The 576,716-nt window shown below is 43.9% G+C and overlaps 6 protein-coding genes, 2 non-coding genes and 1 pseudogene across 8 annotated transcripts; 4 read left to right on the top strand and 5 right to left on the bottom strand.

Moving 5' to 3' along the window:
- Positions 1 to 72,843: 72,843 nt before the first annotated feature.
- GCC1 (GRIP and coiled-coil domain containing 1) lies at positions 72,844 to 78,161 on the bottom strand. Its single transcript, XM_037167755.2, has 2 exons — positions 76,736 to 78,161; positions 72,844 to 75,653 (listed from the first exon to the last, which is right to left on the bottom strand). The coding sequence occupies exons 1-2, from the start codon at positions 77,765 to 77,767 to the stop codon at positions 74,358 to 74,360; spliced, it is 2,328 nt and encodes a 775-aa protein (XP_037023650.2). The 5' UTR covers positions 77,768 to 78,161; the 3' UTR covers positions 72,844 to 74,357.
- A 2,708-nt stretch (positions 78,162 to 80,869) lies between these two features.
- ARF5 (ADP ribosylation factor 5) lies at positions 80,870 to 83,881 on the top strand. The gene is made up of 6 exons (XM_037167763.2): positions 80,870 to 81,068; positions 81,582 to 81,662; positions 81,993 to 82,102; positions 82,577 to 82,648; positions 83,162 to 83,287; positions 83,392 to 83,881. Exons 1-6 carry the CDS (start codon positions 81,002 to 81,004, stop codon positions 83,476 to 83,478), a joined length of 543 nt encoding a protein of 180 aa, XP_037023658.1. The 5' UTR covers positions 80,870 to 81,001; the 3' UTR covers positions 83,479 to 83,881.
- Positions 83,882 to 85,408: 1,527 nt separating this feature from the next.
- On the top strand, positions 85,409 to 90,582 carry FSCN3 (fascin actin-bundling protein 3). The gene is made up of 6 exons (XM_037167725.2): positions 85,409 to 85,552; positions 86,580 to 87,276; positions 87,593 to 87,711; positions 89,259 to 89,418; positions 89,874 to 90,044; positions 90,377 to 90,582. Exons 1-6 carry the CDS (start codon positions 85,409 to 85,411, stop codon positions 90,580 to 90,582), a joined length of 1,497 nt encoding a protein of 498 aa, XP_037023620.2.
- Positions 90,583 to 95,582: 5,000 nt separating this feature from the next.
- PAX4 (paired box 4) lies at positions 95,583 to 99,463 on the bottom strand. The gene is made up of 9 exons (XM_037167717.2): positions 99,284 to 99,463; positions 98,883 to 99,098; positions 98,510 to 98,585; positions 97,854 to 97,979; positions 97,547 to 97,629; positions 97,120 to 97,189; positions 96,494 to 96,549; positions 96,079 to 96,220; positions 95,583 to 95,773 (listed from the first exon to the last, which is right to left on the bottom strand). The coding sequence occupies exons 1-9, from the start codon at positions 99,461 to 99,463 to the stop codon at positions 95,583 to 95,585; spliced, it is 1,140 nt and encodes a 379-aa protein (XP_037023612.2).
- A 26,196-nt stretch (positions 99,464 to 125,659) lies between these two features.
- On the top strand, positions 125,660 to 557,454 carry SND1 (staphylococcal nuclease and tudor domain containing 1). Its single transcript, XM_037167720.2, has 24 exons — positions 125,660 to 125,970; positions 152,851 to 153,000; positions 163,248 to 163,368; positions 167,128 to 167,206; positions 169,628 to 169,788; positions 170,531 to 170,622; positions 171,481 to 171,639; positions 172,908 to 173,014; positions 175,266 to 175,356; positions 188,730 to 188,843; positions 282,332 to 282,421; positions 322,754 to 322,854; positions 361,448 to 361,558; positions 378,077 to 378,149; positions 402,676 to 402,817; positions 458,119 to 458,228; positions 540,608 to 540,796; positions 547,098 to 547,239; positions 550,532 to 550,655; positions 551,507 to 551,576; positions 552,677 to 552,790; positions 554,174 to 554,377; positions 556,653 to 556,697; positions 556,805 to 557,454. The coding sequence occupies exons 1-24, from the start codon at positions 125,893 to 125,895 to the stop codon at positions 556,868 to 556,870; spliced, it is 2,733 nt and encodes a 910-aa protein (XP_037023615.2). The 5' UTR covers positions 125,660 to 125,892; the 3' UTR covers positions 556,871 to 557,454.
- LOC128626151 (U6 spliceosomal RNA) lies at positions 189,895 to 190,001 on the bottom strand. Its single transcript, XR_008390077.1, has one exon. It is a non-coding gene; the product is annotated as a U6 spliceosomal RNA (small nuclear RNA).
- LOC119065657 (uncharacterized) lies at positions 488,590 to 488,746 on the bottom strand (annotated as a pseudogene).
- LRRC4 (leucine rich repeat containing 4) lies at positions 494,576 to 498,381 on the bottom strand. Its single transcript, XM_037167721.2, has 2 exons — positions 498,267 to 498,381; positions 494,576 to 498,087 (listed from the first exon to the last, which is right to left on the bottom strand). Exon 2 carries the CDS (start codon positions 497,985 to 497,987, stop codon positions 496,029 to 496,031), a length of 1,959 nt encoding a protein of 652 aa, XP_037023616.1. The 5' UTR covers positions 497,988 to 498,087; positions 498,267 to 498,381; the 3' UTR covers positions 494,576 to 496,028.
- Positions 520,357 to 520,561, top strand: LOC119065656 (small nucleolar RNA U3). Its single transcript, XR_005085633.2, has one exon. It is a non-coding gene; the product is annotated as a small nucleolar RNA U3 (small nucleolar RNA).
- Positions 557,455 to 576,716: the final 19,262 nt, after the last annotated feature.

Raw genomic sequence — 576,716 nt, 5'->3', positions numbered from 1 at the left:
GATCATCATCCTATCTATTTAATCCCCTATTTCAAAGGTGAAGTCACCAAGACCCAGAGAGCTAGGGGGTAGGTGTGTAGCATGTCTGGTACCTTACACCATCTTGCTCCCTCTTCTGAATCTCAGCAGTCCCAAGATTGGCTGAATATTCAACTTTACATGTGGTCTCATCTTTCTGACAACTAAAGTTTCCTTACTTCATGAACAAATGAACAGATCCATTTTTAATTTTTTGAGGAAATTCCATACTGTTTTCCACAGTGGCTGCACCAGTCTGCATTCCCACCAACAATGCACTAGAGTTGCCTTTTCTCCACATCCTTGCCAGCACTTGTTTGTTGATTTATCAATGATGGCCATTCTGACAAACATGAGGTGATCTTCCATTGTGATTTTAATTTGCATCTCTCTGATGGCTAGTGATGTTGGCATTTTTCTCATATGTCCATTGGCCATCTGTATGTCCTCCTTGGAGAAGTGTCTCTTCAGGTCCTTTGCCCATTTTTGAATTGGATTGTTGGTCTTCCTGGTGTTGAGTCATATGAGTTCTTTATATATTTTGGAGATTAAACCTTTGTTCAGTGTATCATTGGCACATATGTTCTCCCATACAGTAGGTTCCCTTTTCATTTTCATGCTGTTTTTTTAGCCATGCAGAAGCTTTTTAATTTGATATAGTCCCATTTGTTTATTTTTTCGTCTATTTCCCTTCCCTTAGGAGATATATCAGCAAAAACATTATTACATGGGATATCTGAAATTTTACTGCCTATGTTTTCTGCTAGGACTTTTATGGTAGCACAACTTATATTTAAATCTTTTATCCATTTTGAGTTTATTCTGGTATATGATGTAAGTGGCTGGTCTCGTTTCTTTCTTTTCTTTTTTTTTTTTTTTTTTTTGCATATACCAGTCTAATTCTCCTAACACCATTTATTGAAGATACTGTTTTTATTCCACTGTATGCTCATGCCCCCTTTGTCAAATATCAATTGACCATAGAGACAGGTGCTCTCCATTCTGTTTCATTGATCTATGTGTCTGTTCATGCCAGAAATAAAACTGCCTTTTGACCCAGCAATTTCATTGCTGGGAAAATAACCTAAGAATCCCAAAACACCAATTCAAAAGAACTTATGCACCACTGTTCATAGGAGCACTATTTATAATAGCCAAATGTTGGAAATAGCCTAAGTGCCCATCAGTAGGTGAATGGATTAAAAAACTGGTACATTTACACAATGGCATACTACACAGTAGAAAGAAAGAGGGAATCCCTACATTTTGCAATAGCATGTTTGGAACTAGACACTATTATGCTAAGTGAAATAAGCCAGGAGGTGAAGGACAAATACCTTATGATCTCGCTTATAAGAAGAATCTAGGCTTCTGGTCAAGATGGTGGCATAGGTTAACATGGCTCACCTCCTCACATAACCACATCAAAATTACAGCTAAATTATAGAGCAACCATCACTCAGAATCATCAGAAATCAAGTTGAATGAAAGTCTGACAAGTACAGAATTAGAGAAACCACATCCATCCAGACTGGTAACAGGGGTAAAGACATGTAACAGGTTGGTCACACATGCACATGTGGTGGACAAAAATTTGGGAGGGATATCTTCAGAGCAAGGAGTCCCAGACCCACACCAAGTGCCCCAGACCAGGGTTCCAATGCCAGAAGTATAACACCCCATAACTTCTAGCTACAAATCCAGCATAGATTGAGTTAGTGGAAGAAACTACTAGAGTCCCAAGCAGTTCCTCTTAAAGAACCCACACATGGACTTACTCAGACTCACTTTCTCTGAGGTCCAGCACCAGGGTAGCAGCCTGGAAGGCAACAGTGGCATACAGAGAGGAACTGAAGTATCTTCCACCAAGGGAGAAGCTTGGGAAAGCTTTCTCCCAGACAGAAAGTCAGGCAGAGGCCATCGTCCCTTTTTTAAACCCTCACCCAACAGAGCCACAGAGCCAGCAGGTGGGTGTCATATCTGAGATGTCAGCAACCTGGCTAACACTGTTCATCCCACCCTGGAGATCCCCTGAAGTTCCATCCCATCCAACTTATGGGTCTACCCAAGCTATTAACAGGTACTTTTCCATATGAATGGCTGGTCTTCGCTCATATTTCACAACTTCCTAAATTCTATCAAATAAGCAACAGCCTGCCTCAGTGAGCCCCTGGCCCCCATACCTTTTGCTAAGTGGCCCCAGGCCTGGCACTAGCAGCAGCCATCCTAGATTCACATCGTGGCTTCATCTGGAATCTCCAATACCAGCACAAGTGGCAGCTATCTCAGATTGCTTTATAGGTCATGCAGGGCGGCACTGGGCAGTACACAGATGGGGGCTGACCTTGGCCTACACAATCTGGGAAACCCCAGAGCTACACATTGGGGAACCACCACCCTGTCCCTGCACAGCCGATTCTCCACAAAGGACAGAATTTGGTGGTCAGTTGTCAGAGCCAGTCCTTGCAGCCACCTGGCCTGGGTAAATAACCTCCCATTGACATGCCAACAGCAACCAAGACTCAACTACAAGAGAAGGGTGTACTCAGCACACACAGAGAGTGCAGCTCAAGTGCCCCACTTGGGTGATAGGGTAGGCTGTACCACTAAACCCTACAGGACATCTGCTACATTAGGCCATGCTACTGAGACAGGGAGTCATAGCAGCTCTGTCTAATACTTAGAAACAAACACAGGCAAGCTGCTAAAAATGAGGAGCCAAAGAAACATGGCCCAAGTGAAAGAACAAATAACCCCCCCCAAAAAAAACTAAACAAAATGGAGATAAGCAATCTATCAGGTCCAGAGTTCAAAACACTGGTTATTAGGATGCTCAAGTAACTTAGTGAGAACCTCAACAGCATAAAAAAGATCCAGCCAGATAAAAAGGATACACTAATTGAAGTAAAGGACAATTTACAGAGAAACAACAGTAGAGTAGATGCAGCTAACAAATCAATGATTTGGAACATAAGGAGATGAAACACACCCAATCAGAACAAGAAGCAAAAAGAAAAAAAAAAAAAAACAAAGAAAATAAGGATAGTGTAGGCAGCCTCTAAGACAACTTCAAGCATTTCAACATTCTCAGCACAGGGGTGCCAGAAGAAGAGAAAGAGCAAGAAACTGGAAATCTATTTTAAAAAATAATGAAAGAAAAATTCCATAATTTGGTGAAGGAAATAGATATGCAAGTCCAGGAAGCAAAGAGAGTCCCAAGCAAGATGGATACAGAAAGGCCCACTCCAAGACACATCATAATTAAAATGCCAAAGTTTCAAGATAAAAAGAGAATCTTAAAAGCAGAAAGAGAAAAGCAGGCATTTACCCATAGGGTAGTTCCCATAACTGTCAGCTGATTTCTCAAAAGAAACTTTGCAGTCTAGAAGGGATTGACAAGAAATAGTCAAAGTCATGAAAAGGAGGGACCTACAGCCAAGACTGCTCTACCTAGCCAATATATCATTTAAAATCAAAGGGGAGATAAAGAGTTTCCCAACAAGAAAAAACAAAAGGAGCTCATCATTACCAAACTGTTATGTGATATGTTAAAGGGACTTATTTAAGAAAAAGAAGGATTAAAACTATGAACAATAAAATGGCAATAAATACATATCTAGCAACAATTGAATCTAAAAAACAAACTAAGCAAAGAAGAAGAACAGAGACAGAATCGTGGACATGGAGAGCATTTTGATGCTTACCAGATGGGCGGTAGTTTTGGGGGAATGGGTGAAGAGATGAGGGGATAAAGAAGTACAAATAGGTAGTTACAGAGTATCCATGGAGATGTAAAGCACTGTATAGGAAATGGAGCAACCAAAGAACTTGGGCATGGTGTGGGGTTTGTCTGAGGGATTGGATGGTGCTGTGTGGAGGTGGGTAAAGTGGAAAAAATTGGGACAACTGTAATAGCATAATCAATAAAATATTTTAAGAGGAATCTAATGAATCAAATAAACAAATGAGCAAAACAGAACCAGAAACATGGAATCATGGAATAGACTGACAGCTGCCAGAGGTGAGGGGGTAGGGCAATAGTGGAAAGAAGGGGAAGGGACTAGTCAAAGAACATGTATGAATGACCCATCAACATGAACAATGGTGTGGAAAATGACTGTGGAACAGGGGTGGGCTGGGTGGAGGAGGGTGAAGGGGAAAAATAGGGACAACTGTAATAGAATAAATAAGAATGAATGAATGAATGAATGAATGAATATTTTTTAAAAGAATCCAAAAAAAAGAACAGGCAAGCATACTCAATGATGACAGAGTCTGGTTGATAGCAACATCCTCTTAGTATATTCTAAAATATTTTGCCACATAAAGCCAAAGAAATTTCCACTAAATTCCACCCACAGGAGTTTGTCCTGAATTCTCTTTAGATTCTCAAGGAAATGTTGTTTTGTGTTACACTATTTTTCTCTCCTCTTTGTGGGCCAGATTCAACTCATCACTACTTTACTATTGAACACTCTTTGCAAATTAAAGAGAAAGTCACCTCAGGCAACTCTCAAATGTTGGCTTATTGGAGACTTGATGATACTGCAAATCATTAAAGAGCTTAGGTTCTGTGCCACTGTCCTCACTGATCAAATAGAGGGCATTGCTTTTGAAGTCAGCTAGGATCCCTGGGACTGACAAAAGGCTTTTTGCCTTCAGCTTCTGAAGTTTATCACATTACTAATGTTTGAGCTTCTGGATTCTGCTGACTATTTTAATCACCCTGAAGTACAATAATATTATAAATGCTGTTAGAAATGATTTATCCTTCTTTATATAACTGCTTCCCTCTGCTTGATTCATTCATTTTATTTATAATTTTGCAATTATAAGTTTTCTTCTCATAATCCTTCTCTTTCTAGTTGCTCAAGGTAAAGGCCACGCTATCCTCTTTCTTTTATGATAACTTATTGCTATGAAAATAGAGTTTTCAAAAAGAAATTAAATGACCCAGAAGTAGGAAAAAAGAAAAAAGTCTTTTTTAAGAGAAAATGTGTATTCAAATATAATTTCTTTAAACTAAGTTGTCATAAAAAACACCATGCAATTATTAATTGAATATTATGTATCTAGCAAGGTGTTAAGTCCTAAGTGATATAGAGAAACATAAAGTCCATACAATTGTGCTCTAGACTTCTGGCCAACATAGAGGCATAATTAGATACACTTTGCTCCTTCCACAACCAAAAGAAGGACAACAACAAATTTAAAAAACAAAAAACAACCAGAACTGCCATAAAATTGAACTGAATGGAAGTATAACAATCAAGGAATTCAAGAGAAAACATTCATTCAGACTAGTAGGAGGTGCAGAGACAGGCAGCCAGAGTGGAGAGGATGCATGGCAAGGTGATAGCTGGAGCAAGGTGATGGCTGGAGGACCTGGTTGGGTGAGGCAGTGGCTGGGGGAGCAGGTCCCACAACTGCATGCAGACAAGCCAGGAGAAACAACCAGAGATCAAGACAGACCACACAACCCAGGGTTCCAGTATGGGGGGGAAATGGCTCAAAACCTCTGGCTGTAAAAAATCTGTGGGGGTTGTGGTGGTGGGAGAAACTCCCAGTCTCACAGGAAAGTTTGTTGGACAGACCTACAGGATCCTAAAATGTACACAAACCCACCCACCCAGGAATGAGCACCAGAAAGGCCCAATTTCCTTGTGGGTAGTAGAAGAAGTGACTGAAAGCCTGTGGAGAGCCCAGCAAGTGGCACATATAGTGCCACAACAGAGCGACTTGGGTTGCCCTGCCCTGGTGAATACATAAGGCTCCGCCCCTTCCTATTTAACAGCTGTGCCCAGACCAACAAACCATATGGCCCAAATGAAAGAACAGATCAAAACTCCAGAAAAAGAACTAAGTGAGGAGGAGATAGCCAACCTATCAGATCCAAAATTCAAAACCCTGATAATCAGGATGCTCACAAAAATAATGGAGTATGGTCACAAAATAGAGGAAAAAGTGAAGGCTATGCAAAGTGAAATAAAGAAAAACATACAGGGAACCAAGTGAAGGGAAGGAAACTGGGACTCAAATCAAAGATTTGAAACAGAAGGAAGAAATAAGCATTGGATCAGAACACAATGAAGAAACAAGGGTTCAAAAAAATGAGGAGAGGCTTTGGAACCTCCAGGACAACTTTAAATGTTCCAACATCTGAATCATAGGGATGCCAGAAAGAAAAGAGGAAAAGCAAGAAACTGAGAGCTTATATAAAAAAAAATATGAAGGAGAACTTCCGCAATCTGGCAAAGGAAACAGACTTCCAGGAAGTCGAGTAAGCTAAGAGAGTCCAAAAGAAGTTGGACCCAAAGAGGCACACACCAAGGCACATCATAATTAAATTACCCAAGATTAAAGATAAGAACAGAATCTTAAAAGTAGCAAGAGGAAAGAAGACAGTTACCTACAAAGGAGTTCCCATAAGACTCTCAGCTGATTTCTCAAAAGAAACCTGGCAAACAAGAAGGGACTGAAAAGAAGTACTCAAAGTCATAAAAGGCAAGTACCTCCACCCAAGATTGCTCTATCCAGCAAAACTATCATTTAGAATGGAAGGGCAGATAAAGTGCTTCCCAGATAAGGTCTGGTTAAAGGAGTTCATCATCATGAAGCCCTTTTTATATGCAATGTTAAAGGAATTTATCTAAGAAAAGAAGATCAAAACTATGAACAGTAAAATGACAACAAACTCACAACTATCAACAACTGAGCCTAAAAAAGAAAAAAAACTAAGCAAGCAACTAGAAGAGGAACAGAAACACAGAAATGGAGATCTCATGGAGGGTTATTAGTGGGGAGGGGGAGAAGGGAGAATGGGGGAAAATAGAGAGTAAGAAGCATAAAGTGTAGGTTCAAAATAGACAGGTGGAGATTAAGAATAGTATAGGAAATGGAGAAGCCAAAGAACTTATATGTACGACCCATGGACATGAACTAAGGGGGGTAGAGGGACACTGGCAATGGGGGAATACAGGATAGAGGGGAATACAGTGGAGAAAAAGATGGGACAGCTATAATAGCATAAGCAATAAAAATTACTTTAAAAAATTGTGTTCCAGCTGAGGAAATAAAATACATGATACAATGTGCAAGTAATGTAGGGCTGTACATGATTCAGATATTAAAAATTATGTATGGGGTTATAAAAGCAGTAAAAAAAAATCAAAGTACACTAATAAATAAAGTTGGGCTTCGTGTGAATAAGCCACCAGACTGGGCTTTAAAACCCAAATCAGACATTTGACTTTCATAATTAGAAATTAGGTTTGGGAAGAAAGTGTAATGTGATCTGCATGCTACCCAAGGAAGGTAACTACTCATTCACTGGGTGAACATTTTCTGAAGGTCTAACTGGCATTGGGTCCATGAGCATGAAGGCAAGGGGCAAATAAAAGTACTGAAACAATGTGCTTTGGATCAGGTTCCCTAGAAGCAGAAACAGGGATTTGGGCGCACATGATTGATTAAGAGAGGACTCTAGGTGGAGAGAGAAGAGAAGCAGAATAAGGCTGGGGAAGCAACTAAGCTAAAATATGGTGTTAGCAGGAATCTGGCAGCAGCTTGATTCCTTAGTGAGCCCCAAAAGCATGAACATTGCCCACAGAACTGGTCCTGCTGTCAGGCAATGGGAAATACCTTTGGTCCTCCTGGTCAGGCAACAATTGGCTGCCCTCTGGGGAAATGGGTGAGTAATTTTCCAAAGGAATTGGCCTCATTGAGTAAAGGGCCATTCTTCAGATAAGCAAGCAGGAGTGAGCTATTTGTAGCTAATGCTCACAACAGTGGAGGAATAGGTGCTCTAGCCTGTTAAAAGGGATCTCAGTGAGATACCAGCAGTATAAACAATGTCTTCAAATGATTAAGAAAGTAATTTTAAACTTAGAATCCTCTACCTAGATTTCAAGCCCCTCTCTGAAAGAATTGCTTGAGAACAAAATTGTGGCAACAAGATAAAGAAGTTCAAGAAAGAGGATATAAGAAAAAAATGATAAAGAAATATGTGAAATTGGGGGTTAATTCTAATAATTGCTAATGCAGAAGGCAAGTGAAAATTGGAAGTAGAATTCCAGATAATTACCACATGGCAGAAGGTGCAGAAAAATCAAAGTATTCTACAGAGATTAGCAGCATATGTTAGAGGAAGAAATAAATACAGAGTAATTCTGCACTCTCCAGAACATTGTTATAGACTGACTTGTGCTCCTGCAAAATTCATATGTTGAAGGCCTAACCTTCAGTACCTCAAAATGGAATGGTCTTTGGAGATAAAGAGATTGCTTAAGTTAAAATGAGAATGTTGGGGTGACACCTCATTCAGTGTGACTGGTGTACTTGTAGAGAGGGCATGTGGACACCAAGGTAATAACAAGAATGCGTGCACAGAGAGAAAAGACTATGTGAGGACACAGCAAAAGGACAGCCACCTACAAGCCAAGGAGAGAAATCAAAAGCCTCAGGAGAAAACAAATTTAGCAACACCTTGATCTTGGACTTCCAACCTCCAGAACTATGAGAAAATATATTTCTGTTGTTTAAGCCACCCAGTCTGTGGCATTCTGTTATGGTAGTCCTAGGAAACTAACCCAATGGTACTCACTGATTACATGTCGCTATTTAAATTTACATTGATTAAAATGAAATAAAACTAGAACTTCGGTTCCTCAGTCACATTAGTCACATTTCAAGCACTTCACAGCCACGTATAGCTTGGGGCTCCTCCACTGCACAGTGTTAAGAGATACAGGGCATTTTCATCATCACAGAATTTCTACTGGCAAGTGCTGCTCTAGAGGCTGAAGTCAAATTTTGAGTTTAGATATATGGAATAAAAGCTTAAAAGGTAATGATTAGGAAAAGAGAAATAAAAATGAAATAAAGAAAATGTAATATATCAACAAAAGACCTCCCAAAAAACACCAAGATAAAATAATAAATATAAAATAAAGTAGTAGAAATATAGCAGGCCATATTTATAATCACAATAAATACAAATACATTAAATTCTCCCTTTAAAAGAAACAGATTTACATACTGGGTAGAGGAAGGGAAAGAGGAAAGGAGTGAAAAAGGGAAGGAAAATATGAAGTAAAATTTAAAGTAGAGGTACAAAAATATACAAATGCTAACAAAATGAAAATGTAGGAATATTAATGTTAAACAAAATAGGGTTCGAGGTTAAAAATGGTAAACTGAACAAAAAATATTTTATACTGAAAATGGTGCAATGAATCATGAAGCCTGATAGCTCCTTTAAATACAAGGTAAAACCGACAAATCTACAAAGGGCTGCATTCAGAATGGAAATGTCATAGTCACAAATGGAAAAAAGACTCTTGGATAAGATGTGACATATATTAGATCTCAGGTAAAATTTTAATACATTCCTGCCCTGCCTGGTGTGGCTCAGTGGATTGAGCGCCAGCCTGCAAACCAAGTGGTCGCCAGTTTGATTCCCAGTCAAGGCACATGCCTGGGTTGAGGGCCAGGTCCCTGGTTGGGGGCACATGGAAGGCAACCACACATTGATGTTTCTCTCTCTCTTTCTCTATCCTTTCCCCTCTCTCTAGAAATAAATAAATAAAATATTTTAAAATATTTTTCATAAATTCCAAAAATCACAAATCTTACAAACCACATTAACTGACCACCTTACAACAACAACAAAAAACAAATTAACGACAGAAGGAACCAACATGTTTATCAACTGGGAGATATTTTAAACATCCTTCTTAATAATTCCTGAGGTAGAAAGGAAATCAAAATATTATTTAGAAACACAATTTTTTTAGAAACTCTATTTAGAATGGAACAGTGAAAGAATGTACCTTGGTATTCAATCAAGATTCTCAGTTGGAAGCAATAGAAACCAGGTCTGGCTGACTTAGGCAAGAAAATGAACTTATTAACAGGACATCGGTTCACTCACAGAATCGTCGGCTTGGCAGTAGAATTAGGCTCAGAACTGTACAGTTAGAACAATGTCCACCATAGTGTCACTGACCCACTCTGGAGAGGACAATGCTACTGCCACCACCAGGTGCCAGCAGCTGCATCTTGCACCACTGACTCAGACAGCCATGGATGCTAAGGCAGCCCCTGGTGTTCCTGTCACTACTGTCCCAAAAACTTGATCTTGCTGCAAATGCCACTCCTGTTGCTTCTGGGCATTACTAATGCTCAATTCAAAACCAGGGCGGCATACCTATGTTTGCAGCTCAATCATTCATCTGTCTGTGTTCCAGCTGCAACAGAAGGCAGGCTTTGTCTCCCACTAACCGTTATGAACACAAGAACAAATAAGCCCAAAGAGAGCAAATAAAGAAAAATAAAAATTAACAAAATGAAAAACAAAAATCAAATAGACTTCATTTTTGAAAAGTCCAAGACTGCAGAAAATTTTTTATCATGTCTGAATAAGGGGAGGGAGGGAGGGAGGGAGGGAGGAAAAGAGAGAGAGAATACAAACACTTTTTAGGATAAGAAGGGCACATAACTCTAGAGTTCTTATTTTTAAAAATAATTATTACATATAGGTTATTATGAGTACATTTGAAAACCTAGGTTAAATGAATGTTTTAAAAGATAATATTAAAAATTTGACAAGAGAAGATTAAAAAACATGAAGATTGATAACCATTTGTGAAAATAAAAATGTAATTTTAAAAATGTATTTTTGAAAATGCATCAAGAAGATTCTGATGATTTTACAAGTGACTTCCAGAAAGCATTTAAAGAAAAAGAGTGATTTCTATTTTAGACAAACAATTCCAAGTTAAGAATAGAAAAGGTAAAAAAAAATTTCCACTTCATTTTACAAATTAAATATAACCATATTTTCAATATTGGGCAAAAAGTAAATGCTAAACAAGACAGTTGACAATATTATTTAAAAATTGTAGATGCAAAAATCCTAAACCAAACATTAGTAAATCAAATACAGCAGTATATTAAAAGAAAAATGTATCATGAACAAATAAGGCTTACTGCAGGAATGCAAGAATGATTCAGTATTAGGAAATTTTATTAACAAAGGAGAAAATATTGGCATTTTCTCTATTTTGTGTGTCCATAAAATATCCAGCCATATACTATGAAAAATAGAGACATTTATTGAACAAGCTACAAGAAACACTGTACATAGGACAATGACCCCTCAGCCCCCTTCAAAGTAGGCACCTTGGGACCTCACACAGTTCTCCCAGTCTCTTCCATTGTTCAAAACACTTTGTAAAATCCTTTGGCCGTCAGCCGCTTTGTCATATTTTCCTGAATCTCATCAATGGTCTGAAATCTCTTCCCTTTCAAAGGTTATTTTAGTTTTGGGAAAATCTAGAAGTCCCAGGGTGTCAAATCTGGGCTATAGTAGAACTGAGTCACCTGGATGATTTGATGATTCACCAAAACACTCTGCATGAGACATGATGCATGGGTGGGTGTGTTGTCGTGATCAAGCTGCCAATCACCAGTTGCCCAAAGCTGCAGCTATGATGAAGAATATTGAGGTAGCACTCATTAATTGTTTCACTTGGGGGGTGTACTGATGATGGACAACACCTTCCCAATCCAATCAAAAAGCACGGTTAACACAGTCTTGATCTTGCTGCAACTTTGTCGTGCCTTCATAGGGCGTGGAGAACCAGGTGAATTCCATTTGGAGAACTGGGCCTTTATTTCTGGATCATAGCTGTAAACCCACCATTCATCTCCAGTTACGACCTTCTCAACAAAATCTAGTTCATTGATAGTGGTTTGAATCAAGTCATTAGCAACTACAGCACAATGTTCCTTCTGCTCTGGTAACAGAAGCCACAGAACGAATTTTTCCACATCACGTTTTATGCCAAAATCCTATGTCAAAATCTCAGACACAGTAGTTTTTGGAACCCCCTGATCAGCTCTTAGTTCTCACCCTGTCGGTTGCCAATCTTTGTTGATTGCAGCCCATACACAGTCAACATTCTCAGGTGTTCTGCTTGTTGCAGGCCTTCCAGAACACAGATCACTTTCAACAGATTCTCAGCAATCTTTGAAGCATTTGTGCCGCACTTTTATTTGCACTACATCCATTGTATTGTCCCCAAAAGCCTTCTGAATCATCTGAATACTTTCCACAGAAGAATGTTCAAGCTTAACACAAAATCTGATGCAGATTTGTTGCTCTATTCACTCAGTTGTTTTGAATGTGATGGCTACACAGTACACATGTCACTCAATGGTATCTACCACCCCCACTGACTAGTACAGTGAAGTTGTCACTGTTCATACAGTGCATTCCACTCCACCCTCCTTAGCTGCCAGGTTACATTGATGTTGCTCAAACTCTTCTTGTTCTATTAATAAAATTTCTGGAGTATTTCCAGACAGACTCTCTCTATATATATATGTAACAAAATATTTATGAAAACATAATTGCACTTAATTTCTGAGATTGTTTTCTATTTCATCTTGTTTAACATAAAAAAAAAAACAAACACACTACACTGAGCTCCTTCACAACCCATCATTAGGCTGTGAGCCAAGGTTTGAAAAACATTAGCATAGAACACCTAATTTCAGTTGTATTTTGTCAGTTTTCCTGCTCCACTTACCCGATATGAGAGTAATGGCATTAAGGAGGATGGATTAGAAGGATAAGTGTCAATCAATTCTAGGATGATGGCAAGAGAATGTGTAAAGATGGGCAGCAGGCTGGATAAGAAAGACAGAGGAGTCAACTGAGAACAAACACAGGTCCAGGAACTGGAGGTCTCAGTGTAACTGAGGAATAGGTGTGATGGGTATTAGAGAACAAAACAGCTGAAAACTAGTGCTTAGATTTGAGTGTCAGAGGCAGAGTGATCCTGGGTGATGATAGGCCCAGGTGTGACCCTGAGATTCTGGATGATTCGTGGAAGTAGACGACAAGGATTGAGAATTGGGAGACAAGACCATAGAATATTGTTGTAAAGATCAAAGCATACTGTTCATGTTGCCTAGGTTAATTGGTACAGAAAGTTAAAAGCTCAAGACAAATATGAAAAATGTGTTAGACCAATGAAGACTAAAGAATTGCCTTCAATAACAGAAACGCTCTATACCTTCCCTGTGGCTATGGATATGCGAAATATGGCTAGTGAGGTTGGAAACTAAAATTTTAATTGTATTCATTTTAATTTATATAAATTTAACCATGTATGGCTAGGAGCTACAGCATGATTCCAGAAGGGGAACTACTATCAGGGGACATGTACCACATGTCAATGAAAAGTGCCACAACGGGATGAGTCTGAAGCATTGGGAGTGTGCTGATACCAATTACTTTGATGGAAAAAGGTAATGCAACCTGTTTACTTTACTTAACAGAATGTTAAGCCCACAGAAATGTCCTTCAGAGATGCAGAATCCTTGCTCTGCAGAGAATATAAGATATTAGGGAGAAAAATACAGAAACACAATTTATCCCTGTAAGCCGGTGCATAAAACAATGAGTGGATAAATCCTCAATGCAGCAAAGGCACAGTAAAGCCCACAGTGCTTCCTGTGCCCACTGCCATGCACGTCACATTGCTTAGAAATTAACATGGGAAGGAGGTCGAGGAGCAGGGATACAGCACAAAGTTATTAAATACTTCAATGACTTTCATAAAGGTTTGTTTGTATATTTATACCTCTTTCTCTTAAAATTTTCCACTTATTCTCATATGGTGTCTGTTTCTCCCTTTAACTGTAGGAAATTCCATTGTCACTAAAAGTTATCGCAAGTTTTTAATCAAACGTGATCTCATCTTGAACTGAAGCACATAACGCACTGAGCAACTGCTTTCTAAGTGTAGAAATCTGAAGTGCAAGGAAATGTCACACAAGTTGTATTCTCCAGGCTGGAACTCTTGAGCTTTAGAGAGACTGGCAGTACTTTGGGGAAACTCAGATGAAGCTCTGAACACCTGAAGCTTCACCATTCTGTCCTCAACATCAAACTGGTAAAATTTCATGGGGCCTATGGCATCCTCCATTCCCAGTCCAAGGGAAAGATTCCAGATTTCACAGGATTAGACTGCTGCGGCAGAGATTTCCTCCTTTATGTTCTCACACATTTGGCTTTAAGCACTATGCCTCCTGCGGACATGCACGCCAGCCTCTCCTTTCCCCAGCTTTTTCTTGCCCAAAGCCCATTTCTTACACTTCTGGTGTCATAGAACATTGTCTGTAAACGCGGCCTCTTCTAGAAATGAAACGTATTCAAACCTTAGAATTCTAACTTTAATCATAAGGCTCTTTCAATAGCATTGTTATCTGTCATCCCTGTAATGCTCTGCTTCCATCTCAGAGTTCCACTCTGTCGAATGTGTGGGCAGATGAGAAAATCACACCACCCAAAGTAAAATACACAAAAGGTTGCTTATAAAATCAGTACCAATTTTCAGCCTGCCGTGCCTTGACATTTACTAGGGCACACAGTTTAAGAAAGAAACTTCACACTAAATCTCAGGTACACTTACAAAATGACTGTTTTCTAAACATTTACATAGTGCACATCGATAATGTCACAACACTGAATTCTCCTTTACTTCATAACCCAGGGCCAGCCTATTACCTAGAATCCTGCTTCTCCACCTCCTCCACACTAGTACCCAATTTTTGGTCTCTTGGCTATTAATTACTTTAAAAGTAGGTAGAAGAAAAGACAGGTAGGGCTTTAAAATAGTGTGTTGTGTGAACAACTTTTATAAAATCTTGATGGCACTTTAGGAGATGAAAGTGGACTCTGATTATTGAAACACATTTGGAAAATTCTCTGGGTCTCTATGTTTATACCTCTACAGCATGTGCATCTGCCATCTCCTTCCCCAGCAACACGATAACCAAGACCAAGCACAAATGCGCAAGACACCGCGGATATGGAGAGCCAATTGTGCATAGGCTTCAGGGCTATGCAAGATTTCAGGCATCCACTGGGGGTCTTGAAACATAGACCCTGAAGATAAGGGGAGACTACTGCATGCATAAATGCCACCCCTCAATCCTCACAATATAGTTCTTTGAATTTCAGATAGCAGCTGCTGTTTTGCACACATTCAGCACCTACACTTCAGTATATGAAGTTTAACTGGACTCCCACCTGTGTGTGGCACTACCCAGCCTGGAGGTCATATGAATTATCCTATCCGCAGGAAATCTTCAGGGTGGGAAGGAAAGCTGGGAGGCTAGCTGCGTTGTAGGAAGCCTTTCAACCACTCACTCCTCCTGTGTACTATCGCCTTAGCTCCATTTCCAAGAAAAGTGCCTAATGACACCAGCTCCCGAACCTTTTGAGGATTACTCAGTGTAAATAAGTTGCTCCTCAGTTTTCACCATCTGGATACCCAAGGTGCCATTTATTTCTTCTGGGTACCAGTGCTTTTGTGATAGCTTCTCGCTATTTTCCTTTTTAAAAAGTGAGTACATGTGTTATTCCTTTAAGCATTTTCACATATAATTAATAAATATTCTTTATCTGGTAATCCTAAAACATAAAACCCTTAGGAATTGAAACCATTTTTTATTGTTCCTGCTGACTCCTCCTGAGTCTCAGAACTTGGCTTTCCCAGCTTGTCTAAGACGGATACCTCACAACCACCTGCTTTCCCCCTTTCTGAGTCCGGCTGCTATTGTCTCCTCATGTACTCCTACAGGCTTAGACCTTTCAAAAACACCCAATTATTGTCTTGCTTGTGTTTGGGAAATAGAATAAAAAATAAATGCATACATTCAGTCTGTAATGTTTAATTAAACATTCTCCTGCCTTAAAAAACTTCCTTCATATTTAAGTTAAATTCTAAAGTTATTCAATATCATGAACCTTCTCTCTGAACACCTTCACCAATTTGCATGCTATTTCCACCCCTTACGATTTATATGATTCTGTTGCCTATTAATTTAATTCTAATATTTTAATGCCCACAAATAAAACATTACTATTTTATGCTGATAAGATGTATTAGGCTACCAGTTTCTTTGCTCACCAGACCTTTTTCTATTTTAGCATTTATTTCTGGAGACATTTTTCTCATTCCCTAAGAATAGCTGTCTCAATGTGTGATTTATGGACCTACAGGGTCCCCGAGACCCTGTTAGGGGTCCACAAGATCAGAATTGCTTTCATGATAATGTTAAGGTGTTATTATCAGTCTTTCTCACTGTGCTGACACATCTGCTAATGGTGCGGGAGCAACGGTGGGTAGACATGCGGTTGCCTTAGCACGAATCCAGACAGTGGCACCAAACTGCGCTAGAAATCACTGTTTTCTGCACTGTCACCCATGCACAGTAAGTTTCCTAAAATGCCAATTTCACTTAAAAGTGTGCTTGGTGAGGCAAAAAAATAATAATTTTATTAAATCTTGACCCTTGAGCAATGTCTTTTTAATATTCACTGTGACCAAATGGGAAGCACAAAAAGCACTTCTGCTGAATACCAAAGCGTGTAGGTTGTCTCAAGGAAAAACACTTGTGTGATTGAGTTTCAAGCTGACGTAACCAGTTTTTTCACGGAACACTATCTTCACTTAAAAGAATGACTGACAGACGAACTATGGCTATTCAGACTTGGATAAGTGGCAGACATTCTCAAAATTGAACGAAGTGAGCCTGTTACTTCAAGAGAACAACCGATAGAATTTCTTGCCAATAATAAAATTCAAATTTCAAGCAAAAACTAGAATTTTAGAAAACCTGCATTTTCTGCCATGAGCTTGACAGCTTCTCAGTACATGGACTTTTCTAAAGAGATTAGTAGTGATGTTAATGAGTGTGATTTTTTGCATCAACGTATGGAAGACCTGTGTTACCCAGTGAACCTACACTTTCCAAATCACCGGTTCAGGGTGTTACAAAATCATCCATAGGTAAAAAGTCCATTTTAGGCTTAAGATAGACAAATTAATTTTTTTTATTGTTCAGTTATAGTTGTCCCCCTCCCTCCCATTACTTCCCCCACCCTACCCATCTCCACCTCCCACATTCAATCCTCCCCCACCATTGTCTTTGTCCATGGGTCCTTTATTGCATGTTCTTTGACGACCCTTCCCCTTCTTTCTCCCATTATTTCCCCCACACTCTGGTTACTGTCACTTTGTTCTTTATTTCCATGTCTGCAGTTGCATTGCACTCACTTGTTTGTTTTGTTGATTAGGTTCCACTTATAGGTGAGATCATATGGTGTTTGTCTTTTACCACCTGGCTTATGTCATTTAGCATAATGCTCTCCAGTTCCATCCATGCTGTCACTAAGAGTAGGATTTCCTTCACTCTTTCTACTGCATAGTATTCCACTGTGTAAATGTACCAGTTTTCTGATCCACTCATTTACTGATGGGCACTTAGGCTGTTTCCTGCACTTGGCTCTTGTAAATTGTGTTGCTATGAACATTGGGGTGCATCGGTTTTTTTGAATTGGTGTTTCAGGATTCTTAGGTTATAATCCCAGCATCGGCACTTGAATTTTAATGTAATATGAAAAGTTTGTTGATAATGTTTTCAAATTCCACATTGCAACTAACCGTTAGAAACTACCAGTGGTTCAGTTGGGGTGTAGAATAAAGAATAATATCCACCATTATCTGAAAAGGCTGGTGAGATACTTCTCCCTTTTTCCCCTTCTCCCTTCTCCCTACGTATGTGTATGAGGCCAGATTTTCTTCATACATTTTCACCAAAACAACATATGGCCGTAGAATGAAGCAGATATGAGAATCTAGCTGTCTTCTACCTACCCAGACAATAAAGAGATTTTCAAAGATGCAAAACAATTTCACGATAATATGTTTGTCTTAAAAATAAGCTTTTTTCTTACTTGATGTTTTCTAAAAAAAACATCAAATGGGTTTATTATTTTTAATGAATTAATAAAATGTTTAAAATTTTTGCTTTAATTTCTAATATAGTATGTATCAATAGATACAACCCACATATAGAAAAGCTCTTTTGGGCCCTCAATAATTTTTAAGAATGTAAAGGGATTTTGAGACTAAAACATTTGGAGTTCTTTTAGTGAGGACCTGTTAGTGACAAACTCTCCTTCATATTTTTCATTTTCTTAATTTTTCTGCAAAGCATTTTGGGTAATTTCTTTCAATCTATTTAGCAACAATTCTCTCTTCAATTACTTAATTTGATATTTTACCAGCTCATTGATTTTTAAAATTTCAACAATATTTTTCCATTTTGAAATTTCTACTTCTTTTCTTTTCAAATCTTCCTGCTTATTTTGGTTGGTTCCTTATTGCTTTCTCATTCATGTGAGGTACCAGGTTATTTCTGTAAACATTTCATACACGAGCATTTTATTCTATACCTGATAATTCCAAAATCTTAATTCATTAGGGTCCTAAATCCTTTATTGTTTCTGCTGACTCTCCTCATGGCGAGATGGAGGGTTTTTCTTCTGTTATCTTGGTGATCTTTAATTGTGAGTTTATATTTGGTAGATATTAATCTATAGGAATCCTGGCGGCCAACCGAGGTGGCCTTCCTCTGGAGTACGTTTTCTCTTGCTTCTGCCAGCGAGAGTGGCACCCAGAGCTGCTGTGTTCCTCTTTCAGGGTCTGAACTGTTGTAGGAGTCTCAGGTTCCAATCACTCATCTTGCCTCGGGCATGAAGCTACTCTCCTAATCTCATTTGCTTGCTGCTCAAATTTCAACAGACTATTCTTTTTACTTTTTTACACCATTGGACATTTCCCTCATTGGGAACCCAGCACTGCATTTGAAATTGTGATGTTATTTATACACACACACACATATATATAAAATAACATAATCAAGATATGACTTTTTGCTTCCCACTATTCCATTAAGGTTTATTTAGCAGGGATAATGTTTCCCCATACCTGGATGAAAAACAGTATTGATTCAGAAACTACAATGTCCAATTCTGTATAATAATTATAACTCTGGGCTTGACTTAGCAATAAACCTCCTCCTCTCCCAGTTTGCTTCTGCTTCAGGCTGGAAGCCACAATGAGAAAAAGGGGCTACTGGCTCCTTACCTAGTTCACACTCACTGCCTTGTGCTTCTTTTCTCTCCTTCCTCTTCCTTCTTCAGAGTTAATGCTTTGGTGTCCTCAGGGTTAAAGCAAGAAGATGAGGAAGAAGAGTGGGACAAAGTGTCTCACTAGGACTGGTATCCTCATGATCTGAAGGTTAATGAGCTCTCCAGAGCTCATTACCAGTAAACATCTTTGTCTTGCAACTTCTGGCCAGCCCCAGGCTGGCGCATTCCTAACCTGAGCAGTGTTTCGTAACTCCTGTCTTTGTACAGCAGTAGTGCATAACCAGCCTCTGTCTTCTGAGATCTTCTCCCCACTTGCAGATTTCAGGCTCTAAGAGAAACCATACTGGTTCTTTCTCCCAAGTACCCACCTCTAGTCTATTTGAAACAATGAGACAGCCTTTGATAAAACAATGAAACAAACCTCAGTGCCAGTTCCCCCCAATGTCAGCCAAAAGAGTAGTTAGTGCGCTCTTCTGTTGCCCTCGGAACTTCTGACGTCAGAATGGGATTCCAGCCCACACCTGGCCATGCTGTGCATGTGTGCCTCACTGGCCTGCAGTGAAGAAGGAAGTATCTCCCCCTGTGTGGGGGGCATCACTGGCATTTATCATGCATTTTTCTCTAAAAATATCCTCCTCTTTGGCCCTTTCCTCTCCTGTATGCACAATGACTCCCTTACAGATCATACCTTTGATCAACAAGTTCAAGGAGGTGGCTCCCAGAATTTTCACTCTCTATTTCATATCTATCAGATTGGTGTCTCAGTCAAAACTCAGGGATAAACTTCAGTCCAACATTCTGTTACTCAATAATAAGTATGCTTTATCCAAGAACTACCTTGAGTATTTAGTCCTCCATACTGGAGGAAACAAAAGCATGTTCTAATCAACTTAACTAACTCATTTAAATTTTGTAAATGTGTGCTAAAGTGCCTTCAAAATAAGTCTGCAATATTTACTAGTCATATACGAATGCCCCTGAGCCATGAAGAGTAGTGTAGTCGCTCCCACAAATCAATGTCATTTCTGGAGAGTAATGATCAAGTACACTACAGTGAAGGACCTGCCTTCTTCATTATGTGTTGTGCTCCATGTACCCTGTTACATGAATATGTCTCAGCCCACTTTTACCTCATTTGGATGCACATGAAGCTATTTATTCCTCCAGATACACATTGCATAATTATTTTCCGCTCTAGTAAATGAATAGCTTAATTAGCTCTTTAATTTGATTTTAAGAGCTGAAAAACATAAGTAATAGTGCATTCATTTTTTTAAAAATTATCCTAAATAATCACACATTGTGACTAATTCTTAAAGATACAAACTGTACTAAAAGAGCAGCAAAAATTTTTTTTAAAAAGCAACCTTTACTAAAAAGCTATTTGTGACAATTAAGAGAATTTCTCTTGTTTACATTAAAGGAGAAACAGCACAAAACTAACTGAACCCATGCCAGAATAATTAGCAGCTCTTGGCTCATTTAAATTATGTGCACATTGCCATTTTAATGCATTTTTTAAATACCCACTTGCAATCCTATTTTATTCTTGGAAGAAAATTAATAGCTTTCTACTAGGTATGATTAGTAAAACTGAATTTGTTTCCTGTTTTCTAGGAAAACATGGCTTTATAGACCCTCTTTTAATAATAGTTAAAAACATTAAATAATATTTGTACTTTGGATTTATGTAATACTTCTGCATGAAAACTAAAGGCATTCTCAAAGAACTTATATGTATGATCCATGGACATGAACTAAAGGGGGGGAATACTGGTGGGAGGGGGTATGCAGGGTAGAGGGGAATAAAGGGGAGAAAATGGGATAATTATAAAGCATAATCAATAAAATATATTTTTAATTAATTAATTAATTAAATTTTAAAAACTAAAGGCATTCTTTAATGTAAGATAACTCTTCTGTAAGAATATCATGTTTCTTCATGTTCACTATATAATGTGTTAATTCTAAGAATCATCTAATATTAATAAGATGATTAAAACTGTGATTTTCTTTTTTCAGGAAAATACCCAAGTGGCTCCCTCAAAACACAAATTTATGGCCTTAACTTTACATTTTTCTTCTAAATTTAAGGTCCCTAATGATGAGTCATAGTGTAGTGATTAGCTAGAAGGGCAGGAATAAGCATGTTTCCCATCCTAAGAGATAAAATCAAGGAACAAAGAGAAGAGATCACTTCTCATTGTTAGGACAGAAATGCAGAAAATTTGGTCAAAGAACAGCAGACCCACTGACCTAAAAGCTATAAGCCAGACCAACAAAAGTTTGTCATTAAATGTTATGACATACAAAACTCAGCTCAGTATCGTGGCGTGGCTCGCTCAGACTTTAGAAAAACAATAACACGGCCTGCCCACTGTCATCTTGGGCCCATTCTGCCCTGGGCCCCAACGGATGCCATAGGAAACCAGAGAAGTCCTTGTGACTTGACCTGAGCCTTCCAGAGGCTGCTGGGTCCACCATGAGATGTGACTGGCCCACAGGTAATTCCAATATCAAGGTAAAGTTAGAGAGTCTCTTAGAATCAGACCAAGTGCTGAGGAAATTCACAGAAGGGAGTTATGGTTCTGCATGGAGGAACAAGGGAGGCAAACACACCTTCAACCTAACGGCCAAGGAAAGCCAGGAGAGTGGCTCTAGAGCAACCCTTTCGGGCTCAAGTTATATTTGTCACACTCAGTCATTGGGCAGGAAGTCAGTCCCATTTCATTCATGCCAATGTTTTGGTAAGCTATACAGAAATACAATAAGGGCATACCTAACACAGAATTGTCTGTAAGCAGAAGAGAATGAGGGAAGGGCAGAAACCATGATCAGGTGATCCAAAAAGACAAAAGTAGGAACTCATGACACTTTAGCATGGGCCTCTTTAGCTCTAGCTACAGGTCTTAAAAAGGATATTTGAGAAGGTCGAAGGTGTGATCTGGTCAGATAAAGTTAGGAAACTGTCACATGAGGAAGGAATCCGCATGTCATATGACATTTCCACACTCTCTCTGATGCTGAGGATGAGAAACAAGAAGCATATGAGTTGAGCCCAAGTAGGTTATATAAGTCTGCAAGTGGAGACTGTACTATTAGTCCAACAAGACCAAGGCAGTCCGCTTATATTCACTTCCCTATTTGCTTTGAAAGGAAGGAAACTAATTATAATAGTGCCATCTTAATTTTTGGAGGCTTATTCCCTTTATATGATGATATACAATCAAGCTGCAATTGTGGAGACCCGATACATCACCAAGGTCCTTGGAATTATGCATTCATCATTTTAAGATATGCATGTCACAATAATATTCATATGATTTTTATCACATTTTTGACAAGAAAATAACATGTATAAAATATTTTCTTTAAAGCTAATAATTCTTGCAATAGTATAAAGATCTGATTCCATATTTTAAAATAACTCTTCCTGCACATGTAGCAACTAGTTTGTGAGCTGATTTAATTTGACATGTGAAAATTAATCAACATTCTATCTTTGATCCATGCATGTAATTTTATCGATTTCAGTGGAATCTATCTTCAAGGGCCAAGGATAAAATTACTCCATAATTATCTTTACCAATTCAGTTCTTATATTTATTACAAAAGCCACCTCACTTTCCACATCGACTTTTGCAACTCAAAGTACATACATTATATTCTATTGAATTTGCTCCTTCCATAGGCAAAGTATGAAATCCATCATGAAATTTGTAATACAAAATTGCTAGAACAAGGATTTATCTGAAATGATGACAGTGAACACTCAATATTTCAGAGGGGGATGCAAGTTTACGTTTCCTTCTTTAGTATATAACCTGGGGTGCAGTTAAAGACCCTCTACAGTTTTCTAATTACCATTTAGCATTAATACTTATTTGATAACCCTTATGTTTTGTCCCAACCTTCAAGATTCTGGTTTTAAACTTTTACAAATTAATCCCTAACCCTCCAAAATTCACTCTACCACTTACCTCAGTTGTACCCTCTAGCCACAGTCTAACAATATAACACGAAACCTCCCACTTCCAAAACTAGAAGAATAGGTAATGAAACAACCAGTGCTGAGAAAATCAAACCAGTTCACAGAGCTCTTTTCTCATTAGGCATCAGTTAAAATTACTCAAGCCCTTGGCAAAATAAATTAAGAAAAATGTCATATAAAAATTTGTCATTGTTTTTCTTCAGGAAAGAACTACAAAGTCTGGTATTCCTTTTTTAATGTACACATGAAAAAGGGGTGGCCACAGCCCTACCCTGAGGAATCAGAAACATTACACTTTATCTGCAAAAGAGACATCTATTTTTGGCATCAATTAAAAGACTTAATAAACTAGCAACATCATGAACACAAACTTCAGGAGTCAAAAGACTCTGAAATCAGCCCTGGCTGGTGTGGCTCTGTGCATTAAATGCCAGCCTGTGAACTAGAGAGTCACGGGTTCAATTCCCAGTGGAGGGCACATGCCTGGGTTATGAACTAGGTTCCCTGTGGGGGGCTCATGAGAGGCAACCACACATTAATGTTTCTCTCCCTCTCTTTCTCCCACCCTTCCCTTCTGTCTAAGAATAAATAAATAAAATCTTTTTTTAAAAAAAGACTGAAATCAGGTCATAGCACCCATTTTTTTCCTATTAAAAGCATGTATTCCTTCTACACAAATTAACTCAAAATGGATTGTGGATTTATGTAAAACATAAAAGTATAAACCTTTTACAAAAAATTAAGAGAAACACTTTGGGTCTATGGATAACAGAACAGTTTTAAATTTGATTCAGTAAAAGACAGCTTGATCAATTGGCTGTCTTCAAACTGAGAATTTTTGCTTTGTCTTAATTTGAGAACATCAAATTAACATTGTGAAGAGGATGAAAAGCAAGCTATAGACCAGTAAAAAATAAAACCACATATCTGACAAAAGGCTAGTATCTTTAAAAAAACTAAAATTCTCTTAATTTAACTGTAGAAAAATTAAGAATCCATTAGAAAATGACAAAAGATATGAAGAGAAATTTCAATTAAAAAGGTACACAGGTGGCAAATAAGCACATGAAAATAATGTTCAACATTATTAGCCACCAGGAAAATACTAATTAAAACCAACCACAATAAGATGTCACTACTCACCAATCGGAATGGCTAAAATAAAAACTACTGGCAACATCAAATGCTGGTGAGGATGCAGAAAGTAATCATTATAGAATGGGAATGTAAAATGGAACAGTCATTCTGGAGAACATTCTGGCAGTGTGGCAGGCTGAATGATGGTTCCCAAAAGGTGACCACCTCCTAATTTTCAGGACCTTTGCAAATGTTACCTTATACAACAAAAGAGACTTTGCAGATGTGATTAAATTAAAATCTTGAGATGGGGCGATCATCCTAGATTACCCAGTGGGTGCAGTATAATGACAAGGTTCTTAGAAGGGGAGGGCAGGATGTCAGAGGAAAGATGCTACAGAGCTGTGTTTACATATGGAGAAAGGGGCCCCCATCAGCCTCTTGATCTGGGGAGGCAAGGAATAGATCCTTCTCTGGAGCATCTAGAAGGAATTGCCCTTGCTGACCCTGTAATACTCGCTCAAACCTTACTTCCAGTAGTATAAGAGAAGAAATTTGTGTTGTTTTAAGACACTAAATTTGCATCTGCAGTAGAAAACTAATACAAGTGGTTGATTATAAAATTAAACAAACAACTACCACACAGCATCATAATTGCCTCTTGGGGGTTTATTCCAAAAAAATGACAAACTTATGTTCACACAAAAACCTGTACACAAATGGTCATAACATCCTGATTTGTAATAATAGTCAAAACCTGAAAACTGTCCAGATGTGCTTCAACTAGTGGGTCAAACAAATGGTGAGTGGTACGTCCATAGCCCAGAACACCACTCAGCAATACAAAACAATGAACCATGGATGCACAAAACAACTTGGATGAATCTCAAGAGAATTATGTTGAGGGAAGAAAAGGCCAAGCCCAAAAGGTTGCAAACTGTATGATTCCATCCATCATTCTGGAAATGACAAAAATATAGAAATGGAGAACAGAAACAGATTAGGGTCAGAACGTGTGATGGGAGGAAATGAAGATGTACTTTTAAATAAGGCAACATGAAGGGCCCTTGAGATAGGATTGTTCAGGATCTTGACTGTAGTGGTAGATACACGAAACTACACATGTGATAAAACTGCACGTAACCAAACACACACACAAACACAAGCACAAATAAAACTGGGGGAAATCTGAATAAAAAAGGTAGATAGTGTCAATGCCAGTATCTTGGTTGTCACATTGTACAAAAGTTTTGCAAGACGCTAGACCACTGGGGAAAAGTGAGTAAATGGTACATGGATTTCTCTGTGTTGTTTCTTGAAACTGATTAAGAATCTACAGTTATTTTAATAAAAGTTTAATTTTAAAAGGCACTTATTACTATCAATATGCTAAAATAATATCTTCTTCATTAATAGGCATTTTGTGTCCCTCATACAACCAAATACTATTACATTTTAATAAAACTACCCTTGTATGTATTAGAAATATGTAGTTATCTATTGGTATGGAATTTTTTTAGTCATAGAGGAAAAACAACTCTTAAGTCAGATATGATTCAGTACTTTAAATATTTGCTTTTATTTCTCCCATGTACATGTTTCTGAATGTTCTGCTCTACTAAACCCTTGATATCTACTACCTCTAGTAGAATGGTGGTTAGTACCACAGGCTCTAACATAAAATAAACTGGTCAAATCCAACTTTCATTATTTATGTTTTATGTTTGCCATGATCCAGAGAAATGGATTGGTAACTAACACCTAAAAGAGCCATAGTGACAATTAAAGGAGTCGATGTGTGCGTGTAAAGATGACACAGTCTTACAAAGAGTACACACTCAGTAAGTACGACTTCGCATTCTGTTACACACCATTATTTGTGCTATTTTATCACCATCAGGGTATAACCATGATTGCACACAGACAGAATCCACAAACCTAAGTAGAGAAACCACAGAGCTGTAGAACGTCCCACGACCAGGAAGCATCCTTTCTTGAATGAGACCCTTCATTGCCAGCCAAATGACTAATTCCTGGAACTCTAACCATTCACTCATTGGTGGACATTTGGAATGCCCTGTATTCCAAATGACCTTTTGGCCCCTGTAAATACTGCTATGCACATGGGTCTGCAAATAGCTCTTAGAGTCCCTGCTTTAATTCTTTTGAATATATACCCAAAAGTAAGATTGCTGAGTCCCATGGCAGTTCTATTTTTAATATTCTGAGAAAATGCCATACTGTTTTCCACAGTGGCTGTGTTACGAAAGGGGCCAGAACTGGGATCAGGGCAGGTCTGCTTCCAGCATATCGCTGGTCATGTGGGTTTAGAGCCCCTGACCTTTCTTCCCTAGAGATAGCATCTGGACAGCAGTTGTATTCAGCTCCAGAACCAGAAAAGCAGCAAAGCCAAGCAGGTGACTCCAGGTCCAGCTGCCATGACTCATGGCCCTCTGCCCTGGTGCTGACCAATTAGTGGAGACCACGACCCTGAAAGGACACACCTGGAAAAGCTGATGACTATTCCATGGAGATCCTCCCCTAAAGTCCTGGCCTTTAAAAACCCTTAATAAAGAACAAACCGATAGTGGCCTGAGGGCAGGGGGAGGGAGATAACAGGAAGGAAGGGGAAGGATCAAGTCGAGGAACACGTATGAAGGACCCGTGGACGAGGACGATATGGTGGGGATTGTCTTCGGGAGTGGGGGTTTGATGGGGCAAGGGAGAGCAATGGGGTGGGGAATGGGGACAACGGTAACTAAACAACAATAGAAATTAAAATATTAAAAATTAAAATTATTAAATTTAAAAATTAAGACAAAAGATTGTTTTCCTGACAGTTTGGGCCAAAAACATGGGTGTGCCTTATACATGGCAAAATACAGTACAACATACAAAGAGGGGTCCATGTATTTTTCATATTATTCTCTATACATTTCAGATTAGCAAATGTTTATTTGACTAATTTCAAAATATCTATGTGTTAAAGTAAACTCATACTTGAAACCCTCAAAACCACGGAGGCAGCGTGCTGCTCTCCCTCCCGGGAGCACGCCTGTGCCTCTCTCTTTCCCCTCTTTCCCCCCACAGGTGTGCATCTTTACTCTTCTCTCCTAAACTCTAAGGGTCCCCACGAGACTTGCAACCAGGAGAGCAATAGGCAGTGGCAATTTGTACCAGGCTAACCCCCTGAGCCTGCCCCCCAGACCCCTTTTCTCTGACTTCTCAGTGAGCCAAAGCAGCCCGCCTGGGGCTTTCCACTCTGGTGACCGTCTGTATCTGGCTGCAAATTGCTCTGGCAGTTTGTTCAGCTTTCTGTCTCAGTTACCCCATTTTACCTGCACCAGAATTTTCCTAGTTTACTTACTATCCTGCCTCAGTTGCACTATTTTACAATCACACAACAGTGCATTAAAGGTTCTAATTTCTCACACTGACACTTGCTATTATCTGGGTTTTTTTTTTTATAGTAGCCATCCTAATGGATGTGAGGTGATATTTCACTGTGATCTCAATTCGTGTTCCTCTTATGATTAGTGATGCAGATTAGTGATTAGTGATATGTTTGTCGATTTTTAAATGGCTTATCTGTTTTTTGTTGAGTCATAAAAGGTCTTTATGTATTCTGGATATTAAAAGAAGATAAGTCTGAAGGTAGAAATAAAAAGAGATTCATGAGTCAATAAATATTCTAATAGGCTAGGTTAGCAACCTGGACATCGATCATGTTCACCAAGGCTTGGGGCACCAAGGTTCATGCTTCGTTGCACCCTACAGCACCTTGTCAGTGCCTTACACCTGGGAACTGCCCTGTGTCTTTGTCACTGGCTTCTCTTTCCCCCCTATTGACCAAGACAGAAACTCCACTTTCTTCCTTATTTCCTATTTCAAACCAGTTTTCAAGTACTATGCATTTCATCCATGGCTACATAACCCTAAATGGCTATTCAGCAACTTCTTAACACACCAGTGAATCAAGGGTTTCAAAGGCATATAACAAAATTTGACAGAAGTAGAAGTTTGATGTTTCTATAAAATTTATTTTTTGTTAATGTTTATTTTATAATTCAGCACTGTTTTTATTTTCAACAGCATACGACGGCTGGGGAGATGCCATTAACTTGTCAGTACCTAAGGTCTCTAAAACTCTTAATCAAATGCTAATTTTACCCTGAAGTACCTTCCATGCCTCACGGTTCTCCTACAGCTAATGACCACTGCCCCAGTTCGGGCCCCAGATTACTGCCTGCATGACCTTCTTTTAGCTGGAGCCCCTGCCTCAAGCCTCTCTTTAAAATCAGAACTCTGCTGCCCGGATTATCTTTCTGAAGAACAGATATGTTCACATCCTTTCCCTGCCAGAGAGACTCCTGACTTCCCACCGCCTCTGGTCAAACCTAGACTTCTTAGTGTCAGTTTCCAGGCTCCCTGTGATCTGCGCCCAAAGCACCCTTTGAGGCTTGTCTTCTACTTTGTCCTTCCACACACCTTGCCAGGCCAGACAACCTGCCTTCTCCCACTCAGGCCATGCACCTCAAGAGCCCCATTCAGTCCCTATTCTCTTGGGCTGTAATTGCCTGCCCCCCAACATTTTCTACCCAAATAATGATCCTGGTCATTGTTTAAGTCCACAGAAAGTTTGTGGGTTGAATTCAATGACCGTGATGCTCAGCAGCCATAACCGCCATTAACTGTGACCCTAACCAGGCCAGGATACTCAAAAACACAAGAGCAAAGGGTTGTCAGTTTTTTCCCAAAATCTGCATCTTAGCTTCATGATATGCAGACCTTGATTACTCCACATCTGCTTCCCAGAACAACCCCAGCCCGGTTGCTGCTAATGCTCAAAAGGGAACGGAGTTACACCAATAGCTTTGCCACTCACAGCTGGCCCTTTCCTTTGTGACTCCTGGTTTGGCTTTCTGAGTCATAATCAGAATTTGGGCACTCCTTCCACAACTTCTGACAAGTCTCTGGACTTTCTAATGTCATCCCAGAAAAATTCCTGATGTCATATATGGACAATTGCAAGTTTAAGATCTATCCTCAGCATTCAGCTGCCAGGTTTCTGGTTTCTATCTTAGCTTCAGCCATTAACAGTGAGAATGACACAGTGTGAACGTGCCACAGCCAGTAAAATGTCTCAGAATGCACTAAGGTGGCATTAGCACCCACCTTGTGTGCTCATAGAATTAGCTCCCTTACACTCTAAGGTTGGATCCTCCTAGTACATGAAGCAGATTTATGGTCATCATGGTTAAGTCACTACCACGTGCAAATCCTTCTCTGTCAGGTTCCTGGACCCAGTTGTAATGTGTGTGTGTGTTGGTCTGGGGAGTCTTCCCCACACCAACAAAAATTAGCAGGCCACCAGGTGAGTGTCTTATAACACTCTACCAATTCTGACACCACCTACCTGGAGACAGCATCAGGTTCCACAGGTTGAGTGTTCCCTTTCACAGGGTGCTTCCCCCTCTCTCCCATTTCAGACGCCAGCTGCCATCAGGTTGTTATCTTTGCATCTGACCAACAGGCTGCAGACTGCAGGTTCCCACGACACGGTCCTTGTGCTTTAGACTCCAGATGAAATTCCGGGTTCTTACTATACTTCTGGCCATTTGGCCATAAATCAGAGGTTCCCATGATTCCCTCCTTTGGTTCAACAATTTTGCTAGAGCATCTCACAGAACTCAGGAAACCCGTTTACTCACTAAGTTATCAATCTGTTAAAAAAGGATCCAACTCAGGAACAGCTCACACTGTCAGCAGCTCTGTGACATCCACAGAGAAAAAAAGACTAGGCCAAAAAAATTAAGTCGGCAAGCTTATCCCCATTTAATTAAAAGTTTAATTTCCAACCCACATTTTGGATAATGGTCTAAACAGCAGCCCAGTAAGATAGAGTTCTGTTCAGCCTCTAACAATATGTGCTTTTGGTCACAGTATCGGGCTCTCCAAAGAACAAGAAGGAATCAACTGCTTATCCCACTCTTGGACCCCATAAAAAAACTGGACTCCAGCCTCTGTAACATGTAGACACGCAGTGAGAGGGAATGGGCATACTGTATAGCTATGGCCTAATTTTTCAAAGAATCCAATGAAGCCTGGTGACAAAGTAAATATGACGGTCTCCAGAGCCAGTGACTATGTCAAAAAAAAAAAAGACCTGTGCTAACATTTAGCCATTACATTTCCCACCATTGACTATTTCTCCTGTCCATGCCAAGTCATTCGTTATCAGCTACAGCTTCACTCAAGTACTCTCATTTCACAGTTTGCTGCAGAGATGCTTTTGAAATGACATGGAGTTTTATGTATTCTCACAATCAGATGAAACTGCCAGGTGGGAGAAGCAGTTCTCTGTGTAAAGAAAAGCCTTCCTTATAATGTACTTTTGCTGACATGCTTTAAGGGGGAGAGATAGCTGACAATACTTGTACATTAAATCAGCGCCTTCAGAGGGATGTGAGAGGAGCCGCCACAACTCTGCTGTGTATCGCATTGCAAGAGTGACACCTGTTGGCTGCAAATGTACGGAATCTTCCTCTCGTCCCCCCCTTTCTCGTTAGCTGCAGAGCGGCCCCTTCTAAACAAAATCTCTTACCTGGCCCTGAACCATTTAAGGTATGTTATGTCCTTCATTCCTAAAAGATTGCAAACTCAAGTTCATGGTGGTTTCTCATGTAAGCCTCCAACTCTCTTATGAAACAAGACTTTTGCCATTTTCTTTCTTTTCTAAAACAAAATCAGACATCTATGTATATACCACAGCCCCATGAATCCAAGCATAAGCCATATGAATAAGAACTGTTATTTGACTAGTACAATTTTGAAATTTTAATTGTGAGAACATTTACACAAATATTTATTGACATATCTCATGTCCTCCATACAAATGAATGCTCCCCGTCACTCACCCTGCGAACTAGTCTCTCCTCCTTGACTCTCGTTTTCAGCCCTCCTTTCTTGACCTCCACTGTGTTCTCTTCTCCATGACTCTACACTTTTTTCTCTTCCTCTGCCCTGTAAGGAGCCTCCCTATGCACTTCTCAGAGGTCTTCTTCTAACCCTCTTATCCAAGTGACTATCTCTGAGCACATGGTTTAATGTGCCACGGAACGAGAACACCCTGACTTTTCCTAGCCTGTATCTCCTGAGGTTTCAATGATTTAAAATAAGAGGGATTACTCTCAAAGTCCCTTCCTTAATACTATAATTTTACACCCTAGCATTAGCTATAGTTCTAGTGTTATAAAAACTGGGCTATTGTCCTCCCTTCTGAATCTCACCCCTTCCCAACTCCCTCATTTCTATCAAATGCGGCACTATCCTCCCAGCCCCTTAATAACAACTGGATGTGATGCCATGGCTGGCTCCTCTGTCATCTCCCCCACAACGTTCCCTGTCCATTTCCTCAACATGAGTTCTGATCCCCAATCCCAGGGCCTCTCCTCTGGACAAAGACAACAGAAGGGTCATCCTCTTCCATGACACCAGTTATCATCTATGTACTGATGAACTCCACTTCCCCTTCTCCAGCCTAGACCTCTCCCCTAAATGTTAAACTCACATAATCCACATGACCCATAATTAGTCATCTTCACTTGGATATCCCCACTTACCTGCAACTCTACATAGCAACATTCAAATTTCTATTTTTCCCTTCTCCTTTATAAGCTACCTCTCTCTCCTCTGTTCCCTATCTCTATAAATAGACCGTTGACTTTATTATCCAAGCCAAAATCCTAGGAGTCGTCCACAAGTCCTGTCTGACCTTCAGATATCATACTCAATCAACCTCAGAAGCTTAATTAACCTGCCTGTTGATTCCAGTTCCCAGTTACTGTTTATTTCACTCATGTCTCACTAACTCCATTGTAGCAGAAACCACTGTCTGACCACCTCTTACAGAGTGTGGGGCCATCATAGAAAAACAGCTGTCCCGTATGTTTTCTTTTTTTTAATAGCATATTTAAAAAATATTTTATAATTTTTCTAGCAATTTAATCTTTAATTGCTTAACAAACAAAACAAAAATGTAGAGGGAAAAATTGGGACAACTGTAACAGCATAAACAATAAAATATAATTTTTAAGTAAATAAATAAATAAAAATATATGAAAGATTCAACATCAAAGCTATGCAAATAAGTCATCATCTTGGGGAGCTTGCCAATGAGAAAACTGTCAATAATTCAAGCAATGACTTTATCCTGTTGAAGGCATTGTGGCTTCCAAGTTGAGCAAGTGCCAAAACAAGTTCATACAATGGCATGAACCTGAGTTTCAACAACAAAATGTTGTATATTTCAAAATGATCTTAGCAACATCTAGCCATATGATCTTAACAATATAGTAAGCACTATGATTTTTTTCTTTTCTTTCTTTCCTTTTTTTTTGGGGGGGGGGGGTAGAAACTATGTTTTCTAAGCCCCTAGCATCTGAGGTAGGGGAAAGGCTATGCAATTAGTTCTTGCCCATGGAATATAAATTGGCAGTTACTTAGGCAGTTTTGTACTTATGAAGAAGATGTTCATTCCCAAGCCTCTTTCCTTACCCACCAGCTGAATGGAATGGACCCTTAGGTCTGAGAGGTTGATTGCCCCATGAGATAGAAGCAGCCAGGTTTCTGAACGAGCATTTGGAAGGCTGTCTTATAGGAATATTTGCATTGGGCTGGGACACAGTATGAAACAAACTTTTATTATCTTCCAGCCCCTGGAACTCTGGACTGATCCGTTACAGTACCAAAAGCAGTCTCTGAGACCACCTAATTCAGGCCAGTGTCATTTCTCCTCACAGCTGCTCTCTGCACCTTTAGTCTTGTCTAAATCCCTTCTAGATTGTAAACTCCATGAGGCAGAGGCTGGCTCTGGGTGTTCGTAGAATATCTCCACCCCATAGCAGAGTGCCTAGTATGCAATACAAATGTCTAGGATCCCTTCTTCCCAATTACTCCCTGGCTCATACTCTCTGCTCTTGTTTTTCATTATCTAACGCCCCCTCCCTGTCTCTTACCCCACTGTGCATGTGCACACACTGACACACACATTCACCAACAGCTGACTTGGGCCCTCCTTCCAGTCCCCATGCTGAGGAGACCCCTCCTGTTCCTTCCTATCAAGGCACTCCTGTCTTCAAGTTGCTTTATATATAGCTCAGCTTCTGTGATTTTTTTCTCTGACTTAATCTAAAACTGGTAATCCTAACATTTAATTATGCAACTGTTCCCTTTTTATCCTCACCTGAGGACATGCTTATTGATTTGGAGAGAGGGGAAGGGAGGGAGAGAGAGAGGGAGAGAGAAACAGTGATGTGAGAGGGAAGCATCAATTGGTTGCCTCTCACATGTGCCCTGACTGGGGACTGACCTTGCAACCCAGGCATGTGTCCTGATCAGAATCGAACTGGCAACTTTTCAGTTTACCGGACGATGCTCCAACCAACTGAGCCACACCTGCCAGTTATCCCGCTGTTTTATGCACCTTGTCCAATACCTCTGCTTGCATTGGTGATAAATCATTGGTGCCAGGCATGTATTCTTTCTTGTCTCTTGTGCTGTATTACACTCCCGGGGGGAAGAAATGAGGTTTGCTCTTCTTATATAGAGCTCCTCAGTGAATGCTCAATAAGCACCACCCACTGAACCCAATAACTTGCTTTATATAATACTATACCTAGTCTCTTCAGAGATATCTCTTGGTCCAACCTTTTTTTTCTCATATACTTCAATTTTAAGATTTCAATGGAAATTAGAAATAAATCCAAAGTGAAACACAGCATTTACCAAGAAAAGACTCTCTCTATTACCTCCTCTGGGACTATGTCGTTTTTCATGAAGGGGAACTAGATTGTTAAGGTATGAAATAAGCAATTAGGTTCAGTGTATAATTATCATTAATAACAATTAATAGCAATAATAATAATTTTGTATCTAGTAAACCAGTGTCTGGCACACAGTAAATGCTCTGTAAACACCTCATTTAATTCTAACAACCCAATAAAGAGGTCTTCTTGCGGTGTTTGAATTTCATCAGCTTCTTTCTGAGCTTCCTTTCTTGAATGAGTTCATAACTGAGGGAGGGGCTATACTTGAAACATCTGAAAGGCTCACTGCTGAGGGCTTCCGAAAGACAAGGGGTTCAGTGAGGATGCCGGAATATAACTGAGGTGGAAGTGCCGGGGGTGATCAGCCTCAGAGAAGACTCTCCTAATTTCATAGGGTGGCTGCTGGGAAGTCACAGGAAATCCTGGAAGTGCAACGCCTACCCCTGATACAGACGCCTTGATCACCACTGTAGTCCAGCCAGTCTGCATGCTCACCCGTCACACAGTCTGCGCATCCTTTCAACACTGGGTCCGCCAACTGTCCAGGGTCATCTTAAGCACATGGAAGCGGTGTCTCCATTATTCCTGGGATGCTGACACACAGACCAGCCCAGGACCAAACTATCTTCAAACCATTCACTCGAGCACTCCTCAAAGAGACATAACCCAGCTCTCAAGTCAATTTGTAAAAGCTTTCAGGCATGCATCACCATGCTTTGGAAAAATTATTTTTCATTTAAGTGCTGTACATTATCACTTTAGGTACAGGAATCATATATATTGTGCTGCACAAAAATAATTGATTATTCATGAGTGACAGTAATTGGTACTACCCTGGTTATTCAGCTATTTTTATGCATTATAATTACCAGCTTCAGTACACTAGGCAGAATTTCATGTTCTCAAAAATTAATATTATTGAAGGACTTGATATAAAGGAATGTAATGTGCTTAAATTAAAACCTTGTTGCACACCGTTCGAGTCCCATACTGTTGGCTATGTATCCATGTTTTGTTTTAATCATTTCAATCCCCTGGATCAAGTTTCAGAGCTCATGTCAGTTCAGTACAACTGAATTCTAGTAAGTTTACAATCTGAACTGGAATTGTCAATAGTAATAGTATATGCTTCATGCTGTGTTGAAGACCTGGACTCTTTTGCCTATTGACCTGCATTACAGCTGTGATTTGCTTGAGAACAAAAAAGGAAGGCAGGGTGGGGCTGGGCGTGATAGTCATTTACATTTGATCCTGATAACTTCCTGGTGAGTTAAGGCTGCATGAAATATTTTAAATAAGCAGAATAATATCCATAAGTGATGCTCACGAACTCACTAGAAGAAATTCTGTCTTCTGCCCTGGCTGGCGTAGCTCAGTAGATTGAGCGCAGGCCTGCAAGCCAAAGGATCAAGGTTGGATTCCCAGTTGGGGCACATGCCTGGGTTGCAGGCCAGTTCCCAGCAGGGGATGCACGAGAGGCAACCAGACATTGATATTTCTCTCCCTCTCTCCTTCCCTTCCCCTCTAAAGATAAATAAATAAAAACTTTTAAAAAATCCATTCCTTTATAAAAAAAAAGAAATTCCTTCTGCCTTCTGCCTTCTGCCTTCTGCCCTGTGATCGAACTGTGATGAAGGAAAGAGACTCCCAGGATAAAAGACATGGTTTTGAAGCCGAATCTGGCTCTTAATAGCATCCTACCCAGGGCGATTATAGCAAGATAGGAGGTCTTTTGTCAAGATTTTGATTGTACAAAAGGCCCCTCCCCTCTTTAAGAATGACTTAATCCCAGTCTCTCAAAATGCTTGTTAATTCATGAAACCTGGTTATTCTCTTCATCACTGTGAATGATTCCTGTATTTGGTCTCTTTCCTCTCTTATTCTGTCTACCTTTGTATGTTTAACAGCACAGGAAGTTTTATATGTCTGTGACCTAGTGCCATCGTCTGGGTGGGTCTTCTCTGCTTTGTCCCAATTCCCCAGTCCCTGTCACTCACACTCCCATGTGAACTGCCAGGCCGTACTAGCCCTCTGGGTGCGACATTTCTGACTATTTCTCTCTCTTCATTTCCCTCATCCCTCCCAACCCGACTTATCTTTTCTCTCTTCTTCAGCAGTTGGCCATTGGATAGAACTACAGTGTACTTAAATACTCAAGTGCTTAAATAATACTTTCAGTCACCTATTCCTAAAGCAAGAACCAAATTTGTGGACCCCTTTTAATCTTAATATTTTCTTTAAAATAATAATTAATCTTACATTTTACTTCCATGGCTCATGAATTGCTTTTTTTTCTGGAACTTAGCAAAAGTTCCTTAATAGAAAATTACTTCCCCTCCCCAGTGTAATAGCTTAACAGATAAGAATTAAAGAATCATATAACATTTTACTATTATTAGCATTAAGAAATTAAAGATAGAAAATGTGGGTCTTGAACCAATCATAAATTTGGAGCCACAATTCTAATATTTCTTCATAATCAAATGAATAAATTAACATAATTTCAACTGACTATGCTGCTCTAATATATATCTGTTTTACCTCATACTTTATATCGAATATCAAACTGGAACATAGACCTAAAATTATAGTTCTTGCTATAACAAATAAGAGCTAAAACGCAAAACTCTTAGAAGAAAACATAGGAGTAAATCATTGTAAACTCGAAATAGGCAATGTTTTCTTAGATGTAACACAGAAAATACAAATGACAAAAGAAAAATAGAAAAATTGGACATCATCAATATTAAAAACTTCATGCTTTAAATGACACCACCAAGAAAGTGAAAAGAGCCCTGGCCAGGTGGCTCAGTTGATTGGAGCATCATCCCATTCACTAAAAGGTTACAGGTTCAATTCCCAGTCAGGGCAGGAAATTGATCTGCAGGTTTGATCCCCCAGTCAGGGAGGCAACTAGTCAATGTTTCTCTCTCATATCCATACCCACTGATCTCTCTCTCTCTCTCTCTCTCCCTCCCTCCATATCTCTCTAAAAGCAATAAACAAGTCCTTGGGTGAGGTTAAAAAAAAGAATTTTTTAAAATAAAGAAAGTGAAAAGACACCCCACAGAATTAGAGAAATATTTGCAAATTATACATCTGTTAAGGGCCAGGGTAAAGATCTCTTATAAAAACCCAATTAAAAATAGGCAAAGTTCCCCTAGAGCAAAGGACATAAAGAAAAGAATAAACAAGGACTTCCGCCAAGATGGAGGTATAGGTGGATGTGCCGTGCCTTCTCACACAACCAAGTTTAGGGACAACTAAATATTAGCGACACAAAACACAGCCAGAACACGGAAAATTGAACTTTTCGGAAGTCCGTTAACAACAAATTCTGCAGCCTGACCGGTAAGGGGCGAAACCAGTGGCTGGTGGAGCGGGATTGCACCGGAGGACTCGGTCAGACGGGCTCAGGTGCGGAATCCAGACGCGGAATCCAGGCGCAGGGTTGGACCTAGTGAGCGACCCAGCGAGTGACCAGGCGAGCGACCGCGGAGGAGACAGCGGGGAAGCGGTGCTGCGTGTTGACTGGGGTCGCCTATTTGTGCGAGAGTGGACTGGCGAGGGAGTGGGCGGTTCGACCGGGCCCGGGGTCCCCGCGGCAAGCGGCAGTAGAGGGCGCCGCCATTTTCCCCGCTCTGACCACGCCCCCACATACAGCGTCACAACCCAGCGACCTGGGAGTCCAAGGCGCCGCTTCTCACATTTAAAGGGCCAGAACAGACCAAAAATGTTGCAAATTCTCAAAATCCCTGAGCCCATAGACCTAAGCGATGAAGAAATAGCAAAACTCTCAGACGCACAGTTTAAAACACTGGTCATCAGGATCCTCACAGAACTGGTTGATTATAGCCACAAATTAGAGAAACATATGAAGGCGAAACTAATTGAAATGAACGGAATTGCACAGGAAACCAATAGCGATGAAAAGGAAACTGGGAGTCAAATCAATGGAGTGGACCAGAAGAAAGCAAATAATGGCCAAACAGAAAAGAGTCAAGAAGCAAGAATTCAAGGAAATGAGGAGACTCTTAGGAACCTCCAGGACATCTTTAAACGCTCCAATATCCGAATTATAGGGGTACCAGAAAGGGGAAAGGCACAGCCACCAGTGGAAAACTTATTTGCACAAATAATAAAGGAAAATTTCCCCAATTTGGCAAAGGAAATAGACTTCCAGGAAATCCAGGAAGCTCAGAGAGTACCAAAAAAGTTGGACCCAAGAAGGAACACACCAAGGCACATCATAATTACATTAGCCAAAATTAAAATGAAGGAGAGAATCCTAGAAGCAGCAAGAGCTAAGGGGACAGTCACCTACAAAGGAGTCCCCATCAGACTGTCAGCAGATTTCTCAAAAGAGACCTTACAGGCAAGAAGGGGCTGGAAAGAGGTATTCCAAGTCATGAAATCCAAAGACCTACAACCAAGATTGCTCTATCCAGCAAAGCTTTCATTTAGAATGGAAGGACAGATAAGGTGCTTCTCAGATAAGATCAAATTCAAGGAGTTCATCATCACCAAACCCTTATTATATGAAATGTTAAAGGGACTTATCTAAGAAAAAGAAGTTAAAGAAACATGAACAGTGAAAGGACAACAAACTCACAGTTATTAACAACCACACCTAAAACGAAAGCAAACTAAAAGGACAGCTAGATCAGGAGTGGAGACATAGAAATGAAGATCTCAAGGAGGGTTAGCAACAGGGGAGTGGGAGGAGGAGATGGGGGGAGAAGGTACAGAAAATAAGTAGCATAGACAGTAGAAAGAAAATAGATGGGGGGGCAAGAATAACATGGGAAATATAGAATCTAAAGGACTGGAGACACATGGTCATAAACTAAAGGGGGGTAATGGTGGGGATGGGGGGGTAGGGTGGAGGGGAATGAAGGGGGGAATAGAACAACTGTAACAGCATAATCAATTAAAAAAATAAAAATTTTAAAAAAGAAAAGAATAAACAAATGGGATCTCATCAAAATAAGAAGCTTCTGCACAGCTAAAGAAAACAGCATTAAAATGAAAAGAGAACCAACCATATGGGAAAACATATTTGCAAATGATACCTTGGACAAGGGTTTAATCTCCAAAATATATAAAGAACTCACACGATCCCACTCCAGGAAGATAAACAACCCAATTAAAAAATCAGCAAAGGGCCCTGACTGGTATAGCTCAGTGGATTGAGCACCAGCCTGTGAACCAAAGGGTTGACGGTTCAATTCCCAGTGAGAGCACATGCCTGGGTTGCAGGCCAGGTCCCCAACAAGGGGCACATGAGAGGCAACTGCACATTGATGTTTCTCTCCCTCTCTTTCTTTCTCCCTCCCCTTCCCTAAAATAAAAAATTAAATCTTTAAAGAAAAAAATCAGTATACAGAGGACCCAAAGAAATATGAAAAAAGGCTCAGCATCACTAGCCATCAGAGAGATGCAAATTAAAACAACAATGAGATACCACTTCACACTAGTCAGAATGGCCATCATAAACAAAGCAACAAACAAGTATTGGAGATGAAGTAGAGAAAAGAGAACCCTAATGCACTGTTGGCGGGAATGCAGGCCAGTGCAGCCACTGTATGGAATTTCTCCGGGAAAACTAAAAATGTATCTGCCTTTTGACCCAGCAATTCCACTGCTAGGATTACACCCTAAGAACCCTGAAACACCAGTTCCAAAGAACTTATGCACCCCAACGTTCATAGCAGCACAATTTACAATAGCCAAGTGCTGGAAGCAACCTAGGTGCCCATCAGTAAATGAGTGGGGAAAAAAAAAACTGTGGTACATTTACACAATGGAATACTACACAGCATTAAGAAAGAACTCCTACCCTTCGAGACAGCATGGATGGAACAAGAGAACATTATGCTAAGTGAAATAAGCCAGGCAGTGAAAGACAAATACCATATTATCTCACCTATAAGTGGAACCTAATCAGCAAAACAAACAAGCAAGCAAAATAGAACCAGAGATAATGAAATAAAGAACAAACTGACAGTAACTAGAGGTAAGGAGGAAGATGGATAATTGGGGAAAATAGGGGAAGGGCCATCTAGGAACATGTATAAAGGACACATGGACAAAGCCAAAGGGGGTAGGTTCGAGAATGGGAGGTGGGGATGCAGGCAGGGGGGCAGGTGTGGTAGGGTGAAAATGGAGACAACTGTCCTTGAACAGCAATAAAAATAGGCAAAGGAATTGAATAGCTATTTTTCCAGTGATGATATACAAATGACCAATTAGCACATGAAAAGATGCTCAACATTATTAGTCAAGAAAATATAAATCAAAACCATTATGAGCCCTGACTGGTATGGCTCAGTGGGTTGGGCTTCATCCGGCAAACTGAAAGGTCACTGGTTTGATTGTCATTCAGGGCACATACCTGAGTTGCCCTCCCCTTCTCCCACCCTCCTCCTCTCTCTAAAAATAAATAAATCTTTAAAAAGCATCATGACATATCACTTTAAACCTACTAGGATTGCTACAATAAAAAAGATGGATAATAACAAGTGCTGGCAAGATATGGAAAATTGGAACCCTCGACATTGCAGGTAAGAATGACAAACAGTACGGCCACTTTGGAAAATAGTTTGACAGTTCCTTGAAGTTGACCATAGAGTTAACATATGACCTAGTGATTCCACTCCTTTTGGGGGTATGTAACCAAAAAATTTGAAAACATACATCCACACAAAAACTTTACCCAAATAAATGTTCACAGACATGTTATTTACAATAACCAAAAAGTAGAAACAACTCACATGTCCATTGACTGATGAAAGAATAAACAAAATGTGGTATATTCCTACAATAGAATATGATTTAGCCATAAAAAGCAACCAATTTATACTACAGCTTGGATGAACCTTGAAAACACTACGCTGAGTGAGAGGCCATATAGTGTTTGATTCCATTCATATGAAATGTAGAGAATGGGCAAGTACATAAAGACAGTAGATAAATGATTGCGAGGGTCCTGGGTGGCTGAGAATAGAGAGCAACTGCTAATGAGTGTGGATTTCTGTCTGGAGTGATTTGAATACTCTGAAATTAAATAGTGGTGATCGTTGTCCAACTCCGTGAATGAATATACTAAAAACCACTGAATTGTATGCTTTAAAAGGGTGAACATTATAATATGTAAATTATACCTCAATATGCTGTATTTCTTTAAAAGTGCTTATTAATAGAAACTGCCTGTGCTCTGATCAGAGGAGTTTCCAGAGACCCAGGCTGCAGGTGTCTGAGACCTGGAGGGGACAGCATTCCATTCTAGAGCTCCAGGTGCTTCGCCTCAGCCTTCCCCTTTCTTTCTTTACGTAATCAGTTCAGAAAATCAGCCACGTGTTGATGTTACTTTAGGTAAACTACCTTCTCCTGACCTCATTTTTCCTTTGTAAGGTATTGACTCAAGGGAGCTAGAGCCTAGCTAGGAAGAGTGCCAATTGGAGTTGGTGCTGTTACTTTTCTAATTCCAGCTCTACCAGATGGGAGACTTCGGTCATGTTAGTTAATCTTGCCAGGTTTCATTTATCTGCACTGTAAAGTGGGGGCCATTACGCCCAATTCACGGATTGTAAAGAACGAAACAATGCACAGAGCATTTATTCTGGTCCTTGAAAGGGAATAAGCGTTGTGTCACTGCAGCTCTTATTAGCTCAAAGGCCTCTTCTGGTTCTAAATTCTTTGAGATATCTATTAGAATTACAATTTAAGTAGTGCACATAAGAAAAATAGTAATAAACACCAAGTTACAGCTTAAGTTGACTTGACATAGCAGTTAAAACAAGAAGTTGAAGTCCTTTGTCTTTCTGCACAAGCCCTTCCATGACAACAGTGTGCATTCAGATGCTATTTTCCAAATTCTGCCAGTTGTCTGAGTTCTCAAATAAAATCGATGTCCAGCAAGGTTTAGTGTGAGAGTTAGGTTGTTCCTGAATGCACAAATACTGGCTTCCCATAATCTGACTGGGTTCCAGGCTTTCTTACCATATTTAAGGTCGCTCTGGCAGGTGGTGAGATAGATGGACATACAAGTGTGAGGCTACAGTAAGCCACAGTGACACGCACTGTTCTCTCTGATCCCTTATGTTCTGAGTCAGAGAGAAGACACTTGGATGATAGCTTGGGGAGTTTTCCTACTACTTTTTGATGGCTATGTGCTTAAGAAGCTATTTCTTAGATCGCCAAACAAACACTCCTAGCATCATTTGCAAAATGATAAAATTACAGGGATGTCTCCCCCAACTGTTCTGATAGACTGACTTCTGCTTTTCAAGGTGTCTTCCCTTTGATTCAAGCAGCAATTTACCCAAAAGTTAATTACCTACCATTAGTACCCCCAATGACCTAGCCCAGCACTCCAAATTGAGAGGGAAGAAAAGGGGGAAAATCATATAACACACCTCCAGTGCAGCCACTGCTTTTTCCCAGGAAATTGAGAAACAGAAATAACACTAAAGGAGTGTGTCAGTAATAATAACAACAAGTGCCTGCAGAAAAAAATACCTTAGACCTAGTTGCAAGATAATGTGGTCTCATTTCATTTTTAAATGCATACATGCTACATGAAGAAAGAGAAGCCTGTGATCAAATCTGGAGCCAGTCAAATCCCTGTAAGACTGTGAACGTACCACAAGATAAAAAAATAGTCTGGTATTCATAGGTCAACCCATCTATAGTAAATTTGCCAACCTGGGGAGAGAGAGAGCAGGCATAAACTTCAGATAATTCCTCTAACACTTATGAGGGCTTCTACAACAAGCTTGTCCTTCATCTTCAAAGGCACCCATGAAAAATAACAAGCCATGCAGACAAACAGGGGACACATTGCTTTAAGAGAATGAAAATACTACTATTTACCAAATTATAAAACCAGTAGCACCAGTAACTAGTATATTATGCAGGCGTCACCAAAACAGTTGACATGCACAATGACATGGAGAAGAGAACATCACTGTCTAGGTCTTGTTTCACCATCTGCACGACTTCACAATCAACACACCCTACCATGACTTAACCATTTTGTCAAACTGGAGTATTGCATGTGGGTCCACATGCTTTGTGACATAGACACTTAATAGATAAATTGATCAGAAAAAGAAAACCAAAACAAATTCTGAAAACTTGGGGCATATTGAAATTAAAATATTCAAATAGATGACCTCATTATCAAGCCTATATGTTTGCATACTTTCTTGAAAAGAAATGAACTCTAGAGCCCGATGAGCTGGGTTTGACCTCTTCTTCTGCTAAGCTGTATGACCCTGGGCAGTTTAATTTCTCTGTGCCTCACTTTTCACATCAGTAAAATGGGTAGAGGAATGGTATATATCTCATGGGTTGTCTGGAGAATTGAGTTAACATGTACAGAACACTTGGAGCAGAATCTGGAGCATGAGAAATACTATATAGGAATTACTTGTCATTATTTCTATGATGCTAGAGATGGAGGCTCCAGTAGGTGCCAATTAGCATGATGAACATAAAATGAGCCCCTTGGCTTGGCACTTGTGGGTGCTTGGACCCAAAAATCCAACCTGACTATGACCTGGACCAACAGATGAGCCCTTCTATTAACAAGTAAGGAGGAGCTCATGAGTTCTCTTTTGTCTGAGAACTTTCAACTCCTGTACATCAGATGATGGGAAGAGCATGCTCTGGATCAGCAAACATTATAACTAATTAAGGAATGCCATGAGGAGACCATCCATGTATTACCACTTTGCAGAAAATTGTGATACAGTAGAATCTCCCTAAATAACATTGTAGAACATATTTTATGATTCAGAAAGCACTTCAAGAACCAGTAACATTTCAGAATCACTATTATGCACATTAGTTATCACTATACTGTGAAGTGCACACATAGAAGAATAATGAATTGAACTTGCATCAACTATAGCCTGGAAGTAGTCATTTTTTTTCTTTTTTACTAAATACCCTTGACATCAGTATGCTTACTTACTACCTATGTGCTTTTCTACTTGTTTGATGTCCCGGTTGCATGGACCCTGGGCCATGAGGACTTTATCACATCCTCTCTAGTGAGAATGTGTTATTTACCCAGACCCGCTCCCACCATACAACACAGGCTAATCACTCTCTGAATGCAGCACCCCAAAATCAAATATCCAGTCCTAGTAAGCAGTGGAATAGTAGCTTCCAACATTTTCACCTCTAAATTTTTTTTAATTTTCTCCCCGCCTAAAACAATGTTTTGAGAAATCTTGTCTACTGAAACACAGTCCTTTGCTTTTCATTTAACTTGTCAAAGACTATCTAGTTGGTTTCCAATTTTTAGCTATGACAAATGCTGTTATGAACATTTGTGTACAGGTTGTTGTTTGAATATAAGTTTTGATTTTTGTGAAATAAATGTCCAAGAGCACAATTTCTCAGGTATGTGGTAGCTACATGTTTAGTTTCATAAAAATCTTCCAAGCTGTTTCTCAGGGTGGCTGTACCATTTTACTTTCCCACCAGCAGTGTATGAACAATCCACTTTATCCACAACCTCACCAGCATTTGATGGTGCCATTGTTTTTCACTGTGGCCATTCTGATAGCCACGTAGCAATATCTCACTGTGGCTTTAATTCATGGACTTCTAACAGCTACTGATGCTGTGCGTATTTTCAAGTGCTTATTTGCAATCTGTATCTCCTCTTCTGTGAACTGTCTGTTCATGTCTTTTACCCATTTTCTAACTGCTTTGTTTGGTTTTTACTACTGAGTTTTAAAAGTCTTTTTTGTTCTTTTTATTAAATTTATTGGGGCAACATTGGGTAATAAGATTATGTACATATGTTCAAGTCTACAGTCTATGATACACGATCTTCATATTGCATTGTGTGCCCATCATTAAAAGTCAAGTCTTTTTCTGTCACGGTATATTTGACTACCTTTACCCTTTACTGTTCCCCTGCCCCCTCCCCTCTGATAACCACCTTGCTGTTGTCTGTGTCTAAGTCTTTGCTTTTCTTGTTTGTTCATTTGTTCCTTTCAGTTTTCTATCCCCCATCTGAGTGAAATTATATGGTTCTAAACTTTTTCTGACTTACTGCACTTAGCATGACATTCTCAAATTCTTTATATATTCTAGATACTAGTACTTTATCAGGTACATGGTTCGCAAATATTTTCTCGCTGTAGCTTATCTTCTCACTCTCTTCACATAATCTATCATGAAGCAAAGTGCAATTTGCTTTTTAATTTGGTAAGGCCCAATTTCTCAAATTTCCCTTTTATGAATCCTTTTCTTTGTGTCAGCGTTGAGCACCAGGATGAGATCAATCAACTCATCCAGGTTTCTCTGGGACTTTCTTGGCTTTAGCTTCTGAAAGTCCTGCATCCTGGGAAACCCCTGAGTTGAAACTCACTGGGCAAACCAGGACAGTTGGTCACCTAATGGGGTGATATCTTTTTTTTCTTTTTGCTCTTTTTGCTCCTCTACTTTTTGTACTGTGGAGGGTCTAGTGCCAGGGAGACACCACATCTTTTTTTTTTCATTTTTTAAACAATTTTTTAGAGAGAGGGGAAGGGAAGGAGAAAGAGTGGAAGAGAAACATCAGTGTGTGGTTGCCTCTCACATGGCCCCCACTGGGGACCAGGCTCACAACCCAGGCATATGCCCTGACTGGGAATCAAACCGTGACCCTTTGGTTCATAGCCTGCACTGAATCCACTGAGGCACACCAGCCAGGGCAGAGACACCACATCCTGAGACCCAGAATCAGGAGGTGATGTCACAGAGACATGAGTAGTAGTGATCCTGCAAAGTTCTGATTGGGCACACATGCCAACTGCCATCCTCTAACTGTGGTGGACATGATGCTCTGAAAAGGCAGGCTGTCAGGGAAAGACAGTTCCACTCACATGGTCATCCCACTGTCCTCTTCAGGCTTTGGACCCTGCATCCCACTGTCCTCAAATCCTTGCCAATCTCAAAAAAAAAGCTACCAGACTTGAAAAATCAAGAAATCCCTGATCACGCCAATGAGCATTTTTATTCCCGTCACTCAGCAGATAAATATTTTGGCTCTGGAACAGTGAGAGCTGTACCTCATCTCCAGGTTAGTTAGAATCTAGGGCCCCTGGCAGCATCACCAGGGAGCTTATTAAAAAGGCAAATTTTTCAGGCTCCATCCCAGAACAACAGAATCAGAATGTGCATTTTAACAAGATCCCCTGTCATTTACAAGCAAGTCAGAGTTTGAGAAGCCCCTATCTGACCAAAAGCTGAGAAGCTGTGGGAGAGAATCAGCCGACTCCACTGGGAGAGACCTCTGCCTGGGAGAGTGGAGCAAGGGAAGAGACCCTCAGGTGAGTTTGGGGGAGAGGGTGGAGCCATATCTAGAGGCCAAATCACAGAGCTTCCTTACCTACACAAACCCCCCCAGCAGCTAAAGACTTGAATCTTTAACATCTCAAATGTAAGCCTTGAGCTTGAAAGATAAATTAGCAGGCAAACCAACACAGCCCAAAGAATAACCTATAGATACCTCAGAGTATTTATTTTTATTTCCTAAATAATCTGGGTGAAGACAGGGCCATCAACAAGTACTGTCATCCTAAGATGGATCAAAGAATGTGGCCCCATCTCTGCATTACGGGGTGGCAGAGGCAAGCTCTTTGGGATCTGCTCAGGAAAACAGAGTGGGTGGGCCTCCCTGCTCCCTCTCCCACGTGGTCAGATTTTGTTATTCCCACATGACGTCCACTGTGCTGGGCAATCCCCTGTTCACAACACCGGAAGACAACACCAAGATCCTTTAGAAACCCTCACTTGCCTCCCCTCAACCCCCAGGAGTTTGGTTAGCATGTCATCATCCTTATCAGCATTTGCTTTGGTGACTATTATTTTCATCATAGACTTCAGCCTTCTATGGGTGTGCAGGTGGAAAGGGGTGTCAGAGCCTCTTGTATAGCAGGGGAAATTATACCCATGAAGAAATTATTTATTTTTTGCAAATTCTAGATACCCGATGCACCCCTTTATGCAGTTTTCTCCAGCTTCTAGCCTCACCCACGCATCCTTTCCTGCTGACTCCCACCAGAAGTTCACAGAGAGCAGCTCCCAAACCAGGGTGACCATGGAGGGAAGGAAGAGCTAAGACCTCAACTCACTTCATCCTAAGCATCTCTGCACTCAGCATAACACAGCTACATAGGCACAGAAACATCAAAATGGGAGATCTCAGCTAGAAACCATTGAAACAATTATGCTTCACCCTCGACGAAATTGCTTAATCTATTTTCTTCTTTACAACCTCATACACAGAAAACATTTTTCATGCCCGGGCCAGGGCTTGAGGCAGTTTTTGCATTCTGCATCAGGAGGAAATTGATTAATGTGAATGTTTTAGCTGTGGTTGTTGTTTGTGTATAAACTTTTGTTAAAACAAGTACGGCCGAATAAATGACCTTTATGTAGACACCTATTAAGGCACTAAAAGGCTTGGCTACATTCATCTGAGACGCGTACACATAAGGAGTGGAACAATGAGGGGATCGGCAGCTGCAAGGGGCTGAATTGAATTCTTCAACAATAGAAAAGTTTTTCAGACCCAAATACCAGCAATCAAAGAGAATTTTTGCAGATAATCCGAGAGAAAGAAAATAATAAAATTAAAAAAAAATGCTAGCCAACTGCACACCGATCAGCATAAGGTTGCCATCTGAAACTTGTCAGCTGAAGAGCAGACCCGACCACCATTCTTCTGCCCAACTGCAGTTTTCAGGACTGTTTCCCCAAATAATCCCAGATGGCATGCCACAAAATTTCAATTCATTTTAAAAGCTTTCTTTGCTGTTATTATGTGATTGAAAGTGCAAAAGCAAGTTGCCATTCTCATGGCACTATTTGCATTGGCTATTATCCCCTAAAATCCCCTTTAAACAGCTACATTGTCAGCCCATAGGCCTCATTTAGAACTACAAAAAAAAAAAAAAAAAAGCCCAGATTAATTCGATCAAAGAAAGAGCCAAGTACAAAATGCACTTTTCAAACTGTATCAGAGTGGGTTCGCTTTACAGATCGCTTCGGGGCAAGAACCGCAGGGGGAAAAAAGCCCTGAAATAAAGCTTGGTTATGAAGCGAAATAACTAGGTTTGGCGCCTTCTCTGATTTGTTTGAGCACCTCAAGGCGAAATCTCCAATTAAAAATTCTTCGAGGGAAATATATTTAAATATAAACGCTGAAACAGACCCGCACAAACGGCAGCGTCCCGTCGGTAGCCTTGGCTCCCCGCCACCATTCTTAGGCGGCAGTTTGAAGCCTGGCGCGCGGGCCGGTCAGCGGCGGGCATTTCTGAAGTGGCAAACCCTGCATTAAGCCAACGGCGCTTGCATTGGCAAACATTTATACCCGACCTTCTTCACCACATCCCCACAGGAAATGTTTTTTAAGTTACCACAAGAACATAAATTGCTGGAAAACAAAAGAAAACCGTGGTGACAGCATTTCTTGGCACCAAATGAAACACACTAAGATCCAGGTCGAACTGCGGGTGATAAAACAGGCTGCCCACCTTCTAGGCGCAGGCTGGCTGGGCTGTTTCGGGTCGCGGGGTTTGCTGGTTTGTTTTAGTCTCACCTGGGGGTCTGGAGGTGGGGGAGAAAGCTGGGGTGAGCCAAGCTGGAGTTTGGGTTTCTTAGGGACGCTCCATTAGTTTCCTACGCAGAGTGAGCAGCATCTGTTTCCACTGGAGACGGTGCAGCCGGCGCGGCGGCCGCCAGCTCCCTCCCTCTGCTCGAAGCTGTTCCCTTCAACAGCGGCTTTTGTGCGCTGAGAACATTTTATTCCTCAGTAAACGGCTGCACAAAGGTAGGGCTACAGGACGAGTGCGGCAAGTCGTGCGATTGCCGCCTCTTCGGGGACGGAGCAGGACCTGGAGGGCGCTGGGAGCACAGGCAGCTGCAGCAAACGGAGAAGTCATTTGCAGGAGGGAGCGCCAGGGACGATCTCAGCCGGTTGTTTCAGTCTTTGGCTCTGGGGAGAGGATGAACTCAAAGTCCCGGGCTGTCTGCTGTTCCCTAAACCCACCCCGGAAACAAAAGAACACCGTGCTGCTCTAATCGCATCGCACATTATGTCTAGACAGAGCACGCTTACCATGAAACACTGGCCCTGAACTTCTTGGTCACATGCTCAGTTGGAAATGCACAGGGCTAGTAAGTTACTCAAATTGCTCAAATGGCACCCTCAACAACCAAAGCCTCATGGTCATCCCAAGCATTACCTAGAGAGTTACCTAGAGAAAAATATGGATAGGAAAGTCCAAATTGGAAATGCTACTCCACCCCCACTCCTGAAATCAGGAAGACAAAGAAAGAAGTAAATATCCAGGAGGGGGACCACGAAATCAAATTGTTTTTAGTGAAGGAAAACATTCAATTTTACCCCAAGTCTTCTAAACAAAGTGTCTGGAGGCTTTCCCTGATGGCCCTACCTTTTAACTACAGCAGCACAGTATAAAGAAAAATAGAGTTTTGTTTTGTTTTTGTTGTGTGATCTGTATAAACTTCCTGTAATTCTGCAAATCAAAACCCATAAAGGAAAGAGGAAGGACAACTATATCAATTGATTCATTATGAGACAAACTATGTCACTGTGAGAAAACATATCCAATCCTTTATTTCTAGTGGAATTTCAGTAGACTCTTCACCGAAATGGGAATGTCTCCTATGATGTTACGCAGGTTGCGCTGGAACCCTAAATGAAAAGACAACTATTTCCCTTTGATGGTAAATATTTGTTCAATGGTGAGTCAAGAATATTACAAGCAAAATAAGAGAGGAAGATGAGCTCCTTCATTGTTACCACCACTGTCAGGACCCAGAGACCTGTGGTGATCCCACCGAGACTCACTGAGGACGTTGTCTAAGGCAAATCCTTTCATGTGGGTTTGTTTGTTTGTTTGTTTGTTTGTTTGTTTGTTTAGGGGGCAGGGGAACAAGGGAAGCGGTGCCATGGTGCATTGTAAGAGTCTCCGCTCTGTCGGGGGATCTGCACCCTGGTTCTGGCTCCGACTCCGACCAACAGAATGACCGTGGGCCAGTCACTTTCCCTCTCCAGACCCTACTTCTCTCATCTATAAGGCCTCCCCAGAAGTAGCATCAAAGAGTGATGAGAGTGTTTTTCCAAAGAATGCAGACAGTAGTCATGTAACAGTTCCAAAATGAGTTTCTTATATTACGTGCCTCCTGTGTGACAGAATGGCTCCCCTGGCACAGGGTGGGGCTTAGAAGGTGATCTCTGCCTCCTCGAGGCTCTGGTCAACTCTCCACTACACACATGAATTAACTTCAACGTGGGCAATTTGAAAATAGCTGTGAAGTTTCTGGCAGTCAGGGGCACTAATTGATCCCCATCTGAATCCTCCATAGAAAAGCCTGCTTTACCTATCTGGCATTGGCCTCAAACTGTTAGTCCTCTAGACACAGCTTCTCTGTTTTTTCTTTAGTCTGATGGGAAAACAGGATGCCATTTCGAAAATTATTTGACAAACATACTTTTAGGCATTTTGTATTTGCAAAGAGGAAGTCTGCTTTAGTTATAAATGCTTCCATTACAAGTATCAGTCTCCATGCCCTGAATCAGGAAATGTGTACCGAGTGCCTACTTTGCGCCAAGCATTGTTCTAGGTGCAGTAAATACAAGAATGAAAAAAGAAGGACAAGTGCTTTCTTCTGATAGAGCTCACATTCTAGTGGGGGCCAGGGAGAGAGAATAAACAAGCAAAAATAAAATACAGTGGATGGAGAACTGGCCATGCTTACGGATCAGGGAGAAGAGCACTCTGGGCAGAGGGCACATCTGGGGCAAAGTCCTCAAAACTTGGGACAGAAAGAAAGCTAGTGTAGCTAGAAAGCAGTGGTGGAGGAAGTGAGTGGAGTAAGATAAAGTCAGAGAGGTGAGCAGTAGCCAGTCCATGTACAGCATTGGATTTTATGCAAGTTATAGGAGGGAGCATAACAAGAGTTCTTTTTTAAAGATTTTGTTTATTTAGAAAGAGAGAAGGGCGAAGAGAGGGAGAAAGAGAAGAAAAGAAACATCAATGTGAGAGAGAAACAAGGATGGGCTGCTTCTCCCAGAGGCTGCTACCAGGAGCCCGCAACCCAGGCATGTGCCCTGACCAAGAATTGTACCGACGACCTTTTGCTCCCCAGAAGAGCGCTCAACCAACAGTCAGGTCTCATATCAGAGATTCTTAAGCGTGGTAGTAATATGATCTACTGTTCGCTTTTCAAATATTACTCCTCCTGCTGTGTGAAGAATGGGTTCTAGGTGGAGCAAGTATAGAAGGGAGACCTATTAGGAGGTTATTACAATAGTACAGGCGAAGGTAAAGGTGGCTTCAACTGGGGAATTGTAGTGAAGATGGAGAGAAGAGAGCAGAGTCACAATGTGCCTTGGAAGGTTTGTCACAGGAGCAAATGAGGACAAGTCAAGGAGAGGATATTAAACTAAGAGAAAGAGAGGAGCAAATGTAACTCATATCAATAGATATTGGAACTGAGCAACTTTCTGGGGGAGAAACAAGTCTAGTGGGGTGGGAGGAATTAAGTGTTCTATTACAGCAACATTAAGTTTGAAGAGCCCTATTAAGTGTTCATGTGACAACATCAAGTTGCAGTTGGTCACATGAGTTGGGAGCTTCAGGGAAAGGTCACGGCTGTAGATGAGATTTGTGAGTGATTGGGACAGGGTAAATGACAGTCATAGTTAGTAATTCTGATTGAGGCACTTCATCCCAGAGATAAATGGAGCAGAAGCCCTTTAGTCCAATTCATCAGGGACCTATAGTTAGCTTCATAAATCAAACACATCTTATGTTCTCCTTTAGAGCTGTTGGGCTCTATTGAATCTAGGGCTTTTGGTCACTTGTTTTAAACCCAGCTGCCACAGCCCAACAGCACCTACCTTTGTGCCCACACTCCAAACACTCACATCTGCCCCCCAGGTTTTTCCTGAGAACCTCCCTACTAAGGCAGACCTGCTCAGCTCCCTCATCTGTGGGCGGAGCCTTTGAATGGAACAAATGGATGCTGACAGGTAAATTCTTCTCCCTTCCATCTCTTAATGGACTGCTCTGAAAAAACTATATCAAAACCTGTCAGAAAATGATCTCACAAAACTTAGAAAGTAGTCGTTCTTAAATCCAAGTTGTGTCCAGTGGCATCCTCGTACTTCTTCACTCTGGTCTTCTGCCTCTCCCCCCGCCCTTGCCCTCACTCTTCTCCCTGGGATTGCATTCAGAAGAGAGAAGACCAAGCGGAGGGGCCAGCTGCCCTGCCACTCGCCACTCAGCAGATCTGAAGTATCTGATGGATAAGAACATTGCGTGGAGTGTCTGAAAAGCCTCAGCAGGAGAATTAGTACACATCACTAGAGTTATGGAGCAAGGCCACACCATCTGTGGCCAAGATTTTCTTTCCATTTGAAAAACAGCTCCTGGTTTACCACTGAGATGTATTGAAATCAACTGACCTTGGGATAGCAACTAATGATGCAAATGATTATGAGAATGGCCCATCAAATTGGATATGATCAGATTCATTGACTCGTGAGTTCAGACAAGAGCAGCAATCCACAATATGACGACAATAGTTTATACAAGATCGGGCCTAAGTAAGACCAGAAGGTACGAATAAATTACGATAACAGGTAGTCCGGATTCCTATCCACCTATCTCTACTGCATTAATACCTCTTCCTCATCTCACTCCCAGAGCCTCATGGAAGGTTCCTTAACACCAACTAACAGGAAGAAAGAACTCAGACCTGATTCATAGATGGGTTCATAACAATATAGTGATGCAAAAACAAAACAAAATTTAAAAAATGAAAGACTGCAGCTGTATTACTCAGGAATAAGCATACAGGACAGTGATGAAGAAACATTCTCCCTGGAGGCAGAGCTCTGAACAGTAGACTTGGTCATCTACACCACATGCAGTGGTCTGAAGTACAGATACACAGATTTCTTGGAAGTAGCAAAAAATGGCTTAACTATTTGGTCAAGTTCTCGAAGGAACAAAGTTAGACTATTGGGAATAAGGAGGTCTGAGGAAGAGATATATGGATGGATCTGTGGGAGTAGACACCAGTGTTTACATGTTTGTGTCTCATGTTAATGCCCCTCCAGTTAACACTCTCACCTACCAGACAGAGAGGGTGACTTGTCTTATGGACATAGCCAGCCTTATTTTCTTGGCCACCACTGTGCTTTTGCAATAGATGCATGCTATATCTGTAGCCTCCATCTATGCTACTATGCTATGAATGGGGTAAATGGCATAAATTACCCCTTACTGAGATTAATGTAGCTACTACCATAGCTGAATGCCCAACCTGTCAACAGCAGGAACAGATACTGAGATATTAACATGGTACTATTCCTCAAGGAATTACTTACATGTCCTTCCACCCTAAATGGAATAGTAGTTGTTCTTCTCAGATTTGACATCTGCTTTAGGTAAGGTTTTCCCTTCCTCTACACAAGGCCCCCAACAGTGCCACCAGCTAAGGTTTACAATGTCCATCCTTTTGACATTATATTACATGAATATTGCCTTGCTCAAAGGGACCCATTTTACAGCAGAGGAAGTGTGACAATGGACACATGACTAGGCTCTACTACTCCTTATGTACCTCATCACCCTGGAACATCCAGGCTAACAGACAGTGTAATGGCCTTTTCGAGTCATTTAAGGTGCTGGAATTATTATACTTTATTCCAATATATGATATAGATATTGAACCAATAGGAAGTACATGGTTCTGTATCCCCAATTGCTAGAATATCCAAGACCAAGAACCAGTGAGTGGAAGTAGGATTAACCCTTCTCACCATCACTTCCAGTGACTCACTTGCAAAATTTGTGCTTTCCGCCCTGGCTGGTGTGGCTCAGTGGATTGAGCACGGGCCTGCAAACCAAAGTGTCACTGGTTCGATTCCCAGTCAGGGCACATGCCTGGGTTGCGGGCCAGGTCCCCAGTACGGGACATATGAGAGGCAACCACACATTGATGTTTCTCTCCCTCTCTTTCTCCCTCTCTTCCCTTATCTCTAATAAATAAATAAATAAATAAAATCTTTAAAAAAAGAAAACAAAATGTGTGCTTCCCATTCCCTCAGCCTTAGGCTCTGCTGTGTTAGTAGTCCTGGTCCTGGTTGAGGATACTTCTACCAAGGAACACAATAAGAGTTCTAATATCCTGGTAGTTTCTACTCTTACTCGGTCACTTTCACCTCCTCATTCCAGCAGATGAACAGGCAAATACACAAGTTTATTTCTAATTACCATGAAAAGCTAGGATGCATGCTACACAATCCTGTCAGGAAGGAGTAGGTCTGAAGCCCAGGGTGCTCACTGGGTTATCTCTTGGTGCTTCCATGCCCAGCAATAACAATGGATAAAGAAAGAATGTAGTAACCAGTACCTGACCAAGTCAAGGCTACTAAGGATTCAAATCTCTCAAGGCTGAAGGTATAGGTCACTCTACCAGGAAAGAAGCCCAGAATAGGCAAAGTGTTGCCCAAGGGGGAGAGATAAATCTAGAATGAGTAATGAAGGATAGAGATAATAAATATCTATTATAGTCAAGGAAACAGTTGTAGTATCCAGGACTGCAATCCATTTTGCTAATTCTCTTATCATGAATCTTATGAGATATTATGACTGGCTGTGTGGGTTATTGAACTTGCACCTCCTTTCTCAGGAAAGACATCTTCACATGAGAATAATGAAGGCCACAAATTATGACATGGGAGCCAGATAAAGGGGGAAGGCAGAACTGACAAGAGAGATGCAAGGGAAGAACTCTATCAGCACTTGGTACATGCCAGTCCAGATCTTCTCGGTCTCACCTGTCCCAGGGCCTTTGGCCAGTTGTGCCCAATGTAGCTACAACTGTGGTGATCTCCTCCAGGTAGCCCACTGACCCAACACAGGCAGAGAAAGCCTGATGGAACCTGCCCCATGCCCATGCTACACACTCCTACTCTCCGCCCGGAGTGTCCCTGTTGGCACCAACACGTGATCCGCACAGACCCACTTTGTGCCCCTCAGGGCAAGCTGCATAATTTTGCGGGGCCCAGTATAAGTGAAAATGTGAGGTTGTTTGTTCAAAAAGCAGGGGAATAATCTTCCCTTATTCTTATTCTTTATTCCACACTCTTTTTCTTGACATTCATGGTATATCTTACCTGCTATTTAATGGCGTGTTCCCTGGGGCACAGAGATACTCACTGGGTGAGTGCAGACCCTCCTGAGTGTCCAGGGCCCCATGCCCCAGTACACACAGCACTCGTTGCTGATCCACTTCTCCCCTTGGCCAAATCAAGGTCCCCATAGGGGCAAACGGCAGCAGTAGGGAGTAAACTTAAACCAGCGAGATATCGAAGACAATAAGTACCGTATTTCACCAGGTATAATGCACATCCATGTTGTTGGCCCAAACTTTCAGGAAAAAAATCTTTCATTTTAATTTTTAATTTATATTTATATTTAGATACTTTTTATTATAAAGGAATTTTAGCATTTATTTTTAATATATTTTATTGATTATGCTATTATAGTTGTCCCATTTTCCCCCTTCACTCCCCTCCACCCTGCACACCCCCTCCCACCCATATTTTGCCCCTTTAGTTCACGTCCATGTGCCATACTTATAAGTTCTTTAGCTTCTACATTTTCCATACTATTCTTACCCTCCCCCTGTCTATTTTCTACCTACCATCTCTACTACTTATTCTCTGTACCTTTTCTCCCTCTCTCCCTCCCACTCCCCTGTTGCTAACCCTCCATGTGATCACTATTTCTGTAGTTCTGTTCCTGTTCTAGTTGTTTGCTTAGTTTGTTTTTGTTTTTGTTTTAGATATGGTTGTTAATAATTGTGAGTTTGCTGTCATTTTACTGTACCTGTCTTTTATCTTCTTTTTCTTAGATAAGTTCCTTTAACATTTCATATAATAAGGGCTTGGTGATGATGAACTCCTTTCACTTGACCTTATCTGAGATGCACTTTATCTGCCCTTCCATTCTAAATGAAAGCTTTGCTGGATAGAGCAATCTTGGATGTAGGTCCTTGCCTTTCATGACTTGGAATACTTCTTTCCAGCCCCTTCTTGCCTGTAAGGTCTCTTTTGAGAAATCAGCTGAATGTCTGATGGGAACTCCTTTGTACGTGACTGTCCCCTTATCTCTTGCTGCTTCTAGAATTCTCTCCGTCATTTTAATCTTGGGTAATGTAATTATGATGTGCCTTGGTGTATTCCTCTTTGGGTCCAACTTCTTTGGGACTCTCTGAGCTTCCTGGACTTCCTGGAAGTCTGTTTTCTTTGCCAGATTGGGGAAGTTCTCCTTTATTATTTGTTCAAATAAGTTTTCCACTTGTTGTTCTTCCTCTTCTTTTTCTGGTAGCCCTATAATTCACATGTTGGAACGTTTAAAGGTGTCCTGGAGGTTCCTAAGCCCTTCCTCATTTTTTTGAATTCTTGTTTATTCATTCTTTTCTGTTTGGTTGTTTCTTCTTTCCTTCTGGTCCACTCCATTGATTTGAGTCCCAGTTTTGTTTCTATCACTATTCATTCCCTATGCATTTTCCTTCATTTCACTTAGTGTAGCCTTCATTTTTTCATCTAATTTGTGACCAAAATCAACCAGTTCTGTGAGAATCCTGATCACCAGTGTTTTGAACTGCACATCTGACAGGTAGGCTATCTCTTGGTCGCTTAAAAGTACTGGCTCTGGGGCTTTGATTCATTCTTCCATTTGAGCCATAATTTTTGTTCTGGTCATGCCTGCTATGTAGTGAGGGGCGGAGCCTTAGGTGTTCACCAAGGTGGGGCAACCCAGTCTCTGGGTTGTGACCTGTAGGTGGGGGCAGGGTCAGAGAGGGAACAATGGTGCTTGCTTTGCTCTCTCTCTGATATTGGTCCCTTCTGCTGCTTCCCACAAGCAAATTGGGCCCTTCTGGTACTGGTTCCTGGGTAGGTGGACTTGTGTATATTCTAGAACCCTTTAGGTCTCTCCAACAAACTCTCCTGTGAGGCTGGGAGTCTCTCCCCATACCTCAACCCCCAACAGTATTTTCAATCGGTGCTTTTAGGCTTTATTTCCCGTCACTGGGGCCCTGGGTTGCGTGGTCTGTCTCACTGCCCATTTTCACCTGGTTTATCTGCACTCAAATGTGTGTCCCCAGTCAGCCAGCCACCTTGCACACCTCACTGGGTCTGTCCTTTCCTCCCCATGCCTGGGGTCTGCCAACCACCACTTTTTCTTGCCGTGACCCCTCTCTACCAGCCGCATACTCCGACCTCTTACCAGTCTGGATGAATGGTTCATTGTCGAACTTCCGTACAGTTCAATTTTCTGTCTTTTCTGGTTGTGTTTTGTTTTTAAATCTTTATTGTCCTTAAATTTGGTTGTTCGAGGAGGCACAGTGTGTCTATCTATGCCTCCATCTTGGCTGGAAGTCCTAGCATTTATTTTTGAACATAGTATGGTACAAGAAATTTTATGTAACAAATAATTACAAACACAAGAACAGATACAAGGCATTTTCAGATACTACCCATGAATAACACACATCCTTATTTTTCCCTCAAAAGATTTGGGGGGAAAAAGTATGTGTTATACATGGCAAAATATGTAAAATCTTCTCTCTACTTACCCCAATCATACTGTACTGAAAAGCAGTCATTCATGTAGCCTCTTTGAAAATAGTTCTCTAAGATCAAAAAATCAGTTCCACTAGATTCCAAGTGTAGGCAGTTCCCCTGGGCATTTTCATATTAGTTCTTCCTCCCCCTGGCCTCATTCCCCTTTCATTCATCCCCTTGGGTTGCATTTCTGATTAAAGTGACTGCATGTAAGCCACTTTGACAGGGTAACTGGGGATAAGACCATCAGTTAACTGAAAAGACAAGGAAGCAGAGAACATACTTTAAACATTTTTATATTGATCGAAATGTCTTATTTTAATTTTGAATTTAAGCTTTCATTTAAAATGTTAAGCAAGCATTCATTTGCCAATTTTCCAAAGGTTTTCAGGGGTTTTTTTGTTTATGTAAAGACTAGATTCATTGAATGAATTCCATTTTGTCCCTATTGACTAAATCACAGGCATAACACATCATTTACAACTTATATCATATACATGATTAGTTTAAAGTAAAACAATAATTTCAAAACCCTTTTAAAGCAACTTGAGTGCATGCTTCTTCTAAATTTTTATAGATTTTTTCTGATCTTTAACAGTTGCCCCACCAAACCTAACTTAGTGACATTATTCCAGTGAGTACCTATATTAAGGAATCCCAAAGCACTCAGCTTAATTTTGTAGAAACAATTCTTTTTTCGACTACTGTTTCATAGCTTTATGCAACATTAAATTAAATAATAATCACAATTACATTACTTATAAACAGGTTTACATACTTATAATTATAAAGAACATTACAAGTATAACACATGTAAATAGGTTTGAGGACAAACACAGTTGATTCCTGGTAGCATCAGCTCACTGGTAGGAACAGAAAACAGTGGTGTCTAACAGTGGTTAGATCAGTGGTTGCCAAAGTGAGCACCCCAGGCCAGAAGCATCAGTAGCCCCTGGAAAGTGGTTAGAAACACACATTCTCAAGCTCTACTACAGACCTACCGAATCAGAAACTCTGGGAGTGGAGTCCAGAAATCTCCAGGTGATTCTGATGCACGTGCAAGTTTGAGAACCACTGTCACAGAGAATAGTTTAGTAGCCAGAGCATTCGTACGATGGGCAACAAGACAAGAAATGGAGAGTGCTGTTAATTTAACGAGTGAATTAATCGGAGGTCAGTTAAAAGAGCTTCTGTGTTTTAGTTAGGATTAGGTTTGAATTCATATAAACAAAAAACCTGAAACCAACAATAGTTTGTGTGAATATAGGTAACACTACTAAACTATACACTTAAAACACTTATACAGCCAGCGTTCTGCCCTGGATGCTGTGGCTCAGTGGATTGAGTGCCAGCCTGCAATCCAAGAGTTCACCAGTTCAATTCCCAGTCAGGGCACATGTTTGGGTTGTCAGCCAGGTCCCCAGTTGGGGGCGTGCAAGTGGCAACTAATTGATGTTTCACTTCCACATGGATAGTTTTCCCCTCTCTCTAAAAACAAAAGCATGTCCTCGGGTGAGGATTAAAAAGAAAACTGGTCAAAATAGAAAATATATGTTATTTTTTACCACAATTAAAATAAATTAAATTCATTAGTTAAAAGTAAAAAGCTAGTGGCTTAAAGAAATTAGAAATGTATTTTCTTTCATCTAGAAGAAATCCAGAAATAGATAGTCCATGACTTATCTGGCACTCCAGTAAGTGACCAAGGACCTATGCCTTCCTGCTCACTTTCCACCACCCTGAGAGTGAGGGGTACTCATCCTCATGATCCAAGAAGGGCTGTTAGAGCTTCAGCCATTGCATCTACATCCCAGGTAACAAAATAGAGCAAAGGAAAGAATAAAATACTTCATTTTTTGCAAGAGCCTTTACAGAAATCCTACCCACTTCTTTTTAATACCTTACTGCCCAGTGGTCACGTGATTTTGCATAGCTGCAAGGGAACTTGGCAAATGTCTTTTAGTTTGAAGCACAACATTGCCCACCTAAACACTGAGATGCTATTACTAAGGGAGAAGAGGAGAATAAATATTGGGAGACAATTAGCAGACTCCCACATCACATATGTAACTATAAAATCATTCCTGCCATTACCCAGCTCTCAAATGAAGAAATTCCTAATGTAAAAAAATTTCTAGACATTGCTATAGTAAAAACACATGTGGCTTCAGCTTTCTTTCAGTAAGAAGTCACATTTTTATGAGATTTTACATGGAAAAGGGAGAAGAAAATGGACATTTTAAACCCCCCCAAAACTCTCATGTGAATCTCAGTCATGTTTCTAGGACCACTCCTCTCCCAAAAGAATCAGCTCCTGCAGCATGCATTCCCAGAATTCATTCAGGTAATAAAAAAAAAAAAGAAAAAGAAGAGCTCACAGAAAATCAGGTCTGCCCACCTCCATCCACAGTGCCTGCTGCCAGAGGAAGGGCAGTGTGGGCACCGGCCCTCTGGTGGTGAAAATGCCTATTTTGGCTTTTAAGCTGCAGAACAAGTTGATGTGTCCAAATTCTGTCTTTAATCTGTCCTTTTACAAGGCAATAATAACAAATGTTGTTGTGGGAATTACATTTTCATGATGATTAGGTTATACAGCACTAATTACTTTCACTCTTATGAAGAATAAAATGCACCACACTACTGGTGCTGTTATTAGGAATTGTCGACTAAATCATTTAAGCTGTGCTGTTGATGCAAATGCTTAATTACTGCTGGGACTTGTACGGTAAGGTAGAGTTAATGATCTTTTCTGTCATCTCTCCTCTGTAATGTGATGACTGTTTTGAGCCTCTTCGTCCTAATTGCATAAAACACATAAAGCACTCTGTTAAAGAGAAATGGGTAACTAAATGATGATGAGTCAAAACCCGCCCAATTAAGACATCAGTGCCAGAGCTGAGCCTAGAGCTGCCTAGGCGGACACTTCTCATCACTGCTGGATGTCTCCAAAACCAACTGGGCATTAGCGTATCACAGAAACAAGCCAGTGTTACCCGTTCAAGCATCTTCCTCAGTGCATTCCTGAGCCTCTCGTGCCAGGACTTTAATATCATTGACAATATGACACTGAAACTAGAAAACTTTATACCACATTTGAAAATCAATATTATTGTGTGAGTTCTCAGCCCCAGCCCTCTTCTGGATCCATAAACATTTTACGTTAAAATAAAAAATGGCCCCTGGACCATTGTTGACTTTGATCTTTCTTATGATTTCATGGCAGCATTGACTGGCCTGCACTCTGACCCAAGGCAGTTAATGTGAACAGGGAGGGGGTGAGGATGGAAGTGCAAGGGCCTCGAGGTGCACGACTCAGGATGTGGGTCAGACAGGAGGTTTCAGTCTCATCAGCCTGCTGCGGCAAACCAAGAGCTGGGCCAGGAGGATGTCGTTACCAACAGGAAGGGCTGACCCCAGCTGCAGGGCGGAGTGGAAAGACAGGAAAAGACAACTTTTCCACCCACACTTCGAAGGGGTCAGTCTGGCCTGAGGGCAGTAATGCAAGACAGAGGTGGCTTGTCTGGCCAGGCTGTCTGTCCGCCTTGAGCAGTCTGTCGTGAGAAGTGTCCAGGCCCATTGTGCACACAGTCAGGGGCCCGGGAACCCAGGGCCTGACTGACCCAGTTGTGTGGTGTACACGCCCTCTCTGTCCCTGCTCATTCTCAGACTAAACTCTCAAGTTTGGCACAAAGGCTGGCTACACTCTCAGATCCTGACCTTGGCTCCCTCCATGGATTGATCCTTCCATGACAGCCTTTTGGACATGGCCCAGGGTTGCGCAGCCTCACTCATTGTCACTCATTGTCCTTGAAGGCATCACTCACCCTGGGGCCAGAGAGTGCTTCTGCCCCAGTGCCCTCATCTTCCTATCCACTCACTCAGGACTTTAAAACTCTCTCTTTTATAAACAAGTACGTGGCCCTTGTCCAGGCTGTCCTGAGGATACAGGTGGTATCCGATAACCACCCTGCAAAGGAGGCATATTAGACGACACTTTGCTTTTAAATGGTCCGGCCAGGCCACAGACGAATGCTCTGGTGGGGGTGAGGATACTGCGTTTGGGGGGATTTAATAAGACTTTTTGTTTGTTTGTTTGTTTGTTTGTTTAAATATATTATTTATTTATTTTTAGATAGTAGGGAAGGGAGGGAGAAAGAGAGGGAGAGAAACACCAATATTTGGTTGCCTCTCACACACCCCAACCGGGGAACCCGGCCTGCAACCGAGGCACGTGCCCAGACTGGGAATCAAACCTGTGACCCCTTGGTTCATACGTCAGTACTCAATCCACTGAACCACACCAGCCAGGGTGGATTTAACAAAGTTTTCAATTTAAAATAACTTTAGATTCATAGAAAAATCTCAAAAACAATAGATTTCTGTATACTCCAAACCCAGTTTTCACTGTGATGAGCATCTTAGTATGGCAGATTTGTCATAATTAATGAATCAATACTGATACATCATTATTAACCAAAGCCTATATTTTATTGACGTTTTTTGAGTTTTTACCTAATGTCCTTTTTCCGTTCCCGAATGCCATGCTGGGTACCGTACTCCATTTCATCAGCATTGTCTCTTTCCACTTCTGAATGTGACAGTTGGGACACTGTCTTTTACAACAGTTCTGTCCTCTCAGGCTCAACCTCCTACTTCAGAGGAGACCATGGACATGCAGAGGAAGGTTGGCCGCAGGGGACAACGGGAGTCCGATCCCGTCTGTGCTGTTGATAAACTTCTATCAGAAAGAGTGAAATAACTCTGACAGTGGTGTGAGGGGTGGTATCTTGTCCTGTAAGAAGAAAAGGTACCTTGGTGTGCACAGCACTAGGAGAGGAGCAGGAGACAGATGAAGAACAAGCCCACACGGCTGTGAAGGAGACATCAGCATGCGTGGTAATGAGCAGTTATCAGTGGAACAGGAGGGGGAGTGAATAAATGTTCAGAGCATGGCTACCCACGGGAGCAGGATACAAGTCCCCAGAGGAGAGCAGGGATGCGGGTACCTTCCAGTACTGCACCCCAAGATTCCTCAACCTCCAAAGAGATGGGTAAACTGAGTGATAGGCCAGAGAGATGTATCAGGCTCACGTCCCTGTGCTATCAGGGTCAGGACTCCCAAGGATATTTGTTTCCCAGAATTAGAGGTGCCTCTCAGGTTGGGACACCCTCAGGAGTCCGGGGACATGAATTCTATTCCATTCTCTATTTCCATCAGTACATCCTCCATTTTCTCTCTGTAGGGGTCATACGCACCATCTCGGTCCTCATCTGGGGCCAGGCCAGCCACACATGCTGAAAACTCTGCTGATCGTAGTAAAGGAGGAGCAGAGGAAGGAGAACTAATACCTGGGAAAGGAAGGGGTGTTCACTCTGAGGCCTTGAGATGGGACTGGCTGGGCCAGGGATGGGAGGTGGAGGGGTAAGAGACAAAAAACGATAGGAGGTACTTTTCTAATCTCTTCCTCGTGTCTTCTAATTACTCATCACCCATTTTTGCTTCCTTGATCCTCACGATATTTTTAGTAAGTTTATTGAGATATTATTCACATACAAAATAACTCACCCCTTTAAAGTGGACAAGGCCATGGTTTTCAGGGGTTTTGGTATATTCACAAAGCTGTTCGACCATCAGCACTGATTTCAGAACATTTTCATCACCCCAAGATAAACCCTGTACTCATTAGCAGTCACTCCCCTTCTTACGTTCCTACTCCCCAGCCCCCAGCAACTACTCATCTTCTTTCTGTCTGTGTGGATTTATCTGTTCTAAACATTTCATGTAAATGGAATCACACCGTGTGTTGCCTTTTGAGTCTGGTTTTTACACTTAACACAGTGTTTTCTGGATTTTTTCTGTGTTGTAGCATGTATCAATACTTTAAAAAATGTATTTGTTTTAATTGTTGTTCAAGTACAGTTTTCTGTCTTTTACTCCCATCCCAGCTCACCCCCCCAGTGCTCCCCACCTCCCTCCCATTTCCACCCCCTTAGTTTTTGTCCATGTGTCCTTTAATACTTGTTCTTGTAAACCCTTCTTCCCCTGAAATTCCCTCCCCTCTCCCCTCTGACCCCTGTCAGCCTGTTCACTATTTCAGTATCTTCAGTTATATTTTGCTTCCTGGTTTGTTTTGTTGTTTAGGTTCCTGTTAAAGGTGAGATCATATGGTATTTGTCTTTTGCTGCCTGGCTTATTTCACTCAACATAATGCTTTCCAGTTCCATCCATGCTGTTGCAAAGGGTAGGAGCTCCTTCTTTCTTTCTGCGGCATAGAATTCCATTGTGTAAATGTACCGTAGTTTTTGGATCCATTCATTTACTGATGGGCACCTAGGTTGCTTCCAGCACTCGGCTATTATAAATTGTGCTGCTATGAACATTGGGGTGCATAATTTCTTTTGGACTGGTTGTTTCAGGGTTTTTAGAATATAATCCTAGCAGAGGAATTGCTGGGTCAAAAGGCAGATCCATGTTTATTTTTCTGAGAAAATTCCATACTGTTTTCCATAGTGGTTGTACCAGTCTGCAATCCCACCAAAAGTGCACTAGGGTCCCCCTTTCCCCACGACCTCTCCAACATTTGTTGTTTGTATCAGTACTTTTATGATTGAATAATGTTCCACTGCACAGTTATACCAAATTTCGTTTATCCATTTATTGGTTGATGGACTTTCAGGTTGTTCCCGCATTTGGCTATTATGAAACATGGTATTATGAACATTTGTGTACAAGTTTTTGTATAAAGTCATCTTTCAGTTCATATATATATATATATATATACACACACATATGTATATATATACATATATATATATATATATATATATATATATATATATATCTAGGAGCAGAATTGCTGGGTCATATGGTAACTCTGTGCTTAGCTTTCTGAGGACCTGCCAAACTATGGCTGCACTAATTCTTTCACATGAGCAAGAAATAAACTCTGATGTTTCAACCAGTGTTCATTTGGGGGTTTTTCCCCAAAGATTTTATTTATTTCCAGAGAGAAGGGAAATCAGGGAGAGAGGGAGAAACATCAATGTGTGCTTGCCTCCCATGTGTCCCCTACTGGGGACCTGGCCTGCAACCCAGGCATGTGCCCTGATTGGGAATCGAACCAGCAACCCTTTGCTTCACAGGCCCATGCTCAATCCACTGAGCTACACCAGCCAGGGCCATTTTGGTTTTGATATATGCACAACTAAGCATAATTATAACTGATACACTTGGCCATTAAGTCTTTAGTGTTTTGTAAAGGTGTACATATGCTTCAGTTACAAGGTGTTTCTCATTTGCCCAGTAAGACTGGAAGTAGTTTGAAAGTGGGGATCATGTTCTTATCTTTCTGCATCTATCAAAAAGCCATACCCCAAACAGAATTACTTGAAATACTTCTGCATGTGTGTGTGAATGTGGGGGCTCACACTGTCTGAGGAACATACAGAGAATCACCACCCTTTTCCCTCTGTGAGTAGTGAGAATGTCATTTCTACACCATCAGTCACTGAGCTCTACCTTTTTAATTACAGGACATTTTGTTTCCTGTTGAAATTTATATGGAGAGACACTAGGTGTTGCTGCTTTCCCATGAAAAAGAATACTGCTAGGAATTATCCAGTTGTACCATAAACCTTTATTACCAAGAAGGGAGAAAGAACTTTGATTTTCTGTGCCTAAGTTCTTTCCAGATAGAATACTCACAAAATATATTCTATAATGGGCAGAATTATACCTGCTACGAGTGCTTGTGTCCTGCTCTCCAGAACTTGTTAGGTTGTGTGGCAAAAGGGAATTACAGTTGCCAGTCAGCTGACTTGAAAACAGAGAGACTGTCCTGGATTATGTGGGTGGGCCTAATGTAATCACAGGGTCCCCAAGAGAGGAGGAGAGACTGAGAGAGTTAGAAGAAGATGTGACTATGGGAGAAAGGCACACAGAGATGCGACACTGCTGGCTTTGAAGATGGAGGAACATGGTATTATGTTCCATGAGAATAGGCCCATGAGAATAGGCGCAGGCAGCTTCTGGAAGCTGGAGAAGCCAAGGATTCAGAACGGAACACAGCCCTGCTGGGACCTGGATGTCAGCCTAGTGAGCCACCTTTCAGACTTCTGACCTCCAGAACTATAAGATGAATTTATGTTGTCTTAAAGTCACTGAGTTTGTAGTCATTTGTTATGGTGGCAATAGAAAAATCAATACATACACTCATCACACTTTCCCCACTTCATCTCTTTGAAAGTATACACCTACTTCTTAGGAAGAAGTGAGGTGGGGGAGCCGGGGGAGGGTTAGGGGACAGCCCACCCACACACAATTTATCACTGCACTGTGCTCCGAGAGCTAGAATATATGGTGTCAGACATTAACAGTAACTACTTTTTATAGGATGTTACATTTTCCCAAGAACTTTCATACATTGTTTGATGTGATCATCACAGTAACTTTGAGCAGCTAATTGTAAGCGCGTCACTTCCTTTTCTGACGGATAAAAATCAATGATGAGTCAGAGAACGTCCCAGACGCAGGTAATGCCGGAATCAGCATCTTGCTTTTCTCTCTTTCAGGACTTGTCCTCAGCCTTTTCGTGTTACTCTTTAAGAGCTTGGGTCCCAGGATGCTAGAAACAAATAGCCCACTTTCCTAGGTTTCCTGTATGTTTGCAGGTGTTCTGCCACCATATGTAGTACTTATAGAAAGAGTTCAACGCCATTAAGTTAATTGAAAGCTTCCACCATTGGGCTTGTAGATGATGACCTGAAGTTTGGGGGACAGACAGACCTGCCATTGTAGCACTCGAGGGTCCCAGGGCAAATGGAACCCTCGGACCCTGAAGCGTCTTCCTTCAAGTGGTTACTCCTCACCAGCTCTCCCCTCCACCCGAGTCTCTATCCTCCTGTGAATCCTGAAGGTAAGAGCTTCATCATTTGAATGATACTGAGAATCTCAGGCATGAAATCATCCCCCGGCCTGTCCTACTCGGCACAGTGAAGAAATCAGACGCCTTGTCCAAGTAGCAAAATTAGTATCACCAACGTGGGGCAGATGATGACTCCAGATAGGCTGTCCTGAGATCACATCACTAACATAATATTCTGGCAGGCAATGTATAACCCCAATCTAATCATGAAGAAACATCAGACAAACTAAAAATGAGGCCCTTTCTATTTTTTAAAAAAGGAGGCAGGGCTGTTTCCCTTTAAAATGCCACTGTTGTCCTGACTGATGTGGCTCAGTGGGTTGGGTGTCATCTTGCAAACTGAAGGGTCACTGGTTCAATTCCCAATAAGGGCCCATACCTGGGTTGCAGGCCAGGTCCCCACTTGGGGGCGTGGGAGAGGCAGCCAATTGATGTTTCTCTTGCACATCAATGTTTTTTTCTCTCCCTCTCTCCCTCCCTTCCCCTCTCTAAAAATAAACAAAATCTTTAAAAAATTCCACAGTCATAAGAGACAATGAAAAAGCACAGAACTCTTTCAGATTAAAGGAGACTAAAGACAGAATAACTAAATGCAATGTGTGATACTAGACAAGACCTTTTACTAGAGGGGGTAAAAAAATCCTGTAAAGGATACTGGGTTGATTGACAAGTTGGAATGCAGATGGTGGATTATATTATAGAATTGTACAAAATTGGTATTTTCAGTCTCTTGTTCATTCATTCAGCTACTTAGGTGCTGGGGTATTAGAAGTCTTGATAGCACAAAGATGAATGGAGCCATAGGCACGACTTTGACAGATTTATAAGGTAGTCAAGGAGACAGAACATTTAAAAATGAAAGTACAAGAAAGCACTGTGCTGGAGGTCAGTTCGAAGAAAGTGCCAAAGGACCTGAGAGAAAGAAATACCCGAGTATATGTGGGTATCAGAAAAATCAGTATAGAGGAAGAGCTATTTCAGCTGAGTCTGAAAGGACAGGACCATGCTGCAGAGGGTGGGATGGGACAGAGGTAGGACTTTGAAGGTAGAAGGAACAGTGTACCTAAGCATCCTGAGTTTGGCAAGTGTAAACTGACCAGGTGATACAATGTAGGCATTCAAAACCAGCACACATATGCTTGGCCTCCAGACTCATCTCATGTCAGCTAAGGCTTCAAGTTGGGCAGATATCCCAGTGGAGTATACAGAGCAAGGTGTCCCCCATGGGCCTGTGAAATTCCCTAGACTGAGGCTTCATTTTCAGCAACCTGACAGCTATTGAACTAAGAGAATGGCAATAGACCCTACCCTAAATAAACTAACCTCAAAACATTTTGACTGTGTAGACAGCAAAGCCTCAGTTTATAGAAAGTTATGTGGACTTCTGGTCAAGATGGAGGAGTAGGTAAACACGCTTTGCCTTCTTGAACAACTACAGCAAAAATTACAAATAGATTACAAAATAAATATCACCTAGATTGGTCAGAAAACCAAGCTGTATGAAAATCCAACCAAGGATTTAAAGAAGCCACATTCATCTAGATGGGGAAGAGGAATAGAGATGGGAGACACATGGAGAAGCACAGAGATGCAGAAGGGTGGTCCCACACCCGTGTGTGGTAGATAAAAATCAAGAGGGATACCTCAGGAGCAAGGGATCCTAGCCCCAGAACAAACCACCTAGCACAGGGTTTCAGCACCAACAAGATAAGTCCCCATAACTTTGGGCTGTAAAAACCAATGGGGGTTGGGGTGGTGGAAGAAACTGCAGGATTCTCAGCAGACTCCTCTTGAAGGGCCCACAGTGGGCTTAGAACTTAAACTGACACACCTCCTCTGGGCAACAGCTGGAAGGGTACCAGTAGCATAGGGGAGAAACTGAAGTGACTGGCCACAGAGCAAGAACTGGGAAACAGCTTCCTTCTGGGCCAAACTCCAGAGGTCAGGCAGCAGCATCGGCCCCTCTCCAAGTCCTCCCCCACACAGAGCCACAGAAGCACAGAACCATGACACAAGTTGCCCCACTCCGGTGATTACCTAAGGCTCTACCCCCATACAACTTACAAGTGTGCTTTTCTACAACAGGCCACACTACTAAGACAGGGAGTCAAAGCAGCTCTACCTAACACAAAGAAATAAACAGAGGGAGGCTGCCAAATTGAAAAGACAATGAAATATGGTCCAAATAAAAGAACAGAACAAAATTCCAGAAAAAGAACTAAACAAAATGGAGTAAGCAACCTGTCAGATGCAGAGTTCAAAACAGCCTGGATGCTTAAGGAATTCATTGGGTACTTCAACAACATGAAAAAGACCCAGGCAGAAATGAAGTTTACATTAAGTGAAATACAGAAAAAATCTACAGGGAACCAAGAGTGGAGGGGATGAAGCCAAAAAATCAAATCAACATTTCAGAATATAAGGAAGAAAAAAACAACCAATCAGGAACAGCAAGAAGAAAAAAGGATTTTTAAAAAGTGAGGACAGGGTAAGGAGCCTCTGAGACATCTCCCAAAGTACCAATATCTGAATCACAGGAGTGCCTGAAGGAGAAGAGGAAGAGGAAGAAATTGCAAATCTATTTGAAAAAATAACTAAAGAAAAACTTCCCTAATTTGGAAGGAAATAGACATGCAAGTCCAGGAGGCCCAGAAAGTCCCAAACAAGTTGGACTCAAAGAGGACCACACCAAGACACATCATGATTAAAATGCCTAAGATTAAAAATAGAGAATCTTAAAAGCAGCAAAAGAAAAGCAGAGAGTTGCCTACAAAGGAGTTCCTATAAGACTGTCAGCTGAAAAGAAACTTTGCAAGCTAGAAGGCAAGAAGTATGCAAAGTGATGAGAGGCAAGGACCTCCAACTTAGATTACTCTATCCAGCAAAATTATCATTTAGAATGGGAGAGCAAATAAAGTGCGTCCCAGACGAGGTAAAGCTAAAGGAGTTCATCATCACTGAGTCATTACTATATGAAATATTAAAGGGAATCATATAAGAAAAAAAGATCAAAACTATGAACAATTAAAATGGCAAGAAATTCACAACTATCAACAACTGAATCTAAAAATCAAAGCAAACAAGCAAAACAGAATCAGAATCATAGTTATGAAGATCATTTGTAGGGTTGTCTGCTAGGAGGGGTAAGGAGGTGAATAGGGGGAAAGGTTCGGGGAATAAGCACAAATTGGTAGGCACAAAATAGACAGGGGTATATTAAGAACAGTATAGGAAGTGGAGCAGCCACAGAACTTACATGCATGACCCAGGGACATGAACTGAGGTGGGAGATTGCTGGAGGGAGTGGGGGTATCAGGCAGAGGTGGGCAAAGGGGGAAAACTTGGGACAACTGTAATAGCATAATCGATGAAATATATTTCTAAAAAAATTATGTGTAATCTACATGTAAAAACTCATATTCACATAAAATTGTATCAATCTTCAGATTCATCCTTTCGGGTATGAAAGAAAATATTTAGTCCCTCAGGGGTAGCTCATAGGGATGGATGAATCTACACGAAACCAGAGATGGTCCTGTTGCTAAGGTTAAGCTCGGCACAGGGTTTGACTCTTTACGAAAGTCATTGGCCTCCAAATGTCCTTTGCTTTTCTGGCTTGCCTGGACTGTGGGCTTGTCAGAAGAGTTGATGTGTATGTTATCCAGCAAATCTGGGTACCAGGAAAAACAGGCCATCACTACTCCAATTCACATAAAACTGACTTGCAACAGAGTTCATTTCCTAATTTTCAGAGTGAAAGAGCTCTGCTGCTAGGAAAGGAGACGTCTAAGAAACTATAAGGCAGGCAGTTGCCACAGAAGAGAGAACTACCTGGACAGGGACCCTTCCTTCCCCAGGCCCAGTGGGAAAGGCAGCACCCTAAATTTCTCAGAGCCACACATTTTCAGTATTCCACGTTGTCCTCTGCTGGGGGACAATACAGACAGCAGAAAGAGTGTGGGCCATGGTTCAGATGAACAAATGAATCGTAAATCTGCCATTGGGCAACTCATGCCTCCCATTTCCTCATCTGTAAGGCAGACATGCTTCACAAACCTGTTGTAAGAGTTAGTAAAATAAGGTGGGGAATGCAAGCTATCTGTTGCATAGCAGGCACTTGATCAAAGAATTGTTATTTTTCCTTTTGTTTACAACATTTATGGTTAAAAAACACAGGACTTGAACCCAGAAGAGCTCAATCTAACTTCCAATTCTGCCAGTTAACATTCTTGGAAGAAAAGAAACAATTTACCACCTATTTTGCTTCTGGTACTGTGCTGGTTCTTTTTCCTTAATCTGAGGATATAACTTAGATAGTATTTTCCCCCATTACAAAAAAAAAAAACTGAATTAATAGAGATAATGTAATTATCAAGGCCATACAGCTGGCAGGAGACTGGACTGAGATTTCAACCCAAAATGTCTGAGTCTGGTTTCTTACTCCAAAAGTTATCAACCAGACTGCTGGGGAGAAGCAGGGGAGGAGAGTGAAAGGGGAGTCAGGGCAGTTGAAGATTGAGTAAAGGAACCCACTCATTAGTGTGTCCTGTTTCCAATTCCCAGAGCTGCTGTAGGTTACAGTTGGAACACACTGTAGCAATAGCTGTCAGCCAGCCCTCCTCTAGTTCAATGATCGGAGTTTTAAAATGAACAGTCCTCTAGAACCTGGGGGACAGAACAGCTCAAGGGCTCTTAACAGGGTTGCCTGTTTAAGTCCATAGTGAAGCAGCATTGCTTCACTGCAATTCATAGCTAGAGACTGACTCTCCATTTGAACCAGCTTGGTTAAACCCGAACATCAGTCTCTCTATCCCCAGGAGTCATCCATGGAGACAGACCCTGACCCTCATGTCCTGAGACGACAGGAGCACACCCACATTAAGCAGGCTTTGGGGGTTAATCAGACCTGGTTCAGACATTTGGGCAAATTTAACTTCTCTGTCTCTGCTTCCTCATCTATGAAATAGGGCATAATGGCGCAGTGAGGAGTAATCAATAACAATGTGTCTCAATTACAGCCCAACGTGGTACTGCTGTCCCACTCCACAAGAGTTAGCAGAACACCCTGGAGTAGCAGCTTCTTAGGACAAGAGCCTCAGGGTTCTGGGTAACAGATGGGAATTTACGGCATTAAGGGCATGACATACAGACATTTACTCCCCAGATCGGAGATACTCAACCAGAGGGGTGGAGTGTGGGGATGGGGCAGCAGAAAGCCCTTACAGTTGTCAGCTTGCCTTCCTGCCACATTCTCCCCCTCTCCCCTTTGATTTTCCTCTGATTTATGTGGTAATAGCTAAACAAGTAAGGTTCAGTCTCACATTACCTTACTGACACACCATGCACTGATATTCCAGGACCAGAGCCCAAGGAGATTTTATTTTTCTCTGAGTCTGATCTCAATTTTTTCTCTCCCTTTTCCAAGGGTATCTAGCACAGGCAAACCAGTAAATTAACTGAAACACTTATTTGGAGGGGAGGGCCAGGGAGACAAGGAACCTGCATGTCCTTAAGCGTAGGAAGGAACCGAGTCTTTTCATCTAAGTTGGGAGCGTTCACAGCCTTATGCACATGGATACTTAAAGTTATTAATCAGAAAGCGACTTGCTTCATTGCCATTTAGTATCTTTTCAAAAGTCAAAAGCACAGGAATTCTTAGTCCCAGGAAAGCAACTGTGATTATAGATCTTTCTATTCTGTTCAAAACCACCTATAAATAACGATGGTTCATCCTACACTGAAGGGCATCAGTAAGAAAACTAAATGACGATTAAGTTTAGTTGGATATCCTGAGAAACTTTTCCGGAACATCATGAATCTTGATTTGAAGTATAAGACAGCATCCCTAAAGAGATTACTTCTGAAGTTTAAAGCGGTAACTATGGAAGTTTCAAGCCCACTCACTAAACATGAGACAGCTTTTTCCGAGGTAGCCGCCTGCACGCAAACACATACACATGGAATTCAGACTGAAAAAACAGTGTTGTAATTGAGGCAGTTAAAGCATTGACGTATTCAGCCCTAGATTCAGGCTCATGGATTTACCATTTCCATTCACACTCTATTTGTGTTCAGATAAATATGTACCATTAAGAAGCATACAGGTCACTCTGGTTAGTTTGACTCAGTGGATTGAGTGCCAGTGTGTGAACCAAAGGGTCACCGGTTAGATTCCCCATCAGAGCACATGCCTGGGTTGCAGGCCAGGTCCCCAGTTGATGTTTCTCTCCCTTTCTTCCTCCCTTCCCCTCTCTTTAAAAAATAAGCAAAATCTAAAAAACAAAAATTATTAAAAGGAAGCACACAGGTCAAGTCGTTTGGGTTTAATAAATCCATGGTTGATGTTACTAACATTTGAATACATCGTCACTTCTGTTCCATTAAGTCTGTGCACTGTTTGTTGTTTGTAGATAGTCCAGGCCACCCTGCCTCCCAATCAGAACATTTAGTCAGTCTTCTGCACCCCAAACCCTCACAAGGCAGCCCTCTATGATGAAATAACAGAAAGATACAGACTAGTCCAGTGAGTGGCAAAGCATTGGCCTTTAGGATCCAAAGATTTCTAAAACCAGCAAGAGCAGATGGGGGAGAGGAACAAACAGAGAAACTGATACTGTCTGAACTCGACTTTCTGAGTCCCTCTGTTAAGGGCAGAATGAATCTACTTACGCAACACCAAATGTAAGACACCCCACGGGAGGAGGAAAACTTGTAGTAACACCTGTGGGCAGATGAGGACTGTGGACTGAAACCCTGTTACCTCCCTAAGGAGTGGGTAACACACCCTGGTGACAGTAACCCACGAACACTTTGCTTGTAGAGATGTGAGGATGTAGTCAGAACACTGTCCATGGAGCAGCAAGTACCCCAGCTCAGCCTGGACTTCTGCCACTTTCCTCTGAGGGTCCCAGCAATCTCCGGGAATCTTCTATGGCAAATCTTCCTTCTTTTCCCTATAAATATCTTGAGCTAATTCCTCACATCCAGGCAGGATCAGAGCTTGCCAACAGAACCCCTCTCTGTAAGAAGCTAGGATTTTTTTTTCTTAACGCAAGTTCAACACTGAAGAACAGATAGCCGTCACTCACTCACAATCTCAGGCCAACCTTAGGCAGGCTGGTTACGGTAGGGACAAGTGTGTAAGGTCTATTATAACCCTGCCCAGGCTTAAAGCAGGTCATCAGGAAATCCCTAAAATCAAACTGGTCAAAAGTGGTGTGTTTTGTCCAGATTGAGTAGGTCGTATCCAGCCCTAACTAGACCGAGCTTCCCAGTTCTAGGATAAACCATTTCTTGGCCCTTTGGACTGGTGGACAATCTGTCACTATTTCTTCCTGGTCCCTCGCCAGCCTGGATTTACATCCCCAGATAATTGGGGCAGCAGTGGACCAGACTCAAATTGTGACAATGAAGAAAACTGCTGAGCCTTGCGTGTGATTAGAAATGAACCGAGCTCCCTTTGGAGTCACACTTACTCCTAGTTCTCCACTAGAAGCATAATATTAAACCAAAAAAAGTCTTATTTCCAAATATTCTCACCACTTCCCCAGCGTTTGCACTTCTCAATCCTTACCTGTCCCCCTATTCCTCCTCACACACACATACCCTACCATAAAATGTCCTCCCAACACTTCTGGCATCTCTAGGGCACAAAGATTAAGTGGAATTAATGATATTTGGCAGAAAATTCCACCCCACTTTGAAGATGCCTCCCAGTTCAAGAAAATAAGGAAAAAACGATAAGAGAAGAGGCAGCAGAAACCACAGCCTGTCCCTTTGCACACAAAAGGCACGGATATTTCAGGAGTCAGTGAAAATGGCATCATCTCTTGCCAGAAAGCCACCAGCTACCACCGGGTGGGAGCTGCATTATTACTTGTTTCTCCTCCGGACTGAAATGCAAGATAGTCAGGATGGCTGTGAGTGTCTGCTGGCGGCCCAGGCTGTCAGGCAAGGTCAGGAAGCGGTAGATGATATTTTTAAGGTACTCCAGGTTGGCTCCCTCCCTACTCTGGTCCCTGATGTTCTTCTCAATGTGGCTCTGCAGGACTCCGACCTCCTCTCGATGCCGCTCCTCCTCCTCCAGCAGCCGCTCCTGCAGCTGATGCACCTCTACCTCCAGCCTGTGTTTCTGCTTCCTCAGCAATGTGATCTCCACCTCCTTGCGGGCCAACTGCTCAGCATACAGGAAGAAAGTGGGTTCATTGGCTGCAGCAAGTTCAAGTGCTTGGGTCAGATTATCTGGGGAAGCTGTGTCAACTGGGTCCCCAGGACCCCCACCACCGACAGGGCTCCTGCGTCCAGGCAGCATAGAAGACAAGGCCAAAGACCGCAGTTGCTCCAACTCCAAGTCCTTCTCAGCCAGCACAGCCAGGGCACGGTCCCGCTGCTTGTGCATCTCCTCCTCCAGTTTCAGAGTGCGGTCCCTGAAGTCCAGCTGGCTCCGCTCCAGCTCCTGCCGGTGGTGATGCTGCAGGCGAGCCAGCTCCTGCTTCCAGTCCTCAGCCTCCTGTCGGTGCTGGCGCTCAAGCTCATCACAGGACAGCCGCAGGGAGATATACTTCTCCTTCAACTCTGCAAGCTGTTCCTGGGCTTCCTCCAGTTCCTTGGCCAGGTTCCCGTCTTTGGTGTTTTTACTCTTGAGGACAACCTGGGCCCTCATCTTGTACCTCTCAAACTCTTCCTTCAGCTGTTTCAACTCCTGCTGGTAGTAAAGCGCAGTCGCCTTCTCCCCATCGGCAGCCTCGGAGTTGGGCATTATCTCCAGGTCGCAGAGCTTCTCTACGTCCAAGGTCACCTGGCTTTTCCTAGCTGCCACCTGCAGCAGCCTCTTCAGCTTTTCCATCTTATCCTTCAGGACATTGACATCCAGATTGGACTCTTCTGCGTGGCTATCTAGAGGGGACCGGCTGGAGACTGCAAGAGCTAGTGTCTTGTTCTCCAGGTCCAGCTGCAAAATGCGCTCCTTCAGCTTCTGGATGGCCAGCTGATCCTTCTGCTTGGCTTTCTCGTAGGTGCCCAGCAGTTCCGACACCTCGGAGATTTGGTTCTCCAGGGCTGCCACCCTCTGCTCTTCCAGCTGAGACTGCTGGCGTAGTTGATCCTCTATTAGGGCTGTCTATAAAACAAGGGAACAGTGAGAAATGCATCCAGAAAAGCCACAAAGCCCTACCGGAAACTTTGAGAAAGCAAGAGAGGGAAGCAAAAGGATGGGGATTGACCTGGCAGAAATGGGAACTGAGGATTTTTCTGTTGATTTGGGAGCTAATAAAAGTCCCTATATCCTACTTGGGTTCTGTTCCCAGTCACAAGTTATACAATCAATATTAAGAACACTTGTATATCTGTTTTTATTCTGCTTTAGTGCTTCCACTTTCTCCTATCATACACTGAACTCACATATTAAATGTTATCCTTGTTTATCATGTACTTCCCCAATCATTTTAAGAAATCGGATGATATTCTTTTCCTCTTCCAATATTCTTGGAAAGTTCAGAACTGAATTGGAACTCTCTCCCCATTGAACAGAAGCACTGTACAATAAGCATGTCTTTATAGAAAAGGCAAATCTTGACTGAAAGCAATTACAAAAGGTTGCTTCTTCGGAGAAAATTCCCATTGCCCTCTACATACAGGCGTAGACCCACAAGCAAACACACTACCTCTCTGCACAACTGCTCAGTACTGCTTCACAGAGCATAGCTGGCAAGACGCCAATGCCCAGAGGCTCAGAGCTGTCTGGCTCCAGCCTGGTCTTCACTCAGAAACTCCCCATCCTTTTGGAAGCACGCTCTGTGGCTACTGTCAACACCACACAGAACAGGAATTCCCAGCACTCACTAATAAAACTTTTTAAAAAGCATTGAAAACTGGTGGGGCAGCCCTGGCTGGGTGGCTCAGTTGGCTGGAGTGTTCGCCAAAAGGTTGCAGGTTTGAGCCTAGGTCAGGGCACATACTTAGGTTTTGGATTAGATCCCCAGTAGGGGTGTGTATGGGAGGCACCTGATCGATGTTTCTCTCTTTTCTCCCCTCTGCCTTCACCCAAATCAATAAACATATCCTCAGGTAAGTATTTTTTTTTAAAAAACTGACAGAGCAGCCACTTAGATCTAATTATCAAAGGAGATTAAAAAAAAAAAACCACCTTAATATTTTCCACTTCAGGCTAAATGACTATTTGAAGGAGATGAAGATAATTACCTTCCTCATTTCTTGCTGCAACTGAGCCTGGAAGTGGCTCTTAAGGCAGGCAGCCTCTTCCTGAAGCTCCTGCAGCCGGGGGTCTGGCCGATCCTTCTCACCTCGAAGAGTCTGCAGCTCACCTTTGAGCTCCTCCACCTCCTGGGTCAGCTGTTTAGTCTGCAGTTCAAACCCTTCCATCTGACCAGCGGCATATGCCTGCCCTGCCAGGGCCTCTTGAGTCTCTTCTAACTGAAGCTCCAAGTTTTGGCGCTGGGTTCTCTCCTCCTGCAGCAGTTTCTGGAGCTCACGCAGCATCACAGCATGGTCACTCTGCTCTTGGGCCCGATCGTGCTGTTGGGTGATAAGTCGGGCTTTGGTTTCTGCTACCTGCTCCTGCAGCTCCTTCAATTCTCCCTCTAGACGGTCCCTCTCATCCTCTGCCTTTTTACTGGCATCTTCCAAGTCCTGTTTCATCTTCTTCTTGTCAGCCAGGTAAGAAGCTTCCATGCGGGACTTCTCCTGGGTAACTGTGGCCAAAGAGCTAGTCAAAGTAGCCAATTGGGTCTTCAGCTGGTGCAGTCTTTTGTCCACCTCCCCACCAGCAGATGGTCCATCCCCACTGCTACTGCTAACACCACTCTCTGAACCACTGGCCTCTTCGGACTTGAGAGGTGGTGGTCCACGGGCCAGTCGGTCATCTTCTGCCCCCACCTCACTCTTGGTGCTAGTGAGACTGGCTGTGGTATCCAAGCTGGTGGCGGTCCCAGTGCTATCCTCGCTGTGAGTGGAGTATCGATCATCCACAGCGTCAGGACAGGTGAGGCCTGGAGGGTGGACACCTGCAAGACCCACATCTGCTTCGTGGGATACAGACAGCACCTTGATGCTGGCCTCTAGAGCCTCTTTCTCTTTCAGTAGGCTTTTATAGGCGCGGACCACATCCTTGAGACGTGCCTGGTACTGGTTGAGCTGCTTCTTCTGGGTCTCAATGGTCTCCAGCAGGTCCTTCTTGCTCGGTCCGCCCCCGAAATTCATCCCAAACTTCTCCATGAGGATTCACAACTGGTTGTTCCACGTCAGCGTTCGGGCAGCCTGGTAGAGGGTCGCGAAGACGCTGGTGGACGTTGTCGTCTCCGAGGCCGCAAACCTGCTCCTCCGGCTGTGCGATACCGACGTGGGACTGCGGGGCAGCCGGCTGAGCGCCCTCGAGTTCCAGGCACCGGGGGAGGGGGCGGGTCCTAACCGGAGGCGGGGCGACGCCGCGGACTTCCGGGCCTGCCCCGCGCCGTCCCGGAGGCCGCTCCGCCTTCTCCGCTCGCCCGGGCCACGGCAGCCCCGGTCGGCCCTGCACCCACGGTCCCCGGGGTTTAAACTAATCTCAGCCCCACCAGGACTTCCTAACGACCGCGGCCGGTCAAAAACGCTTCCGGGTCCGCTGGAAGTGACGGCAGCACGACGCCACAGGCTCCGCCCCCGGTGGGCGCGGCGTGGACCCGACTGTCACTGCCTGCCCGCGGGAGGTCACCTGTTGAGGTTCGAGCGCGGCTGCAAGTCGACCGCTCTCCGGAACAGCGGAGCAAGAACAAGTTGAGGACACACGAGTGATGGTTTCGTGTTGCCTTAGCTTGCCCTCAGGCAAGGGACAGGGTGACGTGGCACTGAGTCCTTACTGAATTCGAGATCGACACATGCCCATTATCAACACCTTTGACCCTAAGGAACAACAATTAAGAGTCTCTTTTAGACCACGAAAACGACACCCCTTTATAGGACAGTGTTTGGCACCTAGTAGGCGTATTATATATAGTATAATTATTAGCACCCTTTCTGAGCCTGCTGAGTTGATTCAACAAATGTTTGCAGAGAGCACCCTATAGCCAATACGTCTGTTCCGAGTGCAAACCATATTCCAGGAGCTTCACAAGAGTTTTACTATGTAGTCTTCACAATAATTCTGCTCAGTGAGTATGGAAACAAGGTGCAGAGAGGTTAAGTAACATGCCCGAGGTCACTTTGTATGTTTAGGAACTCTATGCAGATCAATACCACTCTCAACATAGCGAATGCTGTGTGAGATGATCACCATTGAAGAAACAAGGTCCTGTCCTCAAGAAGCTCACATCCAGTGAGGAACTGGGCATACAAATGCAAGTCCTGCCATCATACCAGTATACATAAGTATATTCAAAGTGAAATGGAAGTTAGGAGAGAGGCCTATCTAGGGGAGGCAGAGAAAGCTCTCAGGAAAAAGACTTTGGGATTTGAAGGGTGAGGAGTAATTGCCCATCTGACTAGAGAGGAGAGAAACAAGCATTCCAGGCAGAGGAAAAAGATTGCAAAGACTCCTAGGGCATCAGAGAGGCTGGCTTACCTGGAAAGCATGGAGTCATCTCAAGGCAGCAGTTTAGGCTATGTGGGAAGGAGGTGGCAACAGACGGGGCTGGCATGGTAGGTGGGACTCAAAGCCTTTAGATTTTGTCCTGGGTGATAAAACACTAAATTTTAATCACAAAAGTGGCATTACCAAGACTTGTGTGACTAGGTGGTGTTACCAAGGGGCCAAGGACCTGTGAGAAGGCTCCTGGTAATTCAGTCATGGGAGGAGATGGTAGTGAGATAGGGCAATGACGACAGGGATGAAAAGAAAGAGGTTAATAAAAGAGCTAAAGATGTAGAACTAACCTGACTTGTTCACCACTAGTTGTGTTATTATACTGGAACTCTTTTAAATGTACTCTTTGGCCTTGTAAAAGCCTTGTTAAGAATACAAGTCTATCACTGAAGGGTAAAGTCATGCCCTTCTACCTAGTGCCCAAAGTCTGTTCTCTTTACAGGCCTTGCAGATCAGGGTAGGGAGGTCTCTTCAGCCCCAGCTTCTTAGAGGGCCAAGTACCACCCAGCTGCATTATACAAAACATCCAGGTATGCTATCTCATCACTTTAATCTTCATCATAACCTCATGAGATGGGGCAGATATTAGTCTCCATCTGTTGTTAAAAATAATAGGTTGTGAGGACTGTTGAAAGTAAGCCCTCACCAAAAAAAAAAAAAAAAAAAAAGAGGCGAACTGAGATATGAACTGGGACCTGGAACAGTGGCACATATGGGGATTCAATATTTGTTGAATAAGTGAACAAGGTTCTCTGATCCCCAGCTCACCTCACCACATCTAGTCCATAAACAGGGGCTCTTAGGTTACTGGGATCCAGAATAAGCAAACCACCTGCCCTTGCTCCAGTGGACAGCCTATCAGTCCAATTCAACCCAACAAGCATCTGCTAAGCAAACGTCCGACACTGGCCGGTTTCTACTCTTTTTACTTCTGTTGAGTGATGAAATTATACTGGTAAAGCTCTTTGGGTCTAAGGAGGCAAGATCCTCACAACACCCTGGGTACGTGTGCATAATCTAGGCTTTTAGATCCGTGGGAAAGTGAGGAAGGAGCTTCAGATAGGCCGCCTGGGTCCAGACGGAAAGGCATTTTGCTTCTAGGCTCATTGAGGTGAAGGCCGAGTGCTTTAGTATTTGGTAGGGTCTATGACCGCGCTGCCCAGAGCTGGGAATCTTCCACTGGTTCTGCTGTTTCGGGATCTATGAAGCAAGCCTTTTTTTAGGGAACCAGGAAAGCCAGCTAGCACTCGGGCATCTTCTTCTCCCACCTCCCGTGCACTCCTCTTGAGATTCTACTATCCCTGAACCAGCTACTATGCTCAAAGCCCCTCAGTGGGAGCTGAGAGGGCAAAAGAGAGGACAAAGACACCTGTATGGAGCTTATGCATCACTGAGAGGGTGGTGCACACAGTCGATGCTGCTAGTTACCTATAGTTTAGATCAGAGCCCAGAGTAGGCTGAACGCCACAAACAAAAGCCCTGCGGCCGACCACTGATGATGATGCGGGTGGGGACCTCTGTGGAACGTGAAAAGCTTTCCTCGGCCCCCGCTCGAGCTGCCGGTTCAGCAGTCACAAATGAGACAGGAGCCCTAGAAACGTGGGGAAATCCTGATCCCTTCCTCTTTAAAAATCCGGCGTGCGAGCCTGCCAAGTGGCAGAGCCTCGCTCACCTTCAGTTTTTGGAGGAGTGGAAGCCGCGGAGCTGGGGGAGGCGGAGCTGGAGGCGGGGCCCTAAGGGGGCGGGTCCGCAGTGACGTAGGGCGGGCCGGGACGCGCGGAGGCGGTGGCAGCACCTCCTCCTCCCGCTGGCGAGCCCCATCCCCCCGCGGCCGGCCGGTTCCAGCCTGCACCCCTTGTCCGTGCCAGTGCCCCCTCCCCCGGGCCCCCGCCATGGGCCTCACTGTGTCCGCGCTCTTTTCGCGGATCTTCGGGAAGAAGCAGATGCGGATCCTCATGGGTGAGGCAGATCGAGCGCGCGGCCCGGACGGGAGCTCCGGCCCCCGCACAGCCCTCCCGCCCCTGCGTCCCTCCAGCCCGGCTCACCCGGTCTCCGACCCCGAGTCACCCGCCTCCTAAACCCCAGGGCTGTAGCTCTCGGGAAGGTCGCTGTCTGCAGCGCAGCCCCCGGGGCCTGAGACTGGGAGCTGCGGGCCTGGGTGGGGTGACGTTCCCTCCGCCCTCGTCCGGCTGGTAAGGGAGGATTCCGCCCTTGGAAACGACTTTTAAAAGGAGCGCGGCCCTCCTCCAGTGACCTGAACCCCTCAGCCCTCTCCCGCCCCTTCAGCTTTGGGGTCTGGAGTTGGCACTCACTACCCAGACAACCCTCAAGGCCCGGAAGGTAGACAACGGCGCGCACCTGGAGGCGCTCGGGCACTCCGCCCCCGTCACCGTCAGCTGTCCTAGGCTCTCCCCTTCCCTGGTCTCTAGGGGGCTCCCTCACTCCCATCTCTATGCCCCTCTCCTTTTACAGTTGGCTTGGATGCAGCTGGCAAGACCACAATCCTATACAAGCTGAAGTTGGGGGAGATCGTCACCACCATTCCCACCATAGGTGAGTCTGGAGACGAGATCGGGAGGAGCGGGAGTGCGGCGGCTCCGGGTCTACTCCCCATTCTCCATCCAGTAGTGGGAGCTGACACCAGATACAGCTACCTGAGAAGTGGGTCAGAGTATCTGGACGCTCTGGGTGGTGTCCAGGAGGGCTGAGGAGGGCTGGATGTGACCTAGCCCCGCCCGGTCTGTGCACTGCCGGTCCTCTGGGCTTCTGTTCCCTTGGGCTTTGATCACTGCCTTCTGGTCGTGTCCCTGCTGAATCCACGTCATTTTAGTGAGGTTCTTCATTTCAGGACTTTTTCCTCATATTTTTCCCAATTCTCTGCAGGCTTCAATGTGGAAACGGTGGAATACAAGAACATCTGTTTCACAGTCTGGGATGTGGGAGGCCAGGACAAGATTCGCCCTCTGTGGAGGCACTACTTCCAGAACACTCAGGTGGGGGGCGGGGGCGTTTCCCCAACCCCAGGAGGAGGTGGTTTTAGGGTTAGGAAGACTGAGATGTTGACCTAGGCTGTGCCCTCAGGCTAGGAGAAAGCCTTATCCCCCTTCATCTTCCCTTTTGTGAGTTTGCCTCTACTACTCCTTCAGAACTGGCCTTCTTAGTGTTCTGAGACTCAACCACCTTAGGTGTGTTCTGAGAAGCAAGGTTCTGGAAGAGTCCAGGCTGCCTGATATGTCCCTCATCACATATCTTCCCCTGTTCTCAGGCTTGTCTTTTAACTAGATTACTTGCCTGAAGGCAAAAGCTGTATCCTTTGCAGAGTGTCTCCAGTTTGTGCCAGGACGTCTGCAGAGCCTTAGTGGAAGTTTCCTAGACGAGAAGGGTTTAGACCCAAAGAGGAGGAGCCACAGTAGGGTGTGTCCTAGGCCGGAGTGATGGCTCCTCCCTCCCTTTGCCTTCCCACCCAGGGCCTCATCTTTGTGGTGGACAGCAATGACCGAGAGCGGGTCCAGGAATCTGCTGATGAACTCCAGAAGATGGTGAGCACCCAGGGCCCTGGGAACTGATCCCTTGGGTTGGAGACAGAGATCTCCTTCCTGGTCTGAAGGTCAGAAAATGCTTCAGAGGCCTCGATTGTGTGTTTCTCTTTGTGAACACAAAGAGACTCTCACCCTGTTTTGAACTTGGATCAGATAACAAGAATAGAACTTGAATTTTCATGTCCTTACATCTGAGTCTGAGAATTGGTAGGGAGGGGGAATATGTGGTGGAAAGAAACATCATCTTGCAGTTTTGTTTTTCCATTTGGAAATTTTGTCATTTTGACTGGGGCAATTACTCAAATTAGAAAAAGGCTCTTTCTGGACTTATGGCCAAGATGGCCTCCACCTGACTTATAACTCTTACATCTTGTGTTCAGCAGTAGACTAGACAATACTATGTTTTTCCCACTGATACTAGAAGGTAGAAAGGGGAGCTCCCCTACACAACAGGTAAGAGGGAGCCTGGGGACCCCATGGGATCCCAGATTCCATCCCCTTGGCCTCTCTCAGCTGCAGGAGGACGAGCTGCGGGATGCAGTACTGCTGGTCTTTGCCAACAAGCAGGACATGCCCAATGCCATGCCCGTGAGTGAGCTGACCGACAAGCTGGGCCTGCAGCACTTGCGCAGTCGCACGGTGAGGTCCCTGCCTCTCCCAAGGGAGCCAGAGACTGGGCATGAAGTGAATGCATCCCCCTTTTATTCCCTGCCAGTAACCTCTTTCTTTTTTTCTCCCCACAGTGGTACGTCCAGGCCACCTGTGCCACCCAAGGTACAGGCCTGTACGATGGGCTGGACTGGCTGTCCCATGAGCTATCGAAGCGCTAACCAACCAGGGGCCGGCCCCTGCTGCCCAGAAGCTCCCGCGTGCATCCCCGGGATGACCAGACTCCCGGACTCCTCAGGCAGTGCCCTGCCCTCCCGCCCCACCTCCTGCAGACATAGGCCTCTGCTCCTGCCCCTCCTGCCTGCATGTTCTCTCTGTTGTTGGAGTCTGGAGCCTTGCTCTCCAGGCACAGAGGGGTCCACTCTCCTGCCTGTTGGCACCTGTGGAAGGGACCTCCAGGGCTGGGGCTCCTTCTTTTAGAGGAGGAACAGGGACCTGGGTTTACTTTTGTTTTTTCCCATTTGGAGCATACCCTTGGGGCCAGGTGGGGAGGGAAGGTGAGGGCTCCGGGTGGTGCTATGAAATGGCACTGGATATTGAGTAATAAATTTGCTGTGGTTTGTACATGGTGTCTATAGCCTAGAAGTGGGGGCTGGGTTATTGGGTGCAAAGAGACAGTATGGAGGATGCTCCAAGCAGCTAAGGCTGCAAGGCCAGCTCCCACCTCCCCAAGCACACACACATATTGCTGCCTTAATCTAGCTTAACTTCTCCCTTCTTATTCTTGAGGCTGGAAGTACCCTAGGGGTTCCAGTGGAGGAAATCCTACTTCTCCAATTCCAAGGGCCTTTGCTGAGGGTAACAGATCATATAACTCATACCTTATCCATCTCCCAACTAGCTGTGGTTTTCAATGACTACCATGTACATTAAAATTTGAAGAGGGGGGAACATTCATTAAAAATAAGGGTCTTGAGGTACACTTGAGAAAAAGTGATTCATTAGGACTGGACCGAGGGCCAAGAAAATGTATCTTTAAAGACACGCAGCTGATTCTGTGGCATATTAGCCTTATTTCATAAAACTCCCAGTTGGTAGGGACTTGGAGATGACAGTTCCTCACTGCGTACCACTGAGACTCTCCACCTGGGACCCCCCACCTCACCCCACCCATGGGGAATAAGAACCAGGGTTATGGGCTGTTCTCCATGCATGGTTTACTCTGCCCACTTCCCTTTGCATCTAAACAAAGCTTAAACAAAACCCACCATCACCACCATTATTTCTTTTTGCCATTCTCTCTCCTTTCATGTCAGTCTCCAGGCTGTGGGCTGGGTTTCTCCATGGGCTGTGTATGAAGTGAGTTCTGGAGGCTCGTGGTGGACAGAGACTCTTGGGGTTGGTTTACTCAAAGGCAGCACTGGCTGGCCGCGCAGCCGCAGTGCCCCTGGGGATCACGGTACTTGGGACTTTCCCCTCTTAGGACATTCTCCTCACCCTGCTCTGGAGCCAGCCTTTCTAATCACTCTGGCTGGTTAGATTAAATCTCATCATTTGATCCTTGCTGGTTATCTATCTAGGGTGTCCTCCCCCCTTCCTGAAAAGTACTTGCTGAGACATCATCTGATGTCTCAGACATCCTACTGGCCTCATCCTCCCAAGGGCCATAAAAGTTCATCAATTTTGCTTTCATATTACAGACTCCCAAATCACTTGAACCCCAAGGGAGCCAGGTAGAACCCACTTCGAGGGAGGAAAGAGGATGACTTCTATCCTGTGATTAAAAAGAGAAAGAGAAGGGGAGGGACTTGCCTCAAGTCACAGGTGGTCACTGGTACAAGTTGAACTTCTGGTTGACAGTCGTAGCCTACCTCCTGGGATGGAGAGCTAATGCCAGCCTGCACCCAGCTCTTCTGATGCTGGGCCAGTGTCCTTTCCCTGCTATGGTGGGATGGGAGGCAGCTGTCACAGTCATAATGCTCCCGGGTCACAGAGGCGCTGGGCCCTAGTCAGCCTGTGCCTGGAAAGTTCCCTCTGGGAACGTCTTCTGGTGGGTACTTCGGGCCTGATTCCAGGCCCTATGGCCTTTGGAACCTCACCACTGGGGGGAAGGCTGGGCCGGACGAAGTCATCGCCTGTGGTGCCGGCCCCATGGATGAGATGGAGTGGACACAAAGGCGACCCAAGCTGGAGGACCTAAGGGTTGGGCTCATCAGCTGGGCAGGATCCTACCTCACTTATGAGCCGTATAAGAATATGGTCACCGCTACTGCAAAGGGTTTGGGCCGGAGACAGGTATCAGAGTAAACCTGTACAGGAGCCAGTTTCCCCAGTGACTTAGCCCTCCTGTGGGGTGGGGAGGGGTAAAGTGGGGAGAGTGCACTCTCAACCTTATCACTTTCCTGGCCTCTGCCATTGCTAGGCCAAGACCCTCCTACCCCAGGCTCTTGCCCACAGGTCTCCATGGCTCCATCTCTCCCTCTCTAAACCTGTTCCAGGAGGTGGAGCCTCAGCCCTGGCCTTGCTACCTTGTCTTTCTCTGGCTGTCCCCTCCCCTCCATTCCAGCACAGAGTGGTTGTTTCATCACAAAGAGGAGAGGTGGACAGCCCAGGCTGGAAAGCTGAGCATGTGAAAGTTTAACCAGTGGACTTGCTGCAAAGCCTGTCTTTCTGTTCTGGCTGTAGTTTGGAAATGGGGTACTCCAGCACCCCGAAGAGAGTGGGTTCTCATTTTAGAGCAGGATGGAGGCCCCTCTGGGGTGGTACTACAGAGTGAGGCACCAGCGAGGTCCTCTCACTTATAACAGAGTTCATCACAGCTAAAGCAATCAATTGCATCTCAACTGTGCTAACCTCATCTCTGAGCCCGAGCCTGCCTGTAAGAGGTCTTACTTTTCTCCTGCCCAGTTGCAGAGGTGGACAGGGGAATGAAAATGTTGGCTGAGTGTGCTATCCAGGGGCAACAGTGAGGAAGAGAGAAGTAAGACTGAAACCAAAACATTTCTTTGAAACTTAAGTGTTGAAGGACGTGGTCAAGGAAGATAGGGCGGTTTACCTTTCATTAGCTGGAGGAGGTGGGCATGGATAACTCCTCTTGGATACTGAGAAGCCCTATGGCTCCAGTGCATGAGGTGTCCAGGGATCTTTTGATTACTATTGAATGAGAAAGTGGAGAAGCACAAGGGAGGCCTGTGCGGAGGGAGAGTTGGTTGGTCTCAGTGAAGGTGCTGCTGGGGTGATGCCAGAGGTGATGGCTTTAGGACTCCTTAGTCCAGACACTTAGCAGGACTGATTTCCTTCTTCTCCCTCCTGATGCCTCCAGACCTGGGAAATTCTGGTCAGCAATGAGCATGACACACAGGCTGTGGTACGACTAAGGAGCGTGCAGGGCCTCTACGTCCTGTGTGAGGCAGATGGCAGTCTGTGCTATGACCGACCAAGGACCAGCCACCACGGGTGCTTCCTACTCCGTTTCCACCGCAATGGCAAGTGGACCCTCCAGTGCATTATCAGCGGTCGTTATCTGGAGTCTGATGGCCAGGACGTGTTCTGCAACTCACGGGTCCTCTCAGCTTATCACATGTGGACCCCCAGGCCAGCCCTGCATGTCCACGTGATCCTCTATAGCCCACTCCACCGCTGCTATGCCAGGGCTGACCCCACTCTGGGTCGTGTCTGGGTGGACGCACCAGTGCCCTGCCTGGGGGAATGTGGATTCCTGTTGCATTTCCAAGATGGGTGCTACCACCTGGAGACCTCTACACACTGCTTCTTGTCCCACTTAGACCGGCTGGTCTCCCAACCCTCCACACAGACTGCTTTTCACATGCAAGTGCGGCCTGGGGGGCTCATGGCACTGAGCGATGGAGAAGGGGGCATGTTGTATGCACAGGGCCCACGCCTGCTCCTGGCCCTGGGCTCCAGTCCCCATAGGGGTGAGGAGTGGTTCATCCTACAGCGTTGCCCCACCTGGGTCAGCCTCAGGTCAAGGAGCCGGAAGTTCCTCTCTGTCATCTACGGCAAGTGCTGGGTCCAGTGCAGCCATGGAGGGAGGAAGGGCCAGCTACTGAACAGAGAAAAATGTGCTTGGGATGAGTGAGGATGTTTAAACCTAATTATAAGGAAGATCTAGGGGTCCCGAGAGCACCTCTATGCCATGGGGAAGGACAACAAAGCAGGGGTATGGGCTTTAAAGGAAAGTGGCCCGGGAAGCAGAAGGTGATGTAGGTCAAGGAGGAAAAGCAGAGGGAACCCCGGCCAAAAAGCTTGGAAGAGGGCCTGAGACCAAGCATGAGACCAGACTCAGACTTATTATGACATGTTCTTCCTCTGCAGATGTGGAGGTGTGTGCTGCCTCTGAGCACTTAACTCCAATGTCATTGTTCCAGTTCGAAAGTGACAATGATAACCTCGCTTTGCAGCTTCGTTCTGCCAATGGTTGCTACCTAGCCCAGGTAAGACCTTGGCTTTCTGAGCAAGACAACCCTTAAGCCCTGAGTTCTCTCTCTCTAGACACACTTCTCTTTCTTCAAGGCAGGTGACCATACCGTGAGGTGCGCAGTGGTGGCCCTGGTCAGTAAACATCCAATGAGGCCTCTATTTTTTAAATCAACTTTATTGATGCACAACTTATATACAATAAAAGACACTCATTTTAAGTGTGTAATTGAACACGTGTTGACAAATGTATACACCTACCACCATTTACCAAGTCAGAGACTGTTTCCACCACCACAGAAGTTCCCTCCTGCCCCTTTCCAGTCCGTTCCCTCCATCCGTGCCCTTCCCACCACTGTTGACATGGATTCTGCCTGTGGGTCACATTTAGATTTCTCTGCTCCAGAATTTCATACAAGTGGAATCCCACAGTATTGTGGTATGTACACTTTCACTCAGCATAATGTATTGGAATTCATCTACAGTGTTGCACGTATCAGTAATTTATTCCTTCTTATTGTTGATTAGTATTTTATAATACTATTCATAAATACAAACATAACTTGTTTTTCCATTCACTTGTTAATTACTTGAATTGTTCCCAGTTTGGGCACTTATGAACAAAGTTGCTGTAAACATTTATGCATGAGTCTTTTTTGTGGGCTTTTTCAGTTATCCTGGGTGAATACCTAGGATTGCAACTGCTGATAAATGTGTGTTTAACTTCTTAAGAAGACGTCAGATAGGTTTCTGCTGTGTGTACCATTTTACATTCTCACCAGTCATGGATGAGAATTCAACACTTGATATTGTCTTGTTAATTTTAGCCACACCTAATGGATGTGTAATGACATTTCTTATAGCTTTAATTCGCATCTCCCTTATAATTGATCATGTATGAGTATCTTCACGTGTGTTTATCGAGTGTTTGTTTATTTACCCTGTGAGATGTGTGTTGAAATTTTTTTGCCCATTTGTTATTGTGTTGTTTGTCTTGTTAAATTATGCATTTCTATATCTTCTAAAGTCAAGTCCTTTGCCAAATATACATATTGTAAAATTTTTCTCCCAATCTGTGGCTTGCCTTTTCATTTGCTTAATAGTATCTTTTGAGTAGCAAATTTTATATGCAATTAAGTCCAGTTTCTCCATTTAATCAATGATTAGTGGGGGTTCTTTTGATCCCAAGATCATTGCCTACCCCAAATTTACAAAGAATTTCTCTTTTGTTCTCTTTTAGATGTTTTATAGTTTAGGTTTTACTTTTATGTCTGTGATCCATTTTGAAATGAGTTTGGAGTCTGGGCCAAAGTTTATTTCTTTCCACATCAATATCCAGTTCCCCTTTCAATACTGGGCTCTGAGACACAGCACAGACTGGGCAAGTAGAGGGCAGAAGTCACAACGTTTTTTTCAAAAAGATCTGAGAGCATAAAGCATACTCTGAGAGAATGAAAAAGGCTAGTGGGTGGGATGTAGGAAAGGGGGTCTAGGAATAAAAATGAGGGAAAGAAAACTGTTTTCATTCCTTGCTTTCCTTTTCTGTTCCCAATATTACCTCCAGAGGCGCCACAGGACCGTGTTGGCTAATGGGCACCCTCTGGAGTGCGACACCTTCTTCCGTATGCACTGGAATTGTGGCAGGATCATCCTGCAGTCCCCCAACAGACGCTTCCTGGGCATTGCACCCAACGGCCTACTGATGGCCAATGCCACCATTCCAGGTGAGTTAAGTGGCCTTCCTTCTAGCTTATTCCAACTTAAAGATGCTTTCTAGGGAGCTGGGTATGTTAGAACAAGCCCTGGAATTGGAGTCAGAAGATTCAGGTCTGTATACTTGTGGAGTCACTGAAATTTTGCCATCATCTGGCAAACTGCCTCTTTGAGGCTCAGCCTCCTTGTATTCATTATAATGGAGTCTGCCATCCTCACAAGATTATCATGAGGGTTAAATAGATTCACACATCTCAAAGGAAGGAAGAATAATTAAAATTCCTAAGTGCTTTCACAAACATTTCACAGTACCTAGCATGTGACCTGGCACACAGTAGGTGTTCACTAAATGTTAAAATATTGATTGTACTCTCCTGCAATCAGTGTCCCGCCTTCCTGCTTTCATCTGAGAAAGCATCTCATCTAGAGGCAGCCCACTCAGATAATGCCGTTCTATTTCTTTCAGGCCCAAATGAGGAATTTGGGGTTCGGTTAGCCAACCGCCCCTTCCTCGTATTGCGAGGTCGGTATGGGTATGTGGGCATCTCGCCAGGACATGACCTCATGCAGTGCAACATGGACCAGCCCAACTGCATTCACCTGCTGCCCTGCCACCAGGGCATCTACCACTTCCAGGGTGAGTAGCCCCTCACCCTCACCCTCACCCTCAGTTCACAGTCCTGCCCTCCCCAAGCCCCAACCCAGACATCACAGCCTGCCACTCAGGGCCTGTTCATCATAAAGGAAAAATAGAGTTTCTGTTCATTTTTACACTTCAAGGTCCCCAGAGTGGGCTGGCAGAACAGAGACCAGTCCTCCTGCTTTTCCACATAGGGGCCTGCCAATGCGGGCAGGGTAGAGCTGCCAGGGGTGGGGGGTGGCACATCTCCTGAGAGCCCCCTCAGGGGCTGCACTGCTGGACGACTCCCCTCTGGAATGGCCCACCAACCCAAGCTCTTCCCTCCCCAGCACAGGGTGGATCCTTCTGGTCAATAACATCCTTTGGCACCTTCCGCCCTTGGGGAAAGTTTGCCCTCAACTTTTGTATCGAGCTTCAAGGGAGCAACTTGCTCACAGTGCTGGCACCCAACGGCTTCTACATGAGATCCGACCGAAGTGGCACCCTGTTTGCAGACAGCGAGGACATTACCAAAGAGTGTATTTGGGAATTTTAGGTAAGGTACAGTGGGTAAGGACCTGGCGTGAGGGAGCAGGAGCTGAAGGGCAGGAGAAAGGAGAGAGGGGTGTGGCACATGAGAATAAGACGAGAAAGCACCATGGGCCGACTTCTATCCCACAACCTGATCAACTCCAGACATATACAGGGGCACCTGGGTACTCATTGTCAATTTGTTCCGGAACTTGTAGTGAGCGCTGAAACCTATGAGTACCAAACAATGACGCATTTTCTCTTGTGGGGCAGTGTGGTGACTTGTACAAGTTCTAGCCAAGTGCAAGGAATCCCTAACAAACACTCAGTGCTGAAACATTTTTTATATCTTCAAAATGTGAGGGGTACAGTGTTTGACAAGTTCTAAAGCCGACGAGTACGGAGGTATGACTGTATTCCTAATCTGTGCCTTTCCTCTCAGGGCTCCCAACCCAATGTGTGCTAGAGAGAGGAGGAGAAATCAGATCTAGGTTCTCATGCTTATGCCACATATGATAATACTACAGACTTGCAAGCAAGCCTGGGGGGCAGGATGGGGTGTACCTGGGTATCTGTGTCTCTTTGTTAAGACGATGAGTTTTGCACTTGCTGTCCTCACCCCTGCATCTCTGGGGTGCTGATGGCTCCTAGATATTTATCTGCAGCCTCGACCCTTCTTCTGAACTCTAATTTCATCTCTTTCTAACTTTCTGATTGACAACTACCATCCCTTCAAAATCAGCCTCCTCATTATCCCCTCCGAAGATAATTATTCTGCCCTCCCCAAGGTCATCTAGGGCATGGCCATCCTCCCAGGCACCAACAACCTCCCACGTGTTCCCTGCATCAACCCCCCTGAAAATTCTGGGCTACCCTCTTAATAACCCCTCTCTAGTGCTTGCTCCGTCTTAATTGCAGTTACTGCCAGTGGTTCCAGGATTTCACCAAAAGCCTGAACTGCAACAAGGGCTTTCCGGCAGCACTCACGCCAGACCCATCCCCACCTAATCTGTTCTCTGGATCAGGTTCTCTTTCCTAAAATGCCACCTCCATGTCATCATTCCCTGTTCGCAGCTCTTCAAGGCAGGCACCTGACGGTTTCAGCCCTTTCCCTTCATAATCCACCTCTCTCGCTTGGCTTGGAAAGTGATGAAGGTGTTGTACTGTAGAAAGAGCTTTGGTTTTGATATCATGCAGACCTGGAACCAAGAGCTAGTAAGACTTGGTCTTTGGGGATTACTACCTACTTCATAGGGTGGCGTGAAGGTTAAATGACAATGTGAACCTAGTTATAGATGCCTCATCTATACGTGTTCACTCCTTCCCTTCCATTTTCTGCCAGTTTCTTACACAAACCTTTAACTATGACCAAACAGGGAAAAATAAAATGAAATCCCACTGAACTTGTTTTCTAATCTATGCCATGAAGGGCTTGGATTGAACTAAATTTCTCAGGCTCCTTCCAGACCTGACATTCTAGTAGATAGTGTATCGTAGTGATGAACAGCTCACTCCTGGACTCAGAACTGGGTCATAATTAGATTTTTATCAGTTAAATCTCTTTGACCTTGGGCAAATGAACTTAAAGTCTGTTTCTCCTGGGTGAAATAGGAATATACATTTATCTCCTAGGGTGTTGTGTTATGTGAGATAATGGTTGTAAAATGCTTAGTAAACAGCCTGGCACCTAGTACACTCTCATACTAAATTTTACCTGTTGACTATGGTCTCCCTAAGAACTCCAATGGTATTTCTGCACCATTGATTTGATTAAAAAAAATAATCTCTACTGCCATTTTTCACAAATTAACTTCACCTGTCCATGTGATTCCCTCATCAAGAAAGGGACAAATCACTTTATTCTCTCTATTCCCCTGGGATCTTACAGGTTTTCCCCTAAAAGCCAGAGGTCAGCAAATGACTGACTGAAGGTTTCTGTTTCCTGTTTCCTCCCCAGGTCAATGGAGTGCCACCGACAGAAATCCAACTCCTCCAGGAGACACTACTGCACTGAACAGAACAGGAACCCCAGAGTCAAGATCCATGAGAAGAAAATCTGTTACACAACTTTTCCTACCCAGTTTAGCAAAACATCTGTTTCAAGCAACAATACATCCAAAAAGGCCACCCCCAAGACCTTGGTGTGCGTCTTACTTAGTACGGAGTAAGGATGTCAAGGGTGGGGGGGGGTGTAAGGTTGAGACTGAGGCTCTAGCCAGAGGAGAAGAGACCAGATGGTAACTAGAAGATCAATGGATCTTCCACTGATCCTTCTCACCCCCACCAAAACCACCAGACTTTTCCCAGTGATGCCTTGGGGAATTAGCCTTACCCTGAAGGATTCAGAATCCAAATATGACTAATTGTCTTCGGTCTAGAAAGAATGAAGGATTATCAATCCTCTGGGCACAGGATAATGGTAATAATACCTTATGCCTGTGTAGCCTACCTCCTCCCCACCACTCCATCACCTCCAGAGTTTACCGGTCATCCCACCTTATTGCCCGAGGTCCAGTCAGTTGGGCACAACAGGTACTTTCCCCATCACTGCCCACCTTTTACAGGGAGCTGGAATAGTCTGCCCAAGGTCCCATGACTGAGACCTGTGGCTCAGTTCTTTGATTAGAGTGGACTCTAATGTCCACTCATCTTTCCATCAAAATGTAGCTCCCAAAGTGACTGTTATTCTTGCACTGTCTTTATAACATTCATCTGCTTGGCATCAGCCCTATTAATGTTTTTATTGATGTAGACTGTTAAGTACATTTATTCAGAAAGGAATATTTTAATCACTATAATAAAATGGAAGACCAGAATCGCTTGCCACGAACAGAAAGTGACTATAACAACAAATACAATGAAAACAAAGTGATGTTATCAATCCTGATTAGAGTTTTCCCTTCCTTGCCCGAGGATCAGAACCTGAGGCTCCCTTTCCCTCTGTTTTTTTTTTTTTTTTAAAGGCTAACAACTCTTACAGAGGTATTAAAAACCAGGACCAAAATGAAGACTTTTTGTTTGATGCAATCAGAAACAAAAGGGAGTCAAAAGGGAATTATTTTCTCATTTCCGACTCAATATTATTCAAAGCAGCATCCAGAGGCCTCCTAAGATGTTCTCAGACACCCACAGTGCTGCCCGGCCTCTGCTCTGGGAAAACTGCATTGTGCCATAGTGAGAGTCTGGCTTTCGGTCCATCCCGAGAGCAGCTGAAACTGGAACGTGAGAGAGATTGTGTTTGGATAGAGAAAAATGACTTCAGGGTTTTTTGCAAGTATGTTTCTCCTCGTGAGATATAAAAGAATTTTGTAAAGAAATTATCCAGTACTTGAAAGGGTGAGAACACTAGAGGCCCGGCACCTTCTTTCCTAGAGAACGTTAAGAACAGGCCACAGATAAACAGTGGAACACAGTCTTCAGAGGGATAGGAACTTAGAGGTCATTCAGTACAGAATCCCTCAGCACTCCGTAAATCCATATCCACACTCAGGCGGGCGGGCGTGCACGTGCATGGGGACACCTACACACATACTTCCTCTCTTATGCCCTGTTCCCCACAAGTAGTCATCCATTCTCCACTTGAATGTGCTCAGCCGTAGGGTCTCAGCTGACAGCTTCTTCCACTGTTCATGTCAGTTCTGTCACTGAAGTGAACGGCTTCTTCTCAGATGGCACTGTGCAGGTCATCACCCTACAAAGCCTCACCCATTTCCTGGGTCAGCCTGTCCTGCAGGCCTCCAGCTTGAGGGCACTGAAGGCAGGGCAGGGGCAGGGTATGATCGCTTACCCTTGGGACTCCATTCCAGACCTGCGCTGCCCCTTAGAGCTTCCTGTGCTGCTCAAAACGTTTACCGTCCAGTACGGCAGCTCCGGGCCACATGTGGCTCTTGGGCATTTGATATGTGGCTACTGTGAGTGAGGAGCTGAGTTATTCATTGTATTTAATTTTAATTAAGTTTTAATGGCCACATGTGGTTCATGGCTACTTAGTGAACAAGGAGCAAGGCTCTAAGACTGATGATAAAGAGACCTGTTGAAGGACCACTTCCAGACCAGTACCTGGAGTAGACAATGATGTCCCCACTCTGCCACCCCTTTGCATCCTCATTCTACTTCTGCCCCTCAAAAGGGGAAGAATTAGGAGGGATGAACCCATCCTCCACCCCAAATAGCCCCTTCTTCATCCCCCTTTCCTCATATTTCCCCCCCATCCCAAGTCTTCCCAAAAGGAGCCTAGAGATTTCTCTGCAGGGGACAAAATCGAGGAGATTGGGGACTTACTGCCAAGAAGTAGTGAGCAAATGTGCCCCCGGGAGGGGGACAAGGGACATGGGCAAAGGGACAAACAGACTATGAAAATGGCATTCCCTTTGTTCACTGCTGTGCAAAATAAAAACACACACTCAATTAAAGAATGTCTATTTTTTTGGATTAAGGAATTACTGAAAATTTTCTCAGATAAGGTCCTCCTCTTATGGTTATATAAGAAAAGTTTATGTGTTGGAGATACATGCTGGAAGATTTAGGGGTGATGTGCTATGATGTATTATCAGTGTGTGTGTGCATATGTGTGGGTACATGAGCCCTCAAATACCGAGATAGATACATACACACATACGTACATGTGTAGATGGGGAGATGGCTAGATACACATATATGCATACATAGTTACATTACATAAATACATTGATACATTAGCTATGATACATACATAGATATTTCAGAGAGTTAGGTGATAGATAGGGCAGACAGTATAATTGTTAAATACAAGGGCAGGAGTATGAGTGCTCATGGGAAAAACATAAAGGACAACAGGAACTACTGTAGATTAAAAAATGTTTTTATTATTGCCAAACGAAGGCCTTTTAAGGCCACTGTGAGCAGTGGGTGGGCATGGCTTCTCCAGCCCCTCAAAACAGGTAACACGATGGGGGGGGGGAGCCGGGCAGGACCTGGCAAGGCCCACAGGTGAGGAAGAGATGCAGGAAGGAGGAAGGAGCGAGGACGAGCTCGGACAGGCCAGCATTAGACAGCCCCCACCCCCTCTTCTTTCTGTCCTGGCCCTCCTCCTTCATCACAGGCCTTGCAGCAGTGGGGAGCCAAGCCAGAGAAAGGCGTGAGGGGCAGCAAGACTGTCGGTGGGGGCAAAGGAAAGGAGGGCGAGGATGGCAGAGCAGTACAGAATCCAGGGGGCTCAGCTGTGCGGGGCACATAGCCTGCAGGGACAAAGAGAGGGTAAGCATGGGCTTGTTGCTGCCACTGATGGGGAAAGGCAGACGTTGGTTCTCTACCATGGACAGAAGCACTCAAATCCCAACCCCACCAGCCTTTCCTGCTATGGCTGCCAGGGTACTACAGACTCAGGGAATACTAGTCTCCCCAGCTTTGTGGGCCACGAAAGGAAGAAGGACAGCTGTATTGAGTTTCCTCTGATGATCTTGATCAGAGATCCTTGTCCTCCTGTGGAGTCAGCCAGCCCTCCCCACACCCTGCAGCAGTGAGGCCTGGCCTGGATTCTTACCCCAGCAAGGCTTGAGACAGGCATGGGGTGGGGTGTCACTCAGACATCTGTCTGCTGCTGTCCCCCAGCACAGCTGATAACAGGGGGAACCCAAGGATTCCAGGACAGGTAGGGCCACTGTGGCCACACTGCCAGGGGACTGCTAGAAAAAAGCAAGAGAACACCCTCAGCTGCCTGCGATGCCTTCTGTTCAGTAGGATGGGGACTCAGGGCTGCCCTTGGCCCAGACTGTATACTACACAACTCCAGAGGGTGCCATTCACTTAGTAGACTGTGAGGATGGCACTTTCTGGAAGTGTGCACCATGGGGAACTGGAAGAGTCATAAAATTTAGCTCAGGCCTTCACCGGGAATGGGAGAGGTGGTGAGCCCTTCAGTCTTCCAGCTTCATAAACTCCCCTCCTTTCCTGAATACCTGTGCAAAGGTGATCCCTGGGGCAGCGCTCGGTACAGTCAAACCCTGAGAAGTACCTACAAGGTGAGGGTGGATCTATTCAGAGGGAGGAACCAGGGTCCAAGGAGGGGAGAGTGGCAGTGAGGAGCAGGAAGTTTCTGGAAAAGGCAGCAGATTCTGGCAGGGGTGAGAGAAGATGGAGGCTACCGCCTCAAACTGGCAGAGCCTTGGGAGACTAGGGAAGAAGGATTAACTCCCAAGGGTGGTAAACTGGAGACAGCGCAGCCCTGAAGAGCAGAGACTGTATGTGCCCAGCATCTAACACAGGGGCTGGCATGTGGGAAGTGCCAAGTAAGTGTTAGGTGGGTGGGTGGGTGGATGGAAGAAAGGAAGGGCCCTGGCCAGGTAGCTCAGTTGGTTGGAGCATTGTCCCAGTACACCAAGGTTGTGGGTTCTATCTCCAGTCAGGACACATACAGGAAGCAACCAATGACAAATACATGTCTGCCTCTCTCTGTCTCTCTACATCAGCTAAAAAACTTTTTGAAAAGAAGAAAGAAGGAAGGAATAGGTGGATGGATGGATGGATGGATGGATGGATGGATGGATGGATGGATGGACGGACAGTGGATGGACACAGAAATTACCTAGAAGCTGCATTTCCCACTTGAGCTTCTCTTGTCGGCGCCACTTGGCTCTTCGGTTGGAAAACCAGACCTGGGGAAGGGCAGAAACAAAGTAACTGGCAGTTTTCTCCAGTACTTGGCACCTACTGCTCTCAGCACATGTTCTTGGCCTGGACTCAGGTCACAGACCCTTCCCGAGACCCGACATCTTCCCTCCCTGCTCTGACCTGTGCTCGATGTCCTCTTTCTCAACTCAAAGGCTTGGAACAGGGAGGAGAGGAAAGCATCAGCAGGAGGGGAATGAGGAGGATCTTATCTCTAATTTCTGCTCCAGAAATATTTGTTTCCATCTTCTTGCCCCCTTCTCCACCTTACCAGGACCCAAAGACTTTCTGGCACAGACTCTGTCCTTGTGGCTTGTGCACGTTATGTGGCAGAGCTCACTCACCCTCACCGTGTCTTCTGGCAAAGAAGTAGAAGCAGCCAGCTTTCCACGGGCCACTGAATCAGGATACTGCCCGCGCTGGAACTCTGCAGAGATGGAGGCTCATAGCCGGGGTATGGGGAGAGGAGCAAGGCATGGGTCTCCCCCTCAGGCCCCATTCCCTACTTGCTACAACCCTAAACTACTCTAGTCCCCAAGGCAGGACCACCACAGCCTCCACCTCTCATCCTCCGCCCACAGGCCTCAGGGCCACTGCCTCCATATGTCACACTGAGCAGCCTCTGACCCCCGGTCTGCCCTGCACTGGCACCTTTCTCCAGCGCCTCAGCTTGACCTGGGGAGAAGATAGTCCGATTCCGGTGGCCAGTCCCTGGGTGGGGGCCGCGAGGAGCTTCAGAGCCACTATGGGGAGTGCGAGGAACTGGAGCCACAACAGCTAAAAAGGGAGACAACAGTTTGTGTGGTTTGCAATGGTGATTCCTCTGGTCAGATGTGCTCCCTGAGGCCCTGGGGCTGTGGACAGGGGACAGCATGGGTATGAGCAGAGCTGCACTGGGGGTGGCGTGTGTTCACAGTGATTTGGAGGTCACTGCAGAGGCACCTGGTAGGAGGCATGCTGCGTGTCATGGCAGGGTGCGTGCTTAGTGTTCGGGGGGGACAGCAGCAAAGTGGCCCAGGTCTGCATGACCCCACAGGTCACAAAAAGTGCGCTGAGGAGCTGTGCACAAGGCAGAGGAGGGTTAGAAGGCCCAGCCCTGCCTCTTCCTCAGCAGATCCTGCGAACCTAGGGGCAAGGGACCTGGGATCTGCCCTAGGACCTGCCAACAACTAGCTAGTGGCCTTGGGGGAGTCATTTGCTTTCTCCAAGCCTCACTTTTCTTCTGCCAGGAGAGAATAAGACTATAAAGAAATGTAAAATTCTTGGGTTTGGCTCTGATGATCTGTGGGGGCAACTCAAAAACCCACCTGGCGATCTGAGCTGTGCCCAGGGCAGTCTCTGGTTCTCCTGTAGCGTCCGCAGGACTCGGTTGATGGAGGAGACCTGGGGGTGTCAGGGCGTTGAGCGGGGAGATGGGGCACAGTCCCAGGGTTGTATCCTGAGGATATCTCCCCAGCATCCTTTCTCTCCTTCTGTCCCCGTCTGCACACTTCCTAAAGGCAGCCTTTTCTCTTTCCCCATGCTTGCTTCTTCTCACCTGTCTCACCACCACCGCTTTTCAGAAGAGAGCCCAGGAGCCCCGCCCCCCAGCCTGGGATGGTCCTGTTGCCTAACGAGAGGGGGCCTTCTCCCCAGACAACCTGTTTGCCAGCCCCGGTGTGGGGAGAGGAGGGCACTTACACTGGGAGTCTTGTCCTGGGTGCAAAACCCTTCAGCACGGAGCTGGCGTTGGATCTCCCAGGCGAAGAGGCCTGGGCACTCACCCTTCAGCTGGGCAATTCGAGCCACTACACGGGGTGTGGCCAGACGTGGTTTGCTTCCCCCAACCCCCTTGGGTTCCAAGACACCTGTGCGGTAGTAACGTGCTAGGATCTTGCTCACACAGCCATTAGATACCTGGGTCAGGTGAGAAGCAGGGAAAGGTAAGGCGTAATGGGCAGAGGGTGAGTGTACCTGGAACAGAAGGAGCTACAAGGCACAGTGAGACATACTCAGAGTCTGTAAGCCCCAGACTTGCCTTAAGAGAGGCCCCTTTCTCTCCTTCTTGTCCCCATCCCTGGGTGAAAGTCCCAGTGCACTACCTTAAGGCTCCGTGAGATGTCACAGGGCCGCATCCCACTGACTGCCAGCTGCACGATCTGCTGGCGGGTGTCCAGGGGCAGAGGCCGACCGTTCACAAAAAGCCCCCCAAGCTGATTCACACTGCTGACTCCTGGGCATGAGAAGGAAGCATCCACATGCCACGTCACCCCTCTCCCCATTCCACCTGTGGCATGAGGGACCCTCCAGCCTGGCCTCCCACCACAGAGAAAGTCTTCTTCCCGGGAGGCTGCTCCCCTTCTGCTCATGGGGTCCCCCAAACATGCCGCTTTCTTTGGGAGCTAGCTCCCAGGTGAGCACTTCCTCTGTGACCAAATGCACTGACTTCATGATTTCAGGGAAGTGAATGGAACAGGGAGAGAGTGACTAGATGAATCTTTGCGGGAACAATGGCCGAGGGCAGGTGAAACCACGTGGGTGGGAGCAGAGCCCTCAAGTATCCCCTTCCTCCTGTGTTCTCCCCCCTTCTCCCAGGCGTTTTACCATCCTGCCGCATGCTCCTGGCTGGCCTCGCACAGAAGAGCAGGAACTGGGAAGACTGGGGAAGGGACTTGCTCCTGGGACCTCTTTCCTAGGTCTTGGGGCTGGGCCTGCAATAATCAATAATTGGGTGAAGACTCTTGCTTAATATGGTCTTGGGATATAGTACATTGTGATCGAGGGTCAGGTTTCTAAAATTTGCTGGTAGGTTAGCTAAGACAATTCAGATTTTCTTTACTTGAGCCCTTCTGCGATTAAGTAAAACATCGCAGGGCCAGCAAAGAACTGAATCTTTCTGGATGTCCTGACACGGGTCTTGGGGGGGGGGCTCTCACTGCCCGCAGGTCCATTAGAAGAGGCCAGGGAGGTGGAAAGGGAGGATGCCTCCAAATGCTGAGGCTTTCCTCTTCCCAAACACACAAATCGTGTCTGAGCCCTCAACAGCCTTCTCAGCCCTGGGCGGTGCAATGGGCCAGGGCTCCTGCCTCCTTAGCTCAGACTCAGTAGGGTCAAAAACCAGACGTAGGGTATTCTGCCCAGCCAGGAGAGGGCATCTGTGACCAAAGGTCCCAGCTCCCGGAGATCTGAAGCTGGAGACCAGGTTTAAGGTTCTGCCTTCACTTTTGGGCAGCTCCTGAGGTTAGCTTCCCCAAATCGCCAGCCAAGAAGCTTCCTTCAGAGCACTTTTAAGGAAGAGTCTTGCTCCTGTTTTTTATACTCTCAGCAAGCTCTGGGGAGACATGGGCCTCAGATTTACCCACCAGGCATTAAGGCTCTGGTCTCACACGTTGGGACTAGACGTAAACAAGCCTGAGTCCTGGCTTCTTTTGGAACACGCACCTCCTGGCAGTTTCTGACTTGCTGTGACTGTTGGTTCCTGTTAACTCTGGAGAGTTCTAATCTCATAGTAAAGCATCACTTGCAGAGACCAACTGTCTGGGATCAGACACTCATTCACTCAACTAATATGTATCAAAGGCATGTAGAAGGGAGGGAGGGAGAAGCAGGAGAGAGCTTTTTGCTGACCGACATAGGAGCCTTTGTGAGCACAAGCAAGGAACACAAGTCATGGACCACCATGCCTTTCTGGCTTTTATGAGCAAGTAAGTGGAACCGAAGCCACCTCCTTTCATGCCTGGAACCCTGGAAGGCATGAGACTGTAGAGAACAGCTTAGGCTTGGAACTTTCCTGTAATAACCAGGCTATCTTGGTTCCGTTTTAATCTGCAATTTATTTACTGAATAAGGTATTAATCATGAGCATATTGCTGGTTTTTCAGGATGAAGGGAGTGAAAAGAAAAGTGACAAGGTTTTTCCCTCCAGGAGATTACAGTGCAGCCGGAAGAGCAGACTAGCACAGGTGAAACAATGCGCTCACAGAGAGTATGGAATCAGAGCTACTTTTTAAATTCAGTAGCTAAATTGGCTTTTACTTCTCGCTGGGCAGAGACACATTCTCCTTCAAGCTCTCATCTTTTCAGAAGGTCAGGAAGGAAGGCAAAAGTTTTTCCGAAAAAAAAATTGGGTTCCCACAAGTTGGGAGCCACCCAGGGAGTTAAACTCAAAGCCTCACCAGAAGCTAAAATGTCCAACTCCTTTGTCTGCCCCCATCCCTGACTCAAGTCAGTGTAATTGCTACCAAAGCAACGGAGAGAGGAGAGCTGATCCGGGACTGTAAAGGGCCCTAACAGGATCAGTGGGGAATGGGGGGAGTTCAGAATACCAGCCAACCCCTGAATCCTTGTTAGGATGTGTCCCCCTTAAGGGACCACAGCTCAGAGGAGCTGTGGGGACTCAAGTTCAATATCCAAATCTAAATCACCTCCAAACCTAAAAGCATTATGCTCCAACTACCAGAAACTCCAATCCCAGTAGCCACACCACACATCTCAACATTCATATTAACTCATCTGATAAAAGAACTGGTGCTTACAAGATGGGAAAGCAAGGTAGGGGGGGTTGGAGAGGCAGAAGGGCAGGTGCTGCAAAGACAGAGGAGAGAAGTTGACTTGGCCACACAAAGACATGGAGACAGCATGGGAGGCAGAGCAGACAATGAGCCTGCAGGTGAGCTACCTGTGTGGAGGCAATGAAGTGGAAGCTTCAGTGGGAGAGTCTCAGTCTCCTATGCGGGTTCCTGAGACCCCTGCAGGCTCCAGGGGTGGTGGTGGTGGTCTGGTGCTGGTAACAGCCTCCACTCTCCTCCTGTGTCAGTCCTGCCAGGGGTCCAGAGGTACAGAGAGCTTGTGCTCAGGAGCAGAGGGCAGCCTTCTGGGAGCAGCCAGTGATGTCACAGGCCATGATCAGAGGAGAGAGGAGGAGGGAGGTGTGCATGGGGCTGAGTGACACCAGCCCTGAGGCAGGGCAAACCACAGCCAGTGACCCATTGTGTCCTTCCATGGGAAGTCCTCGGAGCCCACATTGTGTCCACCTACCACCCTGAAGAAGATACAGAGCCAGTCTCATGCAGGCCCCCAGACTCTGAGTGTAGCCATGCAGGGGCCAGTACTCCTGAAGGAAATGGGGAATATGAAAGACAGGGAAATTCGAATGTGTCTCCAAGGGTTTGAATGCACAAAAGCCCAGAGTTACTTCCAGAACCACACACACATCTTCTCAGCTAGAATGCACATGCCTGGGTTTGGGGGTCAACTCCTGCATCCTTTGGGTATTACTACAAAAGATAAATGGGTGTAGAGACTGATACCTAAACACTGGCCAGGTGGCTCCTAAATCTTTGAGAGAATGAGGGTGTATGGACTGTGTGTCACACAGCATGAGTTCTCTCTGCAGAGGGTCCTCACCAACTCTCCAAGTGGCTCCTTGACTGAGGTGACATCATGGGTGAGCCCTTCCCTGGAATTGGGGGATCCTGGACTTGAGAACATTGGAAACAGTGGTAATGTTGGGAATGAGCCTGCAGGAGTGGCTAGGATGTGGGGTGCTTATGAGGAGGTGTGCAGCCTGGTTTCCAACCTTCCATTTCTAGATGTAAACAGGCTCCATTCCATGAGGAATTTGGTGCATTTAGGCTCTAAGTTATGAGTGACCCTCCTGTTCCCAGTGAGAACACCATAGTTTATCTGGATCATCTTTGGGGTGGAGGCACCAAGTAGCTGGTGGTTCTTGTGGAATGGGAGGCTGGTGGTGAAACACAGCCCCCAGTGGGTGGAACTTTTGTTGCCACCACAACAAACCTTGGGCAGATGATGCGTGAGGGAGCCAACATGGAAACCCACTTGGGTCTATGCCATACCTTGGATTCTGTGACACCCTCCCAGAAGTCAGGTTGAGAGGAAGCAGGGTGTGAGGCACTAAGACTAGACTGAGATGGGGGGAGAATAGATTTCACTGGTAAATGCTTTGGTTTGGGGGGAGTGAGGGTGGGTGTTGTACGTTCAGCATGATCCTAGCGCTGGGATCAAAGCAAGGCCAACTGCAAACAAAACAAAAAGGCAACCAACAGATGGGAGAAGATGTTTGCAAACCATAGCTCTGACAAGGGGCTAATATAACATCCAAACCATATAGGGAACTCAAGGCCAAAAGTATCAGAGAAGTGGACTTCCTACCTTACCCTACATGTGTGCCCCTTCTCTTCCAGCCTCCTCCAGCCTCCTGGGGCTGGTCCAGAGCCCTGGGGCGTGGGAGAGACTGCAGCAGTGGTTTCAGCACCACGGGCAGGACAGCACATGCCCTACTGCCTGTGGAGCCCATTCAATCCCAGGGCAGCTGGGACTGCTGGTCGCTCCACTCAGACATGCTGGGTGAACGGGGGTCCCAAGGAAGCATGAAGCAGCCTGCTTTTAGTCCTCCTTTCCTGCCTCACTTCTCCCCCCTCCACCTGCCTCTGCTTCTAGGGGTGCAAGGCTCCCTGTCCTGACCTGCTATATCCATAGACAGCTGTATGAGGCTGGAAAGAGGGGTGTCAGAGGGGGAAGGGACAAGCCCTGGCAGATGGTGGTGGTAGTGATTTCCCCCATAAACTACCCTCTCCCCCCGCCTTTACAATGCACTCTTGGGTCTGAACAAACAGAGGCTTTCGACCCAGAGGTGATGGAGGAGGGAAAGAAAGGAAAGGCCCTGGCAGGGGGGCTTTACCAGCCCAAAGGCTCAGCCATTCAGCCCTCTGCCCAGCGCACCAGACTGTTTGAGGAGCAAATATCTGCCTTCACCGTCTGATTCTCTCAACCGCCCCCACCAGGTTTGGGGCTAATTGTCCCTCATTAGCTTGGGACCAGGCCCCAGGCTGCTGCCAGCCCCCGCCATCTGCTCACAATTATACATTAACTCAGAGGTCTTGCCTCCCGCCAGACGGGCTGTGCGCCCCTCTCTGGGGCAGCCATGGCCATTCCAGCCTGTCTGTCGCCCTGACGTAGAGGCACAACTGCCGGCTTCTTCTGCTCCTAGGAGCCTCTAGTATAAACCCTCATGGCTGTGGGGAAAGATTTGTTCTCGGCAGAGGCAGCTGCAGCAACCCTGCCCTCATCACCGGGCCTGAAGTCAAGACAAGCCAATGCGTAAAGCTGGAGAGGGCAGGGCGCAGCCAGCGCAAGGACCTTGCCGGCTTTGGTTCGACACCTCGCCTCGGACTTTTGGTTCTCACTGGGGGAGATGACACAAGTTTCAGGCTCTTTCTACCCTTCCCTGAGGTGCGTCTTAGCAGGCTGTGTGCTGCGGAGCCCAGCCTCCCCCTCTCCAGAGAGACTCCCTCTCCTGCCAGCCCTCTGCTTTCCAGAGCGCACCACACCCGTCTCCCAAAACCACTGTCTGGCAGCACTTGCCTTCCGGTTTAAAGTCGTAGTAGTTTTCTTGCTACGAAAACATGGGGAATCTCCAAGGTCCCTGGGTATTTCTAAACTTGGCGCTGGAGTGGCATCCCCCTCCCCAAAGCTTTATGCCGGCACCCCACTCTCCAGCCCAGATCCTGCTCTAACACCTGCAAATCGCTGCGCTTTTCTGCTCAGCTTCTAGAACGCTGGCTACCCAGCTCCCTCCCTCTGAACGACCCCGGGAAGGAGTGAAGAGCATGTCTTCCCATCTGTGGCTTTGAACTGGGAGCACGGAAAAAGCTACCCCCCCTTTCCCTAGGAGCCCCTAATCTCTTAGCTCAACCCCGCCCCACGTTTCTCTTCGCTAGTAGGGTGCTGAGTCTGCATTCCCAAGGACAACACCTAGCAGAGCTGCAGAGCTCAGTGGTTACACCCAAGAGACCAAGAGAAGACACCCACAGAGATGCAAAGGGCAGTTGGGAAGAGCCTAGCCCAGGGCCTCCAGGACCTGCACTAGGGCCTCAGCTGACCAGGGCGGTCAGATGGTGCTTTGTAAGACACCAATGGAGAATGCGTCCTTGGGTCCCAGTGCGCACCAGCCTTGCCAGGTGTGGGGAGGATGATGCATCCTAGCTGGTGTTTTCAAACCCGACCAGTAACAGAAACATGAAGTTCAATCTATTCCCTGGGCACCACCAGCTTTGTGCTCCGAGAAGCTTCCCCCTCAACCCCACTGCTCATGGGTGGAAGATCTGGGTAGCACAGGGCAGTCCGTTTTAAGAAGATATACTTCATTTTAATAACCTTCATTTTCTAGGATAGTTTTAGATTTACAAAGAAATGTCAAAGACAGCACAGAGAGTCCCCATGCACCCTATACCAAGGTTCCCCTATTATTAACATATCACAGTAGCGTACACTTGCCATAGTTTATAAACTAATATTGATATGTTACTATTAACTGAAGGTCACGCCTTTTCAGATTGCTTCAGTTTTTCCCTCATGCCCTCTCATCCTCTCGCTGTCCCCGGATCACACTCAGGATCCCGTGTTACCTTAGTCAACATGTCTTTTCTCTTGGCTGTGACAGTTTCTGTGACTTTCCCTGCTTTTGATAACTGAAAATTTTGAAGAGTCAGATATTTTGTAGAACGTCCCTCAGTTGGGAGTGTCTCATGATTAGACTGAGTTTGTGGGTTTTGGGGAAGAAGACCCAAAAAGGGTTCAGGTAAGCTGTAAAGTGGGTGCCTACTGCCAGCATGACTTCTCCCTGTTGACGTTGACCTTGACCACCTCTGTGGCCATGTTTGTCGGCTTCCTCTATGGAAGCTACTCTTTCCCCCTTCTTTCCACACAAGACGTTTCTGAAAGACGGCTTCACGCACAGTTCGCACTAAAGGAGTGGGCACGATGCTTCACTTGCTCCCGGGCAGGGTGTCCACAGAAATTAATCTGAATTTCTCCCGCTCAGAAGATTTCTCTCTTCTCTTCCACGTTTTTATTCAATAATTGATTTATATAGACATGGGTTTATGGATACTTTTATTATTTGGATTATAATTCAATTATTACTTCATTTCTTTTTGCGCTCAAATTATTCCAGTTTTGGCCATTGGGAGCTCTTTCAGTGGACTCCTGTGCCCCTTTGACACACCCCCATTATTGTGGGGTTTGGTTTTTGATGTGGGTGTGAGCACTTCCTTACTTATTCTGCGCTACATGTTCCAGCTTACCCTGTATATTTCCTGCCCCAGTCATAGAATCAGCCGATTCTCCAAGGAGCCCCGGTACCTTTTGTGGGAGAACTGGTGTGAGAAACAAAACCTGGGCACTAGGTGTGCTTGTTCCCAGGGTGTCAGAGCTTCTGAGTTCTCTCAGCTGACAGAGCAAAGAAATATGCATATGTGCACTAATGCATGCATACAGACATTGCTATAAATAGTTCTGACCAGCTTGGGCATGTTCATGGTGGTATGGCTGTAGACTAAATAGTTCTGTATGTGACTATTTTATCCATATCAAAGTAACCCTGAGCCCATTTTTGTGTCTCCAACCCTAATCCATTGCTACCTAGATCATTCTAGTTTCCCCCCTTGCTTATTTGTAAACTCTGTATAATACTGATGGACAATTTACTTTTCCTTTAGTCTTATAGACCACACTCATTTCCCAAGTTACTTAAATCATCACTTTTTCTGCCACTCCCTTCGCTGAAGTTGTTTCATACATTTGTAATACAATTAGCTTATTTTGTCACATTCTGCATTTTATCTTGGGATCCCCTGACCTCTACATAATTTTAAAAAAGATTGTGTTTATTTATTTTTAGAGAGAAGGGAAGGGAGGGACAAGGAGAGGGAGAGAAACATCGTTGTGCAAAAAACAGTTGCCTCTTGCACGCCCCCAACTGGGGACCTGGACGGCAACCCAGGCATGTGCCCTGACTAGGAATTGAACTGGTGACATTTTGGTTTGCAGGCTAGCACTCAATCCATTAAGCCACATCAGCCAGGGCCAATTTTTTAAATTTGTATATATTAAGAGTCGCTCATCATACTGCAAAGTTCTATAGGTTCTGATAAATGCACAATGTTATGTATCCACAAATACAGTATTATACAGAATAGTTTCACTGCCCTAAAATCCACAGTGCTTCATCCATCCAACCTTTCTTCCTTCCCCCCATTCCTCTGGCCATCACTGATCTTTTTACCACCACTATAGTTTTTCCCTTTCCAGAATGTCATGTAATAAAATTATACAACAGATAGTCTTTTCAGACTGGCTTCTTTCACTAGTAATATGCACTTAATATTCCTCCACATCTTTTCATGGCTTGATCGGTCATGTCTTTTTAGTGCTGAGTAATATCCCACTGTCCAGATTTCCACAGTTTATCCATTTACCTACTGAAGGACATCTTGTTTGCTTTCAAGGTTTGGCAGTTATGACTAAAGCTGCTATAAACACCCATATGCAGATTTTTTGAGTGAATATACATTTTTAACTCCTTTGGGCAAATAACAAAAGACATGATTGATAGATCAAATAGTTAGTGTATGTTTAATTTAGTGAGAAACTGGCACACTGTCTGCCAAAGTGGCTGTACCATTTTGCATTCCCGAGAGGAATGGATGAGAGTTCCTGTTGCTCTGCATCCTTGCCAGCATTTGGTATTGTCAGTGTTTTGGGTTTTAGCCATTCTAATAGGTGTGTAGTGGTATTTCATCATTGTTTTAATTTGCATTTCCCTGATGACATATGACGTGGAGTATCATGTCGTATGCTCACTTGCCATTTGCATATCTCCTTTGGTGAGGTGTACTTTAAGATCTTTGGACCATTTAAAAACCAGGTTGTTTGTTTTCTTATTGTTGAGTTTTTAGAGTTCTTTGTATATTTTGGATAGCAGTTCTCAGACGAATCTTTGCAAATATTTTATCCCAGCCTGTGACTTTTCTAATTCTCTGGATGTTGTCTTTTGAAGAGGAGACGTTTTTAACTGTAATGAAGCCCAGCTTTTCAAATATTTCTTTCACAAATCCTGTCTTAGGTGTTGTATCTAAAAAGACATCACCAAACCCATAAACTTAACTTTTTTAGAGCAGTTTTAGGTTTGTGGCAAAGTTGAGAGCAAGGTGCAGAGATTTCTCCTAAAGCTTGTACCCTGGCACATACACGGCCCCCTTCGTTTTCAATACCGTTCATTTGCAGCAATTGATGAAAGTAGGTTTTGCAGGTGTTCTTTATCAAATGGAAGGAGTTCTCTATTCCTAGTTTGCTGAGAGTTTTCATCATGAAAAGGGATTGGGTTTTGTTAAATGCCTTCTCTACCTCTATTGATATGACTCTTTTCTTCTTTGGCCTGCAGATGTGGTGGATTACATTGATTGGTTTCTAAACACTGAGCTGGCTTTTCATACCTGGAATAAATCCACTTGGCTGTGGTATGTAATTATTTTTAATACATTGGTAGATTCAATTTGCTAATATTTTTTTAAGATTTTTTTCATCTATGTTTATGAAAAATACTGGTCCACTTTTCCTGTTTTGTAATGTCTTTATCTCTTTTAGTATCAGGGTAATGTTGGTCTCCTAAAATGAGTTAGGAAGGGTTCCCTCAGAGAGCCAGCTTTGAGGGCAAGGTTAGGGTTACTAAGCAGATATAACTCAGGCTGAGAGATGCACGCACTGGGCCCCTCTCCTGTAACAGCATTCGAGACGGCATGACCCAGTAATTAGCAGCAGCGGTAATTAGCAGTAGGACCTTGAGAGCCATCAAACCTCAGTTCTTATCCCAGCCCTCCCACGCCATCTGCATGATCTTGAGACACTTAACTATTAATCTGACAGGTCATTATTGAACACCTACTACATGCAAGACACTGGGATAACAGCAGTGAATACAAAAGACAAACCCCAGCCCTCTTGGAGCTCACTTTTTTTAAAGGCTCACATTTTAAAACATTTTGTGTTTCAATTTTCCTAATGAACAAAATGGGACTACAATAGTACTAACCTGACAGGATTGTTGTATTATATAAGTTAATATATGTAAAGAACATTCTATATAAGATATTACTGTTGTTGTTACTATTATTACTACTACTATTTTTTTAAAGATTTTATTTATTTATCTTTAGAGGGGAAGGGAAGGAAAAAGGGAGAGAAATATCAGTGTATGGTTGCCTCTTGTGCGTCCCCTGCTGGGAACTGGCCTGCAACCCAGGCAGGTGCCCTGACTGGGAATTGAACTGCAATTCTCTGGTTCGCAGGCCGTGCTCAGTCCACTGAGCTACACCAGCCAGGGCTTATTACTGCTGCTATTAGTGCCTATAGACATCATTATTATTTAATGACTGAGCTCAATAGTTCCAGTCTAGGAGGTTTCCAGCCACACTCTTGTTGCCCTAACTCGGCATTCTTATCTTTCCTGTCTCTCTGCTCCTTCAGTTGACCCTCTTGATCTCCAGGCTCACTAAGCCTATGACCTGAAATTCCTTCTCTGACCTCGAGTTACCTTATCTGAGACATAGTTGAGTGTCTCTCTTCCTGCTGCCTTTGAAATATACTGAAACTTTGCAATTTTTTAATCGGAGGGGATGGAGAGTATAAATCAAGTATGATCCAAAGTCTTAGCTTATATGTTTTCTAAAAGCTATGCCTAGGTAAGAGTGACAGGAGATTGTATTAAAGCAATCCAGCCATCACCGAAAATAAGTCTGTAGCAGGTCTTACACAGGAAAGCTCAGCGCTCCAGCTTCAGTAACTTTCCACTGCTCAGCAAGAACCAAATACAAGAGGAAGAAAACTCCCTAGGATAAGGATTTTACTTTCCTCTGTCCCAGGAATCCGAAGCTTTTTATCTTTACTGCACCCTCTAGAGCCCCCAAAGCAGCACCTGCTCAGCCCAAAAGAAGTCACCGCACTACCCAGAAAGCAAGCTATGTACAGATAAATTATTGTAAATGAAGTCTCATTACTGTCTCTGTCTTGGCACCATAAAACACAGTAACCAGACTTTGAACGGTCTGTTGTCTCAGTTTCCTTCAGCCCAGCTGGCACCTGTCTTCGTCACCAACCCTCAGCTCACTAAACTCCTCTTCACCGGTCCTCAGGTCCACTTCTTGGTTCTATGTCAAACTGCTCTTCCTCTCTCCAGTCTCCACTGCTCAAAATCGATGATTTTTAGCCTTCCCTAGGTTGCTCCACGTTTCTCTTTTATTTCTGGGAGAGAGCGCAACACTAATGCTTCAGGAATACCTCTGTTTACTCCCTGAGTCTCTTCTCCCACGTTACAGCATGTAGACCAGCCGAGTCAAACTCATTTTCACCAGGGGCCACATCAGCCTGGAGGTTGCCTTCGAAGAGCCTAATGTAATTTCAACTCCTTAACAGTTAAGGTGTAGTTACATTTATACCGTCCTAAAATTATTTCAGCCCTTTGAAGGCAACCGCGAGGCTGATTTAGTCCCCCGGGGTAAAATGAGTTTGACACCCCTGATTTAGACCAGTTACTGAATGTCTCCACTCGCTTGGGGTTTTCTCATCAACCTCTTGGTATTTTGAGTTCTTTCTCTTAGCTTTCTATATATGTCTCGTAACTTAATGTGAAATTTAATTCTTTTAACCAAATGGTGGTTGGAAAGAAAGCTGCTTAGAGTTGCTTGATCTGGCCACGGGGTTCAGTCACTTGGGATCTTGGCAGAGCCAGGCAGCCCGCCCCGACCCCACGTCAGGGTCTGCACGCGAGCTCCCCCTGCAGTCTACTCAGTGCTCTGCATTGGGTAGGCACGCAGCCCTGACATTTAAATGTTGGTATCCGGGCTTCCTTGGTTACCTCACCTCCTGAGTGTAACTGGCAGGGGAGCCAGCGCACGGTTAACGGGAGCAAAGGAGATAGCAAACTTGGGACAGACTTGGCAGCTGTGAGCGCTCGGAGACACCAATTCCCCTTCCAACTGGTAAAATAAATGATGAAGAGAAACGTCTCGTGAACTCCGGATTCTCAGATTTAGTGTCACGCACAAGGATGTTATTGCATTTTTAACTGTAACCGTGACCTGGCCACAAAGGCCAGATGGAAGGAAAGTTTCTGCCTGTTTGGCTTTCACAGTGAGAATGGAGCCTGAGGTGGGGAGAACAGAGTGGATGGGTAACCTCTTCTATAGAGGTTGTGTCCCAAGTGATTTTCTTGGATTAGACTGCTTGAAGAACAGAGTTTTACACTTTTAACCTCTTACAATTAAAAAAATCACTTATTTTCCAATTAAGAACTTCTAAACTTTGGGAGCAAGAGAATATTCCAGGATTAGATCCTTTCTCACTCTCCTACCTCATTTTGGATTAGGATACTATGTAAATGGCCATGATCCCAAAGTATATGGCTTGAAGGGAGACAGACAGAAGTCATCACAGTACCTCCTGGAATTGTTGCTATTCATGTGAAAGGCAAGATAATAAAGCTTGTAGGAGGTAATATAGAAGAATATATATTTTTGAAATGTTAAACATTTTTATTTATCCAAGCTGGACAATGCATTTCTGCAATAAACCTATACTTTAAAATACAGAAACATAGAAAAACAGAAATCGTTTCCACAGATGCCGTTTGTCTTTGGAAACTGCCAGCCCGGCACGGCAGTAAGGTGTCCTTGTGGGGTCCTGGCCTCCTCACCGGAACTTCCGGAGCCTCCCCTTGTCTAGGTCATGACCATCGACACTAAGTTTAAGATTCCTTCACTACCTGCCAAGATCCGTCATGGGGGAGGGAATTGTTCCTCCCATTTCCTGTCCTGACTGTCAAATATGACGTTCCAGCAATACTGCAGCCGCCCGCAGGTCAGTCCCCGGGATCCCAAAAACCTCAGTAGGACCACTGCTCAAACCAGATGTCTTATTGTCCCAGACCAGTGTCTGGAGCATCGCTGGCAGACGACCTCTGTCTGAGCAACTGTCACTGCCTCAGCCCATCCTGCTGTCCTGCAGGTCTGCACCCCCAGCAGTCCCAGCCCTGCTTAGGCGGCTAGGGCCACTAGCTTACAGGAGAGTATCTTTATGACCAAATGCCAGGCACACATAATTTTAAATGCTCAACCTCATTAGAAATCGAGGAAATGCAAATTAAGACAATAATGAGATACTACTGCATATCCACCTAAATGGCTGCACTTTAAAAAGGCTAACTATATCCAATGTTGGTGAGGATGTAAGACAGCTAGCAGTCTCGTGTGCTGCCGGAGGGAGTCTAAACTGGTGCATTTCCTTTGGAAAAAGTTTGCCATTGGCTGCCAGAGTCAAAACTATTCATAACCTCTGGCCCCTATAATTTCCCCAAAGAAATGCAGCACATGAATATTTATTTATAATGGCTAAAACCAGATACAACCCAGTTCCAGACACTGTTGCTGTGTACTAAACCACTCCAAACCTAGGAGCATAAAACCATCACCACTTTGTTATGCTCATGGATTCTGCGGGTCAGGAGTTCAGAACGGGCCTGAGGGAACTTGCTTGTCTCAGCTCTGCAATATCTGTGTCCTCTGCTGGGAAGACTTATGGGCTGTGACTCAACAATGATGGGCTGGAATCATCAAAAGGTTTTTTCAAACATACATTTGGTTGTTGATGCTGCCTATTGGCCAGGAACTGGAGTTGTTGGCCAAAACACCTGAATGCAGGCTCTCCTTGTAGTAGCTCAGGCTTTTTCACAGCATGGTGGCTGGATTCCAAGTGCAAGCACCCCTAAGGAACCTAGTGGAAGTACAAGGCATATTAATGAAGTGACTTAAGAAGTCATTTGCTGTACTCTATTGGCTGAGGCAGAGCAAAGACCCACCCAGATTCAATGGGCGGATACATAGATACCACCCCTTCCTTCCTTCCTTCCTTCCTTCATTCCTTCCTTCCTTCCTTCCTTTCTTTTTTTTTAAATTATAAGAGAAAGCTTATTTAGAAAGTTACAGAAGTAGTAGAAGGGAGCCAGCTGGGCTATGTAGGCTCAGGAAACAAGTTACAGAGGCAGAAGAAGGGCCCTCGTAGCTTGGAGAGAGAAAGACAAAGGTAACTCCCTAGGGGGAGAAGAGAAGGGGAAGGGAAAGAGTGCCCATAGATTCCACCTCTTTATTGGGAAGAATATTGAGGTCACTCTGTAAAAAGAACATGTGTGTTGAGAGATAGTTCTATGGCCATCTTTGTTCCTCATTGTCTATCAGGCAGGGAAAACAGCTTAAGGGCCCTATATTGGGAAAGAGCTTTTCTTTTAAGAAGAAAAAAAAAAGGCATGTAAATATCACATAACTCTATGGTTGTTTTGCCTGTTTCAATTGCCGCATAAAGCAGCATCCTACTCTCTGAAGCACTCTTAAGAGAGCAAACTCTGTTAACTGCTTTCCACTGAACAACAGGTTGTAGTGCAATTTTAGAATTATCTTGTCTTTTCATAAAATTATTTCTTATTGGCATTTGTGTCACTTATGAATGCATGAATGAAGACTTGGGGCAAAGAGAAGAAAGATATATTCTGACATCAAAATGTCTGTGGAGTTAATATGATGTGGCTGAAACAAGGTATTCTTCCACTTGAAATGGCTCTTCTTTGGGTGAATTGAGCTGGAGAAGATCCAGAAAAGGACTCCTGGGGGAAAAAATGCATAGATCATCCCGAAGTCCACCGTGAGAGAACCCGTGTGTGCTTTCAAGCCGCCACATGAACCCTGGCTTCTTGACTTAGCTCCACCCCTGCCCTTTCATTCCCAGCAAATGGCCTGTCCGCCTGGACTCTGGTCGTTGAATGCTGGCACCCCCATCTGCACATAATCCCGCTTCCTGTTCCTCACCTTGCCTCTACCTTCCCCACTGTTACCGCTCACCAGGTCCTCACATCTTGCTTTGTTTCCTCTTGACTGCTGGCCTCTCAGCTCTGAGAGTTGACACTGCCTCTCTTGCCCAGGACCATGCCAATCCACTGCAGAGTCCTGACTTTACTTTGGCCTTAGCTCCTGGCTACTCCAGACCCCGGCCCATGGATTGTGGGGTCACTGCTTCCATAGGGACTCATCCTATCTTCTGTTTCCTGAGTGTTCCTACTGTATGTAGAAGATTGAGAATGTCCAGTGTGACCATTTCGATGTCTTTCTTCTCTTCCTCAAAATGTCTCTGCATCATCACATGATCCCTCTTCCTTAGCTCTTGATTTTCAAGGAGAGTTGTTCTAGTACGATCTCTGTTCATGGATGGAAGAGCTGCCACCAGCCTGGGTCTTGGGACGATTACTTGAGGAGTGTCACATTCTGGGCTGTTATATGAGAAATACCCCTGTTAGTTAAAATGCTAAATAATTGTTGTTTCGGCAGCTGACCTAGTCTATCTAATACAAGGGGCAAGCTAACGTTAAGCTATGTGTGGTTTCCAGGATTCAGGAAGAGGGGAAGACACAGACAATTGTTGGTAGGAATGAAATATAATTCATTTTTCAGATGAACTAGCCTATGTCTGGATCTGTCTAAGGATAATAATTTCCACTAAAATCCCCAACTTCCACCATAGACACTACCAACATTCTCCGTTTTAATTTCCAGGAAACTCAAAAAGATATGTGATGGGTGTATAAGAAGAAAGAGAAGGTAGATTAGTCATCCCAATCATGAGAACAGGCTGAATACTTCAACTGAATTCCAAATATACTTCTTCAGTGCTTATTCTTTACCAGGTAGTGTCAGGAGTATAGGGAACACAAAAATTAACATGACGCATAGGAGTTTGTTATCCAAAAGTTCACAGGCCAGCTGGGGATGGTGTGGCTCAGTTGGTTGAGCATTGTCCTGCAAAACAAAAGGTCGCTAGTTTGATTCCCAGTCAGGGCACATGCCTGGCTTGTGGGCTGGTCCCCAGCTGGGGGCATGCGAGAGGCAACTGATCGATGTTTCTCTCTCACACTGGTGTTTCTCTACCTCTCTTTCTCCCTTTCTTTTCCTCTCTTTAAAAATAAAGTTGTTAAAAAATGTTCATAGGCCAGTTTGACTGTTACAGAAATAACTGTGATACAGGGAAAGTATAGTGCATACCATTGGAAAGATAAAACCAAGGAACCTGGGAAGACAGAGGAATCATTTCTGATTGTAGGTATATCAGGAGAGTGTACAGGAAAAGCTGTATCTGCACTGAATCAAAGGTCATTCCAAGTGGAGGGAATTGGAAGAGCAAGAAGTCAGGGACAGGAAAGCCCTGGGTGTATTTAGGTGAATTTTCTAGTGTGGCTAGAGCTGCTGGAGCCAAAGGGAGTAGCACAAGGCAATATAACACTGGGTTCGGTCCTCCAACGTACAGGAGTCTTCTCCTCAGGTAGAAGAAGGTAGAGACATTGAGGAAGCCCCTGTTTCCTCCACTCCAAGGATGTAGGGCCTGTGGGAGAGGAGATGGTAAAGGGGGCCCTAGTCTGCAGGCAGCAGAGATGAAATATAGGCTCACTGCTTTTGGCTTTTTTAGTCTGGAGAGAATGAGGGCACAGGATTCTTCACTGAGGGAAGGAATGGGACTTAGAAATAGGCCTGAGTTCTAGGAAGGGCAGAACGGTACCAGAAGCAAAGAGGTGCAGTGCTCTGGACTTTAAAAAGGCTTTTGCTTTCCTGATAAAAATGGGCAGAAATTCCTTGACTGGTCTTTTGCCTCTTCTTCTTCCTAAGTCATCTGGAGCAACTATTTTGCAACTACAAGGAAAAACCAAGAGAATTGCAGAAATGTCTGCCCTGATATGGTTGAATGTCTCAACAATGATCTTCAACCTTTTGTTCTGTGAAAGAAAAATATGTCTATCTCAAGGTTAATCTAGGCTGTCATGACTTGCTGAGACATTCTTAACTCTGAGTTTGCAACCCACTGACTTCAGGTTTCTGGGGACAGAGAGAAAGGAAGCCTCAAGTTCCATCGTAGCTTGATCATTTCAGTTTTCAGAGAGGAGACAGAGATTTGAAACAGCAATGCTACCTTGTAATAAAGGTGGTACCACTGGCTGGAGATTTACTTATGCCTTTTTTTTAGAGACTTGAGTATAACAGGCAGAGTCCAAGGTGACAGAACTTGACAGTTTTGGTTAAAGCCAATGGCTGTAGCAAGAGCAAATCAATATATAATTATCTAAGTCTACTAAGAAGCCAGAGGCATTTGATTGACGGCATTCAGGAGAATGGAATGAAAGTTGGCCTTCCTATTAAATGACAAAAAGCACAGGGTACAAAGCTGATCCGATGACTAAAAGTTTTATAACCACTACCCAAATCATATAATTGTACAAATAAATCCTTTACATCGAGTTGCTAATGGATAAGGCAAATTGGGAAGAGCACATTATTATTCTTAGGTTGATATGAATTTTCTTCTGCTGTGAAGTTTGAGAAATACTTCTAAGTCATAGGCACAGGATAAATTTTCATTTCTTTCTTTAAAACAGAATTTGATTCCAACTTTTAACATAAATTTTTTTTTTGGTTCTTAAGATTTTTAAAAAAATGAGGACTTCTGCCAAGATGGAAGCATAGGTGGACACACTGTACCTTCTCACACAACCAAGTTTAAAAACAACAAAGTTTTAGCAACAAAAACGCAGCCAAACCACAGAAAATTGAACTATACAGAAGTCTGACAACAATGAACCCTTTAGCCAAACCGGTAAGAGGGGCAGAGCCAGCAGCAGAGCGGGGTCGGGCAGGAAATATCCACTGGACTGACCCTGGCATGTGACCCAGGAGCACCAGCAGCTGTGGGTGGATCCCAGGTGTGGAGTAGCGGGCGGTCCCACCGAGGGCTGACCGTGCTCACACATTTGCATGGAAAGAGCGGACCACGCAGAACCCAGTGGCAGGAAGCAACAGAGGGGACCGAGGGGACCGCTATTGTCCCTCTCTGACCCCGCCCCCACATACTGCATCACAAACCAGCAACCTGGGTGGCCCCACCCTGGTGAACACCTAAGGCTCTGCTCCTCATAAGTAACGGGCAAAAACAGATCGAAACATGGTTCAAGAACAACTCAGAGCCCCAGAGCCGATAAATCTAAGCGATGAAAAAATAGCCAAACTTTCAGATGCACAGTTCAACACTGGTGATCAGGATGCTCACAGAACTGGTTGATTTTAGTCAGAAATTAGAGGAACATATGAAGGATAAACTAATTGAAATGAAGGGAAATGTACAGGAAACCAATAGTAATGGAAAGGAAACTGGGACTCAAATCAAAGGAGTGGACCAGAAGAAAGAAAAAAAATGACCAAACAGAAAAGGATGAAGAAACAAGAATTCAAAAAAATGAGGAGAGGCTTAGGAACCTCCAGGACATCTTTAAACACTCCAACATCCAAATTATAGGGGTACCAGAAGGGGAAGAGGAACAGCCACGAGTGGAAACCTTATTTGAACAAATAATTAAGGAGAACTTCCCCAATCTGGCAAAGGAAATAGACTTCCAGGAAATCCAGGAAGCTCAGAGAGTCCCAAAGAAGATGGACCCAAGAAGGAACACACCAAGGCACATCATAATTACATTAGGCAAGATTAAAATGAAGGAGAGAATCCTAGAAGCAACAAGAGATAAGGGGACAGTCACCTACAAAGGAGTTCCCATCAGACTGTCAGTGGATTTCTCAAAAGAGACCTTACAGGCAAGAAGGGGCTGGAAAGAAGTATTCCAAGTCATGAAATCCAAAGACCTACATCCAAGATTGCTCTATCCAGCAAAGCTTTCATTTAGAATGGAAGGGCAGATAAAGTGCTTCTCAGATAAAGTCAAATTCAAGGAGTTCATCATCACCAAGCCCTTATTATATGAAATGTTAAAGGGACTTACCTAAGAAAAAGAAGATAAAAAAGATGAACCGTGAAAGGACAGCAAACTCACAGTTATTAAGAACCACACCTAAAACAAAAGCAAGCTAAGAGGACAGCTAGATCAGGAGTGAACCATAGAAATGGAGATCACATGGAGGGTTAGCAACAGGGGAGTGGGAGGAGAAGGGGGTAGAAGGTACAGAGAATAAGTAGCATAGACAGTAGGTAGAAAATAGATAGGGGGGAGAGCAAGAATAGTATGGGAAATATAGAATCTAAAGAACTTGAGACACGTGGTCATAAACTAAAGGGGAATGGTGGGGGAGGGGTGTGCAGGGTGGAGGGGAATGAAGGGGGGAAATAGAACAACTGTAATGGCATAATCAATAAAATATATTTTGAAAAAAAAGATTTAAATAAGATGATGCCTTATGTTATCATGTATTTTAATCCAGATTGGACTATGTGAAACATACAGAAATAACTTAATTAAAACATCTACATAAAAGATTATGGTATCAGATACCATAGCAAGATTCAAATTTAGTCACTGGGACCAGTAATGTGTAATACATTAGTCAGTAGTCTCTTGTAGTTATTTAAACATATCTCTCTTTTTCTTTTTTTTTGTTGTTTATTTCCTTGTTTTCAAACTTAATTTAATTTAATTAAAAATTTAACTATTGCAAATTCAGTTCCTCGGTTACACTAGCCACACTTCAAGTGCTCCTCAGCCACACGGGGCTGGTGGCTACTGTGTTAGGCAGAGCAGACATAGAATATTTTCATCACTGCAGACAGAAAGTTCTTTTGGACAGGGCTGATCTAGATAACTCGGATTTGTGAGCCTTTTCTTTCATAAACATTCAGTGAAACTCTGTGTATTAGTCAGCTCAGATTGCTATAACAAGATACCACAGACTGGGTGACCTAAAAAGAAATTATGAAGGTTAGAACTCCAAGATCAAGGTGCAAGGGCTGGTTCTTCGTGAGGCCTCTTTTTCTGGCTTGCAGGTACCACGTGTTTCTATGTCCTCACGTGACCTTCTCTCTGTGCACCTGCAAAGGGGGAGAGAGGTGCATAGCTATCCGGTCCCTCTTCCTCTTCTTATAAGAACATCAATTCTGCCCTGGGTAGTGTGGCACAGTTGGTTGGAGTGTCATCCTGCACTCCAAAAGTTTGGGGGTTTGATTTCTAGTCAGCGTACACACCTAGGTTGTAGGTTCAGTCCCCAGCCGAGGCATAGAAGGGAGGCAACTATTGATGTTTCTCTTTCATGTTAATCATTTTTCTCTCTTTCTCCTTCTCGCTCTAAATTCAGTAAACATTTTTTTAAATTAAAAAAAAGAACCCCAATTTTATCAGATTAGGGACCCACATTTAAGACCTCATTTAACCTTCACTATCTCCATAGCATTCTTGTCTCCAAATATAGGGTGTTGGCTTCAACATATGAAGTCTGGGAAATACAATTCAGTCCATAACAAACTTTAAAAACGAGGAGGAGAAGGAGAAAAGGAGGAGAGGGAAGAAAAGAGCGTCAAAGCCAGATGGATAGGGTCTCATGTTCTATGCTAAGGAATTGAAAACGTATCCTAAAGCAGTAGGGGGGCCACAGCAATTTAAGGAGGGAGTCTACGTGGCTGAGATTTGCATTTTAGGAGGAACACCAGGTTAACAGTAGGGAGGATGAGTTGAAGTCTGAAACCGGAGGCAGGCCAGTGAGAATGAAGCCAGGGAGTCACTCTAGTGTTTTCTCCTATTTCCCCAAAGGAAACGTACTGGAGAATTGAGAATTCTTTTCTGTGAAGCCTACGGATTCTATTGTACTACTTCAGGTCTAGGATGAGGGCGACACCAGTCAAATAGTTAAGAGCATGCTATGGTCAGAAAGTTCTGGGTTCAAACCAATTTTGACTCCATCCCTTATTAGCTATTTTGACCTAGAGTTGGTTGCTTACCTTTTCTTAGCAATAACATCCTACTTTGTAGAAAGAGATTGGTTATATCTGCTATGAGAATCATAGGCTCTTTCCTTCCTGCAAAGTATTGTTCTAAGGGTAAGTATGTAGTGTAGATAAAAGTATTGAGCTGAAATTCTGTTTGTTTATTTATTTATTAAACAATGTTCATGATTTATTTCTTTGATAAGGTAAAACCATTTCCCAAGGAAATGGTACGATCTTTTCTGCACGTTATTCACATCCAAAAGAGGTATATCTGTCTCTGCTTGTGCTTTGGGTTCATTTTGCAGTAGATGAACCCAAAGCCTCTTCACCTGGTGTCAGTTCCAGCAATGCCTCTTCTTCTTTTTTGAACTTTACTGATTTGAAAGAGGGAGAAAGGAAGGGAGAGAGGGGAAGAGAGAAAAACATTGCTGTGTTGTTCTACTTATTTATGCATTTATTTGTTGTTTCTTACATGTGTCTTGACAGGGGATAGAACCCCCAACCTTGGTGTATGGGAACAAGGCTCTAAACAACTGCGCTAGGGCTGAAAGCCTGTTTAGTGTATATGTTTTGTGCTCAATATACTTTGACCATTATTACTGCCAAGGATATATTTCCTCAATTTACTCTCAAGGGAGTACAGGATGTTTAAATGAATCTTGTCCATTTCTCAATTGTGTGTGTGTATGTGTGTGTTCTCCATCACACAGAAGGAATCAATCACCTTTAAGTATTTTAAAGTCTCTCTCTCTTTCTTAAGCAGCTCCATTTATTTAAGTAAATAGCTTATAAATCAGTCATTGGTAAACATTACAAAATTAAATACATTTTCAAAAGCTTGCCAGTATATATAAAATTCACCAACATACTTCCTTAGAAAATAAAATATATTCAGAGTACCCTTGCTATAAAATGACTGACCCTGTCCTCCGACAGGGCCACCTAGAGGCACCTTACAGTAGGTGGGGGTTCCATCAGGAGAAGCTAGAAATGCAATCTCCACCAGGCTTCTAACTTAGCAGATGTTTCTGTATCAACTTTCCTGAGAGAAGGCGAAGCTCTCTCACCTCTACAGCTGCTCAACACTGAGTTCATCCCACGTGGGCCGATGCTGCCCAAGCACAGAGGTGACCAGAATCTAATTCTAAGGATGAGCATTATCTCTTTCTTCTTGTGAAGGCACAGTGATCATGGATTTTAGAGTCACTTGAACTCATGTCGAATCCCTACTCTACCACTTACTAGCCAGGTGACCTTCCACAGACATTCTACAGGAGTTTCTAGCTCCTTTAGGTAAGATGAACGTGATGATACTTTTCTCTTACGAATTTATTTCTTTACGGAGCAGCAGCAGCTCTGTGTGCCAGACATTGTCCTGGGAATGCTACTGCCAATAAATCAGGCAGCCTGATAACATTTCAGTGGGCAAAAAAGACAATTATATTACAATCTGATAAGTGCCCCAATAGACCAAAAATAGGAGGAAAGATAACTTATCCTGTTCTTAGGGAAGGCAATCTTCTCAATGCCTTGCAGGGGAGGTATTTTGATTTCTAAGTGAGGAGTTGAAGAATGAGGAAGTAGTTAGTAGCCAGGTGAAGTGAGTAGGAATGGAAAGGCAGCAAAATTTATATTCAAAGACTGATATTTGTATTTACTGCATATTCACTGTGGGAATTATAATAATTTTATAAGCCAATAGCATATATAATATCTTTCAATAAGCCAAATAATGAAATAACCTCCTCCAAACAAATGACAAATTAATCACACTATTTTTCCAGGCAAGAAGAGGAGAAGGAATAAAGTCTAAGTTTTAAGGGAGGTGTACTTTTTTATACAAGGACAGACAGCCTCCAACTCAGAGCTGATTTCCAGCTGCCAGAGCAAAAATAAAAGTCTCCCGTTGCTGGAGCACATTACTAGGGAACAATGACACCACTTTTGGCAGGAAGGTTGATCCTTTTCAAGGGGGCTCTGAGTGGTTTATCATCAATATCATTGTTAACATCCAGGCATGACTTCATTCTTACATCAAAACAACTTTACTTCTAGTCCTGGCTGGTGTGGTTCAGTGGATTGAACGCTGGCCAGCAAACTAAAAGTTTGCTTGTTCAGTGCCCAGTCAGGGCACATGCCTGGGTCGTTGTGGGCCAGGTCTCCAGTTGTGGGCATGTGAAAGACAACCAACTGATGTTTCTCTGACACATCAATGTTTCTCTCCTTTGTCTTTCTTCTTTCCCCTCTCCTAAAAATAAATTAAAGCATTTAAAAAAAAAAACTACTTCTAAAAACAACTTTTTGGGGGTGTTTGTCATGGACGTAAATTAGTTTAGTTACATCACAGACAAGTGGGTTTGAAAGCATATTAAAACTATATACAACTCCTTGAAAGACCACGTTCACTTGGCCTGTGCAGATTGTGTGAGTGAGAGCTGTGAGAAAAGGGCTGGTATTGAGAAATCACAGGGAAACTGGGGGAGCCGAGGGGCCTGATCAATCTGCATTTTAGAATCATCACTTTGGCTGCAGTAGGAAGAATTGCTGGGGGGCAGCTAAGGAAGACCGTGTCAGGGAGCTCTATTAAAAGCCTAGTGCAACAATCCAGGTGAAAATATGCCAGGTTTAAGCAACAGGAGAGATCTGATAATTATAACAAATCTAACACATAGATCCAGGCAGTGTTCTGTGTTTAACAAATACTGATTCATTTAACCCTCAATATCAGAACAACCCTTGGAAGTAGGTCCTGTTATTATCTTCATTTTACAGGTGAGAAATGCATGGAACAGAGATACTATATAACCTTAAGCTTAAGGTTGTACAGGGTTGGGACGTGAATCCTGGCTGTCTGGTTCCACAGCCTGTGTACTGGACTGCCGTGCTGTGGATCTAACTCATTTCAGAGACTTACTAAGAATTGAGGAATGAGAGGGGGGGCAGTTACTGACAATCTCCAGATTTCTGGCTTGCAGCTGAGTAGCTTTGGATGTCATTATTTGGGCTGAGATAGCTGAGATACATACTAGAGAAGGGCAGGTTGGGGAGGAAATATAAGTTCCTTGTGAGACATGTTGAACTTGAATTTCCAAGGTGACAGCCACAGGCAGATATCTAGAGTATCACTGGATATACAAGTCTAGAATCCAAGAGAGAGATTTGTAACAGGCTCTATACCTTTGGGAATCATTAGCATGCAGCCATGGGAATGGATGTCGTGAAAGAATGTTTCAAATTGGAAAAGAAGATGCTCTGAGAAGAGCCCCGATAAACATCAACATTAAGTGGCAGGCAAAAGAGTCATTCACAGCGGAGTACAAAGGGACTAGAGAGATGGAAGGAGTACACGGAGTATTGGAAGGAAAAAGACTCCTCAAAGAGCAAACGGTGTTAAATGTTGTGGAGAGTTCAGCAAAGTGAAGTGTGAAAAGTGTCCACTGAATGGAGTTACAAGGTGATTCTTAGTCACCTTGCAGAGAGCAGTTTCAGTAACATGTTAAGAACAACAGTTACAATGTAGTGGGCTGAGAATTGAATGCAGGGTTAAGGACGTGGAGGCAACAAAGAATTTCACCAAGAGGGTTTGTTTGTGAAAAGAGGAGAGCTGTCTGAAGAAAAATGCAGAGTAAAGAAAAGATTTTTGAAATTTATTTTAACCGTGCAAGAAATTTGATATTTAAATGCTAATGAGAAGAATCCAGGATAAACTGAGAGGTTATAAAAACAGGAGTGGGAATTCTCTCTTAGAGTCCTTGAGAAGGTGGAGGAGTGGATCCTGAAAGGCAGAATTTGGCGCAGGCGGCAGGAGGGAGTTTTTCCTTTGTAACAAGGGAGAAGAAGAGAGGAATGAGAAGGAAGATAAGTTTTTTAATTTGGTTGTGGGAAATGGAAGCTGTTCTTCATGGCTTTTATTATCTCTCTGAAGTAGAAGGCCTTATTGCTGATAGAGAGTATGGGAACCAGTGGAGTTGGAGTTAAGAGGAAAACAGGTTTTGAACAGAACAAGTGATTTTTAGGGCAGTGAAAACACTCTGTATGATACCATAATGATAGATACGCATCGTTATACATTTGTACAAACCCAGAGAATGTGTGCCACCAAGAGTGTAAATTATGTAATGTAAATTATGAAGTTTGGATGATTGTGATGTGTCAATGTAATTTCGTCAACTGTAACAAATGTACCACTCTGGTGGGGGATGTTGATAGTGGGAAAGGCTATGTGTGTGCATGGGCAGGGGTTATAGGGGAAAATCTCTGTACCTTCTCCTCAATATTGCTGTGAACCTAAAATTGCTCTTTAAAGAAAAGCCTTAATTAAACGAACATACAACTGAGACCAAATGGAGTTGGAGATCAAAGTGACTGAGTGAACAGAAGAAAATTCCCAGTAGAAGGGAACAGGTAAAAGAGGACAGAGAGGTTCGTGGACTTTGAATTCTACTTAAAATTAAAGAACAGTGTGTGACAGGCAACCTTTAAGATGATGGTCCTGCTTCCTGGTATTCATTCCCTTGTGTAATAATTCCTACTTCCTTGACTGTGGGCAAGACCCAGTGACTCTTCTTATGAAGATAAGATGAAGTAACATCTTCATCTGAAGATGGTACTTAAGATGTTACTTCTGAGATGAGATTATAAATGCCTTTGTCTTGCTTGTCCTCTCTTGCTCTCTTCATCCGCTCTGATGGAAACCAGCTACCATACTGTGACCTGTGCTATGAAGGTGCTGACCCCAAAACTTGACCCTGGGTCATGTGAAATGTGGGAAAATTAGCAAACAACCTTTTAAAAGAACTATAGGATAAGTGGTGTCTTCGGTGCAGAGCTCGGTCTTAAAGATTAAAATTAAATGCCATAATTCCTAAGGTCCTTGGCTCCACATAGTGGGCACTCGAACAGTATTAGTTGTCTCCAACCATTCACTCAAATATTTGTATGCGACTCTCCGCCCCGCGCCCCCACCCCACAACATTTTTACTCAAAAGAGCCAAGGGCTTAGGTGAGGGAGTGGGAATGGGTTGAAGGCTTGTAAGATCAACACACTCCATCAGGGGACTGCCTCCTCCAGGTTCAGGGAGAGCATATAGCGAGGCTTTTCCTGACTTCAGCGCAGCGGGAAGGAGCCCGAAGGGTGACGGCCATTCTCCTTACTGGAAAGGACACGTCACCCCCTAAAAGATGAATTCTTTCCTTCAACAAACATTACTCTAAGCACCGTACAAGCGCTAGACACCGGCGACACGAATACGAGCGAGATGCAATCTTGATTACAGGAAAGAAGTGCAGCGGCGTTCCATTCCAAAGCCAAAGTAGGTAGAAGGTTCCGCGATGCTCAGACTTTTCCAAGTTCCCCCATACTTTTAGCTGAGGTAAAATATCGGAAGTCGGTGTGCTGCCAGTTCTGAGAACCCTCCACAATTTGACCTCTCCAGCTCCTTCTTCCCGGTACGCACTTCCCAAACCAGGAGCGCCCTCCAGAAATGCTGGTATTCTTATGAGCTCCCCTGCGGCCCGCGGGGCGGGGCGACGTGGGCGGGGCCAAACTTGTGGGCGAGGCCGGACTTACCCTTGGGGCTCCCATGGCCCACCGCGCCCCGTGGCCAGATGCTGACGTGTCCTTTCCTTCTTACTACACCTCCCGACACTACCTAGAAGACTGCCCCGGAAGTCCCGCCCCAAACTTTTCCAGTCATGGCAAATCAGCTCTTTCAGCGCTTCCTGGTGTTCGCTACCAGATTTGGAACCAAGAGGCGGGGCTTCACAAGCAGGGTGCCTATTGGCTTGAGGTCTGGCAGGCTCTGGGTGCTAATTGGCTGGAGGGCGGGGGCGATCTGGCACGCTTGCGCAGCGAATAGAACGTGTGGCGGCGGCCGAGGTCTTATCTCCTTTTTCGATCCCAGTCCCAGTGCTGTTTCTGTGAGCGCCCGGCGCGTCCGTCAGTCCATCGTCCGGAGCTCGTCGTCCGCCAGCTCCTCGCCGAGGCGGCCTCTCACCAACACCGACAACCACATTGACACCTCCAAGCCGGACCTCCGCCTTACTCGCTGTTTTTCCATCTCTACACATGGCCTCCTCCGCGCAGAGCGGTGGCTCCACCGGGGGACCCGCGGTCCCCACCGTGCAGCGGGGCATTGTCAAAATGGTGAGAACGGGGCCCCAGATACCTAGCCCACTGCCCGTCTCCAGGCGGGAGTCTCGCATTGGCTCTTCTTCCCCTCCTGCCAGACTGCAGTGTCCCAGGTCCCCTTCTCTCTGTCCCCCTTCTTAACTTTCCACCCATGTTCAGAATCCCCTCTCTAGAAGGAACCAGTCACGGACTCTCCTTCCTACATAGCCTCCCGAACACCCTGACATCAGGGGTCACAGTGTTAATCCGTGGTCGCGGCACTCAGATCTTTTGGCTGTTTACCAGAACAGACTGAATATTGATTGTTTAACAGAGGTAATTGGTTGATATCTGTCTTTCCATCCCCCTTGTCCTTCTGTCCATTTTGACATTTTCTGAGCAGTTTGCAGTTTTTCTAGGTCCTGATGTCCGCTCTTCCCTGGAGCTCTAGGAGTAGTACTTGGCCATCTTGAAGCTTTTCTGTTTCCACCGACGCTCAGTTACTTACTCCAAGTTTCCTTGCTCTCTGGCCCTCATTCCCCTTTTTTTCCTCCCCACCTCTTGTGTCAAGTCTGTAGTGCTGAGATATTTGTGCTTGCCCCTCCTTTTGACCCCTAAACTGTTAGGCAGGTAGGAATCTTACGGACCTTTAGTATTCTCCCACCCCTAACAGTGACTTGCCTAAGGGCACATGGTTTGGCTTAGAGCCAGAGCCCAAGTGTTCTGATTCCCAGGCTATGACTCTTAACACTATAGATTCTGCCTGATTTTTCTCTCCCCTTACTCCCTATGTTCTTGAATTTTGAATTCAAAACCCTGTAAAGTTCATTTTAAAAAATTTACTCCCAGTTCCACGATAATTTTGTATAAATTCCCTTTATGACTTGTCCCCTCTGTTGTCCTTCCCGCAGCCCTCCCAAATCTCGGAACCTGACATTTCTAGGTTGTTACCAGATTTTCTGGTTGTGATGACTGTGAACTTCCATATTTTGTTTCAGATTACATTCTGACTTTTCCATTTGGAACAGCAAATGTGCTTTAGGACATTTTCTCGCAAGGTGCCACAATTTTTAATTGTTGTATAAAGTTTAAAAACCATTCTATTTTCTTAGCTCATGGTCTTTCATAGGATTAAAATGTTCTTTAGCTTATGTGTGTGTGAATTAGATTTCAAGATTTCTCTTTCCCCCTAATTCTCATGTCTTCATTCGTTAGGTAATATTCTGCCACCAGTTGAGATCCTTAGGGTTTTCAGTATTGCTTTCCTTCCTTTATTTGTACGTAAATGGATAGTCAGAATTTATCAGAAACTGAATGAGAAGGGACTTTCCAAGATCCACATATTTTTCCCTTGCTGAAATATTGACTTGACCCATGAAAGTATTATCCTGAGGGCTCGCTCCCCTTTCATTAACCTTTTCATTCTTTCCTTTTACTATAGGAGCAAAGCGTGGCTTGGTGGTCTGATGGTGGGATTGGCAGCACTGAGTGGTCTGAGTTTTATCCTTGGCTAAGGCCCCTCTCATTTGTGGGGTGGGAGTGGAATGAGGCTGAACATATTTTTTCCTTCCACTCGTGCTGGAGGCTTTCAGTGCATCTGGTTCTAAGAGGTGCCCGTGCCTGCCTACAGACCCCCCCCCCATCGATATTGAATATCAACAATCACTTTTTTACTGAGGGTCATGTATTATGCTGACTGTTGTGTTTACATATCTCATTTATAATACCTAACAAGTAGATGGGATTAATTGCTACATTTTACAGATGGGTAATCTGAGGTTTAGAAAAAATAGTTTACCCACGGACAGGCACTTTTTATTACAAATAAAAGGCAGAGCTGGGATTTGAACCGTGGCCTGTCTGCTAAAGCACATGTTTTTCCAACACAGTGCTATGATACCTCTAACTCCAGGGCATGAATTTATAAGGGTGGGACCAGTGATGCATGGCCGCAAATTACAGGAAAGTGAAGCTGACAATAATTAAGATGGGTGAAGATTAGATGTTACTCCTTGTCTTTTCTGGGAGCTGCTGTTGTGGTGAGTGACTTCATTTGGTGCTTCTGGTCGCTTTGTGCAAAGGATTGTGGTGTGGAAGACACCTTTGAGTCTGACATGACGGTTTTAAAATACATTAATTGAGTGGTCTATATCGCTGGTTTTTTTTGTGACCAAACTGCATGGGATGGGTGGGTGAGGTTCCAGGCAGAAATTAGGGGAAGAAAGCCCAGTGAATTGCAGAGTGCCAGGCAGTTTGTGCCAAGTTTAGAAGTCTTGTCTGGAATAAAAAATCGACCACTGGCAAATTGCTCTGCGTGAAGCTCTTTTGCTAAGCAAAGTTGTATTTTCCTGGAGAGTAATTGTTTCCAATGGTACTAGGAACTGCTTCATAAGAACTCTCCAAAGGAAGACAGGAAAGTGAGAAAGAAGTAATTTGATGAACAGGAAAATGGTAATCACAGCTTTTCTGCCTTTTAGGAAGGACAGAAACTGGAGTATTAATCAGAGGCATGCATTTCAGAGTGAGTCCTCTGGATTTGTCTGGACGCAGGCAGAGCTGAAAGTCTGAACAGATCTAGGCTTGAGGCTTGTTTCAGTGAAGAAGAATAATCCTTCTTTGTCAAAAGAACAGGTTATAGGACTGAGGAAGGTGCAAGTTTTTCTGGTCTCTGCCTTGCACTCTTAATAAGTCCTGTGTGACTTTTTTTAAGGTTAAAGAAGAAAGAATTTGGGAATGGAGTTTAAAAAATCTTTACATTGACCAGTTCATAAAAATGACAGTGTTGAGTAAAGGCTGTGCTTTGCTATTTGAATAGAAGCAAAGGGACAGATTTGGTTCTGGAGTGTGTTTAAAGAGGGAATGGGCAGTAAGTTCACACAAGCATTTTGGAGATGTTCTGTACTGAAAAGGCATTAAGTAAGGACAAACTGAAGGTGGATTTACATTTTCTGAGTTGGGATGAGATTGGCTAGTGCGTGGACAGACGAAATACAACCTGGAAAAGTAAGTATCTCTGTCAGATCAAAACCCTAAAGGATTCTAACTTTGGGTTTCTTTGAATAATTTGCTGGGCAGTATTTAGCTGCAACAGATATTGTCAGCACATGCCAAATAGATAAGGTTGGGAGAAGTTTTGGGATACTTTGTATAAAATTCACTTACCCCACTTTGTAGCTACGCAGAGATGGCTGTATTCTCTGGTTTTACTGACCTGAATTTCTTTCTGTTTTGGGTAAAGTGCCCTTTTCTAAGTCTTTCTACCCTGTCCCATCTGACTTTTTATGTTTGCATGTTTTTTCAGTCTGGAGCCCATAGACTGGTTTCGCAACAGCAGGATGTGTCAGCCACAGTTTTTGAATCTCCTGTGCTCATCAGAAGCAACGTGGGAGCAGCATATCTTATCTTGCTTATGGCGTGGAAGGCCAAAGGGAGCTCAGTGCCAAATCCCAGTTCCCATTTGAACCCACTCCTTTTAATTGCCCCCAAAGAGGAAAGAAATCCCTCTGCCACTTTGATTTTATTCTAAGAACCATGCATGATTCATCCTAGGTGGCTATGGCAGAGGGTCACCTAAAGGAGGAAGGCAATGGCCCATAATTTTTTCCTTCAACAGGAATTGTGCTGGTGTAAAGTGGGATGTAGACTTTCTGGTGAGCAGCTTAGTGGACATTTCTCCAGTAGGAAATTTCTTAACAGTGTGTAGGAAATGCTACCTGTTATTTAGATCATTTTAGCTAAGTGTTTCATAGGTTTCTGGACTAAGAAGTATGTGTCTTTCCATAGTGTAGTGTGGACAGAGAGTAGTAGAATTTTGACCTGCTCCTTCCTGTGTGCACTTACCTCATGCAGGCTGTGAAAGGAAAAATACAAAACTTGTCTAAGCTACCGAAACTACCCTTACTCTACTCAATGGGACAAGGTAGCTGAATAATGATACTTTATAGAACCATTTGGAAAGAAGTAGGTAGAATATGATGGAAGAGGTTTCCCTGCAGCCTTAGAATTGTCCACTTCCCAGCACCTGCTGGGAACTTTCATTCAAGGTAACTTTGAATCAAGATTGTATGTAAAGGAGCACAAAGTTTTTACTACATCTTAAAGACTTTCTGTCATTTCTGGTGAAAAGGAAATGTCTGTCTGGCTCTAGTTATGCTGATAGTGGCTCCTGCCATGTACTAACTAATGATATAGATTGATGAGCAATCATATTTCCTTCCTTTCTTAAACACATATTTTCTGATCATCTGCTGTGTTGAGCTCTCTTTGGGTATTGGAGAAATAGCGGTAATAACATAGATCAGAATCCTTCCCTTATGGTTCATGGAGAAAAAATGGAGAGTAAACAAATAAGTACTAAATAAGCTTGGTAATATAAATAGTGATTTCAGGTAGCGGAATGGGGCAGAATGGTGGGAATAAGGGGAGGGAAGGCTTGTTTGGGTGGGGTGTTTAGCAAGGGATTCTCTCAGCATTTGCACTGAGATCTGATGGACATCAAAGAACCAACCAGAGAGGAAGTATGTTCTTGGTAGACCGAAGAGCAAGTACAAAGGCCCTAGGGTCACCATCGTTGATTCTCTTCAGTGTTTTTATAGTAGTTCTTCAGTTTCTTCCAAGTTCAGTGTTCCACATAAGTAGTATCGGTTTAATCTCAGTTGTTAACATATGTGTTTGAGGGTGATAAAAGGCAGAAAGGCAGTGGAGGTGGTCATCGTTCTGGTACCCTGGTGAGATTAGTAGCTGACATTAAGCCCACTGCATAAATGTAAACAGGGGCAGACTGGCAAAAACACACTCGCTCTTGTTCATATTCATGTGTCTTACGCTGCCAAGATCAAGGTTGTTTTTGACTTCCTATCAGCCAGACCTACATACTCCCAAAGTTATCCTGTGTTTTTCGGAAGTTCGTATTACGCCACTTAACTTTTACAAAAGACCTACATTTGTATGTTTTCACTAACTGAAAGCAATTGAAAGAGAATTTTCGCTTTTATGAAAAAAAGGTGAACAGAAGGAGTAACATTCAGCATTTGTTTCCTCTTAGAGAGGCACTGTGCATCCCGAGCAGCAAATGAGCAGCAAGCGTGGCAGTGCCAGGCTCCTTCCCCAGGAAACGCAATCAGCATTGAGCTTCCATGGATTTGAGTGGTGTCTGTGAGCATCTGGAACTTATCTTAATTTATTTTGTGCATCCCTTAGCAAGATGTGTTCTAAAGTGTCAGAAAAGCCTACCAGAGCTCTTAATGGTGTTAAGCATAGTGTAAAACTGGACATAATTAAGCATTTTGATTGTGAACAAAATAAAGACACTGTATTTGTTGAATTTCGGGTCTGGGAATACTCAAAAGGTTTTCCACATAAATTAATGGTAATTGCTTCTTCACTTTACCCCATTTTGGCCCACGAAAGGTTAATAGGACTGCTTTCCTTTTGGGTAGCAGGGGAAACCTGTACCTGTCTTCCAGTGCTAAGAGCAGGCTCAGTGAGAGTTAAATAGCATCTAGAACTTGTCAGTAGTCATGCTTCTGTTAGCATTTTATTGCTGCATGTAATTTACTTTGGCCTCTGGCAACTTTTAACCCAGTAAGCTTTGGTCAAGCTTTCACCAGTGGTGGTGAAAAACCGAGTAGCTGCTGCAGAGGTCACACTAATGGTCAAGAAAGAACTAGCTCACACATAGTGTGACTCTAATTAATATGAATGGGGACTCCTGAGGCCAGATGGGGATCACTTCCTGGTAATAAGTGGGCAAATGACTTGGTGAGTCTTTGCCTCATTTTACCTGGGGAGTAGAATTTGGGAAATAAATGAAGTTTTTAGTTTCCATTTGTAGTTTCAAAAGAGAAAATTGGCCAGGTTTTTGATCCAGGTAAGATTGTTGTGTATTCACCTCTCAGCATGGGCTGGCTATTCACCTTACAGGTGTGGTTCTAGCAGACCTTTGGGGTTTGGTCTTGGATTTTATTTTATGTCTCCAAGAAAGAGCATAGCTAAAAACTGTAGGAAATTCTTTGCCTTGTTAAGGACAAGAAATGAAATAAAGGGATTCAGCTCTTACTGGGCTTATGTAGCTTTTTCTTTTATTTTTTGTTGGGAGATGGCTACACACCCAGGTTCTGTTGCTGCTCCGTCTGTTGGGAGACTGACATATGCTTTTTGATTTTACAGCAGAAATTGAAGCAGAATCACAGGTTGTGAACATTTGATGCAGATGGAGTGTTTTGAGATTTCACTTATTTTCAATGAGACTCAATATGATAATGTTATGTTTTTCTCACTTAGCTCTAATGTTTAGGAAAAAAAGAACAGTGGTTTCAGTTGGCTTTTTTTTGTAAATTTTATTTTTTGATTAGTTGGCTTTTTTAAAAAATAGGTTGAAGAGTTTATTTTATTACTAATTTTTAAAAATTGATTTTAGAGAAACCAGTTTACTGTTATACTTATTTATGCATTCAGTGGTTGATGCTGGTATGTACCCCAACAGGGAGCAAACACTCAGCCTTGGCAAATCAGGACAGTGCTCTGCCCAACTGAGCCACCCAGCCAGGGTGGCAATTTTTGTTTAATTAGGAAGTTATAGAAAAAATAAACCTAATGGAAATTTAGATGAGATTTTCAGATATCATTTTTGAGATGTTCAGTCTATTTTATAAACCAGGCATGGTAAGCTAGCTAGCTTTCTTTCTTTCTTAAAAGATTTTATTTATTTATTTTTAGAGAGAGAGCAAGGAAGGGAGAGAAACATCACTGTATGGTTTGCCTCTTGTGTGTCCCCTGCTGAGGACCTGGCCTGCAACCCAGACATGTGGCCTAACTGGGAACCAAACCAGCATCCCTTTAGTTTTCAGGCCTGCACTCAATCCACTGAGCCACACTAGTCAGGGCTCCATATATATTCTTGTGCTGAGTGACTTAAGGCACTGTCTCTTCTCTCTCTCTTTACGCCTTAACACATTTTGAGATACTTTAATTCAGAAGTAACCAGCTTGGGATGGTCTTGGAATACCAAATTGTGATTTAGGGAATCTGTGCTTAAGGTTAATAAATCCAATTTATTAACATTGTCCCTGGGAAGCAACCTGGTAGAGAACAGAAATCCTTGGTCTAGGATTCAGGGGAGACAGGTTATAGTGCAGATGCTGTTGTTCTTAATCTGGGTGATGTGGGGTAAGATTCCACCTCTCAGACTTTCCTCTTAAATGAGGCACTTGGATTCATTGTCTCTAAGCTTCTTTAAGTCCTGAAAGGCTGAGATTGAGTAAGAAAGCCTATATAACAAAGAAAGCCTGTGTATATAATGTTTTTTAGGAATGATGAACCAAAACTGAGAAATCTTATACCTGTGGTGGGCTTCATTTTGAATTCTGCTTATTCTGCATGAAGTGTGGTTTATTTGTTTATTTTGTTTATTTATTTATTTACTTACTTATTGAGAAGGTGAATTGGTTAAAATACAGTTTTCTACTGCATGAAATGTGGTTTATTTGTTTATTTTATTTATTTATTTACTTAATTCAGAAGGTGAATTGGTTAAAATACAGTTTTCTACTGTGGAGGACTTAAGTGAATCCGTGGGTGGAAGGTAAACAGGAGTGAGCCAGGCAGGGGGTCCTCACCCCAGTAGTGGTATTAGGAGAGACTAGTGGGAGTGGTTGTTTGAGCCTTGGAGGAACATGGTGCCAGTGGGTTTTATTCACCCAGTCTCAACTCCAGAACACCCTGACCTCGTGGTGCAATAGGTTTTGGTTTGTGAAGGGTGGGGATGAGACGTAACCCTTGGGGAGCTGTAGCGCCTGGAGAGAGTTTATTCTGTCCCTGCTGTTGACTGGGGGAGTCTAGTGGGATGTGGGGCACAATAGAGTTCTGAGCTCTGCTTTTCATGCTTTGAGGCCGGAGCGTCTTCCTTCACATCATTCCAGTGGTCTTTTGCAGATCTTTTCCACTTCCATTTAGTGTGCAGGCATAGGGACCATCTTAATCTATTTTTGGTAGTTCCTCACATGGTTTCTTTTCTTTTGAGGGTTTTCATTTGTTTGTTTGTTTTATCGTAAGTCTTCTTAAGTCCTTTCTGGGAGTAAATTTAGAGAGGGAGAAGGAACTCAGTGATTTCTTAAACAGGTCATTTTTTTAGGACCACCTAGAAGGCATTGCAGAGGGATTGAATCAGGATCTCTGTGAGCTGGCCTGGGAATCTATATTTTGAAAAAATTCTGTGTTCTGAAAGGGTTGGTTTGGGATTGATCCAGGTGCTGGCGTTGGAGACCAACTTTTTTAACTGCTGTATTGTACATAGTTGAAGGGTCAGGACACAAATGATAAAAAGTGTATGTTGGAGTAGGGGTACCAGAATTTTATATGTGGGAGGATAGTAGGAGTGTGTCTCTCTCCCTTTTTAGCACTTGCCTCGATGGCTCCCAGGACACTTTGTATTGCTACTAGTCTGTAGCTCAGTATTGGGCTGATGTTGTTAGGGTCCTTTTACAGTGACTCTGCTCATGAGCCTATTCCTTGCTCATGACGACAGCTGAGAAGGTGTTTTGTATGCCCAATTTAGGCCATATGTTCATTTTAACGCTCATCTGCCACTTTTCTTTCTGTTCACATAGATTTCCAAGATCTTCCAATAATTTGGCACTGACAACTTGGCACATTGTTGCTGTGGAAGACTTTAGTGTTATCTGCAAACATGGAGATTTTGCTTCTCACTTTCTGCTTTTGTAATCCATAGTAGCCGCACAGTTGGGCCTATACCCATCCTGTTTATTGTTTATAAACCCCATGTTTTTTTAACAACAGCAGTAAAACCTAAAATAACTGCCTTGGTGGTCTTAATCTTTACTTTTTATTCTACTACTTGTTTAATATGGAAATACAATTTTCTGGTAATTCACAGCTCTTCAGAGTCTTTGATTAGGGAACACATTTGCAGTTGCCTTGGTGGCCTTTCCTCATTTTGACCAGCAGTTTTCTGGCTCATTCCCGAATTCCTTTAAAATGCTCATCTAGTATTAATAATTTAATAGTTATTGATATTTAAATTTTGGAGTTAATACTTGGCTCATAAGACTTTAAAACAGGGGACTTCCACCAAGATGGAGGCGTAGGTGGAAGCACTGCGCCTTCTCGCACAACTAAGTTTAAAAACAGCAAAGTTTTAGCAACAAAAATGCAGCTAAACCACAGAAAATTGAACTACACGGAAGTATGACAACAATAAACCCTTCAGCCAAACCAGTATGAGGGGCAGAGCCAGCAACAGAGCTGGGTCTGGCAGGAAAGATCCACCGGACTGACCCGGGCACGTGACCCAGGTGCGCCAGCAGCCGTGGGTGGATCCCAGGTGTGGAGAAGCGGGTGGACCCACTGAGGGCTGATCGCAGTCACAGTTGCGCACAGATAAACCAGTGAAGGAGCTAGCAGTGAGACAGACCTCCCAGGCCCCAGCGGCAGGAAGTGGCAGAGGGAACCACCATTGTCCCTCTCTGACCCCGCCCCCACATACAGCATCACAAACCAGCAACCTGGGTGGCCCCACCCTGGTGAACAACTAAGGCTCCACCCCTCATGCGTTAGAGGCACAAACAGATCAAAACATGGTTCAAGAACAACTCAGAGCCCCAGAGCCGATAAATCTAAGTGATGAAAAAATAGCCAAACTTTCAGATGCACAGTTTAAAACACTGGTGATCAGGATGGTCACAGAACTGGTTGATTTTAGTCACAAATTAGAGGCTAATTTGAAGGCTAATTCAAATTCAATGAAGGCTAAACTAATTGAACTGAATGGAAATACACAGGAAACCGATAGTAATGGAAAGGAAACTGGGACTCAAATCAAAGGAGTGGACCAGAAGGAGGAAAAAAAATGACCAAACAAAAGAATGAAGAAACAAGAATTCAAAAAAATGAGAGGCTTAGGCACCTCCAGGACATCTTTAAACACTCCAACATCCAAATTATAGGGGTACCAGAAGGGGAAGAGGAACAGCCACGAGTGGAAACCTTATTTGAACAAATAATAAAGGAGAACTTCCCCAGTCTGGCAAAGGAAATAGACTTCCAGGAAATCCAGGAAGCTCAGAGAGTCCCAAAGAAGGTGGACCCAAGAAGGAACACACCAAGGCACATCATAATTACATTAGGCAAGATTAAAATGAAGGAGAGAATCCTAGAAGCAGCAAAAGATAAGGGGACAGTCACCTACAAAGGAGTTCCCATCAGACTGTCAGCGGATTTCTCAAAAGAGACCTTACAGGCAAGAAGGGACTGGAAAAAAGTATTCCAAGTCATGAAATCCAAAGACCTACAACCAAGATTGATCTATCCAGCAAAGCTTTCATTTAGAATGGAAGGACAGATAAAGTGCTTCTCAGATAAAGTCAAGTTCAAGGAGTTCATCATCACCAAGCCCTTATTATATGAAATGTTAAAGGGACTTACCTAAGAAAAAGAAGATAAAAAAGATGAACAGTGAAAGGACAGCAAACTCACAGTTATTAAGAACCACACTTAAAACAAAAGCAAACTAAGAGGACAGCTAGATCAGGAGCAGAACCATAGAAATGAAGATCACATGGAGGGTTAGCAACAGGAGTGTGGGAGAAGGAGAATGGGGGAGAAGGTACAGAAAGTAAGTAGCATAGTTGGTAGGTAGAAAATAGAGTGGGGGGAGGGCAAGAATAGTGTGGGAAATATAGAATCTAAAGAACTTGAGACACGTGGTCATAAACTAAAGAAGGAGAATGGTGTGCAGGGTGGAGGGAAATGAGGGGAAATAGAACAACTGTAATAGCATAATTAATAAAATATATTTTAAAATATTTTTAAAAAGACTTCAAAACAGTGTAGAAGTATGTAAAGTTAAATACAAGAATCTCTCCCTCTGCCCTCCTTATCCCTCATTTTCTATCATGTGTTCTCATTCCCCTAAGGAAATGTGTTTCTAAACTTTCTTTATGCAGATACATACACCCTTCTAATTTTGTTTTTAAAGAAACAGAAATGGGGTCATACTATACTGTATCTTGCGGTTTTGTTTTTTAGAAAAATTGTCACTACTATCTAAGTCATAATTATAGGTCCACCTCATTCTTTAAAATTGAGAAGTAGTCCATGGTTGGGATGTACTTACTCATTCAGTTTTTCCTGTTGCTATATGCTTCTGCCCCCCCCCCCCCGGTTTTTCGTGATTCTGAACACTGCTACACTGACTGAACACTTTTTTATACATCTTTGTATTCTTATATTGGCATTTCCATGAGACATTACTAGATGTGCAGTTGCTGATACCTTTCAATGCTCACTTTAATGTTTTTGGTGGTGGTAAGGAAGCTTTATTCATAGATTACCTGTTTGTTTCACAGGTATCATCTTCAATAAAATTTAGGACAAAATACAGCTTAAGATCTTATTAACCATATCACTTTGGTAGTCTTATTTCCCCAGTCTAAGAATCCTTGCAAACCACTTTGTTTCTTCAGTGGATGGCCCAGCCTCTGGGGATCATTAAATAATTATTTTTTTAAATTGCTTGAAGACCCCTGGGTGTTTTCAGGTCTTAGTACTTCCAGGTTGAGTAGGCCCTTTGGTTCTAGAGAGTTCCATGACTAAGGATGTGTGCAACTAGCCACAGATGACATGAGTAGGAGAGAGGCAGGGTTATGCAAGACATTTGACTTGGTTCCTAAGGACTGGTACATAATTCTTTTTTTTCTTTTCCTTCTTGGATAATAGATTGGGGAGGTAGGTGGTGGCAGGTATCACTGCATGCTGCATGGGGAAACTGTCATTTTTTTTAAAAAACATTTGTTGATTTAGAGTGGGGGAGAGAGAGAGTAAAAAACCAATTTGTTGTGACATTTATTTATGCCTTCATGGGTTGATTATTGTCTGTGCCCTGACTAAGTATTGAACCTGCAACCTTAGCCTATCGACAGCTCTAACCAACTGAGCTACCTGGCCAGGGCTGGAAAACTGTCATTTTTAGAGCTGTTTGGAAAGACTGAACCAAGGGAGTCATGTTTTCAGCCTTTCAGTTAAGTGCTGATCCCAACCCTGGTAATAGTTTACCTAAAGTTTCCCAGGCTTCAGCTGTATGTGTGCTCTTACTATGGTTTTAGCATATCTGAATAATATCTCTACTTCTATTTAGTTTAAAAATCCTTTGGATCATCAGCTGCTTTTTTAATTGAAATGCTATTTTAAAAGGAAACAATTTCATTATTGAAAACAGAAAACCAGTGTTACTTGCCTTAACCAGAAAGTACCTTTAAAAAAACCCACAGTGAAAACAAAACAACTTTATTAAATTCTAGCTAGATACTGTGTTTTGCAGAGTGCTCTGAAGGACGTTTAACAAGTGGTGGAGATGTGATAAAAAAAAATAAAAGGCTTCCTGCTGTCACACTGAGACTTCATTTACTAGGCAGGACCGAAAAGATTTAAAAAAGGCGACAGTTCTTATGTTTGTGCAAATATTAAATGCTTATACATCTTGGTTTCATATACCACTTAAAGCAGAGTTTGTTGTTTTTTTTTAAATACAAGCCCATCACACTTTGGAGACGGAACTTGTATCTTGAAGCAGAGCTGAACCGACTTTATGGGGAGGCTGTGGTTCAAATCATTAGTTTCAGTGATGACTAGATATATAACCTTGGGCAAGTAATTTTACCCCTTCAAGTTCCAGATTTGCCTGTAAATGGACATGATAACAGTACTCACCTGTGCAGTTATACATGCAGTGTTCAGTAACCATTAGCTGGTATTAGGAGTCCCGCAGTTTTTGGCCCCAAAATTAGATGGGGGATAAAAATAGAACCGGCTGTGGCAAAATGAGAAGAGTAAGGACACCTGGCAAGTTTTGTAAGGTTTAAGTTGTTCGATTTAAAGGACTGGCTTTAGTCTCGAGCTTATATTTTTACTCCGTTGGGGGGCTGAAAGGTCCTTTATTTTATAAGTAATGTGATGGGATTCGTTTTATTTAATGTCACTGGCAAAAAAACGTGTACAACGTAGCAGTTCCTACTTTTGACGGGCGGGGGAAGCTGGGAACCTCTGGCATAGCAGAGACGTGTGCACTGGCACACGTAGAACTCTTATGAACTTCAGGGGTGCCACCCTTTGTACCATTATTTAGGAAGGATTAAACAAATTTAATGTGTGGGAAAGTGCAGTTGTGTGAGTACTAGTTGTTATTCATTGTCACAGGTGTGACTAGTTGGGCAAAAACAATAGCAGGCTTTCTTTGATTCCTGCCCCCATCCTCCCAGCAACTCTCCAGGCTCTGGTGCTGTAGGTCCTGCATTTCATCTTCCTCCTCCAAAACTCTTTTCGCTGCCCCATCCTGCAAAAAAACCAAAAAACCCACTTATCAAAACTTGAAGTTGCTGTATTTAGAACAAAATTTTCACTATAATGTTAAACATTTTCTGTTTTCTTTGCCCCAAGGAGGACTGGGTAATCCAAATTTGTTTGGAATTTTCTCATTTTCTTTGCCAATTTCCCAAACCCACAGGAAAGAACAACTATGTGGAACCAGCATACATTGGATCTTTGCAAGGAACAGCCACAGCCCCTTACCTGGCCTTGGCACCTTTGTAAGGACTGAGTTACTTACATCCCAGTGTGCTCAGGGCTGTTTCGGTTTACACCTGTTGTCACGGCGTAATCACAGTAACACCCCCTTTTCACTGTCAGAGTATCCTGCTTTGAGTGATAAAATGTATGTTTAGTGGGCTTAGTAAGAGCAGTTAAGTCTAGGAAAAAAAGTGTGGGATGGCACAGTTCACAGACCAATAACAACAGAAGGTGGATGGTGCTGTATGTAAGCCTAGCTTGCAGGATGGCCTGGAAGAGGAGGGCCTGGTGGCTGAGAAGAGCACCTTTGATGGAGAGCGGGGAGCCTAGGCTTGAGACCCCAGGCCGTACACTTGATTCCAGGTAGCTGTTCACTTGAGGCAGGTAGCTTTGTTTTCTGGTGGGAAGGGGGACTTGTGAATTTATATACTGATGGTTTTCTTGGAGAATGGGTTGGAACAGAGATGATATTTGAAGATCTGTTTTTGTTTTAAAAATCTTTTCTGTGGAGGTGGTGAAAGTGACAGGACTTGACAGAGGCAAAGGAATAAAATGGATGAGACAAAGGGCAGGAGAAATGGGCAAGCACAGGTGGGAGTACCCAGATGTTCTAAAAGCAGCTGTGAGCAGTCCGGTTTGGTGTGTAAGGTGAAGGCAGCGTGCTTGAAGTAAATAAGAGTTGCAGGAAGTTTGGAGGAAAGACAGGCACAATAAATAAAGCTTCTGAGTTTTTATTTCTAGTGTGTGGAATACACTAAAGAGATGTTAGTGAACTTTTAAACCTTACGAATGAATTCCGTTCCTTGAAAACTTTATGAAGGAAATTCCGTTGTGTACCAAGGGACATTTTTATTTTTGGCAACAACCCCAAACAGTGAATCATGCCAAGTGTAATTTATCTGCTTACCTAATAGGAGTCTCACAGGTCTAAATGAAAAGTGGTGTGTTGTGTTCTTCCTTGTCCTTCCCTCTGTGTGTAAGGGAGAGGAGGCCTAGTGGGCCAGGGTCTCTGGAATCCCACTGAGATCTATTATTCTGTGTGCCGTAATTGCTTGTGTTATTGTACTTGGCAGGTGAGCCCTTTCACAGTCTAGAGACCGGGTGGCTGCTTCTATTACTTAAAAGCCAAGTTATCTTGTTTAACTCCTCTCCAGTGAGAGCTTTAGAATCTCCTGAGACCTCCTGCAGCCTCTCTGTGGGGCACAAGCTCAGCTCGCCTTTCACCCTGCCTGCCCCTATGTTAGTCGTTGCAATCCAAGCTCTAGAATAATAACTTTCCTATACAGCAGGGCAGTGTAGGGCTGCTAGTCAGGCTGCTTGGTTTCATTAAATTCTTAAGAGGTCCTGTATGGGTGCTCTCAATGAAGGCATCTCTCTTATTCTTGGTTCAGAAGATAATACGTTTCTTTTATCAACAGGAGAAGCTGAAAGCCAATGTAGAGAGAAGAATAAGCTTGAGACTCGTAATCTGAGGAACAGGAACTCTGAAAATTGATTTTTGAAAGAGGTTGATGGTACAATAGACTGATTGTAAAGATGCCCCATGCGTCTGAGCTGCCCATAAACTTGCACTAGAAATTTTTATGCTGTATATGTTAAAGTTCATTTATTTTGCTATTCGTTGGAGAAAGTGCCTTCCTGTCCCAACGATGAGGGGAAATCACACAACTGAACAGTATGGTTTGCAGAGAGCAAGGAGAATACTATGGGTGTTTTAAAAATGGAGGCGCAGCCTGCTGTGAAGATACCATAGCAGGTTCCAGTTCCTTGCTAACTAGTCTTCTGTTTAACTTCTTGAGGAGGTGTGCAGGTCTGTTCTGATGAAGGATAGGGTGACTCGGGTCTGGCAGTTCTTCCTTCAGGACCGTCTCCCTAGGCTTTCAATGGTGAGAATCCTGGTATGGTACCTTAATTTAGCAATAAAGGACTCTGAAATGTATGTGGTAGGTTTGTGATTTGTACTTCTTTATTTTGACATCTAAAATTGACTGTCAACATTTTAAATAGGAAGTTTCTAAACAAGTTTGGAAAAAAACTAGAAATGTAATGCTTTTCATGGATAGCATAGAATTTAATTATCTCCTCAAGCTCTGCAGTTAGTCCTGCAAAACAAATACATTAGACATTCTTTAGAGATGATTCACTCTGAGTATTATTGAGTATTACACTTTATAACTTGGTTTCTGTATTGCTGTGAGTTCTAAAAAATGCACTGACTTTATAGAAGCAAACCTGAGGAATAGTGAATGCTGCAATCTTCATTTCTCTAGGATATTTCAGTATCTCTGGTTTGCTTTCACTTAGCTGTGTCTGGTATGCAGGCCTCCTACTTCCCTTTAATCTTTGGATTATAATTTGATATTTTGCACAGTTTTCATTTTCCTCAGGGACACAGTGATGGCTGGCCTCTGAGGAGGAGAAATAAGATGATAGCAACCACAGCCATTGTGGGTGGGAATAGCTGTTCTCTCCCCTCCCTGGTCAGGACTTGTGGCTGCACTTCTCTTTCCTCTGAGCATTGGCCTTGGGGAAGAGGAAGGAGTCAGAGTCAAGGGAGGGGGTGCTGGCCATGCAGAGCCTGCTCAGCAGCCCCTGCCCTGTGGTCTCAGGCTTTCCGCTCTGCCCTGACAACCCCTGCTTCACCTCCATTTGCCCCCGAAGGGAGGAGGAAAAATGCTCGCCATCAGGAATACTTTTTCTTGGGGTTCCTTAACAGAAGAAGGAAATTCCGTTGTATTACAGCCTTGAATACCAAGGGGCATTTTTATTTTTGGCAACAACCCCAAACAGTGAATCATCATGGCTTGCATATGGTAGTGTTTAATAAATGTTGGTTTAATTTGGGTCATAGGAGCTTTACTTGCTTAATGATTTAATCTCTGACACCTGCTGTGCTGGCACATACAAATGGAGATTTTAATTGGAAAAAAGATTCAATCGGTAGGTAACCTCAGATACTGTTCTAACAAGACATCAGCTCCCCAGATGCTTGTTTCTACGTGTGGCATATTGGGGTGTCTGCACTGAGGGGATTTCAGGTCTAGCCCTTGTTCTGCCATCAATACTTTATTTTAAGCAAAAGTCACTTCACCTGTCTTGCTTGCTTTTTCATCTGTAAAATCAAAGGGCTCAGATTAAATGCTCTCTGTGGCTGCCTTCTCTCTGGAGATGATATTTGTAGTCTCCAAGAGAATTAAACTCCCCTATTTCCAAACTGAGGCCCAATTTGTGGTACAGCTGGTACACCTGGGAGCTGCCACTTAAGCTTGTCTGTGCTGAATGCGCCAGTGCACTCCGAGCAAGTGCAGCGGCATGCTAGGAGGCCACGGGCTTCCAGTTCGTTGTGTTTGATTGGCGAGCTGTCTAGTTTAGGTTTGCTTCTTGCTCTTGCCAGAAAAAGAAAGAAGAAGCTGGCTGTGTTGGTGACTCTTCTGGGAAAGACCTCCCAGACCACACAGCTTACGTTCTTTCAGGATCGCTCGCTTTTTGTTTAAATGACTTTAATTTTCAAGAGATGGTTCTTCCTTTGGAAGCAACAGCTCTGGTTGATAGAAAACTTTTTTCCTGCTAGACTTTCTGAAACTTTCTCCAATTTAGTTTCTTATTGGTTATTCTTGCTTCAATTCCATTTCTTTAGAATTTTTCTGCTTCATTAAAGTGTATGTAATAAAATATTTCCTACCTGTCCATCACAAATCCCTCCCTGTTCCCTGGTGGTATTTTTAGGAGGAGAAAATGCCTTGTCCAGAGAAGAGTCTCCCTGGCTTGCTCTTTGTCACTCTGACAAGCCCCTACACAGGCGGCCTTTGGGTTGTGGCAGTTCCAGGCTCGCAGATGGCATAGTGAACCTTTCAGCCTAGTGACTTTCCTGGTTCTCTTTTCTGTGCCACATAGGGAGAGGACTTCATTGTACTTGCCGTATTGGTCTCGAAAAACTTACACTCTTTTCACTCATTTTTACCCTTTGAAAGTTTTGTAAATTACGCTGAAGTTCTGCTTCCTTCCTGTGACTTCTGTCTTGTCATTTCTAGAGGACTTGAAAATTTACAGTACATTCTGTGGTGAGTCACCAGGCCTGACTTTGGGTTCTGTGTTAGCTGCCTTTAAAAATTTTTTTTAAAAATTTAAGATTTTACTTATTTTTTAGAGAGAGAGAGAAAAAGAGGGAGAGAAACATTGATGTGCAAGAGAAACAGTGATTGGTTGCCTCCTGCACTTCCCCAACCAGGGACCCAGCCTGGAACCCAGGCATGTGCCCTGACCGGGAATTGAACCAGCAGCCCTTCAGTTCACAGGCCGGCACTCAACCCACTGAGCCACATCAGCTAGGGCTCCCCAATTTTTTTGTTAGTATTGTTCAGCTTAGCATTTAATCTTTTCCGTAAGATACGGAAATCCTCTGTAGGATTGATACACATTTTTATGTGTCTATGCTTTTGTGTTTCTGTATTGGACCTTAAAATTCTATTACATTGAAATAAATTTATGTACCATAAAATTCACCTTAAAATATACAGTTCAGTGATTTATACTGTATTCACGCAATTATCATCACTGTCTAATTCCATACCATTTTCAATAAGCAAAAGAAAAAGAAAGCTTTTAACCATTAATAGTTACCTCTTGTTTTCTCCTCCCTTCAGTCATTTGGAACCACTAATGTATTTTCTGTGTCTATGAATTCGCCTATTCTGTACATTTCATATAAGTGGAATCATTCAGTATGTGGCTTTTTCTTTTTGGTGTCTTTCATTTAGCATAATGTTTTCAAGGTCCGTCCATATTGTAGCATCAATCAGTACTTCAATTTTAAAAAAATTTCTAAATAATACCATTTTATGGGTAAACCACATTTTATTTTATTTTTTATTTTTTAAAATATATTTTATTGATTATACCATTACAGTTGTTCCATTTCCCCCCTTCATTCCCCTCGACTCTGCATACCTCTCCCCCACCATTCCCCCCCCCTTTAGTTTATGTCCATGTGTCACAAGTTCTTTAGATTTCTATATTTCCCCTGCTATTCTTGCCCTCTCCCCTGTTTATTTTCTACCTACTGTCTATGCTACTTGTTCTCTGTACCTTCTCCCCCCTTCTCCTCCTCCCACTCCCCTTTGCTATCCCTCCATGTGATCTCCATGTCTGTGGTTCTGCTCCTGATCTAGCTGTCCTCTTAGTTTGCTTTTGTTTTAGGTGTGGTTCTTAATAACTGTGAGTTTGCTGTCCTTTCACTGTTCATATTTTTATCTTCTTTTTCTTAGGTAAGTCCCTTTAACATTTCATATAATAAGGGCTTGGTGAGGATGAATTCCTTGAACTTCACCTCATCTGGGAAGCACTTTATCTCTCCTTCCATTCTATATGAAAGCTTTGCTGGATAGAGCAATCTTGGATGTGGGTCTTTGGATTTCATGACTTGGAGTACCTCTTTCCAGCCCCTTCTTGCCTGTAAGGTCTCTTTTGAGAAATCCACTGACAGTCTGATGGGAACTCCTTTGTAGGTTACTGTCCCCTTATCTCTTGCTGCTTCTAGGATTCTCTCCTTCATTTTAATCTGGGCTAATGTCATTATGATGTGCCTTGGTGTGTTCCTTCTTGGGTCCATCTTCTTTGGGACTCTCTGAGCTTCCTGGACTTCCTGGAAGTCTATTTCCTTTGCCAGATTGGGGAAATTCTCCTTTATTATTTGTTCAAATAAGGTTTTCACTCGTGACTGTTCTTCTTCCCCTTCTGGTACTCCTGTAATTTAGATGTTGGAGCGTTTAAAGATGTCCTGGAGGTGCCTAAGCCTCTCATTTTTTTGAATTCTTGTTTCTTCATTCTTTTCCTTTTGGTCATTTTTTTCTTCCTTTTGGTCCACTCCCTTGATTTGAGTCCCAGTTTTGTTTCCATCACTGTTGGTTTCCTGTACATTTCCCTTCATTTCAATTAGTTTAGCCTTCATTTGTACCTCTAATTTGTGACTAAAATCAACCAGTTCTGTGAGCATCCTGATCACCAGTGTTTTGAACTGTGCATCTGATAGGTTGGCAATTTCTTGTTTGCTTAGAAGTATCGACTCTGGGGCTTCGAGCTGTTCTTCTTGAGCTATAATGTTTTGGTCTGTTCGCACCTGTTAAGTATGAGAGGTGGAGCCTTAGGTGTTCACCACAGCGGGGTGACCCAGTCTGTGAGTTGACTCTATATGTCGGGGCAGGGTCAGAGAGGGGCAATGGCATTTGTCGAACTCTCTCTCAGACCTCATTCCCTTCTGCTGCTTCCTGAAAGCAAGCCAGGCCCCCTGGTGCCAGCTCCCGGGTGTGTGGGTCTGTACACCCTCTAGGACCCTGTGGGTCTCTCCAACAAACTCTCTGTGAGCCTGGGACCTTTTCCCGGTACCTCAACCCTGAAAATTTTTCCATTTGGTGCTTCTAGGCTTTAATTCCTGTCACTGGGGCCCTAGCCTGCGTGGTCTCATTGCTTGCCCCTTCACCTGGTTTATGTGCGTGAGAATGTGTGACCATGGTCAGCCAGCCGCCTGGCACCCTCACTGGGTCTGCCCGTTGCCACCCGACACCTGGGATCTGCCAACCACCGCTTGCATGCCTGGGTCGGTCCTGCCGCTTTTTCTTGTCTGACCCCTGCTCTACCAGCTGCTGACTCTGCCCCTCTTACTGGTCTGGCCGAATGGTCCGTTGTTGTCGGACTTCCATACAGTTCAATTTTCTGTGTTTTGGTTGCATTTTTGTTACTAAAACTTTGTTGTCTTTAAACTTGGTTTTGCGAGGAGGCACAGTGTTTCCACCTACGCCTCCATCTTAGCTGGAAGTTAAACCACATTTTATTTATTTATCGCTTGATGGACATTTGGATTGTTGGCATTCTTTTTGGCTATTATGGATCATTGCAGTAAGTATTTTTATACAAGTTTTTATGAGCACATAATGTTTTGTTTTTCTTAGGTGTATACCCAGGAATGGGATTGCTGGGTGATATGGTAACAAGTCTTTTGTTTAACCTTTGAACAAAAGTTCAAACAGACTGTTTGAAGGGCTGTCAGACTGTTTTCCAAACTGACTGCATTACCAGCAGTGTATGTGGCTTTCGATTTCTCCACATCCTTGCCAGTACTTGTTATTGTCTGTCTTACTGGTTGTAGTTATAGTGGCTGTGAAGTGTTGTCATGGTGGTTGGATTTGCATTTTCCTTATGACTAATGATGTTGGGTATTTTTATGTGCTTATTGGCCATTTGTATGTATATATTCTTTGGTTAAATGTCTTTTCACATTCTTTGTCTTTGTTTTTAATTGGGTTGCCTTTATTGTTGGGTTATAATAGTTCTCTCTTCTAGATACTGGACTTTTATACAACACATGCTTTTCTTGTCAGTTTCTTAAGTGTCCATTGAAGCACAATGTTTTTAATTTTGATGAAGTTCAATTTATACATATATTATTTTTTTGGTTGGTTGTGCTTTCTCAGGTGGTATTGTGTCTAAGAAATCATCACCTAATCCAAGGTGAAGATTTACACCTCCTTTTTTTCCTACGAATTTAATGGTTTAACTCTTACATTTAGGGCTCTTACATCTGATGTTTTCTATCTCACACCATCTACAAAAGTTATTGATCTCATTCTTTTGTACATGGATACCCAGTTTTCAGTTTTGTTGAAAGGATTATTCCTTCCCCATTAAATTATCTTGGTACCCTTGTTGAAGTTCAACTGACTGTAAATGTATGAGTTTATTTTGGGCTTTTTTGGGGTAATATTTTAGTGTTCATTAGATGGCTGTCTTTATTCTTTATATTGGACCTTCATTCTTTATGTAATATGAATATTGACAAATATTGCTAAGATCTGTTATTAGCTCTGCCAGTCCTTGTAGCAAATAAGGTGCTCTCAATTGATCAGATTCCATTCTCAGGCTGAGATGATTTTTGCTCTTGGGCTGTGAAAAACATACTAGCTTTTTTGGACATGCTTATGGATTTCTACACCATCACGCTGTTTGCCTAAAGTATAGTGTTGCTAGGTTTTTGTTTTAAGAATTATTCTATCTTCTGGTGTCTGTGGTCTGGAGGTTTAAGAGTTAAATGTACCAAATTGTTCATCAGGATCCAGTGAAGATCTGCCTGGTGTTCCTGTTGCTGGGCAACATTTTAGTGGCTACCCATGAAGTGTCGCACTGTAGGGTAAATCTCCTAGTAAGCCTATAAGTGGGTTTGAACAGTTTGAGTCCCCATTTTCCTTCTCAGCTGGTTATTTCAGCCTTTGTCACCACCCGCCTTGTGCCCTGAAGCCAGGTCCTCTGAATCACGCTGCGTTCCTCTGCAGCCTTTATTGGCAGAGCTGAGAAATGTCTAATCCATAACCTCAATCAAACTGACTCATTGTGACAGCTATTTTCACAAACCCCTGCTGTATGAAGTAGGGCTAAAATCGTTTTTCTAGAATGTCATTTTATTAATGTAATTGGATAAAGCAGTTACCATATGACTTGCTTTCTATGCCCTATAAATTAGCAGCTAAGGATAATTACCGCATGAATTGCAACATGAATCAGTACAGCTTTGGCAGAACAATTACCTGTGACAGTTTCCTCTCAATCTTAATATTCTTCTGAAATTAAAATTCCGATAAACAAATGGTATGTTGTACTTAGGCTTATCGTTTGTCTACCTCCTCCTCCCACTAGAATGTCAGCTCTCTAAGAACAGACATGTTTGTTTTATCTCACTGCAGTATATACCATTTGTCAGGAACAATGTCATTAAATTTCCACTTAATTAATTAATGATAAAGGAATCAATCAATGAATAAAACTATAAATAATCAGCTTAGATGCCAGTTCTTTCACAGAGGAAAAATTGCTTCTTTTGATGCCATAGGAGACAAACATTGAGTTTGATATGTAGACAGACCCCTGGCTTTTTTTTTTTCTTCATATTTTGCTTCAAGACATTTTATGTATTTTTCCCCTCTAGGAGCTATTTTTCCTTGGCTTTATTTGGTGGGGAACATTAGATATGAGAAGGTCATTGGACAAGTGAGGCAGGTGGAGGGAGGGAGTTTAATGGTACTTGGAAGATGAAATGGAGATAGTTCAAAACAAACTATACCTCCTTCCTGCTACTTTAGTTCCTGTAAATACTAGGAAGGAAACTAGTTCTTCCCTTATAGACAGGTCTCTCTTCCTTCCATAATGGTCTGTGGACAAGAGTTTCTTCCTGCATCTCTGCTAAGGCTGTGGCCAAAGGAGGGGGAGAGAGTTTCGGAGTAAAGATTACATGTGTCAGTTCTTTCCTTCTGCGGGAATAACGTCTGCCACATGAGTATCTGTTCTTGTCACTTAGGAAGTTGAATTGGTGAGTGCTGCTTGATTTTAAAAATACAATAGTACAAAAAAGGTATGGAGCAACCTATAAAGTAAAAGTCATCTCTCTCCAGTATTGATTCAGGCATTTATTATTGTCTAAATGACATTATTTGGTTCAATAATGTAAAGAGGTTCTGATAGCAGTTTTTAGAATAGCATTCTGGGAGAAGGGAGGGTGTACAAAGGAAGCTTTGCAAAATTCCTATGCACAGTTGTTTGCCAAAGGCCTTAATGAGGGCAGGATAGTGGTTACAGACTCATTGTTCCCCAGGGACCTAGTGTACCAGCTGGAGGCATTGGAGGTAATAAACTGCCTGATATTTAGGGGGGAAAGGGGGCTCCTCTCATCGGTCATTCCGTTCTTGAGCTTTTTAGTGGCCTTTTTCAGACTTGAGAAATAAGGATTCTTTCCTGGCTTTGGTCAGTGCTCATTTATCAGAGTTTACCTTGATTGGCCAAGGTATGTTTTCTTATAAATAGGCCTTAGTTGTTCCAGCTGGGCTTACCAAGAGCTACTGGCTTTACTGGGAGTGTTTTATTATTTTTTGTGAAAACTTAATAAAACCGGGGAGCAGGCAGTGGAAACAGATACTCTGATTTTGCTGCTGTATGTAGCTGGGCTCTCCTTGGCCCTCTTTGGAGTTTTTGCGTGGATGATTTCAAGCGCACATATTCTAAAATGTGCTTCTGTTGTTCCTTCTACTTGTGAAGAATTAACTGTAAATGAATTAGGTTCAAGCTCTTTTCTTTCCTTTGGTCTTTCTCAGTTTAGGAACATGAAACATCCTCTGCTTTGGGCCTGTCTTTCTAGAATGTCAGTTCCCTGGGCTGATATCAGAGCATAGCTTCTCAGGAAAGACTCTTGCAAAGCAGTGTGGTTGGCAGCTGTGGACTTTAATTGCAGGTCACACTTGATCAGAAAGGCTAAAAATGAAGAGCATGACTGGTAAGGAGACAGTCTATCACTGTGTGTGTCATGGTGTAGCCAGGGGGAGCCATTAAGACCGAGGTCTATGTCTTGTCTAATGGGAATATTTAGATATTTATTAGAGCACTATTTATTTATTTTAAAAATGATTTTATTTATTTAATTTTAGAGAGTGGGGAAGGGAGGGAGACGGAGAGGGAGAGAAACACTGATGTGCAAGAGAGACATCTATCGGTTGCCTCTCATGTGCTCCCAGCTGGGAACCTGGCCCACACTCAGGCATGTACCCTACCAGGAATTAAACTGGCAACACTTCGGTTCACAGTCAGGTGCTCCATCCACTGAGCCACACCAGCCAGAGCTGGAGCACTATATTTTTTTAAGTTGGGATATGTGTATTTTTGGACAGAATTTCTGTAACAAGGTAGTAGAATGGATAGATGGATTGTCTCACAGTCATACAGTGGAATAAATGCTATAGTGTGGGGGAGCTTTGCCCACAGAGCACCCCCCCAGTCCAACGCAGATGAGAATCAGACTACCAAGACATGATTCGCTTGTGGAGGAAAGGTGGCCAAACTCTCAAAGGAGAAGGGCTAAGAGCCCTTTCCTCAGTGGGCTTTTATTGGGCTCAGTTTGCACAGGAATACAGGTAAAGCTCATCAGTCATTATCAGGCAGTAAGGATCAAACAATAGATAACATACAAAGAACTATGAGGGCTTATTCTGAGTCTGGGTCAGTTAGCTACATGGCCATAAAACTTTGGGGAACAAACTCATTTTATGCTTGGACCCTTATCAGAAAACTGAGAACATTCTTAGCAAAGCAGGTTTCACAGGATTTTATGCATTCTTTCTTAGGTCCGATTGCCCCCAGGGAACCTGCCCTTTTCAGCACAGGGTTGCACCACCTCTGTCATTGTTTCAGGCTTAAGTCAGGCAGGGGAAGTCCGGCAGCCAAGAGATTAGGAGACTTCTTACAGAATAAGGACTCAGGCTATGTAAAAGCTGAGGAGCAGGGGTCTATCATCCCCTTTTTCTATAGCCCCCCAAGTCCTTCCCTGAGGGCGCCTTCATGACCACTCCTGTCTTAGCTCGTCCCTCCCTTGAGGAATCTTTCCTGTCATTGGCTAACCAGTCATCCACCCAGGACCAAGCAGGGTGAAGTAAAAGGTGGCAGAGGCAGCGTTCCTACCAGGGAGATAAGCTTTGGTCCCAAGGTCTCCCACTCAGCCTTACCCAGGGGGAGTTACAGCTTCTGAAACCAGGCAGGGTGGTTCCCAACGCTATAGAGCGGTGAAAGTGAATGAATTAGTGTTTCACATTACCATGTATGAGTTTCATCAAAAAAAAAACAGAAACATTGAGCAAAAGAAGCAAGTTACTTATGGGTATGTGCACTAGACTCAATTTATATAGGGCTCAGAAATAGGTAAAATGAAACCATATTGCTTAGAGATGTGTATTTAGGTGGTACAACTGTACCTAAAAGCAAGGGAGCGATGATCATAATGGTAGGGAGAAGGGAGAGGCTACAAGTAGAGAAGGGGATGGGGGAGACCCAAGGTTCTTCCAGTTCTTAACGTGGGTGGTGATTACTCAGTTGTGTGTTTATCTTATTCTTTAATATGTACATTTATGTTTTACTATTAATATTTATATTAGTATTTCACAACTTAAACATTAGTTAAGGTGGAGGGGTGAAGGGGAGTTGTTAGCTAAGCAGATGTGTATAGGGGAGGCTTCCCTTTGTACTCCTTCTTTCCTCCTCTGATTTGGCTTCCTTTCCAGGAACTGTTCCTTTATAGAGAGCTCCTTGCGCTTGTCTACTGCTGAGCTCTATGTTGGCAGAACTCTCCAGTCATCTATCTGTGACCTTTAAGCAACTTTTCTTGTTTTGAAGCTTCGAAATGAGGGTCTTTCAGATCTAGTGAAGCCAGTGCCTGAGCCCACCTTTTATTAAATTATGCCTTGCTGAGCAAAGGTACTATTTGCCATTTTTTCTTTACACCTTTTCTTCTCTTCTCCCATTTGAAATCCTTCTTTATTCTCCCCTGCAAATATTTAAAAGTTAAATACCAGTGAGCTTCAGAGCACTTTTCATGGTTGCCAGGAGGTTCTATGCCTGGTGCCTTTGATTGGAGAGCTGAAAGGTGCTGTGGTGCTCAGGAGCCCAGGCGCTTAGATTCTTCTGCTTCAGTCATCTAGAACATGGGTTTTCTTGTATTACTTCTGGATCTCTGACTTAGCCTAGACTACGAGCGCTCTGCACGGTGGAAGTGTTGAATCCTGGGCTCTGGCTGTACTGCTGTCACTCAGCTTCTTCCAGATGGTGTGTAGGGGCTTCTTCCTCCAGTGTCCCCTTTTCTCAGACCTTCCATTGCTTGCTTCTGCCTTGGAATGGAATGTATGGATGGAGACATTAACTTGCTAATAATTGAAAAGAACACAGGTGGCCATGGTGCTTGCAGGGATGAAATTACAAAGGTCATTAACCTCCCCATCTCATGTACCTCTTCACCCCAGTCTATTTTATGACTTTTCTATCATTTGTATAATTTCTACTTCTATTTTTAGGTCAAATAATTTCAGACTTCAGCTCAAGTTTTTATGTGGGTGTTTCTTTTATAAAATTAAAAATAATTTCATTCATTTGCTCACTCAACAAATATTTGAGTGCCTCCAAGGTGCCAAGTACCATTCTACATAGTGGGACAGTACCGATATATGCATCTATCAATACTGCCCCCAATATGTGTGTGTGTATTTTTTTAATGATTTTATTTATTTTTTAGAGAGGGAGAGGGAAGGAGAAAGGTAGAGAAACAATGATGTGTGAGAGGTCAGTTGCCTCTCACGTGCCCCTGAATGGGGACCTGACCCACAACCCAGGCATGTGCCCTGACCAGAAAACCGATGACTTTTAGGTTCACAGGCTGATGCTCAACCCACTGAACCACACCAGCCAGGGCTGAACAATCTGTACTACGTGCTGTTGTTACCTCTAGATTGCTAATTTTCTGTTTTTTTCTCTCTCCACGCTCAGGTCCTGTCAGGGTGTGCCATCATTGTCCGAGGGCAGCCTCGTGGTGGGCCTCCTCCTGAAAGGCAGATCAACCTGAGCAACATTCGAGCTGGAAACCTGGCCCGCCGGGCGGCTGCAACACAGCCAGATGCAAAAGATACACCTGATGAGGTAGGTTCTTTGTGAGGCTGTGAACCCAGTTGATAGCCCAGTCTTTCTTTTCTATGTATTTTGAGTGTTTTTACATTACAGAACTGATGACTCTAGATATACCCATAGTATCTTGCATTGGTTTATATACATTCACTGCCCTTGCCAGTAATTCCAGTCTCGGGGCTTTTTCTCATAACCTTTCCCTTAGGTTGTAGAGTCTTTTTAGGTTTGTCAGTGCTTCACTCCTCCACCTCTTGAAATAGGTTAGATTCTTACTGTTAGAACATTTCTTAGGTAGTCTTGGCTGTTTGAGGTTTGCATTGCTTTTGTCAGAGCTCTTATACTATTTTGTGTTTGAATCCTTCATTCACATTCAAAATTCAGAAGGGTATTCAGTGAGAAGTCAAATTCTGTTCCCCAAGGACTACTGATGTTACTTGTGTCTCTATCCAGAGACATTTCTCACTTGTGCAAGCACTCTCATTTTCCTGAATGAATGGCAGCATACTCTAAATGCTAGGTTTGTGCTTCATTACACATTTTTAATCTGGGATCCATATGCCCCTAAAGGTTTTGGAACTGTGTGATGTTTGGAAAATTTTGTGTAGACATGTATTTTTAAGGAAGAGGTTTTATCAGTTTTTTTTTCAGGGAAACTTGTGGCTCAGTGCTAGTCAAGAACCATTGTATTACGTAAGGTAATGTGAGAAATTTCCGAGCATTCACTCCACCGTCCCCTCCTTACCCCTTGCCCCCGACCTCTGATGCTTAGCTACCTCGCCTTCCTTGTGGGCGCCTTGGACTCCTTCAGGTCTGGTCTCTCCAGGCAGCCGCTGTGAGTCCTAATTTGGCATTGTTTAGTTATCTTGGTTCCGAGACTTTGAAATACGACATCTTGTCTTTTCTTTAGTTCTGCTTTGGCTGTCAAAATTGAAATTTCTGGATTCCGATCATTTGCCCCAACTTAATGATGTTGGGCAAGTTGACACCTCAGCTTTTCTCTGCTATTCCCCGACATACAATTGAAGAATAAAAAGCAGCTCATGGGAATCTTTTATTTAGGGAAAATGTTTAGGTTTTTTTCCATCTATAACAAAGGGTATTTTGTTTCAATTAAGAAGATAGTGAAGCAATGCAAGGAAAAAAATTGAGAAAATCGTTCCAAATTTTTCTTTTAATAGCAATCAGATTGTTGGGGTAATGACATTTAAATAGATCAAAATCAGGTCTTTCTCATTGGTCCTCTTTCAACACAAGTTATTGAGAATAATAATAGTGAAATGCTTAGCACATGCCTTCAAAATACTTAGTTGTTAGCTGTGATTGTTACTAGTTTTATTTATTATTTTCTGCTGTTACAGATACTCCTAGTACTGTTAGACCAAGCACTGAAGATTAAATATCTCAGCACCTCTCAAATTTTGGGTGCAAAGTGCTTTTTTTGACCAACACTTTGAATAGTTCTTTCCTTTCGGTTGTATGTTGTATAACAGCTTGACTGCTTCTGAGAGAAGAGTGTTGGCCCTAGCTGGCTAGAGCTGATTAAGTTCATCTCCTCAGAAGGAAGAAGCAGTGTAGCCTCTAGGAAAAAATGGTTTTAATTTCTTGTTTTGTGGATGAAAATCTAGGGCAGAGAAATGCAATGCCAGTTGGAGCTTGTTCTAAATCTTTGTATCCTGTGTAACAGTACAATGAAATCTTACCAGAACTATCCCAGTTGAAAGAATACCACATAATCTGACCCCAGGTCTCATTTTAGTTTTATATATTTATACAGTTCACAGGGATAGTTTTTGCTTTTTGTTTCTTTCCGAGCAATTCATCATCACTGAATTACTCCTAGTAACTCTTCAAAGGTCTCTGATAGGAAGTATTTGATAGCTATCGATTTTACCCTTTCTCAGCTATAGTCACTATTTCTCCATCCTAATAATCCAGTCTCCCCTCAACCTGCTGTGATCTGGTTTTTCCCTGAAGCATGCCCTTGAAACTTCTATGGCTCAAGTAAGCAGTGGCGCCAACGGGTAACTCAAGTCAGTAACCTGATTTCCCTTGCTCTTGTTTCATCCATCCCTACCCACCAACATCTAGGCCTTTATCGAGACCTAAATATTTTCTCCTTAAAACTTCTTCTCTAATCTTGAAACTTCGTTCCTACTCCTAGTGTTCTGTGTCCAACTATGATCATGTGCTTGGAATTATTTTTTTTTTCATTTTTAAGTCACTTTTATTTTTCAATTATAGTTGACGTACATTCTTATGTTAGTTTCAGATACACACCCCAATGATTAGGCGTTAATTACATAACTCACTAAACAAATCATCCCAATAAATCTTGCACCCATCTGACACCATACATAGTTATTAGAATATTACTATGTTCCCTATGCTGTACTTTACATCCCCATGACCATCCCGTAACAACCAATTTGTGCTTCTTAATCCCTTGATTCTTTTCACTCATTTTCCCAACCCTCCTTCCATTTGTTTCTGTTCTGCTCATTTATTTTTTTAGATTCAATTGTTAGATATGCATTTATTGCTATTATAGTGTTCATATTTTTTATCTTTTTTCTTCTTAAAGAAGACCCTTTAATATTTTATATAATACTAGTTTGGTGAGGTTGAACCCCTTTAGCTTTTTCTTCTCTGGGAAGCTCTTTAGCTGTCATTTCATTGTAAATGATAGCTTTGCTATGTATATCTTGATTGTAGGTCCTTGATTTTCATATTTCTTGCTTCTTGCCAATCTATTTTGGCCTACAAAGTTTCTGCTGAGAAATTAGCTGACAGTCTTATGGGAGCTCCCTTGTAGGAAACTTAACTGCTTTTCTGTTGCTACTTTTAAGATTATCCCTTTGTCTTTAACCTTTTGCATTTTTTAATTAATTAAAAAAAAAGATTTGAAAGAGAGGAAGAGGAACATCGATGTGTGAAAGAGACACTGATCAGTTGCCTCTTGTATGCCCCCAACTGGGAACATGGCCTGCAACCCAGGCATATGCCCCGACCGGAAATCAAACCATTGACTTTGGTTTGCAGGTTGGCATTCAGTCCACTGAGCCACACCAGCCAGAGCTAACCTTTTGTATTTTAATTGTGATGTGTCTTGGTGTGGGCTTCTTTGGGTTGATCTTGTTTGGGACTCTGCATTTTCTGGACTTGTATGTCTATTTCTTAGGGAAGTTTCCTGTCATTATTTTTTCTAATAGGTTTTCAGTTTCTTGCTTTCTCTCTTCTTCTGGCACCCCCATGATGCAAATGTTGGTATGCTTGAAGTTGTCCCAGAGGCTCCTTACACTATCCCATTTGTGGGATTCTTTTTGGGTTTTTTTTCTGCTCTGATTGGGTGGTTTTTGCTTTCTCATGTTTAAAATTGCTGATTTGATTCTCAGCTTCATCTACTCTCCTGTTGATTCCTGTAAATTATCCTTCATTTTAATTACTGTATTCTTAATTTCTGACTGGATCTTTTTTATGCTGTTGAGGTTCTCATTAAGTTTGTTGAGCATCCTTATAACTGGTGTTTTGAACTCTGCATTTAGTAGAGTGCTTGTCTCCATTTAGTTTAGTTTTTTGGTTTTTTTTTTACTGGAGTGTTGTTCTGTTCTTTCAATTTAAGGCATGTTTTTTGTCTCATTTTGGCAGCCTCCCTGTGTTTGTTTCTGTGTATTAGGTAGAGCTGCTATGTCTTGCAGGCTTGACAGAGTAGCCTACTAGTATACTAGTAGGTGTTCTGTAGGGTCCAGTGGTGGTTGTTTGGGTTTTCCCTCTGGTGTCTTGTTTGCTCCCTCCCACGGGCAGCTGTCGTCCACTCCACAGAGCAAGATTTACTTCTGTGGGGCTCTGGTGCCTGCCGTGTCTGTCCCTTGAGTGTGCTGTTTGTGGAGGTGGTTGGGTGGTGATGTTTCGACTTGGTGTGAAGCTGCCCTCTGGGTATGCTGGCTCTGGTGCCTCCTGGGTGTGTTCTGCCTGAGGCCACCCCGCATGAGCTGCAAAGCAGTCTGCAGATGGCTGCCACTTGTGCTGGGCTTGGAAGTACCCAGGCGAGGCCAAGCAATGAACCAAGGCTGGCTGCTACTAGTAGTGTTGGGCTGGGGGCCACTTAGTAAGAGGTACAGAGAGTGCTAAAGCCAGATGCACCTTGTTTGAGAGAATTTAGGAAAATTTGAAGCGTGAGCCAAGACAGGCCATTTGTATGGAGATGCCACTGGACCTGAAAGATGGGTGGAGTGGGGTCTTGGAATCACAGGAGTAGGGTTGGGGCACACAGGGATAGATGTCAAATATGGTGCCTGCCTGCCGGCTCCGCTGGGGAAGGGCTCAACAAAGGAATGGTGGCCTCTGCCAGCATTTCTCTCTGGGTGAAAGCTGCCCCCGCAGCTCTCACTCTGATGTTGGACAGTTCAATTCAGTTCCTCCCTGTATGTCTGTGGTGCCTTTCAAGCTGCTGTTCCAGGGTTGGAGCTCAGAGGAGGTGAATCCAAGTAAGTCTGTGTGTGGGCCTTTTAGAAGAGGCGTGGGAGAGAAGCCCTCCGTCTCCCTCAGCCTCAGTCTCCACTGGTTTTTACAGCCAAGAATTTATGAGGACTTCTCTTTCGGGCACTGGAACCCTGGGCTGCAGGGCCTGGTGTGGGGCTGGGACCACTTGCTCCTCATGGGTGACATCACCTCTGCAGCCGAGATATCCCTCCCAGTTTTTATCTGCCACGTGTAGGCGTGGGCCCAGCCTGTTCTGCATCTCTGCCCTTCCTCCCACTCTCCACGTGACGTCTTGAATTCCCTAGTTGTAGGACTTTCATTCAGTCAGATTTCAGGCAGTTCTGAATGATGGTTGTTCTATAGTTTAGTTGTAATTCTGATGGGGTTGTGGGAGGAGGTGAATATGGAATTTACCTGTGTGGCCATCTTGAGTGAAAGTTCTGGAATACTGAAATAGTAGTCTCTTTGCCTTTATTCTCCTTCTGATCTTTTCTTTATGTGCTCCCAGATCTTTTTGAAACATACTTTTGTTTATTTTTTTTGCTCAGTGTCATTCTCAGACTTCACTGAATTCCCATTACCTCTGTAGCAAGTCTAAATGCTTCCTTAGCCTATTTGTGGTTTGACTTTTAGTCTCTTGCTGACCCCACCTGGGGATGCTAAGTTCCAGCCATGCTGAAAATATTAAGAGCCGCTTAAGTCTTACTTTCTTGTGCCTTGGCTCATGCTGCTTCGTCCATCAGGAACTCCTTCTCCATTTGTGTCCTGGTGAACACCTACTGTCTCTGAAGATTGGACCTCCTGAGAAGTTGCTCTTGACGTCTCCTTTCATCATTCCATTTTTGTCCTGTCCTAGCATTCATAGCATTCCATTTCATGTTTATATGGCTTGCTCCATGTAGGCTCCTTGAAAAGAGGGGCATTATCTCCCATCACGTGCCTGGTCAGTGCTGATGTGAAGCAGGTATACAGTGAATACACATTTATGTGAATAATAAGGAAAAGAACCTGAGTCTGTCTTTTTGGGGAATCAGCAGGTTGTGCATGGTGGCTCTACCCTTTGTCTGTGATTTTGTATTGTTTTAATACACGCTGTCTAAATACATGTTTTCACGTTCAAATAGAGTCAAAGACATTATTGCTCATCAGCTTCTCTTTGTTTCACTACCACAAATATCATTCATTCGATTATTCTGTACTTTCCTCTATGATGTCTTTTTCAAAGAAATTCAGCTTTCTCTTAAGTCCGGTAGAAATAAAAGCAGCTGCACATCATGCCCCCAGCCTGTACTGCCCTGTTGCAGCTTAATCCCCAGTGTTGCCTAGCTACTTTAGGCAGCCTAGATGCTGCATTGCTGGACACTGTGGAAATTATATATTTATTTCCCACAGATTTATTGAGCTTCTCTTATGTGCAAAGCTCCATTGGTTTAATGAGAAATATAGAAATTAACGTTGTAGTCCTATGTCAGTAGAGCTTTTGAGAATTTAGTTGGTGGGGTGGTGGAGGGAGAGAGGGATTAGTTATATATACAGGTGGTGCAGTGGGATGATTAGAAGAGAAGGAGGGAAAAGAAGTACTTAAAGCATTGGGCCAGGTTCAAAAGTAGACAGTTTCAAGGTTTTATATTTTTGTGGTATTTAATCTGGTTTCAGTTCAGGAGTCTGTTTGGTCCAAAGAAAAAATTGGAATAAAAAATTCCATTTCATCATCATAGACACAGAACCTGGCTTGGGTCTAGGGGTGGAGAGCAAGCTGCTGAATCATCTACTGTTGGACATTGTAAAGGGAAGAGGGACCTTCTACTTAATGGCCATTTGCTTCTTAGATGGAGCTATGGGACATCATTTGAATAGACCAGAATTATTATTCCTATTAAGCCCTGCTGGACCTTGTTTGATGAATGCTTTGAGCAGGTTTTCCTATACTTGTCTCTTAGAATTACTCTGGGAGCCTGTGTTTGGATAGCCTTCTCCATCAGGTAGCCTTCTGCTGGCTGTCATCTGTGCGGACACTTTTATTGAGATTTTTCCCTGGAGTGCTTTTGTTGCTCTTGTGAGGAGTGAGTTAGTTGCTTTCCTGAGTCTCCCGGTTAATATCATGTCTGGTTAATGTCACGTCCAATTAATGAGTTTGCCCAATTTGAGAAGGCAGAATCTCTAAAAAAGGAAGATTATAAAAACTAGATTATTTTTTCTTATAGGATTACGTATATGTCATTTTTAAAAACTCTAGTATGACTTTCTCCTGTAGCCCAGTGACTGACCAGCTGTAAATGCAAGTCCCTTAGAGAAGGGTGCTCCTTCAGCAAGCTTTAAAAACTTTTAGTAATGCTGCCCAGTTTGTAGATACTGGAGGTTTTTCCACAGGGGCTAGATATTTCCTTGTTGTGAAATGACTTTTGATAAATGAATTTTTATCGAAGTCTTGGCCCCCTTCAGGAGTACTTTTTTTTTTTAAGTCCATTTGGTAGGAATGAAAAAAAATTTTTTTAAGATTTTATTTATTTATTTTTAGAGAGGAAGAAGGGAGAGAGAAAGAGAGGGAGAGAAGAAACATGGATGTGAGGGAGAAACATCAGTCAGTTGCCTCTCACACGCTCCACTGGGGACCAAGCCTGCAACCTAGGCATGTGCCTTGACCCAGAATCAAACCAGTGACCTTTGGCTTTACAGAACGACACCCAACCAACTAAGCCACGTGGATCAGGAGTACTTGTCTCATCAGAGTTTTTCCAAGTGTTTAGGAATTTAGTGTGTTACTGAATATATGGCACTCAGAATTAAATCCTAAGTATTATATCTACAAGGCCTGTCCAGGAAGTATCTGGCCACATAGTATGAAAAATAGGGACATTTATCGAAGGAGATATAAGACACATTGTACATAGGACAGTGATGCCTCAGTCTCCTTCAAAGTAGACGTGTTGGGCCCTCACAGTTCTCCTACTCTCTTCCACTGTTCAAAACACTGCAAAATCCTTTGTTGGAATTGCCATCATCTACCCCATTACATTTTCCTGAATCTCTCAATGGTCTGAAATCTCCTCCCTTTCAAAAGTGATTTTAGTTTTGGGAAAAGCCACAAATTTTAGGGCACCAAAAATGGACCATAGGGGTGCTGAGCCACCTGGGTGATTTGATGACTTCACCAAAAAACTCTGCATGAGACGTGATTCATGAGCGTTGTGAGGAAGCTTCCAGTCACCAGTTGCTCATTGCTGTGGCCATTTTTGTCATATTGCATCTCTCAACCAATGAAGAACATTGAGGTAGTTAGTACTCCTTATTTATTGTTTGGCCTGGAGGGTCATACTCATGGTGGATAACGCCTTCTCAATCAAAAAACACAGTTAATGTGGTCTTGATCTTGCTCTGACTTTGCTGTGCCTTCTTAGGGCATGGAGAACCAGACAACTTATATTGGGAGAACTGGGCCTTTATTTCCAGATCATAGCTGTAGACCCACCATTCATCTCCAGTTACAACCTTCTTGAGGAAATCTGGTTCATCAGTAGCAGTTTGGATCAAATCATTCAACTGCAGCACAGTGTTCCTTCTGCTTTGGTAGCAGAAGCTGGGGAACAAATTTTGCCATGACACGTTTCATGCCAGGATCCTGTGTCAAAATATTGAACACAGTGATTTTTGGAACCCCCAGGTCAGCTTCTAGTTCTCACACTGTCAGGTGCTGATTTTTGTTGATTGTGCATTCAACATTCTCAGGTGTTCTGCTTGTTGCAGGCCTTCTAGCATGTGGATTACTTTCAACATATTTTTGACCATCTTTGAAGTGTTTGTGCCAACTTTTATTTGTGCTACACTCACCGCATCATCTCCGAAAGCTTTCTGAATCATCTGAATAGTGTTGGTGGAGGAGCGTTCAAACTTAACGCAAAATTTGATGCAGATTTGTTGCTTTACTCAATCATTTTGAATGCCAAGGCTACAGAGTACATATGCTCACTCAGTGGTGTCTGCTACCCCCACTGACTAGTGCAATAAAGATACAGTTATTGTTCACACATGTGTTCCAGTCCATTCTCCTGGGCTGCCAGGTTACATTGATGTCACACAAACTGTTCTTATATTAACAATGGCTGGACTTTTTCCGGACAGACCTCATATAGGTGAAACTACTTTTAGAGTTAAGTACATCACCAAGTTAATGAAAATGGCAGGAGCCTGTGTTACTTGATTTAGTAGTGTTTCTGTGATTGGGTGATAATTAGGCTCATTTATCAGTCATCAGACTCTTTGGTTACAGGTATCGATTCTCATTTTTAGGAGTGGGGCAAGAAGTACAAATGGGCTGGTAAAATACGGTGAGTTCTATATTATCATTGAGTGATTGGCTCTTTTGCTTGTTAGTGTTTTGAGGAAAGAGCATTAGGTGATTGAATGTAAGTTTTTATGTCTTTGATAGCACTTTCTCAGGATCAGTTCTTTTTAGAACCATCCACATTGGGTTTATATAACAGGACTGGTTTTTTGTGAATACCAGCCCAATTCGTTGCTTCTGGTGTCTGGGAACTCATATGAATATTTTTTCTTTTAGGAAATCTCATTGGATAACCTCTTGGAATAATCCTCATGGGCTGAAAAGGTCAGCAGAGGGTTCCTTTCCAGGCCGCATATGTACTGTTGCTTCTCTATTGTGTGGGGCCCGAGTTCTGTGTCTCCATGAGGTCATAATAGACATTGTGTGCCTGTCACATACCACTCTTCTTTTTTATACTCTGCACTTTCTTTGCACATGAACTTTTGCTGATCATATACTCCTTGAACTCTTATTCCTCCCTCCCTCATTTCTGTTTTAGGGAACTGAGCTAGATCTGGACTGTAATTTCAAGTGCCTGTGACTGCTGACTGACAGGGCTTATTCAGAGGAGACATCTCCTTTTGTCCTTACCATCACAGAAGCTATGGGTTGACAGTGGGGCAAAACCATTCCTTTGCACAGTGTCTTGAGATCATGGAGACTCTCCTTTCCATTGTGTAGCTGTGTGGCTCACTCCTTGTCTCAGTGTCTTTAATGGATAACTCTCTGTGTCATTGTGAAGTTGACCGGGACCTGTTCTTGGTGTTTTCCTGGAGATCCTGGGACCTTTATAAGGTCCCACTTGTATAGCTTCAGACTAGAGCAGAAGAGGAAGAGGAGACATTTTGGGGAGGATAGTTCTTGACATTCTCAACTCTGTTGGCTGTTCTTAAAGGTGGAGGGAATGACATATGCAAGGCTCTTACTTGAATAGAGGACTCATTCTAGTTCTAGAACCTTTCCCTATGTTGACAGTGCGGTTTCACACTAGTTTAATAGTCAGTGAAAGTGCTACATAGAGACAAACAAATGGAGGTCGTAGTTGTCTATGACTTCCCTTTAGCTACATGAATTTCTGGAGCCTGGACTTCTTACTCAGGAGTGGGTTGATAAATAAAAAGCATTTAGAATAGTGGCTGGCACCTGGTAAGTGCTATAAAATTATTGGCAATTATTATTCACCAAGTAAGCCATAGCTCTGAATAGACGGCGATGCAGGGAAAGGTGCTACTGCCAGACTCTGGAAAACTGTAAGGTCTGCTTTTAGGGCCTGTGCTGGTCAAACCAATTGCTAGACCCTGTTTTTATGAGCTCCCTAAGTGTGTGATTTGTGCTGTGTGCATTTTATTTTTATACTCTCTTCAGTGCCTAGCACAGGGCTAGGATATTGAAGAAATGAACTTGAATGTTGATTGTGGGAAAGTAGGCAGTTCTCATGTGACACATTTGTTTTGTCTCTCAGCCCTGGGCATTTCCTGCTCGAGAGTTCCTTCGGAAGAAGCTGATTGGGAAGGAAGTCTGTTTCACGATAGAAAACAAGACTCCACAGGGACGAGAGTATGGCATGATCTACCTTGGAAAAGGTGAGTATCAAGGACAAAAGGACTCATTTTTCTCCTCTCCGAGTCTGAAGCTCCTTCAGATTCCATCCGGTGGAAGGCCAGTGTGAGTGCTGGTGGAGGTGGCTCCGAGACAGTTGGCTGTGGATGTAGTCGTAAGTGTGAGTCCATGCCACATAACCTGATATTTTTATTTCTTATTTATTTCTGGGCCTGTTTTCCTGGCTTGGTTTAGGTGTATGTTGTACAGCGTAGCATTCTTCCTTGTATTTAGGCCTTCAGCCCATGAAACTTAATGGCTATGTGCTTCTGAGACATAGGGCTAATTGAATTCCTATAGATTTCCAATTGCATCTTCTATTTCTTTTATCTGCCTTGTGGTTTTTCTTCTGCTCATGGGGAGACTCTCTAGGAGAGAAGGATTTGTTTAGGGCTTGTGGGGGTTTTTTTGCAAGCCACATACTTTGCAATTGAATGGGAAGAACATAGGCTTTGGAGTTGTAAACGTGTGGGTTAGAATTCTGGCTCCTGTTTCGTGGAACCTTACTTAATTTAGCCCTTAACTTTTCTAAGCCCTAGTTCATTCATTTGTAAATTATTGAGCAAGTTTAAAGAGATAGTGTATGTAAAGCATCTATCTCTGGCACAGAGTATGTGTTCAGTAAATACATTTATGTGACGTGTACACGTACACTGATTGTTTAGCTGAGCCAGGTGGCTCATGCAGTATTAGGTGTTCTCTCTTGAATTAGGTAGAGGGAGAGAAAAATTATGGTTTAGAGTTAGAACAGAAATTGAAATACTTGGTAGACTGTTCTTTATAAAGCATAAAACAGTTGTGTTCATATGGAACTATTTTAGTAGCAGATATTTAAGTTTCCTGTGATTATTTGATAAAATAACCTTTCAACTGAACTGCTTTAGATAATCTATTTGACTTGGGTAGTCTGTACTAGAAGTAAGGAAGCAGGGTAGAATGACAAGGCTAACATTCGTTTTACAGAAAAAAATTTAAAATCTATTGAGAGAGAGAGAGGTCACTTTAATTGTTCCACTTATTTGTGCATTCAGTGCAACCAACAAATGTTGGTTCTTGTATGTGCCCTGACTGGGGATTGAACCTGCAACCTTGGCATATCAGGATGATGTTCTAACCATCTGAACCACCAACCTGAGCAGAGCCCATCCTGTTAAGATTCTGATTTTAATTTAGAGGTCTTAGATAAGCGAGTTGGGCATGACTTGGAAGCGTCTTGTCAAATTTACCTGGTAGAGAAACACCATTTTCAGCCTCCCAGAGAAGGGCTGTTTCTTGATTGGATGGGAAGCTATAGTAATATATGTAATCTTTTTGAAAAGAGAAGAGACAGATTTTCCTTTTGCACGTAATGTAAGTAATTATAGTAGGAAATAAAACACTTAAGCATTATTGTTGGATGGTTACTGGTTAGAAAGGATGTAATATAAATAGATGTACCCTGTCTTCCAAATGCATTTTTCAAGGGTTTCATTACTTAAAATATTTCCTATTCAGTCTTCTATTACCCTGAAAGAGACTTCACTGTGGGCACAGATATATCTATAAAGAGCCACTGTCTAAGAGTTCATTTAAATAACCCAGTCTTCAACCAAAATGGTCAAATTGCTTAGGTGAGGAGAATCTGATTCTTAAAATAATCTTTAATATTGTTTTTAAAAAGTTTATTAAACTGACCCAAAGTATAAACTGGATATAATCAAGCAGTTAATGCACTAATGTGTAGAATGAAACCTGACACAGGATTTCGCCAATAAATATGTACTGAAAGAATAATGCCTGAAAATTACCTACATCTTTGAATTTTAAAGGCTTAGATGGCTTACAGTTTAATATTTTCATTCAGATACTTTAACCGTCAGTGCCATTCTAATGAAAGGACACAGTGGCTTATATGATTAATTAGTATTCATACATTTATCCTCATTCGTGGTTACTCTTTTTATATTGGGGGAATGGTAGAATTTGAGAAACTGTGGTTAACCTAGAACTTATTTAAAAAAGAGGTGGTTAGTCTTCCGACTTTTGGAGAAAACATAGTCATCTACCTGCTCTTACTGTCATCTCCAGGTGTGACTTGATCAAATTCATAACTTGATAAGTAATGAGCAAGAAAACCAGATGCATGCTCTACAAATTCCCTGCTTTCAGTATTTTATCTACCACAGTTTGTTGTTTCCTTTGGGAGGCTGACCCAGAGAAATGAATTTTTCTCCCTTTGAAGGAGCAGTCAGAACTAAATTTTTAGAAGTGGGCCTGCTGACAGCCATCATGAGAGTGCTCTGCACTAAGAAATGATCTGTTGGGTATGCTGCTGATTGGCTGTTGTCATGGCCGCTCATCTTGTTTGTACCTGGGCTTTGTTCTTTTCAACCCCTGACTTCTTGGCCTCTTACTGCTCAGCTTCTCCCTTACTTGTTGAATCCCTCCTTTTGACCTCTCATTCTTTGTATTCCTGTTGTTTTCGTAGAATCAATGTAATATTTACTAATGGCAGGTAGCTGTGTGTGTCTGGCCTTAGTAGTAACTTCAGTGGAAAGGTTCTTGTGATCTGTGCTCAGCCTCAGAACCTGAGCATCCTTTGTATGTAAATATCATTCATCTGAACTTCTCTTGGTAGGAAGAGAGGCTTACAATTTACCTGTGTAGAAATTGGGGCATGCTAATGGCAAGGCATTTAAGTTGGGCTTGGGGATGGTGTGTATACTTGTGCTTGCGAACAGCAGTCATGTGTAGTGTGCCGAACAGAAAACTAACAGAATTTTGTTCTGTGCTGACATTACCTATTGGCTAGACTTCGTTTCAGTTTATCTAGGAGCTTGTTTCTGCCATGTTAAACATTTTTATGTGACGCTTCCCTCATAGATGTCTTCCTTTATCGTTCTGGCTGACAAGCAGAGATTTAAGAGAATACACAGAGCCTAAAAGCTTTTTCAATAGCATGGAAATGCAATTACTGTTTCAAGTTCCCAGGTAAAACGTAATCAGGTTGGGATTTATGTTTAACTTTATTTTTCTTGCCTGCTGCGGAGGCTGCTGTGTGAGAGATTAGAAATCTAGACACTGTCCCCCGCATCTCGGTGAGTGCAGGAGAAAGTCTTTGTCAAACTGGTAGCTTATCTTGGTGTCCTGTTGGAGCAAAGAGTAGGGCGTCCTGAGAGGAATTGGACTTTGTGGTGAAAACTGTAATGGGCGATCCTAAACAAATCTGTCTGATTATATGTATAATGTGTTCTTAACTCCTACGTGCTTGGCTATTCACAGACGTTACTGTTCAGTTCTCACAAGAACCCGCTTTAGGGAGGTCCTCTTCTCATTTTAGAGGTGAGCAAATTCATGCCGAGAGACCTCGTCTAAGGCATTAAGTGGCAGAATGTTTCTTCAGCTCCAGGCCTCTCCTCCTTGGCTCACTGCTCTTTATACAATTCTAGGCTGTCACATGTGTCCTGCTTTCTTGTCAGTCTCCAGTAGTTCCTGAGATTGCATTTGGCCTGGGAGATACACAAGGAAATTAGAAGCAAAGACCTGAGAAAAAGATTTGTCGACCTTTGGGTCTTAGAGGCTAGACATTTTGGAGGAAAAGATTTTCTGAAAAACCCGACATTGCATCGCTGCCTTGTCCAGCTCTCTGGCAGCATCATTCTCCTTGAAGAGCTAAGGGCAAAAGTGGGCTCCATTTGATCTCTAGTGCCATTGCAGGCAGATTGGAATCTTGTGTTTAATTTGCTTTTTTTTTTCCTCCTCAGATACCAATGGGGAAAACATTGCAGAGTCTCTGGTTGCAGAGGGCTTGGCCACCCGGAGAGAAGGCATGAGGGCTAATAAGTAAGTCTTCATTACTCGTCTGACCTTCCAACTTCCTTCTCCTCTACTGTGAGAGCTGGGGTTGCTCAAGGGAGTGTGGGCAGGCAGCTCTGAATTGGCTTTGCTGCATTTTCATGGCTGCCCCCTGATATTTAGTGGGTAACCGCTGGTGCTCTCCAGCTTTTAGGACATTCCTGCCCAGGTGTGTATTATTCTGAGCCAGCAGGTCACTCACCATTCTTTAGTGGGTTTTGATTTGTGTAACCCCTTTAAAAAACAGGCTTTGGGACAGGCCGCTCTATTCTTCATATCATTAGAGTCAATGGGCTTTGTTTTACACCGTAGATACTCAGTTCCAGAGGACTTACCAGTTCATCCCAAAAGATTCATGGAGTACTTGCTGTGTGCCAGGCTGTGTTCTCGACATTGAGCACAGACCCATGAACAAACATACTTAGCTTCTACCAACATTTTAATGGGGAAACAGACAATAAACCAAGAAACAGGTACACAGTATCTCATGTGCCAGGAATAAGTACAGTGAAAAATGAAGTGAAGAGAATAAATAGAATTCAAAGCAAAATCTGCTTAGAATCTAGTTAAACTGATAAAGGCTCAGTGGTTCTCTTTTAAAGTCAGAAAATTTCTCTCTGGAGCCTTTGAAGTCTGTTTTGGTCTATGGATCTGTAGATACTGAGTAGTAGATGAAAATGTATTTATTTAACTAATGGCGGTGTGAACTTCTTAGAAATGAGTGCTATGTATGTAGGCTTTATAGCACATGTAATCATGTTCAAGTTTATTAGAGTTGGCTCTCAGTAGGATGGATCGCAGCTGGCTTTTTTAAAAAAACATTTTATTTATTTTTAGAGAGGGGGAGGGGAGGAAAAAGAGAGGGAGAGAAACAATCAGTGTGTGGTTTCCCCTCGCGTGCACCCCATCGGGGACCTAGCCCACAACCCAGGCATGTGTCCCAGCTGGAAATCGAACTGATGACCTCTTGATTTGCAGGCCAGCATTCCATCCACTGAGCCACACCAGCCAGGGCTGCCACGGGCTTTAATTAATACCTATTCTCTGAAAAGCGATAAGCTACATCAGTGATTTGGAGGCTAACGATGCTGTTTAAATCGTGTCCAGGCTTTGGATAAATACTTGCATGGACTGTACTTATGATGGGGATGAACAAAGGTAAAAATGCACTATTTGCATTTTTCCTGCCTTCTTAGTCTTGTGGCCCACTCGTAAAGTTCTGTGGTCTTTTCTGACTTTTGAGAGTCATTTTCTGGGAGTTTGTTGCGTTAAGACATTTGTCTTAGGTGGTGATTTTGGAAGCATGCTGAAGTTGTATCTTAAGGACATTGCTGGCATGATACTGCTGCACTGTTTTTTAGGAATTCAATTTGTACCCAGAATGAAGAATTTTTAAAAGCCCATGGTAGTATTTTACCATCTCGGCAAAGGTATCTCCCTTGGCATACTAATCCTTTTTTCCTCCAAAATTGCCTGGACTTAAAGCCTTCTTTTCTCAGTTGCTATGTTTGCTTCTGTCTCTTAAACTACACTTGTTTCATTGAATTCTGGCTATAATTTTGGATCCCTGAGAACGTGATTGTCTTTTTTGGGGGGTGGGGAGGAGGAAAAGGTACCGAAGACTTCTGTGGTTGAGAAATTCTAGGGCAGGGGTCCCTGCTTAGATATCCCTGCCGGTCGAGGTGGGCATTTCCGTTTGTGCATACAGCCATCAGTGGACCCAGGCACGGAGGTTGTGGAAAGGCCATGCAGTTTACTTCCTTTGCTCAGACATGTGTATGAGAGGGAAGAGCAGAGCCATTTCTGGTTTTGTTTGTTGGCTTGCTCATTTGCTGACTTTCCGGCTGCTCTCTTGTCTGGTCTCCCACCCGATGAAGAAGGGGTCTTCCATTTTCAGACTGCTTTTGCTTAGCTGGCCTGATGAATGTTTAAGTAGTTTGGGGTGACATTATCTGCAATGACAGTGTTTGCTCTGCATTCCCCAGCCCTGTTCTGCGTACGACCATAGGGAGTAAGGGTGGTTCTTAGTCACTTTTCCTGCACTGTGTCCTGCTGAGCTCTGCCTAGATTTCAGTTCCCGAATCTGGGATAGTTAAATGAAGCAGTACCCCTGGAGTGGCTTCCCTCTGAGCCACCGACTTGTTTTCTTGTAATCACTGATGTTGGCAGTACTAAGACGTGTGTTCTTTGGATCTTCTCATTAAATGCCCTTGGAGGGAACAAATCTGGGATCCTGGAGTTGCATTCAGGGTAGTTTTCTGGTTATAGGCTTGAGTCTAAAGCTGTTGATCTGAAATAAATTCATCAGTCCCTTCAACGGGAGAAGGTGCTGAAGAAGCCCAGAGTTAAAGAAGAGCTTAATATGTTTATGAACTTACTAACCATGTGTGTTTATTTTTCGTATTCTAGTCCTGAGCAGAATCGGCTTTCAGAGTGTGAGGAACAAGCAAAGGCAGCTAAGAAGGGCATGTGGAGTGATGGGAACGGTTCACATACCATCCGGGACCTCAAGTATACCATTGAGAACCCTAGGCACTTTGTGGACTCACACCACCAGAAGCCTGTCAACGGTGAGTCTGGCAGGCAGAGACAGATGTGATTCAGGGGGATTTCTTTATATTCGTTCTCAAGCTTCTTGAGGATTATAAAACCTATTTTACTTATTTAGTATCCAAGGGAAATTGTTAAGGGTAAACAACACCATGGTGTTTTGGAAGGAGATTGACTTGATTTAGTTCATGTGGGTCACACCAGATATATTTTGCAAAAGTTAGGTGTTTCCTGGTGTAGAGTAGTAAATTGCTGGTATTTTTGCACATTGGAGCTCTTTCTGTTTTCTAAAAAATAGCTACTTAAATACCATTCTTGTAACTGATGTAGGAATGTTTATTCTTTATACAATCAAATGCACGTGTGCATACACACTGTAATTCTGGCCCTACTTTGAGACTTTGTTGACACTGACTCAGTAAAATAAAACTGTTGCCAATCCTGAATTGTTACTATTTTTTGCTGGGTACCTGCTGCCAAGGTGAACACTTACCTTACTGGTATCAAAGCTTAGGTGTGAGCCATGAGGTCCCAGAGGGTTCCCAAGACAGAGAAGTCACTCTGATCTGTGTTCCCCAGGAATAGTTGTGGAAGAGTCTGTTGTGTGAATACTCATGACCTGCCAGTGCTTCATCATTTCCTAGAGGGGGGCTTTCCTGAAGGCTTTGGGGATAGGAGCTGTGTTCACTGCAGTTGACTAGACATTGTTTATCTCTGGAATGAGTTTTGCTAATGACTGAAGCTGTTTATTCTGTCTTGCAGCTATCATCGAGCATGTGCGAGACGGCAGTGTGGTCAGGGCTTTGCTCCTCCCAGATTACTACCTGGTTACCGTCATGCTGTCAGGGATCAAGGTCAGACCAGACACTGGGCTGCGTGTAGGGTGGGTTTAGGGTTTGTTGACGTGTTCAGTCATAGGTAGATTTTTCTACTCGGGGACTTTGGATCTACTGTTTCCTCTAGAATGGGCCATTAGCATTGGCTAGAGTCCTTTCAACTTTGCAGTAGGACAATTCCAATGAGAGCAAATAAGATATTTTAAACTCTAAGTACTCAGGGTCTGTTTGGAGTGGGCTGGGTGGAGAGGTTGTCAGGATTCAGCAATAGGGAATGGGATGCCCTGAAGTTTTCTGAGTCTGCCTTGTCTTAATGTAAAATACACATTTTGACTTAAAAAAATAAACAAGGATTTAATGCTAGGCACTAATTTTTTCAAAAAACATTTTTTTCTTGCAAGTGGTAATTTTCAACTGTAAATAAAAATTTTTTTCTCCATGATAACCTGAGGTTTTTTTTCTTTTTAAAGATTTTTATTTATATACTTTTTAAGAAAGGGGAAGAGAGGGAGAGAAACATCAATGTGTAATTGCTGCTCATGCGCCCCCACTGGGGACCTGGCCCAAAACCCAGGCACATGCCCTGACTGGGAATTGAATCGGTGACCCTTTGGTTCGCGGGCTGGTTCTCAATTCATGGAGCAGCACCAGCCAGGGTGATAACATGAGTTTTATTTGCCTTACCATGAAGTCTGCGATGATGCTATTTCCAGTTACTTTTTACCATTATGTTTTAAAAAGTGTTAGAAGATGGCATCTGAGACTTTCCCCAGCAGAGCCTTGTTGGTTTTTGCTTTTTGGACAGTTCAGTGTGGTGTGAGTGTGGCGAGCACTCACGTTTGGGCTGCATGACTCTCTCACCTTCCTTTGCTGTAGTGCCCAACTTTCCGACGGGAAGCAGATGGCAGTGAAACACCAGAGCCTTTTGCTGCAGAAGCCAAATTTTTCACCGAGTCTCGGCTGCTTCAGAGAGATGTGCAGATCATTTTGGAGAGCTGCCATAACCAGAATGTTCTGGGTACCATCCTGCATCCAGTGAGTGTGCCGTACAGACTGGGCTGTGTGGGGTCTGGGGTCCATTTGGGGTTTGACGAGCTGTACTTTGCTTCCCTTTTTTTCCTCTTGTTTTTAAGAGCCATTAAATATCTCAGCAGGAGTATCATCTACTGGGGAGATGTCACTTATCCGATAGAATTGGATAAATCTGTGCAACTTCTTACTTTTAGAAAATTAATCTCAAATGTTGCTGGGTTTACAAGAGGAACTCTTATCACTTATTTTTCCAAGAGTTGGTCCAGTCATCCCTAGGAAAGGTGGGAGGTTGCCGCCTGGGTTAGAAGTGGCCTGAAACTTGGTGCAGAGGATTGGGGAGTTTGTATGGAGGCCTAGAAGTTACCTATTTGGAATAGTGGTAGAACTGTGAGGAAATCTTTTTGTGGAAAAATTATTTTGTGTATGCCAGGCTTTAATGCCAGTTTCCTCCTAACTCTGCCTTTTGAGCAGGAAATCAGTTCTTTATGTTCTAACTATTGGAAATAGTTTCTTTATGTTGTGACCTTATTTTATTCTTTGATAGGTGGGTTATTCTTAGACAGGAAATGACCTTGTTCTTTAACAGCAAAGTTTATGTGGATTTTCATTATTATAACCTATATTCAATACAGACTAACTGTATTGTAACTAGTGTTACTTATTCTTTGCCTAGAGAACTCTTCCATTGTGGCAGTTGTGAAGGCTGGGAGGCTTGGTGTGGAATATGCCAAGGTCATGTCTGTTTCTTCTGGAGTGCTAGCTGTCTGCCTGGGCCCTGCCAGATGGCTCTGTGTCATAGCAGAATGTGAATTGTAATTCATTGGGCAAAATGTAGCTTAAGTTATTCCCTTACTCAGCTCATTCTTCAGCTTTCCCTTTATGGAAAGGGGAGTTAGTGGTGATCTTAAGGAAGGAAACAGTAAGGTGTAATCCCCACTGAAGATTAACATCCTTCTCTGCCTACAAGAAGAGCTATTGAAATGTCGATTCCATTCAATGCCACTAACATTTATCCTTTTCCTATTAAGTGAGAGTCACTGTGCGTGGTGTTGTGAGGATATGAAGCCAAGGTTGTTGAGAACAGGAGCCACAGAGTGGTGGGTCTTTGTTGGGGCTCGTTTCTGAGTGCTTGAGCAATAGCTTTATTTTTTTCTTTCTTAAAATAAACTGCAGACTAGACTGACTATGTAATAGTGTCAGAAATCCAGAGAAGGCTTCTCTTGCCGTAGAATCTAATTTGTGCCTGCCTTTTCATGTGCCTTGTCTTCCAGAATGGCAACATCACAGAGCTCCTCCTGAAGGAAGGCTTTGCACGCTGTGTGGACTGGTCGATTGCAGTGTACACTCGGGGTGCAGAAAAGCTGAGGGCAGCTGAGAGGTAAGGTCTGTCAGGGAAGCCTTCCAGCCTAGGTTCTCCTTATGGATCTTTAGGGAAAGAAATATTGTGATGTCTCACCCATGTATGTCAGTGTCGGTTTTATTTCAGTAAGGGATTAGGGAAATTCCAAAAGAGGCTAGAATCTCGTGGAGGACTTGGAAATCTTTAGGTTTAATCGAATTCAGTGCTACATAGTAAGGAACTAGATTTTTACTCAGACATTCTGCTCTACCTGATACACTTTTTTAATGTTTCCAGGTCACTTTTTAAAAAAAATAAGCGTCTCAAGTTCTGGATTTTAGGCATTTGTGATGAAATAAACTTGAGGTTCATTTGAGGACAATGAAATTACTTGCCAGCCTGCTCTCACACAGGCGGTCTGAAGCCCAGGGATATTGCAGAAAGACAGAGCCTGTGGGCCCAACACGGGGCTGTGGAATGCTGTTGTTCAGCCTAAAACCCTAATTTATTTAAAAGTGTGTGTTAGTTATAAATACCGACGAAACTGAGGTGCTGTTGTCACGTTTTTGGCTAGGTTCAGGTGTAGAAGTAACCTGTTTTCAGAAAAACAGTAGTGGATATTTTAAAGATTGGTGGTGATTTCAAGTGTCAAGGTCAAGTATTTGCAGGTGTAGGTGAACCTCATTCATCTGGTGGGGTAGGTAGAAGAAAATGAAGCAATAGCAAGAGTAGATGAATGGAGACGATGGTCCAGGAATTCCCGGCCACCCCCTCCCACAATAAATTAAGCAGAGACTCCTTGACCAGTGATGGCAACGTTCCAGTCTCAAGGCTTGTTGTGTGGCTCATTATAGAATCATAAAATGATATTGGGCTTGGTAACTCCACGTGTTTGCCTTGAAGGTGCACAGCCGAGAGATGTGTGACAACATGAAGTGAATGGCTACAGTTTTCTTCCCTCTGTCAGGTCCTTTGCATCCTTCTGCACCTCTGAGCAGGAATTCTTGCAATTCATAGATTTTAATCTGGGGCATTTGATATTGGCATGTCTGACAAAAGAAAACACAGTTATATAAAAGTGTATTAGTCTTTATGTTCCACAATTAAATTAGAAAGATACAATACTGTTATAAAATACAGTGTTCCAAATACCTCTGATTATTCTGTGATGCTCCATTTTTAAATTTTTTTCAAAAATCCTGTCAGTTCATTTTTCTAAATTACTATTTTGGTTGGTAATTCTTATTGCCTTCTTTAAGTTCCTGCCTCTCGCTGAAGAAAGTGAGTGTAATGATAGGAGTGTCTACATGTTTTATAACATCTTTAGGAGACTTTAGGGATTTTTTAGAGAGTGCTCATCATTATAAAAGAGGCTTAGACCAAGAAATACAAATCGTATTTTGATAATTGGTGATTTCTTGCCTGCCGTTTTATATGCTGTGTTTGACTTCTTTACATTGTTGGCAAACCTCTGTTGAAGTACTTGGTATATTTTACAACTACAGCGTTGCTGCTTTGTCTTTTTCTTATTTTAGAATTTCTTAAAAAAAAATGGTTACAATACTGTTTTCAGAAATAATAGTTCCTTTCCCCTGCACGTGTATTCATTTACTTGTAAAAATGTGAGACAGCTGGTCATTGATTTTTTTATTTAAAGGTTTGCATGCATTCCATTTACCTCTCTTCATTTGACTCAAAGAGTCTACTGGGTTTAGTACTTTAAAAATTTCTGCCAACGTGATTTTTAAACTTTTGTTAGTGAACTTCTATTGTAGTTTTGTTCATTTTTCCTACTCTTTAGATGTACTTACTACAATGACAATTTTGTTCTTGTTTTCCACATAGGGTTTGGATTCAAACGGAACTTGAGCAAGCCTTTAAAAATTATGTATATTTGTTTGTTTAGTGTATGTACTTTACATTTAAAAGAATTCTACATTGCTTTTGTTTGTCATTCTAGTGCCTAGTACATAGTAATCACTCAGGAGGTACTGGATAAGCCAAAGACCTAATAAGGTGAACTTGAACTGTTCACTGTCAAAAAATTGCGTATTTAGATCTAGTCTACCAGCCATGGGTTTATGGTTTATATACACATCTTGGATAGTTATAGCTGCTATACACTTTTTCTTGTGACACATTTTATTCCTCTTTGACTAGTGTTCTTTCTCCTGGGTGCTGTGGCAGTGAGGTAGGATAGGATTCTCTACTGCTTGCTGTCATGGTGGTGGTGGATTTCCTTCACTGACCTGATCTGTCTGAATGATTTGCATCCTTGCTTTGTTGTCAGGTTTGCCAAGGAACGCAGGCTGAGAATATGGAGAGACTATGTGGCCCCCACTGCTAACTTGGACCAAAAGGACAAGCAATTCGTTGCTAAGGTGAGTCATTCTCAACATCTTAAGATGCATAGTGATTGTTGTTAGGCCACTGATAACACAACATTTTGAACAATCAATAAAAAACTGAAGCATTTTTATTTCAAGGCAAGCCAGTGGTATAGAGATGTATGCACAGTTGCACATGTGTGTGTGTGTGTGTGTGTGTGTGTGTGTGTAGGGGACTTAGACATAAGAACTTAAATTTTTTTTTGTAAATTTGCATGACTTAGAAGTTCATGGGTTAAAATTATAGATATTGCCATTTGGAAATGTCACCTGTCTTTTAGGGTTTTTTGTTTTGTTTTGTTTGTTTAAAAAATGGCATTTCTCATTTCCTATGCACAAATATATAGTTTCCTGTGCACAAACTCATTTCTTTTTTTTTCTTTCTGTTGGGGGACTCTCGTGTTTTTGAAATTTTTCTGCCGTGGTGTTTTCTTCTGAGAGCTGTCCACTGCTGTGTTCTGGGATGGGTTTCTCTGACGGGAGCCAGAGCTACTGAACAGACTGGTTCCAGCGGTGGTGCTGCTAAGTGTTTTTCTTAGTTACAGGGTTTTTACTTTGGGGCAGGCCTGTTCTCCTCACCTTCCCCAAATGCTGTAGTGTTTTCCAACCTATTTTTACTCTGGGTGGGGAATGCTGGAAGCTTTGTCTTTGTGGACTAAAGTGCTTAAATATTCATATTCTCTAACTGAGAGGTAGGTGACTGTCCCAAATGTTACCGAACAGTTTAAGATGGAAAGCCACTAGGTGGCACTGTCAGCCTGAAAAATTCTGGAAGGATTTATCTTACAATGGTAAAATTTTAACAAAGTCCCTGAGGAATTGCCTGATTTTCTTCACTTTCTTTTTTATGATCCTCAGAGCAGTAAGTCACAGAGTGCTCCAGTGGCCCCTCTCTGTCTTCTAGCCTGTGGTCTCTAAGCAGTGGTCAGGTTAACCACGATTGTGCCTTTTAGTGGACATCAGTGGGGGGTGCTCCCTGGTTGGATTCTCTCCTATGTATTTTCCCATTCTGACACAGACCAGAGTGGATCCCTGCTTTCTTTCTGTGTGAGGACTGGGCTAGCATGGAAACTTGGACATGGCTGTTCAACTTAATTGGAACTTGATTGTGCTTATGTTTCCTGCAATCTGTTCTGTTTGAAGACAGTAGCCACACAAAGAAAGGATGATCATTCAATCAATGTGGGAGGCAGGCCTCCCATTTTCACCATTTGTATTTAGGACCTGTGACGTTAGTGATACAAATGAAACTTGGGAGGGTCCCATTGCCCTGTACTGTGGCCACCAGACCCTCCTCAGGTGTAGAGAAACCTAGAAGATTTTGAGGGTTTGGGCCTTTGCTGTTTGGGGAACTAATGCATTACTGAAGAAATTAAAAATATCACATGGCTGAATCAATAGTTTTGCCTTTATCTTCAATATGACTTTATTGTAACTAGAAAAGGGAATGCTGGCTTTAGGAACATTTCCTCCATTTTAAAAATCCAGAATCTGTTTTTTGTTTGTGGTCTTTCCTGTTTAGGTTTTAATTTTTTATTTATTTACTTTTTAAAATATATTTTATTGATTATGCTATTACAGTTGTCCCATTTCCCTTCATTACCCTCCACACCTCCTCCCACCCACATTTCCCCCTTTTAGTTCATGTCCATGAGTTCATGTCATGAGTTCTTTAGCTTCTACATTTCCCATACTATTCTTGCCCTCCCCCTGTCTATTTTCTGTCTATCATCTATGCTACTTATTCTCTGTACCTTTTGCCCCCTCTCTCCTTCTCCCACTCCCCTGTTGCTAACCCTCCATGTGATTGCTATTTCTGTGATTCTGTTCCTGTTCTAGTTTGCTTAGTTTGTTTTTGTTTTTGTTGTAGGTGTGGTTGTTAATAATTCTGAGTTTGCTGTCATTTTACTGTACTTGTCTTTTATCTTCTTTTTCTTAGATAAGTCCCTTTAACATTTCATATAAGGGCTTGGTGATGATGAACTCCTTTAACTTGACCTGATCTGAGAAGCACTTTATCTGCCCTTCCATTCTAAATGAAAGCTTTGCTGGATAGAGCAATCTTGGATGTAGGTCCTTGCCTTTCATGACTTGGAATACTTCTTTCCAGCCCCTTCTTGCCTGCAAAATCTCTTTGGATAAATCAGCTGACAGTCTAATGGGAACTCCTTTGTAGGTAACTGTCCCTTTTTATCTTGCTGCTTTTAAGATTCTCTCCTTATCTTTAATCTTGGGTAATGTAATGATGATGTGCCTTGGTGTGTTTGCCCTTGGGTCCAACTTCTTTGGGACTCTCTGAGCTTTCTGGAAGTCTATTTCCTTTGCCATAGTGGGGATGTTCTCCTTTATTATTTGTTCAAATAAGTTTTCCACTCATGGCTGTTCCTCTTTCCCTTCTGGTACCCCTATAATTCAGATGTTAGAGCATTTAAAGATGTCCCAGAGGTTCCTAAGCCTCTCCTCATTTTTTTTGAATTCTTGTTTCTTTCTTCCTTATGGTCCACTCCATTGTTTTGAGTCCCAGTTTTCTTTCCACCCCTATTGGTTCCCTGTGCATTTTCCTTTGTTTCACTTAGTGTAGCCTTCATTTGTGCATCTAATTTGTGACCAAAATCAAATAATTCTGTGAGCATCCTGATCACCAGTGTTTTGAACTGTGCATCTGATAGGCTGGCTATCTCTTAGTTGCTTAGATGTTTTGGCTCTGGGGCTTTGACCTTTTCTTCCATTTGAGGTTTTTTTGGGCGGTTCTGGTGGCAACTGGTAAACGTATGAGGGGTGGAGCCTTAGGTGTTCACCAGGGTGGGGTAACGCAGTCTCTGGGTTGTGATGCAATATGTGGGAGCGGGGTTAGAGAGTGAACAGTGGCGCTTGCTCTGCTTTCTCTTGGATTTCATCTTTTCTGCCGCTTCCCACAAGCAAACTGGGTCTTTCTGGTGCTGGTTCCCAGGTGGGTGGGCTTGTATACATTCTAGGACCCTGTGGGTCTCTCCAACGACCTCTCCTATGAGGCTGGGAGTCTCTCTTGGCACCTCAACCGCCGCAAGTGTTTTCACTCGGTGCTTTTAGGCTTTATTTCCTGTCACTGGGGCCCTGGGTTGCGCGGTCTGTCTTGCTGCCCATTTTCACCTGGTTTATCTGTACACTAATGTGTGACTGCGGTCAGCCAGCTGCCTTGCGTGCTTCACTGGGTCTGCTCGTTGCCACCCCGTGCCTGAAGTCTGCCGGCTGCCACCTGCGCCCCCAGGGTTCACCAGCACCTCTTTTTCCTGCCAGGACCCCTCTTCTCTGGCCACTGACTCCACCCCTCTTGCCAGTCTGGATGGATGGTTGTTGGACTTCTGTACAGTTCAATTTTCTATCAGTTCTATGTGCTTTTTTGTTTCTAAATTTTTGTTGTCCTTAATTTTGGTTGTGTGAGGAGGCACAGTGTGTTTACCTTTACCTCTATCTTGGCCGGAAGTCCTTCCTGTTTAGTTTTAAGACACAATAAGGCTTTTTTTATTACAGTTAAGTTTTATTCACTGCAATGCCAGGATAGAGCCGATTGTTCCTAGTAACTATTGGATTGAAGATTATGAGGAATACTCATTCTCCTAAAATAGCTTAAACATAAATTTTGGTCATTTCGATTTAAACCTGCTTAGAGAATAGAGAGAAAAATGTATTTGTAGGTAGGTAAATGGTTTTAAAACTATTTGATTTTGAAATTCTTAAGCATTAGTTCTATTTTTAGAATAGAAAAAAGGAATAAAAAAGAATATACACTAAATGAAGCTACTGTGACATAGCTTTCTTTTTAAACACAGTTTATCATAGTGTCTATCTTAGGGTTGATATACCATGGCCCACCACTTGTTTTTGTATGGTCTGCAAGCTAAGCATGTATTTTAATAGGAAAGAACTGTTTTGTGTATAATTTCATATTTGTAATTTTTGTTTTTAATATGAATTTAAAGAACTCTGAGTTTATTAAGAAATGAACTGGTTCATTCTTCTTCTCCCTTGAGGCAGCCATTTTTAACTCTTGGCAATCCCTGGCTCAATAAAATGTTTGCGTTGAGCTTTTTAAGTTTTTCAGTGTTAGGTGTAACCCCTTTTTCACACCACGAAAAATGAGCATTTAGTTTTTTTCATTCACACACACATATTCACAAGGGTGTGCATGCAACCTTCCCGAATCCTTCCATTAGGACTATATCATAATTCTGATTAAATTAATATTCAAAGTTTAGTCAGTATATGGTAATCACCACCGAGCCGTATAGCATATTGTACATATCTTCCATTTCCTGCACAATTTTTTGTTTTGTTTGAAGTTAGTAATTTTAAGATTTTATGTGTATTTTTTACGTATTGTAAAAATCTTCTCTCAAAACAAACATCCAGTCTATTAATTTTAACTTTGTCAACATTACTTTCCAGAGCTGTACCAGTCTGGAACAGTTCTTTTTTCCTGTTATAGAGCTGTCATTGTTGTATTTCTTCACTGTTATTCTGCACTTTTCTTTGCTTTATCCCTGGGTTGGAACTAGGTTTACTGGATCCTTTGGCTACTTCTTTATGATTTAATACTTTAGTTTGATGGTACCGATTCTCTAACTTCTTGGGAAAAGAATGCTTTGGTAGGTCAATATTTTGAGATCTTTTGTGTCTGTTTTATAATAGTTTAGCTGGGTATGGAATTTTGTTAGAAGTTATATTTCTTCAGAATTGTGAGGACACTGCTCCACTGTCATTTAGCTATTAGAGATTTTTTTCTTATATTTTAGATGTTTGAAAGTGTTCTGATTTCCCACTCCATCCTTATATCATTTGTTTCTTCTTTCCGCAAGATTTTAGCAAATTTTTTTATCCTGAACTTTCATAGTGATGCACTTTGTTTATTTATGTGTGAATATATTATAAGATGAACCCCCAAAAACTGCAGTGTGGGCAGATACGCTCATAAATCACCCATCATGAAATGGGCAAATGCGGTGCAAGAGTCCTCAAAAAACAAATTCATTGAAGCTGAATGCAGCCTCTCACAACAATGCCAGCTTAGTCACTGATACAGATGGGTTGCTAGGATACTTAACCTAGCTGGGGAAGCCTGTACCGCAAGAGGTCTGCCTTCTGGGAGATCATGCTGGGGTTTTTTTGAGGTGCAGGGGGCAATCATCCGTCATATGCTTTAATTTTTAGTCCTTTTATGTCTGGGAACTTCAACTGGTTTGTTGATTTCCATCTAGTTTCTCTGCTATTTTCTGGAACTCCTATTTGGATATTTGATTTTGTGAACTGGTCTTCTAATTTTTTTCTTCCTATTTCCCATCTTTCTGTCTTTTTGTTCTTTCTAGATTTCTTCATATTTACCTCTTAGCCCTTCTGTTATTTCATTTATGGTACTGTATTTTAATTTCTTAGAGATCTCTTTTGTTCTCTGAATGTTTTTCTTATTAGTACTTAAAACATCTAATACTTGTTTCAGAGGTGAATATCATCTATATTTACCTTTCTGAGGAAATTATTACAGTCTTTTGAAACAAATTTTCTTTTCCCTGCATAGTCTGTGTTCTCCAAATTGTTTTTGAACCCTTTTGGGTTTTTTGGCCCCTTATTTCATGTTAGAGGCTTTCCTCAGTGCTGTGGTGATCCTTGGTTATTTCTCTGCTTTAAGAGTGAGGTATTGAACACTGGGTTAGAAGCAGTAGACTTATGTATCTTGAAATACAGGTGCTTCTATAAGTTTTAAACCAATCCTAGTTTTGATGATGGGGGAAGTTTGCGTATAAATCATATTGGCTATTGTGTTTTCTCACCACTAAATTTCTCAGGATTTAGTTTTTGTGAGTCTGAATATTGTGACCAGTCATACATCTTGCCTTCCAGCTTCCAAAGTTTGTTGCTATTAATCTTCTTGCTATTAAGTTTCTTCTATTAATCTTTGTCTTTTTGAGCTTATGTCAATAAAATAACAAAATTAATTCCTTTATTTTTGTTTAGAGGTACTTAGGGAGGGAACCAAAGTAAATGTTCAAGCTTGCTTTAGTTTGTTCATAACGTTCTGCTTCATTGTTTGGTAGCATCATAATTTATTTAACCAATCTCCAATAGTTTGACATTCATATAGTTTGTGAGTTTTTCCATACTTAGAAAATGGAATAAGCTCTGTGTAAAGGGCAGTTATTTCCTTAGGAATGTTTTGGAGCATATTTGCCAACTATCTCTCCAGAAATGTTAACTAGTATATACCTGCCCCGATGTGTATTCATTTTTTAATATGTTATAGAATGAAGGTTGACCAGCTTTTTCCCAAAGGGCCACATAATAAATATTTCAGGCTTAATGGGCCATATAATCTCTGTTGCAACTACTTAATTCTTCCATTGTAGCAAGAAAACAGCTGTAGATAATACGTGAACGAGTGCGTGTGTTCGCGTTCCAATAAAACTATATACAGCAATAGGCAGTGGGATGGGTGGCCTTTGGACCATAGTTTGCAAACCCCTCATGTAGACCTTGGGATATCAGCAGTAAATGTAAAAGGAAAAAACTGTCTGCATTTTTTTTATAACCTAGAACCCACTCGCAGTTTTGTAGTTGTTTTACTTGATTTAAAATGTCTGTTAATGCCATGAAACCTAAAAATGTCCTAAGATGGCGGGGCCTTCGTGTACGTAGTTGGACAGCCACCTTGTCTCCTAGGAATTGATTGAATAGGGAGCAGCTACGTAGCCTGAAAGGCCCACAGAAGGTAACCTGCGAACTCTAACTGAATGCCTCTGAGACACCATAGGTGATTTCTGGAACTGATGCAACACTGTAAATCAGACTGTTGGCCAACAGTCTCACTTCTGAGAAATTCGTAACTCAGCAAAGTATCTTGATACATGCAGCCTACTGAAAGGTTTCTATTCTTTGCTGAAGCAGTTTCACTTCTTAAGGAAAGAAGTGCAAGGGAGGGCTCTTCTTGTCTTTCCAGGTTAGCAGAGAGGCATGTTCATTTCACAGCGATTAGCTGAGCCTACTTGAGACTTTTGTGCCTGTCGTGGCTTGCCAGTTTCCTGCCTGCTTTCCCTGTGGCGTTTTAGCTGATCTGTGCTGTTTGTAGCCATATGGTCCCCTGAGCACGTGGCTTTGCTTCTCTGTCCCTGCTGCTGGATGCTTGGGCCTTGCAGATTTCACAGACCTGAATAACACAGCAGTTGGGGGGGGGGGGGGTGTTTGGGCGGGCATTGGTGAGGGGGCAGCATGTCCTCAGGAGGTGGAGTCTTTTCGTTACCCTGCCTGGTTAGAGGCCTCTAGTTTGGTTCTGTGTACCAATTGATTGCTTCAAAATACAGAGCCCTGAAAAAGGTGCTTTGAGGTGGTTCAGAATAATGGGAAGTGGTTTCTGCTTTCAAGAACCTTACCGTCTAGGGTTCTGTCTGGGAGATTGCCCTGAGTAGTGAACTGTTTGGTATTGGTGGCCATGTCTAGCTTTGGAGGTGAGGTTATAAGATATCCATGGATGCAGTGGATTCTAGTCCAAGGATATGCTTAGAGATAGGAAGAGAGAGAGGGAGACGGGGTGGAGGGGAGAGAGAGACGAGAGAGACATCACTGTGAGAGAGAAACATCTATGGGTTGCCTCTCATATGTGCCCCAACCAGGGATTCAAGCTGCAGCCTTTTGGGTGCACAGGACGATGCTCCAGCCAACTGAGCCATGCAGCCAGGGCAAGGATACTTCTTAATGTTGTTGGCATTCTGTAGACTTTTTCATTATATTCCCCTTTTGTTGTGGACCGCTCTGCCTGGTTTCAGGAATTGTAGCTCTCTGCCCCCTGTGGCTAAGGATGAGTCAGTGACCTCTGGAATGTGAACCACAGGAGACAAAGCTTATCTCTGTTAGCAGACGCTACCTCAGTTTTCTCTCCCTGCCCCCAAAGCTTGGTCGGAAGTCAGTGACAGGTAAGACCCCTCACAATGGGGGGGGCAACCTAAGCCAGACTCAATCACGTGGGAGACCATCATGGAAGGACTTGGGGGGCTGTGACAAAGAGGGAGCAATGGACTCCCCTCCCCCCCTGCCCCGGGCTTTGACAGAGCCCAGAGCCCATGTCCCCATGTTCTCTGGGAGATGCACTTCCTGGCTCTAATCCTATTAAGCCTGAATATCTGATGGAGAGGGGTGCAGCTCCTTGCCTTGCTAAAGTGTGTCCTGGGGAAAAAATCTGGCATCACAAAGAATTCCTGATAAACCTGTGAAATCTGCTCTGCTAAGAGTGCTTTCATTCATATGTTAAGGGTTTGAGCAGGAAACTCTAAAACTCTCTTCCTGACAGACTGACTCAGACTAAGCACTCAGATTTCTTTGAAATGTTATCTTCTGTTTGATCCTTGCCATCCTGTATTTCTGTGTATTAAAACCCAATAAAAGCCTTTAGAGGAAGGGGCTCAAGGCCTTTTTCCTCTGGGAAACTGGCCACCTCTCCTCCCCAAGCAGATCATGTCTCAGCCATGTTTACTCTCATCTATAGCACACAGAGGGACTTGTGAGGAAAGTTGCCCCCACACCCTTTGGTAATGTGGAGAGAACAAAAAAAATACTAGCTATTTCCTTGACTTTTTGGTCAGAGGGCTTTTAGCTGAAGTTTTTATGGATGATCTGATTGCAGAGGTAGCCTCTGTTACACCAAAAAGATGTCAAGCCCTGGCTGGTGTGGCTGTGGATTGAGTGCTGAACTGTGAACAGAAAGGTCACAGGTTCACTTTCAAGTCAGGGCACATGGTCTGGGTTTCAGGTCAGCTCCCCGGTTGGGGGTATGCGAGAGGCATTCGATTGATGTTTCTCTTGCACATCCATCTTTTTCTCCCTCTGTCTCTCCCTCCCTTCCCCTATCTCTAAAAATAAATAAATGAAATCTTTAAAAAAAAGGAAAAAGATATCAAGACTTAGTTTATAGCTTAAGTTAGCAAACTGATATCTGATAAAATGATTGAATAGAAAAGACTTGTACATAGTCTTTTGTACATAGTAGAGACTTTTTACATAGTAGAGACTTTATTTTTTTTAGAACAGTTTTAAATTTAAAGAAAAATTGGGTAGGTAGTACAGAGAGTTTCCTGCTCCTCCTTCCCTCCCCTTGTTTCTCCTACTATTTCCTGACATGGCAAAACGATGACAAGTATTGCACCAATATTGATATGTTATTACCAACTCAAGTCCATGCTTTAGTCAGATTTCCTTAGTTTTTCTCAAATGTCTGCTTTGTGTTCCAGAATCTCATCCGTAATAGTACACCAAATTTTGTTGTCATGTCTCATCAGGCTCTTCTTGGATTTGGCAGTTTCTTAGACTTTCTTTGCTTTTGATGACCTTGACAGTTTTGAGGAGTCCTGGTCGGGTGTTTTGTAGGATGCCCGTCTATGGGAATTTGTCTGATGTCTGGTTTCCTTTGAAGTACCTGTTACAGTATCCAGTCTGTTTGATCATGCTTAGGTGCCTAGAGGTATTTTCATCAGGAAATATGCTTAGTATTTTGTCAAGTTCACAGGGTAGCAGCTGTACTGTACTGGGGGACAGGGAAGGGACCATGCAGTGACTCCAGGCCACTTTTGGTGTTACATCATTAACACTTACAGGATTAGTTTTAGGGAGAATAGACACAGCATTATAGCTGTAGGCAGCAGGAGAAGAGGCTAGACATCATTGTTTCAGAGAGTAGGAATGGTGTTTGGTGTCCTATTCCCATCAGTGGCACACCCTGCTGGTGCCTATAGAAAGCCCCTTTTGGGCTGCTGGTCCTTTTATTCCTATCCAGTACGGATAATTTAGTTAGCTTTGGGAATACTGGTAGTTGTGTGTGGGAGCTCTCCTGAGTGTCTCTGTAGCTCAGGAGGCTGTTGTAGGCCCCTTTTGCTCATTTTATATGCGTAGCAGGACTTTAAGAAGCTGACCACCACCAGCCCTTCACCACCCAGTGATCACTGTGGATGGGCTCTGCAGATGGGGAGTGTGGCAGGGAGCCAGAGATGGGACTGGATGGCCCCTGCCCCTGACAGCACTCTGCCCTCCTCTTAACTTGTGGCAGCCCTTAGCTTACACCCGTCACTAGTAAACCACTCATTTTTTCTTATATGTTTGGACTTCCAGAAATGGGGAGGGATTTGGACTTAGGGCGTGTATTTCAAGTCCACCTAGTGACTTTTTTTAGTGTAGATTTCTGCTGTGCTTTAGGTTGTCTCCTAGAGTGTGTGGTGTGTGGGTATGTGTGTGGGTATATGGAACAGGAATCTACAGCTTGTGGAGAGAGTGAGTGATGTGGGCATACTTGAAATTATCCTGATGAAAGGCACCATAGGAAATATTATCCCTGTTATAAATGTGGTCTGTAACAGGGCTGATGAGCAGGCTTTGGGTAGTAATCCACTCTGCATTTTACTTATTGCACAGTACGTGAGTAGAACTACTATTTTATTGCCTCATCCATGCCTCGGCTCTGGAGCTGCTTGTTCTCCGGACAGTAATGACACAATTTACAGAGGAATAGTAACTCATAAATCCCCCTTAAATACACATACAGACGTACACACATGCACTCACCGTACACCCCTTCACCAGAAAGCCAGACCTCTTTTAGCTGGCAGCGTCTGGGTGTACAGGTCTTGAAGAGGAGGTTTCTAATCAGGGAGATGCCAAGTAGAGAAAGTCTACTGCTGTGGCCTGAAATTTACAGCTTCAAGAATCCATTCCCTGCTCCTGCTGCTAATGCATTACCGGGGGTGATGAACGCCAGTAACTTGTCACAGGGTTGTGCTTAGATGTTCACATTCTGTAACAAGGGGTGAAGGTGTGAGCACTATGATACTTTGCCTGGTTTTATTCCTCTCTTAGCATGACTAGGGAGTAGAGAATGTCTAGATATTTTCATGTCTTGTGATTATCAAAATTTCTCAGTGTTTGTGGCAATTGATGGTAAGAGTTTTGGAGTGAGGGAAATGTGTAGGTCTGTTCATTATTGAGATTTAGGAAATGATGTGTATTCATCTCAGATGAACAGTTCTCTCCTTTACCGTGGGCGGGGGTTTGGTACCTTTGAGAGAGGGGTGGTAGTGATTTGCTTTACTTAGCTATTTTGCTTGGCATGGCTTTGTGGAACTTTCCTTCTCTTTGGTTTGAAGGTGGGATAGCAGACTAGCATGTATCGTGAATACCTCATCCTTGGAGTGTTCTGTCATCCATTTAATACTTTGTTTCCTTCCACCCAGATGTTGGGTTTTAAAGGATGGGGAAATTGTCTTTTATCTGTTTTGGTCAGTTCTCTAAGCTACTGATGGTACCTTTAGGGAATGAGAAGAAGTTTCCACTATGATAGACATTTTTACTTGGCATTGATGTCTACTGGGAATAAGGTGCACTCTTTGTCATTCAGTTACTGAATCTGTATTTTGGGTTGTGTCTCGTGGACTGTTTTTAAGTTCTGCACTCGTGGGCATGTTTTTGTGATTGGGCTGCCTAAAGGGCTCTTTGATTTGGAGGGTCCTGTGCCCTTTGATACCATCCAAACTTGGGTAATCAGCCCTGAACTTGACTTGGTCTTAGTGTGACCACAGACCATGCTTTTGCTTAGCTGTGGACTTCACCAAGTTTTTCTGGCCAGATGAGTTTTATGTTCTGGCTCTTTGGTTTTTAGTGGTTAGTCTTTGTGATAATTAGATCTGTCATAAAGGTTATAGCAGAATGGCTATGGTTATTTGAGACTGGTTTCTTGCTGCTTTCAGAGTTGCAAGTTAACCTTATGTGTAGTGGAAAATTAGAAAAGGGGCTGCGGAGAGGGCAGAAGGGTGAGGGAAGGAACTAGACATCGCGTGGTGAGCACACATTGAGTGTACGTTGTGCTGTAACGTACACCTGGAATTTATATAGTGTTATTAACCAGTGTTGGCCCAATAAATATAATTTAAAAAAATGTATATTTCTCCTTTACTCTCCCAATCTACTCAGCTATTTCTCAGACTTTCATTACTTTTCCTGTTAGTGGCATGGTTTTCGGTACATGGCTTCCTTTACTTATGGTGGGAAAACCCAGGGACGTCTTTCATCCACCAGCCCCAGGCAGCCTTCCGTGGATTTACAGCTCAATTCCAGTTATCATCTTTCTTATTTCATCCGTTCTGTTTGATAGCACTTTCCTCCTGCTGTTTCCTGTTATGTATAATTTTTCTCTTGTTTTTGCTTTTTGCCCTTTCTTCAGATTGTCCCTTAAATCACTGTCTTTGGTGTGTGGTTGGCTGGTTCTTTGGAAAAAGGTAGAGGATATCCATTTTGGAGGAGTCTGCAAGTAAATGTGTGTATTTGTTCGGCTGTCTGTTGGATCCTGATGGGGTTTGACTAAAGCCTAAAAGAGGTGTTTTTGTTCCTGCAGATGAAGTGGATGGTGACGCTGTTTTGTAATCAATAGCTACCTTGTAGCAAAGTGTTGCTTGCAAAAAAAAAAAAAAACCCGAAACATGGAATAGCCATATAACAACGGGCTCTGAGTGTAATTAGAATTATAGACTGGTGGCTGAATTGTAGTTTCCGTTGTAACCCTGATGTGGTGCTGCTCCAGTTTCAGTGGAATTTTATTCTGTTCACGTTAGTGGAGTGTCCTGATAACCTCCACAGAGGAATATTTGTGCTTTTGTCTTTTGAATAGTTTTCCTTGTAAGTTATCTCAGACTGGAAGTTAATCTTTCAGCTGAGAGTGGGGTCCACTGTCACTGATCGGGGGTTCCAAAACAAAGTCCCCATAGTAGGGCTCTGAAAAGGTGGCTTTCAAGGTAGCTGAAGTATTTAATGTCTTAACAGTTTAATGATTCTGCTTGTGAGACTGACGACTTTTCCATGCTGAGATGACAGTCCTTTTTGCCCTTCATTTGCTTTTGATTTACCTCTTCTCTTTTGGGCATCCTACTTTGCTTCTTTCTCATGTAGTGCTGGTACCTTCTTCTAATCCAGCTCTCTCCTTTTCCTAGATTCACGTTGAGATAGGGATTGATTTTAGTTTAGAGCCTGCTTCCAGGAAAATCTTCAGTAACAAGTAGAGACTGGATTTCTAGTTCACAAGCTTTGTAGTTAACCACATGTCTTGGTCAGGGCAAAAGATAAAAAAAAAGATTGACCATTTTTATGAATGATACAGCCTCTGTGAGAAATCATAATCAGGTCTTTGGTCACTGGCAGTTGTAACATAGTTTTTTTCCAAGATCATTGCCTATGAAGGATGTTAGATCTGCCTCAGTGGCTGTTGATCTCAGTTCTCCCCCTTACTGTGGAAGGCCTTGTTCTCTAGCACGTGTGCTATGGTGTCTGGGCCACTGCAGCAGGTTTAAGCATTTTTGCCTTCCTGCCCACAGGTGATGCAGGTGCTGAATGCTGATGCCATTGTTGTGAAGCTGAACTCCGGTGACTACAAGACCATCCACCTGTCCAGCATCCGACCCCCGAGGCTGGAGGGGGAGAACACTCAGGTGAGAATAGGGAAGCAGTGCAGCTTCCCTTCAAAAACCCAATGGAAGGGGCTAGAGAATTAGTTAAATATGGTACATATGTCTGAGAATGCTAAAAGACCAGTATTTTAAATCTGCAAAAATTTCCTAATATTTGAAGCCCAGCTGTTATGGGTCAGGCCTCGGTTTCTCCTGAACCACACTCGCTGCTCCTCTTCTTTGTGATTGGGCACTGCTGGTGTTCCTCCCTGGGGGCTAGAGAGGAGTTAAGGTTGGGATATGTGAGGTGGTGAATGAGTTTTATTTCTTAGGGAGCGTTTGTTTTTCTGAGAACAAGGAGAGGAGAAGGCCTGCGTCTCACATGCCGTGGTAGTGAGGCCTGTTTCTACTGGTCATTTTGATTGGACAGTTCCGTATGTTTTTGCTGTAGGAAGAAATGAATATAATATTCCCATATGTATTTTATGGGGCCGTCCAGTCATCTTTTCCAAGTGGTAACTATAATTATTAGTTACACTGTTTTGTTCTGTTTGTTAGATCTTCTAGCAGCGTAGGTACCTGCCTGACCAGTGTGTATGATTTGGGTTTATCAATTTTGAGAAATCATGCTCAGGGTGAAAACTATAAGAATTGGTAGTCTGCAGACAGTTTTGTTTTAAATTTTTTTTTTTTTTAATTTTATTTAGTTATTTTTCAAGTACAGTTTTTTGTCTATTTTTCCCATCCCAGCCCCTTGCTCCCCACCCCCCTCCCATTTCCTCCCCCCCTTAGTTCTCGTCCCTGTGTCCTTCCTATTTGTTCCTCCAAATCCCTCCCCCTTTTTCCCCTTAACTTCCCTTCCTTCTCCCCTCTGGTCACTATCCCCTTGTTCTCTATTTCAGTGTCTTTGTTTTTTGGGGTTTTTTTTTTCTGCTTACTTGTTTGTTTTGTTGTTTAGCTTCCTGTTAAAGGTGAGATCATATGGTATTTGTCTTTCAGCACCTGGCCTATTTCACTCAGCATAATGCTTTCCAGTTCCATCCATGTTGTTGCAAAGGGTAGTAGCTCCTTCTTTCTCTCTGCAGCATAGAATAAAAATATGGAACGCTTCACGAATTTGCGTGTCATCCTTGCGCAGGGGCCATGCTAATCTTCTCTGTATCGTTCCAATTTTAGTATATGTGCTGCCGAAGCGAGCACTAAATTTTGATGTCATTTTCTTTCCATCATTAATGAGTTATTAGAGGTTGGGAATATGGATTGATGTTGATTTTTTTTTCTTACACTTGTTGTTATAGACACCTTTATAGTTCCTGTTTTTGCCCTCTGATAACCAAAGTCCAAAGTGTGTAGCTGTGTTGACTGATCACAGAACTGGGTTTTCAGTGAAAGCCAGTGACATGGGCAAATGTTTGGACAGTTTTCATAACCTAAAAAGCATGGTTGAAGTTAGTGTTATCTGCTTTTAAAATTTATCTACTTTGTAGTTCTAAAGTCGTGAAGTTTACTTTTCTGATGTTTTGCAGGTCCACATGACTTGGTACATTCACTAGTTGAAATTTATACCCTGTTTTCATTTGCATGAGAGTTTACAGACAGCTCATAAGAGTAAAATAAAAATACCATGATTGTCTTTTGAATCAGATTATGCATAAGAAACACATACAGAATGGGTTCTTTGAATGTCTGGCCAATCAGCCAGTTCATTCTCTCCACTTTTTTCCCCTATGGAGAAGGCAGTTGAATGTAGCAAACAGTATTGTAAGGTTGAGAATTTAAATGCATGAAAGCCTAGGAATGCCAAAGTAAGTTTCTCTCAGTAACTGTAGCTCTGCCTCATTGCACAGAGTAAATATATATCTCCAGTTTTATCAGTATTGGGAGTAGTCCACAATTCTGCATCTGTGCCATACAGTTGGAATTAAGGTTCCCACAGCAACCACAACTTTGAAATTCTTAAACGTTAATTTTTGTGCCTGCATCATCAGCCAAAAGCATTATGTTAATGTAGACTATGTAGCTGAATTTTAAGCAGTTTTTGGTAGGGGCTGGGAGTGATATAGCTTAGGTAGAATGATGACAGGTTTTCTGGAATAAGAACTAAACTATTCCTGAAGATTTTTAGTTTTTCTAGGGTCCTTTGAAACTCCTCAGGGTGTAATGGATGCATTTTCCCTAACCTAGTGGATGATGAGAAGTTGTTGGAATTTATGCCCTAGTTTAGACAGGATCTTCTTGATAGAATTCCTTGTTCTTTACTCCAAGGAAGCTTACCTCCTCCTCCTCTTCCTCTTCTTCCATCTTTTCTTCATCCTCTTCCTCCTCCTTCTGCCTTCTTCCCACTTCTTCTTTCTTTTTCTTCCTTCTTTGTTTTTTTCTTCTTCCTTCACTCCTGAGAATTTTTCTCCATTTTAAGAAAGTTCTAAGTAAGGCTTAGCTCTTAAGAACCTGCAACATTTGGCTTTTGATTGAAAAATAAGGAATGATTGCCATTATTACTCGTTATTCCTTTAAAAGGTTGTAATGAGGGCTCACATAAGAAATAAGTTCAATAAGGTAAAGTAATGCACCGTGAACACAGGGGGGGGTACTGTGAAGATCCCAGTTGTGGCAGATGCTGGGGAGGTCTTCTCAGGAGCAGTAGTGTATACACCTTGAGAGTTCGCAGATGAAGAGCAGTAGCAGATTGGAGAGAGGGCACTGTAGACCAACACTGTCCAGTAGCTACATAATGTAAGCAACGAATGTGAGCTGTACTGCTGTTATTTTAAGCTATCTAATTGCTACATTAAAATTTTACTTTTAATGCATTTTACTCAATTGGATAAATCCAAAACATTTCAACACTTAAGGAATATAAGAGATAATGAGATATTTACCTAATTTTTTACTTATATTTTTACTTTTACTAAGTCTTTGAAATCTTGTATGTATTTTACACTTGGAACACATCTCTGTTCTAGTGTATTTCTAGGGCTGAACAGCCACATGTCGATTGTGGCTACTGTACTGGACAGCACAGGTTTAGGAATTCAAATGAATGGGTTCATTATCATTGGTGAATATTTACTGGGAGGCACTTTGCAGAGATACTATTCCGGAGATGTAAGAAGGGAGTAAACCAATCCCTCGTGGAACGTTACATTCTAGTAGGGGAAATACACAAGTAATTTTACTTGTGTTATGGCAGAAGAGTTTAGGGTTTCGGAGAATGCATAATCTGGAAGAGCTTCTTTGAGGAAGGGCAATTTGGAGTTAGCTAAGTGAAAAGCAGGGGACAAGACATGTTCTGACAAGAACTGGGTGAGTTTGGGAGTACGGAATGGACACTGGATGGGGCAGGAGTGGTATGAAGCCTTTGTGGTACAAAGTGTAGGTGGGGCCAGATCTTGCTTGTTCTGTGAGTATCTCTGGGTACTTGTGAAGAGAGGGAGAGCACATGGGCATACGATGTGCTGCAGATAATTTGGTGTGTCTGGAGCAGAGGCGGCAGTTAACGCTGGAGAGTGGGGAAGTGGGCTTGAGGGTTAGGCAGGGGCCACGTGTTAAACCTGCATGCCGCACTTTTTGATTTTGTTTGAAAGAATTTTAAACCTGAGAATGGTACATTGGGATTTGAGTACTCTTGTGTTGGTGGCTTGCATTTACAAAACATGACAGTAATTTGCATTTATAAGATCATACTAGGTGAAAACTAATCTGTAACAAGGAGTTCTGGTGTTTCTTTTGGTAAGTCTCTATTGACCAAAAAGGCCCTGGGGGCAAATGGTGTAATAAAGGAGAATTTGTGGATGTAGCTCTAGCAGTCTTTGTCAGAGTTCTTGCCTTTCTATTTAAAGAATTTCACAGAACTGATAATGGTGGAAGATTCTGCTCCATGTTTATCTTAAAGTTACCATCATTTACAGTATGCATGTAGGACTAAAAATCCCCTGGAGATTCCATTGAGGGTATACTGTATTTAGGTCTGTAATGACTGGGCAAGCCAGCACCCATCTCCTTGGGGAGTTTGGTTTCTAGTCTTTTTTATTCTATACCAACTGTTCTTATACAAGGGGAGACCAGTCAAGTACTCAAGACATAGATGTGGGGGCCAGAGCTCTGTTAGCCCATATGGCACTCCTGACCAAATTAGAGAAGGTTGCCCCTTCCTCCAGGCAGCCTCATGTCAGGGCACATGGTTTGGTAGACAGAAGAGAGGCTGAATTTCAGCTCCCATTCTGCCCTTGTCCCCTTGGCTAGGCGCCCTTGAGGAAGACACACAGAGTGCTCAAGAATATATGGCCGTCCTAGTTAGAACAGGGCTGGTAGACTCTGCAATGAAAATGCTGAGGGCTGTTTAGGAATAGGGGGATGGTCTTGCAGTGGCAGAAAGACAGAGTGCTTGAGGATTATTTGGAGACTGTGGATGGACTGGAGGACCTTGAATAAAACACTCAGGAGATTGCCTTCTGTCTAATATTTGGACATCTTCAGGAGGTCAGTGCCTTTAAATGGAGAAAAGGATATCCTGACAGCTTATGGTGTTGGTGTTCGGAGCAAAGGGGGAGAAGACACAGATTAAGGAACGGGAGTCTTTGCATGAGCTTCCTCAAGGGCAGGCAGATGGCCCGCAGTGATTCCTGCTGCAGGGTAGGCCCCCCTACACACTCCCAGATGATGACCCGATAGATAGGGCTTGACCTTCAAGTAAGGCTGGGGAGATTTCTTTGAATGTTTATCTTCCCCGGACCCTAAAACCTCTAATAATGTGTCAGCAAATATAGATCTGCTGAGACATCTGTATATTGTGGGGAGAGTAAGACAAATTAGGTTTTCTTTTTTTGTAGAGACTAGGTCATTTCTCTTAAATTATACATAGAGGCAAGAAGGGTTTGCCCAAGGCTAAATGTATACTTCCACTCCCCCATTTTGGTTACTTTCTAATGCCAGCTAGACAAAGGGCTCTGTACAAAACGGCACAATCAAAGGAACTGTTTTCACCATAGGCAGCTGCTTTCCAATAGTTCCCCGGAATTCATGCTTCAGATTTTGGCTAGAACTTGATTTGTTGCTTGAAAGTGTGATAAGAGAGTTAAAAAAGCAAGGTAATAGTTCCCTCAGAAAGATTACAATTGGATGGCCAGTGCTGCTGATTCTATTTGTGTGGCACTGTGCTTCTGAATTATTTGGTGTGAATCCAGGGTTGACTCTTTGGAGTTGTTAACTCCTTCAGGCCGAGAGCTCGTTTGCACGCCGATGTGTGGTGATCCTGCAGTACGTGGGGCCTTCCCTCAGTATCCCCAGGGGATGGGTTGCAGGGCCTGCTGTGAATACTAGAATTTGTGCATGCTCAAGTCCCTTATATAAAATGATGTAGTGGTTGCATACAACCTAAGCACATCCTCCCGTGAGCTTTAAATTATCTCTAAATTACTTGTAATACCTAATACAATGTAAATGCTCTGTGAATAGTTGTTAACACTATATTGTCTGTCTGTACATGTTCAATACATATATAATCATCCTAGGCCTAGCTACATAGTACATGTCAGTAAAAACATAACGTTTTTCTTTTCTTTTTTTAAATTGTATTTTGTTGATTATACTATTACAATTGTCCCCATTTTTTCTATCTTTGCCCCCCTCCAGCCAGAACTCCCTACTCCCTCAGGCAGTCCCCACACTTTTGTCCATATGCATGTCCATGTGTCATGTATATGTGTTCTTTGGCTACTCTTTTTCTGTGCTGTACTTTATAACATCCCCATGACTCTTCTGTAACTGCCAATTTGTGCTTCCAAATCCCTTCATCTTTTTTGCCCATCACGCCCACACCCCTCCCATCTGGCAACCGTCAAAATATTCTCTATGATCTGTTTCTTTTCAGCTTGTTTATCTTGTTTTTTTATTTTTAGATAGTCAATTGCTAATAGATATGTATTTGTTTCCATTTTGTTGTTCATATTTTTTCCATCTTATTCTTGAAGAAGATCCTTTAACATTTCATGTAATTCTGGTTTGGTGGTAAGGTACTCCTTTAACTTGTTCTTATCTGGGAAGCTCTTTATCTGTACTTCCATTCTAACTGATAGCTTTGCTGGGTAATCTTGGTTGTAGATCCCTGCTTTTCATCCATTTGAGTATTTCTTGCCAGTCCCTTCTAGCCTGCAAAGTTTCTTTTAAGAAATCAGCTGACAGTCTTATGGGAACTCCCTTGTAGGTAACTAACTGCTTTTCTCTTGCTGCTTTTAAGACTCTTCTTTGTCCTTAACATTTTGCATTTTAGTTTTGATGCGTCTTGGTGTGGGTCTATTTTCATCTTGTTCAGGACTTTGTGCCTCCTGGACTTGTGTGCCTATTTTTTTCACCAAGTTAGGGAAGTTTTCTGATATTAGTTTTTCAAATAAGCTTCCAGTTTCTTGCTGTCTCTCTTCTCCCTCACCCTCATGATGCACATGGTGGTAAACATGAAGTTGTCCCAGAAGCTCCTTTCCTTATTCTCATCGTTTTGTATTTTTTTCTTCTTGCTATTCTGATTAGGTGTTTTTTTGCTTTCTTATATTCCAAATCGTTGATTTGATTCTTGCCTTTATTTACTCTACTGTTGATTCCCTGTAAATTGTTCTTTATTTTAATTAGCGTATCCTTCATTTCTAGTGTTCTTTTTTTTAATGGTTTCCATGCCCTTTTTTATGTTTTTGAAATTCGCAGTAAGTTCACTGAGCATCCTTATAAACAGTACTTGGAACTCTGCATCTAATAGCTTGTTTGTCTCCACTTTGTTTAGTTCTTTTTTTCTGGAGTTTTGTCCTCTTGTTTCATTTGGACATTTTTCTTTGTCTCCTCACTTTAGCAGCCTCCCTGTGTTTGTTTCTATGTATTATTAGGTAGAGCTGCTGTGACTCTGTGTCTTGGTAGTGTGGCTTATATAGCAGGTGTCCTGTAGGATCCAGTGGTGCAGCCTCCCCTATCACCCAAGCTGGGTACTTGAGGTGTGCCCTTTCTGAGGTCTTTATACACCCTCTTATAGTTGAGCCTTGATTGCCATTGGCACATCCAGGGTCAGCCACTGCTTGTGTTTTGTCTGGGGTCACACAAATCAGTCTGCAGATGGCTGCTTGTGCTGGGCTTGGAGGTGCCTGGGTGAGGCTAAGCTGTGAACCAAGGCTGGCTGCTACTTGTGCCTGGCCTGGACTTACTTAGCGAGAGGTACAGGGCTCACTCAAGCCAGATGCTGCTTGTTTGAGAGAATTTAGGAAAATCTGAAGCAAGGGCTGAGGCAAGCCACTGGAAACAGCTTGGGTGGCCCTGAAAGCTGGGTGGAGCAGGGCCTCAGGGAATCACCAGGGCAGGGCAAACAACCAGGTCAATGGAGTCTTAGATGTGGTGCCCACCTGCTGGCTCTATAGTTGTGTGTGGGGAGGGCTCGGAAAAGGAACAGTGGCAGCACTTTTGTCTGTGGGAAAGTTGCCCCCCAGCTCTTGCCCTTAGGCTGGACTATTCAGTTCCTCTCCGTATGTCTCCGATGCCTTTCAGTCTGCTGTCCCTGCACTGGCGCTCAGAGGAGGCCAGTTTGAGTAAGTCTGTGTGGGCCCTTTAAAAAGAGGAACCGTTAGGGAGTCCACCAGTTTCTCTCTTTCACAGCCTCAATCCCAGCTGGTTTTTGCAGCCAGAAGTTATGGTGACTTATCTTCCTGGCAGTAGAACCCTGGGTTGGGAACCTACATTCCTTAGCTATCCATCCTGATTTTTATCCGGGTGTGGGACCAGCCGTTCTGCATCTCTGCCCCTCCTTCAAGTCAAGATGTAGTTTCTTCTTTAATTCTGTAGTTGTGTGACTTCCATTCAGCTCAATTTCTGATGATTCTGAATGACAGTTGTTCTATAGTTTAGTTGTAATTTTGATGTGGTTGTGTGAGGAGGTGAGTTGTGTTTACCTATGCTACCATCTTGACCAGAAGTCCTAATTTTCTTTTTTCATTCATCTGTAAAGTCAACAAAATCATTCCACCTCAAATATAGTCAGGCAAATGATCTTTCTGGTGGTGTTCATCTTCCTTGCAGTGTGGACCAACTCCCTGGGCGCTGCTGGCAAGGACATCGGTCTCGCACACAGGCTCTGCCTGGCTCCTGCTCACTCTGCCTCACTACATTTTTCTTCTCTGAAATATTTTTGATTTGCAGTTGGTTGAATCCATGGATGTGGAACCCATGGATACAGAGGGCAGACTGTGTAGTTGGTTTCATCCAGTTGTTTGCTACAAAGAAACAGGTGCTAAATCTTGGAGAAAGGCTCTGGGATTTCTGAGCTCCTGCCTTAAAGGAGGTAGCACATTGCACAATCTCAGGACTTCCTAGAGAGCAAGTGGCTTTGATGTGAAACTGGAGAACTAGTGCTCTGTTGCCCAGGACTGCTGTGGGCTTTGTGTTACACTTGCAGTGTTAATGACAATGGAAATGCGTCCCTTTGGCATCAGATGAAGGTGCTGACTTACTCACCCATGAATTCCGCTCATGCAGTGCTATTGTAGTGGGCAGAGAGATCTGGGCTGAGATTTACCTTCAAATCAGGCACATAAATTACCCAACCTCTAGGTGTTAAGTGCAGAAAGTTTGCTTTTGGTTGCAGGGCCTTTTCTCTCAAACTCCCTTCCTTAGCTTCTCTCTCTCTCTGCACACACACACACACACACACACACACACACACACACATCCCCTCTACCTCTTCAGCTTGGGCCACTGGTAAGTATGGACACCCAAAGGTGGAGCTTTTCCTCTGATCTTCCAGCCTGTGCTTTTACCTAGTATTCATTTCTATCACTTGTCTTTTCATTTTCCTCCTCTGAACTTATTTGCCACATAAATGTGTTTTCACAATAGGGCCTCTCAATAATCAGACCTGGGCACTAAAAGGATCACTTTTGTTAAAGCTGCAATCTGCTCTTCTCCCAGTGCTGCCTTTGAGAGGGGAGGGATTGGTTAGGGAAAGGGCTTGTTCCTAGACCGGACCCCACAGGGTCTCCTATGTAGGCAGTTGATGGTAGAGCTGCAGTAAGCATATTATGAGTGATGCCCTGGGATTCTTAAAGGCCTTTTTGTCAGAGGCAGGGCAGTTTCAGGTGCTAATAACTTCATTTGTTGCACAGGGCCCCAGGGTCCTTTGCCATTTAGACACGATTAAAAGCGGTTCCCAACCTATTCCCTCTAGTTTAGATTTCTGAAAGCAAGATGACTGGTCTCTCTGGACCCTAAAGCAAATGATGCTGCCACTTAGAGATGCACACCAACAGAAAGCTGTGGAACTGCAGTCCCTAAGTGAAGCGGGTGAACCAATAAACCCACTGACTGTGATCTCGCACTTGTGACGGGAGCATAAGGCAAATAGCAAATTAGAAAGGGACTCCAGCTTGGCATTAAGGACCTTGGAGAAAAGCAAAAGCTTTTTGAAATGGATATAGCATTTCACCAGTTTCCAGTGGGGAGATTTGGGGAATGCAGCAGTGTGATCAAAAGACAGAGAATATTCTAGAGTGCTGGCAGGGGCCTTCCGTAGGGTTCAGAGTTGTTTGATCTGGGCATTTTTTGAGAAGAACATTTGAAATCTTCTTTGTTAGAGAAGTGAAAAAATTATTAGGAGGCTGTCTTAGCTCATCTTTTGAAGATTCCGTCATTTGTGCAGTGATTCATATGTAGGTACAGCCTGCCCCTCCGCTGGGGGAATCACCAGTGGCAGGCCTGAGTCAGCGTGGTGAGGTAGAGCCGTGGGTGTCTGGGCAGGCAGCAGAGTTCCTAGCACGTACATTCCTCTCGCCATTTACAGGTGGATTTTGACCTGGAGAAGACAGCAAGAACCTATTCTATTTCCCTTTGACTTGCTTTCTTCTCCCTACTACAAATTATATTTTCTTTTGTTTCCTTTATTTAATGCATCGCCTTTCCCATAGTCTTACTTGTTTCCTTCAAGTAATTTTTGTGGGATGTTAGCTTCACCTAAGTGGGTCTTGGGCATTAATCCTTCCCTGAATCATGTGCATTTACCTCTGCAATCTGTCTCTTTCTCTCTCTTCTTTCTTCATCTAACCACCACCATTACATAGTTCTGTATTTTCTATTTATCTAAGTCTTGCTGGTGCTGGTATGTTCATATTTCTGGCCTCTTTTCAGTCCCATGGGCTGCAGTAATTCTGTTTCCAGAGTGGACAGCACCATCATACTTACTGTCCCGTGACCATTTAACATCGTTCTTTGCTCAGATAACCCTCTTCCTTGTGCTTGTTCTTAAAGGCGCATTTAGGCTGGAGATTTCCAAACACATGTATCCTACCTCTGTGTCATCCTGTACCATTAATTTATGCATTCCACTGTGAAGCCTAAACTCAGGGCTGGGAGGGCATGGCTGTTTCAGCTTCATGTTCCCTCTTTTTAAAAATCTTGCAGAGTGCTGGAATACAGGCATTTAATACATGTTTAAATCAATTTTTTTTCTGAGACTTAAGACTTAAATCATGTATCGCTTTTGAGAGGCATTTTTACCACCTCCCAGTCTTTTTTAAAAAATATATTTTATTGATTATGCTATTACGGTTTCCCATTTCCCCCCTTCATTCTCCTCCACCCCGCACCCACATTCCCTCCCTTTAGCTCATGTCCATGTGTCTTAAGTTCTTTAGCTTTTATATTTCCCATACTATTCTTGCCCCCCCCCCCCCGCCTATTTTCTGCCTACCATCTATGCTACTTATTCTCTGTACCTTCCTCCCCCCCCACTCCCCTAAAGCTAACCCTCCATGTGATCTTCATTTCTGTGGTTCTGTTCCTGTTCTAGTTGTTTCCGTAGTTTGTTTTTGTTTTAGGTGTGGTTGTTAATAATTGTGAGTTTGCTGTCATTTTACTATACATGTTTTTTATCTTCTTTTTCTTAGATAAGTCCCTTTAACATTGCATAAAATAAGGGCCTGGTGATGATGAACTCCTTTAACTTGACCTGATCTGAGAAGCACTTTATCTGCCCTTCCATTCGAAATGAAAGCTTTGCTAGATAGAGCAATCTTGGATGTAGGTCCTTGCCTTTCATGACTTGGAATACTTCTTTCCAGCCCCTGCTTGCCTGTAAGGTCCCAGTCTTTTGCCAATCTCCTTGACTGCTTCTGATTGCCATTTCAACTTGACTAGTGTACTGGTGTCAAGAGGAGGGAGTTTTTGCACTCCCATTTTCCTGTTTCCTAATTGGATTACTTGTTCTGATGACCAGGTTGCACAAGGCTTAGTTTTCTGTGAACACCTTCCATTCCCCACTCCCAGTGAGTCTGGCTGCAGGCATTGGGTTAATTAGCCCTCCCTTCCATTAGCACAGGGCAAATTTGGTTCAGTCTACCAAAGGGGTTAATTTTAAGATTTTAAGTGCTTTTGTAGATTGGTTCCCAATTGACATTCTTTTAACATCTCTATTCTTATTCAGGCTTTCCCAAATAGTCTTCTTTCATAGCAGTTTGGGTATCTTGATTCATTGAAGTTTTTAGGTGCACGTTTCCCCTGAGGGCTGTATATGTCTTTTTACTGTTGGCGACCTTGTTGGTTGTCAGATTATTTCTTTGCTTGGGACTAATTTGAAAATCAATTAGAATGCTTTCACTTCATCTTTCTCTTTATTTATGAGATGCTGATTGCACAGCTACCTACACTGTGTTTAGATAAATTGCCTCCCCCCCCCCCCCAAGCATTTATATTCAAGGGAAGTTCAGTGCAGTCATCCAGTGCCAGGGCTACAGGTTTCATTCCTTTGTGGGCTAATTAGCTTTGTTTTGGGAAAATTTTGTTCAGTTCAAAATGCAGACATTTAAGTTCCTCATGTCTCATAGCAAATACTGTGGATTTGGGGAATTATTTTTATTAGTAAGGTGTTTATAATTTTAAGAACTAAATCTCTAAATTTTTTAATGACATGTCTCTTTTGGACAGTATTTAAAGATTTTATTTATTTATTTTTAGAGAGAGGGGAAGGGAAGGAGAAAAAGGGAGTGAGAGAAATATCCATGTGTGAGAGATGTACCAATTAGCAGCCTCTCTCAGTCCCCCAACTGGTGACCTGGCCTGTGATCCAGGCATGTGTCCTGACTGGGAATTGAACTGGTGACCTTTCAGTTCGCAGGCTTGCATTCCACCCACAGAGCCACACCAGCAGGGCTAAGTGTCTAATCTCGACACGTAACTATGTGTTGTGGTCACAAGGTAGACTTTAGACTGGATGATAGATTATGGATGAAGCTGCATCAGTTCATGTCACTGTTTTGGAAAAAGCTTTTCAGTCTAGAAGGGGAAGCTGAAGGACACAGATGCTTGCTTTTTTCCTAGTGAATGAATGATAGGAAAAAACCCATTTGCTTAGGCTTGTTGCTTAGGCATATTGTGGATGTCATTCCATTTCAACCCTCCTTTGAAAATCTGTGGCCCGTTTATGGGTTGTTTGCATTTCCTGGGCCTTAATCTCACCATCTAGTAGGCTGTCAGTCTGGTTTTGAATGCAGATGCCTTTGCTGCGTTCAGGGTTGTGTCTTTCGGTGGCCACTCGATATATTGCTGTTTCCCAGGATGATCTCTTCAGTTGATCTGTGAAGGCGTTTGGGGGACTTCGTGTTGCTTACCTTTCCATCTCTCTGCTAGAGGGCAGTTGATGTAGTTAGTCTCTCTGGTCTCCATTTCACTATATCGGGTCCTTCGTGAGGGTCCCCTTTAAGTGAGTGTCTGCATCTTTGTGTTTAGACAGTGGTTCCCTGAATTTGGTTGTTTCTGCTGTCCTGCTGATTTTGGACAACTTGCTTAATGGATGACTGTAGTTTCTAGTTTCTCCTTTAAAATGTGCCTCCCCCGCCCCATTTAGTTTGATTTTCTGGGTAAACTAGATTGCTCATTTCTTCATATCTGTTACTCCCTCACTCCCCAGCACATAATTGATACTCACATGTTCTTAGTCTAATGTCTCATTTTATTCTCATTGGTGGGATTTACTTTTTGTCATTTGGGGGTTGGGGCTGTGCATACTCTTGACTTTCTGGGTCTATCCTTCTGCTACTCCTAGGATAGTTTCCTTATTACTAGGGAGGCTGGGGGAGGATTGGACTTTTCAATGTGCTGTTGTCTTTTGTAAGCTGGTCTGGAAGGAGGAGAAAGCCACATTCTTATTTATATGGAGCTGCCTTTAGTATCTGCTTCTCCACCCGGGGCTTGTTTTGGAAACACTGCCTGACAGAATCTGTGGGTGGGTCTCTGCGGAGGGGCTGCCAGCTTGCTGCGTTCCCTGGGCACCTTTCCAGCCTGATTGCTCCCTCCGGCCCTGGCTGGAGGCTGGTCCCTGTGGATGGGTGTGCAGCCTGTACTGTCCTCCCTATTGTTACTGGACCCTGTTTCCTCTTTGCGACTTAGTGCAGCTGCTGTGAGCAGGTGCCCTGTGTTCTGCATGGAGACTTGGCAGGGAGCTCCATTTGTTGGCGTTGGCCATTGGGACAGCCAGGATCATCGGGCCAGTTTGTACTTTGAGAGGACAGAGACTTAACATCACTCAAAGCACCTTATTTTATTTGTGTCTTATTTCTTATAAAGGGAAAAGAAGTTATTCCAGTCCTTTGCTGTTCCCTTCAGTGTGTATTAAAGTAACAGCTTATCGTTTTCCTCAGGAAAATGTCAAGGGCTCTGCCCTGCCCTTTGACCAGGGTCTGTCTCATCTTCACAGATTGCTCTCTGGTGCCCCCCTCCTCACTTTTAAAGCTTTTTGGCTTCAACCGTCCTCCCTTCGTCTCTCCCAATCCCCTTCTGTCAGAGGAGTGAATGGTTTTTCCAGTTTAGACGTTTCTGTTTGCATACCATATTATAGTTATTCTGGAGGTGCTTGGACTCAGTAATATCAGAGTTCAGGGAAATGTATGCTTCTCATTAGAGGAGCTGTTAGGCCGCTTCAGTTTGTAACAGCATCTGGGCCCATTGGTATTATTAGAAATGCATAAAATAAGCAGATAGAGAATAGTCATTGGAGCTCTGTTAGAGAGATATGTCTCCATCCTAAAAGATGCAGATTAGTCCCAGGGTACCTGAGATAGTTGATGGAACCTGACAAACTGAAAATTCAGTGTAATAAAATTGTACAGCCTTTCATTTCTCACCCACATCACCCAGCAAGAAATGAATTCCAGGGGCAGAAGCTGTTAGTGTTTAATATCTCTGGCCTGTCTGTCTGTCTAGGAATATAATTAAATGTGTTCAAGTGGGAACGTGCACTCTCCTTGCTCCTGTGCCCACCCCAGATCTGGTGGCTTTGACACTTATGGCCTGATTCTGCTTCTTTTTCCCCAAGCTCATTATCTTCCCCACCTCAGGGTTCCCAGAACTTTTGGTACAAGCTAGTGCCTGTTCCTTTGTTTGCTTGTGTATGTTGACTTGGAAGTATTTCTGGAAATATCTGAGTGGTAAGAGTATAGATTTCTACTCCCATTACTTTAGTAATCATTTGGATTTCTTTTGCTTACCTCCCCCAGACCCACTGTGGTTCCTCCCACTTCCCCCTACTACCCTCCCTCCTGGGGCTCAGAGAGAGGCTTTGTAAATGTCATTTAAGTGATGAGGTCACTCCTGGCCCACACAATCTGGACATTCTCTCTCTTGTTACTGAAGACCTTGCAAAGAAACTTGTGGCTCTTCCCTGTGTCCCCTTCATCTTCCAAGTTGCTCTTAAATTCTCTGTGCTATGCTATGGATGCTGCATGAGTCTGCAGATGAATGTTCAGCATTGTTGAAGTTCACTGTTGCTCTTTAGCTTCTTTCTCTAGGTTCAGTCAAAAGGAGAGGCACGTTTCACATGAAATCACTACTTACAATGAACAATAACCAAACTTGATTAGTTTTCTTGGGTATTCACATTTAAACTGCTTATTAAGTACAATTTTATATTCTAGAAAACTACACACTTGCACAGTTTAAGCCAGGTCAGTATCGTTCTACTCCCAAAATTTACATAAATTGATATCTTGGTCAAATCTATAAATCTGTAGCTGACAGATGTTGATTTGAAGAGGGTATCTGATCTCAGTCAAGTCTTATTTTTATAAATTTTACTTTAACTTTTGATTTTAGAGAGGGGGGAAGGGAGGGAGAAGGAAAGGGAGAGAATTGGCTGCCTTCTGTATATGCCCTTGAGGGGACTGAACCTGCAACCCAGGCATGTGCTCTGACAGGGAATCAAACTGGTGACCTTTTGGTTAGCAGGATGACACCCAACCAACTGAGCCATACTGGCTGGGGCTGATCTTAGTAGAGGCTTTGCCTTTAGTCAAGTGCTTGAGCCTGTGCAGTGTTCCTGGGAAGAGGGGTAGAAATGGGCAGGATTTTCCTTCTTATAACTTGTTTGTGTTAAGAAAAAGTCATTCCTGCCCTGGCTGGTGTAGCTCAGTGGATTGAGCGCAGGCCCGTGAAGCAAAGGATCGTGGTTCGATTCCCAGTCAGGGCACATGCCTCGGTTGCAGGCCAGTTCCCAGTGGGGGACACATGAGAGGCAACCACACATTGATGTTTCTCTCCCTGTCTCCTTCCCTTTCCCTCTCTGAAAATAAATAAATAAAATATTTTTTTTTAAAAGAAAAAGTCATTCCTGACATTTGTTGAGGTACAGAAAGGTAAATTTCTTGATTCTTTTTCATCAAGGAGCAGGGTGGAGATTGGGGGGGGGGGGGATGAAGAACCTGGTATCAAGAATAGTGAGTTATTGAGGGTTAGGGATTCTGGCTAAACTGACTTAGCAGGATTCTTGCTTAAATTGGGTAACACAGAGATGAACATCATACCCACAAGTCAAGAACTAGTTGAAAAGAGAGTTCAGAGTTGCCTGAGTTGAGTTTGGTCAAAGAGAGAATTGTTGCCATTGTGATGTCAGGTTTTAACCTTGGTGTCTGTCATTAGTTGTAGAAGGTTCCAAAACTCCAGTTCGTCACAGACTACAAGATTTACTTCTGTGGTGCTTGTGGGACAATTGTCACTTGAAGATACTTTTCCCAGTTTCTTTTATTCCCTCTTTGATTGCTGTCTTTACACTTTTCCTTCTCTCTCCCCTCTTTCTAGCATGGTCCTCATTATTACTGTCTGTGGTGGTGGTCAGGGTGAGTAAGAGGAAGTGAACAGTAAGAAGGTTAATATATTCCCCTTTTTCTTCCTTTACCTTAAGTCCACATTGACCCTGAGTGCGTCTTTTCTGCCCAGTTGTAACCCACTGCCATGGCTGACTCAGAGTTCTAAAGCCCCTCGTGGTGTAGTAGAGGCAACTGCTTAACATAACAGGAGACTAAAATCTAAGGAAGCAGTGTTTGATTTTCCTGTCCTCATCCTTGTGTATTTAGCAGCACTGTGGAGGTGCTGAAGTGACGTGGAGTTCAGAAGCTTGAGAGTAGGGACTTGGTGGTATTTCTGGATGCTATCTGACCATGGTGCACCTCCCTTCTACTTCTGTCCCCTTCCCCTCTAGGAAACTGCTGTTCACATGTGCTGCTCTATGGTGTTCCATGATGGGAAGTTCCACAAGGACAAATCATTGGATTGTTAACCGTTAGATTCACTGTGAATACGGCTGCCACCATTATTGCTTCTCATTTGCTCCAACCTTCTGGTTTGCACAGGATTACTCTGAGGGCAAAGATTAAGTGGACTTCTGATGATGCCGTATCTTTTCATTCAGCAGTGGACTTGCAGTGTGGATAGGGGTCTGCCACGGCCCTTCTCTTTGTAGTTTCTCTTATTCCCTTCTCGCGCTAAGCCCTGGCTCAGATGTGAAGGTATACGCCCTGTTGGCTCTCACAGTGAAAAGGAGGTGAGAGCTTTTCCCCTCGAGAGAGAAAATAGGCCAGGTTTTCTTATGGTGCAGTTTTAAAAAGTTACTTGCAGTAGACTCTCTGGCTAGAGACTGAACTGTTCATTTTTTACAATTGCAAGGTGTTTGTTTTGTGCACTGCAGCTTGAGAACTACTGTTTTAGATTGTTGCTCCTAGCAGTGGACAAGTGGGGCTGTGCTATAGGCTGCCTGTTCTGTGTTTTGGTCTTGGACAACACCACTTTTCTTTCTTGGGCCAGAGTTAGACACAGTAATATCGTTGCTGTCGCCTGTGTGAACTTTGCCTCAGAACCAACTGCTAACCAGACATATTTCTTAGCTTAGAACACCTCCTGAGGATTCCATGAAAGGAGATAGGAGTTCTGCCTGAAGAAGTTTATCTGCAGGGTTTCTGGGGGAGTCTCGGGATATCTTAGGGTTTACAAGATACTGTCTAAGCCAGTGTTTAGTTTGGGTGGGACCTATGAATGGTTCCAGGGTGAATTTCAGTTTATAATAAAAAGTGAAAAGGTTTATGAAGTGGTGCCTTGTTAGATCTGGGTTCACACTTCATGTGCCGGCATATTAACTGAACTTGGTAAGGTGGAGAAACCGGTGCAAGATAAAGACTGTGCTTGCCTTGGGCATGTGCGAGCAGCTCTCGAATGGTTGGGGAAAAAAATGTGGGAGCTTTATGGCACATGCAGAGGAGCCCAGGGGCCTGATTGCGGTTCCGGATAGAGCACAGCAAAAGTCTTTAGGTGACTCCTGGATTGGGACAGGTGCACAGAAGTATATTGTGTAGGTTTAATGTTGGGTGGCAACTCTTAAAGACTGATGATGAGGAAAGCTTGTCCGTTTTTTAAGAACTTATAGAAGGTCTTCTCATTTCAGCTCTGAGCCTTACAGGCTGAGAAATGCTGTCTCTCAGACTGGTTAGCTGATTTATGCCAATACACTCACAAAAATGGGACTTAAAAGTTGGTTTGTGGATCTACTAATTTTATGAGGTAAATCTAACCATCAAACAGACCAGAATGTTCTGAGGGGCAGGGCATTCTCCTTTCTGTGGGGGAGACTGACGTATTATTTCCAGAATTCCAGTAAAGGAGGTTGCTGGATCCCGAGGGAGGCGGAGGTGGCCCTGGGTGCCTGCGTGGACAGGCACAGTGTGAGATGCTGGGCGTGCGCTTTCTCTGCCCCTCTCCTTGTCAGACGGGTGGGGAGATGGAGGCTTGGGTGACTTGCTCAAGGCTCATTCTCTGCTCCGTGGAAGAACCAGCATCATGACTGAGATCTGTTTTACCTGCCTCCAGATGTGTCACACGGACTGTCATGTCAGCTGAGCAGGCTGTTGACGCTCTCCCTTGGGCGAGGTTGGGTGGACTTCTCCAAGCTTCTGTTTTTCAGAATTTCTGTGGTCTACCAGAAGTTGCAGCTGGTTGTCTTTGTTGGTAACATAGGCTTTCTTCTATCAATGTATTTTTACAAATTAAAATATTCTCTATAACCTTGGAGGCACCATAATTTATATCAAGAGGTACTTTAGTTTATATTTCTAATGGTTGTTTAACATCAGAGAAGTAGGTGTAACTGTATCTCCTAATTAGTCTTATCTCCTGTATCAGGTTTTTCTGGCCCTAATTTCACTGTTTAGATTCCAATCTGTTCTAAACTTTAGATCAGTCAGGCCAATCCTAGGAATATGCAGTATTCTTCCCCCCTCATTCTTTTTAAATTTTTTGTTTAAGTGTAGTTGGTATACAGTAATATATTTAATTCAGGTGTACAGATTTCTCCATTTTTAATGAAGAGCCTCAATACTAGTTATTTTTGTACAGATTTCTAAACTCTGTGAGCTTCCGCTTCGAGGCACTTCATGATCACTTCAGTTTTCATTCACTATTTTCATACATGAACCCCATTAAATACATGGATTAGATACATTCTCTACCCTAGACATTTTTCCTTATTATAAATGAAACATTCATTTTATAAATTTTGGAAAATTTAAAGAAGAAAATGTAAATTACTTAAACCTCACCATCAGAGGCAAGGTCACCACTATTAATACTGTGTGGCCTTTACCTGCTTCTCTGTGTTTGCATTTTGTAACTGAGCGTTTCCCTTGGCCTTTAAATAAATTTGTAAGGCATGCTTTTTAACTGTTGTACAGTTATTAAGAATGTGGAGATATAATTTGTTTAACAAGTTTTCACTGATCTTTGTGTATATATAAATTATTTCCAATTTTTACAATAGTTAGACCTTCATTTTCAAAAACGGAAATTTGCCTTGAAGGAGGAAGTATGAAGGGGTCCATGCAGACCTAAGGTAGCTTTCCAGTGGGTTGTGCTGGAAGTACTGTGTTAGAAATTCCTACCAGCGATCCGAGTTCCCAGAGGGGCTGATATTTAGCCCTGCTGGCAGTACTCTCTCTAATCACCGAGTTCCTTATCTGTTTGTGTTATTTAGAAGCAGACTGTGATCCAGACCCTTTGTGGTTTGTTGCCTGGATGGTGCCCTGCCCCCAGCAGCTGAATGTGTTGCTTCTGAATAAAGGGTAGGGTAAATGGTAAATCTTCTCCCTCCCGGGGACCACTGCTCTTCCTGTTGGCCTGGCTGGGATATGGCGAGACACTTTAATGGGAACACAAAGGCTCCTGTGGCAACTTTGTGAGTTTAGCCTGCAGTATTTATTTGTTTTGTACCATGTGCTGCTCTGTCAGTGACTTCTGCAGTGCCAAGCACTTGTATTTGCACAATTACATTGCACCCTATCGTGATAAAAACAATTACCCCCAAGTAAATATATATAAAGTGGTTGTATTGAGTTAAACTACAACAGATTGGTGACCAGTAGAAATTAGAATCACTACTTCTATTTTAAAGGCATGTAATGAGCACCCATCTTGAGGAGGCTGGTGGGAAATGAGACAAATGCAGCTCCTCCACAGCCATTCTGTCTCTGTGTGTGTATGTTACCTGAGCACTGGCAACATCATCTTGTTTCATCTCAAGAGGTGACGTGTTTACAGGGAGTGAAGGCTCAAATCATGGAGCGCTGTATAACCTACAGTCAGCACCTCAAAGACACATTCAAGCAAAACGCAGCCATTGACAGTATACTGTCTTCCACATCCCTCAGCAGTTGAACTGTTGCATTCTTTACTGGCTGAAACTGGTTTGTTTGCCTTGGGAGCATATAACATGTTGTTATATACCAACTCATGAGTTATTGCAGCTCTTTCTGGGGAATCTGTGTGGCGTAATTAGAAGACACTCTCAGATCCTTAAAACTGTTCATGTGGACAGTTTTGCATTCTTCATGGGTCTTTTCTGTGAGTCAGTACTTACTGTTGGCAGCCTCATCCTCTTCCACCTCCACCCCTAGTCCCTGTTCCTCAGGAGTGGCACGTTGCTTACTCCCAGTGCATTTTCTCAGCCACTGATAGTTCAGCTCTAGCCACAGTGAAAGCAGTTTCTTTAAGGATTAGCTACTTATCTGGGAGAGCAACAGCCAGAGGTGAGAGGGCCCTAAAGGTATCTATGTGCTGTTTTTCTTTTTAATCTTCATCTTTCAGAGACGGGAACCCAGGAGAACAGGGGAGCTGGAGGGGTAAGACCTGAGTTACTGGTTTCCGACCGTCTGTTTTCTGACCTGTAAGACCCCAGAAGTGATCCTCACTCTGTTCCCCACCTTCCTACCTCCACTTGGTAAACTTCCTTCCTGTTCCCATCTGGATGGCTCTGGAGAACTGGCTGTAAGAGCCAGTAGAGGGCTTTGGAAGGTCACTTTCAGGGATGCTTGTGTCTTATGCACAGGAAGTGTGTGTGGAGATATTTTAAGTTGTGCACAGCTGTGTATTGGCTCCCTCTGGTTTGATTCTGATGAAGCTGAGAGTGGTGGGTTTGTGCTGAAATGATCCTGACATTTCAGGAAGGGAAGAATGGGTTCGGGGCTGGTGATCATTCTGTGATACGGTATCATAAGTATGGGTCCTTCCCTGTGGTTCTGAAGAAGAAAATAGTGTATTGGTCATTTAAAAAAGTAATTTTAGCTCATAGACTGCCTGCCACACTTGAGTAACTTTTGGAAAGTGTAATATTTTACCTTAATCCCTTTAAGTGGTAGGCACTTTTTCTATATTCCCTTTACTGCCCTTTAACTGATTAGTGAAATATCTGCGTGAACCCAGAAGGCTGATTCATTAATTTTATTGTCTTATTTAATAACTTACTTCTCCCTAGTGCTGGGTGCTGAGCCCCAGACACCGCCATGATTTTTTCTGTAATAATTGTCTGTCCTGCCCCAGCCTGCATCCTCAAGGGGCTACTTTGCGATTTCTCAGCTTTAATGAAGCCTGTAGCTGTTTTTTCCCATGGGTGGGTGGTAATAAGTCCACGGAAAATGCCCCCATCAAGGTACACTGTGACTTATTTTAGGGTATTTGGCAGAGCAGTGGACAAGACTCAGCATCCTGACCTTCAGATGTGTTCCAGGGACAACCCTAGAAGAGATGTAGCAGTAAAAATGCCACATGTCAAGTTGGACTTGATCTCTTGATCTGGGAGCCTTTCTTGACCTCAGTCTGAGGGTTTTAGCCTGGCCAGTTGGTTAATTTGCTGGCCAAGGCGCACCAGAAATTCTGAAGCACCTGTCTGGGTAGTCGGCAGTGCCGATGAGCATGGTGTCTGAGCTGTTGTTCTGGAAATAGGAAACGGGGCTTGGAGTCCAAGTCCTAAAATCATGGTGATAAAAGATTGCTCAGAGGACAGACTCAGGGGGGAGATGCACTTTGCACAATGCACATGCCCTAGCCCCTTCTTATTTGCCTGTGTAAACACTTAGGCATCATGCTGGTAGATCCTTCCTTGGTGAGTCTGTTCAGATTACTTTCCATAAATTCTCACTGTTGCCTGTAAGCACAGATCTCAGGTGTTTTTAGGGTTCAGGGCAAAACAGATTTCTGTCTTTCTCCTTCCTGCTCTAAGGGTAACTAACTGGCTGTATTTGTAATGCACAATGCCTGGCTCTGTGTGTATGTGTTGGGCTATCTTTTATTCATGAAGCACGTTTAAGTGCAAAAGTCTAACAGAAAATGAAAGCAGCTTGGGTATTTTTCAAACATGTAATTTTTATGTGTTGATTTGGAATCATGGAATGAAAAGCACACACAACTTAGAACACGATAAAAGATTAATGAGAAACAAAGCCATGAACTCATCAGAGTCTCAACTCCACTAAATTACAGGCCCTAAAGAGTCCCAGTAACTCATCTGTGTGTCACAGAAGAGAACCGTTATTGCTTGCTTTGGGTCTGACTCTGTAGTGGTATGGCCCGCTCAAGTCAGCCGAGCAGCGTGGAGTGAGAATGTTGTTGATGCTTTTTTTAAAAAAATATATTTTATTGATTATGCCATTACAGTTCTATTCCCCCCTTCATTCCCCTCCACCCTGCACACCCCTCCCCCACCATTCCCCCCCTTTAGTTCATGAACACATGTCTCAAGTTCTTTAGATTCTATATTTCCCATACTATTCTTGCCCTCCCCCCTATCTATTTTCTACCTACTGTCTGTGCTACTTATTTTTTGTACCTTCTCCTTCTCCCAGTCCCCTGTTTGCTAACCCTCCACGTGATCTTCATTTCTATGGTTCACTCCTGATCTAGTTGTCCTCTTAGTTTGCTTTTGTTTTAGGTGTGGTTGTTAATAACTGTGAGTTTGCTGTCCTTTCACTGTTCATCTTTTTTATCTATTTTTTCTTAAGTAAGTCAGTCCCTTTAACATTTCATAATGCATAGGTTCTCAACCCCTGGCTACACATCTGAACCACCTAGGAATCTCTTACGGGTCATCTGTGCTCCAGGTCTGCTGAATCAGGATTTGTGAGTGTGGGTCCCACAAAGTTCCTCAGGTGCTTCTTTGTGCAGCTAGAATTTTGAGAAGCACCTTTTTTTGTGTCTAGGTGGCTGTGGTAGGAGTGAAGATCTGGTGGGATCGATTCTGGGTGGGGTCTTCTGATTGAAATCCATGGCATCTAACCCAAATAAAATATTGCGGGTTGTAAATCTTGTTAAGTTTGCCTTAAGAATTGTTTGAAGTAATCATATTCTTTTACACTTTGGGGAATTTTCAGTTATTCCATATTCAAGATGTCATAGCCACTCATTTCTTAAATGATGAGTTTAAATATTTCCCCTCTGGAACACTCTTCTCTTAATAAGGCATTACGGTGGTACCTCAGTACTTGTCAGCTTCAGAGCTCACCAAATCTTACTAGGCTCTTCGCATTTTGATGTGAAAAAATGTTTCGGCCCTTGGTGCTTGCTCACCACTCGGTCACACTTGCTAGAACTTGTATGAGTCATGATGACACCCGCAAGAAAAAATGCTTCATCGATCGTCACTTGCTTGCCCTGCGTGGGAACAAATTAATGATGAGTACGGAGGTACCAGTGTATGACCTATTTTGTCTCCTCTGGAGATAGTAGGGAGAGGAAATGACTATCATAGTTGCGGTATTGTGATTTATACTAAGAAGTACATATTTGGTTTTTCTTCATTCCTTTTTCTGTCCCAGAGCTCCTTAAACCCTTGGAATTTTCTACTTGGTGAGAGAGTAAACTGTCTTTTGGTATGTTATTGAGGTGACTTTTGGAAAGTGCCTGGGATTGGGGCTGGTTGCCGAGAGACCCAAAGAGGTGATTTGAGGATTAGAAGTAAAGGGGAAAGGAGAGAAGGGCTGGAGGTTGAACCCATCGCTGTAGCCAGTGTTTCAGTCAGTCAGGCCTGTGTACTGAGCCCTTCATAAAAACCCCCAAAGGATTGGTTTTGGAGGGCTTCTGGGTTGGTGAACAGGTGGAGACTGGGAAAGAAGGGTGCACCTGGAGAGGGCATGGGAACTTTGTGCCCTTTCCCCTACCTTGCTCTGTACATCTCTTCCATCTGGCTGTGCCTGTGTTATGTCCTTTTATAATAAACCAGCAATCCAGTGAGTAGAATGTTGCTCTGAGTTCTCCGAGCCTGTCCAGCAAATTAATCGAGCCCAAAGAGGAGGTCGTCGGAACCTTTTTAGTCTTCAGGCATGTAGTCAGAAGCACAGGCGACAACCTGGACTTTTGTTTGGCCTCTGAGCGGGGTGGGCAGTCTTGGAGAAACTATAGTATCTCAAACCTTTTCCAGGTAGAAAGTGTCAGAACTGACATATTACAGGACACCCAGCTGCTATTGGAGAATTATTGCTGGTGTGGGAATACCTCCTTGCCCCATGTTAGAATTGGTATGCAAATAATTAATAGCAATAGTGCTCGAGTTTTCTTTGCTGTCCTATGATTTGGGCCAGTGTTTGTCTTAAAATCCATAATGTGGCCTGATTTGTGAAGCTTACCTGGGGAAACTTTCATTCTCTCTTAAAAATGCCTTCAGGTACCTAGACAGATACTTAGGTGGGCATTTAGTCCCAGACTGGTCTTATCCTTTATATGAATAATTTTCTCAAGAAATAAAAGTTAACATGACTCTTAAGTATTGAATGTGATTTTATTTATTTGGCTTTTTTACAAGTTGGCTCCTTGAAAAGCCCTTTCCTTTTGTTCCTTACCTGTTCTGTTTTTTGTGTGCTTGTTCTTTGTTTAATGTTAGAATGTTACCTTGAAATTACCCATGGAAATTAAAATAAAACCAATGCACAGGTCTCAACCAGAATAATTAATTCAGTTCTCTGGGAGTAAAGCTCCGGCATTGTTGTCCCGCAGATGATTCTCATTCTCCAGCAGCACCGCAAACCCCTTGTTCAGGTGTTGCTTGGTGGTCTGCTTCTCGACCAGCCCCTAATCTTCCTTCCTTACTCTTTCTAGTGTTGCCTTCAGCTGTGTACTCTTTATCTGTTATGGCCTCTCTAGACCCGATCATTTCTCTTCTGCAGGTGACTTTAAAAGTCCCTCTTGTTAGAGTTGAACTCAGTAGATTTCTCTACTTTTGAACTTGGCCTTCGATGAATGATAACATTGTGCTTATTTAGCGTTCTTTTGGGGGAGCTCAGAGCTCTTTAATAGTCTTATGATTAGTCCCCACAGTGTTTCACTGGAGTCAGGTGAGGGATTCCTTATCATTAAATCTAATGCCCTGAAATCACTGGGCTTTGCTGTCTTGTTCTCAGCTTGACTGTTACACCTATGAGGTTGGACAGGTTCCCAGATTGCCTTCCTGGTAATCTGAGCAGTAAGATTTACTGCCTAGTTTTTCTTTACCTGTAGAATAAGTCCTGCAAGGACTTGAGAAAGATATTCTTTCTAATTTTTGGTGGAGCGATCTACTTGATGGGCTGTGCGTGGGTAGTCTTTGAAGAAGGATGTTGTAGTGTTAGGGGTAGTGTGTGAACATGGGCATCCAAGCTGGGCTGGACCATGGCAGAACCAGTGACACCGGCGGACAACATGTACTACCAAGATGTGTCGTTGGCTGATGTTTAAATTGCATCAAATTAAAGGCTATTTTTCATTCTCCGTTGTGGTGTCACCAGAGGGTGGAATTAGTGTCATTTTCTGCAGCTTTGAGCTTCTGAAACTGTCACTCTTCCCGAGGGTCGCTGGGGGTAAGTAACTCAGTATTTTATAATCTGAAGAGGCAAGAAACTTCTCTGGAAGACTTCTTAGGAGAGTTATTATTCCAGGTCCACTGAACCCTACTCAACTTTGTTTTTCCTGCAGGCCTTTATTTAAAAAAAGAAGAAAAAAATCCCCCCAAACAAAAAACAAACCCGTAGGCCCTGGCCCCGTAGTCCATTTGGTCAGAGTGCCGTCCTGATAGGTAAAGGCTGGGGGTTCCATCTCCGGCAGGGCTCATATGAGAAGCAAGAAGCAACAAATGTGCATAAATAAGTGGGACAACAAATGCTTATTTTTCTCTTTCTCTTCCCCGCCCCTCCCTCCCTCTAAAAGCAGATTTTTAAAAAACCTGTAATAAGAAGTTCATGTTAACTCCTGTCTGTCATACTTAAAAGAACAAAAGGTACTGGAGGTGGACAGGGAAGTGTGGCAAGCACCCTGGTTTGTTGTGTTTTTTGTTTTTTTTCCTTTTATGAAAGTTCTCCACAAAGCATGGGTCATAGGAATGTTTTTCAGTGCCTAGTCATCATTTTCTAGGTATTTAACAATAGTTCTTCAGGTGATTACTTAGCTCTTTCTTTGAATGTTGTAGCGTGTTGGGAGTGCAGGTGTGCAGATGAGTCCTCACCAGGAGAAACTCAGTCTGGTAGTGGGAATCACACAAGCACGTGTTACAACGAGGCAGCATATGTTACATGCTGGAGGGATACAGCCCAGTGCTGTGGGGATTCAAAGGAGAGAGAAATCACATTTGACTTGTTTTTTACCACTTGGATTCTGGCAGTCTTCCTGCTTGTACCTCTTCTGAGATAGAAAACCAGATATAGGTCATTCAGAGACTATCGCCAGGCAGGGTTGTGGAGGAAACCCACGTTACTCCTTCCCATCCACAAATTGTAATCTTTCTTTGGGGATTCCCCCTCCCCCCTCCGCCCCGTGTTTCTTTTTTTCTTTAAATCCCCTCAGTCAAATCCAGTGTTGTGGGAGCCAGCCTCATACCCATACAACAATTTAACTTTGCTTTTGGTGACAAGAAAAAGGAAGAAGCTAGATCTGAAAGATTGGTGCAGAGCTTGCTGCTACGGATGGAGCTAATTGTAAGTTGGTCAAAAACCCCATGAACCTGCAAGGTGTTGCTTGTTAACTGTATGGTTTCTATTTGGAGAGCTGCCTTTACGGTATAACAGAATCTGCAAGGTGTCTTCCCTTCCAGCTCTGCTTTCTCCCTAGACATTTTGTGAAGGCCACTCCTTAGGCAGCCCTTGTCTTTCTTGCTGAATGTCAGCAAGCATTTACTGTCACTACTCTGATGCCAGGGAGGAAGGTGATGTTTTTACTTTCTAGCAAAACAGCCCCTGGCCTTTTGGTGGCTCTACATTTAAAGGTCAGCACCCTCTCTTTCCTTCTCTTGTCTCCTCTGTCCTCAGTGTCATGTTTTCAACCTGTCTCTTCTGGAAGCTGGTTTTTTTTTTTTTTTGGTAGAAAGCACTAGAGCCATATTTTAAAGAGAATGGCTTAAGTCTGAAAGTTCCAGTGTTGACTGTGAACTTGAGATGGTCACATTATTCTTCAGGAGTAAGTTCATTATTTATGGTTTTTGTCTCTTAGAAGAAAGTAATTGACTTTTTTTTTCCCAAGGGAGGGTGTTTTCTATTTAAACCATGTATTCCTCTGATTCTTGGATTATTTCACAGTTTAAGCATATTGTAATTTTGAGTGGTTTTCTTACTGAAATTGGCCAAGGTGTTTATGGTGCTTTTAATGGTAGAATTCTCATCTGGTGTTGAGGACCTGTTCATTTCACCGGTCTTGCACCTATTTCGATACAACGGGCATGTAAATTGCACATACATACAAATATTTTTCAACTGTGTAATGATGCTGGCTCTAATGAAGAGTTTAAAACTTGCCATATAAACCCCTTTTAAATTAAGTTTATATGTGGTGATTTTTAATGATAAGTAGATTATGATAAATCTTTCATGATGGTGATTAGTTGTAAGTTTAGTCAAACATCTGTTTATTTAGCAAAGTGATCATGAATATTCCCTTTGCAATTAGAACTGATTTAAGGAAGATCTATATTTATAATTAATAGATATTGAAGGTGTGCTAAATATACTTAGGCTCCTGTTCCTTCATATTCCTTCTGTGTTTTTTTAATTCATTTTGTTCTTTTTGGTGGCATTCTCTACTTCTGCTTACTTCCTTTTGTGTATTGAAACTCCGATATTTTTAAAAAGCAGTAAACTCTTATGATAAAACACTCATTTGCTAATTAAGTCAGTTTTTGTTCCTGTACATCCATGCATGACCAGTGCATGAGTTAGAGTTGTTGGGTATACAGTGAGCCTGAAGTAAATGTTACTGCCTGCTAGACACTTGTTTCTAGGTCTCTTGGCCTGCCTTGCACAAATAATATTTTGAACTGGACTGTTCAGGTTCCCATGTGAGTATGTAAATGGTGCTGTGCTAATTTCTTACCTTTAGCTCTCTAATGTTTTCTCTCAAAGGAATCACCTGTGCTCATCTCTTCCCTTCTTGCGTTCAAGAAAATAACGTATTTGATAAAGTCCTTTGTCAGATGACGACTTTTAATTTAGGTCCCTTTCTTATAAATTCAGAAGTATATGTGCAGAAAGAAAAATAATTTCTCAACGAGCACAAGATAAATATTAGGAAGAGAGGGTTTGGAGAGAGAATAAATACTCCTGTTTATAAAACCATGTCTAAAACTCACCTGAATCCCTAGATGGCCACATAGAGTAAATTCTAAGGTGACCATGTGTACAACTGATTTGTCTTATTTGTATCTTGCAAATTACGTAATGCTGAGCAGCATTTTCTTTCTTTGTTAAACTATTATATTCATAAACTGATATTTAGGAAGATCAACTCCAAGAACCTTAAACTAATTAAAAATAGTACAGTTAATTGTAAAAAATGTCTTTGATAAATAGAGAGACACTCATCCTTTATATGTAAAAAGTCCTCACTCAACTCTGAAGATTTGGGAAAAGGATGAAACGGGGGACAGAGATCCAGGACTGGGGAGTTTTTTGTGGTGGTAGGGGTACGGTTGGAGCTTTTGGGATGTTGCTATGTCTTATTTCCAGAATCTTCTCTGAATAGTATTCCTGTTTCAGCCGTCCCATGCCATCAGTGACTCGTAATGCTACAGCAAGACAGCTTTAGAAACCTTAGCACAGAGTAAAGTAGGTTCAGATTAGGTGTCTTTGACTTCTGTGAGGTTATGATTGATGCAAACTTCCCTGTCTTCTTCCAAGGCCTTCTACAAATTTACCTTGCAGTGATTTTATCTTCTTTTGCTCACTGTCTCCATCATAGATGTAGTTAAGTCTGTGATAACCCTTCCAACTCGTGAAACCTTGTATAGTCTGATAGAGTGCGATCAGTGACAGGCCTGGATGGCCTGAGCCATATAAGCATCTGAATGTGCTGCTAATTCTCAATCTTAGCAAGTGAGTCAGTCAGCCTGTGCTAGTAGTAATCCTTGACTGCAGGCACTCCATATGACTCAGAGACACATTTTGTTCTATGTTTTCTTTGGTATTAAAGTAACTTTTAAAAAGCTAATGTCGGAATAATTGAATAAACACTTTATGAATGACTGTTAAGTACACACGTACACACAGGGTGTCTTTTGTCTGTGTATGTGGAGGATGCAGCTTGAGTGGCAGAGGTGGATTTTTGTATATAGAAGTGAAGGGAAACTGTGACTCGTGGGGCAACTTTTCAGGTTGGCCAAGTTCTTCAAAGTGACAAATTTCTCTGCTTTGTTGAAAATTACAGATATGCTGGTGTGCCTTATCGTTAAATGAATTGTTAAAAGCCCTGTGTCCTGTGCTTTAGATATAAATAGCACATGTGGCTGTAGAAAGGACTCTTTAGTGTAGGATTGCCTATGGCAGTTCCTGCCCTTGTCTCTCAGAGGGAGCATGGATTCGAAACAATTTTTGCCTCTGTTTTCCACTCATGCAGATCACTGACACTTGCACTAACACGGCCAATTACCATAATTCATTGTTTCTGTTGCAGGTTCGTAGGATATTCCAAGAAATTGGCATTGGGTGTCCAGGGATGGTTCTAGGAGAATTCGTTCTCTGGATACAAATGGTTTCTCCAACCACAGCCTTGAAGGAAAATTGGAGTCAGATAATCCAAAACCTTCAGTGTTCAGCTTGAAAGACCCTTAGAAAAAAATTATTTTTCCTAACTGACAGCATTTATCAGAGCCTGGTTGACATATTTGACAATAGTGAACATTAGTGGTTTGAGGAAATGACTCTTGTGTAGGGCCACAGCATGGTTTTTCTCACAAGGACTAATTTTGTAGGACATGCCATGGTAACAGTTTTTAGCAGTACTTTAGCTAAAGGCAGGTGGTGCCTTTTTATTATCAATGTCACTGTGTTGTATTGTCACTTACTTGGGTGTTCTTTCCTTTTTTTGCCTTTTATTTGATTAATGTAGGAAGAAACCATAGTAAGACAACTGGGTGAACAGTGTATCTTGATAATTGTAGAATTAATATATTTTTGTATGGTGGCCCAAATGCAGTTATTGTCCCCCTTCATACCCCTTTCTCTGTGTGTGTGTGTTTTATTGCTTTGGATTAGGAAGCATCTTGGTCTTTTTTATATCTTTCTTAAGTGTTTGGTTATCAACTGTCCAATTCAGTGTCGGACTAGCCTATTTCTCTGTCCTTGTTTTGGGCCCCGTGGAAACACAGGCTTGCATGAAAACATGGTAATGAAGCAAGAATCTGGCACTCATGAGAGTCCTTCCATCTTGGCTGAACTGTACCTATGATTTTTTCCCCTGCTTTCCTGGCGTGGTCAGTGTCTTTGTGTTGATGTTTCTTGCCTTCAGAATCCATTCAAACAGACCATAACACTGGGTGATATAGCTTCTCTGACTAGTCTTTGCACCTTTTCTTAGATGTGCCCTGTAAACAATGCTGGCATGCATGGTAACTATACTTCTAGAGGACTGCCATCCCCTCTGTGTACTGGGCCGTAACCAAGTCAGCCAGGTGTATTTGGGCAGTTATTTGTCTGAGTTGGTACCCACAATGTCTGTTAACTCCCTGATGTATGGCAGAAGCAATTTTAAAGTCAATTTAGAAGTTTGTAAAACACACACATAGTGTATGTGACTTTTAAGCTAAGTACCTGGTGAGAATAGAGAAAAGTTTAAATATGTTTTCTTCCTCTAAATTATCTAATTGAGCAACAAGCTTAAACACACAGAAAATTTTTTAAAAGTATGTGTGCCTTATAAAACATTCCTACTTCAGTAGATTATAACTTAAGAGACTGTATGCATTGGTGGTTAGAAATTGCTATAGTTACTAAGAGGTAGGATAGAGTGTCTCAAGGTGGTGTGGAACAGGTTGGGTTAGGAGAAGAAATGGCATTTTAGCAGGACGGGAAGGGTCCAGGCACGCATGATGGTGTAGAGAGTCTGAGTTCAGGGTATGGAAAAGGAAAGCATGCGAGGATATTCCTGCAGAATTTAGCTAATAAACATAGATGAGTAGAAGTGGAGCTGGTGTTGGGAGACTAGGTAACCACAAAAGTTCACTTTCAGACAAGCTGGCACAACCTACAAGTAGGAGTGTTCAAGCAGGAGTTAGCACTATGTGAGGTGCTTGTAGACAAAGTGTGTGTTGCCACAAAAATTTAATTCATCTGCAGAGAAGTTGATTGTTAATCCAGTAAAGCATTACAGATGCTGCAGGTAGGTCAAAAATTAAGTTTGGAAGGCTTGATGGTTGGGTTAGAGGGTTTGGAGGCATTCCACATGCTGCTGCCCATGAGTGGAAAGATTCAGAGCTCTGATGAAGAAGGTTAAGGAAATAACAAGCCCACAATCCCCTGTCAGAAATCCTTAGGGTCACATCTTTGTGAATTCAGAAGTTTGGGGGTTGTAGACAGTTATGTGGTACAGGTATGGTATATTAATTACATACTCCCCTCAGTGGGGTTGTGGATAACAACCCCATAATTAAATACTTTAATATATCTGCAGTGAAATAATGAATATTCACACTAAATGCATTAAAAGACTTTAACTTCACATCTGTTCGAGTGAGTTTTGTAGCAAAGAAGTTCAAGTTAGGTTAAATTTTACTACCAAATGTGTTGTAAGAACAAACTTGTGATTTTTAAAGCCTTTTGGAGTTTGCAACTGTAGATAAGAGATTTTAGACCTATAGTTTGAGGCCACTCTGTCAGAGAATTTTGACAAGGAAAGAATACCACCCACCTTCCTACCCCCTTACCCCCAGATCAGAGGCAGGCAGAAAGTCAAATGTATAATGTAGGACATTTCTTTTAAAAGACAAATCTATACTGGTATCTCTGGACTCTCCAGTTTTTTTCCCTTCCATTTAAGTTAGCCTTCAGTCTGGGGGGTATGAAGTGATAATGTGTACTTTTTCTGTGCTGGTGGTAGAATTTTTCTGGTTTACAAATGGCTCTGATGAGGTAAACCATTCTAGGTGCTTTGTTTTTTTCCTTTTAAATTAAATGGGTGCTTTGTGGATGTTACTGAGGTCAATTTAAAGAATTGGACAATATAAATAAACATGTATTTTAAGTGGTGTTGGTGTTTCATTTCTGTGGCAGCATTTTTTTTCAGTGTCTAGTCAGTCTCCTCCCCTCTGTAATTGAAAAGAGCAAAAGCCTACCTAGACTTCAGATTCTGAGTGTTCAGACTTGGTTCAAAAGAAGCATTCTTAGCTTCTCTAGGTGGCTCTACAGGTTCTGTCTTGGCTCTGGGTACATGAGACCTTTTGTTTATAACAGCCCATAAGCTAGGACAGTATAGAGGCATGCATTGTTTAGAATATCAAGTGAGGAGGGGAAGCCTGTGTTGCTGCATGGGCGCTGCTCATATCAATCAATTTCTCTGTACCACCTGTGGTGTTTTACCTGATTTTATACATGTGATTTGAGAGATGAGTTAGAATGGAGAACATTATCCAAGTCAGACCAGTGTGTTGGTTTTAAAAAAAAGGAACTTGGCCAGGAGAACCTTATGTTGTAGACTTCATTTGGCCTAAAGACTTTCTTTCTGGAGAGACTGGCCTCAGTATCCTCATTTGTCTAAAAGATGATGGCATGGGGCTCCTTGTGACCTGCAGCAATATACCCATTCCAGCAAACCCTTGGCTAGGGGAGGATTTGGAAAACAAGGAGTATCCTTGCAGTTTTCTAGGATTGTTATGGGCACATGACCCCGTTGCATTCCCTGGTTGGTTCCTCACCACCCTCTGGACACTGGCCTAGTCATGGGCAATTGGCTGTGCAAATAGCGTGTGGGTGTTTGCAGACGGAGTTCTTAGTGAGGATGGGGCCCAGCGCTTTCCCAGCTGACTGCTCACAGGAGCATTACCCAGTGTGCAGCTGTTGCCTGAATCACAAGTAGGCATCTGAGCGTAAGGCTGGTGCTTGCCCTGCTCCCCCTTCTATTTGCTGCTCTGTGAATATCTGATCTATGGGGCAGGATGTTGGCTGGGATCCAGCTAAGTCAGCCATATTGTTGGATATAGTATTTCAGCCTCTCCCCTTCTCATTTTCTCCTTTTTGTCAACATCCTGGGATAAAGTGCATTCTGGTAGGAATTGCACTGGCCATGCTGGTCTCCACGTAAATTCGAAGAATGTTTATAATCTGCTCTTTCCTTGCATTTCTTAATTGGGTGGCTGATGAGATTTTGCTGGTGGGCAGAAGTTTGCTGACCCCCTGGTGTAGTGCTTCTCTGATGTGGCCTTCTTTCCTTCTGTTGCCGTCTCAGGAGTGTCTCGTCCAAGGCAGCTAGCTGGTTTGGCATTGATCAGGTGCCACGGTTTTTTGTTTCTTCCTGAACTCTTGTTCATGTGGCTTGGCAGCTTGGAGACAAAAATGTGGTATTGACCCAGTGATCTTAACTCACTCCCAGCTTTTTAAGGGACAAATCATATCCCCCTTTAGGGCTATAGGAGGCCAAAGGTTCAGAGCTGCTCCTGGATAACAAATTCCTGTCAAGCATCTTAACTTACAGTTTGGTGTAGAAGAGACTGGGTTCAGAATGATGTGTTTTAAGTTCTTCTTGGAGTACTTTGTGCTTTTGGGAGCGTAATCTGAGTGAGCTTTTTTACTAACAGCCATTATGATGATAGAAAATAATGAACTTGAATCTCTAAAAGAGCAAAGGTAGTGCACGCCAGGCTCGTTGGAGCCTCGGATGTTGTTTGTAAGCGTGTTAGGCGTCAAAATTGAGATGCTGATTTTTCTTAGCTTTATTTTTTTAAGTTGAAAACCCCCCTGCCTGGCTTGTTTATTTTGGCAGAACATCTTCCTCAGGGTAGGACTCTGTAAACCACTTGGCCAAGTCTTACAGTGAGGTGGGAGATACTATCCTCTTGCAGACAGAGACATAACAATATTTTGAAACAACACCACAGACTTGATGGTTTGGGGCTGGATTTATCTAGCCCCAAGTGGGGAACCCATAAAAGTTGAAAGCTACTTTTGGCCTGCAAAAATTCCACTGGTCTGTTGGATTAATAACCATAACCATTAAATCACTGAGGACCTCTAGTATTTTAAGTTGTAGGTCTTCATGAACATTTTCACTTTTTCCAAAAGCTTATTTTTTTTAGACCTGAATAAATCCCTTTGGGTCCATGAACTTGTTCTGATTTGCATAGGTATACTTAGCTCCAGCGCCAAGTTGTAGGGGTGATTTCTGTAACCTACAAAAAACAATTGGAATATGGTCTTCCATCTGCCACCAATTTGTATTTTGGGTAAATGATGCCAAGAAGTGTGTTTTGTAACTGACATCTACTTCCTGTTACCTGAAATAACTGAGTAAATTTGCGCAAACTTAATTCAGTGCAGTATTGCCTATATCTGGCAGCCTGGAGCCCAAGAGGAGTCACAGCTCGTTTTTCCCCAGCCAGCGAAGTAACTTAGTTGTCACTCCGTGCAGATGTAGTCCGGAGGCCTGTGATTGAGGCTGAACCAAAAGGAAATCCTGCTGTTCAGGAAGGGCTCATTGCTCTTCCCCTTTTCCCCCATCTTTGATGGAGAAGAATAACATTTGGTGGTTTCCTGAGGGCCAGGCGCTGATGTTAAAATCCACTGACCACATCTTTTACCCTTGCCAGGCAGTCTGAGGACCAAGGGGAAAAAGTTCAATCTGTCTTGTTTAAGAGATTTCTAGAAATACAGTCCTGCTGATGCTGGGCAGCCAGAGGCACTTTGTATCTGGGAGTGAAATATAAAATCTCTCTTGGTGCTGGTGAACAGTGAGGTGTATGCTGAGTCGTTGTGTTTGTGTCCTTCAGAGTGTGCGTCAAGCAGCTGCAAACGCTGCTGTCATTTGATGTGGTGGCTCTGTCTGAAAGCGGAAGCTGCTGATTTCAGACTGGCTCCCTGTAGGATAATGAATTGTCATGCCTCTGCTGATTTTCTAACAAGTTTGTACAACGTGTAATGCAAGCTGACAAGACAAACAATTTTATTAATTTAAGCCTGCCACTAATGGGATTGCAGTGTGGTATGAATGTAGGAGTGTTCTACAAAAATACAGGCGTAGGCTACCCTGCGAAGACTTGTATTCTGAGTTTGGTAATACGAATAGATTATTTTTCAAGAAACAGTATTTGGTATTTTTATTTGCCCTGTATTTATTTGGATTTGAATTGAAAAATTCTTTGGAATGTTCAGGGATTTATGAATCTCGAATGAAATGAGCCATTGCATCAGCCTTTGAAGTATTTGGTTTTTACAAACCAATTACAAGTAAAGGAGCTTTTGTCTTAAATCTGTCTCGAGTTCTGCCTTCCATTGGGAGAGTGCTGGAGCCTATGAAGAGATGGAGTATATTTTTATGGCCTCTGATCTGCAGCATTTTAGTTTTAAATTCTCATTTTCTCACATATGAAATTGACAATCTGAGATAGTTGAATCTTGGGTCCTTGGCTAGCATTGATTAACTGTGTTTATGAGAAGAATTCATCGCCCAAGAAAAACTAGGTTAATCCCGGTAGATAAGAAAGAGGTTTCCTGTGAACTCTGAGTAATCTGATTCTGGGTTCTAAGAGAGGTGTTTCCAGCATGGAAAATGATCCCGCATGAGGACCAGGGAGTTTGAGAATCCACAGGAGTACATAAATGTTGACATAATTTCAGTGAGAGTGTTTATATTTCAGAGCTTCAGAGATAGTAGCAGTGGGCTTCTTTCAGGACATTGGGTAAGGAATGTAGCAATGTAGCAGGCTCTTGTCACTTCTGTAGCCACCAACATGCAGGCATTTAGACAGTGCAGGCTATAAACTGTGCCAGGTTAATGCAGCAGACAGTCAAGAATTTAGGGCATTGGCATTAAAAAAGTCATTTAAAATTTTTAGTAAATCTAAAACAGCAAGTGATTGAGGCTTCTGCCTTAGTAGTGTCAACTTTTTGTGTCGTGTTTTGGGATCATTTACTGTTTGCATGCCAACAGTTGTGATGTCGCTGCCTGGTAGCCCTCCTTTCCTCTCGCCCTGGTCTCTCCCTCACAACATCCACTTTAGTAGCAGCTTATGTAGTTCAAACCTGTGTGTTGTTTTAAAGCAGATTGGGGGGTGGTGTGTGTGACTGCAGGTAAGTTCTGTAAGTGCATTTTATATAATTAAAAAACAATCATAAACTAGAGAATAGTTGTTGGTATGGTTTCCGTTTTGTCTTCATTTATCTTTTAAGAAGTAGAATTGCCAGCTGCTACCAGAAATAACAATATATTTACATAGTGGTACAAATTTTAAGTAGTTTCCAGATTATACTCCCAATCTTAATAAAAGTTATTCTTCATTTAAATGTAAATGGTATTGCTCTGCTTATCTTTGCCACTTCCTGAAAGCTTTTTTTAAAGAAACTTTTTATTGAGCTTAAACATCCAGTCATGTGTATAAGGTAAAATAATCTTAAGTATATGCCTTGATGAATTTTTAGGTATGTATATGCTCATTATTCACCACCCAGATTGACATAGAATATTTTAGCATCCTACAAGGTACCCAGTCCCAGACAGTACTTTATTTTTTTTTTTTAATGTGCCTTGAGGTAATCACTATTGTGATATCTATCATCATTGATTAGTCGTGCCTGTTTGTGAGTTTCATTGAGTGGAATCATACATTGGGTACCCATTTGTGTCTGCCTTTTTTCATGCTACAGTATGCCTGTGAGATGTATCCATGCTGTTCTGTGTATCAGTGGTGGTTCTTTTGTGTGTAATGTTCCATTGCATAAATAAACTGCACTTTGTTTATTCACTCTCATAATGGATACCTCGATTTTTTCCAGCTTGGATCTATTATGATAAAGATGCTAATGCACATTTTTATATATGTCTTTTGGTGGACATGCACATTGTTTTCTCCTGGAAGAAATAGTATACCAATGAATGGTGTTGGTTGATCATAGGCAGATGAATGTGGATGGATTTGAGCTTTTTTGACTTTACAGTTTTATTAAGCTGTCCTTATTTATTACTTGAAAGACCTAACGATGAATAAGAAAGAGTGGACTTTAAAGGATTTAGTAGTTTGTGTCCAAAACCAGCCTACCACTAGTTCCGAGACATTAAGAGGATAACTAAATTAATACCGTTTTTTAATTTGTAAAATGAGCATTATAATGGTGACTTTTCTTGGTTGTTGTGTGGTAAATTGAGTTGAATGAGATAGTATATAGGAGACATGTAATAAACATTCCTTTTCTTTTCTCTTTTTACTTTCTAGAGAAATCCGATCACATGCTCATAGCTAAAATGGGAAATTATTTGTTAGACTTTAACACTGTTAATTTTTTTAAATTATATTTTATCGATTATGCTATTATAGTTCCCCCAGTTTTCCCCCCTTTGCCCTCCTCGATCCGGAAATTCCCTCAGGACATCCCTCCACCTTTGTTTATGTCCATTGGGCATGAGTTTAAGTTCTTTGGCTACTGCATTTCCTATACTGTATTATATACCCAGATGGCTATTCTGTAACTATCTGTTTGTACTTCTTATCCCCTCACCGCTTCACCCATTCACCCATCCACCCGATGGCAACTATCAAAATGGCACCCATTCCCTCCCATCTGGCAACTATCAAAAATGCTCTCTGTATCCATGATTCTGACTGTTCTTGTTTGCTTAGTTTGTTTTTTAGATTCAGTTGTTGGTATGTATTTATTGTCATTTTATTCATAGTTTCAACAACTCCTTAAATAAGTCCCTTTACCATTTCATATAATAATGGTTTGGTGAAGATGAACTCCTTTAGCTTCTTGTCTGGGAGATTATTTATCTGCCCTTCAATTCTCAATGATTGCTTTGCTGGGTTGAACAATCTTGGCTGTGGGTCCCTGCTTTTCATGACTTTGAATATGCCTTGCCAATCCCTTCTAGCCTTCAAAGTTTCTTTTGAGAAATAAGCTGATAGTTATGGGAACTCCCCTGTGGGTAACTGCCTGCTTTTCTCTTGCTGCTTTTAAGATTCTCTCTTTATCTTGAACCTGGCACTTTAATTATAATGTATCTTAGAGTGGGCCTCTTTGCATCCATCTTGTTCGGGATTCTGTGTACTTCCTGGACTTGTATGTCTGTGTCCTTCACCAAATTAGGGAATTTTTCTTTCATTATTTTTTCAATTAGTTTTCCAATTTCTTGTTCTTTCTTTTCTCCTTTTGGCATCTCTATGGTGTGAATGTTGGATCTCTTGAAGTTGTCCCAGAGGCTGCTTATACTATTCTCATTTTTTTTAGATTCCTTTTTCTCGTTGTTCTGATTGGTTGTTTTCTTCCTTATGTTTCAGTTCATTGATTTGATTCTTGGCTTCATCCACTGTACTATTGTTGCCCCGTAAATTGTTCTTTATTTCAATTAGTGTATCCTTTGTTTCTGTCTAGATCTTTTTTATGCTGGTGGGGTCCTCACTAAGTTCTTGAGCATCCTTATAACCACTGTTGCGAACTCTGCACCTGATAGATTGTTTAGCTCTTTTTCTGGAATTTTGATCTGTTCTTTCATTTGGACCATGTTTCTTTGACTCCTCATTTTGGCAGCCTTGTTGTGTTTGTTTTTATGTACTAGGTAGAGCTGCTATGACTCCCTTTTTTGGTAGCCTGGCTAAATGTAGTAGGTGTCCTTCAGTGTCCAGTGACATAGCCTACTCTGTCCCCTAAGCTGGGTACTAGAGGTGTACCCTCTGTGTGAGCTGAGTTCACCCTCTTGTAGTTAAGCCTTGGGTGCTGTTGGCATGTCAATGAGAGGAATGTACCCAGGCCAGTCAGCTGCAAGGGTTGGCTGTGACCACTGACCACCAGCCCCTGCCATCCGTGGATGATCAGCTATGCAGGGGCAGGTTGGTGATTCCCTGATGTGGTCTGTTGCTGTCCACTGGGTGTGCAAGCTCTGTGGTTTCTCGGGTAGCACAGGCCAAATTCAGCTCCCACCTGTGTTCTGCCTGGGACCACCCTGCCTGAGCTATAAAGTAATCTGAGATGACTGTTACTTGGGCTGGGCTTGGAGGTGCCCAGGCAAAGCCAAACTGTGAACCTAGGCTGGCTGCTGTTAGTACTAGGCTGGTGCCACTTAGCAAGAGGTATGTGGACTGGGAGCTCATTGAGACAGGCTATTGCTTGTTTGATAGGATTTAGGAAGTGGTGAAGCATGAGCTGAGACCAGCCATTCATATGGAAAAGCCAGTGTTAATGGCTTGGGTGGTCCCAGTTGGGTGAGTGCCTCAGTGGATCTGGAGGGGGGGTGGCTTTGGTGGTGGCACTGTATCTCCCTTTTTGTCTGGGAGAAAGCTGACCCGTAGCTCTCGCTTGGTGCCAGACATTTCAGTTCCTCCCTGTATGCTCTGGTGCCTTTCGAGCTGCTACCTTGGGGCTGGAACTCAGAGGGAGTGAGTATGAGTAAGTCTGTGTTGGGGTCATTAAAGGGAACTGCTTGGGACTTAAGCAGTTTCTTCTACCATTTCAGCCACTGACAGTTTACAGCCAGAAGTTATAGGGACTTACCTTCCTGGCACTGTAACCCTGGGCTGGAGGTTCTGGTGTGGAGCTGGGACTCTTCGCTTGCAAGGTATCCCTCCTGAATTTTTATCCACCACATGTCGATGTGAGACCAGCCAGTTCTGCATCTCTGCCCCAATCTGGATGAATGTGATTTGTTTAATTTCATAGTGGTCAGATTTTTCACTCAACTCGATTTCTGATGTTTCTCAGTGATGATTGTTCTATAGTTTAGTTGTAATTTTGATGTGACTGTGCAAGCAGGCGAGCCATGTTTGTTAATGCCTCCATTTTGACCAGAAGTCCCCCCAGCACTGTTAATTTTAAACTTACCTAGCTTTGCCAAGTTCAGTCATCTATGTGTGCATACATGCTAAAAAGAAAAATTGGTTAGTGGTTAATGTATAACTTTGTAAAGAGTCTCAAAAGGCACCTGTCTTGTATGTCTTGTCATATCTTTTATTATTGAGGATCAAGTCTCAGCAAAATCTTTTTAGTATATTATCTCTATATCCAATAGTCATTTGGAGTGCTAGCTTTTTGTCTAATAGTTTCCCCTTTCTTTAGTTACTTGTTTCTTCATACCTTCAAGCATTGAGAATTTACTATGTGTCTAGGCATTTACTGATTGCTGGTATTGTAAGAGAATGGACCTGATAGACTAGAAACTGCATTATAGCCCTGGTGTGGCTCAGTGGATTGAGTTCCGGCCTGCAAAGCAAAGGGTCACTAGTTTGATTGTCAGTTGGGGCACATGTCTGGGTTGTGGGCCAGGTCCCCGGTAGGGGGTGCTCGAGAGGCAGCCATAGAGTGATGTTTCTCTCCCTCTCTTCTCCTCTCTCTAAAAATAAATAAATACAATCTTTTTAAAAAAGAAACTACATTATAATTGCAGACCATATTCTGAACAAATTTGTACGTCATTGGAATTTCTATTTATAGCACAATAATTTTTAGAGCACATTTTAAAAGTACAAAAAGATTTCAAAAATATATTTCAAGTGGTTTATTCCTTTCCAAATATACCTTAACTGGGACTTCTGGAGATCACCATTTTCATCGTATCTCCATATGGTTTTCTAGGTCACCTACCACTACCATTTTGGCCATCAAGTATAAGATTAGCATGCTGAGGAATTGTGAATACTTTGCTGCCCCTAATTATAATTCAGCTTCTCTTACATTAACTAAGTTTAACTATCCCCAAACCCAATTTTTTTTGTGTGTGTGTGAAGGGTGAGGATTTGTATCTCCTTGATTAACTGAGAAAGTATCAACTAAGGGAGGAAAGCTAAGCCAAAACAAACAAACCAAAAAAAAGAACAACCAAAGAACTCATAACATACCAAGGGTAGAACTAGATTTACAGAAACATAGACATTTAAAATAAACAAGGTCACATTTAAACTGTTCTGTAGTACTCAACAATCTCATCTATTCTTTTCTGTAAGTCTTCAGGCTTTTTTTTCAAGATTTTATTTGTTTATTTTATAGATAGAGGGGAAGGGGAGGAGAAAGAGAGGGAGAGAAACATCCATTGGTTGCCTCTTGTGGACCCCTAACCAGGAACCAACCAGCAACGTTTTGGTTTGTGGGACAACACCCTACCCACTGAGCTGCACTAGTCGGGGCATCTGTCTAATCTTACTGATTATTTTATCTCATTCTTAACACTCATTTTTCCTTCAAAATTTAAATTTTGCTTCATTTTTACTCTTCTTTGTTCAAAGCCCTTGTGTCTTTTTAAATGGTCCTGTTTCAGTTTTTCTTTGAAGGCACACTTCTTGTATACCATGTATATTTGTATAGTATTTTCCAAAGCTTTGTACCTCAATACATTGTTGTTCAAAACTACTGGCTGGTATTGAGCATCCACAAGAATTGTGTTCCAGAAATTAATTGATTTAAGATTAAGTTGTAGGTCTCTGCTGTTGATACTCAGGTATATCTGGGATTCTCGTTTGTAATTATTCTTGTATTGTTGTGGAAAGAGCTTTAGTATGAGATTTAGATTCTTTCCTTTGATTTTCTAATTACTTGTTTTTTGGTCACAGGTGAAAACTCTGACCTCACCGAGCTTGGTTTCATTATCTGTAAATGAAAGGGTTTGGACTAGATTAGGAAGAGCAGAGAAATGTCTTCAGGGGTCAGGATGGAAACTGTATTACGTTATAATGGCAGCCCTAGCAAACTAGCACAGACTAAATGTCTTAAACAGCAGAAATTTATTTTCTCACAGTTCTGGAGGCTGGCTAGAAGTCCAAGATCAACCTGGTATTATTGGCTTTGGTTTCTTCTCAGGCCTCCTTGGTTTGCAGGTCACTGCTGTCTGATGCCTCTTCAAGTGGTCATCCTCTCCATACATGTGTGACCACGGTGTCTTTCTAACCTCCTCTTTTTGCAAGGAAGATGAGGGCCCACCCAAATATCTTCATTTTAATTTAATTACTTCTTTAGAAAGGTCCTGTCTCCAAATATAGTCACTTTCTGAGGTTCAACATGAATTTGGGGAGACACAGATAAGTGCATAACAGGAACCCCGATGGACCAGGCAGCTTGGTCTGGCGGAGAGAACTTTGCCTTAGGCTTTACCTCCCCAGCTGTGACTGAGCCCCAAGTGAGGCTTGACACATGATGCTGACTCTGCTCTGAAAAAGGCGTGGCCTTCTTAACTAAATTTAAGGTTGAACTCGGAGTTGTTTCATGCCTGTAAATTTCTCTTCATTTTATTTTCAAAGAATAATTGTGAAGGAAATTAGATCTGCAGTGGCATCCTTTCTTCTGTCGTTGGGTCCAAACAGACAAACTGGCTAAAAGACATGGGTGGCTTCCTAATTTGTGCTTAATCTTTGTCAGAGTAGTCACCTTCTTAAAGCTCTATTTAAGACAGGCATTTAAAGGACAATCCAAGCTTAGTACTTGAAGATATTCACTGTAGCAAAATCTCAGAAAAAGTAGAGATAGTCTAAACAGCCAGAAAAGCAGGGCTAGGTTACATAAATTCTGGAATATCCATGGTCCATTAAAATTATTTAAAATTGAATTAATACTTCTAGCACAGTGTAGAAGTATTTAGTACAGATTGAATTTTTATATATAATTATGCATTCCAATTTTTCCAATATTTATCAAAATTAGAAAGATTATATGTCTACTGGGATCATTATTTAGATTACAGTGTTACATGAACCAAATGTCAAAGGTCATTCTATTTGTACTACAATTATAAATGTATAAAACATGAGCACAGAGTGGGGTAAAGGGAACTGTTTTTAGAACAAGGTTAAACAATTATGTTTGGATAAACAGTAGAGTGAATTTTTTTCATTTTCATTTTCCTTACATGTTTTGTTTGTTTTGTTTTTACTGGATTTGTCTATGTCAATAACTCTTCTATTTAAAAAGATAACTTTTGATGAGAAACTTTCACTTTAAGGCCCTCCTTCATTGAGCCTTTCTTATGCTGCTGTAACTGTAGTTTATGTCTTGAGTTCTTCTAAAATAGTGGTTCTCACACTTTTTGGTTTGAGGACTCCTGCATATTACTAAAAATTATTGAGGACCCAAAGAGCTTTGGTTAATGTGGAACAATTATATCTATTGATACATACTGTGTTAGAAATAAAACCAAAACATTGTAACATATTTAATGAAAAATAACAGGCCCATTATATGTTAATAGAGATAAGCTTTTATGAAAAATAACCATTTTCCAAAACAATTGAGTGATGTAACTTTTTCCCCCTTTTTTTGGCAAATTTCTTGGATGTATGTGGCTTAGTAGAAGACAGCTGGAATCTCATATCTGCTTCTGCATTTTGAGTGTTACTTTGGTCAAAAAATTTGAAGAAATTTTAGTCTCACACATGTAAGTAGTTAGAAAGGGAGGAAAAGAGAGGAGCAGTGGTCTCTGGGCTACATTTTGAGGACAGCTGCTGGAAAACAGCAGTACTTCCCGTGTGGCTTTGTGAATCTCACTGAATGTAGTACTGGGGCCCTCTAGAAATACTGACTTGAAGTGTGTGTTGGTACCGATCGTGGGTGGTACTGTTGGTAAAGAAAAGGTACCATCTGTAAATCAGTATCTCCTGACAGTCCACTTATTTTGTTCTCTTACAGTTGAGACTTAGATGAAAGTGCCAGCCTGGAAGGATAAATGTTCTCTCTTTAAACTTAGGCAAGATGAGAAGTCTCTGGAACTTTGGGCCTCCCACTGCAGTTAGAGAACTGAGTTATTGTATCTAGAATTTGGTATTGTGTGAGTCCCTTGAGTGATTTTCTGAATATGTATTTGGTACTCTGCCACCATAACATGTTCCCTTGGCAAAGCTCTTAGAACTCATTGTACATAAAAATACTTAATGCTATCATTTTATTTAAAATATTTTTTATCCTCACCTGAGGACATTTTTTTTTCATTGTTTTGGGGGAGGTGGGAGAGAGAGACCGTCAGTTGGTTGCCTTCTTGCATGCACCCCAACTGAGGCTCGAACCCACAACCCGGGTATGTTCCCTGTTCAGGAATTGAACCCGTGACCCTTTGATCTATGATTACACTTCAGTCAACTGAGCCACACTGGCCAGGGCAATGCTGTCATTTTAATTTAGGATAATTCTCCAGCTAGAAAATATATTATATGTGAGTTAATATAAAATTACATATATATATATATATATGCACCAAAATAGGCATTCTATTAATAGTAGTTAATAGTCCTATAATAGTAATAGTAACTTGGAATTGGTTCATTGATTTATTGACACCTGACATGATAGCAAAGGTTCTTTTTCATTAAAGAGAAACTTAGGGACAAAAATCTCAAACCGAGACTATTTAGTTTAATAATTTTTGGTAACATTATTTTTAAGTGAGATGACACTGCCCCCCATCCCCAACTTTGTTCTTTTTAAGATTGCTTTGGCTGTTAGGGGTCTTTCATGGCTTCCTATAGATTTTTACACTATTCTAGTTCTGTGAAAAACACCATTAGTATTTTGATATAAATTGGTGTTGAATCTATAGGGTAGACATTTTAATGAGGTTAATTCTTCCTATCCATGAGCACAGCATATGCTTTCATTTATTTGTGTCTTCTTTAATTTCTCTCTTCAGTATATTATAATTTTCTGAGTACAGGCCTTTTATCTTCTTGGTTAAATTTGTTCCTAGATATTGTATTTTATTTTACTATTTTCATTTCAATTTAGTTTTTAAATTTTATTATTGATGTGGTTGAAATGGGATTGTTGTCTTAGTTTTTTTTCTAACAGTTCATTATTGGTGTATAAAAATGCAGTTGATTTCTCAGTATTTATTTTACATCCTGCTACTTTACTAATTCACTTAACAGTTTTAGTAGTTTTTGGGTGGCATCTTTAGGGTTCTCTGTATACAGTGTATTGTCATCTGCAAATAATGACAGTTTTACTTCTTCCCTTTTAATTTGGATGCCTTTTATTTTTTCTCCTTGTCTGATTGCTGTGACTAGGACTTCCAGTGCTGTGTTGAATAAGAGTGGACATCTTGCCTTATTCCTGACCTTAAGGGAAACACTTTGTTTTTCCCCGTTGAGTATGATGTTAGGTACCATATTTTCTACATTGTGTTTCAGAAGTACTGGTATTCTAGAAAAGCAGACTGAGATCTACCAAAATATATTGAATTGACAAGGTCTATTAAGTCTAATTCAAGTAATTATATAATTATTTATGGGCTAGCAGTTAATTCCAATCTGAATATTATGGCTTTCATGATGGTAATCTGAGGGTTGCAACTGACTCTGTAGTTACTGATATTTAAAAAGTGTTTCTGTTTTCTGTTTGTTTGTGTGTTTTTGGGTTTTTTGTGTGTTTTTTTTTGCTGCTGGAAGAGCTCTCTTCCTCCCTTTGTCCATTCCCACACACTTCTTTTGGTTAGCTCCATTGTATACCTGCAATGTGTGTGCGTGTGCGAAATACTTTAATAAGGTGATTTGCCTTTTCGTGGTCCTTAACTCTGGAAGGAACTTCACATTTTCATTAGTTTTCTGATGCTGCTGTATTGCAGATGCTGCCGAAGGCTTCTTCAGCCCTGGGCCGCCATCTTTAGTTTGCTTGGTATACAGTCAAATTAACAAAACCGAACCAGTTAGCACTTTGATGTGCCGATAGAATGCTTGTGATTTTTATCAGAATGTCTTTTAATGTTTGCATATTTGAAGAAATTTTCAAAAATTGCGTCTTTTTTTTTTTCTTTCTGCATTTTTGTGTCAAAAGGTAGGATTTTTAAAGAATAATTTGTAAGTAGGTACCAAATGATGTTTCCAGGACTGGTTTTTAGGGATCAGATGTGCATTTCTCAAATTGGAACCTTTTCAAATGGGCCCCTGGGAAATGCCTTAGCGAAATTGCAACAGTGGCTGGTGAAGTCGATCGAGGTAAATTGCTCCCATTGCTGAGGGTTCAGAAACCAGGCAGTTGAAGCTAAAACTCCAGGGGAAATCGGGTAGAACTACTGCAGATGGTTGCCCCTTTGAATAGAGAAAAGGGGGCTGGTGTCACTATTGATGAATGGGAGGTGATTAAAGCCTGATTTTTCAGTGACTTGGTATCATACTCTTTGGGAGACTAAAGAGAAATTTATGAAAAGCCCATCATAATCAGTTAGGTGATTCTTTTCAATTGGCTACGAATGATATCTAAGAACACATGGTGGAAACATTGGACTGTCTAGCAGTTTATTATAGAAAAGTAGAAGCAAGAAACTTTGTTGTGTGTGCCCTCAGTGAGCTCAGAGGCCAAGGAATTCCACAGGTAATTTCTAATTTCCATTTCATAGTCAACTCCTGAGCACTTTGGGTTTCTGTTTAGATCAATGAACCTGGATAGTTTTGACTTTTTTGGCATTGGGTTAACATAGAGATCATCAGGAAAGTGTTTGCAAGGGTGTTTTGATGACCTGGGTTATGTCTTTCCAGGCACCTTCTGTATATTTGAGAAAGACCCTTGAGCTCTCTGCAAACTAGGAATAATCACCCATTGCAAAATTGTGTGACAACATCAGGACTTTTATAATTGATAAAACTCAATGCTAACAACATATTTCTGTCCATTGTGCTGAATCTCTGGTATGTGCAGAAAGCACTAAATTAGAACTCAGATTATAATTTAAATTTGAAGGACTTTTCTGAGGTGTGGCTTATTTAATTGGAGGGGTACATTGTATGTCTGGGAACACAAATTTTTATGTGTAGGGAGGATTTCTTGCATTTTAGTTCTTTTTCTCTTGGAAATTCTTGTAGACCCTTTAAGAACACAAATCTTTACTATGTCTAGGAGGGAAAGGAATGATAATAAGCATTGTGTGCCCATAACTTAATAATAGCTGAGCTTAATATAATTTAAGTTTGTAGCTCTCCTAGGCCCATTAGAAGATCACTTTTTAAAAAGGTGGTCTTGACTATTTAAAAATTTTTTCTTCAGTTATGGTTAACAAACATTATATATTAGTTTCAGGTATACAACATAGTACTTAGATGTTTAAATACCTTACCAAATGATTGCCCTGGTAAGTCTAGTAACCCTCTGGCATCAATAAAACCACTTTTGATCCATTTTTCTTTCTTCCCTAAGCATTTGGGTGTTTATTGTATTTACACTTTAATATTACTTTGATGAATGCACTTGGCATCCTATGATTGGAAAACCAAATTAATGTTTAATGCCAAAGGTGGAAATTGCAATCAAATTTTTACAAATATACCACTCTTTACCTTCAAGAGTTAAGGCTTTGGATTACCGATAGGTTGATTTTGGGTTGTGAACTCCCCTTCTACATATCATGGCTTAATAGTCCCTTTTGTACTGCTTCCCAAAATTATTCTTTGCCAAGAATGTGGTGCAACTAAATATTTTCCTTTTTCCCTCACCATTCTGTCCATGTCTAATTTAGGCTGAGTTCCTCCAGGCTCTGGTGCCTATGTTCTGTGGTTTGTAAAGTGCTATGTACTTTTATAGCCTCTATAAATAACAAAATGTGGCTTGTGGCAATAACACTGTGGCATCCTACAGGTTTAGAGAGCATGTGAGAGAGAAAGCTGGAGAGAGAGAGAGAGAGAGACATATATCTTGGGTACAGAATGTCTAGAATGCAAAACTATTCATCTTCTCATACACATCAGTAATGTTTCTGGTTTCTGTTCATTTGTTAGTAAATGGCACCCCTTTATCTTGGGTTGACTTTATAGACAGAAACTCGGTATGATGGCATTCCCCTTCTTTTCACAGCAGAGAAGGAAGGAGAGAAAGGCTGGTTCCAACTGGATGCTTGTGTGCTAGTGTCCCAGGTCCCATCCTGATCTTCCTGTCCCCTCCCCTCCTGTCCCCCACCCGGTGGAGCACTGCAGATGTTGTCACATATTTAGGAGATGTGAAATTAGGAGCTAGAAGCTATTTCTATTACCCCTGTCAATATAGTTTGATAAAATGCAAATGTCTTTAAAATGGTAGACTTCCAATTAAAAGGCTCCAGCAGGGAGTCTGTTTTGATAATGAAAGTGATTAAGAAAGCTCTATTTTTTTCCATTGGAATGAATGTTCAGCCAAAATAGCTTGGTTTTCTCTCTGTAATTGTACTCTGCTAATGAGGGTCTAATAACTCTTAGGTTCTAATAATAATTCTCACAATCTATTAGCTATCTTTGGTGATCAATGCAGAGACTTAGAAGATGCACTTTTTGGATGACAGTGGTATGTAGGGGTCTTAATGTTCTTAATGACAGGCACTTAACATTTTTCTCTCTCTAAGGAATCAAATGCTGTTGCTATAGTTTGTATGTATCCTAGGATGGTAAAGTCATACATATATGGTTAATCAGTATTTATGTTTTCATTTGCATTCAAAACCTGCAGTTTATAGGCCTAGAAGTATTGGTTTTGATGTGTAAAGGAGAAGTTCAGAATAAATACAGCCATAAAATTAATTGCAGCCTAGGCACTATCAGAAACCTAATGTCTAGAGAGTTCAGTCTCTTAACCTTTACTCCATATGTAGCTCCAAGGAACGAAGCACAGAAGACCATTTTCTGGTAAAACTGGGTTGAGCGAGTGCATATGCCATTGTGCAGCCTGGGACACGTATTGAACTAGAGCAGTTGTCAGAGATGTGCTGCCCTGTTTATCTTTCAGTGCCTCATTAACAGCCTGTCATCTCCAAGGTCAATGTTTGTACTCTCTCAGATTTTAATAAAAGTCTGTCCTTTCACTGTCTATTTTTCTACCTTGTTCATTGTTCATTCTAAAAGGACCCAGGTGTTTGTCTCGGATCTCTTTTCCCTTAAAATGAACTTGTGAGGTAGAGCAGTGCCTCTAGTTTGGAAAGACTACGAAGGCATCGGAGATGCAAGTAACTCTCCTGGGTGTATATACTCAGTGGTTCAGAAGGCTCATCCAGTTTTACTTTGTCAGTTAGGTTCATAATCCATCCTCCTTCCCTCCCTTCCCCCCTCCCCTCTTGTCCTTGTTTATTTGGAGGGAGTACCTGATTTGAACCAGGGACCTCTTCATGTACAGGCTCTTACCACTTGTCTTATGATGGTGGCTTTGTCAGTATAGCCATCTGCATAGAGTAATTTGAGGGACTATTATAGAACAAAGAAGTGCTCTTGATATTTGAGAAGTATTTTTAAATGAAAGGATAAAACTAATTTAAAATGTGTAGGAAATGAGTTTATGTGTGTGTGTTCTTGTGGTTGGAAGAGCTGTTTTTCTCGTTTCACACTTGTATAGATGGTACTCATATTCTCATAACCAATGAAATATAAGGAAGTTGTGGTTTTCTTATTTGAATATCAAAATGACGAAGTACATTTGTAGAATTTGTATTTTACTGGGGACTACAGTCTAAGGTCAGAGTATGAGGTAAAAATTGTGTTTAGTGAAAATTACCCTTGAGAAACCAATTTATTGTCATTTTGCATAAACAGCAATATTTTAGGATTATCTAGAATCAGGGACAGTTTGTTTTTCTGAGTGGACCTGGGATGTATACACAGCTAACAATGTTTAAGTCCTTATCCCTCACCCCTCCATCTCCAGTCTTTCTCTTTAAGAAAATATAGTTTTATTCCAGTAAGTTTAACATGCATGTGAGACAGATTTCTTTGTTTTCATTGTACCTCTGGAATTGATAAGGAACTGACCCTGGAAAGGTAAACCCTGTAAGACTTACCAGTAATAGATTGACGGGAATAGACAAGGTCTTGATGCTGCCCATGAAAAAGTGTCAGCTGCACATACACAATTAACAGTTGTCAAGAGGGAGGGCTTAGGTTGTTTTAGAGCATTAAATGGACGTTTTTAATAATTGGCAGTGCTGAAGAGCTAAACTCCGCTTTCTCAGATGGTGACTAGCCAGCAGCCTAGACCGTCTGTCTGCAGGTCCAGCAGACTCTTCTGTGCCCAGAGCAGGTTGTAAACACCCTTGTCCAGCTCTCTTAAATTCTTTGTGCCATTTCAGGTGACTTTATACCTAGATTTTTGAGTTATTGCTGAGTTTGAGGGCTGTTTTGGTATCTCTCTTGCAACATGTCCAATTAATTTTGGTGATTTCTTTTTCTGGCCTCCCTCTCTGGTACCTCTTTTATTAGGTATATTCTGACCAGTTTATTTATGTTCCTTACCCAGTTTTGTTTATTTTAGGTACCTTGTTCTTGAGTAGGGTTCTTAAAAATGTCTTGTCTTTTCATTGTATAATATTGGCAGATTATTTTTAAATTTTGGGGGGGGTATATATATGTAGATACATTTTTACATAAAGTTTTATAGTATGTATTGTCTTGAATCTTCTCTATTCCTTTTCTATTACAGAGGCAGCTGTATTAACTGGAACAGTGCCCTATTGTAGTCCACTACTAGATTGTGCATTGCTTAATCTTCTCTTGGTTTTTAAATTCTCAGCCTGTAATGAATTAAATCGTTTTGGACTCTTCCTGATAAGGATATTTATGGGATGGGCTGGCAGAATTCCACAGAAGCACATTAATGTCTCCTCTGAGTTTAAGCATTTGTGAAGAGACATCCTTCTGAATGGAGGGAAATGGAAATAAATGCTTTGGGAACCTTTTGGCCTGGCTGGCCTTCTAGCTTTATAACATTCACCTTCACCAGAGTACACGGTGCCAGGCAGTGAACACCAGGTCATAAACCCGTGGAATTAGGTTCACTCACACTTCATTCATTGCCTAGATATTTCTGTAGCAGCTCTATAGAACTTAAATGATTTTGGTATTATATTAGTTACTAAGCTGGTACAAAGATGTTTCTGAAAGGAGGTGGGCAATGGTGGTGGATGAGTCAAGATAAAATAAAATAAAGATAATTCAAGATAGAATAAAAGTGTTTTAGGAGAGCAGAAAAAAACCCAGAACACCAGTGAGATTCAGAGCGAGGAAGTTGTTTGAGGTTTGGGAAGTGCATGGCTTTGTAGTGCTGTAACTAGTACCAGTGGCAATTAGCACATACCATTTTGCATATCTGCCTGGTGCCAGGCACCAGATAAGAGTTTTGCTGCACTATGTAGTTGATTCCACACAAAGCCAAACCCCTGTCAGATGAAGGTTTAATTACCCTTATTTTGCATGTTAGGAGACTGAGGCTTGGAAAGGTTAAGTTACTGATAAGAGCAGATACTACACTTGGTCTTAGGCAGAAGGCCCAAAAGCTATGGAAAGGTTAAGTTACTGATGTAAGGTCAAACAGTTGGTAAGTAGAGCCCTCGGGATAGAGTCCAGACTTGGCCCCAGAGCTGTGCTGTATAACCACTATATCTTACGGTTTAAATTCTCTGGATTTTCAATTCACTGCTTTATCTAGGTCACTATTTCTTTCAGTTAAAAAAAAAAAAAAAACAAGTGTGGTAAAATGAATGTGTTGAGTAATTTGTGTTGTGCTGAATGCTTATTGCTATTTCACGCTATATACTTAATTGCTTCTATATGCTTATTGCTTAATTACATAAAAATGCGGTAGTCCTTTTATCATCTTTCTGCAAAACTGCCCCTTATTTATTATGACTTAAACAGATAGCAAAAGCAAGAAAGTGTGCTAATTTTTAATTTGGGGGGTAATATTTTCTTTATGAATGCACTGATACCTCATTTAGTTAAAGCATGTGTCTGGTCAGAATGCATTTATTCAGCAAAGAAACATCAAACAGCTGTTGCTGAGCAGCATCTTTTCCAGGCACCAGGTTGACATCTGGACTCAGTATTTTGGTGTAAGAGAAATGGTTCTTGCTAATCGTATTGTCATAGGATCATACATCAAACAGAGCTGGGGGCTCTGAGTTTCTGCCAATTGCCTTCTGATCATTATTCACCCTGAGTTAATGCAAAGAAAATGATCAGCTTGGGGACCACAGGCTAATTCTCGGCCTACACATACTATTGGTTTCCCAAAGGACCAAATTTAAGTTTCTGTATTTTTCCTAGATTAGTTTAAGTGATTTTGGTGGGTGATGTTTGTCCAAGCTGTAAGCTAGTTAGTTGCCTTCTGTGTTCATGCATTTCTTTGTAGTTGGCACAATATAGTCTTAACTCTTTGTGGCCTACTTGCAGGTAGAGTGATTATACTTGATATGAATTTTATATAATGAAAGTGAGAATAGATGTAAAGTAGTACTTGCCAGTAAGATTTTTTTGAGCTGCGATAGATAAAAAAATTAAGCTTGGCATTGATTAAATATAGCCTGCCTTCTTGACTTTATTGGAAATATACCACATTTCTCTAATTCTTAAAGGTGTATTTCTCCCCATGCCTCACATTTTAACATCTCTGATTTCAGTATGAAACTTGGTCATAACAGGCAGCTTTATTTTTACTGACATGTAAAATAATAGTGCCTCTTACAAGTGGCAACTTAGATTTGATTAAATATGATGACATTATGTATCATCATTTGGGTCTCACCCCCACTGTGTTCATCTCTATTTCTACTGATTTGGGAAATTGGTACATTTAGAAAACCTCAGTTTCCTTTGGTGCTGGCCTGGCCACTACTACAGTGTTATCCACTGTTTGTCATCAGTGCACTTGTACACTTGGGATAATTTAACACTTCAGACTCTGAGTAACATGGAGAATCATAGGTGATGGAAAAGGTGCTGTCCACTTTAAATGTGTGGGAAGTGTAGTCTTCACAAAAAGAATAACGCAGAGAGACATTAGAGGAGGGGAGAAGAGCACATATTTTCGTGAAAACTCATTTAGATTTAATGCTGTTTACCTTCACCAAGATAAAGAAAGAGCAGTAGCTATGCCCTTGAATCTTAGAGATTTAGACCTGGAGGAGACTATGAGAGGATGTGTCTTTTCTCTCACTAGTCAAAATTAGATTTAAGTACCTCAGATGAGTGGTCCTTTTCCGTGTGAACAGAGTTTAGGTATTTTCTCACCCATTCCTTAAGAATATTTTCCTGTGCTTGCAAAGCCTTTCCTGTGGATGATAGGCTTTGGGCTGTCAGTTCTAGAGATGCCTCTCTATTATATATGACAAGGCCTGTCCAGAAAATATCCAGTCGTGCACTAGGGAAAATAGAACCTTTGATTGAAGAAGATACAAGAAACATTATACACAGGCCAGTGATGCCTCAGTCCCCTTCAAAGCAGGCACCTTGGGGCCTCACACTGTTCTCCCAGTCACCATCAGCTGCCCCGTTGTATTTTCCTGAATCTCACTGACAGTCTGAAATCTCTTCCCTTTCGAAAGTGATTTTAGTTCTGGGAAATCTGGAAGTCGTGGGGTTTTTTAAGTGAACATCATTTCTGGGCTGTAGGGGAGCTGAGTCACTCGGGTGATTTGATGTTTCACCAAAAAACTCTGCACAAGATGTGATGCATGAGTGGGCGCGTTGTCATGATAAAGCTGCCAATTGGCAGTTGCCCATAGTTGCGGCCTTCAGAATCATCTGAATAATTTCCACAGAGGAATGTTTAAGCTTAACACAAAATTTGATGCAGATTAGTTGTTCTACTCGCTTAGTCGTTTTGAATGTGATGGCCACATAGTACACATGCTACTCAACAGCGTCCCCCGCTGACTAGTACAGTGAAGTCATCATCGTTGGTGCATGTGCATTCCAGTGGCTGCCAGGTTACATTGGTGTTGTGAAAACTGTTCTTGTTCTATTAACAATGGCAGGACTTTTTCTGGAGAGAGAAAGAGAGAGAGTGTGTGTGTGTATTATATATATATATAATGTAAGGGGGAAAACATTACACTGTGTTTAAAATCTGTCTGTTAATTTTTAGGATTGGAAGAAATAGACTGTATTAGATCTGGTGTCTGTTTATACTAGCTCTAGATTCACTCCTCAAACATTAACCATATTTTACTCATTATTAGAAATCATCAAGAAAACAATGTCCCAGCTTCTCAGCTGTGCTACCACATTGCTGATGAATGCAAAAGGACATGTTAGAGGGTCATTTAAATGCTGTTATTTACATGCTGCCTAGAAATAAATTATGGAATGTGTTTCTGTTTTTTAAATTACTAAATAATATTCTAAACAGACATCTCTAGGCACTCTCTGGTAAGCAGATCACCAGAGACACCAGTGATCCCCAGACATTTGTTTGATACATTTGCTTTGATAACGGGATGAACCCTCAGTCATCTGTCCATCTCTGAGAGGTCATTTGAATCTCGGACAGTTTATGACTTCATTTTCTTCCCTAGTGGTATAATAGGTCTAATTACTTAGTTTCAGTTAATTATATAAATCTCACTATATAGCAATGAAACCTTTTCCATTTCAAAATCTTGGGGATATAAATCATTTTTATGTTCTGAATTATCTAGGCTTATTTGATTGGTCTTTGACCTGGACTAAGAGTGTATCCTAACAGTAGTGTTATGCATGTGTATAAAGGAGTGTGTATACAAACACACTTAATATATAAGATCATAAAGTACCTTTATGATGATGATGACTTCCAAGAAGAAGATTATTACCCTCTTAGAAGCAAATTCCTTTCTGACTTGAAAAATAGTTTCATTTGCTTTTTTTTGGAGGGGATGGTTATAAAAGTAGTGTCTTAGCCCCCCCAAATTCAAGCAGTAGATTTTAGAATGAAAATTCTTATTTATTAATAAAAGGACTTTACGGGTGGAATATCAGTTGGGATGTGTATTGCAAACATAGATTTGAAATTAGAATAAAACAAAAAGGTAATTGACTTTTACTTTTTTTGGCTAGCCATTTTGAAGTTTTATATCAAGGTGAAATGGTCACAAGTATGTATTTAGAATTGAAGATCTTGCTCTGGCTGGTGTAGCTCAGTGAATTGAGCATAGGCCTGTGAAACAAAGTGTCACTGGTTTGATTCCCAATCAGGGCACATGCCTGGGTTCTAGGCCAGGTCCCCAGTGGGAGACATATGAGAGGCAACTATACACTGATATTTCTCTCCCTTTCTTTCTCCCTCCCTTCCCTTCTCTCTAAAAATGAGTAAATAAAATCTTTGCCAAAAAAAGAGAGAATCTTTTTTTTTTGCCATATTAACTGAAATGTTACTCTCCCTGATTACTGCTTTTTTTGTTTTTATTTTTTTAATATATTTTTAAATTTTATTGATATCTTCTTTTTCTTAGGTAAGTCCCTTTAACATTTCATATAATAAGGGCTTGGTGATGATGAACTCCTTGAATTTGATCTTATCTGAGAAGCACTTTATCTGTCCTTCCATTCTAAATGAAATCTTTGCTGGATAGAGCAATCTTGGATGTAGGTCTTTGGCTTTCATGACTTGGAATACTTCTCTCCAGCCCCTTCTTGCCTGTAAGGTCTCTTTTGAGACATCCCCTGACAGTCTGATGGGAACTCCTTTGTAGGTGACTGTCCTGTTATCTCCTGCTGCTTCTAGGATTCTCTCCTTCATTTTAATCTTGGCTAATGTAATGATGATGTGCTTTGGTGTGTGTTTCTTCTTGGGTCCAACTTTTTTGGGACTCTCTGAGCTTCCTGGATTTCCTGGAAGTCTATTTCCTTTGCCAGAATGGGGAAGTTCTCCTTTATTATTTGTTCAAATAAAGTTTCCACTCGTGACTGTTCTTCTTCCCCCTTTGGTACTCCTATAATTTGGATGTTGGAGCCTTTAAAGATGTCCTGGACGTTCCTAAACCTCTCCTCATTTTTTTGAATTCTTGTTTCTTCATATTTTTCTGTTTGGTCATTTTTTTCTTCCTTCTGGTCTGCTCCCTTGATTTGAGTCCCAGTTTCCTTTCCATCACTATTAGTTTCCTGTGCATTTCCCTTCATTTCAATTAGTATAGCCTTCACATGTTCCTCTAATTTGTGGCCAAACTCAACCAGTTCTGTGAGCATCCTGATCACCAGTGTTTTCAGCTGTACCTCTGATAGGTTGGCAATTTCTTATTTGCTTAGATTTATGGGCTCTGGGGCGCTGAGTTGTTCTTGAGCCATGTTTTGATCTGTTTGTGCCTGTTTTGTATGAGGAGAGGCGCCTTAGGTGTTCACCATGGCGGGGCAACCCAGGTCGCTGGTTTATGACGCTGTATGTGGGGGCGGGGTCAGAGAGGGAGCAGTGGCAGTCCTCTCCACTCTCCAAGTCCGCCTCACCGATCGCCCCCCACCTGTTTATCTGAGCGCAAATGTGCGAGACCACCGCTCTGCTCCGAGGCCTGCGCAGTCTGTCTCAATGCTTGTCTCTTCGCTGGTTTATCTGCGCGCAAATGTGTGACTGCAGACAGCCAGCCTTGCCGCGCCATGGCTTCCCTGGGTCCGCCCGTAGCTACCCCACACCTGGGATCCACGCCCTTGGCTGCCTAGGAGCTGCCCGAGTTGGGGGATCTTTTTTGCCCGATCTGCTCCGCTGCTGGCTTCACCCCTCTCACCGGTTTAGCTGAGCGGTTTGTTGTTTTCAGACTTCATATTGTTCAATTTTCTGTGGTTTGGTTGCGTTTATTGTTGTTAAAACTTTTTTGTTTTTAGATTTGGTTGTGCGAGGAAGCAAAGTGTTTCCACCTACGCCTCCATCTTGACGGAAGTCTGATTACTGCTGTTTTTGATGAGAATTTTACTATGTTAGATGTTTGCCCCTATCATGGTTTGAATTCTGTCCTCCCCAACCCCCCTCAGTGATATGTTAAAGTTCTAATGCTCAGTACTTGTGAATGTGATATTATTTGGAAATAGGGCCTTTGTAGATGTAGTCGATTTAAGATGAAGTCATACCAGAGTAGGCTGGGCCCTAAGTCCAATGACTGGTGTCCTCCTAAGAAAAGGGTGGGACACATACACACACAGGTGAAGCAAGCCAGATTAGAGTGGCAGGGCCACAAGCCAAGCCTTGGGAAGGATTCCTGGCAAATACCAGAAACTAGGAAGAGACAAGGGAAGATTCTTTCCTAGAGTCTTCAAAAGGAGAGTGGCCCAGCTGACACCTTGATTTCGGACTTTGCACTCTGAACTGTGAGAGAATAAATTTGTGTTGTTTTAAGCTACCAGTTTGTGGTAATTTTTTTACAGGATATATTTTTAAGATTTTAAATTTATTTATCTTTAGAGGGGAAGGGAAGGAGAGAGGGAGAGAAATATCAATGTATGGTTGCCTCTCGAGTGTCCCCTGCTGGGAACTGGCCTGCAACCTAGCCATGTGCCCTGACTGGGAATTGAACCACGATCCTCTGGTTCGCAGGCCCACACTCAATCCACTGAGCTACACCAGCCAGGGCTGTGGTAATTTTTTATGGCAGCCCTAGGAAACTAATACCTGTGGGGACCGCCCCCCCCCAACTTATTTACATGTTACATCTTGTGATTAAGAGTGGCTGTAAAAAAAACATACAGTTTTTATGTGAACATCATTTCTGGCAAGGCATGTTAATTTGGATTTTCAAAATGTTTTTTTGAGTGCTTCAATCAATCTTAAAAGAATTGGCATTTCTGGAAATTGTGAGACTGGGCTAATTTCCTTGTCTTTCCTGTGTACAAGGTTTCACTTCATGCTTTACCCTCGGGAGTAGCCTGACTGCCCTAGTGAAATTAGGAAACGTTTTCCACTTTTCTGCTTACAGCTTTTCCAAAGCAGCTGTTTTCCAAGCATCTTGTTATTCTAACTGTCTTCTCTCATGTTGGCATTGGTGAAACTTACTTGAGTAATAAATGTACAGCAGAGATAGAGGCATTGAATGAGTTGTGTGGTCTCTTTCGTGTGACCTGTTCATATGATTACAAGCAAGCTGTTTCCTAGCTCTTGTTTCTAGAGTAAGAGTGGCCGTTTAGATTAAATTAACTCAGTAGGGGTAAATTTTTAAAAAGGTAATTAAGCAAAAACTCCAAAGACCTTAAAGTAGTTTTTATGTAGATCTCTCTAAACTCATGATTGTTGCTAATGTATGTGTTACTTTGTATTCTGATACTTAAAACGGTTCACATAGCCCCCTTTTCCCCCTATTTTTATAGCTTTATTGGGATATAATGGAAATGCAGGGAACTGCACATAAACTTTCAGAGATGTGTATACCCGTGAAACCATCACTACAATAAAGGAAGCCAGCATTCTCGCTGCCCCCAGACTTTCCACTCTCCTTGTGCCGCCCCCTTTTCCCTCACACGCCCCCAACCACTGATCTGCTTTCTGTCACTGTAGATTAATTTACACTTTCTAGAGTTTTATCTAAATGGAATCATGCTGTATGTATGTACCCTTTTTAATCTGTCCTTTTTTAATCTCAACACGATCATTTGGAAATTCATCCATGTTGTAGTATATTATCAGTAGTTCACTCCTCCTTATTGCCTAGTTATAGATCATTGTATGGCCAGACCATAGTTGGCTTATACATTTTCCCGTTGGTGGTCATTTGTGGTGTTTTTAGTTGCTTCCAGTTTTTGGCTATTTACATGTAAAGCTTCTGTGAACATTTCTGTACAGTTCTTTGTGTGAGTTTATGTGTTTTTATCTCATGGGTAAATTCCCTGGAGTGGGGTGGTTGGATCATTAGGGGAGAGGCAGACACTGTTCATTCTCATGCTTTCCCATGGTTCTTCCCCTGGCCTCCGTGCTTGATATTTTCAGCACACTGCCGTCAGGACTCTGCCAGAGGGGGAATCCTGGGCAGACCACAGGTGCTCTCTCTGTGCCGTTGTCCTCTTCTCCTCGAAACCCTAGTCACCGTGGTCTCCCCAGGCACTCCCCTTAGAAACGCTTTCAGGCCAACAACTGGGGCAGTTCTAGGGCTTACTTGTGTTCTGTCTCGTAGGGATCATTTTCCTTTGTTATCTGTTACCCAGCATCTTGCAAATCATCTTTCAAATGTGTGTGTGTGTGTGTGTGTGTGTGTGTGTGTGTGTGTGTGTGTGTTAGGCAGGAGGGTGGATTTGTTCTCTCTTAGTTGAAAATGGAAGTCCCACATTTTTCCTTAATTATGGCACTTTTAATTTTAAACATACGCACACATACTTTCTAATATGCTAATATACTATTTCCTAATTTTCCATTAATCCAAATTTCAGTAGAATTAAAGATGTACTTTTTCCTAATAGCATTAAAGATGTACTTTGTTTTCTCTTTTGATTGGCTGTATAGATCAAAGGGTAATAAGCTGGTTTTCATATTGCATCTGCTACAGAACTGCAAGTGGGGGCCCTGCTGCTGGCTGCCACCCTCCATGCAAAATTCCTGAGGCAGAGTTTTGGTGATAAAGGAAAGGAGTCTTAATTCAAAAGCTTCACAATTTTGAAAGACAGCTTTCATCAAGCCTTAGTCACTTAAGCCTATCAATTAACAGCTAAACTTTTTAACTCTTTAGTTACAGCTTTTAATCAGTTAAGTCTATAATTAAGTAAGGCTAATGTCTTTAACACCTGACTTCCCTCTGTTCCCTCTATCGTGCCCTCTGTTAGTTTTAACTATCTCATTTCTATAGGGTTAGTTTACAAACTAAAACAACATGAGATTTAAAAAGCTACACAATTTTGGTAGAATGGCAGACTTCTGCCTCAGGGCTTATCCCTTCAAGAACACCCAAAGAAGAATAACCCTGCCACCCTCTGTCAGGCCAGTCTAGTCCCGGGCTGCACCCAGAGTCTCTTCCCATCCGAAATACTGCCCACTGGGAAATGCAGGCAGCCGCAGCACGATCATTCAGGCATCCTTGAGCAAGAGAGCTAGCCAGCCAGCACGCCTGAGAGCCCTCCTTTTATTTTAAATCTTCTAGCCCATGATTCCATGCTCTGGAGGCCTTCACCTTCTCAGCCAACCACTTCCTAAACTGTTTACTATTGCCTCGGGCAGCCTTCTCCTTCAGCCCTTCCCCACTCCTCCCCAGTGATCTGATCAGATCTCTGTCACATCCATAAATATTTAAACTTCTGTACATATAATTCAGTTTTGTTTTGTCACTATTTTGTTAATTTCCTAGATTAATGGGGCACCTTAGAATTGTCTTCATTCACGTATAATATTGCTATTACGGATGTGCATCTTTCATGCAGTTGACCACATTTTATTTCTTTTTTCGTAAGCCCTCTTTAATTACTTTTAAAATAGAAGATTTATTTTATTGGGTATATATTTGGATCTTGTGTGGCCGTTAGATGGATTTCACCATTTGTTTTTTATGGATGATTTTTAAAATACAAATTTTGTAAAACTTTATTTTTTTTAATTCTAGGACATTGATCATTTTATGTCATAAGCTTGTCTTTCCATAGCTAGGCTTGAATTTTTTAAATCTTTCTTCATTATGTATCCCATTTGTTTTAATGCTTAATTATGGGATACAGCCAGAAGGTTCCTGCTACCTTGTGAAACAAAGTTCTTACCAGAAGCCAGATCTCTTGATTAGTATCTCTGCTCATTTCAGCTCAACTCAAATCATCTCTTTAAAACTGCCTGTTGAAATACTAGTTTTTCATTCAACAAGCTGCTTCTTTGAAACAGTCATATAAATACTTTGGAAAGTCTACTGTACCTCAGGAACTCCCAGGGGCAAAACACTTGTGTTGGTTTTAATGCAGAAGTTTAAAATATAATCATTGCTGAAAAGGAAAATTGGCTTTAATACAAACATTGGTCAATACTCCATGAGATGGAAAAGATCTGGCTGGAATGCCCCTGTGTGTTGATTTTATTGGTAACTTATATAGTTTATATATGAATATATAGGCACAGTGTGCATGTGTATTTGCACAGATGCTAGTGGCTACTTCTTATAACTCACAAGTGGTTTAGGTTTGAATAACAGTAATACATATTTGTTGGTGGTTTCCAAGACTGCTTCTAAGTACTTGACATGTGTTACAGATTTAATCCTACTAACGATATGTGACTGAAAAGATTTATTCTTTCCAGTTACAGATGAGGAAACTGAGGCATAGATAGTTCAGTAAACTTGCCCAAGGTAATGCTGCTACTAAGTAGCCAAAGTTTGAGGGAAAAAAGTTTTACCTTTGACATACCCTATTTTGAGTCCAACCATAGTATAGAATTACAATGCCAGGTAAATATCTAGAAAATTATATATTTGCTCCAAGGTAGAAAAACAGTCTGAAAAAGTTCATGGTAGTCACAAAACACAGGTTTCATGACTGTAAGCAGTTAGGACTCTACTTAACCCACTGAACTTCAGATATGAACAAGGTGCTGTTAATACACTCTTGATTCTGGAATTCTGCTGAACATCAAGAACTGCTTGAAAAATACAATGCAAATGTTCCCATACAGTTTGCTTTTCCTTTGAAACTGGAAAAGTGTTTTCATAGGAAACTCAACATAGTTAGGATTATAATCTGTATCATTATAACAGAAATAGTACTACATAATAGAAGTTTACTGGTCTACAAAATGAATGGGTATTTCTAACTCCACTTTTTATTCAGCACTTGAATTTATATTGACCCATTCATCTTTTGGCCAAACTAGCATAAAGTCTTCATCTTACTGGCTCTTGTCCTGTTGTTCTAGGGCAAATGCTGGTAAAATCTGAGCAAGTCATTTGTTTGGGTTGACCTTAAACACAGGGCATAACTCTTGAAATTGCTCTGACAAAAATCTGCCCAGTTTCCTCAGGATTTTTAATCTTTCATCTTTGATTATCTATTGAAACTAAAGTTTATAGTATTCATTTTCATAAAATATTCCTACTAGCCAGTAAGTAAATTTTCTTCTCACCTTCAGACCTTTCTTGCAAGCAGAGGCTTGTAGTGTTAAAGTGAGCTGACATGGTATTGCCTGTGCATGTGGGTGTAGTGAAGAAACTAAGGTGAGACTTTTTTGTGTGTGCACTGTCCCAGTAACTGTGCCATTTACACATCCAGGTGTGTGTGTGTGTGGGTGGTGGTATGAAACTGGGTATTTCTTAAAGCCAGGGGTTCAAGGCATGTATGGCCAAGCCACAGGAACGAGGATGTTGGGGTGGTAAGCACTTTTACAGGCTAGTGCTTATGCACACGAGGCTCCATTTAACTTCAACTCAGAACAGAAATTTCTGCCCAGGGACACATTACTTTTAAGAATGTTGTCATGACTTTTACCCTTTGGGATCTGTGGGTTCAGGGAAGGCACATTCTTCTCTTGTTACACGCAGAATGTGATACATTTCTTCTGTAGTTGTCCACATACTCACTTCCTAAGCTTTAGCCACCAGGGCCCTTTTCACCCTTGTTCACAAATAGTCAATCTTACAGCTAAAGTTAAGGGGTTATATCCAATGAGCCAGTCACAGTTGTTCCAGCATTGTCTTACAATCAAGGCCCTCACTACGCCTCCTAACTACCCACCTCCCCGTAACAACCAGGAACAAATTGCTGTAGAGAGGAAGAAAGACCTTCAAATGGCGGAAGGACTGACCTTGATTGAAACTCAGGAAGAGTTGATAAAGTTATGCAACTTAAAGGGAGTTTCAGTAGAGGAAGCCAATTGGGAATTGAGGTCCTTTTAGCATTGTAGCACAGACTCTGGTGATTGTGCTTCCTGCTCACTAGGGCGAAAAGGAAGAAGTTGGGTTGTCCGTGTCTGGGAACAGAGTCGGGAGTGGGGACTAGTAAAAGGCTAGCTAATGTAGTGTGTGAGATCAGACATTGTGTTCTTTATTTCAGAGATACATAACCATGGTATACCTTGTATTCTAGAGTAGAATGAATTTCAAAGTGTTAAAAGGGAAAGCCCAATATATTGTTAGCTTACCAAAAAAATTAGTTGATTATGAAATTTTTATTGTATAGCATAAAGACATTTATGAGTATGGCAGAGCATATTATGAGCCTGCATACATTTCATGAGTGAGAGAGGAAGGTCATTGTTTTTGTTGTCTATTACCTGTACCCTCAAACACTTTGCAAAAATGTAGTACCCTCTTTTTCTTGTAGCCAGTCTTGCTGAGTATAGTGGCTCTTTTGAGCTTTCTCAGAAGTTTGCATTTAATATTACATTCTGTCCTTACACTGTATGTGTAATTTCTTAAGTGGTCATGTTTGTTCACCCCTTTGCCAGTTGACTTCAGATCACTTGCCTTGTCATTAGTATAGTAATTTCTTCACTGAGCATTGTCAAAAGTAGACAGTTTGCAGTCAGACAGACCTGGGTTTCAGTTGTCTCTCTGCCTTAGTAGTGGCTAACTTTAGGGTAGTTACTTAACATCTTTGAGCTCTGTTTTCCTTATTTGTAAAATGATGGTATTGTTGAAATCTTAGTTTTTTTGAATATTAAATGGGTCTCACATGTTGCCTGGGCATATTAGGCATTCACATATTATGTAGTAGTTTAATAATTACTATTGCCAGTCAAGCTTATTTAGCAGCTCTGACTCAGCTTTGGAACCCTAGATAAGAAAGTGCCTAAGGAGTCTCTAGGTTTTCATTTGTTACTGTACATCCACTCACCTGTCTGAGAGCACTGATGGCTTCCCTCGAGTCTGATGGGTTTTTCCTGTTGAAAGACTTACATGTACTAAAGTGTCATTTTAGGTTGATTTGTTATACTGATGCCTTAATGAATAATGTGCTTCCTAATTAGTCCACATGTAATAAGGCAGGGTGCCCACCTGCATACTTGCATACAAAATTTTCTTAGCTCAGCTTTGCACAGGGGTGGGACGAGGACTGCTGCAGCACATGAAGAAATCTGTCCTTTCTCTGACACGAACAGTAGTGACATTACACCAGAGTAAATCATGAAAGCCAGGGACAGCATGCTTGTTGGAATCATTTAAAATTGGTTTGGATAGTGTGCTATATTGAACAGAACACCTTTTAAATAGTTCTGGCCTTAATTACATCTTTGCTCTATCATTGTAATAGCCTCCTAACTGGCTTCCTTAACTCCATTTGTCCCCCGCCTCTAATCCAAGTCTATAGACAGCTGATAGATTAATCTTTCTGAAATACATTTCTGATTCTGCCACTTACCACTTTTAAAGCTTACCATTTCCTAGAGAAAAGGGCCACATATCTAAGGTCCCATGATGTGGCCTAAGCTTCCAGACTTATTTGCTGTAATATTCTATACATACTATTTGCTTTTAAAGTGGTTCTTAAGGGGCTGGGGAGCCAGAAATGTATGTGGACTCTGTATGTGTATGTCATCAGGGGACATTTTTAATAGTGGATGGGGGCCAAAAGTGCTACATGGAGCAGCCCTGCCTGCCAAAGATATGACTGACCCAGGATGACAGTCACCCACTTGAGCAGGACAGCACAACTTTGACACATTGGCTTGTGGTTTCTCATACCTGCTTCATGCTTTCTTGATATTCTTCTTCGAATAATCCAGCCTCAGCCTGGATTATTCCATGCCCTTACATGTATATGTGTTGCCCACTCTTTAGTATTCAGGCAAGTAAAACTATCTCCATGAAGCTTCCTCAGACTTTCTGTGTCAGGAGTGATCTTTCCTGATGAGCTGTCGAAACACTTTATCCATGTGTTTTATGGTACCATTTTCTATTTTGCATTGTATGTGCATGGCAAATCTCTGTTACTAGACTCTTAGCTCCTTTGAGGGTAGATTTCATATTTGAATCATGTTAATATCCCCAGCAGATGCATCATAGTTCTTTGTAGGTCAGGGACACTTGTTTTATTTGAATTGGTTGAAGGCATTTGTTTCTGCCTTGAAGCAATGGGCAAGTTCAAGAATTGCTGCTAGTTACTTGAAAATGCGAGTTTCAGAAATGGAAGAGCCACTCAAGATCTAACTGCAAATGTTTGTTGGATACTGGAGTGCATGCTCCAGAGGATTTCCTAAGAAGGTTAATCTGTGTTTTATAGACTACAGTAAAGCCATCGACTGCACGGAATGTGGAAGGCTGTGGGCTTCTTTGGAGGAAATGGTATGCCTCAGCACTTGATTGTCCTAATACATAACTTGTACTGTGAACCGGAAGCCACTGCCAGGACAGCATATAAAGACAGAATGGTTTTCTATAGTAAAGGTGTCAGACACGGGTACATGTTATCTCCCTATTTGTTGAGTCTCTGTGCAGAACATAATATACAAAAAACTGGGCTCAGCTCAAAGGAATGAGGGGTGAAAGTTGGTGGAAGAAATATCAATAACTGACTTCTGGCCAAGATGGAGGTGTAGGTAGATACACTTTGCCTTCTCCCACAACTAATATAAGGATAAGAACAAATTTAAAAACAAAAAAATAACCAGAACTGCCAGAAAATCAAGCTATATGGAAGTCCAAAACCAAGGACCTAAAGAAGAAATATTCATCCTGACCGGTAAGAGGAGCAGAGATGGGCAGCCAGGCAGGGAGGACTTGAGGCAAGGTGGTTGGCAGACTGGGTGGTCCCACATTTGCATACAGATAAACCAGGAGGAACAACTAAGGAGTGAAACGGACCATGCAGCCCAGGGTTCTAGCGCAGGGAAATAAAGTCTCAAAACCTCTGACTGAAAAAAAATCTCTGGGGATTGCAACAGCGTGAGAAACTCCCAGTCTCCCAGGAGAGTTTGTTGGAGAGACCCGCAGCATCCTAGAACACACACAAACCCACCCACCCAGGAATTAGCACCAGAAGGACCCAGTTTGCTTGTGGGTATTGGGGGAAGTGACGTGGAAGCAGGGCAAGAGCCGTTAAAGTGGCACTGTTCCCTCTGGGACTACTCCCCCACATACAGTATCACACACAGCCAAGTGGGTTGCCCCACCCTGTTGAATACCTAACCTAAGGCTTCGCCCATTACTACATAACAGGCACACACCGAGACACACACACAAAAAAGAGGCCCAAATGAACAGATCAAAGCTCCAGATAACATACAACTAAGTGATGAAGAGAGAGCCAACCTATCAGATGAACTGCTCAAAATACTGGTAGTCAGGATGCTCATAGAATTGGTTGAATGTGGTTACAAATTAGAGGAAAAAAATTAAGGCTATAAAAAGTGAAATAAAGGAAAATGTACAGGGAACTAACAGTGAAGAGAATGTAACTGGGAGTCAAATCCACGATTTGAACCAGAAGGAAAAAATCAACATTCTACCAGAATACAATGAAGAAATAAGAATTCAAAAAAAATGAAGAGAGGCTTAGGAACCTCTGGGGCAACTTCACACGTTCCAACATCTGAATCATAGGGGTGCCAGAGGGGGGAGAGGAAGAGCAAGAAATTGAAAACTTACTTGAACAAGTAATGAAGGAGAACTTCCCCAATCTGGTGAAGGAAATAGACTACCAGTAAGTCCAGGAAGCTCAGAGAGTCCCAGAGAAGTTGGACCCAAGGAAGCACACATCGAGGCACATGATAATTACATTACTCAAGATTAAAGATGAGAGAGCAGCAAGAGAAAAGGAGACAGTTACCTACAAAGGAGTTGCCATAAGACAATCAACAGATTTCTCAAAAGAAAACTTACAGGCAACAAGGAGCTGGAAGGAAGTATTCCAAGTCATGAAAGGCAAGGACCTCCATCCAAGATTACTCTATCCAGCAAAGCTATTATTTAGAATGGAAGGGCAGATATGTACTTCCCAGATAAGGTCAAATTAAAGGACTTCATCTTCACCAAGCCCTTATTATATGAAATGTTAATAGGACTTATCTAAGAAAAAGATGATCAAATATAAGAATAGTAAAATAGCAACAAACTCAACAGCTATCAACAACTAAACCTAAAAAACAAAACAAAAGAAAAATAAGCAAGCAACTATATGAAGAACAGAATCACAAAAATGGAGATCACATGGAGGGTTATCAGTGGGGAGCTGGGTGAGGGAGAGTGGGGTAAAGGTACAGGAAATAAGCATAAATGGTGGGCGCAAAATAGGGGGAGGTTAAGAATAATATGGGAAATGAAGAAGCCAAAGAATTTATATGTATGGCCCATGGACATGAACTAAGGTGGGGGAATGCTGATGGAAGAGGGTCATGCAGGGCAGAGGGGAATAAAGGGGAGAAAAAAATGGGATAATTGTAATAGCATAGTCAATAAAATATATTTTTAAAATATCAATAACTTAATGCAGGTGACACCATTCTTATTTTTTCTTTTTTTAAGATTTAATTAATTTTTACAGAGGGGAAGAGAAGGAGAAAGAGGGGGAGAGAAACACCAGTGCGTGGTTGCCTCTTGCATGGCCTCTACTGAGGATCTGGCCTCCAATCCAGGCATGTGCCCTGATTGGGAATCGAACGGGCAACCCTTTGATTTTCAGACCCTCGCTCAATCCACTGAGCTACATCAGCCAGGGTGAGGTGACACCATTCTTAATGGCAAAAGGTAGCTGTGATTTGAAATGACTTCTGATGAAAGTGAGAGAAGAATATGCCAAAGCGGGACTACATTTGAACATCAAGAAGATAAGAATCATGATTATAAAAGAAATATACAACTTTAACATAGACAACAAAGACATTGGACAACATTGAATCTCAGTCAGGTGAAATTTTGGTTACCTTGGTTTATTCATCAATTTAAATGGAGGCTATACCCAAGAAATCAAGAGGAGTCCGATACTTGAAAAGGCAACAATGGAAGAATTAGGGAAGATCATTAGGAGCAAAGATGTGTCACTGGAGACCAGAGCTAAGGTCATCTATACCTTTGTATTCCTAATTATGATATACATATGTAGATAAGGCTGATAAGGGGAAAGAAATGATTCATTTGCACTGTGGTCTTGGAAAGCTCTAAGGGTATCCTGGACCTTCAGAGAGATGAACGAGTGGATCATAGATAAAAATAAGCCTGAAGCATCACTGAAGGCAAAATGACAAAAACAAGTTGTCTAACTTTGGCACATCATAAAAAGGTAGCGGTCTTTGGAAATGACAGTAATATAGGAAAAATAGAAGCCAGCAGGCAAAGAGGAAGACCAAATATAAGATGGATTGACTCCATAAGAGGCCATAGGCAGGAGTCTGCAGGAGCTGAGCAAGGCTGTTGAGGACAGGAGGATGTGGATGTCACTCATTCATAGGGTTACCAGGAGTGAGAGCCAACTCAATATCACATAATAGACACATTTGAAAATCCCAGGTAAAGGGGCTGAATCACGTTGTGGTAGTTTTGGTTTTTCATATATTTTATAATTACTTTGCAGATCACACTGATTAAAGTGTGGTAGCTTCTACAGGTGAAATCTAGGCAAGATGGGAAACAAGATTTTTTCACCTTATGGTGACTAGGGTATTATTCTTTGGAGGAAGCAGTAGGATGGGTGCCTGAGTAAGAATTTTTTTCACAAGTTAGGATAATGGAATAGCAAAACTTTTGTCTTCTAAAGTACGTGGGTCCAAGCTCTTGATGTTAAAAATACAGTTTGGGGCCTAGTGAGACTAACTTGTCCAAGGCAACAATGTGAGTGCTAATGGAACTAATTTCAGCATTGTCGTATTTGTTTTCTTTGACATCTCCAATGTGCACTTAGGATCACCTGCCTCTTCAAAGATGGCTTCCTTCGTCATTTTTCTTCTTGACGTGAAGAAAGCCTGTCTCAGTGTTCTCTGTTTTGTTTGGGGTTTAACTCACAGTCATAATGACACCATTAGTCGTTCTTATCTCTTTTGCTAGAGTTGTTTCAGTGCCTTAACTGGCAGGTTAGACCATGAGAAGAAGAAATTCTTAGTTTTAGATTCCTTTTTATTCAGTTTGGTAATTTTAGAAGATCGGAGCAACAGGTGGTCTGGTTCATGAAGAATGGGTTTCAGAGTGCACTGGGATTTAGTAGCCCAAGCCGTCCCGTGGGTGAAAAGTGAGTTCTTTATGACTCTGCAGCGTTTAGGTTTCTACTGAGCTACAGAATTTCCAAGTTTTATTACCTCTGCATTAGGCTGAAATGCAGAGACTAATATCGCCTAGTCAGTGAGAGAGCTTACTACGTTTGTTCTGTTGGACATTAAAGAGTACAACTACGACAAGTTATAGGGCTATGTATTTCAACTTAACATGAGAAAAGAACTTTCTAAGAAAGGTGTTCAGTGAGAGAGTGGGCTACCCCAGGAAATTATAGTTTCCTTTTATTGAAGATGTTTACACATGGGCTGAATAACCATATGGTAGCAGTGTTGTGAAGGGAATCTGGCAGTACCTAGGAGGCTAGATGGAGATTTTTAAGTTCCCGTACAACCCACAGACCCTGTAATACTTCTGTGGTTAATAATTCGTGAAAATAACGAGATTAGCTCACCAGAAGTATAATGCATTTGCCCTGATTTCTACTCCCCACCCCGTATGTTTACTATAAGTGAAGTAGTTGGTTTTTATTGAAGCTTGCCTACACCATGTGACAATGCCCCCGACTTTTTTCTCCTGTATTATACTAATTGATATAATTAAACTATAGAATTCGAGAAAAATGGAAACTGGTTTACTGTCTATGGTACTGCATTTCCTTTAATAGTTTAACTCATACCAGCTATGCCAAGTTGCAGGGACAGAGATAATAGCATTTAATTTTTTTTAATTTTTGCTTTTTTGATCTTTTATTGGGAATAGAAATCAGTGTCTGAACCCTATTCCATGGTTTGATTTGTAAGTCCCACTTTTTATCCCAGGAATGACTTTTGGCTAATCTTAGAACAAATTAGCCAGACACATATATTTGATAGAGCTTTTCATTCTCTTATTAATATTTAAATTGTAGTAAAATGTCATTCCAATAATAAAGAAACTATTCTACAGTGTGTTCAGATTTGTAATCTCATAAAATACATGAGAATGCTTTACCTGGGTTATTCACAATAATCATTTCATAGAGGGGAAATGGGAGATACTGAAATTAGGGAGTTATTTGTAGAACCTAGTCGAGATTTTCTTTTCCAACTTGAGAAGGTCCCCAAAAGCTTGTACCTGGGTCATATACTGGTTGTCTTATATAACCAGTGGCCAGTTCCTTTCAGTATCTTGGTGGTCAAGCCACAGCGTCTGTGCGATCCTGCTTGAGGCTTCGAATCTCTTCTGAAGGAGGCAGAGAACAGTTTTATGCACTGCCCGGAAGGATCCTTGGTAGCTATTCTTAGTCCGATACCTTATTTACCTGGCAGGTTTCCTGTTGTTTCGTAATTGCCTCTCCCAGGTCAGGAAGATCAATTCAAACACACCGACCTCCTCTGTGGTCGTTGAGGATGATTATCGTCTAGGTCTGTTTTCCAGGGGCAAAAGGGAAGTCATTTGAAGAACTTAATCAGAATAGTGCTTTCTGTGATACATGTGTACAACTTTGAAAACCAGTCCTGGGTCCTACATTCTGACACTGGCCTGCACTCTCTTGCCAGGGACTCTGAGAAGATACTGGTCTTCAGATGAGATGTGCTGTTCCTTTGAGGTTAAGTCATTTTTTATACTACTCAGCTTATTTTTCTATTTAAACCTCATTCTGTCGTAGGTTACAGTCCTTTAGGGACAGATATGGGTTGTTAGTTTGCTGAAAATAGAACTTAATTGGCTACTGTACAAAGTAGTCATTTTTAATTTGGCAAGAGAATCGTAATTTGGTCAGCTTATTCAGTCTTTAAAGTTGTGTGGAAGCTAGAAAAAAGTAACTAAAACCTCACTTGGAACACTCCTTCCTTTGCAGACCAGGTCTGTAGACTTCTGGGTGTGATTGTGGGTTGTGCACACAGGTGCATCTGATTATTCTGTGTAGTGAGGGCAGTGCGGAGTGTCTGCCCCACCTCTGAGGAGTGCCAGTGACTGCATTCAGTGGCCTAGACTTTTTTCAACTGCTATACATTCATTTGCTGTGGAAATGCCGGGAACTAGAACTGCCCAGCAGATGAGGCATTACCTTCCTCTTCTTGACTTTGGGTTTTCCTGTTTTGCCAAGAGACCTACTAGGGTAGTGCAATAATGTCATGGTCAGTGATTTCCTCTTTAATTCAGCAAAGGTGCTGTAGGAGTGTAGGGGCTTGAGGTAAACATATGGTCACAGAAAATTGGTGGGGGAAGTGGATTCTGACTATATGTCTTTTAAAGGGTTGTTAATCACTTTACCTCTGAGGCACACGTAAGCCCCTTTCACTGTGGCACCCCTTTTCATCTGGGTATGTAGAGCTGTGTTAGTGTTTCCAGCAGACATCAAAATCTGCCAGCTGTTACTTCACCTCTTTAATATCCTTATTTATCTCCTTCAGCCTTTTTAGATTTTTGAAGCCTTACTAGATATGAAAAATTTTTGCCCAAAGAAACAGGCTTCCTCTCTCCAGTGATTTACAAGATACTGGTCAGTAGACAGTGACCAGCAGAATGCTGTTATACTCATTTTGCCCTGATGAATATTTGTATTAATGGACTCACAACAGATCTGTGGTGTAACAGGTGTCACAGGGTGGGGGATGGATTTCCTTCTACTTTTAGTTTTTATATGCTTGTAGTTATTAAAGAAATTGGGTGCTCTTAGCATGCTGATCATTAAGGTTGCCAAAAGTAAAAGGAACAATGATAGGCCAATCATACTCGTATGTTCCTGGGGACTCTTATAGCAACTGTACCGATGCTTCTCAACTGACAGTGGGGTTACATCCTGAAAAACCCATCATCAGTGGAAAAGATAGTAAATTGAAAACGTATTTAACAACCCTCAGCCTGCCGAATACCATAGTTTAGCCTTCCTTACCCTAAACATTCTCAGAACACTTACATCAGCCTACATATGGGCAAATCATCTCACACAAAGCCTATTTTCCAAGGCTCAGTATCACAAGAATATTTGTGTTTATATTGTTAGCCCAGAAGGAGATAAAAACTTCAAAGTAACAGTTTTTACTGAATGTGTAGAGCTTACTTACCATCATAACGTTGGAAAGTTTTAAGTCGAACCATTGTAAGGACCAGTCTGTACCTGACTTTAACCTGAACCTCTCATTAACTCTTCTGTCAGGTGACATTTTATGAGAGAAATTTCTCTTCAATCATTAAGTATTTATTGAGCAAGAAGCACCTGCTGTACCCAGATCTTTTTTATGCTCTGCCTTGAAGACTTCTTAAATTTTCTCTGATTTGGTTATGCTTTGTTTACATTATAAAATACTAGTGTTCATTAAGGTGGGAACATACATCAGTGATTTTATTTTGCTGTTTTTGTTGTATGGATAGGAAATGTTAAATTGAAACCTTTGGGATCTTAGGTATGTTATGGCTTAATGCAATTGATCTAGATGGGTATTTCTAGGTGTAAAGAAAATAAAGTGAAGCTCTGGCTAGTGTGGCTCAGTGGACTAAGTGCCAGCCTGTGAAACAAAAGGTCGCCAGTTCATTTCCCAGTCAGGGCACGTGCCTGGGCTATGGGCCAGGTCCCTAGTAGGTGCTAGAGAGACAACCACACATTGTTGGTTCTCTTCTTTCTCCCTCCCTTCCTCTCTCTCTGAAAATAAATAAATAAATAAAATCTTTTTTAAAAAGTGAAAAAACAAAGCATGGGTCATATTGTGGTGATGCAGGCACTTTATATGTATTAACTGATTTAAGCTTCAGAACGTTTTCTCTGAATTCCATCCCGCCTTCCTCTCCCTGTATACACACACACACACACACACACACACACACACATGTATTTGTGACATAACAGTTGTGTGGTGTCATAGGGGGATGGACAGTCCTTCAGTCTGGAAAATTTTACCATAAATTTATTTAAGCCCAGACTTGCCACATTGTTCTTCCTTTTTTCATTTTGTGAAAACTGGCTGGGGATAGCTTCACCACAGAGTGGCTCTAGTTCACAGACTCGTGTTTTTGAACTTCTTGTATAGTGGTGAAATTGGCAGAGAGGCTGGAAATGTTATGGAAATGTGGAATGTTGGAAAAGTAATTTTTGGATAAGGCAGGAGCAGTGTGAGAGCAGACAGAACTGAAACTTGGTAATCATGAAAAGGGTGCTGCTGACTTGAGAGGCAGCATTTTAATTGACCAGTAGAAGGGGAGAAAGGGTTAGTCAGAGTAGAAGTTAATTGGAAGATGAATAACACAGAGAAAAAGGGTGAGACTTGAAGTCCTCCTCCAAGATTGTTCAGTGACTACTTGAGTTCTATGTGTGGATTTCTCATTACACAGAGACAGAAATGATATTGATTCAGCTTGTGAATTCTGATGCGTGCTATTCAAAGAGGAAAGAAAGAAAATTCTTTATACAAGTTTATTAGGGGTGAGATAACATTCTTTAAGAAATATCATCCATGGTGGCCACCGGGGAACTCAAGCCTTCTAAGCCTTTTGGCCTAAAAGTAATTTAACAATTCAGTATCTTTCTGGGTAACTGTAATTGCTAGATGGTCAATTGTCACGAAATTTAGTAAGCATTCTTGCTGTTGCATTGATTTTTAATGTTTATTTACAAAACCTCAAATGTGTGTCCAAGGCCTTGAATGCTTTTCCAGAGTTATCTATTGTGTATCCCTAGATATGAAATATCAGTTTTATAGGCTAGAAAAATGGTATTTAATGGTGGCTGACAAGATAGTATTTAAGGACAATATGTATTGGATACTTAAATTTTTCTATTATCTGACTCCTGGCACAAATGGTTGAATTTAAGTTGAACTGAGATTACAAAAGATCTGGCTGCCTTAATAGCCCAGGCTGTGCAGCATGTTTATTAGTCCCGGGACCTCTCTCTGCCTTGTGCTTTCTAAGCATGTACAGAAGGAAATAAAAACAATTTCTGCTTCTACCTCCACATCTACTTGCATTAGGAAAGATGTCTAAAAAAATGCGAGGGACATTTTCAGGACGCTGCCTGAAGCCTGGAGCACACTAGTTTCGTGTGATTTGTTGACATCATTTGTTTTGTCCCTCTCTGTTTTCCTTCTTTGATAATATTTTAAGGCCTAAAGTTTTGCTACATTCCAACTTAAAGTTTTGAGGCTAACGTTGGTAAATCTACAGCTGTAAAGGATGTTCTATTTCATACCCATATCATTTAGTGTTGAGTTTTATTTTAAATTGGTCGCTGAATTTTAGAAAGATTTTAGGAATGTCTTGTTAAATGAGCTCCATGGATAAAATAACATTGTTCAGTTAGATGAGTAAATGTAATCACCTGGGTTACTGAGCATGAGTCACTTAAAATCTGATTTGGAACAATTTCTCTGTCTTCCCTTTGTAAACTGTATATTCTGCTGGTTTGTAGTACTGGAACTTGCAACAAGAGTTAAAGCTTAGGGATTGGATTTGGGGTAACAGCCCCTCTCCTCAATACAGGGAGTATGGATCTCTTTCCTTCAGGTTTTCCTTTGATCTGATTTTGATTTTACATTTATCTTTTGCTACATGTTTTTTAGTGGCTTATTATTTCTTAGAAAAGTGGAACACCTGAATTAAACAACAGGGAATATTGGAATGATTCAATGGATATGATGTTACATACATAACCCACATGGGTTGTCTGAATAAGAAGCCCCTTATGATAGGCTCAAATTTGCATATTTGCTTTTATTTCTCCACCATAACTTTGTGAGGGCTCGCCTCTGGTACACAGCGTAAGCTTCCCATTATTGTCATGTGTCCATCTGCTCATTGGAACACTTTCTACTTTCTCCTTTGCCCCTGCCACTCATAACTCTTAAGTCACAACCTCAGTGAAGAATAGGAGGGATAATATATTATCATCGAAAACACTATATAGAGCTGTTGAAAAAATGGGATGACAGAGAAGCAAAGCCATCATTATTTTCTTCATTTCTATATCCTAAGCACCTAGTTCCTATGTAGAGAGAAAAATCTTTTTATAATACAAATAATCATAACATTTTTTGTGTTGTTTTTCTGTAACGTTAAACAGTACTACTTGATTTGAGTTTGGATTGGTCAACCAAATGTTTGTGGATCAGTATAGAAAATACACAGGACAGAGTGATGTAGTTTATTAAGTATGAACACATTATCATTTGGAGATTAGGTCCGTGTTCTTCGAAAATTTGAAAATGATCCCAGGCAAAAAAAAAAAAAGTTTATTTGCTAAAACTTGTAATTTTAATGCACCCTACAGATTAAGATACATTAAATATATTCCATCTGTTCAACATGCATGCGGATGGGACCTGTTATTTTATATTTAAATTTTGATTTTGCAGGTTGTATAGAAGGTCTAGAAAAGGCTGGAAAGATTTAAGTGGCCAGCAGAGGTACTAGGGTTGAAAGATGATAGTGTGTGGTGGTAGCGGGTGGTGGGTGAGTTAGGTAGGGCACTGCCTCATCAGAGTCTGGTTCTTCCCATCTGGTATTTCTAGTTTTTCACAGTAATATCGGACAGTCACCTTCTGATTTTTAAGGGCATGCACCTGCCTCCCTCCCTCCCTCCCTCCCTCCCTCCTTTCCTTTCTTCCTTCCTCTCTTTCCTTTTTTACAAAGTCATTTAGTTCATTCTCTTCATCAGTGTTTCTGGTGTTCTCATGCTCGCATTTCCTAGTGCACTCCTCTTCTTAAAGTAATGCACAATCTCACTTACAGGCCGGGGGGTGGGGGTGGGTGGGGAGCTCAGCCTAGAGCAAGGTAGGTGTTGGTGCGGCAGGTGGACATAGCGGGTGGCCTGTCCTAGGGTGGAGGTTGGCTGCCAGGGGAGGTGGAGGGGACCTTCAGTCATTTGTGCATTGGTAGGTGATCCTCTGCTTGTGCCCCTTGCTTGGCCAGCATGGAGGGTGAGCATGCAGCTCACAGTATGTGGCCTTCTTGGTAATGGAAGTTGTTTATTCATTTAAGTGTTCTGAGAAACTTGCGTTGGTCTACTTTTGAAATTAGTAGTGTCTACTTTTGAAATTTGGCTTTGTTTCTTTTCTGTCCTTCTTTTCCTGCCTCCCTAGCTCCCAATGTGGATTAAAACTTAAACAGCTTAGGCCTAGAACACATAAGACATTTACACGATTGCATATTTATTGCCTTTGAATTTTTAAAAATGAACTTTAAAGGTTTCATTTATACTTTAAAGATTTCCAAGTAGTTCCCATATCTGTGCTGACTGACAATTACACTGAGGGGAGAGAGGGCAGAAGAATTAAACTCATCAAAACATTTTCTCAAGCGATCTATTTTCTTTTTCCTTCTGTGACCTACTTTAATGAAGATATTTCCACCTCAAAGGCTGATCTCAGGGATACCATACAATTTCATTATTAGATGAACGGGCGTGACTTTGATGCTCTCAATGCTCTCGCTTGAATGTGAATGTTACAACATGGCACATTTTCAAGGGATCATAGGGAATTGACTCATTTTATGTAACATTTACAGGCTGATGGGCATTTAGAGCTAGGAGGAACATCATTTAGATGCAGTCACTTTTATTTTTCTGTTGTTAACTGAGGAAGCAATGGAAGCCCAGAGAGATTAAGTAATTTTATTCAACAAACATTAATCGAGCGTGCACCATATGTCAGATTCAACACTAGGTGCTGGGGGCTACAGAGATGAGTAAGTTTAAGTTCCTGTTGGAGATAAATACATAGTTCTTAGATCATACAGTTGGTAATTAGCAGGTCAGGAAGTAGAATTTTTATGGCACATTCATAATCAAATCTTTCTGCATCGATAACAACAAAAATGATGTCAACTTTCTGTCTGCTCCCCAACCGTTTTAATATATTAAAACCTTCTGATAATGATGATTTTCACTTATTTTCTTGGTTTTAGAACAAAATCCAGTGTCTTCCCTTGAATTCCCTGCTTCTTTTGTCTAACACTCTCTTGGAAGATGAGTGTACACCAACCACCTACGTTCTATCAGCTGTTCATCCCACTAAAATCTGTTCGGAACGGCTATTGCTGAAGTTAATGCCACCTCTACTGGGCACATTTAAGTCCTTCTTGTGACTGCTTTGAATGTGTTCACTCTGTTGCCATGCCTTCTTAAAACTGGATCATAGGTGTCCTTATTCCCCTGTCTCTTTACCTTTGCCCTTTGCATTTCAGCTGCGTACTTCTTCCTCAAATGGGCCATATAGCAATCGGTCATCCTTTAGGCAAGACTTAGCTGAAATATTGTCTCCTCATGAAGCATATCTGATCTTTTCAAGATTTTAGGAACTTCCTCTCTTTGCTCTTCTTGTAGCACACTGTATATGTTTTCCAATCCTGTAATTTTGTGGGCTGTATATCAAGCTTCTCCGTATCTTGAGAACAGGGGGAATTTTCTCCCACAACTGGCACATGATAGTGTTTTTTAAAATGTAGTTTATCGCAGAGGAGTGCTCACTGGCTCAGGCTATTCCTCTCCTCCCCAGCGCGTCCCTTTGTCTCTCTCTCCTGCTTCGCTGGGTTCTGGGAGTGAGGCTCGTGCATTGCTGCCAAGAAGCAGTCCGTGGTGATTCACCGTTAAAGGTAGATTTATAGTTCTCTCAATTGTCAGCATATTAATTCAGTTAAGAAGCTTAAACATAACCCTTAGTTACATTCAAATCCATTGGCAAACTCTTTTTAAAAATTCATAAATTATACATGTATAAACTTGAGCCCATCCCTGTTTGATTAAATCTAAGTTCATAACTAATATAAGACAAATAACTTAAATGTTTTCACAGATAAACTAAGGGGATTTTCCAGTTTTTGCTATGGTAGTGAATATTCTACATAATGGTATTGTTTTCATACTTATTTATAACCTAAGCATTTGTGGTTTAGATGTGCTGGGTAGCACTTCATCCTGGAAAAGACCAAAAGACAGTTTCTGCCTTTAAAGAAATGTAGTGTGCTGTGGGGAGCAGGGGGAGGCGGGTGTGGAGCTGGCAGGTTGATTTTCTGTAGTGCCTTGTCATATGGCCGTGATGGGTTTGTTTTGTTTTGTTATGAAGCTGATCCATGTGCTTGGCCAGAATGGTTTTCTTTTGTTTTCCCAATTTCCTTTGGTTTGCTGACCCTTCATCATTTGCTGTACACTTGTTCTTGATTAAAATTAGATCAATAAAGGTAAATGAAGGTAAAAAGAGGAATTACCTTGGTAGTGTAAGTGACCACATGTTACAATTAAACTGATGAGAAGGAAATATTAGGTGGGGGTTTTTTGGTTTATTTTTAATTATGGCTTTTAAAAAAATTCTGATTAGTACTGATAAACTGTATAGGTTATACCTTATTTTTTGGAAGTAGGAAGGCAATGATGTGGATTTTTAAGTTGTTATTTCTAAATTGTTTTTTGTTTGTTTGTTTTTCCCCTGTAACCTCCTGGGCTTGGTTTGCATTCAAATCTGTAAGATTTATTAGGTGAACATTCTGTTAGCTAAGTGGCAAGGTGTTCTGGCTTCTCATTAGCAGTGACCCTGCATAGTTTTCTTGCATTCAGCAAGATTTGTTAGGAGCCACCCAGCATTCTTCTCATCGAGTGGTGAGGCTGCACTGGGGTTCTGGGCGACAAGGTCACCCTGTGCCGTTTCCCTGGGGGGCTGCTGTGTAGGAAATGCTCAGACTGACTGGCTTTGGTTTCCAATTTTTTTTCTGAATAGGAACTCTACTCCTGTAGGTCAAAGAGCTTTGTGCTCGGAAGCAGAAAAATGAGTCTTTTGCACTATGGCTATTGGAGGGCATTGCAGGATCCTTGGACACCTGGTAATAGAATCCAGTGGTCGTGGATTTTGGAATCAGTTAAATTAGAGTTCACCTTTTGCCCCTGCCGTTTTCTACTGGTGTGACCCGAGGCCTAAATTATAGTGAACCTCTTCCTTCATCTGTGAAAATAGAATATTTGCTTACTCTGTTGAATTGTTTTGAGGAGTCAATAAATACAGTAGGATTTAAAAACATAAGCTGTTTTTAAGCTCAAGTACTTGCTGATCCCCTGTGGGATGTAGGAAACACATGTACTGTCTTAGGTCCTATGTGCCATGAGAGAAGAGAGAATACTTGATTAGAGAGCACAGAGAGCAGTTACCTGAGGGGGTGGGTGGCATTTGGCCTTGGCCTTGCAACATGTCTGGCATTTTAGTAAGCAAAGTGTTGAGTACTGAGAGAGCAGTCGCATCCTGGCATGGGAAATAACATAGAAAGAGGAGTAAAAGTTTCCGTCATAGGGCTTGGTGAGGAAAGGAAGAATTTGGAGTATAGTTGTTGGGACCAGAACTGAGCTAACATATTTGATTGTTTTCAATATACTGACTAAGTAATCTCCTTTTTCAGTCAACCAAAGATAAGGATTCATGTCTGAAAATTCTCATGTTAACTTGCATTTTGAATTTGAACTTAACGTAAGTAATTACTGATCAGATATGGGAATACTAAACAGCCCCAAGGGAACGCTAATGGTCACATGGAGGTTTTAATCATCATCTGTCTCAGTGAGGGAACAGATAGGAGGATGGACCCATTGGAGTGAGGTTCAGACCTCCTGTGAGCTGATGTGTATGTCTCTGAGCTTGAAGGAGTAACTGTGTGGAGCTGGGGCCCACCAAGACCTCACAGAGGGCCTGCCATGTGATTGGTTCTGGTGAATCTGAGGAGGTGTAAGGACACTTTACTGGGAGTGTTGGGAAAACTGCAAGCTGAAGTCAGTTGCTGCCACTGGAGCACACCAGCATTGCTGGAAGGAAGCTGTATTGCTCTGGAGAAGTTGATAGTAGTGGGAAAGGTTTCTCTCTTCCTGTCCATTTTCCCTCTAATATCCCCTATTGACAGAGTCTAACAGGGAACCAGCTGGCAAAGCAGAAACATGGTTGGCAGTTTTTCCACCCCAGCATCACAAATTGGAATTTAAAAAAGGTTAGGTTTGAAACTGAGTGATAATAGTTTCGTAACTAGGACAAATACAGAGTACAACGTACTTAATCTCAGTGAGCTTCCCAGGAGCTGGTAGCTTTGGTGGGTATGCATTACATGTTGAAATTAATTGACCTTTTCAGGTCTGTGGGGAACTGAGTGTGGAACCGGATGTGAGGGAAAAGCCAGGAGACAGTCTGTCACTTCCTGCTACCTAAATGGGACTGAGCAGATGATAGAAATTGGTGTGGGCTCTAGGGCTAGACACATCTTTTTCGAGATTTTTTGCTCTAACTTGTTTTCTTGGATATGTTTTTTTTCTGTGGGCACCTAACTTCTCAGTTGAATAAAGCTAATAATTTCAGCTTTATTGGTGGTTGTTGGGATTAGAAATAATGCGTGTAAAATGCCAAGCACAGAGTTGTTAGAAATATGTGAGAAATAAGAGGTGGGAGGAACTGGATGATCTGATCCAAGCATCTTTATTTGATGCTGTGCTTATAGATGGGCCGAGTCGGGATCAACTCAGCCCCGAGGAGAGGCAGGAATGGGATTTTTAAAAGAAAAAGCACCAGGGTTTGTGAGGGGATAGGAGAGGGGTTAGTCTCTTGTTTTTCTGAGCAGGTGCCTCTGAGTTTCAGGATGTGAGCCAGGACAGTGGCTTAGGTAAAGGGCTGGGCTGTTCCCAGGTACAGGAGGGTCAGTGTGACCACCAGCCATGGTGGCTGACGCCAGGTGTCTATTGTGGGAGGTGGGAGATGGGAGATGGGAGAGAGTTTCAGTTAAGCCGATAGCTGTCTATTGAGTTGGGACCACTGAGTCATAGGCAGTGCAGCGGATTGGAAACTGGCCTGCCTGGCTCATGCACAGTCTGGCAGTCTGGGAAACTGGCCTGACCCTTTCATTAGTAGGCACTCAAATAGTAGTGATGTTTATTTTGCTTTGTAATGAAGTGTTGTAGAAATTTAGAGTAGAGCTGATCCTTTTGTTGAGGGAGTTAGAAGGCCAACAATAGGAAAGGTAAGTGTGGTTGTCACAATGGGAAGGTGATGTGATTAATATAAAAATGTTGTCAAATAGGCACAATTAAAGTTTATTTCATGGCCAGAAGGATAAGGGGGTTTTGGGTGACATAACATAATGCAGGAGCTAAAACTGCACTCTCACAGAACAAGACACCCATCTCAGGTCTGTCATTCTCCATGGACACAGCTGTAGGTGACAGCCACTGTTGCAGAGTGAGAACCTCCCTTACTCAGGCCTGACTGTCCCCCACTCTCACTTGACCGTTCTGAGGATCTGGTTACTTTCCTGCTTGTTCACTAGGTACAAACAACTGGTACAAAATAATGCCAGTATATTCCTGGGTATGGTTATTTCAGATTGGGTGAAGGGAAGGTCTCTTTCCCAGGACCTACCTCCAGCAGGCCTGGCTTCAGGCTTGTCAGGGTCCCTTTTTATAGCAGGACAAGGCATATTGTGTATCTGTAATGAAATTGCCTTGCCAGCTAGGTGCTGTATCTGAATGTCTGTGCTCTTCGTAGTTCTGGGAACTTCATTTGCCTGTATTTCTCCATGGTAGTAGTGGTTGATAAATATTGTAGTTTTCTAATTGACGACCGAGTAGACTATACAGTAAAAGAGAGTCATCTTTGCTCTGTAGGATTAGAATGATATCTGTCCTGAAAAGGTACAGGCCTCGTTTTACTGAATATTTAAACACAGGCGGAGAGTACTTTGACTTTGGTGGATAAAATATGTGACACTAGACCTGGCAGCCTGATTTAGACCTGGGAGTGATGCAGCTGGCAAGGCAGAGACCCGGGAGACCTTCCTGCCGTGGACTTACATAATTCAGTCTCATTTTTGGAAATGCATCACAATTTATTGCACAAATTTGACTGGAAAGCTGGCTCAATTGAAGGTTTCACTGGCACCAGCTAAATAATAGTGTCATATCCAGCACCATTTTCCCTTCTGTGTTGTTCCAGGAAGAAACTTTAATAATAATAATTATTTTTTTAATATGATAAAGAAGGGAAGGCATTCACAGAGAAACATTTCTCTAACAAAATGATATTATCTTCTGAATGGGCTCACCCGATCCTGCTGTGTGTTACAGAGAAAATTGGTTTCCTATTGTAAGAGATTTATTTTCTTTTCCTCTTGTTCCTTCCTCTTCTACTAGAACTGTGGGAGGGCTTGTGGCACATCACCCTGCTGGATGGGTTTCATCTGGCTTGAAGCCTGTACTTTAAGTAACAGGCTTGCTTCTTCTGAGGGCAATGGCTCTCCATTTTTAGCCTGGGGATGAAGGGTAAGAAATATGGGAGAAGATTTCTCTATTACTAGAAAACATGATTTGAGGCCAATTGGTTAATTACGAGGTTCCAAGTGAAAAGGAAAGAAGCTGTAGAAGGGCAGAGCCAGTTGTGATATACTGGTCCCTGCTGGTTTTTATTTCCTCGCAGACCTGCAGCCTGCTTTGTCCTTGAAGATTCTTTCTCCTGCTTCATTTCCCTCTTCTCCCCTCCACGTTTAAACTCTAGTTTCTTATTTGTAGAATATTTGGTGCCCTTCCTAATGAAGGGGTTTTCCATGTTAACATTGATTAATGTTTGCAATCTATCTTCAGAACTATTAGCTCGGTAGAAAGAGTCCTATTAGAGAGACCGTAATTATTTTTTTATTCTCAGCTCCATTTCCTCATTTGAACAGCATGTGAAGGTGCTGTCGTCAACAAAACCTCCCACCTGTTAGCACTGTTGCAGATTAGCCTTTCCAGAATGAAGGGAGGGCTCTGCAGTCTCCCACTACTCTTTTCTCCTGCTCTTCCATCTTAACCACAGAAAGCTTAGGCCTAGTCTCAAATATCAAATACATAAGTGTTTGGGGGGATGATGGTACTTTTGATTGAACATCAGGAAATTATCTGCCTTTTTACTGTAGCTCACCATCATTTATTTTAGTGTTGAGCTATCACACTTGCTATTTGTAGAATGATCCATTCAGCTTTACTTAAACTCTGAGTGTTATTGCTCTGTAAGGATTTCTAATAACTATTAACTAATGATAGATTGAGATTGGTTTTTCCCCCCAAAGATCATAAGTAATAGAATTTATTCTGTCACACTTACAGAAGGAGCAGTGGAGAGAACAGAAGATTACTTTAAAGTCTCAGGTCAGAAGGGAACGTGCTGATTCTTTGGATTTTATAAATTTAATTTTTTTCCTAACATTGCACAGTGAAACTAACAAGAGTACTACTTTTGCATCACTGCTTACAAATAGCCTAGATTGTACAGTTGAGTTGTACAGTGAGATACCTAGTCTAGAACCTTTTAATCATTTTCAGTAATATACATACCTTTGTGTAGCATACAATCATATCTGGCAATAGAAGCTGGAAGGTCAACACATTAGCAGTAGTTCAAATTGAACTAGTGTTGTAATAAGTGGCACTCATTAGATGAATTTGCTAACAGTGGTATGGAGCTCATCATATCCTCTTCCCACCTTTGTTTTTATTTACTTTTATATTTACTAACCAGTTCCATTTATGTCTACAATCACAGTAAATGTAGTATGAGTTTTCAAAATCTTTTAGATAGGCCTTTTTATATTTCTCATTTTATTCTTTCAGTGTGTTGGTATTTTCTAGGATTATGGCACTATACTAGGTGCTTTCTAGGTATTATAAAGATCTTTTTTCCTCTCAGATCTATCCTCTTGTGGTCTGGGGGGAAAGATAAGAGCCATACAAGGTAATTAAATTACAGTAATACAAGGCAGAAAGTGATTAGTGCTGTAAGTTTGGCTTGTGTCTTCTGTCTCTTGACATTTTAGCTCTTGTTAACATCCATGTTAGATGTTGTAAAACTTAACTCAGATAAGTAGCTTTGCTTCTTAGTAACACTCAAAATGTAGTTGGTTTTCCTGTGGCATTTATGTTACCTAAGATGTTCCTTGAATGTGAACTTAGAGTGGTCTTAATTCGTACTGGTATATTTAGTCCTTTTCTGATTTTAGAGCATTTTGAAGCAATTTTGCCTGGCTTTAACAGCAAATTCATATATAATGCCAGGTAATTTTTTTTTCTTCTAATGTGTCACCATGAAATTAAATTCATTCCAAGAAAGTAAACCTGGTTTGACATTTAAATATCAATAAATGAAATGTACATCCTTAACAGACTAAAGATAAAAAGCACATTATCTCAAAGATGCCAAAAATATGTTTGCTAGAATTCAGTACCCATTCATGATGATGACGACACTAGCAAAAGAAAAAAGAGGGAAGTCTTAGGTAGAGTGGAATTTGAACTGTCTTGTTAGCTGACTGATACTAAGTTGTGATAACCGGAATTCATATATACCACAACTGTGCAAAGTGAGGACTTTTTGTAAGTACATCCTGTGTGAAGTAAATGGGTATTTTGCATTTAAATTATGTTAATGCCAGTTAATTCTTAAATTGCAGATTCGTGGAGGGAACTGAGACAAGTCAGCAGCCAGGATCATGTTTAGGGCTCCAGCTTCTATTCTGTTGATCAGCAGCAGTGATGGTTGGAATGCTTGTGAGCCCTTTCTTTGGCCTTGTGGTCTGTGAGGGGTAGTGCTGTTGCTTTTTTCCGCTGTTTGTCCTATGCCTGCAGAAGTACTGATAGCTAAGTTAAGAGACCCCGTATGGTCTGCTGCTTGGGTAAATGGTTTTAGAGCCCTTAGAGCCTTTAAAGTATTTAGTCTTTAAATCTTTTAAATATTGACAGGGTCTTGAGGGGGCAAAAGACCTTATGTTCAGCCTCTTTCTTCTCCCCCATCCTTCTGGCATCTGAGCAATAAACAGCAAGTATTTCTGGAAATGCTCTTGATTGGCTAATATAACTGAGTAGAAGAGCTGTCTCCAGAGGCACATTTTTCCTCCTCATACATGATGGTCTTGAAAATGGTACTTTAATTTTGGGATGTGCGAGTTTCTGTGGACGTAATCATATGCCGCACACTGCGGGTGACAGGTGGGTCCCTTCAAGGACATGAGGCTGCCTGAACTGGTTTTGCTTTCCCTTTTTGGATACTGTGAGATGCTTCTCCTCCTGGCAGGGTGCCAGGAGACATTGTAACCCTGGCTGATTCTTGGATTTGCCACTCCTTTTTTTCTGCTGGCCAGTCTTAGGTCTAGAGCAGCAATTTTCATCCAGTGTGCCCCAAGAATGTTTAAAACATGTGACATGTGATACCTGACTAATAGGTCAGCAGCACTGACCTCTTTTTTCCTAGATTGTCAAATAAAAAAATGATAACAGACAACACAACAATAGTTGTCTGGCGTGAATGAATCAAAATTATACCTAGTTTTTGGTCAGATCAGCAAAATATAATTTTTGTTGTGCCACGGAATTTTAGTTACTCATTTAGCATGCTATTATTTCAGGACAGGAGACCTGGCTTTTAGTGGGTCTCCCTATGTCCAGCTGGTATTATGTGGGTTCTTGACTTCCTATAGGAAAGATTTCACAACGTAAGTCCAGGTGACTGTGACCGTGAGGGCACGTTTATTAAAGCCGGGGCAGTGAAACGAGGAAGGGCTTAGCACAGAAGAAGCACAGGAGCACCTAGGTTGGGATGCTATTGTCTCACTGGGAAGTCAGAGAAAAGGGGGTCTTGGAGACAGGTTCAGGGGATAGCCTCGGACAAGCTGTTATTGCCCGTTGCCCCCCTGGCTGCAAGTCTCATGGTGTCCCGTAGAGTTTAGGAGATGCGTGCCTGTGGGGGAAGAAGTGGAGGAGAAGGAGAGGAAGGGAAGCTCGCAGACTGGGTCCTTTGTCTTGAGGCTTTTCTTTCTCTCTTGCAGGTGGGAACCTTAGGGAGGTCACACAGGAGGGTTTCAGCAGAGTATTCATCAGTTTTTCCAGGCGCACCCTTTCAGGGGCATGTCTCCACGGATGGGTCAGTGCCAGGGCAGGGCATCATCAGTCACTGCAGCTGGTCCTGGTGTCACACACCTGGCTTTGCTGCTTTTCCCGGGCCTGGAGCTGAAACACAGCTGAGTCCTGGATGTTATCTCTCTCGGGAGGTGACCTCCTGTATCCGACTACAAATTACTTGGCCAGTTTGTTCAGCTCTTTGTCTCAGTTTTCTGTTGCACTTGTCCTGGCTTACTGGCTTGTCTCACTATGTGATGAAAAAGGCTGAAAGTCGATGAAAAAGGCTGAAAGTCGCTGGCGCAGAGCACTAGTGCCTGCGGGCAGCAGAGAGGATATGTCTGGCATAGGCAGGTTGGTTTTGTCTCTATCTCTTTTTTAAAGGTTTTATTTATTTTTAGAGAGAGGGGAAGGAAGGGAGAAACAGAGGGGGAGAAACATCAATGCGTGGTTGCCTATGGCATGCCCCCTAGTGGAGACCTGGCCCCAGGCATGTGCCCTGACTGGGAATTGAACCGGTGGCCCTTTGGTTCACAGTCCAGCACTCAGTGCATTGAACAGCACCAGCCAGGGCTGGTTTTCTGTCTTGATTACCAGATTCCCCGTTGTCTTGCTGTAGTTGGACTTGAGGAGTATTTGGAAATTTGTTTTGCCATCCTTACTACAGTGTTTTAAGCTGGCTTATCTGTATCGAAGTTCAAGAAGTATTTCAAATTATCTCCAGCTGCCCATGCAGAGATCAACCTGAATCCCCTAGTTATTACTTTTTTTTTTATTTAACCATTTTGACATTAACCAAGTGTCTCACTATTGCTCTTTGATTTTCTAAACCTTTGCAGTCCCTTTTCTTTTATTTCCATTGATTTAAGTGGGGGCGGGTGCTGCAATGGTGTCCAGCAGCATTTCTCAAAGTGTGGCCCGCAGCCCTCCTTGCTAGTTATTAAAAATACGGAATTGTGGAAATCCCACCAGATCTCTTCTGAATCAGAATATGTGGTGTGTGTACCTGGCATTCTGCATGTTTACAAGTTCCCAGGTGACTCTTAGGCACACTAAACCCTGACAGCCCCTGACAGGTGCTGATCTGCCTCTGGCAATGCGAGTTCGGTGTCTGGCTCACCAGCCTGGGCCTCTGGGACAGCTGAGATCAACTCCTGCCTCTGCCATTACTTGTTACATAGCACAAGGCCTATCACTTAACCTTTAACCTCACTTTCCTTGCTGTCGATGGGGGGTTATAATCCTTACAGGCATTCAGGTAGGATTGCTATCCATGTTCAGCCTACTTTGAGAGGGTTGTTACTGTAGGTGAGAAAAGTTTTCCTAGTCTCCTAGGGTCCCTGTCTCGGTCTGAAAACTAAACTGACAAAGATTACCAGGAGAAAAGCATACATGTGTATTTCATACAAGTTTAATGTGATATGGGAGCCTCCATAAGGGAGCGGAGACTGGAAGAAACAGATCCGAGTGTTGTGTGCCAGGCCTGACGGAGGGGGGCAGTCCTCTGGAAATGAGATGGGTCAAAGCGCGTAAGGGCAGTGTATTAAACTAGGGGAAACTTGCCTGTCAGTTTGGATTCTTCACAGTGTCCCTTATTCTTTGGAAAGAAGGATGGTCCTTTCCTCTAGGTACAGGGAGGGCAGTTCTTACATGAGATCTATGAAATGCAACCTCTCCCAGCGGGGACAGGTGGGAGGAACGTCAGAGTGATGTTCCTGTTCCTGCAGCTCTCTAAAGCCCTTCAGTTTGGACCCTGCCATTGATGATAGCAATTATGATGATGCCTTAAATTCAGTGTTTTTCACACATGTTATTAGACCCTTAAGCATGGGATCAGCAAGATCAAGTAGAGTTGTCAGAAAAGTCTAGAAATATGAAGGTCTCATAAAAACACTGAGACTTTAGGGGTCTGGTATTGGGCATAATCATAGTGTTGAAAGTCCAGCCCTCTTCCATTCTCACACCTGTGAATTTTTATAATCACATTTTAGTTTTATTTTTTTAATTTTATTTCTCAGTTTGATTTCAGTTTTTACTGTTTACGATTCCTTCTTTGCTTTCTGGAGATATATATGAACTGTGTTGCATTGTTGTGAATTTGTGACTTACCCAGACCATGTCTCCCTATTGACCTTTTAAGAGGGTTTTTTTTAAAGGGGGGTAGGGAATGAAATAGAACTAATTGGAAAATAATTCCTGGGGAAATGTTTGGATATATGAATCTTCTGTGTATGGTCTTTAGGTATAATGGTGCAAGATATCTGCCATTGGGCCAACTTGGTTACAATTTTGAACTTTTCCTAGCTGCTGATAATGGCTTTCTAGTTGTCCACCTACCTTTTATTAAAATGTGCTACTGTTTGTGTTAAGGATCATAAAATAGTGGATGCTCATTTTATGAGTATCATTTGTCATTTAATGCTCATTAATGACAAATGAATGTCATTTAATGATATAACAAACATTTTCTTTTCAGCATTGCTATTTTACCACATTTGCTTCAGGTCCTCTTCTTTCAAAGAGATAAACCCTTACAGATAAAGTTGAAAGCCTCTGTGTACTCATCCTCAACCCCATTTCTTTCTCACTTTCCTTTTCTTTCTTCCACTGCCCATCTACATCAGTAACCAGTACTTTTCATTCTGTATTCCAACATGGCTATTCTCTTGTTGCTCTTTGAAGGATGTTGCTTGTGTCTGACTTTAGTCCGTATTTAAATGGAATTTTACTCTATCATTCTACAACTTGTTTTTCCTTCTCAGTATTTTTCAAATTTGTTCATTTGTTGCATTGTTCTAACTCAGCTTAACTTTGGTATTCTATTCTGTGTCTGTACCATAAACAGTGTTAACATGAATGCTGTTAGACTCATCTTGCATATGTGAGACTTTTCTAGGGTGTAAATCTACTTGTAAGTAGAATTTCCCAATTATAGGGGTGCAGATCTTAAATTTTCACAAATAATGCAAGTAGCTTCATGTCAAGATACTACATTAGTTAAATCATTTTAGAACCCCTTCAGTGGTTAAAGGGCACTCCCATTTCCCTTGTTCTCACCTTTAAAAATTTTGTCGGTATAATGGATGTCCTGTAGTATCTCAATTTACATTTTCCTGATTATAAATGAAATTATACCTTCTTTTATGCGCAGTGTCCAGTTGGAGTTCTTTTGAACAGGTATACTTGTTCATACCTTTTACCAATTCTTCTGTTGAATTGTTTCTCTTTTTCTAGTTCTCCCTTTCTCTGTTGAGTAAATTGAAGTAATCAGAAGACAACTTCCAGTAACTCACTATTACGTCTACCCACCTAACAGTGTCTGCATCCACACACCTAAACATGAAAGACTGGTACTCCTTCCATGTAAAGCCATCTCTCCTTGCCTATTTAAGGACACTGCTTTAGCATTTTTCTCCTCTGCACTACTTTATCAGTTGTTTGTTCTTTACTGGACCATTGCCTGGTATTGCTCCAATGTAAAATCAAAAACAAAAGCACCTCCTTTTTACCTTGTTTACTTTGCCAGCTGCCACTCAGTCTCTTTGTGCTCCTTTATGGCACCGTTTTCAAAAGCATGGCATGTACTTGCTTTCTTCGGTTCTTCTTTCCCCATCCTTAGTTGCAGTTCCAGTTAGGCATTTGCCCCTGCTGCTCCACCAAAATTGTTCTTGTCAAGTTACTGGTGATGCACACTTAGTTTAATCCAATATGCAAATCTTAGTCCTCAGCTCACTTGCCTTACTGCATTTGACACAGGAGGTTGTTCCCTCCACCTGAATTCCCTTCCTTTGCTTGGCTTCTAATACATAACACTGGTCATTTAGTCCTACTCGGCTCACTGTTGCTCTTTCTAAGTCTCTTTTCTTCGCCTCTGAATATTATGCCTCAAGACTCAGTCTCGGTCCTTTTCAGTCTCTTAACTTTTAATATACCAACTGAGTATCAACAACCTCCAAATCACTAGTTTAGACCCTTCTTCCAAATTCTACACTTGCATATCCCACTGCCTGCTCAACATCTCCTCCTGGAAGTCTGTTACTGCATTTCCTGATCGTACTACACTTTCTCTAGTCTACTCTACCTGGGTGTGGTCTTCCCCACGTCATTTGGTGACCCCACCCATATTTCTATTTGCTTAGGAAAAAACACGTGGAGTCATCCTGGACCCCTTCCATTCTCTCACACCTCACCTTCTGTCTACTTTCTGAGTATATATAGATTCTGATGTCTTACTTCTCTTACTGCTGCCTCTTTCGTGTAATCTACCGCCATTCCCTTCCCAGATTATTGTCATAATCTCATCATTGGTCTCCCTTTGCTCTATCGTTTCTTTACGATACTGTCAGTTCTTAACATAGCGGCCCAAGTAATTCTTTCAAATGTTAAGTCAGATCTGTGTCTTTGTGTCCTTCAGCTGTTCCCCTGTACGTTCTGCTGTAGTCACAGTGGTGTCTTTGCTGATCCTTGAACTCACAGTCATGCTCCTAACTCAGGGCTTTTGCATTGGTTGTTCTGTCTGCCTTTCTTCAGATGATTACATCCCATACCTCCTTTGAGTCTTTGCTAAACTGTAATGTGATCAGGGTAGCCTCGCTGAGGTGATTTGATTACAACTGTGGCCCTGCTCTGCCATTTCTTATCCATTATACTTACCAGCTACTGAGAGTCTGTACTTCAGCCTGTCACTTTGTTCCTGATGTGTTTTCAGTAAAGTATTTTTAAAATTTTAGTGGAGCCACATGTATCAATCTCTTTTTTTCATAGTTTGTGTTTATTCAGCCTTGCTCAAGAAATATTGCAGTATCCCAGGATCATTAGATTATTTGGATACAGTTTTTTGGCAGCTGCATGGGCCAGATAAAATTAGACCTGAATGAACGAGGGTTGAGACTAAAGCCTTGATTGGAGGTCCCTTCCATCCCCTCCAAATGAGACCTTGTTTTGGCAATCAGCCAAAAGTGACCTTCCTATAAAAATGACATGCTTGTCTTTAGGTGCGGAGACCTGGGCACTGAGCCTCCCTCCCAAACCCTGGGAGCCGTGGAAGGCAGCCGTTGGCTCTCGTGTGAGTCACCGCGGGGCCTGCCCACAGTGTCATTTCTCGGGACGCACGGGGACGGCAGTGCATGCCGGTTTGTGCGCTGTCCACCCACCAGATAAAGCACGCACTCTTTTCTATTTTTATTTTTTTAAAAACCTCATGTAAATTAGAATTTAAACTAGACAGTCCTTTGTAGCAGGCAAGATTTAGCTAAGTTCTGTTTTCTCTCAATACATTCTATACCTCAATTGCCTCTTAGAGATTTCAAAGGCTTTTATGTACCTGGTAATTTGGAGGAATTGCTTTTATTTTATAGTTTCTTAGGGACTTCTAATATCTCTCTTGTAAGATGTTTGCAGATGTCAATAAATGCTAGCTCTGAAGGGTTGGAGGAACGAGATCATTCTGTTTCCACTTGTGATATCTTGTTTTCAGCTGGTGTTATTAGTTCTTTTCTAGTTTCAGGAGAGACATACTCGGATTCCACCGTTGCCCTGTGTCTTACTGAGATGTCTGTTAGTGTACTCTTTGTTTTCTTTTGTTCTTTTGAGGGTATTTTGGCTTGGTCCAGTCCTGTGGAGTGTCTTAAGAAAAGGATTCTTGTTCAGACAGCCATTTTCACACATTGAGATATACCTCATCCCATGTTCTGCATTTCAGTGCTTGTTGGAACTGCACTTCTCACCTTCCGTTGTTTTGGAGTTCAGTTAGAGTGTGTACCGTTAGTGGTTCGGAATAAGTAGGGCAAGGTTCAGATACTCAGAATCTGTGGCCTATCATAAGGCTGTGTAAGGTAGATGTGCTATTTTGTTCATTTTAAAAATCGTTCACTTTAGGCTAGTGTATCACACAGCTACTATCTGTAAATAGATTGTTCTTTATTGCTTGGTGATTATGAATACATTGGCACTTCTTTATTCCTGAGGGCTGATTCTGATAACCATTGATTTTGCGTTTATTAAAAATCCTGTTCAATGCTGTCACCCAACATCTTCTAGCAAGCATTCTTACTGTATTATTGAGTTTCATCATAAACTTAATTTTATGGTTTATCTATTACACTTAGGTCCTCAGTAGTGACCCACTAATTTCATTTTGCTGCCTGGATGTTTATAAAAAATGTCTATCATTCTGTTCATCTGCCCTGTGTTACACAACACTTCCGCTAGCCAGGCAACTCTCATCTGTCACTGTTCTTGTTATTTCAAGAAAATCTCAGTGTTATGTTAGTAAAGATTTTCATGTTAGTGTCATACCTTACTTATTAGACTGTGATCATGATCCCTGAGAACCTTGATCCAGAGCATGGCCGTCCCAGTCGTTTTCTGTGTAGAATATGTGGATTCCCACACATCATCCGGGAGAAGAAACAGAGACTTGCTTCATTTCTGAAGGCACCTTAACTTCCTAGATGGGCATCGGAATGATGATGCTTCCGTCTTCTTTTTTTAAACTGGAAATAGAAGACAGTTGGGTGGTGATGAATGTGAAGCTCAAACTCAGTCATCTACATTCCAATCAGAGATTTTCTTGGTGATATCAGTGAATTGAAGTGTTTGAATGATGTGTTCTGGACCCTGAGGCTAAGTTAGGGTCTAGGAGGAAACATTTATTTCCATTCCTTTGACCTCAATATTTTCATTAGAATTACTTTAAGTATAGGCTATTAGAATGAAAAAGAGTAATTATTCAGCAGTCGTTGGCTATTGTAGATAACAATTTAAATACTTTTTGAATATAGAATGGGTTGTACAAAGATAATCTTGTTTAGTCAGATGGGTAATAGATGGCAAAGGCAGCTAGGTAGACTAACCACACAGCCTGGGGGGAAGCAACAGCCTACAATAAATAGGTTAGGAGTTAGTCCTTGTCTGGCCTGCAACCCAGGCATGTGCCCTGACTGGGAATTGAACCAGGACCCTTTGGTTTGCAGGCCCGAGCTCAGTCCACTGAGCTATACCAGCCAGGGCTGATTCATCCTCTTTTATGCCCTCCATCCATTTTGTAGTCAGTTCCTGGTAATTCATTTCTTAAAAATGGTTCTCATATCTCTTCAGTTCCTACCCATTTTCCTCATCTAGACCCTCTTTTATATTCTCAAAATATATTCTTTTATATTCTCATTGCTTAGAGCAATAACCTACTGTTGGAGAAGTCTGAGGCCCATGAGATGATGAGGGGTGTGTTTATATTTGTGTGTGTCGAAATACTGTTTATTTCTCCCTTTCTCTTTTTATTTGTTCTGTCTTTTTTAACTCCAGTTTTCTTCCTAGTTTTTTTTTGTATTCTGCAAACTCACATGAAGTCCCACCTTGTCAGGAAAACCTGACAAGGGAAAGATAACTTCTTTCTCCCTACCTGAATTCTGGTTGTACTTATTCCCCAGTTTACATTGTACAGTTTAACACTTATTCAAAACTGCTTTGTGGTGCTCTTTCATTTCTGCAGGCTTTCTTTTAGTACTCTATTAGGTTACAAGAATTTTTAATCCATGCTCATAATATATTTACAGAGCACGTTTTATAGGACTAGTAGTTGGTAGGTGCTTAATAAAGGCTTACAGAATGGTAGAATTAGATTTATGGTCTATCTAAATATTTGAAAGGCCCTAATACTTATTGAGCTCTTTCTATATCAGTTTATATAGGTATTTTCCTGTTGGTGGAACGTTTAGGTTGTTTCTACGTTGGCTAATACAGACATTTCATTGCTTATTTTTGAGCCTGTCATGTGAAAAAGATACTCTTATTCCCCGTAAAGCATTTCAACCAAATATTAATCATTTACTGAGTGTGTAGCACTCACTTAATATTTGTGATACATTGGGGAACCTGTCTCACTGCACTCTACTACTTTGTGCATTGGCTATGTTCATTAGTGTTTTGTGTATTTTGTTGTTTTCCAGTTCTTAATTTCTGATGTGGTATTTTATTTTGCTTTTAGGATAAGAACAAGAAACTACGTCCCCTGTATGACATTCCTTACATGTTTGAAGCCCGGGAATTTCTTCGAAAGAAGCTAATTGGGAAAAAGGTAAGTGAAGACAAACATATCTGCAAATGGGTGGGGATTATTTTAAGTTGGCCCTTGAGATGGACTCTCAGAAACCAGCAGATGACACTTCTCAACCAAGTCAGGCGGAATTACTCTGGTATGTAGAGAAGTGTCCCGTGTATCAGAAAGTAGTATCCCTGGGGAAAGGCTTAAAATTGGGGCCCTGACCATAGTGTGATTGACAAAAGGCTCACAGCACATGCTTTCCCAGGCGTAGTTCCAGTTTCAGTAATTGCATATTGCCTTGACCTCCATCACTTGCCTCTCTTGTTCTCTCCAGCCACCTCCATTAAAAGTCGGTGCTGTGGGATTTGCTGCTGAGAAATGGTTAGCCTTTTTGTTTTTTTTTTTTTCTGCCTCCCCAGTTTCTGAGGGGTAGGCTGGCTTTTGAGGAGAAGAGGTCCTCTCCTGGAGTAGGAGCCTCTGTGGAGAGGGAGTGCGTGCTCCTGTGGAGCCCTTTGGGTAGCACGTTGACTTTCTAGTCTTGTGCAGCAGCTCAGAGGCTCTAAGGGTGCATTTCCTTGTGTCCTTAGAGCATAATATTCTATGACCAGATGCAGAATATGCCATTCTAGTAATGACCTTCCCAGCTCACCCTTATTTTTTCCTGACCTTCCCACCCTGAGTATGTTGGGTCATTCTTTGTGTTCTGGATAAACAAAGGAGATGAATGGGATTATTCCTTCCGTAATTGAAGAAACTCTGTTCAGGGAGAGACTGTGATCATCTTCTTTGATTCAGTGGGGGTTCTTGCAGGCATGTCATGTTTTGGGCCAGTTTTTATTTTATCTTCAGAAAGGTAAGGCCATTTTGCTAAGGTCTGGCCTGAACACATTAAGGTCATTTTAACATTCTTTACCTACATGTAGATTTTTAAACTACTGGTGATGTGACAGGCTTGATAAGGGTCTAGCTTTAGGACTAGTGCCAGAATAGTGTATAATAAATATATCACCAATTTTATTGTATACCATGGTCACTAGAATGATAAATTACAGCAAGAGATTTTGAAATTGGGCATAAGGTGAAATCACTAATTTTGAGGTAGAGAAAGCAAACTGGATTCCCTAGAATAAGTATTAAATCTCCTCAGGTTCCTTCAGAGCACAGGCTCATTTGTCATTGTATAAGCCTTGACAGAATGCTGTGTTCATTCACGAGGTGTGGTGCGAGTGATGGCTGTCAGCCTCTTTCTTCCAGTTTCTGGGTCTCCCGTTACCTGAAGTCCAGTATCTCTGTTTTACCAAGTTGGTATCATATCGCTCATTTACTGGCTCATAAGCAATAGCATAGAGACAACTATGGAATTCCTTTACACGTGTGGGTTTTATTGGAATCTGTCCAAAATCACACTGAAAGGAATGGCAGCGCACATTTGATTCATGAGCAGCCCGTTGTGGCGTGCGTTACGGCATCCACCTGGTTTCTTTGAAGATTGCCCTTTCCTTATTCTCTTTTATCCCTGGGAACATAGATCACAGTTTATTGCAGCAGCTGCTGAATGGTCCTATAAGGTGGCCCAGGGCTTGGCTCTCAAACCATGTGCCAGGCCTTTGTAAAATCTTCTATCTCAGGATAAAAGGACTGACCTCAAGTGTCAGATATGGTGGCATTTCTTAAGCAATTAGGTTCCTTCTTGGTGTGCGAAGCCTCATTTACTGGTTCCCTCTGCATCAGAACTGATGGGATTCTATTTGTGCTGAGCCCAAGTTTTGTCCCCCACAGTGACATTGTGTAAATGATGAATACAGTATGCCTGCGCAGGGAGTAGGATACAGCTCAGCTCTGCTGGGCTGGAACATTCCTGATGCGAGCTGCTTTTCCTGACTCACCACCTGAAACCACTTGCCTGTCCTCTGGGGCCATCAGTTGCGACAGCAAACACCCATGTGCTCTTGAGTCTGAGAGCCGGCAGGGCAGTCGCTGCCTCAGGGGGGGTGGCTAGCACATCCCCGCACATTTCTGCCAATTCCCTTCAGACCACTGCAGCTGTTCAGCATGGCACATGGTGATTAAGAGGCATCGAGAGGGAGCATGTGCGCCTGTGCGCCTGTGTGTCTGTGTGCACGGCAGCTGATTAGGGCAGCCTGTCACAGCTTAAGCAAGATAATGGAGATAAAGTCATCTTCTTTGTCCAGACTGTTATTCGACCACCTCAGAGAGACTATAATATGACAGTTTTGAGTATTTTTTAGAATGCAGAGAAATAAGATTGAAGGTAAACTGCTGAGGTGCTTCGTTAGGTTCAATGGCCTCCATTTGAGTTATGGAAATTCACTTTGATTCACTTCCAAGATTTAATTCTGGCTAAGGGCCTTAATTAAAGTACCTATACACCTCCTGAGTCTTGGTTTTATCACTTGTGAACTGGGAGTATTATTTCCCTTCCTCTCTCGTGGGGTTGTTATGAAATTCTAGGCTGATGCTAACCCTTCTAGATTCCAGGAAGATATGTCGTTGTTTTAATAATGCTGCTTTCCCTTTTGTATAGAATCCAGCAAAGCTTTACTTTTTCAGGGGTTTCTTTCTTTCTTTTCCTTCCTTTTACTGGTTCTGGGGTCAAGAGATATAAACCAGTGTGCAACTAATTTGATTGTCATCAACCCATTTTACAGATTTGCTGGGTACCTGGTTAGATGTGACACCAGGATTCCAGCTTCCACAAAAAGAGTTTCCGCTCATGCTAGACTGTGAATGTGTGTGTTTTCTCTGGTTTGTGGAAGAGTTAGGATACGAGTGTGTGCTAGAAGGTTTCAGAAGCTGTAGATACTGCTATACTGCCTGGTTAGAATGCCCTTTCCCATACCCTGCTCATCACATGCCATCTGAGCTTTCTCTAAAATCTTGACAAAGGAGTATACATGGTCTTCACTGTTTTGCTAATTTTTTCTGGGTTCTTCATGGCACTAGAAGAGTGGGGAAATGGAATCCATTGTAATATCAACATGCCTTTTAGTTCTCCAGAAAGATATCCCAAGTATGTAAGATGATAGGATTGGTACCTTCCTAAGAGGGCAGTTTTCATGTGTGTACGTACCAGACATGTTTTTCTTAATGCTTGGACAAGTCAGCCTGTGGAAAAGCAAGTTTATGTGCCCATGATTTTTTCTGTCAGTACAATAAGGTATAATGAATTTTTCCCAACTATCTTGGAGCATCTCTAAAATAGAATCTCAATATTTCTTATCTGTTTAATACAGCATTTACAGATGACATAATTAATTGCAGCTATCACCACGGGAACCACTGTGTTTGCTGTTGGAACTGGTTTAGACAATTCAGGAGTCAAAATTGGTGGGCAGTATGGAATTGCATGAACCAGACGGCAGTGAAGCTTCTGCCTTGGTGGTAGATGCTCACCCCAGGCTCTCCTGTCTGCAGCACCCTCTGCCCGGAAATACGTGTCTACTCCTTAAATGTTTTTGTCACTGTTTCTATTGAATAAGCAAAATTTGGGAATGAAGTTTATTTGCAAACAGATGACAGTGTATGGTTTTCATGAGCTAGGCTCTTTTTTTTTTTTAAATCCTCACCAGAGGATATGTTTTTATTGATTTTACAGAAAGAGAGGGAGTGTATGGGGAGAGGGGGAGGGGAAGAGAGAGAGAGAGAAAGGGAAACAGGAACATCTGTGTGAAAAACACAGATCAGCTGCCTGCTATATACACCCCGACTAGGAATTGAACCCACAACCTGGATATGTGTCCTACAACCTTTAGGGGTATATGGGACAGTGCTCCAACCAATAGATCTACCCAGCCAGGGCTAGGCTGACTCTTTGTTAGGCACCTAAAATTGAGCATTTTTTTGATAAATGCAGACATTTGGAAGTTAAGGGACTGATAGGATGTTATTTCAAATTCATATTGCTTTAGATTGTTCTCTTTTTGAATCTTCTAAACCTATCTTTTCTGAAGTTCATACTTCTGGGGGCATAGAGCTCTTTGGGGATGGATGGGAATGATCTCCTTGTATGCCAGACATAATAAATGCAGCATATCCCAACTGAACGATCAGATTTTCTGGTGTCCTGTCAGAAAATCCGGTCTCCTCAGGATTCTGGGAGTCACACCCCTGTCTGTTACTGTCAGAGACATGTTTGTCACCCTGTCTTCCCATATCCTCCTATTCCAGTTTCTGACCACCTCCTGCTGGGCATGTGCGTTAATGTGTCCTCCTCTTTTCATTACACTGCTGTCACCCCGTCTTACATCTCCTCTCAGCTGGACTTCTGTAGTCTTTTTCTGGTTTTCCCACAGCCATTCTTTCTCACTGTGGTCCATTCTGCACCTACAGCTAAAGGGAGTTTTACAAATGACAATTACATCATGTTTCTCCTTTGCCTAAGACTAATGGCTTCCCGCTGTTTCCTGTGGCGAACACGGCCCAGCGTCATCTGGTCCCAGCCTGCTTCTCAGAGGTAACCTCCTACCTCCTTTCTTGCCCACCTTCTGGCTGCCTTTCTGGTCTTCGTTAAGTCTCTGAAATGCACTATGGCCCCTCTCACCTCTGGGCTTTCGCACCTACAGTGTCTTTTGTTTGGGATGTCTTCTTTTTTTAAATTTTCCCTCTTCTATTTATCTTATGCTTATATCTTATGCTTATACTTATGCTTCATAGTAGTAAATGTAACTTTCTGGGAGAAATGCTTCCTGAACAACCCACCCCCCTGCTCACCCCCACATACACTTCCAACATATTAATCTCTACATAATTTTTTACATCTTAATGTATTTGGGAGATTATGTGTTAATATTTCACATAATCTCTTGTTAGATTTGTTAGGCAAATTAGGGCTCACATCTGTTTTGCTCACCACTCCAGGGCTCAGTACATACAGTTTATGGTGCAGAGTAGGTGCTCAGTAAATTTCTATTAAATTAATTAACTTTAGGGGGTAAGGCAGACACTGGGATGAAGGCTGTGGATCCAGAGAAGAATACACCAGGGGAGGTAGAAGTAGAACCCACTTGATTTGCAGAAGGTTAGCCTTATGTGCAAGAAGTAGGGTGAGATTGCCGCTTCATTTCAGGGCTCCCAAGTCAATCTGAAAATGGCTGATATTATATGCAAATGATACTCTCTCTATTTTGGGTTAATGTGCTTATATGAATCTGGTTGGCAATCCCAACTACTGTTAATGGTTTTGTTTCCTTGGGATGTAATAACCTGAATGTCTAAGTCAACTCTAGGAGACGTGGCTCATTTGTAATTTGGTGAATACCTTTGCATGATTTTTATGCCATTCCAGTGTGTACTGTGAACTAGACAGATTTCTTAATGCAATTTATATAATGCTCATTTCAGCTTAATGGGGTCAGGCTGTCATTTGTTGAGCTTCTTTATGGTAAATTCTGAACATTTTCCCCTTTAATTTTCATCCCCACCCTGCAAGATATATATATCATCCCTATTTTTGCAAGTAAAGAAACAGAAGCTCATAGAAATTAAGTATTTTACTTAGGTGTCTATGCTTTTAATTGGTATGCTAAATTAGAGGCCATCTAGAAAAACCCACTCCCCTTTGTGTGTGCTGAATCCTGTGCAGATAGCCAGGGTCATCGTTCTTTTCGGAATAATGTCAGTTCTTATATAGAACACACAACTCCATGCTTACAAGAAGTTCCTTCTCCTGGACTTCCGGCCAAGATAGAGGCGTAGGTGGAAACACTGTGCCTCCTCGCACAACCAAGTTTAAAGACAACAAAGTTTTAGTAACAAAAATGCAGCCAAAACACAGAAAATTGAACTGTACAGAAGTTTGACAACAACGAACCATTCAGCCAGACCAGTAAGAGGGGCGGAGTCCGTGGAAGAGCCGGGTCAGGCAGGAAAGATTGGTGGACCGACCCAGGTGCACAGGCAGCGGTTGGCAGATCCCAGGCGTGGGGTGGCAACAGGCGGACCCAGTGAGGGCGCAGGGCGGCTGGCTGACCATGGTCACGCATTCTAGCGCAGATAAACCAAGCAAAGGAGTGAACAGTGAGACAGACGGCTCAGGCTAGGTCCCCAGTGATGGGAATTAGAGCCTGAAAGCACCAATTGGAAAGACTTTTAGGGTTGAGGTGCCAGGAGAGTTTGTCGGAGAGACCCACCAGGTCCTGGAGGGTACACAAGCCCACATACCCAGGAACCAGTGCCAGAAGGGCCCGGTTTGTTTGTGGGAAGCAGCAGAGGGGACAGAAATCTGAGAGAGAGCGGAACAAATGCCATTGCCCTTCTCTGACCCCGCCCCCATACAGCATCACAACCCAGTGATGCGTGGCCCCGCCCTGGTGAAAACCTAAGGCTCTGCCCCTCATCCGTAACAGGTGCAGACAGACCAAAACATTATGGGTCAAGAACAGCTCAAAGCCCCAGAACCAATAATTCTAAGCAACCAAGAGAATAGCCAACCTATCAGATGCACAGTTCAAAACACTGGTGATCAGGATGCTCACAGAACTGGTTGATTTTAGTCACAAATTAGAGGAACATATGAAGGCTAAACTAATTGAAATGAATGGAAATGCACAGGAAACCAATAGTGATGGGAAGGAAACTGGGACTCAAATAAAGGGACTGGACCAGAAGGAAGAAAAAAAATGACCAAACAGAAAAGAATGAAGAAACAAGAATTCAAAAAAATGAGGAGAGGCTTAGGAACCTTCAAGACATCTTTAAACGTTCCAACATCCAAATTATAGGGGTACCTGAGTGCTGCGGTCCAGCCGCAGCAGGGTCCAGGGATCCCGAAGATGGGTAAGGCGTTGGCGATGGGTAACAGATGACATCACACCTCAAAGGATAGTGAAGCTCTGTTCCGTTTATTGCAAGTACAAGCAGATTTTTATATTTTCATTTTAGGTAGTGATTAATATTTGCAGGTGTATAGCATGATCAGGTAAGCAGAAAAAAATCAATACAAAGGTAACCAGGAAAAGTACAAGAATTTCCATAGTTTCAGTTATATTAAACAAAAGTTTTTTGACCAGGAGAGCCATTAATCAGACAATTTGAAATAGCTCTATGTACAGAGTTTGAATGTCTTATTGTTTATTAAAGGTCTTAGAATTTGGTGTGGGGCAAAAGATACGCTAGACCGAGCAGAGGTTAGGAAATTTATTGTAAGGCCTTTGTGATGTCTAACTTATCTATTTTTTCTGCCTAAAAGTTTTCTCTTTTAGAAAGAGAAAACTATAAACTCTGTGTACTATAAACTCTGACTCTTTAGTAACTATTTCTACGTGTTTAGTTTGTAATAACTAGCCAGCTTTTTTTATTTCTATGCCTGTCTAATTGATATATATTCTTATTCAAGGTAAAGGAGGGGCTGTTACTCCAACAACTTTTATAGACATTCAGGAGCTATTTTATTACAGGGGATTAACTTGGGGGAGCGCTCTGGGTAATTCTGGCTCCCTGCTACCTAATATTAACTTGTTCCGCATCTCCTTAACTGGGTCAGGGAAGGAAATATTCTTCCCCTTGGACTCACTGGACATTGTGGGCCTTTCCTCCTCTGGGCCCCCAGAGAGGGTATTATTTTGGGGAAGGGCCAAGGTGGCATTGTTCTCAGTCTGATCTAGTTGTTGATCAGCTCTGAGAATGGCCATCATTTCTAGGAGATTCCAAATTATCAGAAAAGTAAATGTCAGAATACCAAGAGACAGCAAGAACAGAATCAACACCATATATCCACTTATGCCATGTCCACCTGGTCAGAACACGCTTCTGTGAAGTTGTAGTCCCCATGCCATGACTTTGTCAGACGACATGGTTAGCGTTGGATGTGGCACCAGAAGGGGAAGAAGAACAGCAACAAGTGGAAAACTTATCTGAACAAATAATAAAGGAGAACTTCCCCAGTCTGGCAAAGGCAATAGACTCCCAGGAAATCCAGGAAGCTCAGAGAGTCCCAAAGAAGTTGGACCCAAGAAGGAACACACCAAGGCACATCATAATTACACTAGCCAAGATTAAAATGAAGGAGAGAATCCTAGAAGCAGCAAGAGATAAGGGGACAGTCAACTGCAAAGGAGTTCCCATCAGACTGTCAGAGGATTTCTCAAAAGAGACCTTACAGACAAGAAGGGGCTGGAAAGAAGTATTCCAAGTCAATGAAAGGCAAAGACCTACATCCAAGATTGCTCTATCCAGCAAAGCTTTCATTTAGAACGGAAGGGCAGATAAAGTGCTTGCCAGATAAGGTCAAATCAAAGGACTTCATCATCACCAAGCCCTTATTGTATGAAATGTTAAAGGGACTTATCTAAGAAAAAGAAGATAAAAAATATGAACAGTGAAAGGACAGCAAACTCACAGTTATTAACAACCACACCTAAAACAAAAGCAAACTAAGAGGACAGCTAGATCAGGAGCAGAACCATAGAAATGGAGATCACATGGAGGGTTAGCAACAGGGGGTGGGAAGAGGAGATGGTACAGAAAATAAGTAGCATAGATGGTAGGTAGAAAATAGATGGGGGGGGCATGAATAATATGGGGAATATAGAATCTAAAGAACTTGTGACACATGGACATAAACTAAAGGGGGGAATGGTTGGGGAGGGGTGTGCAGGGTGGAGGGGAATGAAGGGAAATAGGACAACTGTAATGGCATAATCAATAAAATATATATATATATATTTAAAGTTTCTTTAGTTGCATTGTCCTAGTGTACAGATACCAGCAGGTGGGAATGGCACCATAGATCAGCCCTCTGAATGCTTTTAGCCCTCTAGACATTATCTCATTAGTCTTTGAGATGTCCCTGTGAAGTGACATTTCATCAAATTGTTTTTCAGAGAAAGCAGTGTCAGATTATATGTTCTTGTGGTTACACAAATAACGTGAGGTCATAGGTGACATTGCTAAGCCAATGCTGAAGCTGGATTCCCCCTTCTCTTCAGTCTCTTGGCATAGACGATACTTCTGGGAGAAGGAAATGGGCAGGCTGCTGTTTTATCTTGGCCCAGAGCTGGGAGAGATTGAAGAACAATCTCAGTGCTCCTCCCCTGTGCAAGGATGGCTCTCTGAAGGCACCAGACCTAACATTTTTTACCAGGAGGACCATTTTTCACTCAGCTCCAGAGAGCTGTTCAAGGGCATGGAGCTTTCTTGAGGAGGACTCCTTCACTCTTTCTCTGGGTATTTAACAGGGCTGTGCTTTTTCTTGAAACATTTGTGATTCTTTCTTTTGCAGTGTGTTACTTAATCAGCTGTGTTAAGTGCAAAGCTTGGCAGTTGGGAATTCTTGTTCTTAATTACCTCTTGATGTATTTTAGTTTGGTTTTTATAAACATTTCCTTCGTCATCTCCACATTTTTCACTCCATATTAATTTGATTGACTCACGCTATGGAAAAATTCGTTACATTAATGATCAAAACAGGCCTTAAGGTTGTGAATGCAATGTGATTTAAATCAACAGGTTTATAAGAGGTTGCTTGTCCTTGCCTTCTTAGTGCCAGCTGTTACGTCAAGTGGCTGTTTTTTTTTAAAAAAAAAGATTTCACCCAATTGTGAATTTTTGGGAGGCTTTTTATCCTTTTTTTCCACCTCCTCTGCACGTGTCAGTGTGCTTGGAGACCAAGGGTCATGGTAGACACCTTTTACCCTTTGGGTTTGGGAATGATCCTTGACTCATTAGCTCTGTTGTCTGTTGAATAATTAAAAGAAATGACTGCAGAATTGCAAGTTTCTGGAAATTGTTGTTCTCAGCAAGGTGGCTTTCTATGTGCTGTCATCTCTTTGATAATGAGATCTTGTCTTTTTTAATCTGCAGATTGTGAGAAGCACCTCTGTGTATTTGGGACTACCAGGGTGTTGGGCTGAGCACAGAGCTCTTGGATGAAGTGTGGTATTTGTATGGTGTGTATTGTAATACCCTCTTTAGAAAGCATGTCTAAGTTAAATGAAGAAGCTTCAGTATTCAGCTTCATTCCTGGAAATTTTTTCTGTATGCTCACCTGTGGGAAATGATTTACCATGTTAGCGACCAGAATTCTCGAGGTCCTAATATCATGGTAATCCTCTCATATTACTTTGCTTATTAACAACTTTCTTCCCTGAACTCCCAACTTGCTCGCTGGTAGTTTTCCTGGTGAACATTCTTGCATACACTGGATATGTTACCTGATTAGTGGTCAGCTTGTCTGAAGCCGCCCAATCTTGATCTTTTCAGCAGGGGTTCTGAAATGTCGTCTTTGGAGCTGGAACTTTCCATGCTTACTCTCTGCAAACTGGGATTTTATTTTAGGGGGAGCTTTGTGCTGAATCAGCTCAGCTATGTTTGTGGGTATGGAGAGGACAAGCTTTTTTTCCCCACTTTAAAAATAACCCATATGTGCCAAAAATCCTATAAAGTGTGCTGAGTTGCAGATCTTCCAACTTCCTATACCTCCTGGTTTACAGAGGATAGATTCTTTTCAGCTTGGGCTCAGTAGTGCTGTAGAACACTTTTATGTTATAGAAGAGTAAACGAGACTGTGTACAGATGTGCTCAGTTGGGAAGGAAGCTTAGCTCTCATCTTACATCTTTTTCCTCCACTACTTCTGTCTTCTAATAAGGATGTAGGCAGGGATAGTGTATATAACTTTTCTAATAGGAAAATACACATTATCCAGAAGTAGTGAATCTAATTTTTAAGTACCAAATTCTCAGGGTTTCTTTCTCTGCCATCTTTGTTTTTGTGTTTAGAATTAGGCTAATAACCTCCAGTTGCTTGAGTACTTCTTTCCCCAGGGAATGAATAGTTTGCATGTGTACAAGAAGGCAGTGTGCACAAGTGTCTGTTGGGTCTAAGGTGAAAGTTCTGTCAACTCTTTTCTGCTGGGTGACAAAAGTGGTGTTTTAGGGCCACATCTTCATAATTGGGGTCATGGAGTTATAAGCTCAGAATATATGAGCTTCTTTGTTTTAATGTGTTTAAAATCTCAGTGAAGCCTTTTTGTTCTTATTTGAAACAAGTTCTTTTATTATTACCCAGAGCCGCCTTCCTGCTTTTACTTTGCTGGTTATCTTATCTGGGACAAATGTTTAGGTATTTCTATAATGCTGCAGTTCTGTCCTATGAGGATTGCTGGCTGGGACAGTCTTTGGTGCTGCTTTCCTGATGACAGACATGGAGGGTTGCTTAGTGTTCCCTCAGAATTTGTGTCCTTTTGGAACTTAAGAATGTGTCCTTGTTTGGAAATAGGGTCTTCACAGATGAAATTAGTTAAGTTAAAATGAAATCATGCTGTATTAAGATGGGCTCTAAACCCAGGGACGGTGCCTTCATCCGAAGAGCATAGGACATAGAAACAAATAGAAAACGGCCATGGGAAGTTTGGAGTGGATTTTAAAGTGATGCAGCTGCAAGCCAAGGATCAAGGATTGTCAGAAGCCACAAGAAGTGAGGAAGACGCAAGGATAGATTCTTTCCTAGAGCCTCCTGAGTATGGCCCTGTCAACACCTTGATTTCAAACTTGAGAGTAAATTCCTATTGTTTTAAGCTAACAAGTTTGTGGCACTTTGGTACGGCAACCCTAGGAAAGTAATGCAGTAGGAAAGTGGGGTGGTATCTTCATCTATCTGGCCAGTTGACTCTTGGCTAGAGTCCCCTTTTCTGGGTTTGTACCTTGAAGGATGGATGCTGATGTCCACTTAAGAAGGCTGCCATAGTCAGAGGGCCTCCATCACTTCTACTTCCGTAATGAGCAGCATTTTGAAATATGACACACCCTGGTGGGGATTATTTCTGGCAGTAGCTGTTGCTGAACCATGCTCATTCCATTCAGGGGTGATGAATAGAGCATTAGAGACAATTAGCACCAGCCTGTGTTCTGGAGCACCATGTCTCTCTCACATTTTGCCTGCTAGGAGTGCACACTGTGTGGAACTATACATGACTTTTCTTCTGTAACTATAGCAGTTTCAGGTTTTTCTTCAACCTGGAGCTTGCACAAGGCATCTTTTCTGTAGCTCTGCTTTCTCACCTCTCTTGGCTTCCAAAAGTGTTAGTACTGGGCTGGGCTGGGCTGAGTGATAAGTAGGCAATCCTCTTCTGAAGACAAAGGTTGAGTAGTTTTATTTTCTTTGAGGACTCAGCCCCTGTTTCTGTGATCATGCCTAATCACCTGATACGTTAAGAAAGCCAGAGAGGGTAGCCTAGTGAAATCAATTTATTATTATTTTTATTTAGCAATTATTTCTGGAGCAGCTACGTTGTGCCACACCTTGTTGTAAGCTTTGGAGATAAAGCCTTAACAAATTCATGTCCTCATGAGCTGATATTTTAGAAAGGACACATGTGGTTGTTGGATGCCTTCTTGGAAGGGAAATATGAATAAAATATCTCTCACAAGTTGCTTACAGGCTAATTGCAGTAAGAGTTATATCAAAATGCATGAAGTTGAGTAAGAACAGATTTGAATGATTAGTGAGATAACAGAAATGTATCTTTTGGCAGTATTGGGTTAATATTTTTGTGAATTGTACAAATCATAGCTATCTTAAAGACAAGGAGAGGTCTCACCAACTGTGTGACCTTACGTACTTAATAGCTTCATCTGCTGCATATACTACTGATTCTTATGAACATTTCCCACTCCTAACTTCTTTCTCTGTCTACAGATCTGTTTCCAGCTGCCAGCTACTGGATAGCCAGATTCCAGTAGATAGATCACATCTCCTCTGTCCAGAATATACTTTATGACTCTCATATGATTTTCCTCACTGCGCACACATACTGCCTTGGCTACCTCTGTCATTGACCTTACATAATGCCATCACCCACCCATTGTCCAGAACTTTATAATTAGCAGTCTCCCCATCTCAAGTTCCTCTGATTCTGCCACAGTTATCTTTTCTAGCTCTTCCTTTTCACAGTATTTCGGTGATTTTTAGTCTGTGTGCGCCTTCTCTCTCATTTTAACTATTGCAACTCTGTCGTAACTAGTTGCCCTCCTTCTAGTCCGTGGCACCTTTCACAGTGCTGTCAGAATTGCCTTCTGTATGCGTAGTCATGTCATCTCCCCCTGCAGGGTGTGGATTAATAATTTGTACAGATGCTTGCAGAAAAGCATCTAACTCCTTAAATGGACATAAGAGGAAAGAAAAGGCCATTGCATATAAAAATATCATGCTATCACTTAAGGATCTTGCTTCCATTTCCAGTCTTACTTCCTTGCCTACCCTCCATATTATGTGACAAAGAACTTCTCACCATTCCATGGACATGCCGGGCCCTTTCACAGCTCCGTGCCTTCACACTTGTTTTTCTGTAAGAATCTTTCCACTGTTCTGTGTTCTGTCTCCCCACGTAAAGTCTGACCACCTCGTGTACTTTTTTGCCCATTTCTGTGTAGCAGTTTCCCAGGTCTGACCTCCCTCCTCCACACCTAAACGGCAGAGTCTGTCTTACCTTTCCTTCAGCTCACATTCCCTAATATCAGCAATCAGGTTCGGGTCCCCAGTGTCTTTAGAGAAGAGGTGGGATTTGTCTTGTACCCAAAAAGGGTATTTGGATATAGAGAAGAATGCACTTTTTAAAAAAATACTGATTTGAGAGAGACATCACTTTGCTGTTCCACTTGTTCACGCACTCGTTGGTTGCCCCTGACCACCCTCCCATGTGCCCCAACCCAAGATCGAACCCACGGCCCTTTGTGCATCGGGATGATGCTCAGACCAGTTGAGCTACCCAGCCCAAGAAGGGATGCAAAAAGCTAATTCTGTAGCCCTAAGCTAGGCAGATGGTTTTCTTGTCACATGCCTTCTTTAATTTCTTCATCTGGTATAGACTTTCAGCCCCACTTCATCAAGACTTTAGGCAGAGCAGTCTGGACTAAAACACAAAAAAGAGCTTTAAAAATAGGTAGAATATATACGTTATTCTTTTAAATTTCTGTGTATGGATTATGGTTATTATTGCTCCACCTGCTAGGCAGCGGCATGCTGGATGCCTTGTGTAGTCCGTGCCTCATTGTTAGGCTCTCTGACGTCTTAGTGAAGCAGCCCGAGCAGTCGCTCCTTCGTGCTGGAGGCCTGGTTTGGAGATATTTTTGTGTCTTTTCTTCAGAATTGAGAATGTGCAGCATTTGTAATTTGTTCTTTTTAAAAATGATTTGACAGGGAAATTTACTCAACTAGTAGGCAGTAAATTAGTATTTTTTCTTGTCTTGGATCCTTCATTATTATTTTGAAGCTCTGAGTGACAGAAGCTGAGGAACCCTGACTGCTTCCTACTGCTCCCATCCCCCTCTGGCTTCAAGTTCATAATGCCCCTGTTCTTCAATAGTAGTCCAAATGAATTGGAAGGGAATAAGTCAGTGACTTGTTCTACTTTGCCATTTCTGCAATGTATGGGGTACCTTTTCAAAGGCTCCACTGAGCCTGTCAGGCTCGACTTTGATGCATGGTGGAGGACTCAGAAAGGAGAGGCCAGTTAAGCATCTGACTTTTTCCCACGAGTTTTGGTCTCTGCCACCTGTAACTTCGGACTCTCTTTATTTGGAAAAAAAAGAAGATGATGATGATGAGAAAGAAGAAAGAAAAGAACATGAGAAAGGAAGGGAATGTTAGGAAGGAAGAAAGCCATAGAAATGGGACACTGATTAGAAACTAGGCGACCATTTTTGGTGAAATTGCCACCACATGCAGCTGGAGGGCTGAGGGAAGCTTCTTTACTTTTCTTGTTGAAGCTGAAGAGCAGAGAAATAGAATCGTAAATGTGTGGCCTGTGCATTCATGAAGCCTCAGTTTGTTTATTTGTAAAATAGAGGTAGTATTTTGGCAGCCCTGGTTCCTTTGGTTGTCCTCTTAAGGGAGGGAATTGAAGCAGATGCTCCATTAGGAGTAATTTGGGGGCAGGGCAGAAAGGATGAAACTGATTAATTTCTTCAGGGTGCCAGTAGATACTAGCACTTCGAATTCAGGCCTGCAGCCTTGTCCACACTTGGTCAGCCCACGTAGCAATGAAGATAATAGGTCACTTCTATGATCTCAGACACAGGAAGATATGCAGTTGAAGATTGTGTATGTCCAAATTCTTGCACTTGGGATGGATTCGTTTCTTTCAGTGTATCTTATTTCCTTAATGTATAAAATATAAAGAAACATATTTTCTATCTTCTAAAAAGATCTTACTAAAAAATCCAGAAAGGGTCAATTAGTCACCATGGTATCTCTAATTAGACTCTGATGTAACAACATTTACTGACCAATGTGTAGTTCTCATAGTAATGAGTCTGGGGAGGGCCACATGAAGAGGCAGGCCGATTTCCATTTCCTGACATTGGGCCCCATGTCACAGGGTGGGCTGGAAGTGAAGAAAATCTGGAACTTTGATGCAGACACTGGCTCGAAGTGCCCAACGTGTCATGGATGAGATACGAGACAAATTCACACAGAGTACAGAGTCCTGTGGAGCAAAAGGGACAGCACGGCTACTCCCTCAAGGGGGAGCACCTCAGAGCAGCCTGGCAACTCCCTCAAGGGGAGAGCACCCCGACCCTTGCCTGGACAGGCTTTTCAGGCTTTTATTGGGTTTCAGTTAGCACAGGAATACAGGTAAAGTTCATTAATCATTGTCAGGCAGTAAGGATCAAACGATAGATAGCATGCAAAGAACTACCGAAGGCCCATTCTGAGTAAGGGTCTGTTAGCTAAAAGGCTACAAAACTTTGGGAAACAAACTCATTTCCTGCTCGGACCTTTATCATTTAATTGAGAGCATTCTTAGCAAAGCAGGTTTCACAGGATTTTATGCATTCTTTCTTAGGTCTGATCACCCAGGGAACCCGCCCTTTCCAGCACAGGGTTGCATTGCCCTCTGTCATTGTTTCAGGCTTAAGTCAGGCAGAGGAATCAAGGTAGCCAGAGATTAGGAGACTTCTCGTTTACAGAATGAGGACTCAGGCTATGTCAAAGGAGGGGCAAGGGTCCATCACCCCTTTCTCCATAGCCCCCCAAGTCCTTCCCTGGGGCCTCCACGTGATCACGCCTTCTTAGGTGGTTCACCCCTTGGGGAATCTTACCCGTCATTGGCTAACCGATCAAGCTTTGGGAGCCAGTTATGGATGAAGGAGCACAAGTGGTGCTCCTGCCAGGGAGATAAGTTTTGTCTCCTTAGTGGCTGGTCCGAAGGTTGTTCACTCAGCCTTATGAGGGGGTTACAGCTCCTGAAACCAGGCAGGGTGGTTCCCAACAGAGCTTCAGACCTGAAGTGTACCTGGGCCTTCTTTTCCACCTAACTCCATGATCTTGGATGCATCCTTTTATGTTAGTTTCCTTATCTGTAAAAGAAGAGTGGAGTGGCAGTCGCCAAAGGTCTTTATTCCTAAAGCCTGTAGTGAAGATTTTTGACCTGGTTGTACTGATTGACCTAGTGACCTTTTATAGTTGTGAACGTTTAAGCTTTTCACAACAAACACTTGTTTTCTTTTAAAAATCAATGAATGTGAATACCTGTGGTAGACAAAGTGACAAAGTTTGAGGGGTGCGTGAGTATGTGAGACACACATACCCTTGAGTCCTGTGACCACAGCATGATTGTTTATACTTACTCTGAACACTGGATGTTAGCAGCCTGTTTATTGAGGGAGCTGCACTGTAAATCTGTACCACCTCTGTTGAATGGCTCTAATTATCTTTACCCACCGGCTTCCTCCCACCACAAGAGAAAGCTAGGAGATTGAACTCATTTTTTTCTTACTTCTGCTTGTGTTACTGATACATCTTTTTTACCTGAAATGTTTAAATTATGGTTTGGGCTCCAATCTAGTTTACTATTGAGGCAAGGACCTCTTTTCTTCCTTTTCTAGGACCTATGTCTGTCTTCAAATGATTTTCTTCCATTTGAGGGCTGGTGTTTCCTTCCCTCCATCATTTGTCAGTTCATTAAGTGTTGAAGTAATGGCTTTAGAGACCAAATCCATCAGAATGATTGACTCCTTGATGTTGGCCTGGCACCTTTGCACATTTTCCACTAGTTTCTCCCATTGCCAGTGGTGCTGCCAGCTGTGTAGAAGAACAGTAGGCAGTTCGAACTCCCCAGCATGTGAGAGTTTTTGAAGATGAAAGACAAAGATGAGTCACATTGCTGCTCTTCAGTGTTTCTGGTTTGGTGGTCGCCAATCATAGCTTTCCGAAGGAATATGGAAATGAGATCACTAAGTCTAGGTGGATAAGTCCCTTCTTTACAGATGCAGATCGTTCCCTCCCCTCTGTCTCTGATGTCCTTGTTTTTGTTTCCCCCTCTTACTATACCCTTTCTTTGCCTTTCCATCCAGCTGCATTCCATCTTCCATTACCCTCTTCAAAGGGGCTCAGACCGTCAGCATGAGCAGCTTCCAAATTTGAAGCTTGTAGTAGCTCTCATTTTCGAACACACACATCCATCTGCCATACTGTCTGATTTGGCCGTTGCTGTGGATCCCTGGGACCTTCCTGGCCTTAAGAGGAAAAAAGTGATTTGCTAAATGTCATCTTTTCTTGTTTCTGTTCTTCCTCCTAGCAGCATGCAACTTGGTTCAGAACCAAAGTTGACAGAGCATTAGCTTCTCTCAGAACCAAGTCCACTTAGTTTGCTTTGATTTTTTTCAATCGTTCCTTGGGCTGGAGTCCTCCTGGATGAGCACACCATTTTCTAGGCTAGATAATTTTGTGGTTGGTACATTTTAAACTCTGCCTAGTTTAATTATCATTTCCTGCTGATTTCTTCCTCATGGATGAGGAAGAACATTCATGTCTGGATGGATGTTCTGGATCCCTTCTGGATTTCCCTTCCCTGAGGTTTTCTAGTTGATGGAACAGGGAATGTTGGTTTTTACTTGGTGCTTTAATGACACATCAGCTTGATGCTGCCCCAAGCACAGGCACCTCGTTGGATGCTTGGACGTTGTAGCTGCTAAGAAAAGAAAATAACCATTTGGATAACTCTGTGTGACCTGCTTCAGAGTCTGTGGGAAGTATGTTTTCCTTGCATGGCGTAGCTTCCTGGCATTCACAGTTGGATTTGATTGTTTTTTCCCTGACTCCACATCATCAGCCCTGTCCTACAGCCCTGTGGGTCCAGGTTAAGGAGTGTGGTGCAGGGTTGATGTCTCTGGGCCCTTAGTTCTTCCTTTTCATACGGAGACTGCTCCTTGCAAAGGTACATTTTCTTTTAGGGTGTTTTAAATGTAATTTTTAAACAGAAAGACATAATTTAAAACATTTTTTTGTTTTATTTAACATAACATGTTCTTCTTTGAAAATAGATGTAGACAGCATTTTTAGAAAGCACATATATGGATAAAACAGTGATTCTTTTTTTAATTTTCTCCTAAAGATTTTCAAAGGCAAGTCAAGAAACTAAATGCTTTTTATTGTTTCACTTGCTGAAACAGACATTTTGAAGTTATTTGGCAGGAAAGTCAATATGGAAACAGGATATTTTGACACACTATTGTGTAAAAAGATATTTAAATTATTTAACATATCTTTTAAATATTTTAGATATTTTTATTTACTAGAAAGCCAATAACATTGTTTTAAGTTTTTTCCTTTACTTTTTTTTGGGAGGGGGGGAGTAATGTTCACTTTCTATTTTAATTCTGAGTGGCCCCCCACCCCATGCCCCTGAGTCAGCGCCTGCTCGGAGACACTGGGCATTTCCTTTTCCTCGGGGACCTTTCCAGAGGCAGGCGTGTTTGTGGGTGGGTGGACATTCTTCTCCCGTTTTACACAAATGTTAGTGTCATAAATAGTTACATTTTGTACGTATGACCAAAAATAGTAATTTTGTGTTTGTATTTCATTTTTATATGCTTAAAAGTGCTAATGGATTGTTGGCGTTGATCTGCGCAAGTTAGGGAAAGCTCCCAATTTTCCTACAAAATTTCAACTTTGTTTACTCTGTGGCCGTAATTATCCTACTTGAAGATGCAGTTATTACTTCTGCTGATATTGATGATGATACTGTCTATTCTATCTTTGTTTATGAACTGTGTTTTGTTTTTGCTCTTTTATTGTAACATTTACTGCCTTTGTTATCAGTCACAAAAGCAACACTTGTTTATTCTTAAAAAAAGTACTTTTAAAAAAACAGTTAAAAGGATACTACTATCCAGGGATGGCATCTGAAATACTTGAGTGTATATTATTCCAGTCTTCTTTTTATGTATGCATTTGGGCATTTGCATAATTTTCACTTAGCTGGTAATTATATGGTACTTACTGTTTTGTAACCTTCAATATGATGGTTTCTCGTGTCATTAAATAGACTTCTATATTACATACTTTAATCATTTAATGTCAAGTGAATATTTAATCACTACCCTATTGGCACATATGGGCTTTGTAACCATATAGACATGGGTTTGAATCTCAGGGGTAGCATTACCTAGCTCAGGCCTGTCATGAGCGTTAAATGAGGTAATATATGGTAAGTGCAAGGCTCGGCACAACATAAGAGCTCAGTCAGTAATCACAGACTACTGCGACAGGGTTTAGGAATATTAAGAACAAGGAGCAGGGTATGGTGACAAACAAAATGCACTAGTTCTTTTCTGTGTCCTGAAACAAGGTTGAGTGAGACAGAGAACAGGAAGTTGAAAAAGGAGCAATGAGGGAGAGGGGCGCAGTACAGAGTGAAATCATAAGAGGGAGAAGGTGGCTCGCATTTTATTTTCCTTAGCCCTTTTTGCCTTCACAACCAATCTTACAAGATTAATCTATTGCTTCACCTTGAGAAAGCCTTTTTGATTCTCACCACCGCCCCTCCCCCTTCCTCAGGGGCCCTGGCTGGGATCAGCCTGATTCAGAGAGGAAGTGGCCCTGGGGAAGGGAGAGTTTGGAGAGAACTCTTTAACATCCCATTTCCTTCTTTTCTGAGATTCTTGGTACACATTTCACAGCCTGATAGAGTTACCATGGGAACTGGCAGGAAGATGAGAACTTAATTTAATCTGGCCCCAAAGAAGCTAAATACAGGGGAAAGTATGCCCCATCCCGCAGTGCTTTTGGGTTTTTTTTTGTTTGTTCATTTACCCCCAATCTTTTAAAACCTCAGACTCGAAGCTCAGAATAAAATGGTCTCCATCTCTTCAATTTACCAATCCAGTCATAGCTGTTTGATCATAAGTTAGAAAGAAATAGTGAATGTTGGATATACTGCTTTTCCTCAACTCCCCAAATTTCAAATCATTACATATTTGCCTTTGATAATTTACTCTTAAAAGCTAACTGAACTGTTAAATAGTTTAATCAATTCAGACATTCATTAAATTTGAAGTAATACTATGAAGTAGGTTTACTTCTAATTTCATGCAGCATATTTTGTTTCAAGTACTTCAGGTGAGAGATTTGTTATGATTTGTATTATAGAGTGATGATTCTTGGTTGCTGATATTATAGTCAACACTTAAGCAATTAAGGATTTGCCCTGATACTAAATATAGGGGCTATTGAAAACAGAATGAGGTAGAAATGTTGCTTTATTATTAAATGTAGGCAAACTGGTTATGCAGATACAATTTTAGGTTATAATACTGCCATTTTCCCCTAATGTTGCCTTTAAATTCCTACTGATTCTAAGTGGTGTCCATTTTACAATTAAATGCACATTAATCAAAATTTTAGTTAAAACAAAAGGGCACATTTTATATAGATACTCAACACTATTGTCATTTCTTGTCTCAGAAAAAATTATCTGCCAGTTTTTTGAATTCTTCATAGAAAGACAGTTACAGAAAGCCTCATTTTTAGGAAAATAGTGAGGTTTTATTTTGTTTTTATAAATACCTAAGCTAACTTCCCTGAGGTAGTTGAGTCTATTTCTCTTACTGGTCATTGGAGACAGAACAAGTATAAATGTTCAAGGCCAACTCTGATTTTTCCTCATGTTACGAAATTTCATAAGCCTGCTTCTTTAGAGGACTAAAGTAGTTTAGGTTTAGGAGTCACCTTCCTAGAACATAAATTCTGACCTTTGTCCATTTTTATTGTGTTAATCACTGTATCTGGTCTAGTCCTCATCACTCTGGTAGGGGTGACCTTCTCCGGGCTAGGAAAGGATGGATTCCTTTGCAGTTCCCATAGGTAAAGATCTTTTTTAAAAATCTCATTTTTATTTTATATTTAAGCTTGCTTTTAAAAAAATGGGCAATGGAGTATTTTTATTTAGGCAGTTTTGATTATCTTGCTACTTTTTATCATCATCTTTGCTAGTTCTTGACTTTGGAAAGCTTTGCAAGCCTTTAATCTCGACTTTTCTTTGTGAATAACCCCATTGACTTCCATCTTAGGTTGTGTATTTACCATTTTTTTAATCTCTTTATTGGGATGTTGTACACAGTTACCATGGATTAGTAAGTTATTTTTTAAAAGTAGGGAAGTAGGAACATGCAAACATTAAGAATTGGTCAGCTGATTAGAAGCCTTCTGGAAACTCGGAGCCAGAATCTAGTCTCTTCTAACAGGTTACTGCTTACAGTGATATGGGAAACTTTGAAAAACTTCTGTTTAACCTTTATTTGCTCAGGCCCCATGCGCAATAGGAGAGCGATGGGGCTGTCTGGAAAGCGGATAGCCAGTAGGACTGGAACTAGCACCCCCACTGATAGAACGATTATCACATTCTGCTTCTGTACCCACGTTTGTCACGTACACAGGAAGACCCCTAATCTATATATTCCACAAGAATCCTTTGTTCGGTGCTCAGAATTTGGAGACTGACTCCTCTGGGCCTGTGCATGTTAAATAATAAACCTCGTACTCCAGAATCCCTCAGTGTCTGGTTGCTTCATTTCTGTGCAACAACAGTAATAACCTGTTGCTTTTTAGGAGTGTCATTAACTAATGTTACCTTAGATTACAACTTAATTATGATGTTCTTTAGTTTTCTTCCTGTGTATTATTTTTCTCCATTAAAAAGCAATATATGTATGTTATAATGAGTTGAAAAGTAAAGGTAATTCAAATCTCTTTAACATTCTGAAATATTCTCTTTATGTAAGTTTATACTTGAATCAATCTGTATGACCTTAGTTTTTCAATTGGCAGTAAAACCTGAATATTTTCTAATAATTGTTAAATGAATTTTTAATATAATGATTCAGTGATTATGTCATTTTATTCCTTGATAATATGATGTTTATGTTGCCAGTCTATGTTCATCTTAATATTTTTGGACTATGGTAATGTGGGGTGTTTGTTGTTTGTTATTCCAAGAGAGGGAGAGAAACATCAATGCGTGGTTGCCTCTCACATGGCCCCCACTGGAGATCTGGCCTGCAACCCAGGCATAGGCCCTGATTGAGAATCGAACTAGTGACCCTTTCATTCACAGACTGTGCTCAGTCCACTGAGCTACACCAGCCAGGGCTATGGTAGTGCGGTTTTATTTTATGTTTTAATGAACAGGCATAGTGTATGTTTACCACCACGGTGTAATCAGATTCACTGAGCATGCAAAATCAGATCTTATAGATCTGCGCGGGTCTAAAGTTTAGAGGTGTGAAGGACAAAAAAAAAAGCTTTCTGTCTATTAATTGATGTTCTTGAATACTCTTTTAGACAAGACTTAGTCATTTAAAAAGTGTAACAGCGCCCCCGCCCATTATCCCATGCATTTTATCTCATTTGTAAAGGTCAGCCTTTCACGTTTCCTGATGTTTTAATTCTCTGATTTTCTCAAACTTTATTTTTATTCCTTTTTCTCTTAAATTTCATTTAGCCTAGTTCTTTTAAAATTTTTTTATTGATTGCTTTTCTAGAGAGAGGGAAAAACATTGAATTGTTGTTCCTACTTATTTATGCATTCATTTGTTGCTTCTTTTGTGTGTCCTGACCTGGAATTGAACCCACAACCTTGATATATCGGACAACACTCTAATCCACTAAGCTACCCAGCCAGGGCTAGCCTAGTTAATGCTTAATTTTTTTAACCTTCCACTGGTCCCTTATTTTAAAACAACACAGCAACAAAATAGTTCATTTGCATTTTTATATTTGATTTGCTTGTATATAGATCAGGAGGAGGAATAGCTGTTAAGTTGGGTAGTTTTGGATAGAACGGAGTCAATACTCATGAACAGCACCTTCAACCACCTGTGTTGTAGGATCCATTTATTTTAAGGGTAGTTTCTAAAATGACTCGGAATATCCTTGAGCTATCTCTCCTAGACTTTAATTCTATCTAGGCATATAACAGACTGAAATGACTTAATTTGTTGTGGGTTACTATTTTTGTACCTTCAGATCTTGTTTGCTCTGATATTTAGGATCTAGTCATCACTCTCCCATTGAATTGCTATTTAAACTTGGGAAATTTACATAATTCAACTGAATCGTTTTCCCTATGTTAGTGTATACTTGTCCTAGGTAAGACTGTGTTCCCTTTTGTTCTGATTTTAATGAAAATCATCCATTTGACTTTATCCCGAAAAACCTCGGTTAACTAAGAGTTGGATTAAAAAAATAAATCTTTAATTATATAAAAAGCATTTAAATTTTAATCATTTTTAAAATTTACTTAGTCTAGAAATATATTTTTTGTTTTCACTCTTTGTAAATCAGCCTCATTCCAAATTGTATGACTTGCCTATTGTATTGTAGAAGACCCTTCTTGCATAATTTTTGAACAGATTATTTAAGCATTCTGAGTAATTGTTAGGTTGTAAATGTTATTAATATGGCTTCTTCTTACTCCATGTCCCAGCTACCTCTAAGGAGCTAAAAAAAGTATATCCCTCTATCAGGAGAAACAAAGATGTTAATATAAAACAAAAATCTTCCAGATAAAGATTGATTACTGACATGTGTGGAATTATTAAAAAGTGATTATAGTTACTTATTTCTGGTTTGGGAGTTGATTTTATTAGATCGATACCAGTTAATTCTTCTCAATTCTTTTTTTTTCAAAAAATATATTTTATTAATTATGTGATTACAGTGGTCCCATTTTCCCCCTTCACTCCCCACCACCCTGCACCCCTCTTCTCCCCACATTCCCCCTTTAGTTCATGTTCATGTGTCATAAGTTCTTTATCTTCTACATTTCCCATACTATTCTTACCCTCCCCCTGTCTATTTTCTACCTACCATCTATGCTACTTATTCTGTGCACCTTTTCCCCCTCTCTCTTCCTCCCACTCCCCTGTTGCTAACCCTCCATGTGATTCCGTTTCTGTTCTAGTTGTTTCCTTAGTTTTTATTTTAGGTGTGGTTGTTAGTAATTGTGAGTTTGCTGTCATTTTAGTATACATGCTTTTTATCTTCTTTTTCTTAGATAAGTCCCTTTAACATTTCATAAAATAAGGGCTTCATGATGGTGAACTCCTTTAACTTGACCTTATCTGGGAAGCACTTTACTGCCCTTCCGTTCTAAATGAAAGCTTTGCTGGATAGAGTAATCTTGGATGTAGGTCTTTGGATTTCATGACTTGGAATACTTCTTTCCAGCCCCTTCTTGCCTGTAAGGTCTCTTCTGAGAAATCTGCTGACAGCCTGACAGGAACTCCTTTGTAGGTGACTGTCTACTTATGTCTTGCTGCTTCTAGGATTCTCTCCTTCATTTTAATCTTGGCTAATGTACTTATGATGTGCCTCAGTGTGTTCCTTATTGGGTCCAACTTCTTTGGGACTCTCTGAGCTTCCTGACTGGTTGTTTGTTTCTTCCTTCTGGTCCACTCCCTTGATTTGAGTCCCAATTTCCTTCCCATCACTATTGGTTCCCTGTGTATTTTGCTTCATTTCACTTAGTGTAGCCTTCATATTTTCAACTAATTTGCAACCAAATTCAACCAGTTCTGTGAGCATCCTGATCATCAGTGTTTTGAACTGTGTATCTGATAGGTTGGCTATCTCTTTGTCACTTAGTTGTATTTGTTCTGGAGCTTTTTTCTGTTCTTTCATTTGGGCCATTTTTTTCCTCAGTGTGCCTGTTACGTAGTGATGGGAGGAGCTTTACATATTCACCTGAGCGGGGCAACCCAGTCACTGGGTTGAGACGTGGTATGCGAGGGAGGGATCTGAGAGGGAACAGTAGTGCTTGTTCCATTATCTGCTGGTTTTCCGTCACTTCTCCTGCTTCCCATAAGCAGATTGGGCCCTTCTGGTGCTGATTCCTGTGTGGGTGGGCTTGTGTACATTCTAGGACCCTGTGCATCTCTCTAGTGACCTCTCCTGTGAGGCTGGGAGTCTCTCCCAGCACCTCAACCCCACACGTGTTTTCATCGGTGTTTTGAGGCTTTATTTTCCTGGGCTGGGCCCCTGGGTTGCGAGGTCTGTCTTGATCCCCAGTTTCGCATGGTTTATCTGCGCACGAATGTGGGTGGGACCGTCTGGGCCACCAGCTGCCTTGTGTGCCGCACCCCTTTACAATCTGCCTCCTCACTGGGTCTGCCAGCTGCTGCCTGTGTGCCCAGGGTCTGCCAGCCATCTCTTTGCTGCAACCCCTCTCCACCTAGCCACCCAACTCTGTCCCTCCTGCCGGTCTGGATGAATATGTCTAATTTAACTCCTTGATTGTCAGACTTTCATACAGTTGGTACTGGTGGTTTTTTGTTTCTAAATTGTTGTCCTTATTTTGGTTGTGCGAGGAGGCACAGTGTGTCTACCTACACCTCCATCTTAGCTGGAAGTCTCATTTCTTTGTATTTGTTTCTAATCAGAGGGTCTATAACATGCCTACAATTTCCTAACAACTGTATGATGTTCTTCTAGACTTTTGAAGCTCATACTTCTTATCGAATATTTTACTGATTTAATTGCTATATTCTTTTTTTTTTAATAAATATTTTATTTATTTATTTTTAGACAGAGGGGAAGGGGTGAAAAGGGAGGAAGAGAAAAATTAATGTATAGTTTCCTCTCACATGCCCCCTACTGGGGACCCAGTCAGCAACCCAGGTATGTGCCTTGAACTGGGAATTGAACTGGCAACCCTTTGATTTGCAGGCCCACACTCAATCAACTGAGCTACACCAGTCAGGGCCCCCTTTTTTTAAAAAAAAGAACTTTTCCAATGAGTATTTATTATTTATTAATCCATTACTCAGGATCCTAGGGTGGGAGGTACCTAGGTCCCTCTTCATCTCCCTGGGAGAAGGATGGAGGACAGAGGACAGGTAGGGTGCAGCCAGCTCAGATCTTCCCAGGAAATGTGCCTTCAGCCACGCAGTCATCCCAGGCCAACACAAAGGGACTTGTACACACACTCGCACCATTCACACATGGAGACATCACTCCCTTCAGTGGCCATTGCCTTCTGAGGGGTGGAAGTCCAGGTAGTTCCGTTAATAGTCCTGGTCTGGTTCTGGTTGGGGAAGCAGCTATCAAAAGGAACCATCTTGTAGTTCTTCATCTTGGGTCTTGATATCTTGTGCCATGTTGCCGACTTCTACACACACCCCTGAAGCTGCTCCAGATTGCTATATTCTTAAGTTTATTGTGATGTTTACTCACAGGGATTTTACCAAATGGCATTAACAGAATGCTCATTAGACATGGTGCAACATTTTAATTTATAAACTCATGTCAGTTACAACCATTTCTCATTACAGGTTCCACTTTTATAAGTACATCAGTATTAAAACATACCTATGCATCTTGGCTTGTATTTTACAGAGAAAGTAAATAAAGACACAATATTTACAGATCTATCCTTTCTATTTCAGCACACAATTAACCTGAAACTTTACTCTTGTTTTTTAATATATTTAATGTCTCACTGTTCTCTGATATGATATGATATATATATATATATTACACTATGTATAATATGTATATGTGGATTTTTGCTTGTTCTTTTTCTAATACAGAAAGTTTGTGTTGCTGCAACTATAAGTTGTTCTGGAATATACTCTTCAAGTGATTGGGCTTTATTCTTTTGAGATTGTTTGAAAGTCTCTTCTTAGAGTAGTCTGCATGAAGTTCTTGGCCAGTGATTGCAGTAAACTCTTTTGTCTAGTTAGGAACTTCAGTTGCTGGTTTTTTAGTCTAAATATCACTGTATTCTTAGAGTAATCTTTTGATGATAAGATTAACAAGCTTATAGCTCAAAAAGTTATCTGCGTAAAACAACTTTTGTATTTTGGAGATACCATCTCATAAGCGCAAGAATAAAAATTCTTTCCATGCTGAGTTACGGAGGAGAGCTCATTGGGTCTCCATGGTTACTCCATTACAGCTGTGCTGTAGGACAGTTTACCACTGGTTTTTCCACTGTGGGCTCTTAGGGGTGAAGGCAGGAGAGGAGTTGGGTCAGCTGATATGAAGAGCAGCCTGTAGAAATTACCACACATGACTTGTCGGGGAGCGATACATTGCGGTGTTTACCAAGAACATATTCAGACTGACTGACTCTAATGAAGATGTGAGAGTCCTTGAAACCTGCATTACAGCTCAGTTCACTTTGAGTGAGCGTGTGCAAGGAAACTAGAAAGCAGATGTAGCCATCAAGAGAGTAAAGCCTATAGGGAATGTATTTTTTTGGAAGACTCTTCTCGTAGCTTCTATCTGTATCATTTTTGGCATCCTAAACAGTGGCTGTTGTTTTGTTCTGAGTTCTATTAATAGGGGCAGTGGCTGTGGAGGCAGTTTATTGGTACTCCAAACATCTTTTTCCATATTTCATTAAGTTCAGATTATCTGCTACCATGAGATAGTGACTCATAATGTCACACTCTGCTAATCTGGTTAACATCACTTTTTATTGACTGCACTATGATGATTTAGGGAGACAGAATGAACTGACTTTGCTGTAGTGACAAATTTGTGCTCTTCATCCACTGTACTAATGGGAAACAGGATCACAGGGCATGAACCAGAGATGGGGTGCCGCCTTTTAGACATTAGTAGCTCCTGGCCTAAGAGCCAAAGGAAGAACTGCTGGCTAGTTTGCTGCAGAATGTTGGGGTTTGGTGAATAGTCAGCTGAGAAAATATTATTTTGTATCCTTCACTTACAATTCCTCAGCTATATGTGGGGCTGCAGTGAGGTATAACAAACATCAACGAGTAGTATCAGACCTGTCAGTGATCAGCATGCCAAAATGTACTTCCTTGTTACGTGACAAGTAGAGAAAACATATGGCAGGCAGGTGGTGGTGGCAGCATCATTATCAGCTCACAGTGAGATTGGCAGTTCATTTGCAGATAGTGATGCCCACCTGCCATGGAAACAGTATACCACTGGGCACCGGAAGCCCTCACAATTGTGTCCTTCTAACAGTGTACAGCCTGCCCTGCCTAATTCTTATTGGTTGGCAGACATTACCAAGTGGTATCCCTGCCTCAGTCTGGGAAAAAGTGTGATGAAATAGTAACACTGAAGTTTATGCTTGTGAACAGGCCCGTTTTTTGTTTGTTTTTATTTTTAATGAAGGCACCTGATAGCTTTATATATTGTATTTTAACTATTTGCTTATTTAAAAAAAAATCCTTCTCTTCCAAATGTAATTAAAATTTTTTTATTTCAGAAATTCATGGTGATAGTGTAAAATTGAAGGTGCCCTATAATTGTACCTTTGGAGGTGAGCCCCCAAAGAATCCAACAGTGTTAGATATATTCCTTCAGATTCTGTTTCTGTATGTTTCTCTGAATCTTTACCTACCAGACAGGGTAATATCACATGTGCCATTGTGCATTTGCTTTTTTCCTCTTCGCAGAACACATAGCTCTCCTTTGTTTTTAACAGCAACTGTATATTTGAGAAGTGCTGGTGACACACTAGTGCAAAACAAGTAGCCAGGACGGCTGCCAGCTCGGAACTCATGGCCTCACGCAACATAGATCACAATTTGTAATTATTCATTTATGTTAAACTACCGTCGATACAGAGGACAGAGTGCTTGTATATGTATCTTTGTTTCTATAGACTAAATTTCTAGATGTGGAGTCACTGGGTCAAATGACATCCACATATTAACCATTAGTACAATTGTCAATTTGACCTCCAAGGGTGTACCGATTTTGGTTTCTGCCAACAGTGAAAAATACCACAGAAAAAAACACATAAAAATGGAAGAAGGCTCATTAGACAAAAAAATTCATAACAGTGAGTAAACTCAACTGGCAAACCAGATAGAGGTGGAAAAATTATGGTGGACACAGTGAAAATTCCCCAGACGTGCAGATCTGCACTGACAGATCTCCATGGGAGTCCGTTCTTCGTAGTGGGGATGGTCAGAGCACACGGCATCCAGAAACATTTGACAATTTCATAGGAAGTCAGTGAGCTGTAGAATAATTTATCCTACCTTGGACTTTGCCTCTTGTTTAAATGGGTTATTGGAACTATTCTAATTATTACTGCCTTTGGTGAACCACCTATCTTTCTGGGAATGTGATGCAAGTATCCTCTTGAATTTCCTGCAGATTTTGCAGTGAACTGCTTTTGGTTGAGGTAAGAGTTGTTTGGCCTCTGCCTGGCTCATGTCGCTAAGTTACTGTCTTATGGAATGTGTGGATAGGATTACCAAGCAAACATACACATTCAGTTGTGGTAAAGTGCACATGGCATAAAATTTACCATCTTAGCCAATTTAAAGTGTACACACAGTTAAGTAGTGTTAAATATACTCACATTGTCACGCAGCCATTGTCCAAGAACGTCATATAGCAAAACCGAAAGTCTTTGCCTGTGAAGCAACATTCCCCATTCCCTCTTACCTCCAGCCCCTAGCAACCACCATTCTACTTCATTTCTTTGCTTTGGACTACTCTGGGTCTCTTACTTAAGTGGAATCGTACAGCATTTTGATTTTCTGACTGCCTGTTGCTCGTAGCCTAATGTCCTTGAGGTCCAGCTAAGTCACAGCGCATGTCAGAATATCCTTTTTTTTTAATGGCTGAATAATACTCCATTTTATGTTTATACCACATTTTGTTTATTCATTCATCCATTGATGGATTTATGGGTCGCTTCCACCTTTTGGTTGTTGTGAATCATGCTCCTATGAACACAGGGTGCAAATATCTTTGAGACCCCGCTTTCAGTTCTTTTGGGTCGAATATACCCACATGTAGAATTGCTGGGTCTTACAGTAATGCCATTTTTAATTTTTAAGAACAATCTGAGCAATAATTTTCTTTCTTGTTCCTGATAAGTTAGTGGTGGACACTGGAGAACTAACTGGGTGCCTGGGAGAAGGCTGCTTCGTCTATACAGCTGCCTAGAGCTAGCTTACTTCGTGAATTTGGGCTGTTTGTGATGCAAACGCTGCGTTTGACCTATGTTTATTGTTCAGTGCTAATCACCTAGTTTCTGAATATGTAATTTGTTTGTGGCCTGAGGATTGGCCATATGCATATATACTGTTTTTTAAAACAATAGCTACAAGTTAGGAGACATGAATTCAGAGGTGGATGCAGATGCAACTCAGGTAGGTCTTTGATCAGTGTCTCTGTGGACTTTCAGACATTGACCTTAAGTGTTACTGCTCTGTGCACGCTGTGCCTTTGATCAAGGAACCTCATTTCATTTAGTAGGCCTCTATGTGCTGTGTGAAATGCAGGGAGAGGCTGGCCTGTGTAAAGTAAGAAAGACCTATGAGGTTAACCCCTGACTACCTTGGAATCTTTCCTTCAGGACAAAATAAAAAATATTTTATGTAACAGAAGAGCAGAATCCTTGAGCTGTTTTTTTTTTTTGTGCCATTCACAGGCCTTAAGAATTACTATATTTTTCTTCATAATTCTCCTTTAAGCACACTTTTAGTCCAATACACTATTCTAAGTGTAGGCTTTAGTTAACTTACCTGAATATAAATATATTTCCTTTGTCTGAGTGATTTCTAAATGCCATGAAATGGTTGTTCTCCAAACTGTAGTGAATGTAGGAGGGCTTTTCTATACTGACTTTGCTCACCCAGACAATACTTAGCCCCCAGAGCAATAGAATTTATTTGAACTCTTGGCAAGGTGAATACTTTAGCCCCCACTTTTATTGCTTAGGCGTTCCAGTTTCGCCTTTCAGTGAGTGGAGACATTTGCTTCACAGAGTGGCATATGTTTGCAGAGAAAATATAATGTAACCTTTGTTTTTTATCCATGTCTTAATGATATCCTTTTTTCCCCAGTGATTTTTCTTAGATGTCATTAAGCACATCCCCTTTCTTCATGTCCCTAGGCCTGGCATCATAGCTTTGTTGCCGTTGTTGTTTTAAAGACTGGGTGACATTGTGTGTATTCTTCACAAAGGCATAAGTATCTCTGTATATTTGTGCTGCATATGTGGCTGGAGCTCCTCCAGGGAGAGTTCTGGACGAAGTGATTTAATTTCCCCTGACTGATGCTGACCTTGGAAATTTTGGACACAGATGAATGTGATTGACACTTGTATAAAGGAGAAAAAAGATCCACATTCAACTTCCATCCTCCAGAGAAGGCAGGAGGAGATTGTCGCTCCCGTGAGGAGTAAGATGAGATGTGCAGGGGGCACAGGGGTAGTTTTCAGTAGTGCTTCTGGGGCCCCAGCATTATTCTTTAGGGACAAGCAGTATTGCGTTAAAATTAGGTACTGGGATGAGTTATACCATGATACAGTAGTGAGTGAGATAATGGGCAGGGCACTAGCACAAATACACTTATTAAATGTATTTGTAGGTTTATAAGCACTTGAATCAAGAGGATTAAAGAAAATTCTGGCAGCTGCAAGCTTATTTTTAAATAGTGCCCTCTGTTTTTTCTCTGTGATTCTGTTAGATTTACTTGAAATATTTTCAGTTGTCAGACTATGTTTTCATAATGATTTATATGTGCCCGTTATTTTCCTCATACTATAAATGGTGCAGTATATATCCAGTCCATTTTAATGAATGGTTGTGGTCAAATTGGCAAAGATTTCCAGAAGTAGTGATACCAATCTCTAATGGCCCCTTATATGAAATGGTTTCACTTATATCTGTGGGTCTCATGCCAGTGTAGGCTTCTAATTAAATATTTACCAAACTGAATGTTTATTGTAGAGCATTGATATCCACTTCAGTGAATGCCTAATGTCAGATAGAATTTCTTAATGTCTCTAGCGGCCCTGTGTTAAGCTGGATTTTACCTCTTCCCTGAAAACATATAAAAAAGCCTCTGCTCATTCAGCAGGGGAGTTGAGGGTGGGGAGTGGTGGTAAGGGGTTCATTTTGCCACAAATATATCAATAAGAAAGTCCCTTGACTCTGCTTATAGAATTCTGTGAGCAGTATAGATTAACATCCCGTTGATGAAAATGAAATGTGATTAAAATAGCTCTGACTGTGTGGGGGAGTTTGGAAATAGGATTGTAGATGGGAGAAAGCAACGTGAATACGTGTGAGTAAACAGCCAGCCTCGGCAGCTGATTACGATGATTTTGAAGGGGGTGTTACAGAATACATCCAGGCTGCATTGGAGCAGTAGGGAGCACTGGTTTATCTTTGCAGTGTGGTTGTATAATCTTTTGTCAGTGTATCTGTAAAAGTTTTCATTTAAGAGATACCAGAGCTCAAAGATGTGCTAATGGGGCATATAAATTTCAGCTTTGGATTATGGTTATAAAAATAAATAGTTCACATCTACCAGTTGCTTATTTTCTTTTTAATAATATCAGTAGTCAGCAGAAGCATTATTCATAACTTCAAAACCATATTTCTTTCACCTGAATTTCTAGTCACCATCCATTTATTAGAATAAATTTCAGACACTAAGGTAAAGAATTCTAGAATTGTGTCAGCAAAGCAAGAATAAATAAAATACAGCCATTGAATTTATAGAAGTTCCTGAAAAGTATCTTCATCAAACTATTGGTAGTTATAAATTTGAGGAATTTTTTCCCTTTCTAAAATGTATTATTTCACCCCAGATTCTTTTTTGAAACTAAAAAAGTAATTGCCTTATCTTTCTAGTCTAGTGAGGTAATATATTTTAAAAATATACTGAAGGTTAAGCATTTTATACCTGGTTTTTCATAATATGGTTTTTCATATATGGTTTAAGACTGTTTACAAGTATTCACGAGATAGAAGATAACAAAAGTTCCCAGGGGAAAATGGAGAAAGTTAGAACCGCACCAGCTCGGTGATGTCGTGGAGGAGTGAGGCTCAGCCTCCTGTGCCACGCACAGTACTGCGTGGGGACGGTAGCCATGCGTGGCCGCTGAGCGCTTGAATTGTGGTTGGTTCAAATGGAGATAATGTCTGAGATATTTTGAGCTAAATAAGAAATGTTTTAAAAAATAACTACATCTGTTTCTCTTTTCTTTTTTAAATGTCGTTATTAGGAAATAAGTTGCATGTGTTGCTCCCATTTGTGGCTCTCATTGTTTTCTTGCCACACTGGTTGCCTAGGAAGTGGTAAGCTTGACATGCTCTTGGGCTGAGTAGCCAGCCCCTCAAGTGCTTGCTGCTCACCTGGGGGGTAAGCCCAGAGCGTGTCTAGAAGCAGAACCATGAGCCTCCCCAGCAGTTTGTTTTGAAGCTCATCCTATGTCTAGATGAATCGGTGACTAAAATGTGTTTTAAAATTTAGAAAAATACATAGCTCATATATTTTTAGAGTAATTACATAAGGTGCTTTTTAGCAGTAAAAGAATGAGAATACATAAATATTGAGGAGCATTATGGAAGCTTCTATCATGTTCAAAGCAAATGGAAACTTGGTCTTTTTGTTCATTGTCTTTCTAATTTTGTAAGGCAAAGAGTATTCTCCCAAAATATCTTTAGTTAACCTATTAATTGAGATGATTCCCTATACTCTGCTTCAATTATATTCAGTAAATAAAATCTCTAATAACTGGTACTGCAAAATTAATCTGGAAAATGTCTAAATAAATACTAAATAGTGTATCATTCTTTAAAATAAGCCTTATTTATTTCTAAGTTGGAATGAATATGCATGAGGTATATATTCTTGTTTGCTATGATTCCTTAAGGAGAAAAGTGTATTTAATTGATTCTTTCTGCCTTATGATTTTAGTAGTCATCTGATGATTTAAGTCAATATTCATCTTATTTGTGTGTGTGTGTACAATATATATATATATATGTATATACACGCATCTTTATTTATCTTGTGGATACTTATTTAGCAGTTACTGTGTGCTAGGCTCTCCTTTAAGAAAACCAGTATGTGTTTATCTAAAAATAACTGACTCACAGAGCTTACTATGAGTCAGGCCCTGCTCTAAATGCCTCATGTATATTAATGCACTTCTTCTTATAACAGCAAGATAGGCAGAGATATCCATGTTAAACTGAAGCACAGAGAAGTTAAATAACTTACCCAAGTTCACACAGTTCATATGCAGAGTTGCTGAGAACCAAACCCAGCAGCTTAGCAGCTCCAGAGTTTGTGCTCTCATCTAAGTTGTGTAAAACACTTTATCCTACTTACTTGTGTCGCCTGGCTGCATTAGCTGCACTCCCTTGGATGATACTGTCTTTTCTGTACCTGGGGGTGCGTAAAGGCTTTTCATGGCTACCTGGAACTTCTGTCTTGGAAGTGACAGGTCATATAAGAGCTCATTTTGAGAGACAGGGTTTTATTACAGCTCTTCGTGAATTTATGATTGGCCATGTGGAATAGTGGGTGGGATTATATGTCAATTATGCAAATAGCTACACATGATAGCCCTAGTTACATGAACACTAAACTCAGGCTGTGTCCTGGAAGTGTGGGTATGCAGTTCTTTTTTCCCCACCTTATCTTTTATGCATAGGTAGTTCAGATTTTGTCATTTCATTATCATCAGCATCATCAGGTTGAAGTTCTTTGATGAATTGGCACTTCTGTAGTGATTAGTTGTTTGAAGACTATTCATAGATCCTTAGAATTTCTTATGTGTGGCCCAAAGCTATTCTTTTGTACTAAACTGCTTCCAGTCTTTATAAGAGATTGAGATGTAAATTCAGTCCTAATTCTCATCTTAGTTCCTGTGAAGGGTTCTTGAAATTGCTTTTAAGAAAAACTCCACAATCTAATGGACCAGGTATAAATTAGATTGCCTGCTACCCCTTTCCTCCCTCCCTCTCTCCCTCCCTCCTGAACCTCTTTGAAAAACAAATAATGTGGGAAATTATATATGTTTTGCTTGCTTAATCTGTTATAGGAATGGTTTTGATTAAAGCTTTATTACGATTTCAAAATACTCCTCCTCTCCCTCATGCTTTAATGTATTTTTGTTAATAAGGCAGCAGAATTGTCAGCAGCTTGACAAAATGGTCTTCAGAATGCCTAACCCCCTCGTTTCAAAAGTATCCTTCTGAATTTTCTTATTCAGTTTCCTGACTACATATATCTATCTATTCATGAAACAGATATTTATTATACACCCTTCTACGGTACAGGCCCTCAGACAGTAATTTCGGTGAATAAAAGACATGGTTGCCCTTTCTCTGGGAACTTACAATCTGTGTGTTCCAGTTTATTCTAGTAAGTGTAAGGTAGGAATTGTTACCTAGGAAGGGGTTCTTGCCCCACCCCTCAAGAAATCTCTTGATTTCTCTACCCCTCAGTATAGAAATCAAGAGAGGAGGCAAAACAGATTCAAAAGAAGGTTTACTGAAAACAAGATGGAGGCAAAGGAGCAAGGGAGGGAGCTTGAAGCACCCAGGGAGCGCAGGGTATGGCTCCTGCTGGGCGAGGTTTCTACACACAGGCAGAGAGTGGATCTCTTTGTTCTCCTGGTTCCTGCCGTGGGCTGCTGTTGATTGGCACAGGTGCATGGGTTTGGGGAGTACTTGAAGAGAAACCTTAATCTTGTCTAAGAGAGGTTCACAAAAATATAACTGAAGAACATTTCCATCCATTTTAAGAGAGGCTCAGCCTGCTTTATCATTACAAAGATCCAAGAAACCATTATGTAGTACACAATTTTTAACTAAGTCATCTTTTAGAATTCTAGAGTTTAGTCATGCTCTAAAGTTCTAGTCTACTGTGCTCATTTTCCAGGTGAGGAAAAAGTAAGAGCAAAGATGTGATAGGAAAGAGAATGACAGTGGGACCAAGGAAGAGCCCCTGGCTCCTAGTCCTCGATGCGAAGAGGGATCAGGACCTGCTTCTGTGTCAGGAGCATGTAGAATGCATGCTTGTATACCAGACCTTCCAGGCGTGTCTTTGCTTGACAAATGGGGACCTCACCTGCATTATCCCATTACTTCCCTCTAACTCTGCCATCGCTTATGTACTTACCCACAGCCACAAAATTCAGGTTATCATTTATTCAGACAACGATGTTGCTAATATTTGCAGTTGTTTTAGTTGAAACTGTTTAAACTGTGTGGGTTTTTCTTTCTCCAAGTGAGTGACAAGCCAGTGGTGAGTACCTCAGGATGAAAAACTCCAAGGTAGGGAGGCAGATCTCAGAATCCACAGGAGAGGGACGTAAATGCTAGTTACACGTTGACTTTAATTCCTGATTTGTCATAGCTGCCTGCAGGTGTATGTCTTGGCTCTGGGTTATTCTCAGGGCCTCATTTGTATGTGAGATTTTCTTTAATAATGATGCCTCCCCAGTGAGCTCTTTAATTTTCTACTTATTTTCAGTTCTCTTTCTCTAGATATAGGAAAAAAGTAGTTGGCAGGTAAATGTAGTTTTTGGTTCTTTTGTTTATTGAAGATTAAATACTTTTTTCTTCTCTCTTCCCATTGATCTCCCTGAGAGTCATTTTTGGGGGCATCATGTCTTTTGGCCTTCTGGAGGGAAATGAAATGTTCAGTGTTCATTTTTGTTTATTATCGTTACCCTCCACCATCGCTCCCCTCCTCTGTGCTCACCACCACCACCACCACCACCACGGCTACCATTCAAGTGGCCTTCTTGATAAATTGGCATTCCTTCTGAGTAGAGAGCCAATGTGACTTTGTGGCCTGTATTTGGCACAAAAGAGCTGCTGTTTACTCCTGTCTGCTGAGGAGGGGGCTTGGCATGGACAGGTGCAAGGTAACTTTCAAGGTTCACTTAGTTGGTTATTCAGCAGGGATGTATTTCTTTCCTGTGGTAATAGAATTGAAGGCTTGACCTTGTTAGATGGATGAAGTGAAAAGATATATGGACCTCCTTACTTATCTCCATATATTCTTTGACTTCCCACCAAATACCCCAAATTGGACCATACACTATGATTGTGCCCCTTCGAACTGTGGCCCTGAGTTACTTCACATTCCGTGGTGTGGGCACCCTTGAGCTTTAGCTTCTGTACACTCCTGTGTGATTTTGCCATGACTTCAGAAGATATCCAAGTGTGCTCCTGGCCCTCTTCCTGCTTCTGTAGATCTGTTGTAGGGCTTTGCCAGAGGAGAGTCAGGTGTATCAATGTAGATGCAGAGAGACCTTCTCCCCTCTGCAGGATTTGAGTCTTTGTGTGTAGACCTCCTGCTTCTTCCTCTACCTCTGGCTGGCTCCACACAGGGAAACTACTGAAACCTTTTTGTCGGAGGTGCAAGTTGTTCAGCCTTAGCCCCACCCCATTCTGGTCATGTTCCTCACACGTACCCATCTCCTTAGCTTTAGACAAACTGATAAGATGGAGCCGTACTTTCAGTTCAGACACCTGATTGTAGAAGTCATTCTTCATGTTGTCTTCTTTTCTGTGTTATTGTATCATGACAGTACTTTTTACCTTTGGCTCTTAGTTGGCTTTCTCGCTAGCATAGCTCCTTGTTGCTTTTAAAACATGATTAGATGGCCGGGTAGCTCATTTGGTTAGAGCATTGTCCCAAAACACCAAGGTTGTAGTTTTGATCCCCGGTTAGGGCACATACAAAAAGCAACCAGTGAATGCATAAATAAATGGAAAAATAAATTGATGTGTGTGCCTCTCTCTCCTCCCAACTCTTCTCTAAAAATCAATTTTAAAATAGGTCATCAGATGGAGTGTTCAAGTAATTGAGTGATCTAATAGTTGGAATTTTGAGGCAGCTGTCCTTTTCAAAATTTCCATATTCATTTTAAAAATGAGTTTCTGAAGAACAGTTTGAAAGGATTTTAATGGTGCCCACTAGCAGTGTGGTTGAACTTGATGCTTGTGCTGTAGGCTGTCTTTAAGCTGATCCGTTGGGAACTAAAGACATGTTTAGAAAACAGGATTCTGGGCTTTCAGGCTGTGGGGCTGGCTTCAGGCTGCTTGACCCAGTGTGTCTCTTTGGTACAGATCTGAAACCTTGGCCATGACCCAAACCAAGCATATACCTTAATTATAAAATGGACCTCGTATGTTTGCTGAAGGTTATTACATATTTATTTCTTTCAACAAATATGTTTATCTTAAAAGATTTCATAAAGAAAAAGCCTTGCCCAGTATGTCTATAATCTATATATTTAGTATAAACTAGGATTAACCAGCTTTCCTGTTTTAGGGTCCTTACTTTCTATCCTATTTGTATACATATTCTTTCCTTTTTTTAAAGATTTTACTTATTTATTATTTTTAGAGAGAGAGGAAGAGAGGGAGAGAAACATCAGTGTATGGTTGCCTCTCACATGGCCCCCACTGGGGACCTGGCCCGCAACCCAGGCATGTGCCCTGACTAGGAATCGAACTAGTGACTCTTTCATTCACAGCCCATGCTCAAGTCCACTGAGCTACACCAGCCAGGGCACATACTCTTTCTTAACATGTAAAGGTCCTTCTGGTCCATTCTAATCTTGTTGTTTTGGTATTAGGTGTAGTTAGCCATACGTTTTGATTCACAAAACTGTGAAACCAGTCCCACGCATCTTTGTGTTGGTCATCTTACTTATTCTTCCTGACAGTTCTTAACTTGGCCTCGCGAATTCATGGTAGATTGAAATTACATGCAGTTTTTCTGTAGAGGCATTTCATATTTTTTAAAATATGACTTTAGAGAGGTTTGAAGGTTAAAGAACTGCTTTACTCTAATACAAAGGGGGCCTTCAGGGACACTCCAAATCTCTTCTCTGACCAGCAAGATTTCTTAGGGGCCTTAAATGTTTAGCCATTTGCCTCTCTTTTGGTATCAGTCACCATTTTTTAAGGTTCACAGCAAAATTGAGCAGAAAGTACTGAGTTCCTGTCCTCCCCCAAGCCCCACCTGAGACTGTCACGACCCCCCACCAGTGGTACATTTCTTACAACCTATCTGAACCGGCACTGACGCATCATCATCCAGAGTCCACAGGTTATTACTTTGGTGCACACTGTTGATGCTGTGCTTTCTGTGGGTTTGGGTGAATGTGCAGTGGCGTGGATCCCTCATCACGGCATCATACAGAGTAGTTTCACTGCTGTAAAAAATCTGCTGCTGTGCCTGTTCGTCCCTGTGCTGTTCCCCTAGCCCCTGGCAACAACTGATCTTTTTACTTTTTCGTAGTTTTGCCTTTTCCAGAATGTCACAGTGAAATGATATCATATGCAGCTTTTTTTGATTGGCTTCTTTCCTTTAGTAATATTTACTTCCTTCTTGTCTTTTCATGGTTTCATAGCTCATTTTTTTTAGCACTGAATAGCATTTCTTTGACTTCATGAACCACAGTTTATCCAACTACCGAAGGACGTGTTGGTTGCTTCCAAGTTTTGGCAATTTTATATAAAGCTTACTATAAACAACTTTGTGCAAATTTTTGTGTAAGTTTTCTGCTTTTGGAATGTATGGTAAAGTATGTTTAGTTTTGTACGATACCCCCAAACTGTGTCTCACAGTGGGTCCTATTTTGCATTCCCACTAAAAAGGAAGGAGAATTCCTATTCCATATCCTCACCAGCATTTGTTGTTGTCAGTGTTTTCTGGGTTTGGCTATTCTAATTGGCCTGTAGTGGTAGCTCAGTTGTTTAAATTTGCATTTCCCCAATGACATACATCGTGGAACATCTTTTTTTTTTTTTTTTTTTTTTTTTTTTAGATTTTATTTATTTTTAAGGAGAAGTGAAGGGAGGGAGAAAGAGAGGGAGAGAAACATCAATGTGTGGTTGCCTCTTGCACACCCCAGGGAACGTGGCCTGCAACCCAGGCATGTACCCTGACTGGAAATCGAACCAGCGACCCTTTGGTTCACAGGCCAGCACTCAGTTCACTCCACCACACCAGCCAGGGCAAGCAGAACATCTTTACATGTACTTATTTGCCATCTCTAAGTCTTTTGGTGAGATGTCCAGGTATTTTGCCCATTTTTAAATTGAGTTGTTCATTTTCTCATGGTTGACATTTAAGAGTTTGGGGTATATTTTGGATAATAGTCCTCTATCAGCTACAGCTTTTCTGTAAATATTTTTGATGAGTGTGTGGCTCAGTTGTCTTTCAGTTGTTGTTTCTTAAATTATTAGAAAATCAAAGTGTAAATGAGGTAAAACTTCATAATTGTGCCAACGTGAGTTTCTACTAGTGAGCTGTGTTGCAGACTCCCAACCTTAACTTCCTTGATTTTTTATGTTCAGGTCAATGTGACTGTGGACTACATCAGGCCAGCCAGCCCAGCCACAGAGACGGTGCCTGCCTTTTCAGAGCGTACCTGTGCCACTGTCACCATCGGAGGAATGTGAGTGCTCAGCTGTAACTAAGGGTTCTCTCCTCGTTCACGTCTCTCCTTCCTTTCACCCTGATTTGCTTTCTGTTGCTGTTGTTTAACACAATGATTTATGATTATTATGTGCCTGCGTAGCACTTTGTGTTTGCACAGTACTTTATAATCACTCACCAGCTAATCATGTACTTCATTATTATTGTTATTTAAGATTTCTTGGACTCCGTGTACCTGGCACTATGTAGCACACATTATTACTATTAATAATGCCATTTATTGAGTGTCATTCAGGCCCTAGGTACTATCCAAAAGTAGTTAGAAAGATTTTCTGCATATTAGTTTAGGAAGTTCGGTTATAGACTCCCCCCCTTCCCCGACTCCCCAAAAGAAAAAGAGGGAAGAAGAAGAGAGGTTAATTGGACATTTTCTTTGTGTAGATGTGTGTAATCAGTAGATGACAGGGTCTTTCTCTTTTACTGTGCTGGCTGTCTCCCGGTTATATTCCAAAGTCTCTTGAAGGCTTGATTGATGAATATTCTTTCAAGGGCAGCATCTGATGGGGGAGGGAGGCAGCCTGCTGAGCCATGCTTCCACAATAAATATTAAAACAGTCAGTCCCCAGTAGCAATTCTTACTCTGCATAAACCCTACCAGCATGATAATTGTTTCCTTCTCTATTTAACAAACTTAAATGTTGATTCCAAGCTGGTAGTTCTCTTCTCTTTTAAGGGGGCAAGATGGAAGGGAAGAAAAGAATAGGTCTCTCATCAAAATGAGGATCGTCTCATTGAAAGTACCGGGAAGCCCATTAGGAGAAACATCTCTAAGTCCCAGGGTGCTGAAAGGAAAGGGGATCTTGGAGCAAATGTACCTTCCAGAAGCTCTCCTACCAGATGGGAACCTTTTCCCTTCATTCATATCATCATATTTGGAGATAACTATCTTTAGGCACTGTTACCTCTCCTATAACAAATCACAGACTTCATTTTGGTGGAGAGGAACTTAATATAGACGTTCGATGTCCTTACCTTAACACCATCACAGGTATCATGTTTTGTTAGAAGCAGCTTCTTGACAAATCAGCTAATTTTGAAATGGGAGAATGTTTGAAATATTTTGGTCATTATCTGTATAACTTGCAGTGTTTATTATTAATTCATCACCACTCAGGAACTTGATGCAAGCTTCTGTACTATGAGAGCTGGAAAGTTATTATTCCCTATATTAAAATTTTTACTGTCACAGACCATCCTTTCAGTAGATAACTGCTCCTCCTATCTAATTACTGGTAAAAGCAATATCACTACTGTAAAAATGCACATCTTTATTTTTGGCAGATGGCTTTCACTCCTGTTTATCTAAACAATCTTTTAGAGTGGGTTAGTTTTTACTTAGGTACCACTGAGGCATGCTTTTATCTGCTTAAAATCAGATATTCTGCCCTGGCTGGTGTAGCTCAGTGGATTGAGCACGGGCCTGCGAACCAAAGGATCGCGGTTTGATTCCCAGTCAGGGCACATGCCTGGGTTGCAGGTGAGTTCCCAGTGGGGGACACACAAGAGGCAACCATACATTGATATTTGCCTCCCTCTCTCCTTCCCTTCCCCTCTAAAGATAAATAAATTAAAATCTTTTAAAAATCAGATATTCTGGGGGTGTCCTTTTTGTTGTTCCTTTTTTTCTTTTCCAAGAGTGTTCTATGGGGATTTTTTTAAAGGCAATTTTGGAGACAGCTGATTTAAATTTCTTTCCAGTGTAGGGTGTTCCGGCCATGCCCGTGCAATGAAACCTTAAGGTTTCCACTGCATTGATCCTGGCTTTGACCGAGACACCTCCTTCAGAGTAGCCTGCCTTTCTGCAGAGGTTCAGGTGACTCAGTTCCAGCCAATGTTGTGGTTAGATTGTTGGGAAGAAGATGCCAGTCTTTTAATCAGTTTGGTCAGTTACCATAGTTGATTGGTCTTAATAGCAACGGCGTGTATCTGTACTTCAGATTCCTGCCACGGATGATAACCTGGACCTTCTCTTTCCTGGTTGTTGTTGTTAGATTGTAAGAAATAATATTTTCGTTATGATTTACCAAAGTATTTACCTTGAATTAGACCAGCCTGGCAAGCTCCCTGTGAGCCATAAAGTTCCCTCTTAGAATTGTTTCTACAAAGCTAGACTTTGGAGTAAACTACTCAGCTGCAATTGGAAGAAATACAGGACTTAGTGATATTGTTGGGACCAGCTCTCGCTGAACAGCAAGCTTCCTGAAGATAGTGATTTTTGTCTCTTTTATTCCCTGTTGTGGTCTCATTCAGCATTTATTTGGTAGGAGTTCAGTGAATTTGTGAATGATTTGTTTACTGTATTGCAAACTCTCCTTTTATTGAGCGTACCAGGGAGTACTTAGTTGTTTCTTTGGACTTACAGGTTCCTTTTGCCTGATCAACATTTAAAAACTTGTTTCCGACAGTTCTTCACTTTTGTTTGACCATTGGGGGCTGAGTGCCAAAGAGTGCATTTCTAGAAGGTATACCCATCAGTGTGCTTTTCATATTCCAGGCTTACTGATAGCTTCTCTTTATTTTCCTTTTGCCTTGATTTTGTTTTCATTTATATTTTTTCTGAATTCTCTATGCTTAAACAAGTCCAAATAATATTGTAGAAAAGTTGAATTATTAGTAAAAATATCAAAATACTCATCTTATATTCAGAATTAAGGTTACTCTAAAAATATTCCATCTGACTTTAAAGATTAGTTATCAGAAAACATTGGTTAGAGAGGGGGGATTTAATTTTTTTTATTTCAAATATTTTAATTTCATTTTAAACAGAAATATGCCTGTATTTCAAATCTTTGGTATAGGGGCAGCATGGGTCAAGTGTACAGTGTTGCATAACGTTCTCTTTGGCACGAGGACTTGGAAACACTAATTACTGAACCTGGATCTTGGTGATTCACACCTCTCTCTTCTACAGTTGTCCTGCTGATACTTATTTTGCAGCCATTTTAAAGCGATTTCTCATTATTTAACCTTTTTAAAGTATTCAACTGTTTTCATACACATTCTTTTTGTACTCATTTTAATTATTAATGTTAACATTTAATGAATTACATAATGAAAATAACAAACACAGCCAGTACATAAATCTGAAGATAGAAACAAATGGTGTAACAGATTGCAACAGAAGTGCACAGTTGTGTCACAGTGGCCCTCAGTCGCTCTAACTGGCACCAACAAGTAGGTTTAGTGAGTCATAGAAAGTCCAGGTCAGTTAAGGGGAGGTTAGTGAGGAGAGTTTTTGTAGTAAAACTCTTTTGCATTGCCTCTTTCAAAGACAGGCTTTTGTCCAAGCTCATAGAAATGCTGCAGAACTAAGAAGCAGTCCGATCTAGGTTGTGTCTGTCATCATCTGCAGGCTTATCCCCTTCCACATCGGCCTTCATAGCATCTCATGGCTTTCCTGTTATTCGAGAGATCAGCTGGGATTCTCTGGCTCTGGAAGAGCTTCTCTCCGCTGCTGATTCCCAGGGTGGTGAGAAAGAGGAGGCAGATGAGGTGGAGATTCTTACAGGGTTATTCCAAAGCAGATTTTAAAATATATTTTACATGCCCAGGTGTGTGAATTATCTGTATCCTGGACAGAGTCCAGTCCAATCCTTCTGTTTTTTCTCTTAATCTTTGGGAGGGAGTCACAGGATCTCTGGGAGGCCTCTCTGGATGGCAGTCTTCCGCTCTCCATCTCTTTCCCTCTGGGGAATCAAAACAGGGTTCATCATTCCTCTAATAGATTTAAGGGCCTTTTTATTAACTTCACTGTGGAGTTGGCAGGAGTCGTTATCTGTTGATCAAAATAGTTTCAATAAAATATAAAAAGATCAAACTTTGAGTTGTTTCTCATTCTGTGGCTCCCAGGTTGGGAATGAGCTGATCCTTTTAGGCCCAAAAGTGACATGAAGTCGTCAAGATGGCTCTTCCTGTTAATTACTTTTTATTGTATTTAAGACACTTAAATAACTCTTCTTGTGATTTAGTTTTCTATGTAATTAGCTTCAGTGATTAAAATCTCATTCTTTAGTTATTGCCAGAGCATTCTTGAGGAGTGAAATTTTTCTGGGTGACCTTTACTTGTGCTGGACATCCCAATTACATTGAGCTCCAATTTGGCAAACCTGTATAATATATTAACTGATTGCTCATGTCTGCTTGCATATCACATTTTCAAAGAAGGGTGCTAAAAGAAAATTTGTTCACATTTATAAAGGGGCACCTAAAATGTATAATTTAGGGTCAAGCCTGACACATACACATTCATAATTAGCACCATGCCAACCTCCCTCCGTGGAAAATTGTCACATGCTCAGTAGATACAGTGTCTCTAAGATTTCCCCAGTGCTTCCCATTATGCGAAGTGCTTCACAATAACAGAGGACAATAGACACGGTCCATTCTGGGAAAGTGAATGCCACAGAGATAGAACTGTGGACTAGGAACAGTTAGAAAATGCCTGCTTATTTTCTGCACAAGGACACATTTTTTCCGAGAGGTGATTTGTTTTTTGTAACAGTGCTTTTTGAAGCACTTTCAATCTCCTGGTTCCCCGCATTGCCCATCTGTGCTCCCCCAACAGGATCCATGCAAAGCCACTGACTGCGGTTCCCCTTCATGGCAGTTTGAGTTCAAGGCCTTGCTAGCAGAGTTGTTGTTAAAGCTCTGCTGGGCTCGGGCAATTTTAGTTCTTTTTTGTTGTAAGGGTTATCATCCAGCAGACTCAGAGCCATCTTTATGAACATTGTTGGGTCTCTTTGGATTCTTCATAGCACAGCTTGTCTTCATTATATTTATATAAGCAAGACTATTAAAACTTATAAGGAATAAGACTTCTTTTGCTTCTTTCTTTTTCATTGGTCCCAGTTTGCAGTGATACTTCTTTTCTCAGCTGTTGTATTAATGATTGAAGCACGAGGTTTGGTCTTACCTTAACTAGAATACCCCCAGCTTCTCTGTCTCAAGTTACATAGCCTCAGTGCTTTCGCTGTCACACCAAAACTCCTATCTCGTAGAATTTTCACATCTTAAAACACTAATATCTGAGTTTTAAGCTGAACATAGGAAGAAAGTGGCCTCTTGAAACTCTATTTTCTGGCCTAGTGTTCTTACCCAGAGTGGCCCACAGTGCCCTGAAAGTACTCTATTGGCTTCTGAGGAAGTACGGAGACAGTGTTAATGTCAGTGGCTCAACCAGGAGGTAGAATCTGGGTGGTAATAACCCCTTTCTCCCCAGATTTACTGATTACATTTCATCTAACCCCCCCCACCCCCAAACCTTTTCTGCTTTGGAGGAAAAAGAAGACACCAGAATAAGGTCCTCCTTGTCCCCCTGTTGTTTAAATCATAAACACCTGTCCAACCCCCACCTCTAAAAAGGGCACCTTGGAGTGTTTTCTGGATGTTATAGGCTGCTTGATGTATATAGTTATACTACTTCTGCTCTGTTGAATAGTAGAGGTATTCCTGTCCCCTGTTTCAAGGCTGTTGGAAGCCTCTTTGGCATTTAGTTTAGAATACCTTGGAAGGAAATAATTGAATAACTGCACCTGTCGCCTGCTATGTAAAGCCTAGGTCTATCTGGAAAAAGTCCAGCCATTGCTAATATAACGAGAATGATTTGCAGAACATTAATATAGCCTGTCAGCCAAAGAGAGTGGACTGAAATGAACATGCATAAGAGTGATGACTTCACTGTTACTAGTCAGTGGGGGGCAGTACTTACCCTTGAGTGAGCATGTGTACTATGTGGCTGTTGCATTCAAAATAACTGAGTAGAGCAATGAATCTGCATCAGATTCTGCATTAAGCTCGAACATTCCTCCACGGAAACTATTTGGACGATTCAGGCCTCAGCTATGGGTAACTGGTGATTGGCAGCCTGATCATAACAGCGCACCATGCATGACGTCTTGTGCAGCTTTTTTTTTAAACATTAGGTCACCCAGGTGACTCAGCCCCTCCGCAGCCCAGATTTGGTGCTCTGCAACCTGTGGCTTTGCTCAAAACTAAAATCAGCTTTGAAAGGGAAGAGATTTCAGACCATCAATGAAATTCAGGAAACTAGGATGCAGCAGCCAATGGCAATTGGGGGAACTGTGTGAGGTCCCAAGTACCTATTTTGAAGGGGACTGAAGCGTCATTTTCTTATGTACGGTGTTTCTTGTATCTTGTTCAGTAAAAGTCTCTTATTTTTTTATATCACATGACTGGATACTTTCTGGACGGACCTCGTATAGTAATCGTTTTTAAGACACTTGTCCCATAAAGCACTGTAAGAAGGAACTTGGCTTTCTCTTAAGGATCAGGGTGGAAGTCAGGGAGGGAAACACTGTTTAGTTTCTGACAGAGCTCTCTTATTCAAATATCTCATGACTGTCTACCCATAAAGCCATATCTTATTTCTTTAAAGACCTCTTGGGTTCAGATTATTGTATTACTATTATGTCTAAATGGAAGTTCAACTAAGTTTTTCATATGGAAGCCTTGGATAGTACGGATCAGCAGAATCCTTTGCTGAGCAGTGTGTCCTCCCTTTCTAGTGTAACATGGAGAGCCTTGGGGGAAAGTGAGGCTTTTCTCCAGATAAGGGGAGCTCATTATAAGGGTGGAGCATTTTGTAATGTATGTTCAAAATAATCTCAGTTAGAGACCCTGTTTGAAATGTAAAAATTCTGTCTATTCGGATTTTGGTGGGCCCTAGAGTGGCTCAGTGAGGTGCTGGGCTCAGATGAAGGGCAGGTTGCTTCTTCTATAGCTGTCTGCTATAACAGTAGATTTATCAGTTTATTTATCCAGTAAATATTTGTTGAGTACTTATTATGCACCAGGCAGTGGGAATAGCAGCAAACAAAAACGGTTCTGAGTGGTAAGGCTTTCCTGGCTGCAGTTCTCAGCATTTTTTTGGCTCTGGTTGCTGAGGCCACAGAGTCCTGGGGGTATTCACTGGCTTTGCCGCCCATAGGACTGTGTTAATGTAGATTTTTGCTTTAAGAAACACAAATGACTTTATTTAAACACTGTCTACAAAGGTTCTTTTCTTTTTAGGTTTTCCTAGGGACATTTAGAGACTTTACCACCAAGAAACAGGTTAAAATATAAATGAAAGGTAGTCTTATATATATATATTTATAATCCAGTAACTTAACCTCTCAGTAGACAAAATGAAATGATCAACCGAGTATCCTCTGGAGCCCAGCTGTCCTTTTCCGCTTCCCATTATAGCTCTTGGGTCATTCAGTGTTGATGGAGCTCTGAATCCTGACAGCGCCCTGTGGCTCCCCCTTGCTCCACGTTCTCCCGGAACCTAATGGACTGCTTGCTCTCTTCCTGCCTCACCTGGCAGAGGTGCAGACGCTAACTTCTTAAACAGGGTTTGCTTTGTGCCTTTTTGGATGGTTAGCCCTATAACTTCATAAATTAACACTACAGATTTAAAACTTTTTGCACTAGGTAGTATCTACTTATTAGCTCACATTAAAGATTGGTATTTTTGTATATTTGCACTATTACTTATACCTTTTATCCCCTAATTTTGTTATTTTACTTTTACCAGTAGCAGACTTCATAATATTCAGTTACTCTGATTCTGATGAACTTTATAGCAAAAGATTACGAAATTACAATACATGCACTTTTTTCCTGCTTTAAAAAAAAGTTATATTTTTCTATTATCAAAATTTATATTTATTGCATTTCTCCTCTATCTGTCACTATAATTGCCTTTTAAACTTTGCTTGTAAGTGGATCTGAAAAATTTAACCCGCTCTCATCCCCATGGCAGTTACAATTGTGACAGTGTCACTGTTGGACCAGAAGTGTGGTGATATGAGCAGACCTCCAGAAAAAGACTTCTATGTTGTTAAACCCCCCAAGATATGTTCAACTCATTCTCTTTGTGTGCATCTCTCTCTGTATGTCTATCATTTTCCTTTTTTGCACATCTTAATCTGCCACTTATATCTCAGAAAGTTAAGGCTTTTTGTGTGGGATTGCCTTTCATTGTTGAAGAACCTTGATTTGGGGGGGGTGGGTTGTAAAAGTTTATGGAAGTTTTTCTGTCTGTGGAAATTTTCTATTTGTGTTTGGTTTCCTGAAATTTTATTAAAATATTTCTTAGTGGTTATTTACTTATTTTTTATGTTTACATACTCAATTGGCTTATTTACTCTGAACACTCTTGTCTTCAATTCAAGGAGATTTGTTTTTTGTTACTTCTTGAATTATCTTCTTTCTGTCTGTTTGCCTCTGACTCTAGAAATTCTAGCAATATATTGTATCTTATACATCATACCTCTCATTTTTTTTTAAAGATCTCCTTTGCATTTTTCATCTACAATCAAGGAGATGTCTGCAACATTATTTTCCTGCTTATTTAGCCGGGCAGCCATGCATATTGATTCATTTTTATGCATTCCTAGTCTCTTTCACCTTCCTCATTCATTTACTTACATTAGTTCATGTATGAAGGATTTATAGAATGTGTGGTATGTACTTTGCACAGTGTTAGGCATCAGGAATATATTGGTATTTAAAAAACTAAAATGATTCGTGTCCTCATAAAATTTAGAGAGACTATTCTCTTACTGTAGCCCATTTTTTAAAAATTCAGCATTTATATTTAAATTATTTGATCTTTAAGTGATCTATTTTAATAGCATTCTGAATATAGTATTTTCTCTGATATCTGAGAATATCATTTAAAAATAAAGACCACCCTTTTCCATTGAATTATGTTTTCCCCATGACTAATTGTTCTTTGTTCATTTGTTTTCTTTCATAAATTCTCAAGTATTTTGTGGACCTTGATCAATATTTATGAAGGGAGGACCAGGCTGGAGTTGGCATGGTTGTTCCTCTGCCGTATGTGCTTCCATAAGACAGCTCTATCATGGAAGGGTCACGGGAGTTATCAGAGGCAGCCCTCCATACCTGGTACCTGAAAGTGTCTGCCCTGGAACATAGAGGGAAGATCTAAGCAAATCTTAGATCTGACTAAAATTGTCAAGGCAAAGAGGGTTTTCCTCAGCTGGTAGAGAGCTTTAGCGTGTTTCTCTGGGATGGCATAGGAAATAGGGTCTGTGATGTACCGATTGAGTACATCAGATGTATACTCTGCTTTTCTTTCAGGCTACAGATTCCATCCAAGGTCTCTCCCCATGTGAGTCACCTACCCTCTGTTCTGTAACATGTGTTTCTTTGAAGTATCTCATATGACATTGGTAATTTGGGGAATCTCATTGGTATAAAGTTGAAGTCATGTTGGTCTATAAGTGACATTCCCAAATACACTCAAGTATTGAAACAAGAAGAGCTAAAGGGAGAACTTTAGTAATATATAAAGACTTAAAGAGAAATCTGAAAATGTAAAGTTTAGAAATATATAGTAGTAACTTCCCGTAGTTTAAGTCATGATGGCTTTAGAGGCTTCAGGAACCTTCGTGATCTGTGCTCTGTGCTCTGTGCTCTGGAGCTTTCTGCTGTGTCAAAGCCTGCAAGTACGGTGGGGGAAGCTGTGAAGGCACCCCTCCAGTGCTCAACCTGGATTAGTGAGGAAAGGCTAGTCCTGGGTCAGATTTTCTGTCTTGACTAGAATGGTCTCTACTGGGGAAAAAAGCCCTCCACTAGCTCACCTAGAAGGAGAAGGAAGCATGAGAGCCCCAGGGTTAAAGACTACTCTGCCAGTAGTGATTTCACTGTGACCCTAGGTGGTTTTTGTTGGCGTTTAGGTTAGAAAATTTCATAGGGTTTAAGTGGTCTACCAATGACCCTGCTCTTTCTTTCAAACCCTGTTTGTTTAGGGGTTTTGGTGGTTTTTTGCAATGTCAGGAACACATATAAAAGGTATTTAAAATCGCCCTGGCTGGCGTAGCTCAGTGGATTGAGCACAGGCTGTGAACCAAAGGGTCACCAGTTTGATTCCTAGTCAGGGCACATGCCTGGGTTGCAGACCAGGTCCCCAGTATGGGGCTCATGAGAGGCAACTGAGGCAACTGCACATTGGTATTTCTCTCCTTCTCTTCCCCTCTCTCTACAAGTGAATAAATAAAATCTTTTTAAAAAAGGTATTTAATTGAAGAAATGTCTGTACTGCTGGTAGAGTGTTTTTGTTTTTAATTTTTTAAAAAGGGCGCCTTTTCATGCCTCAGATTTTTTAAAAGTTGACTTGTTGTTTTACTTCCTTACGCATTCAGTGGTTGTTTCTTGTATGTGCTCTGACCAGGGATAGAACCCACAACCTTGAGGTATCAGAAGAGTGCTCTAACCAACTGAGTAACCTGGCCAGGGCCTTGTGTTATTCTGTTTTTCATGGGTTGGTATTTTTGTTGTTGTTGTTTTGGTGGGTTGTTGTTTTTGCCAAGAGTTAAAAACCCTCTTAACACCTCTGTGGGCATCATAGGGACTAGGAAGAGGCTGGCTAGCCCAGTTCTTATGAATGGTGTTCCTGATCAATTGCTCAGATGATGTCCCTAAAGCCTACTCACTGCGGTGCTTCATATTTGTCCATTAATGTCCTTCAGGTGCCCCCAGTTCTCCACCCATCTCATACCATCTGCTCTCTGTCTTTCAGGATTTGTGCAAACTTTCTGATATGCTGTTAACACACTTTCTTGTTTTTAACACCATTAGGGCATTATTCTTGTCCCTATCTGTCTTTTCTGTCATTTCAGTGGGACCTTGTAAAGGATGTCATGTGGACATAAGTTCTCAGTCTGCCACTCTGACCTCCCTTGAGCATTTTTTCTTTATTCCTTTGGATAGTGCAGTTGATGTGATAAGGAAAGGAGACATTTGACATGGTTACCAATAAGCAAAAATTCTTCATCTTTTATATGCCATTTCTCAGCCCTTTTCTCTCTGCAGTTCCTGTAGCAAGCACAGTACAAAGTGGTAAAGAAAGAGGAGTGGGGTTTTTATAGATTTTTGTATTTCCCAGTTGTGATGCTCCTTAACAGGAATTTGCTCCAGTTCATACTGAGTGAGTTAAAATTTTTCAGAGGTTTAGGAAATAGGGTACAACTACCCATATTAATTTATAGTAATATAATAGCTATTATTTGAGAGGTACTCCTTTTGAGTGCTGGTCATTTTTTAAGATCTTAGGAATGGGGAAACTTTGACCATTTGGCATACAGTTGAGATGAAGTCTAAAGCAAGTTGGTTATTAAGATTCTGTGGATGTTTTTTTGAAGTAGGTTTTGGAACAAGCAGTAGAACAGGTAAAGCCTCAGTTCTACTCCTATATAGCTATGTAATCTTGAGCCTTTGTCTTTTCTTGTGTATGAAATAATAATCTCATTTCTCATAGGGCTGTTGTAAAGTTAAAATGTGCTAATGCAATCTTAAATGTTTCACATAGTCACTAAGACATATCAGTCAGGTACTGAAATCAGCCCTGCATCTTTGCATGGAACTGGTCACCTTTGACCAGATTTCGGATCTGGTGGTCTCTTCTGTCCTTTGTCCTCTCGCCAACATCTCCAACTACATCTTTTTGCTCATACTTTTTTCCTTTTGTAAGTATTTTTCTTGAATATTGTTATATTCCAGTATCTTATTTTTCTTACTAGCCCCTGGCCAAGTTCATTCACTGATAATACTGCTACCTTACTGAATGTTCTAAGTATCAGCTTAAATGAAATATAGGAAATGTCCTAAGGTTAAATAAAAAACAAAACAGAATTGTCCCCTTGGATTATTATGGCTTAGCTTTTGTGGTAGTAGTTTATTCTTACTCTTCCACAGCAGGCACTTTGGTTTGGATTTATCTCTTTTCTCACTTTCTAAAGTGTCATGATGGCTAAATTGCATCCATTTTCCCACTAAATATTGAATGTATACTCTATTAACTTAACATAGTAATGATTGATAAGTGCTTGTATAAAGGCAGAAGTGATAGATTTTCATGAATAATTTTGAATGTTTCAAGAAGTTTAACACACACTTACCATTGAATAGGCACACAGTTTATCCCTCAATGAAAGCAATATATTGAATAATATCTTTAAAACTAAATGGTGTGTAGCAGGCAACCTGCATGGATATATGTGCTCTAGCTAGCAGTCTCTACTCTCTCCCTTGCATCAGTGTAGCTGAAGCGAAGAAAAGGCAGAGGGCTACTGGTGTTTCAGGAAGTGCTCTTCTCTAGCCCCGCCGTAAAGTCTTACTGAAAGTCCTGTTCTGTGGAACTTACGGAATGACCCTTTCTGCTGTGATGTCTTTGTGAACTTTTGTGCCATCAGTAAAATTATATTTATAACAAGTGGAACTTGGAGGTCAGTACACATAGAAGAATGCAGAGATGTCCAATAGCACGAGCTTCATAAATGGTAAAGGAAACTTGGGACCGTCTTCCGTCAGATTTCCAGTGTGGGTTTTACATGGAGCCTTACAACTTTCTGATGCATATGCTTACATATTGCTGTGCTTCAGCAGGCTGTTGCCATAATGTGAGCTTCTAGTGTGTAAAAATTGTGATTTATAGACCATTACATATCAGTTCAGTAGCAAGGGCAATTATACTATAGTTCTTACACCATCCCTCCTCCTTCCAAAAAAATATTTATTTTGACATTGATTGCAAATCACCTTTAAAAGAAAACATGAAGAGCAACTGTGCAAATCATTTATTCTTGTTATGACTTTCTTAAAAACCTCCCTCTTAAACTTTTTCTTCATGTCACTTAGCATGAGAGCTGACCATTGAGTAAAAATTACACAAAGGGTAGGGGAGAAAAAGAAATATCAAAACCTTCAGCCTCTTCATTGGGCTCATTTGTTGTTTATGTATGAGCTCAGAATAATTGAGTGAAAAATAGTATGGCTTCTAATTCTTAGGAACAAATGTTGACCACCAGAAAGCATATGTTTTAACTTAGTTGTTGTTGTTGTTTTTAAATATTTATTTATCTTTAGAGGGGAAGGAGAGAGGGAGAGAAACATCAATGTATGGTTGCCTCTAGTGCGTCCCCTGCTGGGAACTGGCCTGCAGGGAACTGGCTTGAAACCCAGGCATGTGCCCTGACTGGGAATTGAACTGTGATCCTCTGGTTCACAGACCTATGCTCAATCCACTGAGCTACACCAGCCAGGGCTTTAACTTGGCTTTTTAAGTAGAGACTCATTTCTAGAGGTTTCCCCTTCAGAGATTCTATACTTTGTTTATGCAGTGAATGTCTCAAGCAGCTGCCACATTCTAGACCTTAGCCACACTGACATTGGGCTTGGTCCAGTTGCTAATGGATTCTGGGTAACAAAAACATGACTTGTTATGTTCCTGTGGTGCCAGCTGGCTGGTTGTAGTTCAAAACCCATAGTGGGACAGGTAGTGGAATTCTTCTTACTGGGCCCCCTTTTCCTCTCTGACCCGTATGAGAAAACTTACTTGAGCTTCTACTCGAAGAAGCAACATGTGTCTAAACAGTTTCCTTCTTCCTTATCTAGAATAATGAGCTTGGTAAAAGTATATGGAGTTATTCTTCCAGTTAATAGTGGCTTGGAATTTCTCAAAGTAGAATGACAGCTTTCCAGAATTGAGAGTATGTTTTTGAACTTGTTCCTCTAAACCAAGCATTTACATGAACTATTGAGAATGTAAAAATGACTCTCCAGGGCTACCCCACCCCCATTTTGGTCTCTGCCATACCACTCTGATTTTGCTGGTGCTGCTTTTACTGTCAGAGGAGATCATTCCAGATGCCATTATATAATTTTCTGTCTTGGGGTGTGTATTTGTGTGGGCGGGTAGTTTTGTTTTTAAGTGGTGTTTAATGTCAGGCTAATAATAAACTGGATACGTAGGCCTGGTTTTGTCATAATGGCCACGAGCTTGCTTGTTTGTCCCTTATTCTCCTGAGAGGCAGAGAATTTTCCCTCCCCAAGTGATGCCTGCAGTTTGGAGAGGGCTCCTGTCGTCACAGCTGCCTAGAAAATGCAGCGTGGAACTCACAGTTCTATTCTAAAAAGACAAAGATGAGGCATCTTCTCTCTGGTTGCCCCCACAATCGATTTCTTGTCTTTCTATGACCTAAATAGAACCAGTGGGTATGAATTGCTGATTCTGAACCAATTCCAAAGTTTGGTGTATTCCCTAACCACAATTCTTGGCCTTTGAGGGAATGCCAAGTTCTTTGACGTATTTATGATTCTGGGGGCCTTAAGTTGCATTAGGTCATTCTTGGGCCCTTAAATTCTGAAAAAGAATAGTATGTTAGTTGAACTCTTGTGTGTTGGCAGTTTTTCATAAAACTATGTGATAGACCCATCTGAGGCACTTAAAAAAGTAATGGTGCCTCGTATTTAAAATATTTGTATGAATGTTTGTGGTGTGGCTCAGTGGATTGGGTGTCCTCCTGTAACCGAAAGGTTCCAGTTTGATTTCTGGTCAGGTCACATGGGTGGGTGGTGGGCCAGGTCCCATAGGATGTCTGTGGATTTGCAAAATCAGATTTTGCCCAAACAGGAGTGATCACTACCACTTGACCCACTGGACCCATTGCCCTGGACATGACCTTGAGTTAAATTGTTTACCTGAAGGAATAATAATATACAACATTGGAGAGAGCTTTGAATTGATACTTCTAATATTCCTTTTATCTCTATCTGTAATTTTCAAGTTCATAGACTTTGTCTGGTTGCTAACTGTTGTATTATTGTTGTTTAAAAATTTCCTCCTTAAAAGAAACTCTTAGACAGTAAAAGGTATTAATGACTTTTGTTGTTGGTAAGTAAACAAAACTGTATTTTTTAAATACTTTTGGTGACCAAAGAAATTCAAGCATAATATATCCATTTGTTAGACTCAATAAATGCCAGTTGTGGGTATATTAAAGACTCAGGCCAGTATTTAAATATTGAAGAACCCCTAGAGTTTATTGTGTTTTGGGTGTAGACTGATGCATCTGAGATTAACCATGTGTATTTTGATGACTGAAGCCTAATTATTTGGCCTTTAATCCGAACTAGCATCCTCAGTGATTTGCTGTTTTATGTTGATTCCCCTTTATAGTAGATATAACACCATTTGTGGTGCTCGTGGTTGTCTCCCCTCTCCTCTTCTGTTTATAATCAGGCCTAGATTCAGCTAGCATACACAGGTATAACAAACCAGCCAGTGTCACAGTATTAAACATCTTGAATATCACCCTTGATTACAACACATGATAATTTGAGCTGGATCACCTGCTCTTCAAGACTTGTTTTTAGAGAGAGATTGTCAATCTTGTTCTTACAGTGGGTTGGCAAAGAAGGGAGAGTCAAGGACAGGAAGCATTTCTATTTTGGTTTGGATTGTTTGAACTGGAACTATTTTCTACACATTGTCCTGCATTGATGAGCTTTGTGTGTTGAAAGGATGTGGTTGAGAATCTTTGCTTGTAAGAGATGCTCTGAGTCTGAGCATCTACTTGGTGGCATTTGTTTTTCTAACTAGTGCACTGACCTAGGATATCACCTTAAAAAGTGAGTAGAAGTCTCCGGGGGCTGTACTTTTCCCATTCAGAAATTCGGGAAAAGTGGTAGGTGATAGCCAGTAGTTTTTTTGGAAAGTGTGCTTCTTTATTTATGGCATGTCTAAAAAATATGAGCTGAAGAATGAGTCCACTTTTCCTAGGGTGTAGCAGGGATAGTGGGACCTTAACCAGACTGTGATTATACTAAAACTTCCCTAGATTAAACTTGTTTCCTGGACATAAGGTGTTACCAGCCTGCCTGTGTACACCCCAATTAAAAAAAAAGTAAACAAACAAACAAAAGGAGAAAACCAAGTAAAATCTGGCAATGGTGTCAGGACTTCCTTCTCTCCCTTGTTACATCTTTAGGAGGTTATTCTCCTTTGAATTCTGTTTCCTGTAATTTTAGAATGATAATTTCCCATTCGTGACATAATTTATATGTTCCCCACTCTTTTTTCCTTGTAATAACAAAATTGCTGATAGCCATCTAACCAGTTTGGGGGGGGGCGGTTTGAGTCAGGTAATTCATTTCTAAATTGGAACTTGTTTCTTTCTAATCAGCCTTGTAATGTATTACAGACATCGTTCTCAGCATTGGCTACAGAAGTGATTTAATGCTGGGTTTTTAATGACTCCTTCATTAATCCTGATACTTTGGGATTTAACACTCACCGGCCTTTGACCATTGGAAATGATGAAACCTTTGATTTCATGCATATTGGATAACACTGGACTGTTGGCGGAGCCGTGAATCCTGCCTCTGCAGTGGTGTGTGATTGAGTGCTGCAGATGGAAGGGTGCCCCCCCGGCCGTGCACTGCTGCGGAGAGGTGAACAGGATGCCTTTATCAGCTCAGGGTGACCTCTTCCCAGCATAGCTGGGTATGAAGTGAGAATGTGCACTGACAGCTTCGTCCACTGGACAAATCTCAGGACTTGTGCCATCAAGTTTAACATTTTCAGCTATATCCTAAAAGATGCTTTCTTTGAGAACATGGACCTTAATGTCGGTACTTCTGACATTTTCTTCTAATAAAGTCATAGGATTTTATAGTAGGAAGTACGTTCAGGACTATCTAACCCACCTTCCTCATTTGTAAACAAGGTAGCTTAGTCCAGGAGAAGTGACACAACTAGGCCGTGTTAATGATAATGAAATCAGCGACAGGAATGATCGCCGATGCATTCAGTGCTTACTATGTGCCATGCAGAATCTAACTGTAGTCTTGTTTCTTTCACAGCAGTGTCGTGAGGTAACATGCATTGCACAGCAAGCCCAGTGCTCCACACAGCTTCTCTCTGCACCTCCTGCTGCCACTGAAAGCAGAGATGGCAGTGTTACCTGCTTTCCTTTTTCTTAATGGAAGCATGTGAGTGCTCTTTTGAAGAGAGGGCCTAGCTTATTTAATGTAGAGTCTTGTGGTCAGAGTGGTAATAGCCTGAAAAAAATTGCCAGGTTCTCCCCTCACCCCATCCCCCCCAAAAAAAATTACTACTTAGGAGAAAGGAAGTCTCCTTCTGCTTTGAGTCTAAGTGCTTCCTCACTTTGTTTATCTTGAACACATGAATTAGCCTGACTCAACCTCAGTCAATGCAATATGAAGGTCACATGGCAGAATCATTAAAAAGTCATCAAATTTTTTTATACAAATGTAGCAATTATTATGGTGAATGTGACCCCCCTTCCCACTGCAAATGTTAGGTGTCATAGGAAGTGACCTTTTAAAGTCCACCTTAAAGAGCGGTGCTCTTAAGGCGAGAGCTGAGAACCGTTTCTGTGAAGGGCCCAGGTAGTAAATATTTCCACTTTGAAACCCATCTGGTCTGTGTTGCCAAGTGTTCAGCTCTGCCTTTGCAGTGCTAAAGCATCAGTAGGCAATATGCAAACAGTTGGGTGTGGCTTTGTTCCGATAAAACGTTATTTGCAAAAAAAAAAAGGCAAAGAGTTTATGGGACTTTTGCTGTGCAGATATGAATAAATACCTATAGAACAAGTGATAAAACTAGGCATTCTAATGTTATAAAAATGAATTCTTGTGATTTAAGGAAAGAATTTCTGGTGGCAGCATCTTACATAGATTTCAAAAGAGCTATGTCTAAAAATTTTAAGATGGAGAAGACAAGAGAGAACTGTCTCCAGAGGTAGCTCGTATGATGACGTGCTTCCTGGTTGAGAGCACTTGTACTCCAGAGTGTAGCTTGAGACGGGTATTTCTGAAATGTAGTTGTTTAAACAATACTTCTAGATTAGTAAGTGTGATAAATATTTGGTGATTCCACATATATCCAAAAAGTTACTTATTTAAGATGAACAAGAAATTCTCCCGACTTTTCCCCCCATTATTTTCATTAAACATATTCATTAAGTATATTTTATCATGTCTTCTCTTGACCCCTACCAAAAGCTCAGTCTATGAGGAACTGGCTGACTTGGGACATTTTTTTCAACACAATACCCTACTTTGCCGGCTTTTCACTTCCTTGATTGAACTGTGTCTGTACTGGTCGCTGGTGATCGAACATTTCGCATCCTTTGTGTGCTGCCGTAGACAGCCGGCCGTCCACTCACTGACTGTGCTCTTCCCGTTATTTGACCCCGCGAGCAGTTTCTGTTTTTCTAGGTGTCTCGTTCTCATCCGGTGTTTAGTGCTACCTGCGTACTGCTATCTAGAACTAGAAAACAGCAGTCTTTCCCGTTAGAGTTTTATTACTTACTACCCCTTTAATTTTCTTATTTCTTTCTTTTCCCGGTCTCTCTTTTGTCGTTCTCACCAGCTCAGCACTGACATACCTTTTCTGTGTCTTTCTTACCCTACTGAAATTTTCGACCTGATCTAGTTTAAGAAGCCCTGCACTGTAGTTGCTGGTCTCCTAGAGACAGTGTTTCTTTATGTTCAGCCCCTTTTCACATGCATCTGGAATAACAGCTGCATTCCAACTCCTGAATAAAATGAGTCAGGAAAGCTTCTCATGCTAAAGCACCTGGACTCTGCCACAAAATTGGGGCTGAACTCCTGAACAGATCTACCACCAGCAGGGTGGGAAGACTAATTTTTGTGGGGTGGGGTAAAGATAGACCACATGAATGGGAATATGACTGAACTGGTGTTACAAGAGTACCATTTGTATCTGTTAAATGGAAGGGATTAGATAATTTGTCATTATGCTAATTCTAGGTAACAGATGGTGGTGAGTTCTGCATCTCAACAGCACTATTCACCAAGGGGGAAATTAGCCTGCACCCAGATCAGCAGTCAGGCAGGAATTCCACTGAGAGACAAACACTGCTGGTGCTTACATTAGTGTGTCTCTCTGAGAACATCCGCACATATGCTGGGTTTCTTGAATTTCTCTGTAATTTACACATATTCTTGACCATGGCCCTTTCTAAGTTACTGGACCTCTTTGCTCCTACATATGAAGGATTTGAAGTGGTTTCTCTCCATTTGGTTGATTTAGGAAGATAAAATTGGAGGTAGGTTAGGTAAGTGTGGCTCAAAACATTATTGTGCTGTTTATTCTTCAGAGACAAGGAGCTGTAAAGGTATCAAAAATATTGTTGCTTGTCAGTCTTTAGAAGTGAACTTCAGAGCTGAAACGAAGAGCAGCAAAGTGGATGTGCTCTTTCTAATTGCTGTATCTTGCCTTTGATGTAATTTTTTAAAAGGTATAATTAAGTTCTTTTGCTTTACATTCTCTAAGGGTCGAACCTGATCCTGCTGTAATTTTCTCTGTAAATGATTTCCATTTGGTATTGTTAATTTATAGCTTTACCTATTATTTGTGTGCTAATGATTACCAACTTTTTATTTCTCTTTGCTTATTCCTACTCTTAACTTACCTTATATCTGCTTTTTATTTCCATTTTATGCCTACTCTCACATCGAAGCCAACATGTTTAACACAAATGTTGGTTTAAAAAATGGTTTTCAAGAAAAAGTTACCCCAGAATCACCTGTGTAGCTTATTAAAAAGCACTCAGCACACTGGTGTGGACCCAGCTTTTATAGTACTCACTAAATTACAGTCTTTCCTCAATTGATTCCATTCTTTGTCATATCAGTCTGTGACATAGTGAGCTTAGAGAGAAGCCAGGAATCTAGACTATACTAGCCTGGCTGAACAGGTATCAGAATTGGTCACTGGTGCACTCCCAGATGTATAAATAGGCATGGCCATTGAGTTTTAAGGGGTCTGTAATGTCATTCAGGTCGTAGTACTGCATTTTGGACTAGGAAGCCAGAAAGTGGGGGCACGCTATCCATAGCTTTAGTTCTTACCAGGGGCTAAAATAATTGAGGGTGTTCGACTCTACCTCCGTCACCCTTGGGGTCTCTTGAGAAAGAATTTAGTTGGAACGGTGTAGTGGATGAGTTGTTTATTTGTTGAAGAATTCCCTTACATATTCTTTCCTAGTACTTCTGCCATTACTCGACTTCCATGCACTCAACAATCCAGATCTAAATTAATTCAGCTCTCTAGATGTGCCTTTTGTAACTGCAGGTTTTCCCATCTCTATTTCTCTCTGCGTAATGCTGCTGGATTAATTTTCCATAAACGCTGTTTTCATGCTGTTATTTCACCACCACAACAGCTATTTTAGATTTTCACAACCATCTTCAATCAAGTCTCCTACTCTATTCTGTCTCTCCTACTTGATGGAGAAAATATGGGCCTTTAACTTGTTCTCACGGCTCCAAATGTATCTCCCTCCTGCCTGCTTTCTTATCTCCTAATTCCCATCTCTGTGGAATATGTCGGCTTTCTTTCCAAACTACGTTTTCTTACACACGTGCACTGAATCCTTTCTTTTCATTTCCTGGGAATTCTGTGCCATCAGTTATCCCCTTTTAACTAATTTTTTAAAGTGGTTTTTCACTTTTCTCTCTTTTATTATATGTACTTTCTCCTTGCCTTCTCTTCATAGCCAACATAATTAAAAGCGTTAAAAGAGAGTTTAATTGCCTCCATTTGCTGTCCGTTCCTTTCCCATCTGGTTTTGATCCATCCATGTCATTGAAACTGAGCTTACCGAGAAGACCCCATGCTTCCCTTCAAGAGTACTTTCCAGTCCTTAAATGGACTTGATATGTCTGCAGTATTGAAAATTTATCGCAGTCTTTCTTGAAAACTTTTTTCTCATTTCTTTTCAGTATAGCATACTTGACTGCATTCCCTTCTACAACTCTGATGCTTTCTCCTCAGTCAGCTTGTGAGTGCTTCTTAAATAACCTGTGCTTCAGAGGCTTCTGTCCCGGTCCCTCTGACCTCTGCTCAATCTCAGTGGGTGGTCTCATTCATCCCATTGCTTCAGTTTCATGGCGATGTTGCTTATTCCCAAATTTCTGTCTTTAACCTAGTTCTTTCTACCAGGCTCCGTGGGGGGGGGTATACACAGATATAGATATACAGGTATAGATATATATATATATATCCTGACTGTATATCACTTCTCAGATACCAAAACTTAATATGGCTAAAACTGGGCTCATGGTCTCCCTTTAAAAAAGCTCTTCATTTATTCTAATGACCCAGTTTTGATTGATGGTGTCATCTTACTTAGTCTTGTATTCCACAAGTTGAAGTGTCATCTTTATCTCCTCCTCTCTCACTCTCCACACCTGATTATTTACTGGTAATTCTCAGGTTTATTCCAGCCTCTCTCTTCTTGCTGCCTGTTTTATGCTGTCAATCTCTTTACTGACCTTTTAATTCTTGTCTTACTCTCTTTCGATCCATTTTTCACACTATTGCTGCAATTCACTTTCTGAAACACAAATCTGATTGTTATTCTCCTGCTTACAACTCTTCATTAATCATCCCACAGCCTTTAGGATTATTACAGGCTCATGATCTGGCCCTTGCCTACCTCTCCATGTTTAAATTTAACATACCCTGGCTCTCATCCATCATTTCTGTAAAAAAACCAACTTAACCTCACTGTTCTCGAAGTCAGTCTGCTGTCTCTGCCTGAACATCATTTTCCCCAAGCCAGCCCCTACACATCCTTCAGCACTGCATGTCTTAGGGAAGCGGTACCTTAGGTACCTGCCAGAACAGGAGCCTAATTGGACGTCTGTGCATGTGCTTCCTCAGCACCCTGTGCTTACCGACTTGTGAGGTTCACAGCACTACAACACTGGGTCACAAATCTCTTTCTCGCTCTCTCCCTTTTTAAATCCCCATTGCATAATACAGTTTTTGCCATGTAGAGGGTCTTTGAGTTAACAAATGCTGAAATACCTTACATGATTCTCCATGGACTTATTTCTAGGCTTGCCAGAATTAGACCCAAAATGCAGATGTACTGTGCATCTTGGGGAATCATTTAGAACTTAAGCTTTGTCTGGGACCCTAGAGGTTCTTCAGTTTAGTCCCTTTCATATGATAAACAGAAAAATGGGACTTCAAAGGTAAATGTGTCCTTTCCTAAGTTTTATCAAATTAAAGCCAGAATGAAGCCAAAGTCTCATGATTGCAAATTTAAGTGAAACACAACTTCATGTATATATAATTCCCAAATTGTACCCTTTCCTCAGGCCACATCAACATAACATGTTTATTTTACTTCCTCGCGTTGGTTTTTGTTTTGTTTATGACGCATCAGATACTTCTCTTGGCACTGTGGATAAAGCATTTAATACTATAGAGAAATCTGTTTGGGGAGGGTTGGGAAGGTGGAGCTTACATTGTAGCAAGCAGATAAAGACACAAAATAGGAAGAAATCTGTAGATGGTCAAAGTGCTAGAGAGACAATAAAGATAAGGAAGGGCAAAGGAGGTATTCCAGGGTTGGGAGGAGGACAATTTTCAGTAGGGTAGTTAGGGAGACCTCAGTGATAAAGGGTGAAGGAGCAAATGGTACAAAGGCAAAGGTAACACCAGTGACAAGGTGTAGTGATGCAAGCGTGGCTGGATAGAGAATGCCTTGTGTCTGAGCTGAGGGAGCAAAGGTGAGATGGTGAGAGACGAGGTCAGCATGGTAGGGAAGGAAGCAGCAGAACCATACAGGTTCTTGTGAGCCATGGTAAGTATATAGCTTTTACTTTGAGTGAGATAGGGTCATTGCAGAGTTCTGAACAGGGGAGTGATGGGAACATCTGTTGACTTTAATTTTTAAAGGATTATTCTGGCTGAGAATTATTCTGACTATTCGATTGATAATGGACTTTAAAGACTTTGGTGTTTTTCTCCTTTCTCGTTAATAAGTTCAAATTCTTTTGACTTTAAAAAACTTTATTTTTAAGTAATTATAGAGTCACAAAAGTTACAAGGGCATCACAGATAGGTTCACCCCATGTACTCTTCCTCCAGTTCCCCCAGTGGTTATATCTTACATAATTGTAGATTGTCATTCAAACCAGAAACTTGACATTGATATTACAGTGTCTATGTATAGGCCTGTGCTGTTTTATCACATGTTTGTGTAACTGCCACCACCGTGCAGATAGAACACTGGTCAGTCATCATAAAGTCCTCCCTTGTGCCTTTCCCCACCCATCATCCTTAACAAGCACTAATCTGTTTTCTATCTCTATAATTTTGTAATTTCAAGAACATTACATAAATACAGTCATATAGTGTGTCATCCTTTGAGGTAGACTTTTTTCATTTAGCATAATGCCATTGAGATACATCTGAGGTGCTGTGTGTGTCATTAGTTTTCCAGTCTGTACGTGGAAGTTGGAGCAGGCTGTAGTTGTGGAAGGACACCCATTTTATAACTTGAGATCTGAGTTCTATTCAGGTCAGTCACTAAGTGACTTTTTAATATCTCTGAATCTCAGATTAGGCATTTGTAAGGTGAGGGAATTAGAGTTGAATAGGAAGATTCTTTTGGCTCTAAACTCTGTGATTATAATGAATGAAGCCTTTCTGATTTTTCCGGGCTATAGTAATGAAGTCCACTTCTGTTTGTTGGTACTTACTGTGCAGTAATCTTCTATAGTCTCATAAGGACTACTGAAGAAGCATCTCATTGACATTGCTACTACTTATATTTCTTAAGAATGAGCAGGGAGCTTGATAGGCCAAAATAATATTGGCAAACCATGTAAATGTGAAAGAAAGTCTGATTTTTTACTATTTTCAGTGAAAAGAAACATACAGAAGTAAACTTCCTGGTCTACATAACCTAGGGGACCATGGAGGTACAAGAAATGGAATAAACTCATGTTAAATGTCAGTTCTACTCTCAATCAGGTGTCTTTTATTTTAAATTTGAGAAAGAAACATTGATTTGTTATTCCATTTATTTATGTATGCATTGGTTGGTTCTTGAATGTGCTGAGACTGGGGATCAAACCTGCAACCTTAGAGTGTCAGGACCACAGTCTAACCAACTGAGCTACCTGTCCAAGGCATAATCAGTCCTTTAAACACATTTCTACTAATGAGATAAGTCAGTTTTATGTCTTTGAATAAAGGACTTAGCCAAAGTAGAAGGAATTAGCCAGTGAAGAATCAAAAATTAGCATTGGTAGGAAAAAAAAAATCCATGGTAGAAAAAAAATTTCCATGGTAGAAAATATCCTATATATCCATTATTTGTTAATTTTTCCTTCCTCTTTTAAGAACTGGGTCAATACATTGTATCTTAAAGAAATTGTGGACATTAAAGAGTTGAAGACAATAAATATGAAGAGTTGGAAAGAATATTTTCTCAAAATTCATCAAGTAGCCTGGCCTCCCACCCTTTACCTCCGTTGCATTGTGTGCACAGATATATATTCCACACATATATTGCTTTAATATGATATACATTCATATATTCCACACTTTAATATGATCTTGGATAGTACTAAACTGGCTTTTATTCTTCACCCCATGGCAATCCTAGTTCATTTTAAAAATTAGATTAGAATGTATGTGAGGTGAAGCGTATATTTTGTAGTGCATTTAGATCTACCCCCTCATTTTACAGATTCAGAAACTGGTACAGACCTAGTGTCCTTACAAGAGTTGAAACATCCGGCGAGCTGGGGTAAGAACCCAGATCCTCTGCCCTGAATGACTGCTCTGTGCTATGAGTTCTTTATGAAATGAGCTCATAATTGCTCTCTATGGCCACAAAGGGCTGGAGGAAGTGGGAAACATTCACTGGCTTTCACTATTGAAGAATAAATATAAATGCTGTGTGTAACTTCTCTCTTTTGTTGAATGAAGGAGAATTGATCAACATTTATTCTTAATGTTTCTGTTTTATCCTATTCATCCGTTTTACTGTATTGTTCTGTCATTTTTATAATTTAGATGGTTTTTTTCCCTGTTAAAGAGCTCGAATGAGGTAATGTCTTGTATGGGACATGTAATGTCTTTCTTTTTAAAAAACTCTGCCACACTGCAACTGTCTTTTTTTTTTTTTTTAAGAAAGTTGGTTTGTTTTCTTTTTTTAAAAGATTTTATTTATTTTTAGAGGGGAAGGAGGGGAGAAAGAGAAAGAAACATCAGTGTGGGGGTGCCTCTCACACACCCCCTTATTGGGGACCTGGCCTGTAATTCAGGCATGTGCCCTGACTGGGAATTGAACCTGTGACCCTTTGGTTTGCAAACTGGCACTCAATCCACTGAGCCACACCACCAGGGCTGGTTTGGTTTCCTCTCATGAGCATTTTGGAAATCAAACAACAAACAAAATAAACTAAACTAAAATTTTCTCTTTTTTTAGTACCTAAAGATAAATTGTTGTAACTGTATCTTTAGTACCTAAAGATAAGAAACTGTTGTAAGTATAGTTGGGGCATCATTTTTGTTTAGAAATGCAATTGAAGTAATTAGGAAAATCTTTTTTATAATACTAACAATAGACCTATTTCACACTTACCTTGTTCCTTCATTCTTGTAAGCACACATAATTGATCCCTACACCTGAAATATAGTAGGATCCTTATATAACATAAATCATGTTTTTTTTCCTGACTTTAAGATATTCACCTTCATATATTCCACACTTAATATTACCGTAGGTATTCCTAAACTGACTTTTATTCTTCACCCAGTGGCAAAATCCTAAGGGCATTCTTACTTCACTGTTCATCTTCTCCTGCACTTCTCATTTTACTTGGAAGGGTAGCCGGAAGGAACTATTGCATTACAGGGTGGTTACGGGAACCTCATTGAATGTCAAGTGTCTCAGTAGAGGTAACACTGTAATCACGCCTACTCAGCTAGTAGTGAGGTCATGGGGCAAGATAAGAACTTGTTCCCATTTATTCTATGCCAAGTACCTAAACAAAAGGTTAAAGATGAAGTGCTTTCCTACCATCTGCTCTGGACCCTCTGACAGGGGTGCCATTGGTGTAATACAGTAGTGCTCTGGTTGGGCCTACAGACTTCTGGAAGCCTTACTATGGCATTCACCTCTCACCCTAAGCCTAGGCCCCCAGATTTCCTGATTTAGAGAAACTGTGACCTATGTAACCCATGCTTTGGGACTTTGCAAGAAAAACAAACCAAAAAAACCCTCCCCCAAAACAAACCAAAAAACCTCAAGAAAGAGTCAGTTAAATCCATTAAGGTGTTTTGGACAGCAGAAAGTCTGACTGACCTAAAGAAGATAGATTGGGAAGTTCTGAAGGACTGAAAGAACTGACCTAAGGTTGGAGTATCAGACTTGGAAAGTAGGTGGGGACCAGGGTGGCTCCAAAGGGCCAAGAAGCAGGAAGCAAGTAATTGTCTTTACTTAGGCATAGCCTAAGGACACCATCACCTGCAGAGGAGGCCCTGACTCAGGGGTAGGACGCCCTGACTCAGGCGTAGGACACCACGTAATGAATTCTGACTGCCTGCCTTCTCTCCTTCGCTTCACTCCAAAAGCAGGAGCATTTAATTGGCAGAGCCACTGTCACTGTGTCTGTACACTGGTTGCCAGGGTCAAGGGCAAGAGTGAGCATCTGATGATTTTCATCTTCTGCAGTATAGAAGTGAAATATTCAACAATAAAATATTACCCTATGTAGAAAGGGGGGTGGCAGTTGTCTCCTACTTATTGCACTCACTGTTTAACATGTGGATACTTTGATTTCAAGCACATGTAAAGACCATGTGATGCACAAAAATATGGAATGACTACAGTCAGTTTTTGTCACAGGACCTCTCCCAGGTCAGTGACTTGATTGAGGAACTGGGGGTGATGGTAGGGGAAGGAGCCCCTGCTGACTACAGATTCAGTTCATTCCCCCCACTGTTACATGTTTGAGGATGTTTGCTCCTCACACCTATACCATGCTCTTCACACTGCTCTTTTGTAAAATGTTCTTTCAAAGGCAAGAATAGGAAATAAGGGGTGAAGAGAAAACATACTCATGTCTACAATGAGCATTTCTACCTTGTGTTAGAATGTAGAGCAAAAAGTCATCAGGCTTTTTCACATACTATCCCTCCCCCAGAATCCTTAGAAGGTGAGCAAATTATTATAATTAAATGCTTAATATGTATTTTAGCTGGCATTATTAGTAGTTTTAGAGTGATCAAATTTATGATATGGATTTTAATGATCCAGTAAAATTTTAATTTATTAATGACATTTTGGATAATTCATGTGCAGAATATATTCCTATTTTATAGAATGTTAAAAGGACAGCATAATAAAGGGAAACAGGATGAGAATCAAAGGATCTGAGATGCCCTTTGCGATGGTGTCATTCTATGTTTCTGTAACAACTCATGTAAAGATTTTCAGGGTTCTCTCCGTCATCATTTATATAAGGAAGGTTTGGGGTTATTTTATCTCTATGGACTCTTTTCTGCTCAAAAATTCTATGACTCAGTTATTACTTTGTTTTCATCCAACAGCCCACAGAACCCTCTGGGAACTCAGAGAGTGAAATCAGTCAGCTAGCCAATAAATATTTATTGAGTGCCTACTAAGTATTGGGCTCTTTTTGGATCAGTAGGGAATATGATCTAATTGGGAAGACACGATATGTACACAAAGGAAGATAATAATATACAGAAGTAAAAGGTAAGTGCCAGATGAGTAGTGCAGCCAAAGGCTCAGAGATGCAGAGAATATAAGGCTTGATTGGTAGCTAAGTTGACTGGTTAGACTAAGCAGAAGATTGAAAGGAGTTTGATGGAATAGGGTTAGAAACATATGAGGGATTCATTGTAGAATGCCTTTACAGTCTGTTCCCCTGTAATTTGTGGCACTTAGTCAAAAGAAAACTGGATTTAGAGTTTGAAAAATCTGGCTTCTGATTGTGGCTGTGCCACTTACTAACAGGCTTACTTGTGGCTAGTCCAAAACGGTTTACTCTTTTTTGTCAGTGTATAGAATTAGCATATTCTTAGCACTCTTACATTGCTACAAAGGATTAATGTGTGTTGAAGTGCCTGTCCTATAGCACACACCCAGTAGATCTTCCTTAAATCTATAATTATCTTTTGAGTGAAAAAGTAAAGAAATAGTTCTGTTATCAGATGTTTATGGAGTTGGATAGGAGTATTAGCAAGATCCTTTTCATTGCCAAAATGCCAGGTCTCTATGCATATATAGCCTTTCTTGTTAGTTCCAGCTCTCCCACTTACACGTTTTGTGCCTTTCTGTGCCTCAAGTTTCTCATCAGTACAGTAGAGATGATAACAGTGCCTACCTTGTCAGGATTCTGTGATCATTAAATAGTTTAATATATGTTAGAATAGTGCTCAAAAAATGTTTGTCTTCCTCCCCTAACCCTCTGGTCTCCATCCATCCTTCTCCCTCTTTCTTTCCTCCCCCATCTCTTGTCTCCTCCTCCTCTCCTTCCCCTTCACTGTGTTCATTGCATATATGATCATTTAATGTTGTCTCTATATTGGAAAATGTCTAAGAAGTTTTCCGTGGTCATGGTAGATTTGAGAATGAGGATTATTTGCCAGACCTGTGCTTTATGAGGATTAAACTGGCAGTATTTGGTCAGCACTGCAAGGAAACCAGGTATGGGAAGCGGCAGTAAGGAGTACGGGTGAGAGTTAGTGGAAGCTGCAACTGGGATAGAGAGAAAGAACAGAAAGCATTCGTGGGGGGGACATTGGAGATTTGAATTCAGAGTTTTGACACCTAATTTTATACGGGACTGAGAGAGACATCAGGCCTAGCTGACCGAGAATATGATGGTTCCTAACAAGAGATGTTAGGGGAGTGAGCTGATTTAGTAGGCTTCTGAAAAGCTTATTCCAAAGAAGTGAGTTTTATTTTTGAAATGCTGAGTTTTACGTGATGATGAATCATGCAGATTCACATGTCCTGCAAATAGCTGGAACTGGAATTGTGTGGCATATTTAGCAATGAGTGGACCAGTTTGGCTGGCTTGGAAGTGCATATTAATTAGACAGTTTGCTTTCTTCAAGCTATACCCAGTGTTGACTTGATTATATTAATTGTTTTTAAAGGATCTATTTGTCTCCTTCTGGGAAGGATGTCTGTCTAATAGAGGAGTGTCACTCTGGGTACATACCCCCTATTCTGCCCTGCTGTAAAAGGGGATTCTGATACGTTCATGCAGTCTGTCCATGAAACAGATGTTTTTTTCCTCATTGTTTTTCTTCTGTCTTATTTTGAGTATTGGAGATCAGGGGAAATATTAGATATTTGAAGGTGACATAGTTCTATTATCATTTACATTTAATATGCTCCTCATACATATAGCCAAGCTTCATCATTGTCCTAAGTTCCTCAGTTTGTTGCCTTGGAAGTGCAGTGATACTCAGAGAGGGGCTGGCATAATAGAGTATGACACCAGTTTTTCCTTGTCTTATCGAACTACAATATTGGTGAATAAATGAAAGTATCATAAAAGAGATGGCAATAAGATTACAGTAGTGCAGAAATCCTGGGGGCAGAATAAAATTGTCTGTTTAGTAAATATAACAATTTGATGGAGCTATTTAGTGTTCGTGCTTCTTCCCCCTCCTTTTCTAAATTCGCTGTGACCTATATTTTCACCACTCTCCTCTCTATTAGCCAGAGTTATGAAGCGAGTCAGGCGTTTAATTCTACCTCTTCCGAGTACAGTAGTCCCCCTTACATGCAGGTTCGCTTTCCGTGGTTTCAGTTACCCACAGTCAACAATGGTCTGAACATATTAACAATTCATAAGTTTTAAATTGTACACTGTTGCTGAAACCTCGCGCTGTCCTACTCCATCCCCCCTGGGATGTGAATCATCCTTTTGTCTGGCATGTTCACGCTGCATATGCTACCTGCCTGTTAGTCACTTAATAGCCATCTTGGCCATCGGATTCACTGTCATGGCATCACAGTGCTTAGGTTCAACTAACCCTTATTTTGCTTAATAATGGCCCCGAAGTGCAAGAGTGGTGACGGCTGGCAGTTTGGATGTGCCGAAGAGAAACCCTCAAGTGCTTGCTTTCAGTGAAAAGGTGAAAGTTTTCCACTTAATAAGAAAGGGAGAAAAAGCCTATGCTGAGGTTGCTAAGATCAACAGTAAGGACGAATTTTCCTATCACTTAAAGTGTGAAGGAGGAAAAATAAAGTTGTGCTAGTTTTGCTGTTGCACTTCCATCTGCAGAAGTTAACAGCCGTGGTGCACGATAAGTGCTTAGTTAGGATGGAAAGTCATTACATCTGTGGGTGGAAGGCATGACCAGAAAATATGTTCTGATTGAGAGCAGTGTGCTGCACCAGAAAGCATTGAGGCTTGTAGGGAGACTTCATCAAGGGTTCTCCTGAAATGAGTGACCTCTTCACATAACTTTTATTACCAGACATTGTTATAAGTGTTCTATTTTATTAGTAGTTATTGTTATTAACCCCTTAATGTTCCTAATTCATAATAAGTATCTATATATAGGAAGAAAACAGTACATAAGGGTTCAATACTCTCCCTGGTTTCAGGTATCCACTGGGGGTCTTGCAACTCGTCCCCTTCAGATAAGAGACTATTCTATATTTCTATTGTATTTTGCTCTCTATAAAGAGAAGTTTTTCTTTCAGGAGATCAAGGGGTGAGTGGAAATGAGATGATGACTGATATGGCCCAGAGCTACCCAAGAGCAGAGAATTAGCTATTCTTGACAGGTTGAGTATGAAGTGACATCGCTTCATCACCCACTTGTAAAACCTGCTCCGCAGGAATCTTTGGTTTCTTTTCTTCCCAAACTGAAGAGTACTGTTGGTGCTCAGTGGGACATGGCCTCTCTGAAGCCAGAGAGGTTTTTGTTGGGGCTCAGGAGTAAGCCTATTATTTATGATGAAGTTTGGGTAACTGTGCGCTGTAGGGGTCCAAGGGTGCTTATTTTCTACAAAGCAGTAATTGTTTCATGGAGTGACTTTTTCTTTTTCCTTTCCCCTCTCTCTTCCCTTTCTCCTTTCTTCTAGTCTTATTTATGGGTTTTCTTCAGTTTCATTTGAACCGTGCATCCTTTTGGTCCTTTAGGCTAAGTCCATGTCAGTCTTCATTGTTTTCTTTCCACATCCCCCTCTCCTTGAGGAAGAATGATTAGGTTCATTAAAATGCAAAGAGAAGGCAGAGTCTATTGTTCCCAAGAGTTCTTGATTTTCATATCTCAACTCCAGTCTCTGAAAAATGCTCTCATGAAGAAGAGCAGTTGTGTTTAGAACCTGTATATATTTTGAATGTTCATTAAATATAAACTAAACTTATTGGGAGGTTTTGTTCTGAAGAGTGAATTTTTTTCTTGATTTGCTTCTAAGGCTATTCAGATGAGTCTTATTCCATGCTTGCCCATCCTTAAATGTGGCTTTCTGGGGTGTTGCTTCTCTTTGGGTCGTGCTATGTTCCGTATAACCACAGCTGTGTTGGTGGGTTGTCAAAAGCAGTTACTTTTGGCTCTCAGAGCCTGGAACAAGGATGTTCTGCCCTAAGATTCAATGTGCTTTAATACAGCCCTTGATAATCATTGATTCCCCACACACACCCCTCCCCTGCCCAATTTGCTTTGGTGTCTAGAGCCTGGCTAGGAATATTGAGTCATTTGAATCTTCCTCTTTGTTTTAAATCAGTCTGTCTCACATTCTGGAAAAGGCCCTAGCCACTCTGCAGATCCTCTGGTGGCCATTCTGGTGACAGGATTTGTTAACCAGATAAAGGAGCAGATAAGAATAAAAAGATTTTTGAAAAAGACATTAGTTATTTTAAGAATTTTACATTAGTTGAAGGGAGAAGTGAAAAAAATAGGGAAGACAGTAGGAGAGAAATTTGGTAAATCTATGAAGAATGTTGTGCCACCTCAGACGTTTCTAATTATTAGTGCTTCTCAAACAGAGTCTCTGGTCTACGTATGCTGCGTGGTTACATAGTAAGCACCTCCTGGGTATATTTTAAGAAAAAATGTGGGAAATCATAGTTTCGGGTTCAAGTGAACGCAGTCATTGGAGATCGGAGCATAGAAGACAGTGGGTTGCAGAGGTCAAGTGTGACCTCTTGGAGGTGTCATCATACAAGCTTTTGGAAGCTGCCTGTCACTCTGTAGGACTTTTTCCTAGTTGAAAACAGTAACTTAATAAAAGGTACTTTGTTATTGTCCATTGTCTGAAGATTCTGCTCATCTAGAATTTCACTCTCTCCTTTTACAGGCTTATTTTGTCAGTTTATAAACAGCCAAGTCAAACTCAAGCCTGAAATTGTCAGGTTCCTGCCTCAAAGAGCATGGATGTTAGAGGTCTTCATATGAACCTGTAGAGGAAGAAGGCTTTTGAGCCTGTTAGCTATTTATCATTTTCCCACTTCTTTAGTATCTCTTAATGTAGAAAGCCCACATTTTCCATATACATGAGTAAAAGTGGACTTAATATTCTGAAGAAGAGTTTCCCAGTCTTCCTGGCTTCCTGTCTTCTTCCAGAACCCTGTGGTGACCTCTTCCTCCTTGCTTGTTCTAACCTAGTTGCAAAGAAAGGCGTCAGCACTGTGAAGCTTCCCTGTGGTTCAGCCCCACAGTAGAACATCCCCGTGTAGCTGAGAAGTCAGAGGAGCCATCTGGTAGGTTAGAAATCAGTATTGGAACCCTGTCAGCTGGGGATCTCCATTCCAGTACTTCTACAAGAAAGCCTGTCCTTGTGGCAAAGGAACCGCAGGTCTGAAAAGGAAGTAGAAGCAGTTTTTTGGCACAAAACATTGGAGACTTTGAGGGGCACGGGTGACAGAGGCTCAGGCTGCATGCCTGATGTCTCGTTGGGTGTGTGTTCTCTCATAGTAAATAGTTATGGGATGTGTTTTGTGCTCAGTTTATGAAATTTTGACCACAGAGCCTTGAAATTATTGTAAAGAGATCGTGTGGGCAGTATATGTATTTTTGTGCAGGTATGCACACATGATATAGGTACCTTTGCTGTAGATGATGATACTATTGTGAATGAATTGAGCTGTTAATTATCTTTTGGCTTTTTTCCTTTAACCTTGACTGAAATAGACTGTAGAGGTATTTCCTTATGGGCTTGCTTTATTCTGAATGTGTGCTCATATGCATGTTTGCCTTAAGGAAAATACTCTGCTTTTATAATCTCCATGGACATCTCAGTGACTGATAAAATGTAGATGGTTTTTAAGTGGAAAATGTTAAGCTAAAACAGCTAGATAGAGATCTATGAGCCACAGCCATTGCAAGTTACCTGTTATCCTTGTTCAGATGGAGAATGAAGGGTGTGTGTGTATTACGGTATTATATCCTCTGCCTGCTCTTTTGAAATCCTTGTCCATTTAACCCAGGTTGTTGTTTTTTTTGTTTTTGAAGTAGTGTATTTCCTTTAAATTAGCTCTATTGTTAGGCACCAAATCATGGAAGTCACAGAATGTATGAGTAAGTAAATGTATGTGTATATATAGGGGAGTCTTTTCTTTTTTTAAAGATTTTATTTATTTTATTTTTCAGAGTGAAGGGGAGAGAGAGAGGGAGAAAAACATGTGTGGTTGCCTCTTGTGCACCCTCTATTGGGGACCTGGCCTGCAACCCAGGCGTGTACCCTAGACTAGGAATTGAATGAGTGACCCTTTAATTCACAGGCCAACACTCAACCACTGAGCCACACCAGCCAGAGCAAAGGAGTCTTTTCTTATAAGTAAAAAGTTAAGGATAATGCAAGCCAGGTTTCTCACAGTCGGAGAAGGGAAGGATAAATAAATATGGAAAGGAAGAAAACTAAAGTGAATCCTGTAATATTGGATTGGGATTGTAGATATCTATGTGAACTTATGGTATGTTGGTCCAGATTTTCTAAGAAGCTGATGCCAAGATAGGACTAGATGTGCAAGAGATTCATTGGGGGAAAACTCTTCTCAGGGATCTCGATGAGGCTGGGAGACTCATCAGACTGTACTATGGGCCTTAGCCCTTTGGAGAAGTAGGGAGGCAGGGAGGGAAGGTTGAACTGGAAAAATCAGAGCTGTGGGGCAGTTAGTTCTAAGAGTTTCCGCAAAGCTGACAAGGAGTCCTCCAGCCAAAGCTGCCCATCACAGAAGTCCAAGGTCTCAGCAATTGGCCTGCCTTCGTATCTCTGCTGTGCTCATTCATTGGCTAGGAGCAGCTGGTGGGAAGTATAACCTTGGCTGAAACAGTGATGGATTTCCGAGCACAGCAGCTGGGACTGTCAGTCAGTTAGTTATGCTTCCTGCAGTCAGAGCTCTGAGAGGCGCATTTTCATGACTGCTACACGTGGTTTGCACGAGTTATAGAAATAACTGTATAGAAATAATGATGTAAATGTGGGCAGCTTAGATAAATGGTTGATTTCAGAGCTACAGAAAACAGCAGCCTGAAATGTGTTCTTGAAATCAGGAAGTGCTCAAAGAATGATGGGGACATGTCCTTAGAACATAGAAGCCTGATCAATCCAGTTCCCATCAAACAGTTTGGGAACAATTTCAGCATCAAAATAAATAATCGTAGTAGTGGATTATAACCCTTGGAATAAAATGAGATCCCATGAGTTTATACTTATCCAAATAAATAAATGAGTAACTTGGGAGCTTGACAGCTGAAAATTATATAGTTCTCAAAATACGTATTAAGTACAAACAGGAAAAAGGGTACCCTTACAGGAGAGAAGCCTGGTAGACACTATCCTGATCAAGTGAACAAAGTGGACATGAATGGTAAGTTACACATCATTGCACAGGGCGGTCACAGGAACAATACAGCTCTTCTGTGGTTTTCCTGCCAAAGATGCGTTACTTGCCTTTCATCAGAGTGAAACATCAGACAAACCAAAGTAACTGGATCACACTCTTCAGAGTGTCAAGAAAGACAGAGGAAGGGAAGAAAAAAATACCAAGGAAGTGTTCCAGATTAAGGAGATAAGAAAACTAAATGTAACACCTGATTCTGAACTAGATCCTTTTTTTCCTAAGTATTTCATTGGAACTATTGGAGCCATTAGAAGAATTTGATTAAGGTTTATGGATGGTGGTAATGTGTCCCTGTTGATATCCTGGTTCTATTCACTGGTTTTTTATAATATAGGAAAATATCCTGGTTTGTAGGAAATACACACCAACGTATTTGGGCGTGATGGTATACACCAGGTTGGTTACTTACTCTGAAATTGTTCAGAGATGGAGGGCATATACTCCATACAGTATGTGCAGTTTTTTTGTAAGTTCAGATTGTTCCAAAGTTACACACACACATACACATGCGTGCAGAGTTAAGTAATCTAGGTAATTTTAGACAATTATCTGATGTATCAATATATTGTTTGTATTACCTCCAGTCTTGGGGTGGGGGGGTTCGGAATGGGGAAGGCTGACAGAAATATGGTAAAACAATTATAATGCACTGTAAATGAAATCTACTTGAAGAATCGTATTTTCATGTATGAGCATAGAACACCTTTTCTCCATGTTGGAAAAATACTAGGACCTCATAGTTTCAAAGCTATTTTATTATTGGAAAGTATGTGCTCATTAAACAACCTGTTTGCTGTGGAAATGAGTGGGAAGGGAAGGTTTCAGTTGCTAGAGGTGCTTTGAGAAAGCTTGTATGTGAGACTTTTATTGGTTGTGATTGTAACAGGAATATCTGATCATGTCTAAGGGAAACTGTTCACTTCTAACAGAACCTAAATTTCTCTTTTAGTTTGGAAAAGCAGTTCAATCCCAGCACTAACTCTCTTTGTGATAACTTCTTGTTCGACTTCCTTTTTGAATGCCAACTGTGAATTATCCATTCAAAGCAGATATGTGTATTTGGAGTAGAATTACTGATACACTCAAGAAAGCAGAACTTTTGAATTTGTCTAAAGCAGCATAATGTCATGGCATGTAATTTAATGTTCTCTTTTCTTGCTGGGCAAATGATCAACATACTAGTGTTGGTTTCTGAGCCATCTTTGGCCCTGGGGGGAATCTCCTGACCTTTCATTACCAGCCAAAAGAAATGAATGAGAGAGTCAAGTACATGGATCTAGGCTAATTCCATTTTCTGTCTTTCTTTCATTCTGTTTAAATTCAAGTCTTAGATAATGGAGAGGAGAAAGACAGAAGCTGGTAAGGCATACTTAGAAAGCTCTTGTCCTTAATTCTATTCTCGGCAAGCTCAGCTAATATGTACTTAGGATAATAAATAATGTTCAGTGCTGTATTTCCAAAATGATTAGGTGTTATTCTGATTTCATAGAGTAGCTCAAAAATTTCAGGAGGTATTAAAACAAAATTATAAGACTGTGTTGTGATGCACACATTGAAAAAATTATCCTAAATGAGTTAAATTATTTCATCCAGGAGATATTTACTGTCTACTTTATGCCAAGTGTGGTGCTGGTCCCTGTGGTACACAGCAAGAACGAGGCAGCCTTGCTCTCTCAGCCCTCGTAATGAGAACGGAAGATAGACACTGAGGGAGTTATCGTAGGGGAGCCACATCAAGAAGAAAATACATGTGATGTGACTCTCACACGCCTAACTCATAGTAAATGCCCGGTAATGATGGTTGTTATTATTCTTTCATGTGTTTGTACTCTCCTCACTGCTAAGCACCAGTGCCACAACTGTTCCTCCAGGAGAAATCTGTAATTAGGGATATGAAGCTAAGAAAATATGGCTTCAGAGAGAAAGGAGAGGAGGGGAGTAGGCAGGGTGTGGAGTTAGGAATCGGAGGCTTTACCTGGTTTGTGGACATTTGCTGACCGGATACTGCGGGCAACAGCCATGAAGGGGTAGGGGATGATGGTGCCCTTGGTTCTCTGCTGGCCATGCCAGAATTCAGTAATTCCATGAATTGATTTGAGCATCACTAACAGGAGTGGATCATAAAACATTTGTGCTGTTTTGCTTCATATTCTTTAGCTTTTCAGATAGAAGCTTGTCTGTGCGAATTTTTTCTACCCTGCTTTGTCATTCCAGCTTTATCCTCCAGACCCCATGTATTGACTTTAAAATGTCAGTGCTCAGTAATTCAAAATGCAGTAACAAATATGTCTTTGTTCTTCTGGCATTTCAAGTCGCTCAGACTTCTCAGCCTGTCACAAGTGGAGCTGTCCCCCAGTCTTCCCTCTGGCTCCTCAGTGGGTGGAGCCTCTCTGCTGCCCTGTTGGGGTTTCATGGTGACACCCTGAAGTTAGTTAAATTTTCACCATATATCAACATCTACATCTGCTGACTTGGGGCTGTTGGCATTCTTCATACTGCCAAACCCAACTCTGTGATAATGACAGCGTTTGCCAGCATGCTTATGCGGTGACTCAGGAGGCAGGGTGGCCAGCAGAGCAGCCTCTTTGTGGGAGTGGATTTTGAGAAGTGCTAATTCCGTGGCGGTTTGGAGATATTAATATCATGCTGGCACTAGATAAACAGGCGGCAGAGGGGCACAAAACGAGAAGAAAGTCAGCCACAGCATCTTTTCCTCCTTCCCCTTCCTGCACATATTATTTTGTTTCCTAGACTTGTAAAAAAGTAAGTTGCTGGGTTTTAATGAAGAGAACCCTTGCTTTAAGAGGCTTAAACATGCACATAAAGTTGTTAGTTCATCTCCCAGCATCTCCAAAGTTTGAGTCTCTAAGAACACCAGTGTGTTAAGGGTTAACTCCATTTCCAAACAACACTAATTTGTAGCATATGGTACAGTAGTCTATTGCTTAGCGTCCCCCCTCCCTGAAGGGCAGCTAACCAGATGGTTTGAGCGGGGACGCTCATGTAATTATGACAGACACAAAGAAAGACATAACCACCACTCTCCCCCAATAATATCATGCCTCTTAAATTCTGCTACCCGCTGCAGGTGAGTTTTGAAAATTTGTTTTTGTCGTTCGATTGCTTTACATCAAGATCCCTTCCCAGGATGGGGCATAAACGTGCAGATATGAGACATTAGTTGTCCAAGAGTCATGTCCAATGCGCTTTTCTCTAGTTAGATGTAGGTCACTTAGAGTGGAGCCTCTTTCTAATCCTGGTGAAAGAACGAAGATTCAACATAATTGAGAAGTTTAATGGTTCTCATTTATATATTCAGTAGTCCTTAAAGGACTATTTGGAGTATTGCTGTTTGGAGTATTACTCCAAAGCTGGTCATCTCAAAGAGTTTATTTGTTCCTCCATTTTATGCCATTTTCATAAAGAACTTTTATTCCACTGCAGCACCTTCCTGCCCACCCCCACTCCCCTCCAATTCATTCACAGCCTCACCTTCTGCACTACCTTCTGGGTGGGAGAGCCGCAGTCGGGAATTCTGATGATAAGAGAAGCATGCCAAGTGTTATGTTAAACCAATGTTTCTGACACTACCAAACTGGAGCAAGACATTTTCTAGTTATAGTATAGGCTAGAAAGGAGATTTTAAAAAATTTAGGTCATGCTTTTATGTTTTTTTTCTAAATCTGTGTATCTGATGTTTTAGAGCAGACTTTTCTTGAGGGTAGTGGCTTGTTTATAACATTCTGTAAATAGCCTGGCCTAATGTGTGCTTCTAACAGATATTTTCTGCTCGTTTTTATGTATAGATTGATACAGCATCTGACTGTACTAGACAAAAAAATGCTGAGCCAGGGAACTGTGTTATTCCATCTTGTATTTGGATTTCTAGCTTAGTAATTCATTGCTCTTAAAGTCCTCAGCTTCTCCCTCCCTCTACCAGGACGAGTTAAGACCTCCAGGTGCTAATTGTTATTATTTCCGTTGACTGAGTCCCATATGCATCGCTAGTGCTCACTGGCCTATCTTTTCTGTTGCAGAAACATTGCTGAGGCCCTTGTCAGCAAAGGTCTGGCCACGGTGATCAGATACCGGCAAGATGATGACCAGAGATCCTCTCACTACGATGAGCTGCTTGCTGCAGAGGCTAGGTGAGACAAATAACCACTGAAGTAAACCATTGGGATCCACAGCCCCATTCTCCCCGGTCCACAATTTCCTGCCTAACCCCGAGCAGCAGAACGTTACGAGAAATAATATGCTGAGAAAACTTGTGTTCTTTTATTAGAGTTTTTCCCTACGAAAAGAAAAGGGGCTCACTTCAAACTTGCTGTCAAACCTTGATTAAGTACACTTGGCCTCTGTTTTTAAAATCTGCATAATCGGTATATATCAGAGATGATCTTCCTATGTAGATCAAGTACCGTATAAGATACCCTTGTCACCACTGCTGTCATCATTCCCTGGGACTAACGGTGAAGCCCTGCTTTTGTGTACAGGACACTTGCCTCTACTTCTTACCTCCAGAGACCTCTGCTCCCTAACCCTCCCGTTTATCACCTCTGGGCCTTTTGTCATGTTCAAAGGAAATGAAAACATTTATTAGGAAATGAGTTTTGCCTTCACACTTCTGACAGCTGGCAGGAGGGCATTTGAAAAGCCCTGTGACATTTTACTTTTGTCCTTTATCCCTGTGGCTGGTTGCCCCAAGGACATGTATTGTGCTTGGCAATATTTCTTACCAGCAACATTCCTCAAGGCTTTTACTCACTGAGACATGTGTCACTGAATGGTGCAGGTAGTTAAGTGTTTCCCAGACTTCCCAGGAAACAGAACAAGGACTGAGCTACCATTGCTGAACTGACTTGAAAGCTCAGCAGACTGCTTAAACTTGACCAAAATATATCTATTGTTTCAAAGTGACTGCAGATGCATGCTTCACTCGGCCATTTTTCTGCCGTCCAGTGCTTATTTAGTTTCAGAAGTATGATAATTGCCAGGTTATGCTCTATAGTTAGAGGACGAATGAGTTTGGGCACACTGTTATGTATACTTCAGATGTTGTTATTGAGGTCATTTGTCTTGCTCTTCGGCCCAGAACATTGCCCTGCCTGCCATGTGACATTTATCTCTCACACATGTCACGTCCTGATGGACAGAGCATCTGTACAATGTCACACAGAATGTCAGCTAAGAAATCAGTTTGTCAGTCTGCCGCAGCTTTTTGAATTCTTTCTTGTGCGCTTTTCCACAAGAAAGCCTACAAGTCAATGGACTCTTTAGTCAAGGACCTAATTCTTGAGCACACAGAATTCAGTGAAAACACCACTATCTTTTGTTGTTAAAGGCTCATTAATGGTCAGTATAAAGTAATATGGTATGGAGTCCATAAATGGTTTTTCTCTAATCCTTCCTCACTTCCTCATTTTTCTCTCCCTGCCTATGTTATCACTAAATCAACTGGGCTGAAAGAACCCATCGTGGGAAATGTGGCTTCACATCTCTTAAGTGCTATTTGATGATCTAGTTACTGTAGCAAAATGGACAATGATTAGACGATACTTAAGGTGGGATTGGCAGAGGGTGGGGGGGTCCGTGCTGTGTACGCTCAGCTTGATCTTGTAGTAACGTGAAAAACAGGCTGTGCGTTCCCAGAGTAGCAAGGGCACTTAACAGTGCCGTGAGATCCAGAGTCCTGTTTTCTGCCCTGGGTTCTCTCTGCCACTAGTGGGTGTTTAATTCTGACCAGTAGGTGAGTGTGAAAATAATTCTCATAGCTGCTCTGGAAAGTGAAGCCACAACAAGCTCTCTGATTGTGCTGTTGGAAGTAGCTATGTTGTGCACTAATGTTTAATGGGTATGCATAGAGAGCGAAATTTTTTTTTTTTAAGTTTTAGGTTTTAAGAAGAAAACAGCCTCTTTAGTCTAGTACTCATTTGGGGCTGAAGGAATGTACGGTAACAAGATGTTTGCCTGCTAAAGCAGTGAGCTGCCTGGAGCTAATTGTGTTGAGCCATTGCTTTCAGACTGATGGTGAAAAAACTGGCTTCAGGGTCACTGCTCTGTTGCAGGTTGAGTAAACGGAGAAATTGACTGCTTCCCCAGACCCATGAGGCACTGCTCCGAGGCAGTAGAGACCTCATACAGATGTAGAAGCAGTGGCCGGCCTGAACTGTGAGTTTTCCTTTGGAGCAGTATGGTCACTGGGCCTCCGAATGGCAGCCCAGCGCCCTCTTCTAGACGCTAACCCCCAGCGAGAGGAATTAAGACCTGGGAACAACTGCACCACCTGCCAGATAGGAGCTTTTGTAGCCATTAAAAAAATATTTTCCGTGTAGAATGATCTCTCCCCATTTTAAATGATAAAGTTGGCCTCACTTCAAGACCCCCGTATTTTCTGACACACTGCTTTATTTTGGTTCGCCGGCAACTTGAAGTGCTACATTCCCCGTAACATACTCCTCGTTCCCCCTGAGCATTCTCGATTTCTTCTGTCACATTACAGCATGTCAAACTCTTTCTACATGCTTCTTCTGCCTTTATCCTGCCTGTCTGTTGAATATTATGGGAGTTTAGGGTTGTTTTCCCCAAGATAGACTAGCTGTATTTTTTTCCAGTTGAACTCTGCCTTGTAATTTTGTGCCTGTGTCACTGGGCTTCCTCTATCTCCCAGCGCAGTGTCCTCTGCAGATCTCATTAGCGAGTTGTTTATGCCCTCCTCCGCCCTGAATAGAACCCCTTGACAAGAATGGCTTTGGTGTCGACCTCAAGTCTCTCACTGCGTTGACTGTCGCTTAACTGTCTTTTGTTTGTCATCCTTTAGCCACTTTTTAATCTTCAGTGATTGTGTACTGAACCAAGCCAGTTTCAATTAATTTCCCAAGTAAAATTTCTTGAGATACTGTGTCTAATGCAAAGGCCAAATTAATAAAATCTACTGTGTTCATATCCTTCAGTTTGGAACTTGTTTGTTAAATAATAAGTGGTTCTTTAGGCCATCCCCTCAAGGGTATTGATTCCAAGGATGTCTCTGTCTCTGATTCCTGGATCTCTGTGTATCACGAGTGATACCAGCCTCGTGCCCAGTGCTCCTCCATTGACTTTACTTTTCAGAGCACTGCTTGGTCATTAATCCTTTTAGAGAAACACTACAAGCTTTGAGGAAAGCGCAGCCTGTGAAGTCCGACTTAACCCGGTTAGTGGACCTGCCTGCCCAGGAGCTGATGAGCTTTCACAGGGCTGTGCGGCACTGCTTCCTCTGCAAAGTGGGTATGATCTGCCAGCCTTTCTCAGGTCATCTGATGGGAGCTCAGGAAGTGTTGCATTATGCATCCATCGGGAGACCAGGTGAGCCTGAAGAGGAAGGAGATTACCAATTTGCAGTCTGCTTACTGCTTCCAAGCATACTCACCCGCCTCCAGAAGCACGCTCACACCACTTCGGCAGCTCTGTCCAATTTGTCAGCCCTTCCAAGCTCCTTCATGTAGACGCCTGTCTGCTCTTGGGAAACCCTTGTGCCTCAAATACATGGCACATCTAGAGGAAGCCTAATCTTTTTTGTTCCAAGGATAAATAAGTCCCTAATTCCCAACGTGTGAACCTTCCTTTCTAGTTCAGTTGTCTGTCATCAGCTGCCTCCTCTCTCGTCACCTCGTGTCCTGGCGAGATAAGGTTGTGGCGTTTTTGTGTGTATTCTCAGGCCTTGCTCTCCTCTGGGCTTCATTGAAAAGCCCTCGATTTTGTCTGGGGTTCTGAGAGCTCTAGTGTATGTTGTTCTTATTTTTAGCAAAAAGAACTTAGCAGCTAACGCACACTTCTTGGTGACACTCCTGAACTTGGTTCTTCTTTTTAAGGACATCATGTGGGCTCTTTTAGGGAATGTGACACATTATGTCTTTTATGCTCCATCCTAATTTTTCATTTCTACGTGTTGACTTTGCAGCATTCCCAGTTCTCGGTTAACTTTGGTTTGTCTCAGTCCTCTGGCCTGCCGCATCCCTAAATCTTGATGGGTGGACTAAACTTAAGACAGGGCTTTGACTCCCTCAGAGAATCTCATGTCCTTTGGACGGATTTCTAAGATACTGAGTCATTATCAAGATCCATCTTATTTTCTGAGGTGTTTGTATACTCTGTACCATACATTTGTTATACCACATCCAGTATGATTTTAAACAGGCTAGACTGTGAATTTCCTTAGTGTTCTAGAAGTCGTCCAGGTGGGCTTTTGTTGAGCTTATCATGGACACTGAAGAAGAGCTGGTGGTGCTGGGAATTAATCAAAGCCTGCCGTGTGCTTTGCTTTTCTTGGACACGCATACCTGGGGACAATTATCTGTGTGCCTTTTTCAAAAGCCACCAGTAACTATATTTTAAAATGTAATACTTAAGGTTTCCTAGAAACTGTTAGCCTCTGTGGCTCACTGCAGGAAAACACTGAAGTTGGGGCTTTATTTCTTTAAGGCACCTCTTAATCCTGAGATTTTGTGATATCAAGATAGGACATATGTATTCAGAAAAGAAAGTGATGCCCCAGCTTGACTGTGGGAAAGCAGTTATTTTGAACAGCCTAGTGTCCTAGCCAATTTAAATAAATTTAGAGTCCTTCTGGACATACCTAATGACCTTAGGGTTATCTTGGGAGAAGAGAAAAGGTCAGGCTCTCTCTTATCTTTCCTTGTGTTTTCTATTTCTTGCCCAGCACACTGCAGATTAAGAGAACTGTGGTTTTGTCTTCCACCTTTTTTGGGAAGCACGTAGGAGCCTGCCCCTTTCTCAGCTCTGCCTTGGCTTTCTCTCTTCCCAGGGCCCACAAGGACCGTTTTCTGATTGAGCAACCCTGCAACATTTCCTTTTTTAAAAAATAAAAACCACCAACTAGTGCTCCTGCCTTGCTGACTTCTGCATCTCCAGGCTGCAAACCCCATCAGCGCCAGTCCTTGATTAAAGTCCTAGCAACCTGTTTTTTAAGTAAGAGTCTCTCTTGGTGATGTAATTACATAGGGCCATGATGGGCCTACCAATTTCCATGCATTTGTAGCAGTGACTTGTAAAGGTATGTTGCTTTTCAGTGCTGCTGGGAAGTGCTTTCAGTACTACTGGGAAAGACGTTCTTGGCCTGCCATTTTTTCTGATTTATAAAAGTTTTTCCCTAAAAATTTCAATGAGAGAAAAAAGTAGCTTTTTAAAGAAAGATCTTATTTATTCATTTTCAGAGTGATGGGAAGGGAGGGGAAAAGAGAGGGAGAGAAACATCAATCCATTTGCTTCTCACACACCCCCAACTGGGAACCTGGCCTGCAACCCAGGCATGTAACCTTGACAGGGAATTGAACTGGTGACCCTTCGGTTTGCAGGCCTGTGCTCAGTCCAGTGAGCCATACCAGCCAGGGCACCCAACTTTTTGTTAAGGTCCTGCCTCTCTGCATCTTTAATTAAATTGGCGTTTATAGTATTGATTATGAATGTACTGTGAAGACTTGCCAACACTTTATGCTGCAACATAAAAATCTCTAACTTTGGTATTCTTAAGTGCAGGAGCTCAGTACTATGAGTTTGACACAGTACTGATTTGTTAAATATCTTAATAACAAGCAAGTTTCATCTGCATACCAATCCAGTGAGAAAATTGGTGTTGAATTTGAGTGCGTGTTTAAAATTTTTAGAACTAATATATCCTATCACAGGGTGTAGATTACATGAGTTAACCAGTTCTCCAAGAAAGCAAATCATTCCTCTATTGGGAACAGTTGTTCAAGGCTAGTTTATTTTGTATGTGATAACTTTGCATTTGTTTCTTTTCTTTATTCTCATTTTTATGAGTGTATCTTGGTGCCTAGGCATTGGGGATAATAGTGGTTTAAAAAAAAAAAGGCAATAGACTCCAGCCTTACAAAGTATGCAGTCCCAGAGGGACAGACATTAAATAACTTTAAGACTGTCTCTAGATACTGCTATTTTTTCTATTTCTTCTCTTTTCTTACCTGTTTTCTTAGCCCCTCCTCTCTTCTCCCTCTGTGTTGTTAACACTGCCTGCCGTACATCTTTTTTATTCCATCTCTCATTTCTATTAAATTTTCCCAGGAGAGCATCTCCTTGAAATTCATCTCTTCTCTCCAGCCTCTGTTCTCATCTTCTCAATAGTTTAATGACACAGCTTTAAATAAACCAAGATTTCTCACTTTCAATCTAATGACCTCTACAAGTGAAATTTCTTTTTGTATAAAATTAGATCCTACTGAATAGTGTTAAAAACAGAGCTTTGATTTAGAGTTTTTCTCTTTCCTTCTCTTATAATTGTAGATTCCTATAACACCAGGATACAGTGGGGTTTTTAGCCCACGCTTCATAGAAAGCTGGAGTTGGGTGAATTACCTTCTGCCCTCTTTACTCAGCTGCATTATGTCAGACCAGTGCAGGTTGGAAGCCAGTGCAGAGGAAGGAGGCTCTTCTTTCTCTTAAACATGCTGATGGCTTCCTTCTCTTAACCCTGGAGGTGCACACCCCACTACATTTTGGGCTCACAGTTAGGTGCCACGGTCAGGAGGTTGCTAATGGGATACAGCACCTGTCAGTGCGGGGTGTTTCACTGTTGGGGAATAGGGTAGATCAGCTATTGCAAGAGCCTGTGATAACAGGAAAATGCATTAAAAGAGCTGGTGTGGGGAAGTGATTGGACGACACAGCTGAATGTGGGGAAATTTAGCTTTTCCCTTTCTTCAGAAAAGATGATGCACTCAACATCCAAATAGCAGTAATCAATCTGCATTTAAGGCAGCACAAATGGCCACTTCTGGAGCACTGTATAATGTTTCCATTTCCAAATAGTTTTCTCCTTCAGGATATTAAGAGGATCTGTTCACTCTTCATCCTATCCTTCTGTTCCCTTCCTACCCCCAGTTCCTCTGGTAGAACTCACGCTGTCAGACTTACCTTGATGACTAGTGTGAGGGGGTTGGGATAAAGTTGGAACCCATTATGTTTTTCTTCTATTTTGAATACAGAGCCGCTGGTGGTTCTGCCAGGTCCTGGTCAGATAATGAACTCGTAGTCAGAAATAGACCTCCTTGCCTGATCTTTTTGGTAATTATCAATCCGCACTTGTTCTGTTCCTTCGGAGGAACAGCCGTAGCTGATTGGGTTTGTCGGTCTCCCTGCACCACGCCCCACCCCACCCCACCCAGTGCAGCTTCGGCCACTCGTCTGCCCGCAGCACCTTGGCTATTCCCTTTCGTCTCACCGCTCTCTTGACTAAATGGCTCTCCCTCCTTTCATACCAGTCCTAAATATTTGAGGTTCAATATGTATTTCAAAATACATTTGAAGATTTTCATCCTGGGAATATAATTTTAATCCTACTTTGGATTAAAGTAGTTTGTAACAATGGAGTGATAACACTTGACCCTTGACTCTTCTCAATGGCTTATAACTTGACTCCCTAAACCAGTCATTCTCAACGTGTGGTTCCAGACCAGCAACGTTATTGACACTTGGGTTCTTGGTTAGAAATGTGAATTCTAAGGTTTCTCTAAAACTGTCCACACCCCAGACCTACTGAGTCAGAAACTCTGGAGCTGAGTCCCAGCAATTGCTTAAAACATCGTTCAGGTGACCCTGATGCACACTAAGGTTGAAGAACCACCACACTAACCTGTAACTCCCCAGAGACCACTGTAAAACAAATCACAGTAGGTGTCCTTCTATGCCAGATGAATAGTCTTAATGCAATTAGAATTAGAGTCCTTGTTGTAAGTAACAGAGAGTACGGCATGGAATGAACAGGCTTTGGATTTCTTTGCATGCATCTGTCCTCACAGTGCCTTCCCTTCCCTGTGGTGACAGCCCTCCTTGTTCCCTCAGGTCAGTCGAACAGCTTGAACAGCTCGTTACTCCCCCTGACTCTTATCTCTGTCCCCTTCCTCATACTCTGCATTCACGGCCTTTTAATTCGACTCCTTTTGAGTAGCTTTCACCAGCTCTTGGCTAATTTAATGTGAAATCATCTTGAGGGTTGCTGTGCTTGCTTGATTTAGTTCATCTGCAGTGAGATGTGGCTGAATGGGTCAGAGGGCTGAGTCTCTATCACTGATGTCCCTATCCTACTTTGCTGTAAGGCTTGGGAATCTCTCAGGAGGACTATAGTTTGAATAATTAATCACTGATACATCAATGCATAAACAGAATTTTATAGCTACCGGTGAAGGGGAGATCCACTTCATAGCTTTCTTTCATTTGCAGGATTCTTAGCATCTGAATTTCTTATAAACTCCTTCATGCATTTCTGTTTTATCCTAAGCTGCCGCTGACTCCCCACTTCAGCTTCGGGCTCAGAAGTTGAAATGTGTAACTTCTCATTCCTTTGCCTCTGCATCAGGTTCAGGGATCCAAATTTCTGGTGGCTGTCAGTGAATCTTTTCCAGCAGGTCCCAGTAAATGTAGCTCACATTGGAAAAACCATATCCCCACAGTAAGTCTTGCTTTTCACTCAGTCAGAAGACATTAACATTTTCTCTGACTTGTTCATGTTATAATAACAAATACATTATCAGGCGCATTGGGGATATAAACAGAAATATACATTCTGTGGGGATTTGGAGGAGCAAGTAAATAATTGCAAGTATAATTGTGTGAGAATGGAGATGTAAGTGGGTGTCTGGGATGCATGGGGAAGGAGCACCTAAATCAAAGGCTTAACCACAAATAGAACCTATGAGGCAAGGCGTGTTCTGTTTGGAAATAGAAAATAGTAGTGCTGCGCTGTCCTGTGACACAGCAGTTGCACTTCTATGAAATTTTCCAAAGGAAGAAATAGCAAGACACCCAACAGTATATTTGAAAGGTATTTTTTGTGACATTATATATATTACTAGAAGTATTATATTTACATAAATATGTAGCAGTGGGCAGTTGATTAAATTATGGGACATGGATCCATATGATGGCTTTATTTGCAGCTATTGAAAATGATGTAAGAGAGATGCAAATGAAAGCCACAATGAAATACCACTTCACACGGGTCAGAATGGCCATCATAAACAAATCAACAAACAAGTGCTGGTGAGGATGTGGAGAAATGGGAACCCTAGTGCACTGTTGGTGGGAATGCAGACTGGTCCAGCCACTGTGGAAAACAGTATGGAATTTTCTCAGAAAACTACAAATGAACTGCCTTTTGACCCAGCAATTCCACTGCTTAGGACTATATCCTAAGAGCCCTGGAACACCAATCCAAAAGAACCTGTGCACCCCAGTGTTCATAGCAGCACAATTTACAATAGCCAAGTGCTAGAAGCAACCTAAGGGCCCACCAGGAAATGAGTGGATCAAAAAACTATCGCCCATTTACACAATGTAATACTATGCAGCAGAGAGAAAGAAGGAGCTTCTACTCTTTGCAGCAGCATGGATGGAACTGGAGAACATTATGCTAAGTGGAATAAGCCAGGAGGTGAGGGACAAATACCATATGATCTCACCTTTAAGGAGAACATAATCAAAAAAGGAAAAAAAGCAGACAAAGTATATCCAGAGACATTGAAATTAAGAACAATCTAACAATAGCCAGAGAGGAGGGGGGAGGAGACAATGGGGGGAAGGATTTTCAGGAACAACTATAAAGGACACATGGACCAGATGAAGGGGGAGGGTGGAAGCAAGGGAGGCAGGTGGGTTTGGCTGGGGTGGGCAGGAGTGGTAAAGGGGGAAAATGCTGACAACTGTAATTGAACAACAAAATAATTTTTAAAAAATGATGTAAAACGTTATTGTTTCTGGGGGTGGAGAGACTGCAAAACATTTTCCACATTTTTCTTGAAGTACAAGTGGGTGGGCCTATGTATTTAAGTACTTAGAAATTATGTTAATGATAGCTTTATCTTGGAATAGAATTAATGAATCGTTGTAACACCAAATTATTTTCCTGGTGGCCATTTTGGCCTTTGTGATCGAGACGTGAGAAACTAAAGAACCAGTGTCATTGAGGCACTTTGAAGCTGCATTGCACCTGATCTCACCTTTCTGAGGCCTTGTCCTCTCAAGAATACTTTAGACTGATATCGACCGTTTCTACCCAGAGCTAATAGTCCTGTGGCCCTAGTCAGGGCCAGCAGGTTTGTTTGTTGGTGTCTCCCGTCAGTCTAGCACTGGGCTGCCTGTTCTCCGGTGGTTCTCCGCCACTGAGCGTGGTTTTCCCTCCTCTCTCTACTAGGAACCGAAGATCCGTTGTCACACCTGGCACAATAGCATGGGTCTTCATTTCTTCTTATATTAATTTTACGTGAAATGATATTTCTTGATTCACTGCCTTGTAATACCTACTGAGTCATTAGCCTGCCCACCTCCCCTTGGCTGTAGGACTCAATTTCCTCATTTCCAGTCTGTATAAGCTCCATCTTTTCTTTCTTACCAGTAATTCTGATTTTGTTGAAAATGCAGCCACATAATCTTAGCACCCCCACCCACCGTTCTGCACCTGTGCCTGCTCTGTATCTTATTCTCTGAGTGTCAGGACCCTGTTGCTTCCTCCAGCTGGCAAGGAACCAGTAGAGAGGCCAAAGGAATCGCGTATTGCTGCTGTGTTTCATTGATGCCTGTGTTTGGTTCATGCGGAAACACTGCCTTTATCAGTGTGCCCTGAAACACAGTGAGAGGAGCCTTCGAAGTTTAGCAACTTATTCACTCTTTGCTCTGCTTTTTAACCTCTCCCGTATTGTTTAGTAGGAGTTTCGTACAATCCTGCCACTTGGTTGTGTTATTGTTCATTGTTTACGGTGGTCAGAGTTTTGTTCCCACTCACTGCCATTCACATTGTTACCTGTTTCTGTAGTTCTAGGAGACTTGCTGAGGGAGAGGCGATGCTTTCACCCTTGGTGCACCTCTGCTTCTGTTCAGAGGCCAGGCTCTTCTGCCCTGACCACTCCAAGTAAAACCAGCGCGCCTGAAAGCATGCGCATTTCCTGACACGGCATCCAGAAGAGCCAGCAAGCCTCGCTCTTCCGCCCTGCGGTCACTTTGGCATTATCCATGTCTCCAACCTGAAAGACTTTCAGTGTTCTGCATTAGTCAGCCACCAGTCATTTGTTCAGCTTTACTAGGCACACAATAACTGAACTAGATGCCCTGGGTTTATAGAACTATGTGAACAGAGCTCTGTGTTAAATACGATAGCAAATATTAAGGGCAGGATCCTAACCCTCAAAGGGCCTGAATTCTAGCCGTGGAAATGAAGATGAACACATCGTGCACTTTGAAAGTAATATATTGCAGTTTATAATTATATGCTGAATTCATCCTGCCCCCCCATATGTATATTTATATCATTTCACTACCATTTCAAAGTCATGTGTAAATACTCCCATTATACAAACTGCAGCTTACTTCGGATCTCAGGTAAAGAATTCCTGGTGTGGTAACTGTAAGTCCTTTTTATTCTATACTTTGGGCCTGGAAGGATACACATAGTGAATGACTTTCGTTCACTGAGTTGGAGAAAATGGGCCTACCTGGATTAGAAGGAGTAACATAGAAACCGTGTGAAGATATAAACTGGGGCCACATAGTAGGGGGTCCCAGAGAGCCAAGCACTAAAATTCACGCTTGCCACCATAGGCTGGTGGTTTTTTTTAAGTGAAGAGCAAAATGATCAAATGGGTTTTTGTGAGAAGTCATACAGCAGTGGGACACAATGTTGAATCAGAGTAGTTGCAGCATCAAAAGGGATTGATTGAATCCAGTTAAAATATTCTTGATGTTATCTTGGAATAAACTGGTGAGGATCTGGCCCAGTGGGGTTGCAGAAGGGCCAAGTGAGTACAGTTAGGAAGGAGGGAAGTATGGGATGTACGCAATGAAGCAGAAACTGAGTTAGGAACGTTTTGGTTTCTAGTTACCATGAAAGCATTGTTTAAGGGAAATTACGGATTCGGGAGCTTCTGGTAGCTCTACAGCTTTCAGCTCTCCAGCTTCCTTTGCCACATTATTTCCCTGCTAATTCTCTGTTGTATGCCATTTTTGCTTTCCATCACTTCATTTTCTTTATAAATGAAACCATTTCTTTTTGTGAAAATATTGGATGCTCCTACTCCTCAGAAAAATTCACATACATAATTTTCTCATTTTAGGGTTCATGGATACTTTGAGCATTCCATGTGTGAAGCTCACTCCAGGTTAAAAATTCCTGATGTGACAGCTATTTTATGGTTGGCATTAGGCAGCATCGAACTGTAGATCCTTTGACTTTCTTTTAGTCTCACAAGAAGATTTGTTCAGAATGACAACCTACCATCACTGAATTGAGATTGAGATTATGGTCTGTTGGCTTGGTGGCCCAATATGAACTGTTTAGGAGTCAATGGTACCTTGAAGAGGGTTGGTCTGTAGGTTTTCCTGTCTGAGTAAGGAACCCCAAAACTTAAAGAGCAAACTCGATTTCATCGCATAAAGCAGGGGTGTCAGACTCATTTCCCCTGGGGGGCCACCTCAGCCCATGGTGTCCCTCGAAGGGCTGAATGTAATTTTAGGACTGTATAGATGTAACTGCTCTTTAACTAGGGGCAAGGAGCTCAGTGCTGCCGCAGGGTAGGAACGAGGTGAAGGGCCGATGCCGCCCATGGCCTTGTGTTTGCCATGCATGGCATAGAGTGCGCTGACGTTCTGACCCTGTCGTGCGAAGGCGGTGAGGGTAACCTTGTTTAATAGCTGAGGGTTTTATTATCAAGTGCGGAGGCAGGAGCGTCTCTTGTGTGGGAATTTTAAACCTTGCTGTTTAAAGAAAGAAGAGTGTTTCTAGTGATTGGAATGAAATTCTCCCACAAGTATAGCTTCCGAAGGCTTCTAGAAGCAACCTAGAAAGCTGAGTTTTAATTTATCTCCCGACCTTTACCCCTTTGTGTGAATGGGGACATATGCTCACTTTTCCTGGCTGGTGATGATTTCTGTCCGTTATTGACACCACTGGTCTTTGTCATCTTTGCACTGCTGCTTCCCGGAGACAAAGCCTCTGAGAGGAGCAGGCTGTGTTCTGCCCCACTGCTTCCTTTCTGCTGGCTGGCCTGAGCACCAGCCTGCCTTTGTAAGAAAGCAGCTATTAAGCAGACACAGCAGGAGAAGTTTAGAAGTCAGGAGTTTCATTCCTTGCCTAATGAAAAGGAATGTTGAGCTGTGGTTGCAGCCTGCAGGGAGAGGGAATGTGGGGAGGGGTGCTGGTATTTGCTTTGTGGAGCAAGTTATCAGTGGAAGCAGACCTGCTAGCTGACCGCCCTCCCGTGTCTCAACGACAGAACTCCCCAGACCTATCCCACGGAAACTGGGTTATGTAAGATGCACAGGGAAGTAGCGACAAGGCAGCAGAACCCGGGTCTTGACCGTACCATTTATTCTGCTGTTAGGAGGCAGTCATGTCCTATGGCCTCCTGGTCCTGGAACAGAGATGTCCACCACAGCGCATTCCCTTTGGCAAAGAACGGGGCAAGCGTGCCACTCTCGGTGTTTACTCCTTTCCTCTCTGAGATACGTGCATGAATTTCTACACTGGGCACTCCCCCAGTTACTGTCTTAACAAAAAGCTCTTGCTGTGGCATTATTAGCCTTGTGTCAGGCAGAGGGAGGAGTTCTGGGGATGACTCACCCAGGTCATCTCTGCAGCAGTATGGGAACAAGAACCAAAGCAACCCCAGCACAGGGGAGGAGACCCAAACGGAATTATATGCCGTGTAGCTCATTTCTCAGAGAGCCCTCACATTCTGCAGCCTGGGTCCAGTGTACTGCTTATATTTCAGAGTGCTCTGTAGGCGGGCATTGTTTGTACTTAGTGTTTATGAATTATTAACTTTTAATTTTGCCAACAACGAGAACTGTTTCTCAGTTTATATATATTATAGTATTACTCTCTTGCCACCTCTTGAATGAACCTGAACTGATTTAATTTAGCAGTCATAAGTATGAAAAGATAATCTTTGAAGGTTTTCCCAGAATTAATACCTGAATGTAAATAAGTGTCTGATAATACGTTTTTTAGAAACAAGGTAGATCATAAACTTTTTTTAAGACTTAATTTTAAAGAATTCTAGTTTGTTTGTTTTAAAATGCCGTATGTACACTATTATCTGTGGTTTTTGGTTTGAGGCGTTATGTTTTTTCCCTTGAATAGCATGCTGAATCTTTCCAGTTAAGTCTTGGATTTCTGCCTGTGGCACAGAGCTACTTTGGAGTCACAAAAGAAAGCAGAATTTTAATTTATCACCTTACTTCCTTTGCCTGGAGAGCCTCTGTTTTCGAACTTAACTGCCCAGTTCTTTTCTCCTTCATAACATGAGATGCTTGCCAGCCTCCAGGAGAGGTCACAAGTTCAGCAGTGCCCTCACACGCTGTCTGTTACGGGGCAGGTCCATTTATTTCACTTGTCCTTGTTGTTAGAAGATGAGGCTGCAAGCAGTTTAGGCCCCCAGAGGCCCTGCAGAAAGCTTAGTGGGCCCGGCTTTGCAGGCAGGCGGCTGCCATCAGGGTGGCTGTGCACTTGCCTCGCCTCGGAGGCTCTGTTCCCCCCAAGGCAGTTCCCTGGAGTTCACGGCAGCAGAATGGGGGGGGGGGGCTGTTGGTGGCAGGGGATGAGTTTGAGCTCTTGTTGGATTCCAGCCAGCGGTTTCCCATATAAACCATCCAATGGTCCTCTCCTGGTAGCTTCTAAATCCCAAGGGACTGGGACAAACCCTGAGAACCAGCCCTGGTCCATGATCATTAACAGGCTCCTAGAATGAGAAATCATTGGACTAAATTGTAACAAGGAAGAATCTGACCTATTTGCAATTTCTAAAGCTGAAGAAACCCTTGATTCAAGTTCAGGAGTGAGCTCTGGGATTCAAGGAACTTGGAAATGCCTTCTTTCAGTTAGCAGTTCAGATCAGAGGGAGTATATGATATTTTTTTTCTTGTTAACTCTGTATTTTCATATCTTACCATCATCATGGAATGAAAACCAGATAGTAAAGGAAACATTTGTTGTTCCTGAACAGGAAGAGTTTTACATCAGTTGGGTGAGAGGCAGACACCCTGTGATTCCATCACAGGAAGGGTAAGGAGTAAATGGTGATGGCCCAAGTATGTAAGAAATATGACAAAATATGACTGTAACACAGGAGCCCAAAGCCAGGATCTGTTTTGAGTGTTTGTGATACTCTGGAAAAAACCACCCGAGGACTAGCAGGTGTGGTCATGCCATTTACCACTCGAGTGACAGGGGAGGGCACCAACAGCGGCAGGTCGGAGTGAGAGCGACCTCCAGTCTGAGGCTCGTTTAAAGGGTCCCAGGGAAAGGCAGCTGGGTCCGGGTTGCACAAACCTACATGTGGCCTGTGGCTACGTTACTTCAGTGTGCACGTGCAGAAGGAAAAGGTCGAGAAGCAGTCACCAGACAAGAAGACATTCCCAAAAGGAGATGAGGAGGGAGTTACAATCCACTCCCAGAATAATACACATTCCTTCTGGCCCATGGCAGTCTGAACAGCCCTCAGTCGAGGTTGTGGGGAGGGCCATGTCCACTGACCCCACACTTTTCCACTTTGCACCAAACAGCATTCACCTCATTCGATTTATGAGTTTGATTTAGAAAGTTAAGACCTGAAAGTAACCCCTGCAGGGCAGTGTCCTCTGTTGCTGGTTATTTAGTGAGAACTTGGTGGGAAGACTGTAGAACTGTGGTTGTTAGGGTGAGGGCTTGAAATATTGACCCCAGTCTGGACAGTTTTCACTCTCTGGAATCCAGAAACTCTAAAAAGGCTGGTCCACAGGGTGGGCACACCCTTGAATCTCGGTTCCTCATTCTCCAAACTCAGAAACGTTCCCTGCTTGGGTCTGCAGACTGGCAGGACACAAGAAGGTCTTATCTAACAGTGTAGTGACTTGAATGATTTACCCATCAGTTTTTATTCACCAGTCCTTCATTGTTACATCAGCGATATACCCAGTGATGCTTAGGCTTCTGTCCCTGTTACCATTCAGAGAATTATGAAATAAAAAGTGGGAGATTGGAGCAAACCAACCGATGGTCAGATGTGTGACAAAGTCCCAAAGTCCCCTGCTAAATCCACTGTTATTACAAACTGAGACTGATTGAAAATGAGGTTTAATGTCAGTTATGTAGCCTTTGCTAATTTTTCCTCTCCCGTAAATGGCTTTTCCATACAATATTGCTTCATTCACAGCAACTTTTTTTTTTTACCTGGGAGGAACTTATTTCCATTAGAATTGGAACACTGGTTACATATTTTGCATTTTAAATGTTTCATGTGATTAAACACAGAAGGAAACATTATTACTTCTGTTTCCTAAGATCGTACTCTTCTAACTGATTCTGTTATGCCTGGAACAATGCCTCTAATTTGGAGACAAGTTCCGGGAGCTCTCTGACTACCAGGCTCACTGTTAGCTGAAACTAGCAGCCACGTATGGATAACTGGGTTCAGGAGAGCAGGTTTTTCATTTCCCTCCACCAAATACTCTTGCAGAGACTGGCTACTCAGTCCTGTACAGAGTGTACAGGACTCTGTGCAGTCTGTGGACTTTGCACAGTGAATGGTAGACCCCTACTTGAGTGACCTCTCTTCTCACCCTATTTTCCCACCCTTCTACCCCTTCCCTCTGTGAGTTGTTTTTTAATCGGGTTTTTTCTTCTACAGAGCTATTAAGAATGGCAAAGGATTGCATAGCAAGAAGGAAGTGCCTATCCACCGTGTGGCAGACATATCTGGGGTGAGTCGTGTCCCGAATAGAGCCTGTGTGGCTCAGGAATCCCAGGAGTTTAGCTGCTGATTCACCAAAGTACTTCAGCTGATGTGTTTTCTGTAGCTCCTTTGTTTTCAGGCGTCGAATGTGAATTTTTCCAGGGCTGTTGCCTGTGCATCTATAGAGGTACTGTTTTATATTCTGGAAAGGCAGAATTGAAACTAGGGCTTACACTTAACCTCCTATCTTATCACCTGAACTGTCACTGTGTTGCTTTACCCTTTTTTAATTATTATGACTTAGAAGATATTTCTTTCCAGTTATATTAAAATAAAATTATCTCGTAAAATCCCTGTTTAATTCTCACTATGACTAGAACATCTTAGTGGGAAAAGGTCAAGTACAGATTTTAGGACAAGTTTAAGGATTGTCATTTCCTCAAACTTCTTTTTTTCTGAGGTTGCTTCTAAGTGGGAGAAATGTGTGAGCATCCTTTGAGCTAATGCATGTGGATGCTCCAGAAGAACAGAAGACGATACACTTTTGAGCTCCCAAAAGGCTGTGTCTGAACAAATGTTCAGTGGTTAGGACTCTACCCTTGCACAATTATGATCTTTTGGCTGAATAGATATCTTTGTTAGTTGGGAGGGTTTATTCACTTATTCAGCAGGTATTTCAGTGCCCTTCAGTGTGCACCGAGACTGTAACAATGAACAAAACGATAAAGTCCCCACATGCTGCATGTGGGAAAGGGAGACAATGGCAAAATCAGGCAGCAGCCATTGCTATAAAGAGAAGTAAAATCGACTAAGGGAGGATGGTGAGCAGTCGAGGTACTGATTTTGATCATCTGCCCAGAAAAGGCTTCTTGGTTCATTAGTTCACCCTCTGTTCCTATGATACACCATCCATTTCAACTCCCATAGTCATTGATGGTTAGAGAGGGGATTCAGGTCATGTGTGTGTAGGGAGGACCATATAGCCTGGGGGTGGTGACAGAGGAATGGCTAGTAAATCTTAGCGTGGACTCTCAGGAAGCTTGCCTTGGGTACCAGGAAGTAAATACAACTATAAATAAAAAATGCTAGAGCTCAGCCTAACGCACAGCAGGAATGAAATATAATATTGTATCTTCCTGTTAAATATTGTCTTCCCAAGCTGGCTGAGACTTTGCCTGATGTTCCTTGTGATTGCACATAAATGTCTTGCCAGCTCACCTTTGCCTAGATGTAGTAGTAGCTTGTCTCTATTAAGCAGTGGGATTCTGTTGAGCTTTTCTTTCTCTGTGGCCAGTTACTGCAGATTATAGATTAAACATTGTTACCTACATTAATTGGACTTGTGTCAAGAAGTTGTGCCTCTCTTAGTGATTGAGATATATTGATATACATTCTTCATAGCAGAGAGTTCTCAGCAGTCCACAGACCTGTTGTTAATGGCCTTTGAGCCACAGGTGACTAAATTGTATCTGCTTGTTGTTGACTGTGGATGCTATCAGACCTGTGGCTTACCTTGCTGAGTTACAATGTACATATATTAATTTCTGTATGTGCCTGCTGTGGCATTCTTAACAGTAGTTCCCTTAGTGTCGTTTTTTTTTGGTGAAGATGTTGGAATAATCGAAAGGCTCTTTTTTGGCTGTTCAGCTGCAGGGGGAAAGTTATATATACCTATTTCGGAAAACACAATGATGATTCCTCTACATTCGGGCCAGATGAGCCTAAGTTTATAATCCAGTGCCTTCTAGAAGCTGAATGAAACCTTGGGGATGGCGCTTTTTTTTTTTTTTTTTTTTTGCCTGTGGAGTTCATTTTCTTTCTGAGATTTCCCACTGGCAGCAGGGGGAAGTCCTCAGCTGGCTTTCTGAGGCAGATGCACACTTTCTTCAGGAATGTCCTTTTGGCACCTGCCAGTATAGTTTCCTAATGATCTTTATTGCTACCTGTGCATCTTATGCTGCCTCCAGCCTTGATGCATTTTGGCATTTTCCTATTTTTTTGGTAGCAACGGGTTTGCCTTCATAGTCTTCTTCAGTTGTGTGTGTGTGTCTGCGCCCCTACCCCTATCTGTAGCTCAGTTTCATGCATATCTTTATTCTCTTTTCTGTATGGGTTGAAGAATTGGTTTGCTCTTATGTTTTTAAAAAATAAATGCCAATTAAGTCTACCTCAACAGGTAAATAAAAGAGAAAGATTTAAGCAAGTGAAAGTGAAAAAGCTTTCATTTAGATAGATGTCAGAATGACCTTGTCTACTTTCATCACACATTGTTCATCTTAGATTGGTTTTCCTTCTCTTTTCTCCCTTCCCCTCCCCTCCCCTCTCTTTCATGTCCTCTATAACAGATCTTTCTCTTCCCCTTTCAGCCTTCCCTTCTTTCTGTCAAAGTGTCATGTTAAATACACGTGTGTTGGGTGTCCCTTGTGCCGTTTAAGTAACATATATCTGTTTCCAGCCTTCTGAAGCATGCTGGTGACTAGCGTCTGAGAGATAGGTAGGCATATGGGTGCCAGGCAGGGAGCTTACAGCCAGATGAAGACAAAACACCTAGAGTACGGTCCATGGAATACACACATATAATAGTTTCACAGGAGTCTCTTAACCTTTTTGTAATGTTTAAATGTGTTCCTCTTTCTCCTCTTTTCAGGACCCCGTCTTTGGTGAGGCTGACAGTACATGTGCACTGTACTGCCGAGACAGTTGACCATGAACTGGTGCTTGTGCAGAATACCACTTCCCCTTAGTAGACACATCCTTGGGGGTTGACAAAGGGTGGGGCAAAATTCACTAATTATCATATTTGAAAGTGGATACAACTGTAAACCTACTTTTCCTTCACCCTGTTTTTATAAGCTCCTCACATTTTGTCTCCTAAACACCCTCAAGAAATGTGGTGTATTATATATCATGCTTTATGAGATAAATCAACAAATTACCTACAAAGTTCTAGTTTTAATGGCTTCTGGCATTTAGTGTTGAGTTTCTGCCTCACTGTCTACATCTCTTCTCTTGTATTTTTAAAAAGGATTTCAACAGGTAAGGGTCAGAGTGTGTTAAAATGCCTCGTATGGAGACTTAGTAAGTGCAAGGCGCCTGGCTGACTTCCCATGGTGCAAAGTCAGTGACCCAAGCACAGGAGTGAGAGGATGGCTGCCTGTTTTGGCAGGTGAGGTGCTGGCCTCTTTGGTGATGAAACAAGCAGGCTTTTTTATGTCTGTTCATTGGCTTTCCCTGGGACTGCACTGGTCATTTTTTGCTACTAAGTAAGTGTTCGTTCTCATTCATTCATTCTCTCTCTCTTTTATTTAATTTACTTATTTTTAGAGGGAAGGGAAGGGAGGGAGAAAGAGAGGGAGAGAAACGTGGACAGGTTGACTTTCATATTGTGCCCCGACTGGGGACTGAACCCACAACCCACGTGTGTGCCCTAGCCGGGGATCGAACCAGCGACTTTGCGCTTCGTGGGATGGTGCCCAACCCACCCACAGCGGTCAGGGCTGAGTGTGTTTTCTGACTCTGTGTTCTGCTATCCCAGTGGAGCCTGTTACATCCCTTTCCGTATTGAAAGCTCAAAAACTGTTCTGGTGGCTCCCAGTTGTGGTCTTGCTTCCCGTTTGCCTGTTAGTACAGATGATTTTTGACGTTAATGTCAACTTGGTGTTTTTCCATAAAGTACACAGCGTCTGTGTAATGCCAACTGAACGAACCCTACCTTTTGGCCAGCGCTTTTTAAAACTTGGCTCTTCAGCATCTTTTGCACCTGTTTGCAGGGTAACCACTAAGGGAAAACATACTGCCAGTCTGATTATTTGAATCCTGAAGAAGTTACTAGTTTCCTTTAGTTCTAATTTTCCAAGGTGAAGGAAGTGGGTATTACAAGTCCTAGTCATTTGCTTTCCTAATTAATCATCTGTCCAGTTTCCTTTAGGCCGGGATTTTCCTATGAATGTGAAACCAACTAAGAATTTAACTGACTTGGTAGTGGATGTGATTAGATTTGGAGGATGGTTTCTGTGGTGACTGGTTCATGCCATGCACCCACAGTTTCATTATTAGTGGGTTCTTTTTTCCCTGATCCTGTCTCCACCCCTCACCAGCACACAAAAAGTTGGAATGTGCATGTCAGTGGACTATAAGGCTGTTGCTTATCTTGGATTTATTATTGTTTTTCATGGAGCCTGCTCTGTAGTAAATACAGTCTCCTGCAGATAGAGTGTAAAAGAGGCAACAGAATGGACCCGGTGCATGGCTTACCATTGTTCTGGTAAACCAGACAAATCAGTTGTAGCTCGGAAGTGAGAGAGCTCCCCCTTCTCAGGTCGCAGCCAGCGCCCCCGCGTCCCACTGCACCTCCCCGCACGCCTCCCTCTTCACCGTGGTCAGTGGCAGTGAGTGGAGGGGCCGTGCTGTCTCTTCCACTCGGCCTCCATTTCCTGTGGTGTCTGTTCTTTCCTCTGGTGCACGAGGAGTTACAATGTTTGTTTGCTGACAGCACTGTGAGAAGAGAGAGCCAAACCAGCATCCTGTCCCCTCCAGTCGTATTTTTCGGTCCCAGAAAGGGCCAGGTTCCTAGAATGGGGTTGCACTTCTCTGAACACCTGCCTTTGTGTGATGTTGAGTCCTGACAATTTGTCTGCTAATTTTGCTCTTTTTTCTTCTGTTCTTCATTCCTTTTTGCCTTTAAGTCCTTGTGTCTTTTTCCCCTGTTAACTGCTGCTGTGTTCACTTGAATATTGTTTTCTTTGATCATGTTACGTACTTTTTTGAAAGCTCTATCCATGCCTGATTTTAGTGGAGATGCATAGTATTATCGCTTAAACCATGGCCTGAAGTGATCCAAGGACTAGTTCTGGGGGTATGGAGTCAGATTTTTGGGTCCCTTTTATTCCATCATATCATGAAGTGAAGACTTACAGGGTTGACTGGTGAGATTCAAACTTATAAAGGGTGGAAGTATTAAGTAAATAAATAGGTAGGATTTTCTCTGGCATCTCCTCCTGACCTCTTCCTTCAGTTCCTGATTTTTCAGTGCCTCCTTGAACTTGAATAGCACCATTCTCTTTTCCTCAGGGCACTTGAAGCAGTCCTTTCTATAAGAGATTTGCGGACCTGTACAGAAGTTATTTTCCCATTCAGTCCTAGTGAGTTGGGCCTCAGTGGAAGAGGTTGAAATGTTATTTTTGGCTTTAGAGAAGTAAAAAGTAGTTGGCCCAGTATGTCTGAACAAGGTATAAAAGCACCACAACCACTCAGAGGCTTTATAAGTCAGGTCTGTGTTCAGTTGCAGTTTCCCCTGTGTGTCTTCAGGCCTACGTGGTTAGATTGTCTCCTTCTTGTCAGGTAACCTCAAAGGACCTGTCAGCTAGCTACCTTTCTAACCCCTGGTAACTTGATGGCACAAATGCGCCTTTCCTACTTGTTGTTTTGTTCGTTTTAATGGCACCTCCCTCTCTTCCTTTCCTTCAGCCTAAAATCACATTCTAATGCCCCTTTGTGCCAAACCCACAAAGTCAGTGCCTGTGGTTCTGCCGTTAGGTTTCTGTGACCTGGAAGGGTTGCTGAGCTCTGGGGCTCCATTCACACTTTAACCTCTGGGCCTGTGGCTGGGCTGTGCATTTGCTACCGTGGGAAAATCCCAGACGAATCCTGCAAGAGCCACTCACTGTCTGCTGACTGTGCACTCTGGAGCCGGCATCATGTGCTCCGTAAATACGACGGGCCCCTGCAAGGGAGCCGTGGTTAGTGCTAGAGGTGGGTTCTCATGGTGGTTTCCTACATGCAGCAGCCCAAGTTTTTGCCAGTTTAGGGGAAGGTATTTCTCTGTTTTGTTCTTTCTCTCCCCAGCTAAAGGTTCTTAGACTGCCACGTGTAGCTCACTGACTTGTTCTCACAGCACAGAAATACGCACTGTACCGCACCCTGTGGTGCAAGGCACCTGTGCTGTGCATAGTGGCCGCTACCCTGAAAGTTTCTCTCAGGCTCTTTTCATTTCTTTCTCCTTTGCCTGTCTTTCAGGCTCTCGCCTCTCCTCCCCTGAGCCCTTTTCCTCCCATGTCCCTTCCCCCTCTCCCCAGAAAAGAGTCGGATGTTGTTAAGGAGACCTTGATCTTATCGTAGACTTTGGCTCTCCTCTGGTTGCACTCTCTCATGGTTGCAGGCATTGCTTTATCATCTTTTGTCCATAGTTCTTTCAGCCTTAGGAGTCCCTCGTGGCCAGTTCTCGTTTTGTCAGGGTCTCTTGTTCGCGATCCCCAAAACTAAGTGTAGGGATATCCTCTTTCATTCTAAAGGGAAATCTAAAAGCATTTATGCTTTCCATGGAAATAGGAAGAGAGAAATATATCTTTATTAGGTCGAACATGTTTCTGAATGGAGTCTTGTGAAGATTGTGTTTCAGCATTTACCGCAGTTAGTAGTGGTTGTGTCCAAGCACCTCCTTTTACATATTTAACCCATTTTTCAACTGAGTCCTATTCCTTTTGTAAGTTTTTGCACTTTAAAGTACTAAATTTAGGACTTAGTCTCTCCCCTCTCTTATTAGGTGGGATTGGGAAAAATCGTTACAGACTTTGCACCTGGGGAGGTTGTTGGACACCCTTTCATTGGAATACTGGGTACCGCCTAGTGAACCCTTTGAGTGAGGTTCACTGAATTTTTTTTCTTTTAAATGTGCAGAAGCTTCTGGTATGCATTTTTGAGATAAATGACTTTATGCCTAGCCAGATCTGTATTTTATCTTCACCTGATGACATGCTTATTGATTTTAGAGAGACAGGAAGGGAAGGAGGGAGGGAGGAAGAGAAACATCAGTCAGTCGCCTCTTGTGTGCTTCCCGACCCAAACCTGCGATCCAGGCAGGTGCCCTGACCAGGAATTGGACCTGCCCCTTTCTGATCAGGACAGCACTCCAGCAGATTGAGGCACAATGGCCAGGGCTGCTTAGTTTTTTAAATTTAACTTGTGAAGTCCTCGTGGTAATACAGTGATTCCTGTTTGTGCAAATGTGACCCCAGATAGATTTCTGCCCTATAAAAGAAATTATTTCAAACACTACATTTTGAATACTCTGTAGTTTAGCTAAATTCACTTCAGCATTCCTTGTTGCCTATATACATAGATGCTTGTTCTTCAGATTCGCCTTCGAATCAGTTGTAATGTCACTCTGGCTCCCTCACTAATTTGTAGGTTAAAATAAAATTTTTGACCCGTGTTTGTTTTATATTTGTATAAAAGCTGAGGTTTTACTTGTGTGAAAAGTACCCTTTAAGAGGAAGCAATTGCAGAAACGAGAAGTACAAAAACATGTATTATACTGGGCAGTGAGAGATCCTGTAATTATGTGTTTTGAAAATCTTCGTTTTATTGTCTCTTCTGTACCTGGAAATGAAGAGTCGTTTGGTTGTGAAAGTTCTTTAAAAAACAAACCATTCTAAAGTGAATTATGTGTCTTTCACCTGCAGAATGCCCGATTCCATGCCTGTCCCTTACTCGGTCTACCTTTGTTCACTGACAGGCTGTTACTCAGGAAAATTCAGACACACTGTGGAGTGAGGTGGAGGTGTGGGACCCTGCAGGCAGGGTCCCAGCTCTGCTGCTGGCGCCTCTGAAGACGTGCTTCATCTGGTGACTTGCCTGAGGTGGAGCACTGTTAGAGACAGTGATTCTTTATTTGTTGCTTCTTATAATAAGACATCTTCCCAAAATAGTCAGGAGGTTTGATACATCACTGTAGTAAATTCTGTGTTCAGGGAAATTTTCTATCACAAGTGTTTCTGGTTTTGTTTGTCTCTCTTGATTCCTCATTTCACTGTGACTTCACACACAGGAGTTCATGCACCCGAGCCCCCTCAGAAACAGGGTCCCAGCTTTCTTTTAAGTGTCCTGAGGTATAGTGATTTTTTTTAAACTCTCTTTATTCAATGAAAGGAGAAAGGAAATTGAGGGAGTCCAAGAGCATTTTTTCCTAAAGTGGTGTCTGTTTCCAAAGGAACTTGTCTCTGGGAGCATAGATTCTTCTGTCGCTGGGCTGTGCTCTTCGGTTCCCTTTCCCGTTCTCAGGGTGCGTGTGGGTATTGTTCTGTGACTGTTTCGCGCCTCCAGTGTGGTTCAATGAGCCCATTACGGGCATGGCTGAATGAATGTTAGGGTATTTTGAAGGCAGTTGGTAAAATTGCTGATTCCCAGATTCAGGTGTGATTGGGTTGTCTTAATCTCTCCCATGGCTACTGAGTGATGTGATAAAATTTGAAATATTTATGCCTAGCCTCTGCTTTGCTCTCCACTTCACCATCATAACACTACCTAAGTCCTGTATTGAACTCATTTTGTCCCGTGGCTATTGCTTGTATAAACACCGCAAAGTAAGTCATTTTATTAACATAGACATTCCACTTGCTTGTATTTTAAGGCTTTATTTAGCATGCCTTAAATATTCCCTATAGAATTCCTTAAAGATTCCCTATCTTCCCTATAGAATGTGTTTTACAAAATGTTGGGCACTCCTTGCAGTGTTGATGTCCAGCTGAATAGCCTTGAATTGGAGCTCTGGTGGCCCTGGAATTTCCTAGTAATTCTGTGTCTCAGTTCCTAAGAAAATGGTGTTCTCAGGAAGAAATTATAAAGTTCCTAACATGATATCAGAGTTGGAGGGTGTCTGAGAGTATAAGTTATTATTGAAGTTTGACTGTGGAGGAAAGCCTTGGTGCTGTGATAGTCCATGATTGCAGCATGCCCAAGTACTTCATCCACTGTCGAGACTCTTTTCTCCTATATCCAGTTTATCCCACGATTTCAAGTTCTCGTTCCAATGACTGTTGTTAGCTAGCTCTTTTTGAGTAGTATTTCTTCTCGAATGGCTGACTCTTTTTCTCTCCTGACCATGCCTTCATCCTTCTCCAGGGCATTACTCCTTCCAGGCAGTTTCCCCTTTTTGTCCTCACTGTCTTCTGATCATCCCTTTCTTCAGCATTTATATAAACACTTATTACCATGATTTTGCACTTGTTTGAGGTATTGTATTGATTGGTAACAGTTTTCAAGTTGACGTGTGTGCACCAGTTTTCCTCACTGGTTTCTCAACAAGGAAGGGCATCTTTTGTTTTATCGCTTTAGAATCTGGTTTAGATTCGACTTGCCGGATGATGATCTTAAACAGTGTGATGCTCTTTGGAAAAGCATGACCCTGGCTCCTAGCTACAGGGTTTACTGTGGCAGTAGAAACTAGAAGTGGACAGTGGACAGTGGACATATTTTCTAGATCAGCGATTTTCAAACTTTTTCATCTGATGGCCAACATAAACTAATTACTGAAATTCTGCAGCACACCAGAATTATATTTTTTGTCCACCTGACAATAAAATTAGATATAATTTTGATTCATTAACATGGAACAGCTATTGTGTTAGCTGTTGTCTTTGTAGTTTTACAACCTAAAGGGGAAAAGATCAGAGCCCCTGAGTAAATAGTTGGGTATTGCATGTTTTAAAAATTGTTGTGACACACTAGTTGAAAATTGCTGTTCTAGAAAATAGTAGCAGTATGGAGTCATGATTATTAGCATGGGCTCCAATATTAGATCACCCAAGTTCAGATCCTTGCTCTGTTGCTTATTACTTTGTTTCCTTGAGGAAGTTATATAATCTCTCTGTGCCACACTCTTCCCATTTGTGAAGTTAATAATAATGATGGCCCTTACCTCATCAGATCTGTGGTGTGATTCAGTGAGTCCATACGTAACTGTTGACATAGTTGAGAGCTCAGCAGAGAGCAGCAGATCGCGTGGTGGTGGTTATCATTCAACTGCTGAGCGCTCTGCCCAGCACTTAAGAACTCCTGTGAATGATAGCTGCCATCACCATCAGTAGTATTTTTGTTTCATACTTTCTTCAAGTCCCAAATCCCGTTCCTCCCTCTGCTGAGTTCTGTAATTGCCTCTTTATCTCCCATTTGGTATTTAACGTATACTGTCTGGCTTGTTTTTGAAATTCATTTTTCATGTTGAGTCAGTGAATGAATGATCAAACAATATGTACTTATCAGGAGAGTATTATATGCCAGACACAACGTTGGGTGTTGAAGATAAAACATTAAACAAGACATACGAAGTTCTTACAGGGCAAACACAGTTCATTATGTAATTACCATTGTGATAGAAGTATTGAGTCCTGTAAGAGTATATACTCAGGGCCATAACTTATTCTCTGTAGTCAGAGAAATTCTTTTAAATAGTTTTAAAATGAGTCCTAAAGAAGGGGTTGGTTAATGATGAAACTCTGTACAGGGGGGTCCTAAGAGAGAAAACTGCTTGGGTTCAAAAGGAAGGCCAGTGTTGCTACAATGTGGGGCTAGTGATGGGAAATGTGACAGTCAATGATTGAAGCATTTGCACTTTGTAGTCCCTGATAAGGATTTTGAAACTTGTCTGAAGAACAATGAGAAATCATTGGAATGGAATGGAGTAATTAGGTCATCATTTTATATATATGTATAATATCTTCCTACCCTCCCCCATCCCCCTTTCTCGCTGCTTTGTGGAGATAGACTTGAGGCAAGTGTGGCTTTAGGCTCTACTGGTTAGGGGGGGACATGGCAGTGCACTGTGTAAGGACTGAAGGGCGGCTGGAGCAGGGGTTATGACAGTGGGTATGCAAAGATGTTTGAGATCCAGATCGGTGGTAGAACTGGTAGGACTTGGTCTTTGCATCAGGGGTCAGGGAAAGGGAGTGAAACCAGCTGTCACATAGGAGCATCCTGTGTGTCTGCGTACGAATAACAGTTGATGATAGTGCTGTTTTCTCACATGGTAAATACTTGGTGGTATAGATTTGGGAAGAAAATTAAGAATTTCTGGACATGTTAAGATTGAGATACCCGGGAGCCATTCAAATGTCCTTAGCCCAGAAAATTGGCGCGGGCTTTATTCATGAATTTAGTACTATTTGGATTATTAACAGAGAAGAGCCCCCAGGTCAGAGCCTTTGTCTCCAAAATTTAAAGATCATATATAGGGAGTCACTGGCCAAAGAAACTTAAGAGCTTCCTGGTCTGGCAGAGCTTCAAATGTAAGGGTTGACTCTGTTGCATCCAGGTTGAGACAGGGGAAGACTGAGAACTGTCCAGTGGATTTAGTTAGCTATAGGGGTTACTGGTGACCTTAGAGCAGTTTTTGTGTAATGAAGGGGGGTGGGGAGTGAGAGCTAGATATCTTCCCAACTGGTTTATCCCCAGGAAGGTTCACATCTCTGTCTATCAGTTTCAGAAGTTTTCTAGCAATGGTAAATGGATAGATACTTATGATAATTGTGTCTATGGAGTTTTCAATGACTGAGAAAGCTTTAGAGCATCCATAATTAAACTGTACTGGTGGAGAAAGAAATGACAATGATCTGAAAGCCTTCATTGAAAAAACAAAGTTATTCTGTTATCTTGACCAAAACTCTGCTGTCACTCATGTATTCTGAGGTATATGGTTTTTCACTGATAAGCCAGATACTTAGACATTCACTTCTAAGAACCACAATACCGTATTCACATGTGAGTACATCATACCAGAAAGTCACACCACACGGGGCAGGGTTAAGTCTACATTTTTCCTTACAAAGAATTCAATTTCCAAATATACACAAAATACTATAATTCTAACTACGCTTTTCTCTGAGGGTAATTTCATTATGGTTTAAGCATGGCTTCACTTTTTTTTTAATGTCTACATGGAATTCTGACTAGTTTTTATTAAACCAATTTCTAAGCCCAGACATGGAGCTCTTTACATCATGCTGCTTCCTTAACTAGGAACACACATTTCTTCTTATTCTTGTATCATGCAAATTAATGTGTGATCTTTGTTTCCCTCCCATTGTCAACATTCTTTTTGGCTCTGAGCCATAATTATCTAAGTTAAATTTTGATTCCTAAGGAAAAGTGATGCTTCAGGAGGCCAGCATCATCAGTGCCGTAGAGCAGTGCACTTCGATGCTGGTTTGTGAAGAAATCAGGGGACAAATTTCACATCCAGTTTCAAGTTGAGATATTTTCCAAGTCAGTTCACAGACTTTATTTCAGTGTCCTTAATATTTATTATCTCAAAATATACAGAACAATGATAAAGAATGAATTTACTCTGGAGAATGTAGGGCTTTCAAACACTGCTGAGACATTTATCTGACTGTAAGTGTATCTATCTAAGCAAAGCTGAATGAGCGCTAAATGTTAATCTCTTTTCTTTTAAAAATAAAAACTTACTTTTTTTTTTTTTTAAAGATTTTATTTATTTATCTTTAGAGGGGAAGGGAAGGAGAGAGGGAGAGAAACATCAATGTATGGTTGCCTTTCGTGCATCCTCTGCTGGGAGCTGGCCTGCAGAGAACCGGCCTGCAACCCCAGTATGTGCCCTGACTGGGAATCGAACTGCAATTGTCTGGTTCGCAGGCCCACGCTCAATCCACTGAGCTACACTAGCCAGGGCTAAAAATAAAAACTTACTTTTTTAACGACCAATTTTCTGTCAGAAGTTTTGTTTGAATACATCTGATACAAATAAGACAGAAAATAAAATCATTTCTACCACCACCATCAGAAATTTTTCAGTAAAAATACATCTTGCCAAAACGGGGGGGTTTTAGTTTTCATTTTTCTCTCACCCACCCACCAGTCCCCCTCCACTCTCTGGCTCCTTTTTTAAGTGCTTTTTCGGTGCATTGAACAGTGTCTGGCACATAGTAGGTGCTTAATTGCTTTTTTCTGTTAATTAAATTTTTTCATGTGAATACTCTTGAACCATACTAGTAGTCTGTCTTATTAATGTACTATAATTTTATTTAATCAGATTTTTGTTGTTGGCTATTTTTGGTTGTTTGGATTGTATTTTTTCATAAACAACAGTGATTCTTTCAGCTAATTCATAGTCTGTCATTATTTTCTTAACAGTTCCATAAGGAATATATGCTAAAGGGGATAGCATATGGATTTGTGGGGTTTTTTTAATGTCATCATTCTATACATCTTTATTGAGTAAAATGATTAGGTTTCTTGTTTGATGCACTTGATGTTCTTCAAAACACCAACCATCTCTCTCAATTAGTAATAAATATCTACTATAATAGCTGTTATTTTTCTTCATACCTCAAAAACTAGAAGTTTGTTTTCCAAATTTTATATTACATTTTTATTAACTATAAAAATGTAGGGTTTAAAAAAGAGTAGTTAGACATAATAAAACTTTTATCTCAGATTTATTGGACCCAAATGAACATAACTACAGGTGACAAATGAATGTTCATAATACTTTTAGGGGATGTGGACATTATTTTAGTTATCTAACCTTTTATGATATTTTGGGGTTTTTTTCTTGGTTACAAGTCCCTTGCAGATTTTTTTTATCCTTTTCTGAAGTTGTATTCTTGTCTCACTTGGGGCAGAGGTTAGCATGACATCAATTTCCTCACTCCTGAGTTCTTGATTTACCCATGAAATGAAACTTGTGCTTCATCAGATTGTCTTTTAAATTCTTTACTCTGCATATATTATTTTAGTTATCTCCCAAGTCATTTTCTGTTTCTGTAATAAATTCTCACCTATTGCCTGTAGAGCCTTTGAAAGTGTTAAAAATTGCTCTAAAACTTCTTTAAAAAATAGCATTTCAAGCCTTTAATTATTATTTTTTAAGCTATTATTCACATACTTTTAGAGTGAGGGGAAGGGAGGGAGAAAAAAACAGAAACATCAGTGTAAGGTTGCCTCTCACATGCCCCCCACCAGGGACCTGGTCTGCAGCTCAGGCACGTGCCCTGACCAGGAACCGAACTAGCAACCCTGTGGTTCACAGACTGGCACTCACGGCACTGAGCCACACCAACTAAGGCTCCTTTAATCACAGCCTTATAATAGATACCCAGAGCAGTAGTAGACTTCTTAATGTGCCTTGTTCTATATTCTTTCTGTTACCTACCATGCATAAGATTTTTTTTTAGACCAGTCTTGTGTCCTTGTCCCAGAAATGTTCAAATTGTTTATTGTGATACAGTCCTACACAACTTAACAGTGGGGATCCCTTCTGAGAAGTGCGTCATTAGGCGATTTCATTGTTGTTCAAATGTCAGAGACTGTAGCTATGCAAACCTAGATGGTCTGGCCTTCTGCACACTGACGCTCTGAGGTGCAGCTGTTCTATTGCTCCTAGGCTATAGGTCCGTCCAGTATGTTAGTGCACTTAATATCATAGGCAATTGGAACACAGTGGTTAATTTGCATATCTTAACAAATGTAAAAATACAGAGTAAAAGATAAAAAATGGTACACCTGTCGAGGGAACGTACCATGACTGGAGTGCGCAGGACTAGAGGTTGCTGTGGGCGAGTCAGTGAGTGAGTGGTGAGTGAATGTGCAGGCCTCGAGTATTACCATACTTGTCTGTCGACTTTATAAATGCTGCACAGTTAGGCGACACTAAACAATAAAACACAAGATTAAATCAAGTGCAAGAGAAAATGATGCAATCAAGAGATGGTAAGCACAAGACATATGAGGCTACTATTGGCATAACATAGCATATTTTTTTACAGCAGACTATTTTGTATAAGCAGAAAGAGTACACTCTAAAATAATGATGAAGATATACTGTAGTAAATACATAAACCAGTAGCATAGTTGTTTATTATCATTATCAAGTATTATGTCCTGCACATAATTGTAGGTGCTCTACTTTTCTACAGCTGGAGGTGCAGTAGGTTTGTCTACATGAGCATCACCTGAGTAATGCTTTGCAGCATGAAGACAACTACAGTGTCACTAGGCAATAGGACTTTTTCAGCTCACACCATCATACATGTCATCTGCCGTTGACTGAAGCATCATTATACGGCGTTAACTGTATTCCTGTAATAACTCATTGTTTGTTGGAGCATCATCCTGTACACCAAAAGGTCGCAGGCTCTGTCCCAGGTGGGGCACGTATGGGAGGCAGCCAGTCAGTGTCTCTCACTTCAGTTTTTCTCTTCCTCTCGCCCCCCTTCCTCTCTTTCTCTAAAACTGATAAATATATCCTGTAGTGAGGATTAAAAAACCATTATTTGATTCTTATAAAGGTAACAATATAGTTGTTAAATGGTCTCTTTCTGTCATCATTGATCATATTTACCAGTTTAAAATAGAAGTGCCACTTTTAACTATTTTCTTATCAACCTAATGATTTATTTGTTGTAAATTAAATATCTACAAATTGGATAAATTACATGTTTTTAGAGAAATATTTAGTGTGAAAAAAAATTGAAGGTATGCCTTCCGGTGCATTAAGCTCCTATATCTCTTTCTTACTTTCAAACTGGTATCCCTGAATCACTATCTCTTATGTCTATATTTTTTAATAATTACAATTTAGGTTCATAAAAAATGTTTTCTTGATATCATTACTACAGTGGCCAGTGGTATCCAAAAACACAGAACGTATTTCTACGCTGATGGATAATGAAAGGAATTTATCTTTTAGAGTCAGAGTGGTCATAGGATAGTCTTTCTACAGAATAAAACTGCAGAGCCACTTTATATTTACTTACCTGACCTCAGAGAGATAAAACATTTTATCCATGAAATGGGAATGGAAGGTTGTTTTGTTTTGTTTTGTTTTGTTTTTTTAAAGGAAAAGGGTAGACCAAGAAAGTGAAAGGCATGGACTTAGGAAATAACCCAAGACCAGGATGTGCAGGGAATTTCCAAGGTTTTGGGGAAAGGAACGCCCAGGACGTCTGCTGCCAGCAGCCCTTACAGGCCGCCATGCATAAGTCAGCCAGAAAGATGGGAGTTTTCCAGGGAAGGCTATAATTTACAAAGTCATAATTTTATGAACACTAAATATCAGTTTTATAAAAAATTATGTAGTCTACTAGGAAGTTAGAGTGTGGTTTATTTGTGGAAACTTTTCCAGATCCCACAATTGTGAGCCAAAACTTCCAGGTAGTTCTGTGGACAGGCAGACCTAAGGAAGGACACTCCTTGGCACTGTGTTGGCAGACTACACACTCAAACAAAGGAGAGGAAGAGGACTGAATACAGGAAGAGCGCAAACTCGTATACTTTTTTGTAATTAGGTGTGAATGAGGGGGACCCCCAAAAGAATTTATTTATTAAAAATTGTGTATTTATTCTTACATTTTATACTTCAAAGTACTCAACATTTAATGCAATACATCTATCAAGACATTTTTATCTCTGCTCAAAAGAGTTGATTTTGATGCCTTTTAGTGCTTCTGCAGTTTTTTGTTTCACCTCTTCTACATCTGCAGCACATTTCCCCTTGAGGACTTTTTTCATCCAGGAAAGCAAAAAAAGTCATTCAGGGTGAGATTGGGTGAATACAGAGGGTGGGGCATAGTGGTCATGCTGGTCTTGGTAAAAAAATTACTGAATACTCAGTGCGGTGTGGGCAGGTACACTCACAAATCACCTATTGTAAAAGGGGCAAACATGTTGAAAGAGTCTTTAAAAAATTCACTGAAGCCAAACACAGCCTCTCACAATAGTGCCAGCTGGTGCACTGATACAGATGGGTTCCTAAAACACTCACCTAGTAGATGAGTGTACTACAAGGGTCCCACCCTCCAGAAGATAATTCTGGGGTTTTGGGGGGTCCCCCTCCTACTTCTACCCTTTTTACATGAGACGCATCACTGCGCTTGCTAAGCTAAATTTATAGTACAAAAGAAGGATTATATAGGGCATTGTGTTTCCTGTCGATAATAAAAATGTAGATTTTCCCACTAAAATACAATGAATTTATTTCTAAAGATTGAGTTGTTCTCACAGCATCATTTTAGCAGGTTAAATTTGGGAAACTGAAAGTCTTTCAGTAAAAGAATGACCTCTGAGCCTGTGTAGAATTTTCCTTTAAGAGTTGGCTATCACCTCGGCCAGGTTGGTTGGACCTTTGTCCAGTACACTGAAAGGTCACAGGTTTGATTCCCAGTCAGGGCACATACCTCGGTTGTTTGTCCCCCATCAGGGCAAGTAACACGAGGCACCTGATAAATGTTAATGTTTTTCTCTCACGTAGATAGTTTTCTTTCTCTGTGTGTGTCTCTCTGTCTCTGTCTCTCAAATCAGTACATAAATCCTCGGGTGAGGATTTTTTAAAATTTGGATATTACTTTATTCATGTAGGCCATATCACATGATTTTATGTCAAGGTAGAAAAGAAACATCAATAAGCATAAGTACTCAGCAATACTTTTTTCTTACTTTAACGTCCCCTATATAGCCACTCAAGGATCATGGTTTCCTTTAGCTGTTACCTAAGAATCGATACTTTCCTATGCTGCTTTAGCCCTTCCCCAAGGCTCTGGCAACCACTGATTTTTGTTTTCTGTCCCTACAATTTAACCTTTGCAAAAATATGTAAATGCAATCATGCATTTGAGATTCATCCACGTTGTTGCCTATGTTTTCATTGCCGGGTAATGATCCATCGTGTGAGTGTACTACAGTTTGTCCGTTCCCCCGATGAGGGGGATTTAGGATATTTCCAGTCTGGGGTGAGTGCAAGTGAATTCCAGGTCGTATTCCAGGAGTCCCTAATTTGTTTCTGTAACTCGATTTGACTTCCTTTTAATTAGACTGTTGTGATTGTCGGTCAGAATGCTACTCTGCGTGTTTGCATTATAAACACAGGGTTGTGTCTTCTCTCAGCATTTGCCAAGTCCTGGTTTCTTTTCTCAGAATTGTGTCTTGTGAAAAAGAAACAGAGGGTGAGCAAGACCAACCAAATAAAAATATTTATGGATGCCTGTCTTTTGCAGGGCTCCTGAGGGCAAGCATATTCTTAAAGTGTTGGAAGAGTTAGGCTTTTTTCAAGCCTGGTTGCAGAGAAATTATTTTCCTCCACATTTGGGACATGAAGCTGCATTTGCAGTGACATGCTCTGCAGCTTCCTTCTTCCCATTTGGGAAGCAGACCATGCCAGCTCCTTCTGCCCTTCGGTCTGTCCTTATCTTGCAAGTTTGGAAACTTTGCTCAGCCAGGCCATCCTCCCTTAATAACTCATAAAGGGGTAGAGTTAGGAAAGAAAATGGGGCTTCTGTTCTGTGTTGATTGAGCGTGCTACAGACGAGAATGCCTGCCTCCAACACTCAGGGCTTTCTTCTGGCTCAGTGCTCCGGCCACTGCCCTCTTGATTTACGCTGTGCTCCAGGGTCGCGCCCTGAGCCTGAAACATGGTTTCTCCTGCACACCTCCAACAGGAGCCTGAGTGAGCTGCCGTGCCAGCCAAGGAGGCTGAGAAACCGTGAACCACAGAGAGCACTGAATGAAAGGTTATTGATGGCTTAGCTGCACCTTTTTTCCACGTTTTCATGTAATTTTATTTGTTTTTCAGTCAGTGTTTTTATCTAGGGTTCTCTCCTGTGTTTACTTACTTCTGTTAAACTTGCACCTCAGTGAAGTTTATGGCCCCCCAGCCCCCCTCACACGAACCTCACCACGAAACATTGATTACCAGCGAGACAAGATTGGTTTCAAATTTTTTAGTGCTTTGTAATGTCGGGTATGGAGAACATTCCCAAGTGTCTACCTCCCAGGTCCCATTTACATCAAGACATTATCTTGCTGTACAGCTGGTTCCTCGCAGGGAATCATAAACTCGTCGCTTGGACCATCGAGCCTGGGCTGTGGAAAGGAGGAAGTGTGTGGAGTGATGGATGACTTTTTTTGCCTTCCTGGTAGGGGACATACTTAGGACTTGTCTTCCAAGTTTCAAGCTGCAGAAGTAATACTCCTGGTCTGGAGAGCCCTGCAAAGAGATAACTGTGGTGATGAGTTATCACCATGCACCCTAAAGTGAAAGAGTATGTTTGCTTCAGTATCCTTAGCTATTAATTAGTTCTGATCTCCACACTCTGGGTTTCCTGTACATCTGTACTTTTGAACACACAGATTTTTCTGCTTCAGTATTAAGATTGATTGAACCCACACAGCATAGTGCTCTGGAGTCCTTTAGCCTCAGGTCAGCCCTGTAAAGACAGGATTGTCTGCCCACACACGGAGAACCCTAGTTTACTGGAGTAGCCAGCACAGGACGTGGTTGTACATCCAGGAAGCTTCATCAGGTTTGATGCTCTTTCCGGTTCTGCTTCTCAAGTGCTGATGAAGTATTCCCATGGTACCATAATAAGCTCTTGCATGTATTTGTTTTTAGTTCTTTTTCCTGTGATGTTAATCAAAGAGTGATTGTGATGATGGGAACTCATTAGTGAACTTCGTTATTAACAGTTCCCATTTGAGACTTGCACATGACAATCCTGAGTGGTTAATGGTTAACTAATAGGTTTACTTCGATTGCTGTTTCCCTGTGCTGTTCTGTGTGTTGTGATGTTCCCCTCTCACCAATCTTAACTGTATCATTGCCAGATATAATGGGTATTTTCAGTGGAAAAATCATAGTATTCACTTTGCTAACATCTTGTACAAACCAACAGCCCAAACCCTGTTCCAGAATCACAGAACTTGGATCTATGTCCAGTCTGTTCTTCTAGGATGCATATTACCTGGCTGTCTACATCACGTTCTCGGGACCTTTGTCCTGTACCTACGGAAAGAATATCCTGCTTCCCCTGCCCTCCCCCATCCCACCGCAAACTTTCCCACTCTCCCAAACTTGGTAATTCATAATACTAAATTATTGTAAACGTGTATTTTCTAACACAGCAAAATATTTTGTAGATATAAGTTGCAGTCTAATTACTGGAGGGGATTTCTTTCAGGCCTTGATACATGTACCCACATTTGGAAGAGGTTTGGGCTGAAAGGACAAAATGAGGGGAGAGTAGAAGTGTGTAATTAGCCCTGGCTGGTGTAGCTCAGTGGATTGAGTGCAGGCCTGCAAACCAAAAGGTCTCCGGTTTGATTCCCAGTCAGGGCACATGCTTGGATTGCAGGCTGATCAATGTATCTCTCACACATCAACGTTTCTCTCCCTTTCTCCCTCTCTTCCCCTCTCTCTAAAAATAAACAAAATCTTAAAAAAATAAAGAAGTGTGTAGTTAAGGTGTCTTTATAACCTTACTTTCTCTTTCTAAAGACCATCCTGCTCTCTCCAGGGTCAGCGAACCTCGCTCCTGTAGGTTTGAAGTATAGATATTAACATCCTTTGAAATGAAGTCACCCCAGGCACATTTGTTGCATCATTACTTTCTCAATTTCAAGGTGCATTGAGGAGGGAGAAACATTCCTTAAAGGGATACCATCCACAAGAGCAGGTTAAATGTAGCTAATGTATCCTTAAATTAGCTTTTCTAACAGTACAGGAAAATGCTTAGTGTATAGTTTGTTTTGGAACACAGGTAATGTGAAAACTACCAGTGAAACCAAAAAGACTTATCTTCTCAGAAGTACAGTTGCCTCTTGATTATTTACAACAGCAGAGGGGAATATTGGTACAAAAAGCAGAAAGCTGTGGCTAATTTATCTACTCGGATTCTTAAAGCCTTGAGCCAGTGTAGTACCAGACAGCTGTGGCAGGTACATTCCCAGACCTCCTGTAAATAAATCACAGCAGAGAAAACCTGGGGCTGAGAGTCTCTGCAACTAGACTTGGAAGCAGAAATATTGGATCTTTAATAGTCTTACCATAAAAGGAGCATTCGGTAGTAAGTCTCAGTGTTATCTCTTAAAATCTGAGGCCTTTAATTTTATTTTTAAATACATCACATAATTGTCTAACCACTATGCGCAACACCGAAACTAATATAAAATATTAAATGTCAACTGTAATTGGGGGTGAAAAGGCCACCCAAATTAAAGTATCGACCCAGTCACTGTCAGAAAAAAATAAAAATAAGATGAATAAACATGTAACCCCTTACTCTCATCCCTCAAAAAAACAACTCTCGGAGTTTACTCCGATTGTAGTTCCCAAGGGTAAAAGTCAGCCCTGGCCCAGTGGCGCAGTTGCTTGGAGCGTCGTCCTGTGCACCAAAAGGTTCAGTTCCCATCAGGGCACATATTTAGGTTATGGGTTCAACCCCCAGTTAGCATGCATACAGGAGGCAACCAATTCATGTGTTGTACATTACTGTACATCGTTGTTTCTCTCTTTCTCTCTCTCAAATTAATAAACATATTCTTGGGTGAGGATTTTTTTAAAAGTTATTTTTAAAAATTATACACTGTGGCATTGGATACATTTGAATTCAAGTGCTGCATATTAATTTTGTGACTTTGAATAAGTTATGTAACCTCAAAAATTTGTGAAATCTTTTCTACTGTATTAAAAATAAAGTACATTTTGGAGTTTCAAATGTATAAAGAAATCCTTAATTTCACTGAATCACAGTAGGTCCTCCTTCAGGGCTATTGGAAGAGAATTTAAAATGTCATGTTAGTGACATCATATGCACTTTATCACTTGACCATTGTCCTTAAGATCCACGTGGTAGCTTCATCTCCTTCATTAGGCCTGATTTAGTCTCTGCTATACTGTTTCTCGTAATCAGGTGTCCTTATATACCTCTAATTGTAACCTTACAAAGAGACTGAAGCACATTTCTCTACTTGCACAGGCTCTTTGGAAGGTGAATCATTTAACCACATTTAGTCAGTTTCATAATAACACAGTCAAAACTCCTACTAAGAGTAATTTCTGTAGCTAAATTAGCAGGGAATGATTTGGGGCTACATCACCTGAGGGAACTTGTCAATTGGCCTTACCAGTCTTTTCATTTGTACCACTGAAACAAATATTAAAGGCTTCAAGAGTTTTTATTTTGAAAGGGAACATGCCAAGCAAAGGAAGTGCTTGAGATGACAAGGAAAGAGACATTATTGTCTGCCTGCGACTGACATCTGAAAGAGCTGACATCTTTCGGTGATTGCATTCAATTTGGTTGACTTTATAAGAATTTTTTTATTCCTAAAATCCTATCAGCTGGCTGAAATTTTCATCTTGTCCCTTAATGAATGATCTGTAGACATATTATCTTCTTCACGCTTTCAGAACATTCACCTCCAGAAGCTAAAGGAAGCTCCATGTGCTGTCTTACAGTATCGCCCCTGGAAATAAACATGGCCAGTTCTAGTAGGCCTTTAAAATTTGCTTTCATGCCGTCACTTGTCATAGTTGGCTTTCACTTCTAGTCTTTGTCATCATCGGTGGCATGTCAGAATCTCTTTGCTGTTTTCCCAGATGTTATGTCTCAAGTAGGACTGTTAAGTTATAGGTTGAGACTTAGAAGGAGCTAGAAATATGTATTGACAAATTGGTTGTTACAGAATAGTCACGGGGATGTAAAGTACAGCATAAGGAGTATAGAAGGTGTGGGGATTGTCTGATTGGGGATCTGGGGGTAGGGGGGCAAAGGAGGGAAAATTGGAACTGTAGTAGCATAAACAATAAAATATAATTTAAATTTTAGAATATGTATTGATGATGAGGATGATGATTACATGGCTAAGAATAAGGTTCTTTCTTGATAAATGAGTAAGTACTGTTGACCCTTGAATAATGCAGAGATCAAGAGTGCCCACCTGCTACATGGTCAAAAATCTGTATATAACTTCTGACTCCCCCAAAACTATTAATAGCCTACTGCTGACCAGAACACTCACAATAGCATAAACAGTTGGTTAAAACATATTTCATATGTTATATGTATTATATACTGTATTCTTACAATAAAATAAGCTAGAGAAAATAAAATGTTATTAAAAGTACTTTTACAATAACAGACATATTTATTGAAGAAAAATTGTGTATAAGTGGACCATGTAGTTGAAATCCATGTCAGTCATGGGTCAGCAGTTAACTCGCAGATAGTCGTGCAGCAAAATAGGGCCAGTCTGGTACAGCTTTCTTTTTTGTATTAACAGTAAAGGCATACATGCTTCTGTGTGTGTGTACACATCTTTTTTTTTTTTATAAGTATATCCAAATGGCAATGATGAGCAAAAGTCTGTTGAGGAAAAATATAGATTATTGTAGTCATAAGGGAAAGAGCCTTCTCTTTAGAGACATTAAGTAGCCTTATTATTTGCAATAATCAATTTGATAATTGTTGACTTACCGGCTCAGCTTGTGAATAACATTCCAGATTTAGACTAGTCTGGCAGAAGGAGTTTAATCTTGTAGTCCTTTTTTCCCATGGAGCATTTGTCTTGCTCTCCTGTCCTGGACTTCAGCCGACTGCCAGAAAGACCTTTTCCCACTGCATATGTGTCGTGGAATATGTGTCTCTTAAGCATTTATTGAGGGGAGTTTCCAACCCACTAAAGCCCGTTGTGCCATTACCTTTCACTAGTGTGCCTTTAGAGACATGGCAAATGGGTGACTGTCTTTCCTTTTCTCTGAGAATCTGTTTGAAGAGGATGAATTTCCTTGTTATAAATATTGTGTTCATCCCAGCCTACCTCACTGCTTCTGAATGAGCAGAGCCCATTTGGCAGCTATGAAAACTCTCAAATACTTGGTGGCTTGTTAAATTTTCATTACCTAATGTGCATTAATTTAGATACAATAACTCTGTTGCTAGGAGCAGAGTTAGCAAGGAAGAGCTTGGGAGTGCAGACCACTTGTGCCCCAGGCGTCAGGCGCGTGCAGAGTTTGCTGTCCTCAGAGGGAGTTTACGGTTCTCCTGTCTGGGCTGAAAACCTCAGAAATTCTGACATCCAGTGACTGTCACCCAAGCATATGCGATGTGATATTTCGATGCTTGCTTACTGTATCATCTGTTTAAGTAGTTTGAGAGACTAAAAGAATTGGAAGGCTCTTACTTAGCTCCTCTGTAGCTCAGAGCTCTGGGGTTCGAAATGTCCATATTTGGTACCTTTGAGGATAGAATGCATGCACTTTGTGTGGGTGCTTGAAAAAAATTAAAAAACTGCTATACAGTTTCATGTTTTTATGGCTTCTATAATTATTCATGCCATCATGATATGGGATTGGCCATATTTTCCAGACTGGGAACAGGAGCTCTGTGCCCAGGTCCCAGCTCATCCCTGAAAGCTCATAGAGCGGGGTTTGCTGTACTGGTGCCAAAAAGGCTGCGTTGATCTCATTAAGAAACAGTGAGCTCCGGATCTGTGTGACCCATTGAAGATGGAAGATGAACTCCTTTGGGTTCCCTGGGAAAGGGCTTTAGGGAATATATCACATAGCCTGATAGTCAGTTTTCTTCTTAACGAAAATTAAAGGTTAAATTAACCTCCGTAAAAGGTTAGTATTGGTCTTCTCTCCATTTCCTGTGGTAGGGAGAGGAACTCTCATGTCCCAGAGAAGGGGTGAGATTTTCATTTCAAAGCACCTTCCTAACTTATATATCCACTGATTGCTTAGTAACTGGGTAGAGAGAAACAAAGAGTCAATGAGAGAATGTTCTGGAGACTTCTGATTAATTATATTTGTTCTGTGGAAGTCACATGGATATCTGGTCTGTGTCATGGTTTTAGACATGTCTAATTTTATCGGGTTATTTGCTTAGCTTCCTGTGGTCTGCTAGACTGTGTCCTAAACCAGAGAGAAAGAAACATTTACCTGAAACCCACTACTTTTCTAAGGATTCCTTTCTTCTTTTCACTACCAGGATACCCAGAAAGCAAAGCAATTCCTGCCCTTTCTCCAGCGGGCAGGTCGGTCTGAAGCTGTGGTGGAATATGTCTTCAGTGGTTCTCGTCTCAAGCTATATTTGCCAAAGGAAACTTGCCTTATCACCTTCTTGCTCGCAGGTAAGTCTTATGTGTTACATGTTACTCTGAAACTTCTTCCTGGAGCTCAGAAGTCATCCCTGGAGGTCACGTGCGCTTCTTTCCCTTGTGTCTTAGGTAGGACCTGGAGTCTACCTAGGTGCTTTCATCTCTAATTGAGATTTCAACACAGAATTTCTGGATTTGATCCCAGTGTCACTGCAGACCCAGCACGGGGCTCTCTCCCTGTGCCTCATTCCCACCAACCATGGGACAGTTCATATCCTCACACACCCCGGGTGGGAGGAATTACAGACATAGGAAAATAGTGACGGTAGAATTCTCACGGTTGGCATTCCCTATCTGGAGTAGACCACCCGTGCCGAGTTAGTCACAGGCACGTGGCAGAGGACCCGAGACACCCTGCCCTTGTAGCTCCCCAGGCAGTGCCCGTTGTCTCTTTTATTCTTTTCAAATGTCATTAGGGTCCAGATCCTTCATGAAACCCCAGACGTGACATTACCTTCACAGGCTCCTGCATCCATCATATTTGTCTGTTGCACTAAGGTTGGCATACTAGGGCAAGCCTTTCTTTCTTTGCTGACTGAATGTACGTCTTTCTTATTCTTTCTTTTCTAGTAGCTGAATATTTCACAACTGGCAAGACTATGTGTGAACTGTGTTCTTTGAGCTGTTTATATTTATGTACTCCAGGAGCACATTTCTTCATTTCTTTCCTACTGGCAAATAATAACTATTTAGTTCCAGTCAGGACTTTGAAGAAACTGTGGTCTTGAAGAGAAAGTGTCATCTTGCTTCTTCAACAGCCTGTACCCCACCCGATACACACAGAAATATTCATTCCCTCACAAGGGACATGCTGTTGAGTTCTCCTGAGGCCCGCTGCATTTCTGAGGCTGTCCTGTTGCCTCAGCACTGCTCTTGGCTTCTCACATAGCATTTGCCGTGGTGGAGGAGAGATGGGCCCCGTGCTTGTGGTCCCTGCCAGCTTGCCTCAGCCTCCTTCTCCCAGAAGGCACTGGTAGTTTCTTCTCTGGTTAAGGGTCCCCCTCCGTCCCCAAATAAGTGGACTTGTTGCGTGAGATAAATCATTCACTGGACACATGAAGCTCACTGCTGCTGGGCCGTCACTTCTGGTTGAGGCTCTCTCCCACACTCTTAAGCGGTTAATGATCACTCCGGAGCTCTGCAGGCTTCCTGAAGGGACTAATTGAAGCCTGACACGAAGGTCAGGGGCAGCTGAAGAAAAGATAGACCATGACAAATCACACCGCACTGGAGAGCTGCAGGGCTTGTGTTTTTGCGAATGTGACTTGTACAGAGAGGGGCTGTGCAGAAGTGGACAGGAGTCCTTTCATGCAGCCATTTGTGCTCTTAAAATTTGTGTGGGTGGTGCTCTGAGCGCCACCGCACTGGTGTGGCTCGGCTGGTCAGAGCGTCATCCCGCAAAGCAAAAGATCACCTGTTTGATTCCCGGTCGGGGCACATACCTGGGTTGTGGGCCCCGTCCCCTGTTGGGGTGTGTGCTAGAGGCAACCGATTGATGTTTCTCTCACACATCAGTGTTTCTCTCCCTCTTTCTCTTTCCCTTCCTCTCGCTCTAAAAAGAAATAAAATCTTTTTTGAAAAAATATTTCTATCACAGAGAAGTTTTATATCAATAACTGCTTGTTATAGACTTTGAGGTACACAGGGTTTGGCACAAGTAAGGCCCTTTTTTATTACAGAAACTTTTATTAAAAAATTGTAAGTATGTAATTCTATCACATAACAATATCACCTTCACTCATACAATGTGACATTTTAGGTGAAATGTTCAAACTGCCATCCATGTTGTGCGAGGCAGTCACGTACCCCACCAATAACCACACTCGAGCAAGCCTTACTTCTGCCGGACCCTGTATGTCATCTCATCTTTCTCAATACCTGCCAACAAGAGCATCTTTTTGGCATTGTAGAGCTTCACCCTGGGGAGTGAAAGAGAAGCAGTATTCTTTTTTCTGGGAAACTTGGCCGCAGATCTGTAAGGGAAGGAGACACTATAATTCTGGCTTATAAACTCAAACTACCTGAGTGGAGCCTGTTCGGAACGTCGGATGTATCTGGGCAGGAGTTTTCCTGCACAAGCCTCGGTTGTACTTTACCTGAACACTAGCAGTCTGATCACTTGGCTCGGCATCAGCCAGTCGTCTGTGTCCTTGGCATTATTCTAAGCTTTACAACTCAAAAGGCATTGTCTGAGTTCACTTGCATTCTGAAAGATAGATTACAGAAGCAAATCCATGATAAAAATACAAGCTTTTACATTTGTCTCCTGCCATTCTATATGCAGTTATATTATGCATCTTCTGGCTTCTTTAGAAACCTGGCAAGGATATAGGACATTCAAAAGTCCTAAGAGAAAGCAGACCTCAGTTTGAATCATGGCTCTACTTTGTATAGGCAGGGACCTGGAAGATTACTTACCCACTTCGAGCCTCAGTTTATACGTCACTTAACTGAAAAGAGTGTCAGGTCTCTCAGGATTGTTGTGAGAGTTGAATGAGATGAGGAACAGGGTTCAGAACAAGCCTGCCATGAAGTAGATTATCAGCACGTGTATCTCTTTCCTCATGCCTTCACAGAAACTTTGTGAATTCATAACCACAGCTGTCCTTAACTCTTGTATGAATTAGCCGTAGGTGAAAGTCTCCACAGTAGAGCCATAGTTATCTACTGATGGAAACAAATCATGAAAAGGAGCTTTTCTAGTCTCTTCCTTATGGGCAAGGTCACCAAAAGAAAGGAGATTGGCTTTTCCCTTAGAGACTTTGGAGCAAGGAGCTCCATATCATCCTGGTAAGATTGGGTCCTAGGACTCAGGAAGCTCTAGAGGGAAGACAGACCTGTAAACCAACTGCAGTGTTGGGCACTAGGTGAGATAGTAGAATCATTTGCAAGGCACAGAAGCAGCACAAAGAAGGGAATGGTTGGTTATTTAGCTGGGGATCAAGGAATGTTTCCCCGAGGATCTGATACCTGAGCTGTGTATTGAAGGACAAATATAAGTTTGCAGTGTGGGGGGAGGGGAGACGAGGAGGTGGAGAGGAAAGGTCTAGGTAGAGATAGTAACATGCACAAAGCTGTAGGGGTATGATATATCCCAGTGTGTCCACTTGGGCACCAGTGGAGTATAAACAGTGAGGAGAAGGGTGTTGGGACGAAGCTGGAAATGCAGGTAGGAGCTAGTCTTCTTGGGTTAAGAAAGGTCATTCTGGTGGGTACATTGGACTCAATGGGCTGGAGGTTGGGGGAACGGTTAAGAGGCAAGAGGGATAGAGGCCTGCAATTTGGCAGTGGAGAAGGGAAGACACTGAAAAATATTTCAGAGGGAGACTTGAGAACTTGGGAAATGACCGGATATTTTTGGTCAAGGATAGGAGATGATGTTGAAGTGTAGGAGAGAAAGTAAAGCATCCAAGCTTGAGTGATGGGGCAGAATGTGATGTCCAAAGGCAACATGAAAGTAAGAATAGGTTTCAGGGGAGATCACTGGTTTGTTTTTAGGCATGTACTATTTAAGGTATCCATGGGAATGTCCAGGTCAGCAGAGGGGCCTGGGCATATTATTCACGGGGGCAGCTATAAGCAGATAGGCAACAGTTCAGACAGTTTCTGTGCCTGAGGACCAATTTAGGAGGAATAAACACCCTGGGGAATTCCAGCCTGTGGGGAGTAGGCCAAGTGTTCACACATGGGTGGAGAAAACACAGAGCATTAGAAGGCGAACTACAAGAGAGTAGTCTTCTGGAAGCTGAGTGAGGTTAGAATTCCACGGAGTTAGCAGTGTGAGATTTTACCTAAAAGATCAAGTAGGTAAAAACATGAAGTTATTTTCTTATCTATCAATTAGTAAGTCAGAGATGACCTTTGTGAGTGCAATTTTCACCAGAGTCGATTCAGCCAAAGGTAGATTACAGGCAGTTAGGGGAATAAATGTGGGAAATAAGGAACAGAATTAAAAATGATCCACTCTTCACAAAAATCTAACAGAGAATGGAAAAGGAATGCTAAAAAGGAAACCTAAAGGGTCAGGGTAACATTCTAAGGATGTCAGCATTTGAGTATTTTTATAACTAATTCTTATTCAAGATTGGGACAGAATGTGCCACGTATACTTGGAAAAGCTATTCAATACACCTATGGTTTTCATAATACCAATTACAGAATGTAAAAACTCAACAAATCTTCTTAGCAAATGAGAATATAAAAAAGATGGAGTGAGCAAATATCATAGGGAACGTGAGTCCTAGTCTCATTTCTGAGGAGAAGGAACTAAGAAAGGATGTAGGGAAATGATTAAGACAGTCCTGACCTGGAAGAGATGGAATGAATAAGATGGGTGGAGAGCGTGGCTGGGAGGGTATCCTCAGAGAGAGAAGGGCCCTGTGGTTCCCTGAGACCACCTGCAAAGCGGAGGGTGAGCCGGAGACACAGGCACATATTCACGCTCTGGAGTTTTCGCCTAGACAGTGATCCTCTCGGCACAGCTTTGCAGCTCTCTGTGGGAGGCTTTCCACACCATGTAAGAATGGCTGGAACCCGTGTCTGCAGCCAGGAGAGAGGTGAGATTGTGATTCTCAAGGGGAAGGTCAAGATAATTGTTCAGCAGTCTGTGTGTGATGCTCTCTCTCATTAATCCCAGACTTTTGGAGAGCCCTCTGGACTTCAAGGTGGGGTGGACACTTTTCCATTTTTACGTGGCCTTTTTTGGGCAGACGGCCCCACAGCTTGATAGGGAGTGGCATTTGGCCCAAGCCAGCTGGCCTCTCTGTCATGGTTCCTGCACCCCTGTACGTGGAATGATTGTTTGGTCAGATGGGATAGCAGGTGGGGCTGGGCAACGTCAGCTGTAGCTAACAGGTTAGTGCCTCCTGAAGGCTCTTGCCCTTTAGTCCTTTGAGCACCTGGCTTAGGTTTGGTCCATGAGCAGGCGACCTTACCCTGTCAGAGCTGAGACTGCTCAAGGTCCCTCCGCCTGCTGCGGTGGCCTCCTCCTATGCACACTCATTGCAGTCTCGGAGGCACTCGGTCCGTTCTTGTCCTGAGTGAACAGGAAGTCGAGATCCCGGGCAGCCTGCGTTTGTTTAAAAGCATTCTTCTTCCTCATCTAGCATTTAGGGAGCTCCATTTCCTCTCATTAGAACAAAAACAGTTTACCGGCAGTCTTTATTTTTAGTTTACTTTTGTTTGTCATGTGTGTCCATTTTACTTAGTTTTTTTGTCTAAAGGGATTCTGAAGCATATATTGGTAAATAGCTTGGCCCTTGAGTCACATTTTTATTTAATAGCACCAGCAGGCATGGAGTGTGTGTTTTATTACTGCGACCTTTGTATTACATTTCCTTATTTTGCATTTCTTTCTTAGCTCTGGGGTATCTGGGTCATGCTGAGGGCACAGTTCAGAAAGTTGTCCTGTTAGCTAAGCATAGCAGGTATCAAGTTAGTGCTTGTAAACCAAATGCCTGAAATGGAAGAGAATAATCAGAGGTTTCAGTGCACTGTACGTAGTCTAGGAGTCTCGTATCATATTTGGAGTCTTCTGCTAACTCACTGAGTGGGCGCACCCCATTTGCATTTCCGTGTTTTAAAGGTCGGGCAGCAGTATGTATGAGGAACTGTGGACCAGGGCAGGTTTAGTGTGGGGAGACAGGATGTCGGTCACCTTGTGTGGAACTCATAGCACAAACTACCTAGAAGGCAGCACTACCTGGCAGGGGGGGTCCCATGTACATCCTAGGCAGGGACTTACCATTAACTAGTTACCTAGTCGTGAACAAGACTAGGGAATGAGAGAGCTGCACAATGACAAGGGAGGCAGTGAGAAAAGGTTCTAAATGTCGGACTGGGTAAGTGGTGGTGGTGGTGGATCTGTGGATGGCGAACTAAAGGTTTGGTTGTGTGTCCTCCCACCCTGAATGCCTTTGAGGAAAGCACCTCATTTCCTTCTCTAACTTTAATGTCTCCATCCTACAGGAATATCAGCTTCTAATGAAAGAGCAGAGGGAAGGTAAACAGGAATATCCTCCTCATCTCCTGGCCCCAGGAATGGCGGGTCCCCATTGATTACCAGAGCCTAACCAAATTAAGCAATTAAAACCAATGTATGTTTAAGTGAGAAATCCCATTCTGCTATCACAGAGGTGATAATGAATCAGGCCATTATTGTTGTTGCATTTGCTGGGCTTCTATCCTTAATTAAGCAATTACAGGGTCTACTGATACTTATGAATTCCTTTCAGATGCTTTAATTGAATTGCAACTTAATGGATATTTGTAAAGTGAGGTATTCTTTCTCTTGGGACTTCCCAGTTTGAGTCTTTCTCCACCGCCTACTTACTTTCAGTTGGGTCCCATTACTGGAAATGGGCAACTTGACATGAGACTTTCTAAGGCTGTTCTAGTTCCCTGCTGTTAAAGATATCATTATGTGAATTATACAAATTATGTTCGTGTCAGGAGATCCTGGAGCATCACTTCTAAGCATTAGCACAATAAACTGGTTTGTGGAACCTTTTTTTATTAGGCCAAAATTTTTGTAAACCCACTATAAGAAGGTAGTCTTTCGTAGATGATGGATGATATGAAATTAATGAGATGGTTTCTGTTTTCTTGACTAGCTTTTAGTCCAGTGTCAACAACCATATGAGAAACTTGAACAAGGAAAAATAACAATGAGTTATGAAAAGTAGATGCAGCATCATGAGAGTGCAGATAAAAGCACAGTTAATTGGGGAATGGAAACGGCTTCCCAGGGGAGACGGCATCTGAGGGTCCAAGAAGATCTGGAATGTTTTCTTTTTGTAGGCTGGCTGCGATTCGTCTAGGCAGAAACAACTTGGGCTGTATTCTTAGTTCTGAGGACAAGTTGCCTAAAAAGAATGGATGTACTCATCAGTCATTTTGCTCTCTGCCCTTGTGCGGGCACGTAAATCTTCTCAGCCCTCCTGCCGCTGAGTGTGCGAGGCTCTGCCCTCAGCTCCCAGTCTGCAGGCGCACAAGGCTGTCACTCACGGTCCTGTCACATGGAGAAAAGTGCAAGCCTATGAGTAGAGCCTGATTATCTCCCATCCCGAGATTGCGAATTATCCCCAGAGTGAGCTTCATCATGCTTGTGGGTCATCCAGTTGCATGGCTATTTTAATAATCTATTTTATTTCCACTCGGCACTATGCTGGGAATATAGAAATGCGTAAGATGGAGTTCCAGCCTTCACACAGAGTTGTTCTTGTTACTGAATATAGAAGTGTAAGGAAAAAAATACATTTTTGAGATGGGTAAGAGCAAAAGAAACATGCTTTAAATGCAGTACAAACGAAAACAACTCAGATTTTTATAAAACAATAGCAGTAAATATTGTGATGCTGTCCGAAGGGCTATAGTCCTGGTCCATAACCCAGAAGTACAGGATCCAGGGGGGCAGAGCCAAGTGCTGGCTCTGCCTGGCTCAGAGCACGCCTGGAGTGGGGCAGTCCATCTGAGGACTGTTCTCTCGGGAAGGACAGACATGAGCACACTGCAGAAGGTTCAGAGGAGAGTGACGAGGATGGTAAGAGGCCTAAATGCCAGCAGGCCAACTAGTAGGAATCGAAGGAGACTTCCAGGACGTAGTGGAATATTTTAGGGTAAAAGGGGCAGAGATCCAAGTTCAAATTTTTTTCTGATTGAAAGAGTAAGCAATAAAGACATCTAGGAAAATAGTATTTGTTCGGCATGTTTTAACTGCTCTCCTGCTCCCTAGTTAACATCGGGGCAGACCATTGTGCATACCTTGGTGTGATTCTGGGACCGAGAGGTGCGGGAGGGACAGTCCTAGTGGTGGCACTGCCTGTTGTCGAGAAGGTCTGAGCATGGTGCAGCCTCCTGATTGGGGTATTTAGCACACACTATCTCAGCTGGGTTTTCTGTGCCAAGAAAAGAAAGATGTTGATATATCTTAGCTGTTGTATGAGGCCCATTGTTTGCCTCTGGATGGACAGGTCAAAGTTAAATGAAATGAATCCTCACCTCCTAAGTACTCTGACTTCTCCCTTTTACCATTGCTCTTTACTCTTGCTTCATTGGAGTTTTAACACAGATGAGACTAGGGGAAATTATCCTGGGTAGGATCAGGCCCATTCTGTACAGAGCTAATAAGAGCCAGTAGAGTATAGTTGGAAGTTAGACCTCCGGACCAACTTCTTAGACCTTCCTTCTCCCTGAGGGTCCTTTTCCCTTCCTTCTCCCCCCCTTCTTCGTGAAGGTTCTTTCCGAGTCTGTGAAAGGTTGTCTGGGATGCCTTCCACCTGGTGGGCATTGGGGGAAGGAATGGGAAGCTTACAGCGATTCGATGGCTTCTCTCTGTGGGATTCTTTCCAATACCAGCACCTGTCTTTGGTTGTGCCAGATGTTTCAGTTCTGGTCCTGTTCTTGTGGTTTTCCCAGAAAATCACCGTCCATTTTTCAGTGCCACCTTGTCACCCTGTTGGCATTTCCCAGCAGCCACTTAGTAGCAGTGGTGACAAAGCAACACCATTCAAGATTGGGCTCCTCACCTCTGCCTCTGCCCTATGGGGTGTGTGTCTGACCAGCGGAATAGTGGAGAATGGCAGGATCCGGGTGCAGGAGAGGGAGTGTAAGTGGTGCGGTCATTTGAAATTCAAGAAAAATGCTTGGAAGCCATGTGGTGGGCAGCCCCGGGGTGAACGGTGCCCACCGCCTGTAACAGGGGTCCCAGCCTCCAGGCCTCAGACCAGTAGCGGGCAGCATGACAGGAGGTGAGCTTGAAGGTAATGCACTTGGCTCATCCTGAAACCATCCCTCCCCACCCCACCACTGCCCCGTCCATGGAAAAATTATCTACCACAAAACTGGTCCCTGGTTCCAAAAAGGTTGGAGACCGCTTTCCTGCAAGACTAATCCTCATTACTGTGGGAACCACCTCTTACGTCCCCCTTTCAAACAGAGATATGACAATTAAAAAGTAATTCTTCATCACTGACAATGTGTCTTTGCCCCAAACCCCAGGTCTTTGCTCATCTTAGATTCATTTCAGAAAATCTTTCTGAGGCTTCCCCCAAACTAGTGGGCTAGATTTGCAAGTCTCTTCCTGGCTTTTTGGATAAATTGTGAATGAGTTAGAACACACTGACGTGGAAATTAGAACCCAGTAGGTGTCCCGTGTGGGCAGCCAGCCCAAGCATACCCTCCTGTAGTGCCCTGAGGGGCACTGCGGGTTTTAACTCGAGGAAGTGGTAGGACCACGGGCCACAGAACGTCCTTCCTCACACGCCCCGTGTGTGAGGGGCTCTGAGGGAACCCAAGGAGTTGCTCTCAGCCTCAGTGCCGTGGTTTTGGTCCCAGATTCTGATGTGGGGCTGCCAGAACAGACCTCGTAGGAGCAAGAACAGTTCACAGAAGTTCCTTTCATATGTGGAATGCCTCTGAGACACACGACCGCATTCTCCCTCAGTTATGGTTTTTTACCATTACAGCTTCTTCCCATTTATTTAAACTACCCACTTACTCTAGACCTCGTAAGTATGTGGTTTCTTTCTTAACCACCCTTTACCTGTGATAAAATAAATGTTATCTACATCTCTCTTCAGTGGCCTTTGATTTTTGGATAAACAGCTGCCTGCAAGGTTGGCTTATCAGCTTCTAAGTGAGTTTCCAAGAAAGTTTTTTAAATATATTTCATTGATTATGCTATTACAGTTGTCTAATTTTTTTTCTCCCCTTTATTCCCTTCCACCCTGTACCCCCCGCCCACCAGCATTTCCCATACTATTGTTAACCTCCCCTCGTCTATTTTGTACCTACCATTTATGCTTCTTATTCTCTGTACCTTTTCCCCTGTTCTCTCTCCGTGGAGAACCCTCCATGTGATCCCCATTTCTGTGAATTTGTTCCCGTTCTAGTTATTTCCTTAGTTTGTTTTTGTATTTTTAGGTTTGGTTGTTAATAGTTGTGAGATTGTTGTCAGTTTACTGTTCATAATTTTTATCTTCTTTTTCTTAGATAAGTTTCTTTAACATTGCATATAATAAGGGCTTGGTGATGAAGAACCCTTTTAACTTGACCTTATCTGAGAAACATTTTATCTGCCCTTCCATTCTAAATGAAAGCTTTGCTGGATAGAGCAATCTTGGATATAGGTCCTTGCCTTTCATGACTTGGAATACTTCTTTCTAGCCCCTTCTTGCCTGTAAGGTCTCTTTTGAGAAATCAGCTGACAGTCTGATGGGAACTCCTTTGTAGCTAACTGTCTCCTTTTCTCTTGCTGCTTTTAAGATTCTCTCCTTGTCTTTAATCTTGGGTAATGTAATTATAATGTGCCTTGGTGTGTGCTTCCTTGGGTCCAACTTCACTGAGCTTTTCTGTTTAAGCTTTCTGAGCTCCCTGTTAGTTTGCTTTGTTGTATATCAAGTTGGCCAAAGAGTTTATTACGGTTTTTCTCCATATAATGGTTCTCATAGTGTTTAGTTGTCTTTAACTTCATTCAGAACATATTTGTTAGACTTTATTGTAACAGCTGTTATATCAGCATGCATTTAAAAAAAAGTGTCAAAATTGGTGAATTTTGGTGCAATCATTTTAATATTGAAGGTGGAAGAAGATACATAGCATTTTTAGCCTGTTATGCTTTATTATTTCAAGAAAGGTAAAAATGCAGCTGAAACATAGAAAAATTTTTGTGTGGTATACAGAGAAGGTGCTGTAACTAATCAAATGTGTCACAAGTGGTTTGCAAAGTTTCTTTTTACATTTTAGCCAAATAATTCTTTTCCATCAGGCTGTCTGATGCATTGGAAGATGTTTAGCAGCACCGTGGCCTCTACCCATTAGAAGCCTATAGTGGGAGATAACTGATAAACTCAAAATATCCAAATTAATATAGTTATTGGTGAAAATAAAGAATGTGTCTTTTATGGATAAAAATGTAACAGACTTTTTGGCCAACCCAATACTTAGGCTGCGCAATAGCAGTCCTGAATAAACCCCAGGGACTCCCATGCTTAACTTCGCTGTATGTAGCAAGCTACTTAAATAAACTAGTTAGTCTACAATGGGTAGAGAAGTTCCCATTTCCCTGCCCTGGTCTGCCTCCTTTTTCTGATCTTGTACATCTGCTAGTGATTTTTCTAGGGTTAATTTGGGTGTTTTTATTTTTAAATTGGAACATGGTGTCTGTCTCTTCTCTGTGTTTTGGATGCAGCCCCTGTGCTAGGCATGCGGTTATTAACTCCACTGATATACCAGTTCGCTCATTAGCATTTGCATTTTAAATTACCAGTTAGAGCAGACGACATTTATGCTATATTTGTACCATTGCCTTCTTCATGAATGATGTTGTATGTGCAGGGAATGCAGAAATAACTCCTCTCAGGCCCTGATGTATTTTAGTCTTTATTTCCCTTTTACTCTTGATTCTCATTGTTTGATGGGGATTTAAATTTTTTTTTTCCAAGTTTAGACCTATTTGTGAGTGCTGCTGATTGGGAAGTGCTGATGACAGACCAGACCTTCGTATCAAAATAGGCACATTACGTGGAGTGGCCATCTTTCCCTGTAACGCTGTGCTCCTGGTGGGCAGTCTGCTTTGATGAGAGAGGAGGGAATTTTCTCCTCCGGTTTGGTGGGTGGGGAGACATGGCAGCAAAAACTTGTTCTTGCTTGTATTCATTCTCACATCTTTATTTTTTTAATTTATTTTTAGAGAGAGGGGAAGGGAGGGAGAAAGGAGGGGGAGAAAAACGTTGACCAGTTGCCTATTGCATGCACCCCAGCAGGGCACCACGCCTGCAACCCAGGCATGTGCCCTGACCGGGAATCAAACACTCAACCTTTCGTCTCCGGTGCAGTGCCCAGCCAACTGAGCCATACCAGCCAGGGCTCCCATCTTTATTTTCTCAGTCAGCATTTATTTATTTATTAATATCTGTTATCTCTTGATGCTGCATGGGAAAAAGGAAAGAGTGCATGCCTTTAGAGAGTTTATTTTTAACAAGAAACATTTAGATTGCACTACAGTACAGAACAGGCTTAAAGATAAAAGTATAAAACCAGGTTAGAGGTGGGCTTCTTCAGTGAGAGTTGTCAGTATTTAAGTTCTCTTAGGGCAAGGGTGTCAAACTCCTTTTCACCGGGGGCCACATCAGCCTTGCAGTTGCCTTCAAAGGGCAGAATGTAATGTTAGGACTGTGTAAATGGAACTACTCCTTAACAGTTAAGCGAGAGCTCAGCGCTGCTGCCAGGTAGGAACAAGGTGCCAGGCCAGATAAAACAAGGTGGAGGCCGGATTCGGCCCACTCGCCTTGTTTGCCACCTGTGTCTTAGGGGAACTGTTCCTGTTAGTGAACGGTGACTTCAGCTCCTGGATCGCAAGGACCGAGTCAGATGCCCAGTCGTGGATCGTGGACCTGGGAATGGAGCCTGCCTAGGCGTGGGTGTGCCCAGCTCTGCCAAAGCTAGTCTTTGGCTGCTTTTTGGCAGCAGACTCAGTCTCTGACTCAAAAGTAGAGCTCTGATAGATAGGTCTGCGTTCGTGCCAAGGTCTGTTTCTTTGTGATCTTGAATTTTGGTTATCTGAGACATGTTGCAGGGATTCTTCCTCTTGGTGAATATTGACTTAAAACATATCATGAGCCCTGGCTAGTGTGGCTCAGTAGATTGAGTGCTGGCCTGTGAACCAGAGGTTGCTGGTTCGATTCCCAGTCAGGGCACATGCCTGGCTTGTGGGCCAGGTCCCCAGTGAGAGGCACATGAGAGCCAACCACATGTTGGTGGTTGTTTCCCTCTCTTTCTCCTTCCCTTCCCCTCTGTCTAAAAAGAAATAAATAAAATCTTAAAAAAATAAAACTTAAAAAAAAACATATCTTGAAAAATTGAGGGATGTCACACTGGAAATAGTAGATGTATATTTTGAGTAAGCAAGCAAAAATTCTGCAGTTGGTATGAAAGATTTTAATTTTACCCCCTTTCACGAAAGGCCTTTTTCCTTGTAGTCCTCATTCTGCTAGTGAGCTGTTGGAGTAACCAAGATATGAAAAGGTGCATTTTGAGGCTCATGTTCCAAGTACAGACAATATGTCGGTTTAGAACCAGACACCATTTAGGTGTGTGGTTGCCACACGTGACATTTTATTTTATTTTTATTTTTTTTAAGTATTTTTTTAAAGATTTTATTTACTTATCTTTAGAGAGGAAGGGAAAGAGAGAAGGAGAGAAATATCAATGCGCGGCTGTCTCTCGTGAGTCCCCTGTGGGAACTGGCCTGTAACCCAGGCATGTGCCCCGACCGGGAATCGAACCTCAATCACGTGGTTCGCAGACCTGCGCCCAACCCACTGAGCCACACCAGCCAGGGCCACACATGACATTTTATACAATAATGAAAGAAATGATGTGGTAATGGTATTCTAAGCCTACTCTCATGTTGACCCATTTCATGCCTCACAGAAGGCACTGACCTTCCGAGACTGGCCTCACTGTAAACCCTGCCCTGTCCTACTCCCTTTATTCCCTTAGTGAACAGGTCTTACCCATTTGGAATGAGTGCTGGAGGGTTGGCAACCTCTTTCCCTTCATTATGCTATCACTTGAACACTTCCAAATCCTGCTTCACATTTGATACAGCCTGCATATTTCCTTTGATTCTGTTAGTTTTGTAAGAATTTCTTGCCCTGAAATCTGCTGATTCGGTTTTTCAAGAAATCCACACCGAGCAGTACAAAGTTTGGATTCAGATCTCCAAATGGGGTCTGTAGTCCTGTGTGGGGCCCACAGGCCTGGGAGGGATTCCATTTAAGCATCTAAGACTTCAGATGGAGTTCCACCTCACATCATTACATTAGCTCTTTTTTCATAAGTAAAACACTCATAGGTTCTTCTGAAAAGTTAATGGGCAAGACAAAATGGATAAAGAACTGTTCCCTTCCTCTCTTCTTTTCTTCCACGGAGACAGCCTGTGTTTGCTGTACCCTTCAGTGGCTTCCGGGAGCACCAAGTTCAAACACAGGCCTTTGAGCCTGAATCTGTGTTGTTTTGTTTTGTTTTGTTTTTGTTATGTTTTTTTTTCCCTGGTCTCTGTCCTCATTTGGTCTTTGTGCCTGTTACCTGGCAAAACTGCTCTCCAGAAACTAAGTTGTACATAACAAGTCAAGCGTGGATACCGTGGAGATGATTGGGTCCCAGGAGACTTCAGAGTGCTGAGGCAGAACAAGACATGTAGTTGGCTGGTGCTGCCTGTGTGGTCAGATGAAGGTACATTTGGGTTGTGTGGTGGCAGGCATCTAGATGGCACACGGAGTGTGTGTTCAGGAGCATTTATAAACACTACCTAACGATGCTAATGGAGGCCGAGGAATCCCACAGACTCTCTTTCACTCTGTTGTTACATTTGTTATCCAGGTGAAGGGCTGATTGCTGCCAGTCATTTCTCATCCTGCTGAGCTGGTGCTCCAGAGGAGGAGAGATGAGGCTGACTGCGTTCCTGCAGCTGCCAGACCATCCAGCCCTCTCGCGGTTCTCTGCTTCTCCCTCCACTACGTCGTTGGCTTCCAACAGAAACCTTGAATTAAGTGGGTTAGGAATAAACTGCTTGAATGCGTTTGCGCAGATAGCTTCTCTCACCAGCTATCTGAAGTGCTTTTTGAAATACACGGGAGCCCTTTGTAAGCTGCTTTATAAGCTGTGAAGTCCATTGTTGCTGCTCTCTGCAGCCAGCGTGTCTCTAACCCAAGTAATGTCGACTTGGCCCCAGGCCAGGGCTTGGGATTGGAAACTTGAGTAAGCAGCAGCTGTTGCAGGTTGGAGGATTTGCAGAAATTGAGATCGCTGTTCCCCGATATTGGCACTTGCCTGGTGATGAATGACCGAGTCTGTGCGAGCAGACTCTGCATGCTTTCCTTCGGCCTTTTCTTCTCAGCACTCTGTTGTGGTGCCTGCTCAATGGCCCCATTGTGGAGCAGGGTGACTGAATGGAGGGGTGAGTGGCCTGCCTCTACCGCCATCCCCTTCCTCAGTTGGCTTAAATGGAGACATTAATAATAGCTCTTTGATCCCCTGAACTGGTTCTTGGGGCAGGAATTTTGTGGCATATAGCACAGATGCCAAGGGCTAAGAATCCAGCCTCCAGAGGGTAGAGGCACGGATTCACCTGAGAGCGACATGAACCTTGGTGTCCCTTTTGCCTTAACCACTCATCTGTGCCAGATTAGCTGGGACGGCAAGACCGAAGACCAGGAAAGGTCCATTCTGATAAAGTCACTAATCGTTACTGTGTTCATTTCTGATAAGATTGCCCAAGTGAAATTTTTAGGGTGTCGTGCCTCTTTGTATAATTTCTTTTTCTCGCATACAGTCATGCATATTCATATATGCATATACCAAAACACTGTTACAATGCCATCTTCCTAGAGATTAAACTGCAAAGGAACCGGCATGAACAACCTCTGTTAAAAGACTGATTCTCCCAACTGCAGCCTCCATCATCTCTCATATCACTTTTTTGTTTCCTTTATAGCACTTGCCACTATCTGAAGTTACCTAGTTTATTTATTTTTGTTTTTATTTATTCTTTGCATCAACAGGATGTAAGGTGCTCAAAGGCAGGGAAATTGTCTTTCCTGTAATTGCTGAACCCAGGAATAGTGCCTGACCCAGAGTCAGCATTCACTGGATAGTTCTTGGATGAATGAATGAATGAACACTGATTCTGGGCTAACACTTGGCTTATTTTAAAATTCAGAAAGCAGAGTGACAACACTGTTCCCATGGAGAAAGTGCTAGAGCCACAGCAGCCCTCAAATGGCAAACAGGCCCAAACTCTGCTTGGTATTAAACCTGGAACTTCCTGAAGTCACACAGCCTCTCTGGGCCTTAAATGTCTTCATAGAGTTGAATTAGGTTTCTCTAGGGTTCTTTCCAGTTCTGAATCTCTAATAATAATAGCTTTTACTTAGTGTGTATTATATGCTGTGCATTAACTCACTTAAGGGAGTTAATTTGGATTTCCAGACCTATTAAGTAGATACCATTACTATCCCCATTTCATAGATGAGAAAACTAAGGTTTAGGAAGGTTAATGAACTTGCTAAATGAATAGAAGTGTGCATTTTCTTGATTGTATATGTGCTCACATTTAGAATGCAATGCCCAGATTGACACTGAGCATACTGTCACCAGCGTCTTACCTCTTCTATGTCTCCAGTCCCCTCTCCGTTCATTGCATCTGCCAGTGCCCTCTGCTTAGTGAAGTGGACAGTAGTAGTGGCCCTCTTGAGGAATTGTAATGATGTGAGATTTTAGTTGTTTTGGAGCTTAGATTTTTTTTTTTTTGGCCCCATAGATGACACCAGTAGGAACACATCTAAGATGAGAGCATGTGAGGAAGAGACCATATCAGACCTGTGGGGTGGGTTTATGAGCCGGGGCGTTTATGGACAAATTAAACTTTAGCCCTGAATAAGCAATGTCCTTAGCCAGTTATTACTGCTCTAGCACTTCTAATGGGCCCTGTGCAACCCTTATAAATTATTCAGCTGCTTTACTAATAAAAGGCCAAGCAACTTGCCTGGTGTGTGGTGATATTTAAGTACAACATAGAACAGGTTAGACGGACAGAATATTTGCTAACCACCAGGGAACACTTTTTTCTAATTTGGAGTTGAAAGGGTTAAATCTGTCACCTTGAGTAGCAGAGTTTTAAGAGATAATGCATAAAACCGGTGTTGAAATGCTCACATCGTAGACCTGCAGGCTTTCTACTAAGGTTCCCTGGACTGATTGTTGCATCTGATGCACCTTTCAGAGTATCGTGGTATGGTGATTAAATGTCCTAGAATAGCCTACATTTAAGCATTAGAAGTCGTCGGGGTTTTAAAAAAAATTCTTATAACTTTTTATTTTGGAATATCACATTTACACGGATGTTACAAAAACAGTATAAAGGGCATTTGTTTGCCCTTATGGAATTGTTAACGTGTTGCCCCATTTGCTATCATTGTATTTTTAGAATCAGAAGATTTTTACTAGATTGCTTCTCACCTCTATAAATAGCATAAAATAATTTTTCCACTCCAAATACACATACTTTTTTAAAAAATTGTGTGGTTACCAATCTTGTTCCCTGGCAGCCACCGTGGTGTCACCTGTTTGGAAGGTGAGCTGTGACCGCGGTACATCCTGGGCTTCTCCGGGGAAACTCCTGCTTTCAGGTGCTCTCTGTTCAGCAGTCAGGCCAAGTGTTAAGCCAGTAGAATTTTTGGTTCAGAGGATAACATTATAGATCTTTGGGGCTCTGTCAGGCCCAAATGTTTCCAGAGGCAAACCTGAAAGCACTTACGTGAGGTAGTTTACAGCTCTGTTTGGAAGCCACTGGGAACATGCCTCCTCCGTCTGTCTGTATGTTTGCTCTCTGAGGTTGTCATGCTGCCCCTAGAGATGATGGGGGCTTTGTACCCTTACTTCCTTTCATGTTCCAGTAAATAATGGATCAGATTAAAGCAAAATGATTCATTCGTATGTACCACCAAACATGTTTGGCTTCTGTTATTTAAAGGTGCTCTGAGACTGTCAGTGATTTTTTGATGAACTCTAAATTTACCTGAACCCTCACCTGCTGCAAGCCCTGGGCACCGTGGGAAGCAGACTCTCAAGGCAGAGGCGTCCCACCTCTCCAGCTGAAAAGCACGACGAGTCAGGGGAGGGCCCTGCCTGCCTGCCTGCCTGCCTCACATTTCATGGCACAGAATTTTAAAAGAAAAACTCATCTTTTTTTTTTTTCCAACTTTGCAGTCTTACCATATTTGCTTTTCTGCATCCACTCCATCTCATGTCTTCCTGAGTTTTCACTGAAATGAATACTGGTTGGTGTGTATACATGTCTTCATTGTCTCTTTCAACTTCAGTAGGCTCTGTTTTTTTTTATCCATTGGTGAGTGCCCTTGGTTTTATAACAGCAAAAGTTGTCACAATGAATGATAACACTGTTATTAGCATTTGTACTTCTTAGTGAAGCATTTTGCCTTCATTGCTTTCCATGATCCTGTAGAGGACTTAAATGAGATTGTAACCTTTTTCACTGCAGCAGGAAATACTCAGCTTAGCAGAGCTGGGATGGAAAGTCCAATTATAGGGGAATAAAACAGGTGAAAGGTGAGTTTAGAAGTATTTTAAAGGAAAGTTGATAATAGATAGCTCATTGGACAAGAAATTGGAAAACGTTGTTTCTCGCCAGGCTACTGCTCAAGTGTGTGGCCTCCAACCAAGCTCACACAGGTGTCTGCCCCTTCCCTGGCTTGTTACCCGTACTTGGTAGGCTCTACCCCACAATGATTAACTCCAGGGTGCCGTTTTAGCTTCGTGGCCTTGAATTATATTAAATGATAGCAGCCGTTCTCTCAAGCCCTATAATGTCATGATCTTATGAACTCTTTCATTTAGTTATAAGTTTTGAGTTTGAAATCAAGTCAGCTGATCAGTAAATTGAGTTGATTGAAATTTTGCCCTGACATAAATATGATCTGTATGAGATGGGGATGACACTTAGAAGAGAGCCAATGTCTTCCCTTAGTTCATCAGATAAACACTCTTAACTGGATGGGAGTTCAGTTTTAAAGTATCCTGAGCTCAAAGGTGAGCCACCCAGAGGTTAACAGCAATGCCATCAATCCAGTTCTCAGAAGAGCAATTAGGGCCCTGATGAGATGAGGACCAAAGGCTTCTAGGATAGCACCAGAGGGAAGTCGGAAAGCTGTGTTGAACTGTCTTACCAGTTTCTTTGGGGCAGGCTGCTTATTTGGGGCGCCCCCTTCACTCAGATGCCTCCCAGATGTCGGTGTAGGACTCGGGCCCCAACGCGGCCCAACTGTCTTCTGTTCCTCCTCTGCTTGGTGTGGTTATAAAATCGATATGCTAAACGTTGGCTTCCCCTGGGATTTATTTCTCTTCACGTGCCCATTTTTAAAGCTACAGATTTAAACACAGAAGTTGGGAGATACAGAAGTTTAAAATTCTGTTAGAGTGCTGGTTCGCCCACTTCACACATGAGGTATATTAAGGGTTCACCTTTAGCAACAGCCCAATTAGTAACTGCCAATACTGCTTATGTGTGGTGTGGGGTTGTTCGCAGTTGCTATGAGAACTTTAACTTCTGCATTCCCTGACTCATTTTACATGAACAATGCAAATGTGAAGAGATTTGAAGGGGAGGGATGACAAGACAGAGAACCAGCAAATAAGTGAAACGCAGTTCTCTCTCTAGTCACCGGAGATAGTAATGCTGTGTGCTCATATGGTTCTTCCACCTCTTTCCCTTGTGGAAGTTTGTTTTCCCTGAATCCTTAAGAAGAAAGGAAAACAGTTTGACCTTTATTTTTATCAAGCTTCAAAGCAGTTCAAGTTCAATACTTAACAGGAAGATTGCCTTTAACGAGCCATGTTTAGAAGAGGTGTATTTTAATCTCTCAGTGTTTGAAAGGATGTGAGATGTGCATGCACAGTGAGAAACTGACTGTGCAGCTTTAACTATTGCGTTCGAAACCGAATTACTGTCCCAGCAGCATTTAAGAACCAAAAAAAAAAAAGACTGCGTGGGTTTCTTTTTTTGTTATTGTTGATGTGTTTGGGGGGCCAAAAAAAAAAAAGCATCTCATCTGTAGCATGTGCCTGTGTGTGGAATCTTGAATTAAAAAAAAAGAAAGAAAGCACCCTTTGTACATGTAGCTCAGAAGTCATTGTTACTTGTCTTGAACTTCATCCGAGAAAGAAATTCTTGTTCCAAACCAAGTTCCCTCCCTGCTCAAGATTTGGCCCCAGTTCAGGGTTAAGCGTGGGTTAGATTCTCTAAAGAAGAAAAAGGTGCTTCCCTCAGCCTTTGTCAGCGGTAATCGCCAGCTGTGTTTGGTGCTCCATCACTTTGTTTTTTCCCCCTTGTATTTGGTGGGCCTAGTTTTATGCTGAATAGAAGATAAAGAGTGCTTACTTATCCTTCCTCCTCTCACTGCACTTAAAAAAAAAATTGGAATGCTGGGTCAGAAATTCTTGATTCGCAGTTTAGAGCAGAAGCCTTATGGGGCCCATAATCACCAGGACCCGGATGTGAACTGGCTGGTACTGACTACTTGTTGCTGTGGGAGGTGATGTTTCCTTAGAGTCGTGGGATGGTTCCCTGGCTTTCAGGTTTTTCTGAAAGCTCATCACTCCCAAGGAGTTCTAGCGTGGTGTCTCAAGCTTGCTCAGTAGGTCTGGTTTAAGGCCAGAGATTTTGCAGTTCTAACAAGTTTCCAGGTGATTAGTGCCAGTGCTGCTGATTGGCAGACTACTTGTTTGAGTAAGAATGATCTAGACCACCTTCCTTCCCTCTTTTTTTCCCTAGCTTGGAAATTATGAAATACCCAGTACACATACAAAGCCTTAGCAGCTAAAAAAAAAGCAGATTTTAGACTCAATTCCATCTAGTCTGGATTTAGGCTCCCCCCACTTGCTAGATATGTGAAACTCTGTTTCCCTATTACTGGAGCGGGGATGGAATGGTGGTGTGGCGTGATTGGCACATCATGCCTGTGAGGTGCTTCTTAAGGAAACCATGACAAGCAAAACCCTAAGTGGCTATTTTGTGTCCTGATTTGATGCATTACTTGAATTCTAGCTACATAAATGCTAAAATGTAGCATTTAGCATTTATGACATTTTAGGGCAGTGCTGTACTTCAGCCAGCACTGTCCTTGGCTTTCCATCCATGAAACTCGAACTGTATTTTACTGTTTTGTTCTCCTTCCTCCTGCTCACATTAGCCCTTGCTTGTTGAGAGGTGCAGGGTCCTTAGTGGACCATCTCAGGCCCCTCAGCCGTTGCAGCCACATCCTATGGAGCTGTAATGGACGTGTTCAGTCTGCATCCCTCTACCCTGGTCCTCCGTGTGGTAGAGCTGAGGGGGACCCAAGCAATGTTTTCAGTAGCAGTGGTAGGTTGCCGGTTAAATGTCAGTTGTGTATAAGGTTAGAGACTTTTAAAATAGAGAGATTCTGCATCTGAAAAGGAATTCCTTCTAGGGTGTGACGCTAATTTGTTCGGGACAGAAGGTGATGGTTAGAAGTAGAAAGTGGAAATGTGGGGCTGAGTTGGTTGAAGAACTTGCCCTAGACCACAGGGCCTTCCATGGGACCTGGTCCCCTCCTTAGTAGAGAGTGTGGCAGCTTCAGCAGACAGCCTCGGGTGTGGTCTTGTAGTGCTGAAAAAAGAAACCAAAACAAAACCAAAAAGCTACTTTCTCTACCAGAGGATACTTTTGTCTTTATTCGGCCTTATTTTGGCCTGCCTGTTGGAAAATCCACCTTGGCCACATTAAAGTTGCCAGCTTCTGGTCATCCTTCCCAGTTTCTCCCATTTTCCCAGGGAGCATTGACCTGTGGACTAAAGTCAGCCCTTCCCCTGTATTGTATGTGTTCCCAGAGTTTTCTGCAGTTCCCAACTTTATGTGCTGCCTTCTATTCCTCATTGAACATGGGTCCTCTCCAGTAGAATCCAAACTGTTCAAGAGTTTGTGTTGCTGGTCTCTGTTGCATCCCCGGTACCTAGCACTGTCCCTGGCACATAGTGGGCACTCAGTAAATATGTGCTGAATAAGTGGGAGTTTCATTTACTCCTGAGCCGCGCATGCATTATTCAGTGAACAGGAGCAAAAAAGTTATGTATGTTCTTACATACAAGCTCATCGTATAGCAGCTGTTGATCTTCAGTTCTGTTGGATATTATTTCCAACATACTTGTGGGGTTTTGTTCTGTAGTCAGTTGTGTGGCACCAACATGCATTTCTAAGAGTATATTCTACCCCCAGGAGCCAGAACTATATATAAATAGAGATCATCACTGATTTTCCAAGGGCAGGCAGCAGCCACAGAGGGTACAAATCAACGGAACAAGCTCAAGAACAGGAGAGAGCAAACTTTACCGAGACTGTTAGCTCCAGGCTGAAAATTAAGAACTCTGAGCTTTCCTCATTTTTTCAGACTCCATGGCCTTAGCAGCCTCTGGAGATTCCTGAGCAGATCCCATCAGCCACCACAGAAAGCAGCTATGTTAGATTTTTATGGCTATTTGCTCTAGCTTTCCATGCTAGTAACTAACACATTGTTGACATGACAGTTTACAGCAATCCAGATTTTTTTCTGAAGCTGCTTATCAAAATTGAAAGTGTCAGAAACCCAATATTTTGAGGCCAGTAATTAATTAGAACATTTTTATTTGTGTAGATGCTTGTAAAACATCTTTATCAATATAATCTTGACCTTTTTTCCAATTACGGGTGACTATAACACAAGAAAAGCACACAATTAAAAGAGAAGGAAGTGCCTGTGATAAGGCGTGTGACTCGCTCCCACATTTCCTCGCCCCCCGCCACCCCCCACCCCAGAGGCCTGCTGAGGGGAGTGGAGGGCCAGGTGCTGCAGGGCTTCTCTTCCCTCCTGGGGGATTTTTCTCCCTCCAGCTTCACCAACCACATGCTCTTCTTATTTAACAATTCCTCTTTCAGTCGCACATAGTTTTCATTGCACTTCCTCTGTATTTATTCCAACTGCTTTTTTTTCTTCTCCTAAGTTTCTTTTTCTCTCCCTGTTCCCTCTGACAGGTAAAGCGGGCAGGCAGGAGATTAATGTCTCTGCTGGGGCTTTTGAACCCGCACCTATGCTCACTGCTTTTGCATAGATTACTCATTAAACTCTCCCTTAACTCTCTCATCCTGCCCTTTATTTAATTCATTGTCATAATGATGCTCTTTGGAACAGTAAATAAAATATCAAGGAAAAAGTTGTAAATGTTTTGAATCAAATGAAATTTTTGTTTTCCCTCATGCCATCAGTGAGAATCCTGCCCACTTAGATTTGAAGCTATTGGAGAAAACAGGGTTGTTAATTTTCATTTATTCAGAGGCTGCTTATCCATTTTGGCAGTTATCGCTTCCTTCTCTCCTCTCTCCTGCTGCAACTCTCATCTTAGCCTTTTCACTGTTCCTCCTCCGCCAGAGAGTAAAGGGCAAAGGCCATAAAATTGAAGCAGATGTTGCTACTTATTTTTAATGAGATTATTGTGAAGCAATGTGTAAAATCTGACAATTAGGTTTGGGAAATTGGATTGACTTTTAAAAATCCACTGTCCTGTAAGTACGTCATGCATGGTATTGTGAGCAGAGAGGGTTGACTGATGGACCCAGACCAGAAGGTGCAGGTAGGTGAGTGCCTCTCGATGGAGTGAGTGGCGGAAACTGTGTGCACTGCTCTGGGACGTGGCAGTGAATGAGGGAAAAGCACTTCTTTGCGGGACTGTGAGTGGGTTTAGAGTGAGGGCGCAGTGCTAAAGATGTGACTTGTGGAAATACGTCTCTTCGCTCCCCACCATTCACCTTGGGAGTCTCCTGAGAGCAGGAGCTGTTGTTACCACCTATTCAAGGAAGATTGGCAGGCATCCATTTCTGCTTGATTTCTTCTTTTCTACGCTAAGACAGTGGCCCTGCTGGCCACCTGAAACAAGGAGTAGAGAGAGATGAGGAAGATCCATCTCATCCTTTAATCTCTTCTGTCTTCAGCTCTGTCTCTCTTCCTCTGGAAATTCAGTTTGCATCCCTGTGACCATTCTCAGAGAGCTTTCTGTTTGTAAAGGCAAAAGTTAGGATCTGGACAGCAAACCACATTTACTTTTTTTAGAATTAGCACTTAGTAATGTGGATATAAGTCAGCAGATTACATTTAGATGAAGTTTCAAGTAATATTTTAAATTTAATCTTTATTGTACTTTTTCCCATTAACCATTTAGTCCCTTTATTCCCCCCCCCACACTCCCATCACTACACTGTTGTCTGTGTCTATGACTCCTTTTTCCCTTTTGCTCAATCCCTCCACCCCTAACCTGCCCACCCCCAAGCTGGAAGAGCAATATTTCTTCAAGATTAATCACCAGAGCAATTATATTATACAATAGTGCACGTGATTGATAGTTAATAAATCCTCTCTGGGGAGCTGGAGAGCTTCACTGATCTGAAGAGATGAGTCCATTGCTTGTTTAGGAGCAGAGTTCTCTGTGTGAAATGCTAAAATGATGGCCCGGACTTAGAGGCAGGAGCAGATGATTGGGAGGTGGTTAAAGCATAGCCACCACCATTATCACAAAGGCTGTTGCACCAGGAAGGAGCCCACCGGTTACACTGAAGGAGTCGTCAATCTCGAGGAGATGGCAGGCAGCAGGGTGAGGGAAGAGGCAGCATGTGTTGTTGTTTAGAACAAGGAGCCGTAGGATCTGCAGCAGGATCCTACTGAGCAGGAATCTCCTCCCCGGCCCTCCTACCACCCAAGCTGGTGCTAGTTTGAAGGATACTGGCTCCAGAATGGTCGCTCTGAAAATCTCTCCCTCTCCTTTCTTGTCAAGCAGGGCACAGGCAGCCTCCCCGTGTAGGCGGCGTCCACATAACGAGACTGCCTCGTTTATTTTGGGTCCACAGGCTTGCGTAATGTGCCTATTTAACACCCTCCTAAAAGTGCTTTTCAGCACACGATCAAGTAAGGAGGCCCACTAAATCCTGCTTCTTCTGGGCACAGTGGGCTGTTTAAGGTTGTTCCTGCCGCCGTGTATTTATGGGCAGGGGCTGGAGCTATGACATTTATCTCTGTCGGTGAGGGTGCTGATATATATCTGCTCCCATCTCCCGTGAAGAGCTGCAGCTTATCTTGAGAGAGCGAGGAGAGCACGCCCATAACTCATGCTGCCCAGTCACCGGACTGCCTGTGTGCAGAGCCACTTCACCCCCTGCGAGCAGGGCGGAGAAGAGTGGCACGTGAGTGTGCAGCCGAGGGAGACTTGGGTGGAGAGCTGTCTAGGATCGAAACAGGAAAGAGGAAGTGTGGTTCCTAATAAGGTTTCCTCTGCCGGCGTGTTTTGACCTGCTTCTGAGCATGCCTTCCCTTCCTTTTTTTTTAAACTATAGATTTGCTTTTAAAAGGAAAGTTTGGTTCCTGTGTGTGTGTGTGTGTGTTTTAAAGGAATACACAGTTACTAATGAATGTGTAGAAATAGAAAAATTAAAAATGAGTAATCGCTTCTACTTCCGTCCTCTAAACAGTCTCCAACCTTTACGTGTAACTCTTTCCTACCGTGTTCTCGGCCTGTTTCCTGCTCACTCTGAGAGCCAGGAAGGACCTGGTTTGATCTCCAGAACTTATGCAAGCGTCCTCAGTAACTTGGATTAACTTGTCTGTTCCTCCGCCCTTAAAATGCAGGACTGGTAAATTTAAAGGAGATTAAAAATAGAAAACTGAATGGAGAGAGAGCTGCATAAAAGACAGGCTGAGTTCTGTTGTTGTATTGTCCTTGGTACTGGCCCTTGGGATTTGTGCTTGAACAGAAACTTAGGGCTCCTTCTGCATTTCCGAGACCTAGCCTTTTAGGGAAAAGCACCCACCCATTTCTTGGGCATGTTATCAGTGTCCACAATGTTTGTAGAATCTGTTTGTTCTCATTTTTCTCTCCAGACAGGATTCCAGTCTCCTAAGGCGTCTTCGTGCTTCTGCCCTCCTCACCCTCTGCGATCACGTGCCAGAGGGAGCTTCTGTAAAGTGCGCGTGTGCTCGGGTCGTCCACCTGCTTATAACTTCTCGGTGGTTCCATTGCCTTCAAAATACGGTGTTTCTGGCCCTCCGCGATCTAGCCCTGTTCATCTTCATGGCTTCCCTACTCAATACCCTCACCAAGCTCTCTCCTGAACAGGGGCGTTGAAGTATCCAGACCCTACCAGGCTGGCCTTGAGGATTTTCTATACTCTGTTCTCTCAGCTTAGAGTCCCCGGGCCCTTCTTCCTTCCGTCATCACCCCTCCACCCCTAGGAGCCTGGCTCAGGTATGTGCTCTCAGAGAAACCTCGGATTAACATACCGATGATCTGTGTACACGTTCGTCTTTCCCACCAGCCTGTGTGCTCCTTGTTCATTTCCGTATGCCCAGTCCTTAGCCCAGCGCCTGGCACAGAGCGGTATGCAGTCCATGTTTGCTGAACCAAAGGATCCAGCACACAGAGATGTTCATACAGTAATCACCCTCCAGGTCTCAGCCACGTGTCCCTCCTCCGTGACTTTGCGCACTCCCTGAAATCCGAGCCCAGGCACACCACTTGCTCCAATAGTACCACTGTGTGTAGGACAGCTGTGAAGGATTCATCAGATGGCGGCATCCGTGGAAGTGACAAGTCCCTGTTGGGGACCACAGCATACCTATTAAATCTGAGTAAATTGTGAGACGGCGAGGGTGAGGTTGCAGAACATCTGTGGGAGTTCGTGTGACACAGCGCGGTCAGGAAAGCTCAGTGGAGGGTCTGAAGCTTCATAGTCCTGGGGACTGTTTCCTGCTTATGCCGGCACTGGGTTCCCAGGACCTGTCCTGGGATGTACAAACCACATTTTAGGACAAGTCATCTCAGCATCCCAGGCCTGAGTGCCCCAGATCAGGCACTTTGATGGTGTGTGTGTGTGTCCTGTCTTCTCCCCGACATTCTCTGTGTCCCTTACTTTCTTTATTTTAGTGTGTATCACTCATCAGCTTCTCTCACACTTATAATTTACTTGTTTATTATCTTTTTCTTCTACCCAGAATATATGGCGCATGAAGGCAGCAGTTCCTGTCTGCTTCATTCACTACCACAGACTGAAACCCAGCACCTAGGACATTTGTCTAGTTCACAGTGGGCCTTTCATCAGTGAGGACCATGTCCCTAAACAAGGAATCCTACCCTAGACTTTCTGTGTCCTGGGTTTCTGTATGCAATCCAGCATTTGTCAGTCTGCTATTCATTGTTCTGTGGCCAGGGGAACTGCAAATTATTAAAGTCGTATGATCCTATAGTTCTATCCTCAGCTCCTAAGAAAGTAAGCCCATGTTGCCATGTTGCCCCTGCTGCTTCTGAGACAAGGGAATACATGTGACATTGTTAGGACCACAGTGACATCATGTTTGGAGCCATTTTAATACACTAACTCATGTCCTCTGGTGCCAAGGTGCTCAGCATCCTGTAGGGAGGGCCCCGTGTTTCTGAGCCACTGGTCCCATGTCGCCAGTTAGAAGGCCCTGCCACTGTGAGAGTGCCTTTGATGAACGGTAACTCATTTCCTTGTCGATTCAGAACAAGCACTGAGACTGTGACCTCCTAAGTTTGTTTTCTGGCCGTTGAGTTTCTTGGGAAGCTGTTATTTCTATTCCACTTTGTACATACCTTTTAAACAGCAGTGAGCTTGTGGGTCCATCCTTGCCAGTCTTGACTGTTCAGTAGAGGTTCCAGGTCCTCCAGAGCAGAATTGCTTAGGATTCTAAGAATTGTGTGATGAGCAAATGGCTACAGTTAATGTGATCAGCTGCTTCTTCAGCTGGTACAAGGGTCCATGTTGAAGGCTAGGGGGCATGAGGGTATGGGGTGAATTATGTGTGAACTGGTTCCGGTAGAATCTGCTGGAAGACCAGTATTACAGGGCCAGTACAATTCAAGATTCCCGTTCCCTATTTAGACACTCCCTCTCAAATCACACTGGTCCTTACTGCCCAGGGGTTTAGGACCAAATAGTTAACTCTTGGGCATTACTTTAATAGGCACTTAACTGTTCACCGACACTGTTAGATGTTTTGTAGTTAGATGTTTTGTAAATGCTCTGACTTAATACCTATAAGGCATTTTAATTTTTATCTCTGTGTCACAAGTGAGGAAACTGAGACCATTTGTCTATATAATTAGCACTGCTAGAATTACTCAGGGCTTGCAGTGCCTAACCATGCATGTGGCCCTGAGAGGCAGAACTAGCACTAACCTTGAAGCCTTTACTTCTGGCTGTCAGGGTTGGCAAACATGTTAATAATGGAGTCTGATGAAGACTGGGGTTCAGATTCCCCGTAGATGTTCAAGCCTCTATGCAAAGCTGCTGGATAAATATAACACATCATCTTAGATTGACTCTTTTACCTCATTTTCATCCGTCCTTATTTATCCAAAGTACCTACTTCTTCTCTGTGGAAATATGTCTGCCCGCACATCCCCAGTGGCCTTGCCTGCCTTCCCCCAGGCCTGTGCAGAATGCATAGACGGGGAGTGGTACAGAAGAGCAGGCTCTCGGTCAGCATTCAGAAGGCATCAGAAAGAGGACTGGGCTAGACCGGGGGACTTCTTGGCCACCTGGATTCCCTGCACACACAGGAAATAGGACCAGAGATGACAGTAGAGGGTACAGATACGGACAGAGGCAGCATGCTGGTGTGTTTGCTGATTGCTGCTCTTAGTACAGTTCTAAGGTTAATTGGTTAAGTTCAAATTAACCAATTAATAAAAATGAGTGTGCCATTGGAAGCTACATTTGTGTGGGGCTTTGTTGTTGTTGAACTGACTAATTTAACACCATTCTAGAATGGTAGGGATTTGTAATACCAGTAGCCCATGAGTTCGGGAGAAGGTAGGAGTGATTCCCTCCAGAGCTTCCCCAGGCATTGCCACGTCCTCTGTCATTCTTTCTTCTGTGAGGAAATGCAATAAACAGTATCTAGACCTCAGCTAACAGTGGCCCGTGGGACTCTGCAGCATGCTAACCGGATCTTCATGGTCGTGGCGAATTTTTCCCTGGCAGAGTACATTGTAGTCACTTTTGTCTACACATTCCTACATGCGTAGCTGTCTATATATGTATTCATCACTGGATGCCATTCTTTCAGTGGCTTTCCATACAAGTACCTCTATACCCCTCTACAACATACTGTCTCCAGCAAGTACAGTTATGCTCGGCACATAGTAGCTGCTTGGTAAATATTTGCAGAATGAATGAATTCTAATGAATAACCACAATATTCCCCTGTGATATGGAGATATAGAAAGGTGTGTTGGCAGTCACATTGTGAATGTAGATTTGCCTTTCATCCTCAGTACTTGACAAACATCAACCAACAGAAGAGTGTGCCCAGATTAGCATTAGGAGCGCCCCTCCTTCCAGCCATTGCAGCCACCAACAGTGGTCCCTCTGTATTTTCAAATTCCCTTTGGGGATGGGTACTGCTCCTGATTAAGAAGAAAGAAAATGTTTTATTAGTTATCTAGAAAATGGGATGGGTTGCAGAAGTTCGGCTGAGCAGCATAATAGTGTTTGGGAGTTTTGGTTTGGTTTTGTTTTTTGAGGCCCCAGCCAAGGTTAAATAAAGATGAATTAATAATGGAATGAAATCCGCTTGGTTATATGACTTACTCCATTTAGCTGTATTCTACAGCTCCAGGGGCATCAGTTGCTGAGAAGGTAGCATTAAATCTGTATTCACCAGGAACCTTCTGTGTTGATCTGTGCAGAAAAATGGACCAGGTTGCCATCTATATTCAGATCTTCTCTGAGTTATATTTTAGGAGGGAATTTAGGGCCAAACTCTGAGAGCCTTTGAGGGATTATATCAGATACTGCAGTGCTACAGAAAAAGCGGAATGAGGGCTCAGCTCCGAGAGGCTTGATGCTAGCCTGCCAGCTCCCCTGGAACATCCTGGGATGAAGTTTATGGGACCCCAGTAGAGGTCAGGTCTTGGGAGGTTTTCTCATGGCCAGTGTGTGCTTTCCACCCCAGAAGGACTTGGGAAGCATTAGTAGGTTCCTGGCAGAGGTGCCTCAAGCCATAAAAAGTCCATTTTTCCTGACAAAAGAGGACACTCATTAAATTCATTCCCATTCTTTCAGACCACATCAACCTGCACACATGTGGGTCTTCTGGGTTTTTTGGTTTGTTTCTTCTTAACAGGCACAGCTTTGTATCCAGATAGTTATTATATTTGTGGATAATGTACTACACTCATATATGTGTGTGTGTATCTGCTTTGCAGAATTAAATTGCACCTTTGGTAATTAAGCAGCATGGAGGTGTTTCCCCACTGAACTATTTTTCAACTATATTTTATTGATTGTGCTATTACAGTTGTCCTGATTTTTCCCCCTTTGCCGCCCTCCACCCAGCAACCCCCACTCCCTCAGGCAGTCCCCAACATTGTTCATGTCCATGGTCAGGAACATGAAGTTTTATCACATTACCTAAAGGATCTTGTTTTAGGCAGTCAGTGGTAATTTTTATTACTCAGCAACTACAAATGGTGCTTACTTATAAATGTCTTTTTCTTTCCTTTTCTTAAAACACAAATGGAGCTACATGGTGAGGCATCGTCATTCTGAGCTACTTGCAAAAAAAGCTGAAACATGAGAATAGAAGAAACCTCAGGGCCATAGCAAAACAAATAAAATTAAATTCTTTGATTGAGTGTTTGCCACTGTACCAAACACGTGCAAAAGCACTTGTTTTCAAGAAAGGGGGGAAGAAAGCAAAACCTAAAACCAAAACAACCAAAATTTAAATACCACTTTTGCCATGTGAAATTGTCTAATCAGCCTCATTTTCTTCTATTGGCATCATCAGCTTCTGTTTGTTCTGATGCTTCATTTTTAGTATCTTTATGGGCTTGCGAAAGCAGAAAGATTGCCAGGGTTGGAACAAGTTTTTCCACCATTTCCTGTGTGTCCATTCTCAACCAAAATAAATCAGTTCAAATGCCGGTGTCCTCTCCCCTTCCGGGCCTTTGACACCTACTTGGAAGAAAGCTGGTATATATCTTACCATGTTGGGTTAAATCAGCAAACAGCAAAACCTTCTGTAACAACTGTTCTGCCCTTTGGAAACAGAAGGGTATCTTACCATCATCACCTTTGAGAGCTGATGGGCCTGACCATTCTCAACACCTAACCCGTCAGTTGCAGTGATCTAATCCTCTGAGCATATTAAAAACCATTTTGCATAGCTTTTAGAAATTATTAAGAGTAAAAAAGTAGTATAACTACATTGGTGCACATAATATATGCATTTTCTTGTCGTTATTAAAAAGAAAAAGTAATTCCAGCGAGTTCTGATGTAAAGCTGAAGTACTCTTTGCATAAAGGAGTATGATGGATTCTCTCACTGCTTGGAATTGCTGTGCTGGAAGGAAGATGGGGAAAAGGAATGAATATATTCACATAAATTAAGCCTTGACACCCAAATAGGGCTATGTAAGCAAACTGAGTGCAAATCCACCAAAGAAGCATTTGCTAAAGAGTATGTGACCTTAGTTGAGGCTAGATGAAACCAGCCTCCGTGTACATATGTGTGTATTTCTCTTGACATGTGCAAAGAGTTGTTGCATTTCCACTGCTGTGCTCTCAGATCTCTGGCAAAAAGTAGCATCCATCCATAAAACTGCAGAGCAGATTTCTCCAGTGGCAAAGAGTAACCTGTATTAAATGTAAACAAGCCCATTGGCAAACAGTAGGTGGGGCTTGTATCATTTGTCTAGCTTTATGGATCCCCAGATCTCTTGTGTTTGTTTATTTATTGTTTTTAATATGCATGTTTTTTTCTTAACCCTGTCCAGGCTAGTATACATCAGTCTTGGAAGGTTAGGTTATGGTGTGGGTCATGACGGCCAAGCCCCCGCGTGTTCGTTCATTCTTCTTCCCGTCTTGCAGGCAGTTTCTGACAGCCTTCCTGGAGCAAGTGTTAAAAACTATCTACCTTTTCATTTTACAGGTGAGGCAACAGAGGCACAAAGACATGAAGTATTTTCCATTTTGGTCACAGACTGTACTAGGTAGTAAAGCAGGGGCTTCATCCTATGGCTTGGCTCTACAAACTACACTTGGGCATGACATGATCTTCGCTTTCTCACCTTTTTTAGCTACATGCTCCAACTCAGAGCCAGAACTACTTTAAGCACCAGTTCAAATGACACTGTGACCTCTTGGAATCTATAGAAAACTTCGGATTGGACCATGTTTTCCTTCTTAGAACCTCAAGTCAAATTAGTTACTTTAACTTGTTCTGATGATTGTATTCTATTTGATCTATTTTTCTCTAAGTAGTTCAACAACCTTAGGCCAAAATTCTTATATCCTGACCTGAACAAGGAGATTGGAGCAGCTAGGTTTGAAACAAATGCAAAGCATATATGGGGTGCTACAAGATGTTCACTTTGGATGGGTGTAGATGACAGGAGAGAGGGTCCTGGGAGGTATCACTGAATTACCTGTTTCCGAACAGGACGCAGTTAGTAGTGGCATTTTGGGTGGAACATTCCTCCTTGCCTTACCCCCCTCTTCTGAATGCCCTGGCACCCTCTACCATCGGAAACATTGGGAACATCAGTAAGCCCCTCCTACAGTTTTCCAGGTGCTCCCAGTGGTGGTGATGGGGGTAGAGGACAGGGGGCATTGCACAGTCTCTGAGTAAGAGATGTTAGTGGACAGCAGAATTGCAGGAGGCAGAAGGTAGAAACTGAGGAACACTGATGAGAAGTCATTGCCCTGGTTTAGGAGTCAGCAGTCCCTTTTCAGTGGGATGGGTGTTTGTTTATTCACCGTGGCATCCGACGGAACTCCCATGCCACCCTGACGCCTCATTTACAAGTTAGTGGCAGGCAGCAGGGCTGGCTGTGGTAGGAAAAGAAATTGCTGAAATGACAATGGAAAAAATCAGTAAGGAATGCAATTTCTCCTTTCATGTAACCGTCACTTGTTGCCATCCATGCTGTAGCTTTCCGGGAGCACAAATAACAGCAGCTTGATTTACTTCCTTCCTGAATTCCCAGCTGCTGTCTGTTCATGCTTCACAAACTTCAGTCAGATCCACGTCCTGTGGAGATGTAGGCCCTCCTTCCTACCCCTCCTGGCTGATCCTTCTTCCCGCCATTCTCATTAGAGTCAAAACTATTCTTGAATTATATTTATCCAAATTAAGTTTTTCTTGTAGTGCCCTTTTATCTTAAGTGTAGTTACTCTGCATTTGCCCGGTAACTGAAGTTCCTAAAAATATTTCCAAGAGGGCCCTGGCCAGGTGGCTTAGTTGCCTGGAGCGTTGTCCCATACACCAAAAGGTTGTGGGTTCAACCCCCACTCAGGGCACATGCCTAGGCTGCAGGTTCAATCCCAGTTGGGGCGCGTACTGATTGCTGCCTCACTCTCACATCAGTGTTTCTCGCTCTCTCTCTCCCCACTTTCCTCTCTCTCTGAAATCAATAAATATATCCCCAGCTGAGGATGTAAAAATATAAATTAAAAATTTTTTTCAAGAGGCCTAACAGGTATCTCTTGTGGCCTTTTTCAGGCTGCATTTTAGACCATAGTTAAATACACTAAAACTTACAGGACGTTGATCCTCTAGAACAGCGATTTTCAGCTGGTGTGCCACAACAATTTTTAAAACATGTAAAACTTGGCTATTTAGTCAGGGGCACTGTTCTCTTTTCCTTTGTCAAATTCAAAGAAGACAGCAGCCAACACAATAGCCATCTGGTGTGAATAAATCAAAATTGTACCTATTTTTGTCAGATTAGCAAAAAATACATTTTTTGGTATGCCACAGAATATTAGTAATTAGTTTATGTGTGCCATGAGATGAAAAAGGTCGAAAATCGCTGCTCTAAAAGTATTAATTTGTGCTGGGCCGGTGGTTGCTCCTTTTTTTTTTAAATTTTGTTTAATAACACACTTTTCCGAGTGTTCTCACAGGCTTTCCCCCTGGGTGTTTGCTACAGAGCTGTGATGTGAGGAGGGCGGCTGTTGTCACCACCAAACAAGTGGAAGCACTGAGGCTGAGTAACTGTTGTTTCCTGGACAAGGTCACTCTGCTTAGTTAAGGGCGGAGCTGGCACTTAGTTCTCCATCATTTCCTTTCTCCTTTTCAGGGACTGGGAGGGTGGTGGGGGCAATGTGATTAGTCGTCTTTGGATGTCAGAACAATTTTTTTAAAGAATATTTTAAGCATTTCCATTCCGATCTTTCATTGAGACAAGTTCTTTTTTTCTTCTGCCAACGAATTGTGACCTCTCCTGCCAATCAAGTATCTCTTGTCTCCCTTTTACCCTCTGTACTCTTGGTTTGGAAGTTGTCTCAGTAGCAGAGAGACCTGCAGTTGCTGTTGCCTGGTGTTTGTATATTATGTACATATGTGTGATGTGCATACTACAAAGTTAAAGATTTTTGTAAAGTGCAGATGAATTGTAAAAGTGTCAGCCCTTTATTCTTTCAGCTCCCTTTGAATTTCTTGGCAGAGGTTTGATGATTAGATATTGACAAAGGAAAGAAGAAATCTATGATAATGGTTCTCAAGTAGATCCTGATTTTCATTAAAAAGAAATCCGAATGATAACATAAAAAAGCTGCATTTATGATAGTAGTCACACATGCAGAGAGTTTGAATATTATCACCTTCTTTGATATCTGTGAAAATATAAAAATAAATTCTTGGGAGAAAGAAAGCACTTGTGTTTTCCTAAGCCAGTTCCATTTCTGACTTAGAAGTGAGTAGTAGAAAGACTTAGTATTGTTCTCTCCTGAGGGAGAGCTCTCATATCTACTGCCCTGGGCTGTGGTTCCCCGAAGGAACTCCAGTGCCCTGCCCCAGGGCACATGTGAATACTTCGCTTCTGCTCCCTCTCTCTGAATGTCACAGCACTGGCATTCTGAACATCGGGAGCATCACTGAACTACCCCACTGCTCAGCGTGATGCCTGTTCCTCTGGCCAGTTATTCCTTCTTTAAGACTGAGAGTAAGGTTAACCAATCTCTAGGAGTCTTGCTCTACCCACTCAGTGTCTGTGTGGCATCTTCTGCTGCCTCTATCATGGCCTGATCCTTGTAACTGTTTCTTGGGACACTTGGGACATAGTAGAAACTCAGTAAATAGTGAGTGGGTGGGTTGGTGGTCTACTGGTTTACTGACCCCACCGTTGCATCCTGAGGAAGAGCATCGCTATGTACTACTCATTTCTGTAGTCAGTCATTGTGAATACCTGAAACCAGAGGAGGAAAGAGGGGATGCTGAGCTTGTATTTCTCCTACCACAAGTCTCAGTAGAATTTGCAAGCTTGCGCAGTAGTGTGTGTATAGGAAAAGTGAATGACTTCAGAGACAGGGCACTCGTCTTCTGATCCCTGCTCTCCTCCCTCATATGTACAATGAGAGAGGTGGTCAAAGGTCATCTTGAGGATGCCTTCATTACTCCAGCTTTGGGGCTTCTGCGATGTGTCCTGTGGGGAGACACTTTAGTGTTTTTATTCCAGATATGTGTTCTTGGATTATAGGAATAGGCTCAAATTTTAGGTCTCTCTCTTTTTTTAAGATGTTATTTATTTTTAGAGAGAGGGGAAAGGAGGGAGAACAAGAGGGAAGGAAATATCAATGTGTGAGAGACACGTCTATCAGTTTCATTTCACACACACCCATCTGGGGACCAGGCCCACAACACAAGCATGTGCCCTGAATGGGAATTGAACCGGCGACCTTTCACTATTCAGGAAGACGCCAAACCAAACCACGTCAGCCAGGGCTGGATCTGCAATTTGTAAACACTCTGATCTAGGACAGATTATTCAACCTATCTTTGCCTTATTTTTCTCATCCGTAAATTAAGGATGCACTAACTATTAAATATGGCATGATTTTTAAAAGTAATTATTATTCGGGACTTCCGCCAAGATGGAGGTGTAGGTGGAAACACATTGCCTTCTCACACAACCAAGTTTAAAAACAACAAAGTTTTAGCAACAAAAACGCAGCCAAACCACAGAAAACTGAACTATATGGAAGTCTTGACAACAACGAACCCTTCAGCCAAACTGGTAAGAGGGGCAGAGCCAGCAGCAGAGCGGGGTCAGGCAGGAAAGATCCACCTGACTGACCCGGGGGCTCGACCCAGGTGCACCAGCAGCCATGGGCGGATCCCAGGTGTGGAGAAGCGGGTGGACCCACTGAGGGCTGGCCTCGGTCACAGATTCACGTGCAGATAAACCGGTGAAGGAGAGAGCAGTGAGTTGGACCATGCAAGTCCCAGTGGCAGGAAGCAGCAGAGGGGACCGCCATTGTCTCTCTCTGACCCTGCCCCCATATACAGCGTCATAAACCAGGGACCTGGGTGGCCCTGCCCTGGTGAACACCTAAGGCTCCGCTCCTCATATGTAACAGGCACAAACAGATCAAAACATGGCTCAAGAAAACTCAGAGCCCCAGAGCCGATAAATCTAAGTGATGAAGAAATAGCCAAACTTTCAGATGCACAGTTTAAAACACTGGTGATCAGGATGCTCACAGAACTGGTTGATTTTAGTCACAAATTAGAGGAACATATGAAGGCTAAACTAATTGAAATGAAGGGAAATGCACAGGAAACCAATAGTAATGGAAAGGAAACTGGGACTCAGATCAAAGGAGTAGACCAGAGGAAGAAAAGAATGACCAAACAGAAAAGGATGAAGAAACAAGAATTCAAAAAAACGAGGAGAGGCTTAGGAACCTCCAGGACATCTTTAAATGTTCCAACATCTGAATTATAGGGGTACCAGAAGGGGAAGAGGAACAGCCACCAGTGGAAAACTTATTTGAACAAATAATAAAGGAGAACTTCCCCATTCTGGCAAAGGAAATAGACTCCCAGGAAATCTAGGAAGCTCAGAGAGTCCCAAAGAAGGTGGACCCAAGAAGAAACACACCAAGGCACATCATCATTACATTAGGCAAGATTAAAATGAAGGAGAGAATCCTAGAAGCAGCAAGAGATAAGGGGACAGTCACCTACAAAGGAGTTCCCATCAGACTGTCAGCTGATTTCTCAAAAGAGACCTTACAGGCAAGAAGGGGCTGGAAAGAAGTATTCTAAGTCATGAAAGCCAAGGACCTACGTCCAAGATTGCTCTATCCAGCAAAGCTTTCACTTAGAATGGAAGGGCAGATAAAGTGCTTCTGCAGATAAGACCAAGTTCAAGGAGTTCATCATCACCAAGCCCTTATTATATGAAATGTTAAAGGAATTTATCTAAGAAAAAGAAGATAAAAAATATGGACAGTGAAAGGACAGCAAACTCACAGTTAATAATAACCACACCTAAAACAAAAGCAAACTAAAAGGACAGCTAGATCAGGAGTGGAAACATAGAAATGAAGATCTCAAGGAGGGTTAGCAACAGGGGAGTAGGAGGAGGAGAAGGGGGGAGAAGGTACAGAAAATAAGTAGCATAGACAGTAGATAGAAAATCAATGGGGGGCAAGAATAGCATGGGAAATGAATCTAAAGAACTTGAGACACATGGTCATAAACTAAAGGGGAGAAATGGTGGGGGAGAAGATGTGCAGGGTGGAGGGGAATGAAGGGGGGAAATAGAACAATTGTAATGGCATAATCAATAAAATACATATTTTTTTAAAGTAATTATTATTCCAGTGTCTAACACGACTGAAGTAGCACTCAAGTTACAGTAGCTGTTATTATTCCACGAATTTCCTGGTGACCTGTCTGTCCTGTCTCTTTCAATTATATATAAACCTAGCTCTGAATATACCAACTATTTCCTAATATGCATTGAAAGAGTTCGGCATAGCCTGTTGGATTATCTGTCTGTGCAGGAAAAGACATCCAGTAACAGACTGCCGTAGGTTAAAGCAGGAACGTCCTGCCTTACTCAGGCTGGATGTCCTGGGTAAGATGAAGTGCATTTCCCCTGAACCGATATGATACAATAGAAAAAACAACTGTCTGTCAAAAGATATGTCTTATAATCTGTACCTTGTTACCAGGTTGGCATATGACCTTGTGTAGGTCATTTAACTTCTCTGATTTCCTGTTCCCTCCTCTGTAAAAAATATGGAGTTTGGGCTCATTGGTTTTTAAGGTTCTTTCCAGCTTTATGTGAGTCTGTGAATACTTAAGTGGTATAGTAGATACGTTTGCTATCATTCCCTTTCTTTCTGTAGGCCAGAAACCTAGGAAAGCTAGGCAGTAATTCCTCCCTTCCTTCCTTCCTTTTTTCCTTCCTTTTTTCCTTCCTTTTTTCCTTCCTTTTTTCCTTCCTTTTTTCCTTCCTTCCTTCCTTCCTTCCTTCCTTCCTTCCTTCCTTCCTTCCTTCCATTGCTTTCAATGAGCTAGAGAAGAAAAAACATTAAATACCCCTGTTACCTCAGCATGCTGATTTTTCTTTCCAAAGTTTTCCTTTAGATTCTGTATGTCATGGAACTATACGAATGCATATGTTTTCAGTTTGAGTTAAACCATGTCACCCCCACCCCTGTCTTCTGTTGAGCACTGGGTATTATTATTTCAGGGGTATTGCCTTTAACCCCTGATTCTTTGTGGATTCTTTTTGAATCTTTTTATGTTTGTTCAGTTGTCTGGTAGATATAATATAAATAGGTGTTCAGTGTCTTCAGTTCAGTTTTTAATAAATAACCTGATTAGGCCCAAGTGTGGACTGTTACCATTTGATCCTTTTCACAGGACCACAGAGCGGGATATCAAGTGCTCAGAGTCATTCATTTCTTCAGCAATCTTTACTGAGCTTTCTGCCCAACCCCAAGAAGCCACCCTTTGCTAACAGATTTTTTGTGTGTGTGAAATTCAGCTCTGAGTTGTTTAGATGTCACTTTCACCTATTGCTCAGGTTTTTTTTCCTTTTTTGAAAAAAGATTTTGTTTATTATGTTCAGAGAGAGGATAAGGGAGGGAGAGAAACATTGATGTGTGGTTGCCTCTTGCATACTCTCAACAGGGGGTCTGGCCCGCCACCCAGGCATGTGCCCCAACTGGGAATCGAATCAGCGACCCTTTGGTTTGCAGTCAGGCGTTCATTCCACTGAGCCACACCAGCCAGGGTCTCGGTTTCTTCTCTATTTGGAGTAGTCATTGACTGCCTTTTATATACCTCAGAAACATGTGGGCCTTCTCTCCAGAAAATGCCAGATACATGAAGAGAGAGGAAAAAAAAAAAAGCACATAACCCACCAAGGAAAGAGGGCCTTGAAAAAACCATCATTATTTAAAAGGGCAAATAGTTTAATATGGCCTGCATGTCTGCTGCGAAGAGGGGAAGGGGTGGTTTAGAAAGTCAGATGCCCCCTGTCCTTGAAGGTTGCTATGTCTATGCAAGGTTGCTTAGCTTGTACCTAAATGTCCAGGTTGCACATGTTACTACGGCAGCCCTGAACTGGATGACTTTCCCTGACCTGACTGCCTGAATCTCCTGGGGGCTCTCTTGCTGAGGGGGAGCTTAGGCCCAGCTGCGCTGTGTGTTTGCTTTTTGACAGGGGACAGAGATGGGTTTAAAATCCTGCTCTGCAGAGCCTCAGGAGCAACCAGCTGTACCACACTCTGGGAACGCCCTCTCCCAGCAAGTTAGGTGGCTCCTTCACTTACATAAGATGTGTGTGTTCTGGCAGGGAAGAGAGCTACCCGATGAGTGTTTAGCAAAAATGATTTGTGTGGAGTTATTTTGAGACACCAGGGGAGAGAATGGCAGCCAAACCCTGCACTACTTTCAACCATTCACTCATCTACAAAGATTAATACATTACAGTGTCTCAACCAGAACATTGGTAACAGGAAAATAAGAATGCTAGGGCCCCACAGATTATAAATGCCAGTTCTCTCAGTCCACACAAGGTGACTTCAGTGGTTGGAACTGCACTTGGTGCTTCAGGCTTCCCTTACACTCCTTTGACCCCCCCATCTGTCCTGAGACTGGAAACGCACATGCAGGTTTCTTTCCATGGAATTGGCTGGGCTCCTGTTGAAACTGCATGGAGCTTCATTCACTGTATGGGGAGCAAATTAGTTTTCTAGTAAAGAAGTGAGCCTACTTTATATGGTATTCCAAAATACTGACTTTCTGCAGGTGGCTGACCTTTCTGAGGTTCCAGGCTAGCTAGGAGAAATCCCTCTTTCCCCTTTCAAAGCATTCACCTTTTCTCCTGACTCAAGCATCAACAGCGGTCTGCTAAGGATGAGTGAACTACAGAATATGGGATTTTCCAGTTTAATGACATGAGGGGGAACAGCCTCCATATAAAACACTTCTCTTGTTTGTGTTTTGCTCTTGGCTGTTATCCTGTGAAATTTGCCTCATCACTCCCCACCCTCTTGGCTGACAGCTGTCATCTTTGCCACTCAGGAGCTAGTGTCTCCCCAGGATGGCTGTCTGACGGGAAAAAGGCCTTCTCCCCCCAGGTCTGTAGTGGTGTAGTTTAAGAGTTCCCAGTGCCCAGAGATCTAACTGCCTCTGACCCCAAGGCATCCATTTGGGCCGGAAGGCATCCAGGCACTTGCTAGACTGTGGAAGGAGGGCACAGAAAAAAAAGAACAGTCATGATTATCCATTTGTTTTGTTTTGTTTTGCTTTGTTTTATAATTTTAAGGGACATACAATTACTTTAATGACAAAAACTATAGAAACAAAATATAGTTACATAAAACAGGCAACAGCAAATTGTGCAGCTTTCTGGAGTCCCCCAAATTCCTTACAAGGATGTGCACCCCAGCATTTTTATTTTAATTAAGGGGCCTTGTCACAAGCCTCACATACCCAGGCCTGGGCCTAATGGGAAGGTGGGGAGGGGGCGCGCTTCAGGAGGGGCACTGCCCGTGCTCGACCCCATGTTCGTGCTCATCCTCGTGTTCACGCTCGTGCATGTGCTCGTGCTCACGCTCATGCATGGTGGGGGGAGTTAAGAATGAGACCAATTCTCTGCCACTTTTGCACCCCTGAGGAGCCAGTACCCACAGTCTCAAACATTTTAGCTAATGGCGCTTCCTTCTGCTTGAGATACTGGACAAGAACTTCCTGACAGGGAGTCTGGCTAAGGTATGATAGAGAGTGAACCAGGAGCAAAAGTAAGTGAGGAGACACAAACAATCCATCATCGACTTTTTCCGGGTGGGACCCGGGAACTGGCAGGCAGCCTGGGGCTTTGGAAGAGAGTGAAAGGCGTGAGGCAGAAAGGGCGGCTCCGCTCTTCATTCTCCCTGAAATACAGCTGTGTTCTCAAGTTGGCAGTGCCAAGGGGTCTGCCCATCGTTGTCATGTCTCTGCCGCTTCAGACACTGGCACTGAGTAGGTACCTCCCCGGCGTCATTCTTCCCACAGAATGTCACTTTCTGGTGTGGGTCTTTAGGACGACTGCCAAAGGTGTGGACACACGTCCACATGTGTGGACAAGCAAGTTCAGGCTCCAAGGTGGTGGTGTCCTCTGTCAGCCTCCCTTCCCTCTTCCCACCTTCTTTCCTTGAGCTAGTGAGCACACACAAGAGTACCTGCACATGCATGCACACACGCACACACGCACACACACCCCTGGGTTGTCACAAGCACCAGGAATCAGGCGGTGTGCTTGATCACCAGCTGTGTCAGGAAGTTTCTACTCCCACCCTCCCTAAATACTCCCTCACCACTTCCTCACCAGTCACTCCCTTACTAGAAATAATCATATTTTTCCCTGGTTGGGTGGCTCACCTAGTTGGAGTATCATTCTGTATACCAAAAGGTAGGGAGTTCGAGCCCAGTCGGGGCATCGAGGCAAGAGGCAACTTGTACAAGAGGCAACTGACTGGTGTTTCTCTCTCCCATTCTCTGTCTCTCTTTCTCTCAAACCAATAGACATATTCTTGGGTGGGGATTTCAAAAAGAAGAAGGAAATCATGGTTTGGGGCAAGCTTCCTATCCAGTAACTTGTGCCTCGTGTGGTCCCCCGGTTGTGCTGTGCACACTCGGGCGCAGCTGCCACTCCCTGGAAGACAGGCACAGCCTGGGCAGGCAGGCCGGCATCTCCAGTCTGGCTGCAAAAAGTCAGGAAGCTTGTTTGTCAGGTGCCTTGTCTTCTCCCTCGCTGTCCTCCCTTCTCTCCTGCTTTCCCACTGAAGCCTTGCATTCAGTGTCACCGTTCAAATCCTGATGCTTGGGTGTCCTGCTGTTGGCACAGTGTGACAGGAGCTGAAAAGCCTCCATTAAGTGCAAGCCGTGCTTTCACTGTCCCACTGACCGCAGTGATGGCTGAAACAGTCCTTGAAAAGTAAAGGATGCAGATATCCTTTTCTTTCCCTCTGGTCTCCCAAAGAGGGAAAATAGTCACTTTGGTGGAACACTCTTCTCCTGAATTCTGCAAAGTGCACTCTCGGCAGTGTTTTGGATTTGCGGTACCTTTTTTATCCCTGAGAGCCCAGTGAATGAGAGCGGGAAATGAATAGACTGCTTGTCACAACACCACCAGGGTCTCCACGGTGCCTGGGGCCGCTGCCGAGCAGACGATGAGAGTGGGCTGGAATGCAGGCCTTGGAGGCCCGGCCTTCCACGGGTGGGCTCTGCCTCTCCAACCGTCCCTTGAGGGCTTCCTGCCGCACTGACGGAGCTGTCTCTCTTACTGCAGCATCCTGCCCGGAGTGAAAGTCTAACTCTGCCTGGTCCCAGGGAGGGAGGACTGGTGTGCCGTGTCTCCCCATCCCTCCCCCATTAATCCAGCAAACGCAGCAGATCTTTCTGCCTAAGTCTCCAAAGGTGGCTCTCAAAGCCGTGAGAAGCAATGTACCCTACCACCCCATCAGACCTTTTTAATTGAATCAACTAGAAATGTATTTCCAGTTTAAAGATTCCTTCATATTATGTAGGCTGAAAGTGGACAAACAGAATGGTAACAGATCAAAACCCATGTCTTGTGAGGACCTGGGGATGTTTAGCCTGGAGAAAATATGACATGAGGATGAGAGGAAATAGATGTTGTACTGACTTCAGGTATTTGAAGGGCTGTCAGGTAGATAATGGGTGTTTTATATGGTCCCAAAGAACTGGACCAGATCTTAGAAGGCCTAGATGGCAGATTGCGGAGTTCTGATTTTAATGGTAAATTACAGAAGCCACTGAAGGGTTTTAAGCAGAACGTTTTGCTTTAGAATAATTAATTTGGTAGCTGTGTGTGGGAAGAATCAGTATACGGGGACATGGGTGGCAGGCAGGTAGATCAGAAGATTCTTGGCTAAAAGTGACAGGAGGCTGCACAAGCTGAGTTACACTGAAAATGGAGAGGAGTCCACAGACTATAGAAACAACCACCGGGGTGAAATCGGTGCGATGGATAAGACATAGCAGTCATCGGATTGTGTAGATAAAGGAGGGACAAATCAAAGGTAGGTGAGTTTTTCAAATCGAGAGGTTGTGCAGAAAGTGCTAAAACCAGAATGGGGAGAGGGGAAAAGAGCACGTGATTTAGGAAGATGAGTTTGGTTTTGGACATGTTGAATTGAGGTGTTGGCAGGACATGCAGGGGAGATACCTGTCAGACATTTGAGACTTGGTTCTAGAGATGAGAAGACAGTTAAAGATTGCATGTCTGTGGGTTCTACTCAATCACAGTGATGGCGGATATGAGCACAGGTGGGCCTTTCAAGAGATAGCGTAGAGTCCAAAGGAAAAGGCCCAGAACAAAACTGAGGGCAACAATGGGAAACAAGAGCAGCAGCCCAGAGAGATAGGACAGCAAGCACTACAGAGACTCAAAGAGAGGAGAGGGTTTCGCTAAGGTTTGGTGCACAGTATTGAATGCCAAAGAGAGACCCACCCAGTAGGGCTCTCACAGAGAAGAAATTATCAGGGTTGTCAGTGAGGAGATTGCTTTTCCAAGTAGAGTTTTATAGAACGGTAAAGTCCAGGTATACAGTCATGGGAACAAAGGTCTGTTGTGCTCCCGGGGTACATGTTTTGCATGGGGACATCGAGTCTGGGAGCACCAGGGAAAGAGCACAAGTACCGGGGGCGGGGGGGGCGGGGGGGGGCGTTCCTGAAACAGAGTGCAGGAGAGGCGGGCTGAGGGGGCCGGCTCCTCAGTCAGTTTCTCTTGAGCCATGTGTCCTTCCCTTTTACTTTCTAGATTGCACTGTCATAAGCTTTTTTTTAGTATTATTTTTATTATTATTTATGGTATTCTTATGCTGCATCTGTACCGATGTACTAGTTCTGGGAACTTGAACTCTGTGCCTTGCCTGGATTTTTTTTCTTTTTTTAATCAGCCTACAATATGCTACAGAGTAAGAGTCAGAAAGCTTCTTCTCTGAAGGATCAGATAGTAAACATTTTAGGCTTTGTGGGCCATATAGTCTCTCTCTGTCACAAATTGACGACAGAGTGTGGCTATCTTCCAACAATAAAACTTTATTTATGGAAACTAAAATTTGACTGTCACAATGTTCACATGTCACAAAAGTCTTTGATTTTTTAACCTTTTTAAAATGTAAAATCCATTCTTCACTCATGGGTTGTACAAAAACAGGCTTGGAGCTGGACTTAGCCTGCAGAAGTTGTCTGTTACCTTTTACGTTACGGTAACAACAACAAGAAAAATGCTGTGATTCATGCACAGCCCAGAATTCAAGTGACTCAACAGGATAAGATGTGTTTATATGTCCAAGATCAGCCTGTGCTCTTGAAGGACCTTAGCTTTTCAGAATTCTGTTTTTTTGTCATCCCTCCTACCCTGGCCTTGTTTGTATGTATGTATGTATGTATGTATATATATATATATATATATATATATATATATATATATATATATATATATATATATATATATATATATCTGTGTATCTACATATCTATATATTTCTTTATTAGTAAAGTTAGTGAGGTAAAGGGCTCTTAACGAGTTTTTTAGATCTCAGTGTTGCATTTGTTCTCCTTGGTTTTGGGGTCTTAGTATTCCTAATCTAACTGGTTTCTTCTTCTCCAGTTTAACTAGCTGAGTATACTCATCTCTAGACATTGCAGTTTCACTTAACCTCAGGAGGGGAAGCTCAGGGCAATTTTCCGTGAGTGGAAGCTCTGTAAGGCCATCGGTCTGGAAGTACACTCCACTCATATCAGAACCATCCTGTTCAGATAACAACACAGCTTGGTTTAGAAAAGGTTACTCTAAATTTATGCAAGTGAATAGCTTTTACATTTGGCTGCCAGGCATGTGCCAGCATACCTTCTGGAAGCTTGTACTTGCGAGATCCAAGTGGGTATTTTCTTTCTCTCTCTCCCCAGCCCCCCCACAATTTTATTTATTGATTTTTTTTTTTTTAGAGAAAGAGAAAGAAACGGTGATTTACTATTCCACTTATCCATCCATTCATTGGTTGCTTCTTCTGTGTGTCCTGACCAGGGGTCAGGCCTGAGGCCTTGGCATATTGAGACGACACTCTAATCAACCGAGCCACCCGGCCAGGGCTCAAGTGGGTATTTTCTACAGCTTCCTTACCACCCTGTAATTAGTCTCTACCAGCCTGGCCAGTAGATTCAAATTTTTCTCTTTATCCATTAACTTGGAATTAAAAGGCCATAATTGGAATTCTTCAATGCCAAAAATGAAAGAGGGAAAAAATACATCTAAGTTTTATTTGATTCAAAGATAAAGTTACATGTTTAAAATAAGTCAGAAAAAGCAAAAGTTGAGGTTCTCATAGAAACCAACTCCCCCTCGTTGCTCAGACTTGGGGTTTGTGCTTGTTAGGTGCTATCTCCATAGTGCCAGGGTGTTACATAAAAGCTGGAGCCATGTAGCTTTCTTGTCATTGGAAAGACCACTGTTGCCTTAGCTTTTGACCTCAAATACCTTGTTTTCTGTGTTATAAAGATACAAGGTTGTTGTTTTGATACAGATAATGAAGAGAAATCATTTTTGGAGGGCACAGTTCTGTCTCATGCCCAGTTGTTCCATTCCGCTCCTGGGTGATGGTGATACTATTGCAGCTGTAGTTTGTAGCAGACTCCAAGATGAACCTGTGTATTGGGAAGCAGATATCCTGCCATCTCCAACCTCCACAGACCCTCCCCAAACCCACTCCAGAGACCGCCTGGCCGGGTTGTTTATGGCCATGCTCTCGGGATGCCAGGGAAGGGAAAGGCCTCATTAATCAGGGTGAGTTTTTTCTTCCCTTTGAGAATCACTGTTTCCAGATCTCACTCTGCGATGGGGAGAATTATAAGAGGTTATTTTGATGCTGGCCCGATTGTTATCTGCTGTACCAGCTCAAACGTATTCTCTCTTTTGGGAATGATTCCTTGGTATTTAAAGCCAATGATAAATCAAGTTGGCGAAGCCAGTTCTGCCCACTGCCCGGCTAGACTAAGAGCCAGAAAAACAGAATAAGGTGCCTAAGCCGTCTCTTCTTTGTCACCTTGGATAATGGTCAGTGATTTAGCATTTAACACTTACTCACTTTGGTCCATAAATAAGAGTCATTAGAATTTCTCAAGAATTCTCCAAGTGTTAACTAGTGTGCATTTGGAACTCAGAATAGAGCACTGTTAGAATGAGTTTGTTGTGTCTGTCTCAGTGAGATTTCCTCCTTTCTGTCATTCCTTTAGCAAATAATTATTGAGTATCTATACTGCAGGATACTTGGGACACAGAGAGAACTGGCATATATCCCTTACCCCAAATTACTGCAGAACAGGTGTCTACCATTAATAAGCTAGCAGTAACTAGAGAAGAGGCCTGAGGTGTCACCTCTCTCCTATAGGTCATGCCATTGATGACTCATACCACAAAATGTTAAAGGCACATTTAAAGCCAGGGACTGCGCCTCCTTTCTGCAAATGCCTCCCCTTCGCCCCGCTCCTTTCTTCATAGGGAGCTGCCTTGTATTTTGAAGACTGTGTCTTATCTCTCCTATTCCCAATTAACTTCAGTTTCTGGTCTTTCAGCAAATGTATCAAACATTACCAAATCATAACAGCCTAATAAAAGTCTCCCTGCACAACTGGAACTATGAACTAAAATCAGCTTCAGTCTCACCTCTTGACCAGCTGTGACTTCCCCGACTACAATTACCTGAGGAGTTTGATTCCTTTAATTAGGATCCATTCATCCTTTTATTCCTTTATTCTGATAACTGAAAGAACTTTAGCAGTGACATGTTCCAAAACTGGCCACAAGACATTGTCATCCCTGAGGTAAAAAGTAGCAGGTTTCATGAACAAGGGAGAGACTACAGAATTTGAGACAATGCTGAATTCTTTTTTCATTTCTGACCCTTTCAATACAAATTGAGACCTCATACCATGTAGAACTAACCCTTAGGAACCAACTGGTTTACCATTTTCCTTGCTCTTTTGGGCCATTTGGGGAACATGAAAATGGAGGACCAGCTGCTCCAAAGTGGGATGGTTGCCCTTCTCAGTTGTAGACTGATTTCATTGGCAGAATTTGCAACTTGAGACCTCCAAATTATTTCTGCTTTAAATCTTATGAGATAGAACTAAGGAAAGCTTTTGATATGTGAGGTATGTTACATTTCTGGGAACCCACAATGTGAATTGATCTGGCTTTGCATGTGTATTAGGTGATAACCACATTCTTAAAATGAGGGAGATGGGCTGCCTCCCTCTGCATTTTGAACTACTGGTTTGAGTTCTGGATTTTGTGATTGATGCTTAGATAGGGAATAGCTTATCTAAATGTTGTTAACACCAAAGAATTTTTTAAATTGACCTGGGTCTAGTTAAATGTGTTCTTCTTTTCTTGGGCTGCATACAGCATTAATCGGGGGGTAAAAGTCTCTGCCGAGAGTGTGGATTATAAATTGTCGAGCTGCACCAGCGGGAACTCGGGCCCAAGGCACTGGAGTGCCGTCAGCGTGGCAGGACGTCTGTTTCGGTGTCCTCCGCACGTGCCGTGTGGGGAAAGGAGGCAGAGGTGTCCACATTTCCCCATGTGGGAAACTTACGGCGTTTCATTGAATTCCTGCCTAAGGTCTTAGAGACCGGGGTGAAGATGCCCCACTGGATGCGATCAGTCCAGTCTCCTGCTCCCTTTCCAGCTGCCTGTCCCCTGGCTCTGCGCTCAGCTTCTCTTTATCTGCTGGCCTGGCATGCGCCACATGCCAGCTAATAAAGCCTGAGTTGGTTTTGAAAGTCCCACCAGAACTGCCATTTTGTCTCCTCTGTGGTCTTTAGCAAACACTGTGTTGGAGTTTTCGGGGAGCAGTGTTTAAAGCAAAGGCATTTAGATTTAACTGTCATTGAAGAAGTCTTTCCCTAAACGTAGAAAATAAAGTCGCAGTTCCCCGGTCTGGGCTGCTTTCACATAAGCAGAGGGCAGGCTTCATAGCCACCTTCATCTTTGGAATCAAATAATAGCATTTTCATTTTCATTGGGAAACTTATTTGTAACCCAGTAGTCATCCTCGTGCTGACTTTTTCCAGTATTTGTCCAGATTTTCTTTCCCCTAACGATTCTTTCCCCTGTTCGCAAGCTGAGCAGTTTCCCTCCTTTTTGGGTTTAACAGCTTTCAGATATTCGCAGGCTGCCATCATGTCACCCTCAGGCACCGCTTAGCTGAGCACCTTTTACCTTTCCTTTGAAGGCGGCTCCCCACCCAGAGTCATTTTCTACTGCTCTCGTTGTGCTACAGTTTCCTGCGTTATCGTGCGGCTGCGTAGCTTCCTAGAGCCAGAGTCTGAGTGGGGATTGTTTCCTCCCTTTGTTACACTGAGAACTAAACATCTTGGCAGCGCTCCAGTCTCAGGGCTCCCTAACATTGATGGTCAGTGCTGACCATTTCCTCTCGGTATTTAACCTGCATTTCCCAAATGTGCTCATTTAAAGGCCATGTGGTAAGTGGATGTCACTGTTTGAGGGTTGTTTTTTTCTTTTTTCCTTCCTCAAAGTACTATGTAACCGTGGGGAAGTGGGATGTATGCAGTTAGGGGTTCTGTCAGCCCCTCCTGGTATTTGTGTTAGGTCTAAAACCCTGACAGTTTATTAGCCATTTTCTGCTCTGTATATTTACTTCATTTGTGAAGTATTTCTTACTGATACTCATTCAGCATTTATTGAAGCTCTACAATACCACCATGTGCTAGGCAGTGTGTTGGATGCTAGAAAGAATAAAAACTTTATATGATACAGTATCCATCCTAAAGAGCAACCTATTTTTAGTTTTATTTGGACTATTTTATTCTCATACAGGCTTGCTTCATGGTAGCAGTGAGGGGAGAGAGCAGATTTATGAGAACGTCCGTCAGATCCATCACACTTATGTCAGATCTCACAGATCCTGGAGGTGACTGTGGGCCTGAGTTCATTCCGTGGACTTCTGTAGATATCCAGTGTTGGCTCCTGGGGCTGGTGCAAGGTCGTGCCCTCCCTCCAGCTCCAGACGGGCTTGTTTTATACCCAGCCCAGTTCAGATTCCAGAGACAGCACTTCTCTCACCCGTACCTTCCATTTCTGTTCGGACAGAGCTCTGTCCCTCTGCCAGCCCCAACTGCAGGCCCTCCTTCAGCCAGGTGCAGCAGCAGCTCTCCCTCCATCCCCAGCCCGTGGTGAGGGGAGAGGGCAGAGGCCAGGGTCACGTGCGAGAGAGCAAAGATGTCTGAGGCTGGCCCTAACAAGGGACGTGGCACGGTGAGCCCCATAATGACTTATCTGATATAGTCTCCTGGACACATGTGGTGCGCTTAATGTAATCCAGTTATCACGTGCTACTTTATACCATTCTGCAACATACAGGCCAACTGGTGAATTCAGTCACCAATAACATACCTTATACAATGTTAGAGGAAAGAAATGCTTTCGTGATGGTAATTCATTGGGACAGAGTCTTCCTTTTTCATCATTGAGTCTTCAACTTCCAACACAGTGCCTGGCCAGAGTAGGCACTGATATGTATTTGTGAAATGGAGGCAGGGACAGTCTGTGACGTGGACGGTGGCATTTTTAGGTATCTAAGTCAGCAGAAGACAAAGATGACCTTGGTGTGCTGTTTATGCCCTTCCTTCAGTAATGTCTGACAGGGTCGCGAGCACACAGTGGACATGCAGTAAGCACAGTTGACAGATCCTTCCAGTTGCTTATTGTTTCCACTAGAATTTTGTTTCCTCTGCCTAATGGCTGGTCTCCTGTTTGCTGGACTAAGCACCATTAGGAAGCTGTCACTTTTAGCTAAGGCAGATTTGCCACACTTCCCTTTAGCTCCCAATAAAGAAAAAGTAAATGCACTTTGAGCCCAGAGGCTTAATTATCATAAAACTCAACATACAATGTAAAAATAGAGCGATACATGACTCTTACATAGCCATCAATAGAATCTCTCTCATGGCCATTATTGTATCATTAACAAGAATTTGCACTTTTCCGAAGCTGACTGACCAAAGTGTTTGTGTTAATTGACCTAGTTAGTCAATGTCTCTAAATATATTATTTCTTTTTAATAGAGTAGTTTGTAGCCCAGCATTTTAAATCTGAAAGGCGGTACCCTGTACTCCACAAGTCAAGTCTTTGGTGAGGGATCTTAAAAGGCCAAAACCAAAATTGTAGGGTTTTACGGCCAAGGAGATTTGGGAACTCCTTCATTTTATAGACAGAGACCATGAGGCCCAGAGAGGTTTTATACTTTGTCAGTGGCAGAACAAAAACTGTAACCACAATGTGCTGAAAGCTAGTGCTGAATTCTCTCTTCCTAAACTGTACAAAGTGAGGCAAATCCTTTTTGTTTTTGTTGTTTTGAATGGTCTTGTTCAACATCATATCCAGAAAGCATAGAAAAGGTGTGAAAATAATGAGTTTTTACTTACAGGCAGATAGTTCTGTAGGGCTCTTTAAAGCATTCGGGGGGCCACATGGAACTGGGGGGTGAGCGGGTGTCTTGTCTTGCGCTTCTGTGTCTGCCCTTAGTGGGAGTCAGCTAAGAAGACCCCACAGGCACCATATCTGTCATTTTGTCACATCTCATAAGAGAGAAGAAAAATGTTCAAGAATGTTTGTGAGGTTTTTTTTAGGTGTAGACTATTACTATCATTGGGATGTTTTTGTTTTCCGAATGGCTGGTCAGTTTCAGGGGAAGTTGGATGGTTGACCTGCACTGTCAGAGGAAGTTGGTATTTGAAGCACAGCGGAGTTAGTAGCAGGCAGCTCCGCCCCGGTGCGTTGTCTGAAAAGATGGGCAGGATCGGAAATAGTCACTAGCCAGCGTCACAGGTACTTCCTCACCTGGCCGGGGAGCTTCTGGAACTCCTGTGATACCTCACTTTGTATTTACCGCTTGGGATCTCTCCACTGCTGCCTCAGGTTCGCTTTCTGAGAACCCATCTTTCTTTCTCCTGATCTGGTTTTGTTTTGTTTTGTTTTTAACTTTTTAAAAGGTGCATTATGTTGGTAACAAAGCCACATACCAGACGCCTGCCCACTGCTGCAGTTGCTGGAGTCAAGGTGCAGTGTGGGTGGGGGTTTGCTTCCTGACCGAGCTCTCGGGAAAGGAGGGCACAGTGGAACTCTCCTTGCTGACAGCCCGTGTCCTCACCTGGTTTTCAGCAGTGACATCTGTCTTTTGAGCTTTAGAATGTTAGCACTTGTTCGGTTTCTTGTTAGTGGACAACATAGTTCCTTCCCTGTCCTTTGATCCCTTGGGACACAAGAGCAAGTCCAGAAACTGATAAATACTCGGCAAAGCCTTTGAACTGTCCAAGGCCATCAGGCCTGCCTATCTTTGCCTTGTTTCTTCACATCTTAGTCTGTACCAGTGTTTTTCAACCTGTGGGTCTTGCCCCACTGAAGGGCCTAAATTTATTCATTGTCATACCCATCTTTTTTTTTCCTTTAATAAAATAGAACAGAAGAGAGACGACACAGCACATGGAGTCCAGATTAACCATTCTTTTGTGGAAACTTTGTTACATTGTATAAAATGTACAGACCCATATGTACATGTGTATGTGGGTCATAAAGATTAAAAAACATTTGTGTGCAGAATTACCATGGCATACCAATTTCTAACATGCAGACATTCAATATCATCAAACTCTGCTATCCTGGCTCTGACTTTGACTCCTAGTCCAGTAATGGAGTCTGCCTCCTTCTGCATACCCCATGTGTCTGAGTTCCCATTTGGGTATTCTGCCTAGGGTCGCCCCTTATATGTAGGAGTTCCACTGCCTCAGTGTTCTAGTCTGACAGTGCCTCAGACTCTGCCCCCATGGCCACCCGGCTGCCAAGGACCCCTTCACTGTGTGTCTGAACACCAGCTCTTCCTTCCTGGACTCCCCTGACTCTGCTCACCTGCCCAATGAGAAATTGAGTGCGCCAGGTGCCCAGACCCCTACCTACTCTCCAGTGCAAGTTATAATACCCCTTGGTTACAGGGTTGTTAATTCTAAAACTGTGCTTTGTCTCAATGGCTTTAGCATCTGACAATCTGAGGTTCATACAGGCCACTTACTAGCTTTATGATCTTGGGCCTTACATCAGCTCTTAAGTACTCATGGGTACTCAGCGACTATTCATGTTCCCTCTTTGTTCTTCTAGATTTGTGCCTGGGTTTAATTCTGCTGCCTGCTTCCACTGGCTCTGCTTTTAAGATGCAACTTCTCTTTGTCCTAATAAGGAGTGTCAGCTAAGCCACAACGGGCCCTGAGCTCAGGTGGGACAGTGAGACAGGTTGTGTCTGGGGAGGATGACTTCAGAGAAGATAAGTCAAAGAGAAGTAAGGGTCAGTTCAGAAGAAAAGGAAGTAAATGATAAAAGCGTACATAATACTCTTATTCTCAAGCAACTTTTGTGTCCTCCCCCTCCTTTCTCTCACCTACCTGCCTGACAGAAATTGATAGTCATAGATGTGTTTACTTTTTCCACTTAAAAAGGGCAGGGACACAGCCTGCTTCAGCTTCCTCCCTTTGAACAGCTGGAGCTCAGTGTGGGGTTGGAAAGCGAGGAGCACCTAGCAAAGGCCCTCCTTTGCCTTCTTGTCTGCAGGGAGTGGTTGGGCTTTGGTCACCACAGTCCCACTCTCTTCTGAAAGATATTTTGAGTGCATTTCAGCTTGCCTTGTTTGCTCCCTGGGTTCATTGAGCCATCTTATTTTCTGGAATCACACTTGGTGGCCTCTTAGGATTCAGAGAGAGCTGCTTGGGTCTCCTGAGATCTTAGAATACCAGGAAAGTGACAGAGGAAAAGGGTATGTACACCCACTCACCCAGTGAGACTCAGTTACCTTTTGTGCCCTTTCAGGGAAAGGTCCGTTCCCTAGTCCCTGCAGCCCAGTGAGTTGTCCTCGCCTCATCCTGAGTCTAGGCTTCTGTTCTTAACAGCCCTGCAACAGCAGGCCGGGCAGCCCCAGCCAAATGGCTGCTAAGGGTAGAAACAAAGTGAACGCCTCTTCTAGCGTTATTCTTGTTTCTGCGGTGACGCTTTATCTACTACAGTTATGTGGCCCAAAAGTTTAATAGAATTGTTTATTTTTCTCTCTGACAATTCTTTTGTTGCTTAGTTTGCAGATAGAAAGTGAAAAGTGTTTTTGGCTGTCGCTATTGTAAAAACCATAGGCTATCTTTCATTCTGTTTTACTCCTGCCCCATCTCTGCCTTCAAGGTTAACCTCAGGCCCCTTGGCTCTATGAGTTTATTGCTGTCTTACAAAAATAAGTTCATCTTCCCATGCAGCCTAGCACTGAGGTGCTGGGGATAAGGCAGCCCTGCTGACTTCCTTACCTCTGTGACACTTGGGTGGAGCCTTCATCTGTCCCATCTTGGCTTGGGTGGGAGAAGGGCCCCGGCCAGCAGCGCCAGCAGCGCCAGCAGCGCCAGCAGCTCTCCCGCTGTGGTTTCCCCTGATGCTCTGCTCCCCGTCTAGCATTTCATTTGATTCGACATGTTCCTTTTGTTGAGCCTTGAGGCTCAGAGACAAAGCTCTCTTCTTGAGCTTCTGAAAACCCAAGGTGTAAACTATTCCTCTTCCTCTGAGCTTTATGACCTTGAATCTGTGCTGTGGCCAGAAACATGTACAGCCACCTGGCTTCATCCATAAGAGATGTACACTCTGTGCCAGCAGTGGCTCCTTTTCTACCAAAGGCTCCCCAGCAGGTATATACAGTAGCCTAGATGCTCTGCTGCTTTGTCTCCCCATGCCAGATCTCCTGTTCCTTCACCTCAGGCTGTTTGGGAATGAGAAGTAACACCTCGCAATTCTGCCTTATGGCAACAGGAGCCACCAGAAGTGGATCAGAGATACGGCCCCAAAATGTGTCTTCCTCCTCATTTGATCATTTTCTTTTCTGTGTCTCTAGCCTAGTTCAACTTTTTACTGCAATATGATTTGGGGAGAAATATTTATAAGTCTGATTTATACATCAAAATGTGACCTATTTCATGGCCTGCCACAGATGAGCACTGTTAGCAATAAATATATTTGCAAAGTGAATGATAGAATCAAAGACTTGGAAGAAAAGGCAGTCTTTTTAAAATTATTTTTATTTATTGATGAGAAGGAGAACATCAGTTTGTTGTTCCACTTACTTATGCATTCATTGGTTGATTATTACATGTGCCCTGACCAGGGATCAAACCCACAACCTTAGCAACATCAGGATGATGCTCTAACCAACTGAGCTACCCAGCCAGGGCATAAGAGGCAGTCTTGAATTGGATAGTGAGCACTGACTTTGTGTGAAATACTGTCTCTGGGTACAAAGAAGTGTGCAGGATGAGATTCTGTCCTCGGGGATCTCGCAAGCTAGCTGTGGACTGAAAGATGTCTGAGATTTTGAGCATGCATAACTGCTGAGAGCAATAATGATAATAATGATCATTATTAGCTCATCAGAATTAAAATGCACTGAACCTTCTGTATGTCAGGCACTGTGCTAAGTATTTCACGTACATAATCTCCCCTGGTTCACACAACCATCATTGAAATAGATATATTATTATGCAAGTTTTACAAATAGGACATTGGAGCCTTTGAATGGTACTGTTACTTGGCCAAGGGCACAAATCTAATAAGTGATAGAGTTAGGGTGTGAATCCAGGTATCTCTGACTCCAGATACGCGATACTTTGTCAGTATTTTATTTTTGTGTCTCTGATTCTGAATGAAAAACTGATGGTACTATTGTCTAAAATACAGCCAGAGGACAGAAGGGAAAGCTTATTTGAAGAGGAAAATGACACTGAGTTAACACTTTGAATTTGATGGGAAAATCAGATAGTAAAGAGAAAATGTGTAGAAGTCAGCTGGAATGGCTCTCTGGGTGCAGGGCAGCTGGAACTATCAGTATAATCTAGGTAAGAGAGCCATTTGTGTGAGTGATAGTTGAAGTGGTGGGATTAGATCCATAAGAAGTGAGGAGTCCAAGGCAAGGACTCACCCCACCTCTGGGGTGTGTGTGTGTGTGTGTGCGTGTTCCCTTTACATCTAACTTGGAACCCACTGGGTCCTCCTCTGACAGTTCTGAGACACTGTGACTGAGAGCTCTTCCCCTTTGTTGCTGCTGTGATAGTGTTGGTTTTTCTCACCTGGAGCAAAGTAACTCCCTTCCCCCGCCACCTCTACCTTATCTCAGATACGATGGCATTCTGATCCAATGCCTGCCTTATTAGAAGTGGACGGGGACCGTCCTTGCTGGGCACTAAGGCTAGGGGCTCCCTTTCATCACTAACTCTCCTTTTCTCCTGACACAGGCATTGAATGCCCCAGAGGAGCCCGGAACCTCCCAGGCTTGGTGCAGGAGGGAGAGCCCTTCAGTGAGGAAGCAACACTTTTCACCAAGGAACTGGTGCTGCAGCGAGAGGTAGGACATCTTCCCAGTGGCTTCTTGTATGAGGACGGGTGAGAAAGCTGGTGTTTCTCTATGTCAGAGACCAGTCTGTCACTTTTTCCGGTGCTCAGCCTTCCACATCCATGATCCATGCTGGGTCTGCCCACATCTTACTTGCTGAAGCCCTGAATCATTGGCCAGCCGCCCCCAAATTACTCCTCACCATTGGTGTCCTGGGATGCGTGGTGATCAGGCAAATGTAGCCAGGATCCTGATGCAAAGAGCTTACAGCTTTACAGTCCTCCTGCTCGGTGAATTAGCCTGAGCTGCCTGCTTCCAGCTGGATTTAGAAGCTTGACTAACCCTGTCAGGGGCCAATTTTCTTTGAACATTTATTTGTATCTTTGAGTAATTGCATTTTCTATAGTGAGTTTTCTGACTTAATTTAATTGTATTTCTGTTTCTGCCTGTTGGGCTGGCTCTTACAGGCAGGAGTTAGGCTTCTCATTGGCTATGATGCCTATCTACCTGCTAATTTTTATCAAGTCATAGTCAACAGATCTGTCTTCTTTCCAGGACTGCGCCAGCCATTAATCCTGCTAGGTGGGCACAAGAAAAGAACAGTGGGAGTGGTGTGCTGGGCACAGGCTTAGGATTTTAGACCTGCCTTTGTCCTCATTTCTTCTACAGTCAGATCCATAGGACCCCTCCAGCTTTCCTGCAGTATCATGATATACACAGAACAAAAAGATTATACGGCTCCTAGAGCATGTGCCTGGGTCTTTTTATATCTTTGAGATCAGACGTGCGGGATGTTAAGTGATACAAGTACCTATAAGCTTCATTGTCTCTCCTTTTGATTTGAATCGATAGCAAATATATTAGGTGAGAGGTACAGGAGAATAGGCTAGCCCAAGATGCTTATGTTGGACTATCCTGGCCTTGAGAGAGCCCCACATTTTTAATCCTCACCTAAGGACATACTTACTGATTTTTGGAAGAGGGGGTGAGAAGGAGAGAAACATCGATATGAGAAAAACATCAGTAGGTTGCCTCTCTACACACCCCAACAGGGGATCGAACCTGCAACCCAGGCATGTACCCTGACTGGGAATCAAACGTGTGACCTTTCAGTTTACTGGACAGTGCTCCAACCAACTGAGCCACACTGGCCAGGGCAAGAGAACCACCATTTTGACTCCTGACTAAGTCCTCTTTGCTGTTGGTTGCTACCTCTGGAATTTCTTTAGCACTTGCCTTCTCATTCTGTGAAAGCAGCGTGGCAAAAGAAATTCTGAATTCTGAACTTGAGGGATACGGATTCCACTTCTCAAACATCAACTACAACCACCTGGGTATTGCTTCACATTTCTTGGCCATCTGTACATTGAGGGGCGGGACTGAACCCCTTGGTTGTCTCATCAGTTTCACATTGCCCTCTATTTTGTTTTTGGTAATTTGCATTTATGTTTGTGAAGAAGAAATCCTATATTGCCGTGCAAGGTGCCTTCCCCTCCCCACTATTTTGTAACTGCACAATGTAGCTGGACTTTTTATCAAAGAGGAATTCAGACACTCCAGTTGTCTATCAGTAACTTACATTTTGAAGGGGTCCAGTGATTGGGTAGATGGGGCCATGTTGTAGAATTTTCCTCTCTGTGGGCTTTTGGATACAGAACAGTTTCATGTTGGAGAAAGCAGGTGAGTCCATTCAGTGTCATGACTTAAAGACATTACAGAGGGAGGAGCCACAGATGCTTGTTTGTTGTTTGCGTAGAGGGAAAAAGTCCAGGCTTTGGATTGCCTGAGACATTTTTCAGTTACGTCCTTATCACTTACTATCTCGGTCACACTTCTGTTTTGCCTCCCATTTTTCAGCATAGTCATCTTCCTGTTGCTTCTCACCTCCTAAAGTTTCTTTCTTTTTCAACTCTTGTTTCCCCAGCCACTTTTCTTCCTGATCATGTTTCTGCTCCACTGCTGACACCCAAAAGCACAAGGGGGTCAAAGAGAATACTGACCACTGAAAGGAGTGAGTGGCCCAAAGCTCTTCTACTCTCTCACGGTTGTTGTAACCTTACCTTTGTTTATATATTGGCTGATACTTGACTGATGAAAAAGATGAAATTGTTTCTCTATCTTCTTTGAGGCTTCAGGCATGTGAGTTTGCAGATCCTTAGTCTAATCCAAAGTTGGTATTTACCTTTCATGTTCGTAGTATCCAAGTCTTTTATAGCCCTAAGTTGGGGGAGGAGGCTTCTCTTGATAAAGAACCTGTCTGCATTTTCTTAGCTGCTCATTTGATTACTTGGGCTGACTGTTTTTGAAAGATCTTTATCCAGAGGAAAGACAAGTATACCCAAACCAAAGATAATTTGGAATTTTGACCAAAGAAACCAGTTATAGCCTACCTTCTGGGCATTTTCCTTTATATGATATGTGAAAACCATTTTCTGAACAGTGCAGGAAGAAAGGTTTTTGTTTTCTTACAGGTTTTATTCATTTGCTTTTACCTGTACAGTACCTCCATTTTTATTCCCTAAGTTTTCTCTGGAACTTTCCTCTTTGCCCTCCTTTCCTTGCCCTTGAAGGATCTAGAAAACTGGGTGCATTGGTACTCCTAGATGCATAGGTCCTCCCCACCTTCAGCAGAAAGCACCATGTGATCGCCTGGATGCCCAGGTGTGGGTCTACAGCTTCCCACCCGCCTCATGCCGCTCTTACCTTCCGGGCAGTCTCCACCGTGTGCATTTCACTCCAGGAGCTCTTCTGGAGCCAAGCTGCTGCCGTGATGGCCAGCTGACCTGGTGTTTTGTACCTTATTTAGCTCAGGTAATCAGGCAATGTGAAGATGTGATTGTCCTCGACCCTGCCCTATTCCTCCCCTTGAAATATCTTTTTCTGTTATCTTATTTTGGGCCAGAATTTCTCTACATGCTTCTCCTAGTTACTGTAAATCTTTATTATCGTATAGGAAAGTAGAAGCACACAGGTATCTTGATTTCCCAGCCTCTCCTGGGCCACTGTGTGGATCCCGCAGAGGCATGGCCATTGTTGGACTCCCACACGGGTAAACCGACCTGAGGCTATGGAGTCGGGGAGGAGCTGTGGAATGGATACTGTCCCTAGGTCAGCCCTCTGCCAGGGAGAGGACAGAAAGCTGGGGAGCGGGCTGACTGGCTCTGAAAAATGACCCCTGTTCATGAATAAACTGCAGTGTCTTGGCTATGGGTAGCTAGCCCAGGAATTGCTGCCTGTCTCTTCAGAGTGGAGAGAGAAATGTGGTCCTTTCATCCATTCCTCACGTGGCGCCTGCGTAGTCTCAGACAAGTCTCTGTGCATTTCAAGTGTCCTCCCTCGCTCGCCTTCACCTTGAGGCCTGATAGCCCTGCTTTCCTGAATGTGTTTTGTGACGGTGCTAATCAGCATGTAACTATGGACATTTCTAGCCATCATTCCACTCCATTTTTCTGGGTGGCTCCCCTCCATTTTTTCTTTTTCTCCATTTTTTACGTGGTTCTTCTCTTCAGCCAGTGGTTTTTGTGAGTTGGGAGTCTGCAAGGACTGTTCCTGGTCGGTGGTCTGGTGCTCTTGCCCCAGGGTTAAATACCTGCTTGCCTTTTTCCTGATTCCTTTTGTGATCTTGAAGGCCAAAGCAGCCAAGGAACTCTCAAAAGGACTTCACTCATTTTTACTCAAAGGAAATCTCATCAGCTCAACAGTTCTTTCCAGGCTGACTCAGTTGGTGTATAGCAGGGGTGGGCAAATTGGCCAGTTTTTATAAATAAAGTTTTGTTGAAACACAGGCACACAAATTGTTCTGTGTATTTTCTACAGCTGCTTTACTGTAACAGCAGAGTTGAGTAGTTACAACAGGCCATGTGGTCTGCAAAGCTTAAAATAGTTACTATCTATCCCTTTATTTTAAAAGTTTGCTGATCCCTGCTCCATAGATTTGGGTTTAAATGGCTTGTTACGAGTTTGCTCTTATGTCCCCTGCCTTTGTGGAGGTACTACTTCTGGACCATATAACATGAGATCGTTGTGTCTGTTGCTTATAGCTGTGACTGTGAGCTATGAGTGCTGTGTTCCTTTTAATGGCACGTGTTTGGTGACACCCCCCTTGTCCCCGCCTGTACAACCTTCTTGTAGGCAGTTCCCTGCCATGCTGCCAAGGATAGGAAGCTCTGGGGTAATTTCCCAGATGGGTAGCTGTGTTCATTGCTAGCATCTTCCCAGAAGGAGTGGTGAGAGGTGGCATTAGCTAATGGGTAGATAACTGGCTTGAAAGTGCAAACTGCTAGGTTTTCACACTCCAGTTATCATATGGTTCTGTATAAACGATTCCTGCCTTGGTATTTCTGTCTAAAACACTGATCCAGCTGTCCCCAGCCATCATCATCTTATGGGCCCCTACCTCTGAATACAACAGTGACTTTGGGGTCTTTTCACACCTTCTAGCCAGAATGTCCACTAGCCAGCTCTCACTCACAGACCAGCTGAGGCCCGGACAGCACTGGGGTTGCTCTTAGGAAAACCTGCACTTTTAGAGAAGCAGCTGTCCGGTGATATTAAAGAGATCAATACCACAATTTAATCCTCTTCAGAGTTTCAGGCTGCAGGAGGTGCGATTCCTCAGGGTAGGGGGCAGGATACAGAGGTTTGGTGATCATTTCCAAGGACTGTCTAAATGACCCCTTCGTCCTCTCTGAGATCTCAAAAATTGCCCGTTGCTGCTGCCTGGAAAATGATGTCCTCATGCTGGACAGCCCAAGCTGAAAACTCCGGCTGCTGCCCTGACCTATTTCCCTTCTTCCTGCTAGCATCAAAGGGAGGATGTCCCCCTGGGGAGCTCATTCTGCAGGCTGCAGTGGCCAGGCCACAGTCCTGGATTCCCTCTCTCCCACTACCCCCTGCTTTTCTACAAACAAAGATGCATAAAAGCATTACAAGGAGCTGTTGCTGTTTGAAGAACATGTATTTATGTTCTGGGAATATGGACTCAGCAGTGAATGTTGTTAGGTATTTAGAGAGGGGCATTGGTCTGGGAAAGAAAATTTAGAACAAAAGGAAAGTGCTCTATCTCTTTTGTTTCAAGTATCCAGCATCTTGTCTGAAAAAGATAACTCTGTCCTGCTCCACGTTTTCCCACAAGCTCTGGAGTATTCGCTCATTCGCTCTGCCCGTTCCCATCAGTCTGTAGGTGTGTCTGTGTCCAGGAGACACATAGGAGGAGGATCAGTGGTAAGCTTGTATCTCTAGATCAGAGCAGTGTGGCTATAGTTCAAGCCACAGGGAAATCTGTGAGGGTGAAGGACACCTGGTGTGGGTGAGGCTGGTGACACAGTGCACTCTGGCTCTTCCCGGCTGCCATGCCCCTTGGTAACACTCACTGAGCCACAAATAGTAACCTGATAGAAAAGTAAGCCACTTGTCCAGCAATGTGTTTCACTTATTTGCACAAAGACACCCTACTCTAGATTATCTCTGCCACCACCTGGGTAAGAGGGACGGAGCGCAGGGCCAGCTCTCCGGGCAGCTCTACGCCTGGAGGTGTGAAAGGCTGCGAGGGGCTCTTCTCAGCGTCCCACACTCCCAGCAGTTCTTCGCCCGCCAGTGGTCTTGATGTTTTTCCATTTAAGGCTATTTTCTTTGAAGGGGCCTCAGATAAAAATCTGTCTTAATAGTGATCAAACTTTCATTTTATGTAGCATTTTCTAGCATAGCAGTGCTTTCATATTTCATTTTAATCTCACAGCAAGCCTATAAGAAAAATATCCCAATTTTATAGTTCAGGAAACTGAGATGCACAGTGGCCTGCCTCTATTCCCAGAGCTGGTTGTAGGGCAAATACTCAAAAGCCAAGTGTCTGCATGTCAAAATTAGGTGCTTTTTCTTCCCAAACTTTGCCATTAGAAGGTGATCCTTCCTTTCACTGTGTTTTATCATTTTTAAGCCTTTAAATATCTGGAACTAGCTAATTTGTAAGGGTCTTCCCTGAAGGCCTAGCACTGACTACAAGTTGATCGCAAGTAAGGAACCACGGGTCTGGTTCTGGACACTCACGAGACCGCACAGGGGCCTAAGGCGGCGGGTTCCCAGCGGCGCACCGCAGGAGTTTTAGAACATCCAGTGCCTGGCTGTCAATATTGAGTCGGGACACTGGCTTTTTTCCTTTAGCTCAGTGATTTTCGACTTTTTCATCTCGTGTCACACATAAACTAATTAGTAAGAATCTGTGGCACACCACAAAATATAATTTTAGCAGGTCTGACAAAAAATAGATATAATTTTGATTCATTCACATCAGACAGCTATTATGTTGGTCATTGTCATTTTTTATTTGACAGTCTAAGAAAAAAAAGATCAGTGGCCCTGGCTGGTGTAGCTCAGTGGATTAAGCACAGGTCTGCGAACCTGAGAATCGCAGTTCGATTCCCAGTCAGGGCACATGCCTGGGTTGCCGCCTGGTTCCCTGCAGGCCAGTTCCCAGTAGGGGATGCACGAAAGGCAACCATACATTGATGTTTCTCTCCTTCTCTCCTTCCCCTCTAAAGATAAATAAATAAAATCTTTAAAAAAAAAAGAAAAAAAAGATCAGTGGCCCTGACTAAACAGTCAGGTATCTATATGTTTTAAAAATTCTTGGGGCACAGCGCTCTGCCTCTTGGGGCACACCTGTTGAAAATTGCTGATTTACGGCATTTGCTGTGGGTAAACCTCCCCCAAATACTTACTCTGCTCTTGTCACAGTTGTTATGTCTTTTGACATCTTCATTCCACTTATATCTGTTGTTTGACCTTTGTGGGCCTTACTTTTCATATAATGATTCCTCTGTAACCTGTTTTTCTTCATTTTGATCATGTATGTGATCAATATGAAGTAGGAGTATGTATATCTATAATCCTATTTCTAAACTTTCTTAAAAGACAAATCTTGCTAAGTAAGCACATTGTTTATAAATATATAACTCCTCTGGGTTAAAGTCTAATTTCCTTAGTTTCTACATATCCTTGATTACCTCTCCAACTTCGTATCTCACCACTCCTTATTTCATAATTTCTACCTCCTCAGAGAAGACCTTATACTCACATATGTGTCATGTCGTTTTCTCTCTCCCATCCCTTAGGTCAAATTAAGCTTTCCACCCAGTGTTATCAACCATCCCCCTTCTTTGCCTTCTTATTCTTACCTGTCCTTCGAGACACATCCCCTTGTCTAGGGAGCTCTCCCTTGGTCTCTCAGGCAGAGAAGCGTGCCCTTCCTTCAGCCCCGTAGTGTCCCGTGCATACATCTGTCATGTCCTGACCCGTGATGTTGAAGGATCCATGTTGGTCTCCCCACTAGATTGTAAGCAACTCAAGGACAGGAACTTGCTTTTGTCTTATGTTCTTTGTATTTCTGCCTAGTATATAAGAGATACCCAGTAAACAGATATATTGGTTAAATCAGCTGATTCCCTGTGACCCAATTCTGGAAACTGGGAAGTAGGCCTGTTCTTTTGTCCCTTATAGTTCTTTGGGAAAACTCTCTAAACTCTCATTTGTGGGGCAGGGAGGAAGACTTTGGAGTATGGGTATTGAGGCTGGACACATAGCTGCTAATTCAAGGTTCTCATAGAAAAAGTCCTGATCTGTTACTGAGATCTCGCTATGGACTTACTACCTCTCCCCACCTGTCCCCTTCTGTCCAACCAGAATACTTAAAGGTAATGAAGTAATAATATGTGAGTGTTTTGAAAAAATTCCAGTGTTCAAAAAGAAAGCATCAATGTCCCTTCATCACTCTCCTAATTTAGACTGCTTGTCTCTTTCCCTCCCTGGTATGTTTCCTGTCTTCTGTTTTTGTAGATCAAACTGTAAATGAGATGAAGGGCTCATTTTGAAGTTCAAGTCAACAAATTCCTATTCAGTGATAGGCCCATAAGCAACGTAAGAATACTAGGCTGTTGTCTGCCCACTTATAGCCCCTTCATTTCCGAGTTCCTGGCCTTTGCCAAGTATCTCTAAAAGCCCTAGAAGGAGGGCCCTCTAATGCCATTCCAGCCCCTAAGGAAATGACATCACAATGAGAAGAGGTGAGGTTAAAATGAAGAAAGGGGGATACTATCACATCGCCCCCTTTTCCTTCTCCCTGGCTGCTGGGTCTTCTCCGTCAGCTTTTAAATTCAGATAGCAAGTCACCAATTGCTTCCCCGAGCGAGCTCAGCAGCATTTGCTGGTGGGTGCTAGTGGAGCCAACAGTGTGCTGGCTCCAGTGGGATTCCTCTCTGCAAAGCTGCTGGCTCAGCTGGGCTGGTGTCAATTTCCCTGTTCTTCTGCTGGGACTTTCATAGCCAGTCAAGCATCGAATTGCATCCATTCTTCTGAAATAGCTGCTGGGCCCAATTTTTCATTGGCTTGGCCATGATCCTATTACCTGTAATTATGTCATACAGGCTGACTGTTATAGGTTGGATAGGCCTCATTGCCCTCCAGAGGCCGGTGTTCACATCCCAGGCTGGCTCTTGGGATTGGGGGAAGAATAAGTTTGGAGTAAGGTTTAGGACCTCAAGACATTCTGCCTCCTTGGGACACGTAGGATGGTCTCAAGGATGTAATTCTATCTCAGGGAAGAAAATCCTTTTCAGCAGAGGGATTCTCCCTTTCCCTGGGGAGTTGATTCCTACTGTTATAAACTCTTCCTTGAGAGACTTTTGTGTTTTCTCTGCCAATTCAATTTATTTTCCTTACTGTTCACACCAGTAAAAGGAAATAAGAGATATAGTCCCTAGACCTGACAAATTCCGTTTTCTCCACAAGTAGAAGCTTTAGCCATGCCAAGGCAGGTCCTGGCACTAATTTTTCTGCTGTCTTTAGTTCTGACCCACATCAATGTCCCAGACATGTCTTCCTCTTGCATCTTTCTACTAGAATGGCCCACAGAGCTTACTGTGAACCTCATCCAGTTTGAAGCTTGGGAGTGAGTGCAGTGGGCAGTGATTGCCATTGGAGAATGCGTTTTCCTGGGTCACTGCAAGATTATCATTACAAACAAAAGGTTGTAAAAATCCTTCCAACAGAGCCTTGCTAAGCAGAACCACCCCTGCCACCTATTGTGTTTTATTTTGTCCACCTATCTACTGTAACACAACGTTCTTTATGAGCCATCCCTGTGGGAAATGGCTGTTGCCAGGCACATTTAGCCCCCTGGTCTACCTTCCATGTAGCTATGTAGAGCCTGTGACCCAGAACAATTGGAGAAATGCTGTTAAGAGGTAAGAGACCGCTGGATTCCTCAGAAGTGAGGATTGTGCCCAGAGGGCTGGGTGTCATTTATTTTAATCAGGTATATTAGATGCCCCTAGTAACAGTTCCTTGTTTCTCCTACCTCTTCAATCATCCTGAATATTCACTGCTTCTTAAGCTTTGGTAAGTGTACTCTTTTTATTTATTTTTTTAAAGGAAGCTACTGTTCTGAATATAATAAGAACGAGCTGAAGAAAAGCAGCTCAGACTTCTTATTTTTCAGGTGAAATCCCTGAAATCTCTTATTATGAAGTCTGTCCACTTGCTTCTGGAAGCCTAATTTGGAAAATAGTTCTCTGTTTCATTAATATCTTCTGACTGGCAGATCAACAAAAGATCTCCTCATGCATTGCCCACTGTCTGTTTGCAGAACTGCATGCAGGACCTTAATACCCATGTGGACTTGCATGTGAGCTTTCATTTTGGCATGTTTGGGGGTCTTCGGGCCTCATGCCCTCCCTGTTCTGTTTATCCTGAGCATTCCCAGACATTCCCACTGCCTGTGTTAATTTCCTCTTGGAATTTTGTAATTCAACTGCTATCTTTTTAGAACACAACTCGTAATATACAGTAGCAGGGCTGCCTGTGCTGCCAGCAAAGAGTAAGCAGATTGTAGATTGCATTTGCTCTCCAGGTGATACTAACATTCTGGTGTTTCAATGTGACTCCCTCAAGGACACAGGAGTGACTGTTCTGGTAAATGAGCCAACCTTACTGTGCCCTTCTTGTCATCACCATGGCCACTCCCTGTGTCTGTGGCCAAGGACTGGATGAGGTCCTCTGTTCCAAACCAGGCTTTATTGATGAACTTCCCATTTGCCACTCCACCCGTGACAGTTTCTGGTCAGCTGAACTTAAATGGATTTTGAAAATGAAAGTGACCAGTGGTCTGTTGTGAAATGCTGTGGTGCATGAAATAAGATTATGAGCAAGCTTTGGAATTAATAGCAGAGATACCCTCACCTGGTCTGAACAACACGTGTCACATATTCAGGAAGGGCAAGCTCCTTGTTAGACCCATCTTCAGAACGCTTAAAGCATCTTTCCCTTCCTGGTCACTTAACAAAAACGCTTAGTGACTCGTGGGGAGTCAGACATAGGTTCTCATTCCGGCTTCACCATTTACTGTGTGATCTTGGACATGATCCTTAGCCTCTCTTAAACCAGGCCAGTCTCAGCATGTAATAGAATTCTTCACGAATGGTTTCCCTGGGGTTGTGCAGTGCAGCAGCCCTGCTGAGCGCGATTGTCTCACCTATGAGAATGGTGCCTTTTTCATGGCAATATTGTAGAAATAATGAATATATGTAAAGTGCCCAGCACTAGGGCCCTAGTATATAATAAACTCTCAGTGAACAATAGCTTGTATTATCATTTTTACTATGAATGAAAGTTCTCTCAGGGTTTAGCTAAAATCTAGAATTAGAACTTCAGTGTAGATGAACCACTACACCCAGAGTAGGGAGGTAGGCTGGGCATAGGCACGTGTGTTGGGAGTGGCATTGATGTTAGAATCAACAAAGACCAATAGTCAGTCCTCTCCAGTGACTGACACACTCCACAACCAGTGATGGCAAATGTGTACATACACTCCGATGCAATCTTATATCCATGGCAGACGTTTCCAGTCAGTCACAGCACTGCATTGGTTTGAGATTCAGAACCTTCTCAAACCAGGGCTCCTAGAAGCTACTACCAGTTGAAGGGATTTGGCACTTGCATTGATAATCTATTTGCCATCCTTGGACTAAGTTCTCAAGAATGCTTGAGTATCATCAGGGGTCTGCCAGACTCTTCTATGAACTGAGATAAAAGACAGGGTGTCTTTACCTCTCCTTCTACAAGGTCCTACACGTTAGAACCACTACTTTCTAGGCAGTGTAACATTTAGTGGAAAAGCAAAGGTGTGGCGGTAATGCCAAAGAGTCCTAACCTGTGCACAGAGCTTCTTCTGCACTTCTGCACTGTGGACAGCTAAGGCCAGCCATCATCAGGGAGTGGGGAGGCCAGGACTCCACAGATACCTCATAGACATCTAAGAAATAATGACTAGAGTATCTTTGTCATGCACTCAAACTGCCTAGGGGTATTTGGAGGTGATCTGGCAATACCAAGGGCTCTCCATGCTTTCCCTCTGTTCACACAGGACTTTTGACCTTGCTCATTTCCCACTGTAACCTGAAACTTGAAAATGAGGGGTACAAGACTTAACTAGACCCTGGCTCGCTTATCCTCCAATGGAATAGCAGTGCTCTCTTCTGTCCCCATACCACCTTACCATGACCACAGCTGTCTAAGATTGCCAAAAGTTTGTGTTTGATCTGTATTAAATTGGAGAGTTGGAGGATTGTAGAACGTCAGGCTGGAGCTGTAAAGAAACATCTAGGTGTTAAGCAGCATTGAAAGGGACAAGAAAAGGACCCCAAGCCAAATCCTGTAGGACAGTCACTGCAGCAAGAACAGAAGCTATTCATTGAGCTAGGAGAGTTGAATTGGAAGCTACTTCATTTTTTTCTTTCCAGGTTAGCATAATACCTCCCTCTTCTCCCTTTCCCTTCTTTTGATGCAGTGGGATTCTGTTTAATGGTTATCAGAAAAGGAGGTTGGCATTGGATGTCGAACTAGAAGTGGAAGATAATGCAAATAAGACAGTAGGTCCCCTCATCCCCTACCAGGAGCTGCATATGCCACTTCACTTCAGAATTCTCTACAGTGCTTGCAGTGCAGGGATGCTGGTAGCTCTTCAGTTAAATAAATCTAAAACTACTGACCCAGGATTTTTATAGCAGCGTTGCAACCTAATATGAAGAAATGCAACAAATAGTCCATTACCACTGATTGGATATGGATTTTTGGCCTGGCCACTTGCCACCTGGTAATTTTAGAATAGGGTCACTTTCGGGATTGGAAGATTCCTTATAGGAGGGTAGTGGTGTTTGCTAAATAGTTGTTTCTTATCTTTTTGTCCTCCAACAGCCACGCACCCCACCTCTGGAGGGTAGGGCCAACCTCTCTGTCTGCCTGGAAGAGACAGCCAGGGCTCATCCTTCATCAGCTTACAGGGCTGCAAACGTGGCCATTTCCAAATGCCCAGGGTGTACTTACCCACTTCCTCCTTCTAATCTCAGCACTTCCACTCGACACACATCAGCAGCTTTGTAACTTGCATTTTATTTTGCTCTATGTTTTGGCCCTTCAGGTATTTGTGGGAGGAGAAGGGGAAGACTGGGGAACTGTGTTGTCACTAGTTTCAGAATTATACAGTTACACCCCTGAGTCATTGTCTCTGGAGAGTCATTTGAGCAAGAGTGCCAAGAGCGTCCTGAAGGGCTCTCGCTGTTGTCACACGTGGGTTTTCAAAAGCTGGATTCTGTTTCATATTTGATATGTGATGGCTCACCTTAGTTTCACCATCTGTAAAATGGTAGCATTAGGCCCTGTTCTGCCTGGAGAACATTGAAAGGTATAAACTACTGAGGTGTGTTGCTGAGGTTCCCAAGGTCCCCTCCAGTTATTCCGACTTACGTAGGAAGGACTGCCAGGCCCCAGATGACAAATAACCACACACAGGCTGAGGGCACTGTGTGACCTGGAGAGGGAGGGACCTCGGTCAGTGTGTTTTCTCGTCTGAATAATTAGACCCAGTTAATGACACAGGAGAACTGCTGGTCCTGGAGCCCAAGCTCTGACCATTCTTTACCTCATTGTGCTAAACTGGTTGATTTTCCTTCCTTCTGCCATAAAATCTGTTACATTGCCTTTTTCCTGATTTTTGGTTCTGATAAGCGATGTATCCTAAACAGAAGCTGTCCCGGAGTGCTAAGGGGTTCTCTCAGTCTTCTTTATGGCCAGTAGGTTCAACTCAGCCCTAGGAATCAGAGACCAAATGTGTGTCTTCCTGGTACGGGCTGTTATGCCCATCTATCATAACAATGTGTCCTGTTTCCTGGTTCTGTAGGTAAGACTAGAGAGTTACATAAATGTAAATTTAAAAAATGAAAATGTCATCTTGCCTGTCTGCATGTGGTCATTGTCCCAGGATTCAGATCAGAATTCACATTTTGACCTCAGCCTCAGCAAGATATGATGCAAGATAGTTTCACTCTATCTGCTGCTTGTCTGGTTTTTTGTGGCACTTGACCCAGGGGCGGGATTACTACTGCAAAGCAAGAGATTGCCCTTGAAGCTTTAAATTCTTGCTTTCCCATCCACAACTATGGCCAGCTGTTGAGATAGCCCAGCCAACCACCATGAAAGTATCGCAGCTTAAAAAAATCATGAGCCCTTGGGATCAGATATAAAGACTTCTAGCCTCGCATCAAAAGAAGCCATATGTCTTCACATGCCCTGCTGCCCTGATGAGGCATAGCAAGCACATGGAGTGCAGAGAGAGGCCCTGAGACTGCGCTCCGTGGCCAGCCCTTCAAGGTGTGAGGAAGGGTTCCTCATGACACATTCACACGTGCATCCAAGCGTGCCTAACACCCAGTGACGGGATTACTAACTCCAGGGACATAGTGCATTCTCACACTGCTCAGACTTCTCTCATCTGGCCTTCCTCTTTCATCCTCTCCCCATCCCCTTGCATTACTGTAATTTTATTGTTGAGAGGTGTTGAAGAGATCAATAGCAATTCACCTTTTCCCTTATTGATTAAAGTGACGGCAAGTAAAAATGACAGGCAGTACCAATTCATTTATCTCGAACTCTCCATTTCCTACCAGGCCATGAGTGACCTCTCCTTCTGCCTCGTACGTTGCTGATCTGCAGCCGGGGTTACTCTTGTTGCTAGGCTGCTTTAATAAGAATGAGAGAACCACTGTGTTTGGCTTCTACAGTCAGAGCTGGGTGAGGAAGGAGACTGCAGGTAATGAGCAAGAAAATGACTGTGCAGCCTGCGCTTTGACTCCATGACTTTATTGGAGGGTTTGCCACATGTGCTCTCAAGAAGGGAAGTCTAGCATCAGTTGATGGACATTTCTGCCTCACCCAGTGCTTCCCTCCCATCTGTCTTTCTAAAGGGCACAGCCTGCTTTTATTATGTATTTTTCTATGAAATATAAATTGAGTGTGGTGAGTGAAAAGCCCATGACCCCTGTGAACTAGCTCTGTTTTCACTGAAGGTGCAAAGTTTTGTTATTCCCTCTGTGAACCTTCAAGTAGTACCCAAATTCCCCGGGGAATTTGGGTAGCTGGGGTTGAGCATGAGTCCAGGGGTTCGGGAAGAGTTCTGGTGCTGAGAAAGGGTCTGTATCCTCGAGGGGATGAAGGGTAGAAACCGTTCTTAACAGCCTCTTTCTGGACTCCAGAAACGACTGTGGGAAGGGGTGTGTGGTCCTGTTCTCGGTCAGTGGAAACTCCCTCTGATTCTCACTTGGGAGGGCTGAGGGGGGACCTGCTCCGGGCCCCAGTGACACTCCAGGTGCTGTGCACTAAAGAGTCCATTTTTAAAACTGCATCTCAAATGGCAAACACGTATTACATCACTCACCTAATGGGATGACCATGGGTCTTTGAGCCCTAGGGCTCATAAAAGGGAAGTTAACACTGAGTACAAAGGCAAAGCTTGGTTAAGCCAGTCTCTTCTGTCTTTGGGTGTAATGGTTTGAATTTTGTTGGTTCTTTAGCAACACACTTACATAAAATCAGCTGTTGTCCTCCAGGGCGATTAACCCTCCCAGCCCCTCCGCAGTGCTAAAGTCTGTTACCTTGAGGAACACAAGCCATTTCCCAAGGAATTCCTGTCTATGTGGAGTTTCAGCCGAGGAGGCGGTATTTGGAGAGCTACCAGGAAGCTGACCCTGCTCCATGACCTCTGTACTGGGTAGAGGAAGCCACTTACCTGAGTGGGCACTTCATGGTGACCAATGGAACTAGCGATTCCCAGAGCTGGTGGTTGCCCTCAGGGAGCTCGCAGTCTTTCACCTCATCCCGAGCACACACCAGGCTTCTCCAGAAGAGCACTGCCATCACGGTCACCTGTCCTGAGCGCCCAGTAGGTGGAGGTCACTATTTTGGGTGCCCCTCTCCCAGTAGGGAGATTTTGTTAGAATCTCTGTGTCACTGTGTCAGGTAGCTGTGCGGTCTGTGAATACCAGAACTGGAAAAGGCAGCCAGCTCTCCTCGAGGCTGGTTAATTACATGTGAAGCTGCCAGCAGGACAATTGTTCTTTTCCCATGGATCATTAATAAACCATTCCACCCTGTATAGGTGGGGCGGGGGACGTCTCTGCAAATGCATAATGCCATCACCTTCCTCAGCTTCGTGGGATAGTCTTCCTCCCTTTCAGTCTAAAGCTTTCAAAATAGCTGGGGATTGTTACAGGGGAGGGAGGATAATCTCTTTCCATTTAATGCAGTTTTTCTCCTAATCGGAAAAGTGGCCCCCTGCTTTCAAGATAGTTGTGGCAGCCAGAGTACAAAGGGTTCAAGGCCTGCCATGGTAGGAAGTGCTAGTGGCGTGGCTCCTAATATTTGCAGCAAGCTGCAGACCGGGCCCAATTTGGAGATGAGGCAACTAGTGCGGCAGATGGCAAACAGTCCTGCTCCACTGGGGCCTGAGATCGGCACCATCTTCTTCCTCAGCCAAGGCAGTCTTGCTCCTGCTATGCCTGGGTACAGAAAGCATTTCTGAGTTTGTAGAAACTTTTTGTAGGAGAGATGGGAAAAGGCAAAGCAAATATAATATTGGAAACTCAATCTAGTTAGAAACATTTTCCTGTCAAACAAACTAAAATAGAGCTTTTCCTTTGTTGGTTAGAAAAACTTAGAATAGAAATCTACATTTTTTATTTTTGCATTGAGTGCAAAAATAAAAAATGAATTATAAATAGAAATAAGCATGACCCATTCAGTTTCCAAGGACTTGAACATACACCCTTCAGAATATGGAATTAGAGCATTTTATAGCTCTAAGGGCTCTAATCATTATACAGTGCAATCAAAATTGTTCACAGTAGCTGAGAAAACTGAGGCATGAAGTAGTTGATCACTGGGGCACCTTCAAATAGTAATTCATGGGAGAGCTAGCGTCCACATTCCTGTGGTGTCAGCCTTAGTACCCCCCTCCCTGCCTCCCAGACAACAGCCACTACCGCCTGGCCATCCGCCAGCCATACAAATAAGCGGACTTTGATGGTGGTGTATAAGAGGGAGTCGGTGTGTGTGACAGAGGCAGATAGAAGAGGTAAACATGTACATTCTCTTAAGTTGTATTATTTTAGTGAGAAAAGGCCAGGAGGCTAAGTCGAGAGGAGGAAGTCGCCCGGGGCTTCAGTGTTCCGTAGAGAAGACTTGCTAGACAGGCACAGAGCACTGTGCGCAGGATGAGAAGGAAGGCGTGCCAGAGAGGGAGGAGTGCAGGTGTCTGACAGACCTGGAATTTTCCATTGCTCTTCCTGATATGTGATCATAGAAAAGCTGCTGTCTTTTCCTGCCAGAAACTAAGCTTCAGAAGAGCCCAAAAGAAACAATCAAGAAGTGGGAACTGTGTTAAATTAAGGGGGTTTTGTTTCTGTTTTTCAGGGGTGGGGGGCAACTTTCCTTGTTGTTTTGCTTTGTTTTAATTACTGAGAGAGACAGAGTGGTGGGGCGCAGCAGGAGCATACGAAATTTTCCAGGTGGCGGTGCCCTGAGCTCCTTGGGCAGATTCTCGTTCGAGCACTGTGTTCAGTCACATTCAGCCAGGCCACAGCGTGGACCCCCGAGCGCTCTCTCTCGCCCCCTGCACACTGCGCTCTTAGACCTGCTCCCTCCACTCACAGGAGGCTGATCCGAAATCAGTGGCATGTTGTCAGGATCTGGGCCTCGCCCCCACCCTGTAGCTGAGGTTACCCATCTTGTTAGCAATGACGTCTGTTTGTCTTTTAAGGGGTTGTCAAGTGGGGGAGGAACAAATCACATTTTCCGGCAATTTAATTTTATTAACTCTGATTTTTTTCTCCTTTTCCAAAGCACAGCTAAATGGAGCTAAACATACACACAAGGGCTATATTTAGTCTGATGGTGTGGTGAAGTAGCAAAGGCACAAACATAGAGGTTTATCTGCTACCTCGTAAACAGGGAGGTGTCAGGGCTGGAGAATTCAACAGTAATAATAAGCATTTATGTGTTGCAGTGACAGCTTCGATACAGGGCATAATTTTCTGGGGGTTGCTATTAATTGTGCTTCTGCCTGTGAGCGGCCAGCCCCCTGGTGAGAGGGGCTTGGAACACCACGCAGTTAAGCTATATTAAACATCAATTAAAACTGTGTAAAATAGAAATGGAATAAAATATGCAAAGGTCAGAGTGGCTGTGAACATGCAGGAAAGGCCCCAGGGGAAGCAGCGTTCTAGGGCCCGGTGAGCCTAGTATACTGGGGAGGCCTATGCTCATAATTGCCCTAAGCTTCTTTGAGTTCCCAGGTTTAGTGGGTTTGCTGGAGAGTTAGTTAATGGTATCCTCTAGCTTCCCCAAGCTCAGTTCTTCCCCAGAAGAGCCTCAGAAGCTACTCATTGTGGCCAGCAAGAAACAAGAGAAGACAACTAGAGTCTACCAGCACTGTCCAATGGAACTTTCTGCAGTGATGGAAGCATTCTTTGTCTGCACTGTCCGGTATAGTAGCTACTAGCTATGTGTGGATATTGAGCACTTGAAATGTGCTTAGTGTAACTGGGGCACAGAATCCTTAGTGAAATGTAATAATTTTAATTTAAATAGCCATGTGTGGTTAGTGGTGGCCATATTGGACAACATCGGACTCTAGACTGTCCCTTCCCACACTGAGCACTCAGGACATGTTGGATTTGCATCGCACTCTTCTTCCTGAACCAGTAGTCTGCACTTCTCCCATATCTCTGAGTGTTTTTCCTCAGTACTTTTTTTTTTTACCCAGTCCTCTCATAATGTTGAATTAGCTTCCAAATTCTTTCATAAGGGTCACATACAATGCCAAGAAATGACAAAGATCAGCACCTGCATCAAACCAGACAGCCATGGCCTTATCCTTGCCCCCTTTCTCCCGACAGCCCTGAATCAAGGTAATACCAGGTGTTTCCTACTCTCCTGGGCAGAAAAGAAGGGACGGCTTTCGATCCCTGGCTGAAGATCACAAGTCTGCAGCATTGTCACTGTTCCCACTGAACATCTGATTCAGTTGCTGATTCTGACCCTTGAGTTCCCCAGAACCTGCAGGGATTGCAAAATTCCCAGGTCATCCAGGGAACACTCCCCTGAATTTCTCTGGTTACTTTGGCACCAGAACTGGAAATACCTTTTCCCATGTAGCTCTTTCAGCACTGTTGAATGCTTGGACTGAACCCATTCATTGGGATGGCATGGTGTAGTAGAATGAAGCACTCCACTTGTTAGCAAAATCCCCATGCTTAAATCCTCCCTTTTCCGTTTACTAAATCTATGACCTGGACAAAATCATTTAACCCCCCCTGAGGCTGCATCTTCCCCAGTAAAAATGAGTGCGCTAGACTAAATGACCCAGGTACCAAGAGGACCTAGAAAATAGTTCCAGAAGCCCCAGTTGCCATCAAGCCTACATTTAAAGTCCCCCTCACCTCAGGCCACCATAGGCCTCACCTGTATCTAGTTATCACCAACACACTGTTGGAAATTTTCCAGCGCCACGCACACCATGAGCCAGACTGAGTGGTGTTAGGTCCTCTGGTTATTATGATACTCATGTCAGCCTCAGGGAGTCAAGAACTGTCTCCAGTTATTTTGGGTCATCCTCAGAGATGGTATTTGACCTGTTGCAGAAGAAGGTTAAGAGGTTTCTTGGCTTGGGCAGCGGATCCATAGAGCAAAAGTTACCTGATGTGTACCAGTGGTGCTGGCTGGCTGGCTGTTCACCAGCCCCCCATCCAACCAACAGTCACTAGTCACTGCTTCAGGGATTATCCCCAGCCACCCAGAGCCCCTGTGGAGCCACCAACACTACACAGCTCACAAAGGGCCCTGTAGCATCTCTAATTGAGGAGCTGGTAAGCAGATGCCTTTAGTAGAGGTATTTTTAGCTGCAGTGATACAGCCTCATGTTTTTGCAGGATGTTTTGTTTAGTTTTTTTTGTTGTTTTTTTTGGGGGGGGTTAAAAAATATTTATTTATTTTTAGAGAGAGTAGAAGGGAGAAAGAAAGTTAGAGAAACATCAATGTGTGAGAGAAACATTGATGGGTTGCCTCTCAGCCTGCAACCCAGGCATGTGCTCTGACTGGGAATCAAACTGGTGACCTCTTGGTTCACAAGCCAGTGCTCAATCCACTGAGCTACACAAGCCAGGGCCCACGGTTAAGCTCTTAATATGCATTGGTACCTCAGTCCTCGTCGTTAATACCTTCCAGAACTCATGATGAGTGCCGAAACTGATGAGTACAGAACATGTCACATGATGAAGCATTTTCTCTTGCGGGGTGGTGTCATGACTCATACAAGTTCTAGCAAGTTTGATGAGTCCCAAGCAAGCACCGAGTGCTGAAACATTTTTTCTCTTCAAAACACGAGTACAGGGTTTGACGAGTTCTGAAGCCGACCAGTATGGAGGTATGACTGTATTTCTTTCTAGTATTTCTAACCTTTTTTACATAGCTAAGCTCATATATGTAATTCTTATTATTTTCTTCAGATATTACATGAGCCTTCCTCCCCACCCAACACCTACATCATTTGTTCAAAAATATTATCAACTCACCTATAAGTGGAACTTAATCAACCAAAACAAACATGCAAGCAAAATAGAACCAGAGACATGGAAATAAAAAAAACAAACTGATAGTGACCAGAGGGAAGTGGGGAAGGGGATAACAGGCAGGGGGGTGGAGAAGGGGAAGGGTCAAGTCAAGGAACATACACAAAAAGGACCCATGGACAAAGACTACAGGGGGAGGAGGATTGAATGTGGGAGAGAGGAGATGGGCAAGGCATGTGAGAGCAATGGGGGGAAAGTGGGGACAACTGTAACCGAACAACAAAAAAAATTTTTTTAGATTTTATTTATTTATCTTTAGAGGGGAAGGAGAGAGGGAGAGAAACATCAGTGTATGGTTGCCTCTAGTGCATCCCCTGCAGGGAACTGGCCTGCAGGGAACCTGCCTGCAACCCAGGCATGTGCCCTGACTGGGAATCGAACCGTGATTCTCTGGTTCACAGGCCCGTGCTCAATCCACTGAGCTACACCAGCCAGGGCTTGTTTAGTTATTTTTAAGTGAAATAAATAAAATTGAAGATTATGGTCCAAACCCCAGTGCCAACACTGAAGAAGTTGTGGTGCACTCCCCACCTCACTACAGACCTAATTAATCCTCAAATGAGGTGCTGAGCCTGAGTTTGCCAGAGAGCACGTACAGAAGAGAAAAGACCTAGAAATCAGGAACAGTGCCGACTGGCCTGGTGTGAGGTGCTGAAGGCCCCATGAGCAGCCTGGCCAGCAGCTGGGACCAACTCTCCTCCTTGGCCTCTCAAACCTCTTTGATGGATCAAGTGAGTAGGCCTTCACTCCTGAGGATCTGATAGCCTTGCATCGTACAGGAGATTCAGTTCTGTGGCTTGCTGACTTAATGCTTTTGTTTGCCTTCTCTTCATTGTAGTCCATGACCTGTCACCTTTTCCTTGTCTTTTTTGTTGTGTACCATGGGATCCGGGCATTCACAGAACTTGTGAACGGACCATGGGATCCTGGATTGATCCGGCCAGTGGTTTCTCAGCCTGGCTGCACACTGGAACCATGGGGTACAGGAAGCCTAGAAAAGATACTAATACCTGGGCCTCCCTCCAAAGATTCTGGCTTTAGCAAGTACCATCTTTTAAGTTGTCCAGTTATATTAGGTGATAACCAGGAATGATTTTGTTGGGTTAGGCATTGTGGTTATGTAGGAAAATGGCTATGTTTTTTAGAGAAATACACTGAAGTATGGAAGGGTGAAATGACATCATGTCTGGGATATGCTTTAAAATACTTCAGCAGAAAAAAAGGGGGGGATAGATGAAGTAAATGTGACCTTTGTGATAACTGTTCAATCTGGATGGTCAGTGTACGGGAGTTCATGACTATTCTCTATTTTTAGTGTTTCAGATTTTTCTAATCAAAGGTTTTGTTTTGTTTTTTTTAATAAAAATGTTTTTGTTTTTTAGCTTAAAAGCGCCCCAAGTAATTCATATGAGCAGCTAAGGTTGAAAACACCTGCTTTCAGAGATTAAATTTGGACCTCCACACCTGAAGATCAGCTTTGATTTTGGGCATTGTGCAACCTAACACTGACCTTTCCAGATAATAAGTTCCCATGAGTGATATGGAGCCTAAACTTTTCAGTAGGTGAAGAACAGAATAGGCCCAAAGAACAAAAAATTAGACCTGTTTCTAGAATCTGAATTCAGAGTGGACAACTAGACAGCTTTGACTTGTGCTGAATGACCTCAGTATCACCCAGCCTTGAAAGCTGTTGCGCCTTATAGTTTATCTGTCTTGTCACCTGCCAACACTCCCACACACCACCCTGAAGACCTCTCTTGCCACACCTAGAAAATAGAAGGCATTAAAGGCATTGTGACACGTGCTACCGGAGAATCCTGATTTCCTCAGTGCTCAACACATCGCCAAGTGGGATTTTGATAAGGCTGTGGTGGGGGATGGGCTGAAACATCTACTTCCCTCCCTTCCCAGAATCCCCTGTGTTCTTAGCTCTGTGTGCCAGTGTATAAGGGCTCTTTTGTGGCCCTCGTCAGGGCCTTTTCCAGCTCCCAAGCAGTATTATGCTCTGGCTGCTCAGCTTATGGGGCAAACAGCAGCTCGCTGCAGCCAAACTAAATAGAGTTCTGGAGCTTGGGCTGGAAGCTTCCATGCTATGTTTACACACCACAGCCTTGCTTAAGACCCTAGCTTAGCACCTCTTCATTCAGGGGCAAGCTGCTCGCTCTTGTTTATTCCGGGAGCTTTGTGATTTATACTTAAACATTAAGTGAAACTGTGTATTGCTTTAAGAAGCTGAAGTAGAGGGAAGGCTACAGACTGCCCAAGGTCACCCAGCCAGCCCAGAGCTTTCCTACCATCAGATTTACTGAGATTATGGGTGCCTTCCTACTGCCTGAGGAAGCCTCGAGACAGGCCTTTTCAGCAAATGCCAGCCTGAGAGAGGTGCAGAAGTCACCCCAGCACCACTGAGAGAGGGCCCAGAGCATCTGTCTTCCCCCAGGTACAGAGTCAGTGTCAGTCTTACCACTGTCCAATGCCTGTATCCAGAATTCAAACCAAGGGAGCTCTTCCTTGACCTGGTCTTAAGAACAAGTAGCTTCAGGGGCACTAAAGTGTAAAACTCCAAGGCATATGGCCTGCTCTGCATTTCTTCACAGGACTGTCTGGATGGGAGGAGGCAGAAGCTTTCCCAGCTCCCCAGTGCATGTCTCCTGTCAGCACTGTTAGACTGTCCATCACAATTGCTTCCCCATTGTACTGAGCTCCTCAAGGGCAAGACCAAGCTTTTACTCTCCATTGTTCCCCGGCACCTGGCACAGTGCCCATCACTGTACTGGCCCTAAATAAGCATGCACATGAGTAAGTGGGCCAAAGAAGGGCTGTGGCAGGGACCTTAGCCACTAGGCTAAGGGTCAGAAACCTAACATTTTAAAAAGTACTTTCTCATTCTTTTGAGCTTATGAACCTAAATTGTGTGGTGATCTTGAGCCCTGCCTATGTTAGCTTGTAGAGCAGCCTATGACTAGGGAAGGTTTCTGGCTGGTGATGGTTAGGGGATAACATGACATTTGGTTCTCTTCCCACTTTCCTTTGGAATAAATGGTACTTTGTCTGTGCCTGGTTTCTCCCATTTGATATTCATGGGTCTCTAAGCAATCTGTACCCTCTCCTTCCTCACCTGGGTCTCTAAGGAGGGTAACACATTTGTAGGATGGTTTCTCTTTGTTTTTCCAGAGCAGTCAGTCAGTTGCTACTTGGTGAGCTCCCGTAGAAGTTATACCTCCTGAACCTGAATGAAAACTCATGGACAGTAGCTCAGCTTAAGTAAAACCAAGAAGTGCCTGAGCTGGGTGACTCATTTTGTTGGAGCATCATCCCGTGCACCCAAAGGCTGCAGGTTCCATCCCCAGGCAGGGTGCATACAGGAGGCGTCCAGTCAGTGTTTCTCTGCATCCATGTCTGTGTGTCTGTCTGCTTCTCTCTTTCCCCACTCTCCCCGCCTCCCTCCCCATATCTCTCTCTCTAAAATCAATAAAAACATATCCTTGAGTGAGGATTTTCTTTAAATATCCAAGAAGTACTTGTGAAGTTGGTGACAGAACTGTCCTGCTCATCTAACTACTTTGTCTCCTCCCTGCTCCCTCTAGACTGTAGAGCAGAGGCTGTCATTCCGGATGTACCCTGGAATAATCTGCATATATATTTTTAAGGTTTTTTAATTAATTTTTAGAGGGGAAGGAGAGAAATATCAAGCAATGTATGGTTGCTTCTCATGCATCCCCTGCTAGGAATTGGCCTGCAACCCAGGCATGTGCCCTGACTGGGAATTGAACTGTGATCCTTTGGTTTGCAGAGCCTGCGCTCAATCCACTGAGCTACACCAGCCAGGGCCCCTGCGTATATTTTTTAAATACTGAAGTCCTGCCCCAACCTCAGTGAGATGGCGCTGAATTTGACTAGACCAGTGATTTTCAACCTTTTCCATCTCGTGGCACACCTAAACTAATTAATAAAATTCTATGGCACACCAAAAAAAATTTTTTTATGCTGATCTGACAAAAAATAGGTATAATTTTGATTATTCATTCACACCAGATAGCTTTTGCTGTGTTGGCCGCTGTTGTTATTTTTTTTATTTGACAGTCTAAGGAAAAGAGGTCAGTGCCCCTGGGTAAATAGGTACTGCATGTTTTAAAAATTCTTGTGGCACAGTGGTTGAAAACCACTGATTTACAGTCTGAATATTGGTAAGCTTTAACAGCTTCCCCAGTGCCAGTAATATGTACTTGGGACCAATAACCACAGTCTCAAAGAGCCTTCACTAGAAGGAGCTGTAATAGCACTTGAACATCCTTACTGGCCCCCTTCCCCTTCAAGGAAGGTGGAAGAACAGAGCACGTGTTTACCTCTTTTGGGCGCCCCTGAGGCACCTTCCGTAGCCAATTCTGATACACAACTTCAGACCATGTAATTGTGCGGCCTGCCCCCCCCCCACATACACTGGACTCACTGCTTCTTAACCTTACGCAGATGACAAGAGGGCAGATAGGTGTCTGTAGACAGTGGTTAGGTTTTGTTCTGGAGGGCATTAGTGAGAAAGAACAGTCCAGAACTGTGTCTGCAACTTAAGATGAAGATTTATTCTAGCTCAGGGAATGCTCGAGCGGGTACAGCCCACCAGCTCCCAGGCGTCACGTCCCACCCTGCAGTAGCTGAAGGGCCTGCCTTAGCAGTGAAAGGCAAGGCCAGATACCAGGTGAAATCCCAGACAGCTTCCTACCCTCCCTCTATATCTTGTCAGATATTTCGAGCTTTAAGTCCTTATTCGTGCTCTGCCTACTTGGCTGGCTGTTCTTGCACTTGAGCGGCTTGTTTGCCTGGACAGGTCCAAGCTGTCTGAGCCATCAGCAGCTGCACCTCCTCCCTCGCGCCTTCTGTCTGAGCCAACCTTGATTCACAGTAGTGCAGATGGCTGCAGCCTTATCCAGCGACATCTGCCACTCCCATCCCTCTCCTGCCCTGCTTTCCCAGAGATGAAGGGGCTGGGTCAAGCTCTGCCTCCAGGTCAACCTGGGGCTGATGAGAAGACTACTCTTAATTCATACTCTGGCATATTAACCCAAGTGAGATGATAAAAAAAAATTATTTGAACCACGTAAGACAAGAATACAACAGGTCTAAGTTCATGTTGTGCAGAAAACACTTTCCAGCCTTTATCAGAGCAAATCTGTTTCTGCAAATAGCCTTAGTTCCACCCACTCTGCTTCTTAAGTGTTACTTGGAATGAGGGAGAGCTAAGAAAGGATCAGAAGCAAGAGCAGGTGTCAGAAATCACCTTTCCCTCTTTCCTACTCTTTCCTCCCTTTTGTGCAGACCTAGCAACTTCTCAAAGTACCACTCTTCAGTTTCTCACTCCCGTTCAAAGTGATGAAAGGTAGTACCCCGCAATATACCACTGTAATCAATTTCCCTTCTCCTGTCCCTCTCTAAGAGAAATGAAGTGATGGATGACAAATGTGAAAGGGGTCATGGGTGTCCTTATACACAAGAAAGATATGCTGCAGCAACCCCAGGGCTTCACTCTGCCAGCTTGCTGCTGAGCTGCAGACAAGGCACAGGACTCGGTGTCCCAGCTCACTGGCTCTACCTGAGCGAGACCCACAGCCATACCCTCCAGCAACAACCTGCAGCAGGGAGGGACACCCTGGCAGCAGTCTGCTCATCCACCGGTGCAGCTTTGGCTCATTTGGGTAGGTCACCTGTAAACCTCAGGGACCCAGGCAGCTCTTGGAATGCCATTGGTACAGCAAAACCAATATTCAGATGATTCACCCTGTGGCTTAGTTATACAAATTACTTCAAGGCTTTCTTTCCCACTGGAAAAAGCAGTTCTAGTCTGCTTAAACAGGGAGGACCACAGCCCCTAAATCCCACTCTTTCCGTAGGCAAATATCAGAACTGAGGTACACTGTCCTCTCTCTCTACAGTTGGAGGTATTTTCTTCAAGATAAAGATATTTTTAATCTTTAATAATGGCAAAATATTTGTATTAGCACCCACAGAGCAGTAACATACTCACTAAAGAAAACAAGCTACCTAAAAATGTATCTGCTTCTATTCCTGCAATTTGAAGCCAGTTGTTTGGTGAGCATGAGGCCAGTGGATGGCATGGAATTAGGGGCCTTAAATGCAGTCAAAACATCATGGTTACCTAAGCCTCAGGGTGGGTCTGCTGAGTCCTATCCAATTAGGTGAGTGACAAAGAGAGATTCTTTACCATAGTGTACTACCCAGGAACCTTTGGGTTTCTCTAAAGCCACATACCACCAAACTGGTCACTTTCATGTTCTTCATGTTATTTCATTTTCATGTTATCACTGACTGGCCCTGCCCTCCTGGGCTTCTGTCTAATATTGGATGTTGCTTTCTTTACTCACTACAATTGTTGCTTAACCTCTTAACCACAGAAAACACTCTTTTGGATCCATTCTTTTCTCCTGTGTGACCACACTTTAGTAACCTGCCTGCTTTTGGTTTTGATCCACAGATTCTGGTCATTTAGGGCTGTTGGACTGAACGTGACCCACAGGCACAGTCCAGTTTCTGAGTTGGCCCCCAAGGACCTGAAGTGACAGTATTTGTCTTAACACTTAAAGTAACCCATCAGATTTATAGCCAGAAACCTTAGCCAGCAATAACCTGTGGCAGATACATTACCACCCCACCCACAGTTATGAAGGAGAATGACCCCGGAGCTGCTCAGAGCAGGGTCAAGAGGGCGACAGAGCTCCAGGGAGGCTGCTGCCCTCCCCGTCCTGCCAGGGGTTTGGAGATTGGGATAAGAAGGTTCAGCTTCTGTCTTCCGCTTTCTCCCTTCATTGGGGCACTGCCTATAAACCTGCCCAGCTAGGCACCTATGGAGGGCTGCCACGGCTACCAGAGCTGCCTGCACCGTTCATGTCATCCGGGCGTCCGCAGTGCCAGGATGCCCTGGCCCCAGGGGTGCTGCATAAATGCAACTATCTGTTGCCCAGCACAAGGCTGCCACCTCTTTTACATTCACTGAAGTTACAGACACAAGAGATGGCTCTGTTCTCTCTGGAGACAAGCAGAGACAGAGTCCCCTGCTGCCTCTTCCTGAGTCTCAGTTCCAAATGGAAAAGCCCACCATGCGGCCCTCAGTGTCTCTCCACACACCTGATTCCACCTCAGCCTGTTTCACACCAGCAGAGGGAAACCATTTCTTATAGCTAGAGCACCAGCACTATGGGAGGAAGAGGGAAGGGGCCAGAAGTTAGCCTTATGACATTTGTAAACTGGAACAGTGAGGCCTGAACCACCAGAACAGAAACAAATGACCTTGTGGGCTTGACAGATACGGCACAGCCAGCATTTGTTTTGGATGTTGATTTCCACATGTTAAGTGGTTCTGGTTGTTACCAAACTTCCCTGTCTCTGTGATGGTCAGATTCTGTGTCCAGTGTGGCCTTTGTGCAGGGACAGGAGGAAGAAAGCTTTGCTGCTTTACTCTGGCACCTGAAAATGGTTCTCTCTCCAGCATGAGGTTGCCAGTGGGGAACTACTGAAGTAGCCAGCACTCTGGAGAATCACCAGGGAGACCCCTTCATCTCCTGCCAAGCTGACAAACCCTGCCCTTCCTTGCACTATTCTGAATCGCACCTCACTGCAGCTTTATTCCTCCTTCCTCGTTTAGTGTGGGACACCCCCTTATAGGAAAGTCCTGGGTGTCAACAAGAGGGACATTTGAAGAGAAATGAACTGACATAGGAAGGGGGAGTGCCACTCAGTCATCTTTTAAGTGGAAAGGAAAAGGTCATCAGAGCCACATGGGGCCTGGGTTGGATTATTGTTGACTCGGCCTTGCTGAGGCAAAGGGTCCATCCAGCTCACCAGGGCCAGCACTGGGCACTGCCAACCCTGTCCAGCTGCTGATAGCCAAACACAAAGAAATGCATGTTCTGCACACACAGATGGGTCTGCATGTCAGCATGAGCCCATTTTTAGCCCTGGCCCAGAAAGGGCAGCCCACAACACAGTAATTTAATTAAATTTGCCTCCCTCCATGGCCCACATATTTAAAAAGGTTTTGGGGGAAATGAATCTGGCTGAGGAACATCACCCCGCCACTCTGGCACTGCCCCAGAGCTGAGCCGCAGTGCCATAAAGGGTCTCGCCATCCTGAGTACAGCCCAGGGCATCTGTCTGCACTGCGGGCTCTCTGGCCAGGCTGACTGCTGGCACATCTGGCAAGGCAGCCTCTGGAAGCAGTCTGTCTACATTACAGGGGGCAAAATAAGGGGACTCCCCACCCCTTATTTCAGAGCAGCCTCAGCAAAAACTAGAGCCACGGCATTAGTCCTTCCCACTGAGTTCAATGTGTAGAAGAAATGCAGAATGAGAGAACCTCACCCCTCAACTGACACCACAGCTTCGGTAATAGTTATTACCTCGTTTTCAGTGGTAGCCCACGTCCCTGTACTTCTGCCCTGGAAAATGATATTTAGGGACCTGAAACTGATTCCCCTACTCCTGCTTCCAGTGAACTTATTACCATGTTTCATATCACAAATGTTCATCAGTTTCTGTCCATGATGCTCAGTCCACACCCACACTCCATACCCCACACCCCACAGACCTCTGCCTGCCTCCCAGCCAGCCAGTGTTTGTCTTGTATTGAGTTCAGCCGCCACTCAGGAGGTGCCTATGTGTCAGCCCTGTCTTCTTATCACTAACCTCTAGCCTGTCTCAGCCTTTTCTGTCCTAGGTCAGCAATACCATGCCTGCTAGAGAAGAGTATTCTCTTTGGTTAGCTTTCTCTCGCCCCACCAAAAGCACATCCTCCTGGCTGGTTAATCTCTCCTGCGTAATGATTGCAGCACCTCAGAGATAAAGGGAATTTCTCTGGCACAGCTTGTCTCAACAACAGCAGAACACAGGCTGTTGCTTAGGAGTGGGAATCATTAGAGTCAGGCCATCATTGGAGGGGACTGGTCTCTAGAGGCACTAGCAGAAATTACCACTCCTTAATAGATGAAAACTCATTTGCTTGAACCCCCTGCCCTCCTCTTTATTTCTCTGCATTCCCCACCTCCCTTCTCTTCCGACTTTGAAGTTGAAAAAAGAGGTAACTCCACCCAATCCAAGATGGCAAATTTCTGCTAAATTAACTTGGTTAAAAGATCTTTGGCTGAATGAGGCTGTTCTTTTAGAATGTTTCTATAGGGACTTCACTTGAAACCATCATGAAGGAGACAGGACAAATTCTAATTAAATGCATGTACTAAAATTATAGCCGGGGCCACTCACTTTGTTTCCCAAGAGAGGATTTGTTGAGGCACTTACTAGCTTCTTAGACCCCTGTTGGAGAACAAGCCTCTGAGTCAGCCTGGGCCGGCTGAGCTTTCCCAGTACCAGGGAAGGCAAGGGAGTCCCAAAGGCTGGACTCCTGGCTTCCCTGCTTCTCCAGTGGTCCTCTTGACCTTGAATGGACCTCTAAACAAGTTTCTGCAAGCCTTCCCCACACAGGGGTACTTGTTCTTTACCTTACAGCTCTTCACTCTTGTAGGGAAGGGGAGGGCAGTGTAAGCAACAAATGCTCCTTTTAATGTTATTAGGTATTTGGGCTGCCATAAGAATTCTCAGGTTCTAGAACACTTGTGGTTACTGAGGAAAAAAAAGTTGCCCGATTCCTACTCTCTGGCTGTTTGAATGAAGTCATGAGTGGGCACCATCTGTCTCAGAGCATTAAACACAGATAAAGTGCTGGCGTGAAAGGCCTTCCCCTTCTCTTCCTCGCCCTATAGAAGCAAACTGTAAGGGATTGCACCAAATTGCAAACTCCAGGGGGCACTAATCACTTTGTAGTTTCTGTAAATGGCGCCCCCTGGGGTTGTAAATCTTGGTGGGGCTGCTGACGTTCAGTAATGGTGCTGGGTTGAGAACCCAGAGACCAGAGATCTGGTCTCTGCATCACCAGCAATGTGACTCTAGGAAAAGCTACATCTCCCTAGACTTCCTTTCCCTCATACATAAAATGAGGAGCTTCAACTAGATTTTCTGAACTAACTTGGACGGTTCTCTTCACTGTCTCCATATCCCTGAAGTTACAAGCCACAACATGTCATTCTATCCTCAGGAGTCATTGCTGCCCAAGGTCGACTAGCCTTGGTAACACATCTGCGATGTGAAGGTACCCTCAGCTGAGTTGGTACCACTGGTCAGAGCAGTCGTGGACTTAAAACAGGGATGTGGAAGAGAGGTTAAAGAAAGGGAAAGCTGCCCTGCAGACACAACTGTGGAAAACAGAAGAACATGGAATAGGCCAGTACTTCATGTGTTCGTATTTCTCTGTGACTTCAGGACCTTTTTTCTCACACGCATACATACAGCATACCCAGTCATTGCAATTACTTCCCTTGTAAGAGAAACAAAGTAAAATGCAAACATGCTTTGAGATACCTCAGTCTGGCCATATCCCTCCAAGTCCCCTCTCTCCATTTCTATTAGCAATAATCGCGCCTCGGATAAACCTCATTGGCTACGATACTGCCACTGCTCAAAGCTCCCTCTCTCCATTTCTAACCTAAAAATTGTCTCCCCTTTCCCTAAAAGTAGCCTTTTTAGTGGCTTCTTTCTTGGTCCTCCCTCCTCTCTTATTCCAGACTTCCCAATTCATCTCCTTAAAGAGATGGATTGGAAAAATATGCTGTCATGTCAGAAGGAAGCTATTGTCAGTTCATACAGGCAGCCACTAATAGGATAAAGGATTATCTGACTTCCTTGAAATTCAGAAATTAAGTCTTCTTGCAATGGTAATAGATTATAACTAGTACCACTACAGCAGTGGGCTGCAGGAACGGCCGTTAGTATCTGAAGCCTCAGCCTCATTTCTGGGACTGTGCTGGGCTGACTGTGAGGGATGTGCTGAGCACCCCCACAACATGGCTGTGCTATCCAGGGGAGCTGTCTCTGCAAAGAGCTGCCAGTAACTCATTTAGTTCACCTACAGGGTGGCTTCTGAGTGGGAGAAGCTGTCTGAATGGTCTTAATGAACCTGGATGAGTGGGAAACTAAAGGGAAGAAGCCAGCACCTGGAAGACTAGGAAGAAGTAGCCTGAGGCCAGGAAACCAAACTTTGCACTGGAACAGTTAGTGTATGAAAGCCTTTCTCAGTTATCCTTGCTGACTCATTGAACAGGTAGAGTGAATTATCTAGTGAATAAATCAACACCAACACAGATTCAGGAAACCAGGGTTGAGACCTTAAAGGAACTGTTAGAAACTATAGATTAAGGACTTGCCTTGGAAGAGGAAACAGCATGAGAATTGTTGGAAGAAAGAGCCACCAGTCTTCTAGGATGAAATGCTCTTACAGGATATCCTAGGTCCTCTCATGACAGATGGTTGTACTTAAGTGGGGGGTTGTACTTAAGTGGCTGATATGAGAATTGGAGCATGCTTTTTACTGGTGGGGGTATGGGAAGGTGAGTGGGTATTAAAGAAACAAGTTAATCAAGGACTGTTCCTTTGCTATTTAGTAATTAATCTAAACTTTAGTAATTGTTCTAGGCACACAGGAACAGTGCATGAACCTGAAAGGTGAAGTACTACTTTGGTCTACATTGTCCCCACACCTGGCTTTGGAGTAGCCTCTCATCTTAATGCTTGCCTACTGTAGGTTCAGAAATCTTCTTGATGGGAAAAGCTAGAGAAAACAACACCATCCTCTCAAATGCTGACTTCCTTTGGCAAACCAGCTTCTCCCCGGGATATTCCCCACAGGCCTCTGCCTAATCTGACTCACTGCCAGGGCCCATGTACACTGAACTCACGGCCATCGTTATTTTTTTATGGGAAAACATGATTCCTATAATACCCTCCTCTGGAATAATACTCTTTTTGTGGATAAACAGTAAACTGCACCCTCTCCTTTCTCCCCGTGGCTATGCCTAAACAGAAGTGAGGGAATGTTCAGAGGAGCCCTAAATAAAAACCCATCAGGGTTAGATTATGATCCTGAGGTCTGGTTGCTTCCCCAAAGCAGTGGACAGCCTCCAGCATAGGAAACAGGATTGTCGTGGGTAGGTGATTTGGCCCAAGTACTGACAGCAAAGTTGGCATGTGCCAGAGGGAAAAACCTCTGATCATCCTAAAAGTTAATTCCAGCCTCTTATGAGGAAATCAAGATACATTCTTTCTTAGTTTCTCTTGGAATATTGATCTCCCTGCTTTTCTTCTCTGCTCCACGCCATGCATTTCACGTTAACAGCCCTCCCCCATCCAGGGTTCGGCCGGCCTCTCTTTCTGGCTAGGACAGAGGAATCTCCCTGGTGTTCCTCTTCATCTGCACTGCAGACCCTCGGCCTGTGTATCTGCCATGTAGCTCCATTCTGCTCTCATTTGCTCAAATTATGGTGGTTTTCTGTCCTGCCTTTCTTTTCTCCAGGCCTTCCATTACTGCTTTAAAGCCCCAACAGCCCTTCTCTCTCTGCCTCCGGTTGCCTCTGCCCTCCCCACCAACAGGGGCAGGTGGGGAGTACTCTAGAAAACTTACCCTCTTGGTAAGAGACCAAGGCTTCCTAGGTACATGTCCCAGCCTTCCACTGTGCACCAACAGCAGCAGCATCTTTCTTCCTGCTCTCCACAAGGAATGATATTCTATTCTTACACACAGTGTCTTGGGCCAGTACAGAGCTGGATTAGGGAACAGAGCACAAGGCAGTGTCTTCCTAAGAAGAGAAATACGGCCTGTCTTTCCCACAGTGGGCTTACAGATGGTGCTGTCCTGCTGTCCCTGACTTCTGGGTAATCATCTTCCCTCTCAGGAATAGCTCAGTAGGCCCTTTCTCTCTTTGAACATGGATGAGGTTCAAGAATAGATGTGATGGTGAGGGCTGGGCAGCTGGCCTATCCCCTTAAATATATCAAGAAATAATTACCAATTATATACAACATTAATAGATGTTATCAGGTACTGTCGTATGATTTTATATATATATATATAATTTCAATTCTCTCAATAGCTTGTGAAGTAATGAGGTAGATTCTAACATTATGTCCATTTTACAGACCAAGAAACTGAGTATTTGAACAGAGTCACACATCTAGTAAGTGATCGAGCTGGGATTCAGCCCAGGAAGACGGGCTCCAGGTCTATACTTAAAAGCACTATGCTGTATTACTTTGCAGATATGTACGTTCCACTTCTCTTTTCCTGAAGTCTTTATCCCTGCTCCAAGAAGCAATTTACTTAATTTTAATTTAAGGCAAAAATGAACACAACCTTAATCTACTGCCCAAACCATTCTTCCCTCTGAGGGATGGGGACCAAGAGAGGTGCTTTGAGACAAAAGCTGCCTTGCAGTTTAGCTGAGGCAGGATTTAGAAATGGCGTGAACAGTGCCTGCATTAGCTGGTGGCATGGAGTGCTGAGTGCCAGCAGAGGAGATAAAATTAGACATATGTTTGGATGTAAATGTTCTCTCTCTCTCCCTCTCTCTCCCTCCCTCTCCCTCTCTCTCCCTCCCCCTCTCCCTGTCTCTCCCCCTGTCCCTCTTCTCTAATATTAAGCCCCTGCTGTTTTGTTGCAATAAAATGTTGGAACATTAATTGTGGGCTCTGGCCCCCTGAGGTAGTAGCCTGCCTGGGCTAAGTAAGGCCCACTCAGCCCTCTCCCAGTCTCTTCCATCACCACTGAAGGAAGCCACAGCTTTACTACTAATTGTCATGAAGTCTGGACCCTTTCCCCAACAATAGGAATTGTCTTGCATAAGTCTTTGCTATGTTGTCCACCCAGTATACAGCAAGTTGCTGGCCTCACTGCATTGTTAGACAGCTATGATAAAGCTGATGTCTCTGGGCCTAAAATCTAGCCAGTCTACTCTACCTTCATTGAGCACAGGATGCAGTGTTAACACTGAAGAAAAGGCCCGGAGCAGAGGATGGGAGTTACAACACAGCATGGCACTTAAAGAGCTAGGGCTGGTGTAGCTGCAGTGGAAGAGAAGAGTTAAGGAGGGGCCCCCCCGCCCAAGAGTCTGATTGTTGAGCCAAATAGAAATCACTCCACTATGAAGAACTTGACCCGATAGGTGCTTTAACACCTCTGTCAATCTTCTACTCTGCAAAAGTTTCCAATTCAGGGAGAAGGCTAAGCCACCCTACCCACTGTGAGCACCCTGCCTTAATCTACTTCACCCTTTCCCTGGCAGCGGTCACCCTCTGTGAGATCCTGCAATTCCTGTCTGCCACTGTACCTGAGAATCAGGAAGCTATTTGATGCGATTCAGAGAATCGGGCTCCAGAGTAAGTACACAGTTGCCCTTGGGCCAGCTGAGGGGCCCTTGTGTTCAGAATTTTGGTGAGGCTTTGGAGGCGAGTGGAGCCAGTTCTGAAGGAAATTGAGCAGCTCTAAGAGGGAGGAGGAGAACTCAGAGTTATCTGTAAGAAGGTCCCATTTTCACTACATATTGGATAGGAAAGAAACATGTTCTTGATGGCCAGTAAGGGCCTGAGTGAGAGCACATTTGGCTTGGAAGTCCAGACCTGGGTTTCAGTCCCTCTTCTTCCACTAGCTAGTACTGTGACCTTGTATATATTTTTCAGTCTGTCTGGGGCTTGGTTTCCTTGACCGTAAAATATAAAGGGATTAGACTAAAAAAAAAATTCTGTAATGAAAATTCTCTAACTCCATATAATCAGCAGCGGAGTCTTTTCCTCTAACATTGTTATAACCTCCTGAAGAGCTACCAGCCCGTGTTCCATTCTCAGGTAACAAACCCTACAGCTTGGCCAAGCTCTAGGATGAGTCACCAACACAGCATTAAAGACTGCTCTTCCAGTGCTTGTGGGACTCCCGAAGAGCTGTCCCAAGAACCTGCTGCAAAGGAGGACTGCTACTGTAAAAGCTGAAATGGTGCCCAGGGCAAGGAGTAGGCCCAGTGGGGAAAGGAACCACCCTTCCAGCTCTAAGAACACTTATACACAGGAACCGTAATCTCAGTTTCCCCCAACTCCCCTGAGGCTCCTTCTAAAAAGCACTTCTTCCTGAGATTCCAAAACCTGAATTCGTTCAACCCCCATAAGCAAGTGCATTTGTCCTTCAGGCTCTTCCCCACAAATGTCTTAGATCCATTTTCCTACCTCTCCCCTCAGACCTTGTTCAGGCATAGAGCCTCTGTTATTCCAGAGGTACTGCATAATTCCCAGACTGCCCAAATAGCTGTCAAAAAAGGAGGGGGTGTTAGGAAATTTCTGAAGCAGCAACTTCCACCTCTGAAGCTGTTCAACCTGGGTGTGTCTTGTGGCACAAAAATAGGGGGCGATTTCTTGCTTTCTCAGCTGGCTCTAGCCAAGTCCCACCCTTTACTCTGCAGCAGTTTTCTCTTTTTATTGGAAGTAGGGAGCCCAGAAGCGTGAGTGGCAGTCTCTAACTTTGTGCCCAGGCATATATGCTTCCACAAACACTGATTCCCAGAAATGGTATATGCATACCCAGGAGGATTAAGAATTGGCCCTTTCATAGCCATTTCTTAGCCAACTGCTGCAAAGTACTGCCTGCCTCTCTCCCTGTTCAGTGCCAGAGAGATCACACCCACTCAGTCCCGATTCCCTGCATTAGTATAAATACTTGCACTGAAGAGACACAGGGTCTCAGTTCATGCAGCCTCTCTGGATGTCATTACTCAGTAAGCATCAGGAGACAAACACCCACCACCACAAAACATGTTTGACTATGTAACAACCAGAGAACTGAAGCAACGCTGCCTGTGGGAAATTTAAGCCAAACAACATTACTGCAGACCTCTTAAATCCAGGTCCCCCAGGGTCCCCAGGGTAGAGCTGGTACTGCCTGAGCAGCTTCTGCTGAGGTGGCATTTAACTTCTGGCCAGATCCCAAGAGCGGAAGCTGACCCATTTCCCCTGCTATTCCAGGGCATAAGGAATTTGGTTCTACCTTCAATAAAGCCAGGGGCTAACACACTTATCTCATGGAAGGTGTACTAGAACCGGGACATTTTTATTTAAACTAAGGAAAGGTTGATGACAGCTTTAGCATTTTCCCATACTTGAAAAAAATTTCACATTGTTTTCTCTTCCCACCTTAACCTCTCTCCTCCCTTTTTCTTTTTTCCTTTAAATAGAAATGACTTCGTCAATGCTCATGTAAGAATTTATAGATTCAGGGTCTTACTCAAGTTAACCCTTTGGGAACATTGAATTAAAAATTGAACAATATTTATTAAAATACAAAAATACACTTTTCTCACATTACAATCAGTGTTCTTTTGTTGGCATCCCCACCCACCCACCCCGCCCCCTTTCAAATCTGAACCCTTTATTTCCTTTTAAAGCTAAAATAAATGAAAGAAGTTACAGCATTGAATGGACCAGAATAACAGAGATCTCTGCCTTTCCCCCCCCCCCATGCCCACCCTTTATCTTCCACCTCCTCCTGAGGTAGGCCTGGGAGAGGGAAGCCGTCCCCCCATTGTGCTTCATCCAACAAGACTCCATGCAGAACTTACTCATGTGTACGTGTGTATCACTTTTGTTTTCTCTGTGGACTTCACATCTTTTTTGTGAACCATCCTGGTTGGGGAAGGCATCATTCTACTTTAAATGAGCCTGTGTCCTTGCTCTCCTTTTTCTTGTCTACTCATGTTCTGCCCCCACCCTATCACCACAACCAGTTGACATCAGCTGTAATAATCCCTAATGAATCAGCATTTAGAATAGTCACCAAATCACAAGCATGAGAAAAGCTTCCACTTCCCCACGCTCCCCACTCCCAGCCCCCTTCCTCTCCACCTTCAAACAAAACCATTTTTGAAAATCATAAAATGCCATCATTGTCTACAGTCACTTGTTAGATACTAGGAACAACAGGTGGACGTGGCACAATGCTAATTTACGGTCTCCAGTAAATATATTCTCTCTGCTTCTGCTCTCCCCACCCCCTCTGTTGCCGCACCCACTTCAGGGGCCTCCTCCTCATGGGAAACTCTGAATAGACACATGCCTTGCACAGATTGGGTTAAGCCCAGCTGCAGGAATCTGGTGCAATGTGAAAGCATTTGACGGAGAGCTACGCCAGCTCCCTTCCTTCTCTGCTCCTTCCTGAGCGCTCTGTCAGGCAGGGCACACGTGTGTCCCAGTACACAAACCAAGGAGACTGGTACATAAGGACAGACATGAAGACTTGGCCCCTTTAAGGATTCATTTGCATTTTGGTGGTATTCCTGTTTAAAATACATTTACAAATCTATCTTCCCCTTGGCCTCTGAAGGAAAAAAATTATTGCCTCTCAGTATTTTAGCACAGTACAAATTCTTGGCGCTTTTTTGAATTTTTTTAAAATAAGATAAATCTGCAAAGACAGCTCTCAGCTTAAGAAAGGTGTCTATCGAAGTGGATAGTCCTATATCCTATGAAGCATCTTCTAAAAAAAAAAATGACAGATTTAGTCTCTCCCCCAGCCCTCATCAGCCCACACCCTACCTCTTTAGGGATGTTTGTGGATATCTTAGTTTGTTTTAGCTTAGCAGTTTCAACTTTACACCCAAACACCCTTCTGGAAACATAGCAAGTTGACATGTGGCTTTTACCCCACAACATTCCCAAGAACTCCACTCCCCATTTAAATAGAACTTACAAGTTAGAAAATAGTTCTGTTTTGATTTTTGTTTTTAAATTTTAATATAATCTGTTTCTTTTACCAGCCCATAGATTTAATATATAAGCATATACAAGAAAAAGTCTCTCCCCATTCTGTACAAAAGTTGCTGTCTTGTTTGTTTTTGTGCATTCTATTGCATTTTATAAGTTTTTCTGGGGGGTGGGGGAGTCATATCTGAGTTTCCTGTACCTTGTCCTTGGTATGGGTCTGAATTATATAAGGTTCAGAGATAGTGGTGACTGTGGGGTGCAGAGAGTTCCCCAAGCTGTTTTCTGTCCAGTGGGCCCCATGTGCTGGTTTGTAGGTGTTGTAGTTAATATGGTCATGAATTGTGGGCAGCACTACTGCCCCCTCACCTGATACACTGGCTGGAGCTGCTGTTGCTGCTGTGGAAGCCGCTGCTGGGATGTCTTCATCCACTTGGATAATCTCAACTGTCCGGGCGGCTGTGACTGTACTCCTCTGCTGGTGCCGCTTTCGAAGTTTATAGAAGACGATCAACATGGCGGCAGCTAGCAGAGTCACTGCCACAAAGCAGCCAATGATGATCTTGGTGGTCTTCATGACTTCATCCAGGCTGGTCTGCATCTTGTCATTGGTGTCTGTCGCGGGTACTGCCACCTGCTTGGGCACACGGGTGGTCTGAATGAGCACCGTGGTAGAGGTGGTATATGCTGGCTGATAACCAGTGGATGTGGTAGGAACAGGCTTGTATTTGGGTGTTGTATCCTCGGGTGAGATCTCAGTGGTCTCCACTGTGACCGTGGTGAAGAAGCTATAGTTGGAGGTGTTGAGCTCGGCCGTGCTCACATTGAGGTAGGCCGAGGCATTCGAGTTGCCTGCCACATTGGTTACCATGCATGTATATACCCCAGTGTCTGAGAGCAGCACATGGGAAAAGTTCAAGGTGCCATCGTTGAGGACGGAGATCCGGGGGTGGCGGGAGGCATGGCTAAGCACTGTCCCATTGGGCAGCAGCCACTTCACGGAGGACATAGGGGGAGTCCGACACTTAAGTTCCGCCATCCGACCCTCAGAGATATTGAGGTCCCGGGGTGCATCCATGATGAAGGGGGCAGAGCACTGAAAGGAGGCCTGGTCCACTTCCACCAGGTAGCGGCCTCGCATGTGCAGGGGAGCATGACAGCGGCCACAGCAGGTGGAATTGGTGGGTATATACTCCCGAAGCCACCAGGCTAGCCACAGAATGTCACAATCACAGTTCCAAGGGTTGTGGTGCAGGTGCAACTCCACTAGATACCTCAATGGGGTGAAGAGGTCATGGGGCAGAGAAGAGAGGTTATTGTGGGCCAGGTTGAGTTCCACAAGTGAGGCCAGCCCATCAAAAGCATTCCGCTCAATCAGACTGACCTGTGAGTTCATGACCCATAGCTTCTTGAGGGAGCTCAGGCCATGGAAGGAGCCAGGCCTGATCTCAGGGAAGTGGTTCCCTGACATCTCCAGCTCCTCCAGCCCCACCAGGGGGGTGAGATTGGGCATATCTTTAATGTTACACATGCCCAAGTTCAGGTACTTGAGGTTGAACAGCCCCTCAAAAGCCCCCTCAGAGATATACTCCAGCTTCTTGAGCTCCCCCAAGTCCAGGCGCATGAGGGAGGGCACCCGGTTGAAGGCATAAGAGGGGATGCTTTCTATGGGGTTGTTTCGCAGCCAGAGCTCCCGCAGCTTGGACAGGTACTCAAAGGCCCCACTGGGGATGACTGTCAGCCAGTTGTCAAACAGCTCCAGGGTGTTGAGGCTGGCTAGGCCATTGAAGGCCCCCACCTCAATCTGCCGGATGGAGTTCCTGCCCAGCTGCAGGACCTCCAGGTGGTGGAGGTGTCGGAAGGTGTCGGCCTGGATCATCTGGATATTGTTTTCCATGAGGTTGAGGTACCGGGTGTTTGAGGGAATACCCTGCGGGACCTCGGAGAGACCCCGGCGGGTGCACACCACCTTGCTGAACTGGTTACTGCAGGAGCAGACAGACGGGCAGTTTTGGGGCCCGGCTGAGGCGGCAGCAGCGATGGCTGCACACAGAATCCACACTTTCGCCGTGAGGTAGACGACGGGGAGCAGGACGGCATTCCAGGTGTGGTGCACAGTTACCTGCCACAAGAGCTTCATGGTGTGGCACGTTCATAATTCACCATCGCCTGGGATTTTGGCTCGGAAAGGAGAACCAGCCCTACCCCGGCTTAAGTGAGCTAGGAGCGCCTCTTTCCATCTGGAGAAGGAGGTGGGGAGGGGTGATTAGAGAGACGGGGCAGAACTGCCAGAAAAATCATGCCAAACTCAAGAGTGGCCCCTTGACTACCAACCCCCCTCAAGGCAAGCCCTCGCAAAGCCGAGACTTTCTGTCCCCCACTGCGGCCATCCCCACCCAATCCCTTCGCTGTCACCTACCTCGGAAGGAAGGGAAGAATTGGCGTGGTGTCCTTAAGCGGTCTCCCCAAGAGCTGGCCTCCTCGCTCCCATTCTCACTTCTTGGATGTAATTAACAAAATGGGGAAGTAGAGGGGACGGGGAGGGCAGGGGGGAGGGGAGGGGAGGGGAGGGGGAGACAAAATGGCTTCTAGTGAACCCGGAGCTGGCTACGCGGAGCAGCGGAGTTGAGGCGCCAGGGAGAGCCGAGGCCCGGCGGGCTATGCAGGTGCATGCTCCCCCCTCAGCCTGAGGAGCGGCGCCACCAGCGCTTCCCAGCTTTGTCCTTGGACCCTGGCACCGGCTCGCACCAGCCAAGGGGGAAGCCGCTTCATCGCCGAGTGTGCCTCCGGCGCCCCCGGCCCGTTCCCCGGGCTGCGCCCGGCGGGAAGTGAGGGGGCGCCCGCAGCCTCCCAGGCCACGCGCTGGCTGCTGCGCTGCTCGCTCTCCTTGTGGCGGCCGCTCCGGCGGCGGCTGGTGCAGTCGTTCGCTCTCGGGGTTGCGAGAGTTAAGAGGCGGTGTCGCGGCTCCTGCGCCTTCCCCAGACACACACCCCCTTCTTTCCTCGCCTCTCAGGGGTTAAAGAGAGAGGATCTGGGCTGACTTTCCCAGTCTGCAGGTGCAGGGAGCAGTAATCCGTCCAGCCCCCTGAGGGGGAGCGGCGGGACCAAGTCCACCGGCTGGAGAGGCGCGCGGCAGCCCGGGTGCGCCTGCACTGCAGGCCGCTTCTAGGCGTCCGGGGGCGGGCACGGGTCCCGCGGCTACGGCCGCGGCTCCCAGCAGCGGGCAACCACCCGCAGCAGCCGGGTCCCCGGCGCGCCTCCGGCTCTGGCTTTGTGCGGAGCGGACGAGTTCGGGGCTTCGGCTCTCAGTGCCTTCAGTGGCTGTGCTGCCCACCAACTGCTGCGGCGGTCCGAGCGCTGGAGGTGGCGGCGTGAGCAGCGGGGGTCGCGGCTGCAGGAAATGGTTCGAAGCTCGGGAACATGGTCCCTGCTTGCTAGCAGCGGTGGCGGCGGCGGCAGCAACGGGGCCCCTGCGCTCGGTGCCTACCGTCTCCTCCTCGCGCCAGGCTCGCGGTGTTGCAGGCAGCAGCCACGCAGACTGCTCTCTCATCCTTTTGTCCTTCAGTCAGAACGTGAATGTACTGCTGACGCATACTGTTCTGGGGAGAAGATTAGCGTGATGCAGTGCTCTTATGTATGAACACCGCTCCCCCTCGGCCGCCTCCCCTCGAGGGGTTAACGCCGGCGCCTTCCAGCGCCGCCGCGCAGCCCCGCTCTGCGCCTCCGTCCCACTTCCCCCTCCGTCCTCCTCCCTCGTTACCTTCCTTCTTTCCTCCCTTCTTTCCTCCTAACTCTCCCCTACCCCCCACCCCCCTCCCCAGGCCATTTCCTCCCACCCCCTGTAGACGAGGGGAGCTGGCCGGCGAGCTGGCGGGCGGGCGAGCGGAGTGAGCGTCAAGTGAGCGGCCGGGCAAGTCGCAGGCGTTCGCAGCTATTTTGGTCTAGTCGGTAGCAGGGAGCCGCCGGGTGGCCGTTGATAGGCTGGAGCGGGTGCGGGGCTGCTGCGGGAGAGACCACGCCGCGCCGCCCCCGCCTGCTTCTCAGCCCCGAACACGGGCACCAGGCACCCTGTGGCATCGGGTGAGGTGGACTCCGGGACCGGGAACCTGGAGCGTGGCAACCTGCGGTGGGGCTGCTGCAGTTGGCTAGCCTCCCGCCCGGACCGCGTCATCCTCACCCCCGCCGACTGCTGACGGGGCTCCTGGCCGCGCGGCCCGACCGCGTACGCAGAGTTTGGAGCTGCACGGTGGGGACGCGGGGGTGGCTGGGGGCGGGGGTGCAAAGAACCGGGAGCCTGGGCTGCTGCACAGAGTCCTTTCCATTCCTTTCCGTCCTGCCCCTTTCCTAGCAGCACCCTTCCTCAGCTTTACCGAGGGCTTTAAATGATAGTTTTCTTAACGAGGGTTGCGGTGGAAGCAAACAGTGGAAGGAAAGACCAAGTGCGAGGAGCTGCAGAATGACAACCTGGGACAGTACAATGGCTGGCAGGAAGGATGGGGTGCACTCCCCGAAACCAGAGCACAATCCCATTCTTCTCGAATCTACACCACACCGGCTGCTGCTATTCACAGTTCCAAGAGGCCCTTTTCCCCTCCCTGCCCTGGAGGATTGGGGCAGGGAGATCTTAAACCTTCTGCCCTTGAGCTTCACTGGCTCCTCTTTCTTGCTAGGACTTCCTGAGACCTGTGCAGCAATTTGCCCGTTTCTAAAGAGAGGAGACCGCAGGGCATTTGACAGACCAGTGTAGAACAAGACTAGTTTAACCTTTTCCCAACCCCCAAAAAAGGCAGCCCTTTTCTTTGCCTAGTGGGTGTGGAGCCATCTGTGGCTGAGCCCCAGGAAGCCTGTATGGTAGAATTTGGCCTCGGTTTCTTGCTTCTTCTCCAGGGTTGTCTTCAGACCCAGCTTGGTAAGCTTCTTGTTAAGCCCTAATCACCTGCTCTTGGGCTATTGGCTTAAGAAGGGTCCTGGATTTCTCAGCTCTCCACAGCCATATCTCAGTACATACGCCAGTAACTTGAGCCTCATCCTTCAATATGCTAGGGAATTCTTGAAGTCCTAGCGAGTTAAATTGCCCATTATTTACCAAGACCCTTTTATTATGTATTTACAGTCTATATGTTGCCTAGGGTCACATATTAAGTGCTGGAGCCAGGATTTGAACCTTGTCAGGGCTCAGGTGTCGAGGAACTTGGATTTGGAAGTGATTCCCCAGAGTTTTCTCTCTGTGGGAGAGAACTCAGTTTTCATTCACCCACTTTAACAGTCAATTACCGGGATGTTTCATGCTCTCCACTCTACTAAAGATAGATGGGTAGGTAGATGGATGGGTAGGGGTGTGTGTGTGTGTGCGTGCGTGTGTGTGTGTGTGTTCTTGTTTAATCTTCATTTACACAAATATATTAGCCATGGTTGTCTGCATTTACAGATGGAGGTTCTGAGCTCAGGCAGGCGAATAATACATGTAAGGGCACACATGCCCCTTAAAAGCAACAGAGTCAGTATTTCAATTCAGTCTTCATACCCTGAGCACAGTGTTTTCAAACACTGTAACAAAAACATCCAGTGTGTCTACTCTGCATAGAATAAACAGTGAAGGCAAAATTGGAGGAAAACTATTAAAAAGTTCAGTGAGAAGAAATAGAATGAAGGGTGGGAGAGGAAGAAATGAGAAAATGGATCCTTTTTTTAATGTATTTCATTCACACTGACCGATCAAGAGAAAACGATAGAAATGGAGGCAAGTCTGTATTTCTGATACTTGGAGTGAGTTGCATCTGGACTCTTTAGCAGCTCGTTTTTTGTTTGTTTGTTTGTTTGTTTGTTTGTTTTCTTGTCTAAAGCCCCTGCACACCATCAGCTTTAAGCAGGACGACTATTTTATAGACCCAGGAAATGTAAGCCTAGCCTGAGAGGAATCTGTGTAGGAGAATCGGAAGCTTGCTAGAGTGAAGTTCTTCTCCTTACCACAGCTGGCATCGAGTTAGCAGAGTGTCAGAGGGTACGCCGACCAGGGTCTAGATGGCACACTGGAGTGTGACTACCCCTCCTTCCTCAGGCAACAGAGGATCTCTGCCTTGGCTGGTTCTCTGGCAGCCAAGGATGGCAGAGGATCTCTGCCAGTGGAGGCAGAGTCAGGCTCCACCTGGTCATCCCCGGATCCAGCAAATCAAAGTTCTCCCCCAATACTGTGTAGGTAGGCGGAAGGGTGGGCTGCCTTGAATCAAACCAGTACTTAGTAATGAGGTTGTTTCCCAGTAAATATTTGTGACTGATTGATGAAATGAGTATGTCCAAGTTCTACACAGCCCATGGAGTTCTAGATGGGGCTGCTTTGTCCTCTGCTGTCCAGCCAGGCTGAGAGAGACCACAGGAGCTGCAGACCACTGGGACAGAGGGGACTGTGGGGCCATCGCAGCACGCAGCCCTTCTGAACTGAAAGTGGCACTGTATGAGAGTATGATGTAGCCATTGTCTACTGCTCCTCACAGCACCCTGGTTCTGACTACTTCCTAGGTTTGGAGTGTTGCCACCAAGGAATAAAAAGGATAGGAAGGCTTAAAGTTTGAGATGAAGAAAAGGAAGGAATGATACTAGTTGAGAATGTTTTCACTTCTGGTTCCGCACAGAGACTGCTGTGATAAAGTGAGGAAGAACTGAAGAAGGCAGCTGGTGATTGGGGAAGCCTGCATCAGCAACTTGGCACCAGCACTAAGATTGAGATACCTAAGTCCTAGTCCCCTTTCTGCCACGGATTAGAAACTCCAGAAATCTTTAAAGAGCTCTAAGCCTAGGTTTCTTCATTTATAAAATTAAGGGAATGGACTAGAATGTTACTTCCAGCTCTCATAGTTCATGATTTCCACGCCTTCTCAGCTATAGTTCTGTGAAGAAGGTTGGTCGTTTGGGATTGTAGCCAAGTCTTGGAAATGAGCCACGAAGTTGAGAAGAGAATGCTTCCTTCAGTTTAATCTAGCCATGCACAGTGCCAAAGCAGATCAGTGTTTTCCCAGCTACTAAAAAGGCTCATAGATCACAAAACGTTAAAGCTAAAAGGGACCTTGAAGATCATCTGAACTTAACCTCTCATTTTACAAATGGCATAATGAAAATTAGATAGTCATAGTGACTTACCTAAAGCCACATGACAAATATCGAGTCTGTCCCTTATGAGCTCAGCCCCTCAGTCAAGGTAACAATTTATGGCTAATTGGCATTTAAACCTGGGGCTCAGAAGATATTCCCAAATGCCTGTCTTCTGTGGTCTTATATGCAGGTGCTATCATACTTTGCTGGACTAGGATAAAGATGAGTCTTTGTAGAACCAGTCTGCCATTCCCAGTGACTAAGTTTATCCAGGGGACTGACTCTGAGAGGACTTAGGACTGCCTTGCCCAGCCCAATAACTGGGCTCCTGATAAAGCCCCAGGGCTAGACCACTACCCGCCCTGGCATGCAGCCCTGAGGCATTATCACAAGCAGCCACTAGATGTCCATAATGCCTCAGAGGGTTTGCTAGAAGTGAGCAGTCTTGGGCAGGGTGCTCTCTTGCCTCCAATACGCTTTTGGGCCCCTGAAGGTAGTCCCACCAGTGTCAGGAAGATCACATGCTTCCTGAAACTCCAGTTCTTGTTTGTAATACTGTGGGGCTACCAAATCCTACTCCAGCACCTTTTCCATTTTTATACTGTATTTGCTGCCATTTTAGCTAAGAACAGAACAAGAGTGAAGGAGAAAAGGGACTTTGGGAAGCAGGAAGAAAAAAAATAGTATGGGAATGGCTCTCTACAAAGGTAAGGAAAAAACATCAATTGATGAATTGGTAGCGATAAAACAATATAAGAAATGTTCTATCTGGAAAGAGTCACCTCCTTCTACCCCAGACAGTAAACATATCATGTGTGTATGTGTGCACACATGGTGTGCTTACATGTGCAAATCCCCCTATAGGGTCAACTGATCATGAAGTTTCTGTTTAATGGAAAAAGTCTTCATTGCAAAAAACTAAGATTTTTTTCCTTGCCTGTGATCCCACAGTCAAATTGGCTAAGCTATTACTACCCACAGTCATAAAAGGAATGGATTTTCTTCCTTGAGCCTGACGATTCAAGGCAACACAGCTGCTCTAGAATTATCCACTCTTATGAGTGCTCTAAGAAGCCACTGTTCTTTTCCCCTAAGAACTCTACTCTTAAAAAGGAAGGCAGAAGGAAGTGGACAGAAAAACACTCTCCCTGCAGGTCCCATCCAGAGTAATTTTAAAAACGTCAGCAAAGAAAAGACAAGATGCTTAGTAAGAATGGCAAAGAGCTGTAGAATGGAAGGGCCTCTCACCCTTCTGTGAAGCTAGTTTCCTGGGGCTTACAGTCTCTTCCTCTCCCAATCCCCCCACTCCCTCCTCTTTTGAAATAGTCAGTGTGGTGCCCATTCTAGGCACAGTCCTCAGTATGGTTACATAGACCAGAGAAATCCAGCCAAAAACCTTGGAAATGTTCACCTCTGCAGGTACACTGGCCCATCACAGGCCCTTCTAGTTTATCATCTTCAACTGCTTTTTTGTGACAGAAACATTAGTGATGTTAAAGCAGCATTTACTGGGGAGTTGATAGCTGCTTGGCAAAGTGTCCCTACACATAGTTGATTCTCATGACAGCTCTGTGAGGTGGGTACAATTAGATTCCCCATTTTGCAGATAAATTTAAGAAGCTTTCTCAGGATCACAGAACTAGTGACTGTATTAGCTTCTTAACAAATTATCACATAGTTAGTGGCTTAAAACATCAGAAATTTATTCCCTCACAGTTTTGTAGTCTAAAGATGCAAAATCTGGCAAGGCCACCCTCCCTCCAAGGATCCCAGGGGAGAATCTGTTTCTCGTCTCTGGCCACCTTCGTTTCTGGTGGTCGTTGGCATTCCTAGACTTGTGGCCACATGACTTCAGTTCTGCCTCCATGCTCATGTTGACTTCTGTCCCTTTCCTCTTTGTAACTTACGAGGACACTTGTCATTAGATTTAGGGCCCACCTAGATATTCCAGGATGATGTCATCATAAGATCCTTAATTACATCTACAGAGACTTTTTCCCAAATTGAGTAACATTCATAGGTTTGGGGATGAGGATGTAGATGCATCTTTCAGTCATTCATCCTGCCGTAGTGACAGAGCCAGGTTGCCATCTCAGATCTGTCTTGCACCCAGATTCTAAACCACTGTGATGTTATGATATACACCTAAGAAGGAGAGAAAGGGAAGGGTACATCTGACAACCAACCGGTGATTCCACATACCTGTGCTGTGAGCTGTGTGGCCACTAGGTCTTCCCATTGGGGAGGGAAGGTAATCAGTGCAGCCTTAGGAAACATCACATGAGCTAAGTGAAGGGCACAGGCTGACCAGACAAACTAGAAATCTGCCTCCTGTTATTTTCTTTTTGCTTCTCTTGATTTCTTCTCTTTTTTTAGTATAAAATTTTTATATTTAGAATTAGCCAGCTGGACGCAGTTTAGATCCCAATTTTGTGAGCAACATCTAAAGCATTATAGGCTGGAGCCAGTTGAACATATGCCTTCTTCTCCCTATCAGCCCTGATCAGGGTGGTGACTTTGGCCTCGTCAGCGTCGTAGAGCTTCTTCACCGTCTGTGTGATCTGGTGCTTGTTGGCCTTGACATCCACAATAAACACAAGGGTATTGTTGTCTTCTATGTTCTTCATGGCTAACTCAGTAATCAGGGGGAACTTGACAATGGCCTAGTGGTCAAGCTTGTTCCTCCAGGGTGCTCTGTTCTGAGGATATTCAGGCTGCCTCCACAGCCACAGTGCCTTAGGCCTCTGGAAGGTGGGCGACATGCAGATATTCTTTTTGTGTGGCTGTGGACACCTTTTAGCGTGGCTTCCTTTTTGGCTTTGGGCACCATCTTTGTGAAAACTTGATGTCTTTTCTTGGTAATTTTTTTACTCTTTCTTTGCATGGCCTTTATATCCCAAAGAGTTTGGAACATCTAAGCATTTACCAGTAATACTAGTAGAAGTACCTTTTGGCATTGCTATAAAATTTGCCTCAAGTGTTCAGAAATGTTGAGCTTCGTGCTCACTAGAGGTTAAGAAAGACCTCAAGATCAGAGCCCAGCAGGTATAGTCAAGAGTAAGAATGTCTTTTCAAGTATTTCCAACATATATCTGTTCTTTATTTGTGGGTCCATGCCTGCAGTTATACACACATATGTATAGTATATGTATAAATTTATTCAGGCTCTGCCCTTCAGTACATAACAGGCATGACAAGACAAAAAAAATGGCCAAAACAGAACAGATCAGAGCTCCAGAAATAATACAACTAAGCAACTAAGAGATAGCCAACTTATCAGATGCACAGTTAAAAGCACTGGTGATCAGGATGCACAGAACTGGTTGAATTTGGTCGCAAATTAGATGAACAAATGAAGGCTATGCTAAGTGAAATGAAGGAAAATGCACAGGGAACCAATAGTGATGGGAAGAAAACTGGGACTCAAATCAAAGGAGTGGACCAGAAGGGAGAAAAAAATGACCAAACAGAAAAGAATGAAGAAACAAGAATTCAAAAAAATGAGGAGAGGTTTAGGAACCTCCAGGATGTCTTTAAACATTCCAACATCCGAATTATAGGGGTACTAGAAGGGGAAGAGGAACAGCAACAAGTGGAAAACTTATCTGAACAAATAATAAAGGAGAACTTCACCAATCTGGCAAAGGAAATAGACTTCCAGGGAGTCCAGGAAGCTCAGAGAGTCCCAAAGAAGTTGGGCCCAAGAAGGAACACACCAAGGCACATCATAATTATATTAGCCAAGATTAAAATGAAGGAGAGAATCCTAGAAGCAGCAAGAGATAAGGGGACAGTCACCTACAAAGGAATTCCCATCAGACTGTCAGCTGATTTCTCAAAAGAGACCTTACAGGCAAGAAGGGGCTGGAAAGAAGTACTCCAAGTCATGAAATCTAAAGACCTACATCCAAGATTGCTCTATCCAGCAAAGCTTTCATTTAGAATGGAAGGACAGATAAAGTGCTTCTCAGATGAGGTGAAGTTCAAGGAGTTCATCCTCACCAAGCCCTTATTATATGAAATGCTAAAGGGACTTACCTAAGAAAAAGAAGATAAAAAATATGAACAGCGAAAGGATAGCAAACTCACAGTTATTAACAACCACATCTAAAACAAAAGCAAACTAAGAGGACAGCTAGATCAGGAGCAGAACCATAGAAATGGAGATCACTTGGAGGGATAGCAAAGGGAAGTGGGAGGAGGAGAAGGGGGGAGAAGGTACAGAAAATAAGTAGGATAGACGGTAGGTAGAAAATAGATAGGGGGGAGGGCAAGATTAGTATGGGAAATGTAAAAACTAAAGAACTCGAGACACGTGGACATGAACTAAAGGGGGGAATGTGGGTGGGAGAGGGTGTGAAGGGTGGAGGGGAATGAAGAGGGGGGAAATAAATAAATAAATAAATGTATTCATATTTTGGTTGAGGGAAGCCCAAGTATTTTTTCCCCTGAATTCTAAAAAATGTTACATAAGGTGGGTGGGTGAAGGAAGAGAGAGAGAATGCCAGTGGGCGACATACCGTGGTGGGGCTCATGAGAGTACTCTGGAATCAGAAATACGGGTTCAAATCCTGGTTCTGCCTGTTGCATACTGTGTATGTTAGTTACTTTAAGCATCAGATTTGTGTGTAAAGTGGTATTAATTGTACTTATTTTGTGGTATTATTGGACTGGAAGTAAGGAAAATTAGCCAGTCTTAACAAGTAATAATAGTGGTAGCAGCTATTCCTTTCTAACATGGAAACTAGTATAGAAAGGAAATATTTTATCCAAATTATTGGCTAAAATTATCCAATTTTCTCAATTATTGAGAGAATTCATTTTTTCATTACTGTTATTTTTTTCTGGACTTATCTGGTCTTAATATTGTACCTAATTGCACCTAATATTGCAATTTATTGCACCTTAAATTGCACCTAAGACTTTGCAATTTTTCATTCAAGATATAAGGGGGGGTGTTGTTTTTAACAGTTAATTTTAAGATAATTTTAGACTTACAGGTCAAAAAATAGTTCCCATGTACCTTTCACCCAACTTCGCATATTAACATCTTACATAACCACAGAACATTTATTAAAAACTAAAAAATTAACCAATTGAAGGCATGGATTTTTTATTCTTGCCCTCTACAGTCTATTCTCCACAGCCACCAAAGTGATCTTTGTTATGTTGTATCAGATAATGCTACTCATTTGTTTAAAATACTCCATTGTCTTCCCTTCATAATTCAAGTAACAATAAAATCGCTTACCATGGACCATAGGCCCTAAGCCATCATGCCTTTCTTTCTTGTACCTGTGCCCTCACGTTTCATCACCTTCCTCCTCATTTCCTGCACTTCAAGTACACTGCTCTTCTTTCTTCTCTTGGAACACTTTTAAGCTGGTTCACCCCATTAGGGCCTTTGCTCTCTCCTCTACCTGGAGTATTCTTCCCCCACATCTCCAGGTAGTTTGGCTCTTTCTTGAGCAGGTCCAGAGAGACTTTTTTGATTACCCCATCTAAAATGGCGCCACTGGTCACAGTCACATCACCCAGCTTTATTTCCTTGTTTTACTTACCTGCCGTCTGTGTTCATGTATTGCACACCCCCATGAAAGCAGAGGCCCTTCCCATCTGTGTCCGATACCTAGACTGTAGTAGTGAACTAAGTATTTCAGAGGAATGGGGGCAGTTGTTTGGCCCATGTGAGTGAGAACTCAGTCCTCCCTTGTTGGTATATCAATGGCCCTAGCCCTACTCTCTAAATCTGTAAAGATAGGTTAAAAATGACTGGCTTTTTTTTTTTAACACAGGAAAATTAAGGAGTTTCTCTAGTCCTAAGTTTTTAGAATCCCTAGCCCCTTGCCGGCAGATTTGTGAGGGAGTTTTATGGAGGTGTCATAGAGGCTCACAGGTTCTTAGCAGTTGTGGGTATGTGAGGACAGGTGCTCGTGTATGCATATGCCTTCATTTGCAAAATCGCAAACGTGCATGTTCTCCCGAGGGAGTGGGGGCTGTTGAGCCTGAAATAGGGAACACCAGGACAGTAAGATCAAATGCTCTGAAGTGGCTGTGCCAACGCTTTTTGCTAATTAAAGAATGTTAGGACAGTCACCACTAGCAGCAGTAAAGGGTGCCCCATTACCTGGCTTTGTGGAGAGCTGAGTAAATTTAAAGGCGGCTATAAATATCCCACTGAGTGCCTGAGGTCCAGCTGGGCAATGAGAGGAGCCCAGAGCTTCTGTCCTGGGTCCTCATCTCTATTTTGCATGATGAAAGAACAAACAACTCCATCAACAAATTTTTAATTTAACGCATTCAGGGTCAGCCAAAGCAAACAGCTGTGTGGAAAGTCCTCCTGGGGGTCCAGGCCACCTGGGTCCTTTTCCAGCTTCGTCATTGACTTTCCCTTTTGTCCTGAGTGAAGATGTTTCCTCAAGCTACGACTCCACTTTCTTCAACCATAAGTGTGTCACAGATATTTTTCTTTTAGGTCACATGGTTTAGGGGCTGTTCTGGCAATATTCTAGGGCCCCTTACTGAGCAACTCATTGCTTCAGAGAAAAACTTACAGTTTGAAAAGTGTGAACAAGATGGGAGCATACTTTTTATACTTACCCTGGCGAGTTTCTGACTGAATTTATGACACACATTCATCTTGGAACTCTCTCCATGGTTTTAATCTGTTCGGCGTGTCTGGAAGCCCGTTGTGCCCTTTTCTGCAGTTTCTTCTTGCATCTCCTTCGTGGCCTCCGAGCCATTCTGATCCCCGTGCTTTGCAGAGTGGGGCCACGCTGTCACTGCCCACGCCGCCGGCTTCCACAGTGGCTAGAGTTGTCGCAGGGCCATCACTCAGTACTGGCCTAGGAATATGGATTCATCTGTCTCATCCAAGGCATTTCGCAGAGAGGATTGGAGGAGCCAAAACAGAAACGTGGGCTCGAATTTTGGCTCTTAATTGCATCCTCACCCCACCCCATCCTTGAGCAAAACTACAGGCTCTTTACCCCTAGCAGAGGAGGGGAGTGCGGCGTTGGGAGCACCAGGAGGCCAGCCGGAGCGCCACCAGCTTCCCTGTGAGTCATCTAACGACCAGTGGCTGGGTTGGCCTGCACCCAGGTTCCCGGAGGCTGCTTTCCTTTTTCACTATGACCTGGGCTTCTTCAGGACTTGGATCTACTCGGCCTCCAGCCTGCTCTTGCTCTGTGTTTTTTGTTTTATTTTGTTTTGTGTCCTTACCTGAGGACACGCTGACTGACTTCAGAGAGGGGGGAAAGGAGAGAGAGAGTGAAGGAGAGAAACATCAATGTAAGGAACACCGAATGGCCCTCTGTATCCGCCCCAACCGGGACCGGAACCCGCCAACTTTCAGTCTGCCGGACATCGTCCCCACCAGCTGAGCCACACGGACCAGGGCCTGCTCCATGTTTTCAGATGCAACTTACTGTATCAGAGTAGAATGAGAATTCCCCAGTTTCTTAGTTGGCCTGTTCACATTCATAGTCTCTCTTTCACTTACTGTCTCTCTCGCACACAGTTCTGGTTTTGTCCACAACTGAGACGTAAATCCGTTTGTTTTTACACAAGGATAACATGACTACTCTGAACCTCATTCTCCCTTACCCCAGACCACCACCCTCTGTCCATGAATTCCCCTCAGTTTTTCCTCCCTGTCAGCTAGGAATGCTAAGCAATGTGTTCTCAGAAACCTGTTGGTCTACTTTAAACTATTTCTCTGAGGGACGCCAGACTGACATCACTCTGCTCCTGATGAGGGGTGCTAAGGTCCCAGCTTTTGTGGGCTACCAGCTGTGAAATGGGAGTCTCCCACCATGATGCCTGGATACTGGCAGCTGAGCCAGAGGGGCCCTCGTTCTGTATCACCTTCTTGGTGACAGGGCCAGTTTGTATGACAGCCAGGAGACTGCTGGATTTGTATGCAGTGCACAAGCCCTGGAAAAAAAGTCCGAGGAGCCCTGCCAGCCAATAACTCTGAAAGGGTTCTTTGTGTAAGTGAGCAGTCTGTGGGCTGGACAAGGGCTGTCCCCTTAGCCCCTCTCCCCCAACGACTGGCCTCTCTGGCCCAGCAACTTGGTGGTGTTTTGGAGCTGGCACTGAGCCCGTGGGGATCCCCACCCAGGAAGAGACCATCTCGGGATCCCAGGCACACAAAGCAACTTAGGCTCCATCCTTCCTGCCCGGGCTTCTGGCAGTCTGCCTCCAAATACCAGTCCCTGGGGTCTGTTCACAAAAGGCGTGTGTATGCATGTGAGACAGTAAGTGAGAAAGGGAGATATGAATATGAAAAGACCAACCGACCAGCGAATTGGGGACGTTCTCATTCTCTCCAGTGGAGACCTCAGAGAGAAGGTGTAACCCCCGTTTAACACCCTGCTGGACGGGTCTCTTCCAGCCAGCAGGGCTCTCTGTTCACCCGAGCCTTTTCAATTTCCTAACCGGTGAAAGCTGTCTTTTGCTCCTATTGTCTGAAGAGGGACAGAAATGTGACTCTCTGGTCCCATACCTCAGGGAGCTGCAGCATAAAATTCTTTTATCAGATTGAAGCCAGGAGGGGCTCCCACACTGATAGCAGGTCAGGACCACCTCTGGCCCTCAACTCTGCTCCATTTTCAGCGCTGCCTAAGGAGTTGGCTCCCTGCCAGCTCGTGTTGGCGTCTGTCTCCTTAAGAATGTTGTTATTAATGGGTTTTCTAAACACACAACTTGGACTCTCTTAAGTGAACAAAACCATTCTCACTAAATATTATTTTCTGGGAAGGAGAAGAATTAAGTAGGTGTTGAAGAATTTTCCAAAGCCTTATATGTGAGCCCAGAGGACAGTGGCACTGTCAGGAGAGGAGTGACATGGGTCTTAGTCTTTGGCCCTAAACATCATTGCCATGTGAGGATGCACCTCCCTTTTTCTTTTTTAAGAGAGAGAGAGAGGGGAAAGGTGGGAGAAAGGGAGAAAACATCAGTGCGTGAGAGAAATATAGATCAGTTGCCTCTCGCACCCCCAAACCAGGCACCTGGCCCACAACCCAGGCTTGTGCCCTGACTGGGAATCTAACTGGCCTCCTTTTGGTCCATGGGATGACGCCCAACCCTGCCGAGCCACACCAGTCAGAGGTAGGCTGCATCTCTTTGTGAGAGGAGCCAAGAGGTTGACTGGATTTTGTCTCATCGTGTGGCCCGTGTTCTCGAAGGTGACACCGGTTCTCCCTGTCCTCATCTCAGTGCTGCTGGGTTTCCCCTGCCAGCTTCACCTCTGCCAGGATTAAGACCTCCTTTGTCTCTCATTTGCCCTAATTGTTTTTTGAATATATTAATGTCAAACTCTGAGCAAAAATATGTTCAAGATATATAGTTGTCCATATTTAGTCTATCATAAATAATATACCTACACTAAACTTTGCAGTACTTTCTAAAGAGTATTCATTAAATAGGACAATGTAAGCAGACAAATACTTTTTTTCATTTTATTTTAGAAGCCTCTAGGAAGGACTACAGACTTAAGAGAGGCCGTGTCTGGGGCCAGAAGCTAGCAGGGGGGGGTCTCCTGCACTGGCCTGTACTCGGCTTCTCCTAAGGAACATTCGGTTCTCCAAAAGGAACAGAGTCGTTGCCTCACTTGGAGACTTGCCTCCAGATTCAGTGCTATCACATCTGGGTAGTTGGAGGAGGAGAAATCCAAAGGAAATATTTCCCTCTGGCTGAAGAAACGTATTTCTCAAGTCCGCCTCCCATGTCCAGTGCCCACCTGCTACACTTGGGTGGTTTGCAGATCCTTCACCTCTCAACTGAATACAGTCACGGAGCTTTGCCGCCCTGGTGTGTGGCTCAGAGAGATGTGCTCATCACATCCACAAGGGGGGACAGGCAGGCTCATGGACAGAAGGTCTAGGAATTTTTGGCATGTGCCCTGTGCGTGTGCAACATGCTTATTTTTTAAATTCTCCCTTCCTTGCTCTCACCTGACTGAAATCATTCACTGTTTGTTCCCCAAAGCGGATCATAAAAGGGATGTTTAGAATAAAGGAAGAGGCTTGTCTTCTCCTTCTCCTCCCTTCCCTACCTTTATTCCTCCTCTCACTCTTACCCCCAAAACATTATAATTTAAATAACCTTTGAGAAGGGGTTCAAAATGGCTTTGCTTTCATCCTCAGAGGCATAAATAACATTTTCCTATCCAGTCGTTTCTTATTCCACGTAGTTCCTGTGGAGTACAAGGAATGTCTCTCTTTCTGTACTGGTGGGTCTCATGTAGGCATTGTGTACATTTATCTTTTTGCCCTGCTAATGCCATTTGAATTTCTGAAATCTTTCTTTTGCAAATCTACTTGTGTCCTGGGTTTAGTTTCCGATTACAGGATTAGCAGAGATTATAATTATAGGGTCTGTCTGATATCTCCTTGAAGCCTTCTGTCAGGTTTATGCCTGTGAGTTGAGAAATTTGTATGTCGATAGAATGGAAACTAGCAGTAGATGTGGGCCGAGGGCCGGGGGGAATGCATCAGAATTGGAGTGGTATTAGCCCTGACAGATCAGAGTCAGTTAAAACCAGGAAACCTAGATTTTCTGTCTGCCTCTGGACTTCACAACCCTGTTGGATCACTAGGGCCCTCTTTTCTCAGTCAACTTTTCACCAACTCTGCCTCTTCTTTCTCTCCACCCATGACTGCATTCCAAATCGGACTCTAAACTGAAGCCCTGGGTGGTCTTCTTGCCTAAGAGCTGTCCTTTCGTCAGCAGTGCCTATGACGTCCATCGTGTCAGTCCTCATCAGACAGCTCTCCTGTTCTGCACTAAGAAGCCCAAGAGGCTGAAAAGGGGGCAGAGATGGGCTTGGGACACAGAGCCACCCTTGTTATTCAGAAATATTAGAGGATCCAGGTACCTAGTTTTGTTGTAGAGGCTAAAAAAGACATACATAACTATGGAAAAGACTCCTGGGTCACGTTAGGCTAGATAGGTGTTTCAGGCTACAAGTTAACATCCAAGCAGGAGATTTATCATCTCACATAAAAAGTCCCTAAGTTGCCCTGCCTTGTGTGGCTCAGTTGGTTGGGCATTGTCCCGACGTAAAGCAAAGTCACCAGTTCGATTCCCACTCAGGGTACACGGCTGGGTTATGGGCCTGGTCCCCAGTTGGGGCTTGTATGGGAGGCAGCTAATCGATGTTTCTCTCTCACATCCATGTTTCTCTCCCTCTTTTTCTCTTTTTTTCTCCCTGCCTTTCCCCTCTCTCTAAATAAATCAAAACTTTTTTTAAGTTCCAAAGTAGGGCAGCTCCAGTGCAGGTTTCACTAAAATGTGGCCCCAAGGTCAGCAGGAGACACCGCTGTTCTTCCGTCTTTTCTGTTCTGACATTCTCTCAGCATACTCATACTCAGAAGTGTCTCTCTTGACTGCAGAGTGGTTGCCATAGCTCCAGGCATTGCTGCTCACACACCAGTCTCCAAAGGCAGGGAGAAGTAAAGTTTCTTGTTCAAAAAAAAAATCGTTTTCCACATGCCTCTCACCTGACTTCCTCTTACATCTTTTTTTTTTTTAAGATTTTATTTATTTATCTTTAGAGGGGAAGGGAAGGAGAGAGAGAGAGAAATATCAATGTACGGTTGCCTCTCATGAGTCCCCTGCTGGGAACTGGCCTGCAACCCAGGCATGTGCCCTGACTGGGAATCGAACCGCAATCATGTGGTTCGCAGGCCCACGCTCAATCCACTGAGCTACACCAGTCAGGGCTGACTTCCTCTTACATCTTATTATGCAGATTTGGAAGACACTCCTAAACCTTTATATGGGACTAGGAAGGAGATTGGCTGATCACGGGGATTCACAGGGTCCTTGAATTTGGATGCAGAAAAAATTTATTTTTATTACCCTGTAACTCAAATTTAGCATTTTCTTTGAATATGAATGTAAGCCACAAATCATAGTTAAGCTCGTATATCTATGACTTTATCACCAAGGAAAATCACAGATGTTGTCATATTACCTCATAGAAGTTGTAGGAAATCCAAAATACTGTTTACTTTTATCACTGCTTTGAAATTATAGTTTTTAGACCAGTGCTAGATCTTGGTGTTTAGCATGTTGAGGCACATGTATTTATTGTATCCTGATTTGGGTGGGTTTTTTAAATATTTTAATAACTTTCAGTGTAAGTGGTTTCTTTTGTTGTCTTATGTATTTTAATTTATATACTCAAAAGCACACAATATATCCAAATATTGAATCATGTTTTATACCTGAAACTAATATTTTGTGTCATTTATGCCTCAATAAAAATTAGGTATTATTCCGTGAAAGGGGGCCCCGTATTTCCCTCACTTTCTGGAGAGGTCATGGCACTAAAAGGAACTCACACCAGTCAGATTTTTCCTGAGGTACATGTGAATGTCACAAGGCAATATGATGGAGACCTGCCAGCAGGGAGAAGGGGAAATAATGGCTGTTGAGTAGGCAACAATGGGCCTTTCTCTAGTTAAGTGCACATAGGCTCAGGCAGCCAGACTGCCACCACGTGGTTCCTTCCCTGCTGTTGTCCGGCCCGTTTAATGTGGCGCGCTGTCCCCCAGACTTCAGGTATTCTTATGCCATCTACGTGCTGCGGCCAGATCCAGGTGCCCCCTATACTGCTACTTCCTTAATATTTTTCTTTACTCTCTAATTAACTATTTTATCTTCTGAAATTAATTATTTTAAAGGAAACTTTAAAAAATGGAAATGTACCATTTACCACAAATAAAAGGAAACCTTAAAAATAAGTACAGAGGATAGAGAATATTGTTACTGAATTCCGGCTCCATCTTACTTGCCTGCAAGGCTCTGAGCCTGAGGTCTGCCCTTTATGTTGTTGTTAAAGATGTGGTAAAGACAGATTAGCAGTAAGCCTAGACTTTCTCATTAATTTAATCAAAGGAACTGAAAAGAAAATAACTCTGTTTGTGGTTGTCATTCTGTGCTCTGTTATTGACCCAAAGTTCAATCCCTTGGGGGAAGCAGGTTTACAAGAATCTCCTCATCTTACAGACTAGTGACCTCACCTACAAAGGAAATTAGGTTAGTCTGACTTATTTTCCATGAACACGTATCATCTCATAATGATCTCTGGCTTTCTGCCAGCTCCTAAACTATGTTTCAGCAGCCTCTGGGATGTGGTCCAGAAGAGACTAACTTTCTTACCCTGTGGTTCATGGAATTCACTGTCTTTGCTTTTCTTTGTTCTGTTTTCTTCTCCACTTTCTTAAGATCGGACCAGCATTTCCTTCTCTCTGTTCTAACAGCATCTCTTCTGTCCTCTGTGATCCAACAATGCTTGGTTCATTGACATGGCTTATCCAAATGATATTGGTTAATTGCTGTTACTCAATGGGACTTTAAGGGGGAAGGCATCAGTCTAGGAAACCCCATGGCAGAAGAGGTAGCCCCTGTTGGTGCAACCCCAAAACTCAAAAAGAGGCAAAGTAGTGAGCAGAGTCCCTAAAGGTTATAGAACAGGGTACTGAACTAGAGCGTGTGTGGCCCTGGTACCCGCAGGAGCAGAGCATCTTCAGGGTACAGAGCCAAGGATTGGACTTGGGGTGTCTGAGAGCTAGAAGGATGCTCAGAAATGGATGCCATCCCGTGGCTAGAGATGAGAAGACCCCCAAAGGAATTAAGGGGCTTACCTTAAAATTGAACTGGTGTAAAGTAGTAGCAGAGTTAAAATTAGAATCCAGGGGCCTGTCCCCTGCCCTGAGTTACTTTCACTCATTATCTCAACGTCACTCTACAAATACATTTTCTTCCTTCTGCCCACAGTGTTACAATCAGTCTGGGGTCACTCTCCCGCCTTCTGCTCCTACTGTTTTCTTTCCCTTTCCTCACTTATTATCATTTCCCCTTTTCCCTGTTCCTCTTCTTCGTCTCACTCTTCCTCACCAAGGCCCGGCGGGCGCAGCACCAAGGATGAGCCCTCTCTTCTCTTCGGGGCTTCTTTAGGGCTTGTGTTGAAGCTGTAGGAAAGGATGGTCTTTATGCGGATGTCAAATATCTGTGCCCGTGGACCTCCCTCTCGTTCATCTAATGCTGCTGCTTACAGACATCCTTCATGTCAGAGGAGTCAAGAGGGAACCTTGGGAGCATTTGGGGGAAGTACTTCTTCCTTCTCCCCTTTCTTCTGCCTCCTCCCATAAGGAGTCTAGTTGCCAAGTGTGGGTGGAGCTGAGGTCTACATGTCCCTTTTTTCCTGGGCCTTGGGAAACACGAGGCAGAAGTTCAGAGTGGGGGGCATGAGACCACAGCTGCCGTTTCCAGGGCCTGAATTAGAACTGGCAGTGTTTGGGGTTTTTTTTAATTGAAGAAACCTGGTTGAGAAAGACAGGCTGATGCTTGCAAAATTTCTCCTGGAACTGTTAATTGCATGCATGTTTACATGTTGAGTGAGCCTTGCGGGCATGTTTGTATGTGAGTGTGCACTGCCATCCCCCAGCAGGCGTAACGCCTCAGCTGAGATGGTTTTCCTAATGGTTTAAAACGACAAATGTTATTGTCTTGAGTTAAGTGGTTCAATTAGCACTGATTGGAAAGAGTGGGATGAACTGGGGAAACACGCAGGCTGTTTGTTAACAGCCTTGGGGATGGGAGGGTGGGAAAGAAGGTGTTGCCGCTGAAAACAGCTTCTAGGGGTGGCCTGGCCCACTGCATGGCTGTGGGAGAGCTGCCGGGACCAGTTTTTATACAGGGGCGAGAAAGCAATTAGGAGATGGGTACCATCAATCAGTGCAGAGTGTTTGTGTAACCTGCTGCTCCAGAAGATCTTCTGTTCCCACATAAACATCAATCATTCTGCGGTGTGCCACCTTCGGCCCACTCCACTGGCTTAGTACACTTCATGCGCCTCGGGTTGGTAGACAGAGAATGCGCTCTCTGGTTTGTAGTTCCTTCTTGCAACTACTTATATGAGTGTTCGTCTGTCTCTACTGGAGAGCATGTCCTTTGGGGAAGGTTAACAGGATTACAAAGCCTCTCAGAGCTCCTCCTAAGCAGCCCCAGATATTTTGGCCCTATAGTCATTCTTGTGTAGATGTGGGGCCAGAACCTCTACCCAAGAGTCTGCCCCTCCCCAGTCTTTGCTCTTCACCCCCTTTTTGGTTACCCTCACAGGAACAAAACGTTTTCAGCATCATTTCAATGCCCGGATTTTTTCATTCTTCCCTTTCTATACAGGTCTGAGTTTCATAATACTATAGAGGGCTCAGTGATTGATCTGTCTCTCTGCCAAGTCCCCTACAAAGTTTCTTTTTTATTCTGTATAAAAGAAACTAGGCCTGTGCTTTTTGCTTCCAGCCCTCTTTCTTCCTGGCCGCTTCTCTCACGTTGCTATTCCTCCTAACTTTCCCTGCTCCTCCAAGACAAGCAGTTTGCTCTTCAGGTGCAGTCCTGACACAGGGCCCACCAGCTGCGTCCTCCTTCCCTTTAACTCCACCGTGGTTGTAACCACCCATCACCTCTAGACTTCTGTTGGGACTTGAGGGGCCTTGAGTCTTAATGACCTGTAGCGGAGGAGGATGGTGTGATGCTTAGCAGTGTGGACTTAGGAATCAGAGACCTGCTTCTGAATTCTGGTCCTGTCACTGGCTGCATGACCTTAAATCTAAGACACTTAACTTTTTAATCTTCAGTTTCCTCATCTGTAAAATGGGGGTGATACTCGCAAGTAGACTTATGGGAGGAAAGTCCCAAGCGAGCCCCAAGTTATAGGAGGGGATAGAATGGTGCAGTCAGGGGAATAGTAGTTCTCTGAAGGTGACGTGAATGTAAAAGAGGTTCTGAGCTGGTGTCTGAGGTTCATCAAGTGAAAACTTCACTGACACCAAGGAAGTGGGATCAATACACACATAGGTCAGGCTCCCCAGAGATCACTGCACTGTGTATCGGAACGAATCGACCTCTGAGGCACCCTGTAACCCCAGCAGACACCCTCAGGTCCCATCTGTATTTCTAAGCTGAACCAGGAGCTGATGTGCATGTACATGTGTGTAAGAGAGAAGTTAACAGAAAGATATTTATCGAGTTTGCCCTTTTCTTTCCCTCCTTCCTCTTTTTGCATATGGAGGGTTATTCTGTTTGAATGCCCCTACAGAGACAAAGAACTTTGGCAAAAAACACCGTTTCCTGGCAATCCTAAGTCCATCTTTATGTCATTTACACACAGATTCAGTGTGACCCAGGGCGTCCTACAAAGTACGATGGGAGTCCACACCTCATCGTTCTTCTAAGCCCTTTCCCCAAAGAACTCAGCCTTACGGCTCTCCTACCAAGGAAAGAAAGCCTCTACGAGTTTGCCCTCACCAAATCGGGCAGCTCAGCTACTGCACCGTAGCAGTGGAGTCACTGCTGCCAAACCATCCGAAAGGAGGACTTACTGCCGTGTAAAAGTCCAGGGGCAGTGGGCCCCAGGCAAATCCCACCAGCCCCTCAGATGCCCAGAGATCTTGCCGTCAGGACACTCTGTGAAAAAAGCTCGCTTCCACTTCAGGTTCCTGGCTGATTTTTTTGGTCCTCCCTCCCTCCATTTTCCCCTGGTCTTTGGGCCCAAATCCCTCTTCCATTTTCTATGAAAAAAGCTCGCTTCCACTTCAGGTTCCTGGCTGATTTTTTTGGTCCTCCCTCCCTCCATTTTCCCCTGGTCTTTGGGCCCAAATCCCTTATCCATTTATCATGTAGCCCGCAAATGCAGTTTATGTCTGTTGCCCAGATCCTTCTCCGCATTCCTACATCTGTCTACTTGCGACCCAGTCGGCCTTCCCCAGAGAGGTTCTGTGATTATTCGAGAGAACCATTGTTCTAAGAAGACAGGCAAAACCGCGGAGATGAGGGGCTTTGGGAGGGGACAGAGGCAGGTCAGCCCTCCTGTGCTGAGGAAGAACATCATTTCCTAGATGTTTCTAAGCTCTTCTCTGCCTTATCTCCATTTTTAACATAGACTCTTCCCTCCGATCCATGCCTGTCCATGTAAAGGGCAGGAGCTTCACTTACCTGAAAGCCTCCAGTCCAGTAAATACGAAAGAGGAGGGGTCTGGGTTTCGACGGTTCTGCCTGGGTGCTCTGCCTCCAGAGCCCCCCACAGTCTCCCACGAGAGGGTTTTCCTTTCCATCAGCATTCACCACATCTTCACACACAGGACATCTTGGAACCACGGTACAGATTTAAGTTTCTGCCCCGGCCGGATCTGTCTGCCTTTCTTAACATTTAGGCAGAGGCCCAGAAGGCACACTTAGCACATTTGAGATGAACAAGACTGTTCTCTTAAAACAGAAAAATCAAGTTTCAGGATATTTTACAAGTACCGAGAAAGATGGGCTGCAACTTAAGATGTGAAATGTAATTTACCAGTTGTAATAAATGCCAAGTCCTGTGTTTAAGTTAAAAAGTTAAAAAAACAGTTACACATAAGACTACTTTCAGGGATCATTTCTATAGTGCTTTACTAGAGAAGTGTCTCTGAACGTGTGGAGCACCCAAAACCACGGAGGAAGCGCGGTGTTCTCTCCCGAGCGTGAGGCTGGCTTTTGGTGTTGTTTTACAGCTGCCAGTAGCCGTTGATGACCCTTCTTCTTTTCCTTTGGAAGAGAAAGAGGGGGAGAACACAGAGTGGCAAAAAAAAAGCAGTTACACAATTACAAGAAGGTGATGTAGCTTGACGGCAGTTCATTTGAAAGTTACCCCAGTTTGTTTACTACAAACTGTACACTAACAACCATGTGAAGTGACTGATAAAAATTACATTAATAAAGAAATAGTATAGACAGAACAAGGTAGTTTATTCTGCTCTGCTTGAGCAACATCTGGGATATTGTGATCAATAGTGAGTGGTGTGTTTGTAGAGAGTCCTTGACAAATGGGAGGAGCACTCCTCAGAAGGGATCGGGGGGTACAGAATGTGGGGGCCAGGTCCAAGTGTAATGGGGACCACGGGATGGAAGGAGAGGACAGAAAACACACGAATGATATGAACGGCCATTACATGCAGGGTGGAGACAGAGAATAAACACTGTTCGTGGGCCCACTTTTGTTAAACCCTGTGTTAGTCGCTCATAAACGAATCTTTTCTCACGTAATCCTCAAAAGCAGCCCTCAGAGCCAACTTTCCCAATGTTACCTACTAGTAAATAAGAAAAAGGGATACGATTTATTCCAAATTGCTCCAGACTACAAAACTTAGACCAGTAGAAAGTACGAGGGGGTGGGTTTTAACTTGAGAGAGGGCTTTCTCACAGTGAAATGGACTCTTGGGTGGAGAGCTCCCTGTTATGGAGAATTTGGAGGGACGCTGATCATCTCCTAGATGTGGAAGGAAGGAGGGCGACCAAGAGGACCTTTAGTTCAGACGGGGTGTTCTGTAATTCCCTCTGTCTTTCCGAGGGCAGCATCAGGCTTTCCGAGGGCTGCTGGAAAGGGGGAGAAGGCTGGAGCTGCCGAGAGCCCTTTCTTCTGCTCGGCTCACAGATTACAGGCCATTTACACTAGTCTTCGTCTGGTGCCCCGACTTGCTTGTCTCGGTGCCTTGAACAAGCTCTCAACCTGGCAGCCTGTCTGTCAAGGTTAGATCTGTCCCGCCTCCCCTTTCTGGCTCCCTTCATTGCCACAGCTTGTCTTCCCACTCAGGAAAGCGTATTTTGAGGAGGCTCTGCACTGTCTCCTCTTCCCTGTCGGTGCAGTGTTCCCAGCAGCAGCCACTGAGGGGGGCGTTGCCATCCTACCTTCCAAGCTGAGTATGTTGACAAGGCCCTGTATGTGTCTGCTTGCTCACGCTGCAGCCTGATCGATGCCTGTCAGGGCTCAGCATCGGAGTGACAGCCACTTGCCAGGCTGTTGACTGAACATAGCTCGTCCGTCAAGAGCAATCAGACGAAATTCATCTCCCGTCCAAAGCTTAGCCCAATTGGGCTCTGTATGGAACGTCATTCTTATATCCCACCCTACTTTTGTGCCTTGAAAATTAGTCCCCCTGGGGTTTTGGTGCTACAGTGATGGGTCCCATGGGACAGAGAATTACGGTCAATAGGACGATATGAAGAGACCAGCACCAACCCCTACCCTTCAGGAACTTCCAGTTTAGAGCATCTGGCTGCTGTATGGGCAGTGCTGGTTTAGTGCAGACAGAATTGACACATAATTTTTTAATTGGTTGCTATAAAATAGCACATAAATCAAAAAGAATTAATTTAAAATTTTGCAATTTTGGTCAGAGTGTGACCAGATTAAATAAGTGTGTTGCAGACAATTGGTGGAGAAGAGTCTCTTTAGAATGTCTCATTAGACAGGTAATTAGAGGGTTTTAAGGCTTTCAAATTGACAAGAACAAATTTTGGCAAAGGTTCTGTGGTTGTAAACCATTAGGGGCTGTGAGAAGCCCTGTCACCCCGTGCCTGGCAGGAAGTCAGCTAGCCATTTCTCTTTCCTCTCCCGAAGGCCTCTTTTACCCCGTACAAGCCTGCACCAGAATCTTCAGGAAGACCTTCTCTAACCCTCAGCCACTGCAGCTCTTCCATCTCCCAAGGTAGCTGACTCTTAAGTAAAGAGCTCTACTCTGTTGCCTACCTCAAGTTGTGCCAGGTAGTTCTGTCCCCTTTGCCTGCCCTTCCGTCAGGGATCTGAGTGACTTACTGGTGTCAAAAATGTTGCAGGGGGCCAGTCGCTTTGGAAGGTAGTATTTTTTTCTCCCACTAGCTAGAAGACTGGAACACAAAGTTGATCAAAAGACAGAAGTGGATGTCTGGATGGTAGGGGAAGGAGGTCAGCCCAAGAGCAAGAGTGTAGAACAAAGCAAGCTGAGGAAAATGAGGTCGGGGGAGGGGGCAGTACAAAACTAGCAGGCAGAGGACGGAGATCCTAGGTGAACTGAGAGACTAGGGAGAAGCCAGAGTTTAGGACTGGCTCGCTCTTTTGCTGGTCCTCAGCCTTTCAAACGTGGGAAGGATTCTGTGGTTCAGCCCTCCCCCGCTTGGGCCTCCTGGCCCCAGGCTGCCCTATATCAGCAAGCTGAGCTCTTCCCCAACCCCGGCCTGTGGACTACAGCAGTCACAACTTTGTGGCCCACACACAGGGGCTGTTCTGCAATAAAAGAAAGTAAACCAAGGTAAAGGGAATGACTGGTGCAGGGGGCAGGACCCTGGAGAGCTGCACCTGCCACCACCAGTCTTCCCTGCACCACTGGTCACGGTTAAGGCCCTGTCAGTAAGTCCTCTTCAGTCCCCTGGGCCTCCTTTCTGGGGCTGAATGAGGGACCCACATAGTGGTTGGCTGGAGCAGCAACAGCAGCAACAAACGCATGTCTTTGTTCAGTGTTCCGTAGACCAGAGGCCTCAGGGCCTTCTCCATGGCCCTCTAGGGACAGGGAATAGAGAGTGGTTGTGTGTCCTGAGACAGACTGGGGTTGAGAGGACGCGCAAGTTCTGCCCCAGGCTGCCTCAGAGCCCAGCCTTTATAATACAATCTCCGCTGTCCTACACCTGGGGTAAGTGCCTCGTAACACAGAGCTGGCTGGGTGAGGTAGAGTCATGGACCCATTGGTGTCCTAAGAGAAGTGGGGAGAGGCACAAGCATCTGGCTGACTGTTCTCCTGAAGCCCCCACCTCACACATACGCTTTTCTGCACAGTGTATTTATACCTTGCATGGAGGTGGGCGTTAGCCATGGTTCAAAGTCACCAATAATTTTCATCTTGTCATGCAGCATGTCTGGCCCTTTGATCAAAGAGCTTTTAAATTTCTCCTCCTTGGTCTTCTTTCTTCACATCCTCCCCCTGGTTCCTCCATCCCTGACCTGACCCAGACTCATGGATGAGCCTCAGCTTTCCTCACACACACCAGGCACTAAATCTTTCCTGCCTGCCTCGAGACCTTCCATCATTTCCCAGGCTCACCTCTGCCGTGAATGCTTAATTTAAAACCTCCGCCGCCGCTCCGCAGTTTGTAATTCTGAGGCTCATTTCAAAAGAGGAAACGAGCCGATGAATGTGGTCAGAAAAGTGAGCAGAAAACCACACACACAGTATCTGTGATGTGGGGAAAGGCTTTCTTAACTATTTAGTTTAATAAGATAAATATCAGCAGTGTTGAGTTATTCTAATAGGATGGCTAGCTGCCTGATCTGTGGCCTGCAGGATGGTTAGGAGTTTTCAATATCCTGATAACTCACAGTGGTGAATTCTCTGGGCTTTTCAACAATAAACTCAGTTTTCAGCTGGGGAAGCCAGAAGGATTTTGTTTTGGTGAGAGGATTAAAAAGGCAGATTGCCATGGCCAGGTGGCTTAGGTGATTGGAGCATCACCCCATACACCAAAAGGTTGCGGGTTCAGTCCCTGGTCAGGGCACATACAGGAGGCAACCCATCGATGTTTCTCTTTCTCTCCCCCCTTCCCCCTCCCCCTTTGCTCTCTCTAAAATCAGTAAACATATCCTCGGGTGAGGATTTTTTTTATTTTTTAATATAAAAAGGCAGATCCACAAGGGGAGTTGGGAGGAAGGAAGGTAGGCCATGTTCTCTCCCGTCTCTACAGCCTGTGGGCCACTCCCTTCCACCTCGTGGGAACTGTCCATTTTCCTGGTTCTTGTCACCTCGGTGCACCCATGATGTGCCCCCTGTAGCTTCAGAGGTATGAACATCAGAGATTAGAGCCCGCGTTTGCTGTAGCGTTCCTCTGCAGAGCCTGGAGCAGCATGGACAGAATGAAATAGGAGTGATGAAATCTGGCCTCGTGGCAAGGAGGTGCCCCGAGCCTGACCACGCTCAAGAGAAGGGGTTGCAGCTGGTGGCTCTCCCAGGCAGGCAAAGAGGTGACGAGTTCCCGGGGCTGGGCTCATGCTGAGCAGCCAGCAGAGAATAGATGCAATGAGTCCCAGAGGGTAATGAGGCCAGAACACTGCTAACTGGAGTGCTCAGCGTGGGATCATTGGGGAAACCAGCTCAGGCAAATCTGTGCAGAAGGAAATCTCAGCTTTCTTAATGACTTTCTTCCTTTATACTGACACATCACCCCTTGGTCCAAAAGCAGAGCCGCCTGGGCCAGCAGGAAGACGTGTCTCTCCCAGGTCCACTTCCTGGCCTCTCTCAGCATGCCTCCGTGCCCCGCTCCGAGCTCCTATGGGCCTGCTGCCCCCTGGGTCAGAGCTTCAGAGAACTCTTAGACATCTGGGGGTGACTCTCCCAATGTCAAGAGCCAGTATCTGCAAGTAAGCAAGACCGTGTTCAAATTCTGGCTTCTCTACTTACCAAATGACCTTGCTTAAATTCTTTAATCTCTGTTAGCCTCCTTTCCTTATCAATAAAATGAGACTAAAAATAACCACTTCACAAAATGGTTGTGAGGATTAACTAAGGCAATATGCAGTCTGGGAACCTAATTCAGTGTGTGGCACACAGCAGGTACTCAATAAATGTTAATTCCCTTCCCTCTTCCCTGTAATGGGAACCTTCAGATGTAGGGAACCATCTTTTCCTTCAGATGCAGAAGTGAAACTGCAGAGCCTTCTTGCTCCACTGGTCATCCCTGGTCGTCCTTCCGCCCTGCTATGTCTTCCTAGAGATATAAGGCTTAAAGCACGAAGATCTCCCCTTGCAGGGCACGCTGTACTCCGTTACAACTTTAACCTGCATTTTTTGCTGTCCCCCTGGTCTGGGAAGCTGTCTTTGTTAGGGAGGTTCTGGATAGCCACCAGGAAGGCAGGAGGGTGCTGCCCAGAAACAAAAGAGCCTGCCAAGTACCGCCGCTCCCAGCAGCTCAGGATCTTCCTCCTTCAAGCACCTTCCGGTGCTGCCTAGAATCCTGCCGCTTGTGCATAGTCTGTGGGAACTGCGGGGTGGCATCCAGGAAACCAGCAGACAGCCTCATTTGGAGGGCATAACTGAAAGACAGTGGATTGACAAGAACAAGCTGATTCAGGACAGGACATAAACACTAAAATGTGGCATCCTTTGTTATGAACAGGAATCGGGCAAGGCTTCCTGGGAGAAAAAAGTGGTATGGGGTTGCCTGTTACAAACAGCTTCCACACGTTTACATTCTGCACTCCTGGACAGGAACATCCTGAAGGGGTGAGGGATGCCTTAGCCTTCCTCTACTGGTAAACGAAGAGACACGTCTCTGAGTGCGAGTGAGCTCGGCCACCTCTGCGTCTGGCAGAGCGGGAGCTACTGCTTATCTGGCTTTTACAACCATGGTGCAGGATTGTCGCCTCAGGAACCGGCAGGCCTACAGGGAGGGGGCTGGACAGCGCACAGGCCGAGCAGATCATCTAGACCAGGGCAGAGGTCCTTGAAGGGGACTTGGAGGAAATGAAGTTGGTGAGATGGAGGGGCGTAAGCACCACCTCATATACTTTCTCTTTGAGGAGACAGAAGATGCTAAGAATCTCTTCTTGGCCCTTCCTTTTCCTCCCATCCTCCCTGTGGTGTCCCTGTGAGTACCTGCTTGAGAGCGAGAACGTGGCTGGCCTTTCCCTTCTTTCTGTGGCTTCTGCCCTCCCTGCTCTGCATTTTCCTGCCCGCTGGCTCCAGGCAGCAGCTCAGGAGAAGTGGGCAACTGAGAGTACCTCAGAAAAGCATTAAAAGAAATCAAATTGCTTAAATGGTATTTACACTGAGTGGCGGGGTGGGGGCAGGGGTCTCGAAGCTCTTTTCAGAGGGCACAGTGGCAGGCAGTCTGCGGTGAGGGGAGGTCCGCTGACAGCAGTAGTTGCAGCCCAGCTACCCTCTGTCAGAAGGTCCGTGAGCAGGCAGCCAGGCTTAGGCCAGGGTCAGGCTCCCTGTGCCTCCCTTAAAGTCAAAGGGACTTCATTATGACTTCTGGGAAATCTTAGCCAGAGACAGCGAGCATCTTCATTTCCTATCTCCATTTCAGAACAACCTACTTCGGGGGAGCGCTTCCCACGTGGAGCAGAGGGCAGGCGTCAGTGGGTTTCTGCTCATTGCGACCAAATTGGAAGGTAGAGATGGACAAGTAAGGTCACCTGGCCTTGTTTTGGAGACACAGGACAGCTACTGCCTGCCAAGAACAGGGCAGAATCAGCCTTGTCAGACAGTAGGGTTGAGGGGCTACCTGCTAGCTCCTGGAACCTTGTTAAGCTGAATTGCAGTTGGGACATTTGGTTGAAATGGGAATGAGAGAAATTATTGTGATTAATAGGACCCTGGCTGCTGGCAGAGTTGTGTCGACAACCAAGCTGCCGACCCATCCTACAAAATGTCCTTTCTTGACATGAATATTTCTTCCTCTTTTGTCTGTGATCTTATTATTCCAATGGCTTTGAGAACTTGAGGGGCTGGTTACCAGGCCACCAAAGAACATTGGGAGCCCATGCCATGGGCAGTGGGTAAAATAGAGGGAGGGAACCCGGTCCCAGTGCAGTGCAAATGCCCAGGCCGGCCCACTCCCATTGCTCCCCACATTTCTCCGGGCATTAATGCCAGCCCTGCTCAGGGAGTGTAGAGGACTCTGACATATGAGAGCTTCGCTCTGACAGTGCAAGCAGTGTCATACTTTAATTATCATCAGTAATAAGTCAGCAGTGAGGATTTCCAACCTCCACCCACAGAAGAGGGCAGGGAACAGCGTCACCAGCCAGGCCAATCTGGCCTCCGGTGTGCTGAATGTATCTTATCTCAGCTCTACGTGCCCAGACCTTCTAATGGGTGGCCTGAGAAATTACTGCTCCTCCAGGTCATACTGAGCAAAAATCCAGTTTTCCCATTGCAACAGGAGGATGAGCGTACACAGCCCTCAGCCACTGGCACTGGTAGAACTCAAAGACTGTTGTGGGGGCTCTGCATCATCTCAAAGGGTGTTACGTGGTCGTTGCCGTGGTGGCATAGGTTTGCAGAAGCTCGGGAATGTGCATCAGGCCTGAGCAGCGTCCCCTGTCGGGGGGAAGGAAGCTTTTCTCTACTCTCCGAGGTTCTTTCAGCTGGTCTAACAATTAAATCTGCATGAGACAGATGGCATCAACAAGAGAAATAACCACATTTAATTACATAGATATATATATTTGGGAATCCCACATACATGAGAGCGTCAGAGACCCCACACACATGTGGTTCTGAGACAGAAAGTTAAGATGAGGTGTATGTGGCATTTGAGCTAAGGGTGAGGTAAGACACCGCGTGGCTTCTGAGGGGAGAAAGGTCATTCACAAAACAGTAAGAGCAGATGTTCAGTGATTACACGTTTGCCCTGTCCCACAGGCCAGTCGTAAAAATTTATTTCCGGTGATATCTCTTATTATGGGTAAGACCACCCAGTTCAAATTCTTTAAAAGGGGTGGTAAAAGTTTCTTGTGAGCCTGCAGGATCTTGACTGCCTTCATCTCAAAAGAATTCACATGCCAAAGTAGCACATCTTGGGAAGGCTTGTTCTGAGCCCCTGTACCCCCAAATGCCCAAATCTCTCTACTGGCCCCAAGAGTAGCTTCTTATAGGAGTGAGGGGAGAGGATGGGACTCTCTCTGTGGCCTGTTCCAGGATGTAGATTAGCAGGACTGCTGACAGCCTACTACATTGCCTTCGTGTGCACGGAAAATGATGTCCTCTCCAGAGTCAAGCACAGCATGCACAGTGCACGGTTTAGTGAGGATCGCAGGCCCGTGGCAGGCTTCCTGCTTGGCAAGTGAAGGCAGGGTGGAGGTAAGAGAGGGTACGTGTAAGTGCAGGGGTGTGGGTTTAATAAGAGGAGCCCAGGTGTGATGCGGGGCTGATGACGAGGGGTGAGGAGTCCTCCTCCCCCTCTGGTGAGAGTGCTCCTTCATCGTCTTGCTGCCATCGGCTATGCCGTACAGTTGATCTGACATTATTCCGCAGCGATGGGCTATCTGTGTGTTAAAATTGTTTGCTGTTTCTTGTATTTAGTTTAATAATGCATGTAAATCGCCTGGTCCTGTAAAATTTCTGTGTGTTCAGGTTCTTCTCTGTGATGCCTTTTTCTGGCCTGCAACAGGTATTGGTGTCTGTGTCCCTTTTGCCTACAGGCCAGGTGATGATGAAAGAGAAGGAGCTCTTTGTCTCCTTTTCCCTAACATAGGACATTCCTGTCCCATCCTGACAGCTTTTGAGTGGCCCCTGTGGTCATAGCCCAGTTCTGAGAACTGTGAAGTGACTTAGCCAGGCATTGGCTCCCAGTCTATAACCCAGATCACCTCAAACCCAACAGCAATTGCCTTTCCTTAAAGGTTTCTCTGATTTCCTAGAAGGGGCTGAGACCCTTCAGCACCGGTGGGAAACTTACAGTGAGAGTATCTCAGCTCTGTGCTCTGATACTCACTCAGGTGGCTGTGGCCTGACCGGCACATCTAACCCATGAGGAGGATTAAGCACTAGACTGTGGTCTGGGTTCCTGTCCTGTTCTCGGAGCTGTTCCCCTAGCTGTCTCACGTCTGCGTTTGTTCTTTACCGCTTCCTGGCTGAGGGAGGGTGGCCAGGAGGGGGTGGATGTGTCAGAGACCAGAGGGAGACATACACAGCTGCTGCCCGCGCTCGTGCCTGGGTAAGCAGAGGAATCCATCCTCGCGCCGGTTACACTCAGCACAGGCAAAGCCAGCTGCGGAGCAGCCCTTCTACCCAGGATATCCGGGCGCCTCTGAGTCATCAGTGTCGGCGGCACTCACAAAGCTGGCTGCTGACCCTTTGGGTTCCTGTAAGCAAGCCTGCTGCGGCAGGGGCAACTATGGGACAGCCCTGTCACCTTAGAGGCGACACCTGGAAAGAGGTCCTCTGCAGTCACTTTGGTGCCGTGAGATTTCTCAAAACAGTTTTCTGTCCCAGGAACTTTCCTTCTCCACGGTTACTGCCAGTGATCTGGAGAATCTGAGGCCTTTTACCTTTCATCATCTCTTGACTGTCTGCTGTGTGCCGTTAATAGGGTAATAAGTGGCACATAGGTGTTATTACCATTAATAAATGCTCATTACAGTAGTGTAATTAAAAGTGGTATAAACAAAGGCTGTGGAGGAAAGCATTACCGAGGCGGATAATGGAGTGGTGGAGCCACGTCTGTGCAGGATCTAATGGAAGGGTTGGGCAGGGGGTGTAAATAGGAAGAAGCGTTCTTGCTGAAGGAAATGACAGGCACAGAGGCCTGGACAGTGTGTCTGTGTGTGGAGCTGGAGGTGGTTTGGCATAACTAGAGCACAATGATGAGAACCAGACTGGTAGGAATTGAGACCAATAAGAACCCAGTTTTAAGGGGCTTATACTGTACTGTGCCGAGGAATTTGAACTTCAGCAGAGAACAAGGATTTCAGTAAAGGAAAGGTGATCAGATTTGTATTTTTTAGAAAGTAGCCACAACATCATTTACTGAGCTCTTACTGTATACCAGCTTCTTCATAAGTGTGTAATTTGAATCGGTCATATTTTTCTACAGTAAACCCTTTGGGGCAGTTACCATTATTATGCCCATTTGACAAAAAGGAAAACCATAGAGTCAGAGAGATCAGAAACCCGACTCAGGGCAGTAAGTAGTAGAGCAGGATTTGAACTCAGGAGGACTGGCTTTGGGGCCTGTGCTAACACTGCGCTAGACTGACCGCCCGTGGTAAGCCACACTTGGCAGCATTGGGAAGGGGCCTTTAGGAAGAGGCAGGGCTGGTGGCAGGGGTGCCCGTGAGGACACTGTTACCCAAAGCTAAGGCCTGCACTACTCAGGGAGAGGCAGTGAGGATGAGGAAGAGGGGAAGAGGTGAAGAGGCATTTAGGAAGTAGATCGGCGTGACCTGGGGATTGACTGTGAATGTAAAAGAAGTCAAGGACGATTCCAGAGCTTCTCATGCTACCAGTTGGGTTAAGAAATGCAGTTGGAATAGCAGGTTTTATAGTGAAGACAACAGATAGACATGTTATATTTGGAATTTATCTGGTGGAGTTGAATTCTGAAGAGAGGTATGAACTGGAAATAGATGGTTGTGGTGTCATTTAACTCTGAGAGCTGTGAAACTTAAAGTGGCCCCTGGGGAATATCCATATCCAAGGGGTGTGTTGGTGGGAAGGAATTTACAGTTGAAACTAAGAACAGAGAGGAAAAGGGTAAATTGCGAATCACAGAGGCCTAAAAAAGTTTCAGAATAGAAGATGGGTGCTCAGCTTTCGTCAGCTCATTCAAAAGGTCAAAAATAATGAAACCTGAGAAGAAATTATTAAAATGGCAATTAAGAGGTCTTGAGTGACCTTTGAAGTGGTAGTTACATCGGAATAGCAGCAGCAGTGACCATGCGCATTGGACGGAGACATGAGAGGGAGTGGGCAGCACCCTCTAGGCAGAGAAAAGGGTCAGCAGGAGGGGATGCAAGGTCAAAGCAAGGCTTTCTACCATAGGCAAGATACCTGTGGAAGGGGGTAGGTGCCGGTGGTAAAGGGAATTGATGTGCTCCTAACAGAGGTTCTCTGTCTCATGACTGATGGAAATAGGTGCCTGAGGCAGCAGAAGAGGGTGCAACCTAGAGCCAGGTTAGTGGTGGAAGGGAAATTATGGTGCCAGTGTTAAGTGCTCTTTAAAGGCAGACTGTGGTTCTCCATAGAAACCCACAGCCATCCAGGTAAAGAAGCCTGAGAGTCGGAGTCCGCAGAGCAGAGAGCACCTGTCCTCCGAGCAGGCCGTGGCACCAGGGAGAGAAAGGTGGTTGCCAAGAGGAAACCAGCATTCAGACCCGACCCGCTTGGACACTGTTTGGTCTTTCAGACCAGGTCAGAGATATGATAGCCTCGTGCTGTTAACTCCATAGGTCGGTCATACACATTGATTTCTCCTGACCAAAAAAAGGCCAGCCACCCTAGCTCAGTCCCTGTGGGGGACTTACAGTACAGCCTGAAGTTGTCTGGGAGAATGCCGCCGGTTAAGGTAAAGAATGCTGCCGGGAGGCGCCTGATGAAAGCCAGTCCGCACCGCCCTTGTCGGCTGGTGCTGCTCTTTGCACATCAGCCGGGAGATGTACGGAGGAGCTGGGCACGTGTGCTTTAGTTTCAGAGGGTGCTCCAGAGCCTGTCTCGGGCTCAGGAAACCTGTGGGAAAGGCTACCAACAGCGGTACCCTAGACACGGGGTAGGGGCAGAGTAAGGGCCCCCTGATGCAGCCACATTCCCCAAATGAACCTCAGGGAAGAGAGAGTTAAACTTCCTTCCAGCCACCAGCCCCAGGTTTTCCTGAGAAGATGAACAGTCTGCTTCCCTCATTGTCTGCACCAAAGGAACAGATTGCGTCAGTTTGTAAACTGTGTTACCGCTTGCAAAGGCCTAGAGTCAGCAGGTTTGCGTTTCCCAGCAGACTCAGGATGCTTATGGCCTTGGCTGCTTCTCTGCCTCAGGCAGGACCAGAAGCTGTCCCCCACCCCTGCCATCCCACCCCTCATCCCTGAGGCATTCAAGGAGAGAATGACACCTTGAGCCACCTGGCTCTCTGCTCAGGCCTTCCCTCAGCTTCTTGACCCTTCTTGCCACTGCCAACCCAGTCATGATTTACAGGTATTCCTACAGCTTTGGCTCAGGCCAGCACATGGATGACAGAAAAGAGGTTTTCTGGAGAGCAAGCAGCTGTGTGGGTTGGACTTACAGGTCATCTGGTCTGGAGGTGCTGCAGGATTAGGAGGAGAGGCGCTGATGGGGACTGGAGCCCTGCTGCCCTTGGAGCACAGGGAAGATTCTTGCTCCCCACTGGCAGCTGACACTGACAGGGACCCAGGAGGCATTTCCTTGGCACTGCCTCTTCACTCCCAGAGTGTTAAATTATTAATTGCTTTGTGTTAATGTTCTTCAACTCTGAAAGACATTGGTGTGCCTGCGCATGGCCGTGAGTGCAGGGGACACATTGGCGGTGTTAAGCTGCTACTTTATTAAATTGAGGTGTTTCTTCAAGTTCACAGCTCCACTGTGGCAGCACATCACAGCCTTCGTGCAGCATCAGTGATGGTGGAGGAGCCAGCTGCGTGGTGTGGCTGCTGCTGCCTGGCAGGAGAGGAGTCTCAGGTGCACTCCGGTTGCTCTGGGTCGCTACTCGCGGTCTTGCAGAAAGCTTTGTGTGCGATACTTGGGTTGAGAAGAGGCTGGAGTGCCTTTTTCCTCAGTCCATTCCCCACATCTCTGCAAGTCGTACAGGACTTGGCGATTATAGTGTGGGGCTTCCCCACCTGCCCTTCTCTCATCAACTGCCAGGCACACTGGTCCACCACCGGTGCCACCCAGCCCCCACCCTAACCTTAGAAAATTCTGAGCAGAGAGAATCTCAGAAACCCATTTACACATGAAGAAGCTGAGCTGGGAGGGCAGGTGACACACTCGGTCCAGGAGAGACAGAGCTGGTCCTGTTATGGGAAAACCTCGGTTCTTCTGCTGACTCGGTAAAGAATTACAGATCAGCAAGTCTGTCGCAGAGTTTATTAGTGATACGTTCTCCTGGAAGAGAATGTGCCTTGCAGGTCACGGGCGGGTGGGCAGGGGTGAAAGGCATAGGCTTGGGTGGCAAGAGCATCAGGTCCTTTGTGCTGAGGGATACACACTTGGGGGTGAGTGAGTTCCATATGGACTGGCGGGTAAAGATGGTGCCGTCTTCCCCCGGGGGCGGGGGGAGGCATGTCACTACCCAAACATAGGTATGTGTGGAGGGTTGTCAGCCTGAATTCTTTTCTTGCTCCAGACCACGTTTGTTCATCTTGTTGTAAAACAGAGACGTGACACGAGACAGTTAATTAAAGTTGGGGCAGTTACCCAGAGTTATTTACGGGCTCTTTCTGTATTCATTAGGGACTCGTTTGTAATACAGGGAGTCCCTAGTGACCAGAGGTAGGCAATTAATCATAGTTGTTTTAGGGGCTTCTTTTTTGGGCACTGTGGACCCCTTCACCTTCCCCTTCTAAACCTTGGAATGAATACACAGTTTCAAAGGTGCTTTTTTTTTCCCAGATAGTGGAAATGATACACAGAATTTTAAGGAATCCTTTCCTCCCATGCTAGCATGGTGTTTCTTTTGATGTTGGAACGCCTGGCAGTCTTATCAGACCAGGCTCAGGACTGCTAGTCAGTGGGTGAGCCATGTCTCTGCCATCCTCCATGCCTTGGTTTGCTCTCTGTCCTACCTAAAGTACCAGGCTTGTTCTTTGCTCCTCAATGCCTTCTCCCCATGCAAGCCTCATTTCTAACTTGTTCCCAGTTCCCGGCCTCTTGCTATGCTTTTTGCTGACGGCTCTGGGGGTATTTAAAGCAGGATTCTGGCCAGACAGCATGTGGGAAGGATGGAGGCTTCTGCCTAGGAACCCTGTCATGGGGGGCCCCTGTTGTCACCAACCCAGATATAGCTCTAAGCGCTCCTGGCTCGTCCTTCTAGGAGGAACTTGAAGCTAGCACTCCCCACCCCTGAAGTCTTCATTTGCAGAGTCCGCAGGGCAGGGCTGTCCTGAGCTGCTGTTCTGCCTGCTTTACCTGGCATCGCCTGTCCTGCCTGTGGTAGCTCACCTCCCGTGGGCAGGAGCACTCCCTACAGCTGTCTTCCAGGTCTTCCTGTGCTGCCTCAGGTGCTATACACAGGCAAGGCCAGTGCACATGTGGGGGACCTGCCCCTCTAGTGTCCCGTCAGAACAAAGGGAAAGTGGGTACACATGCGTGGCGGCTCCTGTCCTCCTCCACTGCCAGTAAGTCCCCTCTGTACTGTGTGTCCTCCCCAATCAAGTCTTTACATTCCTTTGCCCAAGAAGCCTTCCTGTGACTTTTCAGCTTTGCCCCAAACTTGGAGCCACTAGACATCAACTTGCCTCCTCGAACAGGAAGGGCAAAACAACTAAATGAGGCCACAGGGCGGTCAGAACTTCCTCTGTGGTCCTGCAGCTAAACTCTTAAGTAATTCTCTCTCTCACTCACTCTCACTCATCTCTCTCTCTCTCTCTCTGTCTCTGTCTCTGTCTCTGTCTCTCTCTCTCTCTCTCAGAATTCAAAGGCTGATTGGCTGGGGAGAGCAGGACCCGCTGAGAGGGTAGTGGGGTCTGGAAGGATGCCGGCCTCTGCGTCCACTTCTTGCCCTTCGCGCACATCTCAGTGAGCCCCAGCACTTTCCTGGCCTGCTTTGCACCCCAGGCAGAGAATGCGCCTCACCGCTTAGAGCAGAATGACTCAGCCCCCACTGCCTGTTTGAAGTAGTTCCTGTGTTGAGAAGCTGGACAGAATCCAGACAAGGGAAAGAAGGGAACAGTTTGGGAGGGATGGGAACAGGGGCTGAGTATATTTTTCTGCAGGCCCAGGGCCCTGCAGCTGCTGAGAAGGAACCTGTGGGAAACTGAATAAATTCCTAGCTGCCACCACCTTTCCTCCCTCATCCGCTCCCAGCCAGGGAGAGCTAGGGGCCGCCCAGTGGTCCTCTCTCCTCGGCTCCCCTCGCCCCTCCCTCGCCCACCAGCATCTGGGAGGGGCCAGACCACAGCCTGGCTGGGTGGGCACTGAGCTGTGTGTGTTGCCTGGGCTTGGGAGCTCTTCCTCAGTAATTAGGAGACATGCAAATTAACAGGCTGCGCCATTTGTATTAATTTGGTAAATAAGCCAGAACAATTTTATTAGTGGCACATTAACGTGTTTGGGAGCAGGAAGACATGTCCTACTGTGAGGCAGCAGGACCCGCTGGCTGCCCTGGCCCACAGACAGCCCATGTCCCACCGGGCATGGCTGGCTAGGCTGTAGTGCCCCCTCTTTGGCCCCTCAGCTGTGCAGAAAGGCATCCGTCACACATAAGCTCTGCCCGTCAACCCCCACTTGCCTTCTTCCCACTCGGTATTTGGCATGAAGCCCTCAAGGTGTAAGAGCCCCAAAGCTTTTCATGTGGGGGGAGCGAAGCGGGTCCAGCTCAGTCAAGCCGGGCTGTGGCTGGATATAACCATTTAGGCTGCCGGCAGCCTGCATCAGTTGAGGGAAAGACGAAGCTGTTTACGTGACTTCATCTGGTACAGAGGGCCCTGTGTTCTTTCTACAGTTAAGGAGACAGCTAGGAGAGGTCCCATAACTTGGCCAGAACTTAATGGCTAGAGTTAGGATTTGTATCCAGGTCTGTCTGACTCCCCGGATCTAGGCTTTTTCTACAAGCTCATAGCCTAGTCAGTGCACCCGGCTGTGGGGATGATTGCAGAGAATAGAACAAGCTTTGTCCCCCACAGGACACACAGTCTAGTTAGAGAGAGGGAAGGTGTTCAGACGTTCACTGCCCTGACCAGGAAGGAATAATTGGTGACAATGACGAAGCGTTCACATGTCAAAGTGCTTAACTCTTGTAAGTCCTCGACTTATATTTGCTCCTTTGATCCATGTAACAAATCCTTTTAAGTGGATACTATTCCAATTTTACAGTAAACAGGCACAAAGACGTTAAGTGACTCGCCAGATGTCATGCAGATGGTAGGTGGGTGTATATTCAGGCAGTCTAGGTTCAGAGTCCATGTTATACAGTGTCCCCTGAATGCTAAAGGGTGGACAAGCCCATAGGTGTCAAGAGCAGTTGACTGTAGGTAAGGGAAGCCTTCACAGGAAGGTGGTGTTAATGCTGGACGGATGAGCTCACTGGGCTAGTTCAGGACCACAAAATCCTGCCCACTCCACCAACATCAAGAGCTAAAGGCAAGAGATGTTGGCACATGACTGGGCGATCAAGAGTGCATCATGAGGCAGCATCCTTAAAATAAGCCTGAGGGTCAGGTCTGACCGACCATTAGGCATCTAGGCTGCTTGCTTCTGGCTTAACCAGGCTTACCACCAAGGCACTTCCTCGGGGTGGTGCCACCTGCCCCCCTTTTCCTAGTCTCTCTCGGGTGAGGCGGTCTCCTCCCTGCCACACCTCCGCACCTCCCGCTCCAGCTCTGTGCTTTCCCAGACCTCGCTTCCTCGGTGTGACCATCGAAGAGGGGAGTGAGAGAAGAGCACCGCCCGTCTCTTGCCAACACTGCTTATGTCCATGTGTACACAGAACTCTGGTGCCCTCAAGGCTGTGGCACACCACACGTGTGCACACCGGAGGCACTCTGGCAGTCCGCGGTAGTCACCCGAAGCCCGGACTCCCTGATGTTAACACGCCATTTTCAGGGGGCCTGCCAAGAATATAAAAAATTTGAGTCTGTAAGTTGGACAGAGAAGTAGCACTTATACAGGCATGGACCTACATTATATATGGGCAAAGCACAAATTTTTGGCAGTCACTATAAGAAAGAAACATAATGAAAGATAAACACACGAACCTACCTGAGTGTGGTAGGTAGACAAGAGTTGAGACTTTGATCTTCAAACTGAACACCACATGTCCATCTGGGCTGGGGCATCTCCAGAAAGATATACACAAGCGCAGGACTTGGCTAGAGAGGCCAGAAGCCAAGAGACTGGGAAGCAGCAGGACCAGTGGCCCAGCCCCGTCTCTCTGCTGAATCACACCCACTACCCTGCTCCAGCCTTCTCCAGTGCCTTCCTTTGGCTAAGAAATCACTGTGGTTGAAGCAGCTGTAATAAAAGGGGAAACGGATACCCCCTGGCGACAGCTTTGTCTCCATCTTTAACCTGAGATGGATTCAGTGGCAGCATAGTGCCCAGAGCTAGAGATTTCTTCTCTGCGGCTGACCTGGCCCAGGAACTTGTCAGGCTCAAGTTAGTATATCGATTGCAGCAGGGGAGGGGCTGTCTGAGTGTGATGTCATTGCTCACCTGCCAAGAGAGCCTGGCTGTTCACTGGCGGCACTGGCCCCACGTATGGCTGCCAGTTGCTGGGTCTCTCTCTAATGTGAGCCCTCGGAGGCCAGCCTCTGGTTCGTGGCCTCAGAGAGAGGGTGTAAATCAGAGGTTTGCTACGTGTGGAAGGAGGTCTGAGTGTGGGCGCCTTATAGGACGACAGGGAGTCTGTCTACCTGCCTAGTTGCCTTCACTACCCATTTCTGAGGTTCTTGCACTCATTTCCAGCAATCCAGTGCCAAAAGGAATACTGAGGGTGACCATCAAGCTTCCTGTCACAGCTGCACGGGCCCACCACAAGCTACTCGAACCCGGAAGGAGGCCTTGTGCTCAAGCAAGGCAGCCATCCTCAGTTTTAGGAAAAGGATTCCTGGCTACTAACAGAGTGGAAGGCAGGAGACCAAACCTGGGAACTCTACCAGCTTCACTGCTTGCAGCTGGGCATAAGGAGTTGTCTCGTGAACCTTTAAATACACGGAGGCCAGTGGTTTAGTGGTGGAAGCCAGCATCAACACACACACACACACACACTCACTCACTCACTCACTCACACACTCACCGTCCTCTGCCTGTTACACCGTGAGCCCAAACGCAAGGCAGACAGCCCCTCTCGCCTTCCTACTGCTTCCCAGAATTCCTCTGGGACCTGCGCCATCTTGGCTTTAGCACGTTCAATAAAGCTTAACAAATTAAGACAGATAAGAGATGGGTTTCCCATGTATCTTTTTGTAAAACAGAGTCGACATACAATATTACATTAGTTTCAGGTGTACAACATAGTAATTGGACATTTATGTAGCTTACAAAGTGATGACCACTAGAAGTCTGGTACCCTCTGTCACCGCACAACATTATTGCAATATTATTGGCTCTATTTTTATGCTGTGCACTGCATCCCCGTAACTTACTTATTTTATAACTGGAAATTTGTCTCTCTCTATTTCTCATTGGGCCCATCCCTGTTTTAGTCTGGCCGCCGCAAGCCCAGCAGCCTCTTCCTCTTTGCATAGCCCTCCTACTGTGGGGTGCCCCGTGGTGCAGCAAAGTTGCCCCAGTGCCCGGGGCATTTACAAGGTGGCAGAGGCTCCAGAGGAAGCCCATCACTCACCTCGATGAATTTAGTTGCCTTACTAGCTGGTAAGCTCTTGAGGCACCTGTTTTTATCGCAGCACATTTTGCCCACCTGCCTTTCTCGCTAGTACAGGTTCTAAAGTAAATTACATGCCAGAATTAGAGACAGCTGAAATAGGTGTTGACACAGGTGCCAGATACGGGTCTTCTCTGCTTCCACCCTTCAGCAGCATGGTACAGTGTCGGGTAGACCCAGCCCCGAGCATCCCAGCACTTCCACCCTGGCTCTGCCAGTGAGGGGGGGGGGGGACGACAAGGGAGGGGGCTGGGAGTGCAACCAGAGGCAGGTAGGAGTGCTCCTGACTCAGGGCTGTGAAAAAGGGAGGAAGGCGCTCAAAGCTGTACCTCTTTACTAGCTGTACTTCCCTTCTCTGTGCCTCGGTTTGTCCCCTACAATGTCAAGTTGGGATTGGGTCTGTACATAGCATAGCTTTTTTCCTAGTTCTAATAAATTCTGCATATCCCCTTCCATACCACATCCTAACTTCAGGCATTGTTGAACTTGTACTTATACGCAAAGGGTCAACTGTGGACCTCAAGTAAGAAAAGGGCTTCAGAGAATGGGAAGAAGCCAGGGTCCTTCCTCCCTGGCCCTGCCTTTTCTTTTCCCACTGCCTTTTCCGTACACCCATGTGCCGTCCCTTGTCTACTCCGGGGGAGGCACATCCCCTGCCATGTCTCCAGGCTGAGTCAGAGTTCCGCCAGGTGGGGGGCTGCTCTCTTCCCCCGCCTCAGCCCTCCGTCCCTCTGCCCTAGGCCGCTGCCACTGGCTCTGGCCCAGGCTTTAGAGAATTCGCAGGTATTTAGACATTCATTTTATTGCTTAATCGAGCTTGAAGCCATTTAAATTAATACAAGTTTTTACATTTGGCAGCAAGGCTTTTACAGTCCCCTTTAGCAGGGGAGGAAAGAGGTTGGGAGAAAATCAAAGAAGGAATTTTTCTTGGGCCATTGCCTCCTTGAGGCTGGAGCAGACCAGCCACCACAAGGACTGAGGCAGTGGGGCTGCCTTGCAGGAGCAGAGTCAGTGCTGGCTCTGGGGTCCGGGGCCTTCCGTGGAGGCCCTTGAGCCCTGCGGGGGATCTCTGAGGGTTCCAGAGTTCAGCTTCTGCACACACCTCAAGGTCTGGGCTTCTGGCAGTTGCTCTTCCCTGGGGGTAAAACCTCCTGCTGGAGTCACCCCCTAACATTTTCTGGGGTTAGCGCACTTTCTACCCACTTGTCTCATCCTTTCTCTTCTAATCTGACTTTTACGCAGCCACTTTTTCACCTGTTAAGCATTAGTTCATTCTCTCCCAGGAAGAACATAGGCTCCCCGCCCCCCAGGGGTGGCCTTCCTCCCCGGAGTCTGCCTCTCTCCCTAGCAGAGCTGGGGGAGGGTGATGAAGAGTGGGACGTGCCCAGAGCTGTCTGCTTCTGCTCTCACTCCTGACCCCCAGCTATACACGCACACTCTCTGCTAACAGGGACTCCCTTGCTTAAGCTAAGGAGTCAGGTTTACCCTATTAGCTCTCTGTCAAAAGGAAGGGGAGTTTTGATGTTGCTTTGTCAGTGATGTATCTATTAAGGATGATTCTGGGCTGTGAGAGGCTAGAAAGCATAGACCCAGCTTACGCAATGGAAGTGAAAGGTTCTAAGTGCATCGGGCTTGCAGGGGCTCTCACAAGCTCCTGCTTTTCTGCTTAGCATGAGCTCTTCCCTCTGCTAGTTCCAGCTGCTCTTGCCGTGCAGAGCGAACCTGGTGGCAGCTGCCCAGGGCCTGTGAGCACTGGGCCCCAATGCTGCTCTCCTCCCCTGCACAGCCAGGGCCACTCTCTGCAGGCTGACGCCCCCTTTCTCTGTCCCCCAGGTGGAAGTGGAAGTGGAGAGCATGGACAAGGCCGGCAACTTCATCGGCTGGCTGCACATCGACAGCGCCAACCTGTCTGTCTTGCTGGTGGAGCACGCGCTCTCCAAGGTCCACTTCACTGCAGAGCGCAGTTCCTACTACAAATCCCTGCTGTCTGCGGAGGAGGCTGCCAAGCAGAAGAAGGAGAAGGTATGGTGTGGCATCGGGCAGCGGCCTGGGGTTGCCGCTCCCCCAGCTCATACTGGCTCATAACTTTCTCTCACCCTGACTGCCCCCACCAACACCACTGACTTCAAACGACACACAGACGTGGTTCTGTTGTCCCCCAGCTGAGTCAGTCACCCTGGTTCATCTCAGACCCCATATCAGGAACCACATAAGACCCGAGTGCAAGGCTGCCAGCTTAGGCATTCTCAGCCATAAGCCTGTGGCAGACCTGAGGTGGGCCCCAGGCCTGCTCGGGCAGACCTGCAGCAGAAAGCTGTCTGGGAGGTGACCTTGGATAGATGAGATAAATGACTGGGGGTGTCCCTGTGGGCAAGAGATGGGCAGCACTCCTGACCCTTCCTGCTGCCCACATCTGAGTTTCTTTCACATTGCCCTGCAGGGAAGCCCATTTTGGAAGCAGCCCCAGGAGACGTATAAAGCTGTTAGGACAGCAGATTTACAGCCCATCAGTCTCCACAGACACTGCATTGAAGAGACAAGGGGGGTGGGTCTGAACGCAGCTTTTGGAAACAAATGGACAATTAAGGAACCTCAGTGGGTTTAGTGGTGGGAGCTGAGCTCAGCACCCCCCGCCCCCAGCCTATTGCCACTGACTTATAGCACAACCCTGATAATAGGGATAAATCAGCCAGTCACCAATTTGTCAGTGCTTCCCTGAGCCTGAGGAGGATTTCGTGGGACAGCCATGCTGAGCCATAAATTTGCTCCAGGAGTAAACATTTCCTTCCCCATGGGGCAGCCATCTGGCTTGCAGCTCGCCTCCCAGAGCCAAGGCCCAGACACCTGCCTAAGGGGGTGGGGGGCTCAGGGGCCCTGAGGTCTCCTCATTCTCCTCCAGCCTGCAGCAGCCGTCTCTTCCCACCTTTCTCCCAAGAGAAGACACCAGTTCTCCCAGGGACCGGGCCCAGGGCCACCCTCCTGGACCTCTCTTTTCTTCCTGTGCCCTGGGGATTGAGGTTGTCTTGGGGATTGGGGAGTCCTTCCCCAGGTGGAAGGACTCCAGGGAGAGGCAGCCCAAAAAACTTGGGCAGATGGAAGGGACCGTCCATGCCTTGGAGGGCGGACCACCACGAGGCCTCTGAGGAGGTTTCTGTCCCTCCTCCCCCAGCTCTGCTCACATTAAACCCTGTTTTCCTAGAGCGACGGGGAAACAGGCCACCTCAGCTCCTACGGCGAAGGTGCTTAGACTGCCACCCCCATGTCCTCTGCCTGTGGCAGGGAAGTGGAGGCGATGTGCCGCTGGGTCTCGAGTACAAAGGGCTGAACCTTCACTGAAGAGTTAGCAGCTAGGGGGGCACCGTAGCAGGCACCAGCTCTGACACCCAGATTCCGAGAGCATCTTTGCCCCCTGGTCCTGTTCCCCGGCTGCTCGGCACATGAGCCTAGTAACCACCTCTTCAGATCCAAGTGATCCTGTGAGAGTAGAGACCCCAAGGGGATCCAGGAGAGGACAAAGAAGGGAGTCTGGCCTGAGGTGGAGAGGTGGGTTCCTTGCCAGGTGCTAAACCCAGCATCACTATTTACTCCATAGTGGATTTGCCTGAAAGAGCCCGAGTCATCCTTTCACGGTGCCACATGATGACGCTGAGGAGTAATTACCAGTGATTAATTACTTACACAGGCTGCGTGTTTTTATTCCAGTCTAATTAAAATGCAGTGCACCGCTCTCAGTGCAGAGCCTACCTTCCTCCTGGGTCTTTCTCCTGCACGTCCCTTTCTCTTCAAGGCTCTTAGGGGAATCTAGCATGGCTTGCCTCTTCCTGGCGGGGCTGGCTCCCAGGAGCAGCATGGGCAGAGCTTTGCAGCAGCCCTCAGAGTTGGCTGGACGCAGATAAGAGAATTCAGGGGCCAGCTGTGGGACAGTAAATTGCATCTCTGAGGTGTCCCCAGGGTCCCCAGTCTCGCCCCACTTGTGACCCCATGAGGGCTGCCTTAGCTGTTGAGACAGGCACACCTAGAGTTCAGAGATCACGGTGCTACCTGTGAGCTCACGGAGCAGAGGTAACACTGAAAGACTGTGTGGGACCTGGTGCATGCAGAAGTCTTCGGCGAGCGCAGTTGTGTTTGTATATGTGTGCGTGTATTTGTGAGTGGGTCTGACTGTGCTACTTCCCCCAGTCACAGGAAACTCAGCTGTCTCCCTGCCAGGCCTTATTCCTCCCTTGCACTTTGGACTTCTCTCCTAATAAAGAAGCTGGCTCGGCCCTCCTCTTCCTCTCCCTCTTCCTCATCCTCCTCCTCTCCCTCCTCCTTCAGAGATTCTGGGCAGAGAAGAGGTCCAAGGACGGAGCCACTGATAGCAGCTGCATAGACTCTCTCCCTTCCCTCCACGATTCGTGTCCTAGCAGGACCCCGGACAGGCTTAGTTTGGCCATTGATTGGCTTTTATTGAGCTTGGCTTCCCCACTGCGGGGCTTGAAGGCCTCCAGCACCCTGGCCCTATGCCAGCTACACCCCGGAGCCTCCTAAGCAGTGGTATTAAATAGGATTTAGAAAGGGAAGGTTCCAGCTAGTGGAGCCGCAGTCCACATTGCCCATCTCCTGTGGAAAAGAGGCCCAGGGCTCCCTGGGGAGGCAGTGCAGAGAATCAGGAGGGCCAGGGGTGGTGTGAGGACAGGAGAGACAGCCTGTGCCAATCCAGGTGGGCTCCTTTCCTAGAGTCAGCCACAGGGGACAATTAGGAGCCCCAGAATGTAGAGGGGACCTAAGCAGGACAGGAACTGGCATGACAGCAGGTAAGGAAGGAGGGAGGTCCTTCTCTTGCCCTTTTCCCACCTGCGTCTATAGTCAAGGCCATAGAAGAGGTACAGAGGAGCCCCCTCTCAGCACAGCTTGATCCTGGCCCTGACCTTAAAGCAGCAGAGCTGCCTCCAACCTGACTGGAAAAGCTGGGGGCCTCCGCACACTGCTGCAGCTCGGGGTGCTCTGCAGGTGGCTCTCCCAGCATCCTGAGCTCTGCTTCCCAGGCCTGACTCAGGATCATCTCTGCCAAAGGTCAGGAGCATTCACAGCGCCCAAACTCCCATCCTGCCCAGCATCTTGGCCATGGAGGCTCCTCCCCACCTCTCCTCCCACCGAGAACCTGGGGGTGGAGCCATTCGGCACTGACTCTGTGTCTGTGTGCACACTTCCTGTTTCTGCTGGGGGAGGCTTTGGGTTTTTCTTGTCAGGGATCTGAGCTGTAAGAGTACTTGAGGTGGCTGTGGAAAAATGACACCTGTCTGGCAGGTGTCTTGCCAGTGTGTCTGTACCCTAGTTCTGCAGAAGATCAACATAATATGGGCAAAATGAACCCATGTTTAAGATTTGAACATGGGCAACCAAGCCTGTCCCAGCCAACTGACTCCTTCCCACCAAGAAGCTGCCTGGCCAGGCTGCACTTCCCAGCTTGCCACAGACCACTGGCAGCCAAGCCCCAGGGAATAGCTGGTTACCTCCATACCCCAGGGGAAATAGGGAGCCTTCAAGGCTCCAATCTTCAAAGGACCAGCCCAGCTCTCTCTTAGAAATGGGGTGGCTTTATCTGATGAGCCACCGCCTCTCTTCTGCCCTTTGGTAACTACAAGCTTCTGGAGTCTTCTCACCTCACTGCTCCTCATTGCTCCCTCCCCGCTGCCCGGTGAGCTGGGGACTGTCATGGGACTGGCCCCTTCGCTGCCCTCCGCTCGGGAGCAGGGACCTGAGGGCCACCCCTTAGAGCTCTCCTGTAGGCCATCCAGTCATCCCGCTCATCCCTGACCTCCAGCTTGCTGCCACCTGAGCCTGCCTGGAGAGAAGCCCCACCCGCTCTCCCCTAGGAGGAAACCTGAGGCTGTCGCCTGAGGCTCTTTCACTTGAGTCATTAGCATTAGCAGTTTCCGCTATCACCCTGTCAGTTTGTTCCCAATTCATCAAGTCTGTGGAGGAGCTTCCCCACCCCCCCACCCGCCACAGCAGAGGGAAGCAGTGTGGGGTTAGGACAGGTGCCCAGAAGTCTCCCAGGCCCAGGGCCTGCTCAGAAGCCAGCCTTGCCTCTTAGAGGCAGCCACCAGATCCTCAGAGCTGGAAGGATCTCAGAGGGGCTGAGAGCTCAGAGGTGGCAGGAGTGACTGGCTAAATAGTCACTTCCCCGAGGAACTTGCAGCGAAGGGTCCCAGGAAGAAAGCCTCCACCACAGCAGGCCATAGGCCTTGGAAGTGGAAGGAGTCGTGGCTGTCTCCCAGAGTGCTCCAGGGGTCGTGCCATAGCCTCTGATTGGAGAGGCCTTTTGTAGAAAAGTCCAGTCTGGAGACCCCCTTCCTCATAAGGGCAGGGAGGCCCTGAACAGATTAGGCCAAGTCTCTGATCTGACTGAAGTTCTGCCGCCTGCCTCCTTTCCTGTGGAGGCCAGGCCTGGGGGTGTTTGCAGCCGAGATGCCTAGGTGCTTATGATGAGGGAGGTGGCCGGAGTGATGGGATGGATGTTGGAGGAACGTGAGAAAGGTCAGGAGCTGTTTGCATTAGAGCCCAGCCCCAGACCAGGAGCCCAGGAGCACACACTCAGAAGGCAGAGGGCACGGCTCTGTGTGGGTGGCAGAAGTTTGGGCCTAGGAGACGTCTCTCCCATCTCCCTTGGCCACCACCTGGCAGCCGCCCCTCCCCTCAACCCAGGCTTGGAAAGTTCCTGTTGCTCATCCGTTCTCAGGACCCTTGCCTCCTCTTCTAGTGGAAGACACACACTTGTGCCATGTTACAGGCCGGAACGTGACCTCTGTGGATGTGACCTGAGGTGGCTAGTAGCTCCAGCACTCCTGCCAGCTGCTTCCTGATGCCACCCAGGAGTCTGCACGTCAGCCGAGTGACCGACCGCGTGGTCAAACCACTCCATTTTACAGGGGAAGGGAAGGAGACTCGGAGAAGGCACGTGGTCTGACCAAAGTCAGAGGACAAACTAAAGGGCACAGTGAAAGGATGAGAGCTCATCCCTCCCACCTACTGCTTTCTCACCGCTTAGGCCTTCCCTCCGGCCTTCTGTCTCCAGGGGCCCGGTCAGAGCCAGGGGCCCTTCAAAGAGCTCTAGAGCCAGGCTGCGTGTGTGCAGATCCTGCTCCCACCGCTTCTGGCAAGCTGTGTGCCTTGGTTTCTTTTTAAAGTGGGTAGTGTAATCTCTGCTCAAATGGTTCTTGTTAAGGACTAAACAAATTAATGCTGGGAGAGTGTTTAGAATGGTACCTGGCACCGAGTAAGCGTGTAAGTTTCTGGCTTGTGCTTTTATCACACGTTGTCCCTGTGTGTATTCATCCATGGTGCCCCTGTGTGCGGTCCAGTCCCCTGCCTTCTCTTATCCCCCTGCTCAGCTGGAAAGCCACCTCCCTCCTGCTGTGACAGGCCTCACTACTGGAATAATCTCCTGGCTGCAGGATTGGAGTTGACGCGCTGTCACATAGAATCAGCTTTGGAGCTGCCGCAGCCCTGACAGCACAGGGCTGGGAAAGAAGGGGAAGGGAAAGGTGGAGGGGAACGGTCCAGCTTCTAGGCTGGGGTCAGAGCTTGAGATGAGGAGGACAGAGAAGAGTTGCTGAGAAGAGGCACTGTTGCACAGGGACCAGCCCTCCCCTCCCAGGCCCAGGGCTGTCGCTTGCAGAGCCTCAGGAGTGCCGATTGCCCTGTGACAGACAGTTCACATTGCCCCTGCACAGTGGTACCGGGGAGGGAGGTGGGGACCCAGCACCACGGTTCTTCTGGAGTACGTGAGAATCACCTAGGAGCCTGCTCTGTTTTACTGTCTCTGGGTCCTGCTTTAGCAGGCCTGGGTATGGGGCCTAGGCATGTGCTTTTCTTTTTAAGATTTCATTTGTTTTTTAGAGAGAGGGAAAGGAAAGGAGAAAGAGAGGGAGAGAAATATCAGTGTGTGGTTGCCTCCCACACACCCCCTGCCGGGGACCAGGACCAAAACCCAGGCCTGTGCCCTGACTGGGAATTGAACCAGCAACCCTTAGGTTAGTAGACCAGTGCTGAATCCACTGAGCAGCACCAGCCAGGGCTGCATTTTTAATAAACTCCTCAGTTGCTTCTGATGACTGCCAGCATTTGAGAACTGCTGGATCAAAAGGACTTAAGAGCACTCTTCCCCTCACCTTCAGAGGAAGGAGGGTCCAGGGCCTCAGCCTAGCACCGTGGGAGTGTTCTGTGGTGCTTCCCACACCAGCTCAGAGGGTGACCCACGGTCCCCAAAGCCCCTGCCCTGGTATCCTTTCTGATTCGGCTTCCCCATCCCCTCCTCCCCTGCTGACCACACGTGCAGGTCTGGGCCCACTATGAGGAGCAGCCCGTGGAGGAGGTGACACCCGTGCTGGAGGAGAAGGAGCGCTCGGCCACCTATAAGCCAGTGTTCGTGACCGAGATCACCGACGACCTGCACTTCTACGTGCAGGATGTGGAGACAGGTGAGTGCTCGGCTCAGCCCAGGCGTGCTGTCTCACAGCTCCGGGGAAGTGCAGCGCGCCTGCAGGGTCTCCAGGGACCTCCCCTCCTGCCCGCCCACCAGGCCCTGGACACCACTCAGGGCCAGCAGGTCCTCTGAGGACTGCCGAGGTAACCAGTTCTGTCTGGGTGGTGCTCTGAGATTCTTAGGTAACTGTTTTGCTCCCAGGCACCCCTGGCTGGGCTGGGTATGAATACTTGTAGCCTTTGGAGCCTTATCAGGAAGCAATGAACAGATTGTCTCTGTGTGGTCAGGAAGCAAGAAGCTGCATCACTCAGCCCCTCCTCACCCCATCACCCCCTCAGCTTCCTCAGGAAGGCAGGTGGGGGATCATGGGCCTGTCTCTGCCAGGGTGTCTCCTTCTCCAGAGGTTACCATGGCCATTTGCCATGGAAGCAGGCAGTGCTCCTGGAAAGTCAGCTCCAGGCAGTCTTTCTAAAGAGATTTCTCTCCTCATCCTCCTTTTCTTCCTGACCTCAGTGTTGTACTGTATGTCCAGGGTCCCCTAGGCAGAGACCTCAGGCTCCTGGAAAGACAGGGCCATAGGAACAGACCTCTCAGCAGCTGCATCATGGCCCCTCCAGCCCAACCTCCCACCCCCCACTCTGTGTAACCTCGCCTCCCTCCTCCCGTTGCCACCCTGTTCAGGGAAACATTTTAGATCAGCACAGAGGAAACTGCTCTTAGAGCTGCTTCCAGGGCCGAGGAGCCAGACCCTTGCAGAGCAGAGAGGGCCGAAATGTCACCGGCACTCAGGGCTGCTCCGCGGGCTCAGGTGCAGCTCTGTCCGGGCTCCTCAGCCCTCCCCAGGCCCGATCCAGATCACCAACAGCCTCGTCTCAACCACTTCCTCTCTAATGACATTTCCCAGGCAGCTGCTTTTGTGGTAATGTCATTTCACCATGGAAAACTGACCATTTCCAGTCCCGAGCTGGCTATACTTGGGAGGGGCAGAGAGGGAGCTGATGAGCCTTCAGGACCAGGTTCTCTTGAGTTCATCTGCCACCCTGGTGAATGCTGGGCCAGCCACTCCCTCGGGGAAGAAGCCAGGAGAGGCCAGCCTCCAGGTCTGGGTGGTATGACTGGAAGGAGTCTTGCGGTGGGGGTCCAGGAAGGAACAAGAGCTATTCCTAAGCATAGGAGCCAGCAAGAATGAACGGCCCTCAGGGAACTTGGAGGAAGGAAACTCAAAGACCCTGACCCAGATACAACAGCTCACAGACAGGCTCTCCCTGGCCTCTGGGCCCTGCTGGGGAGGACTGCCCTCAAATAAGAACAGGACCTTGAAGTCTGCACAGGACAGAGCCTGAGGGCTCCAGGCCTTTGACCACACAGTCTCTGTAATCTCAGAGGCTTCGAGTGCAGTGCCTGCCGGTACCGACCTGGCTGTCTCTGTCAACTCTAGGAAGCTGTGACGCTGCAGTGAGCAGTAGCCAAGGCAGAAAATAAAAAGAACTAGGGAGGAAGCTGTGTATTCTTAGAATGTTGGAGAAGCGAGCGAGGCACGTCACGGCACTGCACCGAGAGAGTTGTGGTAGGCTCCAGAGAAAACCCTGTCCTCGGGTGGCTCCGTGAAACCCAGGAAAATAAACCTCAGTACACACCACCTCCCTCTTCTGCAGCCTTCCACGCTCTTGGGGGACATCCTCTCACCCTGTCTCCCCTCTCCTAATTAAAGCCTGTCTTCGGAAAGGAGCTGATGAAATGATGAAAATGTTGCCATTAGCTGTAAATTACTATTCCCAACCAGGTATCTGTGTAAAGACCTCCCAGAGGGCTTTGCCTGTTTATAGGAGGCAAAGCCTGCTTCTGTTGCCTTGGATCAAAAAATAAATAAAAGTAGAGCAAGTATGAGAGAACTTGTCCTATGTAGAGGCTTCTCCTTAGTCCCTGAAATTTTACTGTCTGGGCAAGGAACACCGTCTCGAGAAAATTGAATGTGTACCACTATGCAGAGGCAAGGGCAGCTATGTCCCACAAGCCTGTGTTCTGGAACCGGTCTGGGCAGTAGCCCTCACAGAAGCCCAGGAGTAGACAGACTCCTGGCGTGTGCATGCAGAGGTCATCTTCAAAGCAGTTGAGTGTCAGGGGTTCTAGGCCTTGCAAGAGTGAACAACCAAATGAGCTACAGTCCTTGCCCTAAAGGAGCTCTCTGTGTAGTGCCAGAAACATAAACCCAGACAAGGATCTTTCCAGGCTGACTGACAAGTGAACCAACAGCCAACATGTGTTAGGCACCTGTTACAGTGTATGTGGCCTCGGGCCCTGAAGATGGAAAGACAAATCCACGTGCCCTTGGCCACCCTGACCTCAGAGAGCAAAGCGGGCACAGCAGGTCTGATGCAGAGCTAGAATCAGGGCCAGAAGGGGTGTAAAGGAGTGGCCACTGGAAACATACTTTCTCCACAGGGTCGGGTGAGGGGTACAGCAAGAAGGATGTGGTTGGGGGGTGGGGACCTGAGAAAACCTTGGGTATTGCTAAACCTGGCCAGAAAAAGCAGGCAGGCAGCAGTACCCCAAGTTCAGAGTGACTGGGGAAAAACAAGGCAGGGCAGGAGAGCGCCCCCACCCTGCCCTGCCCTCAGTGAGGAGGGTACTGACAGCGTTGGGAATTTAGTTCAGTGTGTATCTCGCAGAGGGACCAGTCAGTGTGGCCAGGTGTGAACACACCGAGGCTGGACCCTGCTGTCACAATTGTCCTACATCTCTCATGGCTCAGATTCTGGGGCCCTTTCTTTGTCCAGGGTTGTATGGGGCCCATCCTTCAGCCACTGGGGACCTTGTAGAGAGTGGCTGTGGCCAATCACCACCTCTGTGGCCCAAGCCAGGGCCGGCTCTTACAGGAATGGGGTGCAGGTTGGCCAGCTCCCACCCCAGAAGAGGCTGGTTGGCTTTGGCCCTGCTCCACGTCCACTGGCGCTCTCCACCTGCTTAACCGAAGCCCATCAATGTTCCCAAGGGTTCCCACAGCCCTGGCCATTAGATTGGAGAGCTGGGGTTGGAAGACTGCGTGCCTCTGAGACCTAAAGTGTCAGCAAGTCACCGCCCTGCTTGGAAGATAGATGGCGTGAAACCTCTTGAGCAGAGGCCAAAGAGGACCTCCCTGAGGGATGGAGGCGAGCCAGCGCTGCATGCTCTCTCCAGAACTCCTCGCCCTACCCACTCCCTAGGCTCATCTGCCTCCCCAGCCTATCCAGAGATGAGAGTCCAAAGAACCTGGCACCCTGGTTTCACTCTCTTTTCCTCCCCATCAGGCACCCAGCTGGAGAAGCTGATGGAGAACATGCGAAATGACATCTCCAGCCACCCTCCTGTCGAGGGCTCCTACATCCCCCGCCGGGGCGAGTTCTGCATTGCCAAATTTGTAGATGGAGAGTGGTAAGCCCCTTGGGCCCTAGCAGAGGAGCAGGAGCCATGGCAGGTCTGTCTTCAGGGCGCGGGCTAGGCTTCAGGCATTTGCCTCTGCAGCCTCGTTTCCACTGGGGTGTTGTTGACTTTGACCAGCTCCCCAGGGTGCCCCTCTTCATTGCTCAGAGCCCATCTGGGCCTGCACTTCGGCCCGCGATCTTCCTGCAGTCCAGCCAGCCTCTGGAGTGCAGAGGTTGTGTTCCTCCTCCCCTCTCCTCCCTAACTCTGTTGGGGGAGCCCCGGCTGGCTGGGGCTCTCCACCACACCCCTCCTGCCACACAGGAAAAGCGATGTCTTAGTGAGCCCAGACCAGCCACCCAGCCCTCCACCCAACTGTCTGGGACATGAGCAGCAGCCCTCACAGGCTGCAAGGTCGTTTGTATCTGATCTTCCAAGGGTAGGGCGCATGGCCTTCCCAGGGTGACGAAGTGACTTGGATGTGTTCCCTGCTACGGCCTCCCAGACAGATCTGCTGGCTAATTACAGCTGCTGTTTAGTGTGCTGGGTTTAAACAGCAGACATCAATCCAGTCATTAGTCTTGTTGCTTTATGCCCCCAAGGACACATTAATCTGCTTCACATGCTCCCCTCTCCCTCCCTGTGCTCCCAGCTATGCCCTGATTCCATTAAATGGTGACCAAAGTGTCCCAAGGCTGGCCTGGATGGAGTCTGAGAACTGTCCTCTGTGACACCTCGGGTGTGCCCTCTGAGCCCTGGGCAGGGAAGTGATTGATGTGGCCTCTCCCTGCCATCACTAAGGCTCCACAGAGACCACACTCCTCAGAGCTGTCCCCTGAGCTCTGCCCATGATGCCATTGCAGGTACCGGGCCCGAGTAGAGAAAGTCGAATCTCCTGCCAAAGTACATGTCTTCTACATTGACTACGGCAACGTGAGTAGGGGACCCGGAGGGGCACAGGTAGACAAGAAAGAGGCCCCACATGACTGCCAGGGGTCCTTCAACCCAGTACTCCCTGGGTCAGGGCCAGCTGATCTCTTGAAGGTCCCTCCAAGCTTTGGGCTTGTTACCCACAGGACAGTGAGTGTGCGGGCACTGCTACCGTTCGTGTAGCAGGCCGCCACCTCTGAGTGACCAGGCAACACTGGCATCTCTGGTTAGAGGCCTGTGCGCACCGACAGGGCCGCTGTCCAGGCCCCGGGGTGAGTGTGCAGCCATACCCACGCCTCCTCCTCTTCCGCCCTTTCTCGGAAGAGCGGGCCCAGGAAGTAGAGCTCCTGTTCCTCGTGCTCAGCGTGGGGCTTGTCCCACCTGCTGACCTCCAGCACATCCCAGAACCGAGGCTTGCTGCAAAGGGGACAGTCACGAGGTGGCAGAATGACTGGGAGGAGAGCCCTTCCGGCAGGGCCTGGGAGTCTCTTGACCATTCCTGGGAGACTCCCCTGTGGGTATGGCGGCAAGCAGGAGAGAAGGCCACAAGTCAGAACCATGAGGCTCTGTGGCCGTGGCTGTCCCCTTTCCTCAAGGACTAGAGTTGAGGGTCAGTTAGCAGGAAGCCCAGGACTGGGCCATGCTCCCAATTTATTACCTGGGAGTCACCAAGAAAGAGGTCCCCCATGTTGGGGTTGCCCCACACACCTTGGCCAGAACCACAGGCAGGTGAGGGCGCCACTCTCCCAGCCGCAGCTCCCCCTGGCCTGTGGAAGAGTAGCGAGGGAGCCCATCAAGGGAAGGCATTGGAAAGAAATGGAAACTGATTGGAGTTTGGTTGTCACATTATTTTAGTGGGAACCGGCAAGTACGCCAGGGTCGACCGGGTGTGAGTCACAGCTCCCACTTGCCGGTGCCAGCAGGCCATGCTCTCCCAAGGCATTGCTGAGTAGGCAAGCCGGTGCACATGGCTCATGGGACCGAGTCATGGGTGAGCGGGCAGCCCCTGAGTGAGAACTCCAGAGACCTGGCCACAGGGAGCTGTCCTCTGAGAACAAGGGGGCATCAAGTGCATGACAGCATTGCCCTGGTGTCCTCTACAGAGAGAGATTCTGCCGTCCACCCGCCTGGGTTCCCTGCCGCCTGCCTTCAGCACACGTGTGCTGCCAGCCCAAGCCACGGAGTATGCCTTCGCCTTCATCCAGGTGCCCCAAGATGTGAGTTGATGCGTCTTTCCGCCTCCCAGAGGAAGCTGTCCAGTGACACCAGCCACTCCTGCGGCCCTTACAGGCTGAAGGAGGTGGAGACAATGGGCGGCCTGGTAGTAATGGGACTCAGAAGGCAGGAGTGACCGAGGAAGTGGGGAAAGGTGCCACAAAGGAGGTGGCAGCAGAGCACGTGAGCTAGTTCTTGAGTAGGCCCCGTGGGCCAGGGTGCAGCTGGGACAAAGACAGGTCCACCACAGCTGGGCCCTTGGGGCCTTGTGGGCAATGTCAGCACCCGGGGACCAAGCCCTTGCATGACCTGGCGTGGAGTGTATTCTTGGTGTTGTAGACAGGAGGGTGTGGTGGGACTTCAGCAGAAATGTGGCATGGACAAGTCCGGTTTTGAAAGTTACTCCTAGTGCAAGGGGGAGACTGGAAAGAATGGTTGGGAGACCACTGCAGTTGAAAACCCAGGCTAGAGACGGTGGTGGCCAAACCAGGGCCACATTGGTGGGGCTGGGGAGAACGGGCCAGGTCTCGGGGTGCCCGCAGAGGGGCAGGATCTGAGATGGGTTTTTAGATGTCGGTATGTTGCTGCTGGCCAAGGTGAGCGGGGTGAGTAGGAGCAAATTTGGGGCTGTAGGAGCTCCGGGCAGCTTTACAGTGTTCAGTTTGGAAAGCCAGACAAGCCCCAGAATCACGGGTGTGAGTGCTTTGAAACCATGGGAGTGGACGAGCGTGGAGTCTGGGGAACATGGGATGGGGAGGGGCAGCCTCTGTCAGGGTGGCTGGCGCCCCCACTGTCCGGAGGGCAGAGCTGGTCCACCGTGTCCCTCTCCCCGGGGGGTCAGGCAGGCCCAGGAGGAGCCCTGGGGGCTCAGCGGGAGCCCTCAGACAGCAAGGTTGCCCAGGCCGCCAGGTGCAGAGTGCTGAGTGCTGAGGGCCGTGTAGTAGGGGAGAGTCAGCACCATCGAGTATTTTCTGCCCTTTCATGAAATTGCCAAAGGGAAGAGGAGAACCAGCTGGAAAAGGTGTTGACAGAACAGGCCCAGGGGCAGGCAGGGGACGGGGAGACAAGCATAGAGTGAGACAGGAAGGTGGAGAGGTGGGGACTGTGAGGTCACTGTGCTGAAGTGAACAGGTGGGCAGGGGTGCAGGGTAGGGGAGGAGGTGACCTGCAGACAGGTTTGGGGTGAGGGGCGAGGGCCGAGGGGCAGGGGAGCTGCGTCATGTCCAGAGCCTGTTGCCGCCCTCATTGAGATCTGAGCAGGGAGTGAGCTGCAGGCACCTGCTGGGCAGAGTTCCTGGGTGTCTGTGACCAGGACCTGGGGCCCGCGGGGCTGGCCTTCCCTCGAGCTCACCTCTCCCACTGACCCGGCCGTGTCCCTGCTCCAGGAGGATGCTCGGACGGACGCCGTGGACAGCGTGGTGCGGGACATCCAGAACACCCAGTGCCTGCTCAACGTGGAGCACCTGACCTCCGGCTGCCCCCACGTCACCCTGCAGTTTGCAGACTCCAAGGGCGACGTGGGCCTGGGCTTGGTGAAGGAGGGCCTGGTCATGGTGGAGGTGCGCAAGGAGAAGCAGTTCCAGAAAGTGGTACGTGCTGCGGAGGGGGCGCCCACCTCGGGGCAGCCCCCTAGGGTCTCCCGCTGTTCTGACCGAGGGGCCCGAGGCTGAACCAAGAGCCAGTGAGGGAGCAGGGAAGCCCATCTCGCTGCTCCTGCTGGGGGAGGATAATGGATTTGGGTTTGTTGGGGTTTTTTAAAAAAGCTAATTACAACCCAAATTAATTGGCTGCAGGTTTGGCTGAGAATGCAGCTGCAAACTAGAGCGGAAAGTTTCCCTTCCGTGCACCCTCAAGTGACAGGCCAGAAAGCGGTGCTTGGGCTTGGGGGTCACGGAAAGCGCCAAAGCCCATCTCGCTTTCTCTCCCATTCTCACCTCTCCCTGACATAACTGCCAAGTCCATAACCAGCTCCTAGCACACAGGGCCACCAGAGCCAGCTCCCAGGGCCCAGAGGTCCGAAGGGAGTCTCCCACAACACCCCTCCAGCCCGTTGGAAAAGCCCCCAATGCTTAGCGCTGGACCTGAGTCTCCCTTTCATGACATGAGGAGGCCTTGCTGCTTCACAGGGTGGCCTCTGAGGCCGGTGTGGGGGTGGGGGCTGACACCGAGGGAACCAGCTTGCACTGTTCCAGTGTCGATCGTCAGGACTGGGTCCTGAGACCAGCGGTCCCTCCTGCTGAGCACCCTGCTCACCCAGTCCTCCCAGCCTGTCAGCGAGCCGCCGCTGAGATCCCACAGCCCACCAGCCCTGAGGACAGGCAAGGCGGGAGGAAATGACAGGGCAGCGCACCGCCCAGCTTGTCCCCACACTCCCCACCCTCACGGGCCCCTTGCCTTCCCATCTCCCAGCCCTCGTTGTCTTTCCTCCCTCCCCATGTATGTCAGTGGTTTGTGGTTCCGTGACAAGTCAAAAATTCATTTGGAAAAAGACCCCAATGGGAGTTGCTCCTGTGTCTTCTCCTCTGGACAGGAGAGGCCTGATTCCAGTCCTTCCCCTGGAGACCCTCCGTGCTCTGAGCTTGCTCCAAGGGGTTAACTTAAGTTTCCCTGTGGGACCAGGGGTCTGTGTGTGCCCCAGACAGAGCTACCCATAACGTCTCTGGCGTCTGGAAAGTTCCTTTGCCCCGTCCCTGAGATACACACCTGATGTGTTCATCGATGCATCTAGTCATTCTTTCAGCAAATGCTTACTAAGGGTCTACATATCTCAGTGAATGAGAGACAGTGTTCCTGCCCTGTAGGGCTTACATTTGAACGAGGAGACAAGCAATAAAAATAAATATAAGAAGTCAATGAAGTAGAATGTTAGAAGATACACGCAATGGAAAAGGAGAAAATGGAAGTAAAGACCAAAACCATATGATCTCACGTGTGGAATCTAATGAAAAAATAAACTGACGAACAAAACTGAAACAGGCATGGACACTCGGAACAGGCCGGCAGCTGTCGGGTGGGGGTTGAGAGGGACGGAGGGAAGAAGGAGAAGGGATTGAGCAAAAGCACTTGCGTATAACACATAGGCAGGGACGACAGTGTGGTGACAGCTGGGGGGAGGGGGGGTCACTAATAACCAGGGACAGAAAGAGGCTTTGGACGACGGGCACAGGACAGTGCGCAGACGGCCTTCTGTTGAGTCGTGCGCTCAACCTGTATGGTTTTGTGAACTAGCGTCACCCCCAATAAATTCAGTGGAATAAGTAAATAAATAGCCATCCCTTTAAAGAGATAAGTAAATACAGTAATAGATTTTCATTATGAAGAAGTAAAGGGAATTAGTAGTGTGTGGGAGAGGCTGGCTGTAATTTTAAATGGGGTCATTGGAGGCCTCATTAAGAAGGCTATAATTTTTTGTTTTTAATCCTCACCAAGGACGTGCTTGTCGATTTTAGAGAGGGGAGAAGCGGGGGAGACAGAGAAGCATCAATTGAGTCCTGACCGTGACCAGGGGACCCAACCTGCATGTCCTCTGACCAGGAATTGGACCCGCAGCCTTTTGGGTCACAGAAGGACACTCCAACCAACTGAGCCACACTAGCCAGGGCAGGAAAGCAATACTTTTTATCAAAGATTTGAAGGTGCGGGACAGCAGCCAGGTGTACCAGAAGGGCAAGAGCACTTCAAGCAGACGGAACAGCCAGTGCGGAGTCATGGAACAGCTAGGAGACCAACTGACTGTGTACTTTGGCTTCTTCTCTGAGGGAGCTAGGGATCCATTGAGCAGGGGGTGACATGGACCCGACTTGGGCATCCTGCAGGGTCACTTCAGCTGCCCAGTGGTGACCACTTCTTCCTTCATTCCTCCAGATCACAGAATACCTGAATGCCCAGGAGTCGGCCAAGAGTGCCAGGGTGAGTTTTTGCCTCAGGAGCCCCAGAGGATTCTGCGAGAGGGGCTTGGCCGTCCGGGTTCCAGCAGATCCCACCTCCCTGACGAGCCATTTTCTGTTTTCTCACAGTTGAACCTGTGGCGCTATGGAGACTTCCGAGCCGATGACGCTGACGAGTTTGGCTACAGCCGCTAAGGAAGGAAGGGTCCGGCCCCCGCACCTTCACGCCAGGACCTCTCTCTGCCGGGAGGGTGCTTCAGCTCCAGACCCCAGATCAGGGGTGTAGATTGGGTCCAGCTTTGCTTCAGTGTATGGAAATGTCTTGTAGGGCACCATCTGGGCTGGGGGCGGGGTGCAGGGACCCTGAGGCTTTCAGGCGATGGGCTGGGCATTGTCTTCCGAGAGGGGGCTGCTGCAGCCAGCCGCCCAGGGCGCAGAATTTAAGCAGACACTCAGAGCGTGCAGTCTCTCCCAGCTGATTTTCTGTTTGTATTTGGATGGGGGCTTGAGGTTTTTTTAAAAATTATTTTCAAATCAGGAAGAAACATGAAGGACTTTGTCCCAAAGGAGGGGTAACACTGGCTCCTGAGGCCAGCTGGCACCCCACTCCTCTCCCAGACTGCCCCCCTCCCAGATCTCTGTCCAGCTGTTGATTATGTGATTTCTCTGATACGTCCATCCTCAGATGCCAGCGTGTTCACACCCGCCCCTTCGCCAGCCCTTCCCTTTTCTGTATTTAAAGCTTTGGAGGCGCAATAAAATAGCACATGCTGTCTGTAGCCCTTGTTAGTCGTGGTGGAGCCCAGAAACTGGGGTCTGTGCAGCCCCAGCCAGAGGGGCTCCTGGGGACGTCATCCACCTGCTTGGCCATACCCACAGAAGCCTGGCCACGCTGTGTCCTGCTCCCCACAGGGCCCAAGAAGTCGGCAGGAGTGTAGATGATGAATTGTGTGAATCTCCGTCTGTCCTCACTCCTGGAGGAGCTGTTCCGCCCCCACAAGGCAAGCCCACTCTCACCACGCACGGTCTCTCACTTTATTTTTATCCATCGTGGAAGCTGGTCACGGAAAAGAGAACGCCCAGCAGTGGGGGCTGCGCAGGTGGTTCTTCAGAGTTCGGAACGGCTCCGAGGGCGCAGAGGGCATCAACCAACACCTTGGCCACAACGCAGAAGGTTGCAGGTCTTCTCCTGACTCACAACCAGTCCGGACCCACTGCACACAGCTGCCCTCAAGGACCTTAGAGACTGGAGCAGCTCGGCAAGCAGTGCCCAGACCGCCCGCACAGGAAAGGCCAGGCCAGCCCTGCCAGAGCCCCAGCAAGGGGCCAGGGGGACTCGTTGAGGGCAGTGAGGTGATTTCGCTCTTCCTGGTGGCAGGAGGAATGGCTGACACCAGACAGGCTGGCACTACGTGATTAAGACTGAGGGCCCCTGGCCCCTGCTCAGCTCCCTGCACAGTGCGCATTCGCTGGAGAGTTGGGTGGGGGGCGGTGCTCCAAGAGGAGTCGGGGCCACTCACCAGGGAGCGCCTGTCCGACCAGATTGTTCGGTCTTGCTCCGTTGGCTGGGAGACAGTATCCCCTAGTCCTTAAGGTAGAGTTTGCGGTGGAGGTCAGAAACCCGAGGCTACCGGGGGCTCCCAGGGAGGAGAGAGACCCCAAGGGCAGCCACTGCGGTGTGTTGTGAGGAGCCAGTTGCACTGCTCAGTGAGGGCTCGGGAGAGGAAGGCGTGTTGGTGGGAGGCCGCGACTCTGCACACATTGGGGGGTTGCCCGTCCTCCCAGACCCCTCGGCCTCGTTCACGTGGCCCTGCCCGTCCCAGGTCTGTGCTCTGGTAAAACACTGCGGCGCCTCTTCCTCGTGGCCCCACTTGCCACCCTGCATTTTGATCGGAGGTGAGGCTCCAGCTGCCATGGCAGGTTGGTCCTTGGTCTTGGGGAAAGTCAGTGGAGGTGGCGGGGCCTGGCGAGCCAGCTCTCGTTTTTAAACCAGAGGTCCTGGGACCCTGAAAACCCTGGCTCCTGCCAGGTCTTCCCCCACATGGACTCATCCATGCCAAGAGCTCACCTGGAATTCTCCCCGATACTCCTATCTTTAGGCAAGGCAGTGTACTTCCAGTACTCGGTACATTCTGGTTACAGGGGGCAGTGAGAGGCGGCAGGTGGGGGCAGGGTGGCAGTGCTGAGTCAACACAGCCGGACTCTGCAGCCCCTCTGGGTGGGTCAGAGTAAGTCCTTATGCTCCCAGTACCGGCTCATTACAGGGCCCCGGAAGTCAGCAAGCAGGAGGCGAGTGGTGAATTATGGGAGTCTCCATCCATCCCTACTTCTGGAGAAGGTGCCTGCCCCTGCCCCCCAGCAGACAAGCGCACTCTCACTGTGGTCTCTTATTTTTATCCTTCGTGGAGGAGAGAATGCCCGTTGCACCCATTTCCCTACTTCCTGGTAGGGCCCAGGGCGTGTATTCACTTAAGCACAATTGGCCGGGGCAACATGCCAGCCCACTCTTTTGTGAAAGGGTCTGGAGTCATCTCATCGTCTTAACTTGTTGCCTTGGTTACATCTGCGCCAAAATAAACCCTCTGTGGTTCTCCGAATGAAATGATGCCTGAACCTTCCCACTTATTTTCTTTCTTTTCCAAGGCTGATTTATACCAAGGTCAGGATAGTCACCAGGTCAGAAGGCACTGCTGCCGCTTGTGTTTCGGCTCCAGCTCCACATTCCTCTCTCTCCCAAATCTCTTTAGTTCCAGGTCTGTCCTGGGCCAGGCTGGGACTGGGGTGAGGCAAGCCAGACACCCAGGGTGCAGAATTTAAGGAGGCACCCAGACTGCAGGTGCACTGGCATATTTTCTTTGCACCTGTAATTGAAGCCAGGTAGCATCAGCACCTGCACAAGTAGCACCAGAACCTCCCCGGAGGTCCCGTAGGAGCTACAGACCATGCTCCTCACTGTCTGGATCTTAAGCTCTGCTTCCCCGCCCCCTTCCCAGTTGAAAAACTAATCCCTTGAACACCTGTTATCTAGCCACACACCAAACACGGATTCCAAGATTCAGCAGCTACCAGCACAGCACTGGGTTCAATGAGTGCCAAGGTCACATCCAGTCTAGGTGTGGAGGAGGCAGCAGATTGCAGAATATTCATAATAAGCCACACAGTGGGCAGTGCACCCACACAAGGGGCTGAGGTTCTGGCCTGGTGGTTGGCAAGGCAGCACAGGAGAAAGGTGGGGTTGGGGCTAACAGATGGCAGGAAAGCAGTACTGCTGATCTCTGGGCAGGCTCTGGGAGTTTCCTGTCTCTGAGGACTGATGCAGCGGAAGCTAGGAGTTTGGGCCAGCCACCAGGGTAGTGCTGATACCTGAGGCCCCATCCCTAGGGGCCCTCATCTTCCTCCTCCCACCAGTGTGCAAGACTAGTGGGGATGGCAGGTGCTGGAGGAAAAGGCTTGCATGGCTGCCTCCACTTTATTTATTGGTTTGATTATTTCCACATCCCAGGGAGACCCCTTTTCTTGCATTAGCCCATGTTGGGAAGTAACAAGGAGGGGCTGGGGCCTCCAGAGTGGTTATTGATGTCCTAATTACAAAAGGATGCTAATTTAATTTGAACCTAATTACAGTGCACTACCATGGGTGGCATGTGTTTTAATAATTAACGTCCTTCAGATGCGTAGGAGTGTAATAATATTTACACTGGGTTGGCCAGCAGCCTGGGGAGGCTGGCTGGGGGCCCATACACCACCCTTCCCCCGGACAGCTCGGCTGCTAGCAGGTGGGGAAGATGGCCCTAAAGTCTTAGTTGACTAGTATCTTGAACCTTCCCAGGGAACATGCGTGGGCCTCATTTCCAACCATTTCCTTGACCCAGTAGGCCATTGCACCCTGTGGGGTGCCAGGCTGGAAGTCCCTGCAGGACAGGACTCTGGGCATCAGCCCTCCTCCCCCACCCCACCGTGTGTCTGGCTTTGCCCGCTTGCCTGGGCCCATCCTGAGGGAGGGCTTGTTTATGGAGGAGGGCAGCGAGGGGTGCTTGCTTTGTCTTCTCTATTTATTGGAAACACTTTGAGGATGTGTATGTTTCATAAAATGTACAAGTGCAGGGTACAGCTCAGGTCTTCACAAAGTGAACACCCCTGGGCAAACAGCACACAGATCAAAAACCAGAACATCACCAGCCCTCCTCAGTCACCATTGCCCACAGAGGTAGCCCCCTCTCGATTTCTCTCCCAGTAGATGAGTTTCCCGTTGTGTTGCATTTTCTGGTGTTCTTGTTTTTCGGTTTTGACCGGTTTTACATTTTACATAGGTGGAGTCATGCAGCATGTATGCATGCCAGCCTCTTCTCCTGTGTCTGGGAGATTCATCCTTGTTACATTAGTTTCTGTTTGTGCATTCTCATTTCCGTATATGCTGGTGTCTGATACTCCACCCCTTGGGGTTTATAAAGAAGTCAGCTGCTCAGCAATCTGCTAGAGCCAGAGCTATGCCAGTCCCTAAAAGATAAATCTGCTCATCCTAACTTGTACTGGGGGTACAGGAGGTGACACTGTGAGAAAGGGTAGCAGGATGGCAGGGCAGGGCAGCTCCACCCACCACAAACCTGGAACGGTGTGTTTGCCAGCATGGTTCCCAGGCCCAGCCTTTCCAAGCTCCCAGAAGTGGGAAAAGGATCTGTCTGCAAGTTGAAGAAGCCAGGCAGGGGCTTAAGAGATGGTCTGAGGGAACGGAAGTGTCTCTACTGAGAAGCCTCAGCAGGCGAGACAAGCTACCACCTCAGGATCACCTGGGCTTCTCATTAAAATGCTGCTTCCAGAAATAGTGCCAGGACTATGTTGGGAGTGGGGTGGGGTGAGCTGAACCCTCAGCTCTCATAGCAGGGAGACGATGGGGAATGTTGGAGTTGACAAAACAAGAACTGGCCTGTTGTTCAGCAGTAGGATGGCAACCACCGAAAGCACGTTGAAAAGCAGTTGCCTGTGGCGCAGCAGGGGGTGGAGAGTGCTTATTATAATTTCTTTAATTTCTTGTGTACTATTTTATATTTTCACCATAGGCAAGCGTTTCTGAATCACTTTATTTATGGTCATGTAAATGCGTGTCACTTCCCAGTCCAGACCCAGACCAGGTCTAGAGTGGGGCTCGGGGTGAGCTTGGGGCCCTCGCCCAGGCACAGCAGCCGACCCTTCTCTTCCTTCAGTTCCTGTGGGCCACCCCCTGGGAACCTGCACTTTTAAGCTTCCCAGGTGATTCTGATAAGTTCTCAAGTTCAAGAGTGACCTATCGCTGTCCAAACTCATTTTACAATTTGAGGAAGGAGACAGTGACTTGCCCAAGGTCGCCCAGCTTATTAATGGCAGGGCCAGAAATAGAAAACAGGTCCCCTGGCCCCAGGCCTGTGAGTTTTGTTCCATCATGGCTTTCACCTTGGTGGGTGTCCATCTCCGTGGGGCTGAGGGGCGGGCTCAGGGCCCTCGTCCAGGTGCAGCAAGCCAAACCTCGTCAACGCGTGCGTGCACTGCCCACACTCTGTGCAGAGCCGTCACGGGGACCGTGCGTGCAGAATGCCACCGCTCCTGCCGCCCTGCCTGCAGCAGCGGCAGCGCTTACCGAGCTCTTCCTGCTAGTTCAGCCTCTGCTCTAAGGGCCGGGATGAAACAAAGAATGAGCCTGGCCTCAGGGAGCTCAGAGTCTATTGAGAACAACAGATGCTGGTGATAGGAGAACCTCGGTGAGTTTACCAAAATAGAGCCATGAACAGATGCCAGGACAATTCCCTTCTGATTCTGTCGTCATGGGCTAGGCTGTGTGCACATGTGTGAGAACGCCCCACCCGGGGTCACTTGCAGGAACAGCCTTTGCCGTTTTGCTCTTAGTAACAAAAAAACGGCACAGCAGATGCCACAAGGGTAGCCACACAAACAGATTAATCAGCAACGAAAATCAATGAGTTGTGGCCACATAGCAACAGAGACAAATCTCAGAAACAATAAGCGCATCTCAGGCTTTCATATCATGTGATGCCACTAGTACAAAGTTCAGAACCAAGCAACACAAGCTTACAAATACACGTGTGTTAAATGAGCATATAAATTTAGGGGATTTTTTCGAGCGGGCAGAGGGGTACTTAAATTCATACATTTGAACCACAAATGTAAACTGGCATTTTACTAAGCAAACTGGGGTACCTGGACACCTTTGACCTCTGTCATAAAACCCAAAAGCAGGGTGGTGCGTACAGAAGTCTGGACAGGTGACCTGTAAGTGGGGTGGGGCCCCAGGGGTGGAGTGGGGATGGATGTCTGAGAGATGTAGGTTCATGGGAGTGTCCAAGGCCTCAGTCTGGGAGGTGAGCCCACAGATGTTTATTACATTATTAAACTAATAAGCTGGTTTGGGAGCTTAAGAGAGAAAATTTAAATTTCTTTGGCAATGAGGTGGAGTTACGGTCAGGGAAACCTCGAAGGAGCACTTTGCTCTGCCAGGGGAAGCTAGGGAAGGTTTGCGGAGGGGTGACACGCTGTGCCAGATGCAGGGCGGGTCTGGTTGAGGGGGCACGCTGAGCCAAGGCCTCTCCTGGCTGGTGGGACGCAAGAAGGCTGCCTCCCTGGGTCCCAGCATTGTGTGTGGCCACAGAAGTAAAGACCAAAACGCAGGCCCGTCCTCACCCGCCCTGGGTGCTGGCCAATGAGGCCCCACCATCCCTTTGGGGGAAAACCAGTGGGGATGGGGAAGCTGACAAGGCCTGACTTACAGGTTCCTGGGTCACTTTCCAGAGTGAGATGTAACTTAAAGTCAAGTGCACAGATCTTAGGAGTCAAGTCTGTGGGTGTTTACAAATCTAAACATCCCTGAAATCACTCACATCAAACTGTAGAACATCAGCACCCCAGGAGACTTCCTGATGTCCCAAAAGTAATGACAGTTTTTACCTCTTTCACCATCAGTTTTGGTGGTTGTTTGTACCAGTGTCTTTCAAAAAGACATTTTCCCCCAAAATAGTCCCAGGGAAGTGAATGGGGCCGTAATGGCTTTGGGGACCTCTGCCGGAGCACCTACACCTGGGACTGGAACTGACCCTGGGCAGGATGGGGGTGGCGGAGCCCGCCACAGCTGCCTCAGGCCATTGGACAAGGCCAACAGGAGGCGAAGGTCCCGTCCCTGCCGCCTCAGGGCTTTGGCTTCTGCCTCCCCAGCAGCTCGATCCATCTTCCAGATCAATGGAATCGTTATTCTGTGCCCTGGGCCGTGGGAGTGGGTGATATTGATGTGATTCAGTGAGCAGGCAACCTCAATCCGCGAGAGTCATCTGGGGACCGGGGCCTAGGAGGCCGGCTCCTCCTCTGGTCGGCCGGGTTGCAAGTGCTGGCCCAGACCAGGTGAGTGCGGCCCAGGGACAGAACCCGGGGCGGTAGCATCTCGTGGTCTCAGCTGTGGGTGTGGAAGGAGAGGCCAAAGCTGCAGTTCATCTAAATGGGACTCTGTTCTTGCTCACATGCACAGCTCACTGTGGTCGGCAGTGTCCGAGCCTCGGAGGTCTCACAGCACAGGGAGTGGGAGTTAGGGCAGCCTCGCCTGCAGCAGGGGATTCAGAGTTTGGGTTTCAAAGAATCCCTTGCTGAGCCTTAGACTGCATTCAGAGACTGAGTCAAAAGATAGATGTCAGCCAGATTAGTGATTATCAGGCTGAGTTGATGCAGGTAGAAAACTTGGAAATGAGATTAATCTCAAGGAGTCAGTAAGCCGTAGTGGTTGAGGTCAGGGCTCTGAAGGCGGATCTGCACAGTCTGCCTCCTACTTGCTGTTTGCCCTGCAAGGCTAATTATTCTCTCAGAGACTGTTTTCTCATCTGTGAACTGAAGATAAAAAGGTAACAGTTCTTGCTTTTAAAGTTGGCATCAGACAGAAATCAGTGAGATATTTACGAAGTGCTGGGTGCAGGGCCCACATGGTGCAGGCTGCCTCTCTGCCTAGAGAGCCAGCGTCTGACTGCCCGGCTGGGCGTTCAGACAGCCCAGAGCTGTTTTTGTGAAAGGAACAAGTGACAGTGCTACTGAAGCCAAGAGACACAGAGGTCTCCTGCTGGTGGGAGCATCACGTGGTTCAGGCCAGATGGACCCAGGGTGTCAGGAGGCGCAGGGGTGAGGTCACTTGGCTGTCTCCCTCAAGGCCCACACTCCCTGCTCCCATTGTGGTGTGGTGGGAGGTGGGTAGCAGGGTGGCCTAGGACCAAGCCTGCAGCCCGTCAGCCCACGCGTGCTGAGCACCTATAATGTGCTGGAGAAACAGCAGCAACTGCTCAGGATGCCTACCCCCGTGGACATGTAAAGGCGCGTGGCCCTGCTCGGGGGCGTGAGGATACAAAACCCAGTCAAAACTTCCCCCCAGACACCTTCCCTCAGCCAGGGAATCTGGACCTGGCAGGTCGAAGGAAACCGTGGTGATGGGGTTGGCCGTGTGTAGGTGTCTTTCAGCATCCGATCTGATCAGCCAGCCTGCAGACCAGCAGTAGGAAACGGCTCCTCCTCCGCTGATGGGGGTGAGTGAGTGTGGCTCCTAAGAAAGCCCTGTGGCGGGGCAGCTGAGGGGTGGTGAGCAGAGAGTGGCAGGGGCTGCAGCTATGAGGTGTGGAGCGGCAGGTCCCCATCCCCAGCAGCAAGCCCAGGCATGGGGGTTACTCGGTCTGCAGCAGGCAGGGCGTGCAGCAAGCGACCCTTAAAACCACACTCCTGCCCCGGCAGGGCCTGCCTCCTGTGTTTGCCCCGGGCCTCACTGGCTGGGAAAGCGGAAAAGCTGGGGTCTCAGGCTCCTCCAGGAGAGCGAAGCCAGACAGGGGTGTGCGAAGGGAGCCTCCGTGCCTGTCCGAGAACACCATACCAGGCAGGGAGGTGGGACACCCATGCATGCGTCACTTCCTAGACAGCCCTTCCCCCAGGTCCACTGAACCCGGGGGTCAGAGGGGCACATTCTGGGACACCGGAATGTATGGCTGTCAGGGAAGTCCCATTTGACAGGGTCACTGGGAGAGGTCAGCGCAGGGTCCAAAGTTTCACGGGGTGTGAGAGTGTCAAAAGCCACAGAGGCCCGCCATGGTGATCTTGTCCCCTCAGGAGTGGGGCCTGTGTGGACAAGACAGGTCAGAGCTGGGTCCCACCCTCTGGCTGTGGACATCTGTGGTGGCTGGTGCACCAGCACACCCTTCCTGTGGCGCACTGGGGGAGGGGGAGCTGGCCTCCCTGCCACACCAGACCTGATTCCGTGGAGGGCAACTCCCAGGGGGCAGCTGGGGGCAAAGATCACAAACGGTGCCTTGTCTGATTAATTGATAGTGGCTCCCTCGGGTGCTGTGTGCTGAAGATTCTGGGGTCATGCTGGAGAGTCAACTGTAATCAATTACTGATATCAACCAAGAGTGTGGGAAATGGAAAGGGGGACGGCCCCTGTATTTGCTGTCCCTGACGTCGAGCTTTATGGGAGGAGGGTTCAGGAACCCCCTGACCCCATCAGTCAAAGCAGGGCTCACTTCCAGAGCCTCCTGGACAGCAGGCATGGACTGGAACAGAGGACTGGAAACACCCTCTCAGGCAGTGGTGTCCCACCTAGTAGTCCCAGCTGCAGAGACTGTGCTGTAATTTAACAAACACGAGTTAAGCACCTAGTTTGTGCTGGGCACGAAAGACCCACAGCCAGGCCAGTCAAGCCTCCTGCCCTGTCTGTTGGCAGGTGTCATCTGCGGATACTTGAATCTGGTCAGCTACTGCGAGGCCCATTTTCCTGTGGAGGAAGAGGCCCCTGAAGGCAGCGACAGGGAGTTCTCCAGCAGCGGGAGGCGCTGAGGCCCCGAACCGGGAGTACCTGAGCTCCTGAGCTGCCGGCATTTCCTAAAGACCAGCCTCCCAGCCTCCCAGCCTCCTCTGCTTTGGGCAGCACTTCCAGGTCAGCAGGCCCTGGAGCAGACTGCAACTCAGACTGCAACAGGCTGCTGGCTCACCTGGGGGGTCTTGTTAAAATGCAGACCCTGGTCCCGTGCGTTGGGGCAAGGCTGAGAGTCTGCATTTCTAACAAGCTCCCAGAGGTGCTTAGTGGTTAAGACCACCCTGTGGGGAGCAAGCCCACCCCTCCCCTCCTCTGAGAGCCTACCAGGAGGGGGCAGGCAGAGAAGCTGCATGGCCCCCAAGGGCCCCAGTTTGGAGATGGACACAGCAGGATTCATGCTACAGAGAACAAGAAATTTGAGGAAGGGAGCCAGACCCGGGCGCAGGGCTGGGGCTGGCTAAGACTCTCCCCTAGGAATCCCGGGGGTGAGTGTAGGCTCCCTCTTGGCCATTTGCCCTGCCCGTACTCCAGCCCCCTCATCACCCACGAGAAACACAATGTCACTGACAGTCCTGTGCTCTGGGTGAGCGCTGATGGGAAGCCCTATGACAGAGGCTTGTTGGCCCATTCTGCACACACCCTCGGAAGACACAGGCCATGTGTTACTAATCCATGTGTCACAATTCCTGGCACAGTGTTTCTCAGTAGCGTACATTTGATAAAGGATTTCTGAATGGACAAATGGCTGAAGTGCAGTTCAGCCCTGGCAAAGGGTATTGCATGGGGCTAGGCCCAGAAAGAGGAGGGAAAAAAGGTTGGAGACCCCCGAATCCCTCATCACCCTCCCCTCGCCCCATGCTCCCACCAGGCCCAGGCAGGACTCAATCTGTTACTTGCTGAAAAAAGAGAAACCCTTAAGCCCTATATTGCCCCAGGTGGATGATTCCCTACTTCTTTTTGGAAAATTCTATACCCAGGTCCTTTCTGCTGAGGGGGAAATGGCGGGGCCTGGCAAAGTTTAGGCCTGGTCAGGTTCCCATTATCCAAATGGCCTTATACACGGACCTCTTCCATTGTGCCAGACTCCGTGCCAAACATACCCACAGCAGCACGCCACGGCCACCCGCTCTGGTGCAAGGTTGGAAAGACAGAGGTGGGTCTCCGACTCTAGCGACCACAGCCATGCTCAGAGACAGCGCCCCCTAGGGACCAAGGCTAGGTGGCCAGATGACAAGACTGGAGGTGGGCAATTTGGAGCCCTGGGGTGTTCATGTCCTGCTGTGGTAGGCCGCCAAGGAGGGAGCCCTGCATGGTGGTTCGGTTCGTCCGAGGCCACCCGCTTCTTGCAGAGGCTAGGGACCACTGGCGGGTTTGCACAGGAGTCTCTCTGCCTTCCACATCACGATTCTGTAGAGCCTCAGAAATTATTATTCCTCCCACTTTACAGATGAAGAAACTGAGAACTGAGGAGAGGAACCGACTTGGCCATGGTCGCACAGCTAGCTCGCAGTAGGGCTGGTGTGGGGTCCAGGGCCTGGCTCCCGGTGTCGGTCTGTGCCCAGGGCCCACCTCCTCCCTCCAGACCCAGTGCTAACTCTATTGGGGAGTTAGCACCGGGTCTGCGTCTGCGGGGTACTAACTCCACAGACGGCTCTCCAGCTCCGCCCGTGCACCCCAACGAGAGGGAACTGTCGTGCAGAGGGCGGTGCTCGGGGGTGTTCTGGGAGCGCCATACAACAGCACGGGGCGCAAGGGCGCTGCAACCGCCTGCACTCTCGCCTCACCCCTGGTGACGTCCCGGGCTCCCCCTTGGGTCTGGCGGTAGCAAGGAGAGGCAGCAGGTCCGGAGGCGGGGGGTGCAGGAGAGGACGGCTGCGGCCTTGGGCCTCCCGCCAGTGCGTCTCGGATGCAGGCCAGCGCGGTGCGCCGGCGGCGAGCCGTGGTCGGGGAGGGCGGCGCCTGCTCCGCCCCACAGCGCTGGCCCGAGGCCCCGCCCCTCCGCCGCCTCAGCCCTGGTGGCCACTCCCAGACTCCGAGCCCCGTGCGGGTGCCCTCGACCCCAGTCTTAGGGAGACCCACCGCCACCTGGTCCTCCTATCGGTGCCTGTCCCCGGGGGTTCTTGTTCTCCCCTCTCTCCTCATATTCTCCACCCCATCCCAGGAACTATGACGCAGGCACCCAATTGCTCTTGTCTCCGGACTCCCAACTCCCAATAGCTACAGGGTGAAAGCGACACAGATGATCCACGTGGTTCTTAAAGTAAGCTTCCCCGTCTCATCATCATCATCAGCAGCAGCAGCATCGCTTGGGAACTTGTTAGAAACCAACTGCTCAGGCCCCACCTCACACCTATTGGAGCAGGAACTGTGGAGCACAGCAGGCGATTGTGACTACGCCAAAGTTTGAGAGCCGCTGATCTAAACGTTCATCGCCCGACTGCGCAGCCCTGCCAGTGCCAGAGAGGCACCTGGAAGCACCCAGACAGCCCGCCGGCTAACCTTAGAGAAGACGCCGTCCAGTAGCTTTTGGGTGGCAGACAGAGGCTCTCCTTGGTGCAATGCAGACCCGGGATCAGCAGCTGGCGAGGAGGCTCCAGGCCCAGGCCAGGAGGGCGGTGAATGGCTGCTAAGGGTTCCTCTGGGGTGGGGGTGGGGGGTAGGGGAAGCTGCCTGCCCAGGACCCACCAGCAGTGTCCCTGTGGGCTGTTCATCTGTGGGAAAGGACAAAGTTCTGCAGGAACTACTTTATGGGGTAGTGGATTCCCCACACAGTGAGGGAATGAGGGGAGGAACAGACCCCTAAGCCACATGGACCAGACCAGTGGGGCTTAAACCAGCCAGTGCCAGTTTTCCCTGGCTCCATTCCAGCTGGTGGGGGGCCAGAGAGGTGGGGATACCCTGCAGCCTCCCTCTTGTCCGGTGGGAGGGATGGAGCCCCTCCCCTTTTCCTGCCTTCCCAGAGGCCCTCAAATGGGTACAGTACCACACACACCCACCCACACTCCAAACTGTAGCATAACAGAGCCTGGGGTTGCTGGATGGTGTTTCTGGGGCCCCAGAACCCCGCCTGCCATGAAGTGATGCCTGTTATTTATGACCAGACCCCGCTCTGATCTCAAGGAGAATATCTCACCGTAAATTGGCATGCCATGGCGAACAATTAAAAGAGAAAAATAAACCTCGGTGCAATCTCAGGGCGCTTGGAAGTGAGGAATTACAAGGCGGTAGAATGAAAAAATTATATAAAAATCTATTTTTACATCACAATAATGTGCTTTTATACGGGTGGTAATTTCTGGATGTGCAATAAAGTGGCTTTTACATCAGGCAGAATGAGAGTTTATAGGCAATCAGTGCTTTTATCAGGGAAAATATAACTCACCCGTCCCCACGCCATCCATCCTGCAGGCAGTGGGCCTCATCTTCCCAGCACCATTGGTACTGAGGAAATAATTACGCAATGAAAATGTCAGCCCTCCAGCCCTCCCTGATCTCCCAACCATGTCTTCCAGCTCCTTCCCGAAGACAAGACTCCTTCCCCAAGGGACAGGCCGCGGGCCCAGGACTGGGCGGTAGAGGGGCCAGACAGATGCTGACCACTGTCTGCATTGGGCCAGAAAGGCCCCCAGTGCTCAGAGAAAACACCACAGGGCCACCAAGCACCGCACAGACACTGAGGGTCTGCTACAGGCCAGGCAGCGGGCTAAGAACCTGGGAGCTGGGCCTGGCTTGGGGAGCTCACCATCTTCTGGCGGTCACGATGCAGGATGCGGGCAGGGGGATGAGAGTCACGTCCGGGAAATCCCGGGGGCTGAAAGGACACAAAGGAGAAGCCTGGGGTGAGGTGGGGCGTGGGGCTGACCTGAGGCCTCTCAAGTGAAATGGGTGACAGAATGCAGGTAAGGTGAGGACAGGCGATGTCTCTGATTGGGGCACTGGGACGGGCGCAGGAGAGGACATGGAAGCTGTGAGGGGGAGGGCTGACGCTGTCTCCTTCAGTATCATCTGGCCTAACCCAGCGCTTTATGTATCTCAGGCACTGACTGTCTCAGCAGCCAGGGTCCTGGCAGGAGACAGGTGACACACTGCATTCAGTAAAGGCAGGTGCACAGAGGTATATGGGTAAAGTTCAGGGAAATCAATGCGACAGGGCAGGACCCCAGGGCTAGCAAGAGAGAGGAGCTGTGTGCCACCTCTGGGCCGGGAAGGCTGAGAAACGAAGGCCTGAGACAGGTTTCCATGAGAAAAAACCCTGCTTCACTCTCCTTCTCCCTGCCTGCCTCCTGCCAGTGGCTCCCAGTGGCCACCCCCCACCAGGGGCCAGTGGGTCTGGACGTGAAGTGGGAGGCATCCAGCACTGACACAGACTGGGAATCACCAGCCAGTCTGGATACTTGGCAAAAATGCAGCAGTTCTCCAATGACTGTGTTTACTGCTCTTTCTGCACAGGGACTCTGTGGTCTCACTCCTCACGTTTTTGGCTCACCAGCGCCTGTCTTCATCAGCCCTGGCAATCTTACCTGACACCATCTGTGGTTCCATGGCCAGGGACCTGTAGGACATGGTAGGAAGGAGCCCCCCATGGTAACGCCAATGAAGCGTGGACCAATGTGGCCACGCTGGCGAGTGAAGTGGTAGATGCCGGCCCCGCCAACCCTGAGGTCCCACATCTCTGCTCCTGGCCCGTGCCCGGAGACGTCCTCCCACACCATCCATCAGGGGACAGGTGTGAGGACGTCCGTGGCCGTTTTCCTTGTGCTGGGGGACAGGGTGGGCCCGTCCCGGGGCGGCTGGGTGGGTAAGACCCACTGGAAGCAAACGTGGGCCCCCACAGCAGCAAGGAAGTCACTGTTCGTGCAAACGTGGGGGGCCCTGCAAGCAGTGCTGGGTAGACAAGGCGAGGGAGGATGCGATCCGTAATTCCGAAGCACTCGGAGAAGATTAAAAACACAGGCACGCACATAAAACGTTTTCCAAGCGCTCTCACAAACCCAGACACTTTAGAATGGCTGGCTTTGGAGAGAAGCCGGAGACCAGGGGAGCGGTGTGGACAGGGTTGGGGAAACCACGTCCTGGATAAGAAGACGGCAGGCTCTCAGGAGACGGCCCCTGAACTCAATCCAAGCAGCTTTGCTGTGTGCCCCTGGCATGTAACTCAGCTGCTGCTTCTTTCAAATAGGAGGAAACACTTATAACTGGGTCCTGAAGCATGTTTGCGAGGCCAGATGCTGGTCTAAGCAGACCTGCTGGGGGCTGTGGGGGGTGGGGTTCCACAAAGGCCACTGGCCTGAAAGTGCAGGGCAGGCCGGCCACGTGGAGGTGGCGGGGCAGCGGCCACGGGTGTGCCGTCCAACCCCCGGGGGCTGATGTCCACCCAGAGCACAGACAAAGCCTCTCCGCCCCCAATCAGTCTAAGGCTGCAGAACTGACTAGCCCCCGGTTCCGTTCCCACTCAAAGCCTCTTCTCCACTGAAATGTAAAATATGCCCACCCCACCCAGTTTGTTGTTCGAAGTCATTAACAGTTTTAGTCATTAACTCTCAAGTTTGTTTGAATTTGTTTATAGGATTAGCTCCCTATCACCTGAAAAACCGAGAGAAGAAGGCCTAGGGGAACAGCCATGTGCCTGGCGCAGTTGCTGGGAGAAAACAGAATGAGCGTCTGGGTGTGCGATCGCGGAGGGGAGCCACTCAGGGTGGTGAGGACGCTACAGAGGGGGCCTGGGCTCTCTGGGGACGACGGGGCCTCATTCCGAAAAGGCTCCAACCCTGAGGCAGGAGAGGTGAAGACCAGCGTGACTGCGTGTGCTTTGCTGGGAGCTGCCCGGCTCCCCAGGTGTAAGCTCCCACGTGACCCCTCCACCCGCCTCCTCGGCCAGGTAGGATGGGTCAGGGGCTGCAGCATCTGCCTGGAGGTCTCAGCGTTTGCCACCTCTTCCTTTCCCTCCCTTCTCTTCTCGGGCGGCTGCATGATCAGGTAAGCCTCCGATTTCTTCGATTCAATCTCCTTTCTTCCTATTTCTCCCATTTGTCTGGCTTCCCTGCCAGTGAGGAGGGAAAGGGCCCCACTGCAAAGCCTTTGCTCGCTGCTCAGGGCTCAGACGCCGACCCGACGTCTCACTTGCACGCGGACGGGGAGGTAAGTGAGCAGCCAACAGGAAAACAGTGCTGGGGGTAGAGCAGCCTCGTGTCCTCCGACTTGTCCCACACGGATGCAGGACAACCAAGAAACATCTCCACCAGCACCCGCTGCAGCCGAGGGAACAGTGTCCCCCCCCATGAGGGTATCCCAACGCCCCAACACCTGGTACCTGCGAGTGAGGCTTTATTTGGAAATGGGTCTTCGAAGATGTAACTGATTTACTACCTGAGTTAAGGGTTTCCAGACGGGCCCTAATCCAGTGGCCACTGACCTCATGGGACAAAGGAGAGGGGGACTGGGGACAGAGCACAGGGGATGGCCACTGGGGACGGCGGTGTGGGGGAGGGAACAGTGTTCCCTTCTGCCTTCTCCGCTGACCCTGTAATAGAAGGTTAACAGGAGAAACAAACAGAAGTTTATTAACATGTACACCTCACACAGACACGAGCGAGCCCCGGGGGAAATGACCAGCTCCCCAAGGTGACTTAGAATTCAGGGGTAAATGCCAGTTCATAGGGAAGGGCGGGGGCGGGTAGGCCCCTGGGGGACCAAATGATTGTCGGGGAAGTTGGCCCGCCCTTCAGAAAGAGACAGGAGGCCTGATCGTTTGTTTGTGACGAGGCCTGTCTGGGTGTAGAGTCACTTCTAATCTACCCCCCCACTCCTCCGCTTCCCCCTGAGAGAGTTGGTCTTCCCTGGTTGGCAAGTCCCCTGGGACGGAGGAGGCTGAGTTCCTTTGTGAGACTCTGTCTTCAGGCCAATGAGGGGAATTCAGAGGAAACATCTCCCTACATTTGCTGTCATTCAAGTGCCTACAGTTTAAAGCGACCCACACCCCAAAGCGGCATATTTGGGGTGGCACGCTGCAGTGTGCCGAGAGGCAGAGATTGGAGCTACACCAGCCGGAACCAAGGAACACCAGGAGCCGCCAGACACAAGAAGAGGCCAGGAATTCCCCCCTGGAGGTTTCCCCTAGAGGGGCTTGGCAGGAAAGGGAAACTGAGTCACTGAGCCACCTCAGCTCTCTTTGGCGTGAGGGGCTGGCCCACAGCAGCACCGGACAGGGCAGCAATGGGGCTGAAGCCAGGCACCCTGCCTTTCTCTTGCCTCATGGGACCAGCCTTTCACAATGCCCTTGGGGGCCCAAGGGTGCCAAGCACAGAGCAGCGTGAGAGCCTCCGGGACCGTGGCTGCCGCCTCCCTGCTGCTGCCCCTCTGCCAAGTCCTGGGAGACAAAGGCAGCTCCGAGCCCGAGTCCCCTGCGGCGATTTCATACCCCATAAGATAGGCAATCAAAAATAACAGACAGAGCCACTGCCCCAGGCCTGCCACCACAGCGGGCGATGCCGAGGTGGCTGCCTGGGAAATAAACCAATTCCCAGCCCTGGTGGGAGGAACAACAGCATCAGCGTGGAGCAGGAGTCCCGTCTGGACTGCAACGCCCCAGCCAACAAGAGAGCTGAAAATAGGCAGCCTCTCCCTGCGGCAGCAGCGGCAGCGGCAGCGGCACCCTTGTTTCGGCAACATGGGTTCCTCAGCTCCAAGCAGGTGTCTGCTGCACAGCCTCGGGCCAGGTGGGATGGGGGGTGCACAGGCAGAGGGGTGACAAGGGGAAGGGCCAGAGGTTCCGCCCTGAGCATCCAGCCGTCACTGGTGAAGGACCCTTTCTGGCCACATGTGTTGGAGCTGGGCACCTAAGGGGCCCAAAGATGAAGCTTGGGGGCCCACCTCTGGGCTGGGCCCACCTCTGGGCTGCGCCCAGCAGGAAGGCACATGCAGCCCATGGCCCCGCGAGCCACGGAGAGGAGACCACAGGGCGGCACAGGGCCACCGCCTGGCTCTTCCAAGAGCCTCTACCGGGTCCGGCATGTATACCTGTGCCTGTAAAAGAATGAGTTGCTTTTTAATTTTCAAACAAAGAATGAACATTTTAATAGAAATTGTATGAGTGAGCGTTCTGCAAAACATCCCCTGAGGCAAGGAGGGGGCATGTGGATTTACTCCAATTATGCTGCTTCGGATGAAACACATTCCAATAATGCCTCTCTGGAAACAGTGAGAACGTGAGCCTCACAGAAATACTCTTTACCTTGCTTTTCGGTTACAGCCTGCATGAGCCTCCTGCTCCTCCCACCTTGGGATCACGCACTCCCAGCTCTCACCCGCCCACCTGCTGGACGCTGGGGTTCCCAGGTTCCCAACTGTCTCACCTGGAGGACTGCTGGTCTTCCTGCCATCTTCCTGCCTTCAACCCACTGTCCCCTTTAAGACCACTCATCAGCTTGAAACAATGTCAAAGGCTTCTCCGGTGCTCGGCCTGCCCCTTCCCCACCTGTGACTGAGCCGCCCCTTCGACCAGGCCTGCTTGGGCATCCTGCTTGTCAAACTAAACACCCGCCGCCTCTCCATCTCTCTGCGCCTCCGCCAAAGGCAGTTCCCGCTTCCCGGAACCCCCTGCTCCACCTTCGCTGCTCCTTCAAGTCCTACTGATTTTTCAAAGCCCAGCTCACATTGTTACCTCCATCCCCAGTTCATCTCGGGGGGAAAAATTAGTCATGCCCGTTCTTTGTGCCCCTTGGACACATGCGTGGGTTGCCGGTTCAGTCCCCAGTCAGGGTGCATACAAACAAGACTTCTCTCCCTCCCTTCCTCTCTCTCTAAAAATAAATAAATAAAATCTTAAAAGATAAATTCCAGGGGGAGATAAGGTCCCCGTAGTCCCACCTGGGGGCCCCCACCTGGAGTGATAACAATAACATACAGCTTTCACTGTGCGCTGATCCTGCTCTAAACGCCTCACAGGTGCTTGCTCATGTGTCCTATGCGGTAGGTTTCATTACAGCCTATTTTACCAATGAGGACGCTGAAGCACAGAGAGGTTGAGTAACTTGCCCCAAGTCACACAGCTAGTGAGGAGTGGGGTCGGATTTTGACCTGGCCGTGTTTACAGTCCTCCCGCTGCTTCTGCTCCTCGGAGCCCCGCGGGGAATCCTGGAAGCTCTAACGACTCTAGACCAGAACCTGGGACACATGCCCCCGGGGTAGCCGCCGAGCAGATTGCTCTGCGTGGGACTCAGCAGAACATGCGCCCCCCCCCCACACACACACACACAACTGAGTTGGGGCAGGGCAGGGTGCAGGACGGGGACAGGAGAGATACCTGGAATTAAACGAAATAGCCTAAAACCGAGAAAGGCACACGGATCTGAGAGCAATTGAGAAGCCAGAGATGAGGCTGGAAGCTGCTGTTTTAAAGATTATTTTGAAGAAAAGGAAAGAGGACCCTAGAGAGACTGATCGATAGGAAACAGCGAGTGGGCTCCAGGCAGGGCCCGGCGGCCCCTCCGAGGGGAGGCGTCCGCTCTCCTTGGCCCGCGCAGCCCCGACCCCCGAAGCAACAGCGGCCTGGCGCGGCGGCGCGCGGGCCGTGGGGGCGGGGCAGCGGGCGGTGGGGGGCGGGGCAGCGGGATGCGGGGGGCGGGGCAGCGGGCGGTGGGGGCGGGGCAGCGGGGTGCGGGGGGCGGGGCGGCTCCGGGGTCAGAGGTGCGTCACTACCAGGCTGAGACCACGTGCTGAGCACCACCGTCGGGCCAGGGCTCTGGCTGCAGTGGCGCCGGCCAGGCCGGGCCTGCGCTGGGGGCCGGGGGCCGGGCTGCCCCTCCCGGAGGGACACAGCCAGGGCGCCCGGGCTGCTCTCCGGCCCGCGGGGCTGCGCCGGCGGAGGGGAGGCTGGGCGCGGCCGGCAGGGGCGGGACGGGCACAGGCGCTGCCACCTCCAGGCGGCGTGTCCAGGCCTCACCCGACCGGGACGGTGGGCTGGGGGCGCCGAGACTCGCTCGCCCCAGTGTCCGGCGGTGGGTGCCGGCCGGGCCGCGGCCTCCGGGGGACACCGGCCCATTCCCGGAGCGGCAGCCTCGGGCGCTCCTGTGGCTTCTGGAACAAACACTTATTCCCCCCGTGAGGCCTTTGATGAGCCAGCCTCGGAAGTCACACTTGTCGCATCTGCGCCATCCTTGTCACCACAGAGGAGCACCCGGGGTCAAGGGCAGGGGTCAAGGGCAGGGTCGTGGGCCCCTGGACTCG

The sequence above is a fragment of the Artibeus jamaicensis genome, unplaced genomic scaffold, assembly GCF_021234435.1.
Source record: "Artibeus jamaicensis isolate MK-2021 breed Jamaican fruit bat unplaced genomic scaffold, CSHL_Jam_final scaffold_3307, whole genome shotgun sequence".
NCBI classification, from domain to species: Eukaryota; Metazoa; Chordata; class Mammalia; order Chiroptera; family Phyllostomidae; genus Artibeus; species Artibeus jamaicensis.
Note: the sequence above shows the minus strand (reverse complement) of the source record. Positions and strands in the feature narration are given on the sequence as shown.

What these genes read in the sequence shown, in the direction of transcription:
- GCC1 (XM_037167755.2), bottom strand. Translation starts at nt 77,767, where the DNA reads ATGGAGAAGTTTGGGATGAATTTCGGGGGCGGACCGAGCAAGAAGGAC. An exon ending in TGCAGCAAGAAATGAGGAAG is followed by an intron (nt 75,654 to 76,735) that starts GTAATTATCTTC and finishes CTTGTTTTATAG; the next exon opens with ACAGCCCTAATAGAGGATCA.
- ARF5 (XM_037167763.2), top strand. Translation starts at nt 81,002, where the DNA reads ATGGGCCTCACTGTGTCCGCGCTCTTTTCGCGGATCTTCGGGAAGAAG. An exon ending in CACCACCATTCCCACCATAG is followed by an intron (nt 81,663 to 81,992) that starts GTGAGTCTGGAG and finishes AATTCTCTGCAG; the next exon opens with GCTTCAATGTGGAAACGGTG. An exon ending in CTGATGAACTCCAGAAGATG is followed by an intron (nt 82,649 to 83,161) that starts GTGAGCACCCAG and finishes GGCCTCTCTCAG; the next exon opens with CTGCAGGAGGACGAGCTGCG.
- FSCN3 (XM_037167725.2), top strand. Translation starts at nt 85,409, where the DNA reads ATGGATGAGATGGAGTGGACACAAAGGCGACCCAAGCTGGAGGACCTA. An exon ending in GTTCCTCTCTGTCATCTACG is followed by an intron (nt 87,277 to 87,592) that starts GCAAGTGCTGGG and finishes CTTCCTCTGCAG; the next exon opens with ATGTGGAGGTGTGTGCTGCC. An exon ending in GGGCATCTACCACTTCCAGG is followed by an intron (nt 90,045 to 90,376) that starts GTGAGTAGCCCC and finishes TTCCCTCCCCAG; the next exon opens with CACAGGGTGGATCCTTCTGG.
- PAX4 (XM_037167717.2), bottom strand. Translation starts at nt 99,463, where the DNA reads ATGGGGAGAGGGGTGACGTGGCATGTGGATGCTTCCTTCTCATGCCCA. An exon ending in CCCAGGACAAGACTCCCAGT is followed by an intron (nt 98,586 to 98,882) that starts GTAAGTGCCCTC and finishes TGACACCCCCAG; the next exon opens with GTCTCCTCCATCAACCGAGT. An exon ending in GTGGGAAATGCAGCTTCTAG is followed by an intron (nt 96,550 to 97,119) that starts GTAATTTCTGTG and finishes CTCACCTTGTAG; the next exon opens with GTACTTCTCAGGGTTTGACT.
- SND1 (XM_037167720.2), top strand. Translation starts at nt 125,893, where the DNA reads ATGGCCTCCTCCGCGCAGAGCGGTGGCTCCACCGGGGGACCCGCGGTC. An exon ending in TGGGTACCATCCTGCATCCA is followed by an intron (nt 171,640 to 172,907) that starts GTGAGTGTGCCG and finishes CTTGTCTTCCAG; the next exon opens with AATGGCAACATCACAGAGCT. An exon ending in CGTGCAGGATGTGGAGACAG is followed by an intron (nt 547,240 to 550,531) that starts GTGAGTGCTCGG and finishes CCTCCCCATCAG; the next exon opens with GCACCCAGCTGGAGAAGCTG.
- LRRC4 (XM_037167721.2), bottom strand. Translation starts at nt 497,987, where the DNA reads ATGAAGCTCTTGTGGCAGGTAACTGTGCACCACACCTGGAATGCCGTC.